The sequence below is a fragment of the Prionailurus viverrinus genome, chromosome C1, assembly GCF_022837055.1.
Source record: "Prionailurus viverrinus isolate Anna chromosome C1, UM_Priviv_1.0, whole genome shotgun sequence".
Taxonomy (NCBI): domain Eukaryota; kingdom Metazoa; phylum Chordata; class Mammalia; order Carnivora; family Felidae; genus Prionailurus; species Prionailurus viverrinus.
Window position 1 is genome coordinate 114,831,778 of NC_062568.1, and position 576,716 is coordinate 115,408,493.

The 576,716-nt window shown below is 45.2% G+C and overlaps 5 protein-coding genes and 1 long non-coding RNA gene across 17 annotated transcripts; 2 read left to right on the forward strand and 4 right to left on the reverse strand.

Moving 5' to 3' along the window:
- Positions 1-2,881: 2,881 nt before the first annotated feature.
- On the reverse strand, positions 2,882-148,045 carry MAB21L3 (mab-21 like 3). Of its 11 annotated transcripts, XR_007154909.1 has the most exons (11): positions 147,377-148,045; positions 90,184-90,324; positions 87,092-87,383; positions 83,690-83,868; positions 83,028-83,222; positions 44,191-44,306; positions 34,962-35,045; positions 32,154-32,253; positions 17,323-17,510; positions 15,689-15,838; positions 2,882-3,982 (listed from the first exon to the last, which is right to left on the reverse strand). XR_007154909.1 is itself a non-coding variant. In XM_047871832.1 (7 exons), the coding sequence occupies exons 2-7, from the start codon at positions 100,508-100,510 to the stop codon at positions 77,854-77,856; spliced, it is 1,089 nt and encodes a 362-aa protein (XP_047727788.1). In that variant the 5' UTR covers positions 100,511-100,708; positions 101,306-101,430; the 3' UTR covers positions 72,840-77,853. The 11 variants fall into 11 exon arrangements, 5 of the variants coding, with proteins under 5 accessions (XP_047727786.1, XP_047727788.1, XP_047727784.1 ...); XR_007154907.1 differs by lacking the exon at positions 2,882-3,982 and having other exon boundaries at positions 13,814-15,835; XR_007154905.1 differs by lacking the exon at positions 2,882-3,982 and having other exon boundaries at positions 13,814-15,838.
- Positions 148,046-157,166: 9,121 nt separating this feature from the next.
- SLC22A15 (solute carrier family 22 member 15) lies at positions 157,167-238,952 on the reverse strand. Of its 2 annotated transcripts, none has more exons than XR_007154814.1 (12): positions 238,826-238,952; positions 222,966-223,178; positions 197,040-197,172; positions 196,217-196,381; positions 192,730-192,859; positions 187,453-187,668; positions 179,957-180,097; positions 177,782-177,867; positions 163,731-163,851; positions 161,725-161,801; positions 158,554-158,742; positions 157,167-158,163 (listed from the first exon to the last, which is right to left on the reverse strand). XR_007154814.1 is itself a non-coding variant. In XM_047871170.1 (12 exons), the coding sequence occupies exons 1-12, from the start codon at positions 238,910-238,912 to the stop codon at positions 158,074-158,076; spliced, it is 1,644 nt and encodes a 547-aa protein (XP_047727126.1). In that variant the 5' UTR covers positions 238,913-238,952; the 3' UTR covers positions 157,167-158,073. The 2 variants fall into 2 exon arrangements, 1 of the variants encoding a protein (XP_047727126.1); XM_047871170.1 differs by having other exon boundaries at positions 161,729-161,801.
- Positions 238,953-290,327: 51,375 nt separating this feature from the next.
- LOC125173250 (uncharacterized) lies at positions 290,328-400,035 on the reverse strand. Its single transcript, XR_007154975.1, has 7 exons — positions 399,965-400,035; positions 377,443-377,524; positions 340,393-340,495; positions 301,627-301,720; positions 294,897-295,060; positions 293,862-293,917; positions 290,328-291,322 (listed from the first exon to the last, which is right to left on the reverse strand). It is a non-coding gene; the product is annotated as an uncharacterized LOC125173250 (long non-coding RNA).
- Positions 337,912-338,319, forward strand: NHLH2 (nescient helix-loop-helix 2). Its single transcript, XM_047872164.1, has one exon. It carries the CDS (start codon positions 337,912-337,914, stop codon positions 338,317-338,319), a length of 408 nt encoding a protein of 135 aa, XP_047728120.1.
- A 129-nt stretch (positions 400,036-400,164) lies between the features above and the next one.
- CASQ2 (calsequestrin 2) lies at positions 400,165-467,048 on the forward strand. The gene is made up of 12 exons (XM_047868770.1): positions 400,165-400,216; positions 402,761-403,302; positions 426,706-426,790; positions 429,494-429,594; positions 430,958-431,069; positions 436,388-436,461; positions 442,176-442,306; positions 443,765-443,810; positions 450,963-451,017; positions 461,146-461,246; positions 463,393-463,467; positions 465,035-467,048. Exons 2-12 carry the CDS (start codon positions 403,069-403,071, stop codon positions 465,248-465,250), a joined length of 1,230 nt encoding a protein of 409 aa, XP_047724726.1. The 5' UTR covers positions 400,165-400,216; positions 402,761-403,068; the 3' UTR covers positions 465,251-467,048.
- Positions 467,049-472,491: 5,443 nt separating this feature from the next.
- VANGL1 (VANGL planar cell polarity protein 1) lies at positions 472,492-527,599 on the reverse strand. Its single transcript, XM_047871363.1, has 8 exons — positions 527,455-527,599; positions 518,088-518,288; positions 511,249-511,381; positions 506,539-507,146; positions 486,580-486,713; positions 484,922-485,054; positions 483,794-484,028; positions 472,492-479,629 (listed from the first exon to the last, which is right to left on the reverse strand). The coding sequence occupies exons 2-8, from the start codon at positions 518,156-518,158 to the stop codon at positions 479,369-479,371; spliced, it is 1,575 nt and encodes a 524-aa protein (XP_047727319.1). The 5' UTR covers positions 518,159-518,288; positions 527,455-527,599; the 3' UTR covers positions 472,492-479,368.
- Positions 527,600-576,716: the final 49,117 nt, after the last annotated feature.

Below are 576,716 nucleotides of genomic sequence, written 5' to 3' on the forward strand. Positions count from 1 at the left end.
TGCAACTATCACTATCATGCTCCCTGACCTCCTCTCCAGGGTCCTCAAGTGGCCTTCGGACCAGCAGCAGCCACTTGGGGATTACGGTAATAGGCGAGAGCAGCTGGTAGGAATGGGGCGAGCATGGTAAACAGAGTCAGGTCAGCCCCAGCAGGAAGAGGCCCCTGAATCACCTCCTTGCTGGCTACTAAAGACCCAGGGTTGGTGCAGGAAAAGTCAAGCGCAACTGGGGAAGAAGGCAGTGATCTGAGCATAAAAAGAAGGCGCGTATCCTACGACTAGATACAAGCGAAAGCAACAAAGAGAAATAGTAATGGGTCCTGATCAAATGACTTCTTAAAAAAAAGGACTTCTTAAAACACATAAGGCACGGGGTGCCTGGGTGGCTCAGTCGGTTGAGCTTCCGACTTCGGCCCAGGTCGCGATCTCAGCGTCTGTGAGTTTGAGTCCCACGTCAGGCTCTGTGCTGACACTGACAGCTCAGAGCCTGGAGCCTGCTTCGGATTCTGTGTCTCCCTCTCTCTCTAACCCTCCCCCACTCATGCTCTGTCTCTCTCTGTCTCAAAAATAAAATAAAACATAAAAAAAATTTTAAAAAAATCACATAATGCACACACACACCCCCAAATTGTACTTATTGTTACTCTAGATGGTGATAGAGAGTAAGATTGTGTTTGATGTTGGGGGCTTAAAATAAAATGTATCCTTTGTGTGCATGTGTGTGTGTGTGTGCATGTGCATGTGTGTATGCTCTTTCTCCAGATCCCAGCAAACATTGTGCTATGTTTCCATAATGGTGGTAGTAACATACTGCTCATTTCTAGCTGCAACTTTTGATGACTTTTGACAGCAAAAGCACTGCTCCTGGTCAAGGTGAGAGAGTGTTTGGTTACCATCAAAAGAAAAGTTGAGACGGATTCTTACAAAGGGTTGAATAGTAGCCTCCCAAAAGACATGTCTGTGTCCTAGTCCCTAGGACTTGTGAGTGTTACTGATTTGGAAAAAGGATTTTTGCAGATAAAATTGTCTTAAGAATCTTGACGTAAGATCATCCTGGATCAGTTGGTGGGCCCAAATCAGATGACCAGTGTCCTTATACTGGAAGGGCAGAGAGAAATTTAAAACAGACAGAGGAGGAGAAGACATGAAGAGGAGCAGGTGACATGAAGGCAGAGATGGGATTGATGTGACTACAAGCCAAGGAATGACAAGGATTGTCCACAGTCACTGGCAGTTAGGAGAGAGGCATGGAAGGGATTCAGTTGCAGGGTCTCGGAAGGAAGTGTGGCCCTGCAAATACCATGGTTCCAGACTTCTGCCTCCAGACTGGGACAAAATAAATTTCTACTATTCTAAGTCATCTAGTTTGGGGTAGTTTGTTACAACAGTCCTTTGAAATGAACAGAAACCCAAGATCCTATCTTTTCATAGATGTTTCACGTGAAAGTTATAAACACCCACACGTCAATCCAAATTCCAGTGATGTGAAGTCCCCGTGGAAGCTCTAGCCAGCTTCTCTGAGCTCAATAATCTCTCAGAGTACTTCCCTGGGGGGTCCCTACGCTGCTTGACTCCCCCATCAGAGCTCTGACCCTTTTGCCACATCGTGGGTCCTGTAAAACCTTCCCCGGAAATGTGCTCAGCTGAGCCCCACACCCCAGCTTATAAGGATGTTGAGTACTATTTCCCATCTACCCAAGTTCAAAGACTCTAGGGCTTAGCGAAGTCTTAAAATGCATCAGAAATCCTCACAGTGGGGGCATGTTGACTCTGGTTCTGGCCAGGAAAGGCTGCCTTTGTAGCACTGGGCTTGTACCAGCGTGAAGGACTAGCCAACCACATGCCGAGTGGTTAGATCTAGTATATATTTCTGACAAGACCTGCCTGGGCAATCGGTGAATGGGATGCCCTTGTGTTCAAATTTCCTCCAATCACCCTTCCAGAGCTTCCAACTCTTGAAAGATTCAGGGCCTCACCACTGGTCTGATCTTCCCTCTGCAGGGTCCATTCTGCTAACCCCTCTCACCACTTCCACAAAATGAACCTGTCCCATGTCTGTTGGTCAGGCCTTTCTCCAATGCTAAGGGACAGTATCATTAATGCATTAATTAGGTCAGCTCAGGAGTTTAACAAATTTCTCATGATGGAGACCAGATGGAGAGAGGTGGGTTGGACAGTGTAGCCGTGGGCGGATTCATAGTTGGCTGAAGGCTCTTACCCAGAAAAAAATCCCTGGTCTTCTGAAGGGAGGTGTTTTTGTTTTTTGTTTTTTGTTTTTTTGTCCTTGGCCCAATCCTAGTCAACATTTTAATCAAGAATTTAAATAAAGTCAAAGAGGCAAGCTTATCTAATTTGTAAATGACCCAACCCTGAGCAATATAGAAAATATTTGTTCACATATTGTTTTTTCAAAAAAAAAAAAAAAAAAAGCAATGATGGGCCACAATGAATAAATCTGGTTCCATGTAACTTCTTTCACTTGGTTTCAGAAAATAATCCACAAAAGTAAAAAGATAGGTTAAAGCACTTTTGAGAGAGAAGATTTAGTGGTTCTAGTTTATTTTAAGCTCAATATGAGTCAACGGTCTGAGGAGAAGTTTCTAAAAGGACATAAATTTAGGTTGCATTTCTAGAATGTGCAGGTCTGGATCCAGGATGGTGATCGTTTTGGTATGCTCTGCACTGTCAGAACATGGCTGCAATTATGAGTGTAGTTTTGGATATCATGGTCGACGAGAGACACAGTTCATTGGCGGGCATCTAGCGAGACAAGTCAAGGTTGGGATGAGTTTAAGGTTGGGATGAGTTTGCTTGTCACCTGAGCAAACTTGCTTTTTAGTCCAGAGAAGGAAAGACTCGGGCATATGTTACGTGTCTTCACAGACCTGAAGAGCCATCCGCTTAGAGGGGTTGGGAGTATGGGTTGTTGGGGGCAGTATGGGTGTTGATATTCTGGGCAGCTTCAGAGAGTGAAAAGGAGAAAAAGGTAAGTCTGAAAGGACCAGATTTGGTTTCATTTCTAAGAATCAGAGTTGTCCCACAACAGGGTGTTCTCCTTTGTGATGAGATGACTCTCCCATCCTTGGAAATCGTCAAGCAAAACTATCATTGCAGTGATCACCAGGGTGGGCCAGACTGGAATCACTGGCTGGCTGGGGTCCTCTTCCACCTTTACCACTAAGGATATGTCCCCTCAGAAGCCACATGGTTGGTCCAAGAGGATGGCCCTTCTAGATGCCAGGTGGCTACTCTTGGTTAAAGTCTCAACAGGCATTGTCACTGGATACCATCTCTAAAGAAGTTCTCAATGTCCTTTTCAACGAATCTCTTGAATAATATTACATTACTTATATATAGTGTTTTATTAGGATTATTATTTGATTTCAGGTAAAAAATACCCAAGTCAAGCTTATAGGGAAAAAAGGGGAATTTTTTCATATAACACACATAATTTGCTCATGTGGTTCTAGAGGACAGGAATGGAGCTGGTGTCAGAAACAGTGGGTTGGAGCCTGCCTCGCTACCTCTGAACTCAGCTTCCTCTGTTCAGAACCCAGGGCTGCAAAGAATTCCAGGCAGCCTTCACTCCAGCCGTTACACCAGTAGAACAGAGGTACAAGCGCTTCCTAGGGAAGAACTCTGATTGGCTTGGCCTGGGTCATGTATCCACTCCTTGGACCAATCACGGTGGCCAAAAAATCCTGGAGCCTGTGATTGGCCAGACCTGGGCCGCTTTCTCACTATTTGGGCCGAGGAGAAAGGCCTGCGATCGGTAGCCAGAATCACACAGATGGGTAATGGAAAGAAGTTGCCAGGTGGAGAAAACAACAGGGTCCATTACTGGGCTTCAGAGTTTACAGAGCACTTTTGCACACATGATTTCATTTGATTCTCACTCCTCCTTCCTGTGAGAAATGGGGAGCACGTGGATCATTTTCTTTACCATTTGTTGCCACTTCACCTTACAGAGGCAGTTGGTCACCTATTAAACAAAAATAGTTCGAATTTCTTTTTCTTTTTTTGTTTTTAAGTTTACTTATTTTGGGAGAGAGAGAAAGTGCATGGGCGCATGAGTGGGGGAGGGGCAGGGAGCAACGGCGAGAGAGAGAATCCCAAGTAGGCTCCGTACTGTCAGCATGGACCCCCGCACGGGCTGGGGCTCGATCTCACAACTGTGAGATCTTGACCTGAGCTGAAATCGAGAGCCTGACGCTTAACTGACTGAGCCACCCAGGCGCCCCAGTATTTTGAATTTCTTAACATTGTCACAGGAAGGATAGATCCATTGAATGTCCTTTATTGTCATCTGATTCAGTTCTTGTACGGTGCCGGCTCAAGCTGTTTCCAGAACTCCTGACAGTAGAAAACTCCTTTTGGAGTTTTCTGATAGCAGGTCCCTGGGGAGTAGCTTACATCAGACGAAAAGTGGATCAGTAGCAAAACTGTCACTAGGCTTCCTGGGGACCCACCTTAGAAGTATAGGTCCTCCCCTTCTTCCCCAACTCTTCCCTGGCTCACTCTTTCTTAGGAAAATCAGACGCCATTAGGAAAATTAGGCAGGTATTACTTCAAGCAGAGCTGAGGTTGGTGACAGGCCCCTTTCTAATTCATGCATTCATTCTTATTTATTCTTTTGTTTATCCATGCATCCATTCACTCAGACACACCAAAGTTGTATAGGACACCTGTATGCTGATTAGTGGTTAGACAACGCAGTTTTAATAAAGAGCTCCCAAAATAGGGGGCACCCGGGTGGCTCAGTCCATTAAGTGTCCGACTTCGGCTCAGGTCATAATCTCACAGCTCATGAGTTTGAGCCGTGCGTCAGGCTCTGTGCTGACAGCTCAGAGCCTGGAGCCTGCTTCGGATTCTGTGTCTCCCTCTCTCTCTGCCCCTCCCCTGCTTGCGCTCTGTCTCTCTCTCTCTCTCCAAAATAAATAAACTTTAAAAAATCTTTATGGGCACCTGAGTGGCTCAGTCGGTTAAGCATCCAACTTCAGCTCAGGTCATGATCTCACGGTTTGTGGGTTCAAGCCCCACATGGGAACCTGGAGACTGTTTTGGACTCTGTGTCTTCCTCTTTCTGTGCCCCTCCCCTGCTCATGCTGTGTCTCTCTCTCTCAAAAAATAAGTAAATACACATCAAAAATTAAAAAAAAAAGAAAAGAAAAAAGAGGTCCCCAAATAGAATAACTTAAGAGAAATAGTGGTTTATTTGTTTCTCACGTAAGTGTGTGGGATGAGTTGTCCAGGTAGTGGTGAGGCTTTGCTAGGGACCCAAGTTCCTTCCATCTTGTTGCTCTGCCCTCCCCTGGGGTACAGTTTTTGTTTTCTACGTCTGCTCCCAGCCCATGGGAAGGAAAAATCACAAAAGGGGTGAGCTACTCCATTGTTAGGAACGTGAAGTGGAAACTCACCTCATTTCTGCTCTTAACCCATTTGACAAAAACCACATAGGGCCATGCCTTGCCGCAAAGGACTCGAGAAATGTAGCTAGGCAGCCACACACTTGGCCGAGATTTACTCACAGGAAGAATGGGAGAATGGGTGGTTGGAACAACAGCAGAGTCTATCACGACCTGCTCTGCCCAACTCCGTGCACTACATAGGATGGAATGGAGTGAGCCTCGCTCTCAGGTGGCTTGTTAACTAGCAGGAAAGAAATGCCTTGTCCCCTAGCAGTAACACGAGGCCATGTGGAAGAAGGGTCATGGGAGTGGGGCAAAGAACGTAGAAAGTTCACAGGAGGAGGGATGACTGCTTAGATGGGCGACTGAAGGGGGTGGCCTTTCAGCTGGTCGGCCTGGGCTTGAAAGATAGGTCTGAACCTGAACTGGAACATGAATGAGGACAGCAGGCAGAACAAAGAGCGGTTACAACTGTCCAGTGAAGGGCAGATTCTCACGTGAATGAGGGACTCCTCAGCCACCCTCTCTCAACAGTTCTGAACACATTCCCACACGTTCGCCATTTTTGTCCCCCCCTGTGATAGCGTCGGCGCATTCCCGGTGTCCTCCTTGGTCCTGGAAGACACAATGCTCTACAGGTGCTCAGGGTATTTTTCCAAGTGAGCCTAGGCAGCTCTTCCTGGGGCCACCTTTCATCCCTTCTGAGTGAGACAGGCCGCAAGGCCTAAGGAGACAGGCCGGGCTGTGAGTCAGAGCCCGGAGACCTGGAGTCTAATAACTTAGTAATTGCAAACATTTTCGGAGCCTTGCCGTTTACAGAGCATGCCAAATATAGAATTTTCTTTCATTCTCATCTCAACTCAGAGGGGCGGCTAAGTGAGACATCAGCTATGAAAATACTTTGAAAAATTGGCAGTGCTGTGGAATGGAAAACATCACTACGGAAACGCTGAAATCTTATTATTTCGAACTCCATTGATTCCGAATTTGTGGTGATTTGCACAAGGGTCCAGGCTGAAAATTATCTTTATGCTCGCTCTACCTAAAAGGATTTGCTAAGCAAATTCAGAGTGTGGCCAAGACGACTGGGAGACATTTACAACCTACTGAGGACAACCGGTTTCAGGGATGATTGTAGCACTACTGTTAAGAATACTGTGCTTCAATTAAGTTTGCACAACGCTCTTTTCATTCAAGTAGGTCTGGCAGGACTTCTACAAGGCGATAAAACTTTGTTAGCCATTTGTTTGAAGTCCTGAATATTCTAAAGAGTACAAACATTACGAGGCAAACTAGTTTGGGGCCTCACAGAGAGAATTTAAATGTTTAAGAAAAGGCAGGACCATCACTTGGCCAGGATGTGGAAGAGGACATTCTGGTGCCAGTCTGCAGTTTGGATTAATTTTGGCAGTGGAAGCTCTTCCTCTTCCTTTCCCTTGAAATCTCCATAAAAGCTCAATCAAGCAGAAGCACGCAGAGCAATTCCGGCTGAAGTCAGAGCGCCTCCTCTCCGTTCCTCACTGCCACCCCCGACTCATTCTCAAAGCACCTTTGACCGGGTGCTGAAGAGCCCAAAACCTTGATGATGTTTAAGATCTCTTTGAGTCCTGTGTCTATAACCTGATGGAAAGTCACAGTCAATAGCGGCCAACATTTATTTGAAGCTTATGCTGTGGTAGGTCTATGCTAAGTGCCTGCTTGCATAGATGAGGCCACTGCAGACACCGGACTGTGATCACACTGACAATACGTGGTGGGACAGAGACTCAGGCTGGTCTCATGGTCCATAGAACATGGTTTTATAATCATCGCTCTCACAGATCACGCCTTAGTACCAACATCCCCCCTCTCTGTTTGGTTGGACATGACTTAATGGGCTTATGTTTTACATTTGTTATAATTTATGTCCTAACAAAACTCAGAAGTCGAGGACCCCCCCCCCTTCTCAACCACATCCTCTGAAGCCTTAATAAGAGAGCACGGTGACGTGGCCATGTCCCCAGGAGCTGGGTGTTGAAGTGGACAAGAGCCAAGGAACTCAGCGAGCATATAAATATATATAGTATTTCAAAGTGGATGCATATTTGCTGGGAGGGGGGTGGGGAAAGATGCAGAAAGAGACATTTGGGGTGAGCGTAGGGCAGATTGAGCAGTTTATGGAGTTTAAATGTGGTTATTCTATCTGAAGTTCATTCACTCATCAGACATTTATTAAGCCCCATCCTATGCCAGGCACTGGGCTAAGTAAGTGTTGGGGATTACAGAAAAAAGATGAGTCCTCTGCCCCTCAAAGGAAATGACTTGTTAAAAAAAAAATTAACATTCAGGGGCACCTGGATGGCTCAGTCGGTTAAGTGTCTGACTTTGGCTCAGGCCATGAACTCTTGGTTCATGGGTTCGAGCCCCATGTAGGGTTCTGTGCTGACAGCTCAGACCCTGAAGCCTGCTTCAGATGCTGTGTCTCCCTCCCTCTCTCTGGCAACCCCTCTCCCCACCGCTCACACTCTCTCTCCCTCGCTGTCAAAAATAAGTTAAAAAAATAACATTCAAAGAATAAGAATAGTGGAAACACGGGCAATGAGCCATCAGAATGCAAGTGGCCGTGGGTGACTAGGACTTACTGCAGGGCTCTGTAGGGCACATCTGTCCAGTGTTTTGCTACGGTAACAAAGGGGCAGTGATCCCTCTTCCTTGAAGGGTAGGAGTCGAAAAAGACTTCATCGGTAATACTTTAATGAACCTTCATGATGACGCTGCAGTCGTCTTACAGACAGAGGAGATTTGGCCAAAGGAGAGAGGTCACCGGGCTCCCTGTGCAGCCTCAGGCGTCCTGGGCTGTTGGCTCTTGCAGCAAGTATTTCGAGAACAGGTCATGATTGATTAGAGGATTCAGAGGCTGTTTTCTCACCTCAGATACCCTCTCACTTTTGCAGAGGGAGGCTGCCTTCTATCCGTGCTCAAACTCCTTCTGGCCAAAGCATCTAGTATTCTGGCCACCTGGGGCACTGCATTCCCAACCCCACAGTTCCCTGTTTCTGTGACAGCAGAGAAGCTGATGTCCAAGGAAGGTGGGGACTGTTGGCTCCCACAGGGTAGGATGTAGGGAGTGGGTGATGGTTCTGAGGGGAGAAGACCATCTAGCCATATGGGGATTTGCACGCCCCAGGTCTGGTACCGAGGACCAGCCTGTCGCCAGCTGGACCACTGCATGAACTCTTTTCAAAACCCAAGAGGTCGCTGTCTTGCCTCCTTAGAACTTCTCTTAAATGACTTGAGTTTCAAGAAACAGGATCTCACTCAGTTGGCTTCGATTATGAGCCTTATTTCCATGCGTGGGCGTGGCTGTAAAGACAACCCGGCTCCTGTGGGGACTCAAGTGGTATGCAAGGCTCCACCAAGGCCACAGGGGGCACAACAGCCGGAACCATAGAGTACTAGCGTGCCCTCTGCCCATGTCTCCTCCATGGCACGCCATGATGGAGGCCACCTCCCCCCGCCCCCGTGCTGCGGCTAGAACACCTGTCACCCTCTGCCGCCCCACGACTTCTGCTGCATCAGGCCCCCTGCCGCCTCCATGGCCCTGCCTACCAGCCTACTCTCTGTTTCTCTTTCTGTCCTCGAACCTCTCACCCCTCTCCTTATGGCCCCCAGTTCAAATTCCTGCTTTTCTAGAGCTTTCCTGCAATGGTACTTGCCCACAGCTGGTTCAGGTCGCCACAGACAGATGGCCACGGTCGCATGCTGTTGCATTGCTTCTGATGAAGGCACGTCCCTTAGCAGAGGGCTTTGGGCTGGCTCCATGACCCCCGAGTGCCCCCACCCCGCAGCCTCTCGCTTCTCCGAGAAGGGAGCTGTAGGCATTGATGGCATGAGGAGGCCCATCCAGCCCAGGTAGGGATCTGGTTTTGGGACACAGATGATGAACAGGAGGCGTCTTAAAGGTCATCAAGCCCAAAGTCCCTATAGACTGAGATTCCTGGGCACCACACAGCCTGGCCAAGGCAACATCCAGCCTCTTTTAAACACCCCCTGTGACAAGGCACACACACAGCCTAGAGCAGTCCACTGTGACCATGACTGAGATTCTCCTTCCACTGAATGTGAATCTGCCTGGGCCTGGGTCCTACCCAGGACAGAATCACGGGTCCTGCTCTATCCTCCCAGGCCTGTTAATCCCTGTTCAATATTGTGGCCTCTTACGTAACAGAAGACAGTTTTCTTGCATTTTCCCTTCAAAGACTGTGTTCCCTCCGGTTCTGACAAGCATTCCTCATGTGACTTACTTTGAGTTATCTGAGCACACCATCATTCTCCCTGGAATGTGGCCCCATTTGCCCGTGTCCCTGTTGAGGTGCGGCCCAGACGGGAAGCAGTTCTCTGAGCGCGGGCTGGCCGACAAGTGCAGCCAGGTGAGGTCGGGCCTGCTCCCACTGCAGATTTCTGATTAAAGTCGTCAGTCCCCTTATGCTTCATTCCAAGCAGGTGTTCTATGATCCCCACCGATCCTGCTGGGGGGCATATTGTCATCCGAAATCAGCCAAAGAACACACAGTCAGATTCATGGGTTTGTTTCACTCTAGAGCAGCAGGTGGCCAAGAGGGAGGAGGGGAGCATCATCCAGAAGGGTGGTGACCCTGAAGAGTCCTGGGAGGGCCACAGGGGAACCTGGACCTGTCGTGGATGGGTTGCTTTCTGGGGTGGGATCAGCGGAAGTGGTGGGCTAGGGTGCAGTCACGAGGTGAGGGCGGCCTGGCAGTTGGGTGCCCTCGGTACCGGACGGGTTAGCGAGGCGGCTCTGGGACACCATTGGTCACTCATTTTACAGCCACTGCATGGCTTTGGAGAAACAAGGTCTCCCGTTAACTCTGCAGCTGCTTTTATCTGTGTCCCTCCAGCCTGATTAACTAGAGGAATCCTTTTTAATTATTCAGGCCGAGCTGACGTCACTCTTTCAATCCAGATGGTTGTTTATTCTTTCAGGATCTTTGTGGATTCTAGGGGCTTTAGGAGGCAGCATATTCCCACATTCAATCATGTGGCGGTTACCAACGAGATGCCCATGTGAATCACGCAGGCCCTGTGACTGTCCTTGCACTGACCTTCTTCTTTACTCTTCCCGCTGTCGTTCTTATTCAGACCCCCACCTGGACTGTGCCGCCAACCTCCAAGTGCCTCCAGACCGCTCGTGGACCCCAGGTCCGTCCATCCAACTGTCTGCGAGAATGGCCCACTGGGGCGTCCAACAGGCGCCAGAGATGCAACGCGCCCAGACTCAACGGCCTTGTCTCCGCCCCCACCTTGGTCCTGCCCTCTAGTTGCTATGGGTGCATTGTACCTCCAACCACCAAGTCATCCAAACCAAACAACCAGGCCTCCCTGTCACCCAAGATGCCTCCCTCACCCATGCACCTACCTGGTTTCAGTCACCTGTCACTTCTTCCCAAATATCTTTCAAATCTGCTTCTCTTCTCCCTTTTGTGGGTCCTCTGATCTTTTGCTTGGGTTCGTGCAAAAGCCTTCTTACCCATCTCCCCGTTCCAGTCCCTTCTCCCTCTACTCCGCTGGATGCCCTGCTGCCAGAGGGAAACTTTTAAAATGCAAATCTGATCCTCTGCCTCCCTACATAACATCCTTTAATAGCATCTCATAACCTAGTGTGAAATCTGAAATATCTTAACACAGCACATAAGGCTTTGCATCTGATGGGGCCTGGTTTATAGCACATTTTTGCTTGCGCCCGGTGATCCAGCCACAAAGAACCACCAGCAGCTCCCTGGACTGGCTGCCCTGTGTCCTGTCTGACCTGTGGACAGGCCGTTTCCACTGTCTGGGATGTCAGAAATATTAACGGCAAGAATACTAACTGCTCCATTTACTGATCACGCACCCTAGGCCAAGGCACTCTGCTCATGAATTCTTATGTGTCATCATAACAATTCTGTAAAACAGATACTAGCACGATGTCCATTTTACAGATGAAGAAACTGCAGCTTAAAAGAAGCAAAGAGGCCGGGGTGTCTGTGTACCTCATCAGTTAAGCACTTGACTCTTGATTCTGGCTCAGGTCATGATCTCACGGTCGGTGAGATCGAGCCCCGCGTCGGGCTCTATGCTGGCAGCATGGACCCTGCTTGGGATTCTCTCTCTCTCTCTCTCTCTCTCTCTGCCCATCTCCCACTTGTGCTCTCTCTCTCTCTCTCTCTCTCTCTCTCTCTCTTTCTCAAAATAAATTAAAAACAAACAAAAAAGAATGGAAGAGCCTGACCCAAGGTCATACAGCAAATAAGTGTCAGGGCCAGGATAGGAATCCGGGTCTGCAATGAGTCTGATTCTACCGCATCTCCTCCGGCGTGTGCGATAAATTCCAGCCACGTTCTTAAACCCAACGGCTATATCTGTTCATGCCGAACCTTTCCCTGGCCTTCCCTTCACAAGAAGTTAGTTAATTCCCTCCCTCTTGCCACTGTGTCTTGCATATAACTGTGTCTGGCCATCTCCCCCCTGTACTGGGCCTGTGGGCAGTGCCTACCTGCACACACAACCCTCCCTTGTCTAAGCAGCTGTGCCCTATCCTGGGGGCCTATCCACAACCCAGGCTGCAGCTGACTGAGCGTGGGATGGACACCAAACCCCCAAGGCTAGTCGGCAGGCTTGGAGTAGTGTTGTGATGCGTATGTTTATAGGTCAAAATCAAGAGCTTCTGGAAGGCCGTGTAGGCCATGGACATGCTCCACCCCAGATCTCTTTCAAAGGGACCTACTGTGGGAAATGTAGACAGCCTCCAGTTGCTGCCTTTTGGATCCCACCATGGCGTTCAGATCTCTGCCAGTCTGCCTTCAACCAACCAGCACACTCAGGGTATTGCAGCGGTCCATTCCTGCCCCATATGGACTCCTCCAACGGGCAGCCTCGGCTTGGGAGGCCCTCTGTTGGCCCAGTCAAGACTTTCTGCCAACTGCCTTGAAGTCCGCTACTCTTCCTCCCACTCTCTTTTCACAGATGTCAGACTTGTGTCACCATCTGAGGACTCTCCCCACTGGCCCCCGCTCCTCCCTCCTGCATCCTCCATAGGCATGTCCCCCAGTACATTTCTTGCACGTTGTATTCTGTTTTGGAGTCTGCTTCTTGGGGGACCTAAAATGACATGGAGGGAAGAAACCATCTTTATACACCTGACACATGGCAAGTGCTGAATAAATGTTTACTGAAGAAAGGAAGAAATGAGCCACCTCCCTGACTCCGTGTCTCTACCACTTCCAGATCAATCTTCCTGGAGCATGACTTTGTGCATGGCACTTCCTTTCCTCCCCACAGGCAAAGTAATAGAGGATAAAAAGAAAAGATACAATGTTTTGGATTTTTTAATGTGCTAATGTATCGTAGTGATATTAATGATGTAGGATGCACTTTCTCTAATGACATTATGAGTTTTTAAAACAAAGAGAAATTCAAAATGGTAGAATGGCTTTTGACCACTGAGCAGTGGAAATGGGTTTGGAAGTAGTCTTTAAAAATAGAAACTTGACGGGGCGCCTGGGTGGCTCAGTCGGTCGAGCGTCCGACTTCGGCTCAGGTCATGATCTCACGGCTGGTGAGTTCGAGCCCCGCATCCGGCTCTGTGCTGACAGCTCAGAGCCTGGAGCCTGCTTCCGATTCTGTGTCTCCCTCTCTCTCTGCCCCTAACCCACTCGCATTCTGTCTCTGCCTCTTTCAAAAATAAATAAACATTAAAAAAAAAAAATAGAAACTTTACTGGAGAGAAGGTTCCACCCACCCCAACGTGACTCCTTTGGAAGTTCAATGTGTCCGGCTTGGGTGTCTGCTTTCTCCCCCAGAAGAGCTCAGAACCCTCGTCTATCTCCTGAGGCACCGGTTTTCCCCATCATTAATCTTTCAATCAGGATTCAGTGTCTTCGTGGATACCCACTTCCTGTGGCAGGAAAGGTTGTCAACCATGCTCAACTCCAAGGCCCACTGTTCCCGTCATAATTTCTGAAGATGGCAGTCCCTCAATGGCAGCCTGTGCAATACACAGCCCCGTGTGGATTCTCCTTCCCCAGGGCAGCCGTCAGGAAAACTTCCTTCTCCCCTAGACTCTACAGCTTGAAATCGACCCAAAACTATTCCTATGTGATCAGATGCTTGCTGCCTTCCCTGGCAAATTTCCTTGAAAAAGACTATTCATGTAGTGTTTTGGCATGAGAGTCCCAAGAAAGGGGTTATAATAAGCATCCTCTTGAAGACTTAAATACAGTCTCTGGTTCTGCAAATACCATAATGACAGACTTGTGTTCTCAGTCCTAGGAAATTCTGCGGGCACCAGAGCTCAGAAACGTCCTCGGCATGTAAGCAAGCTCTATTCTTATTTGTGTCTGGGATCCGAGGAGAAAATAAGGGGCTCCCAGAACCAGGTCACTCAACACTCTCGTGGAGGCAGAGGAAGGATCACCACAAGTGCATTTCTGTGATGGCAGCTTGAGCGGAATGCATCTGTGTGGGTCGCTTGGTGCCCCTGGGCTGTAGGGCTCGGGGGCGTGTTTTCGATCTCGGTGGCCAAAAGCAGAGGCAGAGGGCAGGCGTGGACAGATGGGACAAAGCCTCCTTGCACACGCTGCCTGTGGTCAGAAATGCTCGTGGTTGCCGCCAGAACTGGATACATGATGGGCTCAGATGACATCAGAGGGTGACCGAGGGGTCGGAGCGCTAGCACTGCCGAACTGCGGGCGCCAGGCTTCCTTGTGCGTGACACCCTCGGCCGTTCTCTCCTCTCCCTCTTTCCCTCTCAGTGGCTACCGTGGGCTCTAGCCAGCCGTTCCCGAGGCCCAAGGCTGGCTTGTTCTCGTGGGATCAACTCCAATACCTGCTTCAAATCTTCCTATTCCTTTATCTCACAGAGCGTACATTTGATTGAGGAATTCAAGGAAAAACACAAGTTTTTTAAAGCCTTGTATTTTTTATAGAAAAGAAGGAAGGGCCTAGTGAAAGGAATTCTGCTGAGTCTTCTTATAAATCACACCCAGCGTGTAGAGCCAGCCTTCTCATACACCGAGCTCCCTAAGACGTGGGAACATGGGAAGTTTGGGGTCCTTGGGAGCTACGTTATCTTTCAGGATTGTTGCAGAGAGGGATGCAAAGCGGGTGGCCCGTGACTCTGGCTGTGGGAGGAACACTCCCGGGGGGCCCTCGTGCTGGCATGAGTGCTGTCCTGGACAGTGGGGTGGGGTGGGATGAGGCAGGGCTCGAGTCCGTTCTCTGGGATGTTACAGTCATGGTTGGAAGGTTCTAGGTTCCCCCGGAGCACCTGTTTCCCTGCGGGGCAACCAGGCTTGGGGCTGGCTTCCATGAAACTGCTGGGGCCTGACCTGGCTTTCCAGGCCTCACCAGAGGCATGGCCTGGTGGGGGCATGAGGCAGAGAAATCCCTCCCCTGCGCAAATTCTCCACAAGTGGCACCTTTGCCATCATTTTCACAAAGTGATATTGTGGCACAATGGTCGCTGAGACTAGGATGAAATTTCATTGCTGGAAGCAGGGGGGAAACTGAAGGTCAGCCTGATCTGTCAGCAATTACCATCTCGGTGGTTGCATGAGTCTAATCCAGCTGCTCTAACAAAATGCCACAGACTGGGAATTCTCACAGTTCTGGCGGCTAGAAGTCCAAGACCGAAGGGTTGGGGCCATTTCGGTTCCTGGTAGGATCTCTCTTCCTACCTTGCAGATGGGGCCACCTTCTTGTTGTGCCCTCACAGAGCAGAGAGAGAGAGAGGAATCAAGCTCTTTGGTGTCTTTCCTCCTAAGGACGCCGATCCTAATAGATCAGGGTTCCACCCTTAGGACCTCGGGTAACATTAACTACTATCTCCTTATAGGCCCTGTCTCCAAATTACCTTGGGGACTAGGGTTTCAACATAAGGATTCTGAGGAACACAATTCAGCCCATAGCATGAGATGCTCAGGGAATATGATGCCCTTTGAGGTGTCCATCGCCCTCTTCCTCTGGCCTACCTATGCTTCAGGCTCCTTTCTCCATTCTAGAACCTGGCTATGCTTCTGCCACACCACCGCGAGGGCAGGGTGACCCCTGAAGAGTGGTGTGGGAATACCTGCCGGGAGAGCTGCCTGGATAGCTGTCTGTCTGGTAAGCTCCCCGGCACCTCACCGACACCCCCGTTTGGCTTCGGTGCCCCATCTCAGCCATTGGCCAGGCCCTGGGGGAGCCTGGGGGGAAGGGTAAACAGAGTGACACATGTTATCTGTTGCTTAGCAGAAGCTGGAACCCACCTGGGGACAGAACACAGCCGCCTCACCACGTCTGCCTGGGCAGGCTTCCTCATACATTTCAGAGGTTAAACCATCGAAACATGGGGTCCTGTGCATTCCCGGCTGAGGACGTGGAGAAAGCTCATCATGTGTGAAGGCCAGATCCACCTGCTAAATAAAAACAGGAGTGAAAAAAAAAAAAAAACCAGAAAAAAAAAAAACAAACCAACCCCAAACCTTGCGATTTGCCCAGCACTGCAAATGGCTCAAATTACAGCTACAGAAAAGTCTCCAGCCCCTGGAGACTTCCCTTTCCACCCCGGCAAGTGGTGCAGTCCCCACTGGCTCTCCTCCTTCGTCGCCCCCACCCCTGGCTGCTGTCCTTTCTCTGCCTTTGTTTTGTAGCAGCAAAAGGCAACGCCCTTCCAAAGCTCAGGGGACTTTCTTCCATTGTCACAGCATCCAGCCATGCCACTGGGGCTGCCCCCACTCCAGATTTATTCTTCTGGCGATGAGTCACTGCTACCATCTTGCCCCTCTGCTTCCTGCAAGCAGATAAGGCAAGGAAAAGGAAAGGAGGGGCCCCCGGCCAGCTCATGAGGCACCTTGTGGGCCTGGGTGGGCTACAACCGGCCGTCGGGGTCTATGGGGGATGGAACCGGCAGTAAGGGGATCAGTCCTGCTGCCTGGAACAGGAACAAAACCCCAGCCTCCATAGGATGGGAGGGTCACATGGGGCCACATGGTCCCCTGGGTAGGGGACAAGGGAGTATCACTAACAGAGGATGGGATTTGGGCCCCACCAGGTCTGGTTTTGAAGCCCGGATCCACTGTTTCTGGCATCCTGGGCACGTTACCCAGCTTCTTGGAGCCTTAGTTTCCTCACCTGTATAACAGGGACCCCAACATCCTTCCTAGGATTATTAGCCTGCGGGCTAAAGTGCGTGACCCCTGCAAAGCTCCTAGAGCAGTGCCCAGCGTCAACCAGGAGCCGGGCACAGACTAGGTTTCCCCTTGCACAATCGTCCGATGCAAGGACGCTGTCCTCAGAGAGGTTTGGCCCAGTGTCCTGCCCTCTCCCACAGGCAGGCTGCCCGAGCACAGAGGGAAGGCTCCTTGCTGGGAAACCGGAACAGCCGGTGGTGGGGGAACAGATGAGCCTGTGGCCCTGGACCAAGGGGGCCCGAAGCACACCCACTCGTTTTCTCTCTACACTGTGTTTGGCGATGATTTATGAGTGAATTCTCACATCTCAGGCTCGTGGCAAGAGTCCCCTTTTAAAGGCAGTCCTTATCATCATTCAGCTCCATCGTCATTATTCAATATCTATTACGTTCAGGGCCTTCTTCCAGACACCATATATTTACTCCAGTCTGGAAAGCTGAAGGCTGGGAGGGGCTGCTCGAAGTGTCCACGACGCCCCAAAGGGCAGACAGGGCTCGGGCAGCAAGTCCTTGTCCCACACAATCTCAGCATCGGAATTTCGGAAGGGATTGGTGACATTGGAGCAAGGGGACTTTTAGGTCAAATGAAAGGAAATGCTATTCTGTTGCCAGCAAGTAATAAACCCACAGAATTCATTATCCAACGGGGAGTTGGGTGGAGGCCTAAAAGGACGTCAAAAGGAGTTTTAGGTAAATTCATGGTTGGCTGACCTCTGTGGGGGGTGTGCCGTGATCCTCTGAACTTGCCACCAGGAAGGACGGCCAGCATTTGGCAAGGTCTAGAGAAGGCGAACTCTGTGCCCTTGGGCCTTGGGTTCTGGCCCATGCAGCAATCTCCATGCCCATGGGATCGTCCTGGGTTTCTCAGATTTGTGATTTTTCAGTGCTGCCCATCTGAACTGGGAGAGAAAGGAGGAGGCATTCCTGGAGAAAGTGGGGTGAGAATCTCCCAGGCAGAACACTGGACAGCAATTTTTTTTTTCCTGCTTAAATTTCCAAAGGCCTACACCCTTTTGAAACGGCAGCAAATTTCACAAGAGCACAGAACATTTGCATTGGAAGGGAGCGGCTGGACCATTTCACCTACTGCAGTTTCTGCCCTGAACGGTTTTGTGTACTAGCAATTAGATTCAGAAATAGAAACAGTGACGGTGCTAGAAATGCACTTGCTGAGCTGTGTGTCTTTGATGCAAAAAAAGTCTTTGTACCTAACAACTGAGCTTTTGCTCATTTACGCAACCAATTTGTTGAGCACCAGCTCTGAGCCATGATCTTAGGATCCGAGGACGGAGAAGACAAAACACCTCTCAGCCTCCTGAGAGTTTAGCCAGTGGCGAAAACAGCCCAATAGTTCCGCTACTGTGGGTGTTATGGGAGCAGGGAAACGGGGGTCCGTCTGCACCTGGAGGAGTCAGGACGTGAAGGACAGCCAGGAGCTCCCCTGTGGCAATGAAAACAGGCAGAGAGGGGTTTCCGCAGACCAGGGAGTGTGAAACAGTTGGAGAAGTGCTGGAATTCACTCAGGCTGCCTGAGATAAAGGGGGCAGGAGGCGAGTCTGGAACGTAAGACAAAGAACATAAGACAAAGACGGGCATTGAGGGTGGTGGTCCAAGCTAAGGCGCGGGGCGCTGGTCATGGAAGGGAAGCTGGAATGAGGTATAATCAGTTTCTCATTGTAGGGAGATGATCAGGGGGTGCGTCGGTGGGGGCGAAACTCTAAACAAGCGCATGAGTCAGGTGACTCTCCCCACATCCAGGAGACCACGACTGGGGACTACAGCAAAGTCCTGAGGTTACTCAAAAGGTGGGACCAATGGCTGCTAGAGGCACATGGCAAAGGGAGAAAAGAGGAGGGTCGGGGATGACCTCTGGGTTTCTTTGAGTGGATGGAGGTACCATTCATTGGATGGTAGCTGGGTGCTAAAGGGAGAATGTCACACTGAAAATAACAAGTAAGTTTTGGATAGACTGCACTTGATTTTTGTATGAGGCAGCCAAACAGAGATAGCCAGCAGGCTGTATATCTCAAGATCCAAGCTCTGCAGAAGGGTGGGGTCTGGAGATGTCAGGATGCAGGGACATCAGCAGGTGGAGGTGAAAGCTTGCTAGGGGAGGACCCAAACAGGAACAGAGGAGCACACGGAGGGCTCCACCACAGAATGGCCCCGGGCAGAGGAAAAGAAGCCCACCAAGGACAGCAAGCCAAGGAGGTGGGAGGAGAAGGGCTTACGGGAAAAACAAAGGAGGCAGGAAGGAGCCACACCTGAAACTTCTCTGTTGAAATTCACGGTGCTTCTTTTTTTTTTTTTTTTTTTTTTTTTTTTTTTAAGGGAACTGAGTTTTGCAGCATTGTTTTAAAATTGAAGTACAACTTACATAAAGAACACAAAGAGTGTATGGTTTGATGCATTTTTCCATATGTATACACCCATGAATCTACTACTCCAACTCTGGAGAATATTTCCGGCTCGCTAGAAGGTTCTCTTATGGCCCACGTAGGCGGTGCCTCATCACAAAATAATCTTTCATTCTGACCTCTGCGGTTATGCACCTTTGCCTGCTCTTGGGCCTACGGATGGGATCACGTGGTGTACGTCCTTTTGCAATGCAGTTGCTTTCTCTCAACAATACGTTTCTTGTGACGGGCAATGGTTAGGAAGTTCTTTTTTTGTTGCTGGGAAGTATTCCATTGTGTAAATATGAGCTGTCCACCATGGTGTTTCTATCTGTTGATAGATCCCAGTTTGGCTACTGGTTTACTATAGTTTGGGACTCCTGGAAAGAGCACTGCCATGAACATTCCTGTGTGTGTGTGGTGGGGCCCCAGCACGCCCAAGAGTGGCACCGTAGGGTCACAGGGTAGACGTCCGTTCAGCTTTAGCAGATGCTGCCGAGGTATTTGGGCCAACTTACATCCCCACTCACGACGTAGGAGTGCTCCGCTCCACAGTATTTTAAAATAAAACACGATTCTATGAGGAACGCTTAAAACACTGAAAAAAGCAACTGCTTTCAAGAACCTCAACACATCGGACGTATCTATCGATCCGTTAACAATGACTATGTAACGCATCCCTCCTCAATCCTCTAAGACTTCCGTTATAGAACCCCTAGTCGGCCTAGTTTGAGTTAAGGTAAATTTGTGTATATAAAATAAGTGAATTTCTTTATAAGTAATTTTATCATGTACAATTGTCACTAATTTAAAAAGTCTTTCTTGGGGCGCCTGGGTGGCTTATTCAGTTAAGCTTCCGACTCTTGATTTCAGCTCAGGTCATGATCTCACAGTTTGTGAGATCGAGCCCCGCATCGGGCTCTATGCTGACAGTGCTGAGCCTGCTTGGGATTCTCTCTCTCCCTCTCTGGTCTTCCCCTGCTTGCGTGCTCTCTCTCAAAAGAAACGAACTTAAAAAAAAGAAAGGCTTTCTCACCTTACGCCCAGATTCATGAGATTTTATTCTAATACTCAGTTATGGATCTGATTTTTCCCAGGAGCTGGCAGAACTGCCTTAGCCTAACAACATGGCATATGTATCTTGGATGTCACGGGAGTCAGCATTAATTCAATTATGTATTCATTTTTTTCACTGTGTAAATATATGGTGAGCAGTCACTGGGTCAGGCACGTCCTACGCACTGGGGGTGGGTGGGATGGAGGAAATAAAGAATCATCACTTAGGACTTCTGCCCTCAAAGAACTTAGTCTAAAAGAAGATATGGATACAAAGAGCCCTAACGCCGAGTAGAAAGTTAACCAACTTCATTTCCTGCAGGGCAGGGTGGGGCCAGCTTAGGTGAAACTGTAGCAAAAAAAACTGCCATTTACTACATTCACCTGTTTTCTGTCTGGCTGGAGATGACACATCGTCTCGGGGTGAGATTTTGCTCTCAAGTCACTGGACTATACCCTCCAGGTAAGCCTCACAGACATCCATTACCTAGAAGGCAAAGAAGGGACAGAAACCCCTGGGCGACAAAGCCTGCCCTTTTAAATACCCATAGCAAGAAAATGGGCCAAATTGCTTGAAGTCAAGGAACCTCTTGGAACCTAGAAGTCCTAGCCCCCGACATGTTTATCATCTTTCCAGTTATTGAGATGGTTCTAAGTGGTGTTAGCTGTCAGGAAAGGGCCCAAAAGCTCCCCAGAGAAACTCATTAAATTCAGTGCTTGGACCTAGATAGTTGACACAGGAGTGCTGACTCCCACACAGTAAGCACCTGTGGAGAGAAGCCTCTCTGTCTGGACCCACCATGCTTGCACAAAGAGCCTACTTTGGGAACAGGGGCTGAATATGTGAGTGTGACCTTGGAATCCAAGCATAGAGCATCTTCAGCTGAATATAACTCAGGAGAGAGTGGGATGTGAACATCTAAAAGCTGAGTTCCTATTCACACTTCAAGCTGCTGAAGACTTTCATACCAATTGTAGGCTTAGCAGATATCGTTGGTTATTATAACACTCTTTGCATCCCATATTGTCTGCAGATCCCTTTACTATTCCTGTGCACATGGGCTTCTGTGGCCTCTTCCTACGGGAAGAGAAATTGTCGGGGAAAATGGACCGCTCTGTGGATTCCACCTCTGAGTTCATCTAAGTTCCTCGCCTACTTTAACTCTTAGGAGTGGGTCACTGCAGAGTTCTTCTGTGGGGTCAGACAAGCTCAGCGAGAGAGCAGGCGAGGAGGAGAGCACAGCCCATAGTAAAGAATATGGGCCAAGCTTACCTGAGCATTTTGTCCATGGGCTGGAAAGACAGTACAGTGACTCTGGGCACCTCAACATGCCTACCTCTTAGACTGGTGCCGTACCAATCTGGGCTGCTGCCCTCCATGGCTGGTGTGCAATGTCCTCCTGGGATCTTTTCTCTCCCTTCTCCTGCGAATTCCCTTTACTTCTCTCCAGGGTATTGAAACTTCTGTTCCTGTTATATCTTTCCCTTTCTCGAGAAAGGCTGCCTGGGAAATACATTCTTGAGACTTTGCATGTCTGAAAATATCTTTATTCTATCTTTGGGCTTTTTTTTTTCTTGGTAATTTGGCTGGGTATGGAACTCTAGGTTAGAGAGCATTTCCTTTCAGAATTTGGAATGCGTTGCCCCATTTTCTTTTTCATTTCCAGTGATGCTCTTGAGAAGTCCAAAACCATTCTCATTTCTTTTTATTTTTTTTATTTTTTTATTTTTTATTTTTTTAATTTTTTTTTTCAACGTTTATTTATTTTTGGGACAGAGAGAGACAGAGCATGAACGGGCGAGGGGCAGAGAGAGAGGGAGACACAGAATCGGAAACAGGCTCCAGGCTCTGAGCCATCAGCCCAGAGCCCGACGCGGGGCTCGAACTCACGGACCGCGAGATCGTGACCTGGCTGAAGTCGGACGCTTAACCGACTGCGCCACCCAGGCGCCCCACCATTCTCATTTCTGACTCTCGCATGTGACTTATTTCTTTCTCTAGAATCTCGTAAACACTATTTCCTCCAAGTTTTGGAAAATTTCCAGTGACATGCCTCAGTGTGAATCTATTTTCATTCACGGTGACCCAACATTTGATGTATTCTTTGAAGCTGAAAACATGTGTCTTTTTTTAATCTCTTGGAAAATTGGGGAAATAATTTCATTTGGAATTAATTCCTTTCTGCCTTCTGTTTCTCTTCTCTCTCACTCTCTGGAACTCCTCTTATTTACAGACTGGAGTTCTTGAACTAGTCTTTTAATTTTGCTTTCTTTTCTGATTTTTTAAATCTCTTTGATTTTTTGCTATACTTTCTGAGAGATTCACTGTTGAATTTTTCATCTCTGCTGTTTTTAATTTCCAAGAATTTCATCTTGGCTTCTGAATGATCCTTTTTTGTTTCACCCTGTTCTTTTTTCTTGGATGCAGTATCTTCTCTCCGTAAAGACGTGATAAATGTAACATTAATTCTCCTCTCCTCCCATGTTCTCACATCTCCCTGCATACTGCTTCATTTGTTTGTTGTTTGTTTTGGTATTTATTTTCCACATAGTCAGCTCTCCTTAGATGTTCAGTAGCAGTGGGATATCCAATTGTGACTAAGAGTATGGATCTAGTTATCTGATTGGGAACCATAAGCTCATTTAAAACTCTGGGCAAGTGAGCGGAGCTTTGGACTTTGTATTGTGATGTAGGATTGTTGGAGAACCTCCAATGTCAGTATTGCTAGGTGGGTCGCTCTTGAATTACACAGATTCCCTAAGTACTCTTAGCGTTTAAAAGAGTGCCTGACATATAAGAGGGGCTCAGTACATGTTACTATTACTGTTGTGGAAAATATGTACACTGAGAAGCAAATATATACACAACTCAACTAATAAAAGCCCATACCCTTGCTAGCAGCTTCTTAGAGGCTTATAAAGGTGCAATCACTCTCAGAAACTTGGCCACAAGCTTTAACTGGTGGCTTCCATGCTTCATGGTTGGTGGGTGAAGGACGGAAAATGCAAAAGAAAGGAAGATGCTGGGCGCCGACACAGGAGATGGGAGGCAGCTGGCCGAGCAGGAGAAGGTGAATGGAGGAGGTGCTAAGTAGCCCTGCTGGTGTTTTCCTCATTAAGCTTGTGTCTAAACACTCTCCATCTTTACAGTTCCAGTGGACTGGGTTCTGGCACACTTGGGGACATATTTGATAATTAGCTCCACGGCTCCTTGGGTGGCTGTCCATTTTATGGGTGATGGCACCAGAGGCCCAGCCCTGCCAGGGGAAAGAAGGAATATTCCATTCATCCGGCTATGGGTTATTAAGCCACTCTGTCTTCCTGTCACAGACGGATTGTGAATCACACTGTGTTCTCTTCCAACCCCTTCGCTGCCTCCTCTCCTCTTTCCACAGCCAGGGGTGGACAAGGGTCTAGCAAAGCCTCACTGTTCTCAGACTGGTGGGTGCTGGCCTATCTGGCCCTTGGTAATGGGACGAGTGCCCTTCTCCTTCTTCCCACACCTGTCGGTCCCCAACCACCTGGGAGTCCCCTCCAGAAACCTGACCTGCAGCTTCCGCAGTGCTGGGCCACTGGCCAGAGTGGTGGATTCCTCCTGGGAGCTGGTGTAGCCCTTGGCAGGAGATCAGCTCCACGAGTCATTTATTTCAACTACTCAGCATCTTGTCTCGGCCATTCTTGTGCCCCTGCCTCTCTCAATTCAATTCTAATAACTTTCTTGGCAAAGAGAGATGGAGAAAGGATTGCCAAAGTCAATAATCAAGCTTCTACAACTGGGATTGTGTACACACACACACACACACACACACACATTTATTTATTTATTTATTCATTTATTCATTTATTTATGGGTTGTTTCGTCAAGATAAGAACTGCATGGGCTCATGCTGTATATTATCTTTGGCTTATTCTGGTAAAAAATGTCAGGTAAGCAAATATTTGCCGGGCACCTACTATGTCCTAGGCAGTGTGACGGAGTGTTTAAAAACAGGCACTATTTTTTTATCTAGAGTTGAGGAAAAACTGGGGCCAACCATAAGGAAGTTCCCCATCCATCCAAGAGAACAGAATTTCTAGAAATTAGAGAGGAAGGAAAGAGGAGTGGTTAAGCAGGCAGGTGCCCAGCTGTACCCCTGACTCGATGTGATTTGGGGCAAACCACTTTGTGCCTGTTTCCTCACTTACCAAAAAGGGAGCACCTACCTCTTAGGGTTGTTATGAAAGTCATACAAGACTGAACATAGCACTTAGAAAAAGCCTGGCACTTAGTAAGCACTTACCAAATATTAGCTATTACTATTATTATGACTTATAGGGACCCTAATGGTTTTCTCATCCAAACTCCTCCTCTTCATAGTGAGGATGTAGAAGGCCAGAGAGCCAGAGTGACTGGCTTGCCCAGAGTCATAGTTTGGCCTCTTTAATTGGAGACAAGGATGCTAATTACCTCCACACCATGCTTCCCCCTTGGTCAATGGCGAGAGTTTTGATTCTAGAAACTCAGGCAAAATTTTGGCAAAGGACTCCTCTCTAGCCAGCCATTCAATGAATAGCCCCTTGTAGATTATGCTGGGACTTTCACTGTCTTCTAATCACTTGACTGCTTGGAATAGAGTTCTAGAGACATCACCAGCATCTGGGACGACGGCACCTTCAATTCAGATGGTCTCGAGACGGTGCAGGGGTTAAGAGCCCCCAGTCTGGTGCCAAACAGACTTGGTTCAAATCCAGGCTCTTCCCTTTTCACCTGCTGTGTGATCTCAGGCCAATTACTTAAGCCTCAAGGTACTCAGCAGCAAATGCAGAGAGAAAGGACACTACCCCTAATTGCAATGTCATGAGGTTGAAACCAAATAATACATAATAGTAAGTAACGAGCTTAGCTTAGTGGCCGGTATAGCGTAACACCCCACACGTGAAAATTAATATGATTTTTACACTAGTTTTTAGCGCTCTCTTTTTTTACCTGTCACCTCATGTTATTCTCAAGACATCCTTCTAAGAGAGGCAAAAGTGATTCTTTTATTCCCACTGCGTAGCTAAAGGAAAGAGTACTCATGGGGGCTAACTGAGTGCCATGCCGCTAGCGAGTGGCAGGTCTGGATCCGAGCACACAGAGGCTTAGCGACACCTAAGGCAATGCGTTTTCACCTCCACGATTAGACCTCAGGGACTAAGCAAAATCTGAACACGTCCTCATAGTTGAGAGGCGAAGAAAATAAAGAAAATAAAGAAGAAAATAAAGAGGCGACTGAAAAGAAATGAAAAGGGTCATCATAAATTTGCAGCGATGCTTTTGTTCAACACGTTGAGTCAAAAGCACATAAACGAGGTAGAGATGAGCAAAAACGAAGCTCTCCGTAACAGCCCCACAAGGACCAAAAATGGAACAAGATCATTCTGTCTGTAGAGAGGAAGAGAGGAACCAATCATCAGAAGCTCCCTCGTGAGTCGGGAGATGGTGGCGGGGATTAACATTTTCAGCTCATCTCAGACCTAGGGCAAAACGAAGTCTTGGAGAGAGAGAGAGAGAGAGAGAGAGACAAGCAGGGGGCCCTTGGGTGAAATGTCAGATCAGAGTCTGCAGAGACAGTGCCTGCTCATGGAGATGGTTCTGATGGTGAGGGCAGCTGTTAAAAGAATAATCTTTACAGCTATGTCACCATAATCCAGACAGCCAGTGTGTCCCAGCAGTGTTCATTAAGCCAGGAAGCATTCGGACAAGGAGGGAAAGGCTGCCCGTCTGCAGCTGATCTTTTCTTCTCCCTCTGATCCCAAGGCACTATGAATCTGAAGGAGGCCCCCAGCAGACCTGCTGAGGAGATAAGCCGTTTTTGTCACAAGCGCTGGTCTGCGCTGGTGCTGAAGCCAGGACGGAAGCCACCTGCCAAGCCGCCCTGCTCCCTGCGCCTTGCCTGGTCTGGGTGGTCTGCCTTCTCCCCAGACCTCCGGACATCAGCCCCCCGCTGGATGGGTGGGAATCCTGAAAGCCCTCTTGGCATCAGTTTCCCCGACTTCTGTTGTCGCTGCACGTGGCAGGGGGCTGGGAGTTTGAGGGATAAGAAGCAAGCGGGAATCGGGGAGGGGGGGGGGCACTGCTTGCTCGGCATCTTGTTTTGACGAGTGCGGGGCTGGGGTATTGATGGCCATGGAAGAGCCTGGGAACTGGCCCCTTTCTCCCAGCGTCACAACCGTAGAGTTGAAGCACAGGGGAGTATGCTGTGCTCTGATGGAGCTGTGAAGCCATGGGCATACAGAATGCAGAGAAACTGCCCCTTCTGCAAGACCTGGGGCCCCTCGGGTATAGACTGTTGCCCCACCAATTGGAGTGGTTGGACCTAAGAAGCAGGTGGCATGGGTCCAGCACCTATCGGAGGAATATGGGCCCCGGGTTCCAGGGGCTAGCTGTACTGGTAGCAGCATCATTATAACTTTGGTATATCTGCTGTTTTCTTTTTTCTTTTCTTTTTGCTTTATTACTGGCATGTGTGGGTACAGTCCAAATGCTCTTCATTGCCCAGCAAAATCTCCTAATTCCTACAGTCAGCTCTCTACTTGTACTGGAAAAGGCAAGAAGGTCTCTGTGCACCTGCCTGCATGCTCTCTGGAGGCAGGAACCAGGTCTGTTTGCCCCAGACCTCAGAGCTTCAGACGGCTTGCCACTGTCTGTAATACACTCTTCGTTGATCGATCCCTGGGAAAACTCTGACGGGCATTTTGCCATTCAGTGGTGCAGGAGAGGCTGCCAAGGCAGTTGGGCATGGAGGGGAAGAATGTTATACAAACAAGAGAGGAAGTTGAGCCTCTCACGCTGAGAGAAAGGAAGGATGGGAAATAAAAGGTGAATGGGAGACAGATACCATGGTGAGAAAAGCAGCCGTGGGATTCCTGCCTCAAAGGGTGGGACGGGCTGGGGGTGTGCTCTCAGTGGGGACCAAGCTAGGGCAGGGGTGGTGTCAGTGGTGAGGGTAACAAGGACTCCCGGGGTGGCTGCTAGCCTGGGACAGGTGGAGAAGGAGCATCTAGAAGGCTGTTCCATTCTTTCCCGCTCCCAGGATTGGCATGTCCCGACTTCACCCGCAGGCAGTTGGGGATGTTTCTGTTGGTGCCTCTTTCCAAACCAGCTGCTGAAAAGGGGTACTGGGTTCAATCCACGAGTTTGAAAATGACCTTGCTTGCGGAGAAGGAAACTTTGCTCCTTGAAACATCATGGGGTGCACTATTTTGAATTCCGCCAATCCAGTTTGGAAGTAAGAGCCGTCACGCCATTTGGATTTATCGACAATTAAGTTTTTAAGCCAACACTTGTAAAGTGCTATTTCATTTAAAACAATCGTACACATTACCCACTTGGTTTCTGAAATAACTCCAGTAGATCCATTTTACAGAGGTAAAATTGAGGTCTTAAAAAGGATTCAAGTAAGGCCACACAGCCAGCAAAAGCGCATCAGACTTCCTGACTCTGCTGTTCTGTTTCACTCCTTTCCTCACACAAAATCGCACTTTTTTTTTTTTCACTATACCAATCAATGATATTGTAAGGCTATAACTTTGAGCTCATGAATGAGTGACAGGGCATCAGTGAATCTCCTAAAATTATTGCAGATTTTGCATGAAAGTGCCCGTGTGCTCTTTTTTTCCGGGATTGGGGGGGCATAGTTGCAGCAGATTCATAAACGTTTTCACGATAGCACAACATTAAACAAAACATTTGAAAAGGACAAACTGTCTGGCTAACGCTTCTTATGCATGCAACGCCTATCCCCCGTACACACCAGCAGCACAACAAACCAAAACTAAATTCTTAGCACAGCATAACAACCTCCCGACTAAGGCTACGTGAAACACTCAGATCAATTGAATCTTCGCTTCTACTGGCATTTTTAGCTCTGTGTAGACACAACGTGGCTCTCTTGTTCTAATTGCTTCCTGGGTCTTTTGCCAGACAGGCAGGAGGTAGCATTGCTGGTCCTCTTTAGAATGCCATCCTTCAGACTCTTGCAGACACTCTCGATTTCCCACCCAGAAGCCCAATGTGTTGTTTGCTTTCCAACAGGCACATTCTTCAGTGTGGCCATGGGCTCTACTGAATTTGGCCCTATTCCCAGGCAGCATATCAATCTTGATAATCTGGTCAATTATGGTAATTTTATTCCCCTTCCTAGGAATTGGCTTAAGAAAAAACATGTAACTGGGGGCGCCTGGGTGGCTCAGTCGGTTGAGCGTCCGACTTCGGCTCAGGTCATGATCTCACGGTTCGTGGGTTTGAGCCCCGTGTCGGGCTCTGTGCTGATAGCTCAGAGCCTGGAGTCTGCTTCAGATTCTGTGTCTCCCTCTTTCTCTGCCCCTCCCCCGTTCATGCTCTGTCTCTCTCTGTCCCAAAAATAAATAAAAAATGTTGAAAAAAAAATTAAAAAAAAAAAAAAAGAAAGTCAGTGGCTTAACCAAAGAACGGTTTGTTGCTCTCAAATAGCAAGAAGCCAGGAGGTTGATGGTACTGGTGATGGTCTGGCAGTTCCACAATATCTGCCAACAGTGACATTCTCCTGGCCTTTCCCTTCCAGGAAAAACAGGCTGAGGTAGGTGCAGCCCACATCACCCTCCAGACAGAAAAGAGAGCAAGGAACGCATCAGCCTCCTTTGTCCCTTCCATCGGGAAAGCAAAATGTTCACAGAAAACTCCTGCAGGCTTCTGCTTACATCTCTCTTACTTTAAAACTGTCACCTGGTCACTTCCAAAGCAGAGAAGCCGAAAAAGTACTTAGCCTCCCTGGGCTTTATAAGCCAAGTGGACAAGAGAAATGGAGTTAGAAATGGATGCCGAGTCAACCAATATACAGCATCTGCTACAAAGAAAAACAAAGATTTTCCAGGTTACCTTGGGCGCATGTCCTTTAGGGAACCACACAGTATCGGCTTTGAGGGATTTAAAAAATAGGACACACATTTGGTTAATTGCCTATTTTGCACGCAACACTATCCTGGGTCCCGGAAAGTCTCAGAGGTCTAGCGATACAGGCTGCCCCCACCTGAAGAAGGAAGGGAGGACCTAGCTAACTAAGTTTTCATAGTTCTAAGGAATCATGGGAAATTCTCCATCTCCATTTTCGTGTTACAAAAGGATTGGTTCTCTAAGGACATGTCAAACCCAAGAGCTTGCTGATTTTGTATAAGTAATCATTTATTAAGATGTTCCCTGTCCCTGCTGCAATGTCACCGTGAGGGTTGCTGTCAGCAACGTGTAATGACCCATATTTCCCCAGAAGCTTAAGCCATCACTGCATTAATTTGATGTGATGGGGGCAACCGGAATGTGGCATGGGAATTGCATTTTAATGGGAAACAGTGCTACAAACTTCAGAAGCAAGGACAGGTGGCAAAAGCTTGCAAAAGACCGGAAAAAGTCAACATAAGTAGGAAATAAGAATTTAGAACTTGGAGCTGGCATTAAGAAGCAATTTATAAACAGTTTTTGTCCTTCCAAGATCCTGACACTGTTTAGACCCCCTTTTGGGGAATATGTGGCATGCCTATTTCTTTCTTTTTTTTTTTTTCAACATTTATTTATTTTGGGGACAGAGAGAGACAGAGCATGAGCGGGGGAGGGGCAGAGAGAGAGGGAGACACAGAATCGGAAACAGGCTCCAGGCTCTGAGCCGTCAGCCCAGAGCCCGACGCGGGGCTCGAACTCCCGGACCGCGAGATCGTGACCTGAGCTGAAGTCGGACGCTTAACTGACTGCGCCACCCAGGCGCCCCTGGCATGCCTATTTCTAAAGGTGTCTGCTCCTCATTCGACCTCAGGTGCTTACTCTTAGCGACCTTGTAGGCACAGTCCTTCCTACATTCGATAAATCTTCAAGGAGCACCATTTGTTCCAAGGACTGTAAGTAAGTCCCTGGGACATAAACATGAAATTGGTCTCTCACCTTGGGATACTTAGGTCTATTGGAAGAGATGGCTCCCTTGACTAAACGCTGAAATTCACTGGGACAAGTGGCCATAATAAAACTGTGAACCAGAGGCCGAGGAAGTTCTGAGAGATCCAGGTCAGTCCTGCCTGATGTAGGTATGGGGCAAGGTGGGTTTAAGTGGTGGAGGCACAAGGAGGGTCTTCCCAAGCAGAGCAAAAGTTAACTTTTGAGTGGTAGGACAAGTGTATAGGCACGGAAAATATGTTTGGAAAGCTGCATGCATTTTGTGCACCCTCTAGGATCCAGGGTATGTGGAGGAGAATGGTGGGTGAAGGGCTCGGAGAGCCCAGCTCATTTTGAAAGTGTTTTGTGGGCCTTACATACGGAAGGATAGGCTGGCAAATTAAAACAAAACTGTGCTGGCTATTGGTTGTTGTTGTGTTTTTTGTTTCTGTTTTTTTTTTTTTTTTTTTTTATTGGTTTCTCTTTGCAACCAGCTTTTATTTCTACCACCACCGGTGCCCTTTATTACAGGGGCTGGGAGCCTGGGGACCGACTGCTCATCCCATGCTCCTTTATATCCAGGGATCTGAACACCACTAGCTGTCAGCCAATGAGATTCACTTGCTTGAGATTGGGAGATTGGGAAATGGAAGGGCCTGGGAAGCATGTTCTGTGTTCTTCTGTCTCCGGCAGCCGCTTCTCAGTGCTTGGGCTTTGGCAGAAACAAAGATTTACCAAGTTCCCAAGGGACCCCGTCAGCTACCCACTTCACTGCCATAGGACAGGCGTGATCATCAGTAGAAGTTTTCTGCAGTTTCCTGACCTGGACGGCAGCGACAACTTTTTTTTTTTTTTTTTTAACGTTTATTTATTTATTTTTATTTATTTATTTTTTTTAATTTTTTTTTTTTCAACGTTTATTTATTTTTGGGACAGAGAGAGACAGAGCATGAACGGGGGAGGGGCAGAGAGAGAGGGAGACACAGAATCGGAAACAGGCTCCAAGCTCTGAGCCATCAGCCCAGAACCTGACGCGGGGCTCGAACTCACAGACCACGAGATCGTGACCTGGCTGAAGTCGACGCTTAACCGACTGCGCCACCCAGGCGCCCCAAACGTTTATTTATTTTTGAGACAGAGAGAGATAGAGCATGATCGGGGGAGGGTCAGAGAGAGGGAGACACAGAATCTGAAGCAGGCTCCAGGTTCTGAGCTGTCAGCACAGAGCCTGACGCGGGGCTTGAACCCACGAACTGCGAGATCGTGACCTGAGCTGAAGGCGGACGCTTAGCCGACTGAGCCACCCAGGCACCCCGCGACAACTTTTTTTTTTTTTTAATTTTTTTTTTCAACGTTTATTTTATTTTTGGGACAGAGAGAGACAGAGCATGAACGGGGGAGGGGCAGAAAGAGAGGGAGACAGAATCGGAAACAGGCTCCAGCCTCTGAGCCATCAGCCCAGAGCCTGACGCGGGGCTCGAACTCACGGACCGCGAGATCATGACCTGGCTGAAGTCGGAGGCTTAACCAACTGCGCCACCCAGGCGCCCCAACTTTTTTTAATTGTAGGACCACAGCTGCAGTGGTGAACCTAAGAGCTAGCAGCTTCCTCCGACTTCCACTAATCCCACTTTCCCAACAGGTTTGTAGACACCTAATCCCCTCTATTAAATCTCTCTGTTTGAAATTCCAAGAGTAGGTGCTCTTTTCCTGACTGAACTCTGACTGCTACCATATCATTATACAGGAAGGCGAGGCACAAAACCACCCTTAACTGCATGCAGTCAGTGAACTGTCTACATAGAAAATCTACAGATAATTTTAGAACTGTTCCTCAAGAACAGTTCATCAAGGAAAACGTTCGTCAAAGAAAGTTCAGCAAGGTTGCTAGATAGTAAGACTGATGTATTTAAAAAAAATCAATTGCACAAGTCACAAACCTGGATGTTATCCTTGATTCTTTCCTCTCCATCACCCCTCACATCTAATCAATCACCAAGTCCCCTTGATTATGCCTACCCAACGTTTTGCAAATACATCAACACCCCCCTGCCGCCACCCTCATCAGACCACCAAGGCTTCTCCCCTAGATGACTAACTTAGCCCATTTGGGCTGCTTATTGAAGAAATACCACAGACTGGCTGGCTGATAAACCACAGAAAGTTTTTCTCACCGTTCTGGAGGCCAGGAAGTCCCGGATGAAGGTGGCGACGGAAAGCGTCTTGGTGAGAGCCCCCTTCCTGGTTCAGAGGTGGGTGCCTTTTCATTGCATGCTGATAGGAGAGAAGGGATTAGGAAGCTCTCTGGGCCTGTCTTATAAGGGCGCTAATCTTATTCACGAGGCCTCCACCTCATGATTCATCACCTCCCAAAGGGCCACCTCCAAACACTGTGACATTGGCAGCTGGGTTTCAACATATGAAGGGGGGCGGGGGAGGGGACAAACATTCAGTCCCTATGACTACACTAACAGTCTCCTAACTGGTCTTCCGGATATAGCTTTACCTTCTTGAATTCTTCATGGCACAGCTGGAAAGGTCTTTCTGAAACACGAACTCAATCCCGGCATTCTCCTGTTTCAAAGTCTTCCCATTGCTCTTGGGATCCATTCCAAACTCTTCCGTGTGGGTTACAAAGTCCTTCACAGCCTGCCCTCTGTCTCACTCTCTGTTCTACTCTCTCTACGCCACACTCGTCTCTTGACGGCTCCAGCCTTACTGTGATTTTGTTGTATTCTCAAATAAGCCTTTTTAAAAATTATATTTATTTTGAGAGAGAGAGAGAGCGTGCGCGCACGCACGCATGAGAGCGGGAGAGGGGCTGAGGGAAGGGGAGAATCTTAAGCAGGTTCCATGCCCAGTGCAGAGCCTGGCCCGAGGCTCGATCTCACGATAGAGAGATGATAACCTGAACCGAAGTCAGTAGTTCGATGCTTAATTGACTGAGCCACTCAGGCGCCCCTCAAATAAGCCTTTTCAGGAACAGTTATCTCTGAGAGCCTCACCCTTCTCCTTAGCCCCTCCCACCCTTTGGCTCCTAATCAGGCTTCGGGCTGGGGATTGTACCTCCTGTCCTCCCACTTGGTGAACTGAGCCCAGAGCCCTGCCCGGGGCTCTCCTAGCCATCCCCCTGCCCCACCATGGCACCCACTATACTTTACTGTTCCTGCTTGTTTCATTGTTGTTCTCCACCATCCAACTGTGAGATCCACTGAGGCTGGGAAAGTGGAGATCATTGTACTTCCAGTGCTGACACATGGGAGGCACCTATTAAATATTTGTTCAAAATAAACCCTTACTCTAGGCCCTCTTCAGTTGTTAGACTGGGGGGTGAGGAGGTGCAGGAGGAAGGGAGGCTAGGACAAAGACAACCAAGGCTCTACTGATGGGTTACTGTCCTGCACAAGCCACCACAGGGGACCACAGGGAAGTTCATTTCCATCTCAGCAAATCCCAGGATGAGGTGAGGCACTTGTCTCAGGTATAAAATTTAGAGAGGTACCAGAAAGTTCAGCAATCAAGATAAAGAATACTTGAATGAATATTAAAGAACCGTATTAGAGATGCAGGGAAAAAGAAAAAACTCGGGAAAAAGACTGATCCTGTCTATATGTATGTAACACTTGTACATTTTATATTTTTGCCCTTCAAGGAGTTTTTACATCAATTTTAATTTTTCAAAATGTTGCATTAAGCTATCACTTAGTGTACTGATGACTGATTTGGGCATGCTCTTAACCTTTGTACCTCAGTCAAGTTCATCACTCACCTGCCTATTGTCCCTGCTCTGAAGGATCTGTAGTGTGTTTTACCAAACTCTGCTGGTGGGAATTATTGTTTCCTTGTTCAGTACAATGTGTGCTATGGGGTTTTTTCATATAACCTTTATAAATGAAAAGTGTTCCTTTTATTCCTGGCTTACTAATAATATTTATTAGCAATGACCATTAAGTTTGAAAAGAGGTGCTTTTTAAGCATCTATTGATATGATCATGTAGTGTTTCTCCTTCAATGGGAAATAAGGGTGCCTGGGTGGCTCAGCCAGTTGAGCACCTGACTGCAGCTCAGGTCATGATATCAAGGCTCACGGGTTCGGGCCCACCCCCCCCCCCCCCCCCCCCCCCCCCGTGTAGGGCTCTGTGCTGACAGCTCAGAGCCTGGAACCTGCTTCAGATTCTGTGTCTCCCTCTCTCTCTGCCCCTCCCCCGCTCATGCTCTGTCTCTGTCTCTCTCTCAAATATAAATAAACTTTTTTTAAAATGTAGTGAACTACATGAATAACAGTGAGAAAAGTTTTTCCTAATTTTTTGTTATCATCAACAGATAATAAGCATATCTACGGATCAGTTATCTTCTGTCATTTGAATTCTATCTTTAGGTCAAATCCCCTCACATTCATATGCATGGAATTAGTGGGTTGCCGTTTTATTTGAAGCTTTTACCTTTTAAATGTTTCCCAAATGAAGCACATTTAAAGAAAACAAAAACAAAAACCATTATCCATAGTAGCAGTCTCCCTTCATGAGGGCCCCGGGCGGGGGGGGGGGGGGGGGGGGGGGGGGGGGGGGGGGGGGGGGGATTTGACACATTTTCACTTCCTACTTCCTCTCTTACTCTCTTCTGCCACCATTTATGTGTAAGGAGTTCGGGTCTCACAGTAGTAACCGTTCAGTAACTGTTAAACCTGATGGGAACTTTCAGTAGCTTTTATAGGAAATAAAAGAAAATCCCCGCTCAACTGCACTTCAATTAAACATTTGGAGAGAAAAAAGAATTTTTAAACAAGCAAACAAAGAGAATCCCCACATATGGCAGGGTTCTTTTAGGGGAATTTGCTGCTTTAGAATCTCCTAACATGCGTGAGTGTTGCAGAAAAAATAAGTTGGAGCTTAGGTAGGAGAAAAGGTAGCCAACTCCTTTGTGTCTTCTCTTTCTATCTTGGCTGGGAATATGGGGTAGAGATTATTTCACGGCTGACTCACCGAGGGGCACCTCAGCCTCTTCTCTCTTTCTTTTCCAGGAGGATCTGTTGACTGTTGTTAAATTCGGTAAGTCACTGTGAAGTCCTGCAAAGGAATGAGACAGCAGCGTGTGGGGCAACTGAGGAAGGGAATGAGGTTGTGCAGGAGGAGTGTGCACGGCAGTTGGGGCAGTGGCCAGGACTCCAGGGTAAGCGCCTTGAGAGGGGGGCTTTGTCTCTCATCAGGGCTGCACCTGCCATGCTTAGTATAAAGCTGGACACACAGCAGCACCCAGTAAATACCTGGCAGTGAATTAAAGAATGAACCACGAAGTCCTGTCAAACCCCACCATCGAGGGCTGAGCTAAGGAGAGGAGTATAAGAAGTGATCAGAAAAATCCACAGACACGGTATCATGAATGCCAAGGGAAGAATGGTTTAAGTGGAGGCAAAAGACAGCATTGTGTCAAATTACGCTGAGAAGTCATAGCAGTTACAAAACAGTTCATTTGCAGCAAATATGAAAAACATCACAGCAATGACTTAGAAAATAAGGGTTTTGATGTCATTGTTGCTGTTTGTTCGCCTCATGGTAGGAAGTTCGGAGGGGCGGTGCCTCCACAATGGCCCAGTGCCTTTCTTTCTCTCTACCATTGGCAATGTGTTGGATTTCCCTCTCTTGTCACAAGATGGCTGCTGTGTCTTTGGCGATCGTGTCCACATCCACACCAGAAGGAGAGAGGATGCGCAAAAGAGTAAAGCAGGCCAGCTGAGTCTGTCCATTTTTTCTCAGGAACACCAAAGCTTTCCCAGAACAAGCTTTTACTTTCCTCTCTTTCCTCTCTAGGTCATGTGGTCACCTTTAGATCAATTCGGGACCAAAGTCTTAAGATTCCCTCCCTGTGTTAATCACTCAGATTCATTCCCTGGGGCTGAGGAATGGCCTCTCCCCGAACTCAAGGGGTCTCCAATGGTGACTGAAAAGAAAGGGGATTCTGTTGGAGGAACAGAGAGAGAATGCATGCTGGGTAGACAACGGATGATGTCTGAGGCACAAAGGCAGGATCCGCTGTGTCATGCGCAGGGCCCAGTATAAAACGGGATTCTGGAATGCTCTGTTCAACATACTAAGAATTTCCAGACAGCAACGGTGGAGCACTAAACCAAGCGTGGGGCCCTTCAGAGTACAGGTCCCTGGGCCACTGTCTTCCTCCCGTGCCTGTGAAGTCAGGCCTGGGCCCCAAGCTTTCCACTGGGCTGGGCAGCCGGGAGCTCACTGGTCAACTCAGGTGAAGCAGGGAGGGGGAGGAGAGACGAATGTAGTGGGCTGAGGAGCTCATGGGGGTGAGGAAGCGGTAATGGCACCAAGACTCGCTGGAGAAAATAGACACGATGTGGTAGGAGAAGGCTGGCTAACTAGGGAAAGAGAGAAGAGCATGGGCGGAGGCTACGTGTCCCCAGCGAACTGCTGCTCGGGCGTTTTTTGGTCTCTCTTCGGGGCCCGCCTGATTTGGAGGCTGGCGGGGCTTCTGTGGAGAGCAGGTAGCAGGGGGAGCTGGGGCTGAGAGCTCCACTCACCCCTCACGGGGCACATGCTACCAAACAGGGGATCGTGGAAACAGAGTGAGAAAAGGTAGGCTCGAATCCCACTTCCTCCAGGGATTAGCAAGACTGAGTCTCTCTCCCCTAGGGAGCTCGCTTGTCAACAGAGGATGGCCAAGCCTGTGTCACTTGGTCTATGGGGGGGTCACGTGCTATGAAGGGAAGGCACGGTTATCGCCCTTTGAGCAGACACCCTCCACACAAAAGTTGGTCATCCTTCTCCCGCCAATTCCTCCACCACTATTGACCCCCGCCACTCAATACCAAGTTTAAGAGGAGGTGTCAATTTTGTTAGATTCCATTAACTATGTAATGATACTGTCAACGCAAGCGGTCGGTGGGATGGTGCAGGGAAGGGAGGGACAAGAAGAGGTAGACATGTTTGTTTATGTAAACCCACCCCGTTCCCCCGCTCCCCCCACCTTTGCCACCCATTGGAGACAGGCTCAGGGCTTATGCCCCCCAGGGATGTAAACAGTGCCTCAGTGATGTCACCCCCATCAGTGCCAGGAGACATAAATTTCATTTCCCAGAAAATGCAGCAGACAGTAGCTTCTGGGCAAACAGTGACTCTGGCAATAAATATTGGCAGAGGAGAGACACCTTTAATGGAAGAGCTTTGTGAACCTAGAGCAGCCAGGCTGTAAATCCCCAGACAGAGAGGGATTTAATATTTTAGATCAGAAGACAGATTCATCAGAGCAAAATAAATAATTCTATAGCCCGTCGGAGGCAATCGGCTATTAAAACATAAGTATTAAAAATAAAAACCACATCTCAGGTAAGAAATCGTGGAATGAGGCGGAAGCCCCCTCACCAGAATGAAAACCACCTAGTCTGGGCTCACAATTGAGTGGCCGGGCAGAGGGGCGTGTCCTCCTCCAGGAAGAGCCCGCAGAGCCAAGCGGGAGATGGTGGGCGGAGCCTCCGCTGGGCTCAGGGGTAGGAAGAGGGGCTGAGGGCAGAGCCGGGCAGTCAGATGGCACTGGATGCAACTTACCCTGGCAAAAACAAAGTGTGCAAGGAGGACAGCAAGAACTCACCTGGAAAACACAAAAAAAACACAAAAAGGACCCGTTGCAAGCTAACATAGAAGTCAGAAAGCGTCCGCCGGATATCACGTGTCAACAGAATACGCCGGGAAACTGAGTGCTATGACATTTTAAGTAACATAATGTGAATTTCATCTCATTCTGTATTGCTCTGCAGTGAGGTTGCTTCACACACTGCCCGACTGCAGGAAGAAGACCAAGGCTTGTCTTCACCTTGCAAGATGTCTGGACATCTAAGGCTTTGGAACCCCTTGGTTCTTCCCAAAAGATGATGCCGACATCCAGGGGCAAAATCTTGCTCTGCTAGACCTGGGACGTCGCACACCACTCCACAACTGGTCAAGGCCAAAGGCAGACCTAAAGTGGGGAAGATGCACTAAGGCGATGGCACTTCCACACCTTTCCCGCCAGTTCTGTAGAACGCTTGCATCCAGTGGGGTAAGCAGTGCGTCACTGTTCTTGTCCCGTCAGATGAGGAAATGCAGGAAATTCAAAGAGGTTAGGTGACCTGCTCAGGGTCGCTTAACCTGGGGCTTCTTGCTCAAAGTCTGAAGCTTTTCTCACCTTATTACAAAGCAGTGCCAAATTCCAACTCGGCATGAGAAACTTTCTCTGGGAATTCTATGTCTGCAATGAGAGATTCAAATGTGCACAGTCCAGTCTGGTGATTCCCTGGGGGTCCCCAGAAGGCCCTGACACTAATCCCATTCTACAATTGACCCCCATGAAGAAGCATCCTCTGGACAGAAGCAGTGTCCTCTGAGGCCCGGAGGCCATCTTTTCTAGACCTGGCGTTGGTCTGAGCAGGCAGAGGTGAAGGTGGGTGTTCAGCCTATGGCGCTGGTCCCGTAGGATGTTTGCCCTGTCTGCAGACCATTTGTTAACTTTCCTTGCTACCCGGTCTCTCTCCCACTAGTTATGGTCTCCCACCCTTGGCCTATAAGGGCTGGAGTGAAGGTAGTGGGGCAGAAAGATATATGAGGCTCAAGTCACTGACAGTCTATACATCTCACTCTTTTTTTTTAAATTGTTTTTTAATGTTTATTTATTTTTGAGATAGACAGAGCATGAATGGGGGAGGGTCAGAGAGAGAGAGAGGGAGACACAGAATCTGAGAGAGGGAGACACAGAATCTGAAACAGGCTCCAGGCTCTGAGCTGTCAGCACAGAGCCCGACGCAGGGCTCAAACTCACAGACCGTGAGATCATGACCTGAGCCGAAGTCGGACGCTTAACCGACTGAGCCACCCAGGCGCCCCTATACATCTCACTCTTACTGAGAACCAGCAGTCCTAAAAATGTATCTGCAATCATCATGGCTGCCTGGAGACTGCCCCCTCTCACACCCTGGTGTCCAGAACAGTGGCCATGTTGGATAGATCTGTGTGTGTGTGTGTGTGTGTACGTGCGGGTGCGTGCGTGTGTGTGTGTGTGTGTGTGTGTGCGTGGGTGCGCATGTGTGTGCCCACACATGCACCAGGGAGGAGTGGAGTGATCCAACTATTGACCTATGCCCATATCAGTGGCTTTTAAGAGACTAAAAAGTATGGATGGAAGAGCTAGGCTTACTCCCCTTGGAAACAGGAAGTGAGCCTTTTTTGATATGTTAGACCAGGCGTCAGTAACGACAACCTGTGTGCCAAATCTGGCCTGTGACCTGTTTTGGTGCAGCCAAGAAGCGAAGAGCGACTTCTACCTTTTTTAAGTGGTTGGAAAAAAAATCAAAAGAATGTCTCATGGCAAGGGATAATCATATGAAGTTTCGAATGTCAACATCCATATGATAAAGTGGCATCAGAACATCACCTCACTCCTTTGTTTACATAATTATCTGTGGCTGTTTTCACAGTTGACATAGATCTGCAACAGAGACCATTTGCCTACCCCTGGTCTAGGCTTTCAGTTCAAAAAGCTTTCAAGGGGAACAGACTTGTGCCAAGTTCTGAGCTCATCTCTGAGGGGACACTCACTGTTCTTGTGAGGCCCCGGGACTAGTAGAAGGGCACGCGGCTGAAGCAGCTAGTCCTGTGTTCCTAGAGATGCCAGATCCAGTCCGGGACCCCGGGTTTGCAAAGAGATTCCAGTCTGAAGTAACGTGGCCTTTGCAAGGGGTCCTAGCCATTCACGATTCCATTGAGGGCACGGTTTTGTAGGAGAGTGAGCCGGGCCCTTGAGGCATACCCAGTGGTCCTTGCGAGTGCTCAGGGTATGGGCTGGCTCTCACATCCAGGTGCTGCCCTGCCCCAGCCTGTTCTGACCGGCTCTTTGCAAATAGGTGTGGGGAGACCTAATCACGATAGGCTGACGTCCCTCGTGCCAGTTCTCCAGCAGTCCATGGGTCACCCACCCTCTGCATGTGGTTGTGTCCCCTGTTCCTTTAGCGGATTGTTTTATTGTTTCGCTATTGCTATTTTATTGTGGGTGCTGTATGCAATCCGATCTCTCCCTCTTCCTGCACTCCCTGCCTCACACAGGTGTGAAATGTCTCTTTCCCCAGGTAGACCGCCAAGTCTCTCTGACGCCACCTTTGGTCAGTGGCTCCTCACAGGCGCCCGAGCCAAAGCCAGCAACCTTCAGCACCAAGCACGAAGCAGTAACAAGAAAGCCGTGAATAATAAAATAGCGTTCAAGATGCCAGCAGCCTCCACGTCAACCTGTTTGGTGGAGAACTCGAGGACCCCTCCGCTAAGCGTGAGAGAGAAAGTCTACCCTTAAAAGTTATACAGGTCACGGGGTTCTGCTCCTTTCGATGCCCGGGGCACACACGGTGTTTGTCCAAATGGCATCCATGAGCTGAGCTCAAAGTTAATGGCCGATCCCAACTTGAGCTTTGAAAGTGTGCCTCAAAGGTAACTCGTCTTTCTGCTGAATTGCAAGGACATGTGACAGTCAAGGGGAAGCCCCCACAGGCACTGATTGCCAAGGAGAAGGAAGAAGAAGGGTAGGAAGTGAAAGGACCCCACTGGGACCTGAACTCGGGTCAGGAGCAACATGGAGGATGAGGAGGGAGTGCGCGCTTCCTCCAGGAAGGAAGGTTCTCGACTGGAGGGGAGGTTCCGCTTGTGTAGGAAGGGCACACTCGGAATGAAGGGGGTCATCCTGGGGGGAGACTTGAAATGGGCTATGGGATTTACAAACGGGTGAGAGATTTCACTGGGGTGAGGGGCGGCCGAGCTCCGGGCCGTGGAATTTGCTCTCTGCGCCCAGTTTCCAGGCCTGTTTTGCCCAGCTGAGCTGCCCAGTGCCCGGGTGTGCTGGGCGGCGAGGGAGCCTCCGTCTGCGAGGTCCAAGGCCGGCTGGTGTCCTAGACAAAGCAAGGGTTCACACTAGGACAGGCTTGAGGTTGGAGCACTCTGGGGAGGCCCCAGACGCACTGGTGCCTTCCTTCACCGCCACTCTTGCCCACGTAGTAGAAAGTTGTGTATGAACAAAACGTGTGTGATTCGAACCAGGATACCAACGCACTAATGGGAACTACACTTGTGGGATGGTAGAAGCTGTTTTCAAAAGCATGGTCTTCCCTTACTCTTTATAAGGACATGGTTTCACAGGCAAGGATTGGGGGACAGAGCACGAGTCTGTTCTACCTTCCCCATCAGCAAGCCCAGAGATGGGGCAGCTCTGGGTTGGTCCAGTGGCCGAACGGCATCGTCAGCCACCTGTCCCTTCACTTCCTCCTCTGCCTCCTCACCTCCTGGCCTCGTCCTCGGGCTGTTCTCCTCCGTCAGAAGACAGCCGCCACATCCTCGCACCACAAAAGCCAGAAGCAAAGAGAGATCACGTCTTCCCTGAGTTCATTCTTAAGACCGAGGGAAGCTTTGCTAGAAGCCTTTCCCCGCGGACTTTTCCTCCTGCCGTGTTAGCTAGAACGGGATGCTCTGCCCTGCCCCGGTGGGATCGCTGGAAGGGGGATGGCATTATCAGGATGCGCTTGGATGAATCGCACTGACTGACTTCACTCAAGATCCACGACCACTGACCTCAAGGAGGCCCTTCCGGCTGCCTGGCAACACACGATATATTTATTCCTACGGCAGCACTTCTCGGACGTGAGTGTGCATCAGAGTCCCCTGGGGGCTTGCCAGAGCACAGAAGGCCGGACTTGGCGCCACGGGAGGGCTGGAGTGGGCCTGAGAATGTGCATTTCTGGTGAATTCTCAGCTGACCCTCGTGCTGTGGGTCCCGCCCGGCACCACACTTTGGGAACCACTGCTCTAGATCGCTGGCTGTCTTACTGTCCTAGACAACACCATTGGCCTCCTCTTCCTCCTCAAACGTCTTAGCGCTCCCCCTACGTGCCCCTCAATCTCGGCTGACACCCTGCGGCCTACTTCACTGAGAACAGAAGACCACCCGCTCCCACCATCACGACTAATGTACACTTTGGTTTCCCTTCTGCTGCTACGGGTGAACTGCCTTGCTCTGATTTAAGGCCCGTCCTACATCCGTGTGCTTGACCTTATCCCCTCTTTCCCGGCCGGGCTCATCCCTCCAAAAGCCGTTCCCCTCCCCAGCAAACCCGCTCGGCCCTATTTCCATCCTCAAACCAAACGACGACAACAACAACAAAACAACAAAACCCCCAGACACCCCCTTGACCCCAATCCCTCCTCAGCCATTAGCTCAGTTGTGTTTCCCTTTACAGCGGAACTCTTGACATCTCTGTACTCACCCCCGCCCCCCTCGCTTCCTCTCTTTCCTTCCCTCTTGAATCCCATCCAGTCCAACTTCGGTTCCCACCTCTCTATTGCAACTGCTGCTGTCAAGGTTAGCCCTGACTTCCCGGCTCCCGATTCCCGGAGTGATGTCTGTCCCCATGTTACTCGGCTCGTCAGCAGCATCTGACACAGCCTGTCACTTCGCCCTCGGAACACCCTCTGTTGGCTTCTGGCCCCTGATCTCTCTTGGTTCCCCTCCCTCCTCTCTGGCTGTTCCTTATCAGTCTTTTTTGCAGAGCGTTCTTCATTTCACTGGCCTCTACCGGGTGGAGAATCCCGGATAGGGTTCGGGCCAACATGCACACTCTCGCTTCTGCAGTTTCAGCTACCGTCAGGATTTGAAATGCCACCTACAAGCTGTGACTCCCAAATTTATATCTCCAGCCTGGATCTCTCCACCGAGTTCCAGACGCATGCATCCCGTGGCATGCATCTCCAGATATATTAACGGGCACGGCAAAATTAACATCTCCCAGACTGGGCTCCTGCTTCTTCCCCGGCAACACAGCACACACATCCACGAGGCTTCTCCTTCCTGCTCACAGCACATGGAGCCTTCGTTCTCCAGCTCCTCACGCCAAAAGCTGGGAGACATCCTTGCTTCTATTCTTTCCTCTCCCACCCTGCAAGCAAACCATCAGCGAATACCGGGGGGTCTACTTCAAAATGTACCCGGGATCTGACCCCTGATCACACAGCTTGTGTTGCCCTGGCCTCTGGTCCAAGCCACTCTCATTTCCTGCCTCACTGTTACAAAAGCATCTTGACTAATCTCGCTTCTTCCCTGGCCTCCTCCCCCCTCCCACCCCTCCATCTATTTTCCACAGAGCCAGCCAGAGTGATGCCATTAAAATGTAAATCAGATTATGTCATTCTTCAGCTCAAAATCTCACTTTGAGCAAAAGCTGAAATCCTTACGAAGGCCTGCCAGGGACCTGGTCCTGGATACTTCTCTGATGTCACCCCCCACTCCCCCCTTCTCTGCAGGTACTCTGGCCTCCTTGCGGTTCCCTGAACACATCAAGTACACGCTCACTTTCACACTTGCTGCGACTCTGCCCCGGGTATCCCTCCTGCAGAAATCTCTGGGTCTAGCTGCTTCCGCGTTCTGCTCCGATGTCTCCAGCTTTCCCTGACATGCCTAACTGAAATAGGATCGAATCCTTATCCTCACCTTCCACCCCAACACTTTCTCCTTAATTCCCGGTAGCACATATTGCCTCCTCACATACTAGATATGTATTTGTTTATCATCTATCTGCCCCTCTCCCTACCACTCCTGGAATGTATGCAGCTTGAGGGCAGGGAGTTTGAGCCTTTAACAGGCCCTTAGTAAAATCTGATGAATTAATAATGGAAAGGGGAGATCCCACAGTAAACCAACACATAACTAAGTTATACTTTGGACCCCTCTGAGTTAGATCAGTGGTAGTCAGTCCCACAGAGCCCTGTCAACTCTGTATTTCCAAACTGAGATTCTGGATCTACAAGGGCAAGAAACAGATGCCGGGGGGTGGTATACCTCTGTGGGTACTGCCATCCAGAAAGACCCAGCCAGCCAGCCAGCCAGCCAGCTTCCTTCAAAGCTCCAGCTCCAATTTTCTGAGTCCTGGGCCCTTGTGGCAGAGTCTTTTTGCAATGCAGATAATTCCTCCCTGATGAAGCAAGTTCACAACCCCTCATTTTTTCTACATTCTTTTCCTCAAAGCTGCCCACCCCTGTATGCACAGCAAAGAAACCTTCCCAGCAGAGTTCACCCTCTCCTTTCCTGCCGCAAGATCCCTTCCTGCCACGAGATAACACCCAGTTAAAAGAACTTGATCAGCCAAACTAGAATCCTTTTGGTAACTGTGTCTAGCCATAGGATAACCACCTGTACCTTGACAAGAAAACTGATCATTCTGGCGGGAGACCTCATTCTTGTATCGGCGTTAATGTGACTTTTCTTCTTTCAGGTGAGCCCAAACTTTTCTCTCCTCCCCCGATGATGGTGTTCTTTTGTGAAAAATAGAAAAGTGCGAGAAAATAAAAAATAAATTTATAAATAGATACATCGTACGATAAGAAAATAAAATAGAATAGAAAAACACAACATCCTGTGCAGACAGCAAGAATCCCCATGAGGAACTGTCTTGCTTGGAGCCTCGCCAGTGTGGCATTTAATACACGCCTGCACCACTAAGTAGACCCGCAGCGACTTCCCCGGGTGATTTTTTTTTTTCTTTGCCACGAGAGACCCCACTTCATGTTTTGGAACAATCCTACAGATCGTGAGACTGGCAAAAGGTGACAGAGGGACCCAATTGGAAATGAGACACAGCAGCAGCCTGAACCCTGCTTCGCCTCCACTGAGTAGGATTAAATTGAACTAATTGGACACAGACGTAAGGCAAGACGTCTGGATCTCCGGAAGGGGTTAGGAAGACTTTCGTTATCTTGCCCATGGTAATGCATCGGCATAGCTGGTTTAGAACAAGTCACCTGAAGAGGAGGTGAATTCCAAACGCGCTGGGAGAAATGGATTTTGCTGAATGAATCCTCCTCACTCTCCACACAGTGAAGAGGAAGAAAAACCCTTTAGGCAAGAAACTATGAGGCAGTTGGGAGCGTTTAGTGTTGATTGGGTATCAGAGCACTGTGAAAGAGGTAATCAATACCTGAATTCCAAATAGCAACTTCATCCCATCTGGAACTAGGCCAAATGCTGTGCAAATGGCCTGGGGCTACCCACTGGTAGGAGTGAAGGAAAGAGATTTAAAGTAGTGGGTACTCCTGACAGTTAAGCGATTAAGTTTCCCTTTACTTGTGCTTGAGTTGGGTATGTCAACATTTTTTAACAGATGCAGAACCAGCCAAAGGTCAAAATGCTTAATAAACTGCAAAAGTCTACAAAAAACCAAAAACACACAAAAATGTACATACAAAACCTGTTGGATTTTGTTTTCTAGCTACTATTTTCCAATTCATGGTTTATGTATTAAAAAGCTTAGGTGATTCCTGTGCTACCAATGTGTCACTGGCCCATCTCAGGTAAGTCATTATAGCTTCTATACCTGAAGACCTCTGCTCATCTTGTGATCCTATCAAGATTCAAGTGTCCCTGAGGAATCAACACTCAGAACTCAGCTCAAGAGGAGAGCTTGTCAAACTCCTGTGCCTTCAAATCAGCTGGGCAATCTTGTTAAAAGATTCTGACTGCTTGGGTCTGGCGTGTGGTTTGAGAGTCTACATTTTCTAACAAGCTCCCAGGCAAATGTTAAGGCCGGTCCAGGGATGGACCACACTTGGAACAGCAGGGCTTTGGGCTACACAGTCTGTGACCTGAGTTCTGTTTTCAATGATAGGATTTCTGAGGACGTGGCTTCAAAGTGTAACTGGTTAGATCAGTTGTCAGGAGCAGTGGTTCTCAGAGTGTGATCCAGGGACTAGTGACATGGGCATCACACGGGAGCATGTTAGAGATGCTAATTTTCTGGTTTCTAAACCAGAAACTCTGGGGGGTGGGAACCAGTAATCTATGTTTTAAAGAAAATTTGTTTTAATGTTTATTCATTTTTGAGAGACAGAGCGCCAGCAGGGGTGGGCAGAGAGAGAGAGGGAAACACAGAATCCAAAGCAGGCTCCAGGCTCTGAGCTGTCAGCACAGAGCCCGATGCGGGGCTCAAACTCACGAACCGCGAGATCATGACCTGAGCCCAAGTCAGAGGCTTAACTGACTAAGCCACCCAGGCACCCCAATGTTTTGATAAGCCCTCCATGTGATTCTGGAGGAATGGCGCTCCAGAACATTAAAATCACCTGGGGAGGGGCGCCTGGGTGGCTCAGTGGGTTAAGTGTCTCACTCTTGATCTTGGCTCAGGTCATGATCTCATAGTTCTTGAGATCGAGCCCTGCATGGGGACTGTTTAGGACTCTCTCTCTCCTCTCTCGCTCTGCCCCTCCCCCCGTGCTCTCTCTCTCAACACAAATACATAAACATTTTTTTAAAAAATAAATGAAATCACCTGGGGAGTTAAAGAAAATCAAGACCTGGGTCCCATCCCAGAGAATCTAACTTTTTCATTCTGGGGTGGGACTCAGGCATCGGGATATTCCAAAGGCATCCACGGAGATCACTGTCAAGAATAGTTGGCCTAGAACAGAAAGCTAATCCTGCTGCAGTAGGAGACTTAGCTGGAAAGCATCTGACTGAACCACCACAGACTGGTCGCAGGCTGGATGTCTGTCTGCACGGTATGCACTCCAGCTCTCCAGGGTGACTGTGTCCGAGTGGGGATAATGCAAAATCACTTCCTCACCGCTCACCCTGCCATCCACCCTCATCCCTGGCTATTGTCTCCTTTTGCTCGTGATGTGTCTGGCTGGAACCCACCCCCTTTCCCCCACCCCCCCCCCCCCACTGCTGTGCTGTCACCAGTTGAAAGTTTCACCCATCGTTAAAAGCCAGTATCAATCCAGATCTTCAGAAATCCCTTCCTGAACGCTCTTGCCAGATGAGATTTACCCTTCTGTAGATATTCACCGCATGCTGTCTGCAAGTCTTATTTTCTTTTTCTTTTTTTAATGTTTATTTATTTTTGAGAGAGAGACAGAGCGTGGTAGGGGAGGGGCTGAGAGAGAGGGAGACACAGAATCCAAAGCAGGCTCCAGGCTCCGAGCCGATGACACAGAGCTTGAACTCACGAACCGTGAGATCATGACCCGAGCAGAAGTTGGGCGCTTAACCATCTGAGCCACCCAGGCGCCCAAGTCTTATTTTCTTATACTACCTACATTTCTTGACTCTTGCCCTCTGTCGAATTGTAAATTCTTGGACACCCAGGATGGCATAGCCCTCAACTTCGCACCTCTTCTGTCAGTGTGAGTGCTTCACTGTGAACCTAGTAGGCACCCAGTAAACACCTCCTTGAATCTGGGATCAGAGCTCCTGGGTTTGAGGCTTGCCTTTGCAATTAGGGCTTGTGATCCAGGTTGTTGGATATCTCCTAGCCTCACTTATCTGCAAAATTAGGATGTTGAACTAGATGATCTTTTAGGGTATCTTTCAAATCTCAGATTTGATGGTTCCGTGTAGTCTATGCTGATTCCTGGAAAAAGAAGTCTGATACTGGCTGCTGTTGGCTGCTGGGTCAGAGATGGACACAGACAGATGGGGTCTCTTTCCTCTCCTTGTGTTTCTGGGCTGCGCTGTGACTTGACTGCACCCGAGGGGGCACTGTGACAGTTCTGGGCACAGAGAATGGGTGTGTCAGGCAGGGCTGGAGTGAGGTAGGGGGAAAGAAGGTGAGGAAGAAATTTGGAACGTTGGGACCCCAAAGGAGGGCCTTCAATCTTGGCTTTACGAACATCTGATGTCAGACACCTGAACTGTTCTGTTGGAAAACTGGCCATCTTCCCAGAGAGACCATATGGAGAGGCCTTGGATCTACGTGGAGAGAGACGTGCCCCACAAATCCAGCCTTAAAGCCATCCCTGCCAAGGTGCCAAGTATGCAAGTAAAATTGTTTTGGACCCTCTGCATCAGCCACCACTAGCCACAAGCCACTGCGTGATCCCAAACCATCTGGAGCAGGAGAATCACCCAGCTGAGCCCTGCCTCATTCCTGATCTACAAAGTCACAACACATAATGAAACGGTTGCTGTTTAGGTCACCAAGTTTAGAGGAGCCTGATTAGGCAGCAATAGATAACAAGAACAAAGCATTACTCTAGGTGACATTCTATGCGCTTTAGCAAGCAAATACTCGACAAATGTCGGAGAAAATACACATACATACATACATACATACATCACATGGGCTTGGAAGAGTGCAGGCCATTTTGTGCTATTCCCACTGACTTTGATTCCGTGAGGCAGTTAAATGGGCTGTGGATACATTTCGAGAGCAAAATGCACAACCGCAGACAACAAGGGCCTCCCTGACAGCTGTGTGCTCATGATGTGGCACCAGGTGCGATGTTGGGACTTGTTAGTCACAGAAGGAGCCAGGGAATTGCACAGAGAAGGTGGAGCCCTTACAACAAAGAGGGCTTTGTCTGCTCCTGAACACAGTGTGGCCATCTCCTGGAGGGGGGCGGTGGGGGGGGGGGTGCAGATGTTCAGTGTAGGGAGAGATCTGCAACTTGAAAAGGGGGATATTACTTTCTCCTCTCCCCGACTAATGTAAACCTCCCCCGAGATCTTTTGTGCAGTTATAATAGGGACACCTTCAGAATCACAGCCTCTTTTTCTGAACGTGTTTCTTATGTAAATGCTGCATCAGAGAAATTTCCCTCTGCTTTACACTTGAATTCTGCTTTTAAAACCTGCAAAAAAGAAACACAGAGAAAGACACCTTGAAAATACTTTGGGTTTCATCTCTTTTCCATTTTTACCTCAAGCTCCCACAGTTTTTTTTTTTTTTCTTCTTCTTAATCCTTGTTCTTCAAGTCAAGCATATTTTAAAAGCATCCTCTGTTGAACTGGGTAAAGCAAAAAAAAATGGATGATACCGGTACATTTAGGCTGCCTGAATATACCAGAAATACAAGCCACTTGATAGTGATCTAATAATCCTTAGAATGTCACAGTGAAGTCACAGTGAAGAGCAGGGGAGTCAAGGGACGTTTAAAGAGGTGGCATCGGAGGCCTCGGTGCACCCCTCCCCCAAGCCACAGAGCTTCTGGGGGCAGCACTAGGGAGAGGGGGGGAAAAGACCAGAATCCGTAGGTATCTTTTAGGAAGGTTTTCTTTTGTTCCCTGTCTCCCTTCCACTTCCCCACCACCTGTCCCTAGGGAGGACCCACCACCCGTGTAGTGGTTTTGACTCGCCCACAGCGCCCCCATAGGGCGACTCTCAGACCGTCATACACCGCCTTACTGTACTGATTCCTTCACACCTATTCACCTGCTTGGGAACAGCAGCGATGATTCCGTGTCCCTATCCCTGCACACAGCAAAATAATAACAACGCACTTAATGGATGAATGGGTTTGGATTCCAAGTCAACTTACTAGCACCACTTTCTTGGGCAAGTTCTTTCCTCGTGAAGACCCCGGTTTCCTTCTCTGTGAGATGGGGAGACTAACAACCACCTCCCTGGTCGTTGTGAGGAATCAAGGGGGTAACACTTGTGACGGGCACGGCAGCACACTGGAGGCACGCAGTAGGTCCACAGGTCAGGTTCAGTGACTCTCTTGTAGACCCGCCGACAGATGGAAGGAGCCTAGCCTCTGTGCGGCAGGGGCGCCGGGAGGGTTCGCTGCCCCAACGGTACCGCTCCGCATTCCTGGCTGTCCCTTAAACCCATTCCCTCAGGGACCTGTCCTGTAACCTGAGACTCAGATGCTGCTTACAAGGCAGATCTCAGGGAGGGAGGAGAAGGGAAGCGCTTCGGGCTGGTAATCGGTCACTGAAACCTCAGTGTGAACTAGTCCCCGATCATCCTTCCAATGGAGGAGTGAGGTAGACAGGACAGTGAGGCAGGGGTGGGGATGGAATAAGGAGAGAGAGGGTGAGGAGGGCGTTGGGAATGTTGGGGCGCAGAAGAATCCGGAGCGGCTGCCTGGTACACGGGGAAACATTGCCGAAGTCAGAGAGAGATCAGGGTTCAAGTCTGGGCTTTTCCAGCTGCTGGAAGTGTGGCTGGAGGCAAGGTACTTAAGCTCTTTGTAGTTTTCTGATCTGTAAAATGGGGCAGATACTAGCTAATTTGGGGGTACGTCTGAGGGTAGAGGGAGGCAACCTGAAAAGGGCTTAGTCGGTGGTGGCGGCCGGGAGGCGCGCTGGGCGCCGAGGACTGGGCCCTGCAGGCTGGATTCACCACCGAGCAGCAGGCCAAGGAGGTGGCCCCTCTAGATTGCGGTTACCGTTTCCCTTCTCTCGGCTGGATCTCCCGGGCTCTGCTCTTTGTCTGGGGCCAGCTGTGCCCACAGTGACAGCCACCTACATTCATTCGTTGTGAGAGAATGCACCTTCTCCCACCTCCCACCTCCCACCCCGAACGGGGAGCAGAGGCGAGCCTACGATGCTCTTTCCTTCCAGCTCCAGGAAGGAAAGGGTGAAACATTCCACGGTCCCCTAGAACGCTGGGAGAAAACACCGGTAGGTGGGAGGCACTTCAGCGGCGGGGGCGTGGGGGGCGCCGCGGGCGGGGGGCTGCGGCGCGGGTGCGAGCGGGGCGCGTCCCCTGCCCCCGGGGCGTCGTTAAAACCCCGCTGGCTCCTTCCCCCTCCCTCGGTCCCCGGCGCAGCCCTCCGGCCACACCGGTTTTCTCTTCTCACCCCAGCCCCTCCCACCGCTCCTCTGCGTGCGCGAGCCGGGGACCGCGGCCCCCACCGCTGGTGGGGGACAGAGGGAGCGCGGGGGCGGGGGCGGCAGTGCGGGCGAGGCCTCTGCCATCCCTCTCCTCGCCCCACCCCTGGCTCCTCCTCTTCCTTTCTCTCCCCCCCCCCCCCCCCCCAATTACACCCTTTCTCCCGGCTTCTCTCCCCACCTCCTACAGCCTCCCGGTCTGGACCGCCCCAGGGGGAAGGCCAGTGCCTTGGACCCCGATCCCAGCACCCCGCTGACCTATTCTCGCTTTGCAGTGAGAAGGAGCTTTAAAGACCACTCTGCCGCAGGCCCCGGCCGGCAGGTCCCAGTCGGCCTGCGCCTGCTGCTGAGATCCGCAGCCTGCGCCCCTCTCCCGGGCACTCCACGCCCCAGGCACTGCCCTGTGTGCCCCGTCTAGGGTGGCCCCCAGGCCCGGTAAACTAGACAGGCTCGCAGTCCCCACCTTTGAGAGCCACATGTTGGGGAAAAAGGGAACAGTAACAAAGCGAAGTCGCCGTCCCCGCCTGCCCCCGGGTACAGACACTCCACGGAGCTCACGTTGTTCCCTGGGCCCGGGAGCGGGCAGCGGGGGAGGGGGTAGCTGGAGTGTCGGGGTACTGCACCGCGATGGATGGAACTGGAAGGGAGCCTCTCACACTAAGACTGCGGGTCCTTCTGGCGAGGCCGGGCCCCAGAGCAGAGTGGGGCCTCATCCAAATTCAACCTGGCACTCTGGAAGCCTTTGACATTTCCTCTGCGGGAAGAGGCTCCACCATAGGTCACATTGCTCTAGGAATGGGGAAAAAAAATCGTGATCTGAACTGCGGTGGAGAGTGTTTACCCAAAATCTTATTAAGGTTTATTTTTAGAGCCTATGTCGGCTGGCCTTATCACCAGAGACAAATTCTAGAGGGGTCTCTCTGTTCTCCTGACCTTTAAGAAAAGACTTCAAAGATGAGAGACAAGCAGGGAGAGGCAGGCTCTGTCCTGGGCCGGGTCCACCACGCAGCCGGTCATGCCTGGCCGGTGGGAATCCTTTCCAAGGGGTGAAAGGCATTGTCCAGCCCTTCTTCCAAGCCTAGACACCACAAAAGACAAGTCTCCCTACCCGCTCCCATCCCATTCCGGCACCGTCCCGCCTCCAGGCGACCTTGGGAAAAGGCCAGACTGACCTTGGGGGTCGTCTCACAATAACAATTACTAGGTGCCATTACTGTCCACAGGCTTCCCCTACAGTAGCTCTTTTAATTCTTGCCTTAGTTCGCTCATTATCCCCATTTTACAGATTGAAAAAGGAAGGCACAGGTGTTGAAGCAATTCCCCGGAGGTCACAGAGCTTTCGGATTGTTCTCTTCAGCACAACAGAGTTCTGGCCTGGAGGCACCCTGCCCTAGCCCTCAGGGGCCAGAGAGCAGTCTGGAAGATGGCCACACCCAGGCAGATCTGGCCACAGGCCCCGAGGCAGGGCCTCAGGCGGTATGGATTGCTGCAGCAGAGGCAGGGACTTGGCAAGGCACTGTTGGAGCCGTGCCCAAAGCTGCCTCTCCCTGCCAGGCTGCAGAACCCATCTCCCACGTCTGCGTCCTGAACGGCCACCACTTTCCTAGGACCCCACCAGCAGCTGGGTGTCTCCCTCTCCGTCAGACTCCAAGGAGTCACAGTTTTAACGGCCCCCCAGTTCGCCTAGCTTTGCCGGGGGCGGGGATGTGGAAGGTCTGAGTGAAATCCCCAGAGACCTAGAGGGGTGGCTGGAGAGTGGCTCAGAGAGTGACTTGACTCCCCACTGTGAACCAATCAGAATGACTGGGGTGGGGAGGGCCCTCCCCCAGGAGTTGTGCCCCCCTGGGGTTGGGGGGAGGAGAGGCTTGATTCAAAAGGAGATGGGGGGGGGGTGGTGGTGGGATGCTGAAATTCATAGAGGGAGGGACTCAGTCCTGCCCTGGCTCTGGGGACTTCTTGGGCACCGTCCTTTCTTTGGCTCAAAAACTGCCCCATACCACATGTTTGCCAGCTCCCTCTGATGTGGCCAGGGGAGGACAGTCCACATGGCCAGAGCAGAGCACGGGAGAAGAGCAAAAATCCGTGGGAGTGCCAGGAAAGCTGGAGGGGCTGTCTCCTTTCCTGCAGGAAGGAAATCAAGGCCACAAAGAACTAAACTGCCTCCTGGTGCAAGGCGGGGGCCGGACCACCTGGGAACATTGCCTTAGCGCAGCAAGGGAGGAGGGCCATGGTGGCTACAAGCCACAACTGTGTTGAGAGCCACCAGGAGAGTGTGCCCCACCCGCCCCCCACATGTGGCTATACAGCTATGTCCCTCCAGCCTTTCAGTTTTTCATGCCAACTTTAACACACTTTGTGTCCACATTGGAACATACCCATATTTGGACATAAGCCCCCACACGCATCCATACTGGTGGGCAAAATAAAACACAAGTGTAGCCATTAGTGAAGATCACCGTCGTCGTGAGATACACATTTGTCCTTTGACACGGAGACAGGCTCAGCCCCAGAGATATACCCCGACAGACTCCAAGACGTGTCAACTGGGCGTTCCTAGGGAGGGTCACCATGGCCCACTGCTGGCTGCGCCCAGACAGCTGGCCCCAGAGCCCAGTATCTGGCACCTCCATGGCCACAGCTCAGTTGTTCAAACCAAGGCTGGTCTGGGAAGCTCTGAGAATCCGAGGAATTGCTCTGGAGATACTGGGCTTCCTAGAGAGGTTTCAGACACGCAAACTGTGGGGTCACCTGAGAAGCTCTGGGAGCGTCCTAGAGGGAAAGGAAAGTTTTATCTAACTTTGGCCTAAAACTTCCACGAGGTCAGTGCTGATCAACAGTGCTCCTCGGCCCCACGGCGTCCCCTGGCTTGGATGCCAAGGATCACGGTGCCCCCAGTTCGCTCCGTGTGTAGGTAGATCCACACAGGAAAAGCACAGACCTGGAGGCTGGATAGTGCGGGTTAATAGCCCAAATTATGGAGTCAGATGGCTGGGTCTGAATCTGTGCTCTGCCACTTACTGTGTGACCCTGGGCAAGTTACTTAACCTCTCCAGGCTAAGCTTCCTCAATTGTGAAATGAGAGCAATGATAATCCTTACACCCTAGGACTATTTTAAGAATTAAATGGACACAGTTGAGCGAAGTGCTTAAACAGTACAAAGCAAGTTCTAAGAACCTGGGTAGTCCGGTGAGAGGGTCTGGGGCCCAAGGGGCAGGCAGTGGGGTGTCTGGGGAGTGGAGGGTGGCCCGGAGAGAGGCAAATGGTCAGGAGATGACCACAGACCCGAGTCTCTGTGTGTCAGCTTGAGTATTCTGGAGGGAAAATAAATCAGAGCGTATTTCCTCAGGGAGCACGGTGTGCTCAGCCAGAAAGCCGCAGAACAGAGGAACATTCTCTCATTACGGTATAATAATATCCAAGATAATGTTCTCCTTTCACAGGAGCCCAGAGCACTTAGAGATTGCATTGTCAGAGTCCCACTTGCATGGGCCCTGGGCTGGGTGGCTGAGACTGCCAGTGCCGGTCCGCTGCTGTAGTGGGGATGACAGAACCTGGGCCACGGGCACTGTGGGCCCAGCCGCACTCAGCAGAAGGACTGTAGCCTCCGTGCTCCTGCAGCAGGTCCGCTGGCACATGGCCGACCCGTGGAGAGACGACTGCCCTTGGAGGTCCTCACCAGCTTAGAAAAGCACAAGAGGCCTTGGAGGGGCTTTCCAGAAGCAGGGGATCTCTCTATGCTCACTGCACTGCCAACAGGAGAAATGGGGGGCAGGGGGTCTAGTCCTGAAAGTTGGCACTTACTTCCCGGCAGCCTTTGCAGGCTATGTCTGTGTCTAAGGTCCCCTGAGCCAGGGCAAAGCAGACAGAGGGAGACCCCACAAGAGAGGGCAGGAAATGACTTCTCTTCTGTCCAGTGCAAGCCCTCCCTAGGCTGTGGACTCTGTTTGGGTGAAGAAACCCAGGTGGGCACAACTCACGGGTGACAGCCCTCTGCCTCTCTGGTGGTTGTGCTCCAGGCTGGACTACACATGCAGGGAGAGGCGTTCTTTGTGTGAGGAGACACAGACCCACTGAAGGATTGCATGAGCCCAAAGAAATTTCAGAGACCTAGTGACTTGAGAGGGTCACCGAAGCAAAGAAAAGTTGCCAAAGATCGGTATGAGTCGGGTCCGGGGAAGGCTCACTACTTTTCTCCTCTTTTTTTTTTTTTTTTTTTTTTTTTTTTTTTTACATTTATTTTTGAGAGACAGAGAGTGAGTGGGTGAGGGACAGACAGAGGGAGACACAGAATCTGAAGCAGGCTCCAGGCTCTGAGCTGTCAGCACAGAGCCCGATACGGAGCTCGAGCCCAGCAACCGCGAGATCATGACCTGAGCTGAAGTTGGACGCTCAACTGACCGAGCCACCCAGGCGCCCCTACTTTTCTCCACTCTTAAGCCAGGTTTGATGTTTCCCTTTTAGGAGAAAGACGGAAGCATGTGATTCCTGAATTAAGAAGTTCTTCACGCCCCTATTCCAGACCTCCTGCCTGCCTGGGCTCCCATGCAAGCCCTCGTGCTCAAAGATGACTCCCTACATGCCTTCGGCAAAGAGTGGCATAGACCCATTTCCACAAGTCATGCCATAGACCCATTTCCCCCACACTGGCAACTGGCACCAGGGAACCTCATCGTCTTAGCACCTTTTGCCTGGATTTCTGCAAGGTCTAGGTCTCGTATGGAAGTCATGAGACAAGACCATTGTACTCCTAGCGCTTAAGGTAGAGACAGACCCGCAGCGGGTGCTCACGGCTTCTCAACTGCCTCCCTATTGACGACGGCCAACCAGTGACGGCCCGACGGCAACGATTTTACCACCGTTGGCCGAGTATGAATTGTGAGCCAGCATGGTTCTGCGTGCTTTGTGTGTGCTGTGTCATTCAGTGTTGTCACAACCGTCCGGGGCAGGTCCTCTCCTTAACCGCGGGTTATGGATGAGGAGCCTGAGGCACAGAAAGGTTAAACGCTTTGCTTAAGGCCACACAGCTACTAAGTGATGGGGCCAGCATTTGAACCTGGGTAAAGTCCAAGCATCTAGCTGTGAGACACAAGGTCCTTTGGCACGGCCCTCAGCCCTCTCCAGCTCCAGCTCCTGAGGTGCCCTACCTTGGGTCCCGCTAACAGCCTGTGTGCCCCGTCTCCCTGTCTCTGTCTCCGTCTCTCTGCCGAGGCTGTTGTTTCTACCTCACCGTCCCCCCGACCCCCTCCATCTCGCCACACCACACCCTTCTCCTGGCTAATACCTACTTCTCTTTCCAGATTAATTTTACCGGCCACCTCTCCTTGGCAGGCTCCCCTTATCTGCACTCCCCAAGTCCCCAAGGCTGAGCTGGGCGTCCCCCTTTTATGCCTCCATAGCAACATGTGAACACGCGAAGGGCCCCATCACTGCACAATGGCGCTTGCTGTTCCGGGGGTTTGTTTTCTCCCACACGTGACTGTCGTTCCCTCGGGACAACAAGGATGTCTTCTCCATCATGGTATCACCAGCACCTGCACCTGCACCAGCACCTGCAGACTTGGCAGGAGCACCTGCCGAGTCTATCACTTCCCCTCCTCCTCTTCCCCCCAACCCTTTGAAAACACGAGAGCCATCCTTAGCTCAAGGGTCACACACAAGCAGGCCGTGTGCCGCGTTGTACCTGCGGTTCACGGTTTGCCGGCTCCACTGTCGTCGGGCAACGCGCCTCCAAACACAAAGGTTACTAGTCAGACCGATTCGGTGATTTTTCACGTGAGAGCCATACTGGCATTTCAGACCAGGGGGGAGGGGGTGGGCGGATGTTTTCGGTGGTCACAGGGACTGGGGGTAGCGCGTTAGCATCGATCGGGGCCCAGAAGCTGGGATGCTGGGCATCTGGAGGTCCTCAAGGCGGTCCCACTGGGCCATCCCCTGAGGAGCACGGGCCGGCCGTTGGACGCTTCTCTCTCACTGCTCTCCGGTAGCAGTGAAACCGCCTCGGGGATTCACTGACAGAAAAGACATTAGAGAACCAAATCCATCTCAGAGCCAATTATTTAGGCAGTAGAGACAGGAGAAATGAGAATGTAAGCCTCGAGGCAAGGACTCTCTCAGGTTCTTCGTGGGATTCCTGGCACAGTGCGCAACACACACAGGCCTCCATGTCTGTGAATGTTTCACCCGAGGAGCCTGAATGGAAGCAGGGATCACTTAAAATGGGTCAGAATCTGGCCTCAGCAGGCCAGATCCATCTGGAAGCCTGTCCCCGGCTGAGTGTGCGGGGGCATGAGGCTGTGTGCTGGCAGGCTTCACTGAAAAGGTACCACCAAGTCACAGGCACCATGCAGTGGGGAGGCTTGGTTAGCGGTCAAGCCAGTAAGCCCAGGACAGGCCGCAGAGCTGCCCACACGACTCCCTCTCTCTCTCTCCCTTCGTCTCCATTAGATAGCCCGAGTTTATGCACACATTGCTATTTAAATAACTTCAGTAAAAATCTCACATTCTCTCATCATGAAAGCTAATCAAATATCAGCCTAAAACCATTACTCAGATGCTTGTGGGCGCCTTAGGGAAATGTACCAGTAAGTACAAAAGGGTTCAATCTGCCTTCTAAATAGCTTTGACCCTAGTCTCCTACGGCATAGAGACCTTAGTTAGAAGTGGACACAGACGGGGGGAGCCTGGGTGGCTCAGTCGGTTAAGCGTCCGACTTCAGCTCAGGTCATGATCTCGCGGTCCGTGAGTTTGAACCCCGCGTCGGGCTCTGTGCTGACCGCTCAGAGCCTGGAGCCTGTTTCGGATTCTGTGTCTCCCTCTCTCTCTGACCCTCCCCCATTCATGCTCTGTCTCTCTCTGTCTCAAAAATAAATAAACGTTAAAAAAAAAAGTGGACACAGACGTGTGAAACTGCTTCTAGTCTCCATAAGCCATGGATTTCTTCACTCTCTTGGAGTCTTCGTTTCCCTATTCGTTAAGGCCAGAGTCACTGATCCCATCCCAGCCTTTTTTTTTTCTGGGGGCCATTCTGGTGATCCAAAAGAGATAGGGCATGTCAAAGTCTCTCGTGAACTATAAAGCACCAGAAGAAAATATAAAATCCCATAGGATGCCTTGTTTTTGCATACATCAGAATCTGATTCCTCCTAAGAATTTCTTCTGCCTCAAAATTATTCCTCTTTAGATGTGGAGAAATGGGAACCCTCTTGCACTGTTGGTGGGAATGCAAACTGGTGCAGCCGCTCTGGAAAACAGTGTGGAGGTTCCTCAAAAAATAGAACTACCCTATGACCCAGCAATAGCACTGCTAGGAATTTACCCAAGGGATACAGGAGTGCTGATGCATAGGGGCACTTGTACCCCAATGTTTATAGCAGCACTTTCAACAATAGCCAAATTATGGAAAGAGCCCAAATGTCCATCAACTGATGAATAGATAAAGAAATTGTGGTTTATATGCACAATGGAATACTAGTTGGCAATGAGAAAGAATGAAATCCTGCCATTTGCAGCAACGTGGATGGAACTGGAAGGTATTATGCTGAGTGAAATAAGTCAGTCAGAAAAGGACAGATCCCATATGTTTTCATTCATATATTGATCTTGAGAAACTTAACAGAAGACGAGGGGGGAAGGGAAGGAGAAAAAATAGTTATAAACAGAGAGGGAGAGGGGCAAACCATAAGAGACTCTTAAATACAGAGAACAAACTGAGGGTGGGGGGGGTTGGGGAGAGGGGAAAATGGGTGATGGGCATGGAGAAGGGCACCTGTTGGGATGAGCACTGATGTTGTAGGTAAGCCAACGTGACAATAAATATATTAAAAAAAAAAAACAAAATTATTCCTCTTTAGAACAAACTAGTTATTTGCATGAGAACACAGGTCATATAGACCTTTCACTTTGGGGCCAGATGGTAAGGTAACCAAGATTAGTTCCAATTTCATAGCGTCATTTGGAAATGCCATGATGGGATTTCATAAAGCTTTAGGGTATTGGACTCTGTCTTTGATTTCTTCATGCAGCCTGTCTCCATATCAAGGGGTCTACAACTGGCCAGCTGGGCTAGGTGCTAAGATTGCTGCCTTATCTTCCCCACATTGTGGCAACCCCCTAGAGAGTTTAGGTAACAAAATTCAATGAGAAATCAACCAGTGGCTTAAAAATTTTTTTTCTATAAAATGAAATCTAGTTATTTTAATCTTTGCTAGGAGACTTAAAACATATTTCCTTCTTGTTAAGTCACCAGCGTATCAGTAAAAAAAAGCCAATATATCCAAGTGCAAAAGGTAAACTGCTGGGGAAAATGCAAGTTCCAAAATCTCAGAAGCATTGCTTTTAGTCTTCTTGTTTGTGTGCTGAAAGCTGACCCGGTACATCAGGCTGGGAAGAAAAATGGGAAAGAGGGCGAAATATGACTGACAGCCCCAGGAAGAATGAAGAAAACGTGGTTATGGACTCCCTGGAATTCTTCCTCTGTGGTTGATCTCTCCTGCGTCTCACGGGATGGGAGCCGTCTCCACCTCACACGTCCCCCTCTGTTCCTTGAGCCAAACCCTCAGGACAGGAGCAAATATTTCTCTCCTACCACCTGCCATCCCATTCTTTGCTGGCTTCAATGACTCCGGGGTTCCTTCCGTAGGCTGGAGAGGCTCAAGTCCCAGAGCTGACTCGGCTCACGTCCACAACACAGCAGCGTGCTCCAGGGTCTGCCAATGAGTTGCTCTATGGTCTTGAGCCCTTAACTTCCAAGTGCAGCTCAATTTCTGACAAAGCAGGAGGACAGACCGTATCTGTGAGGCGGCAGGATGTGAGGGAAGTAGAATAGAATACTCTTTGGATGTTAGCTTTATTTTCGTCATTCCACCTCCCCTTCTGCTGGCCCAGGAAACACTCCCCATTTCTCTACAGGCTTTAGGAGCTGCCTTCAACTCCTGGAAGAGTTCGGTCCTGTCAGTCTGATTCGGTCACTCCCCCGACGTGTGAATTAAGCAGGCCAAGCGTGCCAGGCTCAGGTGGGCATGGCAGGAGAGTGACCAAGGGCAGGGTCTCCTGCCATTGCCAAGCAAAGTTCCCTCTAGCCAACATGGTGTTACCCTAAGACCTTCAGTCTGGAAATGCTACCCATTCTCAAAGCCCAGCTCACAACCTTGACCTTGATCACCTGGGCTGGAAGAGACCGACTCCCATCACAGCCCTTCTCTGCACCATGTAGAAGCTCGAATCACCGACCACCATGCATTCCATTTGTTTGCATAAGCATGTTGGTTTTCCTCCTTAACAGTCAGTTCCTCAAAGGCTGGATCTAAATCTCGTGCCGCCCTGCACCCCAAACAATACCTAGCCTAGTGCTTTGCACACATAAGGTGCTCAATAAACTATTTCATTTCTAAAATAATGGCTTCTTGAGTTTTGTACAGCTTTCCTAGGTTTAATGATTATAAAATATATTTGGGGAAATCTCTAAACACTTGGAAATTAAACAAAAGACTTTAAAATAATTAGTCAGAAAGTTTCAAAGGAAATAAGAAAATATTTTGAATCAATAAAAGTAAAAACATAAAATGTCAAAATATATAGGATGTACCTAAAGCAGTGCTCAGAAGAAAACAATGCTTATCTTAGAAAAGAAGAAAGGTATCTGCTTAATCATCTAAGCTTATACCTTAAGAAACTAGAACAAGAAGAGCAAAAGCAAGCCAAAGCAAGCAAAAAAAAAAAAAAAAAAAGGAAATAACAAAAGAACAGATATCGATGAAATAATAAACAGAAACAATAGAGAAAGTCAATGAAATCAAAAGATGGTTCTTTGAAAAGATCAACAGAATTGATAAACATTGAATAAAAAAAGGAGAGAAAATGCAAATCATCAATATTCAGAATGAGAGCTATCACTACAGATGCTCTAGACATTAATGTGGCAATAAGAGAATTACTGCGAACAACTCCACACACACACATCTGACAGTTTAAATAAAATGGCCTAACTTCTTAAAAAGAACAAACTACCAATTCAGCCATGATGAAAAGGGTTATCTGAGGGGTCTTCTAATGATGGAAGACGTTGAGTTCATAGTTAGGAACCCTTTAAAAGAGAAATCTCCTTGCCCCCGTGGTCTCACGAGTGAATTCTCACAAACATGTCAAGAAGTAAGAGCAAAAAAGGAGGAGTGCTCCCAGCCTATTTTAGTGGCCAGCATTATCCTGATTCCAAAGCCACACAATGACAACAGAAAACTTCATATCCCCATTCCACGAACATAGATGCAAAAATCCTCAATAAAATATCAGCAAATTGAATCCAGTGATAGGTGAAACTAAGAATATGTTGTGATTAAGTCCTCAGTGGATGAATGGGGCAATGATACTCTTCCATAGTCTCACTGTGATGACGGTTACACAAATTTGTACATGTATTACAATTCACAGAACTGGGCACACACACACACACACACACACACACACACACACACACACCAATTTTACTATATATCAATTTCTAAAATGAAGTTTAAAAATGGGTGTGTTTGGGGGCACCTGGGTGGCACAGACTCTTGATTTCAGCTCAGGTCATGATCTCACAGTTTGTGAGTTCGAGCCCCTCATCAGGCTCTGCACTAACGGTTCAGAGTCTGCTTGGGACTCTATCTCTCTTTCCCTCTGTCCCTCCCCCACTTGTGTGTGTGCACCCTCTCTCAAAATAAATAAACTAAAAAAATGGGCGTGTTTTGGGGTGCCAGGGTGGCTCAGTCAGTTGAGCATCTGACTCTTGATTTCAGTTCAGTTCATGATCCCAGGGTTTGGGGATCAAGCCCCTTGTTGGGCTCCGCGCTGAGTGTGGAGCCTGCTTAAGATTCTCTCTCCCTCCCTTTGCCCTTCTCCTGCCTACGCTCTCTCTAAAACATAAAAACTAAATTAAAAATGGGTGTGTCTTGTGTGTGCATTAGCTCTCTGGTGACATTCACTAACATTTGTACGAAACCTTTGCCAAAGTGCTTCCAGATACATTTCACATAATTTTCCCACCAACAACCACACAAGATGTGTGTCATTGGTCACATTTCACAGGTGGGGAAATGGAGTCTTGGTGGGGGGGGGGGGGAATGTCTTCACGTGTACTGAGGAGCAAGTCAAGCCACAGGTCCAGGTCCTCAGTGGAAAGTCCCTGTCAGCTCTCCCCTGATTCTGTGCTTCACCCCCGGACGGTGATGGCAGGGCAATTCTATGTGTCCCCACCCCTCCATGGAAAGCTAATCCAGGAGCAATTGTGCCCAGGGCCAGTGGCTGCCAGGACCTCACTGCAGAAGACTTTCACGAGTGGGAATTCGCATCAGAGGGGGGCTGTGGCTCAGCTCCTGGCTCCAACGGTCCAACCCTGTGAAGCATGGTGTTCAGCCCACCGCAGCAGAGAAGACCTCCCCCACTCTCTACATGCTTGCTCTCCAGATGGCTTCTTTTCCTTTTGTGGTGATCTTTTCTTCTGTAATTCCCTAAGGGTGTGGCATTCTACCGGGTTCCAAGTAAACGGGGAGGTGGAGTGCAGGAGCAAGAATCAGATTGCTAGACTATTCCATGCAATTTTCTCCAATTCCCTGCAACGTGAGGACAGTTGTCTGAGAGACCCTCTTCTCCCCATTCCCGCTCTACCCCAAAAAGCATATGTTTGTTAAGAGAGGAGGAGAGCAGAAGCTGGGGGAGGTGCCCACTGGAGTCCTGATTGATTGAGGTGATCAGGAGCAGTGAATGATATGCCAAGAACACACTAATGGGAAATGTGCTAATGACAGATTGTTCTATATTTGTGTATCTCTCTCCTTTTTTTTCCTTTTTCTTTTCTCTTTTGTTTTTTAGAGAGAGTGAGAGAGCATTCGGGCATGAGTTGGGGAGGGGGGGGCGGAGGAGGGAGAGACAGGGAGAGAGGGAGGGAGGGAAAGAGAGAGAGAGAGAGAGAGAGAGAGAGAGAGAGAGAGAGAGAATCTTAAGCAGGCTCCACACTCAGTGCAGAGCCTAACACCGGACTCAATCCCATGACCCTGCGATCATGACCTGAGCCAAAACCAAGAGTCAGATACTCAACCGACGGAGCCACCCAGGTGCCCCTTCTTTCAGTTCAGTTAATATTTATCAAATATCTGAAGGGGTCTATGTGCCCAAGTAATTGCTTATATCCCCACTTCATCAGAGTAGATATTGATGGTCAAGAGCCATTTTTAGGGGACTTAATCCTTAAATGGAATGAGAGTTCATGGGGTGCCTGGGTGGCTCAGTCGGTTAAGCGTCCAACTTCGGCTCAGGTCGTGATCTCGCGGTCCGTGAGTTCGAGCCCCGCGTCGGGCTCTGTGCTGACAGCTCAGAGCGTGGAGCCTGCCTCAGATTCTGTGTCTCCCTCTCTCTCTGCCCCTCCCCTGTTCATGCTCTGTCTCGCTCTGTCTCAAAAATAAATAAACATTAAAAAAATTTTTAGTGGAATGATAGTTCAGAATGCTGCAGGAACTTTTGCCAAAACTCCGGAACCTATCAGGAAAGTCTGGACAAGCAAGGGGCAAGTGTGTCTACCAGGGGTCACCAACACAGACCTGACCCTACTGGAATCTCATCTTGTTGGAATGATAGTCTGTTTCAAAGGCTTGATTCTGGCTGCGACATCCTGAGGCTGAGTCATTCCCTACCATGCCAACCCCACTGGAATCAGTCTGGCATGGGGGCTGTGGGGATGAGTGAGTTTTGGAAGGCGCAGAAGATGCGCCCGAGTCTGAGACTGTGCTGGAAAGGAGCAGTGGGCTATGAGAGAAGTTTGCAGGGCCTTTACAGTCTATGTTTGGTGAGTAGAGACTGGGCAGACCGCATTTCACAGGCTGGCACTAGCAAATCATGGCAAAGGCAAGAAATGACTTCATTCCATTTGGTCTGGGAGCATGAGGTATAAGGGCACACTTTTCAGGGAAGGCAACCAGGTGCCTCTTGTGGTCGCAGCTACAACCCTAGTGGTTAGAAGAGGGGCAATCATAGGAGAACATATTTTAGGGAAGAGTAAGAAAGACCCAGTCACTTTTTGGGCAGCCTAAGGTTACCGTGGAAGCTTCCAGAACGGTAGATTTCAGCAGCTTTTCTTCTTTGGGGAGCAGATAGTCTATTGTAGTGTTCCCCAGACAAAGCCAGGACACGGACCTGGGATAATTCCCAATCAATTTTATGGTTACGGGGTGCTTTCTTTCGGTTTAAGAAGCAATTCCTCACACACCTGTCTTATCTGCTTTTCCAATTCCATGAGGCAGGTTTTATGATCCCCGTTCTACAGATGAGGAAATGAAGGCTCAGAGAGATTCAGAAACATGCTCAAATTCTCTCAATCATTAGATGGCAGGGCAGGAACTACATCCCAGGCCTGTGCAGCGCCCTTCCCCTGCCTATCTGGAGTGAGCTTCTCAAACTGAAACTCATCTCTAGGGATTACGAAATGGGCACGCACAAGATGAGAATTTCCTTTTACTGCAATTCTGAATTTAACAAGTAAAGATATTGGTAAGTGCTCACTGCTGGCCAGGAGTGTTGGCTTAAATGTTTTGCAAGGGCACTTGGGTGGCTCGGTCAGCTGAGCGTCCGACTTTGGCTCAGGTCATGATCTCACCTTCGGGGAGTTCAAGCCCTGCATCGGGCTAGTTGCTGTTAGTGGAGAGCCCACTCCATGTCCCCTTCTCTCTGCCCCTCCCCCACTTGTGCTCTGTCAAAAATAAAATCAAATAAAGTTTTTAAAAATGTTTTTCCAAATGCACGCCTTCCTCCCTCTCTCCCTCCCCTTGTTCCTTCCTCTCAAACATGTACCGAGGCACCGCCACACGGAAGTGATGGAAGTCATGATGTTAGGCGTCGTGGAAGTTACAGAGATTACTGACCCAGGTTCTGCCTCCAGGGGCTTCACAAAGTAGTGCTTGATCACCACTAGGCATGTTACAGTGGACTGTAACAAGGGCCAGCGGATCCGAGAGCTCTTCTATCGTACCCACCAGAATCGACAATTTCCTTGTTTGCTCATGTTCTGTTGCCACGAACGGCGAGCTCCCTGTGAGTAGGAAAGTGTCCATCTTACTCAGCATTGAATTTGCAGTACCTGGAACAGTACCTGGCACACAGCTGGTGCTCAATATTTGTTGTTTTTGGCACACAGTTGGTGCTCAGTATTTGTTGTTTTCTGTGTTTTTTAATTTTTTTAATGTTTATTTATTTTTGAGAGAGAGAGAGAGAGGCACAGTGCGAACGGAATAGGGGCAGAGAGAGAGGGAGACACAGAATCGGAAGCAGGCTCCAGGCTCTGAGCTGTCAGCACAGAGCTCGACGCGGGGCTCGAACCCACGAACTGCGAGATCATGACCTGAGTTGAAGTCGGATGCCTAACTGACTGAGCCACCCAGGCACTCCTCAATATTTGTTGACTGAATGAATGAGAAATTGATACTTAATGGGAGTCTCCTGGAAAGTTTCAAGGAAAAACATTCATATGGGGCCTTGATGAAGAGGTGGGTTTTTGCAGGTACTGTAGCTATGTGTGTTCCAGATTGAATGTGAAGGGTGGGGAAACAGCTGGGGTGGAAAACCCCAGGCAAGGGACACCCCTGGCAAGGGACACCGAACGTGGCTGAAATGTAGGGAACGTGTGGGAGGGAAGTAAGGTTGGGCTTACGTCATGCAAGGCCCCGGACGTCAGCTGTTTGTTCCGCTGGCCACTGGAGACTATTCAAGTGTCCGCAGTGGGGAGAGGTTGGCCAGAGTCGTGGGTTTGTGTGACAGACCCAGTATGGGTTGCAGTGAGAGTGACAGGAGGGAGGCTGTGGGCGTGTTGGAGGTGGAAGCAAGAGTCCAGGGGAGAGGTGACAAGGGCGTGAACCAGGCAGCAGCTGTGGGACTAGGAACGGAGGGCCCTTCATAACTAGAACGTTCCGATCTCAGCAACCAGATGAATGTGGAGGTTGAAGGACAGTGAGATTCAAAGGTGATCCTGAGGCTCTCAGCCTCGGGGCAGGAAGAGAAAAGGGGCTATTAGCGGGGTTAGGCTGCCAAAAGGGGACAACTGTCTGGTTGGGGCATCTTACGCTTGAGGGCCCGCGGGACGCCGGGTGAGAATGTCCAGCCAGCTCTCAGAAAGTCCGAGATGGGTGTGGTTATGACAAACCTTCTAATCTGCGGGTCAGAAATAGTTGAGCTGGGGTGGCCCTTTACCACAGGCTGCATGATTACAGGCTGCAGAGCATCAGCCTTGGAAGGGCCTTGGAACTCATTCCTCCTCAGTGCAGAAGGGGTATCTGACGCCCAGAGAGGTTGGGTGACTTGCCCAAGGTCACACAGCCAATTGGCCCTCCCTGATTCTTACAGGAGGTCACTTAACTTTTAGGTGATTGGAATACTAATTTTGAAAAGTTGCTAACACGCACCTCTCGGTGTGCAAAGCTGATTAGGGTAACTGCAGTCGTGAAATAAAGAGAATGATCTGGGTTGAACTTAGCTGCCATCCAGATGAGAGCACGGTCCTAAAGGAATTGGGGGCAGGATGGGCGGTGGCTTGGATTTTGTCTTTTTGTTTTTGATGTGCCTTTGTCTCCCTCATTCAGCACCCCATGAGGGCCACAGCCAGAGATGATCAACCTGTTTGAGTTCGGAATCCATAACCTCTCCAATGTTTCCAGACTCCCAGGAGGTGGAGGGCAGGAGGAAAATGAAGCCTGGTACCGCACCCCAAATTCCTCTCTTCCTCACCCAAATGACACTGGTCCAACTACAAACTCTAGGACTTTTAAGAAAAGCAAACAAAACCCCAACCACATGCCAAAGGTCATCTGGCCTGAGGTGAGAGTGAATGACTAACTCCCGTGAAAGGGAGTTTTGAGGATTTTTTTACAGCGTTCAAAGGTGCAACTGGGAAATGTCAGCCCAGGGAAAATTCTAAGACAGCACTTTCTCCCATACCCTGTGCTCCACCCGCACCCTTTCCCCCAATGATCGACCCACGGCCTTGTGAGGAGTGAGCCATGTCAAGGGCTGAGGATGTGGGTCACTCCCTGCCAGCCCCCCCTCCCTTGGCTCCTGGGCGCTCACTTGACTACAGAGCCGGCAGGCAGGCAGGCCAAAGCTTCTGTCTGGAAGGCCTGGTCTGCTCTGTCTCCGCGTACCTCTCCCACGCCCTGCACTGTGAGGTGTTCACTGGGACAAATGCCAAAGACATGGCTGTGCCCACATCCAGTGGGGTGACCTTGAGGGGACTCCTTTTTCTCTCTGAGCTTCCAAATGCTCATCGACGAACTGGGTTCACGATGCCTACCCACAGCCTCGGGGCTTCTCCTTTCCTCCTCCTTTTCCCTCCGCGGGTCTATAAGGAAGAGGAGTTAGAGGAGCACGGCTGCCTTTTCTTTTCTGCAGCCCCTCCACTCTTGCGGGCGAGGCGCTGGGCGTCCTGCAGCTCAGGGACAGTCACCGTCTGCGGGGGTGGCCTGGATTCGCATGGTGCAGTAAGAGAAGAGGGGCCCCTGGGAGCACGCAGTCAGCTCGGGGGGTCACAAGGGCCTCTCCGGGCATCAGGTGAGCCGACGGTGCACCCCAAAAGCACAGGGCTCTGCAGGGAGCCTGTGGGCACTCTGGGCTGGTGGCATTGCCAGCTGCTGCAGGGTCTGCGGGAGAGGAGCCACGGGCGTCCCCTGCCGCTTCATAGTCAGACAGCACTGAGCACCAGGACAGACGCCTCTCCCCCACCGGGCCCCTGGACTTCCCCTCTGGGTGGAGGGTGAAGGGGGCACCCATGCCAGGCCCCCACTGCTCCTCCTCACTCCTTCAGGAGCCCATGTCCTGGTCATCAAGGCCACAAGTCACTGACGGTGGCCGCTGGACAGAGAGAGTCAAGGGCAGAGAACTTTCCTGATGTCCCTTAATTCACCATGTGGGCAAGGAAGAACTCCTTGGAAGGAGGCAGTAGAGAGGAGGGAAAGGCAGGAGGAGGGGGCCCGGCCGAGGGCTGTCATAAGTCCCGCAGCACAGGAGCCCAGAGCCCAGCACCTTTGTCCCCTGGCCACCAAATGACCAAAGCCCTCAGGCTTGGGCAGGTGGCTTGCTCACTCAGTCTCTCAGGTCTGGGTTCGGTGCTCCGCCTACTTTTCTAATATCCCTCTGGGCCCCGAAGAGGGAGGTGACATTTTACATGACATTCAAGAGTTGAGCATGATGTTGTGAAAGTGTTTTGTTCGTTCACAATGCCACCCTCGCAGGACCACTGTTCCCTCCGTCTGTTGTATCCGGCCTTCAAAGGCTGGGTCCTGACAGAAGATTCATAGGTAACAAAGCCTGAGAACAGAAGATATAAGCTCACAAAAGAAAGTCACACAGCCGGGGCGCCTGGGTGGCGCAGTCGGTTAAGCGTCCGACTTCAGCCAGGTCACGATCTCGCGGTCCGTGAGTTCGAACCCCGTGTCAGGCTCTGGGCTGATGGCTCGGAGCCTGGAGCCTGTTTCCGATTCTGTGTCTCCCTCTCTCTCTGCCCCTCCCCCGTTCATGCTCTGTTTCTCTCTGTCCCAAAAATAAATAAAAAAACGTTGAAAAAAAAATTAAAAAAAAAAAAAAAGTCACACAGCCAAAACATAATGACGTTTGAATGAGAGGAAATTAATGGTCTAGAGTCAGAGACGAAGGGAATGAGACAGAGACCTTCTGCCAAGAGCCCTACCATTTGTCCCCCATGCTTGGCAGGAAGAGAGGGGGGAGGCCCGGACCCCTTTCTGATGTGTTTTGTTTCCATGCAAAGTGTGTGCGTGTGCACGGGTCCGTGTGTGTTGCTCGCGGAGTGCACAAAATGCCTGCGTTGGGTTGGATCCTGGCTGAGCCGGCTGCGTCCGGCAAGCGCCAGCTGCAAGTACGCGTCAGTGTTCCCCTCGGCGGTGGCCGGGGAGGCCCGGATGAGGCGCCGCCCCCCCCCCCCCCCACTCCCCCCGCAGCATGAGTGTGCACCCGCATTCTGCTGCGTCACACCGGGCTCTGCACTGGGAGAGGAGCCAGGCCCTTCCTGGAAGGAAGGCATCCGGAGGCCAGAGGCAACTTCTCTTTCTCTAGAGGCGGGGATGGGATTCCTCAGCCCTTCCGAATGTTACTTCACCGCGGGGAGAGCCTGGCCTGAGCATCGGAAGTCGTGGGTTCAAGTTCAGGCCCTGCCTTGAAGTGAAGCATACCGTGGGGCGAATTCATGCATTCATCCCTTCATCTAAGTATCCGTTCAACAAAGGTTCGCTGAGCACGTGCTATGCACCAGGCACCGTTCTAGGTGCAGAAGCTGCAGCAGTGAACAAAACAACTCTCCGCGCATGGGAAGTGTACATTCCAGTGAGAACAGGCAACCTGCCACGCGGAGAGGAAAGCGGGCTGGGGGCGCAGAGCGAAGGGGTGCGATCTGTTAGACTGGTCGGGGCCGAGGCGGCTCTGTCAACTGTGGGCCAAGGGATTTCTGAACAGAGGGGTGAGCTGGGACAAGGCATGGGACAGGAGCGAGCTTGTGTTTGAAACAAGGCAAGGACGGTGGCGTCCTGTGGCCGGAATGGGGTGGAGGCGCGAGGTGGCGGGCGAGGCGGGAGAGAAGGGTGGGGGGCAGGCCGCGTGGGCCGTGTGGGCTGCAATGGGAGTTTTGAGTTTTTCTGAGAGGGACCGGAAGCTCCTGGAAGGGTTGGAGCAGGGAGACGTGCTATGACTTGCATGTCAAAGAGACGGCTGGCTCTTGGGCAGGGAAGACTTTGGTGGCCTGCGGCGGGGCGGGTGGCAAAAGCAGGTGCAAGGAAACCAGTGAGGAAGTCCGTGTAGAGGCGTGGGGATGCATGTGGTGGGCTGAAGGTGCGGGGTGATGGAGAGGCTCCAGGACGACGCGTGGGTTTGTGGCTGAAGCAAATGGTTGGACAAGGACTCTATTTACTGAGTGGGGACAGGCTGGAGAAGGGAAATCAAGGGTTCCGTTGGGGGCACTGTAAATCTGAGCAAATCATTTTCTGTCCTCTCTTCTAGCCTCTCCTTCTCACCTATGCAACAAAGGGTCGTATAGGCCACCAGCTGGTCACCAGGCTCTCCTCCATGATGATTAGGGCTACCTTCTTTAATTCTTCCACATTCCCATGTCTTTTAAACATGCAAATATATTCTGAATTCAGAGAAAAGAAGCAACAAGAGAGAGGAAGAGAGAGGGGGGAGAAGGAGAGAAAGAAAGACCACAAAAGCAGGTCCCCGTATCCGACAAGGGCCCTGCCCATGCTGATGTCCTGACAACCATGGCAGTGGGACCAGGGTGGAGGGCGAGGGGGGTGAGAGAGCACAGGCCACAGATGAGGGAGAATCACCAAAAATGTGTGGCCAGAGTCTGATTTGGGTTTGCAATTCCTACATCACTTAGGTTTGCACTTTAGAAGCTTCATGGGCTTCTGAGGAACAGATTTTAGACTTTCAATTACAAATCGCCTCAAAGTTTGTGAGCTGAGCCCAACAGGTCAACCTGTCCGAACCCTCAGTTGCCCCATTCTACCATCTCTTCAAGTGAGAAAACTCTATGATTCTGCCACTTTGAAGGAGAGAGAAAAAAAAATTCCTGTAAAAGTCCAGGAAGCTTGAGACTTGAATAGGTCATTTCTGAAGGAGTTCTGCAAATACTTCTACACAATACATTACTTACTGGGCATTTGCCATGTGCCCAGGGTTGTAGACACAACCTTGAAAATAGGGATGAAATCTCTTTCTCACAGAGACTCCACTCTGGTGGGAGATGATAGATGATAGATGATAGATAGATAGATAGATAGATAGATAGATGGAAAGAATATATAGACAGACCGATAGAAAAAAGGAAGGAAAGAATGTCCAGGTGGTGTTTAGTGTCATGGAGAGACTTAAAGCAGAACAGGAAGTTGAACATATCAAGACAGGGGTGAGGAGGGAGTAGGGACCAGTGATAACTAGTTTGTATAAGAAGGGTTAGGGAAGGGGGTGCCTGGGTGGCTCAGTTGATTGCATGTCTAACTCTAGATTTCAGCTCAGGTCATGATGCCAGGGTCATGGTATTGAGCCCTGCATGGGGCTCTGCACTGAACCTGCAGCCTGCTTGGGATTCTCTCTCCCTCTGCCTCTCTTCTCCCCAGCTTGCATTTGCACCCGCACATGTGTGCGTACTTTCTCTTAAAACAAAACAACAAGAAAGGTTAGGGAAGGTCTTCAGAAGACACAACAAGCAAAAGTCCTGAGGCGGAGTCATGCTTGGAATGTTCTAGAAGAGCAAGGTGTGACTGGAGGTGGGAGTGAGAAAGGAAAGGGGTAGGAGGTAGGTTCAGGGAGCTCGGGGGTTGCAGGTGGTTTGGGCCTCTGGATTTTAGGATGAGTGGGATGGGACGTGACTGGAGGATTGTGAGTGGAGGAGTGACGGGACTTGAAAACTGGAGGGGACTTGGTGAGTGGTGCACGGAGACCAGAAATCCCTAGGGCATCAGACACCATGTCAAGATATTTGAAGCTGTAAGGCAATCAGGCATATTTGTTCCACCAAATGCCTAAACCAAAATCATCGGGCCTAAATGAGAAGCCTGTACCAATGTTGCTGGAGGGTTCATTCACTTGTGTCCTGAAAGGTTATTGTTGTCCGTTGTGTGCCACACACTGGGGACACAATGGAATAAAAGACACTCTGTGTGTGGGGGGGGAGGGGGGACAAACAGGCTAGAATCCAAATCCAGGGTCACGGTAGCAGATAATGTGGGAAGGGGGGTGATAGGAGCCAAGACCCTGGAGTCCTCAGTGAGAGAATAAAGGTAGTGGCTAACTTTCACCTGAGCCCATAGAATTAGTCTATATAAACAAATAGCCTTGGTAGCCATTAAAAAGACAGAGAGATAGTACATGAACCTTACAAACTAGTAAGGAGGGGGAAAGAAATAGAAAAAAAAAAAGAGAAAAAAAGCCCTTAATTTTTAAAAAGGCAAGATGCTGGGGCAAAAGACAGAAAAAGGTTTGGAAAATGGGTCACATGGAAAGCACAAGAGTAGCAATCAATCTAAATGTATTAGTCGAGTCAAAAGGCCTCCATTTGTTTTTAGAAACTCAGCCATTTACAAGAGACAGAGTTACCAACAATGTAAAGATACAAATGGGTGGAAAGCTAACTGATGGAAAATGATATGCGAGGGCAACTAAGGTGGTGTTCCAACATTAACATCAGACAAAAGCAATGTTTACGCAAATGTTTACGACAGTTCAAAAAAAAAGTCACCTTATAATGATAACATCTTCAGTTGACTGGGAAGACATAAACTCTAACCCTGTATGACCCTAATAATATAGTCTGAAAGCATATCGAGAACCAGTTGTCGATGCTTTAAGGAGAAATCGAAAAATCCACGCTCGTAATGGGAGATTTTAAAACAACTCTCTCAGGAAATGTTGGAAAACGCAGCCCAAAAGAAATCTGAAATAGATACAAACTTTAAGCAGCACACCATCTAACTGACATTCCTTACACCTTGCATCCGAACTCTCACAACCCCTTGTATGCACTGACCACTGGAGACGCTCAGAGCAAAAAAGCTGGCCTCCATGAGTATCCACGGAGTGAGGCCTTCAGACCCGTCTCTTGGACTCCGGTGCAATCTATTTATAAATCAGTAATGAAAACATAACTAGGAAACCCAATATGTTTGAAAATAATACTTTTTAAAACATCTAAGTACCTCATGGGTCAGCGAGGAAATCGCAGTAGCAATCAGAAAATAAACAGAACTAAAAGAAGATGAAAATGCAATTTATTAACACCTGTGGAATTCTGCTGAAAGGGTATTAAAAGGAAATTTGTATGCTTAGAAAAGAAGACACGCTGAGGAGTTCTGAGCTAAACATTTAAGAAGTTAAAAAAAATAATAACATTAGAGTAAGCCTGGAGGAAGTAGAGGGAAAGAAAGCTATGAGCAGAAATTAACGAAAAACATACAAAGATGAACAAAACACACAATTACTCCATAAGTCTCATCAAGAAAGAATACAAATATATCAGAGTTTAAATAGATAATTAAGTATGATGAACAATTATTTTGCCAGTAAATCTGAACACTTAGATGAAATGGGAGAATTCTTAGTAAAGTGTAAATTAACAGGAAGCTCAGGAAGAAGTAGAAAATCTGAATATCATTTACCCCTAAAAGGAAAATTAATAGCTTCAAATCTTCTGACAAAGAAAACACAAGGCCCAGTCAGCTTTTTAGGTGAGTTTTACTAAAGTTCCAAGCAAAGAGATCATCCCAGTTTCATGAGAATTGACTGGAGAAAGAGAGAGAGTGTTTTCTAACTCTGGTGAGAAAAGGCACAGCGGTAAAATTGTAGAGGACACCATAGGAGCATATCTCCATGACGTTAAAAAACAGGAAGGAGACCTGAGTGCATTCAGGGATGCCTGGGTGGCTCGGTTGGTTAAGCATCCGACTTCAGCTCAGGTCACGATCTCACGGTTGGTGAGTTCGAGCCCTGCGTTGTGCTCTGTGCTGACAGCTCGGAGCCTGGAGCCTGCTTCGGATTCTGTGTCTCCCTCTCTCTCTGCCCCTCCCCTGCTTATGTTCTGTCTCTCTCTCTCAAAAATAAAAAAAAAAAAAATTTTTTTTAAAAAGGCCTGAGTGCATTAGAAGTCACATACGAGAATGTGTATAAAAGCAGTTCCCATCACCAAAGCTAGAAACAACCCGATGCGCACCTACAGTAACGTAGATACGTACAGTAGCAAGGGTTCGCCGTGGAATATTCCATGATGGTGGGAAGGAACACACCTCTGCCACCCACGCCCACATGGAAGAGCCTCAGAAGCACACTATGGACAAAAGCCAATCCCAGAAGACTTTGCATGGGATGATTCCATTGACATAAGACTTGAAAACAGGCAGAACTGAAAGACATGCAGGTGCACGCAAGTCGTATTTTGTGGGCTCTAAAATCAACCTTTTCACATTTTAATCTCTCTAAAACAATGGGGATGCACGGGGCCCCTGGGGGGCTCAGTCTGTCAAATGTCGACTCTTAATTTCTGCTCAGGTCATGATCTCGTGGTTCCTGGGTCTGAGCCCCGCATCTGGCTCTGTGCTGACAGCACAGAGCCTGCTTGGGATTCTCTCTCTTTCTCCCTCTCAAAATAAACATTTTTTTTTAAAAGAAATGAGGACGGATCTGATAGTCAGTGGTGATTTGCAATTATGAAAGCACCTTTTCTTTCTGGGACGTGAAATCATGATTCACCTCACAACTGTTAGGGGCTTAGGATCAATGAAATATGACAGGGAGTCAAACTGTAAAGGAAAGCAGCTGAATGGCTCACATAAAATCAGGGAGAGAGGGGGCTAGGGAACAGAACGGGCACCTAGGATTCTAAAGTACCGGCCAAGTGCTATTCTTCACCTAGGTAGTATATTGGCATCTGTTTTATTATTATTCTTTAGATACTTTCAACTCCCACCTGTGTGATATCTTTCAAAGAAAGAAAGGAAGGAAGGAAGGAAGGAAGGAAGAGAGGAAGGAAGGAAGGAAGGGAGGGAGGAAGGAAGGGAGGAAAGAAGGAAGGGAGGGAGGAAGGGAGGAAGGGAGGGAGGGAGGGAGGAAGGAAGGAAGGAAGGAAGGTGTGAAGAGGAAGCTGGGCAGTGAAGAGAGGCTAAGAGGGGGAATGACAGGTGTAAGAGGAAGAAGAGCACGCTACGCACAATAAATGGAAAGCTGTCCCCGAGAAGGCAGGTTGGCATCGCTCCACCGCACGTGGAGAAATCCTCAGACACTTCCTCCGCTCAGCAAGAGGGACGAAGGAAAAGACGGGTTTATGGAACTCGTGGTGGGATGCCACGCACGTTGTCCCCGTGATGGTTTGTCATTTCTTGATGAAGGATGTCTCTATGGGGCGGGGGGAGCTATCAAGAAAGGCAGCGGTGGAGGCACGGCCTTGGGGAGTAGCTGTCCAAGACTCCAAGCGCTTATTCGACAGCTACGGCACACCAGATTACTAAACGAGCTTTTGACGTCCTTTATTCTGTTTATTCCCCTCATCAAGGCAGTGAGGCACATACTCTGTCATCGTGTTTGTACTGCCTTCCCAGGGTGGCCGTACCAGAATACCACAGGCTGCATAGCTGAAACAACAGGAAATTATTTTCTCACGGTTCTGGAGAATGGAAACCCAAGATCAAGGTGCTGGCGACATTGTCTTCTCCAGAGGCTCCGCTCCTTGGCTCGCGGGTGGCCTTTCCTCCCTTGTGCCCCTGCCCAAGTGCCTCTTCCTCTTCTTACAGGAACATCGGTCCTAATGGCCCAGGGCCCACCCAAATGGCCTCATTTTAACTTGATCACCTCTTTTAAAAATTTTAATGTTTATTTATTTTTGAGAGAGACAGAGACAGAGACAGAGTGTGAGCAGGGGAGGGGCAGAGAGAGAGAGAGAGAAAGAGAGAGAGAGAGAGACAACAGTCTTCACACTGTCAGCACCAAGTCTGATGCGGGGGTAGAACTTGTGAAGCGTGAGATGGTGACCTGAGCCGAAATCGGACGTTCAACCGACTGAGCCACCCAGGCGCCCCTTGACCACCTCTTTAAAGGCCCCACCTCCAAATACAGACACATTCTGAGGCACTGGGGGTGAGAGCTTCCGTACGTGAATTTTATGCGTGTGGGGGGGACACAATCCAGCCCATAACCACGCCCATAAAAAAAATGGAGATACAGAGAGGGGTGAACAACTTATTAAGGGCAGTTGTGTGCCAGCGAGATGCAAGGGCAAGCAGGTCACTTAAATGGCTGAATACCAACCACTGCAGTATAAAACAGTCCTGTGGCCAGAGTGGACATGAAAGGAAAAATCTTTTGGAGAATAAAAACAAAAAAACAAACAAACAAAAACTTGACCAGAATAATATCAGACTTATCAGTATATATATATCAGCATATCAGCATATCAGTAATATCAGACTTCTCAGAGCTAGGCGCTCTGTGCCTACAAACAGAAAGGAGGGACAACTCTCTCCCAGGCTCCCTTTGAAAGCCTGAGCCTTAAGCAGAAAGACTGTGATGGCTGGCCACCCTTCTCCCAGAAGCCAGATTGAAGTCCCGGGCTGAGGAGGGTGCCACCTACTGGGCTCTGAGGGGTATGTGCGGGGAAAGAGGCTCTTCCCAAATGCGGTCCTCTACTGTCCTCTGCTGCCCAGCAGAGGAACAGTCGGGAGTCCGCAGATCTCCCTGCTTCCTACGAAGACCACAGACAGATACGGGGGGAGGTGGGAAGAGCCTACTGGATCAGACTGTGGAGTATGTCAGTCCCACTCCTCTCCACGTGCACATTTCCAATCAGTGGTCCAGCCAACTTCCACTTCTTGGCATTATACAGCTCGCTTAAAACTTGCTTCAGTTGTTTTCATCATTAAAAAAAAAAAAGTTATTATCTGCCACCTTCTCAGAAATGATGTGTCCCAAGGCCCCAGAGTATGGGTCTTTGAATGCAAGTTTTGATGACTTAACAAAACATTGGCTTGCTCATTATTTCACATTTTCAAAAATTATCAACTCATCATATCTTTGAAAGGATTTTTTTTCCCCCAACAGTTTAAAATCATGATTTCCTATGTGATAGCCCAGGGAACCCACCATTTGGTTAGAGTATTTTTGTAAAAATATTTCACTTTCCAATGTGACTTTTTTTAAAAAAAAACTCAGTTGTTCATGCTTTTAGAAATTTCAGTGGGGGAAATGTTCTGAGTAATAAAGGATTCCCTTGAGTTGAAAAGCATAAATAAGTACCAGAAGAAAGCATTGACCTCCCCAAGCATTCTTTGTGCCACATGGGATGTGTGGCCCCGTGGATCTCAGTGAAATTCAAAATGGGTGGGCTTACTGGCCTTCAATGCCTCAACTCTTGTGTGGGACCCTACGCCCCCTTTATACAGTCACTGGACTGGTCATTTAAAATCCAAGTCATAAATAAATAAACAAACAAAATGCAAATCATATCACCATACCCTACTGCTCTGGGAAAGGCCAACTGTCATGCCTTTGATTTTAGAATAAAACACAGATTCCTTGCCAGCTTTACAAGGTTCAGTGATCTGAACCATTCCAGCCCCTCCAAGCCTGCCCCTGCCCCCCGCTTCCCTTCCCCTTCAGCTGTTTGCATTTTCATCCTTCGAGGAGCTCTCTGTGGCTCTATTTCAATATTCTGTTTGTTTCCTTCAGGGCACTTGCTACCATTTGTAATAATCGTGTTTATTTATCTGTTGTGCACTTCCTGTCTTTGACCTTAGGTGCCGTCCCCCAACGGGTACATCCTTTGTCCATTTGGCTCCTCGCTCTACTCCCAGTGCCTAATGAGCATGTATCTACCCATGAATGAGTGAGCGAATGAGGTGAGCAAAGGCAGGTATTGAGAGGTGGGTGACACCAAGCCATTTCTTGGAGGTCATCATCCTGGGCCCACTCCAAGAATATAAAACATCGGGCACAAGAAAAGGGGAATGGCCGGAGCAGGCTGGCAAGCAGAGCTGAACTTTCACCTCTGGCCGACACTGGCCATCAAAACCACCCTCTCCCCTCTTAGAGAACACGAGGGAAGCAGCTAGAACCACACGACCCAAAGGACGGTTCAGGAGAACTGAGGGCAGGAAGGCCAGGGCAGGCGTGCCCACCGGTCAGACACAATCACCCCGTCAGCGGTGTTGGTGCCGAGCCAGCAGGCAAACACTGGCTACCAACCAATGACTGACACTTTGTGTTGACCCAGTGCCCTCCTCTAGTAAGGGCACCAGCATAGTCCCGCAGGCTCAGAAAGGTACATTCACAGCTGCATTTGCGAGTGGAAAGGTAATGAGCCCACTGTCAGTGGGCTGGAGCACCAGTCCTGGGCCGCAGGCCGATGCCTGGCCCCCCAGGGGTTCTTGTCTCCATCCTCCCCAGCCGACACTCAGAGCCCGAGCGAGGAGAACACATCCAGTGCTGTCAGCAGCTCGGAATCGATGGCTTGGGGAAGCCTGATGACAGCTTGTCCCCGAGAGAGGTAGCTCGTGAGGGCTGAAATGCTTGCTTGGCTCTAGGGAAGCTGAGATTGGACATCTTGGGGTACAGTGTTCCCCCCTTAAGTGCTAGTGGGTCAATGTCATCTCCTGTGCCACACGTTGCTTCTCTCCTGAGCAGGATCCTCCAGGGAACGAGGTCGAGCCAGGATAAGGTGTCCAAGAGCCTCCCAGGCAGGAGCAGCGTCAGGGCAGGCCGATCTGGGGGTTCTTCAGGAAGAGAGCCAGCTTCTGGGCCACGGTGTCCAGTTCGCCCGAGCTGGCATGTTGGAGCAGGTTGCTCTTGCGCACGAAATAGTGCTTCAGAAAGTGCTGGCTCACACACTTGTGCAGCTTCCTCACCAGGCGCAGGAACGCTTTGCTGAACACCTGCCAGTCCTTCGGGTGGGGGTATTTCTCACAAGTCCAAAAGAGCACCGTCTACGGAAGGAAGAGGTGGTGTCAGACATCGTTCCGGGCAATGGAGGAGAAAGTCTTCAGAAATGGTACCGGGCTCACGCGGCCGTGGAAGGAGGGAGAAGGGAGTCACCCGGGACAAGTTGGTTCCTCCATGATTTCACGATCCCCACCCTCGGGTGGGTTCTCGGCCTCGCCCTGCAGGTCTCCTGCGCCTCTTTGATCATTGTTTCTCTCGCCCCTGGTATCCCCAGTTACCACCACTCTCCTTAGATCTGCAATTTCCCCACTCCTGGCGGATGCCTTTGCCTACTACTTTATAAGGAAGATGGAAACCCTCATGGCAGCCAAACAGTCCGCCTATATGCGCACCTTCCTCTCTCGCTCTCTGCTTTGACCACCCCGCCTGGCCAGGGGAACCCCCAAGCAGGGCTTGGGATCTCTCCTTCTGGGAGCTGTCTGCGACTGACTTCCCTCTTTCCTGCCCTTGCCCTTCCTCTGCTGGCTCTTGCAATTATTCTAAACTCTCCTCCCCCACTCCTTGCCCCAGGGCCACGTCTGCCTCCTAACCTCTCACATCTTGGCAAGTGAAGGCTTCTCCAAAGAATCCTCTCAATTATCTGTCGTCATTTCCTCTCCGCTGACTGCCATCTCGATCCACTGCAATATGAATTTTTCCGCCATCGGTCCTCAGGGCCCGTGGTCTCCATGTTGCTAAGTCCAAGTCCAACAGGCCTTGCCCAGCAGAATGGGGTTCTCTCATTGGGGCTTCTCAATGGGGTTCTCTCTCACTGGGTTGCCAAGCTTCTGGGCTCTCTGGGTTTCTCCGGGCACCACAGCTACCCCTTGGCACGCTATCTGCTTTCTCTACTTCCCAGTGATGGAGTTTTGGAGGCTCCGTTCCATACCCTCTTTTTCTCTTGGTCTCTTTTCCTTCCTTCCTCAGCAGCTAGAATCCCCACCGAACAAATAGAGGTCACTCACAATTTCTCTTCCCAGGCCAGACTTCTCTGACCTCCTCTCCTGGTATCTCTTGGGAATCTGAAAGTTATCGCCACCAACATGTCCCAGCCGGACTCACGACCCTTCTCCCCACAAACCTGGTGTGTTTCCAGACTTCCTTATCCAGCCAGTCTCAGGCAAGACTCAACCCGGGAGTCACCCCTCCCTCACCACCCTCATCAAGTTCTGCCAGTGCCTCCAAAGTGTTTCTCTCATCTACCGTGTATGTTCATCTCCACTGTTTTCTTCCTCTCCCATCTCACTTGGGCCTCTGCCCCTATTCTTGTCCCCAGTCTGTCACCACCACGCTGCGGCCAACGTGATCTTTTTGAGTATAAATCTATGTTTCTTCATGTCTGAAATACTTTAGGGCCGCCTGGGTGGCTCAGTTGGTTAAGTGTGTAACTCTCGATTCAGGCTCAGGTCATGACCTCATGGTTCAGGAGTTCGAGCCCCACATCAGGTTCTGCATGGACAGTGTGAGGCCTGCTTGGGATTCTCTCTGCCTCTCCCCTGCTTGCATGCACATGCACTCTCTCTCTCTCCCCCTCGCAATAAATAAACAACAAAAAAGAAACACTTTAAAGACTTCCCACCATCGGTCAATGAAAAACCACAATCCTTAACACGGTTTGGTTTGCGAGGTTTGCTCCCTACCTTCCTTTCCAGCCTCATCTTACCCTCGTCCTCCCTTGTTCTCTCCTTCCAGCCCCACTGGCCCCCCTCTTCCACCACAGGGTGACTTCTTTCATATCTGACTTCTGTGTGGAGCACACTTCCTTCCCCAGTATGTCTGGGAAACTCACCTGTCAGATCAAATTTCCCTACGACACCATTAAACACTCTCTTCGTCCCGCACTTCCCATAAGCACTAGTGATCACAGGAGTAGCCGTCTCTGTATTCATTAATGTGATTCCCTGCTAGATTGTAAACTGCATCAAAGAAGAGAGCGATACCTATTTTAATTGCTGTTACATCACTAGCACCCAGCAGAGGAGCTGGCCCATGGGAGGCAGTCAATAAACGCTTATTGACTAAGTGAAATAAGCAATGTTATGATTTAGATGTTGAGTGTTTTTAAAATACAGCCTTGACTAAGAAAGAAAAGAGCAGTTTTGGGTTCACGGCAAGACACTGAGTGTGTTTTGATTTAGAGCACATCGTGCAAAGTAAACGAGTCGGAGAGGATATCATGCTAGTCAAGATAACCTAGATACAGAATAGTTTGGGGCACCTGGGTGGCTCAGTCGATTAAGCATCCGACTTTGGCTCAGGGCATCATCTCACAGTTCATGAGTTTGAGCCCCACATCGGGCTCTGTGCTGACAGCTCAGAGCCTGGATCCTGCTTCGGATTCTGTGTCTCCTTCTCTCGCTCTCTCTCTGCCCCTCCCCAGCTTGCAACTCTGTCTCTGTCTCAAAAATAAAGAAACATAAAAAAAAAAAAAGATAACCTAGATACAAAAAAGTGTTTTCATGCCTCTTGTAGTTAAGCATTTATCTCCCTAAACAAACCAAAACAGTTAAGCCTCTTATAATCAAGCCCCTGTGCCTTTGAGTGGGTTTTAGGGACAAATAAGCCAAAGAAGGATAAGCTCTTGTTCACATGGACTTGCTCGGGAAAGAGCCACTTTGGGGAGGAGGTGAGAAACTCATCAGACAGTTAGGCTGAAGATGGGGTGACAATAAGTGGCACGACCTTCCTGATGCTGTTTTGCAACCAGTCTCTTCTGTTTTCCCCAGGCTGAAGGCTTGGCAACGATCCCGCCCACTCAAGCCATCATCCGGATGGTGTCTAACCGCACACTGTCACCAGCCACGCCCATCCCAATGTCTAAATGTGAGGGCATCCTGCCCTTGGGCCACAGTGGGAGACTAGAAGAACAGGCGGTTAGGACTGTTTTTGCCCTCCCTGCCCTTCTCAAAAAATAACCCCCCTTTACAATGCCCATTCTTGAGAGGGCACAATCCTGTGCCTTGGAGGTGAGCTCGGGAGAACTGAAACAGAGCACCTTTAAGGAGTTGCCCTAAAATCCTCTAGTGACTGAGAAGCCACTGGAATAAAAGTAAATCTTCGCATGTAATGCAGTTTTGACCGCAGTCAAGGCCCGGGAGGCCCGTGGTGGCCCTATTCAATCTCGTCTAAATTATTCATGTCACTTAATGTGTTTCCATCCATCTTAATTGTGAGGCAATGAAGTCAGTGGTTAAGATTAGGAGCTTCAATAGGAGATAGAATGGAGTTTGCGGCTCAGCTCTGGCTCTTGCTAGTGTGGCCTGTAGAAAGGCCAGGAGGAAAGAAGCTAAACCAGCAGAATGAACTAGAGTACCTTCAGGAAGCACATGTCCTCGATCCAGGAGAACAGGTGAGTGTTTTTAGGGGAATGTGCTCGGTGTTGAGAATGTTGAGATTCCAGAGAGAGGCACAGCTATGTGCAAATGAGATTATTAACAGATTCTTGGGCAGGTCAAGAGGGACAGGTTATTAGGGAAGATACGAAAGCAAAGCAAAGACTACTGATTTCGTGGCCGGGGGGCGGGGGGGCTGTGGAAGCTCAATAGAATGTGAAGGCATTCATTCATTCACCCAACAAGTATTTACTGAGCAACTACTAGGTACACCACATTGGGAGAGATCCTAAGAGCTCGTTAGTAGTTGCCCTTAAATACCTTACATTGGAGCTGGGGTCAGAAGCTCTAACCCCAACACAGGGGCAGAAGATGGAGGTCCACTGAATGCCAAGGGGCACAGCAGGAGCGTGCAAGGAAGACACACACACACAGGACCTGTGCTCACCTTGTCGAAGGGCAGGGAGAACGGACAAAGCTCCCGGACAGACGCTAGGTAGGTTCGGGCTGTGCTGTCTCTAAGTCTGCCTTCTCCCAACCTCAGTGTGCCACACAGCCTGTTCCATGAACGTCCAGTTCACGGTGTATGGTTGGAAATTTGCAAAAGAGGAGCTGAGAGTGTGAAAGTCACCTCCCCAGGGGGACCCCCCCCCCCTCAGCCCCGATCTCGCAACCCAGGTCAGGCTCTGCTGCTCTGAGCCCTCACGGAATGATGCTCCTGTCCTCTCTGGTGCTCCCCGTGCTGTGTGAGGCCACATGCACCTGGAGGACCATCTGACAAATGTCTGTCTGCCCCGCTAAACCATAAGCTCCATGGGAGCAGGAACCACTTCTGTGTTTGCTCATCTTGTGCTTGTGGAGCACACAGCAGGTGCTGGGGCAGGTGTGGCCCATAGTAACCTCAATAAACATTTGCTGGGTGAGCGAGGAAGGGCATTCATGAATGTTGGGTTTGGGGGCGAGGGGAGGCAGGTGCCATAGGGTTTAGGGAAACCCCTGCCAGCTGATTTGGAACCTGGCAGTTCGGGTCTGTGGCAATGCTCACGTGGCAACCTCACCATTTCCCGGATCCCCCTCTGCGCGGCGGGCATCGGAGCACCGGTGGCCGCACCTGTGGGGACTGAGGGAGTCCTCACACCAGGGAAACCTCGAATCCATCTGAGATTCAAGCAATTTGCAAGACTTCATCAGACCGTGGGTTTCTCAAAGGCGGAGGCTTTGAGTAAATCAATGCTGAACCCCAGCCAAGTTTCTGGTGCATCGCGCTGGTTTGTTGCGTGAAATAAGTCGAGGGGAGAGATGGAGAGAGAAGAAAATCTGGAAAGGGCAAAAAGCAAGAAAAGGAAAGAGGGCAAGAAGGGGAGGGCAGGGAGGAGGCGGAGGCCATTCAGCCTGGGCAGGGCTGCGGCGGGCACACATACAGCCCGGGTTTACACATCTCGGTAGTGAGCAGTAACTTTGGGATGGCAACTATGGACACTAGGGTCTTCTCCTGAATTCGTCGCGTGCACACACACACACACACACACACACACACCTGTCGTGAGTGGCTCCGGCCGGGCCCTGCAGGGCATACAGAGAGGACCCGCCCAAATTCGTGCGTGCCCACTCACCTGCAGATGGTGGGACGTGACCACAGGCCTCCTTCCCGGACACCAGACGTCCTCCTTCATCTGCCTCAGGGCCTGGAAGCACTTCCTGCGGCAGCCCCCGTCCTCATCCAGCTGGTCTAGCAGCACCTGCTCAGCCTGCAGGAAACTCTGCTGCCAGTGATAATTTGAACAGGCCAACAAGGCAAACCCAAACGACTGGGGAGAGAGAAAACCATGAGGAAAATGAGAAGGACGGTGCTCGCCGCAGCAGAAAGCCCTCTCTGAAGCCATCCGCTACTCTGGGGTGGGGTGGGGGGGCTGCCAGCAGGCAGGCTCTACCTCCTACGTGGGGGACGCGGAAGGAGCCTCGGGACAAGCCCCCTTCCCGGAGCGCAGTGAATGGCAGAGGCTGTGCCCACTTTCAACTGGTTCTCCACGTTAAGCCCGAACCAGAATCACCTGCGCAGCTTCTTACACCACAGGTTGCAGGGCCCCGCCCAGCAGGCCTCGGTCGGTAGGTCCGGGGCGGGCCCGGGAATCTGCATTCCTAGCAGGCTCTCAGATTCTGCGACCCACACCTGGAGCACCGCTGATCCCGTGACGCCTCATGTTTCCTTCCAGAGCTGGTTCACAGTCAGTGATGCTGTGGGCGGCTAAGCTGTGAGCCCCCGGCTCCCCGATACCTTGATACACTCCACTCGTTGTCGGGAAGGCCAGCGCTTCAGACAGGGAGGCCAGCGAGCTTTCTCGGGCCAGACGGTAGGGATCTCCACCGTGGGGACCAGCTCTAGCTCCACCTGACATGTGGAGGTTTCCACGGCAACCCAAACTGCGGAGAGCTGCGTCAGCATGCTGACCTTACCTGGTGGGAAATGACAACGAGGCGATGAGAAGAGAAAGCCTGGCTCATTCCAAGAAGGAATTTGGGGGCGGCGGCTCTGACCACCTGATCGCAACTGGTGGGGCAACTTTCAAGCGTCAGGAGCCTTCCAAGGGTGGGGTGTTTATGTCAACACTAGACAATTAGCTGAGTAAATATCGATAGAAACGTTGCTAGAAAATCTCATTGTTAGTGAGTGTTTCTTTGTCCTTCCTCCCCCACCCCCAAAGTTTTTGTGGTACCTTTTCTTTTAAATTAATAGATTCTTGAGGTGCCTGGGTGGCTCAGTCGGTTAAACGTCCGACTTCAGCTCAGGTCATGATCTCACAGTCTGTGAGTTCGAGCCCTGCATCGGGCTCTGTGGTGACAGATCGGAGCCTGGAACCTGCTTCGGATTCTGTGTCTCCCTCTCTCTCTCTGCCTCTCCCCTGCTTGCACTCTCTCTCTTTCTCTCTCTCTCTCTCTCTCTCTCTCAAAAATAAAATTAAAAATTAATAAATTCTTTTCAGAAGGCTCAACTGAAGAAAAGAGACACAGAAGACAAAGAAAAGACGTATTTGCTGGTAAAAATGAAATCCAACCATTCTTCCATGCCCCCTCCGTTTCATCCAGATGTCCTGACCTTGCTGAGGACAGCCTCCAGTCCCCTTACTCCTTGACCTGCCTCTGGTGGGGTTCGGCTGAACCCACTTCTCATCTGACTCCCAGTCTCTCAGACAGCATGGCTTTGTACCCCCAGTCTAGCCCATTAAGCCAGTCTAGCCTCAGATGTATTTGTCATCCTGAGCCCTTGTAATTATAAAATACTTCAAAGTGTTCATAGCCATTGGCTTAAATGGTCGAAGGAGTGGAAACAGGCCCCCACTGCCTCTTCCAACCAGGCAGAGAGAGGGAGAGAAAAAAAAAGGCATCTGGTAGCCTCTTCCAGCTCCTATAGGAGGACTCACTGCTAATCCGTTCTCCCTTCTTTCAAAAGATACGCGGTGGTTTTGTTTGTCTGTCTGCCCTCATTACAGATAAAGATGAGCAGTCTTGAATCGGGATCTATTATTGTTCTCTTCTTTGCTCAGAGAGGAAAATGGAACTCCCTCACTAATTGTGTCGGGCTGTTCAAAAGGATAACGTCCCTCTCCTTGGCTGGGGCGTGATAAAGAGCTTATTGTCTGCATATCATCAGAGCTGCCCAGACAGGAACACGGCGACGTCTGGCACCTTGGCATCATTTACTGAAAGCATCTCATCAGCCTGCCCGGTTTGAATCTCTCACTTGCCCTTGCATTGTTACCAGTGTTGCAGAGGTAAGTAAGAGGTTAGCGCATGCTGGGCCAGCCTGCCTCGCCCACACCCTGCTCCTGCCTGGCTCTGCTTCCTTGCCGTGTGACCCCATCTCTCTCAACCTCAGTGTTCTCATCTGTCAAACAGGTAGGAAATTCACTCTTACTCTACAGGTTTGCTAGGCGCATTGCATTTTCCATGAAAGCATCCTACACGTGGTGAAAATCCATTAAACGTGTGCCAATTCCATTAGGGAACCTTCCAGAATGGTTCTGTGTAGACAAGCAAACGCACATTCAGATCCGTCTCTTTCTCCACACGTGGGAGTGCACATTGTTCGGCACTGTGGTTTCTCCCTTCATTATCCAGCACAAGGATTTTTCACAGCTCTGTGCGCACACACACGAATGTACCCCACTCTTTTAAAGGCTGCGCAGTGGCCCAAGAGGCAGAGGTAGCACAATTTATTTTGTCAATTTCCCCTTATAATTGACATTATTTCTAGTTACTTACTATTACAAAGCCCATGGCAGTGAATACCCTTGTACATATTTCTCTTTCAAAAAAAATTGTTTTAATGTTTATTTTTGAGAGACAGACACAGTGTGAGCGGGGGAGGGGGCAGAGGGGGAGGGTACACAGAATCTGAAGCAGGCTCCAGGCTCTGAGCTGTCAACACAGAGCCTGACATGGGGCTCAAACTCACAGACTGTGAGATCATGACCTGAGCCAAAGTCGGACGCTCAACCGACTGAGCCACCCAGGCGTCCTTCTCTTTTATGTGTAGGAATGTATTTCTAGAACCTGGAATTGTTGGGTTGTCAAGTTAAGCACATTATAAAAATGAAAACAGACTATAATCGCGCTTTAAAAGGGAGGCACCAACTTACACTTTCAGGAGCAATGCGTGCAAAGGCCGGTTGCACCACACTCACCCCCACACTGAGCACAATCACACTTTCTCATCTCCGTCAACCTATGAGGTGTTTTAATGCACACTGCTCGAAATATATGTTAGATGGAACATGTTTTCCCTCTTTTATACTACTACTTGTTTATATTCTTTTTCTCGGGGTCATTTGTTTTTTGGTCACTATTTCTACTGGTCTACTCATATTTTTTTCTTCTTCGTTTATAAATATTCTTTTATAAGGGAGTTAGCCATTTTTTCCCAGTGTGTGCGTGTGTGTTCACATATACCACACGGTGGTACACAGTTTAAGATTTGGGGACTGTCAGATTTAATCAGTCCTTCATGGCTTCTCAATTTTGTGTTTTGGCACAAGTCAGTGGTTTCCACATGTGGCATCTCAAAACACCAAGGTACAAAACACGTCAGTCGGAGGGTGTTGTAGAAATGTGCTAATAACAAAGGTCTGTGGTTTGTGAGGAATTTGCTTTTTAAAGTGTATCCATGTTTATGGAGCATCTGGGTGGCTCAGTCGGTTAAGCGTCTGACTTCAGCTCAGGTCACGATCTCACGGTCTGTGAGTTCGAGCCCCGTGTCGGGCTCTGTGCTGACAGCTCAGAGCCTGGAGCCTCCTTTGGATTCTGTGTCTCCCTCTCTCTGCCCCTCCCCTGCTCACGCTCTGTCACTCTCCTCTCTCTCAAAAATAAACATAAAAATAGTACCCACGTTTTTCAATTAACATCCAGGAAAGGGTGCATAACTCAAAGCCCATCGTAGCTATGCCAGGGCAGGAAACCACTTAAATCTAAGCAGATGCTGTATGGATTCCATTCTTTGGTGCGTCACAGCGGAAAAAAGAGCTAATTTCTACTGTGAGGATCGAACAGATGTTGGGAGCACACGATTATGGTCTCACTTTAGGGGCATGGGCTTCAGGTTAACACCCACCAACGCAGAGGATTTCTAGAGGCAAATGGGAAATGCCAGAAACTGCTCTTGTACTTTTCTCGATCCGCTCACCTGAGAGTTGACAGGTTCCAATTGCGTTTTCTACCAGCTTCCGGAATACCTGGAGCACCCTGGCGGGCACAATATCTCCCTCAATGTTCACGTCTGCCTCATGCCACTGCCACTGGCTCTTCATGAACTGTTCCGCCTCCAGCCACTGCCGCAGGCCCTCTGGGTCCTGCAAGGGACAGGGGAGCCTGGTGCCCTGCAGGGTGTAGTATCGCCAGCGCTGCTCCCTGGCCTCCCTGTACCCCACCAGGCCCTTCACCGGGACCGTGACGAGGAACTGGCTGGGGGCCAAAACCTGGGGTCGAGAAGGGAGAGAGAAGAGTGAGTTCACAGACTCAGGAGGTCACAGAAATCCTCAGGGAGCCGGCCTGTCGAACCGGGCAGCTCGGTGAACCACTCGACCCTCAGCAACGTGCCGAGACGGACAGAGAGCTGCACCTGTTCGTCCCAGGAGGCGTCCGTCCTTGTTGTGCCACTAACCACCGCGATGCCTCGGGCGGGCAAGTGGACCCGCTAGTCCTGGGTGTCAGGCAACTTCAAGGAAAAGAGTGAGCCTGACTTGCAACCCCAGAGGGCACCTAAGGTCCGGGGGAGAAGAGAAAGCAGGGAATACAAATAGTACACGCTGTGTTCTGCACGTACTAAACACCGCAATTCTCACGCATCAGACTATGTGATATTCCCAGTTACACGATGAGGCGGCGGGCTTTGTTAACACTTCCCAGAGGAGGAATCTAAGGCTCACAGGGGCTGTGAGATCTCCCGAGGGACACACAGCCATTCAGTGGTAGAGCCAGAAGGTGAACCTGAGCCCTCTGATGGGCTGGCTCTCAGTCAGGGGGGAGTGGCCTGGAACGGGCGAAGGGTCTGGCAGAGGAGGGCACGGGAGGGGGCGAAAGCATTCAGCAAAAATGTCCCCCTTTCTTTTTGCCCGTACCGATGACCCACAGCCCGTTTTAATGATCGGTCCTTACAACATCACAGATGAAACAAGAGGCAGTTGCTGAGACCACGTGAGCCACTGAGATGATTCTAAGCTTCATGGGATAAGACAAACAATCAGAATCTACCTACTCCACTTCGACAGGTACCGGTTAGGCAGAGGTCAGGGTGAAAGTGGTCAGGTGCGAAGTCCAAAGGAGAGAACACACTGGCCAGCAGCACACTACGCCCAAAGGGAGCTTGACACTGTGGGCCACATCACGTGGCAGTCTACTCCGTGCCGTACCTTCCCCAACCAGTCAGCTGCACACTGGAAGAGCCACCTCCCTTTCATGGAAAGTTCTGACAGCAGTATTTGGTTAACCTTTGCTCAGGGCCCCGTCACTGGGCAGTTCAGGGGTGAGCAGCAAATTCCGCCTCATTCTCAGAGATCAACAGTGTGATCCTTTAGATGATGGATCCACATGACTTCTGGAGGCCACAGAAAAAGGCAGTAGGATTAAAAAAGGGAACAAAGCGGGGCACCTGGGTGGCTTAGTCATTTAAGCGCCGGACTCTGGCTCGGGTCATGATCTCACAGTTTGTGAGTTTGAGCCCCGTGTCAGGCTCTGTGCTGACAGCTCAGAGCCTGGAGCCTGCTTCAGATTCTGTGTCTCCCTCTCTCTCTGCCTCTCCCCCATCTGCACTCTGTTTCTCTCTCTCTCTCAAAAATAAATAAACTTAAAAAAAAAAAAAGGGAACAAATCTAAACTATGGCACTCACAATCAATACATTGAGTTCGTTTGCATGTGAATTCAAGAGTACAACTATCATGTTACTAGTCACATCAATGGTGCTTAATTACTCGCCGAATGTGGTCCAAGATAAAATAAAAGCAGTTTTTATATGCCCCACTGTAACTATTTTCAAAATTTAATGTGCAGGACATCATGTACATAAATGCAAGATGTATTTTAAGCTATGGATTCTAAGTGAGACCACAGAAGGAAATTTCCTCAGATAGAATTCTAGGAAAAGTGGCATTGTGTTTCTACTCCACGTCACTGGTCTGTATTTGTCTAATACAGGTTGGAAGAGTGATAGATGTGGGCAAACGATGTTGTGATATGTCAGGATCCAATCTAGTTTTGCAATGTTTATCCCGGGGTGAATTTCCCAAGCTCGGCACTCTGACCCCAAATCCACAGGTTCCAGAATCTTGTGGGTGGTCCTTGTGGCCGACAACCTTGAAACGTCCTGGACCTGTAAGGGTCTTCTGTTCGGGTGCTATTCTTCTGCTTATCCACTTATTCACTGAAGCTGGGTGTCCGCCATGGGCCACACACTATGCTGGTGCGAGGAATGGAGCGATCAATTAACATGAACTTTACAAACAAGGAGCTTGTAGTCTTGTGTGAGAGACAGGGCATGAATACGTATATCTTTAATGCGAGTGAAAGGGGTTCTTACGTGCCATAAGAAAAATTGAGATAAAGGAGAATGAGAATCAGAGCCTCACTTCTCTCACCACTGAAAGGCAGTGAGCCATGTCTTTTCCACAAGGAGGCATGAGTGAGGCTATTTCTGTGACAATGGCTTGGCCCAAACAGCAGTGTCGCAGGAAGGCTAGCTGTCACCCAGGGTCCTGGCCACTTAGAGCCCTGTCCGCAGTGGGCACAGCGGGGCTGCTGCTGCCGTTTCTAAGGGCCACCTCTTCCTCTTCTTCCTTCCCCCACCTGCAACCCATAGACCCTCACTTTCAACTGTTTTCCCACCAGTGCCCTGAGTTCCCTCGCCCCAGCCCTCAATCTATTAACTAGGTGCTTCATAAATGAATGTGAAGTTTAACTAAACTTCAGTTATTATAGCAAAATGTGCTTTGGAATCAGAAGCCCCGGGCTCAGCTCCAACTTTAGTGCCTAATAGGACATGATCAAGTCGCTTGACTTCTCGAAGGCTCCATTTTTATCATCCGTAGAGGAGGAATGCGGGGGTTCACATGAGACAGCACCGATGGAGCGAGCGTGTAAATGATAAATGCTAAGAGCACCTGTGGTACATGAAGGCTTATCGGTATTCTCAGCAGTGTGACGTCCGTCGAATGCCCAGACGGGCCCACCCACGTTCCCTGGTTCTCTGGGAGGCGCTTGCAGTACAAGTGAGCCCTGCTTACCTTAATGTTCCCATTGTATGTGTCAGAGTAAGGGACGGCCTGAAATCGGAGGTCTTGGAGGCTGATCTCTGTGGTCAGATGGTGGACGACCCTCTGTACCTCCTCCACAATCTGCGAGATCTGCTGGCGCCTCAAGTCCACCTGCGTGACAAGGGATCGGCACAGGCGGTCATCCCCGGTGCAGGCTCCAGGCACCGGCACAGGGAAGTGACAACGTGGGCCCAGTGCTGGGTGACCACAGGAGTACACTCAAACAACCCTGCCCACCCAAGAGCTCCAGGGGAGATGAACTTGGGTGTGATGGCACCTGCTCGTGGCTCAATGTTCTCCTCTAAACTGGAAGCATTCGTTCAATATTTATCCAGCACCTGCTGAGCGGTGAGTGCCCACCTAAGTGAACAGGAAAATAGCGGACAAGATAGACTTGTCCTCGTATATACAGGACATATGTATATATGTGTACACATACACACATATACACATACACACATATATACACGTATATACGTACACACAGGTATGTGTATGTATAATCTAATATCAGGTATAATAAAGCGCATGTAGACAAATAAAATAGGATAAGGGACTAGAGAGTAAAGGGGCTGCTATTTTAGATCAGGTGGCCAGGGAAGGCTTCGCTAAGGATGTGACATCTGAGTGAACCTTATCAACGACTGGGGAAACCAACCCCAAGGCCCCTAAAGCGGGAGCATGCTTGGCAAGGCTCAAGGACTGGCAAGGAGGACCCTGTGGTTGGAGCCTGGGAAAGGGAAAGAAGGGTGACAGGGGATGAATTTGGAAAAGACGGCGGGACCAGGCCATCCCATAGGGCTTTGTGTGCAGCGGTGAGACGATAAAATAGGGTAGAAAGGCTGCTGTCCGGGTTGGTGAAGATTAAGCAGTTCAACGCTTGTGATCATGCTTCAGATGGTTTCCCACTTACGTTGTCCACAAAGGATGGCTCTCTCCACCCCGGTACTCACCCCTCCTTTGCTACTAGATTCACAAGGTGCGTGTTTGCTTTCCTTCAGACTCCACACTGTGAGTTCCCCAGAACCAGAACTACCCTCAGAAAGTCGAACACCAAAGATATATACCTTCACAGATACTTAAAGTTTAGGGAAATTGGTGTTTGTGGGGAACACAAAGGAACTTTTAGCAAAATCCAGGAGAGTTAGAAAGATCCAAGTAAAGAAGAAATGGGAAGAGTCTATAAGTGTTTTCTGAAATGGAGGGGCTCTGTTCCATTGCTCATGGTGACTTAACGAGTGTCCCCTTGGAGGGGCTACTGAGCCTCACCAGGAACTGACTGGAAGCAATATTTGGTATATCTAAACACAAGGTCCACCATGAATCTCTATATCCCCACCCAGTTTTGTACAATGGCTGTTTCTATGTATTCTCGAGTAGTTTAAGACACCCATAAACTGGTCAAGAAAACAAGTTCAAGGCAAAGAGATTTCTAGCTGCTTTTCTAAACTAAGTCACCAACTAGCCCAGTCCCCTAAGACCTCACACCTCCCACCCACAAACCCAACAACCATATACGGACATTGGACACAAATATTCACACGCATACATGTTGTATGTCACATACACATTATAAAGTATATCCTATGTAAAGTTAGTTCATTAATAAACATTTATTTAGCACCTCTGTGTTCCAGGTACTCTGTTACATGCTGAGGCACAGCAATGAACAGCACAGACACAGCCATGGCTGACAGTGGTGGGGAAGACAGGTGTCAGTACTGAATGGAAGTGTGGGTGCCATGATTGGGAAGTGTAGTGTGCCCCTGGGTACAATGGAGCAGAGGCCTTCTAGTCTGAAGACTGAGACCTGTTTTAAAGGTACTTGTCCCCACACAGGGGACTGTCTTTGAAAAACTAATACTCTCCAGATGTCTAGGAGTCACAAGAAACATAGGACGAGGCCCCTGATCTTCAGGAGTGTACAATCTCACTGAAAATACATGATACACATGAAATAGTCTTTTCAAAATCCATGTGTCTTGTCTGACCTTAGATATGATGATCGTGTCTATACAGGCTCGATCTTCTTCTTGCCACCAGTGGCCACAATACTGCTCTCCGTATTTCTATCCCACTACATTCATCATGGGAGAAGGGACCCGGGGCACCTACCTTGAACATCTGCAAACTATCAAGATTCTGCATCTTCCAGAGTGTCCAAGCGGAAGAGAAAAGGTGGTCACGGAGGGGATAGATCATTTGCCATGCCAAACATAAAGGAGAACGTGTTTAGCAGCCCATGATGAAGGGTCCTCAGCAGTGTAGAAATTCTTTGTGTTGTGATTCAAATCCATTCAACCCATTTTGTTGAACACTGTGCGTACGTGTCAAGAGGTTTACAGACAAAGCAAGACAAATAAACTGGAAATTAAAGTCACAGCAATCTAGTGCTGGGTAGAGGTTTGCACAGGATACTATGGGTACGCAGAAAAGGGAAATTTCATCTAGTATTGGAGGTTGGAGGCCCTTTCTGGAGGCATAGTGTAGTGGTGTTGTATCTTGAAAGATGAGTAGAAGTTAGCTGGAAAGAGAAGGGTGTGAAGGTTGTTCTAGAAAGAGAAAATGGCAGATATCTAGTATGAGGAGCACAAGGGAAGAACTACAATGGCTCCTGTATTGTTGGAGAAGGGATTGCCTTGGAGGAGGATGGCGAAATGGGAGAATAAGCAGCAAGAGGTCTTGAGAATAAAGGAAGAAGAATTTCAAGAACAAAGTCAATAGTAAGGGGCCGAGCAAGATAGGGCCTGAAAAATGTTCACCATGTTTGGCAACTAGAACAAGATCAATGTGTTCGGGGAAGGGGTGGGCATTAAGCCAGATTGAAGTGGGTTAAGACTAAGTGCGAGGCAAGCAAGTAACAAGGTACGCAACTCTTCCAGGAAGTCTGGCCAGGGGAGGGGTAAAACAAAACAGCGACACCAACAGGTTTTTTCAAAATGACACACAGGTTTGAACATGTCTAAATGCAGAGAGAAAGGAGCCGGAAGGAAGAGGCAGCAGAGAGCGAAGCCGTGGAGTAAAAATTTCCCAGCCAGAGGGGCTTGCAAATCCAGAAACCTGGTGAGCACTTCACCTTGGTGCATCAGAAGGAAAGAAAGACAGGTGCAAACACAGATAAAAGGGTAGGGAGTGAAGGAATGGGAGAGATTTCCTGTCTGATGACTATTTTCTTTACAGCATAGGAGACAAGGCAATGTGCTGTAAGGTGGAGAAGGGAACGTAGGGGACTTTGGGGTGACAGACTTTGGAGATCACATCTCTAAGAAATGGAGGCTGTTCAGGCATGTATGTGAAGATTTCCAGGAGGTCCCAAGACTCAGCTGTGGGGGGTTCCCGAGGCTGTGGGATACCAGTGGGCTTCGTTGTAAGATGTTCTCCATGCCTCGGCCCTCCAAAGGTAACACCAGAGGTGCTAAGGTTAGGACTTGCTGGGCAAGATCTGGAGAAGAATAAAGGAACAAGGGAGGGTTTTCATGGTGGGCCACGTTTTCCAGCCAGGGGAAGAGAATGGACAAAACCATTTTGTGGATTAGAGAACATTGGACAAGTTCAGGGACCAGAAGTCTGATCAGGAATAGCGGGAGAAAGTAATACAAGGGCTAACTAAATACAACACTGCAGTCAGAGTGGTTGGGAAATAGTATTCTCAAATAGCTAATTTCTTAGACTCTGTTGAGGACTAAGGCTCAGCCACAAATCTTCCAAGCCCACTGATGTGACTTCATAGAACTCAAATGTCAGTAACAGAGTGGTGACTCTCCACATTTTGTTTCCTGACTTGATAAACTAATGAAAGATTCATCACCATATTGACACTGTCAAATAATGTTTGACATTATTTATTAAATAATGTTTAGGGAAACAAAAGCAAAAATGAACTATTGTGACCTTATCAAAATAAAAAAACTTCTGCACAGAGAAGGAAACAATCAGTAAAACTAAAAGGCAACCAATGGAATGGGAGAAGATATTTGCAAATAACATATCAGATAAAGGGTTAGTATCCAAAATCTATAAAGAACTTATCAAACTCAACACCCAAAAAGCAAATAATCCAGTGAAGAAATGGGCAAAATACATGAATAGGCACTTCTCCAAAGAAGACATCCAGATGGCCAACCGACACATGAAAAAATGCTCAACATCACGCACCATCAGGGAAATACAAATCAAAACCACACTGAGATACCACCTCATACCTGTTAGAATGGCTTACATTAACTACTCAGGCAACAACAGATGTTGGCGAGGATGCGGAGAAAGAGGATCTCTTTTGCATTGTTGGTGGGAATGCAAACTGGTGCAGCCACTCTGGAAAACAGTATGGAGGCTCCTCAAAAAACTAAAACTAGAACTTCCCTATGACCCAGCAATTGCACTACTAGGTATTTATCCACGGGATACAGGTGTGCTGTTTCGAAGGGACACATGCATCCCCATGTTTATAGCAGCACTATCAACAATAGCCAAAGTATGGAAAGAGCCCAGATGTCCATCGATGGATGAATGGATAAAGAAGATGTGGTATATGGTATATATACACAATGGAATATTACTCGGCAATCAAAAAGAATGAAATCTTGCCATTTGCAACTACGTGGATGGAACTGGAGGGTATTTTATGCTAAGCAAAATTCATCAGTCAGAGAAAGACAAATATCATATGACTTCACTCATATGAGGATTTTAAGATACAAAACAGATGAACACAAGGGAAGGGAAGCAAAAATAATGTAAAAACAGGGAGGGGGACAAAACTGAAGAAACTCATAAATATGGAGAACAAACAGAGGGTTGCTGGAGGGGTTGTGGGAGGGGGGATGGGCTGAATGGGTAGGGGCACTAAGGAATCTACTCCTGAAATCATTGTTGCACTATATGCCAACTTGGATGTAAATTTAAAAAATAAATAAACAAAGAAATAAATAAAGTTTGACTGATAAAAGCTTGAGAGAAAGAGTGTGTGCATGCACGCACGTACACGCACATAACAAGTAGCCTATAGGAAAAAGTTCTCCATTGTGAATCTCTTCTACAAATGATGCCCTCGCCTGATGGTGGAATTTTCCTACTGGGCAGAACTAGACAGTTCACACACTCCCGGGTGCACACCTGTCATCTCTCACTCATTATACATCTTTATGACCTGTCTTGATTTCTGAAGCTGCAGAGCAGAGTCAGGGCCCTAGGGCCACACATTCTGGTTCCGATTTCCTTCATCCCTTACTTCCGCTGCAGTTTTGACTCGGGATCTTAGAATTGAAAGAGACCTCAGAAATCGGCTTGCCTGGTGTCACTTTACAGGAGGCCGGAGCGGCAGGTGGTCCTAATGTCACACCGGTACTCGGCAGTAAAGCCAGCCCTAACATCGAGTTTCCCTCGCTGCTCTTTCCCTCCCACTGTGCCGGACCCTCAAGTGGATGCCCCAGAAGTAATACCTACCTCCATCCTTTTCCTGAATTAACACGCCCTCCATTTGGAGTCCAGGCTCATGAAATAACAAGTCCGAAGTCTCTATTTATTTGGGCATCCCTGACTATTCTGGCACTACCCCCGCCCCTCCCAGCCACCGCACACCAGGGCAACACAGCAGGGGCCTGTGTTGTGGGGTTCGACCAGAGCTGTGGGGAACAGCCCCACTTAGGACAAGCCTGCCTCATGGTGCCCAAGCCCCGGGAGTCAAGTGGAAGCCTCTTTCCCATAGGTGATGATGGGCTGCCGCTTCCCCTCCACGTCTCTGGCTGCGATCGCTTCTGACCCATACTCTTATACGGACCACATGCTGTCTCCAGCAGCCCCAGCAGGGATTTGTGCGAAAGGTCTCCCAGGCTCCGTCCCACACCCCACTTGTCACTGTCCTCGTGTCACTCACAACCCAGAAACCCCAGGCAGCTTCCCTCCAGCTGTCCTGACCACAGCCTAGTAAGGTAGAGCGTAAAGATTCCATTTCAGGGTATGGAAAAGCAGGGAATGGGGCCCCAGGCGGCTTTATAGGGAGTGATTTCAGGGAAAGAAGGCGGCTTCACCACAAGCAGAGACGGTAGCCAGCCCAACCCCAGAAGCCCTTTAGTGCCTGCCCGACATCAGGAAGATACCAGCTGTGGCCTTACAATAGCCTTGGCATCAGATCCATTTCATGGCACCGCTTTGAAACAAACCTAAAGTGGGGGGGTGGGGGGTGGAATATGGTAATTTAAGAAGGATTCAAGGCCCATTCAGTTGAAACTTGACCTTGGTGCCTGTTTGAGTTTCACTCAACTTCCTCTGCTGATTAGGTCAATGAACAAAGGTATGCTTTTCCTTTGAAAACACGGCATTTGCGGATGGGACAAAGCACAAGCAGAAATGAACTGGGTGAAATTAGTCAGACACGTGGTGCTAGATGTGGTTAGGTCATCGAATCCTCCCTTCCGTCACACCGACCCCAGAAAATTCGCCACGCTTGTTGGCTTGCAGATTCAGGTACTCTAATTAAGCAGAGTTTATGCAAAATGAGTCATCGGAGCACCCTTTAAGGGCCCAGGCATTTTTTTGTGGGCTTCCCTGTCTCCAGGGCATAGGTACGTGTCCACACACACGTACACATCCCCATCCGGGCCACGTTCCTCCTCCCCAGCCACAGTGTCTGGCCCACTGTTGTCCCACACATCATTTGCTTCTGTGACTAGCTCCAGGTCACGAACAATTTACTGTTTCAAATATAAATTAGTGAGAATGCAAGGTTATTCCCTATAATAACACCATTCTGACTCGCTTGCATTCCGACATGCTTTCTTGAGAGAGAGAGAGAGGGGTGGAGCCAAGTAGCGTGCCAGGAATGTCACACAGGCCTGGCCACAACCCTGAGCATATGGCCTGTGTGACTGTCCCTTACGATAAGGGCGCCTGGGGATAAAAGGCCGAGAACTTCCTTCCAGACATCAGGAAGTCAGACTTAATTCTAGAATCACATTTAATCCGATAATCGGGTTTTTAAATAAAACAGGATGGGCACCATCTCTGACTTCCAGGGGTTAATAATCTAAAAGGATGGGGATAGGGGCGCCCGAGTGTGTCAGTCGGTTAAGCGTCCGACTTCGGCTCAGGTCATGATCTTGCAGTTTGTGGGTTCGAGCCCCGCGTCGGGCTCTGTGCTGACCGCTCAGAGCCTGGAGCCTGCTTCGGATTCTGTCTCCCCCTCTCTCTCTGCCCCTCCCCTGCTTGCGCTCTGTCTCTTCTTGTCTCTCAAAAATGAATAAATGTTAAAAAAAATTTTTTAAATAAATAAAAGGATGCAGGTGAAGAGATGCTGCCTACAGACAAGACAGGAGGCTTCCACCATGATATCCCCACCTTTTCAGATCCACTCTTCCCTGAGCCATCTGCTGGGGCCCCACAGAATATGTACAGCTGGGCAGAACCCACAGCAACAGCAGTGCCACAGTGCTGAGACCGGAGTCCCTCCCGTGTGCAGGACACTTTATGAGAGCTAGCTCCTCCGCACTGCCCAACACTCCTTGAAGGTGGGCGCCATGATCATCCCCATTTTACAGAGGAGGAAACACAGGCTCAGAACGGCCAAGTAATCTTGCCCAGGGTCCTGCCAGAGTCAGGAAGCCCCAGAACGGGGATCCATGCCAGGCACTGTCACACCTGGCAGTCCACATTCATAACCAGGGCTCTGCCTCCCCCAGGGACAAGGCTGCAGAGAATGAAACCCATGCTGCCTGCTTGAATGAGTTTCCCTCAGCTCGGAAGGCCTCTCGTATCCTCCTCCATCTGTGAAAACCCTACGTGCGCTCCCCCCAGGCTTAGTCTCCACCCCTCTTGCTGTGGACCACCTCCCCCACGAGAGCTAACACTCCTCTGTTCTCCTCCAGTGCCCGGTGGAAATCTCTGCTGCAACCCCTCTGCTCGGCCATATGTTATATTAAGCATTTCCCTGTCCACACACGGGACATCCTCCTTTTATCCTTAGAGCTATGTGCAAAATCTGCAGGCGGCCTAGGGCCACCCTTAAAGATACCCAGTGGGGCGCCTAGGTGGCTCAGTTGGTTGAGCATCCGGCTTCAGCTCAGGTCATGATTTCATGCTTCACGGGTTTGAGCCCTACGTCGAGCTCTGTAGCCTGAAGCCTGCTTCGGATTCTGTGTCTCCGTCTGTCTGTGTCCCTCCCCCCCCCCCCAACCCCGCTCACGCTCTGCCTTTCTCTGTCTCTCAAAACTGAATAAACATTAAAAAAAAAAATTAAAACAAAAAAGATACCCAAAACACAATGTCCCTCTCATTGAGCAGGCCACATCCCGGGCCTGTGTTTGGGGCACCATGTTTTGCACAAAGCAGGTGCTTAGTGTGTGTTTATGGAGATATAGAGGGGTTTAGCGGAGCAAATATGGCTTTGGAGTAAAAAAAAAAAAAAAAAAAAAAGAATGTTCTTACTGACACCTCAGCACTTTTCACTATCCAGCTGTGTGACTTTGGGCAAGTATTTTAATCCACATGAGCCTATTTCCTCCTCTGTAAAAAAATGCAAGTAGTAGGCACGTGCCACATGCTTCTTGACAGATTAAATGAGATACTGCGTGGGCCCCAACCCGCCAGCACCTTTTACACTATTCTAGTATTATCCTCAACGAGTCCTAAAAATACTCTGACCCCATTATGTGCAAAGATACTGTGTGAATGTCAAGGGGAATGAAAATATCCAGGACACTATTCTCCCTTCCAGCAACTTCTAAAGAATAAAATGAGGTAATATTTATGTTGCCACCCAAGATAATAATAGGAAAGGTGTCAACATGTACACCTGCGTGCCCAATAAATATTGTCAGTAATAATTATGATGGGAGTTCATAGGAAAGCAATAAACGTTCTGTGCTGGGGTGTCAGGGAAATCTTCCTTGATAAAGTGGGCCCTGAGCTGAGTCTGAATATGATGAATATGAGCCAGAGAAATGGAAAGGAGAGAGGATATCTCCCTTGGTAGAGGAAAGTGGGGAAGCTGGGGCCTTAGATATTCTCAGGACACAGTACTTGTGGAGCAGGTGTGGCGGATTCAAACACCCACAGGGACAGAGGGGGACGCACACGTGCGGGAGGGCTGAGAGGGGCGGGTGTCGGACCCAGGAGAAGCTGCGAGCAAATGTCCTGCTGAACAGACACTCGGCCCCAGCCCATGGGACCTGGGATTGCCAGATACCCTGATGTTTTCCTTTTCCCGGAGAAGATGGAAATCTGGATTTCTATGCAAAATCCCGCTATTATGAAATGTTTGTAACACATGTGAAGGCATTTAAAACTACTCCGTAGGCCAAAGAAAACACGTGCACGGCTAGATTCAAAGCGTAGAGCTCTGTTTAGAATTTCTGCTATTGGAGACACAGGGAAGCAGAGGGTGGAAAGATAAAGTATTACTTGGATGCCAGGCTAAAACATTTGGAGCTTTTTGCTTCAGAAAACACAGGACCATGGGAAAATGTCAGCCCAAACCCCTTCTGTTTATAATAGCCCCCAAAAGGAGAAATAGTGGGAAATCACTTTGTCGGCTATAATTTTTATCAATGTGAGTTTCCCCTATTTATCTCTTTAAATGGTTTTGCCTAAGGAATCAACTTTCCTTATCACTGTGATCATGAACTCTGCTGTGCTTACTTGTGAAGGCACGTCCCTAATCTTAGACAAATCCCTACCCTTATTTTACATGTTTTAGTTTTACGGGTGGCTGTCTGTGTGCCTTAATAGTTTTGTCTGTAAATGGAAAGGGTTGAGTTAGATAATACTTAAGGTCCCTTCAAGTTCTAATATTCTGAGAGTCTCTGACTCTCTATGGAAGAAATTCAATTAACTCTTAATTGATGTGTACTAAAAATAGGATATATATTTTTAAATCTAGCATGATTACAGTTTCCAAAAGGCATTCTTAATTTCATTTACTCTTTTTCAATGACCTCACTAAGCCCCTATTATCACCCCCATTATACAGAGAAGAAAGCTGAGACTCAGGCAGGTTAAGTGCCTTGCTCATGACTATACCAAGCATCAGTGACGGAGCTGGAGTTCTAACCCACGTTTCTTCTGTTCCACATTCTGCACCCAAAGGGCCTCTGGCACTAAACAAGTCTGTAAACACTCTTATGGGTAATAGTCTTGGGTTCCTGAGGAGCATTTTATGTATCTTTGGAAGCAGCCTGAAATCCCTCTGAATCCAGGTTGATGGGGCGGCAGGGGTGAGGAGGGGTGTTTGGGAGAGACCAGTACCTGCCCTTACCTTGTTCAGTAGGTAGTCTTCCAAGTCTCCTGCAGACGGGGATTTCATGGTTTCTTGGTCAATCCTTAGTAGAGCAGCAATGTTGTGGTTTGTCCCTCAGTGGAGGACAACAGTTGCAAATTGGTTTCCCAGGAATGTCAGTCTCAGTGCTAAATTTCCTTGGGAATGTGTACATGGACCAGAGACTTCCCTTCCCAATTCTTCCCTTCAGCTCTCATATCCAAATTGGGAGCATTCGCCTGTCATCTTTCGGGAAAGTTTTTTTAGAAAGGAATTTAGAAAGGAGAGCTGATGAAATTGAAATTGAACTGGAGTCCAACCTAATTTGACTCGACCTAGACCTATGGACTGGTGCTTTGACCGAAGGGCAAGTTTCCAAGTTGTATTTCCCACTCAAATACTTAAAAAGTTTCCATTTAAGATAGAAATGCTCGGGAGTTGGCTTCTTCCCTGCCTTTTTATGCTCTTGTCCTGACACCAGATGCACCCCGGAGCCCAGTATCTTTTATCTCCTTGTTCTTATCCTATTGACAGTAAATATTCCTTGCCCTTCAATCCAGAAATCCCGCAGATTGATTTACCTTCTTTACAATAAACAAATAAGGAACTGACAAACAAGCGGCCGGGCACCATCATTATGCTTACAGACAAGTGATCAGGTCTCATCAACAAGATCAGGGCACAATAATGTGCATGTGGAAAAGCACACACACACACGCGTGCTCACACACAAACATAGAGGCATGCACACACACACACACACACACACAGACACACACACACACACACAGACACACACAGGCACACACCCAGGAATGGCAGGACAGGGATCTTTTTGCCTACCTGCTGACCTTTAAATATAATCTCCCTCTTCCCACTTGAAAACTGGCAGTAAAAAATAAAGTCAGTGTAAACAGGCCCCTTGAGAGTCGAGGAAACACTCTTGTCTAGTTTTGCCAGCAAAACCATGTTGGAAAACAGCTCAGGCAGTAAGTTCCCAGTCTGGCTGGCTGGGGCTAGTTTTATTACAGAAAAAAAAAAAAAATCACAATGGCCTGATCTCCCTGAAGCTGGTAAACATCAGAGACTGCTATCAGATGATCTGAAGAAATTAGAGCGCTTCTGGGAGCCCAGCTCACTTCTGAGCAAATGTCTTTCCAGACCCACCTGGGAGCGCTCAGCAACTGTTGGGCACCTGGGCTACTCCGCTGCCCGATGTCCGCAACCACCACATTTGCATACCTCCGCTCTCTGCCAGGTCTGGAAGCCACATCTGGGCCACGCCAAGCTCCCTGCTCCACCCACCTCATAAATCCCAGCGGTGGTGCCAGCTTCTATAGATCCCTTCTGTGAAACACTGTAGCAAATCGAAATAGTCCATGTAAATATCGTAAACCTACCCCTCCTCAAAACTGCCTTGTTCTCCCATTTTCTTCTATTTGTAATTCAAAATTCCCTTCGCATGATATCAAGTGCTCCAGAATATTTCAGAACCTTCTTCTCTTTGGCTTACCACTGGCCGGTCAGTCCAAACTCAGTGTTTCACCAACAGAACCTGAGCCTCTCTCTCACTGAATTTCCTACGGTGCGGAGTTCTCTCTCCACCTCATTTTCGGTTTCACCAGAGTCCTCTTGTTTTTGGCCTTACTCTGCTTCACTGTAATCATTAACTCAGGATTCCAATTGCTCTGGTGGGGCCTCTCCTAGAGTTCTAAGTTTCCCCCAGAGGTATGTCATCAGATGCACAAACTTGCTTTGCCTCCCTCTGTCTGTGGCTGTGGCTGCCCTCCCTCTGTGGCTCCAGCACTGCCACTGTTCAAAATGTTGAAACTGTAATTCTTCTCTCGCTAGGGCTCAGTGATGCCTCCCAGATGCATCATTGGGGCCAGGGAGAAGGAAGCAGTCTGTGCTCAGGGTGGATTACTACATTCTAGTTTTACCTGGGTGCCGTTCCTGGCAAATAGGGGTTCTGGAAACACAACCAGTGCCTGACTCCCTAAGATACTTCCTCGTAGGCAAAGGCTCCAATATATAGGGCAGTCCCACAGTGCAGGATCTCGGACAGGTTGGCAAAGAGGACCTTTCTTTGTAGATATAAATCTCTGGCTACGTGACTTTTGGATTAGCAAATATTTATTGAGCAACAGTCTGCCTAAGGCACTTTGTTGGGCCACAGAAACGGACTCAAAGTTAACTCAGATTCTCCTCCTTTTTCGGGAAATAAATATCCTCATTTCTCATGACTCATACCAAATGCAAGCATGAACATGTAAACCAGCTTTGGCCCAATTTCTATTGTGAGGACCAAGAAATTATTTTTCAAGTCAGTTTCACAAGGTATTCAAAACCCTAAACCATCCATATGAAAGCCCTAGGAAGATAACGTCATCCTTGATTCACCAGCAGAGGCGTTTGCTATTGATTTACTTACCTAATGGCTGGGATTTTCATTCCAAGGAGAAGAGCTGGCTTGATCCAAATCAATCTTATATATACAAATTTGTTAAAGTTCATCAAGGTCACAAACTCTGACTTATTCTTTCAAAAATTCCATTAATTCCAGGGTGACCCAAATCTGTTCAAAGGACCACATGGAGACAATTGTCCATGCTGTGAGGATGCCCTCAGCAGTGAAGAAGACAATGAGTGACGCTGTTTTGTATCCCCGCTGTGGTCCAGTACCTAATACATAAACCCTGTCTGTACTCTATCCCCATAGTGGTCTAGTACCTAACACATAACTGTCCCTCAATAGTGTTGAATATTTGATTGCATTAAACATGAAAGTGACAGTCTCATATATAAGATATTTGGTGATGTGTAAGATCACTTTGTAAGTTATAAGATTAATTTCATACATGCACCTGTGATCCTTTAAGTTACTATCATCTATCATAGAAAGGCCTGATATAAAAGAATTTAGCATAGTACGTGGCACATGGTAGGATCTCAATAAACATTTGTTTTCATACTCCATTTTCTTTGCTGGGGAGGGGACCCTTTCTTTTAATGGATGCGAGTCATTGTCCTGGTCCTATCTTATGGTAAGATCTTTCATTGGGTTGGTCTTCAAAGTTCCATCAAAATGCTAGTCTCCTTTTCTGTCATATCAGAAATGGCAACTGAGATAGTCTGAACTTGATCTTTGTCTAGTTTCAGAGGTAGAAGATCCCAAAGTGAAAGGCCTACATGGATCAGGCAGGTAATAAAATAAATCAGGATAGAGTAGAACAATGGAAAGGGGTGGGGCCTATGATGGCTCAAGACTATATTCCCTATCTAGGGAGGATACTCGTGTGTGTGTGTGTGTGTGTGTGTGTGTGTGTGTGTGTTTAAACAACACTGTACTATCAAATTCTGGACAATATAAAACCCACCCCAGCACACCATACTCCTGCAATACTAAAATCATTGCAGTCCCCTAAAAAATCCTTGATATCTTCTCTGGCCCTTACGTAGGCCATGGTCTCTGCTTGGGTACTCTTCCCTACCTCCTTCCCCCTTCACTAGACCAACTCATATGCAGACCTTCTCTAATTCTCAAGGCTGAATAGGGGACTCTATGCAGGGCTCCTAGACCAATTGCTGGTTTACTTTATCACTTGTTGCACTGTATGCTCCTTGAAGGCAAAGTACTTGGCATAGAGTAGGTACTCAAAAAATATCTGCAGGATGAATGAATGCATGCATGAGTAAATAAATGAATACATGAAGGTGGCCCCTTTTCTCATTCTTCGGTCTAATCCCATCCTATCTATAGGCACAAGATAAAGTGTGAAAATAAAAGGTAAGTAATAAAGGTTCATTGGTTCACTTGGGAACACAATTAACAAAAGTAGAAAGGGAGTCAGATAATGACCCATTTATTTATTTAGTTTATTTATTTTGAGAGAGAGAAAGAGAGAGAGAGATCGAGAGCAGGGAAGTGGCAGAGAGAGAGGGAGAGAGAGAATCTCAAGCAGGTTCCACACCATCAGCACAGAGCGCGACATGGGGCTCAAACCCATAAACTGTCAGATCATGGCCTGAGCCGAAACCAAGAGTCAGCCATTTAACCAACTGAGCCGCCCAGGTGCCCCAGATAATGACCTTTTAAAAAGCTGACTTCGGGGCGCCTGGGTGGCTCAGTCGGTTAAGCATTCACCTTCGGCTCAGGTCATGATCTCAGGGTCTGTGAGTTCAAGCCCCGCATGGAGGTCTGTGCTGACAGCTCAGAGCCTGGAGCCTGCTTTGGATTCTGTGTCTCCCTCTCTCTCTGTCCCTCCCACGCTTGCACTCTGTCTCTCTCTGTCTCTCAAAAATAAACATTAAAAAAAATTTTTTTAAATAAATAAATAAGTAAAAAGCTGACTTCAACTCAGCAAGAGCAGAGCAACAGGGTAAGATAGGTTTGCACCTGAAAGAAGCCATTATTCTTAGCGTATAACTGTCAGTACTGCTGTAAAACAGCCGGATAATTAGAAGATGCATGTGGGTCTTGGAATCCAAACACCCATGTGTCTTTGTAAAAGTAATGGCTCCATCTGGCCATGTCAATAAAGAGTGCATTATTTCTTAGCTGCAATTATTATCCTAATACATCCAGAAAAAGGAAAAGTCTTCCAACATCAGCCTGAAGGGAGAAAACATATGTTTGCTTTACACCAATGACTCTACCACTTGTATCGCCTGGGATCAAAAGAAATAATGAGGGGCGCCTGGGTGGCTCAGTCGGTTAAGCATCCGACTCTTGATCTCAGCTCAGGTCATGATCTCGCAGGTTAGTGGGTCTGAGCCCCACATTGGGCTCTGTGCTGACAGTGCGGAGCCTGCTTAGGATTCTGTCTCTCCCTCCCTCTCTCTCTGCCCCTCCCCCACTCGTTCTTTCTCTTTCTCTCTGTCACCCAAAACAAGTAAGTAATCTTAAAAAAAAAAAAAAAAGGAAACAATGAGAAATAATTAGTGTTGTCAACACCAGCTTTCCATGCAGCAAAGATAACCTATTTTAGTTACACAATAGTTTGTATTAAATGATCCCAGTTTGGGCTAGGGGAAAGGAAAGGAGACTATCTCAAGCTGTTACTATCTGTCTGTGTCCATGCATCTATATATCTGTGCACTGGAATGTCATTCTGGATTTTCCTCATTCAAAGCACCCATGCTGAAAGGTAACCCAGAAACTTATTTTTAACAGAGACCAGTTGTTGATGTAATAAAACTCCCACTGTGGGTTAGATGACAATTTATTTTCAAATTAAATAGTAAAAAATGTTTCCATTTTCCTATCTCCCTACCTGGTAAGCAGGGTTGTATTTTCACTTAAAACTTTTCCTTAAGTCAGGGTACAACCCCCTTCCCTCTGCTCTGGGTCATGTGAGGCTGGCATGCTTTTCAGTTGCCACACTGAGGAACATGCAGAGAGTGAGGGAAGTATTTAAGAAAGAAGACATTTGGTTTTACTAAGTGGTTACACCATGAAATTAACTGGTAAGTTTATCGATCTGTTCAGCTCAGTTTCTGTGATGTGTGACCTAGGAGGTGGCAGGAAATAGGTAATAGGAGGAACGGGATCGCTGCTAGTTCTTGGGCACACAGTGAACTGCTTTCCCCCATCCACCCTTTATTGTTCATGACAGAGGACAATTATTTCTATTTTTTGTTTGTGGGTTGGTTTTTCAGTTAAAAGAGACCCAGAGAGAAGATATATAGACACAGAGATCAATGGAACAAAACAGAAACTCCAGAAATAGATTTATGTAAATACAGCCAGCCATTTGACCCTTGACAAAGCATAAACACCATTCAGTCGAGGAAAGATAATTCTTTTCAACTAATGGGTATTGGAACAATAAGTCATCCATAAGGGAAGAAAGAAACCTTAATAAAAAGTTCACACCTTGCAAAAGGAAAGATTAACTCAAAATGGATCATACGTCTAAATGATAAACAAAGCAATAAAGGTTTTAGAAGAAACATACGATAAATTCTTGCGACATGGAGTTAGGCAAAGAGATCTTAGAAATGACACCAAATAGATGATCCATAAAAAAAAAAAAAAAGGATAAACTAGACTTCATCAAATTTAAAACCTTTTGTTCTTCCAAAGAGAATGAAGAGACAAGCTGTGGACAAGGAGAATATATCTGAAAACTACCTATCCCACAGTGGACTTACATCCAGAATATACAAAGAGTTCTCAAACTCAACAGTAAAAAAGCAAATAACACAATTAAAAAAATGGGTAAGGGACTAAAAGAGACACTTCACCAAGGAGCATATAAGGATGACAAGCGCATGAAAAACTAGTCGACATCATCAACTATTAGAAGCATGCAAATTAAAAATACATAAGATACCATTACTTACATACCTATTTGAATGGCTAAAAAGAATACAATTCCAAGTGCTGACAAGTACACAGGCAACTGCAACACCATACATTTCTGATGGGAATGTGAAATGGTACAGCTACCCTGGAAAATGATCTGGTAATTTCTCACACGGTTAAATATCAATTTCACCCCCAACAATCCCACTGCTAGGTGTATAGCCCAGCGAAATGAAAACTTGGTTTATATAAAAACCTGTAGGTGAACATTTACAGCAATTATATTTGAGAGTCAAAAGCTGGATAGCACCCCAAAGCTCTTCAACAGGTGAATGGCTAAATAAACTATGTGACCTCCACACCATAGACCATTATGCAACAATAAAAATCCACAAACTATTGGTACACATAACACAGATGAATCTTAAAAATGCTGAGTGAGAGAACCCAATACCAAAAGGTGACATACCATATGATCCTATTTTTTTTGGCATTCTCAAAAATCCTCAAAGAAAGATCAAGCTATAATGGTGGAGAACAGATCAGTGGTTGACAGTGTGTTTGGGGTGAGGCGAGGATGTGACGACAAGCAGACGGCTGAGGGAACTTTTTGGGATGGGGGAACCGTTCTGTATCCCAATGTTGGTGGGGTTTTCATGAATCCATATATGTGTTAAAATTCATAGAAATTTTCACCAAAAAAGTGTTACCACAGATAATTTTTTTTTAATTTATTTTGAGAGAGAGAGAAAGCACGCTCATGCCAGTGATCAGGGTAGGGGCAGAGAGAGAGGGAGAGAGAGAATCCCAAGCAGGCTCCACACCATCAGTGCAGAGCTGGATGTGGGGCTCAATCTCACAAACCGTGAGATCATGACCTGAGCCCAAACCAAGAGTCAGACACTCAAGTGACTGAGCCACCCAGGCTCCCCACCATAGATCATTTTAAAATAAAGCAACCCAATGATATTGATTGTAATGAAAATAAAATCAAGTTACCAGATTTCTCAGAATATATTCTGTGTTATTTTATTGAAAAAAATTAAGTATTGTTAAAAGTAATTGAATACTGCCTTTTTAAAAAAAAAAAGACCTTTTTTTTAAGAGAGTTTTAGGTTCACAGAAAAGTTGAGAGGAAGGAAAAGAAATTTCCCATGTACCCCATACCTCCCACACATGCACAGCCTCCCCCATTACCAACACCTGCCACCAGATTATTACATTTGTGCAGCTGATGAACCTCATTATCACTCAAAGTTCGTTATCACCCAAAGAGTGCTATCTCTTCAGTGTTGTTGAATTTGATTTTGCTGATTTTTAAATTTTTTAGTTGTTGACCTAGGGTTTTACAACTAATTCAAATCTACCTTCAAATAACACGGTACCACTTAACAGGTGGTCTGAGTACCTTACAATAACAAAATAATCTTGACTCCTTCCTCCCATCCCATCTATCCCTGCTGTCATTGCTATCATTCATTTTACTCGTATACAAGAATACGTAAGTAGTAATATACATCCAATACGCATAAGCATACACAATTGAATACACTATTTTTTTGAACAAACCATTTTCTGTTAACTCAATTCATAAGAAAAATAAAAGTTTTAACCAATACTGTTAAAATGTCCATACTACCCAAAGCAATCTACACATTTCATGCAATCCTTATCAAAATACCAACAGCGTTTTTCACAGAACTAGAACAATTTTAAAATTTGTACAGACCCACAAAAGACCCCAAATAGCCACAATAATCTTGAAAAAGAAAAGCAAAGCTGGAGACATCACAATTCCAGACTTAAGTTGTATTACAAAGCTGTAGTCATTAAAAAGTATGGTACTGGCACAAAAACAGATACGTCGATCAGCAGAACAGAAAGAAAAACCCAGAAATGAACCCACGATTATATGGCCAATTAATCTTCCGCAAAGCAGGAAAGAACATCTAATGGGAAAGACTGTCTCTTGAACAAATAGTGTTGGGAAAACTAGACAGCTACGTGCAAAAGAATGAAACAGGACCAGTCTCTTTTACCATACATAGAAACAAACTCAAAATGGATTAAAGACCTAATTGTGAGACCTGAAACCATAAAAGCCCTTGAAGAGAGCACAGGCAGTAATTTCTCTGACACTGGCCATAGCATTGGTCTCCTGAAGCAAGGGAAAGAAAAGTAAAAATAAACTATTGGGGGCACCTGGGTGGCTCATCAGTTAAGCATTTGATTCTTGATTTTAGCTCAGGTCATGATCTCACAGGTTTGTGGGCTCTATCTGCACTGATGGCATGGAGCCTGCTTGGAATTCTCTCCCTCTCTCTCTCTCCCTCTCTCTGCCCCTCCCTTGCTTGTGTGTGCACACATGCTCTCTCTCAAATAAACTTAAAAAAAAAACTAAAAACATAAACTACTGGGACTACATCAAAAAGCTTCTGCACAGCAAAGGAAATAATCAATAAAACTAAAAGGCAACCTATGGAATAGGAGAAGATATTTACAAATGACATATTTGATAAAGGGTTAGTATCGAAAATATAGAAAGAACTTATACAAGTCAACACCCAAAAACAAATAATTCAATTAAAAAATGGGCAGATGACATAAATAGACATGTCTCCAAAGAAGACATCAGGGAAATACAAAACTACATGAGATATCACCTCACACTTGTCAGAATGGCTAAAATCAACAACAGAAGAAAAACGGGTGTTGGCGAGGATGTGGAGAAAGGGGAACCCTCTTGCACTCTTGCTAGGAATGCAAACTGGTGTAGCTACTATGGAAAACAGTAGGGAGGATCTTCAAAAATTAAAAAAAAATTTTTTTTTCAACATTTATTTATTTTTGGGACAGAGACAGAGCATGAACGGGAGAGGGGCAGAGAGAGAGGGAGACACAGAATCGGAAACAGGCTCCAGGCTCTGAGCCATCAGCCCAGAGCCTGACGCGGGGCTCGAACTCACGGACCGCGAGATCGTGACCTGGCTGAAGTCGGACGCTTAACCGACTGCGCCACCCAGGAGCCCCTTCAAAAATTTTTAAATAGAACCACTTTACGATTCAGCAATCGCACCACTAGGTATTTACCTGAAGAATAGAAAAATACTAATTCAAAGGGATATGTGCACCCCAAAGTTTACAGCAGCATTATTTACAATAGCGAAGACATAGAAGTAGCCCAAGTGTCCATCGATTGATGAATGGAAAGAGAAGATATGGTAGCATACACAATGGAATATTATTCAACCATAAAAGTGAATGAAATCTTGCAATTTGCAACGATGTGGATGGAGCTAGAGCATTATGCTAAGCAAAATAAGTCAGAGAAAGACAAATAGCATATGATTTCACTCATGTGGAATTTAAGAAACAAAACAAATGATCACAGGGGAAAAAAAGAGACAAACCAAGGTACAGACTAGTAACTATACAGACTGATGGTTACCAGAGAAGGTGGGAGATGGGTAAAATCGGTGATGGGGATTAAGGAGTGCACTTATGGTGATGAACACTGGGTGGTGTATGTAAGTGTTCAATCGCAATACTGTAGAGCTGAAATTGATATTACATTGTCTGTTACCTAACCGGAATTTAAATAAAAACCTAAAAAAATTGGAAACAAAAAGAAAAGAAAGTGAAAAGTTTTTATTTTACCTTCTTCAATCCTCTTTTTTCTTAATGTAGATCCAAGTCTCTGACCTATATTCTTTTCCTTCTCTAAAGAACCTCTTTTACCATTTCTTGCCAGGCAAGTCTACTTGGCAGTGTATCCTCTCAATTTCTGTTGGTCTGAGAATGTGTTTCTTCTTCACTTTTGAAGGATAATTTCATAGGGTACAGAACACTAGGTTGGTGGTTTCTATTCTCCCAATGCTTTTAATACTTCACCCCACCTTTCTTTGTTTGCATTATTTCTTTTTTAAAAAAAATTTTTAAATGTTCATTTATTTTTGAGAGAGAGAGAGAGAGACAGAGAGAGAGAGAGAGAGAATGATATCAGGGAGGGGCAGAGAGAGAGAGAGGGAGGCACAGAATCCGAAGCAGGCTCCAGGCCCTGAGCTGTCAGCGCAGAGCCTGACACGGGGCTCAAACCCACGAGCTGTGAGATCATCACCTGAGCTGAAGTCGGACACTTAACTGAGTCACCCAGGCACCCCTGTTTGCAACATTTTTGAGAAGTCAGAGATAATTCTTACCTTTGTTCCTCTGTAGATCGGTGTTTTTTTCCCTTCTTGAAGGATTTTTTTCATTATCTTTGATTTTCCTGTTATTTAAATATGCTATGCCTAGATGCAGTTTTTGATTGGTTTGGTTTGCTTTGGTTGGCATTTGACACTGAACAGACTTGGTGTTCTCTGACAATCCTGGATCTGTGTTGGGGCCACTGCCATTTAATTGGGAGGATTCTCAGTATCGTTGTTTCAAATATCTCTTCCGCTTGTTCTCTGTTTCTTCTGGTGGTCTCATTGCATATATGCTTACCTTTTGTGTTTGTCCTACGGTCGTTAGGTGTTTTGTTCTGTGTTTTACGATCTTTGTTCTCTTTGTTTTTCAGTTTCAGAGATTTCTGTTGAGATAGCGTGACACTCACAGATTCTCTCCTCGGTGTGTTCAGCCTATCATAAGCACCTCAGAGTTAAGTCTTCATTTCCCTTTACGTGGTTTTTGTCTCTGGCATTTCTTTTTGGTTCTTTCTCGGGATTTCACCTCTACATACACTGCTTATCGGTTCGCATATGCTGTCTCCTTTATCCACTAAAGCCCTTTACATATTAACCACAGTTGTTTGTAACTTCCTATCTAACATTTCCAACATCCCTTGTCACGTCTGATGCTAACTGTGATTTTTGTCTTTTCATATGCCTTGTACATTTTCCTTGACAGTTGGACATTCTGGGTAAAAGAAACTGCTGGAAATAGGCCTGAAGTAAGGTGATGCTGGGACATGGGATGGGGGGGGGGGTGTTAGTGGTGGGAGGGGGATGAGGAGCCTTCCCTAGTCCCATGATTAGGGTTGCAGACTTTTAGTGAGTCTGTGCCCCTGGACTGTGAACTTTTATTAGTGTTCCTCCATTTTCTCTTCTCTCCTAAAGTGAGATAGGAGTTGGCTATTTTTCCTTCTTCCCCATGGAGGGTTAAAGCTGACTGGGGGTGAGAATTTCCCTTCTCTCAAGTCAGTTTTGGTAAGTCCCCTGCAGCTTTGGCTTTGGTTAACTAGTTTCTGCTAAAGGCAGGCCTTTTCAGAAAGAACAGCTTGCTTGGGTATATTTAAAAATGGTTCCTTCTCCCTCCCTCGCAGGAAGCGCCAGGATATTTTTTTCTGGTAATTACTGTGAGGATCTGGTAGAGAGCCGAGAGGTAAATCTCACAAAATTGTGGAGACCTCTCATGACTGGGCCCCTGGAGTTTTTATCTCAGAATTCTCCGCACTGAACCTCTAGCAATGTGCCCCACCACCCTGCCGCTGATTCCCAAGGGGGATTCTTTCTCTGTGTTTCTGCTCTGCTAAGCAGGGGCGCTCTGTATTCACCTCGCTCTTCAATTTGGAGGGCAGTGGTCTGCCTGTGGCATGTTCTCGCTTACGAATCCGAGAAGAGTTGTTGATTTTTCAGTCTGTTCAGCGTTTTACTACTTAGGACGGCGTGGCGACTCCCAAGCTCCTTACGTGTGGAATAAGAGACCAGATGTCCAATAGTGTCTGTTTAGAACTCTCATTGTTAGATCTCATATACTAATTATTAAAATGCCAGTGATGGTTTTAAACTTTAAAATCAGACAGCTAACAAGTCAGATTGAAATAATTAAGTCTAATATTATGAGTGAAAGATCAGGAGGGTCATTCTGGACATGTGTATGTCCTATTACTACCTTGGACAGTGGCCTTTCTGAATAATACATTTTAATAACCAGGTGTACTGGAATTTTTTGAAGAGTGTGTAGGAGGAAGGAGAGGGGGGAGAAAAATACAAAATGAAGTTGACAGTTGTTATTTTGGGATGGTGGAATAATTATGGGCTTTTTTGGTGTGAATTTGTTTTTATATATTTTCTACAATGAGTATATGTTATTTATAATCAGAAAAAAAGGTGTAAATGCTACAAATGCTATGTAAAATAAAACACTCATTTTTTTAAATTTTATTTTTATTTTAGAGAGAGAGCGAGCAGGGGAGAGTGGCAGAAGGACAGAGAGAGAGAGAGAAAGAAAGAGAATCCCAAGCAGGCTCCACACTGAGCACAGAGCCTGATGAGGGGTTCGATCTCACAAACCATGGGATCATGACCAGAGCCAAAATCAAAAAGTCAGCATCGCAACCTACTGAGCCATCCGGGTGCCCCTAAAACACTCATTTCTTGATACTTTCTTTATATTTGCTTTCTAGTTTTGCCAATATTATTCTGCATAATTAGAAAACAGATTCAGGATACCCGAGTGGCTCAGCCGGTTAAGCATTTGACTTCAGCTCAGGTCATGATCTCACGGTTCATGGGTTCAAGCCCAGTGTCGCGCTCTGTGCTGACAGCTCAGAGCCTGGAGCCTGCTTTGGATTCTGTGTCTCCCTCTCTCTGCCCCTCCCCAGCTCACTCTCTGTTTCTCTCCAAAAAATAAATTAAAACAAAATTAAAACAAAAAAAATAGATTCAATTTTGTAAAAGTTTTAAAGTAGGGAAATATTGGCACAACTGTAAAGTACATATTTCTGTGCTGATTTTCTTTATTAAGATGTATCATGCTGAGGCAGGAAAGATATAAAAAAAAACGTAAAAATATATGTATGTCGGAGGCTTAAGAGAACATTCGTAAATCATTTTGTAGTACACCTCTATCTTTCAAGGTAGCTATACAATTTCAAGGGCAAGCATCTGACAGAAATAGTTGCAAGTACATTGGAAAATAAAAGGATCTTCAGGGGTGCGTGGGTGGCTCAGTCTGACTTCAGCTCAGGTCATGATCTCATGGTTTGTGGGTTCAAGCCCCACATCAGGCTCTGTGCTGACAGCTCGGAGCCTGGAGCCTGCTTCAGATTCTGTGTCTCCCTCTCTCTCTCTGCCCCTACCCCACTTGCACTCTGCCTCTCTCTCTCTCTCTCTCTCTCTCTCAAAAATAAATGAACATAAAAAATTTTTTTAAAGAATCTTCAGACCACACAGTCAAACTCATCGTGCTCTGCTGGGTACCAACAATGCAAAGATCCTACTGATTCCATAGGCTCCTTCCTTAGGTAAAGTTTGAAAGTCAAAGCCAAAGTATAAAGAATGATGTCATCAGCCCTGTCCTGATGGGGCATGTCCCAGCTGGCCCAGACAGAAATTGCTGCAGGGAATCATGGAGAGGAAGGCTGAGAGCACACTGAGGAGGTGAGAGCTATGAAAGGAAGGTGGGAGGGACTATCTTAAGCCAGGGATACCATCCCGGCACTGGCATAGAGACATTGTCGGGGACCGTGGTCAGAGAAGTCAATCTGGAGGATGCCTGACTAGTCTGGAGAGATTACATAAGGCACTGAATTCAAAGCTAAGATATTTTTATTTTTCTTTGTAGGCAGTGGAGAGCCTTTGAAGGATTTTGAACAATACATTGATATGATAGAGATTGTTCTTTTGGGGCGTTTGGATGGCTCAGTCGGTTAAGCATCTGACTTCGGCTCAGGTCATGACCTCAAGGTTCATGAGTTCGAGCCCCGCATCAGGCTCTGTGCTGACGGCTTGGAGCCTGGAGTCTGCTTTGGATCGTGTCTCCCTCTCTGTCTGCCTCTCCCCTGCTGGCTCTCTGTCTGTCTGTCTCTCAAAAAATAAATAATAACATTAAAAAGAATTTTAAAAAATTGTTCTTTAAAGTGACTTACTTTGCAACTAGTTGTCTGTGGGATTATCCACCTCTACTAGCCAGTTAGCCTTGCAGGCAGAGATTGTGTGTCTGGTTCGCTGTTGTCATGGGACTCGGAACTGATACTACACACTTCAACACCCTCTGTGCAAATCGGAGAAGGGTGGCCCCTTCCCTGGTCCTGCAAAGCTAATGTATGGTGAGCTGGCCACACCTGCATTAGCAAGATCTTCCAGGCAGAAGCAGTCCACACAAGGCTTCACGGGTTGGTGTGAAGAGCTAGATTTCAGTCCCACTCGCCCCTCCCTCAGGTATCCTTGTGCAGTAGACCACCTAGCATTAGCTGAAGACACTGAGAAGCTACACGCAGGGGCTAGTTCAGAAGTGATCCCACTAGGCAGTGAACCAGGCTAATGGCAGTGGGGTTAGAAAGAAGAGGAGGGGTCTAAGTGGCACGTACACTCTCCAACACTTTGACTGGAAGGCTGCTCTGAGAGATCCTGGGTAGTATGTGTCATAAGCACGGGCCTTTCTTAAAAATTTACTCCATTCAGCTCCTCAGTGACGCCTCTACCAGCAAACTCTGTTTTCAAAGTCTTGTGTGAAGGCGAAGGCTTCTCCATAGATTGGCCCTAGTCTCCTCTAGTCTCATTTGGGGGTGTTCAAGCATGAGAGATTACTCAGGAAGCTTTGGTTTTTCTTGAGTTAATAGTACTTACACATACCTGTCCTCCTGCTGTCTTAGAAAGAAGCTGTGAAGAATGTTGAACAACTGGTTGGCAATAATATTCTGGTGGTGGAAAGGACAGGGTGGGGGTGGGGAGAGAGGTTATTTCTCTTATGAGTTTCTGGTCATGAAGACCACTTCTATCAAAGTGAGGCCCACCCGAACCCCAGACCACTCAAAGTCTACTATCCCAGAATCACTTGTTTGCCTTGTGGCATTTCTGGTGGTTCCATCCTGCTCTCTTTCACTGGTGCTTCCTCTTTCACTGAACATCTCTTTGCCAGAGTTCCTTCTGGCATGGTCTTGTGTTTTGTTCTTCACTTACTTTACATGTCCACTCAGCGGTCCTATCCACTCCCATGATGCCCCAAATGTCCCACTGCCGTGACTCCCACTGATGATCTCCAGCTCATGCCTCTCTTCCAAACACTAGACCTTATAGCATCTTGATCATTTGACATTGCCTTCTAGATTTCTTTTTTTTTTTTAATTTTTTTTTTCAACGTTTATTTATTTTTGGGAGAGAGACAGAGCATGAACGGGGGAGGGGCAGAGAGAGAAGGAGACACAGAATCGGAAACAGGCTCCAGGCTCTGAGCCATCAGCCCAGAGCCTGACGCGGGGCTCGAACTCACGGACTGCGAGATCGTGATCTGGCTGAAGTCGGACGCTCAACCGACTGCGCCACCCAGGCGCCCCGCCTTCTAGATTTCTTGAAGATTTCTTAAAATCAACATAACCAAAACCGAACTGATTACTTTTCATGTTTCATCATAAAAGTAATATATTCTCATAGTAACAAGTGAGACCATTTGAAATATGAATATAAAAAGGAAAAAGGAATCTTTACATCACTACTACATTTGTACATGCATATCATTTATGTTCGTTTCTGGTGTTTCTTAAAAAAAAAAAAAAAAAAAAAAGACTACATACACTCTCTCTGCATCTTGCCCCCTAACAGTGTAGTGTAGAAATTCCCACCCCCTTTCCCTACCACATTTACAAGTATAGACAGGATTCACTCTTTAAATAGCTGTATAGTAGTCCATGGTGTAAGTGTGCAAGGGTTTACTCCACTTCTCTTTTTTTTTTAACTTTTTAATGTTTATTTCTTTTTGAGAGAGAGGCAGAGAGACAGAGACAGAATGTGAGTGGGGAGGGACGGAGAGAGAGGGAGACACAGAATCTGAAGCAGGCTCCAAGCTCTGAGCTGTCAGCACAGAGCCCGACGTGGGGCTCGAACCCAGACCGTGAGATCATGAACTGAGCCGAGGTCGGATGCTTAACCAACTGAGCCACCTGGGTGCCTCAGGTTTACTCTACTTCTGGTGGACATTTCCCTTGTTTTGAGGTTTCCCTGAAAACAATTCATCTGCAATTCATCTATATCTTTCAGTAGTCTAGAATGGCTTAAGTAATATAAGAAACATCTTTTCTTCAAACCTTACATACAACTCAGCTGCCAAAGCATTCTGGCCTGGTCTGGTCCTTTTAAAAGGAAAAAATCTCCATTTTGAACATCTCCCAAGGCTACTGATATGTTTAATTTTTCTGCCTCTTCTAGGGTCAGTGTTGGCAGTTTACATTTGACTCAAAACGGGAAGGAAAGGAAAAATAAAATAAGATAAAAACAGAGACGGGGGACAAACCATAAGAGACTCTTAAGTAGAACAAACAGGGTTGCTGGAGGGGAGGTGGGGGAGGATGGGCTAAATGGGTGATGGGCACTGAGGAGGGCACTTGTTGGGATGAGCACTGGGTGACATATGTAAGTGATGAATCACTAAATTCTACTCCTGAAACCAATATTACACTAAATGTTAACTAACTCGAACCTAAATTAAAAAAAAAATCATCCATTCCATCCATTTTCAAGTTTACTGCCACAGACTTTTATATAATAGTGTTCCTTTATGATCGTTTTCATCTCTTTCATACTAAATTCTTGACATTTCTCTCAAATCTGCTTTTTGTCCAGTTTTATGGAGACCAGGAAGAGGAACCACTACCATCCCCAAATTGAAGTCATCTTTGACTCTTTCCTGTCCTTCACCTTCCACATTTAATCTTCCATTCAGCTCTGCCCACCTCCAAAATAGCTCTTGGGTTCATCAACCCAATCTGGACCACAAGTGCCATTGCTCCTCCGTATCACCATCACATCTTTCCTGGACTATTCCAGTATAAATCATCCCTCCACTTCCTCACTTGTACCTCAGCACCATTTCCACACTGGGGTGAGCAATCTTTTTTTTCTTTTCTTTTTTTTAAGGAGGGGAAAAACCCAATTTTTATTACATGTATAGGTATGGGAGCCCCAAAGAGAGGTGAGACTCCTGGGGTGAGCAATCTTAAAATTCCCATTGGATCATATCACTCTACTGCTGAAACTCTTGCATGAAATTGCCTTTTTTTTTAGTTTATTTATTTTGAGACAGAGTGTGAGTGGGGGAGAGGCAGAGAGAGAGAGAGAGAGAGAGAGAGAGAGAGAGAGAGAGAGAGAATCCCAAGCAGTATCCAGAACCTGACCTAGGTCTTGATCCCACAAACTTTGAGATCATGACCTGAGCCTAAATCAAGAGTCAGATACTTAACCAAGTGAGCCACCCAGGCACCCCTGGAATTGCATTTTTAAGGTAAGTTCCAAGTCCTTTCTTATGCATAGGATCCTGTGTGACCAGATTCCTGCCTACTTCTCAACTCTCACTTCTCACTATTCTTCTCCCCCTATTCCGGTAAAATTTTGGTCCCAAAGACCTTTTCTTATTTCTCTAAAAGCACCAAGCTGGAAAGGATGGCTTATTTAATAAATGCTGGTGTAAAAACTGGCTCTCCATCCTGCAGAAAATAAAGATTTCTTCACCCTACCTCACACCATATTTTTAAGGTAAAATAAATACAAATTTCTTAAATCTTGAACCAAATTTTAAGAGAATATATGTATAACCTACAAATTGGGTTCCAACCAAGAAACCCAGAAGCTATATAAGAAAATACAGATATATTTGATGATACAAACATCAAAACTAATCATGTGAACAAAGGCACCACAAAAAAGCTAACAAGATAAATAATAGTTTGGGATAAAATATTCACAAGGTAAATGGAAAAAATAAAGGTCACACTATATGTGTTAACAAAGAGCTCTTACAAATGATAAGAAAAAGACAAATATTCCAACAGAAAATACAGGCAAAGGAAAATAAAAGGAGAATCTCTCTCTCTTCCTCTCAGTGTTCCCTTCTGAAACATTGTCAGCATAAGTATGAATCATTACCTTTTGGAAAATATTCTGACAATATCTATCAAATTTTTAAAAATATATCCCAGAGAGGCATCTGTGGCTCAGTTGGTTGAGCGTCTGACTCTTAATTTTGTCTCAGGTTCTGATCCCAGTTGTGACAGTGAGCCCCGCTTTGGGCTCCGTGGTGAACATGGAGACTCCTTGGGATTTCTCTCCCTCTCTTCACCCTTCCCCTGCTCATACGCACACACGTTCACTCTCTCTCTCTTTCAAAATAAATGAACATTTAAATATGTAATATATATATCCCATAAATCTCACCCTTAAGGATCCAACCCAAAGAAATAATCATAAGAATATCAGATACAAGTAATAATGATACCATCAATAATAATAGTTGACATTTATTAAATACATTTCATATGCCAGGTACTGTTATAACTATTTTACAAATAGTATGCCACTTTATCTACATGGCAACCCAATGAGGTAAGTGTTATCATTATTTCCCTTTTATAAGTGAACTAGAAAAGGATGTATATAATAGTGTTATTTATAATGGAGACACAGGGATTGTCTATCAATGGTGGAATGGTTGAATAGAATGTGACCATCCAGAGGCGCCTGGGGGGCTCAGTTAAGTGTCTGACTTCTGCCCAAGTCATGATCTTATGGTTGGTGAATTCAAGCCCCATATCGGGCTCTGTGCTGACAGCTCAGAGTTTGGAGCTTGCTTCAGATTCTGTGTCTCTCTCTCTCTCTGACCCTCCCCCTCCCCCGCTCATGCTCTGTCTCTCTCTCTAAAAAATAAAAAAAACATAGGGGCGCCTGGGTGGGTCAGTTGGTTAAGCGTCCGACTTCGGCTCAGGTCATGATCTCATGGTTCTTGAGTTTGAACCCCACATCGGGCTCTGTGCTGACAGTCCAAAGCCTGGAGCCTGCTTCGGATTCTGTGTCTCCCTCTCTCTCTGCCCCTCCCCTGCTCATGCTCTGTCTCTCTCTGTCTCTCAAAAAATAAACATTAAAATTTTTTTTAAATAAACATAAAAAAACTTTTTTTTAAATGTGACCATCCATATTATATGATAGTGTGCAACTATTTGAAAGAATGATTTGGATTAGTGGTTCTGAATCTTGGCTAAATACAGAATCATTTGGGGAGCATTTGAAAAAACACAGATGCGTGGACCCAACTCCAAACCAATAAATCAGCATCTGGGGGCAGTATGTATGTGTGTGTGTGTGTGTGTGTGTGTGTGTGTGTATATATATATATATATATGTATATATATATATATATATATATATATATATATATAACACACACACAAACATGGAAAATGTTTGGAAATATACAGGTGTGGTTGTTATTAGTTAAGAAATGGGGTACAAATGGCCCACGACTCCAGGACAGAGAGAGAGGAGGCAGAGACAGGATGGGAAGAAAGTAAAAAAGAAAGACAGGCTTTAAACTGAAGTTTACCATACAAAACAGCATATATTCTCATAATAGTTATCTCAAGGAAGCGAGATTTTAGGTAATTTTTAATACTTTAATGCATAAAATACATATCCTATAAGCATGCATCATTTTTATAATCAGAAAAAGCTTTCACAGCTTATGAAAGAAATTGAAGAAGATACAAAGAAATGGAAAAACATTCTGTGCTCATGGATTGGAAGAATAAATATTGTTAAAATGTCAATACTACCCAAAGCAATCTACACATTCAATGCAATCCCAGTCAAAATTGCACCAGCATTCTTCTCGAAACTAGAACAAGCAATGCTAAAATTTGTATGGAACCACAAAAGACCCCGAATAGCCAAAGTAATTTTGAAGAAGAAGACCAAAGTGGGAGCCATCACAATCCCAGACTTTGGCCTCTACTACAAAGCTGTAATCATCAAGACAGCATGGTATTGGCACAAAAACAGACACATATACCAATGGAATAGAATAGAGACTCCAGAAGTGGACCCACAAATATATGGCCAACTAATCTTTGACAAAGCAGGAAATAATATTCAATGGAAAAAAGCCTCTTTAACAAATGGTGCTGGGAAAACTGGACAGCAACATGCAGAAGAATAAAACTAGACCTCTTTCTTACACCATTCACAAAAATAAACTCAAAATGGATGAAGGACCTGAATGTGAGACAGGAAACCATCAAAACCCTAGAGGAGAAAGCAGGAAAAAACCTCTCTGACTTCAACCGCAGCAATTTCTTACTCGACACATCTCCAAAGGCAAGGGAATTAAAAGCAAAAATGAGGGGTGCCTGGGTGGCGCAGTCGGTTGGGCGTCCGACTTCGGCCAGGTCACGATCTCGCGGTCCGTGAGTTCGAGCCCCGCGTCAGGCTCTGGGCTGAGGGCTCGGAGCCTGGAGCCTGTTTCCGATTCTGTGTCTCCCTCTCTCTCTGCCCCTCCCCCGTTCATGCTCTGTCTCTCTCTGTCCCAAAAATAAATAAAAAAAGTTGAAAAAAAATATTAAAAAAAAAAAAGCAAAAATGAACTATTGGGACCTCATCAAGATAAAGAGCTTCTGCACTGCAAAGGAAACAATCAACAAAACTAAAAGGCAACCGATGGAATGGGAAAATATATTTGCAAATGACGTATTGGATAAAGGGCTAGTATCCAAAATCTATAAAGAATTTACCAAACTCCACATCCGAAAAACAAATAATCCAGTGAAGAAATGGGCAGAAGACATGAATAGATACTTTTCTAAAGAAGACATCCAGATGGCCAACAGGCACATGAAAAGATGCTCAACATCACTCCTCATCAGGGAAATACAAATCAAAACCACACTCAGATACCACCTCACTCTGGTCAGAGTGGCTAAAATGAACAACTCAGGAGATTATAGATGCTGGCGAGGGTGTGGAGAAACGGGAACCCTCTTGCACTGTTGGTAGGAATGCAAATTGGTGCAGCCACTCTGGAAAACAGTGTGGAGGTTCCTCAAAAAATTAAAAATAGATCTACCCTATGACCCAGCAATAGCATTGCTAGGAATTTACCCAAGGGATACAGGAGTGCTGATGTATAGGGGCACTTGTACCCGAATGTTTATAACAGCACTTTCAGCAATAGCCAAATTATGGAAAGAGCCTAAATGTCCACCAGCTGATGAATGGATAAAGATGTGGTTTATATGTACAATGGAGTACTACTTGGCAACGAGGAAGAATGAAATCTGGCCATTTGCAGCAATGTGGATGGAACTGGAGGGTATTATGCTAAGTGAAATGAAGTCAGCCAGAGAAGGACAGATACCATATGTTTTCACTCATATATGGATCCTGAGAAACTTAACAGAGACCACGGGAGAGGGGAAGGGGGAAAAATGTTACAGAGAGGGAGGGAGGCAAACCATAAGAGATTCTTGAATACTGAGAACAAACTGAGGGTTGATGGGGGATGGGGGAGAGGGGAAAGTGGGTGATGGGCATTGAGGAGGGCACCTGTTGGGATGACCATTGGGTGTTGTATGGAAACCGATTTGACAATAAATTATATAAAAAGAAAAAGCTTTCACATTATCCTTCCCCCTCCCCCTGCTATGTGTTGCTCTTAGTTCACATAATGGCCTCTGCTGGAACAAGGTTCCTTTGATGATTTTCTGGCTAACTGTTATCCTTGGGCCTGCAGAATTCCTTTGAGATGGATTTGTTCTCTCACACTCAACCCTGTCCCATTGTCTTTTGCTTCTAAAGCACTTAACACAGTTTGAAATTATTTGTATGGCTATTAGTCTGTCTCCCCCTCTAGAGTAGAAGCCACAAGAGGTCAGGGGCCAGGTCTGTTTTGCTCTCCATCAATTTCCCACTGTTGGGCACATAGGGGGTCTCCAAAAAAAAAATCTTAGTAACCACTTGGATCATTTCTCTGTATTTAATAACTTTCCATACATTCCTTCCTTGTGTTTTAATGAGATTTTGTGGTCTTTGATGTCTGGGACTGTGTCTTACACCTTTTTATTCTCTTGAAATCTCAACAGATCTGTCTGTGGGTGATTTGATATGATACTAACCCTTGTTTCCCTCCAGAGCATCACCATCTTCCCTTATATCATGCCCACGGCTGCTGTCACTTTCTCCTGCTGTTCTGGGAGAAAGATAAATTGGAATGAATCCCAACCATCCCAGAGGCTTCCGTCCTTTTAAGTACACTTCAGCTCCTTTGATTATACTTTGATGGTCATCAGTTGCCAAGTAAGTTACCGTTCCCTTTTTTTGTGAACTTCCCCTTCTCCAGCCCCCAGTGGTAGAGTTTCCCATCCCATCTTGGTATTAGCTGAATGATGTCCCTCACAAATTCATATGTTGAATTCCTAACCCACAGTACCTCAGAATGTGACTGTATTTGAAGGCAGGACCTTTCAGGTGGTAGGTAATAAAATCAATATGAGACCTTTTGAGTGGGTCCCCAGTCCAATCTGACTGGAGTCCCTATAAGAAAAGGAAGACACAAGGATGCACCTACACAGAGGAAAGGCCGTGTGAGGATACAGGAGACGGCAGCCATCTGAAAGGAGTCTCAAAAGAAACCAACCCTACTGGCACCTCGATCTTGATCTTGGTCTTCTGGCCTCCAGAACCGTGAAAAAATTAATTTCATTGTTGAAGCCACCCAGTTGGTGGTATTTTGTTACGGCAGCTCTAGCAGACTAACACACTCACTTGGGTTTCCCACAGCTGGACAGAGACATCTTAGTGGCACCACCCTGTGTTGTCCTACCTCCTATCAGTCAACCAGTTGCCCTAGGAAGGGGGGAACAACCTTTCAGCTGATGTCTTCTGAAGGGTGAGTTTCTTGCTTCTCTGGGGTGGGTTTCTGATACTCTTTCTACCTCTCCCAGAAGTTGGGGACAGTGTTCCTCTTTACACAGGAGTTTCAATCTTAGGACCACAGGAAGCTCACTATGACCACTGTCCCAGCTTTATTATTTCTCTTCAGGAGGCCTATCAGGTAGTCTTCAAATGAGTCACCTGATGTTCAGCCTTGGTAACAGAGTTCTTGGTTTAGGCATCCAAATCAGGAATCTACTAAAGTTAAATCTTTCTTCTGAGCTTTCTCTCAGGGCTTTGGGAAACCAAGAAAGCCCACAAAGGCTACACTGGAGAGAACCCTTCCTTTGAGAAAGGAAAAATGTCTCAAAATACATGCTGGAGGCATCATCACCAAAAGGAACACTCAGACCCTACTTCTGTTCCACTACTCAGAAACCACAATATTTGTTATTGAAACATGATTAAGGAGACCAAATGCCAAGGAAAACGAGGCTTTTTACCACAGGTTTATGGCGGTTTATAATCTACAGTCAATGTTGAGAAAATAAAATTTGGCCTTTTGGGTCCTGCCAATAAAAATGATCAAGGTTAAACCATCTAGACAAAACAATAACAATAATAAAAATAGAAAAAAAATTAATGAAGTCTGAAATCTAAACATCTATGAGTCTTTATTTTTAAACATTTCATAAAGAAAATAAACTCTTGGAACAGTGTCAAATGATTGGTACCAATCGGAATAAGTCTTACATTTGGCTGTAGTTCCTAAACTTATCATATAAACACTAAAAGTCTTTCATTACCAAGTCTCTGCCTCATATCTAAGCCTCCTTGGGGTCATGGGATAATGGAGTGAAGACAGAGACAGGTCTGATTTGCAGAACATAGTGTATTTTTACTGTCTTCATTTCACACTCTAGCATCAGGAAAGGAACACAATATTTCAAACCCTATGCATTGGAAGGCTATGACAAAGTCCTATTAACAAAGGATACGTATGTTAAGTCCCCTTCTTCTGCACTGTAATACCTATCATGGCTACCTGCCAATTCATTCTCTCCCATTACCATGACAACCCCCATCATCATAAGCAGCCAGGACAACCTGGAAGTAAAGACTAAGTCTTTATCCCCAACTCATGTGACTTTATTTCAAATAATAATCTTGTTTTTCTGTAAGCTCTTGCCTTATTATGACATCAAGTAGCCAGTCACTAGCACTGGGGAGATCCAAGGGCTCTTGGGCTCTTGACATCTAGGACTGCTTAGATTCTGGTTTCCTCTTCAATAGCCCATTAAGAGTAAGATTAAATAAATCCTCAGTTTTCCAGCTCAATCAAATTATACCCCCATCATTAAATGAGACTAAAATGATCCAAGATAAAAGGCCACATTAAACGACACTAGGCAACAAATAAACCACACAAAAAAGGCCTATGAGAAAGGAAATGGAAGAAACAGCATACAGGTCAACCCCATCTGTGGGGTTTTGTATCCCAGCTGGAGTGCCTCGAACAATTCACCATAACTTCTTTTGATTAATAATCTCTAGAAGCTTCCTAAACCAAAACGTCTGTTATAAATATTTCAGGTTCATTGAAATGATATAGTTAAAGATATAACAAACCATGGCTATAATTACTGGGGAATTATATTAGAGCTTTTCTCCACAAGCTGAGGACACAGTAATTATTCTTTGTATAGTTTGTAATCCTGAATTGGGTAAAAGCCAACTACTCCTAGAAAGACTGCTACGTAAAATAGAAGAATACATAACTGACAAATCTGTCTGCCATTTGAGGGTCTATCCATAGCTGGGTTTTAGTCTCTTGATAACTTAATTTTACATTTTCTCCCTTAAAGACTTAAGTAAAGTCTGCAGATTAGTTGTGTGCATTTAAATGAAGCTGAACACTGAGAATGCTTTTCTCTACGTGAAACATGGCACGACACTGAAAACTTGCAAAATCATGGAAGAGAAATGAAAAGGGCCTATTTTAATAATGGGAGAAATACAGACACTTAATTGTAATGCAGGGTGAGAGTGAGGACAACAGTGATACATACACACAAGACCATGAGTGGTGCCAAAGTAAATAAAAGCAATGTTCCCAGCAGGTTAGGGAAACACTTCACTGAAGAAGGAACATTTAGACTGAGCCTTATAGGTGAAAGGATTTATGAGGCTATTTAGGAAGGTAAGGATGCTTATGACAAGAAAATGGCAGGTTGAAAAGCATGGAAGCAAGTGATATCAGTGACAATGGCAAAGACCTTCAAAACTAATCTCCTCCCTAAAAATAATGAGAAAACTGGCAACAGTGATCAAAATCAACTTTTTCAGAAAGCAGTAAACTAACTAAAGTAAACTTACTTTAAACTTACAGCAATCTGGGCAAGATTTAAAGTAAAGTAAACTTACAGCAATCTGGGCAGGATTTATTCGAGAAAAACAACTGAGGGGCTCCCGGATGGCTCAGTCGGCTGGCTAAGCATCCAACTCTTGATTTCAACTCAGGTCATGATCTCACAGTCGTGAGATCGAGCCCCGCGTAGGGCTCCACACCAAGCACAGAGCCTGCTTTGGATTCTCTCTCTCTCTCTCTCTCTCTCTCTCTCTCTCTCTGCCCCTCCCCAACCCGTGCTTTCTCTCTCTCTCAAAATAAATAAATACACATTTTTTTAAAAAGGAAAAGTAGCTGAATCTTGGTGAAAAGAAAGAGTTTTGTGGTGTTTTAACTTTTCCTCTATTTCACTTGCTACTCTATAGTAGCCTTGAAAATTAACAGCCCATAATCATGATGAAAACCAGCAGGCTGGCAGCCACCAGAGAAGGAACAGGAATAGAGCTCCCCCACAGCCTCATTCCCAGAGAATTGTCACGATTTCACCTGGCTAGTAATTCCTGTTCTTGCTGTCTATATCTGACCTCACTTGCTGTCTATCATTTGATTTGACTCTGGTTCTTCCGGTACAGACTTGTCCCTAAGCACATTTGTCAAAACAATTACAATCAACAGTTTTATTTCATGGCTGCCCAAAGAGGTGAATTATAGTTGGGGCAAAGAATAGACTAACCAAGAACTTAAAAAGAACTGGAGAATGAGATCTTCAGAGAGGATTTGGAAATTTCGTTGGTATTTCTGGGAATCCAAAAGGCTATGCCTGTACACATGGTTGTGCACATTCCCATGGGATAAAAAATGCTCAGGAAAGAGCTGAAAAAGCCCTATGCTCTCACCTCTGGCTGACTTAAGGCTCCACATCAAGCCGGAAATGAATGCTAAGGCAAAGTTGTAAACTGCCTGGCTGTTTGTTGAAGGTAGTTTCTATAGGAAAGACTAAAAGGTGTCCTTCAAGCTAAAATAAAAGGACACTAGACAGTAGGTTGAATCCATATAAAAAATGAGCATCAGTAAAGGAAGCAATAACTGGCAGAATTAAAGAGAGAAAAAGACAATTAAACAATAATAGTTGAAAACTCCAATACCCCACTTTCAATAATGGATAGAAGAACTAGACAGAAGATCAACAAGGAAATAAAAGACTTGAACAACACTATAAAGCAACGAGACCTGATACACATCTATAGAACACTCACCTATTGACAGTAGAATATACTTTCTTCTCAAGTGAACATGGAACATTCTCCAGGAGAGGCCAGATGCATGGCCTTAAAGAAAACATCAATATTTTTTTAAAAGGACAGAAACCACATGAAATATATTCTTCAATCACAAAAGAATTAAATTAGAAATCTATAACAGTAAGAAATTTGGGAAATTCAAAAATAGTAAAAATTAATCCACACACTCCTGAATAACAAACAGGTCAAAAATGAAATCACAAGAGAAATTTTAAAATACTTTGAAATGAAAACATTAAAAACAAAGAAAGATCTCAAATAACTTCAATTTCTACCTAAAGAAACTAAAATAGAAGAGCAAACTAAACTCAAGGAAAACTGAAAATAGTAAGTAATAAAAATGAGAGTGGAAATAAATAAATAAAAGAGAAAATAGAAAAAATAATGGAGAAATATCAATGAAACCAAAAGTTGGTTGTTTGAAAAGATGAAACTGACAAACCTTTACTTGGAATGACCAAGAAAAAAGGGAGATATCTCAAAATACATCTCAAGAATGAAAAAGGGGACATCACTAGCAATCCTATAGAAGTACAAAGATAACAATAATAATGGAACACTATGACCACTTGTATGCTACCAAATGAGATAACCTAAATGGACAAATTTTAGTAGCAGACACAAACTATCAAAACTGAGTCCAGAATAAAGAGGACATTTGAATAGACCTAAAACAAAGATTTTTAATTAATAATCAAAAAACTTCTCTGAAAAAAACACCTCAGGACCAGATGGCTTCACAGGTGAATTCTACCAAACAATTAAAAAAGAATTTAAGGGCACCTGGGAGGCTCAGTCGGTTGAGCATCTGACTCGTGGTTTTGGCTCAGGCCATGATCTCATAGCTTGTGAGTTTGAGCTGTGCTTCGGGGTCCATGCTGGCAGTGCAGAGCCTGCTTGGGATTGTCTCACTCCCTCTCTCTCTGTCCTTCCTTGCTCTCACACATTCTCTCTCTCAAAATATGTAAATAAACTTTAAAAAGAAAGAAAGAATTTGCACCAATTATTTACAAACTCTTCCAGAAGAAATAAGAGGAAACACTTCTCAACTTATTTTATGAGGTAATACCCAAACCTGACAAAGACATCACAAGCAAAGAAAACTATTGAGCAATATTCTATATGAGTATAGGTTGAAAAATCCTCAAAATACTAGCAAACCAAATCCTGCCACCTATATAAGGACCATACATACAAAATGACCAAATGGGATTTACTGCAGGAACACAAGGTTGTTTTAACATATAAAAATTTAAAAAATGTAACACACCATATGCATAGTATAAAGAATAAAGCTCACATGATAAGCTCAGTAGAGCTGAAAAAGCATTCGACAAAATCCAACACCATTTCATGATAAAAAATGATAAACAACAAGTTATGAAGTTTGTTAGGCCATCTATGTAAATGGCCATCTACTAAAAGCCCACAACTAATATCATACCTAATGGTGAAAGACCTGGTGATCTCATAGTTCGTGAGTTTGAGCCCTGCATCAGGCTCTGCACTGACAGTGCTGAGCTTGCTTTGGATTCTCTCTCTCTCCCTCTCTCTCTGTCCCTCCCCGACCTCTCTCAAAATAAATAAACAAACAAAATAAAATAAAAGAAAGACGAATTAATCATGTGGACAAATTTGAAAAACCCCTACTAAAATGCAAAGAAAAAAGACAAAAACATTAAAATGACGAGGTGATGGATATGAAGGAAAGAAAATGGAGACCCAACAAAGAAAATCGGTGCACCTTAAGAAGAGATCAGAACAAATAGGATAGAATCAATAATTAAATAAAAAATAGAAGAAAGCCTTCACCAGTGAAAAAAAGACCTGAATCCAGGGAATAAAGGACTCATGCGTCCCCTACAACATAAATGAAGAGACAAGATACGGTTAGACCTGCCCAAGCAAATCTTTGTAATTTAAGTGATAAGCAAAGAATTCTACCAACATCTAGGATGGAAAAAAACCCTAAAAAGGAGCAAAAAATAAGGTGGCCTCAGACTTCTCTATAACAGTAAGTGACAGACTACAACAAGTTGACAGTTTTGAAGGAAAATGTTCTTAATCATCATGAAGACAGCAAAAACATTCTCAGATATCTAAGAATTTAGAAAGCATACAACTACATAGCCGTCCTGAAAAACTGACTCAAATTCATGAGGACAGCTGGATTTCCACAGCCAAAAGAATGAAGTTACCTTACAAATACATGAAAGTTAACTCAAAATGGATCAATGACCTAAATGTAAACACTAAAACTGTAACACCCTTAGCAGAAGATATAAGGGAAAAGCTTCGTGACATTGGATTTGGAAGTGATCTCTTGGATATGACACCAAAAGCATAGGTGACAAAAGTAAAAACCGATAAATTAGATTGTATCAAAACTAAAACATCGTGCACCAAAAAGGACATTATCAAGAGACTGAAAAGACAACATACAGAATAGGAGAAAATACTTGCAAATCATATATATTTCTGAAAAGAGATGGATATACAGAATATATAAAGAACTGCTCCAACTCCACAAAAAGCAACTCAACTTAAAAATGGGCAAAGGACTCAAATAATTTATTTTCCAAAGATCTTCAAGTAGCCGATAAGCACATTAAAAGATGTTCAGCATCACTAATCACTAGGAATGCAAATCAAAACCCGTAATGAGATACCACTGCACATCCATTAGAATGGCTCTAATTCAAGAAATTGGAAAATAACAGAGATGCTGGGGAGGATGTGGAGAAATTAGAACTTTGTGCATTGATGCAGGAAATGTAAAATAGTGCAGCCATTGTGAAAAATGGTATAGCAATTCCTCAAAAAATTAAACATTTAATTAACATGATATAGCAATTCACTTCTGGGTATATACTGAAGAGAAATCAAAGCAAAAACTCACACTGTTACTGTACACCTATATTCATCATTTTTTCAGTTTATTTTATTTTTTTATTCTCAAGTTAGTTAACATACAGTATAGTCTTGGCTTCAGGAGTAGAACCCAGTGATTTGTCTCTTACATATGATACCCTGTGCTTATGCCAAAAAGTGCCATCCTTAAGGCTCGTCACCCACTTAACCCAACGCCCCCTACCCTACCCCACCAGCCCTAAGTTTGTTCTCTGTATTTAAGAGTCTCTTATTCACTCTGGAAAACAGTATGGAGGTTCCTCAAAAAATTAAAACTAGAACTACCCTACGACCCAGCAATTGCACTACTAGGCATTTATCCACAGGATACAGGTGTGCTGCTTCGAAGGGACACATGCACCCCCATGTTTATAGCAGCACTATCAACAATAGCCAAAGTATGGAAAGAGCCCAGATGTCCAAGGATGGATGAATGGATAAAGAAGATGTGATATATATATACATATATACACACACACACACACACACACACACACACACACATATATATATATATATATATATATGTATACACACACACACACACACACACACACACAACTGAGTATTGCTCGGCAATCAAAAAGAATGAAATCTTGCCATTTGCAACTACGTGGATGGACATAAGGGAAGGGAAGCAAAAATAATATAAAAACAGGGAGGGGGACAAAACAGAAGAGACTCTTAAATATGGAGAACAAACTGAGGGTTCCTGGAGGGGTTGTGGGAGGGGGGATGGGCTAAATGGGTAAGGGGCATTAAGGAATCTACTCCTGAAGTCATTGTTGCACTATATGCTAACTAACTTGAATGTAAATTAAAAAAAAAATTAAATTAAAAAAATAACAAAAAGATAAAAATGAATAAAACAACACTGTTGAAAATAGAAAAAGAGTCTCTTATTGTACACCTATATTCATAGCAGCATTATTCACAATAGCCAAAAGGTAGAAGCAATCCAAGTGTCTATGAACATATGAATGAATCAGCAAAATGTGGTACACAACATAATGGAATATAATCTTAAATTATATTCAATATAATATTGGAACAAATTATATTCCAATCTTAAAAGGAAGAAAATTCTAACATGGTACGACATGGGTGAATCTTGAGGGCATTGTGTTGAGTGAAATAAGCTGGTTACAAAAGCACAAATATTGAATGATTCCACTTACATGAGGTACCTAAAGAAGTCAAATTCATAGAGTCAAAAAAGTAGAACAGTAGTAACCAGAGTCTAGGGGAAGAAAGAATGGGGATTCAGGGTTTAACGAGTAGAGTTTCAATCTGGGGAGACAAAAAAGTTCTCGAGATGGGTAGTGGTGATTGCTGCATAATGATGTCAATGTACTTTGTGTCACAGAACTGTGCACCTAAAAATGGTTACAATGGTGAATTTTATGCCACATACATTTTATCACCTAAAAACACAACCAATATAGAAAAATATAGTGTATGGTGTCTGCTCTTGTTTGGTCTGAGCAGGCTTCGTCACCAGTTTGTCTCACCAAGCATGCCTATACAACTTCAGTTCTTTTTCATAAAGGAATGTCCCCTATGGATTCAATAAAATTCACTGCAGAATAGAAAAAAAAAAAAAAAAGAAAAGAAAAATATCGTATATAATATATCAAGGAAACATACAAGCCAGAAAAATACGATGACAGAGGCTAAAAATATCAGTTATGACAATAAATGCTAGTGGGTTAAACTCCCTTATGGACACAATGATTTCAATTTTCTGCTCTTTTTTTTTCTTTTAATGTTTATTTCTTTTTGAGAGAGAGACAGAGACAGAGCACAAGCAGGGGAGGGACAGAGAGGGCGGGAGACACAGAATCTGAAGCAGGCTCCAGGCTCTGAGCTGTTAGCACAGAGCCTGACTCAGGGCTCAAACTCGAGAACCGTGAGATCATGCCTGACCTGAAGTTGGATGCTTAACCGACTGAGCCACCCAGGTGCCCCTCAACTTTCTGCTCTTTTTAACAGACACTATGAAAACAGAATAGTCAGGCAAGAATACTTATGTGTCATTACTAACATCAAGAATAATCATATAAAGCATATACTACTAAGAAGTACAAAATAAAGCTGGCAGAAACACTATGGCAGTAGAAGTTTTAACATGCCTGTTTCAGTCTTTGGCAGATCAAGAAGGCAAAAAATAAAATAGAAATGTGGGCCATCTTATCAAAAGCTCATAAAAATTGTGTAGGGATGTTTGGCTGGCTAAGTCTGTAGAGCATGCGATTCTGGATCCTGGGGTTGTGAGTTCAAACCCCACAATCCCCAAACATAAGTAAGAGATTATTTAAAAATAAAATCTTTGGGGCACCTGGGTGGCTCAGTGGGTTGAGCGTCCGGCTTTGGCTCAGGTCATGATCTCTCAGTCTGTGGGTTCGAGCCCCGCTTCAGGCTCTGTGCTGACAGCTCAGAGCCTGGAGCCTGCTTCTTGTTCTGTGTCTCCCTCTCTCTCTGCCCCTCCCCTGCTCATGCTCTGTCTTCTCTCCATCTCTCAAAACTGAATAAGCATTTAAATACATACATACATACATACATACATAAAATAAAGTAAAATCTTTAAAAAAGATTTTGTAAAATCCATGGCAAAGAGAATCTTAAATATTCTAAAAAGCAATCATACTGGCTACATCTTTTGACCAGTGCAAAACAACAACAAAAATGATTATATACAAGCCAATTCCAACTACTTGGATTTTTCTTAATAATTAAAAACAACAGAGACACAAGACACTTTAGCTAATCTTATAAAGTAAAAAGAAAATTACAATATACAATACACAAAATAAGAATCAGAAAGATATAGACACAGATATGGAGAGATTACTCTGTTAAACCACATGCTAATCAATTTAAAATCTGAATGAACTAGATGATTAATTACGAACATTGATTGAAAAGAAGTTAAGAAAAAAATTTAAAAAATAAAAAAATAATTAAAAAAAGAAGTTAAGAACATTTTAAGAGAAACCACTATAGAAGATATGATAACATTGTTAAGAAAGTGCAGGGCTCAATTAACTAATTCTTTTAAACTTCCAGGGAATATATAGTTCCCACAATTTTTTTTACAGAGCACCAGAAAACCACAGAAAAAACTCCCAGGCCCATACATTCAGACTTTATAAATGAAAATATCTGTCATTTTTGCTGCTCTTTTAAAAAATATATAATTGACAATTGAAATCTCCTTCCTTAATGCCTTTCCCAAGCCCCCCATTTCTTCCCACCCACTACCCTTCTTCTGCCTAAACTACCTTGTCTGCACCTGAGCTCTTCCTACTTACATGCTTTGAGATAAAGGTGGGATTTTAATCACTGAGGACAAGATAAACAACTGAGTAAATGATGGAAAGGAACATACTCACCTCTTTGGAAGAAAATAAAGCCAGGTCCCTATATTCCTCCATATACCAAAATGCATTCCAAGTAAAAGAGTTAAATTTAACACATTTCAGGAGTTAAATATAAACACAAATCGTAAAAGAAATCAGAAGAAAATAGACATGAGCATTTATCTAAGTTTGTGTGTATGAGGAATATATTATATACTGAAGGTACAGAAAAAAAATTTAAAGTTTATTCATTTAGAGAGAGAGAAAGAGAGAGAGAGGGCGGGGGAGGGGGACAGAGAGGGAGACAGAGAATCCCAAGCAGGCTCTGTACTGTCGGCGCTGAGCCTGACGCAGGGCTCGAACCCACAAAACACGAGATCATGACCTGAGCTGAAACCAAGAGTCGGATGCTTAACCGACTGAGCCACCCAGGCACTCCTGAAGGTACAGAAAATTTTAATTAAATATTCAAAACTTCAAAATTAGGAAACATAATTTCACAGTAGAGAATAAGCAGAGAACCTGAATAGGCAATTCACAAAAGAAGAAATACAAATGATTAATAAGCACAAAACTACTACATCTCCAGTTACCAAAAACATGCAAATGAAAATCTAACAATGAGATACACTCTTCAGTGCCTTCCTGCCCCCCCCCCCCCACCAATTTGATAATTTGGTGAAAATCAGAAAAAGATAATAGTGCTTAGGAGGCTGTGGGGAGTCTGTCCTCATATATTAACATTTGCAGTGTAAATTGATATAAAAAAATCATGGCCACTAACCCAATGAGTCTACATCTTAAAATTTATCTGAAGGATATATGAGAGGTATTTTAAGTCTCTGTATGCCTCATTTATAGTAGGAAAAATGGACACAAACTACATATCTGGTAATTGGACACTGGCTATAAGTCAATGGAAGACTCTGCAACCTTTAAAAATTACATAGTAAAAGAGAGGAGTCTGGGTGGCACAGTCGGTTAAGCATCCAACTTCAGCTCAGATGATGATCTCACAGTTCATGGGTTCGAGCCCTGTGTTGGGCTCTGTGCCGACAGCTCAGAGCCTGGAGCCTGCTTCAGATTCTGTGTCTCCCTCTCTCTCTGCCCCTTCCCCACTTGCACTCTCTCTCTCTGAAAAAAATTAAATAAACATTAAAAAAATTTTTTAAATTACATAGTAAAAGAATATTTAATAACAAAAAAGTGTTACTAATGTATTGACAAATGGGAAAAAAGCTGGTCACAAAACACTACCCATACACGGAGGTTAGGAATCATTTTCTCGAGGCGATGGGATTATATCTAATTTTTATTTTCATGTTAACTTTTTTTCATTGTTTGACTTTCTTTTTACAATTAACATATTGAGATTTTTATAAACAGAAACAAGATGTAATATGCAGATAATCAAACTCAATATTCAGAGTAGATGATGTTGCGATCGCTCGGAGAGAGTGTATAAAATGGAAAGGGCAAAGGATACCACCCATGGGAACAACTAGATATGAATGAGTCTGATGGTATTTTTTTGTCCTTAAAACAGTGAGACCTGTCCATCAACCTTAAGGGTGGTGCATATAATGTGTAATCGAATTTGCTTTCCTGCTCAATTACCTAAGTCTTCCATGGTTTTTATGATTTAAATGTAGATAGTACCCAGGGCAGATCACACTCTTCCTGAGCACACCCAAAGAATCTGAAGGATCATTCTCTCTCCCTTGTGACCCAGATCATGGTGCAACCAGGGCTCCTGGCTTCCTCTCCCCAGTTCCCTTATAGAGATCTAGATCACACACACACACACACACACACACACACACACACACCCTTCCCAATTAACTCTCCCACACTTACCCCTCCAAGCTGGTTCCAAAAGGGGCAGAGAGAAGATCTGTTGACCTCAGCTAGAGGAGGTGTTTTAAAATCCTTCCACCCCTCCCACTAGGAGGCTATTCCCTCCTCCCAATCCAGGATTCCTCAGAAAAGTGGGGGCGGGGGGGGGCAGCAGCGGGGGGGATGCTCTTCACTGCTCATGGGCAATTCCTCTATAGGAAATGCAGATCTTCAAGTACAATAAAGAAGACGGAAGTAGTTTCACAAAAGTCCTATCTCCTCAATTACGAGATTAGTTGGCCAACAAAGTAGATCCGATGAAAATATATTTTCTTGAAACATTCTATATCAATTTCATTTTTGAGAAATAATGGCACCATGAGAGTTCACCTTTTTTTCATCACTTTTAAAAATGTGTGGGTTAAATCCTTGTTTGAAAATCTGGGACAGTTCCTAAGTGGTACCATTAATCGAAGCCCTCCTACCTGGCAGTTGGAATGCTACATACATATTGCAGAGCGATCGGCACAATGGAATTATAGTAAAGATGGTATTATTGACATTCCACGTTAAAGAAGAAGAAAATGACAACGAGAAGTTTCCCTGATTCTAAAGCCATATTCATGTGATACTGTGAATACCATAGAAGGTACTTAAAATATCTTTTGGGAATATTTTGAACTGCCCTAAAGCTAAAATTTATTAAACATCAAATAAAGATGTTAAATACGAATGTGGGGAAAAAGTGGTGGAGTTGGGGAAGCCTGGTCATTTGCTCTGGGCTTTGAAATGTGGCTAATACTAGAAAATGTTTATGGTTCCCTTTGCTGTTAGCAGCAAGCTTCTTCTCCTAACAGGTTTTAGGCTTTTGATTAATTTTAATTATTGGCATAATTAAAGGCATATGGGGAGGGATAACCTAGAGGCTATATGACTTGGACTTCCCTTGAAATCATGGGTAGAAGCCTTGGCCTGAGATCTTACTTCTTAAGAAATTCTTCCTTGAAAAAGATCCATTGCTGTTACTAACCAGTTTCCTAAACTTGGATCCCAGAAGTTCTAACTCCTGCCCCCCCCCCCACCCCAACTCCCGGGTGCCCCAGGCCTTTTCACCTTTGCTGTATCAACCCCTCCCACATCCCATGTAGGTCAAAGACTCTGGGAAGGCTCACTGCTTGAGCAACCCACCTCACTGTTTTCTGACAATGTCAAGCCTACTACAATGCCTGGCACAGATTAGGCCCCAGTAAATCTTTCTTGAATATACTAGGTGGAATGTCGGGTTAATAGCAGCCCTAGAGTGAATAATGAAAGTAATCCCAAAGGGTCCCCTACAGACATGGAAAACTTTTCCATTTCCTCTATGAGCTCATAACTGGATTTGGCCCATTAATGAGAAGTCTGAATTTTGACAAGCTTCTCAATCCATAATATTGACTCATTTAATTCTGGAGAAAAAAAAAAAAACCTCAATGGTTCTAAATATAGGGAGAATCTTCCTTAAAATGGTCTGCTGGAGAAGGAGCCCAATCAAAATGTCTGAGACTTGGTCTAAGATCAAGAAGATAAGATACAACAAGTGTTGGCAAGGATGTGGAAAAAAGGGACTCTTCATGCACTGTTGGTGGGAATATAAATCAGTGCAGCCACTGTGGAAAACAATAAGGAGCTTCCTCAAAAAATTAAAAATAGAAATACTGTAGGGGAACCTGGGTGGCTCATTTGAACGTCCAACTTCGGCTCAGGTCATGATCTCATAGTTCGTGGGTTCGAGCCCTGTGTCGGGCTCTGTGCTGACAGCTCAGAGCCTGGAGCCTGCTTCAGATTCTGTGTCTCCCTCTCGCTCTCTGCCCCTCCCCCACCTGTATTCTGTCTCTGTCTCTCAAAATTAAATAAACATTAAAAAGGTTTTTTTGAAGAAATACTATATGATTCAATAATTTCACTATTGGGTATTTACCCAGAGAAAATGAAAACACTAACTCAAAAAGATATATGCACCACTATGTTCACTGCATTATTTACAATAGCCAAGCAACCTAATGGGTCACAGTCTTGTGGCCCAAGCTCCCATTTACATGGGAGCAACCTAAGGGTCCATCAATAGATGAATTAATAAACAAAATGTGGCATATATACAATGAAATATTACACAGCCATAAAAGATGAGGTCATGCCATTTGAGACAGAATGGACAGACCTGGAGGGTATTATGCTAAGAGAACTAAGTCAGACTAGAAAGACAAATACTATATGATTCACTCATAAATGTGATCTATGCACCAAAAGCCATAAAATACCTAGGAATAAAGCTAACCAAAGAGGTAACAAAATCTACACACTGAAAACTATAGAAAGCTTATGAAAGAAATTGAAGAAGACCAAAAAAAATGGAAAAAGATTCCATGCTCCTGGATAGGAAGAACAGATATTATTAAAATGTAGATACTACCCAAAGCAATCTACATATTCAATGTAATCCCTATCAAAATAACACCAGCATTCTTCACAGAGCTAGAACAAACAATCCTAAAATTTGTATGGAACCAGAAAAGACCCCGAATAGCCAAAGCAATCTTGAAAAAGAAAACTGAAGCTGGAGACATCACAATCCTGGACTTCATGCTGTATTACAAAGCTGTAATCATCAAGATAGTATTGTTCAGGCACAAATACTGACACATAGCTCAATAGAACAGAATACAGAACTCAGAATGGACTCACAAACGTATGGCCAACTAATCTTTGACAAAGCAGGAATGAATATCCAATGGAATAAAGACAATCTCTTCAGCAAGTGGTGCTGGGAAAACTGGACAGCGACATGCAGAAAAATGAACCTGGACCACTTTCTTACACCATACACAAAAATCAACCCAAAATGGCTGAAAGACCTAAACGTAAGACAGGAAGCCATCAAAATCCTCAAGGAGAAAGCAGGCAAAAACCTCTTTGACCTTGGCTGCAACAACTTCTTATTCACCGTGTCTCCGGAGGCAAGAATAACAAAAGCAAAAATGAACTATTGGGACTTCATCAAAATAAAAAGCTTCTGCACAGTGAAGGAAACAATCAGCAAAATTAAAAAGCAACTGATGGAATGGGAGAAGATATTTGCAAATGACATATCAGATAAAGGGTTAGTACACAGAATCTATAAAAAACTTATCAAACTCAACACCCATTTCTTCCAGTGAAGACACGAATAGACATTTCTCCAAAGAAGACATCCAGATGGCTAATAGACACATGGAAAAATGCTCATCACTCACCACCAGGGAAATACAAATCAAAACCACAATGAGATACCACCTCACACCTGTCAGAATGGCTAACATTAACAACTCAGGCAACAACAGATGTCAGAGAGGATGCGGAGAAAGAGGATCTCTTTTGCACTGCTGGTGGGAATGCAAACCGGTGCAGCCACTCTGGAAAACAATATGGAGGTTCCTCAAAAAATTAAAACTAGAACTACCCTACGACCCAGCAATTGCACTACTAGGTATTTATCCAAGGGATACAGGTGTGCTGTTCTGAAGGAGCACATGCACTCCAAGGTTTATAGCAGTGCTACTGACAATAGCCAAAGTATGGAAAGAGCCCAAATGTCCATCAGAGGATGAATGGATAAAGAGGATGCAGTATATATGTACAATGGAGTATTACTCGGCAATCAAAAAGAATGAAATCTTGCCATTTGCAACTATGTGGATGGAACTGGAGGGTATTATGCTAAGCGAAATTCGTCAGTCAGAGAAAGACAAATATCATATGACTTCACTCATATGAATACTTTAAGATAAAAACAGATGAATATAAGGGAAGGGAAGCAAAAATAATATAAAAACAGGGAGGGGGACAAAACAGAAGAGACTCTTAAATACGGAGAACAAACAGAGGGTTGCTGGAGGGGTTGTGGGAGTCGGGAGGGACAAAATGGGCAAGGGACATTAAGGGATCTACTCCTGAAATCACTGTTGCACTATATGCTACCTAACTTGGATGCAAATTTAAAAATTAATTAATTAAAAAAATAAATGTGATCTAAAAAAATAATGAATAAACAGACATAAAGCAGAATCAGAACTATAAATACAGATACAAACTGATGGTTGCCAGATGGTTGCCAAAATCGGTGAAGGAGAGAGGGAGATACAGGCCTCCAGTTATGGAATGAGTAAGTCCTAGGAACAGAAAGCAGAGCATAAAGAATACAGTGATACTGTAATAGCGATGTAATGATGTAACGGGACAGATGGTAGCTATACCTGTGGTGAACACAGCATCATGTATACACTTGGCAAATCACTTGTGTGACACCTGAAACTAATGTAACAATGTGGGTCAACTACACTCACACTCAAAAAAAAAAAAAAAAAAAGTTCTGTCTTGGTTTCATAAGGATTCCACCAGTGTCTGTTCTCAACTTACTGTTCGTGCCCTGAACTTGTCCTGAAACACTCTTTGAAAGAGAAGTGTCCCCTTTTCTCTTGAATTAACTCTCTTTCACAGGAGGCAGACCAGAAGGGGTAACTAAGCACATGGACCTTGGCAGAAGACAAAAGGGGATCTAGACCTAGCAGTCACATACAGAGTCTGGAGCCTGCTTCAGATTCTGTGTCTCCCTCTCTCTCTGCCCCTGCCATTCTTGCACTCTGTGCCTCTCTCTCTGTCTCTCTCTTGAAAATAAACATTAAAAAAAAAGGTATTTAGGGGCGCCTGGGTGGCGCAGTCGGTTAAGCGTCCGACTTCAGCCAGGTCACGATCTCGCGGTCCGTGAGTTCGAGCCCCGTGTCAGGCTCTGGGCTGATGACTCAGAGCCTGGAGCCTGTTTCCGATTCTGTGTCTCCCTCTCTCTCTGCCCCTCCCCCGTTCATGCTCTGTCTCTCTCTGTCCCCAAAAAAATAAATGGTGAAAAAAAATTAAAAAAAAAAAGCTATTTAATGAACTCCAAGTTTATTATTTTCATCAACAGAGGAGGGATTATAAACCTACTTAATAGAGTTGTTCTGAGAAGTATGACATAACCATAGAATGTATTTCACATGGTGATATGGAGCATGGCACTCAATGCATGGCAGTTGCCATCCTCACTGTCATTATTGTCATTGAACAGCCCATGGAAACATAAGGGCTGGCTAGAATCAAAACCCCTCAAGAATCGTAGCAGTATACAGCAGAGTGACTTAACAAGTGATCTCTAAAGTCAGATAATCCAGGCTTTGCCAATTATTAGTTGCATGGCTTGGGAAAGTTACTTAACTAGAGCCTCAGTTTTCTCATCCATAAAATGGAATCAATAGCACACATTTCATAGTTTTCTTCTGAGGATTAGATATGCCAAGGAATGCAAAGTTTTAGGACAATGCTCAACACACATTACCTCTTTTAACATAGAACCTAGAAGAGAATGCAGCACATAGTAGGTACTCAAAATATTTGATGAATAAATAAATGTGATTCCTCCCCCCCCCCACTCCGAAACTATCTTTGGAATACTAGAAACTAGTTAAGGAAATTTTTTGATACCTTGTGTACGTACATCTTCCTAGGATAAACTTGAAGCTATCTGGGGTGGTTTGAAATGCTTGAAAGGAAACTGAGACACACAAAGCTTCGGTGCCCACTCCGTTTCTCACTGAATGCCATTTTATGACCCCTTGTCGTAAAACCTTTTACCTAGTCCCCTTTCTCCTTACCAGCTGACTCCTTATCAAGCCACATCCCTCTCCGGATGGACTGGATTGGGAAGATTATAAATTCTTTTGCCGTGAGAAAATTGTCTCTTCACAACAAAATGAAGATGTTTTGGGAGCTATTCATAAATTAATGAGTAGCCTCTTCTGGGATGCAGCGGACTGGAGGAATAAAGACAGCTACTTATTGTCTAACTTTCCCCTTAGGCTTTATTGACAGTTGTCTTCATGTATGTATTCATTCTTTTGACCAAGCATTCCTTGAATAAATCAAAGGTAACCTATATATTAGTCAACACGCAAGAGCCAGCTTCTCAGCTACCAAGCAAACAGAAAAATCTAGACACTGATCCAACTCCTAATGACTTTTTTGTTTTCTCTGAATGTGCTGCTCCCTCAAATGGCTGGAATGAAACTGATACCATTTCTAAAATGTTTCCTTTAGATGAATTATTTTAGGAGATCTGATGGTTGTACCAAAAATTCCTTAGTTGAGGAATTAAGATAATACATTACCTCTCTATGGAGGCAGGGAAATGTTTCAGTTAAAAAAAAAATCACCAAATTCATTTATTCTACAACTCTAGGATGTTGGTACTCTAGGATGAATGGTTATTTTGGTAATAAATCTATAAATACATGGACAAGATTATTATTTTTTTTTACAATACCATTGACTATATTCTCTATGCAGTACTTTCCATCCCCATGACTTACTCATTCCATAACTGGAAGCCTATACTTCTCACTCTCCTTCCCTCATGTTGCCCCCCCCCCCCAACAAACATCAGTTTGTTCTCTATATTTATGGACGTGTTTTTGTTTTTTGTTTTGTCTTTTAGGTTCCACATATAAGTAAAATCATATGGTATTTTTCTCTTATTTCATGTATCATAATACCTCTAGGTCCATTCATGTTGTTGCAAATAGTAAGATCTCATTCTTTCTTATAGCTGAGTAATATTCCATTGCATATGTATGCCACATCTTCTTTATCCATTCTTCTACGGATGGCCAGTTAGGTTGCTCCTATATTTTGGCTATATATCTTTTTGAGTTAGTGTTTTCATTTTCTTTAGATAAATTTTCAATAGTGGAGTTCTGGATCACATAGTAGTTCTATTTGTAATTTTCTGAGGAACCTCCATGATGAGGCTGCACCAGTTTGCATTCCCACCAACAGTGCACGAGGGTTCCTTTTTCTCCACGTCCTCACCAACACTTGTTATTTCTTGTTATTTTGTGGACAAGATTATTTAATAATCAACCCTTGTTTGCTTACTTCCATTTTCAGAATAGGCATCTCAGACCTTGTTAAGGGGGATCATTTCTCTCGAATATATTCTAGTCCTAATTCTAATTTTGCACAGAATGGTGAGATTAGATAGCAAGAAGGTTAATGTGGAATGGTCTTTCTGGTCATCTGTAAGTAGCTTTCTCAGAGCTAAGCAACCCACAGACCCCTTGTCAAGTTAGTTTTGGAGAAGAATATTCCTTTTGAGTACATTACTTGATAGGTCAGTTAAGCTAATCTTGACTTGTGTCTGGGCTTTCATTTAAAACATCCTCTGTGTCCCAAATACTGTGCTAGTTCTTAGTTACTAAGATGAATAAGATAACTGTTCCTTGTTTGCTTTTGAACGCAGTGCAGCAGTAGAGTTGATAAGGAGGAGTGGTGAGAAATTCATGCATTCCTTCAAAATCATTAAATGCCTATGACACCCAGGGTTCAGTGCAGTGAGCTAGCATGTAGTAAAAACAGAAGAAAGACATGTCCCCCGTCTTCACAGAGCTTATGGCCTATGAACGACCTAGGGAAGACATCATCATTTATTACATTATACAGTAAGTGCTATAATGGAAAATTATAGGATGCCTAAGGGCACATGACAAAGGTAGAGGGAATAATAGAATTGATTTTGATGAGAGATTGCTAGAAACTGTTGAGGCACAGCAACAAATAAAACTCGGAAACAAAGTTTCAGTAGGTTTAAATTCTGTTGTAAGTGGTTCAATCTTCAAACAGTAAGTGAAAGACTTCAGACTTAACTAACTGGGTCAATAAAATCAGCAATAAATGTACATTTCAAACTGTACCCATGGTCTGGGTCTGGCTTCTCCAACAACGGTGAGGTTACCCCACAGGACTTACAGTTATACACTAACGAGCCAGCACGTCCTGTCTACTTGGGATCCCTTGATGGCACACACTTAAAAAACACCTGTGATTAGCTATATAATTGCCCCCAAAGACACCCACATTCTAATCCCCAAAACCTGTAAATGTTACCTTTTATGGCAAAAGAGACTCTACAGATGTGATTAAGGTAAGGATCTTGAAAGGGGGAGATTAGCCTGGATCATCTAGGTGAGCCCAATGTAACCACCAAGGTCCTTAGAAGGCGGGGTAGGGGGGGGAGAAGGTCAGAAGTAGAACGCTACGTGGCCACAGAAGCAGAGACCAGCGTGATGAGGCCAGGACCAAGGAATACTGCTGTCTCTGGATACTGCAAGAGACAAAGCATGGAGTCTTCCCTAGAGAATTCAGAAGCCACTAGCCCACTGACATCTTCCTTTTAGCCCCTGAAGACTCATCTCGTAGCCTGACCTCCGGAACCGTTCTAGAATAAACTTGTGTTTTCTAAAGCCACTAGGTTTGTGATAATTTGTTAGAGCAACAGGAAACAGATATCACACTCCATTACTTAAGTCAGCAAAGAGGGACCTCGGGAGTCTTTATGGAAGTTAGTGTGGTTGGCATTTCCTTACCACTGGTCTCTTCTGTTGCCATACTTCCTGTAGAAGCAAAATACTCTTCATTCTCCTCCTCTCCCTTGGCCACAGTGTCCATTCAGAGGAAACTAAGATGGAAAAACTAATTACAATAACTAATACATTGAAAAGAAGATTATTTGAAAGTGAACTGCTGCTCTCTGCTAATTTTCTTCCTTATAAACTTGAGAATTAATCTTTCCAATCTACGCTGCGTAAGAGGCAAGAATATTGTAAGACATAACAACTCATTTCAGATCACTCTTTTTCTATTTGCTATTATCAAGGAAATTAGTGTGTGGGGTGGGGGGAATCATGAGGCTTCGAATTGTTTGCTGGTGACAATCAATCTTCATTTCCTCACAAAGGATCAGCAATGTGGTGAGATGCCATCCTTGATGTTGTCAGCATTTCTTCAGTGCCCACTGAAAGAATGAGTGTGGGGAAGGGAGGGACGAGAGGCAGACCACACTCCAGCTGTAGGCAGTGTAAAACACGTTCCAGCCCTCCTTCTTTTATCTCCGAAAACGTATAACTGAATCATGCTACACAATTAAGCGGATGCGAGCCGCCTGCAACAGCAAATAGGAAAGCAAACATTTGCAATATGAAGTGCATCTATAATAATTAAAGTGGCTCGAGGAAGCAAATGAGTCTGTTGTGTTACCACCTGCAATAAGAGCTTGGCTTCAGTGATTTTAAGACCCTAATGATCTGATGTGATGGATATTCACCAACTCTCAAGTGCCTCCCAGTGCGAGGTATCTCCTGTCTGCCTCTCTGGATCCAGAGCCCGTGTGATCACTGTGTCCGCTGTTATCAGCGGGCTTCCTTCCGCATACTGACTTCTCTTCTGTGGTTTCTGGAGGCTCTGCCCACATATTGATAAATCACTCATTTATTAAACTCTCCTCCGAGTTGAGTGTGCATTTTTTGCCCATCTTACACAATCATCTCATTCAATTTCTTGAAGTTATATTTTGAAGCAACGCAATTCCATCAGAATCTATTCTTTTGTTTTAAATATTTATTTTTGAGAGATACAGCACGCATGAGTGGGGAGGGGCAAAGAGGGAGGGGGGCAAAGGATCTGAAGCAGGCTCTGCGCTGACAGCAGAGACCCCAATATCTGAAAACTGTTCTATGATAAATACATAGGAGCACAATTTCTGTACATTTTCAATCTGATTCTATTAACAATCCAGTTGATGAATGAATTTATGCTTCTATGAGGATGTAAGTGAATTTCTTTTTCTTCGTATCTTTAAAATTAGATTTTATGACTCTCCCTCCCCAATCTAACAGATTTAAAATTATATCTTTATATTGTTTCAATTTACATTTCTCTGACCCTCCAGTGAATTGGAGCATCTTTTCATCTGTGAATTGCCTAACAAAAATTGTGAATTTTTATAAATTTCCTATTACTTTTCTTTCTAATTTGCAGGGTTTTTTTAAAGAAAAATCTTAAATTTTATTGAAGATCACACATCTAATAAATGACAGGGTTCTGATTCATACCCAGGCAATCTAATTATAAAATTCTTACTGTTTTGCTTGTAATCAGCTGAAATGAGGTACATTTTCATTTTAATTTCCAATTATTTGTTGCTATAACATAGAAATACAATTGATTTTTACATATTGACTATATGCATACACCTTATACAATTTTTTAGTTGTAGCAGCTTTTTGGTAAATCTTTTAGGTCTTTCTATGAGGTAGGAAATGTATCCCTCTCCTCTATTTTCTGAAAGACTGTGTAGAATTGGTAACATTACTCCCTTAAATACTTGGTAGAATTCAAAAGTAAAGCCAGCTGGACCTGGAACTTTCTTTGTGGAAAGATTTATAACTGGGATGTCAATTTCTTTCATTGATAGAGACTGAATATTCAGGTTACATATTTCTTCTTGGGTAAGCTTTAGCAGTTTGTGTCTTTCAAAGTATTTCTCCATTTCATCTAAATTGTAGAATTTACTGGAATAAAGTTGTTCATAATCATGTCTCACCAACCTAGAGGATCTGTAGTGATGTCTATTCTTTGATTCTTGATATTGGTAATTTGCTGCACTTATTCTTGACATATTCTGAATATTAATCCTTATACAGAAGTGGCAAATATTTTTTCCTAATTTATTGCTCTTCTTTGAACTTTGTGGTATGTTTAGTCATGTAGAAGGAAAACTTAAATTTAGATATAATCAATCATATTAGTTTTTTTAATGATTTGTAGTTTTCACTTTTTATCTGAGAAATCTATCTATCCCACAAGGTCATAAGAATATTTTTCTGTATCACTTTCTAATAGTTGTAAAGTTTTTTTTTTTTTTTTTTTTTTCCATTTAGGTCTGTAACTCACCTGGAATTTACTTTTATTACAGTGAGAAGAAAGGATCTAATTTTGTTTTCTTTGATATGGAAACCCAGCAGTACTCACATCAACAACTGAATAGTTCGCTCTTTTCCCACTGACTTGTGAGGCCATCTTTTAAAAACGCCAAACTGTTTTATATGCTTGGTCTTGTTCTGGGATCTCTATTATGTTCAGCTGTTCCACTTGCTTTTGCTGCATCAACACTACAGATTCTCCATAAGTTTCGATATCTGGGAAGTCAAGTCCCTCTGCCTGCTCTTATCTTTCAGGATTATGAAACATTCAGTGTGAATATTTTTGGACCTTTGTTTTCCAATCAAATACTAGAATTATTTTGCCAGCTTCTATGTTAAAACCTTGTTCTATCTAGGTTCTATCTTGTTCAATCTATGTTCTATCTAAAATCTTGGTAAGATGTTAACCAAAGTTGCCCTCGTCAATGATGCTGCTGAAACTGCCTCAGCAAAACCAAGTGCCTCGGTCACTGCGGACCCCAGCTGGAAAAAACCAACACATCACACACATGGCCTCTACATCACTCCCATCTTCCAAATTCCAGCTGTCGCTGACTGATGGACACTAAATCACACCTAGAAGCCTGGCTGTAAGGGACTATGGGAAGAGTACATTTTAGCTTTAAAACCTTTGCAGTACAGAGCAGTTAACAGGTTTCACACTATGGGTGGCAACCTATTAGTGGGTTATGAAATTAATTTCTTGATTTCAATAATCGATTTGTTTTCAATAATTGATTTCTATTAGTGGGTCATAAATGGTATTTTAAAAAATGAAATAGAACAGAATAAAAGTTATCAGTGTACCTAGCAAGAATAGTTTCATTAAGGGTCTATATATATATATATATGTATATATATATATATATAATATATACTATATATATAAAACTTCTATGAAACAATACTTATTCACATATATATATATACACACACACAAACACATATATATAAAATATTTTAGGGGGAGGAGCCAAGATGGTGGAAGAGAATGGAAGGTTTTTTTTTTTTTGCTTCTCGGGTCAATGAAACACAACCAGACCAACACTAAACCATCCTTCACACCTAGAAAACCGATCTGAGTATTGACACAACAATATGCACAACCTGAACCACAGAACTCAGCAGGTATGTGGTGTCGAGAGGTGAACCAGGGGAGAGAAGCCACAGAGGGCAGGGAGTTGTTTCTCCTCGTGGAGAGAGGATGCAGACGGGGGAGAATATGGGAAAAGCACCCCCCCCCAAAAAAAACAGCTGGAGAGAAAACAGAAAAGTGGAAACAGCCACAGGGACTGAACTGAAAAGGGAGAAAGGAGAGGAGAAGGTTTAAATTCCATTAAGACTACAAACAGGGAGAGCAGAGTCTGCAACTCCGCAGCTGATACCTGGTGGTGCTCCGGTGGGAAGGGCGAAACCCCAGGAGCAGAGTGGGGTCCGGGGCTCTTCGGGCCACACGGGGAGAGGCGGTTCCCCTGCTGGGAGGACATTCGGTAGAGGCTGTGCGGCCACCCGGTCCCAGTGGACCCCGGAGAACAATCGCATTCGCTGGTGCTGGAACAAGGTCGCTGGGGGTGAAGCCAGATGTGCATTGAGATTTTCCATAATCCCTGAAACGCTGCTGCTACCCGATCGTGGGAACTTTCTCTGGGGCGGCTGGCACCCAGCTCAGCCGCAGTCTCTGGGCGTCAGCAGCACAGTCCCGCCAACGTTCCTGGGGACGGCGGCACCCGGCCTGTGCTCGGTGAGACCCTCCCGCAGAGGGGTGGAGCGCGTCAGAGCCGCGGTCCCTCAGAAGTGAGGGGTCGGGAAACACAGTCTCATCTGAGATAAAACTCAGGAGGGAAATGCCGCCTGGAGCCCTGATGACTTGGTCATGGAGGGTATAAAAGTGGGGAGCCGCGGGAAGCCAGAGACAAAGGATGGGTGCGCGAGGAGAGACGGGGTAGCTGGGTGACGCCATTTTTGCCCCTCCCACGCATGCGCATATACGCACCTACACGCGCCACAACAATCCACCCTGGTAAGCTAAGCAGCGCCATCTAGTGGAGAACGGAGCCATTACACTGAGCCCCATCCAACTGGGCCAACCTCACTCTTCAGAAACATGACAAATCTCTCCGCCTGCTTAGTTTATGGACTATAAAGTGCTTCATAGCTTGACTTCTAGGGGAAAATGGTGTAATTTCAACCATATTTCAGTCTGTTCAATTTCTTTTCTTTCTCTTGAATTCAGAAAGAGAGAAAATTTATTTTTATTTTCAATTTTTATTAAAAATATTTTTATTTTTTTCTATTTTTTACTTTTTTGTAAATTTTCAAGTTCTATTTTACTTCCATCATTTCATTTTATTCTATTTATTCATTTAATCAAATTTTCAGTTTTCCTTCCCCCCGCCCCCCCGTTTCTCTAATCTGTCAAGCTCCTTTCAACAACCAGACCAAAACACACCTAGGATCTAGCTTCCTTTATTGATTGTGTGTGTGTGTGTGTGTGTGTGTGTGTGTGTGTGTGTGTGTGTGTGTTGCTTTTAATTTTTTTACTTTTTTTAATTTTTTTTTTCAATATTTATTTATTTTTGGGACAGAGAGAGACAGAGCATGAACGGGGGAGGGGCAGAGAGAGAGGGAGACACAGAATCGGAAACAGGCTCCAGGCTCTGAGCCATCAGCCCAGAGCCTGACGCGGGGCTCGAACACACGGACCGCAAGATCGTGACCTGGCTGAAGTCGGACGCTTAACCGACTGCGCCACCCAGGCGCCCCGTACCTTATTAATTTCTTTTCTTCCTTCAAAATGATGAAAGAAAGGAATTCACCCCAAAAGAAAGAGCAGGAAGAAATGACAGCCACGGACTTAATAAACACAGATACAAGCAAGATGTCTGAACCAGAATTCTGAATCCCAATAATAAGAATACTAGCTGGGGTCAAAAATAGATTAGAATCCCTTTCGGCAGAGATAAAAGAAGTAAAAGCTAGTTAAGATGAAATAAAAAACGCTATAACTGAGATGCAATCTCTAATGGATGCCTTGCCCCGGCAAGGATGGATGAGGCAGAGCAGTGAATCAGTGATATAGAGGACAAACTTATGGAGAATAACGAACCAGAAAAAAAAGAGGGAGACTAAGGCAAAAGAGCATGATTTAAGAATTAGAGAAATCAGTGACTCATTAAAAAGGAAAAACATCAGAATCATAGGGTTCCCCAAAGACGAAAAGAGAGAAAAAGGGGTAGAAGGATTATGTGAGCAAATCATAGCAGAAAACTTTCCTAACCTGGGGAAAGACACAGACATCAAAATCCAAGAAGCACAGAGGACTCCCATAAGGTTCAACAAAAACCGGCCAACAACAAGGCATATCATAGTCAAATTCACAAAATACTCAGGCAAGGAAAGAATCATGAAAGCAGCAAGAGAAAAAAGTCCTTAACCTACAAGAGAAGACAGATCAGGTTTGCAGCAGACCTATCCACAGAAACTTAGCAGGACAGAAAGGAGTGGCAGGATGTATTCAGTGTGCTGAATCAGAAAAATATGCAGCCAAGAATTCTTTATCCAGCAAAGCTCTCATTCAAAATAGAAGCAGAGATTAAAAGTTTGCCAGAAAATCAAAAATTAAAGGAGTTTGTGACCACTAAACCAGCCCTGCAAGAAATTTTAAGGGGGACTCTCTGAGGGGAGAAAAGACTGACTGACTAACTGACTAACTGACTAAATAAATAAACAAATAAATACCAAAAGCAACAAAGACTAGAAAGGACCAGAGAACACCACCAGAAACTCCAACTCTATGAGAAACATAATGGCAATAAATTCATATCTTTCAGTACTCACTTTAAACATCAATGGACTCAATGTCCAATCAAAAGACATAGGGTAACAGAATGGATAAGAAACAAGATCCATCTATATGCTGTTTACAAGAGACCCACTTGAGACCTAAAGACACCTTCAGATTGAAAGTAAGGGGATGGAGAACCATCTATCATGCTAATGGTCAACAAAAGAAAGCCAGAGTGACATACTTATATCAGACAATCTAGACTTTAAAATAAAAACTGCAACAAGAGATGAAGAAGGGCATTATGTCATAATTAAGGGGTCTATCTACCAAGAAGACCTAGCAATTGTAAACATTTATGCTTCAAATGTGGAACACCCAAATACATAAATCAATTAATCACAAACATAAAGAACTCATTGATAATAATACCATAATAGTAGGGGACTTCAACACCCCAATTACAGCAATGGACAGACCATCTAACAGAAAATTAACAAGGAAACAATGGCTTTGAATGACATACTGGACCAGATGGGCTTAACAGATAGATTCAGAACATTTCATCCTAAAGCAGTAGAATATACAGTCTTCTCCAGTGCATATGGAACATTCTCCAGAACAGATCATATACTGGGACACAAATCAGCCTTCAACAAGTACAAAAATATTGAGATCATACCGTGCGTATTTTCAGACCACAATGCTATGAAGTTTGAAATCAACCACAAGAAAAATTTGTAAAGATAACAAATACGTGGAGACTAAAGAGCATCCTACTAAAGAATGAATGGGCTAACCAAGAAGTTAAAGAGGAAGTTAAAAAGTACATGGAAGCCAATGAAAATGATAACACCACAGCCCAAAACCTCTGGGATGCAGCAAAGGTGGTCATAAGAGGAAAGTATATAGCAATCCAGGCCTTCCTAAAGAAGGAAGAAAGGTCTCAGATATACAACCTAACTTTACACCTTAAAGAGCTGGAAAAAGAACAGCAAATAAAACCCCAAACCAGCAGAAGACAAGAAATAATAAAGATTAGAGCAGAAGTCAATGCTATCGAAAACAAAAAAACCAAAAAACAAAAAACAAAAAAACCCGTAGAACAAATCAATGAAACCAGAAGCTGGTTCTTTGAAAGAATTAACAAAATTGATAAACCACTAGCCAGTTTGATCAAAAAGAAAAAGGAAAGGATCCAAATAAATAAAATCAAGAATGAAAGAGGAGAGATCACAGCCAACACAGCAGAAATAAAAATAATAAGAGAATATCATGAGCAATTATACGCCAATAAAATGGGCAATCTGGAAGAAGTGGACAAATTCCTGGAAACATAAATCACAAAAACTGAAACAGGAATAGAAAATTTCAACAGACCCATAACCAAAAGTAAAGAAATCAAATTAGTAATCAAAAATCTCCCAAAAAACAAGAGTCCAGGGCCAGATGGCTTTCCAGGGGGAATTCTACCAAACATTTACAGAAGAGTTAACACCTATTCTCTTGAAGCCATTCCAAAAAATAGAAATGGAAGGAAAACTTCCAAATTCTTTCTATTAAGCCAGCATTACCTTGATTCCAAAACCAGACAAAGACCCCACTAAAAAGGAGAACTATAGGCCAATTTCCCTGATGAAAATGGATGCAAAAATCCTCAACAAGGTATTAGCCAACCAGATCCAACAATACATTAAAAAAATTATTCATCATGACCAAGTGGGATTTATACCTGGGATGCAGGGCAGTTTCAATATCCACAAAACAATCAGTGTGATTCATCACATCAATAAAAGAAAGGACAAGAACAACATGATCCCCTCAATAGATGCAGAGAAAGCATTTGAAAAAATACAGCATCCTTTCTTGATAAAAACCGTCAAGAAAGTAGGGATAGAAGGAACATACCTCGAGATCATAAAAGCCATATATGAAGGACCTAACACTAATATTATCCTCAATGGGGAAAAACTGAGAGCTCTCCCCTAAGGTCAGGAACAAGATAGGGATGTCCATTCTCACCACTGTTATTTAACATGGTATTGGATGTCTTAGTCTCTGTAATCAGACAACACAAGGAAATAAAAGGCATCTAAATTGGCCAGGAGGAGGTCAAACTTTCACTCTTTGCAGATGACATGATACTCTATATGGAAAACCCAAAAGATCACACCAAAAAACTGCTAGAACTGATCCATGAATTCAGCAAAGTGGCAGGATATAAAATCAATGCACAGAAATTGGTTGCATTCCTACACACCAATAATGAAGCAACGGAAAGAGAAATCAAGGAATTGATCCCATTTACAATTGCCCCAAAACCCAAAAAATACCTAGGAATAAATCTCACCAAAGAGGTGAAAAATCTATACACTGAAAATTATAGAAAGCTTATGAAAGAAATTGAAGAAAACACACACAAAAAATGGAAAAATATTCCATGCTCCTGGATAGGAAGAACAAATATTGTTAAAATGTCAATACTACCCAAAGCAATCTACATATTCAATGCAATCCCTATCAAAGCAACACCCACATTCTTCACAGAGCTAGAACAAACAATCCTAAAAATTGTATGGAACCAGAAAAGACCCCAAATAACCAAAGCAATCTTGAAAAAGTAAGCCAAAGCAGGAGGCATCACAATTCCGGACTTCAAAGATGTATTACAAAACTGTTATCATCAAGACAGTATGGCACTGACACAAAAACTGACACATAGCTCAATAGAACAGAATACAGTACTCAGAAATGGGCCCTCAAATGTATGGCCAACTAATCTTTGACAAAGCAGGAAAAAATATCCAATGGAATAAAGACAATCTCTTCAGCAAGTGGTGCTGGGAAAACTGGACAGCGACATGCAGAAAAATGAACCTGGATCACTTTCTTATACCATACACAAAAATCAACCCAAAATGGATGAAAGACCTAAATGTAAGACAGGAAGCCATCAAAATCCTCGAGGAGAAAGCAGGCAAAACCTCTTTGACCTTGACTGCAGCAACTTCTTACTCAACACATCTCTAGAGGCAAGGGAAACAAAAGCAAAAATGAGCTATTGGGCCTTCATCAAAATAAAAAGTTTCTGCACAGCAAGGGAAATACTCAGCAAAACTAAAAGGCAACCAATGGAATGGGAGAAGATATTTGCAAATGACATATCAGATAAAGGGTTAGTATCCAATATCTAGAAAGAATTTATCCAACTCCACACCCAAAAAACAAATAATGCAGTGAAGAAATGGGCAAAAGACATGAATAGACACTTCTCCAAAGAAGACATCCAGATGGCTAACAGACACATGGAAAAATGCTCATCACTCACCATCAGGGAAATACAAATCAAAACCACAATGAGATACCACCTCACACCTGTCAGAATGGCTAACATTAACAACTCAGGCAATGGCAGATGTTGGCGAGGATGCGGAGAAAGATCATCTCTTTTGCACTACTGGTGGAAATGCAAACTGGTGCAGCAACTCTGGAAAACAATATGGAGGTTCCTCAAAAAATTAAAACTGGAACTACCCTACGACCCAGCAATTGCACTAGTAGGCATTTATCCATGGAATACAGGTGTGCTGTTTCGAAGGGACACATTCACCTCAATGTTTATAGCAGCACTATCAACAATAGCCAAATGTCCATCGATGGATGAATGGATAAAGAAGGCGTGGTATATATATACAATGGAGTATTACTCGTCAATCAAAAAGAATGAAATCTTGCCATTTGCAACTCCGTGGATGGAACTGGAGGGTATTAGGCTAAGTGAAATTAGTCAGAGAAAGACAAAAATCATGACTTCACTCATGTGAGGACTTTAAGAGACAAAACAGATGAACACAAGGGAAGGGAAACAAAAATAATATAAAAACAGGAAGAGGACAAAACAGAAGAGACTCTTAAATATGGAGAACAAACAGAGGGTTGCTGGAGGGGTTGTGGGAGGGGGGATGGTTAAACAGGGAAGGGGCATTAGGGAATCTACTCCTGAAATCATTGTTGCACTATATGCTAACTAACTTGGATGTAAACTTAAAAAATTAAATTAAAATACCAAAAAAAAAAATGCTACCAAATAAAAGGTTGAAAGTAAAAAAAATATTTTAAACAGATAAATAAGGCATAAGAGAAAGAGAAAGTAAGAATAAGAGGAAGAAAGAAAATATATATACAAATAAAAAAAGAAAACATTTCTTATTGTGGGTCATGATCAAGAAAGTTTGGAGGCCAAGGTCCCAGGAAGGTGTAGAGACACTATGTGCTAATTCATCACGTCTTCTACAATATCCCTTAGTTTGCTAAGGAAGTTTCCTTTGATTCATCATCTGCTAATACCTTTTATTTTGAACAGGTGAATTTTGCCAAATAATATTTACATATATATTGAGGTAATCATTAAGTTCTTTCTCCTTTAATATGTGACACAGATGAATTTTCCAACACTGTATTATCTTTGCATTTTTCTCTCTAAAAATATTTTTATAGTTACCTGTTGTGCCCTAGCTATTGGGTCATGACTCTCTTGCTACAGCCCCTGCTGCATATACCACCCGTAATTTCCAGCAGATTCTGTATTTGCCCAGTTTGTCAAAGATGCTACTATACATCCTGAGTCATTCTCTAACAACAAAATAGACCTATGCTTTGTGATTCTTTATTAAATTAATAGGAAGCCTAAATACCTGCACTTTATTAAAAAAAAATCCTTTATAGATACTGTTCTAATTTCAGAACCAATAATATAATAAGACTTTATAACAGAGGACTAAGTCCTACTGGAAAGCTATATTTTAATTCTGATATACTAGTGACAATTATTTCCATATTTTTGTTGAGAATATAAATCTACTAACAGTATCTTCATCAACTTGACCTCCACAAAAACACCTGCCCAGATTATATTCACGTAAGCAGTGCCCCAGACACGTTCATGTGCTTTTTTGTTGTATCGTGTTTATTTGCTCCTTTAAAAAATTTTTTTTAATGTTTATTTATTTTTGAGAGACAGAGAGACAGAGCACGAGTGGGGGAGGGGCAGAGAGAGAGGGAGACACAGAATCAGAAGCAGGCTCCGGGCTCTGAGCTGTCAGCACAGAGCCCAACGTAGGGCTCGAACCCATCAACCAGGAGATCATGACCTGAGCTGAAGTCAGACGCTTAACTGACTGAGCCACCCAGGCGCCCCTATTTGCTCATTTTTAAATACTAAAGAATGTCTATATTGCTCGAAAGCGGTCAAATGACAAATACTGCATTTTCAACAGGCAGTGGTTTTCACTCACCAAATCAGGAAGCTACAGCACAGTATCTTTTAACATATCAGTGTGGTACCAAGGTTCCGAACCAGATGTTATAAGACCTTTGACCTTTAAGCATCTTACATTTCTCTAGCTGCTTGTGAGGAGAAAAGAAATTTAATTTTGAATGCAATAAAAACATTAAAAGGATGCTTTTTACAAATCACCTGCACAAACAAAATATGTTACCTGTAAATTAGCTTTCTGATCATTTAATCAATGCGAATACACACATGTGCAGTTAATACCAAAAGGAAACAAAATCTGATTTTATAAAAGGCAGTACAGTGAACACCCAGTAATTATTAAACTTCCCCAGAAGACCATCTAGAAAGAAATGACTACCTAATTAGCTGACACGAGCAGCTGATCACCTGCCCGGCCTGTTTAAGTAACATGTGTTCAAACTGTGTGTCCTCCTTCCGTTCTTCCACCCCATAGCTGGGAAAAGACGATACCCAGGGATGGGGCTAATAGAATCCTCCTCTATTTAGCCAGAGGCAGAGGGAACCCCAGTGCCAACTGAGAGATGGGTTCCCAACTGATCTTCAGTTAGAACAAAGCCACCACACTGGTTGCCTCTGGGCGTTGGGCCTACGAGTGACAGATTTTTTTTTTTTTTTTACCTTCTAGTTTCCAAATTTTCTATAACGGGATGTATTCCTCTTCTAATGCAAAGGCCGTGCTAACTGACCAAAGAGCACATATATGCTAGATCGTTGTTTTATTTTTAACGCCTGACCATTAAAAAAGAGCTTCTAAGTGTCCTTGTAAGTTCTTTCTCTCTTCCTCTCCTGGTGGTGGGCAGGGTCTCCATTTGCCAGAGAAAGACAAACAGGATTCCACAGTTTGGGGGTTTGGGTCAGATTTGCCTGATCTGGGATTTATAAAAATGATACTGCAAAGAATTCCACGGTTTTCTTGATGGCTAGGAACAGTAACATTTATCACGTCCTCACTGGGTCTAGGGCCCATATTCTTCTGGGCAGAGAGGAACAAACAGCAGTAAAGATGGCCCTTATTTATGAAGAACTTAAAACATGATCAAGGGCATAAAGGACAGAAGAATACCTGAACACAAAGGTGGAGGCTAATATAGTGCAAACCATGAGGTTAATGTGGAAGAGGACAGGGAAGTGTCAGAGCCAACTGGGGGGGGGATGCCCCCAAGATTTCCAGAAGCAGTCACAATGACGTCTTCTCTTTACTTCCAATGCAATTCCCTTCTCTCCAAGAGCTAGTAGAAAGAGAAATTCTGAAGAAACAGAAATGCTCCTTGTTGGGAAAGTGACCAAAAGCATTGCTGCACAAGCCTGTTGACTCCAGGTTAGTACCACTCCTATGTGAGAGAGCACTCAAGTTTCTAGGGAAACAGATTTTCAGCATATGATTTTAGAAAACTAAGTGCGACCGATTTATTTGAAAGTTGGTGGTGCTTCGCAGAAAACCATTTCCTATGAAATTACTTGCTTTCCACTCTGACTAAACAGGCAGAGACTGATCTGGGACTAGAAGTGTTCAAGCTCTTAAATGTTACCCAAGTGCCTCGTTGCACAATGCCCAAAATAGAACACAAAATTGTGAAAGGTCACGTTCTTTTCTTCCTTGTAAAAAATGGCACCTTTTGGGGCACCTGGGTGACTCAGTCAGTTAAGCGTCCAACTTTGGCTCAGGTCACAATCTCACAGGTTTGTGGGTTTGAGCCCTGCATCGGGCTCTGTGCTGACAGCTCAGAGCCTGAAACTTGCTCCGATTCTGTGTCTCCCTCTCTCTCTGTCCTTTCCCTGCTCATGCTCTGTGTCTCAAAAATAAATGAACATAAAAAATTTTTTTAAAAAAGCACCTTTCCCCCCCTAACATCCAAGTGCTCAACATGTCACTTTTTAAAAAAATTTTTCATGTTTATTCCTTTTTGACAGAGAGAGAGAGAGAGAGAGAGAGAGAGAGAGAGAGAGAGAATGAGCGGGGGAGGGTCAGAGAGCGAGGGAGACACAGAATCTGAAGCAGGATCCAAGCTCAGAGCTGTTAGCACAGAGCCCGACATGGGGCTCGAACCCACGGACCAAGAGATTATGACCTGATCCAAAGTCGGACGCTTAACTGCCTGAGTCACCCAGGCACCCCTCAACATGTCATTTTTTAACTGCCCTCCATTTTTAAAAGCTTCGTCACTTACTGACACAGTTCTGAAGTTATTGCTGGTACTAGAATCTGAGATGGAAATTTTCCTGGAGGTGCACACAAGTCGTAACTGAAGAAATGACCCAAGTTGAGTGTCAAAGGGAGTGAACAAGCAGCTGCAGCCACGCCTTTGGCTCTGAGAGAATCCCTTCAATACAGTTGGCTTTTCCGAGTGGATTGTCTGTGGGACCAACGGCACAAGGAGTTCAAGCCAACCATTAGCCTGGGAACCAAGCTGAGGACCCAGGTTTCATCAGTTAGGGTAAAGCTGGAGGCCTTGGGCCACACACAGTCACCTCTCAGTGCTTTTCCTCTGGCACCAAAGTGAAATGCTAATGCCAATCTGCCTCAAGAGATTCCTGGTGAGTGAGGCACAAATGGTAAGGGGGAGGCGTCAGATATGGTATTCAGATGAGATGTGAAGGGTGGTTTCTCTTATCCCACTAGTGTGGTGAGAAGAAATTTTACATGTCTGCCTTTAGGTCAGGAGGAAAGATAAGCAACACGATCAGACTTCCAGAAACAAATTAGCTTTCCCCTCCGGCATGTGGATTTGAGCTACCTGGCCAGATGTCAAGGTTCTGAACTGAACGTGAATTCTGGACGACTGTTCCCCTGATATGGTGATGTTTCTCTCATGCAATGTCTTCTCCATCTTCCCTGGTGCCTGAAAACAATGAGCCCATAAGGAGTACCTTCCATGTACGTTCAAGCCTGTATTTCGACAACTCTCTGAAGTTTCCCAGAAAAGCCTGCCTTGACCAGAGGCAAGGAGATCATCTGCTTGTGACGGAGGCTCGGGGGCTCTTCACTTAATCATCTGTGTTTCTTCATCCGCATCGAAAAACTCCTCCTCTTCCTCACTCTCACTCCCTAAAGTGTTCTCCTTGTCTGAAGACTGAAATAGGAAAGGAGAGCAAGGACCAAATTATTATTTGCCATTCGACAGACAGATGCATTTTTATGACATCTATTTCCCCTAAGAATTGGCCCTAAAGTGTTCTAAGAAAGTAAATGAATCATGAGCCATCTTTATTTCTCTCAAAAAATCAACTGCTGGGGCGCCTGGGTGGCTCAGTCGGTTAAGCGTCCGACTGCAGCTCAGGTGGCAATCTCGCGGTCCGTGAGTTCGAGCCCCGCGTCGGGCTCTGGGCTGACGGCTCAGAGCCTGGAGCCTGCTTCCAATTCTGTGTCTCCCTCTCTCTCTGCCCCTCCCCCGTTCATGCTCTGTCTCTCTCTGTCTCAAAAATAAATAAACGTTAAAAAAAAAAAAAAACTACCACCATACCTGTGGGGGATCCAAGGTCTGTAAAGATAACGCCTCCTCCCCCAGCCTCCGATATGAATACACCTGAAGGTCAGAAAATGTCTCTAGCAATGGGCTGTTAAGGGTTTCTGGCAATAATAAACTCAGGAGGCCCGAAGTCAGGCCGGTGGCTCCGAAGACAATGAAGGGTAAGGACCACTGCACATATTTCTGTGGGGGCAGAGGGTAGAACAAAAAACATACAAAAACTCAGTATTCGTTTCCCAGCACATGACATCAGTAGTCTTATGACCGAGGAGCTGCCACATTTACTACCCAACTCACGCCTCCCCACTAGAATGTACTGTCAGCCACTTGTTCCCCAACGAGAGAGACCCTGCCTGGAAAATCACCGAGTGGTTGACTCGGCCACACAGAAGGGAGAACGAGAACATAAAAAGGCAGCAGAAGTATGGGGATCAGAAGGAGTGGGGTGGGTACTGCTTTTGCTCCAGGCGACTCGCTTATAACACGGGGATCGCCACATACTTTTCACTTAGGAGACTCCCCAGATACTCGCGCCCGATGAACTTTGACGTTCTCAACCTTGGAATCGGCCAAACAATCCCACGTATGCTCGCTCATTCATTCGGCACCGTAACCAGGAAGACAGGGGTTAAGGGTGTAAACACCCCGAAAAGAAAAAGAGAAGCCTGAAGAACCCAGCACACCCGTGTGGTTTGGAAACTACCTGAACCGAACACGGTAATTCAAGCATTGCTTCAGAGATCCAAAAGACATTCTCGGGAATATTTACATAGTTTCTTTAAACACAAACAGGTTCGGGGCACCCAGGTGGCTCAGTCGGTTAAGCTTCCGACTTTGGCTCAGGTCATGATCTCACGGTTTGTGAGTTCGAGCCCCGCGTCGGGCTCTGTGCTGGCAGCTCAGAGCCTGGAGCCTGCTTCGGGATTCTGTGTCTCCCTCTCTCTCTACCCCTCCCTCACGTGTGCTCTGTCTCTGTCTCTCAAAAATGAATAAATGTTAAAAAAAAATTTTAGGCACACACAGGTTCAAAGATAACACAGAAAGCTATCTTTGGGATGCTGCTCTGGGCCTTTCTGAGCTGATTTTAACATTCTTAAATTCCTGCACAAGAATGGTATTATCATCTTCTCATTTGGGCTTCCAAACTCTGTGGATGAGACCACTACTAGTTAGGATCTCCTCTCGGATTTAATAAGTTCCTGATTTTTCAGAAGTAAAGAGACGATGGAGATGATCGAGAAGAGGGCAGGGGGGAATGGAGGTGATGGGGAGCGGGGAGGGGAGAATCTCACCTCTGCCACCCACATGGAAACACACGTCCAACACTGTGGGTGTGTTGCGGAATCAAGGGAGACACAACACTTTGATCTCTTCTCAACTGAGCAGGGATCAGTAGAGACAGAGTGCTGGGTTTTCTAACGTTCTAGGAGGGCCATCCAAAGTCGGAGATCTTTAGAGACAAACACCTGATGTCAGACACATTTTGCAGAATGGAGCAAATCCATAGGAGAGGATGGTCTTGTAACGTAAAATTAAGCATGAAACACGGAAAGAGATACTCATGAGAAGGAAGTGAACTCAGAAAAAGAAAGAAAGGAAAGGCTTTTCCAAGACATCCTCCTGTACTAGTGAGACAGGGAAACCGAAGGGACCCTGGGAGAGAGAAAGCTGTTTCATGGCTTTGCTGCTTTACCTGTTTCTAGTCTTCCTAGGACCTGTACCCTCACCCCACTTTACACATGCCTTGTAATGTAAACAGCATATGTCCTTGTAAGGGACAAGGAGTTAATGATTTCTCTAGAACAGATAACATCTAAGGGAGGGGCAAGTGAGAATGACCAGGGGAAGCTATCGCACGCGTATTCCAGACCCCTGGGGTAGACAGTTCATGGCCAAGATCTCCTGGCTCCAAGGTGTAACACCTGGCCCCTCATCCTTGATCCAACCGGTTCCTGGCTGCCTGAGAGGACACGTCCCCCCAGAGCCCCGTCCTCAAGAAAAACCCTGACCCTGAACAACGACGAGACTCTCTCCTTTCCTTTCTGAGTCTCTCGGACACTCACTCTGTGTGTACCTGCTCTCTCTGTATCTTCAGTAAATGCTGCTTTCACCTCCTGCTGGCTCGTGTTGGACTTCTATCCTGCGTGAAGGCAAGGGCCCTCTGGGCTGGTGCTGCGGGAACCCCGCTGGGTCCGTGGACCTGGCCCGCCAGCATTGCTAAGGAGCGCTGAGAAAAGTTGCCCGAGTGACGAACAGCTATCCCCACACCCAATCTAGTCAGCCTTTGCCGAGTCCTGGCTGGCAAGGCCACAGGTCAGACCAAGCACAGACATGCATAGGGCTCCACGGATTCTGTCACAGAACCTGAACATGTCAAGTTCAGGAAGGATCTTCAGAACTGCCGTTTAGTCTATCTTTTGACCATGAACTTTAGAAAATGCTAGAAACTCTTAATAGACACACTGCTAGGCATATTTCCTCTTTTAATTTTCTTTTTAAGAAATTTCTTCATGGTTATTTTTGAGAGAGAGAGACAGAGTGCGAGTGGGGGAGGGGCAGGAAGAGAGGGAGACAGACTGTGAAGTGGGCTCCAGGCTCAGAGCTGTCAGCACAGAGCCCGACACAGGACTCGAACTCACAAACCGTGAGATCGTGACCTGAACCGAAGTCGGACGCTTAGCCGACTGAGCCCCCCAGGCGCCCCTAGTTTTCTTATTCTAAGTGGTGTGCCATCGGGCAAGTTAATCTGCTTCTGCTGCATTTCTCATCTTTATTAGAGGGTAACGATAATGCTGCCTCACACGGTGGCTGTGAATAGTACTTGAGACGATGTGTGCTGAAGTGCTCAGCACAGAGCCCAGTCCACAGCCGAAGCTTAAAAAATATTCGCTAAGTGACTAACCTACGAATGGAGACGGGAAGGGGCAAGCTGGCATTAGCTAACCCTCCAGTAAATACAGAGAAGCAAACAGTCAGAGCCTCTGGTACGAGTCCATCTGCCCCGAGGGATCCGTCACCTAAAAGGGTCCTTAATCTAGAAGGTACAAGGTTCACACTTGGGTCAGGCTGATCATAAGTGGCAACTGCTCCTTACCCCTTTCTACTCAAAAGCATAAGCATTTCCAAAGCAGAGGATCGAGAAAAACAAAACTAGGAGGTACAAACCAACCAGTGAGGGGACGAAGGGAGCAATAATCCCACCAACTCGGGAGAACATAGAACAAGTTCCAAGCCCAACGTTCCTGAAAGGAATACAAAAAGGGGGGAAAGTCAGTAAGTTCTGGGTGGGGGGCAGAATTTAAAGATGCCATGGCTTAGTGGACCTATAATCATGAATCCCACAGTGGACGAAGCACAGGCTCCTGTAGAGCAGTGCTCCCTACCGGAACATTCCAAGATGCTGGAAATGTTCTATAATTGCGCTGTCCAGTATGGAAGCTGCTAGATGCCTGCGGCTGTGAGCACTTGAAACGTGGCTAGTGAGAATGAGGAACTGGATTTTTTTTTTTTAATGTTTATTTTTGAGAGAGAGAGACAGAGTGCGAGCAGGGATGGGGCAGACAGAGAGGGAAACACAGAATCTGAAGCAGGCTCCAGGCTCTGAGCTGTCAGCACGGAGCTTGATGTGGGGCTCACACTCATGAGCCATGAGATCATGACCTGAGCTGAAGTCGGATGCTTAACTGACTGGGCCACCCAGGCACCCCGAGGAACTGGATTTTTAATTTATTTCACTTTAACTGATTTAAATTTAAATAGCCACATGAGGCTAGTAACTACCATACTGGACAGTGCGGTTACTATAGAGAATAGTACAGAAATGACCATGTGAATATTTCTTGCCAAATGTTCTCATGGGTTTTGTGTCAAATGTTCTCATGGCTATGAATTAATATAACCATGGAGACCTAGGGCTTTATGATCTGAGAAGTTTGCCCATTTAGTTAAAGTCAACTAACTGGCGATTAAAGGGTCAGGCATATAAATAGGAACGAGGAACATTACGTTTGTGAGGAGTACGGACATGCAAACGGGGGTAGGGCATGGGAACGAGGGAACAGGCAAGGTGGCCATCCACCGCTCCCCCCACCCACCCATATCCGCTCTCCAGAGTGTCCCAGTTTGGACAAAATGATCATCCTAGTTTCATAGCCAGCAGGCAGAGAAAACAGGTCAGAGGAATAATTAGGAAATGACTAGTCAATCACATGCAGTCTGGGAAAAACTGGAGGAAAAGGGAGCTGATATTAATAGGCAGAAAGAACCAGGAAGTCTGATGGATGTGGGAAACACTTGGAACGCTCCTCAGAAGGACTGGGGAAGGGCTGACCTAGGGAATACCCGCTGGGTTCACAGAGGCAATTCTGAGAAGAATAAGCTGGGTCCCTGCCCTTCAAATTTGGGTTTAATTTTTTGTTTTCAGACTTCTTTTAGAAGGGGAAACTTCAGATCAAATATGTTGTTTTTCATATAAGCATGTCCTACTTGTTAGAAACCACACTTAACAATCAATACGTAAACCTCCTGTTCACTTATTACTATATGGAAATATCTTTTTTTAAGTTTATTTATTTTAAGAGAAAGAGAGAAGAACAGAGAGGCAGAGAGAGAGAGGGTGCGAGCAAGGGAGGGGCACAGAGAGAATCCCAAGCAGCTCTGCACTGTCAGCATGGAGCCCAACGTGGGGCTCAAACCCATGAACTGTGAGAGCATGACCGAGTGGGAATCAAGAGCCAGACGCTCAACCAACTGAGCCACCCAGGTGCCCCTGGAACTATCTTTTTACAGATGTGTATATTTTGTGTTAAAATGTAGGTTCTGAGAGAACACGGACCCAGTCCTCTTGTCCGTCTGTGCCTGACAGAGGCTGGGTGACTGAATCAATCAAGTCCACTGAAATAAAAATGGCAACCGAGCCCCATTTGGGTGACGGGATGTGCTTTGCGTAGAGTACTTCTCTCACGATTTACACAGGGGAGTTGGGCCCAAAACACAGCTCCGCCTTCCCCAGCCAAGCGGGCAAAGTGTGGTCTACACAGACAGCTTCTGGGCTTGCGGCTGCTCGCTGACTTGTTGCTGGCCCCCACTCACTGTGCTCCCGGTGGAAAGAGAACCACACCTCTGTTGCTGTGAGCATCTACAGCGAAACATGCGGGATGTGTGAGGCATACCTGATGACTGTGGGGTACAGCTCAGACGTGTAGATGTAGACCACGTTAAAGGCAGCACTGATCGTCAGCTTCCCGAGCAGAGACAAGGAATGGCTGTTCACCACTGCAAACACACCCGTGTCTGAGGAGGACAAGGGTTAACACTTGTGAGGTCCTTCTGGGAGAAAAATTCCTTTAAATGACACAATGATGAACTAAGCCAGAGGCATTAATATGGATCTCAAACAGTGAGGAGGTGGTAAAACTGAATACACACTCAGAAGGTTTAGTAAGCACACATAACACACACACACACACACACACACACACAAACGAATCTTCTCAACGTCTTGGCTATCCCTGTGAAGTCGTCCATAATGGCAGTCATCATGGGCGACTGAACTTGCTCACTCCTCAATGGCAGAGCTCTTGGAATACTTCTTTACTAAAAGCAGGCTTCGTGGGGATTGTTAAGTCTCATCCACCACGGGGGCTACTCGCCTCTCCTTCCCAGCCTTGTTCAACAACCAGTGACGGGAAATGGTGGGTAGCATGACAAGCCTTGGCACACGTGGAGTAAGTCTGACAGATATGAGACAGACAGAGGCAAGGTCCAGAAAATCTCCTCTCTGCAGTTTGTATTTCCTGGTGTTCCATTGGACGACAAGGAATAATCCCAATAAATTACAACCAGAAGGTATCAAATATTAATGTTCTTTAAAGAACGAGCCTCTAAATATGGAACTACTTTTAATCTTTCTTCTTTCCCAACTTCTTACTTGAATCACTAACCACTAATGACATTTCAGTTTCTTACTGCAATGTTTTTATATAAAATACAAAAATACATTTTATGGCAGTTCCTTTCCCTATCAAAAATACTATCAGGGCAGCTGGGTGGCTCAGTCGGTTAAGCCTGCAACTGTTGGTTTTGGCTCAGGTCATGATCTTGTGACTTTGTGGGTTCGAGCCCCGCACGGGGCTCTGTGCTGACAGTGCAGAGCCTGCTTTAGATTCTCTCTCCCCGTCTCTCGCTGCCGGTCCCCAACTCGTGCTGTCTCTGTCTCTCTCAAAATAAATAAACTTAAAAAAATTACTGTCAGGGTGCCTGGGTGGCTCAGTCACTTAAGCATCCAACTTCGGCTCAGGTCATGATCTCACAGTTTGTGAGTTCGAGCCCCGTGTCAGGCTCTGTGCTGTCAGCCTGGAGCCTGCTTTGGATTCTGTGTCTCCCTCTCTTTCTGCCCCTCCCCCGCTGGTGCTCTGTCTCTCTCTCAAAAAAATACACACTAAAAAAATTTTGTTTAGATACTATCAATTTTCTCATGCTCCTTTCCTTTATTAACATTATTCTCCCTGGGATCTTGCAATGTAATTATTCCCTTTCAAACATATTTAACCTCTCCATAACCCACTAGTCTCTGCTTTCAAAATAACAATTTCCCCTTCTAAGAAAAAAAAAATCTCATTGACTCTGCTGTCCTTTCCCCCCTCCCTAGCAAACATCTTCAATGAGCGAGCAACTCACTGTTGCCGCATATGCATCTGCCCTGTAGCTCACTGCGCTCTGACTTCTAATAACATCCTCTGCTGAAAGTCCTGCTCTTGAAGGTCAACAGTGAAGTCCTAATCACCAAAGTAATTGCCTCTCATTGCCCCTGACATTTCTGCCAAATGGAACACACCTGTCCCCTTCCTTGGGACAGCCTGCAGGACTCATAGAAACCACTCCACCCTTAAATAACTCAAAAGCAATATCCTTTCCTCCCTTTGACCTCCACTGTCCCTATGCCCTGATCCATTAAATGGCATGCTTCAGACACGCTTCTGCAGTTGCTTACTTTTCCATCTTGCCTGCCCCAAATATTTCGAGTTACTTCAGCCTAAGGCTGGTATCTGGTTGTATCTGTGCCCCTCACGGCAATACCGTCTTCCACAGAACAATACTCAGCAGTGCCCACTGCATATCTGTGGAACAACGAAGTAGAAGGACTACAATAGGAATTAATTTAGTGAGAAGAATCTGTGTTCAGGTTCTTTCAACTTCTAAGGAGGGGGTTATTTAAACATGCCATCCTAAAGTATGCTTCGCCTTCCCTGCCTGACTCTGAAATAAATCCTCATCTACTTTAAAGATGGCATCCTGAACACAGTGGCCCAGGCATTGCCAAACCCGACCATCTGGGGCTTTCTCCTCTTCTGCCAGGCTATTTGGAAGAACACGCTAGCTCTCTTAAGGACTGAATATATTATTTTAGGCCACGAGGTGCTTCTGGAAAAAGAACTGTGCCGTTCAGCATTTTCCCCGAGAAATACGTCTGCACTTGAGATCAACAATCTCATCGATTAAACCAATAATAAGGGCAATTCTTCAATTATTTTCCAGAAAACTTAGCATGTCAAGAAAAGGTATTCAGTGGCCTTGAAGCCAACAGAAATGTGCACATTTGCTTTACTGCAAATGATCTCTGGGACTGTTTTCAATACATACAGGATGGCGTCTTTCGGAACAGTATAGTGACACTCTAACATCTTTAACAACAGGTTAGGGGATTACCATCCTGAAAATTGAATTCTTTTTTTTTATTAAATTTTTTTTAATGTTTATTTATTTTTGAGACAGAGAGAGACAGAGCATGAACGGGGGAGGGGCAGAGAGAGGGAGACACAGAATCGGAAGCAGGCTCCAGGCTCCGAGCCATCAGCCCAGAGCCCGACGCAGGGCTTGAACTCACAGACCGCGAGATCGTGACCTGAGCTGAAGTCGGACACTTAACTGACTGAGCCACCCAGGCGCCCCTGAAAATTGAATTCTAATGGCACACCATGGAAGACTTTTATCTACACACCCGCAGGATCCAAAGCTGGAAGAAGTCTTTTGCATGAAGCTCAGGACACTTCCAGCTGTAACCCATTTGTGGAGCCTGGCTCCAGCCGCACACCCACAGAGTGCTTGCAGAAGCCCAACACCTCATCAGATGCTTGAAACTTCTCTTGTACATCCCTGCCAATGGAGTCTGCAGTCACCACTTGAATCTGGGGAGAATTCACTTTCACCCAAGGAAGCCCATGTCAATTTCAGACAGCTCTGTTTATTAGAAAATTCCTTACCTAATGAAGGGTTGGTATCTGAAATCTATAAAGAACTTACGAAACTCAATACCCAAAAACCAAATAATCCAGTGAAGAAATGGACAGAAGACCTGAACAGACACTTCTCCCAAGAAGACATCCAGATGGCTAACAGACATGAAGAGATGCTCAACGTCACTCACCATCAGGGAAATACAAATCAAAACCACAATGAGATACCACCTCACACCTGTCAGAATGGCTAACATGAACAACTCAGGCAACAACAGATGTTGGTGAGGATGCGGAGAAAGAGGATCTCTTTTGCACTGTTGGTGGGAATGCAAACTGGTGCAGCCACTCTGGAAACCAGTATGGAGGGTCCTCAAAAAATTAAAAATAGAACTACCCTATGATCCAACGATTGCACTACTAGGTATTTATCCAAAGAATACAAAAATGCTGATTCAAAGGGGCGCATGCACCCCAAAGTTTATAGCAGTGCTATCAACAATAGTCAAATTATGGAAAGAGCCCAAATGTCCACTGACTGAAGAATGGATAGAGAAGATGTGGTTTATATATATATACAATGGAATACTACTTAGCGATGAAAAAGAATGGAATCTTGCCATTTACAACAATGTGGATAGAACTAGAGTGTATTATGCTAAGGAAAATAAGTCAAATAAAAACAGATATCACATGATTTCACTCATATGTGGAATTTGAGAAACTCAACAGAAGAACATAGGGGAAGGGAAGGAAAAATAAGATAAAAACAGAGAAGGAGGCAAACCTTAAGAGACCCTTAAATACAAATTTACCCAAGGGATACAGGAGTGCTGATGCACAGGGGCAACTGTACCCCAATTTTTATACAGCACTTTCAACAATAGCCAAGTTATGGAAAGAGCCTAAATGTCCATCAACTGATGAATGGATAAAGAAGATGTGGTTTATATATATATAATGGAATACTACTTGGCAATGACAAAGAATGAAATATGGCCTTTTGTAGCAACGTGGATGGAACTGGAGAGTGTGATGCTAAGTGAAATAAGTCATACAGAGAAAGACAGATACCCTATGTTCTCACTCTTATGTGGATCCTGAAAAACTTAACAGAAGACCATGGGGGAGGGGAAGGGGGAAAAAAAGTTAGAAAGGGAGGGAGGTGAACCATAAGAGACTCTTAAAAACTAAAAATAAACTGAGGGTTGATGGGGGGGTGAGAGGGAGGGGAAAGTGGGTGATGGGCATTGAAGAGGGCACCTGTTGGGATGAGCACTGGGTGTTGTATGGAAACCAATCTGACAATAAATTTCATATTAAAAAAAGAGAGAGAGAGAGACCCTTAAATACAGAGAACAAACTGAGGGCTGCTGGAGGGGAGGTGGGTGGGGGATGGGTTAAATGGGTGATGGGCATTAAGGAGGGCACTTTTGGGGATGAGCACTGGGTGTCCTACGTAAGAGATGAATCACTGAGTTCTCTTCCTGATGCTAAGACTATACTGTATGTTAACTAACTTGAATTTAAATTTAAAAAAAGAAAATTATTTCTTATCTTTTTTTAAAAGTATATATTTTTTGTTTTAAGAGAGAGAGAGAGAGGGAGGAGCAGAGAGAGAGAGAGGGAGAGAGAATCCCAAGCAGGCTCCAGGCTGTCAGCGCAGAGCCCGGCATGGGGCTCAAACTCACAAATTGTGAGATCATGACCGGAGTCGAAATCAAGAGTCAGATGCTTAACTGACTGAGCCACGCAGGCACCCCTCTTATCCTTTTTGAGGCTCCTTTTTGGGGAGCTTCTAGACTCTTGGTCATCCTGAATCAATATTTAGTAGTGCTTTTTAGCCACTGGGCTAAATCCTTTGATTCTTGACCTTGATCTGCAAATAAAATCAAATATTACTGCCTATTACCAGTGAATATCCAAAGTAACTGCTTTGAAAAAAGAGTGATTTAAAAAGGAAAATTAAACTCAATTATCTTTGGGGGAAAAAAAGGTAATTCTTAAAACACGTGTATCCTTCAAAGCACTGAATTCAAGACGTAAGTTTTTTCCAATGATGCAGTTATACGACCATCATTTTTGAGACTAGCTGTCTGGAAGTTTTCTTAGAGCCCATATGAGGTCATCAGAACAAAAATAATGTTTTAGTCATATTTCACTGACCCCAAATAGTAAAAATTAAGCTTAATCGTCCACCTCATTCACTGGCTGAATACGGCAAATTTGGGATGGTTCGCATATATGTTAAAATTCTTTAAGACAGTGGTATGCCCTCTACTATGATACATAATTGCGGGCAAAAACCCACAATTCATTTGCTTCCCCTTTTTTAAAGAAAAATACTATATATGCATAAAGATCTGTCGCTACAGTTTTTTCTAAATTTCTAAGTTAGAAATTTCTAAAATTTCACATGAATGAAATGAGTCAGTTTGAGGACTTCTGTGTCTGGCTTCTTTTAGTTACCATTCATGCTTTTGCCATTTATCCATGTTGTTGTATGTATCAGTAGGTCACAGTTCAATCCTTTTAATGTTTTGAGTAATATTTCGCTGTATGAATATACCACAATTTGTCTATCCCTTCTTCAGCTGGTGGGTATTGGGCTCCTTCCAGTTTGGGGGCTATTATTAATAAACCTACTATGAACATTTGCATCAAAGTCTTTGTGCAAATCTGTGTTTCTGCTTCCCTTCAGAAAAGGTGAGTCATATAGCAAGCGTATATTTCCCTTTGAAATAAGCTGCTAATGTTTTTCAAAGTGTCGCTACCATTTTACATTTCTATCAGCAGTATATAAGAGTTCTGGTTCTCCCGTATCATGGTCAGTGTTTGATACGGTCAGCCTCTACGTTCTCTTATAGAAGTTGTATGGTTTTAGCCTTTGCATTTAAGTCTCTCGTCCATTTTGAGTTAATTACTGCATATGATGAGACATGCAAGTTGAAGTCAAATTTTTTGCACATGGATATCCAATTACTCCAGCACCAAGTGGTGAAAAGATTATCTTTTCCTCACTGAACTAACTTGTCATCGTTGCCAAAAATCAATTAACCAGATGCATTTTTCTCTTTGTAACGTCATAATTGGATAAAACATTTTTAAAGGGTGATCAAAACCTCAGGCCCCTCAAAAAACAAAAAGTCACCTGACCATATGCATAGGCTTATTTCATACTAAATTCTGTTCTATTATCTATATATCCATTCCCATCTGCCAATATCATACTGTCCTGATTCATGTAACTTTGTAGGAAGTTTTAAAATCAGGTAGGGTAAGTCTTCCAACTTTATTTTTCTTGATAAAACTCAGTTTGGATATTCGAGATCCTTTACATCTCTATAAAAATTTTGGTATTAATTTGTCGACATCTGTCCACAAAAAGAAGTCTGCTGGAAACTTTATTGGGATTGACCGTGCTGAAGACAGTGTGATTTGGGAAGAACTGACACCTTAAACAACATCTTCGGACCTTGAGCAGTATGGTAATCTCTTCATTTATTTTTATTATTATTATTACCACCAATTCATTTATGTAGTCTCTGCTTTGATTTCTCTCATCAACATTTTATATTTTATAGTTTTCTACAGGTCTGAAACATATTTTGTAAAACTTATCCCTAAATACATCATATTTTTAATTTATTATAAATGGTATTTTCTTTCAATTTTATTTTTTCTAAGTTTGTTTATTGAATTAAGTAATCTCTATACCCAAAGTGGGACTCAAACTCACGACCCTGAGATCAAGAGCCAGCCAGGCACCCCTCTGTCATTTTAAATTGTTTGTTGCTAATAGATAGAAATAAAAGGGTGTCACATGACTCTGAAACTCATTAATCTTAGTAGATTTTAATATTTCCTAGGATTTTCTATGGAGACAACCATGTACCCTTGTGAATAAAGACAGTTTTACCTCTTCTTTTCTAATTTGGATCCCTTTAATTTCTTTTTATTGGCTTATCGTATTCATTAGTAATTTCAGCACAATGTTCCATAGAAGTGATAAGAATGGACATCCTTGCCTTTGTCCTGATCTTAGGGAACAAGTACTTAGCTTTTCACTATTAAATGCGATGTTGGCTGTAGGTTTCCCCCAATGACCTTGATCAACTACTTCCAGTTGGTTGATGGTTTTTGTAATGAATGGATATTGAATTCTGACAAGTGCTTTTTCTACTTGTATTGAAATGATCATAGGATTTTTTTTTCTTTCAGCTTTTGAAGATGGTGAATAACACTGATTAGATTTTGAATGTCAAAATAACCCTGCACTGAGAGCATAAACCCTGCTTGGTCACGATGTATTACCCTTTTTGAGCATTGCTGGATTCAATTTGCTAATATTTAGTTGAGGATTTTTGTCATCGATACTGACCTGCAGTTTTCTTGCAAGGTCTTTGGTTTTATATCAGGATAACTGCTGGCCTCAAAAATGAGGTTGGGGGAGTATTCCTCCCTTCTGTATTTTCTGGAAGAATATACAGGATTCGTATTATTTCTTCCTGGAATTCTGCCTGGAATTCTCTTACAGGAATGTTTTTACCTACAAATTAAATTTCTTTAATAGATAGAGGTCTATTCAGGTTATCTGCTTTTTTGAGTAGGATTTGGTAGTTTGTATCTTTGAAAGAATGGATCCATTTTGCCTAAGCTGGATTTACTGGCATAAAAATGTGTACAATATTCCTATAGATGCCATCAGGTTCTACGGGTTCCCCTCTTTCATTCTTGATATTGCTGATGTGTGTCTTCTCTCTTTGGCTGGAGGTTTACTGACTTTATATATCTCAACAACCAGCTTTTGGTTTCATTGATTTTTCTCTAGTATTTTTCAGTTTTTATTTCATTGATATTTGTTCTTATTAGTTCCTTTCTTCTCTTTGCATCGTGCTTAATTTGTCATTAAAAAAACTTTTTTAATGTTTATTTTTGAGAGAGAGAGTGCAAGCAGGGGAGGGGCAGAGAGAGAGGGAGACACAGAATCCGAAGCAGGCTCCAGGCTCTGAGCTGTCAGCAGGGACCATGAGATCATGACCTGAGCTGAATTCGGACGCTCAACCGACTGAGCCACCCAGGTGCTCCTGTCATTACTTTTTTTTTTATTATTTGCTTAAGAAAGAACCTTAGATCATTAATTTGAAAACTTTTCAACTAAATTTTTCTCTAAGCCCTGCTTTACTGCATCCCACAAACTTTGATACATTATAATTTTTGTTTAATTAAAAATATTTTCTAATTTCCTTTGCAATTTCCTTTCTTCTTTGACCCGTTTTTACAAGAATGTCTTTTAAAATCCAAATATCTGAGGATTTCCCTGATATCTTCTGGTTACTGATTTCTAGCTTAATTCCATTCTCATCAAATAACTATTTGGGGGGAGCACCAGGGTGGCTCAGTCAGCTAAGCGTCTGACTGTTGATTTCAGCTCAGGTCATGATCTCACGGTTCATGAGTTCGAGCCCCACATCATGCTTTGTGCTGACAATGCAGAGCCTGCTTGGGATTCTCTCACTCTCTCTCTCTCTCTCTCTCCCTCTCTCTGCCCCTCCCCAATTTGTGTTTCCTCTCTCAAAAATTTTTTAAAAATAACTATTTTGGGAAGATTTCAATCCTTTTCAATTTTTGAAACTTGTTTTACGGCCCAAATGTGACCCTTCTCGGTAAACGTTCCATGCGCTTTTCAGATGGAATGCCTGTTCTGCTGTATTTGGGTACAGTGTTTGACAAATGGCAATTAGGTCATGTTCAAGTCTCCATATCCTTTGGCATTTTCTGTCTGATTTTTCTGTCAGTGGTTGAGAGAGGGGTGGTGAAATATCCAACTATGATTTTGGATTTGTCTATTTATTCTTTCAGTTCTACCCAATTTCGCTTCCTGTATTCTGAATCTGTTATTAGATGCATACACAATCAGGACTATTACATCTTCTTGATGAACACGCTTTCTCGTTACGTGTTTATAGCTTTCATCAAATGAGGAAAGTATCTGACTGCCATTTCTGCAAATAATGTTTTCTTTACTTCCTCCTTCTTCGACTCCAATTACAAATACACGTTAGGCTTTGTGTTGCCCTATAACTCATTGATACCTTGTTAACTCTTCATTCAATTATTTTTTTCTGCTTCATTCTGCATGGTTTCTTTAGATATGTCTTTTTCACTGATCTTCTGTGGTTAATCTCATTCACTGGATTTGTTTTTCATATAACATATGCTTCGTTTCTAGATGTCACACGATGTCTTTTTTTTTTTTTTATCCTCTATTTCTCTGTTCATGATGATCATGCTTTCCTCTATCTTCTTAAATGTGTGGAACATCTTGATAATAGCTGTTTTCAAGTTCTTGTCTCCTCATTCTATCATCTGGGTCATTTCTGGTTTTGTTTCTATTGATATGTTTCCTGGTTATAGGTGGTATTATCCTGCCTGGTAGTTTTGGCTGGATGCCATACACTGTGGATATTACGGTGCTGGATTTTACTGTCTTCCTTGACTGCTCTTTGTTCTGGGATGCTGTTACTTTGTTTTTCTTCTTTGTTTTTTGGGGGAGGCTTTTTCTTGTAGGGGGGATGCTGTTACTTTGAATCATTTGATCCTTCTAAGATTTTTAAAGCACTTTGAGGACATGCAGAGAAGGCCTTTAGCGTAGAGCTGCTTTGACCCAGGAGGTCTCTACTCAATGCTGCACATCTGGCTGAAAAGAACACAAACTAGGCATGGCCTTGGATTCCAAGAATTATTCCAAATGCTGCTTCCTCGTGGTCCTCTCTCTGGCCTCAGTGGTTTCCTCAAACTCCTGCACAAATCAGGAAGCAGCCTAAGACTCAGAGGCCCCTTCTGCAGATCTCTGGAGTTCATCCTCTGTGTATCTTACTCCTCTTCAGTCATTTTTCTAGCGAATTCTAGAAATCGTGGCCTCCCCAGGTTTTAATACTGTCTTCTCAGTTCAGTGCTGGGCTCCCTGTCCCTGCACCATGACTTGGACACCCTGGGTTAGGTCAGTCTTGGGGAGCACTTTGTTTCCTTCCTCTCGGGGATCACTGTCTTTCCTGGACAGCCTGCTGTCCAGTGTCTGAAAATCAGAGTTTTTTATATTTGTCTGGTTTTATGGCTATTTAACACAGGAGGATAGCTGGTCTCCATTCCTATCATGGTCCAAAGTTGAAGTCCCCATAGTGTTTTGCCGTGTCAATTCTCATATGGCACCTTCTGACTTTACTGTTGTTGCTTCTCTCTAATCACTCATCTTTCTCACCAGACTGTAAGCTCTTAGGGCCTAGGGACTAGGTCTTGTTTATGAATTGTGTCCTGTACGTGGCCAGCACAAGAGAAGTCAAGTGAATAGAATGGGCAGATCAAGATAGATAAAAGAAATGAGATAGAGAGGTGCTCAGAGTGGAGCACCTTGAAATGTTTCAACTATGAAACTTTTTTATCTGGTCGTGTGCTGTGACTTCCTAGTATTCAGACTCTGGCAGGACCGTAACTGCCAGGAACCAACCTCCTTGCCAATAAGAGACCAGTGTCAGTCAGTCTGACAATGCAGGTTCTTGAACCCTGGCCAATTCCCATCAGACCTATCTGCTGAAGAGTTAAGAACTGACTCTAATTAGGCAGCGTTAATTCTCTAAGACAAAAGTCTCACCATGTGCAATGAATACATTGGCTGTAAAACTCCAAGATGGCAAATCAGTATTCCTCCAAAGGCACTGATTTTAGAATCAGAAAGATCTGAAATCTGAATCCTAGGTGTGCTGCTTACCTGCTGTGCAAACCTAGGTAAGTTGCTTGACCTATCTGAACTTTAGCTTCCTTATAAAATGGGGGTAATACCTGATATCTTCTCTAGATGAAGACAACCCAGTATACCGTTAACCCTTAATAAATGATAGTATTGTAGGTTTAATAAGGATCCTTTAAGCAAAGATAGAAGTCAGGTAAAATGCATTAGTAGCCACCTGGTAACACTACCCCCAGGGAGAACATTTACTTGGAGGACACCCAACGTGCAAATATGCACTGGGCAGGACACTTTGCCTAATAATTATAAACCACAGGCCGAGGGACGCCAAACAATCTGTTTTCTAGCTTACTGGCTGTTTCTTCTAGGGGTGTGCCTGTCCGTCTGTCTGTCTGTCTGTGCCTCAGACACAGAGAACCACAATCATACTCAGGTACTAAAAAACAGTTGGCAGGTACTGGGACACTTAAATTGGCTGGAAGAAGAGAGGGAATGCATGTTTGGCGGGAAAAGTTGAGGGGAAAATGGGTACAAAAAGTTCTGACAAGCTGCTAATAAAATTTTTCAAACTACTAGGTGTCTTTCTTAATATATATTTATCAGAACTTCTGGAACAGGCAGCTTAAGGCTGAGCACTTTGGAAACACTGAGATTTACAAGAGGGCCATCGAAATATTTTAAGAAGTAAACAGGAAAGGTTCAAAGAATGTTTAGAGAACAAATGTTTTCAGCTCAAAGAAGAGAAGATTCAGGAATAGTTAAGATGACTCCTGGCAAACACAGGAAGGATTATGCAAAAGAAGGGGGTGGCCACCTGTCCTCTCGCCCTAGTGATGAATAAAATGAAAAGAAATGGACTCAGTTGTGACAGAAGAGGCCCACTCTAATGGCTATTAAAAATAGAAACAATTTTCTAAGGGACAGTGTGAGATTTTTTTTCCCCTGGAAATCTTCAAAAAATAGAGTAGACGTCCACTTTTCTAAGGATAACAGAGGTACCATGTTGGTGAGGCGCTTTCCTGGGGTCTGAAAGATTCCCTGCTATGCTGTTTCTTATTCACAGTCCACCAAGGGGCACAATCAACAAAGGGCTTGAGCTTTTCCTCTCTCTCTCTTTTTTTTTTAAATTTGTTTAATGTTTGTTTATTTATTTTTGAGAAAGAGAGAGAGAGAGAGAGAGAGAGAGAGAGAGAGACAGCATGAGTGGGGAAGAGGCAGAGAGAGAGGGAGACACAGAATCTGAGCTGTCAGCAGCACAGAGCCCAACGCAGGGCTCGAACGCACTAACTGTGAGATCATGACCGGAGCCGAAGTTGGACGCTTAACCGACTGAGCCACCCAGGCACCCGCCCCACTGAGCTTTTTCTCTCAAGAGTGGGGTGGGTCTGGATGGAGACCACACACCTGCTTTCACTTGGGTTTCTGTAGAAAGGGCCCCGTGCAGAGTGTCGGGAGGGGGGGTTCCCTGGAGTGCACAGATAGGTGAGAGGGGGAAGGACATAAACTGGCCTGGCTGGCAGAAGTGTGAGAGGTGACAGGTGTGCTTAGAGCAACAAGGAAACATTTTTCTCTCCAAGGTGACAGATAGAACAATGGACTTTTAGAGATAGAAAGCAACTGAATTTCCAAGGTGTCTATGAAAAACAAAAGCTGAATCTAAAGCCACAATATGATGGTTTGAAACCACTACTGTCTGTCCCAGACCAACAGAACCGGGCACTTAATTCTACGAGCCCACGGCAGGGCAGCAGCTGAGGACGGTCTCCCTTTCCCGGCACTAGCAAAGGTAACAGTTTCCTTAGACAATAAAAAACAAGCAAACTTACTCACTTCTCTAGTTTCTGCGATTCCATGAAAATCACTCTAAGGCTGGGTCAAATAACTGGGTCAAATCCACAGTCATGAACAAACTGCCCTCTGGATTCGAGGCACAGAACTTGAGGTGGCAACTGGCAGCATAGCAGGTGTCCTGGAGGGTTCTAGAACTAGAACACGAGGCTTTGGGGTCTGCAGTGGGGCACTGGTGCAACTGAACCTCGAGGAGAAGCAATGGCCAAAGGTGCGTTTCATACGTGATTTGCTGTCAGGAAAGACATTCTCCAGCTGCCTTTCTAGTAGCTGTCAAACTCCAGTAGCTGTGAAACCGCCTCACAATGATTCCCACCTGAAGTAAAAGCTCCAGGATGGGGCCCCATTAAGATCCAAAAGTCCCCCAAACAGGGCTTTTGCTGTACCGTATGCCCCCAGCAGCACCGGGTTTGTTACGGCCCGCTCCTCATTGTTGAAAATGACTGCCCATGGGGCGCCTGGGTGGCTCAGTCGGTTAAACGTCCAACTTCAGCTCAGGTCATGATCTCACGGTTCATGAGTTCGAGCCCCGCGTCGGGCTCCGGGCTGACAGCTTGGAGCCTGGAGCCTGCTTCGGATTCTGTGTCTCCCTCTCTCTGCCCCTCCCCAGCTTGCGCTCTGTCTCTCAAAAATAAATAAAATGTTAAAAAAAATTTTTTTTTTAAAAAGTAAAGAAAATCACTACCCAAATCAGTTTTTTGACGTTTTAGCTAGTAGGCCTCACATGTGTTAGTGCAAGAAAAAAAAAAAAAAAAACAAGGTTGAGAACCATCACTCTTATACACTTTCTATAAAGGGAAAGAAATCAGGATGCCAAAGGGACCCTTTTCTTACAGCTATGTTTGCACAGCCACAAATGCCAAAGTTTCCTAAAGCTGTTTTGTTCACACTTTATATAAGAATGAGAAAATGTCAGGCGTCACCAACAGTGAACACTACTCATATTGTTGCTGCTGTTATCATCAGGGTGCCCTGGGAGTATGGATGGAGGTGCTGAGGGTGCCGTTGAGAACCAGCATCTCTGACCTTTGATCTGTGATTGGCTGGAACGGGGAGTGCAATCTGTAACCCTGGATGGAGTTTCTCTCTGCAGAACTACATGGTCCTCCCCATCAGCAAATAAGCAACTCTAATACCAGTGTTGCAGCCCAGACGCCCCAGATGGTGGCTTAATCGCCCGCAAGAATTAATAGCGCACCTCTAAGCACATTATTCACCCAGAGAACAGTTTAGGCAACGGGCAAGATTCTGGCCCATTATGCTCCACACAATCGCTAAATAACATGCAATCATAGAAATGAAGCATGGCATATGGTAATCTCTCCACGATATTGGGATTCATTGTAATAAAAGCGCCGTTCAGAACCCTTATGTAGAAATCTGAAAGACTTACCTTTCTTTTCTGGAAGGAACATCACAATAAGACAAGCCAGTCCTCCTAGGCACAGAAATGCTGCTAAGGTCCGCTTCCGGCCACACCTAAACAATGGAAAGAAATGACACATTTCTCTTGGGGATCTTGTAAACGCATCTGCGGCTTCTCCTGAACCTCCCTCCTGAAACGTCCCCAGTGGCATTATATACATTTGTCTTTGATTAAGGAATGGGTGGCAAATGGGACTGACCAGGACATAGAATATGTGACCATCACAACGCAAAGAACTAGCTGGATGGCAGCATCAAACGACGTGTGCAGGAGAAGAACAGAGAATTGCTCTGTTCCTGAGCGTTCGCTCTGTTCCGGGTGGTTCTGAATGCTTTCTGTCGAGCATTTTACTTAGTCCTCAAAATAAACCTATAAGGCATGTGCTGTGCCTTCCGTCTTCCAGAGAATGAAAATAAATAAAACATGGAGAATGGAGTCTCCCTACTCACTTCCTTTCCTCGGTACTGAAATCTTAAGCACTTCAGATTTTATTTTATTTACTTAAAAAAAAATTTTTTTTAACATTGATCCATTTTTGAGAGACAGAGAGACAGAGCATGAGCAGGGGAAGGACAGAGAGAGAGGGAGACACAGAATCCAAAGCAGGCTCCAGGCTGCTCTGAGGTGTCAGCACAGAGCCAGATGCGGGGCTCGAACTCATGAACTGCGAGATCGTGACCGAAGTCGGAAGCTTAACCGACTGAGCCACCCGGGTGCCCCAAGCACTTCAAATTTTCAACGCTGTAAAACAAGCCCCTCTCTCTTAAAAATGCAAACTGAAAATAATTTCTTGTTAGTACGTCAGAATCAAGTGAAACTTATGGCACGCTTTATGAAGGGAAATCATTTTCAAAGAAGAGCTTGAGGCTTGGGCGAAAGACACTGGCAGTGACAAGCCTCCCTTCACGAGGAGCCTATGACCCGCTAGGTCCCCTGTAGGACCTTCGGTAGCACCTGTAACTTTTCTGACAATTTTGCCAGGGAATTTTATAATCCCTAGTTTGAGGGTAAGTACAGCTTACTGAGCTTGTTAAGGCCGTAAAACTAACACGTGGCTAGGACCAGATTTGAATTCAGTGGCAGCGGCTGGGAGACAGGACAGGACGTGGGTCCCCAGGTCACACTGTGCTTCATGTAACACCAGTACTGAACGCCCTTCAGTGGACAGGCACCATGCTAGGCAGGCAGTGGGGAGGCAAAGCCACACAGGGAACTCGCGTGGATGGCACCCTTCTAAACCTTCAGTCGTCCTCGGAGGTGCGCATGGGCAGCTGTGACAGCATAGAGGAGGGGCATCTGGCACGCCGGAAGTGTTGGGGATGGATTTCTGAATTTGCAGCCTGACTCGGCTCTTGGACCAGCACTAACCGCAAGCTTGGTCACTAACAGAGAGGTCGGCAGAGACAACTGGGACCGCCCCCAGAGAAAGGGTTCCACTGAACAGAATCCAAACTTGCCCTTTGGAAGGCGCTAAGCATGCCATTCATGACAACATCACCAAGGAATGCTGTTTTGCTTTGAGTGATGGTTTCTGGGTAGTGGGACAAGACACGATCCAGCAGATTCCTGGTTCGTACAGAATGGGGTTTTCGGTTGTCCTGGTCAGGAGCTCAGGAACAGAAGTGACCTCAGGAAACTGAGGAAAAGGTACTTTGTCAAAGAGTTTTGAAAGGGCCTTGTAAAACTGCCCACTGACAATGAGAAGCAAAAGGAGGGTGTATTCCTCCCCTCAACAAAGTCGAGTGGGTCTTAAGAGGGAAGAAAAGTCTTTCCAGGCTCTCCAGTTCTATGCCTTGTGAAGGAATGTGCACGTGACAGGGGCTGGGTCCATGGAGTTCTATCTACACAGAGCCAATACTCCTATCTGTTGGGGCTAACAAATGACACACAGGCTACTCAAAAACCTTCTGGTGGTAGTGCATTTGGATTGAACACCTACGTAAAAACTCACAAACATGAAACCCAAGAAATGCCACCCTAAAAAATGAATTCTAACTGCATTTGGTCTGAGAATAAATCACCATAGCGTGCTTAACAGATACTAGCTGTGGACAAAGACAAAAATCTTTAAGTATTTATGGATATAAGAGCATGTGTGTGTACGTATTCTATGTAGTCCACTTCATACTCGTCTATACTCACCATTTTTGGTTAATCAAGTAGATGCAGATAGGGTAAGAAGGAATCTCTATGAGGCCAGACAGGGCCAGGTTGGCATAAATATTTCCGCCGAGATCACCTGCACTCAGAGTGAGGCCATAATACACCAAGCTGCACACGAACCTGCAGTTGGGGGTAAAAGACAAGAAGGACAACAGAACAAGTACATTAAGAATCTGCCGGGGAAGATTCGATCACTGGTTCAGTGTAATGCCATGCGTCGTAAGCAGTGAGCCTGACATTCCCACTGACCTTCCTATCCCGATTGAAATTTTTACTAGGAAAAAATACAAACGTAAGGGGCCTTGGAAATTATCTGCGCTGCACTTGGATGCTCTCTAAAGCAAATGAGTGGTCAGCTGCTGAAAGAGCAAACACGCTGGCCTTTCATCAAGCATATCTGCATTTAATAGAAGACAAGGACGATTCTTACTTTAATCCAGCAGTTACCGGAACCCTTGCGGTAGGTGACTGCTGGGTCAAAGTGACTCTAAAGAAGAACTCCCGGGGGGAAAGCCAAGAGAGGATGGTGTTGAGAACATGCACTGAGAAGCGACTGGAGTCGGTGGTGGTGACCTGTATAGGCCAGAAATGACTGGCACTGCACCCCCCTGACCAGGTTCTTGACCCCGCCCGCCATTCAGCAGGCGTATGTGCTGTAGACACCCAGACAGGAAAGGGAAGACCAGGGGACAGCAGAGGAAGGACCCTTTAAAAAGCCACTAGTTTATTTCTGCATGCCGTTACTGCAATACTTAGGGAGAGCCTCCTGGGTGGCAGGCACTGAGCCAACCTCTCAAGGTCTGGGAACCGAGGAACCCAGGAGCTTTAGTGTTTATTTATTTTTGAGTGAGAGCGTGCACAAGCAGCGAAGGGGCAGAGAGAGGGAGACAGAGGGTCCAAAGCGGGCTCCATGCTGACAGCAGAGCCCTGATGCTGGGCTCGAACTCAGGAACCACGAGATCATGACCTGTGCCGAAGCCGGACGCCCAACTGAGCCACTGAGGCGCCCCAAACCCAGAGGCTTTAAATAAGCGAAGCAAAGTACCATCCTGAAGCCCCAGGTTGAGGATTTCTCAGAGTGAAGGAAATAATACAAACTTGTGTGCCTAGGAAACTGCATTATTAAAAATAAAACAGAACAGAACATACAAAAACAAAACCCTGAAACTAGGCTTAGTAGTAGACGAATATGTTTCCTAACCATACGTTTCTATTAAATGTACTACAGGTTTTGGGAGCATATCAGTTTTTACATTTTGCAATTCACTTTGACAGGTGTTTATTCCGGGGACATTTCCATTTGCTTCCCTTTAATTTTCCTTAGAACAAATCTGATGAGCTGTGGCGTGATGAGATCAAACAGAAAAGGGAAAGCTTTCTTTCCATCTCTGCCAAAACAGCAAAGTGGGCCAAGCGCCCTGGGCTATTAAGAAGGGGCTACAGTGGACAGGAGATGTGTGGGGGATGGGAAGAGGGGACCCTGGAGCTCGACTGCTTGGTGGGTCATCCCTTCCTGGCAAATGAGCCAGGGGTGCCAGCTACTTCCCATTACCTCTCACTGGGCGAGCTGTCACTCGTGTTCTAAGGATGATGAGCAGTGTCGGAGCCAGGACGTCATGAGTAAGGATGCAAGGGGTCACTGAGTTGTCTGTGTTCCCTGCCCCCCAGAACACTGTCTGTAAGCAGTAAGCTAAAAAATTTAAACCCATGCAGTTTTCTAAAGTATTTTTAAAATCCTTTGTACCTGCAGTAGATACCCTCCTCTGACAGGTGTATCTATCAGTGTGTTCACTCTGCATTTAAAATAGAAATCCTGGGGCGCCTGGGTGGCGCAGTCGGTTAGGCGTCCGACTTCAGCCAGGTCACGATCTCGTGGTCTGGGAGTTCGAGCCCCGCGTCAGGCTCTGGGCTGATGGCTCAGAGCCTGGAGCCTGTTTCCAATTCTGTGTCTCCCTCTCTCTCTGCCCCTCCCCCATTCATGCTCTGTCTCTCTCTGTCCCAAAAATAAATAAACGTTGAAAAAAAAAATTTTAAAAATAAAATAAAATAGAAATCCCAGGGGCGCCTGGGCGACTCAGTCAGTTAAGCATCCGGCTTCGGTCATGATCTCGCGGTTGGTGGGTTCGAGCCCCGCGTCGGGCTCCGTGCTGACAGCTCAGAGCCTAGAGCCTGCTTCAGATTCTGTACCCCCACCCTGGGCTCTCTGCCCCTCCCCACTTGTATTCTCTCTCTCTCTCTCTCTCTCTCTGTCTCCCTCCCTCTCAAAAATAAACATTAAAAACTAATAATAATAAATAAATAAAATAGATATCCCGGTGAAGCAATTCCCACCATGGAAACACACATACGTATTTAAACCCAGTTGTGATGGCAGCAAGTCAGGCTCAAATAAAGCCCAGTTCAGGACACACGAGGCATCTGGTGCCCTCTCGTGGGGAGGGAGAACAGGGAGAGCACGGGCAAGGAGGGCCTACAGTCCCAAGGCGGGCACTATGCTTGGGAGCTTCCTTAATGGCAAGTTGGTCATTGGGATGCATAATTACAGCTATTAAAATCATCTTGACCCTTTTTATGGGCCCAAGCAAACTTTAAAATGCTTGCATAATATTTAACAGTATATTTAGGGCATCAAAGAACTGTTGAAAAAGGAACCACTGTGGGGAGTAACCAGAAGAACAGATGTGAAACACAGAGGTGTGATTTTACTCCTGGGGAAGGGCTTTCTTCAATGACAGACCCACAGAAAAGAATTCGGAATTTTATGGCATCTTCAGAAAGAACAGCAGTATGTGGAATGACTCTGCTTCTGTTATGGCATATTTTAGCATTTGGAGCCCAAGGGGAAGAGGTTTATTTGAGAAGAACTCCTGTGGCTGTGTAAGATATAAAATAAACGGGGACGGGGTGCCTGGGTGGCTCAGTGGGTTGAGCGTCCAACTTCGGCTCAGGTCATGATCTCACGGTCTGTGAGTTCGACCCCCGCGACGGGCTCTGTGCTGACAGCTCAGAGCCTGGAGCCTGCTTCGGATTCTGTCTCTCTCTCTCTCTCTCTCTCTCTCTCTCTCTCTCTGCCCCTCCCCCACTCACAATCTGGCTCTCTCTCTCTCTCTGTCAAAAATAAATAAACATTAAAAAAAAATTTATAAAATAAACAGGGACGCTCTCCCTGGCTCCATGTCTACTTTGTTGGTTTGTTCATCTGTTTTTTATCCCCTGAAGGCCAGACTCCAGAAGTTAACATGCCTCCAAAAACAAACAACCTTAAAACAAGAAGTAAATTATCCTCAAGAAGAAGGCAGAGGGTTTGACTTGCAAATGCTGAGTTTTACGGAGCCCTAAGCGCCAGCACATATTTTCTAAGTGTTTGCACTCGACCGAACCTCAAATTAGTTGCTCCTGTGCTGGGTTGTCAGGTTTGGCAATATTGGCAATATTCCAGCACTGTGCTGGGTCTGTGGGGAAGGTGGCAGTGGGTGTGACCTGATCACACAGGTGGCAGCCAGGGAGAATCACGATATGGAAACATATATTCACACCTTCTTGTTCTCAATCTGCTGTTCTTTACAGCTGTGTACCTAAGATCACTTTCATATAAAATTATTCTCCTTGGGGACGCTGGGTGGCTCAGTCGGTTTAGCGGCGGACTTCAGCTCAGGTCATGATCTCATGGTTCGTGAGTTCAAGCCCCACATCAGGCTCTCTGCTGTCAGCGCAGCTCCTGCTTGGATCCTCTGTCTCCCGCTCTCTCTGCCCCTCCCTTCTCTCTCTGCCCATCCCCAGTTGGTGCGCTGTCTCTCAAAAATAAAGATTTAAAAAAATAATAAAAAAATAAAATAAAACAATTCTCCTTAATCCCCACATGAAAATGTAGGTCTCCGCACAGCCTTCAAGGCAAATACGTACCAACCACAGCACAGCAGTCCTTTTAGGCCAGTAAATATGATGCTCACACCCAATACTGGACCCAATAACATCGATGGCACCCTAGCAGAGGCTGCAGGCATACCGAGGAGATATTGTGGGTTACGTTCCAGAACACTGTAATAGCCATAAAGTGATGATCGCAGTAAAGCAAGTCAAATAAACTTTTTTGTTTCCCAGTGCGTATAAAAGTTATGTTGACACTATACCGTAGTCCACTACGTGTGCAAAAGCATTATGCCTTAAAAAGCAATGCACCTACCTAATTAAAAATATTTTGTTGCTAAAAAATGCTAACCATCATCTGAGCTTTTAGCAGATCATCATGTTTCTGCCGGCGGAGGGTCCTGCCTCGATGTGGATGGCTGCTGACTGATCGAGGTGGTGGCTGCCGAAGGTTGGGTGGCTGTGTCTGTCTTTCTTAAGACAGCAGTGAAGTCTGCCACCTTGATTGACCCTTTCTTTCACAAACAATTTCTCTACAGCATGTGATGCAATTTGACAGCATTTTGCCCACGGTAGAACTTCTGTCAAAATTGGAGTCTAACTTCTCAAACCCTGCTGCTGCTTTATCAACTAAGTTTCTGGAGCATTCTAAATCCTTTGTCGTCATTTTGACAGTCTGCACAGCATCTTCACCAGGAGCAGATTCCATCTCAAGAAACCACTGTCTTTGCTCATCCATCACAAGCAGCTCCTCATCCGTTCAGATTTGATCATGAGATTGCAGCCATTCAGTCCCATCTTCAGGCTCCGCTTCTAATTCTAGTTCACTTGCTGTTTTCACCACATCCACAGCTACTTCTCCACCAAAATCTGGAACCCCTCAAAATCATCCATGAGGACTGGATCCAACTTATTCCAAATTCCTGTTAATGTTGATATCGTGACCTCTTCCCATGAATCACAAACGTTCACAATGGCATCTAGGAATAGTGAATCCTTTCCAGGAGGTTTTCCATTTACTTTGCCCAGATCCATCAGAGGCATCACTATCGATGGCACCGATATCCTTACGAAATGTATGTCTTAAATAAGATCGAAATTACTGAAAGTTGAAATTACTCCTGGATCCATGGGCTGGAGAAGGTTGTATTAGCAGGCATGAAACCAACATTAATCTCATTGCACATCTCCATCTGAGCTCTTGGGTGACCAGGTGTGTTATCAATTAGCAGTAATATTTTGAAAAGAATCTTTTTTAAAATCATTTTTAAGGTTTACTTATTTATATTGAGAGAAAGAGAGAGTGAGCGTGTGTGTGACAGTGGGGGAGGGGCAGAGAGAGGGGGAGAGAGAATCTCAAGCAGGCTCCATGCTGTCAGCTAAGAGCCCCACATGGGGCTCGATCTCACGAACCGGGAGTTCATGACCCAAGCCGAAATCAAGAGCTCAACTCCCAACCAACTGGGCCACCCAGGCACCCCAGAATCTTTTTTTCTGAGCAGTAGGTCTCAATGGCAGGCTTAAAAATTTAGTAAACCGTACTGCAAACAGATGTGCTATCATCCATGCTTGGTTATTACATTTACAGAGCACAGGCAGAATAGATTTAGCATAATTCTTTTTTTTTTAGTTTATTTATTTATTTTGAGAGCAAGAGAGAGAGAGAGTGTGTGAGCAGAGGAGGGGCAGAGAGAGAGGGAGAGAGAGAGAATTCCAAGCAGGCTCCACCCTGTCAGTGAGGAGCCCGATGCAGGGCTCGAACTCACAAACCGCAAGTTCATGGCCTGAGCTGAAATCAAGAGTCAGACACTTAACCGACGGAGCCACCCAGGCACCCCCAGATTTAGCATAGTTCTTCAGGGCCCTAGAATTTTCAGAATGGTCACTGAGCACTGGCTTCCACTTAAAGTCACCAACTGCATTAGCCTCTAGCAAGAGTCAGCCTGCCCTTTGAAGCCAGGCATTGACTTCTCTCTAGCCATAAAAGTCCTACATGGCATCTTCTTCCAAACGAAGCCTGTTTCATCTACGTGGAAATCTAGTGTGTAGTGTAGCCACCTTCATGAATGGTCTTAGCTGGATCTTCTGGAGAACTTGCTGGAGCTTCTACACCAGCACCTGCTGGCTGCTTCACTGTGCACTTTTATACTGTGGAGATGGCTTCTTTCCTTAAACCTCATGATCTAACCTCTGCTAGCTTCAGACTTTCCTTCTGCAGCTTCCTCACCTCCCAGCCTTCATAGAATGGGAGAGAGGTTGTTGCTCTGTACCAGGCTTTGGCTTAAGGGAACGTTGTGGCTGCTCTGATCGTCTCTCCAGACCACTCAAACTTTCTCCGTATCAGCAATCAGGCTGTTTTGCTTTATCATTCATGTGTTCACTGGAGTGGCTCTTCTCACTTCCTTCCAGAACTTTTCCTTCATTCACAGTGTGGCTAACTGGTCGGGAAGCCTAGCTTTTGGCCTACCTTGGCTTTCAACCTGCCTTCCTCAAAGCTGCGTCATTTCTAGCTTTTGACTTAAAGTGAGAGGTGTGTGATTCTTCTTTTCATTTGGACACCTGGAGACCACTGTAGGGTTATTAACTGGCCTAATCCCAGTATTGTCATGTTTCCAGGAGGAGAGGGGTCCCAAAGAAGAGAGATGGGGGAACGGCCAGTCGGCAGAGTCGTTGGAACACACACAACATTTATTAGGTTTACTCTCTTCTATGGGTGTGGTTCGTGGTGCCCCAAAACATCACAGTAGTAACACTAAAGAGCACTGATCACAGATCACCATGGCAAATGTAACAATAATGACAAAGTTCGACACAGAGCCGTGAAGCGAACAAATACTGTTGGAAAACGGTACCAACAGAGTCGCTTGCCGCAGCGCAGGCACACACCTTCCACCGTAAAAAACGCGGCATCTGAGAAGCATAGTAAAACGTGGTATGTCTATACAGTACGCAAGTACTGCCATCCACTTGACCCCTTCCCACGTCATTCTGCAAATGGGACCATCTTCAGTCATTCGATGCAATTTACATGGATGCCGAGAGCATTCTGAGAGGCAGGTAGGAATGAGGTATTCAAGTGGCTTCAGGTCCGTCATTTCACACTCCCAGGATCCCATCAGGGCAAGGAACAACACCGCCCACCCCCGTGAGTGAGTGAGTGAGTGAGTGAGTGAGTGAGCAAGCGGGAACGCCACAGAATGTGCTATCTGACCACTCGATGCCAAACCAAAGTTGGTATTTTAAACTCCTATTTAGAAACTCTTCTGTTTCTAATATGCTTTCTTACTTTCCTTTTTTTTAGAGGTGGGGGAGGGCGGTTCTTAAATATTTACATTAAATAGCTCAGAAGCACAGATGTGCTTCTGCTGTCTGTTTATTCAAGTTCAATGGACGTGCTATCAGGCCCCATCAGTTCCTCCTGGACAGGGAGGGTGCTGCAAAAGCAGAGGTGAGCACGACGCAGGCATCAAGACACAAAACTTGTTTTCATGAAAACGTCAGGCTGACAAATCAGGTTACGTTTTCTGTCGCCCTGTAGAAGGACGTCATCAACAGACCTCTAGCACCCTGAGTTGAAGATCAAGACAACACCCCCTAGATATAATTACCAGATGAACATCAGGGTCAGCGTGTGCCCCAAGAGGATCCGGTAACGGAAGAGATCCAGGAAACTTCCGGTCTCCCTGTAGCTCCTGCTGGCCGGATGTGTTAGTGAGAACGTACACTTGAGCTTGTGGTTCCTCTTGGCAATGAGGTACAGAGCCGCTTCAGCCTCACTCAGCCGACCCTGGGAGTATAACCAACGAGGTGATTCAGGAATGAATCTGAAAGAGACGTCATTAAAGGCTGTATATTCATATAGGTACACGGGCACAGGAAGGAGCATGTAGATTTCCTCACCACAACTGGATTCCACGTGAGGTTTAAAACCAACTCTCCCAATGACATGGGGGGGGGGGTCCCCTTAAACAGCACGCCAGTGTTAAACGGTGGTCTGCTTTACGAATGGAAACCAAGAACACACTTCCAAAAAAGCAGCAAAAAAAAAAAAAGTAAGCAGTATGCATTTCCTTTTGAATAAATTTTAATAGATAAATGGCAAGTTAAGCCGAGAATACTGAAAAATTCAAATTTTTCATAAAACACAGGTCGGATAGAGGGCTCTAAATCATAGCCATGTGTTAGAACAGTACCACAGAGTGAACAGGTGTTTAAGTTCTGACAAAGCTTCACAAAGAAGATAAAAATATTTATCGTCTTATCAGAAAAAAATAAATTTTTAAAAAGTGTTTTTAACATTGTGATATGTTATTAAGAAGGCAGAGATTATTTTAAGATTCTCCATGAAAATTAAACAGGGTTTATCCCATCTCAGCTACTTTTGAGCATTTCCACCTTCAAAATACTCGAATTAGCTGATACACTTGCTTTAATATGTCCTCAGGATATTTCCTGCCTCCCCCCGCAAGATCTTAAAAAATAAAAGTCATCTCCTGGTTAACTTTCAGTTACATAACAACAATTCTTTTCTATTGAATACTGAATGTCAGTGATGTCACCACTGGTATTTTCCAATAGTTCCAAGACTTAACTATGATGTGTCTCCTCTCACAGCCGTGTGCACACTTCTAGAGGACCGAGGACTTGGGAAAGGCCAAACTGTGATAGGAACACAGACACGCATTTAATAAATCCAGCAGCCAGTGCCTTTTGACCTAATGTGACATTATTTGCCTAAAATGAAACTTCTCTAAGGAAACTTGGCTATTTAAGGTGCCTTTTGGAATTCGTGCCCTTCTGTAAGGGCAGTGAAGTGGCAACAAAACCCACAGAATTTGGAACTTCATGGACAGCCAGTCGGTCAATAACCATTTGTTGAGAACTTTCGATTTTGTATTGAGCTGTGTAGTAGGTGCTCAGAGGAAACGGAAAGGCACGAATTCTCCCAGAGCTTTGCTGCTGGACAGAGAATATCCATGCAGATTGTCTGATTGTCTGATTATCTGATTGTCAACAAAAGCAGGAACGTAGGCCATCCTTTATTTCCTTCTTTATTGCCCTCTGGTTATTATTACTAATACACAAGGTGGATGATCGAGTAAAATATCGTTCTCTTGGAAGTTAGGTCTGCCGATCATCAACTGGACCGACTGGCCCTATCCACAAGGCCGCTTACAAGGTACCACATAAACACCAGCTGAGTCTATGGGGCGCCTGGGTGGCGCAGTCGGTTAAGCGTCCGACTTCAGCCAGGTCACGATCTCGCGGTCCGTGAGTTCGAGCCCCGCGTCGGGCTCTGGGCTGATGGCTCAGAGCCTGGAGCCTGTTTCTGATTCTGTGTCTCCCTCTCTCTCTGCCCCTCCCCCGTTCATGCTCTGTCTCTCTCTGTCTCAAAAATACATAAAACGTTAAAAAAAATTAGAAAAGGGCGCCTGGGTGGCACAGTCGGTTAAGCGTCCGACTTCAGCCAGGTCACGATCTCGCAGTCCGTGAGTTCAAGCCCCGCGTCGGGCTCTGGCCTGATGGCTCAGAGCCTGGAGCCTGTTTCTGATTCTGTGTCTCCCTCTCTCTCTGCCCCTCCCCCGTTCATGCTCTGTCTCTCTCTGTCCCAAAAATAAATAAACGTTGAAAAAAAAATAAAAAAAAAAAAAAAACACCAGCTGAGTCTAAATGCAAAGAAAAAAGAGCATAAATGAAGCCTAATGTGATGAATGTAGACAGTACACCTGGGAGAGATAAGTGAGCCACCAGAAGTCTATCATAATAAAAATCAAAAATGAGGAGAACTGGGAGGTAAGAAAAAAAAAAAAAAAGACAAGGAAATAGCCAAAATACTAACAGTCATTATCTTTGGGTAATTTAGGTCATGTTTCCCTTCTTCTTAAATTCCATTGTTTCCAGAATTGTTGATAAGCGTTAATTATCGTTAAAATGTTTTAAACAAATCTTTTTTTTTTTTTTTTTTTTTTTTTTAAATTTATTTTTGGGACAGAGAGAGACAGAGCATGAACGGGGGAGGGGCAGAGAGAGAGGGAGACACAGAATCAGAAACAGGCTCCAGGCTCTGAGCCATCAGCCCAGAGCCCGACGTGGGGCTTGAACTCACGGACAGCGAGATCGTGACCTGGCTGAAGTCGGACGCTTAACCGACTGCGCCACCCAGGCGCCCCGTTAAAATGTTTATAAATCGGGGCGCCTGAGTGGCTCAGTCGGTTAACCGTCTGACTCTGGCTCAGGTCATGATCTCACGGTCCGTGGGTTCAAGCCCCATGTCGGGCTCTGTGCTGACAGCCCGGAGCCTGCTTCAGATTCTGTGTCTCCCTCTCTCTCTGCCCCTCCCCCGCTCATGCTCTGTTTCTGTCTCTCTCTTTCAAGAAATAGATACATAAATAAGAATATATAATAATAATTATAATAAATAAATAAAATATTTATAATAAATAAATAATTATAATAAATAAATAAATAAGAAGAAATAAACATAAAAATTAAAAAAATGTTTATAAATCATGGTTAAAGATGAGACATGAGAGATATTGAGGCTTTGGAAATTTGAGTTAATCAAGTATTTCTACTTGGGAAAGCACGTATCTCGGGCACTAACTGAGGACCAGACATGTTCCCACATTTGGGGAAGCCAATGAGCTTTCTTATACAAAGGCTCACCTATCTGCTAATGGACGGACTTGGGAATGTAAATTCTGACACATGCAGATTTTTCATATCAAACAGCAAGAGGTGTTTTGAAAGAAAAAGCAGTCGTTGAACACACTGCCCTCTCAGTAGTGCTGGGGACAACTTCAGAAGCCACGGTGCTAATTTGGGTGCTAATTTAACAATGTTGCCTCTGCTCGAAACATGTCCTATGAATCTCTTAGAAGATGGAAAATCTTTGTAAATTATGGGAGTGTGATTTTTTTAAGTAAAGCTGCTCAAATCCAAGTACTGTGAAAACGAGGAATTTTTTAAACTAAGCGATAATGTTTCTAGGAAAAAACACAAGGTATGACCCTAAAATAACGTGACATTTTCGTATGTGGCTGATGGCTAATTCTGAAGGCTGATTCCAGATGTTTTTGTGCCAACACCTGCCCAACGGATACGAGGGATCTTCTGTGGGGAAGGCCCTGGGCTTTGCTGCTGGGGGACACGTAGCCAAGCCGAGAGCCTGCAACCGTCAGGGAGCTCCTGGTACAGAGAGACGGGCTCCACACCAGCACGAGGTGGAAATAGGAACCCCACTCGAAGGGCATGGGTTTAGTGCTGCAGAATTCAGAAGCAAATGACTTGCAGCTAGAGGTGTGATCAGAAGTTTGGAGGGGGTGGCAATTTGAGCACTCCAGAAGGCTAGGAGTTAAACAGGAAGAAATGGAGAGAAGGGTGTTGAAGGGGCAGGTGCAGCAGTGGTTAGGAGGTAGGGAAGCAGGCCAGTGCCAGGTGAGTGCTGGAAACTCCATGCAGCCGGCTGTGTCTGGAACACAGGGTATGGGAAACAGGGTGGGAGAAAATCAGGGCAGATCAGCTGGAGGCCGACTGTGGGAAGGCTCGCATTCCAGGCCTATTTCAGTTTTACATGCTCTTTTCTCTCCGTTTCCTATTTTTTCCTGACTTGAATTCATTTCCCAGTGAGTAGATGTCCCTACCTAGCGCTGGGCCATAAACACTCTTCCGACTGAGCCAGCCAGACGCCCCACTGTTATATTCATTTTTGCGCTTAATTCTCTTATTTCAAAGGGAATACAGAAACAGATTGCAGCTCAACCCTCACCAAATCTCAATTAGTGGAACTTGAAGAAAGAACTACTGCGTTAAAGATGTATCTGAAGGAAAATTCTACTACAGTTATCCCTCATTTTACGGCATAGAAGCTGGGACCGCCGGCTGAAAGTTTCATTTATTCCAAAGATTTTAATGGTTCAAATCAGAGGTCTGAAACCTCAGGAGACAGCCTTTCACAAGCACATTGAAACTTCTAGGGAAGTAAAATTAAAAACTCGAACTTCTTAAGCACATCATTAAACTGATGAAATAAGAGATGAACCAAGTATTACTTTGCGACTAAAGATCCGAATGCAGTACGGTATTTACAGGCAAAACTGGGTTCCTTAGCCCCAGCAAGATGGTCAGCATTTAATGTTAATTTTACGGAGAACTCTGTAAATGTCTCTGAAATATCTGTTTTATTGTTACCGGACTCTATTTGGGGAAAAATGTTAATAAATAACATTCCTGTATTCTATATTATGTGATATACATTATATAATAAACAATATTAATAAAGTGTTTGCTGTGGGGAAAAAGCACTGATAAGATAGCTCTACGTTGGTGACTCACCTCCCGCATTTAGAGCGCCACAGTGGGGCATCTGGGCAAGTTGTTTGGAGCGCCCTGCCCTGACCAGGCATTGAGCCCATCCACCCTACGGGTTTCTGCCATATGTGAGAATCTTCCCACGCCCACATTTAGAGGCCCTGAGATAATAGTTACGCGCAGGATAAAGAGGTGCCACTACGCATTGGATACGGATGGAGTGTCCTGTGGTATCGTACCTGGGCCATACACCTAGCACGTGATCTGATCCAGCCTGAAGATCTTTACGCTTGAGGCATTAGGTTAAAAAAGAAATGGGTACCCTGGGTCAACAACTCGAAGGTTCATATATGGTCTACGGAGAGGTTACTTCAAATAAGGGATACCTGCATTCTGAATTAATTAAGCATCTCTCCTCCCAGCATCTGCCAAGCTTTGGAGCACTTGTGGAATTTAGCTCTTCACCAAAGTCAGTTCAGGTAAACTCCTGAAAGGGAATAACGCCACTCATTGACCCGCATCCTCTTAAGACATTCCTTCTGTGTATTAAACCTCTTAGAAGAAAAACTACTTACAAAGATAGGAGGAAGACCACTGTTCCCTGCAGGTTAACCAGAACGGCGAGGGTCCTCCAGGAGCGGATGAAGTATCCCAACAGGGCATACTGGGCGATGCCAACCGCGAAGAAGAGGCCACCGATGGATCCTAATTAAGAAGAGACGCCTGTTACTGGAGACGGCACCCTCCCCGTCACCCTCTCCAACCCAAGTCACAAGCCAATGCCTTCCTTGGGAGACATCAACAGGAAAGAAAATCCTACCCAAATATTGAGCATCAGATGATAAAAGTAGAAGAGAGGCCAGCAAGTTAGTGGGAAAGGAGGAAGGACAGGTGAAAAATATGAATGACATGTGGTCAAGATGACTTGTAAGGGTTTGTCCAAATGCTTTCTGCATTGAAGGCTGTGTTGACATCTGCCTGAGCATGTGCTGAAGTCTGGACGATGTTTTCCTGGATGGTGGTAAGGTTTTTAGGTCATGAGATGATTGCAGCAGTGGGACTTCATCTTATCACAGGGCTGTGCCTCAAATCCTTATTTTAAATCACAGGCTACTCCTCAGCTCTCCCAACTGCCCTTCCCTACTTCATTTATTATCACCAGATATATGACATTTTCTATTTGTTTCTTGTCTGTCTCCATGACACATGGATTTTCGCCAGCACCCTGATGGAAAAAAATCAACCATGGGTTAAAAAAAAAAAAAATCCTATGTTTTTTGAAATAAATGCTGAGACGGGAAGTAGGCCCACTAGCTTTGCTCAATATACTTGTGAATTTATACCTCGGACACACTTTTTATAATTACTACCATCACCATCGGTAGTGGTAATAGCTACTATTTATCGTGTATTAATAAATGTATTACATACATTGTTCTACAAAGCAGGTGCCATTGTGGACCACGCACAAGGAGGAAGCAGCACAGAGAGGTTGGATGCCACTGTTAGGGCATGGAGCTGTGCACAGCATGCCTGAGACCATACCCCGATCTGCCTGACTACAGAGCCTGTGATGCTATACCAATCCTCTCTCTCCGCCCTTCTGGGGAGAAGCAGGCTTCTGGGGGCAACCCACAGCAATGGGACGATCTTGTTACAAGACTTCTCTACGACGATCCCATAAAAGAAATGTTTACTTGGATTCTTGCCCACAGGCTTTCATTTTCTAGCAATGATGACTTGTAGGCTCTGTGCCCTGGTGAGGAAAGGGGGGAAGAAGGGAGAGCCGAGACAGCACCTTCAGCGTGTTCCGAGCATGTGTTCAGATAAGTAAGGGAGTGGGGACGCCATGATTTCCCTGGAAACTTAAGATAATCAATAGCTATTACAGGTTCATTACAGTGTATCAGACAGCACCTGGCTTGCAAGAGTAAGACTTTCTGTCCTTGCTCAGAACAGCTCCGAGCCCTTGGTATCCACGGACAACAAGGTAGGTGAAAGGAAGACAGCCCACAAAATGGGACTGTTTTAGAGGGGCTGAGTTCAGACCCCAGTTCTGCCACTTGCTGTTGTGCGACCTTGGGCAAATCACTAAACGTCTCTGAGCCTCACTTTCCTCATCGGTAAAACAGAAATAATACTACCTACCTCAAAGAGTAGTTGTTAGCTTCAGATGGAATAATGCATGCTATGCAAATGTTAGCTATACTATCCTGCTGTGACACAGGTATAGCCCTTGACATCTATTAACCCCCGCCCCCCAAACAAAGCCATCTGGAAGCCTCCTGTGGTGAGTATCTGCTACAAAATATTGTCTACCTAGCACTATGTCTAATTCCAAGAATATTCCTTCCCTCTTCTGGAGAGCAGACCTCTCTTTACTTCATCCCCGTGGTTCAAGTGGGGGCTGACCATCCTGGTCCCCCTCACTGCAGTGACCCCTGCTGGGCCAGTCGAGCTCTTACCCAGGATTATTTTTTAAGTAGGCTCTACACCCGACGTGGGGCTTGAACTCACAACCTCAAGACCTGGAGTCGCATGCTTCACTGACTGAACCAGCCAGGCACCCCTTACCCAGGATTTTAAATACTGTACTTGGTGGTGAAACCTGAGAGCTATAGGGTCCCATCCCTGACTGTGCAGCAGAAGCTTCTCAGGGAGGATGGGGGGCAGAGACGAGGAGCATCTGACTTCCTGGTTCCGGGCATCTCTGAGGCCTGGCTTGGGTATATTATCCAAATAATTTCCCTTTATATGCAGATGTTCAGCAGAGTTGAGTCTCCATTACTTACGATCGGTAAGAGTTGGTATCAATTGGGTATGATGGACAAGAGGAAATCATTCCAAGGGGTCTAGTTTAATGGCCTTAAAGACTGTGATGACCATGCACAGAGGTGCTGGAAGATGGAAAATGCAGGTGAAAGAAAGCAGTATTTTTATTTGAGGGTCCAACTGACATTCATATCTAATGTCCAGCAAGAAGCTGCACGTGTATGCCTGGAAATGACAATGGAGATAAGGTGTGGAGATGTAGGTGTGGTAAGGCTCTAGGTATTTGGTAAAAAAAATTAATGAAAAAAAATGAACACTTCCAATCACCATTTTTGCATCTTGTAATTCTGGAGTAACATACTGGTGGTTTTATAACTGTTTGTGGGCCGTTAAATATTTATCCCAGTTTTCAGATGTCTTTTCTGTTTAAGTAATTTTCAAGCCTGCTATTTTTGCTCCGTTTGAACTAGTAAAAGCCAAATTGTGGCAGGTGAGACTTCAGTTTTTTGTAAAGGGTGCCAGCGAACCACCCAGTTTTCAAGCAAAGCCTCGAGGTCCCCCCGATTCCTTTCTCTCCCCACTCCGATCCTTCAGCAAGTCATTGTCCCACCAAAATCCAGCTCAAATGGACCTCCTCGCTGCTCCTCTCCCCACACCTGTCTACGCCTGCATCACGTTTTGCGGGCCAACCACAACCACCTCCCGAATGACCCCTCAATTCCTCCTCTTGTCCCTCAACAGTCCATTCTCCACACTTCTGCCAGAGGCGTCTTCCTGTATCCTATGTGATCCTACCGCTCCACTATTTCATTCGCCCGCTGACTTCTCACTGCACTTTGAATACAAACAAATTCCTCATTTGGCCTAGCGCGGGGCCTATGTCATCTGGTCCCTCCAGCGCGTCTCTCCCCGGCCCACGGAATAAGTATTTAATAAAATACAGTAAGAAGGTGCCGGGAGAGGCGTGTCTAGGATCTATGTCTGCGCCATTTTTCAGTTTAAGGTGAAAACAGTTAACACCCTTCTGAGGAAACAGACCCTCTCAGAACAATCTGGAGACAATCTGTGAGGATGGGAGGCAAGCTACGGCCCCAGGGGAGACTTTCTACAGAGCAATATGAATACAATGACTCATTCAAGGTCATACAGAACAAACTCTGGAACACAAATCTAATGGTTAGATAGTCCCAAGTCCAAGTGCATTTTTGGACTCTGGGGTTAAACTGGTGCCCAACAGGGTTTTCTGGGGCAGCTCACTATCTGCGTTATGTACACGGAGTGAAGCAGTACCTGCGAGCGCCCAGTAGGCGGTGCCCACACATTCGTTCAGCAGGACAAAGGCCACCAGCGACATTCCTCCGTTCATCACACCCACCAGGAAGCGAGTTATTGCAAAGAACTCATAGGAGGGGGAAAACCCATTTGCAATGGCAAATAAGATGTCAAGAGCAAAACCTAGAATAAGAGGAACAGCGGTCAACAATCCAGACACAAGACAGCATTTGAGCAAAGTAACAAATTATACTCGTTACGTTTGGAAAGATAAATCTTTGTAAGCTTAAATTTTCTGAGCCGTGCTCTTTTAAAACTGTAAAAGGAAACTGTAAAGAAAAACCGAAGTTTTTCTTTCTTCGTTACAAGTGGGTATCTGTCCATCATGCACCGTTGTTATTCACAATAACGTTGGAAATGGAAAAATCCCAGCTCAGACTCAGCTTGTCAAGAGAACTCCACCGAGTCTTACACAACACAGTTGAACTGAACCGACACACAAGATATAAGGAAATGGATCCAGTACTCTGGTTCCATCTCTGTTCTCCTTAGAACCATGGTATAAATTAGAATTCGGGAGGTGCCGAAAGCACCATCATCTCTGACAAGCTTAACTGCAAATACATGGCCTTCCTCAGGTATGCTGCTGGTCCTTTTAACACGCTTTGCCAGAAGCAACTCTGGCTGCGGTGTGGTTCCCCTGCCAGTGTAATAAAAATCAGTTGTGTATCCACATGGCAATTTCCTGAGAACCTTAAGGAAATAGTCCCCTTGTTATTTCCCTGAGAACCTTCAGGAAATAAGTCCTCCTAGTCAGTTCATGAACAGTCTAACACGTTACCTGTGAGATAGACTTTTTTCCTCCCGAAGCGATCTGAAAGCTGACCAAAAGAGATAACTCCCACGAACACACCACTGAAGAAGAAAGAGCTTGCTGCGCTGACTTTGTAGGATCTGTTGGCAATTAAAAACCACTAGGGGAAGAAAAAACAAAAGGGACACTGAGATCACAGAAAAGACGGATGGACGGAGTTAGCTATTAAAAAAAAAAAAGAAAAAAAAAACACAACAGACGTACAACCAAAACTTGAACACTGGAAATTGTCTACTGCATGACTCATTACTAACCAGGATTTGGTAGGTCATCTACCTTGGATAATATCCAAGGAGATTTTGTCATCAGAAACGCTAGAATTCATTATTATAATGTGTTGCCACAATACTGTATACACATCTTATCACAACACTGAATACGGTATGAGGGCTACTTTTATATATGCATTTGGTGGCTACGTCCCTCTTCTTAAGCCCTTTTTTTTTTTTAAGTTTATTTGTTTATTTTGAGAGACAGAACATGTGCATGTGGGAGGGGCAGCGAGAGAGGAAGAGAGAATCTTAAGCAGGTTCCACACTGTCAGCATGGAGCCCAACGCGGGGCTCAAACTCAAGAACTGAGAGATCTTGACCTGAGCTGAAATCAGGAGTTGGATGCTTAACCTACTGAGCCACCCAGGTGCCCCCATACAATAGAACATTATGCAACCTTAAAAGGGAAGGAGATTTTGACAAGCTACGACACAGATGAACCTTAACCTTAGGCTAAGTGAAATAAACAGACCAAAAAAAAAAAAATAAAGACAAATATTGTAAGAACTTATTTATGCCTGTAATATTGTGATTTATAGTAAGAAACATATATTTGGTCTTCGTCCCCTATTCCTAGCACACAGTTCCTAAAAACCCTTTTAATTTCCTACAGAAATATTTAGTATTTAGTTTTGTTCCCAGTTCCTGAAATAATTTCAGAGCAATCAAGGAGAAATGGGTGTCCTTTGTTGTTTTAACAGCCTCTTTCAACCACACCTGAGTTTAATAAGATCACTTTTGGAAAGCTCCTGGTTGGGGGCTCGTAGCCAGGGGAACCCTCCCCTATCTCCCACCCCCGCCTCCGGGAGGGGGTGAGGGACTGGAATTGCCGATGGCCAATAATTTAATCAGTTACGCCTACATAACATAATCAGTTCACCTCCCCAAAAACCCAAAGGGACAGGGGTTCGAAAAGCTTCTCAGCTGGTGAACACGTGGAGGAGCTGGGAGAGTGGTGCCCTGGGAGGGCGCGGGAGCCTGCGCCCCTTCCCACCACCTTGTCCCGGGCATCTCTTCCATCAGGCTGTTCCCAAGTTATATCCCTTGGAATAAACCAGTGATCTGGTAAGATGTCTTCCTGAGTTCCATGAGCCGCTCTGGCCAATTAATCTCTCCCGAGGAGGACATTGCAGGGACCTCTGATTTCCGGTGGACCAGAAGCCCAGGAAACGAAGCAGACTCGCATCTGGTGTCTGAAGGTGGCGGCAGGGTGAGCCTTGTGGAATCAGTGGGAATCAGTGGAATCTGATGCTACCTCCAGGTGGATGGTGTCAGAACTGAGTCGTTGTAGGACATCCAGCCGGTGAGGCGGAGCTGTGTGACGTGGGAACCTGCCTCACCTGCCCCCACAAACCCTACCTCACGCATCTGGCGGCCAGAAGGGTCCATGGTGAAGCAGTTGACAGTAAAGGAGGCACAGGGGGAAGGTTTTTCCTTCACCTGGAGTAGTCAAAGCCAGAGACGGAAAGTCAAATAAGGGTTGCCAGGGGCCGGGCGAATGGGGAGTTACTGTTTAATGGGAACAGGTTTTCAGTTTGGGATGATAGAAAAGTTCTCGAGATGGACGGTGGTGATGGTTGCATGACATGTGTATACTTAACACCACTGCACCCTCAAAACGGCTGAAGTGTTAACATTTTATGTTATTTTAGCACAAAAAAAAAAACAACCGTGAGTACTATTATCTTGTGGTCTAGGGAAACTTATGAACTTAAAGAGAAGGCAATCACCCCTGCTTAAAATGCTATTATATGAAACCCTGTCGGCTGCTGTGTAAGGTGATGTTTGGTTATAGAGGTAAAAGTGAACCTGCATCACAGAGACAGAGAAGCAGGAAATGTTTCTCTCTCCCCTTCGCCGCCCCCTCTCCTGGAGTCCCCGAAGACAGGCTTAGGAAGAGCCCCAACACGCAAGGAGGAGCCCCCTCTCGGCTGTCCCTTTGCCTCTTGGACCTCCCTTCCCATGCTCTGACAAGCAGTCCTCAAGGCTCAGAGCACATCTGACTTCTCTCTTCTTGTATGGCGATGGTGAAGTTCTTGACCACACAGCTTCTGGACATCTCTGTGCAGCAACAATAACAAAATTCATAGCAGTGATGACAATAATATTCCCTGGTAAATAAACAAGGGTAACGCCTCCTCACTAATGCTGGACTCGACTTCTGAATTCCCCGGGTCTTCAGATGCAGTTCTTAACGAGGTTAGTGAACTGGTTTTCCCAGGCCCTTGTGGATGAGAAATCGCAGACTAGGGTGTCACGGCTTTTAGAAAAAGCAATCAGGAATTACTGCTCCTGGTGGCAGTCATGATTCAAATAAGAGGGAAGGAAGCGGTGTGACAAATATCTGCGATATGTTCTAGACAGGTTTCCACTCGGGTATTCAACAAATATTTGATTAGTTTCTACTGAAGGTTGACAACTACACTAAACACTGGGAACACAGATGTGAGTACGTTGGACATGGTCCCTTCCCAAATGGACGGTCAGTGCCAGTGGAATAAACACACAGGGACAGACTAGGAGGGCAGCTCTTCAAATCAGGTAATCAGGGAAGGCTTCTCTAGGGAGGTGATGTTTGGACCTGAATGATGAGAAGTGACCACTCTGGAAAGCTGTTCAGGGAACATGAGAAGTGCCCCTACCCTAAGGTGAAGGTCCAGCAGTGCGCCTCCAGCAAGTGCTATGATGAGGCCAGACAGGTGCATGGGTGTCAGACCACACAGAGCCCTGGGCCACGGAAGGAGCCGGATTACTCTAGTGCAAAGGGAAGATGTTGGATTACTGGAATTCTGTTTCCAAGGATCACTCTTAGAGAATGCATTACAACATAGAAAAGTGGGAGTGGGGAGGCTAGTGCATTAGCTCAGGAGACCATGGTGGTCTGGATGAGGGCAGAAGCGATGGGGATGGAGAATTACAAGGACTTGTGACGGATTCCGAAGGCAGAAGTGGCAGGCCTTCCTGATGGATGACACAGGGTGGGGGACGGAGAATCAAGGGCTTCACCTAAGTCGTTACCTTTGGCCACTCTGTGGATGATCTTTATGGAGGTGGAGAAGGTGGCAAGCGGGGACCAGGTATGTGGCGGGAAAGAAAGAGCTCTGTTTGGACTTGCTGAGGTTGAGATGCCTATAAAACATCCAAGTGGCGATGCCGAGCAGAAATCTGGACACGAGTCTGGAGCTCCAGGGAGAGGTTATGAGGGTTTAAGAACCTACAGAGAGGGAAGAGGCTCAGGACTGGGGCCCAGGACACCCCCATGTTCAGAGGCCGAGGAGAAGAATGCCCATTATAGCAAACTCACAAGTAGGACTCAGAGACGTAGCAAGAAAACAGGGCGGAATGTGGTGTCGGAAACGCTACAAGAAGAAATTGGATGTGGGGAGGAAGGGGTGGTCAAGCGCGTGGAATGCTGCTTTAGAGGTCAGGTGAGATACGCACAGGGACATGCGGTTATATTTAGAAACAAATGGACACTTCAAAATAGCAATTGAGGTGAAGAGTGAATGGAAGCCAGACTGGAGGAGGACGAGGAATTGCTGGCACCAGTTCTGTACAGAATGGCTTCCAGAAGTTTTGGCTGTGAAGAGGAAGCAAGAAATGGGACAGTGTGGGGACAGGTATGTGGGACAGATTATTGGCTTGTTTTCTTTTAACATGGGTGCATCCTGATGAGAGTGAGTCAGCAGAGAAGATATCCCTGCAGAAGCAAAATATCTGGAAAAGCAGGAAGGGATGGGCTTGAGGGTACAGAGCGGAGAGGTTAACCGTTCACAGAAGCCGGGAGATGTCGCGGTAAAGGGAGCCAGAGAGGAAAGGCAGAATGTGGACTCAGAAGCAGGCAGTGAGGAAACCCCTGCCTGATTGCTTCATTTCTTTTTCAGTGAAATATCAAGTGAGGCCACTAGCCGAAGGACAGTAGAAGTGGGGGAAGGGGGCATTTCAAGTTTCAGGAGGACTATGACGGACTCCTCTGAGGAAAGGGACGTGACCCTTTCAAGGGAAATGTTGCAGGAGACTGCCACGCCATGGTGAATATACACTTGAGCTGTGTAGTTACCAATTTTGTGAGGAGGATGTTGGGAGTTAAGCTTACACAGAGTCGGGGACTTCTCAGGAGAATTACAAAGAGAGAGAGGCACCAGGGCGCTGTGGGGATTCACAAAAGAGTGATTAGTATAATACTGGAATATATGCTGTTTAAGGAGAAAAGCAGGCATAGGGGATTGTGGGTAGAGAAATAAATGTCCTGACCAGAAAAATCCCCTACATCATTAACCTCCCTGTACTTCCCATTCTTGCCCTGACTGAAGCTTGGTGGTCCCCTGCAGAAATCACTCAGTGAACCGGATCCCTCTCAACTGGAGCCTGCTTTTCCTTTTCCACCCATGGACCTGAGAGCCTGGGATGGGAGAAGATGACCAAACTTCAAAATCATCAACTCACCTGAAGGTCACATTACCAGACGGCGTAATCCACTACCCTTCTAGAGCTGACAGAGATGCTAGCTTGTTTTGAACAGTAGCCACTTTCCCTCTGTTCCATAGTAATAGCATGTTTACTGGGCATATGGCTACCCAGATTGAAGACTAATGTCCCAACCTCTCTCACAATTAGGTATGACACGTTATCAAGTTCTGCACAATGAATGCAAACAGAAGCACCATGTGGCAACTTCCAGGACTTTGTCTTAGGAGACGGGTGATTTACCCTTTGCCCCTTCTTCCTTTCTATCCCACTACTCAGAATGTCCACAGGGAAGCTGGGGCTCTATCTGAGGCCATGATGAAGAGGGCCACAAATTAAGGATGGTGAAGTCAAAAGCTGAAGGAGCCTAGGTCCCTGAGAACACTGGGGTAGGGCCCAGGCATTGGCATATTTTTTAAGTTCTCCAGATGATTCTCCTAGGCAATCAGGTTAAGAACCCCCATCCTAGACCTAGTCATCTTTAATAGCTGTATCACCTCTAAAACCTTGACCGAGAACATGTTACTCACTCTCCTTCTACCCCCTTCTCTTCCAACTCACTTCCCCCAGTACCCTGCTCCAAACATTCTTGAAGTTCTTCAAGACCCCAGTCACCACATTCTACAGTAACTGTAGAGTGACTCAGTATGTCCTGGGTCAGCAAAAGAGATTCAATCATTGTAAGAAGCTCTGATTTAAGGATCTGTAAAGGGTAGTGCTCGCTTCGGCAGCACATATACTAAGGATCTGTAAAGGGTAAAATATATTGTAAAGTTCACATGAAAGAGTTCTGGAAGCTGAAGGATAAGCTCTATTTTGTAAAACAAATTAGTTATTTTGGATTACAGATAGTTCTACTGTAGAATTTTCAATTCATGAGGAATGTCTATGGTGACATTTTTCTAGGTTGAAAAAGAAATCCAATATTACATATCCTGTTGGCCTAGAAAAGAAAGGACCATATTTGTCACAGGGATATCCCTTCTACAATGGCCAATAAACAAGACCTCATTGTATTGATTTTTAATATCCTGAAGTTTAAACAACTTCTTTTTATATTTTTTAAGTTGTTGGTATTTGCTTTGGTGTTTTTATGCCTTTAAAATGTGGTCTTCACCTTTGGTCCTGATTATCCCATACTTCGATTTTTACTAGTCTGTTTCTTTGGCCAAGATGTTCAAGCTCATACTGATCTGTTTTGTGCTTAATTAAGAAGTGGCTAATCTGCCTTCTCGATAATCAACTGTTCTGTTGATCACATTTGTAGAACTCAAATCCACCATGAAGGCCATAATAACCATTCTTCCAACAACTGGAAAGCTGTCAGCTTGGATTTCAGTTTTAGGATGAAGTGGCCCACAAGATGCGTGACCAGCAAATTCCAAATTCTGATTCTCAGTTTCATGTGTGAAAGTAATTTCCAGTAATTCTTCTTCATGTCAATGCTGGTTGGGGTAATGCACTTCCTTAGTTCTCCTGTAATACGTTCAGGAATGGATAAAAAAAAAACCTAAAGGCATTGTCAAATTATAAAAAAAAAAAAAAAAAGCAAATTATGGGTGCCTGGGTGGCCTAGTCGGTTGAGCATCCAGCTGTTGGTTTCAGCTCAGGTCATGATCTCATGGTTTGTGGGATCAAGCCCCACATTGGGCTCTGTGCCGACACCATGGAGCCTGCTTGGGTTTTTTTTCTGTGTCTCTCTCTGTTTCTTTTTCTGCCCCTCCCCTGCTTGTGCTCTGTCTCTCTCTCAAAATAAACCAATGTAAAAAAAAAAAAAAAAAAAAAAAAAACAACTTCAAAAATTAAAAAAAAAAAAAAGCAAATTAAAGCATACAAAACTGAAACCCAGGAACACTCCTTGACAGATCTAGGTAAACTGGGCATGGTTGATTTAGAAATGTCAATTCAGGGACTTAGGACAATGTGTTTACAACCAGCTTTCCATATGCACCACTCCCTAACACATGAGATTTTGGTTTGTTTTGTTTCCAACTTTTAAAACTTTTCAAATATACTTTATTTATCACATAAAGAGTGATCTAAAGAGTTCTGTTTTGTCAAAGCTCAGACAAGACACACTAGGACCGTGATCCCTATAGTATTCAAGAAGATTGTACTGGTGTAAGGTTTTGGAAAGAGGTCACTCACCAGACTTGACTCAATTGCTAGCATGTTTTCTTATCCCTTTGGCCAATACTTAAACCAAGGTAAAATCCAAACCAGGATATCACCAGGTCATTGCAAACTAAACTATAATAAACCTAAATATGGCAACCATTATATTCTCAAAGAGTGTATTTTTTATGAGGCATACATTTATAAATGTATAAGTCACTCAAATCCTTAACTGGCTAGAGAGTACTGAAGGGATGACTCTCTTATTATTTTAAGTGACAAGTCAAATTCCAAAGCTAGAATGTTCTTTTTTGTACAATTCATTTCAAACTGAAAAACCACTCACAAGTTGAAAAACCTGGAAATCTTCTTTTCCCATACATTAACAGACAAGAAAGAAGAGAAAGACAAAATATTTTCAGTCTTTCAGGATGACCTAGATAAATCCATTTCCGTCTTATAACCAACATCTGTATTTTTGTTCATATGTTTACCAAAATCATTGAGTTCATCAGCTGGGCATTTATTATACTGTATTTTCAAAAAGGATTTGAGGGGGCTAGCACTAAAAATGTGGGCAAAATCATTCATCCATCTAAAGAAAGTACCCAGAGGGAATATCAGACACCAGCAGCAGGTGCCTCAGACATAAAAGGTGAAAGGAACCTAAATATGGTGAATACTGGCGTGGTACAGAGCCAGGTGCCATGCAGAGCCATCCAGCTCTTAAGGATGAAAAAAAGGCAAGCAAATAGAAGTGAAGAGTGTTGACTATTGACTGGGTAGCAGGGAAGGATCCAGGAAGATTTTTCATATCTGGATTCTTATTGCTTAGAGGCTTAGAAGAAGATGTCACTTCTTGTAAAGGGATAAAGTATTATGTGTGTCAAGAAAAGGTGTTTTAGCTGTAACACAGAGATTGGAATAGACCCATCAAAGGTCATTATGGTGATCCAAGCCAGCCAGGATGGGGTGGGGGCCTCAGAGAAGAAAATGGATTCAAGATGGAAACAGAGATTTGGGTTGAGCCATCCATAAACAGCTATTATATGACACCAAGAGATCAATCACAAATTGAGTGAAGCTGGAAGATGACTTTTTAAACAATTTTTTACTTTACATAGTGAGGAGGGGGAAAGGAAAAGGGAGAGAGAGAATCCCAAGCAGCCTCCATGCCTAGCGTGGAGCCCGACGCGGGGTTCAAACTCACGAACGGTGAGATCATGACCTGAGCTGAAATCAAGAGCTGGACACTCAACCAATTGAGCCACCCAGGCATGCCTAGAGAGAGGATGAGTTTTAAAAGAAGTAACAAAATGTGTTTTTAGCATCTCCCTTGAAATCATCAGACCTTAAGCTTTCTGGAAATGTCATAAGTCAATTCAGTCATTTTTTCTGACATGGCAGAAATAGGATAATCTAAAAAAATTAATTATTGCTTCAAAATGGACTGCATGCTTACACAATCCTAAAAGTAAAATTAATGTCCAAGTAATGACAACTGCGTATCAAAGATATATCAAATGGAAAGGCACAGCACCTTATAACCAGATAATTAACAACTAACCAACTTTTGTGTAATACTCTCCCCTTATCCCAACAACCACCTTTTAGAATTAGGTATTTATTGGGGTGCCTGGGTGGCGCAGTCGGTTAAGCGTCCGACTTCAGCCAGGTCACGATCTCGTGGTCCGTGAGTTCGAGCCCCGCGTCAGGCTCTGGGCTGATGGCTTGGAGCCTGGAGCCTGTTTCCGATTCTGTGTCTCCCTCTCTCTCTGCCCCTCCCCCGCTCATGCTCTGTCTCTCTCTGTCCCAAAAATAAATAAACGTTGGGAAAAAAAAATTTTAGAATTAGGTATTTATTATTATTTTTATTAATTATTCCCATTTGATGGATGACGCAGCTGCAGCTCAAACATGATCACACTCGAGTAAGCCTTGGAGACTGCACCTGATGCTGACATCGGTCTCAAAACCTCCTTCTTTGAGTACTATGTACTCGAATTAGTTAAGTAGGACAACTGTGGGGCTAAATCAATGAAATAACACTATATTTAAGTGTGTTAAATCCCAAGCACAGAAATTCCCATATACCAGGGAAAGAGTTTCTATTTCTTAACCCTTAGCATGTGTTCCATCCAGGAAGTTATGAAAATAAAATCAACGATATTAGAACCAACACTAGAAACATGTAGGTTTTTGTGGCTCAGGGTAACAGAATCAGGGGCTCCTGGAAAGGAGAGGGCAAAGGGAGAAAAGGAAGGTCCTGTGTCAGATATGAAGTTAAGGTCACATGACCCACGGGTGTGAGGAACATGAGAAGGCTCACAGTGAGGAGAACAGAATAACATACTTAAAAATCAACCTCCAGGGGCACCTGGATGGCTCAGCCGGTTGAGCGTCTGACTTTGGCTCAGGTCATGATCTCAAGGCTTGTGAGTTCGAGCCCCATGTTGAGCTCACTGCTGTAAGCACAGAGGCTGCTTCAGATCTTCTGTCCCCCCACCCTCTCTCTCTACCCTTACACTGCTTGGGCTCTCTCTCAAAAATAAATAAATCTTAACAAAAAATAAATCAATCAACTTCCAAAGTGTTTTTGAGGGTGGGCAGGGGAGGGATTTATCTCATTCCATGGTGCATGTTTTAAATACAAATACTTAAAATGTCTGTATATTTTAAAAATATTTTACACTTTTTAAGTAATCTCTATACCCAATGTGGGGCTCGAACCCCAAACTCCAAGATCAAAAGTTGCATGTACCACTGATCAAGCCAGCCAGGTGCCCCCAAATTTCTATACATTTTTTAAGTTTATTTTTTATTTATTTTGGGTGAGAGAGAGAGGAGAGAGCGCATGCACAAGCAGGGGAGGGGCAGAGAGAGAGAGGGAGAGAGAGAATCCCAAGCAGGCTCCATGCTGGCAGCCTAGAGCCTGATGCGGTGCTCAAACTCATGAACTCTGAGATTCATGACCTGAGCCAAAACCAAGAGTCAGACGCTCAACCGACGGAGCCACCCAGGTGCCCCCCAATTTCTGTATTTTTAAATGAACTTTTATCATGTAGTCTTTGACATCCTCATATACCCACATGACACAAAGGAGCTTTTTCGCTAGCTTGCTTTTTCCCTCTGCTGAACAGCCCCATGCTACCTCACCCCTCCGTACAGCACTAGAACACATTATAAGATGCTTCCAAAAATTGGTCAGGGCTATCAGGAGACGAATAGGCAAGAAGAGACCCTCTTAACTCTGAGAACTGAGTCACACACCCAGCCTCTGCCCTGGGCAACTTCTCACCGGCTCTGTCAATGCACAAATTGGTCTTGTCTCTGCTTCGGTTTTTTTCCTGTGATCTGAACTGCCCGCTCCTCCCCCTTCTATTGTAGGGTGACATTCCACGGAATGAGGGTTGGAAACATGCTGTAGCCACAGATGACTCTAATGGAAGGGACAACACATTATGTAAACAAAAATCCTTTAGCCTAAGCTCTTCCAAGCAGGGGGTCATTTCCCTTCCCTAAGGAGGCTGTGCGTGCCTGTCCTTGTCTTGGCCCTCAGTGGTGAAAACGAATAATCCCTCACTCACATGTGAATAATACAGAGCCGCTGCCCTGCAAGGCCCATGGAGGGCACGGCTCCCCACGGGGAAATAAACATTCATCACTTGACTTTGCGTGAAGCCTGGCACCTCTAGGAACTGATTGCCCCCTCCCAGTACAGCCCTCCCCCGGCTCACCCCAGCCCCCCTCGTCCCTGGTGGGCTCCTGTTCACCCTTCACGGCCCTGCCTGGTCCACCGAGTGGGTCCATCTCCCTCCCTACTTTGGCTTCAAGTATGATGTTTGGTGAATTACACATTTCCTTGTCTCTCGCGTAGGATGCTGTGAGCTTCTTACAGCCCTATTTGCGTCTAAGTGCTTACCTGTCAGGACCAGCACTAATTAAATATATGCTGAATTATTCATGCTACAAGAGTGAATGATGTGGGTTACAGGCATCTTCATATACAATATCTCAATGTCACGACTTCAAGGATTGAGTTGTGCGTTTATGGACAGGCAGGGCAGGAACGGCCTTACCAGTCACCCAGGGGCCACTGAGTGGCGCTCTCGTGACAGGAAGGGAGAGGGAGATCTGGAATCAGAGGGGTCTCCTAGAGGACATAGAGAATACTTTGGCTTTATCGCTAGCCTCTACATTAATGAGAAAGAAAACTATGGAGGAAAAAAACAATTCCCAAACGATGGCAGTTTTCTGCCTAGAAAGGCAAAGTCTGTTCCATTGAAACACGCTTCCCAAAGCCTGCTTTGGGCGAGCACTGTGAGCGGTCCACAAATACCTGCACTGAGAGAAGTGTGGAGGGTCTGCGGGGGGTAAGAATGCTGCCGTGAACAACCCACAGACCATCAGTGACCCCGCAAGCCAGGCAGGGGCCGTGGCAGGTCTCAGAGTCGCGTCCAAGCCCCTTGCCTGGCTTCTGTGTCTCTGGGAAAGGTGAACTTGTTCACAAGCTTGGTGTCCACCACGAGCCCCGACTCGGACTTCCCCAGAGGGGGAACAGACCCCCCCCCCCCCCAACCGTGGCACAGCCTACCTTCTACTCCCAGCAGTCCTGGCAGGCTAGCCAGAATGAGCAGACAAGACTGGGCATGTGTTTTCTGACAGAGCTCTTTGTCACTGGAAGTCCCGCTTTAGGGAAAATCAAGTCATATTAGAAGTGCTGTAGCCCTACCCAGACTCTCGGCTTGTCAGCAGCTTCCCTGACACGCCTGCAGGACATCCCTGAGGGCTCTGCACAGTGCTGGTTACGGTGGCTCCGTAGAAGATTCTGGATTCTCTGCTACCAAGTCCAACCAAATTTCAGCCCTCCACCGTCCTGTATGTCCCATAAAAATATTTACAGCCTCGTGCAGGAAAATCTCACTTCAGTAGAAAATGCGGTAATCAGAGGCCTCCAGTGATTCGGGAGTACTTGGCCAGGGTATTTCAGGAACAGTTTCATGGTGATTAACTAACTTGCTTCATTTCAATGTAGTTGTCACTCTGAATTACCACTTAATGGGTGAAGTGTGCAGGCTATAACAATCAGTAGTGCAGGCATAAGGAAGCAAGACATTAAAAAAAAAAATTAGCCCCTAAAGCAATTATTGTAGTGAATTTTTCAAATAGTTTTAATACTCGGTCCTTTGACCCGAGGGTATGGCTTGGGGAAAATATATTAATCTCAAGATAATAATCAGTCAATTTCAGTTCTTCGATATCTACAATGATATTAAAGATTTCAACCTTACTCTTTTCGGTTGCAAACATTAATTAAGCATGATAATTGTGTGTCTCTGTGATATTTGGTACTTTCTGAATGAGTCAGAGCTCAGGGAATAATTTGAATACAGCAGACAGCAATTTGCTACATAAATTCACCCCAATGCCTATTAGCTCATTGTGAAATAGTCAAAGCTCCTAGATTAGAGGGGTTCTTTTTTGCATTAATACCAAGTTAATCACATCTATGTAACCTTTTATTCACCCTTCCCCAAACCTTCCATGAATAACTTCTGTAAGCCCTGACCTGAATGGAATAAGGTACCGGGTGGGAGTTTTAAAGTACGTATTTTGAATACCGTCTCCTGAAACGATAGAGCTCTACAGGCTCCATCCTGGTATTTATTTTCAGGGGGATTAGGTGAGAGGTGAACAGGCTTTATGCTTGTTTTTTTTTAAACCAAATACCAAATTTGGTTATTTTACACCAAATAATTTCTATCAGAACCATACAGCATCTATATACCACAAACCTGCATCTTAAGGGTATTTACCAACTACTGGGTAAGTCACCTGACAAGTTCAGGTGCCAGTTTCAATGCTACCCCCCTGGAGATTTGGAGGAGCAACTGTAGGAAAGCCTACAGAGGCCATTAAAATGGACTGCATGCTGACAGTCAGTGCAGGGTGTGCTTGGGGACCGCATCCGCTGAAATAAAGATGACCTCATCTGGGGGTGCAGAGACCAGCAGCTCCTAAAGGGGTGCTGGCGAGGGTGTGGCTGCGGTCGCCATCCTGCCCTCCACTAGTGGCCCCGGCTGCTCCATCAGCCTAGTTCTCTCTGTTCTTCCCTCTGCTGCTGCTTCTCTGCTGACTCTTGTCATTTTGGTAGCAGCGGCAAGAAACCTGGAAGCCGCCCATAGCACCCTCTTTGAACCACCCCCGGGACTTGGAACGCCACCCACACAGGGCTCTGATGTCCGGGGCGGAAGGAGAGTGTGGGAATTCACACGAGACGCCCACGGCCCGAGCAGTGGGTAGGAGGGCACGCAGCCTGCACACTCTATTTGCACCTCAAAATAAAAGGGAAAACATGAGATCTGCACTAAAAATGCAAAGCAGAGAGCGTCCTCTCAGGTCCGCCTGAATAAGCTGGAGGAGAGAGGTGTGTGGTACCATCCACACGAGGGCAGCCAGCCGCTGAGTCTAGATGCAGGTGGACCCCCGAGGAGCAGGGAGACTGTCGCTCGTTTGACTTAATTCTCCTTCGCTATTTTTTGTTGTATCAGGAAACGAGTAAGTTTATTTGGGCTTGACAATTACTGAGGCTTAACTGAATCGTTACTACTTTGACAGTACTTGTGTGATTTATTGTTTTATGTTTTTTGGTGGCGGGGGGGAACCACTGGCCAGGTTCCTCATGAGATGTTTACAAACATCCTGAGAGTTGTATGATCACCTTGGGGACAGCAAACTCATGAAAGATTTGCAGGTGGGCTGACCCCCTCCTCCCTTTTTTTTTTTTTTAACATTTTATTCATTTTTGAGAGACAGAGAGAGACAGAGCATGAGCAGGGGCGGGGCAGAAAGAGGGAGACACAGAGTCTGAAGCAGGATGCAGGCTCTGAGCTGTCAGCACAAAGCCTGACATGGGGCTCGAACTCACAAACCGTGAGATCATGCCCTGAGCTAAAGTCGGAAGCTTAACTGACTGAGCCAGCCAGGCGCCCCCTCCCTCTTACCTTCTACCTCAGTCATATGCCACAGTGGAAGGGCCACAGGAATCTGTGGCCCGGCTCCTCCATTTACAGTGTGACACTGAGTGAGTCACCAGCTACTCTGAGCTCACGAATTCTGATATTTTTAATTTGCGAGCCACAATGCACACGCTGTGACTGTCTGCCCTTCTTCCTTAGAATTCACTCTCTCAGAGGCAAATCCAAGCAGATGACGGGCAGCCCGGGCTCGGTGAGGATTTATTTTGCTTAGCTTTCCACCCAACATGTATGCACCATGCGCCATCATCTCACAGTCACCTGGCCGACCTTCATTCCCACCAACCCACCGACCCATACCTCCAGCCACTCTTCCCAGGCAGAGCCAAGCTCCTCCCTCTGTTCCACATGGAAGTGCTTCTGGGGCTGTGGAGGGCGGCTGGGGGCCATGGGGGTATGGAAGCCCTTGATCTCGCTTCTCTTCACTGACAGCAGCAAAGTACCTAGCTATTTTAAATCCTGAAATGCCAACTGAGAAGACGTTAAACCTAAAGGCTTCTGTCTGTTGAAAAAAAACAAGCCTGAAAATCACTGGAGTAGTGGAAAGAATATGGGCTCATCGAACCCAGACCGGTGACTTATTAAATACGTGATTTAGGGCAAATTCCTTCAACTTTCTGCCCACCAGTTGTTTCATCTATAGGGTAGGGCTACGGCCAGGACTAACAAAGCAGCACATGGGGAAGGTCTCTGAGAGAGACAGCCTCTCCCATAAGAGCAAAATAAAGTAGTCACAGTTACCTGCCTCTTCACTCTCCTCTACCCACCGAACCTTATAAAACTCATCAGCACCCACAAACTCTTTGCGTGGAATGGTCTCACTGCAGCAGAGGATTCCGTGAGGACCGTGGACCTCTGTCTCGTTATGCGGCCAGCAATGCCACCTGCACTCCTCCATCAGCAGAGTGGGCAGGCCACGGCCGCCCTTGCGAAGCATCATGAACCCACTCAGGCCGGAAGCAGCCGATTTAGCATCTGGGATGCCCCAAAGATAACCCGTCCCCATGCGGGATAACCCGTCCACCCCCTGGAGGTGCCCACAGAGCAGCAGTGCAGCAATATCTCCAACTGTGCAGCTGGACAGCCCCACCGCCGCCCGCCATTCTGGACACATCTCGGGGCACCTGCTGGAGACCAAGGATCACTGTCCGCACAGAGAATATTTGTGCCTTGAGATACACCTCTGAGGTAGATAACTGACCTCCTGATGGGACAGGAACCTCATGTGTGCCTCTCTACCACGGGAGGAAAGTAGCAGGCATCTATAAATCTATAATGAGAAGACATAATAATCAAGATGGATAGCAGCATATACAGCCAAATACATACATCTCAGGAATGAGAAAGGACAGGTGAGTAACAGGAAGGAGGGAGACAGGGTGGGGAAGGAGGAATGAAAGACAAAAAGAAAAACAGGGAGATACATGCAGAGAGAATGAGACAGAAACGTCAGAGAAAAGAGAAAGGCAAGACAGAGACAGTAAGATAGAGACACAGAAAAAGGCAGAGAGGAAGAAACGGGAGGTAAATAACAAGAAAGGCAGAGATGGAGAGAGGTGGGGATAGAGAGAAACAGGTGCAGAGAGACAAAATGACAGAGAGCGGGAAAAAATAAGGAGAGAAAAGAGAGACCAAGAGAGAGGGGGGTGGGGAGGGGAGGGAGACAGGCACACAGTTCCAGTCTGATGAAGCCAGATGGCGAGAGAGACAGTGATTCACAGATGTGCCCCAGTGGTCGTTAGAAGGGGACATGACAGGCAGGTAAGGTGAAGCCATCTTAGCCCATCATCCTTTTTTTTTTCAGAGCTGCTTTAAACATCATCAGCACTTGCTGGGAAAGCTATTTAATCCCATTTCTCCTGCATCTACCAACTCTTTATCTTGGGAGTAGTAGCCCCTGGGACTCCCTTCTTTCCCTATTCAGCCTCCAGTCGAGCACTGTGAAGGGGGTGAGCCACTGGGCACCAGCACAGGAGGTACGCTGGTGACCAGGGCGCCCAATCCTGCTGGCCTGGAGCGTAGTTTCTGACGGCACTCTCCTTCCTTGGCCCATATCAAGGCCTTATCTAGCATCAGGTGAGTAGTAGTTGCCCAAGGAATATTTGCTAATAATGGGGTCCCTCTGATAATATCTGGAAGGGCTCCTAATTATAGATTTCATTAGTATTTAATTCAATTCCATTGAAATGTGTTGAGTGTCTGTGCTGAAGCACGGTGTTGCTATGGTATTTAATTTACTTTAAAGTATGAAGTACATACCTTAGGATATTCTGCATAAACATTACTTAGGCCAAGCTCCCATCTGGTACCAAGATTATTCTAGTGGAGGCTGTACTGGCCAGTGGTGGTCAGTGGGCCCATTCTCCAGAGCGAGGTCCTGCAAGGACTTTAATCACTGTCTCTATCAGCAATGGTTCCTTTGCTTCTTCTTGATTAAAGCAGTGGCCTATTGACTAGCAATGATATGATCCTAAAAAACAGGTTACCTCTGGTGAAATTAGAGACACCCAAGTTATATAAATTAGGTCAATATATTTTAGAGACATTCACTACCCTTCCCTGAATTTGTGGGATAATCCAGTGTGTTCTGTATTCTTTATAAAGGGGTGATGCCCTCGGCTCAACTCCCTCCTTGGTCCTGAGACAATACGAATTCTGGATGGTTCTGCTTGCTTGATGCTGACAGGGAGGGGAAGTGTCAGTACTCTCACTATGGAAAACTGGAGTTTTTCTGTAGTGACCTGATATGCAAACTGTAGAGTACCGACAGAACCACAAAGCTATGACTTCTCAAGCCTGTAAGATATTTTATTTTGTGCTTCTCTGATAATAAGAATTAAGTTGATAAATGCTTCTATATGGGGCAGAATCTGGTCCGAGATCCACTTTCAGTTTAATATGGTAATGGATTTGTTAGAGGGCAGACTTATGGCTCTCACCCACCACAAAATCCTATGAGGACTGTTTATAAACAGAACAAGGGCTTTTTGGAGAAATGACTAATTCCACAGTTGGGGTGGGGGGTGGGGTAAAAGATGAACCTGAAATATCTTGTTATGCCAAAATTTTTTCAACTCCCCCCCCCCCAAATGATGGGCACATCAGAAGGACACAGGAGGACTTTCAGCTCCAGGAAAATGGAATAAATGTACTTTTCCTTGTTTCTCCCAGTAGATACCACTAAGACCCCTGGGCATCGGGTATAACGCAAACATAAAAGAACTCTGAAAGACGGAGGGAAGACCAGCCAAGACCCTGGGACCCAAGGAATGAGCCAGTGGTGAGTTCCCCGGGTTTCTCTTTGCCTCACATGCCCAAGACTGGGGACTGAAGAAGACAGCAACTTAGAAATGCCAAGAAAATTACAAAAGAAGCCCCAAACAAAACCTACTTTCTCCAGCCAAAGGCCTGGGAAAGGGGCAGCCCAGAAAGACAGAACATTGTTAGATTATAACCGTTTTATTCTGGCCAATCACCACCATGAGAAACAAAAACCAACTATGGCCCCAACCCCATCCACAGCGAAGGCTAAGTGGGGAAACTAACCCTTCCCCCCAGGCTGGGTAGTAATAAGTGACCCTACCTTACTCCACTTGGGTGTGTCAGAAAAAGAAAAACAGGTGAGCCAGCACGATCATTCCTGCCACCTGCAGTAGGAACCCTCCATACCACCGCCACCACCACTGGTGGCGGTGCGACCTCACGGGGAGACGGGATTTCCAACACCTTGTGACAGTAATGAGGCCCCTCTCCCCTCTTCCTGGGCCAGGACTGTGTCCGAGAAAGTCTGCTGAAACGGAAGATTTACTTAAGGCCCAGAATCTCTTAACATAATCCCCCTAACTGCTGGTTTCAAACAAAAATAATTTGTGATACCAGCAACCAGGAAAATCTCAAAGTAGAATGAAAACAAAACAAAACAAAAAGACAACTACTGAGATGGCAGAGATGTTAGAACTATCTGACAAAGATGTGAAAGCGGCCATCATAACAATGCTTCCAGGAGCACTTACAAACATGCTTGAAACAGATGACAAAATAGACCCAGCGGAAATACAGAAAGTCTCACCGAATAAAGAGAATATACTAAAAAAGAAAAAAATGGAAAGCTTAGAACTAAAAAACCGCAATGAGTGGGTTTAACAGCAGAATGAAAGAGACAGAGGGAAGAATCAATACAGGTGAAAATGGAGTAAAGGAAAATCTCCAATATGAAAACAAAGATAAACTAGACAGAAGAAAATGAACAAGGCTTCAGAGATCTATGGGGCTAGAGCAAAAAAAAAAAACCCTAATATTTCTGTCATTGGAGTTCTGGAAGGAAAAGGGGAAGAGGATAAGCTTAAAATTAAAAATAAATATAAATAAATAAATAAATAAATAAATAAATAAATAAATAAAGAGGGGCACCTGGCTGGCTCAGTCAGTTAAGCGTCTGACTTAGGCTCTGGTCATGATCTCACGGTCCGTGGGTTCGAGCCCCGTGTCCGACTCTGTGCTGACAGCTCAGAGCCTGAAGCCTGTTTCCGATTCTGTGTCTCCCTCTCTATCTGCCCCTCCCCCGCTCATGCTCACTCACTCTCATTCTCTCAAAAATGAATTATCATTGAAAAAAGTGTTAAAACAGAGTACTTGAATAAATAACAGCTGATAATTTCCCAATTTGTCAAGGGCCATACACCTACAGATCCAAGAAGCTCAGTAAATCCCCAACAGGATAAACCTGAAGAAATTCACACCAAGAAACATCATAATCTGACTTCTAAACACTAGCGACTAAAACACTAAAAAAAATCTTGAAAGTAGGAAGAGGGAAATTCCCTGTAGGGAAAAAAAAAAAAAAAGAAAAAGCAATTCAAATACCCCCATATTTCTCATCAGAAGCCATGAAGCCTGAAGGAAGTGGCACAGGAGTTTCTAATGCTGAAGGAAATCAACTGTCCACCAAGAATTTTATTACCAGTGAAAATAAGTGATGAAGGAAAACTAAGAGAATGTGCCAGCATCACAATTACCCTAAGACAGTGGCTAATGGAAGTTCTCTAAAAAGGAAGAAAACATAAAAAGGGGATCGTGGAACATCAGGAAGTAAAAAAGAGCACTGTAAGAAAAAACTGGGGTAAATATGTTAGACTTTCCTTCTCTTGAGTTTTCTAAATTACGTTTGATGGCTGAAGCAAAAATGATAACACTATGTAATGTGGTTCTAAAAGTATGTGGGAAAAATATTTAGAACAATTATATAAATACACCGGAGAGGGCAAAGGAATATACAGTGAAGTAGAATTTCTGTATGTCACTCAAACTGGTGATATGACATCAATAGACTGTGATAAGTTATGTAAATATAAGGCAATGTCAAGAGCAATCACTAAAAAAGCTATAAAAAATACCATAGATAAGTCAAAATAAATTCTAAAAATGTTCAAATAACCTACAGAAAGACTGGAAAAATCAAAGAAAAGAAACCAACAACAGAAAACAATAAAAAATAATAAGTTAGAAGAGGTAAGTTCTATCGTATAAATAATTATATTAAATGTAAATTATATAAAAAATATAAATAAAGACAGAGATTGACAGGGTGGGTTTAAAAACCTGACCCAATTATGTGCTGTCTACAAGAAACTAATTTCATACACACAGACAAGTTGAAAGTAAAGTGGAAAAATACATATCATGCTAACAAAACTAATCGAAGAAAGCAAGAGTGGCTAGATTAGTATCAAACCACATTTCAGAACATAGAAAATTACCAGGGACATAAAGGTACATTATAAAATGATAAAAAGAAAAAGTCCATCAAGAAGACATAGCAATCATCCATATGTATAGACTCAACAGAGCTAAAAAATATATGAAGGAAAAACTAGGAGCAGTGAAAGGAGAATTCAACAAATCTACAATAATAATTGAAGACATAAATACTCTTCTCTCAACAATATAGAACAACTAGGCGGAAAATCAGCAAGGATATAGAAGAAATCAACAATACCATTGACCAACAGGATCTAAACAATATTTATAAAACACTCCACATAACAGCAGCAGTTTGTTCAAGTGCCAGTGGAACATATACCAAAAGAGACCACATCCTGAATCATAAAGGAAACCGTAACAAATTTTTAAAAAATTGAAATCACACTGTTCTCTGACCATAATGGAACCAAACTAGAAAGCAAAAACAGAAAGCTAACAGGAAAATCTCCAAACACTAGGTAACTAACCAAGAGACTTCTAAGTAACCATTGCATCAAAGAGGAAGTCTTAAGGAGGAAAAAAAATACAGTGAGCTAAATGAAAATAAAAATACAACATACCAAAATTTGTGGGACACAGCTGAAACAGTCATGAGAGGAAAATTTATAGCACTAAAATACTTACATTTGTAAAGAAGAAGACTCATTAAAAATCTAGGCTACAGGGGCGCCTGGGTGGCTCAGTCGGTTGAGCAACGAACTTCGGCTCAGGTCATGATCTCACAGTTTGTGAGTTCGAGCCCCGCGTCGGGCTCTGTGCTGACAGCTCAGAGCCTGGAGCCTGCTTCTGATTCTGTGTCTCTCTCTCTGCCCCTCCCCCGCTCATGATCTGTCTCTGTCTCAGAAATAAATAAACATTAAAAAATTAAAAAAAAAAATCTAGGCTACCAACTCTATAACCTTAAAAAGAAAAAGAGGGGCGCCTGGGTGGCGCAGTCGGTTAAGCGTCCGACTTCAGCCAGGTCACGATCTCGCGGTCCGTGAGTTCGAGCCCCGCGTCAGGCTCTGGGCTGATGGCTCGGATCCTGGAGTCTGCTTCCGATTCTGTGTCTCCCTCTCTCTCTGCCCCTCCCCCATTCATGCTCTGTCTCTCTCTGTCCCCAAAAAAATAAACGTTGAAAAAAAAAATTTTTAATAAATAAAAAAATAAAAAAAAATAAAAAAAAAAAAAAAAAAAAAAAAAAAAAAAAAAAGAAAAAGAGAAAAAGAAACTCAAAGCAAGCACAAGAAAGGAAATAATAAAGGTAAGAACAGAAATCAATACAATTAAAAATAGAAAAATAACAGGGAAAAATCAATGAACAAAATGCTGGTTCTTTAAAACAATCAGTAAAACTGACAAGCTTGTATGACTGACAAGTAATTAAATAGGACAGAAGACACAAATTACCAAGATCGGGTAATAGAAGAGGGGATTTCATTTCAGACTCTGCAAACATCAAAAGAATAATAAAGTAATACAATGAACGACTCTACACACGTAAATCTGACAACTTAGACGAAATGGACCAAGTCCTTGAAAAGCACAAATTGCCACAACTCACAATACAAAATAAATCATTTAAACAGCTACATAACCTTTAAGAAAATTGAATTCATAATTTTAAAACTCCCAAAAAAGAAATCTAAAAAAAAAAAAAAAAGCCCAGATGATATTACTGGAAAGTTCTACCAAATATTTAAAGAACTAACACCAATTCTACCCAATCACTTCCAGAAAACAGAAAAGAACGGAATACTTCCCAATTCATTTTATGAAGGCACCCTGATACCAAAACCAGACAAAGGTCCAAAAAAAGAAAACAACAGATCAATATCTCTCGTAAATACAGAAGCAAAAATTCTTAACAAAATATCAGCAAACAGAATTCAGCAATATATACAGAGAATATGCCATCAAGAGATGCAAAGCTGGTTCAATATTTGAAAGTCAATCAGGACAACCCACCATAGTAGAAGGTGAAAAAAAACCCCACATAATCACTGCAATTGATGTCAAACATTGCAAATTGCTCTATTTGACAAAATTCAATACATATTCAAAATAAAAACTAAAAAAAATTAGAGGGGCGCCTGGGTGGCTTAGTCAGTTAAGCGTCTGACTCTTCATTTCGGCTCAGGTCATGATCTCATGGTTGTGGGATAGAGCCCTGTGTTGGGCTCCGTGCTGAGCATGGAGCCTGCTTGAGATTCTCTCTCTCCCCCTCTGCCCCTCTCCCCCACTTGCACACTCTTTAAAACAAATAATTGAATGAATGAATGAATGAATGAGTAAATAAATGAATAAATAAATATTTTAAAAAGGACACAAGAGCCAGCTTGAAGAGATTCCTACTGGTAAACTGGGGATAATTTGAGCACCAAAATAATTAAAGATGGTAAAAAATTATAAACAATTAAGAACAGGGACCAATAAGTACATACTAATGATAGATATATAGGTAGATACATAGATAGAGATAGAGATAGAGATAGAGATAGAGATAGAGATAGAGAGATAGAGAGATAGGGACAGACAGGCAGGCATACAGATGGACAAGGGAAAAGAAAGGGTTTTGCTTCCAGCTAAAAATGGAATGCCATGGAAATCTTAAAAAAAAAAAAAGCTTATAGATATAGAGAACAGACTGGTGATTGCCAGAGGGAGGGGGTAGAGGGGGTGGGTAAAATAGGTAAAGGCGTTCAAAAGGTACAAACTTCAGGTTATAAAATACGTAAGTCCTGGGATGTAACGAGCAGCCTGGTGACAACAGATAATAATAATGTACAGATGCTAAAAGAATACATCTTAAAAGTTCTCCTCACAAGAACAAATTTTGTAACTATGGATGGTGATGGATGTTAACCAGACCTACCGTGGTGATCATTTTGCAATGCATACAAACATTGAATCATTATGTTGTACACCTAAAAGTAATATAATGTTATAGGTCAACTATACTTCAAAAAAATGGGGGGGGGGGCAGAATGCCAACTGGTAAATATGGAGGAAGTGCTAGAGTAAAGAAATCATCATTTTGCAACCATCATAGTCTTAGCTTGGTTTACAAAAGCATCATGAAAAGATGCTCCATTTGGAGCGGGGGGTTCTGATAAGAGTACATTTGCATAATCTTGAAGTGATTCTCCATAGATTACATATTCCTGGAAATGAAAAGAATGTTCACTGGACAGGGGAAAAGTCAAGCAATACCCGGAGTGGCTGATCAAAATTATCACCAAAAAGGGACAGATGGATAGCGTATGTGACCCAGAAGGGCATATTACTTATTACTATTCTGACTTCGGATGCGTAACCTTAATGAGAAATCATCAGACAGACCCAAAATGGAGAACATTCTTATTTTTAAAAAGAGGGGAGGTATGTCTTCTTCAAAAGTATCAATGTCATAAAAGGAAAAGGCTGAAGGTGAAAAGACCCTAAGAGCCATGACAACTAAGTGTTAACATGTGACCCTAAAACGGAACTGAGTATAAGAGGGGGAAACCAGTGCTAGCAAGGACAGTACTGGGTCAAGTGACAAAATTGGGTATGGATGGTAGATTAAAATATAGAATCAATGTTAAACTTCTTTTTTTTTTTTAATATTTTAATGTTTACTTATTTTTGAGAGAGAGAGAAGAGAGCCAGAGAGACAGAGCATGAGCAGGGGAGGGCAGAGAGAGAGGGAGACACAGAATCTGAAGCAGAACAGAATTCTGTCAGCACAGAGTCTGATGCAGGCTCTAACTCATGAACTTTGAGACCATGACCTGAGGCAAAGTCGGACGCTTAACGGACTGGGCCACCCGGGTGCCCCAATGATAAATGTCTTGAAGTTAGTAATGGTCCTGTGGTTATGTAAGAAAATTCCTTTACTTTTTAGGAAGTACACGCAGAAGTATTTGGGCAAAAAGGAACAACAGTATGGTATATGGAACTTTCAAAAGGCTTGGAAAAAAACGGAGATAGTAATGATAGGTGAAACTAAAGGATGTAAGGGTATTTATTCTCGGTATGAGTCTTGAAATTTGCCAGTTTGAAATTATTTCCAAACTAAAAAAACATTTTTTTAAGTTCTTTGGCTACCGTTACCTATCAAAGAACTAAGAGATGTGCATACCAATTTGTACGGGATAGGCTTCCAAAAAGTAGAGTAATTAAGAGCATAGGCCTCTCAGTTAAGACAAACTTGGCTTCAAATCTAGCTCTGACCCTCTGAGCTGACCTGACCTCAAGATGCCTCGATGTCTTCACCTGTAAAATGGGGGAAACAACGTTGACCTCATAAATTATTCTGAAGGTTAATGAGTTCAGGGTGCAGATCACAACACCTAGCATATAGTTAGTCATCATTCCACAGTGCTACTTGCTATTTCAATAGGTTAGCAGTCGTGGTACTCAGTTAGCACTTGTGGTGATGGTCATTGTTGCTAGTAGGCCACAGAAGTACAAAGATGACCAAAATATGGTTTCTGACCTCAAATGACTTCAAAAGAAACAGAGCTGAACCGCAAGCTACCGTGGGTGACGTAAGTGCACACAAAATGTTACCGCAGCGGAAACAAGCGTATTTGCTTCTTCTGGGGAGTGGACTGGAAAGGACATCGCAGGGAAGGCGACAGACAGTCAAGGTGAGCAGTAGAGGGTAAGGTTAGGATTTCACCAGGTGGACACAAGGGTGAGGTTAGGGCATTCCGAGGTCAGTTACCTACTGAGGTAACAGGTAGGCCAAGCACTCAGGGCTTGGGTGGGAAAGAGTGGAGGCAGAGGGAAGTGCAGGTGGGGCTAGAAAAGTACATCCGGGCCACAGCTGTGGAGGGTAAAGGGCCTTGAATGTAACACCCTAAGTGGGTTTCATGGTTTCCTGTGTGCAGTGGGAGAATCGCGGGAGGTTTTGAATGAGGGGTGACGTGACTGGATTGTTGTCATAGAAAATATACTACCTGGCAGGAGCTCGGAACGTTAACCCAGTAATCAGGCCTTCAAATGGAAACTTTTAAGGGAAGGCCAAGCAAATAGCCCCTTCGTGTCTCTTCTGTTTTTGGCACGTCCTGCCCAAAGGGTGATAATCAAAACAGTCAGCAACAGGTAAGACTGGCTGATGCCATGGTGCGCGCGTGCGCGCGCGCACACACACACACACACACACACACACACACGGGAGGTTGGGCAGGGGATGCAGGCAGGGCAGCTGGCAAGCACTCTGGTAGCCCTGCAGGGGGGCAGCCAAACGGATCTGGGGGCAGCTAACTGGCATGACAGTCAGCACCCGGAGCTGGGGCAATGCCCACCAGGCATTAACTCTATGGTTACGAGATCACCGGGACCAAGGGCTAGGCCAGGGTGGTGGTGGGCAAATGGATATCTTGTGGGGAGCAGGCAAAGGACTGAGTATGTCAGCTTTTTAACAACCAGTACACGTGCTTTCCGGCTGAGCGTGAGCCGTGCCCCTCTTACGCCAGGGTTTCCTTCACCAGACTATCCGTCCTTGGTTTATGTACCTGGGGCTGGCCCAGAAGGTGCCATCCTTACCAGAACTATCTTGGCCACAAAGCCCCCTTCAAAGTAAGGCTTCCTGCACACACGAGGCGGTCCCACCTATATTCTATATTGTACAGTCAAGGGGCCCCATGTGGTCTACACACAGGACTGGACTGAATCCACACGAACTGTGGATGTTGTAGACAGTCACCACATTTCTGTCTCTTGACTCGGCTAATTTTTGTGTACATAAGAAAAAGAAATGAGAGTTTTAATTCACTTTTTAAAAGGACACTGTAGTCCGACTTCGGCTCAGGTCATGATCTCACAGCTCGTGGGTTCGAGCCCCGTGTCGGGCTCTGTGCCGACAGCTCGGAGCCCTGGAGCCTGCTTCGGATTCTGTGCCTCCCTCTCTCTCTGCCCCTAACCCACTCGCATTCTGTCTCTGTCTCTCTCAAACGTAAATAAACTTTAAAAAGTAAATAAATAAATAAAAATAAAAGGACACTGTAATTGGAATGTGGCTCTTCCGGAGTGCACATCGTACTTCATCTAACCAGTCTGGTGAGGCTCATGCTTTTCCTGTTTGTAGCAAGAAGGAAAGAGAATGTGTTCCCATACGACATTCTCCTTTAAACTCTCCAATGTACCCGACAGCTATTTGAAGAGGTGGCTGACATTTAAATCAACAAGACAGAAAAATGGTTCCATCTGGACCAGGAGAAACGTTCACCCAGCGATCGTGATCTTGTTTTCCCGACGGTCACCACTGGTGTTACCTCCGAGGCGATGGAGGTGAAAGTGCTGCTGAAGTGCACGTGCTTCTGGACCTCGCTGCCGTTGGCAGTCAGCAGCCAGTCCCCCAAGGCGTGGTCGTCACCCGCCGACCGGTTGCCGTGGCTCTGGTTGGGCAGGAGCTCTGCCAGGTCCCAGTGGTAGGACGGCGTGGCCCCCACCAGTGCGATGAGGATGGCCTCCGTGGCCACATAGAGCTGAAGGAGGAAACATACAAACCCATCAGTGTTGAGCTCGCGATCAGCAGGCTCACAAGCCCCGCAAGATCAGTTTCTTGGTTTCTTGCTTTTGTGTTTTCGTGAGCTACACAAAACCAGACACATCAGAAGCAAAGGAGAGAAACTTGGAAAGGAAGCTTCCCAATCTACTACCAACAGCATCATTAGCAATCCCACTTGTAAAGCACCTTAGGCTTTTTCGGGGGGGGGGGGGGGAGGGGGTCTCCTCTACATTTGAGACACATCTGATGCCCAGGACCCTGCACACGGATGACAGTATGACACTGGCGAAGGTGGGGATGGGCGGGGGACATTACGGCTCTGAAACACTACACTCTCAGTTCAGATAAGCAGGCACCAGGCTCCAAGAGTATCTTGGCCTTGGATTCACCATCTAAACAAAACCTTTTGTGGCACAGTTAAATGTCTCAGAAAACAGCACACATATATTCTCTCTCTCTCAGAGAGAGAATATACATACATAGTAAAAGAATATAGAGAGAGCATATTCATATAGAGTGTATATATATATACACACAGAGACAAAGAATCTATATAGTGTGTATATACAGAGAGAACATTTATAGAGTACATATAGAGAGTATATATAAAAAGTATATATAGGAAGAGAATATATATAGAGAGACGTAGTATAGATAGATAACACATATATACAGAGAACACAAATGAAAATACTTTATTAAAGCAGGTAAGCATAATATGTACTTGAGTAGACACTATTTTATTCTATTCTATTCTATTCTATTCTATTCTATTCTATTCTAAGAGAGAGAGGCACAAGTAAGCGAGGGGCAGAGAGAGAGACAGAGAGAGAGAGAGAAAAGTGGAGCTCATTCCAAGGGGCCTTGAGCTCCCAGACCGTGAGATCATGACCGGAGCCAAAGTCAGATACTTAACCAACTGACCCACCCAGGCTCCCAAGTAGATACTATATTAAAACATAATAGACAACTTTCATAAGCTGTAAAGAAATTCAAAATCCCATAATAAATACTCACTTTATAACCCTTAGCTCTACTTAATCATTATTTAATCTAAACATAGTTGTTCCCCTAAAAAAAAAAATTCCCTCATTCATTCAAGAAATAATTATTGAGCACATATGCCATTTGCCTCTGATTGTTCTGGGCCTTACAGCTATTCACAATCGGGTTTACAAGCTGTTGAGCCCTATGCAGCCTTTATATGCTATGAATTTCCATTTATATTAGTTCTCATTGCCGGATGATTATTTCAAGCTTCAAATGAATTCGGAAAACACAGAATCAGTCTGTTCCAGTGAGAACTGTCTCACTAAGGAAGAACTCTTATTTTAAGAACTGATCCCCATTAATTTAGAACCTGGTATCTTAAAATACCTTTAAACACAATAAGCGTTTTACAAAGCACGAAGCTGTGATTTCGCTATAGCATATAGTAACACCCCCACTGGACGGATGTGCTGACTGAGGCACGAAAAGGAGGAGATCTGCCAACAGCTTCGGCTCCATCCATCAGTGAACCCCGAGCTCCTTCCACACCACGGTGTAGGGGCATATTCAGCTGTTAAGTGGATAAGCTAAAATGCCAAAGGCAGAGTAATTTATCACAAGTAAATGATGGAATTAGCGTCAAGGAAAGAGAAAGGAAGTCATGCCATTGTGTGTGTCATAAGGGAAAGCTAACGTAAAACCCAGGGTGTGATTTTTGCACTCTCTGTGAGGCTGCGAGGATATGAGGCAGCCCCAATCTGTTTTGAGGCAAATGACGGTGGGCCTCCCGAGAGGTACCCAGCCACCACAGGTCAGTCTGCATGGGTGATTTATTGTAGAAGGCAGAAGATATCATGTTTCTAGATTTATATTGCTTCCTGGCCCCTATTTGCATACTATTAGGGAAGTTTTAGACCAGGAGGCAATCAGTCTGTAAAAATAAAAACCTTAATAATTACAAGAACAGATAGATTACACATTTGGCAGCAGCTATAATTACAAAGCCGCTTGCATCGTGTTAGTAACTGCCCCTCCTTATTATAATCTGCTGATCTTAATTGAAGGGCAAAGAAATGAAAAAATATGGGGCACGTGAACTCTGGAGATGAAGCAAAACACATGTTCAAAACAGAGCCGTCAATCGGGCAAAGCAAACTAGTTATATTTTCCTTCTTAAATACGCTATTTTCTGCTTTTGTGCCTCCCACTTGCTTTACATGGAAAGCACTTCACCTGGTTCAGCAGCGTCTCTGAACCTTTTCCATCCTCTGGGATGCGACTCAGGTATCACTTCCACCGCCCCCCCCCCACCTCACCTTCCTTTCGAACCCACCGGAAGCCCTCTACTGCTTCTGTTCACCCCCAAAAGCTCCATCTAGACCTTTCTTAGTAAGAGACAGATCATTTTCTTCATGCCATCCCATTTATGTACTTGCTCATCTTATTTTTCCTACCAGAATATTCTGTCCCTAAGGGCAGGATCTCTGTGTGATCCACTCCTGGGCTTCCACACCAAACAACTCAGGGTCTGGACACATGAAGCCCACACTCACCAAGTGAATGAATGAATAAATGACTGGGATAGAATGCTAATAACAGCAGCAAATGCTTCCCTAAATTCTAATTATGCGCCAAGCCCTATTCTAGGTGCTTGTTGAAAATACGTTAATACATCATATTTTTATCTGGACTGTTCTAAGATAAGGAATGTTCTAGGTAAGAGAGGAAATGCTCAAAGGATCCTCTACTCTGAAGTGTGCTTTTTCGTGGACACTCCCATTCTCAGCAGAAGCTACGATGTGTGGAAAGCAGTTCAGAAACTACATGCACCCCAGTGTTTACTGCAGCATTCATTTACAATAGCCAAACTATGGAGGCGGCCCCAGTGTCCAGATGAATGGATAAAGACACTGTATGTTAACTATCCTGGAATTACAATTAAACAATTAAAAATTTTTAAAAAGAAAACAGTTCAGAAACAAAGAGGTGGTGCTCATACACATGCTAATTCACAGAGGGGAGCAGTGAAACCCAGTTAATCAGTATGATCTGTGTTAATCAGTATTATTCCCAGCAACCTGAAGCCCAATGAACGCTTTCACCTTCTCATCTCCTCTGCCCTCCTCCCACCCCTCGCAGCGTTTTCAGTGTGCACGCCATGCGTGCACACACACGTGTACACCCAGGGACCTCAACTGCACACGCAGAGCCGTGGCGTTATGTCACCAGACGGGTCAGACACGTGCAGCCCAGAACTCCTGCTTCTCTCCGCCAGAGTCCAAAGAGTCTCTCAATCTTGTCTGTATTACCCTATAACTGCCATGCCCACGGATTCTTGTCGAATGATCACACCCATCAGCGGCTGGGTCTTAAAGCCACAATCAGAAACCACCATCCACGCTCCTTCCAAGTGGGGTCAACAACACCACAGAGAGGCCATTACCTTCTCCAACGCCCCCTCCAGGGAAGGAAAACAAGTGTCACAGATGGCTGCACTTTTTCTTCCCCTTTCAGTGTCATTATAATTAGGTGACTACAATGCACCGGGGGACTGAAATTTCTGAAGTTGCAAGAAGTGAAGGTTTTAAAAGTGATTTTATATCGGCAGCATTATAAGCTTTTATACCACTCCGGAAACCAAACCGTCCTCCATAAATGATCTCATCACAATATCTTGTGCTGTGAAGTCATGGGAAGTATGATGTTTAGGTCTTAAAGTAGGTAAAATGGGCAATTAAGTGACTCATTCAAGATCACGTATAACACTAATAGCAAAACCAGGATGAGAACGGGATCACCTCATGGGAAAAATGGAAGATGACTTTGTTGTTGTCATTACCGTTAGTCTTTTCTGCACTTCGTACTCCGTTACTGACTGACTCAACCAAAGCATTACGTGGGCAAGCATATCATGACAGCACGCCCAGATGCCCAGTGCCCAGCACAAACTGGGTCTTCAGTCAATGTCGGGTGACTTACAGATACCACCTATTTTTTTTTAATTGAAAATATTTAATATCATGCCCTGAATAACTGGTGTCTCGAAGTCCTGTTTCTTTCAACTCTAATTCATCCACATAATGCCACCAGATTGGTCTCCCTGAGACACTCCTCCTGACATTCTTCCGGCCAAAACATATCAATGGATCAGTGATAAATGTCTTAACGTTCCAGATCCCCACTGTATGGGCCAGCTGCTACCTAATCCACATTCACGCTTTCTGTACTGGCGTGCTCAGCTCCCCATTGCACGACTTCTCATGGTGTGGTGTGAAAAGAGGAAGGAATCTGTATACCTGAGTTGGAAACTCAGCTCTAGGAACCTTTCAGCAAATCAAAACCTCTCCAAACTTCAGGTTTTCTTTTCAGCGAGACTAGACACTGGTAGTAACCATCTTAATCTAATTCATTCATATCTAACTTATTCTGAGGGTCAAATGGGATGTTTTCTTTAGCCAGCAGTAAACTCTACAGCCCCATACAAATGGCATCTATCAGTGCCTCCCAGACTTTAAAGTGCAGGGTCTGCTCCTGTAGCCTGGGAAAGACCTGAGTTCCACATTTCTAGCAAGCTCTCCTGAGCTCAATGCTGCTAGTCTGGGCCACACTCTGTGTAGTAAGCCTAAAAGTTGTTCCGTCTTCTACACTTTTTTCCCCCCAATTTTACTGTTTTCCATCTGAAATGACCTTCCCACTTCTCTCTAAACCCAAGCTGCCAAGTTCAGCACAAGCTCAGCCCTTCTCAAGTCTTCAACAAACCACTCCAGACCACGCTGATGGCTCCTTTGTTAATCTCCAAAGCAGTCAGTGGCTGCACTATTTACTGGGGAAATATTATTTTGTATCTAACAGTGCAGATATAGTGAAATTCTAATTTGTTAATGATCTGTCTTTTCCTGAACGAAAGAAATGCTAACTTCGATTTCTATATGCTTCCAAGTAAACCCAACATACCACTCTATAACTAACAGCCTAGGATACATTTTAACTAATTCCTTGCAAAATGGTGTAGAAAAAGAAAAGAAAAAGATGATGATCAAGATAAAAAAAACCAGTAATTTCAGGACCTAATCTTTGTTCCAACCACTAATTAAGACTTTGGATAAATTAAGTATTTGGGTAAACAGTGATTTAACCTGCATCTGTTTCCCTAGCTTTCTCCCAAATAAAATGGAAATACCCCCACCTGACTACCCTCCATCTGTGACTTCAGTTTAATTCTTAAAAAATTTTAGTGAGCTCCACCACTTTGCAACACATTATATTGTGGGCCTCAGATGATAACAAGGATGGCTAAAAAATAATCACTTCCTTCTAGGCAAATACATTCAAGTGAGGACAACAAACGTACCGAAAGCTACAAACACAAGGCAGATTTTCACAAATGCAGTATTAGCCACGGCGGAAATGAGGTGATGAGAGCACAGAGAAAGTAGATGGGAAATCTAACTGGGGAATAAGGAAAAAGTTGCAAATATGACACCAGAAACTAGGTAGAGAAAACCTAGTAGGGGTTTAATCAAAACCAAATTCAGAGGAAGGAACTTTTGGGGCAAAAAAATAGGCCAATCAGAGTCGAGAAGGTAAACCACATATTTTTAGTGTTCTTTGAAGAAATATTACAGGATAGCTCAGCTTTTCCCAAACTTCGGTCACCTGTGTGCTCCCTGCAAGAATTTTATGTGCCATTTTTTGTTTTCTATTTACTTACTAGTCTTCTTTTTTTTTTTTTTTTCTTTTAGAGAGACAGAGAGAGGGAGAGAGAGAGAGAATCCCAAGCAGGCTCCACACTCAGCATGGAGCCTGACACGGGGCTCGATTCCCCAACCCTGGAATCATGACCTGAGCCAAAATCAAGAGTCAGATGCTGAACGGACTGAGTCACCCAGGAGCCCCTAACGGTCTTCTTTTAAATTGATTCAAGATGTTTCTTTAAGCTTTTATTTCAATTCCAGTTAACATACAGTGTAATATTAATTTTGGGTGTACAATACAGTGAGTCAAGACTTCCTTCCAACAGCCAGTGCTCACCACAGCAAGTGCGCTCCTTAGTCCCCACCGTATATTTCACTCACCCCCCTCCCCTCCCCTCCGGTAACCGTCAGTGTGTTCTCTAGGGTTAAGAGTTTGTTTCATGGTTTGCCTCTCGCTCTTTTCTTTCCCCTTTGCTTGTTTTGTTTCTTAAATTTCACATGAGTGAAATTACATGGTATTTGTCTTTCTCTGACTTAATTTCACTTAGCATTGTGCTCTCTAGCTCCAACCACATCATCACAGATGACAAGATCTCATTCTTTTTTGTGGCTGAATAATATTGCATTGTATATATATGCCACATCTTCATCCATTCATCCATCGATGGACACTTGGGCTGTTCCCACAATAATGCTGCTGTAAACATCGGGGTGCACGTATCCCTTCGAATTAGTATTTTTGTATTCTTTGAGTAAATACCTAGTAGTACGATTGCCGGATCATAGGCTAGTTCTATTTTTAACTTCTTGAGGAACCTCCACACTGTTTTCCACAGTGGCTGCACCAGTCGGCATTCCCATCAACAGTGCAAGAGGGTTCCTTTTTCTTCACATCCTTGCCAACACCTGTTGTTTCTTATGTTGCTGATTTTAGTCATTCTGACAGGTGTAAGGTGATATCTCATGTAGTTTTGATTTGTATTTCCCTGATGATGAGTGATGCCGAGCATCTTTTCATATGTGTGTTGACCATCTGTATAGTCTTCTTTGGAAAAATGTCTATTCATGTCTTCTGCCCATTTTTTAATTGGATTATTCATTTTGGGGGTGTTGAACTTTTATAAGTTCTTTATATATTTTGGATACTAACCCTTTATCAGATATGTCCTTTGAAAATTCAGTTCAAAATTTTTAACTTAAGTGAATTTGCAAAGAAATAAAATTTTGTATCAATAGAGATATGACCAGACAGATGGAACTATCAAAATAAACACCATGTCATAATGCCAAGTGTTGGCTAGTGTGTTTTTACTTAAGACGGGCCACAAGAGATATTTTCAAGCAGGATTTGGGGAGAGAGGGTGAAAACAAAGGAGCGGCCATCTTGTTTTTTTATGCTCGGAAGGCTGGGAAAGGTGTTTTTTGCCTTTCTTTGCCACTTCTTTGCTGGCTCGCTCTGCTGGTAGAGCACAACAGCTGGGCCTGCAACAGATCCACGTTCCCCTGGACCCTCCCTCAGCATCTCTGACTCCCGGGCCAAGTATGTGTTTTCCAAGATGAAAGGCAGTTGCTTCATCAAGGTTGGAGGCAGTGAGAACAGCACAGATTCCCATCAATTCGGATGGCTTCCAGACCATACTTTCCCTTCCAGACTGCCTTCCCTGCAGACTTCAAGCTCCAACATCAGACACAAAGACAACAGCCTTACAGGGACGGCTTAACCAACTCTCACAATTGTGCGTGGTCAAATCTCTGTGACAAATTATTCACTGACTATGTGTATAATCATACACATATGAATACATACCACACACACACACACACACACACACACACACACACACACGTGTCCCCATCCCAGGAGTTCTGCTTTCTGCCTCTTGGGTTGAACTACAACTCACACCACCTTCAGCAAATATGGCACAATATTAGCACTTGTCAAATCTAGAAGTAGGCACAGGTATGTTTGTGACATTAGTCTCTGTGTTTCATGTGAAATGTTTCTTTGAAAATAAAATGACCACTACCATAAAAAAAGAATAATGTTATTAAATTTCAACTAGGTAAGGTTTTCTGCCCAAGTCTGAAGTCTGAGCCTTCTTTAATTCTTACTTCTAGTTCATTTCCTTTGCTAAAACAGAAATAGTTGCAAAAGTTTTGAGAAGTGCTAGCACCAAATGAGATTTTCTTCTTAGATGAAAGAAAGATCAGGGCACCTGGGTGGCTCAGTCGGTTGAGGGTCCAACTATGGCTCAGGTCATGATCTCGCAGTCCGTGGGTTCGAGCCCTGCGTCAGGCTCTGTGCTGACAGCTCGGAGCCTGGAGCCTGCTTCGGATTCTGTGTCTCCCTCTCTCTCTCTGCCTCTCCCCTGCTCACACTCTGTCTCTCTCTCTCTCAAAAATAAACATTTAAAAATTCTAATTAAAGAAAGATTAAGGAGGAACTGAAAAGGGAATAACTCTCTCACTTTATAAAGCTAATGCTATTCAATATAATTTCCACAGACCACTTAGATCTACCATGCAGGGCACCCTTTGGGACATGAGACAATGCCGAAAGATGGAAGATTAGAAACGACTGAGAGAGTAACAAAGAATCAAGAACAAAGGTGAGAGGATGTCCCTGGAAGGAAGGTTGAGCTGTCTTCCTCTTGGACACTCTGAAGAGATGTAATGACAGGTAAGGGTAAACGTTAATTTCGAAGCAAAAGAAAGGAGATGTTTAGGAAGTTTGTACTTCTATTCCATCCATAAAGTGGGACCAAAGAACATCTGGAGAGAGTGTGAGCAATGGAGTCAGGAAAAATTTGAGCTTAGGAAGAGTGGTCAACAGCTAACCGGGAGAAGTGCAGACCAGAGCCGGACAATGGCCCAAAGCATGGGTTTCAGAACTCCGAAAGAGAGGAACCAACCAGCCTATGTTTGCAACAAGAGATAATGGAATAAGCAAGTTCTGGTACAGCCGCACATTGCTACACTGCTACAGCCATTATAAAATATGTGGTTGTTCATTTATGACTGCAGCAAGGCGTGCATGATATTGCTGACAGACAAAAATTGAGGTTAAGATACAAATTTATGCAAAAAAGCCAAATGTACATGTTTGTATAACTAAAAGTCTGGAAGACAATCCACCAACATGTGAGTGTGTTTCATGTCTGAGTGGTCTAAGTTCTGGTGATTCTTTCCCTTTTCTCTTTTCTATGTTTTCTCTTTTTGCTACAATCCCCATATACTCCTTGTTGAGCCTCATACAACTCCCCTAAATGCAGATGTTAATTTCTGCCTGAACAGTTGGTTAAGGGAGTCAGAGATGAGCTTCCTGAGTTATGCGTATCTTGGGGTTGGCCAGCTCTCCCTTATAAGGCAGGCTTTGACCGTGGTGAAGGGCCAAGCTCGTGTTCCGAAAACCTCAAGGTGACATTGACACAACGCCAACTAACTGCTGGGCATTGGGCAACTTGAAGAAATCCTGAACTTGCAAAACAAATGAATTACACTTTCGTGATCCAGCCACTTCCCAGAGTACACAAACGACTGAGGGGTCCCCTACTGAAGCTCTCTCAGCCATCTCAGAGCAGAGGGTCACAGCATTCAACACGGCATTCAGAGAGTCTAGCGTTCTCTCTGCCACACATTGTCTATCTTCACATTTTTAATGACGTGTGTGTGTGTGTGTGTGTGTGTGTGTGCACGCACGCTGTCTTATTAAGGTAATACCTTCTCTGTCAGGGCACATGCTGAGTAGCTGTGCTGTGTGTGGCCCCAGCAGGCATGCTGCTAGAGATGTGGGTGCTGTGGGGGTGTTGAGCCAGTTGCTTTCTAAGGCACATCCCAATTCTTCAGATGCCCGAGGCTCAAAGGGGCTCCCTAAACCTCCCAGAAGCTCCCTGTATTTCCATAACCTCCCCAGATGGAAATCTGGTCTGGCTGATTTGCAACTTCACCTGCTTTACGCCAGGGGGCAGTGTCTGTCTACAGACAACAGCTTTCCTGAGGACATACTAGGGGGCAAGTGTAGCTATGGTCTCTTTAGGAAGCGCCCTACTTACCTAAAGTGATGGAATATTCCACCAGCAAAGGTTCCCCGGATTATCACCCAAACTCGCGGCCACCGTCTGAGGGCAGACACAACTAAATCTGAGGGTAAGGGCGGCGTAAAACTTGCCCAAACTAACAGAGAACCTGGTAGATGTTCACGTGTTCTGGAGTCATGATAGAGTGGCTCTCATGCCGGGTGTTGTCATCACGGCTGAACCCCTGGTGGTGGTGAGACTCTCCTGAGGCACAAGGGCTGGTCTCAATGACCAACACAGTGAGGTCTTCCCTAATGTCTGCCCTACGAACTTCATTACTTGCTTAAGGTTGAGGGGTCGGAACCACCTCAGCGATACCTCATCAAAAGAAGTCTTTCCACGAATCTCCTGGGGAGATAAGGACCGGAAGGCAAATGCAAGCACGTAGGAGACATTCCCTGTGACAGTGTTCTACACAAAGTTCAAGAGCGCACCCTGAACAAAACTCTCTCTACCTCATTCTCTTAAGTGTGAAATTCATAGACCACAGTTGACAGTGCTAACTGGTTAAAGGGACGGCAGGAGAAGGGTGGACGGTTACTCTCATGAAGTGAACTGTAGCCTTTGCTTCTCAGTATGCCGATCTTTTCTATGCCACACTCTTCTTTTTTTTTTTTTTTTTTTTAATTTAACACAGAGAAGCAAAACAAAATAAAGTTCAGGAACCCACCATCCCAATTAACAAGCTACATTGTATTATATTTGCTTCAGATTTTTAAAATACGGTATTATGAATACAGAGCAAATGTCTTCTGTACCCCCCTTACCCCCACCCCTCCTTCCTTCCCTGGAGGTAACCAGTCTGATGGATTGGGTGTGGAGCCTTCTACCCCATATGTTTATACTGCTACATTGTCCATATACACTGATAAATCAAATACGGTACAGTTTCCTATATTTTGACAATTTTTTCAGATTTTATTTTAGAGAGAGAGAGAGAGAGAGAGAGAGAGTGTGCATGCAAGTAGGGGAAAGGGGCAGAGGGAGAGAGACCGAGAATCTGAGGCAGGCTCTGTACTAAGCGGAGGGCTCGATCCCACGACCCTGGGTCCATGACCTGAGCCAAAATCAAGAGTGAGGCGCTCAACCCACTGACTGAGTCACCCAGGAGGCCCGATATTTTTACAATTTTTAGTAAGACTTTTGTGTCATATTGTATATATCACACTTGTTATTTTTTTCAGGTAACACCGTGTTTTAGAAATTCATTCCTGTAGTTGTTTATCGATCTGGTTCATTCACGCCAACCTGTTATAGCCCATCAAATTTATGCCACATTTTGATTACCTGGTCCCTTTTTGGGAGTCACTAAGGTGGTTACTAATTTTTATTTTTACAAACAGTGCTGCAGTAAACATCTGAGCCATATCTTCATGCACGTGTTCAAGAAATGTGGGAGGACATACACCTAGAAATCTAAAGCTGGGTTTCAATTTTACTAGACCGTGCCAAATTATTCTCTGAACGACACAGTTCCCGCTCCTCTTTTTCAGCACACCTGTACTGTTAGACTATTTAATGTCTGCTCATCTATTCAGTGTGAAATGATATTTCATAGTCATTTTAATACGCCCGTCCCAGGTGACCACTGAAGGTAAACATCTTTTCCTGTGTTGACTATCACAGTTTCCTCTTCTGCACAATACCTGGTCAGTCATTCTGCTTTCTAAAACACCATGAAAGGATGTTTATTGCGTGAATGATCTGAAGGCACTGGTAACCCCAGGGTTGATAAATAAGATTGGGGTTATTAAGAGTTTACATTAAAATAATGCGTTCCAGAACACCGGAAGACTGTACCTCAAGCTGAGATCCACGATGACATCACACTTTTGCTGGCGAAACTAATGCCTGTTACAGGTTACATGTTCCCGTTGGCTCATGGATGTTTTAAATCCTGTGCAAATTATACTACAATCTGTGACGCATGATCCCCGGGAAAATGAAGGAGCTGGAGTCAACGGCTTAGAACACAAAGAAGTGGGTTCCATTTTCACTTTGCGTCTAAAGGGCTCAAAAAACAAAGAACTGTATTCCAACCTTCTTCCTCCAGACAGCCTGGCAAACAAACACACACGTACGCAAACACAAATGACGATGACAGCATCAGCTCTGAATCACTACCAGAAAATAGAAACAGAAATAAAGCACACAGAATTATTCACATTTAAATACCACAGATAGCTCTTGTCCAAGGGAGGGCACCTATATTTGGACAGTAAGAGTTTTTCTAACTACAAAATTGTGAACATTGCCGCGCGTTCACAAGACAACGATTTTTACCTGTGGCAATCCCTTTTCCTCTAGCTTTCTGCTTATCTACTTTCAAACCGCCTGGGAGATCTACAAAATCTGCATCAATCCTTTATGTACCTGAAAGGTGGCCACTATAGAGATTCTAAAGGTTGTGTTTGCAAAGCGTGTGGCCAGAAGTCACCTTGCTTTTAAAGGCAAGCGGATATTGAGGTAACTTGCGACACGCTACCTGATGGTACCCACAATCCACAAAAACGGTTAACCTAAAGACCTTCCGAGTTGGCTTTGTGATGTGCTTTTGTCCTTTTAGTTTGAACTTGGATGTTCGAAGTAAGGGGGGGTTAAAACCATTAATAATAATAATAATAAAACCCCGATAGAAGAAAATGCAAAGATCTGAATTTGCCATCTCTGTCCCTTCTAGTTCTGTGTTTCTCGACTGGGGTTGGTCATTGCCACACTGCAGATGCAGAAAAGGCTCTTGCTTCAGCAGTGGCTCCCTGTCTGGCTGTCCCTCTCTCTGGGAGTCCCGCCTACTGTGTACAGGGCTCTCTTTCTGCTAGCGCTGCTCTGCAGGTGGGTCTGCATGTTCCTTGGGCAACAGTAGACCAGGGCTTTGGTTTTTTTGAGGGTTTTTGTTGTTGTTGTTTTTGGTTTTGTTTTTAAGATTTTTTATTTATTTTTTTAATTTTTTTTGTTTTTTTTTTGTTTTTTTTTTCCCAATATATGAAGTTTATTGTCAAATTGGTTTCCATACAACACCCAGTGCTCTTTAAGATTTTTGAAAGTAATCTCTATACCCAACATGGGCTCAAACTCCCAACACCAAGATCAAAAGTCATACACTCCACTGACTAAGACAGCCTGGCACCCCAGGGCTCTGGTTTCTTTTCTTTTCTTTTTTTTTTTCTTTTGAGTTTATTTTTGAGAGAAGGAGCAGGGAGAGAGACAGAATCTCAAGCAGGCTCTGCACTGTTGGTGTGGAGCCTGACGTGGGGCTCGAACCCACGAACTGTGAGATCCTCACCTGAGCCTGGGCCAAAATCAAGAGTCAGACACTTAACTGACGGAGTCACCCAGGTGCCCAGGGCTTTGATTTTTGAAGCAAACATCAACTTCCCATTTAAGCCAGCTCTGAAAAGGGTTTCCTACTTTCTTCCTCTGCTGGAAGAAGCAACTTTCACAAGATGATGAAAGCATCATATTATAATTGTGTAATGGGGCTCCTAGTATTCCCACTCCACAGACCATCCCAAACCAAAACCATCTCCAACAAGTGACTTGGTAGAGAAGTCTTTGGTGATGTCCACTTTCATATCCAAGATAGCTTTGGGTGACCCCAAGACCACCTTTATCATGTATATCAATGGGAGTGTTGAATACTCATGAATATGTAGCACTATGAAGGATTCACTTCTGCCTGGACTGAGGCATTGTTGGGACAGACACAGCTACAGGGTGCCTCCCAGTCCACACCTACAAGATAAACAGTCACTCACTCCCAATACTCATAAGACCTGGTTCTTCAATGGCAAATACTGACCACATGTCAGGCAGGGATCAGTGAACAATCATGGTCACAGGCTTAGAGCTCTTTGGTACTAAACTCAAACCAACTGGGCCAACCATAAAGAAAAGTAAATGAGAAAAACAATAGGTCTCGAACCCAGAACCGTGGCCCTTTTTTTTTTTAAGTTTTTATTTATTTATTTATTTATTTATTTATTTATTTATTTAGAGAGAGCATGCAAGCAGGAGAGGGGCAGAGAGAGAGACAATAGACAGAGAGAGAGAGAGAGAGAGAGAGAGAGAGAGAGAGAGAGAATCCCAAGCAGATTCCTCCATATCAGCACAGAGCCTGACAAAGGGCTCGAACCCACGAACCATGAGATCATGACCTGACCCAAAATCAAGAGTGGGACACTTAACTGACTGAGCCACCTAGGGGCCCCAGAACAGTGACCTTTTTAGTGCTGCACTCCCTCAAGACAAACTTATTCTAAATAGGCAGACACCTAGCTAGGCCTTTAACAAGATAATGACAGCAGGTGGAGTATAGGCATGGGGGGACAGGATTGTTCAGAAAACAAATTATATTCCTGGAATTCTTGGTTAGAAGAGGAAAGAATTTTCTCAAAGAAAAAGTATTATAAATGAACATCAAGCATCATGGGTACAATGAAATACTCTCTGTATTAAGTACTGTTTTGTGATTTAGGAAGTACTTTTTCCCCACAGGAAAATTACAGTTAAAGCTGAAACACCGAACTTAAAGAACTTCAGAATCCTGAATACTTGTGAACTGAAAACTTGCTTTGCTAAAAAAAGGACTGACATCATCTATCAGTCCATCGTTTGAACAGCTCTTCTGGCTGGAGATAAAAACAACTGAACTTACAAACATTTTAATGGAAAACAGAATCAGTAAGGCAACTCTTACCCTCCCCCACCCCCTACCTTCCTGTTGAGCAGTTGCCTTATGCCAGTTTCAAGCAACTGGTGGTTATACTCACGACTTCCCTGTACTTTCCTCGGGATAATCATCACACACTAACTGTACTTATTGAACTGTCTGCCTGCCTCACCCAACCCCCCCTCCCACTAGAATGGGGGTCTTTTGGGGGGAAAGGGGCTTTGATTTGCCCACCACGGTAGCCCCTGCTAAGCAAATAGTAGGCATCATTAAATATGTGCTGAATGAAGGAGTAGTAAAATGAGGGCTCACAGTAGATACTAATCAAGAATTTGTGAATGAAACGCCTTTAGAATATTGGGAGAGGTAACTGATGTCATTAAATGGGCCATTTAGGCTGGCAAAGGAAGAGTGTATCTATAGCGACCTTGAGCATACCAAACCCACATTTTTGGGCTGGGGTGGGCAAGCAGTGTGGGAGAATTTTGTACAGTGAAGAAATGATTCTACTTTATAACTGAATCTTATACATTGTAGATGACATTATTCAATTTATAGTAGTCTCAGCCCGAGGCTGGCCTCTGGGCAGAATGACCCAGCAGAACCTGAACGGGGGAGAAATAAACCCCCGTTTATTTAGAAATAAACCCACGGAAAGCACCTGGAACAGAAAGCCCCCTGAAATCCAGGAAAAGATGGTAAATGGACACCCAGAACTGAAGGAGACCGCTCTAGGTCGGACCTTCGTCAGCGTCAGCGGCAACCGGGGCTCACTGTGTGCTCTACATTCCAAGGTGACAGAGCCGCAGGTGAGTAACAATTCAGTCACGCGTTCACGATGTTGTCCCAGGTAACCGCAGAACCCGGCATCCGCTACGATTAACCAGCTCATAGGCAGATAAAGTGCCACCACCCCCCCCACCCCACTCCCTCTCCCATTCTAGGTGGCAGGTGGGTGGGCCTGGCGGAACAGCCCCAGGGGGCAGGCTCTGAGGCTGGGGCGAGCACCAAAGACCAGGCCTGACGGCGACCTGGTGCTGGGGCCCAGGCCGGCCCTCGCGCGGGACGGGGGCAGGGGGCTCGTGTCCCCCCCCCCCTCCCCCCGGGGTTTGCAGAGCCTGGGCGACCGGCCGGGCCCCTCGGGGGATCCGCGGGAGGCGGGGCAGCGGGGCGCTGGGGGTGGAGGGGGACTCACCTGCAGCAGCACGGCCAGCAGGAAGCACAAGTACATCTGGTAGATGCCCATCTCCCCCACCGCCTGAAACGCCTCCTCCACCTCCATGGCGGCCCCGGCCCGGCGGCCCCGGCTCGGCCCGGTGGCGCGGAGCGCGAGCGGGGGCCGGGGAGGGGAGAGAAGGGGTGGGGCGGGGGCGGGGGCAGAGCCAGAGCCGGCGCGGGGGCGGCGCGCGTGCGCGGGCGGGGCGGGGCCGGGAGGGGGCGGACGCGGGGCGCGGGGCGCTGGGCGAGGGGCTGCGCGTCGGGGATCTGGGTCGGAGAGGGGCTGGCGTCCGCGCAGCTCGCGGGGCGAGGGAAGAGGAAGTGGGCGCGGGCTGAGACATCCGCGGCGATGGAGAAACACGGAAACGGCTGCCAGTCGGATCCCCGGCCCTGCTTGGGGCGGGGGCGCGATTACCGGGCGACCTGGTGGCCGCTCGGCATTGTTTGTCCTTTTGTATAAATCGGGGGCCTGGGGGCGTGCCAGAGCCTTCGGAGAAGAGGGCTGGCCGGCCTTTCTTTCTGGTCCAACGCCCCGCTAGCGCTGTGGGGGTCACACGTAAACACATTCTTGCAAAGCCGGGAGACTTATTTGCAAATAGAAATACGCACAAGGTACAAAGGAAATAAAGAGCCAAGGTTAAGCTGTGAGACTGGAGGTGATGGATGCCAAGGTGTTTGTAGGATAAGCAGCACTTGTCAGGCCGGAAAGGTGGAGGAAGAAGAGGCAGGGCGGAGAGAGGGGTCGCCCACCTTAAGTCCCCTCATTCCTGCATCTCCTGAGGTTGGTTTTAACAGCTGCCTAGTATTCCCTGGTATTTTAACAGCTGCCTAGTATTCCCTAGTATTCCCATGACCCTCAATACACTGTGAACAGAAGAGGTGACCCGCTAATGTTTTACCTAGGCTTTCACATCTAAAAGAGTGCGATAGGCCTAAGTCTTCTTTTCTTCCTACTGTTCCTGTTTGCATTTGGCATTAAGATCATAGCAGCTTAGCAAAATGAGTTGGAAATTATTTGGTATAACTCTCCTTTAAACCATCTGGATTGGCTTGTCTTGCCGGGGCGAACCCCTGTATTACAGAGATACATAGAAATATCAGATATATTTTTATGGCTTTGTGTTCTTAAATTACTTGTATTATTTAAAAAATGCTTCTATTTTAATCGAGATTTTTTGTTTTTGGTTTTGTAATTGTTCATCTTGTTCTCATAGGGTTTTATAAACTCATGCTCTAGTTGTATTGATGCTCTGTTTTTCATTCTTAATATTGTTTATTTTTATTGCTCATTCTTATCCATCATGCTGGAGTTTCTCTATTCTTTCTTTATTTTTTAAAATTTTTTCTCTATTCTTTTTTTAAAAACCAGTTTTTATTTTGTGGTTTTTCTTTCTGTGTTTCTTTGTTTTCTCTTTTGTGGATTATGTGAATTCTTTTCACCCTTACTTACTTTTGTTACTCTGTATTTCTTTTTTAGCTACATGACTTGAAAGTTTAGCTTATTTGCTTTAAATTTTAATTTTCTTTTTAATGTTTATTTATTTATTTTGAGACAGAGGGAGAGAGAGAATCCCAAGCAAGCCCTGTGCAATCAGAGCCTGACAGGGGGCTCGATCTCACAAACTGAACCATGAGATAATGTTCTGAGCCAAAACCAAGAGTAGGTGGCTTAATTGACTGAGAAACCCAGATTCCCCTAATTTTACTTTTTAAAGAATAATTACATTTCAGGCTATGCATTTCTCTTTGCTCTGTCCTATAAGTTTTGTCATGATGTGGTTTCTGTTGTCTTTAGTTCTGAATATTCCATGATATTGTAATATGCTCTTCAAACCACTAAGTTATTTGTTAATGCTTTCTCCCTTCTTTTCTTTTTTTTTTTAGTTTCCAAGTAAAGGTTATTGCTATTTTTAAACCATCCTTTTATTGTTGATTACTAATTTAAATACTTTGTGAACCAAGATGATATTAAATCTTGGAAATTGTTTGAGGTTTCTTGTGACCAGGAATGTGGTCATTTTAGAAAAATGGACTGAATGTACTGAAAATAGTCTCCATTTGCTTGGGTGCAAGACTCTCTATATATTAGATCAATCATGTTAATTGTATTCAAGTAATGTGTATTACTACTGGATATATCAACTTTTAATAAACATGTCAAAAATGTTTATTGTTTTTGAGTTTTTATCAAGTTCTCTTTTTATTTCTGTAGGTACATAAAAGGACCAATTGAATCATTCCTCTTGTGATAAAATAGCTCTTTCCTCTTTTTAATGCTTTTGTCTTCATTTTTATTTTGTTTGATATTAATATTGCAACATCGGGGTTTTTAAATATTATTTTCCTTGTAGTCTTTTTATTTTCATCCTTTTGTTTTTACTATGTTTTAGAAATGTTTATGGAGGGAGGATTTTTTATCCATCCACTTTGATAGTCTTTGTCTTTTAACATGTGAGTTAAATCCATTTATATTTATTGTGAGTGATATATTTGGAATTTTTTTCTACCATTTCATTTAGTGTTTTCTGTTCACCATCTTTTTTTTTTTCTTCTTCTTGGCCATCTGTTGGAGTCTGAAAGCCATTTTCATCCTGCCTTTCTCTCTTTTTGCTATTTTAGAGACCTACAGATTGCGTTATTATATTATTATTATTAATTTGGTAGTAAAACTTACATTTTTTAACATCCTCATAACTATATACTGTTCTACAATGTTTATAGTTATTTAACATGCCTATTTTCTTTTCAAACTCCTAGGAACCTACACAAGATTCTGAAGGAGTTCAGAACAAGTCTCCCTAAAATGTGTCACTTTGGCATGTTGACTCTTTTAGCTGAAGGCAATAAAGGCACAGCAGACTCAAGAAAAATTTTCCCCTCCTTTAAACTACCTAGAAGAATTTAGATAGGAGACCTCGTTACTAAGAGATAATTTTTTTCGTTCTTTCTTTTTTTTTTTTACTGTTTATTCATTTTTGAGAGAGAGAGAGAGAGAGAGAGAGAGAGAGAGCATGAGCAGGGGAGCAGCAGAGAGAGGGAGACACAGAACTCAAAGCAGTCTCCAGACTTTGTGATGTCAGCACAGAGACCTACACAGGGCTCAAATTCACAGATTGTGAGACCATGACCTGAGCCAAAGTCGGGTGCTTAACCGATTGAGCCACCCAGGTGCCCCAAGAGATAATTTTTTATCTGAAAGACTTATCTATAATGTAGGACAAACATCTAATTACCAAACAACTCCTCTTCATATTGTCCTATGAATCACCCTTCACCCCTTTAAAGCCCCAGCCCTGATCCCATTCCTTAGTTCAGGATAGCATATAAGCCCCAGTTGCCTCGCTTGTCCTTGGATCTCATATTCATATTCCCTGTAGGTGTGAAATTAAATATTTTTCTCCTGTTAATCTCTCTAATTATTAGACCAGCCAGAGAATCTAGAACGGTAAAAGGAAATTTTTTTCTCTCCAATAATTCTAAGAAAGCTTTATCTGAGAAAACATAGGAGAACATAAAGATGTTACATATGCTGGAAAACTTTTTTAGGTGACTCAAGAAGTTATTGCTGTGGTACTAAAACATGGATGGGGAAGATTCATGTGAAGTATTTTAATAAAAACTTTCCATTGTTAAGAAAAATTATCCTGCACTTGGAAATAATAAGAAAGCAAGAAGAGAACTGTGTGTGTCCTTTCAATGTGGTAATGAAGCGTTGTTTAACAGGCCCACTCTAGGATTATTTAATTCTGTAAAAGAACTGACTTGTGTTTAACTTTGTATTTACTATGAATTAGAGTGCAGAGACTACGTGTTTACATGTAAATTTGTAGATTTTTGTTAGGGATACGTGTAAATGATTATGTTCAATAGAAAAGATAATCCATTATTTAATTATCCTATAAAACATTAGCTTGTTTTATATCAAATTTAGAAATTCTATTTTAATGTTTTTTTTTTTTTCCCTGGGAATTACAAGTTCCTCAACTGCTCTTAGAACGAGCTTTACCATAGTACTGGTCCTTTCACCAATTAAAATAAAATCTTTGACACAGGTTCATTCTCTATTGGTAAGAAGGTTATATTTTTAACTTTTGGAAGTTTTTCTTTGACATCATCATGTATGAGAATGAAAAAATTATAAATTAATATTTATATGATAGCTAAATAATGTGTCGAGTAGAAAGAGGGTTATTTCATCTTACTCCCTTAAAGTTTATATATTAATTTTTCTTCTATTGGATATTTATGCTAAAAGCAGTTGGCTATTATAAGAAAGTACAACCTGGGGGTTGTCAGAAATGAGGTCTGATGGGTTGATAAAGGCCAGGTATGCAGTGCTAAGCAGCTTGAACTTTTTCCTACGGGTGATGGGAACCACTGAAGTGTTTTAAGCTGGAGTAGTGTGATTTTTAACAGATGATTTGGTAGAAGTATTAAAAGCATGTAACACCAGTTGTAAGGGCCCAGGCAAGACCCAACGAGGGCCTGAGGGCTTAAACCAGAATAGTAATAATATAGATGGAGAAGTCAAGTCAAATTTAAAGTAAAATTTCAAAAATTGATAGCGACTGCATTTTGCACAGGCAAAAGAGAAAGAAGTCACGAATGACTCCTATGGTTCTGGCCTTGATGACTGGAAAAATGGAGATGCTATTAACTGAGATAGGGAACACAGAAGGTGGAGTAGGTTGGTAGTGGTGGGTTGCAGGGCCTATAATAGGAATGGTGGGGCTGACCAGCATTGCTCTTTTAAATAGTCGTTGCCCCTTTAAGATCCTGCCCTTCCCCCTTAACCCACCCAGGTCCCTGCTGGATTTTCTTGCCCTAATTTACAGTCAGCGCCGGAGCTTCTGAGCATGCGCTGAAGAAAGAGCTGGCCTAATTAAAGCTCTCCTGAGGCTCAAGGTATTGCATCTGTGGCTCTTAGCAAAGAGTTCCATTTTGAGAGCATATCTTCCCCATCGGACTATTCTTTTCTCATTTTTCTTTTTCTTAAGCCCTTTCCTCCCATAATTTTATAGTACCTGGATCTTTCTTTTATCACTCAGGAGTAATGAGCATCTTGGGTTGTTGTTGTTGTTGTTTTTTAAATAATAAAAAATTAAAATAATGTTTAGAATAGGGTGTGTATCAAATACATACTGTTTGGGATCTGAGAAGAAAAAGGGTAAACTTTATCTGGTAAATTAGATAAAGCTTTGAAGCAAATAGACTTGATCATTATAACCTTTTTTTAAACATTATTATTATGAAAGCTGCGCACCTAACCACTGTATCATGTCTTCTGCTTTATTGGTAATCTGATGTCCCAGAAGGTTACTGAAATTTGGTGTGCAAGATAACAGACTTCACATATGTCAAGTGTTGCTTCAGATCCTTGGCAATCAGTGTTGCAGACCCACCTAAATGTACCAAGAATTACCATCTTTTTGAAAAATCTGAAGAACATTTTTCCTTTTGCATAAACCTTCATGCTGTGCTAACCCTTCATTTTTAGTATTTCACAGCAACAAACTTTAATAAAGATAGCCAAAGTACAACTACCTCTGTCAACATTAAGTTGATAGAAACACAGCAAATACGTTGGGAATGACCAGATCACAAGGAAGCCTTCCTCCTGGGAGGAAGGAGCACGAGGGCCGAGGGAAGAGAAGCAAAAAGAAAATGGAATTGGCAGTGAAAAGGACACGTCTCCATCGGTTGACGAAACTAACAACTCTCCCAAACTAACAACTCTCATTCAAAAACCATCCGTGAGTCAGTGACAAACATATACTAAAATAAATCTAAATTAATGTGGAGAAATTGACCATTCCCATGTCTTAAACCTTAGCAATAAAACAAAAGAGGATGAATAGAGTGAGGTCTAAACTTAAGAAGGTTATGGAAGAGGGATATGAAATATGAGGGAAGTTAGCCATTAAGTATGTTTGAATTTAGGTAGTAGAGTGTTTGGCTTGCTAAGAGCCGAAGTTTCCATGCTGTCCCAAGAGGCACTAAGCTTAGATAGTAGGACATTCATTGAATTCAACAAATTCATTCTTGAGTGCTCAATTTTAATGGAAATGTCCATATTGTTGTGCCTGTGGTTGCTACTATTCCTTCCATGGGAGTTATCCATCAAGGGAATACAGACCAAAATGATGAATTTGCTTTACGCATGGGGTGGATACACTGGGACTGTATTCCGTAGGATGGATGAAAATTTACCCTCTACCAGACAAATGCTTCTAAGTTGCCCAGGATTAAAATCTGGAGGCCATGGGAACTGTCCAAACCATCTTTGCTGTTGAGTATTGCATAAAGCTGATGATAACCTGCATATAGAGAATTCTAGCTGCAACTGGGCCTTCCAGTTAAAACCAGCAATTGACATTGCTTTCAGAAAATAGGAAGCCAAAGTAGACTTCAGAGAACCAAGTGTGACACACTTGATCTACTCAATCTCAGGAGAGGTCATCAATCCTAAACCATTTGAAAATGCAAGTATTAGGTTCATTCAGCAAGCTGGCTTGAGCAATTCCTCCCTACTGGGCATTGTTGTAGGTGTGAGGAATAAGGCATTAAACCATCGGAGCCTCTCCCTCTCCCTGGATGCTTGCATTACAGAGAAGACTTCCTTCTTGGCTGCAGTTCTGGATGGCACAGGTGGAGGAGGAGTTGGCAACTATGGAAGTTGCACACTTGCTGCATTATCTGAACATGAAATCACCCCCAAATCCAAACATAACAATGTGAACCAATTAGAGCATAAACAAAGCTTTACAATCCAGCCCATCTTCTCCAGTCTATCATTCAGCCTATGGGCTCTTGTCCCTGTGTTTATCTGCTTTAAAAAGAACGTAGCCAAGGGCACCTGGTTGGCTCAGTCAGTTGAGCATCCGCTGTTGGTTCAGGTCATGATCTCATGGTTCGTGAGTTCGAGTCCCACATCGGGCTCTTAAAAAAAAGAAAAAGAAAAAGAAAAAGAACGTAGCCAAATCTTGTTATCTCCCAATAGTGAAAGTCACACAGTGGAAAGTTGCAATAATTCACAAATTCACAAAAAGAATCTGCATGATCTTCCGAAGGAAATGAATCCCCGGTTTACTGGCACACAGCTATTCTGAGCCAAAAGATCATAATGCATTTGAAAGAATATAAACTCCTCTTCCTCAGTATTCATTTGCATGAGAAGAGTATCTAATCCTTAGCCAAACAGAGCAAGTCAGGTCCTCCAGTCAATTATGTATTCTAGCACAAGATTTTGAATATTCTCGGTTTCATTTTCCACTCCTACCAGGGCTTGAGATGCATCCTTCACCATTTTTTTTTTTTTTTTGTCATGTGGCCTTTTGCAAATCTAATGGAAGTGAATGGTTTTTCTCAAGAAAATGAGCGTGCACTCATACACATACTTTGAACATTGTTTTTTTTTTCAAATCACTGAATCCAACCCCGACACGATAGATATGATGAATTAGGGCTACCAGAGGTTAGATAATACGTTTAAAATGATTAAGGAACATAGCGAAAGTCCACAGTTGGTAGAGCAGTGGATGAAAACCAAGTTCTCAAAAGTTTGGGCCTTTTTGTTTTTTAAAACTGCCAGAGACCCCTCTCGGATTATAGGCCCATCTCTAAACAATGTTTTTCTCGCGTGGAAATATTAATATAGACCAACATTATCTTTGTAACATATTTGCACTCTGATTCCTTTGTAAACAAGAGTAAATGTGTCCCCAGACCCACAATGATTTTAAGATTGGGGCTTTAGCTGAATAGGGCCTTCCCTGCCTGTCTCCCAAGCCAGAGACTCTAGTCGGGCATATGTGATAACTCAGCCCCATGATTGCAGCCACACACACACACACACACACACACACACACAGAAGAGTTCTCATCTGTTGTGTTGGAAGCTGAAGAATGGAGTGGTGTTGTAGTTTTCCTTTGTGGATTATTCCTTCCTCAACAGCCATTCTGCTTTTGACCTGAAAAACTGGGCCACAGAGATCCTGCACCATCAGGCATGTTTCTTATTGGGCTGTGAATGTCTGGCATATGGCTAATTACAATTTACACCTCCCGAAGTCTTCTGACAATCCACTAAAGGCTGTTGTGTCTCTTTGGTTTACTGTTCAGGGCACTTTTTGCAGACAAAGCAGCAAACGGTTCTTTGGGAGGTAATTTGTTTTTAAGTTTTCATGTATTTATTATTTGAGAGAGAGTGTGTGTGTGCACGCACGCGTGTAAGAGCTGGAAAGGGCAGAGACAGAAAGGGAGAGAGGGAACCCAAGCAGGCACAGTGCTATCAGTGCAGAGCCCAACTCGGGCCTGGATCTCACGAACCGTGAGATTGTGACCTGAGCTGAAACCAAGTGTCGGACACAATCGACTGAGCCACCCAGGCGCCCCTTGGAGGTACTTTTTAATTTCAGTTGATGACAGAAGATGATGACTTCTGTCTGGGTTGTTAATGGTGTATTCTCAGCCTGGTCTGTTAAATACCTATGTCCCTACTGATGTGTCATTGTCATTACAGTGTCCTGGTGGCCAGCTTTCCTCTTCTTCTGTCTTCCTCTCAGACCTGTCCATGGGGGGTAAAATGAAGAAATAATATAAGTGAAAGAAGGCAGGATTTTAGAAGCAAAATGTTTATGGCATAAAATAAACCAATACAAATGATAAGAGAGATATCTGCATAAAGATATCTGAGTTGTTTTGAATTTATGTTTTTATTTTTTTAGTTGATATTTATTTTGAGAGAGAGTGTGTGCATGCGAGAGAGTGGGGGAAGGGCAGAGAGAGGAAGGGAGGGGGGAGAGAGAATCCCAAGCAAGCTTCCGACGAAGGCTCAATCCCACAAACTGTGAGATCATGACCTGAGCTGAAACCAAGAGTTAAATGCTTAACCGACTGAGCCACCCAGGCGCCCCTTATTTTTTATTTTTATCCCTGGTTTTTCCTGCTGCACGTTTGTGAGATAAAAACGTGCTCTGTTGCAAGGAGGTGGGTATCTCTTCGAACAACACGTAATGGAAAGATATTTCCTCAAAGTTAATTTAGTTTTTAATTTGTGGGATACGAAAATACAAGCTGATAACTAGACATCACTTCAGCAGAGAGGTTTCCTCTTCAGTGGAGTGGCTGGCAGAGGGAGGAGGCATTCTGATGGAGATGTTCTATTTGAAGCCGGATGTAGAAACCAGGATGGATTTAGTCCCAGGGCTCTCTTCTGGCCCTGCCAACAGGTGACCAGCTGGCACCAGATACAAGCGTGACAGCTTGGTGCACTCGACTGAGCCCCCCGTTTCTATTTTCCCTCATCCAGGGAATAGCTAAAAACACGATCTCTAATTCCCTTACTGGCATGGGGCAGTACAGAAATCAATGAGTTTTCAGTTAAAGATTTGAAATAAAAATATGGCCAACCAGTTAGAATTTTAAAGTTGAAGCTTTGATACTCGCGTTTTAGGAACTGAACGATCTATGAACCAAAGTAATGTGGGCCCTATCCATTCTCTACCGTAGAACACACTTGAAAAGGCTGACGACATGAGAGATTGAAAATTGAACATTTGAAATTTCAGCTTTTTTTTAAAAATTGTTTTTTCAACGTTTATTTATTTTTTGGGGGGGGGACAGAGAGAGACAGAGCATGAATGGGGGAGGGGCAGAGAGAGAGGGAGACACAGAATCGGAAACAGGCTCCAGGCTCTGAGCCATCAGCCTAGAGCCCGACGCGGGGCTCGAACTCCCGGACCGCGAGATCGTGACCTGGCTGAAGTCGGAGGCTTAACCGACTGCGTCACCCAGGCGCCCCAGAAATTTCAGCTTTGATGGCAATGTTTATGGGATGAGTATCTTTTTTTTTTTTTTAAGTTTACTTATTTTCGACCGAGAGAGAGAGCAGGGGAGGGGCAGAGAGAGAGGGAGAGAGAGAATCCCAAGCAGGCTCCACGCTGTCAGCACAGAGCCCAGTGCAGGGCTCAATGCCACGAACCATGAGATGACCACCTGGGCCGAAACCAAGAGTCAGATACTTCACTGACTGAGCCACCCACGTGCCCCGGGATGAATATCTTCCTGAGAGGCCCACATCTCCTTGATGGGGATGCAGAGCTAGGAGAGACGATTCAGCCCTTCTCCCTTTCCCCTAAATTGCCTGATTTGACCTAGAATCAGCATAACCACAATAAAGACTCACAAAGTATTTCAAATGAGCTCTTGAACATTGATGTTTTCCTTTTCGTTAATCTCTCTCTTTTAATGTTAAGCGTATACCTTAAAAAAAAAAAATGCCCTTAAAGCTCCCAAAGGATGGTTAAAAGGAGGGAAAACAAACAAGGAAAAAAGATAATATGGCCAGCAATTACCAAGAGCTCTGCGGTAATAGGCTCAGAACTGTTAGACCTCAGGTTCAGATGGGCCATGAGGCAAGTACACCTGAGATGCGTGCAACCTGGTGGTCCTTTCTGCCCTACCCACCCGCTCTGTGTTCAGGGACCAGGAAGTCCTACACTTTCCACAAACAACGTCAACTCTGCGCAAAAGTGCGCTGGAGCTCTGTCACAGTCATGCCCGTCTGCCGGCTTCCGCAGCACCTGCAAGGTCACTTTAAACTTCATTATATACGGTATGTTCCCCAAGATAGTTCTAAAATTCTTCCATACCGGAAACGAAAGTAGAAATTTACATGAAACAACATCTTTTATAGTAAGGGGTTACAGGGATAGTTACAGCTTGGGGGGGTGGGGGTGGGGAAGTTTTCTGAAAAAGAAATCCTGATATGATTGTTTATATGTTCATTTTTTATATCTTCCACTTCTCATTACGTGTATGTTTTCCTTTGGATTCATGGGCATATTTATAATAACTTTTGAAGTCCTTGTCTGCTAATCTGCCAGTTCTGTTGTCTCTTCCGTTCTGGGTTTGTTGGCATTGGTTGATTTTTTTTTCTTCTTCCTGATTATCGGTCCCAATTTTCTGCTGCTCCTATATAGTGGTTTTTTATTGAATTCTAGAAATTGTGAATGTTTGTTATTGAGCACTGGAGTTTGTCTTAGTTCAAGCGTATTAGATTTTATTCTAGCGGGCCGTTAATCTGTTTGTGCATCGGCTGGACATTTTGAAGCTTTTTTGGAGTGGGTTTGGGGCAGCCTTCCCTACAGGGCTAATTTAGTCCTCCTGCAAAAGCGTGACTCCTCTGAAGCATCTAGTGACTACGTCAGGTGTTCACTGTAATCTCTTCACACCAATTTGGCTTTTGCCTTTTCTATATCCTGGAATTGTTTTTAATGGGAACACAATAACTTTTTTTTTTTAGAGAGAGAGAGAGAGAGAGTACTAGTGGGGGAAAGGGGGAGAGGGAGAGAGAGAATATTTTCTTATATAAAGTGTATTTATGTATTTTGAGAGAGAGAGAGAGAGAGAGAGAGAGGGAGAATGAGCAGGGGAGGAACAGAGAGAGGGGGAGAGAGAGAATCCCAAGCAGGCTCTGCATTGTTGGCACAGAAACCAATGCGGGGCTTGAATGAACCATGAGATCATGACCTGAACTGAAGTCAGATACTTGACCCTGTGCCACCCAGGTGCCCCAAGAGAGAGAATCTTTTTTTTTTTTATGCTTATTTATTTATTTTGAGAAAGAGAGAGAGAGAAGGGGGCAGAGAGAGGGGGAGAGAGAGAATCCCAAGCAGGCTCTGTGAGATCACGACTTGAGCCAAAACCAAGAGTTGGCTGCTTAACCAACTGAGCCACCCAGACATTCCCCCAAGAGAGAGAATCTCAAGTGGGCTCCACGCTCAGCACAGAGCCTGACACAGGGCTCGATCCCATGACCCTGGTCTCAAGACCTGAGCCGAAATCAAGAGTCAGATGCTCAACCAACCGAGCCACCCAGGTGCCCTGAACACTAGTAACTTTTACATCCAAAGGATACTTTCCAGTTTTCCACTTACCTGACCTCTTGGTGGTGGGCATTTAATGCTGTTAGCCACTCCCACCTTCTCGAGACACTCTCTTCTTGAGACTTTGGTGCACTCTCTCTTTTTCCGGGGGATCTCACGCTGTGCCATGGCTTCCACTCCTATCTATTTTACAGTGAAAGAAACTCAATGTGTATGTGTGTTTTCTTCATCCTGGACTTTTCCCACGCTTCAGACTCCCCATTACCAACCCTGTCCTCAATATCTCTTCTTGAATATTACGAACACCTCATGTACTAAAGTGACCCCATGATTCCAGCCCACTGCCCCACACCTGCTTCTCTTCCAACATTCTGTCTCATTAAAAAGGCACGACCCAGTTTCTCATGCAAAAAAAAAAAAACAAAAAACTGAGTCATTCCTATAGCCTCACCCTTGATGTATATGAATATCAAATATAATCATTTTTTTTCCTACTAGAGATCTGTTGAATCTGTCTCCCAAGATCCAACAAGAAACTGTTGGTCCTGCACACCATGTGTGGTTCTAGAGCAGAAGAGAGAGACGCGGAATATTAATATAGCAGGGTTGAAACAGCCTCAGAGTGTTGTCCACAGCCAGATTGTTTTGGAAGAAGCAGAATATTTTCTGTACCCTTGGAGAACAGATTAGACATGGTGTAGGGAAGAGGAGACCTGAGAAAGTTTCAAGACGGAGCAAAGAGGGTGCAGCAGAAGCCTGGGTGATGGGACCATAAAAACATCAGTAGACTCCACAGCAGAACATGAACAAGGAGACCAGACCGTTCACCCACCTTGTATAAGATCTCAGCGTACCTTCCTCCCCAAATTCAGATCAATATCAAGGAGGTGGAAAGACCCCCAAATGGCCTGAAATCAGATTTCCAGCTTCCAGAAGAATGGGAGCTTGGAACTAAAATTAACTTCACGTATATACAAAATAATATTCTACTTCTTGGCAAAGGAACAAAACTCACACCCAGCATATGGACAACATCACTGATATAGACTTGATGTTTAACCTAAATTGTGAATAAGTGTAAATGCAAAGATTAAGCAGGCTCTGTGATCAGCCAGTCTTCATCACCACCTCATCATCACCATCCAAGCCGCTGTCATCTCTTGCCTGAACACCAATAATCACCTCCTTCATATTCTCTCACCCAAATTCTTGTTTCCCTCCAATCTTATTCTGCACCAAACCAGGAGTGATCTTTTTGGTATACAAACCTGATCCTATCACTCCCCTTCTTCCTCTTCTTTTTAATATAATTTATTGTCAAGTTGGCTAACATACAGTATATACAGTGTGCTCTTGGCTTCGGGAGTAGATTCCCATGATTCATCGCTTAAAAACAACACCCAGTGCTCATCCCAACAAGTGCCCTCCTCAATGCCCATCACCTATTTTCCCCTCTCGTCTGCTCTCCCCACCCCCCCATCAACCCTCAGTTTGTTCTCTGTATTTAAGAGTCTCTTATGGTTTGCCTCCTTCCCTCTCTGTCTGAAACTATATTTTCCCCTTCCCTTCCCCCATGCTCTTCTGTTAAGTTTCTCAAGCTCCTCATATGAGTGAAAACGTATGATATTTATCTTTCTCTGATGGACTTATTTCACTTAGCATAATACCCTCCAGTTCCATCCATGTTGTTGCAAATGGCAGGATTTCATTCTTTCCCATTGTCAAGTAGTATTCCATTGTATATATAAACCACACCTTCTTTATCCATTCATCAGTTGATAGACATTTAGACATCTCCAGTTGATAGACATCTCCATAATTTGGCTATTGTTGATAGCACTGCTATAAACAGTGGGGTACACGTGCCCCTATGCGTCAGCACTCCTGTATCCTTTGGATAAATTCCTAGTAGTGCTATTGCTGGGTCATAGGGTAGTTTTATTTTTAATTTACTGAGGAACCTCCATACTGTTTTCCAGAGTGGCTGCACCAGTTTGCATTTCCACCAACAGTGCAAGAGGGTTCCCATTCTCCACATTCTCGCCAGCATCTGTTGTTTCCAGAGTTGTTAATTTTAGCCACTCTGACTGGTGTGAGGTGGTATCTCAGTGTGGTTTTGATTTCTATTTCCCTGATGATGAGTGACGTTGAGCATCTTTTCATGTGTCTGTTGGTCATCTGGATGTCTTCTTTGGAAAAGTGTCTATTCATGTCTCTGCCCGTTTCTTCACTGGATTATTTGTTTTTTGGGTGTTGACTTCGGTAAGCTCTTTATAGACTTTGGATACTAACCCTTTATCTGGTATGTCATTTGCAAATATCTTCTCCCATTCTGTCGGTTGCCTTTTAGTTTTGTTGATTGTTTCCTTTGCAGTGCAGAAGCTTTTTATCTTGATGAGGTCCCCCGTAGCACGCTCACTCTCCTGCTAATAGCCTCTTTTTTTCTTAGTGTGGAGTCCCTATCCATTAACCAGGGCCTTTCAGACCCTGCACTGTCTTGATAGTTACCCCTCCAGGCCTCTTTCTTTCATTCTGGCACACTAAACTTCTCCCAGCTCCTCTGGGGTGCTAATTCCAGGGGCCTCCCTCTGCCTGGAATGTGCCTCCTCGGTCCCCCCCCATACACACCCCAACTTGACCAACCCCCATTCATCCTTCAGTTCCTGGCTCCAGAGCCACTCCTCCCTGAAGCCTTCTTCCTTCTCCCAGGTCGGTCTGGGGACTTCTGGAGCCACTCGCATTTGCTCTCTGCCATTTCACCTCGTCGTGCTTTACCGCCACTGTGCTCCACAAGGGCAGGGCCAGGGTCTCCTACCCTCGATACCCAGGGCATACACTGCACCCCAGATGGGGACCCTCCAGCACCAGAGGGGCTGGAAGAAATGCTGGATGCAGGAAAGCGGTCCAGAAAGCTAATTCCCACCAAAGTGTTAACTGATAATGTGTTCAAATGCTTGTGTAAAGGACATGCTGATAAATCTAAAGGAGCGTGTCCTTCCTGGTAAAACTTTGACTGTTGGCATATTTCTGAGCTAGGCCATTTTCACTTCCAGGCTGTTCACTAGGAGAAAAGGCGACAAGGACTCTACCATTACCCATGAATCCCTAGGTCATCACCCCCCTCCCTGCCTCTCTAACCTGCCTCTCCTCCCACTGTGTGCTCTGCCCAGAGGGGTTTTCTTTCTGTTTCTGGAACACACTAAGCTCCCGCCCCACCTGGGTCCTCGAGTGCCATCTCTCTGCGGGATGCTCTTAACCAGGTGAGGTGAGGTCCTGAGCCACTGGCTAAGAGAGGCCGGCTCTGCTATTCCCTGCTGCTGCACTCTGCCTGCATCACAGCATTTGACCGCAGGCGGTAATTTAATGCATTTCTGTATTTACTTGCTTCAACCCATGTTCTTTACTAATCTGTAAGTAAAGGCAGGGAGTACATGTGCCTTGTACACTGTTGTTCCACGAGGGTCTAGCACAGTGCCTCGGACAAAGTGGGCACTCAGTAAGTATTTGTTGAATAAAAGAACTGATAGCTATAACAAACCATGAGCTGACAGTTATATTTATTAGCTATCACACCATACATGGCTTGACAAGGAAAATCGGAATGTTTTTGTTAAGGCTATGGAGGTTTGGCAAGTCAGACATAAAAGTTAACTCTGAGGTTGCATTTGGATGGTTCCCTGAACTGGGGGGGGGGGGTGGTGGTGGAAGGTATTGGGAGGGGGAGAGCAAGGGATGGGGAACCCCAGGCTGGGGAAATGGGGTGAGAGAAGACGAGGGACAAAATGCCCCTTGGAGCATTTGCTCTTTGATTTGCGTTTTCCCAAAACCTTTACCTTAGAGATTTCTATTTTCCAGGTGTTAAGCCTATAAAACTGAATGTGATTGAAAGGAAAAAATATTCAACCTCTATGTTAATTTTGTGAAGTCATGGAGCCCTGTTTTATTTTTTTTAATGTTTATTTATTTTTTTTAGAGAGAGAGAGATAGCAAACAGAGGAGGGGCAAAGAGAGAGAGGGAGACACAGAATCCAAAGCAGGCTCCAGGCTCTGAGCTGTCAGCACAGAGCCTGACATGGGGCTCGAACTCATGAACCATGAGTTCATGACTTGAGCTGAAGTCAGACGCTCAACTGACTGAGCCACACAGGTGCCCCAGGAGTCCTGTTTTAATTTCCCATTGGTGCTATAACAAACTGTCACAAGTATAGTGGCTGAAAGGCAACAGCAATTTACTCTCTTGAGTCCTAGAAGCCAGAAGCCTGAAAGAATCTATGGGGCTAAACTCAAGGTGTCGGCAGCCTCCTTGGAGGCTCCAGGGGAGAATCTGTTCCCAGCCCCTTCCGGCTCCCAGTGGCTGCCGCAATACTTGGCTTGTGATACATCATTCCAATCTCTGCTTCCTGTTCACGTTACCTTTTCTGTGGTCAAGTCTCCCTCTCCCTCCCTCTTGTAAGGACACATGTGATTACGTTTACGGCCCACCTGGATTACCCAGGGTCCTCTTCCTCTATCACAGATAATCTTTCTCTATCAGGATCCCTGATTTAATCACATCTACAAGGTCTCTCTTTTGATATAAGGCAGCATTCACAGGTTGCAGGGATTAGGGTGTGGATGGCGTCTTTGAGGACCATCACTCAGCCTACCACGGGTCCATTTCAACTTTGAATTTCTATTGGACTGCCTCTTTAAGAAAAAAAAAAAAACAGGTGCTCTATTTGCTGGGTTTGGGGTTTGTTTTTGGAACTCAACAGGTTCTTTATACATTTTTTATTCTTCAGGGCTCTAGCAATTTTCAATGCTAATCAAACTTCGGTTCTAAGTGGTAGAACCACTTAGACCAAAACTTTGTTTTTATAAGGAAGAGCAAGTGAATCATAACCCAAAAACACAACTGCAGTTTTGTTTCCCATCAGGCATCTCTTTTGAAAGGCCCCTCTAGGGAAGCTAAGCTGAAATAAAGATTTATCTGATTAAAGATTTGTTTTAGAGATGTCAGAAAATAAAACACCCAGAGATTTCTGGTCAGCAAAGGGCTGAGCGACATGTTTTCACGTTTCTGATCTTAGCAGACCCAGTGTCCCGTAACTCGGTGAGGGAGAAATTCGCTGCTGGGGGTTATAGGCTGTTCTGCATTCAGAGCCTGAGTCGGGAGCCTGGAGCTGCTCTTTGAAGGAGACCCTAGTCTCAGGCCAGCAGGGAGGAAGGCGCTTCTAGAAAGAACCCCAGCCTTCTCAGCTCAGTCGCAATGGGCAGGTGTTCAGTGTTTTCAGAGCAGGGTGGTGCGATGGAAATATGACGTAAGGGTTATATTTAAATACGCAATTTCAATTTTTCCTGTGGCCGCCTTAAAAAAGCAAAAGAACAAGTGAAATTAAATTTAATGATAGTTTAATACATCCAAAATATTATCTCAACATGAAACAATAATTATTGAGGGATTTGTACCTTCGTTTTGAATGTTTTCATAGTAAGTCATGATTCTGGGGTGTGAGTTACACCTCCAGTGCATCTCACGTTGGCCCAGCCTTGGTTCAAGTGCTCCATAGCCACAGGTGCCTAGTGGCCACCGTACTAGCCTTTGGGGTGACTAATAAAACTTTACTTGGCTTCTAGTGGTACTTCACCATTATAGATGCACTCCTTTACTCTTTTTTTTACGTTTTCTGCTTTTGTTGTATTTTTGCTTCTTAGATTTCTGGTGAGTTGTAAGTCTTTGTTTTGATTTTCTTCCATGGGGAAATGGGAATTTTCTCTTAAAGGGTGGAAGCTGGAGAATAACCCATGTACTAAAAATGAGATAAAATGTCCAGGATGTAACCTAGGCCTGAAAGACAGTACTGGAAGGGTGATAGAACCATCTCACAAGGGCTCTAGCAAACCCCACCTGCCTCCCAAGACAGCAGTAACACCTTCTCAGAACAGGTCAGATCTGGGAACAAACTTGCTCTACCTAAAGAAACAGTCCTGAACCAGGATTCAGGAAACCTGGCTTTAATAGCTGGTTGGGAAACTTGGGGAACTTATGTAAATTCTCTGAGCTGCAGGGCATTCATTAGTAAAATGATGAAGTCCGATGGGTCCATGATTTTTAACGGTATATGCAGTGAACTCCATTTCCAAACAAGCTTTACAGGGAATCTCAATATGTTAAACACATCTAAGAGGGAGCTACTCCGATAGCAGTAAGAACGAAGAATGGAAATAGATGGGGGTACAAACAAGAGCGGGGTGACCAAAGCCCCCTGCCTCAACCATCCCTTTGCTTCTGAGGCACAGTTTGAAACTCTGGATAGATGGTCTCCACTATAGCTTTCAGCATTAAACATTCGAATTCCCTGGTATTCTCCATTGTACTCTATCAGCCAACGCTCTCAACTCACCAAAACAAAGAACAAAGTAGACAAACAAAAAAGTAGGTGGGAGATTATTCCTACAAAGGTTCAAGGCTGGTTTAGGATTTGCAAAGGTTCTAAGCACTTTTCTTTTGGAGTCCCATTACCCCATCCTGTAGCATATCAAACAAAATTTTCTTTTGGTATTGGAGAGACCATTTTTTTTTCAGGTCTCAAGCATTTCTGAAAGTCCTTAAAAACTCAGAGACTGATGGCACTGTGCCTTCAGTACCTGATGGATAAATAGCCTGGAGGAAGATGTCTCCATGGATCCAATTTTCTTGATTTCCAGTGATGAAACAAGATGGAGCAGAACTGGCCAGTGTGCACAACCCTTCATTTCCTTTGGCAGTCTTTCTTTAGCGACAAATAATGCCTATCTTGCAGTTACAATATATCAAGAGTCAATCTAGGATATCAAAATCATGAGTGAATGAATGAAGGGAAATAAGAGCTATGTAAAAACTGCAGTAGAACCAAAGCTCAGTAAATATTACAATATCTGATCTGAATCTGGGTATATTTCAGGGTACATGGCTGTGAACATAATAAGTGTCCAACTTTGATATTACTGAGAGGGAAAAAAATGGACCTAATTGTAGGACAAATAATCATTGGATGATGAGCTGTTTTTATTTTGTTTCATTTTTCTAATTTGACTGCCTATTAGTATCATTATTCTAAATGTAGGCAATATTCCATTTTGCGGCCCTATCAGAGAATGAGATGTTCTACTTACACAAAAAAACAAATTAACCCTTTTCATAAAGTCAAGGAGATCTTCCATTTAACTAACCTCTGGGGCAATTTCTTGATATTTTCACTGAAACTACTTTTCTTTAAGCACCCACTGCTTGAAGATCACAGCTGAGGCTTGGGGGGAGGTTTCCAATTCCTGACAAGATGGTAAACTTTGTTTCATCTCTCAATCTCAGCCCTAGGGATGCCAAGGAAGTGGAAGAGAGGTTGACAACTTGCCGTGCTACCAACACAAATCAAGAGAGAACCAAAATGAGCAAAAATATTGAGAGAGGGGAAAAATAAACATAAGAAAAGGTCTTAACAATTGAAGGAAATAACCAAAAGAAGAAAGACAATGTGTGTGACTTTTGACTCTTTATTATGGTTTCTACCCTGCTGAAGTTCCCTCCTGCTTCTGGTCTTCCTTTTCCACTAGATCCTTAAGCATACTAATAATAGTCATTTAGGATCCCTGCCTGATAGTTGAACGTTTGGGTCATCGCTGAGTCAGGATCAAAGTTGCTTTGTCTTGATAATGTTTTTATCTTTTGATATTTGTATGTCTTATAATTTTTGATTGAATGCTGGTCATTGAGTGTGAAAAGCACAGTCAAGACTGAGATAAATAGCATTTATGTCCAGAAATAGGTTTGCTGCTTTTTTTTTTTTTCTGACTGGCCATAGATACGGAGGGTTAGGTCAATAGAGCCAGGAGTTGAGCTGACTTTGGTACCTTCAGTGCACCACAGGATTTCTGTTCAATAAAGAAAATCTAAACAAAGGTAATTAAAAAGTGATAAATTGGGAGAAGATACTTCCAATGTGCAATAGCAGCGAGTGCTACATACCTAAAATAGACCAGAAACAACTTCAAATCAGCAACAACACTAAAAACGGGAAAACCAACAGGAAAATGGGCAAAATATACGTATAGACAATTTTCTGAAGAGGACACTGGAATAGCCAACAAGTGTATGAAGACACACTCAATCTCACTTTACACAGAAATGAAATTCAAGATACAACTTTTCGCCTGTCAGATTGGCAAAAAGTAAAAGTCTGGTGATGTTGAGTATTGACAGAAGTGTGAGGAAACTAAAGCCCTCGTATGCTATGAGCATAATGTAAACTCGTGAGCAGGCGATCAACGTTCAGGTAAGCAGCCCGTTTCTGGGGGTATGTCTCTGGGAAACTCTTGCACGTGACCAAAAGGAAATATCGCTCGGCGCATATTAGGCACCCAATAAATGCATATTTAGTGAAGGTTTGAAGGTGTTCATCACAACATGGTTTTTGATAAGCAGAGTTGAGGTAACCCAATCATCCATTTCTAGAAGTACAGGAAAGTAAAATGTATGTGAGGGATGTGTTTGACAAAAGCTAACACCGGCCAAGCGGTTGCAGTGTGTGAGGCGTCTTTCCAGTGCCTCGTGTGTATTAATGCAATGGTTTTCCCATCAATGTAGTAAGGTGTTTATTTTACACAGAAGAGATTCAGTCAGATCAAGCCAGAGGTCATGTAAACAGTAAGAGTCAGAGCTGGGATTCAACCCAGGCATCTGGCTCCAGCAGCAGAGCACTGAGCCACCTGTGATAAGGGGCTGCCTGCCTCCCGAGCCGTGTGTCTCACCCAGCGACCTGCCCCGTGGTCTGATGATTCCCAACTTCTCAGCTCATCCTTTCTGTTACGGGCCTTCTTTTCCTCTTCAAGGGGAAATCATTTCCTGTCCAGCAGAGAGGAGGACACCTTAATGAGGCTCCGAGTGATTCTTCTCCTCTGCAATTAGTGGAAGCGTATCAGGCCTTTCAAGTCTTTAAGATCCTGTAGTGAGGTGCCGGGACATCAAACAGCCTCTTTCCTAATCTTCTTGAGGTTCGTTTTCAAATAGCCTGAGACAATATGGCGATTCCCTCCGGGTTCTTTGCCCTGGGGTGCGGGCACATTCAGCCCTCATGGGATCTTTCAGAGATCCCCTTTCTGTATCTTGTGGGTACACCTACAGGCTCGAGACAATGTACTGTCAGTCGTCACAGCGGGCTGTGGTGCAGTGGAGCCCCTCAGAGGTGACACAGGTCTAGAAAGCGCTTTTTGCCTACACTAAAAACCCCAGACTACTACACTTTGGAATTGTTTTGTCTCATTTTTATAAAATGTGCCATCTCCTCCTTCTTTGTGTATTTACTGTATCTTTTAGCCCTGTCTCTTTTATCACTTGTCAGCGTGTGTCCCCCTTACAGTCTTCTTGAGCTGCTCATCTCATCAGTCGATTGTGGCTGGGGAATGAGATGGCCCAGCTTGGTAGGGCTGTGTCTAAAGAAGTCATAGGTCCTGGGCCAGACCCTGAAGGGTTGTGCGTCTCAGCTTGGTAGAAACTATTTTCAAATCTAAACCCAAACACCACTGAGTCACGAAGTGCCACCCACTGTGGCCTGCACTGTGCTGTGTTTCTTACTTCATCCTCAGAACCACCCAGTGGGTTGGGTAAAACTGTCCCCATTTTGCAGACACTGAAGCTCTAGGAGAGAGAGGGCCTTGCCCAAGGTCAGCTAAAAGGTTGCAGAGCTGGGATTCTGCCCAGGTGTTTTGACACAACTCTCTCAAGCGCTCCATTTTTTGGCCTTGTTGCTGATTTCTATGCACTAAATTGCCAATTAATTACCCTTGACCTAAATGGTGCATTTCTGTATTTAATTTCCTTTTTTTCTAAAAACAAGTTACCTATAATGTGAAACACTCTCTTATTACTTTAGAATAGTCACTGGCTTAGTGAAGATTAATTAGCAAATGGAAATTTCCTGCAAGGGGGAAAAAAATCCCTTTATAATAAGAAACACAATTCAGTTCTTTTGAAGCCAAGCTCTGTTTCTGCCAGCCTGGCTATTCTGTTGGGGAGGAGTTTCCTTTCCTTGGAGCAGGTTTGTGTATTGATTTAGCAAACACTTACATGGTGCACTATGTACTAGGCACTATCCTGAACCCTTTACAAATGTCAACTTTCTCTAGCAATAGAAACTAATAATATCATCCACATCTTACAGGTGAAGAGACTGAGGTTCGGAGAGATCTATCTATTTGTAAGTGGCCAAGTTTGGTAGGGCTGCATCTGAAGAAGTCACAGGTCTGAGCCAAATGCTAGCTCAGGCAAGATTTTTTGTTTTAATCTGTTTAATGTTTTATTTTTGAGAGCAGAGAGGAGGAGCAGAGAGAGACAGAGAGAGAGAGGTTGAGAGGGAGACAATAGGATCCGAAGCAGGCTCCAGCTCTGAGCTGTCAGCCCAGAGCCTGACTCGGGGCTCAAACTCATGAACTGTGAGATCATGACCTGAGCCGAGGTTGGACGCTCAACCGACTGAGCCACCCCAGTGCCCTGAGACAGGCAAGATTTTCACCCTAGAAGTCTGTGTCCAGAGTCCATGGGCTTAAGCACTGCACCACATTTCCTTCTTTGCTAACTCTGTGCTATGGGAGGCAAAGTATGACAACAGCATATAAGTGGGGATGGAAACAGGGAGGAGCCCAGGAGACCCGTGTCTGTAGACTGGTTGAAGAAGCTTTGAAAGCCACACAGCTCAAGATGAAACTACCCTCCGTGTCTCTGTCCCCTCCGGAGCTGTCCCAGGGGATCATTATCGTGGGCTCAGAAAAGGAGAGAGGCCCTCAGTCTTTGTTAGCTGACACTTTTGGTCTGAAGCAAATTCACGTGAAAGAGGAACATGTTAGTCTTTCAGGTAACTGATAGCAAAATGTGCACTCTGCCTTTTCTCAATCAAACCACCTGCTTGGCATCACAGAGATAGGATCCCGGTGTGTGTGTTTAGAACACCCCAGGCTAAGTAGAGCAGGTTGTTGAATCAGAAGAAAAAAAGATACCTTTTATAAGGAAACGGACCTATGTGTTTCGTTGACAGTCATGAAATGGGAAGAGAGAAAAGAATTCCATTCCGCTTCTCCTAGAACATATAAAATGAAAAATACTCCCAATTAATTCTGCCTTTATGCACAAAGGGGAGCAGAGGGGTTTTAAAAGCCCCAGTCTCAGCACCACATAATCAGGTTCTTCCCTTCAGAGTCCAGTTCTGAGGTCGGTCGAGTATCCCAACATCTTGCTGCCACTTCCCTTCTCTCATGGTTCCAGCCTTCGGAACCATTAGTTACGTCACGGGAGGAAGAACGGGGTAAGACCAAAACGACAAAAGACAAATCGGTTTGCAAGCTTCCTTTTTAAAAGTGGACGAGAATGGACGTTTCGAACAGGATCCTGTGATCGTGAGCAACGGAGCTCCAGCAAGGTTTCCGGGCAAATTCAGAAAGTCCCAGAAGCCCAGGGCCAGGTCTCCCTTGGCATCTCTGCTTTCCCCCCTCTCCCCTTCCTTGTCCTCTCTCAGAGTTTCTGTGGGTCTCTCTGCCCGTCTGCTCTTGTCATCTCTCCACCAACCAACTTCCCTGTCCTCTGTTGTCTAGAGCACAGGCTCTGCCTCCTCGGAATATCGGCCTTTGTGTGATTTTCTAACCCGTTGGACATCAAGCACCCTTCACCTTCTGCTCAACTGCTAACCCACTCAGCCTTCCAGTTTCCCGAGTCCTAATTCCTAGGAGAGCTATGTGAAAGGCCCATCTTTTCAAGATGGGCTGCACAAGCTGGTCTGTCTATAAATTGGTGGCCTTTGGGCAAGTTGTCCATCGTTCATCAGCTGTGGCAATTAGTATTCACTGTGTCTGCTTTGGCGACAGGGGCGGATGGAGGTGGAAAGTCTCTTTTACAGGGCGTGTGGGTGGATAAGCTTCATAAATGAGTGCAGGGCAAGGCAGGTGAAGTCCGTTAAAATGAGCACGTTGCCTGCGGCCACACTCAGTGTCTGCCGCTGACCTCGCTCCACGTTAGCCAGTGACCAATGTCCTTATGGCCCTCCCAGAACAAAATCCTTTGGAGAGACTCCAGGATAAGATGCTTTTGATATTAACCTCAATTATGGCTGAGCAGCGTGATGAAGGTTTGTAGAGTAAGACCTGTTGTTGACCCTCCCTTTGCAAAAGGAAATGAAAATAATGGTCTTGGACACCGGGGAGACTCCGGGCCTTTTCAGTCAGGCAGACCCAGGTCATTTACCATTTGTACCAAGTGTGACCAGTCTCCAAACCAGCTTTCTTATCTGCAAAGCATAGAGAGCGCAGTAATACCTCCTTTGTAGGGCTGTAACGAGGATTCTTCTTAAGAAGTCCTTTTACAGCTGTGTTACCATTCAGACTTCTTAGCTACACACAACAGAAATCAGTTCTTGCAGACAGAAGCAGAAAAAAAACCAAACAAACAGATGCACTAAAGAGGTACTGGGGGCTCCCGGACTCACTGGGGAAGCTGGAGAATCGGGGTCAGAAAATGACCAGGAACAAGTGGAGGCGGTAAGTGGGAGCCACAGCCAGCAGGAACACCTGCACAGCTGAATGGGGGTGCCTGGGCCAGTACCCCACACAGCACTGGACCATGACGCTGCCACACAGCACTGCTGGCCTAGAAACCGCTGGGGCCGGATGAAAAATACATTCTCTGACATCCCTTGGTTTGGGGATTTTTTTTAAGACTTTTTTTTTTTTTTTAAGATCAGTTTTAGGTTTACAGAAAAATTAAGAGGAAGATACAAAGATTCCCCATACACCCTGGACCTCCACAACTGCATAGCTTCTCCAGTTATGGACACCTCCACTAGAGTGGGGCATTTGTCACACTGGATGAACCTACACTGACACACCCTTATCATCCAAAGTCCGTAGTTTACCTTAGGGCTCATTCCTAGGGTTGTACATTCTATGGCTCTGGGCAAATGTAGAAGACATGCACCCACCATGATAGAATCGTACAGAGTATTTTCACTGCCCCTAAAAATCCTCTGTGTTCAGCCTACTCCTGTTTGGTCCTTTGCCTCACTCATTTCCTCCCTCCAGGCTGCGTGGCAGCCATCTTGGCGCCATGCAGGGAGACATTGCCAAGCAGCTGAAGAAGGAGAAGTGGGAGGCTGGAAAGAGCCTGGTGCTCAGATGACATTGTTGAGCAGCTGAATCCACCCTGGGATGCCTTCCACCAGCCTTCCCATGATTTAGGTTGTTATGATTTAGATCACTTTTAAGTATTGCTATAGTTGCTATTTAAAGCCAAATGAACACTGATACGTTCCCCTTAAACAGCTGGGCTCAAGCACCTTGACGTACAGCAGAGCTCCCTTTCCTGCCTGTTCACCGTTGGCAAGAAGAGCTTAAAATGGCTAGGTGACAGTCTCAGCTTCTAATTCAGTGGGACTATTGCTTCCCCCCCCAGACTGTTCTTTCTTTGGATGCGAAGTTCTCTACATCAGTGGAGCCTGAAGTTATCGGGAACATAAGCGGAATTTTACAAATGGTAGTGAGGCATAACTCCTGCTTCTACCTTCTTGATTCCCAGATAGGTTTATCCTCGCCATGGCTGAAATGGCACCATATATTGGCTGCGAATTCAGGGAATAAACTTTAACTCCCAATGCCACACTGTAACCTCACTTAGTTACAGTGAGGTTACTAACCTGCTTTAGTTTCCAGTGAGGCTCCATAACTGAGTCTTTGATGGACTGTTCTGCACTTCTGTTATAGGCTGTGTATACTAGTGTTTACAAGCACAGGCTCTGTAGCTACATTGTCTGGATTCAAATCGCAGTGTCCCCCTTACTAACCAGGTGACAAGAAGCAATTTATTCACCATTCTTAGACACTAGTATGATGATGTGATTACCTCAAAGGGCTGTTGTAAGAGTTAAATGGGTTGGCATATGTGAGGTGCTTAGAACAGTGCCTGGTATGTCCAGGTGGTCCCTGATTTATGATGGTTCAACCTAACAATTTTTTGACTTTACAATGGTGCAAAAGTAGAAACCATATTTTGAAATTTGAATTTTGATCTTTTCCTGGCCTAAGGACACGTGGTACGATCCTGTCTCATGATGCTGAGTCGTGGCAGCTCCCAGTCATCTACGCGATCATGAGGGTGAACAACCAATACGCTGACACCATTCTGTCCCACACAGCCCTTCTGTTTCTCACTTTCATACAGTAGTCAATAAATTGCATGAGAGATGTAAAACTTTACCATAAAATAAGCTGTTAGATGATTTTGCCCAAGTGCAGACTAATATAAGTGTTCTGAGCATGTTTAAGGCAGGCTAGGCTAAACTGTGATGTTTGGTAGGTTAGGTGTATTAAATGCAGTTTTGACTTACGGTATTTTCAACTCACGATGAGTTTATTGGGACATAAGTCAAAGAAGATCTATAAATGTTAGTTGTCATTACTATTCTGTAAGGCCAGCTGCTTCTGGGAAATGGGAAATAAATCCTGTGAGTCTCTGCTTTACTTTTTCAAAGAACAGCAAGTTCCTTGCTCAGAACCAGTGCTCTGTAGGATTCCATGGAAGAATGTCTGGAATCTTTGTTTCTACAGATAACAAGGGGGGCAGAATCATGGTGGACAGGGAAAACAATTCTGAACTCAAGAGCATATATCTACTCTAGAGAGGACAAATTTCTGCCTCCCCACTTGAATACGGGAGTCCAAGGTTACCAGGGGGGAACAGGGGTGTGTTGACTAGGCTTTTGGGGAATACGGTACCATATTTGGACCCCATATTGGTGAACACTGAGGGCAAATTGGGCACTCTGAAGTGGCAAAAGCCAGCAGCAGGACAGGAGGGCAGGCAGTCCACGATATTAAGCCTAGGAATATTTCTGATTCTACCATCATAGCCAGTACTGGTTATTCATGAGCCTGTTGAATAAGCCCGGGTAACTGGGGGAGGAGGTTGACTAACTTGCAGAGCAAGTAATTTTGACCACCTGATTAAAATCTTCCTCTTTGGAAGGGACTTTTGGATAAACATTTACATGGAACACTGACAGTGCCACCCTTCTAGACCATTCTCAGGGATTTACCATGGACTCCTCCAAACCTTCTTTCTATCAACCCTCCCATCTTGTGCCTTCCAAGTCCCTGGCCATCCAACCATATTACTGGCTACTGCTTATGAAATAGAATAGACCCTGACCTCAAGCCATGTCTCCTTCTAAGAGGAGTGTCCCTCTTGAAGTTCTGCCTTCTGGCATGATTTTCTTTCCTGATTGTCCTCCAGGGCCCTCCTGAGTAGGGATGTCATGTTGCACCATCCACTCCCAGTGATGTCATCGTATCATGTAGAGTCACCTATAAGCAAGACTTTTTCCCCTCTCCTCATCCAAGACCATAGGAGTGAATTGAAGAAGACCTACAATGGAGGATCTGCTCCTGTGACTATGGTATCTTTAGTGTCTTGCAGCCTGCCCTATACATTACATCACTTCTCCTGATGATATGGAGCTACCAGGCACGCCCAACTTTATGGCTAGGAGAGGGTCAGCTCTCCCCATTGAACAATGGATGGGACAGGTTGCTTGTAAATAAAGGTGCATCCATTTCATAAAAAGAGAATAATCCCTTGAATTGTGTACAGCAGGAGTTGGCAAACTCTTCCTGTAAAGGGCCAGATAGTAGATATTTTGGGTTTGGGGGGCCATACTCCACTTTGACACCATAGTGTTAAAGTAGCCATGATAATACGCACTTATGCTCATCTGTATGGACACTGAAGTTTGAATCGTGTATGATTTTCACATCATAAAATCTTCTTCTTCTTCTCAACCATTTGACAACATAAAAACCACCCTTAGTTTGTGGGTCATACAGAAACAAACAGTGGGGTGGATCTGACTTGTGGGCCGGAGGCTGCCACCCACCGGTGTAGGATAGTATATGGCACAAAAGGATTTCTTATACCTAAATGTACCTCACCTGTTTCTGAGACCAACCCACTGAAGCAGCTAGAGAAGAAAATTCCTTGCCCTATTTTACAGAGAAGGAGAAAGTCCCAGAAGGATGGAGCAATGTACTAAATCAGTTAGTAAGTAGTACAGATTAGATCTGACCCGAGTCTCCAGAATCTGCTCTCTTTCATATACCATGCTCCCAGGTAGATACTCACCTTTACAACACATTTTAGAAAAAGGTATCAGCTCTCCACTGTGTATACCCAAGGAATGGGCTGCTCCCACAGGTGAAGGGAGAGCTCTCATAACTGGGGGTTTGTTCACAGGTGGTTTGTATTCACTGTGAAGAGGACTGAGAGAGACAGAAATATATCTCCTGATTCTCTCTAACCCCCATAAACTTGACTTCAGGAAGCAGGCACCGAGGGCTTTGAACCTCCTCTGAAAGCTCTTATCAGGGCAGCCCCATGGCACATTCACCACTTCCCATCTTGGGCCCACCTGGCCTGTGTTTGCTTTTCTATCCATTTTGTATCCCAAAGGCCCAATGCGAAGAGAAGAGAAAAAGAGAGAAAATAAGAGAAAGTGAGCTGCAATGTGGGGGTTTGTGTCTTACCCATCCTGCAGAAATCTGAATTTCTTACTTGATATACTGCCTACATTTTGGGTATTGTACCATCACATTGACTGGAGAGCCCTGTTAGGGCTGCATGATTTGAATACCAACTTCTCCTCAGACGTGGACCTCCAAGTCAGAGATTGGTGTGATTTCCATTCAATTAGGAAGTTATTTTACATCCAAAGTTAACTACTTGCTAAAAAATAAAACATTAAAATGACCAATATTTATATATAAGTGTATATATGCTATATATATGTGTATGTGTATGTACGTGTGTGTGTGTGTGTGTGTGTGTTTTCCACTGTGTTATATACCACTATACCAAATATACACTGTGGTATAATTACATGTGTTCCCAAGGAGAGCAAGATTTTTTAAAATTTTTTTTGATGTTTATTTTTGAGAGACAGAACATGAGTGTGGGGGGCAGGGGGCAGAGAGAGAGGGAGACACAGAATCTGAAGCAGGCTCCAGGCTCCAAGCTGTCAGCACAGAGCCCGATGCGGGGCTCTAACTCATGAACCACAAAAATCATGACCTGCCCTGAAGTTGGACGCTTAACTGGCTGAGTCACCCAGGTGCCCCAAGTAGGGCAAGATTTAAAGATCTATAAGGATTTGGGTATTAGGTACTATCCGAGCCTGTTCCGACTGCCATAACAAAACACCACAGACTGAGTACTTAAACATTTTCTAACAGTTCTGTAGTCTAGGAAGTCAAAAATCAAGACGATAGCCTTTCTAGCTCCTGATGAGAGCATTTGTCCTGGCTTGCAGATCACCTGCTTCTGGCTGTGTCATCATGTGACCCCTTCTTTGTGCAGCTGGGGAGAAAGCCTGAGCTCTCCAGTGTGTCTTCTTAGAAGGGCACTAATCCCATCAGACCAGGGCCCCATGCTCATAACCTCCTCTAACCCTAATTACCTCTTAAAGGCCACATCTTCAAATACCATCACATTGGGGTTAGGGCTTCAACATATGAATTTGGGGGTGGGGGACATAAACATAACAAGCACTATTTTCAATGTTTAAAAACACAAACATTATTCCTCTTTTCTCAACCTCGGGGGAAAAAAGTCATCCATCCATTCATTGATTAGCTGGTTATTTTAATAAGCACCTACTAAGTGCCAGACCTTCAATCTTTTAGTGATTAAAAGCTTCAAGAATCACAGAGCCCCCTGCAACCCAGAGTGGACATCCCTCCCTGCCTTTCTCTTTGGCTCTCATTATCACCTCTTCTTTTTCATGTGTAGTTACTGAATAAAGTCCCCAATGGGTTTTAAATACTTTTTTCTTAGATCTCCACCTTTCTTTTAATGTGGCTCAACAAACAGAAAGCGACAACTGCTATGTGCACCCCATGTTTCCCAGTGTGACTTCTCAGCAACTCTGTTTCTGCAATTAGTTTTTACCACCTCAAAGGAGAGGGCCTCTCTGCCCACAGGTACTATATTTGGCTGTCAGGTGTTTAATAATTAATTACTTGGATTTACAATTTCTCTCCTTATTAATTCTAGTAGGCATCTAGTTCACTTATAAGATTGATTCAGATTTTTAAATGACCATACTCGTTTCCCAAAACACATAAACTTTATACACACAGTCTACATAACATTAGAAATTGTGTTTAAAAAAGAAATACAAAGTGGTTTCCCATAGTTGCCATCACAAGCTTCTGTGTTTGTGCTTCCCAGTGATGCTGTCGTGAAGTCATGGTGCCCTTTTGGGCTGAATCTGTTGTGGGCAGCACCATAGGCACTTGTTACTTATGTGCCTTTAAATATGTAGACAATTTGCTCTTTCTATAAATTAAGGCAGAGTCAAAGTTTCTCCCTCAATACCATTGCTACAGGAAACAGGAGGCAATAAGGCATGACATGTAAGAACATTCTACTCCCTAAGCTCTCAGCCAAGCTACACCAGTGACAGGCTGAATAACTTTAGCCATGACAATTAAGATTAATAAGTCTCCATTTCTTCATCTATCAAATGAGGGTTATAATAGGATTGTAAATGACTTAGGTTATAAAAAATTTCAGTTTTAAATTATGAGAATTAGTTCAGAATGTGAATAAAAGAGTAGAGTGCTTGGCATATGGTAAATATTCAATAAAGGTGAGCTAAAATAACGCTATTTTCAAAACTACTACTACTGCTATTATTATTGTTGTTGTTGTTGTTGTTATTACAACTGAGAGGGCATCTAACACAGTGGTTAAGAAAGAACGTTTTGGTTCAAACAAACCTGGTCAGGATCTAGCCCTGCCACTTACTAGTTCTGTGAGTCTAGGCAACTTGCTTAACTTCTATTAGCCCCATTTCATGATATCAAAAAAGTGGATAGAGCACTGTGGATGCTAAATGGGCTATAAATCACCTGTTCAAGAAAATACAAAGTGCCTGATAAATAGTGATTGTTCCATAAACGTTTTCAATGATGATAACAATGGTAGTGCTTTCTTCAAAGTGGAAGGGAGGCAGGAATTGTGTTTAGGAAGCCCAGATCTATGATCCATTTGCTCACGAAAATATATTATTATTGATAAGGGAACAGCAGTCCTAGCAGATTTGAGAAATAGTGAGTCTACCAAAACATGTCAACTCTTCCCTCACAATTCCAAACCACCAGAGAAGCCTAGCATCCTGAGACAAACTGGGACTGCTGTATAGATCAGAATTGGGAGTTGATTGCTTATTGACATAAAGAACACATGATTTTGAAGGAAGAAAGAAACCTTAGAAAGTATGCAGTACAAATCTTTCTGTTGTTGTTTGTTGTTCAGAGAGAGAGAGAGAGTGCACAAGTTAGGGAAAGGGGCACAGAGAGAGAGACAGACAGACAGACAGAATCTTAAGCAGGCTCTGTGCTCAGCATAGAGCCCCATGCAGGGCTTGATCCCACGACCCTGGGATCACAACCTGAGCCAAAATCAAGAGTTGGATACTTAACCAGCTGAGCCACCCCGGCACCCCCAGGTACTTAATTTTAATACACAGTCAACCAGACTTGGTTAGAAGAATATGTAAAAGAAGGATTTGGTTTGCATCCCTATTTCTATGTTTGTGTAATGGCATGACTCTAGGGTTTTGATTAAAGATTGTGTTGACGTGTCAATTGAAAACTAAGAGACAGAGAAAGAGGGTTATCAGAATGTTTCAAACACCTGGATGTTTCATCCGTGCTTTTGTACATACAAATCATAAGAGAAGAAAAATTAGTATTTACTAAGTACTCACCAAGTGCCAGTCACTATATAAACTATCTCATGTAAACTTCATAATAATCCCAGAAGGAGCTATACCCATCAGGGTTCAGTGCAGAAAACAGAACCTCCTTTGGCTATTTGAAACAGAAAGGGAATTCGGTACCTATAAAAGTATTGAAAGACCTCAAGGAGCAAGCTTCAGATAAGACCTCCAGGAATAATGGCTTCCCCAAACACCACCCTAGAACTAACCTGCCACGGGAGCTGCTCCCTCCACTGCACCAGGAGTCCAGAATCTGCTCTCCCTACTGCAGACTCTAAGATCCTTCCATCGAAGCCATGCATCCGGGACATGACTCCAACAAGGACCGTTGGCCCCAGAGTTGTGCTGTAGCTGCTAGATCCACAGGAGTAACAGGTGATGCCCTTCAAGGCTGTTTTCCCGTGATTCCCAAGTTTGCTTGCATGGCGTGCATCTGATTAGTTCAGCCAAGTCACATTAAGACCTTTAGCTGCAAGGAGTCTAACACATATAGTTTTTAGGTTTTTAAGGCTTTGCAGATCAAGAAGCCATATGAGAAGGAGGTTGCAACAAATGTCAAGCAGGCCAATATCCATTTTTATAAAGGCAATAGTTTGAAAGGTTAAATAGCTTACCCAAGGAAGGTTGCATACCAGTGCGTAAAAGGGAAGAGATTCAAATTAAGATCTTCTGGCTCTATTACTGTCTGTGCTTATGTCCTTAGCAGTATGTTGGTATCTCTGGTACATCATTTACCACATTGGGTAAGTTGCATACTCACTCATTTCCCTTGATTAGGAAATCCCTTAAGGTAGAGACATGTTGTGGTTGATTATTACGTTTGGGGTCTCCCAAATATTCATGCCTTTGTGCAATCCCCTCCCACACTGACTCTGTGGTTGGCCACATGATTTGCTTTGGCCAATGAGACGTCAGCACACCTGATTCAATAAGGGCTTGTGCATGGGGACACTGCTACCACTGTGTCAGGTGGTTCAAGGAACCAACTTGATGGTGAGAGAGAATTCTAGGCCACCTGCCATCCCAACTGAGCCCACCCCTTAGAGGCCTCCAACCTCTGCATGAAAGAGCAGAAGAACTAGCCAGTCAACTTACCGAATCGTAAGAAATAATAAATTATTGTTTTTAGTCTCTAAGTTTTGGGGCTGTTTGTTATGTAGTAATAGGTAACTGAAACATAGCTTATTTATTATTGTGTCTATGTATATCCAGCAATTATTAATTAGCATAGGCTAGATCACAGACGCTGTGATAAGCACTGGGAGATATAACAATGAACAAGACAAAGGCCTTGCCATAGAGAAGCATCCAGTAAGAGGCAGGAAAAAATAAAGATATGATTATAGTACTACAAGATATAGACTATCAGAAGAGTAAACTGTGGGTGCTATGGAAGAACATAGCAGTGGCATATAGCTCAGTTTGAGGACAGAGGGTCATATGAAAATGCCTGATGTAGACACTCGATGCATATATATACATATATATACGTGTATATATATATATATATATACACACACACACACATATATATACGTATATATACGTATATATATATTGGTTGTTGTAGATGAGAGAGAAGTTCAGCTATTTGACCAATGTCACTTGATTATTGGGACTAATAAAATTTCTCCTCTCATTTGAGGATAGTGTACTCAAAGGTTGTTTATTTACACAAGTATCTTGTTTGTTTAGTGGGTTTTGTTTTGTCTACAGTGGAAATAATATTCTTGCCAATAAGAACTAAGGTCTTGTGGTCCTAATAACTGAGCTTTCTGCAGGCATAATTTTCTAAAACAGATTAGCCTACTTTCCCTGCTTTAATAATTCTTTATTAAAAATTAAAAAGTAGAATAAATTATTAGAGGAGTTAAGATTAAATGTCAAAAAAAAAATGTTACATTGGAAAGATACTTTTATAGAGCAAGATTTAAGAAAACAAATATTGAGGGGCACCTGGGTGGCTCAGTTGGTTAGGTGTCCGACTTCGGCTCAGGTCATCTCACGGTTTGTGGGTTCGAGCCCCGCGTCGGGCTCTGTGCTGGCAGCTCGGAGCCTGGAGCCTGCTTCAGATTCTGTGTCTCCCCCTCTCTCTGCCCCTCCCATGCTCATGCTCTGTCTCTGTCTCTCTCAATAATAAACAAATGTTAAAAAATACATATATTGAGGCACCATTTGGTGCCTTTCTTAGTAATCTTCAATTATTACCAGTCATGGATAATCCAACTGTTTTCTCCCCATCTAAACCTGAAGAAGCACACAAATCCTGAGACAAAAGTGACCTTCAGGCCAATGAAATTGCTGCTAGGAAGGTCCTATGACCTCTCAAGGAGTCTTAAGTGTCACAGATAGGCAAAAGAATACATTAGAAAAGGACAGACATGATCAGTAACCCGTATTTTAGTTAAAATACACGCTTGTACATAGAAACAAGACCACCAGTCTAGAAAAAAAGTCCTCAAACAGGGAGTGCAGTTTTAATTAGTTGAGTACGGAGACTAATTAATATGCAAATGAGGAGCTTACCAATATTAATCATCTGTTTTACTAGGCAGCTTTTACTAAAGAGTTTCTAACGAGTTTGCAAATTAAGTTTCTTTGACATTAAAAATCAGCTAAACGCCTGTCTGAGAATAATCTCTTCTAACTCAAAAGCAGGAAGGGGGGATTTTTTTTTGGATGAAAAACAGCAATATTTAAAACCAATTCCCATGTTGGCAAGCACTGTGCAAGAGTTTGGTAACAAGCCTTTCCAGGCTCTAATTGAAACCATTTCGGCAAGAAGAGACACCAGAAAACAGTTGGAACAAGAGACAAATAGGAACCGTGGTGATTTAAAGATGCATGACCTAAAAAGCTGCATCACAAAATTTGTTCGTGACCAGCATTATTAAAACCTGAAAGAGGTTACACACATTTTTATAAACTCCCCTTTATGGCCTTACACATACTAACTACTCTGCCTCTCTTCTCTTGGAAATGTTGAGGATTGGGTTGGATCTTGATTTTCAGACATGATTTGAAGTAGGAGGTGGATTGCAAGATTTTCCTGTGGTCACTTTTGTTTTAGGATTCCTTTTCCTTTGTTTTGGGTAGAAATGCATGGGTTTGGGCTCAATTGCGTCAATCATTTTCAGTGTCCCCCAGCTCCGTTATTGTGCCATTCAGCCATTAATAGAAAACAATCCAACACAAGATAATAGGATACTATTAGGCAGAATGTCAGAAAAGAAATTCTGTAAAGGAGACAATATAGAGCAAACGCACAGCTGAAACACACAGTTGCCCTTAAAAAGATGTTTTCTGTCCCATCATATCCCTGTGGAGATTCAAAGGAAGCTTTGAAGTGATACACTTTTAATCAGCTCACAATCTGTATTTCCTCTCAAATTCTGCATCTCTGCCTCCTGTCCCCTTTTCTATAGCTGTCAGCGGGACCAATTTGTTATCGTTCATTCATTCGTTTGTTCAATAGTTATTTATTGATGGAGCTGAATTCAGGTGCTGAGCACCTCACACCGTATCAGGTACTTGTGAGACGCAAATATGTATGATTAGCAGTGTCAAGGGGCTTACAGTCTACTAAGAAAAGAGAACACATTCCCCCAATAAGCCCATTTTGAAGAATTACGTGATAAAATAATGATGTTGTATTTCCCATGTGCTTGCTGCAAATGACTGAACAATCTTATGGAGACACTACGACTCGATCTCTTGATACGTATAGCAGAGATGGTCTTAGTGAGATGCATGGAGACAAGGATGTGATGGGTGCTTCAGTACTTTTAAGGTTTGGTAAGTTTAACGTGAGCTAATGCAGTGAACACTGGAGAATGTTCCCACTTTCTCCATCTTAGGAAGAGACCGTTCTTCAGTCTATGGATATGTTTACTTGCTGACTAGCAATGGTGATGCTAGTGAATCACTGGCCAATGGTGGCCAGTGAATGGCATTCACTTAAAGATGGCCAGTCCAGGAGCTCTGGATTGTACTGTTCAGGGTCTATTATAATTCTTGCTCATCCGAAGCTTTATTTCTTTTGGTCAGTGCCTGTGTTAAGTGTCATGGCTGGTGGAAAATACTGCTATGTTCAGATTCATTGAAATTCATGGCAAAAAGAAAGTCCTCAATCAAAGGCACAAGATAGATTTTGCAAAGAAATAACCGCCAGAAAATTAATCCAAAACGCGCTTTGGTTTGGGCTTCTGTGCAAGTGTGATTTGGCGGCAGGTCTGGACCCGAGGTTCTGGGAGTGCAGGAGTGGAAAATGGAAATGGTTCATCCGCACCTGCCCTTCCTCCAGAGATTTGGCTCATCCTCTCCCATGACACACAAGGCCTGTTTACACTCAGAAAGAAGCCTGCAGGCTACCCCCTCACTGATGCCCAGGCCCCAGCAGCCTGGTCCCACAAGTCACTGTCCCTGAAACTTTACTGTTTTACAAATGACTACGTGATTGGATATGGGATGTAACTCTGTGGTCTGTATGAATTCCAATCTTCCGCTCTAGAACAGCTCTGTTCAATAGAACTTTCTGCGGTGACAAAAATGGTCTATAAATCTGTAGTCTCTGATACAGTAGCCACTAGCCACATGTGGCTATGGAGCACCTGGAATGTGCAACTGACTTTATTTTATTTATTTTTAATTAATTTTAATCGAAATAGCCACATATGGCTAGTATCTACCATAATGGACAGTATAGCCCTATAAAATGGCTTCATCCATTTGGATTTTCATGACTAGAGGTGAATAAATGATCACCCTATGATAATGATATAATTTCAACTTAGGGACATGAACTAATTGTCTTATCTTTGCAATAAACAGAATGAATAAACATCCAAAAGATTTTTTTTGTCCTCAGTATTCAGGTGGCATCTGAGGCTGTGTCTCATCAATACCCAACTATCAATATAAAAAGAAGACAACTTAGAAGACTAGATTCTTACCCCATGATTACCTAGGTGTTTGGAATATCAGTAGATAATTACAGCATCAGACTTCTTCATGTCTTCAGTCATGTATGTATAGGCAACTAGAAGTTATTCTGATCAAGGGAATTCAGAAGAAAAATATTCAGCCTTTCTCATATTGATGAAAAAAAACCCAGTAAAGCTTTAATCTCAGCTGTCTACATTGAATATGTAACTGACCAATTGCTTACTTTGATTTTTTTCCCCCATTTATCATACATCTTTGCCTCCCACTCCTAGCCATGGATAAGTGAGATTGCAATTTACTACTTTCCCATCATAGAAGAGACATGAAGATGCTCTAATCAGTACAAACAATTATAAAAATATAAATATTGTAAATACAAGTAATAGTAATAACCTCTAGATAATTCATTCTAAGTGCTGTTTGGATCAGATTCTTGAACAACATGGTGACATGTCTACACTGGAGCTAAATCTGTCATAACTTGAAAATTATGGAGGCAAGGGGCACCTGAGTGGCTCAGTCAGTTAAGCAACCAACTCTTGATTTTGGCTCAGGTCATGATCTCATGGTTGGTGTTGTGAGTTCGAGTCCCACATCAGGCTCTGTGCTGACAGCGCACGACCTGCTTGGGATTCTCTCTCTCTCCTTCTCTCTCTGCCCCTCCCAGCTCCTCTCTCCCACAAAATAAATGAATAGACTTGAAAAAAAGAAGAAAAAAATTATGGAATCAAGTAGTGATGTATTCTTACAAGAAATGAAGATAACCAGCTCTTTTGTATATGGTGATAGACATGTCACTAAGCACAGCTAACACAAAGCAGCACAGACTCCAAAAAATTTTATTTTAGGTTTTACAATATTATGAAATGTAATGCATAGCTCATGTCAGGTGGAAGATACCACCGATATCTGCAACAGAAATAGAAGCACCGGAGACTCAGTGGATCTGATTCTCAAGACAGGAAGTAAGCACTCCTGAGGTGCCGACCGTACTTCTGGGCCCCCTTCCTCCGACTGACCCATGTTGATCCTACACACACAAGACACTAGTGTTTGTCACTCTTAAATCTGCCCCTATCCATGAATATGGTTTAGACTACACTGAAAATTGTAGCTTTTCAGGTAACCAGAGGCTTCAGCCCAATTCTGGACTTGAGCTTGAGACCACCTGCTCCACTGACTGCATTAATAGGGCTCCTGGCAGATCAACCTACTTGTTTATACAGACTGTCTTATTTCACAGGATTCTTGTGAGAATCCAATGACATCCCAAGACAGTTAAGACTCCTGCAGTAGAGAAAGAGCAGTCAATGATCAGAAATACCTGAATTCTAATCTTGGGATCTGATTGAACTTGAGTTTTCCTTTTCTTTTCTTTTTAATTAAAAAAATTTTTTTAAGTTTATTTATTTATTTATTTATTTATTTAGAGAGATGCAGGGAGAGAGAGCAGGGAGAGAGAATCCCAAGCAGGCTCCATGCTTAGCCCAGAGCCCTACATGGTGCTCAAACCCACGAGCCGTGAGATCATGACCGGAGCCAGAATCAAGAGTCCAACGCTTAACCAACTGAGCCATGCAGGCACCTGAGTCTTCCTTTTCTTACCTGCAGAATGAGGGTAGGAGTGTGTGCTCCATGGGCCTTATAGAGTTTCTGTGTGAATTACATGAGGCACATCACGTGAACACACTTTTTAGTTTCACTTCTGTATAGACAGAGATTTCCAGTCTCTGTTTTCCAGATGAGATTCGTTGACTTTTGTCCCTCGGTCACCGGTTGCACATAGATGTCGGATGATTGGCTGGGATTAGTGGTATGGTCTGTGAAGGTGAAATTGAGTGAAATGAGAAGAACCATAAACGCCCAAATCCGTGGCCTTGACTTCATTAAGCAGGCATGATTTTCATCAATGTGACCCGTCTTCAGTCAAATGCAGCCTTCTGACCTTTTGCCAGCTTAGCCTGGCTGTCTGCAGCTGAGGGCCCTGCCAAAGGGCAGGGGAAGGGAGCCCCAGGTTGCCCACATTGCAGATGATCTCGGAGATATTCAAGAAGGACTGTAAAATAAACCCCCAGTCCTGCAATTTTACTTCAAAAAGCAAAAAGGCTTCCAGATAATGAGCATTTTGCTCTAATAAGAACTGTAGGATTGATTAGGTTCAAACTGTTAACAGACCTCCTTATGGCTAATGAAGCAGCATTGAAAATGCCTCTTGATTTTCTGGAAACTTAAATCATACAAAGGCAGCAAGGAGCAAGAAAAGAACTGGAGGTGGGATAGAATCAACTGTCTGCTAGTTAATACACTCGAGATAATGAACAAAAAATGTTTGTCCTTTGAAAAGTTAATATTTATTGAAAGTTATCTCTGTGGTGGGCAAGCAATAAACTTTGATGATTATTGTTAAAACATTCTTTGGATAACATGTTTTTCTGTGAATCTTGAGTGGGGGAACGGAAGCTTCTGCCATTTTAATTCCTTTGTTAATGTCTTTATGAATGCAATTAACACTTCATTCACGCTTCTTTGTTTCTGGATCCCATTAGGATGTGGTTTATGCCAGTTTCTCTCTCCCAGGAGACAGCCCCGCATCACACAACACTTCACTCAGCTGTGTGGCTGAGCACTGACAAACTCAATTTACCAAAGGCAAGAGTGAGTTGACACCATGCTGTGGCAGTTGTCCTGATGGGAACAAATGACTCATTTCATTCCAAGGTGGAACCCACCTTCTCTGTACACAAGAGTATGGGCGAGGGAGACAAGGAGGTAGAGAAAGCCTCCGGCTGATGCAAAGTAACATCAGCGCAGGTCAAGACGTGCTGAGAACCAATGCCTTACAGAGGAAAGCCGGCTAGGCCGCCGTAGGCACAACGGGGTGCTACCACCCCCTCTCAAACATTTAGCGAGGGCTGACTACCTAGAAAGTCAGGGAAGAGCCCCAAAGTAGGAGACACGGTCCCTCCCTTCTGGAGCTTACCGTTGAAATGACAGGCAAAAGATACACGTAACAAACATATCAGCAAGGGTACAGGCAGCACAGGTAAGTCCTGAGTGGGTGTAGACCATAAGAAAAGAGGGGTTCAGGCCTCCGTGCCATGGGGAGGCGGTGCGGGGGGAGCTCTTCTGAGGAGACGGGACTTAAGTCAGAGCGGTTCTGAGGCCATGCTATGGAGATGGCCAGGAAAGAGGGGAGGGCGGGAAGAAGTGGCCAGAGGGGGGGTGGGGACAGGCGGTTAGCAAAGAGGCAGAGGCGCAAAGTGAATAAGAAGGTTCATGTTCATGAGAAATTATTTTCCCGTTATATTAAAGTCTCTTCTCCAATTGATGGCATCATTTCTATTTCAAATATCAGTGTGATATTTGCTTAACAGCCGAAGGCACCGCGGATGAATATATCTGAGTCTTACTAAGATACTGTACAGGAGGTGGAGGAGGTCTGAGGAGACGTCAGAGACAAAGGAAGGAGAAGGAGGTACGGCCCATCTTTGGGGTGACGTTTTTCCTTAAATGAAAAATCACTGCTCAGAGGCCCTCTACCTGTGCCATGATTTTAAGGTATTTTCTTTTCTTCTGACAAAGATTAAAAACAAAACTGTTTCTAATAATCGCTATGAAGCATCAAATATTACCAGGAGAGGAAGTAAAATAGCCAATAGCCCCAAGTCATCAGTGCCTGACGCTGAAGGTGTGTTTTACCATTGCTTAATGATATGCTGATTGCTTGCTTTCTTTTCTCAGAGTTTCTCCAAAAATCTAGCAAGTGTTCCATTCGTTATATATAGCCTTACCTGGTACCAAGATGTGTCTCCTGTCTTTTTCAACCAGACCTGGGCTGTCAACACCACCATATTCTATTATAATAAGGTCCGGCTGCCTCTCTAAATCTCTGCCGGATGGGCCGTCCTTGCGCATTAAAGCGCTTCAGACCACAGTCATGCCCGGCACTTTTTTGTATTAGGAAGGGTTATTTTGTTTACAGTTCATCCTACGTGACTGCTCTTCCTGGGGAAAATGGCTTCCTGTGCTACAAATATTTCGCGGCCAAACAAGAAGTCCCAACAAATGTCACCACTGATCGTAATCAAAGGTTCAAGTGTAGGTAGATAGTTCTGGGAGTGGCTGTTCCTTTCTCCAAAGCAAATAGTCGTCACCTGTTCATTTTAGAACTACTCCGCGATTTACTGCAAGAATGACAACCCATTAGAATTACTAAGTTAATGTCCAAACAGTAAAAGGGGAAAGAAAAAGAAAAGATGATGCTCTGGGTCTATGGGGGTCATGGGGTACTTTGGGGTTCAAAAAAAGATCTTTACTGGAAGTGAAGTCCTTGTGCTTGTGTGCTTCTTGGTTTTTTGTTTTCTGGGTTTTTTTGTTTGTTTGTTTGTTTGTTTTTTAAATAGAAAAAGTCACTCTGCATTCCCTGGCCTGGAGCCACTAGGTAGGTAGCTATGTAAAACATAAACAGGGTCTGTGTTTTGGTGCATTTGGGAAAGATGTAAATGTGTGAATATGATGGAAGAGGTTTTATTTTCTTTCCCCCTCACAGGAATGATCTGACAGCCCCAGGCTGGAGAATGTGTCTCTCCCAAGTGCTCTGTCACCCTGGTAACCATGGAGACCATGACGATCGATTAGATGCCATCTGATCTCAACCTCATAAAAAAAAAAAAAAAAAGGCAGCAGATGGCAACCAGGCCACTAGACCTGTCTCAAGAGAGACGCAAAGGAAGAGAGAGAAAGGAAAGGAAGGAGGGGAGAGAGGAGACGAGGTGGGGGCGAATTGGTGTGGGGAGAAGAAAGCACAGAAGCAGCCCAGGAAATGAACAGTTTAGGGAAAAAAGAAAGTGGAAAATAGAAACAAAAACAGGGAAAGCAGGAGTAAAGGAAAGAGGACACACAATGAAAGACTGAAATTAAACCTGACTGTGCAATGCACGTCCCTAGTGATCGGGAGGAAGAAAACCCCACAGAAAGTGATTGGCATGTTCCTAACTTTCTGCTTGGATCTGTAGCGCTCAGGATGCTGTGGAACCTGGGCCCCACTCGGGCTCCCGGCTCTCAGTATCAGTTGGGATGTGATGCATCTAACCAAGAGCGCTGAGGCTGGCTGTCAGAATGCGTGCCCCTAATCAGACAGGGTTTCCTTGTGGCCTTTCAGATGACAGGACACGTCAGGACCCTCCACCCCATAGCCAGCAGTGTTCTGCTTACCCTTTAAAGGAACAAGTGATAACCATGTGAATAGAGACCCACAGTAAAAAGAACAGTGAAGTCAGCGCTGGTAACTCGGGAGTCTTAGCCAACATCCCAGATGAATGCAGTGGCTAGTATTTATAAAGTGCTTAGGGTGGGGGTGCCTGGGTGGCTCAGTCAGTTAAGCGGCCAGCTTCGACTCAGGTCATGATCTCACTGTTGGTAAGTTCGAGCCCTGCGTCGGGCTCTGTGCTGACAGCAGAGAGCCTGGAGCCTGCTTCAGATTCTGTGTTTCCATCTGTCTCTCTGCCCCTCCCCTGCTCACGCTCTGTCTCTCTGTCAAAAATAAATTAAAAAACATTAAAAAAATAATAATAAAGTGCTCACGGTGTGGCCATCACACACACTGCTAACCACTGTATATAGATCACGTTACATAGATGATTTAATGCAATCCAGTTAACAATGCTGTAAGACAGGTGCCGTTATCCACATTTTACAGATAGGAACTGGGTTTGAGAGGTTAACCACCTTCATTAAGGCACACCTAGAATGCAGAATGTATGTAACAGTTTGCTTGCTCTTGGTTTTTTTCTTTCCCTTTCTAAATTTTTAAATTTTTGCAGATTACAAAAAGACACAATTCAATGTAGAAAAGGGTTTAAAAAAATAGAAAGAAAAGAAAAAATACCTATAATCTCACTAGAGATAGGTGTGTGGGTTGTATATGAAACAGCATGTTCTATGGGTATATACATTTCCATAGAAATATATGTATCTCACATATTTTAACCAAGTATAGTATTAAGCCTTAAAAACCATTTGGTTAACCCATCCTTTTCCCACAATATATTATGACCTTCTTTCCACATTTTTAGCTATTCTTCTATTTCATCTTATTTTTTATTTTTTTAAGTTTTATTTATTTTTTGACAGAGAGAGAGAGAGAGAGACAGAGCATAAGTGGGGGAGGGGCAGAGAGAGAGGGAGACACAGACTCTGAAGCAGGCTCCAGGCTTCAAGCTGTCAGCACAGAACCCGACGTGGGCCTCGAACTCACGGGCCGCGAGATCATGACCTGAGCCGAAATCCAGATGCTCAACCGATTGAGCCACCCAGGTGCCCCCGTTTCATCTTATTTAAAGATGACACAGCATTCTACTGTTTAAAGGCACCATAATTTATGTAACTGCTTCCTTATTAACTGATTCCTAGATTTTTGCTACTATAAATAAAAAATCGTACTTCCATGTAAACCTTTTTTGTATTCCTCTGAGTTTTCCTTTAGGATGAAAACCTAATTGCTAAATCCAAGGTTGTTTTCATAAAATGTTTTAGTTGAAGCATAACATATACACATCCAATGAATAAATCTTAAGCATATGCCTATTTGAATTTTACACCTGTGTGTACAGCTATATTACCACTACCTAGGATCTATGTATTAAACATATACGGCTCCCTAGAATGCTCCTTCATGCCCCTTCCTAATTAGTACCTACCTCAGGTTCTTGAACTTCACAGAAATGGAATGACAGGGTGTGTATTTCTTTTGTTTCTGGCTTCTTCCACTCAACATGATGTATGTGATTTTCATCCATACTACAGGGTATAGCAGTAATTCACTTTTTAAAAATTTATTTATTTCTGAGAGAGAGAGAGAGAGAAAGGGAAAATACAAGCAGGGGAAAGGAAGAGACACAGAGGGAGACACAGAATCTGAAGCAGGCTCCAGGCTCTGAGCTGTCAGTACAGCAGGGCTCGGACCCACGAACCGTGAGATCATGACCTGAGCCGAAGTCGGATGCTTAACCGACTGAGTCACCCAGGCGCCCCAGTAATTCACTCATTATATCACTATGTAGTGTTTTGTTTGAATACACAATTTGATTCAGTTTATTGTAGATGGCCATTTAAACTACTATGAATAAAGTTGCTATGAACAGTTCTGTACATGCCTTTTGGAGGACGTGTGTATACATTTTTTTGAAGCAAACTAGAAGTGGTCACTGGGTGGCCATGTTTAGCTTTAAATGCAGGAGAAACATTAAAAAAATTTTTTTTAACGTTGATTTATTTTTGAGAGAGACAGAACACAAGTGGGGGAGGGGCACAGAGAGAGGGAGACACAGAATCCAAAGCAGATTCGAGGCTCTGAGCTGTTAGCATAGAGTGTGACACAGGGCTCGAACTCACAAACTGTGAGAACATGACCTGAGTCAAAGTCGGATGCTCAACCGACTGAGCCACCCAGGAGCCCCCAGGATAAACATTTTTTAAAGGGTTTTGTTTGTTGTCGTTTTAGTCTATAGTTGACTCTGGACAACACAGGTTTGAACTTATACACAGAGTTTTTGCTGCAGAGTACTGTGAATGTGAATTTTCTCTTCCTTATAATTTTAATAACATTTATTTTCTCTAGCTTGCTTTATTGTAAGAACACAGCATATAACACATAATAACATAAAAAAGATGAGTTATTCAATTCCTTAGTTTATTGGTAAGGCTTCTGGTCAGTTGTTAGCTACTAGTAGTTAGTTTCTGGGGGTCAAAAGTTATACACAGTTTTCAGCTGTGCAGGAAGTGGGGGCTTGGAGCCCCTAAACCCTGTAATTGTTCTGCGGTCAACTGTCCTTTTTCTTTTTTTAAACAGGGGGCATTTAAAAAATGTTAATGTTTATTTATTTGGTGGGTGGAGGGGCAGATGGAGACAGAGACAGAAAGAGAGAATCCCAAGCAGGCTCCACTCTGTCAGTGCAGAGCCCAATGCGGGCTCGATCCCATGAAACCGTGAGATCATGATCTGAGTCAAAATCAAGAGTTGGAAACTTGACTGACTGAGCCACCCAGGCACCCCCAGGGGCAACTGTACTTTTATACTGGCCTCAGAACAGCTGTTACAATTTGAACTCCAGCCACTCATTGTTATGAGAGTGTCACTCTCTTGGACCCTTACCAACTGCAGGCAGCCTTTTCCGTTCTTTTTATCAATCTTCTTTTGCCAATCTGAGTGATTAAATGCTATTTGGTTGTTTACATCCATGTCTGATGACCAGGTACATTAAACAACTCTGGCTATATTATCAGACATTCTTATTTCTTCTTTCATAAATTGCCCATATATGTCATTGCCTATTTGGTATTAGCTTGAGGATAAGGCAAAAAGGTGAAACATAATCCATATAGTCTATACAAATTCATGGGCATTGTCAGAAAATGCATTGACATTTATGACCAGAACAAATTTACATTCTTTGCATAAGTTGACATCCTGCTCTATATATTTCAGAAAGAAGCTAACATTTACAGAACACCTTCTACTGAGCACATTTACTTTTAGAAGAGCCCTATTCATTTAATTTTTATAGCTTCATTTAATTTTAGTAGTAGCATTTAATTTTCACAAAAGCTCTAAAAGACACTTAATATTCTGCCTATTTTTACAAATGTAGAAATCAAGTCTCACAGTCACACAACTATTTAAGTGGAGGGACTGGGATTTAAACTCAAGACACTTCAAGTCCAAAGTAAATTTTCTTTTCTCTAGATACCATCGTTCAGGGAAGTGATCCTCATTTGTTTTTGGGTTTTTTTTTTCCACTTTAGAAACTCTAAGAGGGGTGCCTGGGTGGCTCATTTGGCTAAGTGTCTGACTCCCTATTTCGCCTCAGGTCATGATCTCACAGTTCGTGAGATTGAGCCCTGCATGGGCTCTGCGTTGACAGTGTGTAGCCTGCTTGGGATTCTCTCTCTCCCTCTCTCTCTCTCAGCCCCTCCCCTACTTGCACACACATACACTCTCTCTCTCTCTCAAAAGAGAGAAATAAACTTAAAAAAAGAAACTCTAAGAGAGTTCCTGAATTCCATCCTCAACACACATATACTATTCTGCCATGATATTGTTACTTGATTTTCTAAAACCCCTTATAATTTTTCATTATTTTTTTTTATGAACTCCATATGCTGGATTACCTCTTCGTATGGCAAAAATTTTATATATTTTTTTTTTCAACGTTTATTTATTTTTGGGACAGAGAGAGACAGAGCATGAACGGGCGAGGGGCAGAGAGAGAGGGAGACACAGAATCGGAAACAGGCTCCAGGCTCTGAGCCATCAGCCCAGAGCCCGACGCGGGGCTCGAACTCACGGACCGCAAGATCGTGACCTGGCTGAAGTCGGACGCTTAACCGACTGCGCCACCCAGGCGCCCCAAATATTTTTTATCTAGAAAGTATAAATCTTTCCTGTACATTGTTGATCAAATTTGTCTTTTATTAATAATATAGGAAAGTTTGTGAGCCTCTTATTATTGGTATCATCACATAAATGTTTAGGATTATAGTCAATTTGGGGAAACTTTTTCTTGTCATATGTGAGTCTTAAGATTTCAGAGCATTTCTAGTTTTTGTTGTTTTGTGCCTTATCTTAGATGTTTTGAATTGACAGTGCTCTCTGTTAAAGAGTTTGTTGCCAATGTCCTCACTGTAGTGGTGTAATTACAAGTTACGTTATCTTTGTCAACATGAATATCCTTGTCAAATCATAAAGAAATTTAAATATGTTCACATAATCACTTTTCTTCATTAATTGCATCATTAAATAATCTAAGAGCCTATTTATTATTTCTATTAGCAATTTATCTCTTCCTCTTAATGGTTTACTACTTTTGGAATGATCTGGGTTGGTTTTGTTTTGTTTCAATTCATTTGTAGATATCAGAATAATTTCTATTAATGTCATTTGCAAAAATTTGAAAAATGATTTCATGATATGGCACAAAACCACAAAAGTATTCACTGCGTCTTCATGTATACTCCCAATGGGAGAAAAACATCATTTTAACTAGGTGTCAATGAAAACGGAATGCTTTGTTTGCAATTGATTGGAAAAAATTTTCCATGGACTAGCTTCCGGCTCCATTTCAAACATTCCTTTGCCTCCACTAAGGTCACAGAACACACTCGTATTGTCATACAACATCTGTATGTGCCTTTATGTTAGGACATCAGATGTGTTTCTACAGTGGGAATCCACTCCCACAAGAGGAAGGCTAGAAATACTACATGCAGAAGTGACTATGAATCACATAAATATATCCTGCTACACAAAAATTAGTATATTTCAAATCCACTTGACTTAGCTTCCCTCCCCCTCAAAAGCCTGCAGTGACTGATGGCACCTGGTAGGAGAGCACGTTGGAGTCGAAAGAGACAGAAGTCTGACCTGTCAAGACTAAAATATCTGACTTTTACAAATTTTGCAAAAACATATGACAAGTGAATGCATTGGTAGGGTTTCTCCTAGCACAGAGAGGGGCACTAATGCTTAACATTCATCAGCCTCGTGATAAATCCACCTCTGGAGATTTTCTTCTTTCCCATAAAAGTTTGCTCTGGGTAAGACTCAGATTATCGGTCATTCATTTAGTCACAAATGGTGATTTTGCATGTATTATGGGTTAAACACCCTTTTAGTTAAGGGATAAAGTAATGAACGAGACAAAAATACCTCTGGCGTCACAAAGCTTACTTTCTTGAACTAGTGAGATAGACTTTCGAGTGGCCAAGCTGTTAGTACTGTGTTAGTGCTCTCATGGAAATTTGCATTTGAGATCCTTTATCTCTGTCTTTATTCTCCAGTTGACAATTTCAAATAGCAGGGACTCGGGGGGGTGTATTTCAGATGCGGAGGGATACTTTTCCAATTTCGTGAAGCTTTCCATTTTTATTTTTGCACAAAACCGGACTTGGCTTCCCCAAGTTCAAGTGACTTTCCTCCAGACCATGCCCTTCCACTGGGAACTGTATGATTATTGTCAGAGCCTCCAGAACAGTCTCTTGACCGGCGCGATTTTAGATCATATACTAGGTTGTATCTGCTTCATGCTCTGCAACAGGTCTTCTGCTGAGGTGGAGTACGGCCCTGGTAGATATCTAGGATTTTAGACCACTTTACCTGGTCACATTCAAACTATCCTGAGTGATGACAGTGCCTTAGGTTCGGCGCTAAATTATTTGATAGTTGAACCCTTTGCACTGTGGAGGAAGCCATCCTAGTTCTATCATGATGCAGTTTCTCTTCTTTTCATCCATTAGTCAATATTACATTCTTCCTTTTACGCAGGCAACAAACAGGTTTTGTCTTTCTCATGAGGACTACTTAGAAGTTTCTAGTTTTTGACAACTTGTATTAGTTAAGATTCCTTTCTTGCAAGCAACAGAAAACTCAAACTGGCTTATAAACTAAGATAAAGTACGGCCACAAAACCAAAGTCTAGAGGAACTTGAGGCTTTGGGGTTGACGGGGTCTTGGGGCTCCTGGCCCTCTTTCGTGCTGCTCTCTTAAGCTCTGCCCTCTTCCGCCTGCACCTTCAGCCTCAGCCTGGTAGCAGGGCATGTGTAGCAGATGGCCTCACATCCAGGGACATGTGATGGCCAGAGAAATGCTTCCCAAGGTAGTCTCTGAAGAATAAGGATATTTTCCCCCAGAGGCTCCAAGAAAAATCTTTTTTTGCCTCACTGGCCCAAATGATTACATGCTCATTTCTGAACCAACCGCTGGCAGTAGGTTGAGATCACCCCCGACCAGACCAGATCAGACTCCCCTGGAGAGAGTGGAGTTGGGAGGTGGCTTTGGATCTTCTTTCCTGGAAGCCCATGGAAATGCCACACAGAGCCAGAGTTCCGAAGGGCCTGGGGGAGCAGGAGCAGATGCTGGCAAAGGGCAAAACCGCTCGTCTACTTCAGATGTCATTCTAGTTGCCTCGGTGATCTTTTGTCAATTTCTGAACTTCTTTCTCCAGTTTCCAGTTAATAAGACCAGGCTCAGACATGCCAGGCGATGACTATGTTTAGTATCTTTTGTTGAAGAAAATGAGGCTGGATGTAGTACACAGATGACTAAGATAAATAACTTCTCTTTTTAGCTAAAAGAGTTGAATTTTAGGTTTTGAAAGTGGCCCATGGGCTTTAACTGCCGAAGTTTCCATGGAGAGGCTAGGGAGATTTTACTGAATATACCTGCCACACAGAGCTAAGCTTCCTCTGTCCCACCCAGGGGTGTACATGATCAGGTTGTTTGGTTTCACCTGCACTTTGCCGTATCTTGAGCCACTGAGGGGCTTGGTCATTCTCTGTGGTTCCCTGCCTTCCGCCTTCAGAGGCATTTTCTTTCTTGAATCAAACCTTGCACGGCTACCGACGTTTCAAGGACATTTGCTATTCTCCCTCTCTCTTCTTCGGGGGTGGGACAGAGATGGGCTGTACAAAAATCTTTAATTTCATGTAAATGACCCACCTTTCCTTCTTCCCCTGGGCAGGGCAGGGCGGGGGGTGTATAGAAATTAGTGTTCTAAAAACATTTTTACAAAGTGCTCCCTTGAGATGCAAAGAAAAGTGCTACCAGCTCAGCAGGTTCTCTACAAAAGCTTTTAAGTGGGAGGAGGGAGGAAGGAAAAGTCATACACATGCCTCTGGCATTTTTCAGGTATTTGGGAATTCAAAAAATGTATCCTCACAGAAATTATTTTGGCTTTCCCCATCAACCAGTTCACAGACTGGGCCTATGTTCCCTTCTCCCACTTGTCTGGCTGTTGACTTAACTAGGGCGCCTCCATGGGAAAGGTTAGCATATCAGAGTGGTGTTTGTTGAAACTGACAAAGTGATAAACTAGGTTTGTATTTATTATTACCAAGGATACTTTTAACGTCCTTTTGATGTGCTAATAGTCCTTCCTAAGGAAAATTATGCAAACAAACTATTAATTAAATCAAGAGCAGCAGTCCCTACTGAACTACAATATGCAGATATGCTGATCTGCATGGACTTGAGCCAGGCAGTGGCCTTTGGCTGCATAGATGCTCTCAGGGGCCAGCTCTCTCGCATCTGTACCCCTTCCAGAAAGGGTTATAGGAGCCCTGTGTCCACTGGCCTCCCCAAGATCTCAGAGTTCCTTCCCTTGGGGGCTCTCCACACATTGTTCCAATTCACCAGGGAAGATCAGCTACGGATCCAAATGACTGAATATGGGGACACAGGAAGACAACACAGAATCAAACACGTACCCTATGAATTCCTAAATTGTCATTAGAGTTCCTGTATGGCTTACACTCTTTACGGAGGTGAAAGAATCATCACGTCAAAAACCAAAAGCCAAGAGGACGATGTGATGTGTTATAACCCAAATCATGGTTAGCTGAGTACATTTCACCTGCTGGCTACTTGTGGTTCTAGGAGCTACCATTGATGAACATAGTGTGACCATTACTATCACTGGGCTATGAATACTAATTCTGGGGGTGTCTGGGTGGCTCAGTCGGCTGAAGGTGCCACTTCAGTCAGGGTCATGATCTCAGTTTTTGAGTTCAAGCCCTGTGTCTGGCTTGCTGCTGTCAGCGCAGAGCTCTCTCTAGGGCCCTCTGCACCCACCCGCCTCTCCCATGCTCGTGCTTTCTCTCTCTCTCGCTCTCAGAAATAAAAACATTAACAAAATGTATTAATTCTGGCCCAGTTGCGCCTGACCACATGTGTACCGATGACCGGCACATGCAGAGAGGAGCCAGGTTATTTCTTGGTCCCAGATGGGCTCCAGTTTCATCCACGGCCCCAACCAGCCCTGGCCCTCCTTGATGCTTCATTGTACTGGCAGCTTCCATCTCGATGGCTGCTCACGATTCCTGTTGGGGGATTTTCAGCAACACAGCTGCAGGTAGATGTTGTGGTGCACGTGACTTTTTTTTCCCCCCTCATTCGAGGTTTTTTTCCGTCCATCCCCAGAATAATCCCTGTGTGCCCATTTTCCTGCCCAAGCTTTTAACTGTTTAGGTCGGTTTTTTTCTCTTTTCGCTCCAAAATGTTACTGGGTGTTGAATTTCACATTTCACACTGTTAAGTCTGTGAAATGCATTCCCAGAAGGACCCCCACGACTCCCAAGTCTTGAGTGGGACACCTGTGTGAAGTTCTGTACCCTGGTCTCTGCTCCACCCTCATCCAGCCACTGAAGTAGATGGAAAAAGGCTCTTCCCTTTTTCACAGAACGTGATGATAAAGATGCCATGGAGGCTTTCCCCAGAGCCACTGGTTCCCTTACTAGGAGAAGGGGAAGCCTATGATACCACTACTGGAGATGTAATCCTTTGGTCTAATTCAAGCATTTCCTCTAGTTAAAATGAATCTGTCTAAGAGGGGTCACTCCAGCATAAATGAGTCACCTGGGCCTTCTAAGGAGGCTTCTGAAGAAGTAAAGGATGTCAGGAGATCACGGTATAAGTTCCAGAGTGGGAGCGGTGGGGCTATATGGTGGGGCCAGGGCTGGAATAGGGTTGAGGGAGGCGGATGGCATAGGCAGGAAGAATATGTTCTTGACTGACGAGCCTCCCATTGTTGCTGAGGGCTGGTCCATCCCAGGTGCGCTGGCTTCTGGCTGAAGCAGGGTCCTGAGACCAGGTGTGGGGCGTGCTCGCCCTTCCTGGGCCCTAAGTGACCTCAAGACAACTGGCCTTGGTAGGAGTCTCAGATTCTGCAAAATAATCAGCTAACCCAATGGGGGAGGGAAAAAAAAAAAGCCTGGGCTCCCTTGGTTTGGGGAGTTTATTTTATTTCGGTTCTCTTTGTTCAACTGACTGGTTGTTCATGAAAGTGACCAAGTGTGTCACTGAGTGGCCTGGCTGCTTTGTGAAGAGTCACACATGAACGGCATGACCGGTTCTTTTGTTCTCGAGTAACCACAGCCTTAAAAACCAGTCTCTCTGTCGGTGCACAAGCGGGGCCTCTGGGCATATGGCCTTGTACCCAGGAAGGCCGATGCCGGGGTAGGAGAGGCCCAGGGTCCATTTTTGAAGCCCCTCTTTGTCAGCTGGGGACCCTCCATGCCCTAATCTTTTCACCTGCAGATGGGGATACAGTGACACCAAGCTGGTAGAGTTATTAAAGGAAGAATGATCCTGCACATGAAGGGCTTACACAGTGCCTGGCAAATACTAAGCATCCAGTAGATGCCAGTTTGCTAGTTTTAATCCTAGGGGAGGCCCAACAGGCCAGGTATTTAATAACTAGCATGTTGACAATCAGGAAGATGTACAGCCTCTTTCCAACAAGCCGAATTTATCCTCAGAGTAGTTCCAGGGAAGAAGACACAGCTACGCATAAGGGTGGAGCGGGGGGCAGAAGGAAGAAGGTCTCTCTCCACAGTGTCCTACAAACTACCCTGCAATGTAGGAAGCCGCACCTACATTGAGTGTGGCCTTCTGGGGGAAGGAGCAAGGATTGGGAATTTGGAGAACCCTGAGCCAGATTGATTTCCAGTCCACTGCTCTCAGGAAAAGGATTTGTGTCCTCAACGCACATACAGGTGTATGGCCTCAGCGACTGTACATTTACATGCACACACACGCACACACATTCACTCACTTCAGGCTGGAACACCATTGCATCGAGTGTATTTTTTTCTGGTCTTCCTTCTTATCTCTTACATCCTTTGCAGTCCATTTGGGCATAATTATTATTGCTTTGCTGGCTCGGTTCTGCAGCTCTCTAGAGTGCAGCAGATGTCGACAGCTCTGAAAGATCCCATGCTATTACACAGCAGAACAAATGAGGATGTCAGAAAAGGCTCTTCAGTCTAACAAGAAAACAGAGGAAAGAGACAAAAAGAATAAAGCCTTTGGAGACCAGCAGACTCGCTCTGATTAGATCTTATGCTAACATGATGCCCACTCTGCGTACTAACAGTGATTTAATATGTTTAAACGATACAGGGGAAATACGTCTTGGGGAAAAAAAGAGAAAGGAGAATTTCTTCCCTGGCAGGCATGATTAAGATGGTGTGGGCTCCCTAGGAACACACAACTGCAGCGTGAGACTATGGAGTGCTGGCCCAAGCATATTTGCCTACAATGCCTGACATGGTCTCGTTATCCTGGGCAGCCACTGTTTTCCCCAACACACAGGGGCCCCACGGGATGCTCCGATGGCTTAGCCGGCCGGTGCGTGCTGGGGTGGCGGCCTCACTGCCGGGCCATTGTTCTTTCTCTTGACATGGGAAGCCGAACTTTAAAAGCATTTTACATATGGGGCCACAAGTCCACACACCTTAAGCTTCCCAGAACAAAGATACAAGATACTCTAGAGTTTTGGAAGTGGGGGAGAGAGAAGTGTCTAATCAAATGGACGTACCAAAGTCCATGTATTATAGATTGTATCATGCAATTTACTAACTGAACAGGTCTCTGGTTCCTTTCTCTGAACCTATTTACTCATTTCCTATTTATAGTCCTAACTATTAATGTAATAGTTCTTTCACCAGACCGCAGCAGAACAGGGGAGAGAGGATTCAGAAGGGCCAACTTTGGGATAGCAAAGGCAGAGTGAAAGGTATATAGGCAGCTATTCAAAAAATCCTGACAGTATCAGCTATCTGATAAGTTGGCTGTAAATGAGAAGACACAAACACCACAAGGAAGTAGAGAGCATTATATGTGTTTGTTTCCTTATTTGTTCTTAAATCCTTCCACATTGGGTCTGCCTGGCAGCTTTTGTTATATGGATAAAGAGTATAGCACATACTTCAAAAATCCCCAAAGAATAGAAGTTTAAGAAAATAAATAAATGAAATGAAATGAAATGAAATGAAATGAAATAAAATAAAATAAAATAAAATAAAACAAAATAAAATAAAAACTCCCTGAAGGGGAACAGGTTATCAGCATTCATTGTTGAAATGCAATAAATCAAAAACTGCAGGACTTGCCCCTGTGCCTAAAAGTGCCCCGACTCCCTAGTCCAGATGTTAGGACTAGTCCAGAAGCAGAGATGGCCTCAGTAGGAGAAGAACTCAAAAGGTCACCTGGTCCAGCGTCTGCTTCTGACATGTGATCAGTTGGCCCGTGCTGGATGCCATCTAGGGACACTCCCTCATGAGATGCCAGTCCATCGTCAAGAGTGCTCAAATTATTAGAAAGTGCATTGTTACTTGAACCTAAACATGCCTCTGTATTTTCACCCCCTTGGCCATGGCTCTGCCTTCCAGGACTCCAGGAAGGAACACTTGAAGCCTGTTATACATATGAAGGCAGGGATCCTAACACCCGCCTTCTTCCTTGCGTCCCTCCCACCATGGCCCAGCCTGCCTTTTCTCATCCCATATGTCTATGATCTCAAGTCTTCAACTCTGTCTGTGTAGAGATATTACTTTTATAAGGTGACCGGATATACCAAGGTATAAGGTATATCAGCTCTATCTAGGTGTAAGCCAAAGGGCCCAAAGGCAGCCTGGAATGGTGGTTTAGCACAAGGTGGGATCAGAACACCATGTTCATGTCCCGGCTCTTGTATGTGACTTTGGACACGTTACTCAGTCTCCTCGGGCTTCAGTTTCCTTATCTGTAAGATGGGGTAATAGTAGCCCCTGACAGGATAGTGAGACTGGATGAGAGAATCCACAGAAAGATGTTTGCCATATAGCAAACTGAAAATAAGAGCCATCATTTTGGAGGAAGAAAGGTTATTGCCTCTCTTATATTCTACCCCCTTCCCGTTACAGTCCAAATTTACGGCGCACCAGTGATTCGTTTTGAGCCGATAACCAACTGAAACATCTCTATCATTTCCACGTAGGCTACCATCAAAGCGCATCTGCTGCTCATTCCATCTTAGTTGTTTGTTTATTTTAAACAAGTGCAGGACTTTGCATTTATCCCCATTAAACATAATCTTATTAGATCTGGTCCATTGTTTCAGTCCGTCAGATCTTTTTTGCATCCCAATTGTGCCATCCAACTTAGGAGCTAGCTCTTCCAGCTTTGTGTCACCCACAAATTTTATCACCAGGCCATCAACATCTTCATCCAAGTCATTAATGAAAATAGTTAACAAGGCAAGACGGAGGCCAGAAACCTGTAGTGTGAAAGATCCTTTCTCCGGATCGTCATCAATCTATTAATTAGTACTCTGTATTCAATCAGTTCTTCATCTACCTGATCCGGCTACCTTCTGCTCCTGCCCAGAGGTGCATCTCGTCTGTCTTCAAGGACAGGGACTTTAGCTGTCAAAAGGACTGCTACAAACGCATTCTGTTTACACAATACCCAAAAACCAGTCTAGCAACTCTCAGAAAGAAATGTGGTACGTCCGGGAAAATGCATTGACTCCTTGCTTCTCACCTGGAGACAATGTCCAGCTCGCGTGACCAAAGATCTTCCAACTTGAAGTTTCTTTCCTGGATAGGGAATATGAAAAGAACATAAATGCTGTGAGCGCCAATAATGGTATTGATCAAGCCACGGATGTGTTTTTGTCCCTTGCCAAACATAACTAACAACTTTGTTTGAGAAGTCTGGGTGTCTCTTAGCAGCCCCAGGAGCAGTACCAGCAAAAAACTAGATGGCTCACCAGAAGCCAGCTTGTAATGGCAGTAGTACCAAGAGGGATCTGTCCCAGTCACTGGCTTCCTGACTGTCCCCTGTCTCCATTTCTCACCCTCAGATTCTGATCCAAAACTTTCCACTATGGCTGGAGACAAACAGTGTTTAAGATCTTGGAATTCTAAGTCCATCAAATGCTAACACACACTCTACACGTGCCTGGTGCAGATCTATAAGGGAGACACAGTAGTAATTACCTCTTAGAGTGGCTGTGAAGATCACATGATATAATGGCTTTAAAACTGCCTGGTCCAGGGGCGCCTGGGTGGCTGGTTAACCGTCTGACTTTGGCTCAGGTCGTGATCTCACCATTCGTGGGTTCGAGCCTCATGTCGGGCTCTGTGCCGACCGCTCAGAGCCTAGAGCCTGCTTCAGATTCTGTGTCTCCCTCTCTCTCTGCCCCACCCCTACTTTCCCTGTGTCTCTCAAAAATGAATAAACATTAAAAAATTAAAAACAAACAAAAAAGTGCCTGGCCCATGCGGGATCCAATAGTGGTCCTGCACTATTAGCTTCTGGTTTCTGTCTTGTTCTTGTCCCCATTTGGTTCTACTCTTGTCACCAGTCCTTGGCCCCTTTCAGCCTGTACTAGATCTGTCTCAAACTTTAATTTTCGACTTGCTGCTCACAGACTGGCTTCCCCTTCCTTGTCCCTAAGCCTCCGCCCACACACACTGGCTTTTCACAATACCTCTTTTACACTGAAAATCCCTTGCTGACTCTACTTCTGGAGGGAGATACAGATCAAATATGTGTGCAAAATCCTACCCCTACCTGGAGAGTCGAAGTTTCCATTTATGACAAGTCCCAGGGAATAATAACAGCCTTCAGAACTTCTTCACAAATCTCAAAGGTTGCAGTGCTTGGGATCAAATCCTGGCTTCCTCATTTTTTAACTATGTGACCTTGGACAAATCAGTTTGCTGTCTGGGTCTCATCTGTGAGGTGGGTATCATAAGATAGGGTTGTTGGGAGCATACACTGTTCAGCATCATGCTTATTACAAAATAAATGCTCAGTAAATGTTAGCTGTTATTATCAGCCTCATTAGCACCAGCCATCCCCACTTTACATTTCTTGTTAGTATCCATTTTCTTAATAGATTCTTGTAATTCTAGTGGTTATGTCCACTAAATTTCCGAGCTCAATAGCGAGGTCTCCAGAAACCACATGGATCATTCTACATCATGCCTTCCCTTCTATGAGAAAAGGTATCTAAGCTATCAACTACAAAGCACAATGAAAATGATAATTACTGTATTACTACATTTTGAGATCAATTTCAACCACATTTGGATTTGTAGAGTTCATACCCATCCTTCTGTCTTCCTGGAGTTCTTTCACAAACTGTATGGAGCCACGTGTTTGCATGTTATACCATGAGTTAAACTTGACAGTAAATCCATGTTTTAGTCATAACCCTTCCCTTGTCCCAATCTTCACCATTCGTTAATAACTTAATTCTTATATTTACTGAACTTCTGTTATGTAGCAAGCCCTGCCACACATCAACTCTAAGGTGTAATTCCCGTCTTCCAGAAACTAAGTTAAGTGGGAGAGAATTCTGTTTCAGGTTAGCAGGTAAAAGATTGCAGCACATCTTCATTCCCATAGGAATGAAGAAAAATGAAGAAAAATTTGGGTAACACAAAAATCATACAGAGTATATTTTCTGGCCACGCTAGGATTTAACTAATAACAAATTTAACCAATAACACAAAGAGATCTCAAAAATATTAGAATATTTAGAAATTGAACAATACTCTTCTAGAGAAAAAAAAAAAAATCTCAAGGAAAAACACATATATATCCTGCCCAGCACAGAGCCCACCATGGGGCTTGAGTCCATGACCTGGAGATCAAGACCTGAACTGAAAGTTCAAGTTTTCTTCTTAAGAAGCTAATAAAGGAATGATAGACTAAACTCAAAGTAAGTAGAAAAATAGCAAATAATAAAGAGTGAAAATCCATGAAATAGAAAACAGATAAACAATGGAGGAAATAAATAGCAAAAAAGAAAAAAAAGAATTTTTGAGATCAATAAAATTGATAAATCCCTAGTTAGATTGAACAAGGAAAAAATAAAGAGAAAATGCAAATGACCACTATGAAGAATGAAAGGAAGGATAGTGCCTCAAATCCTCCAGAGCTTTTTTTTTTAAACTTTAAAAAATATTTACTTTTATTTATTTTTATTTTTCAAAAAAATTTTTTTATGTTTATTTAATTTTGAGAGAGAGACAGAACACAAGCAGGGGAGGGGCAGAGAGACAGGAAAACACAGAATCCAAAGCACGCCCCAGGCTCTGAGCTGTCAGCACAGAGCCCGATGACGGGCTTGAACTCATGAACTGAGCTGAAGTCGGACGCCTCACTGACTGAGCCACCCAGGTGCCCCAATCCTACAGATCTTAAAAGAAAAATAAAGGGATATTCCAAACAACTTTATGCCAACAAGTTTGACAATGTTTATGAAATGAATAATCCCTTGAAAAATACAATTTTTCAAAATGGACACAAGAAGAAATAAATGGCCTGAAATCTGTTAAAGAAGTTGAATTCACCATTAAAATTGTTTCCCCCACAAAGAACACTTCTGGCCCACATAGTGCTAATGGTAAATTCTATCAAATACTTAAGAAATAATGCCAATCTTAATCTCTTACAGAAACAACGGAGGAGAGGTTACCTCTTGACCTTCTTTAAAAAGCCTAATATTCCTGGGGCGCCTGGGTGGCACAGTCGGTTAAGCGTCCGACTTCAGCCAGGTCACGATCTCGCGGTCCGTGAGTTCGAGCCCCGCGTCGGGCTCTGGGCTCACGGCTCACGGCTCAGAGCCTGGAGCCTGTTTCCGATTCTGTGTCTCCCTCTCTCTGACCCTCCCCCGTTCATCTCTGTCTCTCTCTGTCTCAAAAATAAATAAACGTTAAAAAAAATTTTTTTTAAATAAATAAATAAATAAAATAAAAAGCCTAATATTCCTAATCATATTCCTAATACCAAAATCTGACAAATGCACTACAAAAAAATTACAAACCGGTATTCCTCATGAACAGAGATGCAAAAAGCCTTAGCAAAACATTAGCAAATCAAATCCATCAATATATAAAAGGGATAACATATCATGGCCAAGTGAGGTTTATCACAAATAAATGCAAGGTTGGGTAAAGCAAAACAAAACAAAACAAACAAACAAACAAACAAAAAACAATGTAACCCATCCCATTAAAAAACAAAGGAGAGAAATCACGTGAACATCTCAGCAGGTCCAGGAAAAGGATCTCACAAACCTCACCATCACTTCGTGAGAAAAACTCTAGGCAAATTCGGAATAGAACAGAACTTCCTTAACCTGATAAAAGGCATCTATAAAAACCTATACTTAACATCACAATGGGTGATAAAACATGGACCATGTTCCCTCTCAGGTCAGAAACAAGGTAAGGATGTCTACTCTCACTGTTTCTAGTCAACCCATGTTATGGTATTTCTTTCCATTAAGAGTCCTGAAGACTGGGAGAGACCAAGTTTAAATAAGATAAAGTTAGCTTTATTTACAGAGACACAATTTTGCATATAGAAAAATCAAAGGAATCTACCCCCAAATCCTACTGAAGCTAGTAATTCAGCAAGGTTTAAGGATATAATGTCAATATAGAAAACTTAATTATATTTCTGTGTATTACCAATAAACAATTGGAAAAGGAAATTAAAAGCTAATAGCATTTACAACAGAATCAATATCACGAAATACTTACAGATCACTTTTTAAAAAGATAGGTGAGACATGTACACTTAAAGCTCTAAAATATTGGGGTACCTGGGTGGCTCAGTCGGTTAAGCATCCGATTCCTGATTCTGGTTCAGGTCATGATCTCATGGTTTGTGAGTTCAAGCCCCTTGTTTGGCTCTGTGCAGACAGTGCAGAGTCTGCTTGGGATTCTCTCTCTCTCTCTCTCTCTCTCTCTCTCTGCCTGCCCCTCCTCCACTCACTCTTTCTCTCTCTCAAAATAAATAAACATTTTTTAAAAACTATAAAATATTATTGAGAGAAATTAAGACAAATAAATGGGGAGAGATATACCATACTTACAGGGTAGCTGAATCGATTTTGTAAAGATGGTGGTTCTCACAAAATTGATCTATAGATTAAATGCAATTCTAGTGAAATTCCCAGGAAGGTTTTTGTAGAAACTGATGAGTTGATAAAAAATAAAATAGTTGGAGGATTTACACAACCTGATTTTAAGTGTCACTATAAAGCTTTATGGGATTTTTAAAAGACTATTGTTTTTATGTTTCCATATAAATGTTAGTATTAACTCGTCAATTTCTGAGACAGTAAGTTACTGGTATAAAGACAGACAAATAGATCAATGGGGCAGAAAAAAACCCACAATGACTATCGAATGATCTTTGCCAGAGGTGCCAAAGCAAATCAATGTGGGAGGGACAGGCTCTTCAACAAATGGGGCTAGAATGAACTCAGCAGCAAAAAGAAACATACTATGGACACTTGAGACAATAGGAATGACCCCCAAATATCATGTGCTAGACTGGAAGGAGCCAGACACAGAGGAACACATACTTAGAATCAATATGAAGTCCCCACTCATGCAAAACTAGTCTGTGGGGATAGAAATCAGAATAGTGGTGGCCTCTGGATGGAGGGGGTGATGACTAGAAAAGCACACAGAGGAATTTTCTAGAATAATGGCAGTGTTTTAGGTCTTATTTGGGGTGTCAGTTAAATGGGTTTTTACATTTATCAAAACTCACTGAATGGTACATTTAAGATTTATGCACTTTACTGTTATTATACTGCATAAACATATATTAAAAAAAAAACCCTAGGCACAGGATAAGGAGGAAGAAGACACATAAAGAAAAATTACAATATGATGTTGTAAGTGCAATGCTAGAGACACACACACAGTTTTGTGAGAGAACATGGAAAGAACACAGTTTGAATGTGGACAAGTCTTGAGCTTATATCTATCCACAAGACAATTATACGTCTCTACCCCTCCTGGCATCCTTGCCAACTTGCTCAGAGAGAAGTTCATTCTCCAGTAGTTGAGTGAGGTCTTCACATCAGGAAACAAGTGGGGGTGCCCCCTGACTTTTGACTACTGGAATCTGGGACAGTTCACTGTGGTATGGTGAACTCTCCATACTTGGGGAGAAGGGGGAAAGGAGGAACAATCTAGAACCCACTTACCAGCTGTCAAATACTGGTTTTTCCTGTTTTCCTTTCCTGGTGATCACCCAGACATCCATCGGCGTTTCCAACACTGCAGCTTTATGAATCCCTCCAGCACCAAATATTCCTATTACCCCACCCGCCCCCCGCCCTGCCTTTTTTGGTCCAATTTAACATCAAGATTCAAACTATGCAAATCTGTTGAAAAATCTGGCTATTTGCAAACAAAGAGAAAATGTATTGCCTTACACACCATATAGCAAAATAAAACCAGATGGATAGGAGACAATTTTAAATGAATATCGAGATGAATATTTGTCAGAGTTCTGGGTGGAAAAGGAATTCCTGTACAGATAACTAATCGAGGGAATAAGAACAAAACAATAGATTCCTTGACGAAAATACAAAACTTAAGTACATCAGAAAGTCATTACAATTTTTAAAAGCCTTACAACAGTCTGGCAGAAAACATTTGCTACAAATATTTCAGAAAAAAGGATTTATATCCTTCATAACTAAAGAAGGAAAGAGAAACACTGCCGTTACACTAAAAAAAAAAAAAAAAAAAAAAAAAAAAAAAGGTAGGCAACGGACAACATGAATGATTAACTTAGAAAAACAAAAGTTCACCTCAGGAATACCCAAACAAATAAAATAACCCTAGGATACCATTTTTAAATCTACTGAAATAACAAAGTGTTTGAAAAATGACGACACTCAAAGTCTGGTAACATCAGCATTTTTCCCCCCACTGTGGAGGGAGTATAAATTAGTGCATTCTTTCTGGAAAGCAGTTAGGCAGTCTTGCATCAAAAATCTTAAAAAATAGTCTTGTCCTTTAAGAATTCCACATGTATGAATCTATTGTGAAACAATCAGAAGGGTGAACACATTTTAGACACAAAGATGTTTAATAAAAATGGAAAACTTTACCTAAATGAGCACAATGACTGAATTATGTGCAATTGACTGAATAAATTGTTGTATACCAAAATAATGGAGTATTTTTCAGGTTTTAAAAGTCTGTTTTAAAAACATTTTTGAGGGGCACCTGGGTGGCTTAGTCGGCTGAGCACCAACTTTGGCTCAGGTCATGATCTCACGGTTCGTGGGTTCGAGACCCACGTCAGGCTCTGGGCTGACAGCTCAGAACCTGGAACCTACTTCGGATCCTATGTCTCCCTCTCTCTTTCTGTCCTCACCTGCTCCTGCTCTGTCTCTCTCTCAAAAATAAATAAACATTTAAAAAAATAATAAAGGGGAAAGTCTACAGAGAGGTAGAGAGAACACACTCCATGGGGTGAACTATAGCTCCAATTTCCCAACTGCATGGTGACCCTGGACAAATCACTTTCTCTGGGTCTCACCTTCTTCGTTATAAAGGAGGCATAGCGGCACCTACTCAGCTTACTTCCCAAGGAAGAGTAAGTCAGTTGGATAGGCACTGTGAAATTTCTTTGTTCTACAAATCTAAGGAATGATTATATATCTGCTGTACACTGGCTTGTTACAATGTGAGGATTTAAGTCTTGGGTAGCCTTATATTTCCTTTGCTGTGTGATTTTGGGGTGTAGGGCGTATCAGGTTCACAACTGAAAGCACTGTCTTGCTCATCACAAACCAGGCTGAATGGTTTGGCCACCGTCAACACACGACCAGTAAAGCCACATAAAAATAAACACCGCAGACCAAGTCTCCCTCTCTCTGAGAAGGAGTCAGATTCTTGGAGTCCTAGCCCTCTCCTTATCCCCTCTTAAATCATGGAATCTTGATTATAATAGGGGCAGATAGAGTAAGTGGATGTTGTTGCCAGTAAAGAACGCGATGGCTCATCTATTGAAGACACCGGTGACCATACTCTTAGAGAAACAGTTTTCTGCACCTTCTGTAGATGGTCAATCTGAACAACATTGACATATCACCTGTATGTGGAAGCCATAACTGAGAAAACAGGAAATGCAGAAAAATTATACAGTGGTTGAGGTTTATTTTGTTATGGTTGTTTCCCCTTAAAACCGAGAACTGCTATAAATTGCTGATAGTCAAGAGTTTATGCTTTAGGGGCGCCTGGGTGGCTCAATCAGTTAAGAGTCCGACTTCAGCTCAGGTCATGATCTTGTGGTTCGTGAGCTCGGGCCCCACATTGTGCTCTATGCTGACAGCTCAGAGCCTGGAGCCTGCTTCGGATTCTGACCTTCCCCCGCTTGTGCTCTCTCTTCAAAAAGGGATAAACATTTAAAAAAAAAAAAAAGTGTATGCTTTAGAGTCAGAACACTTTAAGATTGAACCCCAGTGTCTTACTTGTCTAGATGTGTGACTTCAAGTGCTCCCATCTGTCTGCACCTTGGTTTTCTAATCTGTTCATCTGAGTTATTTTCAAACTCATGGGGCTGTGCTGTGAATAAAGGAGAAAATGTATATAAGTACTTACCATCATGGCCAGCACAGAATATGTGCTCAGCAAATGAAAGCTAGAAATACTGAATAATGGCTGTTATCATGATCATTGTTTTTACCAGAATATTTTTGCTTATATAGAAGTCAACTGCATTCGTATACACTAACAGTTATAAACTAGAAAGTGCAATTGAAAAGAAGACACCGTTTACAACAACAATCGCACCACACACAAAATCAGGCACCTAGCAGTACACTGAACAAAGTATCTGCAACACCTCCATGAGAACGAAGAAAGACCTAAATGAATGGAGAGTTAGATCAGGTCATGATCTCACAGTTTGTGAGTTCGAGCCCCACATCAGGCTCTGTGCTGACAGCTCAGAGCCTGGAGCCTGCTTCAGATTCTGTCTCTCTCTCTCTCTCTCTCTGTCCCTCCACTCTCTCTCAAAAATAAATAAATATTAAAAAAAAAGATTATGTGTTTCTAGTGGAGATACTGTCCAATATAATAGGACCTCAGAAACAGACCCTTGAATATATGGAACTTTGATATTTGAAAGACTTGGCATGGAAGGTCAGTAGGGGAAAACAGACAATGTAATGAATTAACCTGGGGGAGAAAAAGAATATCTGTACGGTGGGGGGGAAAAGTGAAACTATTCTTTTTTTAATTTTTTTTTTATTTTTTAAAATTTACATCTAAATTAGTTAGCATATAGTGCAACAATGATTTCAGGAGTAGATTCCTTAGTGCCCCTTACCCAGTTAGCCCATCCACCCTCCCACAACCTCTCCAGCAACCCTCAGTTTTTTCTCCATATTTATGAGTCTCTTTTGTTTTGTCCCCCTCCCTGTTTTTATATTATTTTTGTTTCCCTTCCCTTATGTTCATTTGTTTTGTCTTTTAGAGTCCTCATAGGAGTGAAGTCATATGATTTTTGTCTTTCTCTGACTGACGAATTTCACTTAGCATAATACCCTTCAGTTCCATCCACGTAGTTGCAAATGACAAGATTTCATTCTTTTTGATTGCTGAGTAATACTCCATTATATATCTATACCACACCTTCTTTATCCATTCATCCATCAATGGACACTTGGGCTCTTTCCATACTTTGGCTATTGTTGATAGTGCTGCTATAAACATGGGGGTGCATGTGTCCCTTCGAAACAGCACACCTGTATCCCGTGGACAAATGCCTAGTAGTGCAATTGCTGGATCGTAGGGAAGTTCTAGTTTTAGTTTTTTGAGGAGCCTCCATACTGTTTTCCAGAGTGGCTGCACCAGCTTGCATTGCCACCAGCAATGCAAAAGAGATCCTCTTTCTCCACATCCTCGCCAACATCTGTTGTTGCCTGAGTTGTTAATGGTAGCCATTCTGACAGGTGTAAGGTGGTATCTCATGATTTGTATTTCCCTGATGATGAGTGATGTTGAGCATTTTTCCATGTGTCGGTTGGCCATCTGGATGTCTTCTTTGGAGAAGTGTCTATTCATGTCTTTCACCCATTTCTTCACTGGATTATTTGTTTTTTGGGTGTTGAGTTTGTTAAGTTCTTTATAGATTTTGGATACTAACCCTTTATCTGATATGTCATTTGCAAATACCTTCTCCCATTCTGTCGGTTGCCTTTTAGTTTTGCTGGTTGTTTCCTTTGCTGTGCAGAAGCTTTTTATTTTGATGAGGTCCCAGTAGTTCATTTTTGCTTTTGTTTCCCTTGCCTCCAGAGATGTGTTGAGTAAGAAGTTGCTGTGGCCATGATCAAAGAGGTTTTTGCCTGCTTTCTCCTCGAGGATTTTGATGGCTTCCTGTCTTACATTGAGGTCTTTCATCCATTTTGAGTTTATTTTTGTGTATGGTGTAAGAAAGTGGTCCAGGTTCATTCTTCTGTATGTCGCTGTCCAGTTTTCCCAGCACCACTTGCTGAAGAGACTGTCTTTACTCCATTGAATATTCTTTCCTGCTTTGTCAAAGATTAGTTGGCCATACATTTGTGGGTCCATTTCTGGATTCTCTATTCTGTTCCATTGATCTGAGTGTCTGTTCTTGTGCCAGAAAAGTGAAACTAATTCTAAGTTTGTACCATACAGAAAAATATCTCTTGATAACTCAAGCACTTAAATGACAAAGACAATAATACCTTTATTTTTCTTTTTAGGAGAAATTATAGGTGAATATATATATATATATGTATATATATATATACATATATATATATATATTTAACATTTATTTTTGAGAGACAGAGAGAGACAGCGTGAATGGGGGAGGGGCAGAGAAAGAGAGAGAGAGAGAGACACAGAATCCAAGGCAGGCTCCAGGCTCTAAGCTGTCAGCACAGAGCCCAATGTGGGGCTCAAACTCATGAACTGTGAGATCATGACTGGAGCCGAAGTCGGACGCCTAACTGACTGAGCCACCCAGGTGCTCCATGAACATATATATTTTTAAGTTTATTTATTTATTTATTTTGGAGGAGAGGTGGGGGAAGGACAAAGAGGGAAAGAAAGAATCCCAAGCAGGCCCCGCACTGCCAGCACAGAGTCTGACACGAGGCTCAAACTCACAAACCACAAGATTATGACCTGAGCTGAAATCAAGAGTTGGACGCTTAACTGGCTGAGCCCTAGGTGAATCTATTTCTAATCTTGGGATAGGGAGAAAGTTTTAAACAGAAATGCTAACTGTTAAAACTTGATGTTTTATTAAAATGAAGAAATTCTGCTCATCAACAGCCACCTTACAGGATGTGAAAGACAACTTACAAATTGGATTGGGAAAAGGTATTTTCAACACATGAATTATTAGGTTAAAAGAAGTCCTACATTTCAGTCAAAAGACATCTCCACCCCCCCCACTTCCCAAAATGGCACAGCCATAAACGGGCAGTTTACAGGAGAGGCAATAACATAGAAAGATGTTCACCTTGAGGGAAATGCCAATTAAATCCACAGTGGTTATTTTATACCCAATTAAGTAGCAAAAATTAAGAATTCCAACCTACTAAGTATTGGAGAGGCTATGCATCCACAGGATTTTCTATACTTCACTGGTAGGAGTGTAAATGTGTACAAACTCTTCAGAAAGCAGTTCGACATTATCTTAAATGTCAGCCAGATACCTGCCCCACGACCCAGAAACTTCTAGATATATATCCCAGACAGGTTGCCAAACACATAAACATACAAGGGATGTTTATAGCAGCATTCTTCCTAATGGTAAAATCTGGAAACAACCCAAATCTGCAATTATTAGAATATACCACAGTGTATTTATCCATTCCCTTGGTATATTCATATAATCGAACACCATACAGCAGTGGAAGCAATAGATTTGTTACATGTAACAGTGTGAATGCTGTATTTGACCTCTGAGGAAATATGCCAAGGTAGGATTAACTGTGGGAAGTATTCCTTAGGAGCAATGCTTGTGGAGAAAATGGGAGGAAGTCTGGGGGAGTCACAGACTGTGATGCAAATATGCCCCCAAGTGAAGGAGGAGGAAAGGAGGGTTGGACGGAAGGGATGTAGACTGTACTAGATCTGCAGACGATTCGGCAAGGTCACCTCGGTGTCCTTGAGCGAGCGTCAGCTGTCACAGGAGCCCTGTGTCTCCCAGGACTGGGGCTGTCTCAGTGTCTTGACCACACTCAGTCACCAGCTGGGAGCAATGTCCTAGGGATCCGCAGGAAGCGTGGTCTTGGCACAGCTCAGCAATGTTCACAATAGGGAGCCGAGAAGAGGGCCCTTGGTCAAGTACGCCTGCATTCTCATGGTCACCAACAGATGCCTTAACAATATAATATTGAGTGGGGGAAAAAAACCCAACAAGATTGCATTCAGGAGAATATCCTCTAATATAAAGAATAGTTAAAAAGAAAAGAAAAGAAAAGAAAAACTACATGTTAAAAAAAAAGCAGGGGAATGACACACACAGGAGTCAGGACAGTGGGTGGGAGCCACAGAAGGACAGGATGGAAGACAAGTATGCAAGCTATTGTAATGTAAGCTATTGCCAACAGTTTCCTTCTCGTGTTGATGGGGAGGGGGCTCCTGCATTTTACTTCTATTACTTAAGAAAAACAAGTCAGCGAATATATACATGAAAACACACATATGAACCAAGAGGGCCATGCATGGATCAAAAATGAAGAGTGTTTCATGAAAAAGAGATTATCATTAATCTAATTCTGTGACTCTGTGTCCAAAAATATTGCCTCTTTTCTCTCCTATGCTCTGATATGTTTCTCTATAATTGTTAGTGACTGAGCTGTTGATGGATGAGAGACACTGCCTATGTATCACAGATTAAATTATAGGTTTGTTAGGATCTCCCCGATATGGTAATCTGGAACTTGGATGTCCCAATTTAGGATCTCTTTGATGGTGTGTTCGAAGTCCAGGTGCTAAAATAGGAGCAGCGAAAATAGTTAAATGGTAATAGCATTGCTGTACGTGGGCTTTCTCCAAGTACTAGTTGGTGATCTCCTTCTCAAACTAGCGCCTGGCATTCAGAATTCTAGGAGTAGAGACCTAGCCTCTAGGGCATGAGGTCCAAGGGAGCAGGGAGACGGCAAAAGATAAGAGACCACAGGGTTATCAAGAGGCACTATGGTACCACTGGTTAAAGACACAGACTCTGAAGTCAGACTCCCTAGGTCTGAATCCCAGTTCTGTCACATTTTCAGTTTGTCACCTAATCTCCGTGGGACTCGATTTCCACATTTCCAGAGTAGGAATAACAGTACTTTCTCTGTAGTGTGGTTATAAAAATTAAATGATTCATTATACCCAAGATGCTTGAAACAGAGCCTGGGAAACTGTGTAAGTCAGAATGAGCTAGGTTATGGTACAGTAACCAGAAACTCCCAATTGCTAGTGTCTAACAAAAAAGTCATATTCTCCATGCATAGAAGGCCAAGTAGCACAAGGCGAGCAACTCTGTGCACAAGCTTTGGAATGGAACATCTCTGAGCCCTCGCACAGAGATTCATAAAGCCAGGGGGAGAACACTTACGGTACTCTTTAACAGCTCTCTTTACCCAATAGCAGGAACTGCCCACTAAGCCCCATGTGGTTTCTGCTTCTAAGGTGAGGGTTCTGCTCTAGATCTCCCCATTACAAGATCAAGGTAGATAGAGCTTCCACTATTAGGAGAATTGTCAATTGCTTTGGCAAGGGAAAGAGACACTATGTGCAATGGTCTTAAAATTTCTTCTCAGATGTGTCACACATCTAATTGGCTGAAGCGGGTGACTGCTTCAAGTGGGCAAGGAACTGTGAGCCCACTACATTCCTGCAGGGAGGAGAAGCAGGATATCTGTGAACAGTCCAATGGACTGTGACATATCCGGTGCTAAGTGTTAGTTATTATAATTCTGGAAGATCTGCAGTGCCAGCTGAAATATGTTAATAGGATATCCAGGAGGAACCAGAAAGGCAGTTCAGCCTATGCACAAGTCCCTCCTCTACCAGTCTGCCATGTCTCTAGTGACCATATTTTTTTAATGTTCGTATCACTGACACCTAGAAGCACCCAGTCAGTCTTTGATAAATAACAGAGACATACACCAGGGACCAAATGACCAAAGAATAAAGAGTGATTTCTAGAGAATGCTCCTAAAGTGACTTTTCCTAGGCCAACTCCCAGATTGCTAGTTGAGGCCCCCATGTGGGTTTTCTAGGCTCCCTCAACCATGTATTTTCTGATATCAGAGTCCTGGAAGGAAGAGTCCCCTGGGTAACCATTTCTGCTCTATGGATCAATTGCTTCATGCTCTTTGCTGCCACTATTAACACAGCCACGTGAAAGATCTCCTGTAATAGAACAGAAGTGTGTTTGAAGGAGACAGAGGAATAAACTTTCTTTCGGTCAACAAACAAATTCACAAGCTCATTAATGGCATGTACATGACACAAGGCTCCAATCCACTTTGTCATAAGACATGTGGTCACTCTGAGTGGAGCCAGTGGACTGCTTCAAAGCCTATGAGGTTCTTCTATTGACTTTGAATTAACCACTCAGGAACGAATAGATACCGTTTCTTCACATTTAGCAAACATTTCATGTATAATGATGACTGACTAATAACATGGTCCCTGTTTTCATGCAGTGCAGGGACTGTTTTTGGACCAGTGCAGGGGTTTCGAGGAGAGGACGGTCATCAAACAAATAAACACATAGATCAGTCTATATATATATATATATATATATATATATACACTTTGAAGGAAAAGGTCATCATTCTATGAAAACACACAACAATAGGACCCCATCTAAGGAGGGGGGAGGGAGTGAAAAATAGGCGGAGGGAAGGGGCCTGGAGCACAGTCAGAAGTGACCTTCTAAAAACAAAGTTGGAGCTGATATCTAAAAAATAACTAGGGATTGAACAAATCAAGTTTAGGGGTAAAAGGTGGTTTTAGGCAAAGAGTAATATAGGGGCAAAGGGTCTGGAGTAAAAAGGTGTATGGTAAGTTTTTAAAACTAAAAAAAAAAAAAAAAAGTTTCGGCCAGAATGTAGAGGGAGAGGGAGAGTAGTATAAGACAAAGTTGTGCTGTAGGTTATATTAAGAACTTGGTCTTTATCTCAACAGTCACAAAAAAGCCTTTGACAGAAGACCCTTTGGGAGGATCTTTGGATGGGGGACCAGAGGGGAAGAACTTATATGAAAAAGCAGCGGTGACCTTCAGCACCTTAACTCTGGAGTTAGGGTTCCCTGCCGTCTCCTGCTAATGGTAAGGAGGGACAGTGGAGACCACCATTTGCTAGTGAGTTCCACTGAACACAAATCCTTCAAGATGTCTCTTTCAAAAAGTATTGTGTTCAAATAAATTTTTGAAGTAGTTCTATACTACCTAGCACCCCTGGAGAGCCATAAAACACAGGAACTATATACAAGGTCAAGTCCTACAGGAAAGATCAACATTGCTCAGGCCAATATTTCTAAAACTTACTGATCGTGGAGGCATTGTATTTTCAAATAAATCTGAGTTCCAACCTGTGGGGCTAATATTCAGTGAAATACTCTTCTAGGCTGGTGTAGACAGCTTGGGTTTATGCATGATCATAAGTAGCAGTCTAAAAAATAAGTAGTCCTCCCTGATTTGTGGGGTATATGTTCCAACATCCCTAGTAGATGCTTGAAACTGTGCATAGTACCAAACCCTATTCAGGTACTATGTCTTGTCCTATACATACATATCTATGATAAATTTTGTAAATTAGGTGCATTAAGAGTAACAATAACTAATAAAACAGAACAATTATAATAAATGATAATAAAAGGCATATGAATGTGTTTTTTCTCAATCTCTCTCAAAATATCTTCTTGTACTGTACTCGCCTTTCTTCTTGTGATGATGTGAGGTAAATAATGTAGACATTGTGACATTAGGCTACTACTGATCTTCTGACAATATATCAGAAGGAGGATCATCTGTTTCTAGACCACAGTTCACGGTGGTTAACAAACTGTGGAAAGTAAAACCAGAGAAAAAGGGCAACTACTGTAAAAAGGAAACCTTTCATAAACATGGATTTTTCAAACACAGACAGTAACAAGTAACCAGCCCTAAAAGCCATAACTGCCTCCAAAACACCAATGTGTTGAACCCCACAGTTGAGAACCACTGGGCAGGAGGCCAATAAGAAGAATGATGTCTGGCCAACCAATGGCTTAGGAACCCCAGGGGACCTATTGATTGCTCTATTGATTCCAGACTGTTCTCTGACAAGTGTGTCAGAAGAAATCAACCAAAGTGCTCTGGAAGTGTAAAGCTTCAAGAGCATGGTCTTTGAGAGCCAACCTCATGGCGGTCTTGATCCATAAGCTGGGGTTGTGATTGCACAGGACTGCTTAGACTAAACCCTCTTTTTTCATTGCTAAGTCTGTGAGGAAAATTAAGTCCAGGTTCCTCACAGAAGAAGGGCCAGAGCTTGTAGTTCAAGGAAGAAAGAATCAAGGATTGCATGGTGGACACGTGATGGTGGGTGCAGAGAACTGGAATAGAGGGCAAGCCTCGCAGGTCTTGGGCTGCATCACAAGAGGAAATGAGCACAACATGAAGAAAAGAGTGTCCTGGGCTGGAGGGAGAAGGATGTGGGAGCACCAGGCTTACCAATGGTTGGGGCGTTGGAAAGTGAAGGCTCATGGAGAAAGGACTTAGGGACCCTGCAGTCCTAGTTGCTTGTCTTATGGATGGAACCCTCCAACCTTCCCCGTGGCACACGGCTAGAGAGCATTTGAGCCCAGGCTTGAATGCCAGGCCTGTCTACGTCAGCCAAGTAGTAAGAGCAGTGGCAAGGCTGGCAACGTAGTATTAATCATTTAAATAAAAACCAAAATTAATCTCTCTGGAGCCTGAATTAAGTATAAAGAAAATTTTTTTGTGTTCCTTAAGAGACAGGAAGAAAGGCTAACATTTTTAGATATACATAAATCTGGGAAGAGAAAATAGGCAGTTCCTAAAATGAGACAGAATTTTTTCCTTTTTCCCATTCATTCAGAAAAATTTATATTCGCTTTTTTTGGTTCCAAACAAGATCAAGTAAACACAGGCAACCTCACGTCTCTTATTAACTACAACTAAAAACCTTGGGCAAAACCACATAATTGAACTTTCAGAAGGCTCTGACAGGTGGATGAGAGCAGGCAGGGTGAGCAAGGATCACTGGAGTCAAGAAGAGGACGTGGTGGTGATTTCTGAGGCTTCTGTTTTGAGGTTTGTTTTCTGAAGGGGATGGGTCCTCTTTTTGCTTCTTATATATCCTGACCTGGATGTTAAAACAGCCTGAACTGCCAGTGGATGCACACAAACATACATACATAAGCAAGCAAGCCAGCCCCAGCGAAAGCCAGAGCGTCTGGAAAGGGAGGACGTGGCAGGACCAAACCCTACTCCAAAGCCCCAGCTTTCCAACCAGAACACTAGGAAGGGGAAACCCTGGGAGACAGAGGGTGCAGAGCGGGGTGGGGAGGCATGAGAAAGGACTCCATTAAGACTGCATATGAAGTTCCTGGCTCACGCTTGAACTGAGCATGTGTCAACCAGCCTAGAATCAGCCCCGTGAAGACTTTGAACGCTGAACTGTAGGGGAGACCATGGCCCAGGTTTCAGACTGGCAGCTGAGCGGTATATAGGCTGGGCGGGTCAGCAGAGGGCTTGTAAATGCTTTCAAAACTAAATGGACATTGGAATCACAGACCACAGAAAGTAGACCAGGTTGTGCCATCTGAACCTAACGAGGTTGCCTGCCTGGTTAAAAAAAAAAAAGAAAAAAAAAGTATAAACTTTCTAGACTTAAATAGGACTCAGAGTTTCATGACATAATAGTCAAAATATTTAAGATGCAACCCCAAATCACTTCACATACAGAAGAACAGGGAGACATAGATAACTCTCAAGGGAAAGGCAGTCAACACAAGCGAACATTGAGAAGACTTCAGTATAGGAATTGTTAGAAAAAGACCCTGCAATAGTTATTGTAAACCATGCTTCAAGAAGTAAAGGTAAATATTTTTTTATATAAATGGAAAGATAGCAGTTTGCAGTAAGAACAAAAGCTATCAAACGGAACTAAATGGAAGCTTTAGAACTGAAAAACTCACTGGCAAGACTCAATAGCAGAATGGAAAAGAACTCTACCTCATAGAATACACAAAGCTTAACTCAAAATGGATCACAGAACTGAATACGGGATTAGTTTTAACTTTAAACACATGAGTTAAATTAGAACTAAATATAAAGTTAATTTGAACTCATGGAAGAAAAACTGGAAAAACACTTTGACTTTGGGTTAGACAAGAGTTCTCAGAACTAAGAAATAAGGATCACCCACAAGGAAAACATGGTTAAACTTGGCTTCATAGAACAGAGAAGCCTTTATTCTGCAAAGGAGATTGTTAACATCCTGTGAAAAGACAGGTTCTAAGCTGGAAGAAAGTCTTTGTGATCACCTATGAGACAAAGGATTTGTAACCAGAATATATAAAGAACCCAAGATTCAATGAACAAAACAAAGAACATATTTTAAAATGGGCCAAAAATTGACATACACGTCACCAAAGAAGATATACGGATGGCAAATAAGGTGCTTCAGGTTAATAAGATTAATAACATGGATGAAAAGATGCTTCAATATAATTTATTAGTGACACGCTGATTAAATGGCAATTCTAAGTGTCAGTGAGGATGCAAATCAACAGGAGCTCCCACACAGTGCTGGTGGTAATGCAAAATGGTACAGCCACTCCGGAAAAATGGCTTGGGAGTTTCTCATCAAGCTGAATACATGTTTATCATATGACCCAGCAATCCCACTAGCAGGTATTTATCCTAGAGCCATGAAAACTTATGTTCGCTCAAAAAACTGTACACAAATGATGATCGCAATCACCACAAGAGTTATTCATAATCACCAAAAGAGTTTCAGTGGGTGACTGGATAAACACATCATAATCCATCCACACCACAGAATACTAGTCCGCAATAAAAATGAATGAACTATGAACACACACAATAACAGAGGTGAACCCAAATGCATTACACTAAGTGAAAGATCTCAGTATGAAAAGGCAGCATGTGATAGGATTCCATTTCTAGGACACGCTGGAAAAGACAGTGTTGGAACAGAGAACGGATCGGTGGTTTCCAGGGACTGTAAGTGGAAAGAGGGTCTAATTAAAAAGAGGTAGCAGGAGGGAATGCTTTGGGATATTCCACTAGTTCTCCATCCTGGCTGTCAAAATGCATGCAGTGTAAAAATTTACACACAGCACACCAAAAGGTGAATTCTACTCTGTAATTTTTTTAAAGTTTATTTATTTATTTATTTATTTATTTATTTATTTATTTAATTTATTTACTTTATTTAGAGAGGGAGAGAGAGCGAAAGAGAGTGCACAGGTGGGGGAGGAACAGAGAGAGAGGGAGAGAGAATCCCATGCAGGCTCTGTATCATCAGCGCAGAAGCTGGATGCAGGACTCAAACTCACAAACTGTGAGATCATGACCTGAGCTGAACTCAAGACGCTTAACCAACTGAGACACCCAGGTGCCCCTACTCTGTGATTTTTAAAATAAAACTTTAGGGAGTTCCTACTGTATGCCATAATCTCTAACAATAGAAGGGCGATTTGATCTTTGAAACTGAATAATGTGAAAATGTAACTTTTGAGATTTCCATGAGTCTGGTTTTCATCCCCAAATTGCCTTGAATTCTAATCAATTTAATCTATTCTAGGGCTTTCTGTGTCTTCAGGCCTGCCTCGGACTAGGGGAAAGAATGGTGTGACTCGTGATATCACTGGGAGTCAGAGGTAGGTAAGGACTTGGATGTTTGATTGGAAATTTTAAGAATTTCTTTCACTCATGGTTGGTGCTGACAAGTAACTTGAAACCACGGAGCAGATGCTGTGACGGGGAACAGCTGGGGACCAAGCACCGTCTTGCCCACAGCAATAGAGGCAGAGTTTCAGCTAATCCTGTGGTCGCTTAACCCTCCCTGCATGCGGTTCCAGCTGGCCTTTTATTTGGGGTGGGAATGGGAATTGATATTCAAATGTGTTCTGTAAATACGATAAAGGTTCTGATAAAGGTTCTTCGTGTCTGTGATGACCCAAAGGGGAAAAATGGGTGACGCTGACCAGCTATATAAGAGAAGACGACCACGGATGTAAAAAACCGAGTGATAACTTCATTACTGAATGCAATACCCCAATACACGTTTCTGTCCCTCAAAGGTGCCCAGACTCCAGGCGGAGTTCTTTGAAGCCAGGGAGTTTACTACATGGAAATCCAGGCGGCTCTAGGCTGTAAACAGAGTAAGTTTCGTTTTCACTTAAAGCGAGACCTACTCACTCAGGGAGGAAAATTAGCTTGGAAAGTACAGGTGTGCACCCCCACCCCCCCCCCAACACTGTGAAGACAGCCCCTCCCTGCTACAATTAGAGGAAGCAAACTCCCAGCTGACCACGGAGATGAACACTGCTGTGATTATTTTCGTTTCAAAAAGGATCCACTTAAAATATTTACTCTGGTAGTTCCTTCAAGTGTGGACCACCTCTGGGGGCATTTAGATTTTTCATAAATCATTAAGCACCGGGCTGAGGGCATACAGTGAGGGCGAGTTCAGGATCCTTGCCAATTGAAGATTAATAAAAGCGAAGGGGCCGTCATCCCGGCGATGATGCTGTGAGTCGATGGGAGGGATGGGGTTATGATTTACACCCCGGGCTTTAGGAAGTGTGTCCGTGGAATGAAGGGAACGGTGTGGGTGATGCAGAGGCGGGAAACCGCTCCTCCTAAGGTGGGTTGCTGGGTGCCACGAGAAAGTCAGGAATGTCCTGTCATCTCTGCCCATTTGTCCTCTCTCCCCTCAAAGGGCCTGTGACTGGAGGTGACAGGTTTTGGTGAAGCTCAATGCATTCTGCCTCTGGGCCTCACTTGCTCATTATAGAAGGGCTGCAATTTCATTCCAGATCGGCAGTGTAAAACCTGTTGTCATATTTTATGTGATGATGTTAACTCTGCTATGAAATTATACCCTGAGAATACCCCAGAGCCGGCTCAGTACATATAAATAGCCATTTATCAGATGCAACCCGTAATCTTCCCGCTGCTGTGACCCATTCTGTAATTTTCCCTCAGCTGACAAGCTACAAATGAAGAGTGTACTTAGATTTCAGTTATGAGGTTTAAAATATGGATGTGGATATAAAAAGCTAAGCCCTTCAAGAAGAAACCAGGGAATTTTCCCATTAAATTCTAAGGGCCTTCATCCATCTGCTCTCTAATTGTACAAGAATCCTGTGATCCCTTCGCTGACCCCTCCAACACAATCTCTCCCCCACTGATTCTGTCACCACCACCCCCCGCCTGGCCCACCACCCACGTATGTACCCATTTCCTCACACCTACGAGCACACACACTTTCCTCAGATGTGCTCACAGAACGTCTCTGCTAAGCTGTGACCCTCATCATCTTTGCGGACATACTGTTGCAAGCTGCAAGCACAAAGTTGTTTTCATCCACAAAAATCAACATTCACACGGTAGTACCGGGTGCCAACCACTATGTACTAGATACCTCACACATCTGGTCTTATTTTATATATGAGGACACACAGGCTCAGAACAAACTATGTCTACGATGACACAGAACTACATTGGACCCAGAGTCTGAACCCAAGAGTAGCAGACCCTGCATTGGTGTCTGTGGCTGGGGTAACCACCACAAACTTGGTGGCCAACTAATAGGAATGTGGTCTCTCACAGCTCTGAAGGCCAGAAGTCTGAAATCAAGATGTCAGCAGGTCACACTCCTTCCCGGGCCTATAGAAGGGAGTCCGTTCTTCGCCTGTTCGGTTTTTGGTGGCTCCCCGTGCTCCCTGACTCCTGGTTCCTGGACTCGGTTCCATCTTCACATCACCTTCCCTGCATGTGCCTCTCAAAACTCCCTCCACCTTGCTCTTCCAAGGTCACATGTGATTGCATTTAAGGCCCATGTGGATGTATCAGGATGAGCCTATTAACTTAATCAAGAGCTATAACTTAAGCACATCTTTCGCCATTTAGAATAACACTTGACAGATTCCAGAAATTGTATGTGGGTATCTTGGGGGGTGTGCTAACTTTTAGCTGGCCACAGACTTCAAAGCTGTCAAAACCCCGTTTCTGTGGTCCCCATCACTAATGCATAAGAAATCCTCGAGCTGGACCTAAGGGTTGCCTCACCTACAAGTGCACGTAGCTCCTAAGCCAGATCCAGTTACTTGAACTTTCCAGGGACCTGAAATTCACAAACTCCTTTGGATTCAAACATCAAGACATGAACAAAACAAGATATCTGGGAAGCGTAAGTGAGGAGGCATTACCAGCCACAATCACCTTAACTGAGATCAGTTTATCAGATTAACCCTCATCACTCACAGCCATGCAGAAATGAGACACCAATCACGTCAAGTCTGATGGCCTAGTCAGAAGGATATTAACACTTTCTTCAGGCACGTTATGTTGACAGGAACAATGGCTTTGGAATGTAGTTTGAGCCACGTTTTTTGTTTTTCTTTTCTTTTCTTTTCTTTTCTTTTTTTTTTTTTTTTTTTGAGTCCTATCTGACAGACACCAGAATATCTGGATGAAAAAAAAAATGCAACATTTAATTAACTGTAAGTTTTATCCACAGAAAAAATTTTATATGCTTGATTATTCACAGCACTTAGCTATCTGGCCATCTCCTTTTAGGTTTAAGTTGTTTGTCAGATTGGCATTTCTTGATCCATTTGTTTGTTATTTCCATGTCCCCACACTGAGAACTCTCCAAAACATTTTGCTTTTCCTCCTGGAAAAGACCTTTTTTGTAACCTTTTTAAAAATGCTTATTTTTCGGAGAATTTTATGTCAACATGAAAGAACATCTTTGAAAGGATAAAAAAAAAAATCACCCCTAATCCGACCAACCTAGCAAACAAGAGTTTTCAGGAGGAGAAGGTTCTAACATTGAACATCACTACGCTCCTCCAGCAACTGCTTGAGACTGTATGTAAAAGAGAAACAGGAAAATATTTGCTTTTCAGTTGTGAGGCAAAGAACTACTTCAAGAACTGATTAAAACACTTAGGTACCCTGGCAACAGTCTTATGAATAAATAGGTCTTCATCACGCCCTGGCACCAGAAAATGCTGACGGATGTGCTCAAATAAGTGGGCAATAACCTGGTAAAATCCCAGGTCCTATGAATCTTCACTGTGATTCGTTGGAACTTTGTGCTAGAACTTTGCCATAGAAATCGGATGGAGTCCCTGGGGATGTTGGGATTTTCCAGGGCAAAACGCTCTCTTGGTGTCTCACCGACACCTAAGCCACCTCTTTTGAGCCCAAGGAATGTACTCTTAATTTTAGGATTACTGGGAAATACAAGAGACACACTTATTTTCCTGGAGGGCAAACACTACTAACATGAGGCTCTCTGGGAAGCCTTGAAGGGGCACCAAGGGATGAATCTAGACTGGATTTTCTAAGATTGCCTCCGTGTAGCCCAGGGTAGCCTGCATTTCCCTTTGCGTCCTGAAGAATGTGTGGATGCACATTATTGGTCGCTTGGCGAAAATTGTAATAAAAAGGAAGCACACAGGTGCTAATGCCAGCTTGCCTTGTGTGAGCTCCAGTTCTGTCACAAATCAGCTGTGTGACCTCTGAAAAATTAATTGACCCCCCCCAACCCCGTGCCTTTGTTTCTACATCTGAAAATTGGGGATAACGGTAGTACTTGCTGCCTAGGATTCTTTGAGGCCTGAATGAGTGAAGTGCTTAAAACTTCACACGTGGTGTATGCTCTGTAAACATCAGTGACTGTTAGCATAACACCTGTCCTTGGAAAATCATGCTGAGTCCAGGGATTTTTACCCCTTTATTCCCCCAAGTACTCACAAGCTGTCTGCTAATTAGGACAGCCCAGGATTTTTTCAGGGATTAGCATCAAACCCACTGGGTGTTGGTTGCTGAAATATGTACCCCACTTCTTAGGAGAGAGCACCACGTTTGTCCTTAAGCCAGCACGGGTCCTCATGCCCCACTCGCCTCAGGTTTTATGTAAGGGTTCACAGACACATCTGGACATCTTTCATCCAGCCAACAGATTTGAGTCCGTTTAAAGCGAGTAAGGGAGACTCTTACTGTTTATTCAACCCGGTACGTACTCAAATCCTGTCCTAGCCAGTATCACACTACCCGTTACCATTTGAAGATCATTTTCCTTGACAGAAAAGATGAAAGAAACACATGAAATGAATTGTTCTGCCTTCTTTGTGCTGCTGTTAACACCCAAACTGCGCTGTGGACATAAGCTTCCTTGTTCTTCTTCCAACTCCAAAGATAACTGAAAGGTCTTTCCAATTACTAGTAGGCTTCCAAGCCTCCCCTAATTCTGTCCTTTACGTACAGAAAAAGGGACCCATTCTTTGTGTTTGCTCCCGGATGGATGTTCTTGGTTCACTCAGTGCAGGGCTCCTAGGAACCCAAACTCATCACAGAGCCCCCGTGGGGGCCACACTGACCTGTTTCCTTGGGAAACATCCTGTTGGTGGCAATGTAGGATCGAGAGTTAGAACTTAAGCCACCTTCCCTTTTTTAAATTCAGACTATGGGATCACAGCTGCTTTTAGTTCAAACTTTCTGAATTCCGTTTTCTTAAAATCCAGGGTATGTGCCAGAACAACACACATTTTCTTTCTACACTCTCATGTCAGGTACCTTGGATGTGAGGCTGTCGATTTCACTTCTTTCCTTCCAGTTTGCCAGTGTGGGTCAGGAGAGGGCAGAAAGCAACTGTTTCTTTCAGACATCTTCCACCTTCTGGGACATTCACTAGCAAGGGAATCAAGACTTTATTCGATGTTGTAGTTTTTTGTTTTGTTTTGCTTTGGGAGGAAGACAGAATGAGACTTTTATTATTATTTTTTTTAATGTTTGTTTATTTTTGAGACAGAGAGAGACAGAGCATGAGTGGAGGAGGGTAGAGAGAGAGCGAGGGAGACACAGCATCTGAAGCAGACTCCAGGCTCCGAGCTGTCAGCACAGAGCCCGACGCGGGGCTTGAACTCATGAGCTGTGAGATCATGACCTGAGCCAAAGTCAGACACCGAACCGACTGAGCCACCCAGGAACCCCAGAGACTTTTATTATTTTAAGTAAGCTTTTCATTGGGTTATAACATAGGTATAGAATACACCTTAAGTCCTAAGTGTACTGCTCCACAAATTTTCACAAGGCGGACACACCCCTCTAGTCACTTCATCGCGAAACCTATCAGCTCTGCCGAAACTTCCCTCTTCCTCATGAATTAGTTTTGATGGAGTTATAATCTGTGCTGGAAGAGGATCATTACCCTAACGGGAGCGAACACTTGTGGAGAACTTGAACTACGTGTCAGACACTGTGCCAAACAATGTATATGCGTCACCCCTTTTAATCCTCACAGCAGCTCTATGAGATGGGTGTTATTATTTCCCCCATTGTAAAGCTAAGAAACTGAAGCTTGGAGAGGCAAGATCACTAGCCTAGAAGGAATGGAGCAGCAATTCAAATCCAGGTCGGGGGGGTGTCCTGTGCATTATAGTATGTTTAGAAGCAGCATCCCTGGCCTCTACCCACAGGATGCCAGAACCACAATTTCCTCTGCTGCAGAGATAGTCAAAAATGTCTTGCCCCGTTGCCAACCTTTCTCTGGGGAGTCAAATTGCCCCCAGTTGAGAAGCACTGCTGTAGATAATCCCACACTTCCATGCTTAGCTTCTGTCTCCTCGCTGGTTTGCTCTTTGCTATATGAGTCCATCGGAAATAAATTCACGTTAACACAGGTGCGCACCTTCCTGGTAGAGAGCGTGATGCTAAACTCCAGGGATCCATCGGCCTCTTTGGAACTATGGCCTCACTGCCTGGATTGCATTTAAGAATCCGAATTGAGGACTGCTTCATTTTATTATGCAAATACGTTCTTTCCCACTCAGTCTTGTGAAGCCGGGACTACCACTGCTCCTGCCACAACTGTCATGGCTGCTGAGTCTCTTCCCTTTGACTTTTCCATAGAAACTCAGTGGGTGCTTCTTCCCATACACTCCCCTCTTCCACCTCACACCCATCATCCTCCATATATAACTATCTGTCAGATAGAGCATACTCAAAAAGGGCAAGAAGCAGTTCTCAGATATTACTTATGAAGGAGAGAGCACGATTTGGGGAAACCGAGGCAAGATACTGCAGCACTCTGGGTGTGGCAACCATAGGGAGGCAATCCCGTTTCTAGGACTGAAGGGCAAGGGGAAGATGTGGTTACTTGAGCCCAGGAAAGTTCCTCTATGGTGGCCCTCACTGGTTCAAGCGAAACAGGAATCTGACCATCATTGCATCATTGCAGCCTTTATGGTCAGATTGCCAGGCACAGAGCAGCGGGGAGTGGGGCAGAGAGTGGATCTGGATGGGCAGGTGGAACATGTACAACATAGTATCTTTACAGTTTTATCTGAGCGCATTTCTCTGCTCCCTTTGCTACATTTCCTTTTGGAGTCCTCCTTATCAGATCACAAGGCTTCTTGCCAAACGTGCTATCCTGGTTTTTGAAAGATACCTTCCTCTTGTTGCCAGGAGCCCATCATTCTAGCATCAACAGCCGTGGTTTAGAAAAACAAACTCTGGTTTTTGACACCACCTATTTAGCCAGCTGTCATTTCTCCTACCCTCCCTTCTCTTCCAAAATTATAAACTTCAACTGGAGGAAGAAATGAGAAAACCTGATTTACCTTGTGGGATCTTGGGTGGGTTTCTCTATCAGCTTCAGGTAGGAGTAACTCACCTTCTAGCCCTTTCTTTGCCTGATGTCCAGATCAGGATTTCTCAGACCTGTCAATGTCTGGGTCTTCTCTCGATTAATCTCAAGGACACGTAATGCTGCTTTTCCCTCAGATATGGATTCATCCTGAAGGTCTTCAGGACTGGGTGAAAGAGAGCCTCAAGATGGAAAGTTTCTGGGTTTTTTTCCTCTTTTCCTCCATGCTATACACCTGCTGGAACACCCCTCTGTCCTCTTAAAAATTGCCCCCCACTTTTACTACCCGCTGGGTTATTTCTGCCACTCAGTCTAAGAACCCTTTGTTCTCTCTGCTAAGGCTTTCGTCAAATCCTTTTACCCTCTGCAAGGAGAGCAGTGGCATTTATAGCCCATCTGAGAGAGACAGAGAGAAATAGAGACAGACAGACACCAAGTAAGTGGGCTCCAGAATATTCCCTTTCATGTTCCAACCATCTGAGAGTCAAGTTGAAAAAAGAACCTTGTGTAGTTTCTTCCATAAATTTCTGCTCCTGTTTGCTTTCAAGTTCCTGGTCTCTTGGGGATTCTTGGTAACAAGCGACATCAAGTTGACAGGGCTGTTTTCCTCCCCTTCTCACCTAACCTCCGATAATCTACAAGGTATTGGTAATTAGCAGTAAATTGCACCAGCTACGAATCGAGTCCAGTTTCTGGCAGTGAACGCGGCGAGGCAGCAGTACTGTTCTTGATCCACAGAGACCCCGATGACAATGACTCACGCGTATCTCCCCACCTCTGGCCATGCCTGCTGTTTTGCGGCTGGGCTCAGTGTAACCGCAGACCAACCTTATTACACCTTCTCAGTCTAATGGTAAGCTTAACTAGTGGATTTTTACTTTTCATTAAGACAGCCTAGCACTTTAAAACAGTGTTTTACAACAGTTAGACTTAAGAGCAGCTACATAGACAAAACAGACGTAAATAAATAGATGTAAATAAAATCGATAAAGCAGTTATGACAGTCTTTAACATGTAACTTTTAAAAATTTTTCAAAGTGCTTCTGGGGCGCCTGGGTGGCTCAGTCGGTTAAGCGTCCGACTTCAGGTCAAGTCACGATCTCACGGTTCATGAGTTCGAGCCCCGCATCCTGCTCTGTACTGACAGCTCAGAGCGTGGAGCCTGCTTCTGATTCTGTGTCTCCTCTTTCTCTGCCCCTTTCCCACTTGTACTCCATCTCTGTCTCTCTCTCAAAAATAAACATTAAATAAATAAACAAATAAATAAATTTCAAAGTGCTTTCCACATTTCCTTAATGTTCCTTATGTTTACATATTGCAGATGAGACAACCTAAGTGGTCTTAGTTTTCATATTGCAGATGAGACAACTAAGGCAGGCATTTGATTTATTCTTACTTTTTGACTTTCTCCGTCTTACATTTATTATCAGGTTAACATCTTTAAATTCTGCATTCAATGTCAACATTGATTTCCTGATTTGGATAACTATAGGATGGTTATGTCCTTGTTCTTAAGTAATATACACTGAATGTTTAGGAATAAAAGAACGCAATTCGCTACTCATTCTCAAATGGTTGAAAAAGGAAAGATTATGTGAGTGCGTGTGCGTATATATATTCATATATACCTATGTATCTTTCTACATCTAGATCTAGATCCCTATTTATCTACCCATTTATAGCTATCTATCTAGAGAGTGCAAATAAAGTGTCATTGGTTACCTTTAGAAGCAGGGAAGGCCCTACCCTATTATCAACCCTATCTGAAAATTGGGAAATAAAAAGAAATAATAAAAAAAATTCTACTGCTCATGTAGTAGTGGTGAAGCGGTCCTTTGCTAACTACATTTTTTAGAAGGGGCTCTCCAAACATTTGGTCACACATCACAAACAGTAGAAAGTTGTTTGAACACATTCCCTCGGCATATGTTTGTTGCTTTATTTATAAATTACACGTAGTACCAATGTACTGATAGGGAATACACAAATAATAAATCATATTTTTAAAAAATATATACATTTCCCTTATTAATAATATGAAAGCCCTTTTTAATATCACTAAAATGAATGTTAACAAATGATAAGTAGAGAGAGCAACGTTATTGAATATGCTTAATTTTTTAAAATTTTGGCTGAACTCTTCATAGTTCAGCAGTTCAAAGTTCTGGTTCTAAGCTTTGTCTATCCCGACTCTTGGTTTTAAAGATTGGCATAGTGAAAAAGAGATCTTACAACATGTGGAGACCCAAATGAAGGACCTGTATCACTGCCTCCACATACTGGTTTTCATTCAAATTTGGCTAGTGAAGCTCCATTTTTTCCCTGCCAAAACCCACCTTCTGCTTGCAAACTACTCAGAAGGCATTTCATTAAAAAAAAAAATTTTTTTTTAGAGAGCATGCATGTGCACATGTGCGCAAGAGTGGGGGAGGGGCAGAGAGAGAGAGAGAGAGAGAGACAGAGAGAGACAGAGAGAGAGAAAGAGAGAGAGAGACAATCTCAAGCAGGCTCCTTGCTCTGGGCTGGATCCCATCACTTTGGGATCATGACATGAGCCAAAAATCAAGAGTCGGACACTCAAGTGATTGAGACACCCAGGCCCCTCAGAAGGCACTGCATTTCAATATTTACATTTTTATTTAATATTTAGTATTTATCTGGGTTTAAAAGTTATTGAAAGCTTTTGTTTTGGAAACATTTTAATTTTAATTAGTCTCTAAATTGTTTGTAAAGGGAAGAGGTATGAGGTTTCCTTATAGGTGAAACACGTTTTTTTCTGGTAACAAAATCACATTTCCATCCTTCAATGGAAGCACCAGTTTTTTTGAAACATTATTACTTGCTCACTTTTTGTTACTTTGGCAGAGCAGATTAAGTGTGCTTGTTTATTTATTTTTGAAAACATATACTTGGTTACAAACTCCTTTCTGTTGTTTGTTGTCATAGGAAGGTCAGTATGTTTGGAGGACTTCCTTTTTATAAAAGAAGTGTTAAATTCCACTTCTAGTTCACGGCTCTTCAGAGTAATTTTGCATGAGTTCACTAGCAAATTCCCATGGGGGATACAAGATCTTGAGGGGCACTCCTCATCTCATAAAAAAACATAACCTGAAGATTCTCCGATGGTGGAAAAATGTTGCTTTAACAAAAAGTAGCCACACCAGTGCTACCCCCTTAACACCGAGGCTACTATGCCCTGCAGTTCACCAAGAGCAAAATAACACGCGTGACTTCCACTGCCATCCCCTCCCTGCAGCAGGGTGCACATGTGGCTGGTGACCAAACGAGGTCATCGTTGTCACTCTGTGCACTAAAGAATGGTAACAGTTATTTCATCTTAGCTAAAATTTAAAAGTGGTTGGAACCTTTTCTTCCTGGAGCCCGAAGGATTAACTTGCTCTTCCCCTGCAGTATACACACTCCTCTTTAGGGACCACTGACTTCAAGAATATGTTCCATGCAACTGCTCATCCCTTCATTACTGTCCCCACCAGAGTGCAGGATCATTTTCCCCACCATGTGGGTTTTCCATCGCTGAGTCTAAGCTGCACGCGGCTCCCATTCCCTGACGTCTTCCGTGCACTTCAGTACCTTCCCTCTGGACCTCAAGATGGGCAAATCTACCCAGGGAAGTATGAAATTAAAACACCATTTTATTTTCAAAAACTGACATTACTTCAGATATAGGTGTCAGTATTGCTCATAATTGTGAGGTATTGAAACAACCTAAATGCCCATACATAGGAGAGTAAGCCCCAATGTGGGGCTCGATCCCACAAAGCGTGAGATGGCGACCTGAGCTGAAATCAAGTCAGACGCTTAACTGACCGAGCCACCCAGGCGCCCCTAAAGATTTTATTTTTAAGTAATCTCTACACCCAACGTGGGGCTCGAACTTACAACCCCGTGATCAAGAGTTGCATGCTCTACTGACTGAGCCAGCCAGGTGTCCCTCGAATTTCTATAATTTCTAATTTCTATGTCTAATATTCTAGTAAACGTTTTATCTAAAAAGAGAAATTAAGCCTTACGGACATATAATAAGTGGACTGATCCTCGTTCCTTCAGTTGGGTTTATGTCGGGTAGCCATATGTCATGTATGGTATAAAAGGATCCTCAGGGCAGAGTGGGAGTTGTCAAACTTACAGGGGTTGACAGTGGAGGCCTCTGCCATTTAATCCTTTTCAATGTACTGTGATGTATTGCAGTTTGAATGTGCTTGGTTAAGAGGATTTGCAATTATATTATCTAGCTTTAAGAAAATAACCCTCACAAAGAGACCAATGGCTTAAAAATAATTCATTTAAAGATGCCATAAATTATATATCATACTAACAATGCAGACACCAACAAACAAGATGGCAGCCGTCACTCTCTCCATTGCAGACATGAGTGCTACATCAGACATTTCAACAAACACCACGTGGAGCTAAGCAGGTCCATCAAGAACTTATCTAAAAATGTAGAATTGTTAACAGTGTAAACTAGTGAACAATGACACTCAATCGAACGGTATCTTTTATCCTTAGATATAGCTCATTTGATGATAGTGCCATGCCGTCATGACAACCATGAGTTTTTACAATTACTCATGGAATTTCACTTTTGCTTAGGCTGTGGAGGGCTGCAAAGATGTCATTCCCATCCTAATATTGAGCAAAATCCAGATAAAAAATAAAATTGAAAATTTCAGCGAGCTTTCTGAGAGCTGAAATCACAAAACAAGGAAACAGCCTGAGTTCCAAAGACACACAAGTCCTCCTAATAAGAGGTGGAAGACACAAACTCTCTCACCTATGGAAGAGTACATGAGAGAAAGGTGTTGGCCAAGAAACACGTGAGGAACGAGAAACAACTACAACTTTAAGGGGTTGCTAAAGGCCAAGAGGGGGTTCGTGTGTCAATCCAGAACAGTGAGGGCCCCACCAAGGGGAGTTCATTGTTTTCATAAGCTCTTATCCTTAAGCCTTTACTGAATGCTCATGAACGAGAGTAGGGGTGGAACAGGTGTATGGGAGGTCACTGGCAGGCATGGAGTTCAGGCAGAAAAGACCACTTGTTTCCCTAGATTCTTCTCCCATGTGAAACAAAAGCTTTAAGCTTTTGGGGGACTGGCAGCAAAGACTGTTGCCCAAGTCACAGAAAAAGACCTGCTGTGGGACGAAAGTAGGTTATACAAAGAGTAGTCCTAGGGGAGAAGCACAAAACCATCTTGAGCCCAAGATCCTGAATTAATGTCAAGCAGAGGTTTCCTACCAGTGGGGGAGGGGGAAGAAAACTCCTGCTCAAGATCAATCACAAATCCAAGACAGAACTTGAGCGCCATAAGGAGGAGGAGCAGGAACGCAGAGAGGGGCCCACACCTGAGGCTTGAGTACATAGGTCCTTCCCTAAGACTTAGACCAGGGTAGAACAACAGAGAGGTCCTTGTACTCCCAACACAAAGCAATAAACACCAGCAGTCTGTAGCTGGGGATGGGGCATGCACATGGCGAGAGACCTAGGCCAAAAGCTGATGGTGGAGTGATAATCTCGAGAAAAGCTTCTATCATGACAGCTCTTATCCTAACCACGAGGCAAAGGTAGCCCGCCACTTGAAGAATTTAAAGTCTATGGTTGTACTGAAGCTCAGCATAGCAACACCAAGACCCACAGCCAGCCCAACGCTGACTGAGTTGACTCACATGACTCAATTCTCCATGCTAACAGTCCAACCAAAGAAGAGCCACGATCATTTCCTGGCATGAATAATATTTATCTCAGCCTCCACTGTTCTACATGAAACATCTGGTATTCACTGGAAAACTACACTTTACACACACTCACACACACAGAAAACCCACTGTCAAGAGACAATGCAATCAATAGGAGCAAACTCAAGTAATACTCGGATAATGGAATGAGCAACAGGGATTTTACAATAACTATAATTAGTATGTAAAAGGATATAGTCGAAAAGGTCAACAACAGGTACCAACATATGAGGAGTTTCAGGAGAGGGGAAACTCTAGAAATGATAAACCCAGTATCAGAGACGCAGAGTGTCTTCAACATGTTCATCAGTAGACGGAACCCAGCTGAGGGAATCAATTAGCTTGAAGATCTGTCAATAGAAATTACCAGTCCCCCCCATCACACACACAAAAGACACAAAGAGAAAGAACAAGGCCAGAGCAACAGCAACAATGACAACAACAGAACAGAGCATTCCAAAGATCCAGGAGAGTATCAAACATCATAACATACTTATAATTGAAAGCCAAGAAGGCGAAGAAAAAGAGAATGGGAAAGAAAAGATATCTAAAAAATAATGGCCAAGAATTACCCCAAAATAATGAATCACAATAAATCACAGATCCAAGGAGCTCAGACAACTCCAAAGAGGATAGACACTAAACTAGCAAACCAAAATACTTCACACACACCTGCATACATCATAGTTAACCTGCTGAAAAGCCAAAATAAAGAAAAAGTTTTGATGGCAGCTGGAGGAGTAGAGGGAGAATACATGATATACAGAGGAATAAAGATAAGGACTAGAGCAGACTGCTCGTCAAAAACTACACAAGCCAAAAAAAAAAAAAAAACCAAAAAACAAAAAAAAACAAAAAACAACAACAACAAAAAAAACCAACCCAGCACATATTTAAAATACTGAAAGAAAAAAATAAAAACAGCTGTCAATTTAGAATTCTATACCCAGAGCAAATCTTTCAAAAATGAAAGCAAGTAAAGACACTTTCAGAAAATCAATAGGTGAGAAAATTCAGTGCCAGCTGACCTGAGGTTAAAGGGCGTTCTCCAGGCAGAAGAAATATGTTCCCAGATAGAAACTTGTATCTCCGCAATCATATAAGGAGTTCTGAAAGTGGTAAAATGGGTACTCCCCTGCAGTAATAAGGAACTATTGATACATACAACAGCACAGAAGGATCTCAAAATAATGACCCATTGAGAAAAGGCACGCAAAAAAGAAAACCTAATATTTGATCCCATTTATATAAAATTCTAGAAACACAAAATAATCTCTAGTGACAGAAATTAGACCAATGGTTTCCTGTGGGGTGAGCAGGAGGGAGGATGAGCGGGGATGGATAAGAATATAATTGATATGCTCATGGCCCTGATGGTGGTGATGGTTTCACGGCTCTACACATATCCCCAAACTCTATTACACGGTGCACTTTAAATGCATGCAGTTTATTAAATGCATTATACCTCAGTAAAGCTGAAAGGGGGTGGGGGTTATGCAAGATAAAATTACAATGAGATACCACCAGACACCTATTAGAATGGCTTAAAATAAGCTTTTAAAAACTAACATAATAAATACTAGGGAATCTGTTGGACAGCTGGAGCACTGCTGGCAAAAATGTAAGATGATACAACTACTTTGTAAAACAGTTTGGCAATTTCTCTTGAAGATCAACAAACACCATGCCACCCAATGATCTCACCCCAGTTATTTACAGGAGAACTGTATATACATATGCCCTCACACATGCCTGTATGGGCATGGTTATACCAAATTTGTTAGCTGTATTTTTTTTTTTTTGAGAGAGAGAGAGAGAGAGAGAGAGAGAGAGAGAGCAGGGGAAAAACAGAGGGAGAGGGAGAGAGAGAATCTTAAGCTCTATCTCATGTCCGTGAGATCGTGACCTGAGCCAAAATCAAGAGTCAGATGCTCAATCGACTAAACCCCCCAGGTGCCTCTCTTAGCTGTAGTCTTAGTATCCAACTGGAAACACCCCAAATGCTGATTCATCTGAGAATAGATAAACAAATTGTGCTACATCATACAATGGGCTACTATCCAGGAAAATAACACCACCACCACCAAATTGCTGATTCATGCAACAACATGGATGAATCCCAATAGCCTTATGTTGAGGGGAAAAGCCAGACTCAAAAATCTACACACTGTATGATTCCATTTTTACAATATTCTGGAAAAGGCAGAACTATAGGAACAGAAATCAGATCACTGGTTATCTGAGGTTGGGTGGGACAAAGGAACTGGTTACTAAGGGAGACCAGGATGCTTTTAGGGTGATGGAAATGTTCTAGATTTTGATTATATTGGTTACATGAACTTATACATTTGTCAAATTCATAGAATTTGAACCATCTCTGAAGGGTGAATTTTACTTTGTATAAATTAAACTTCAATGAACTTATTTTAAAAATTAACCATCCAAAACATGAGAGCAAACCTCTTAAGTTTTTCAGTGACATTTAAAATCATATCATAATACAAATATCATATGACTTCACTCATATGAGGACTTTAAGATACAAAATAGATGAACATAAGGAAAGGGAGGCAAAAATAATACAAAAACAGGGAGGGGGACAAAAACATAAGAGGCTCTTAAATATGGAGAACAAACAGTGGGTTACTGGAGGGGGGATGGGCTAAATGGATAAGGGGCATTAAGGAATCTACTCCTGAAATCATTGTTGCACTATATGCTAACTAACTTGGATGTAAATTTAAAAATAAATTAAATAAAAATAAAAAAATTAAAATAATGTCATAATCTAGTACTTTTCAACATTTTACTAAATCTGGGGCTTTTGGGTGTCTCAGTCGGCTAAGCATCTGACTTCAGCTCAGGTCATGATCTCATGGTTTGTAAGTTCAAGCCCCCCATCCGGCTCTGTGCTGACAGCTTGGAGTCTGGAACCTACTTCAGATTCTGTGTCTCCCTCTCTCTCTGCCCCTCCCCTGCTCACACTCTGTCACTCTCTCTCAAAAATAAGTGAAGATAAAAAAAAAAGTTTTTAAACATTTCACTAAATATAATGGTAAATACTTAGAAGCTTTTTAAAAATATTTATTTGTTTATTTTGAGAGAGAAAGAGAGTGTGCAGGAGAGGGTACAAAGAGAAAGAGAAAGAGAGAATCCCAAGCAGGCTCTGTGCTCTCAGCACAGAGCCCGATGTGGGGCTCAAACCTATGAACTGTGAGATCATGACCTGACCTGAAATCAAGAGTCAAGACACTTGGGGCGCCTGGGTGGCGCAGTCGGTTAAGCGTCCGACTTCAGCCAGGTCACGATCTCGCGGTCCGGGAGTTCAAGCCCCGCGTCAGGCTCCGGGCTGACGGCTCGGAGCCTGGAGCCTGTTTCCGATTCTGTGTCTCCCTCTCTCTCTGCCCCTCCCCTGTTTATGCTCTGTCTCTCTCTGTCCCCCCAAAAAATAAATAAAAAAACGTTGAGAAAAAAAAAAAAAAAAAAAAAAAGAGTCAAGACACTTAACTGACTGAACCACCCAGGCGCCCTGTTTAAGGTTTCATATTTTATAGCAAAAGCCACTCTTGGGGAGAAGGCTGAAATAGTACACAAACATTAAGAAGGTAACAAACTAAAATGCACTCCCATGTCAGCAAATTTCACTGATAGACATGGGGACACAACACACTGCTGGAGATTTGAAGAAACAAGTATGAGACCAAATCATGTAGTGTTGGAAGTTTGCTATTTAGTGGGATGAGAAAAAAGAGCAGCTATTTCTAACGTGTTTCAGCTCACAGTACTTCACAGATTCTATTTCAATAATCAAATACACAAAGAACTTCTCTCTTTTTTTTAATGCTTATTTATTTATTTATTTATTTTTAACGTTTTTATTTATTTTTGGGACAGAGAGAGACAGAGCATGAACAGGGGAGGGGCAGGGAGAGAGGGAGACACAGAATCAGAAACAGGCTCCAGGCTCCGAGCCATCAGCCCAGAGCCTGACGCGGGGCTCGAACTCACGGACCGCAAGATCGTGACCTGGCCGAAGTCGGACGCTTAACCGACTGCGCCACCCAGGTGCCCCAATGCTTATTTATTTTTGACAGAGACAGAGAAAGAGAGAGAGAGAGACAGACAGACAGACCATGAGCGGGGGAGGGGCAGAGAGGGAGGGAGACACAGAATCCAAAGCAGGCTCCAGGCTCTGAGCTGTCAGCACAGAGCCCATCGCGGGGGTCGAACTTACGGACTGTGAGATCATGACGTAAGCCGAAGTTGGACGCTCAACCAACTGAACCACACAGGCACCCCAAGAACTTCTCTTTTTAAGAGGGCATTAAAGGTAAAATGTATGGGAGAGGAGCTACTCACAACGGAAATGATCTTTAATAAAAGAATGACTTATGGGAGTGCCTGGATGGCTCAGTCGGTTGAGCATTCGACTTCAGCTCAGGTTATGATCTCACAGTCCATGAGTTCGAGCCCCGCGTCAGGCTCTGTGCTGACAGCTCAGAGCCTGGAGCCTGCTTCGGATTCTCTCTCTCTCTCTCTCTCTCTCTCTCTCTCTCTGCCCCTCCCCTGCTGATGCTCTCTGTCTCAAAAATAAACATTAAAAAAATTTTTTTAAAAGAATGATTTATGGAAAAGTTGTGGACGTATAACCACTGAGGAAATGGCTTCTTTAACTCAAATATAGAGCCTGGGGCCAGAAATACCTCACAAACAAAATTTATTCACTAAATAATTCCTAGGCAAGAATTTTCCATAAGGAAGTTGAAGAAGTATACCAGATATACCCATGTAGTTTTAGAAATACAAGTCTTTTAGAATATGGTAGAATCTTTGCAATACATGAAACCAGAAGAGACCATGAAATTCTAATGTCCCGCAAAGAATCAATTAGTACGTAGCAAAGCTCTTACAGAATCTCTTAAAAGATCTTGTTCATATTTAAGTGTTCCAAATCTATTTTTTTATGACTAAAGGATGTCAATTGGAAGCTAACAGATTAAAAACAAACAAAACACCTTAAATGTGTCTCTTCAAGTATGTATTTTTAGAAGAGTTAAGTAGTGATTTTTATTTTTATTTTTAGTTTTTTTTAATTTTTTTTCAACGTTTATTTATTTTTGGGACAGAGAGAGACAGAGCATGAACGGGGGAGGGGCAGAGAGAGAGGGAGACACAGAATCGGAAACAGGCTCCAGGCTCCGAGCCATCAGCCCAGAGCCCGACGTGGGGCTCGAACTCCCGGACCTCGCTTAACCGACTGCGCCACCCAGGCGCCCCTAAGTAGTGATTTTTAAAAAGAAAATTTGTGCCACGGTAAAGGCATTTTAAAGAGAGATATTTGGAAATTGTTCTATTATTTGTGATTTTTGATGTCCAAAACAATGGAAATGTGCCCGTATGTCAAAATCTCTTACATGCGAACCCTTAAAATACTTAGAAAAATCTAAACTGCTAAAAAAAAAAAGTGTCCAAATAAAGAGTTTCAGGGATTTTGAACTCATTTCTTAAAAGAATAATAAATGCCCACTAGAAGGAAATTTGCTAGCCAAATTTCAATGAAACTTTGGCACATTTGGTAGGTAACACAGAAAAATCAGAAATAGAATTTAGTTAACAATCAATGATGAACTACTATTTGGATCTTTGAATTTTTGTATTACATCCCTTTCTGTTGTATTTGCCATAAAACCAGATTCTAAATAAGTTGGGCTTAAAAACCAGACCATCAGATCACATTATCACAAAGGGTTAAGCAATGATTACAATAAAATGAAGCTTATTGTTTCCAAAAACTGTATATTATCAATATTTTTTGCAGTTAATAGGCTTTTGTATTTTAATACAAATTTTTAACAAAAATTATTTTTATGTTTAGCATTACTTAAAAATGTCTTTTCATTTATGCTTTATAATTATAGAATATGCTAGTAGTCTCTGCATAAAGTTTGTTAACAATAAAATACATATACTGGATGTGTATGCCCAAAATTTTTGCTGATAGGGTGCAAAATGGAAGAAAATAGATTGGAAACAGCTGTCTAGTGGAATTAACAAATAATTATAAAGCTTTTGTAGTCCAGTAACGTCTGGCACAATGCTAGATGCACAGTAAGTATTTAAAACTGTTTGCACACTGACCACCTCTGAATGCAAAATGTGGTATTTTATATATGTTGTGCGTGTATATATATTTCTCCTTCAGAATATGCATTTCTTTTGGTGAATAAGTCCTCTACCTGAGTATATTTGTATAGGATACTATGACCATAGAAGCAGTAAATGCACAGTGGTGGCAGTTTCTGAGTTTAGACTACCTCAGTCTATATTTTGGCTCCATAATTTATTAGCTGTACACCCTTGAATAGATCATGTTTTGCATCCCAATTTCCTTAATATGCAAAAACAGGACAACAACAGTACCTGTCTCAACACTGTGGTGAAGATAAAATGAGTTAATATGTGTAAAGTCCCTAGACCTATATTTGACATGGAAAGTGCTCACTGTAGGTTAGTTGCCAGACAGACAGACACACACACACACACACACACACACACACACACACACACACAATTGGGGTGAGTATACAGATATGTTTATATTTCATGTAATTTTATTTTGTATTTCTGGTTCACAATATTTATTTTGAACAATAACAGTAATATTATTAACAATATGAATAGTCAACTTGATTGAGCATGAGTTTTACGCATTCAGTTAAGTACACAGATTATCTTTGTTCGTCTTTAGAAAAAGAATGACATAACATAACAACATGATATACTTTTCTCATTCCCATTTTATAGACAGAAAACTGAGGTCCAGGATAGTAAAGTAAATCCCTTAAGTTTACATGGCTAGCCTATGATAGAGCCAGGAAGTCTGGCTTTTTAAATCACTGCTTGCCACCTCCCTACTGATTTAATATTAGGTAATATTAGGTAATATTACTCTTAATACTCCATAGTATCTTCATTTGTATGATGCTTGGTATTTTAGAAGATACTTTCACATGCGGTGAGTCTCATAACCAGCCTGTGAAGTGAGGAGGGTAGGATTATTATCCTCACTTTTATAGGGGAGGAAACACAGATGAAACTAAGGGTCTTTTGATGGAAATGTTTCTGTGTTACAAATACTCCAGCTGCCTCTGTACATACAGAGTCATTCACCATAGTACTGAGTACTTACAATGTGTCAAACTCAGACATCCGTGCTGGGGCCATGAGCCACAGACCTGCCCTGGGAGCGTCACAGCCTAGTGGGAAACACAGGTATGGAAACCGAGAATCACCGTGTACGATATGTAATCTCTAAGGGGGATAGGAAAAAAAGTGCTTATGAAGCACAGAAGGAGGGACCATCTGTGCTAGGGAGGTCTTAGAAAAGGCAAAGGTAGCAGTAGGAGAGGGGGAGGCTTTCCTGGAAGAGAGAATGCACACGTATGTGAGCGTGAATTCATGTCTGTGACCATAACTGTGCATCCAGCCATGGCTATGTATGAGTCTAAGCGTGTACCTGTTTACAAGGGCTTTATGTACACGCAGGCTGTCAGTATGGAATCGGTAAGCCTGAATGTAAAAAAGAACGTATCTGGATCCATACACACATTGGCAGGATCTGACCTGCCCTGGTATGTTCCCCCCACTTCCTTCCTTCCTCCAACACCAGGGTAACTAGAGGTACCAGTGGCTTCCCACGGCAGCAATGGTCTCATGAGCTACGGTGATTAGACTCACCAGGTTTTTCACTTTGTCAGTCTGAATGTGTAGCAGTCTAACAGAGCCAGCCAGATTACATGAGTAGTAGGGGGTGAGACTACAGGTATCTGTGGGTGCGCATCTGGGTGCACAGGTCTGGCTATGTGTGGATGCTTGGCCAGGGTGGGGAAACCTCCCTTTTCCCTTCATCTTCACACCTTGGGGAGTTCCTCCACTCACCTCTTTCCACTGCCACCTAAATGCAGCTGGCTTCTGCCTCTGCTGAAACGTCCTGGGGATATCTAAAACATGCTTCTGTGCTGGGGCTGGGCAGAGGCAAAGCTGGAAAGTGTTGGTGCCCATTTTCCTTGGAGACACTTCCTACTCTCCCCACCCCCACCCCATTCCGGTCCAGGCATCTCCCATAGGCTGAAATATGTGTGCAAAGGCAAACAGGACTGGTGGCAGCCATGAGGGTCACTCCCAGGGGTAGGCTGATCAATCCTCTCCCCTGATGATAAAACCTGTTTTTAGTGCAAAATTGAAAAAGAAGGAAAAATGAGGAGTCCTCTCTCCACAAATGTTCCCCCAGGGAATTATTGACATGGAGAATACGGCTACAGTATTTCTTTATTTCTTTTAAGCTTACACAATCAAAAAAGCCAAAATGATTGCAAATAATACTTAGTTGATGGAGACTAACAGTGTCTTTATAAAGTGGCCAAGTAATTGAACTAGATTTTCCCTTTTGTTATAAGGCATATAAATTCAGGGCCACGGGGTTGGGTATAGCAAAGGCATAATGTGCTGCAATACACTGGTGATTTGTGTGTGTTTACATCCTGGCCCAATGCACTGCCCCTACGCTAAATATTCACATGGTAAAATAAGCAAAAATGAAGTGCAATAATCAACACATGTAATATGCCAGACTTTGACTTGAATGAACGAATGGGTAAAGAGGAAAACAAACATGTTTAGGAAAGTAGGATGGTCTCCTAGAGTGCTCTCTGAAATTACAATGCCTGGATTCTGTTCCCAGTTCCACCAATGACTTAATCTATTGAAAGGGGTTTTGTGTTTTTTTTTTAAACCACATATTGGAAAATTAGTCCAGTGGCAGGATATATTTCAAAAACATGAATATGCTTCATCAAGTCTTGATCAAATATCTTCTGATGATCACTAATAAATGTTGGTCATTACATACGTGAATATATTTATTATAGTACCATATATAGTATATATTTTCATGTTCTGGACACAAATACTTTCCCAAACATTAGGGGAAGATGCCGGTTTTCTAATATGTGAGGAGAAATTTTCCACAGTCAATATGTTGCTTATTTGCACTTAAAGACTGCATCAATAATCGGAAAAAGAGAAATAGTCTGATAATGGCTAGAGACTCTGTTTAGAGGCTAAGGTTTCTATCATGGACTGCTTTCAACTGTTATATTTTATGGCACAGATTCAGTGGGAATCTGATCTGCTAAAATATTTGGGCTGTGAAAACTCCCACACTGTGACAGATGTCAAGTCCAATTAAGTGACTCATGTCCAGGTTTCTGTCCAATAGGATTTCCCATTAAATATCAATTTAGGGGAAAAAAATTCCATCCCCCTTCTTAAGCCTTTATCTCTTCCACCATCTCCAGGCTGAATCAATTGGTACCAGGAGAGCCAAGAAGCCACACACGCATCTCTGCCTCTTTGCTCCGGCTCTCCCACCCTCTCCCGTCTTTCTCCGCGTCCCTGTCACTGTTACTCCGGGAGACATTCACTTTCCACGAACCTTTCTCCAAGCGTCTCCAAGCCAGACTATATGTATTTTGCTATAAGGTAAAGAAAGGAGGGGGTGGGGGTGGGAGGTGTTAGCAAGCCTTAGAAGACTTTGAAACTGCAAATAGGTGCCTGTTTATACAATCTACAAGTAAATGAGGAGAGAGGAAGAGGCAAGCTTAGCCCCCGAGTTACAGTATTGTGTTCCTGGGAACTGGGGAGACATCAGCTGAACAAAGCCTTATCTCAAAAAAAAAAAAAATCACTTCTGAGGAAGATCGCATCTCTGCCTTGCTCTTCCCAGTTTCTTCTCCACGGTATTAAGGGAAGGAAAGGAGTCCTACAGGAGCGGGATCTTATCTAATGTAACCATCTTTCTTATTGATTCTTCCACTATTAGAAAGTGGAGGAATCAGCCCTTTGATGTGATTGTGTTTATCTCTGCATCTCTTTTGTTATTTATAGAGACCCAGAAGAGGAAAAAAGGCACGAGACTTTTCAACACCTCATTTAAAAAAAAAAAAAATCAACAACGAATTTCCCGAAATGTTTGAGAACAATTAAAAGGAGAAGGCATTTTTGGTCTATCAACTAAGTGAACAATCATTTACATCGTCCACATCCTGAGACACTATCGTCCCTCGCTGTGGACACCAGCGAGATGACAGCTGCTTTTCCACACTCGAATGTAATAAATATTTGCTGCTTTTAATATATACTTCGGAATTTCTCCCCTCTATTCTTTGGGATTTGTAACTCTAAAAGATTGGAGAAAAGATTATCGAGAAGGCTTTTACAAGGTAAGGCTCCTTTAAGTAATTTTTTTTCCCCACCTTGGAACTAAGTTAGATTATTCATACCGTCTTCATAGATGTACTTCAGCTAATTGTGAAATGGACGTATGCACGACATGCTATTTGTGACTATTTTAAAAAGATATCTGGAGGAGAATTTAGCATGCTTTGAAGGCAACCCGGGAACTTTTTAGCCGCACTACAACTATGTCGATGCTTACTGTGCCAATTTATTTATGCCCTTTCAAGCCGAATGTACAGGTGCAAGTTGTTCTCCTTTATAAACGTACCCGAGAGAAGCCCGTAGGGAGTCACATGTAGCTCACTTGGAGCATTTGTTTTTATTTTGCCTTCGAGGACCCGCTTTCCTCGCAGCGCAGTACGAGCCAGCTTGGAGACACATTCGCTCCTGGGCGAGCGCGGCGCGAGGAGAGGATCTCACCTCCCTGGCTTTTGTTTCTCTAGAAGCAAGCCCTCCGACTCGTCGCCGCCACGGATTTCTCCCGCGGCGAGCGTCTCTCGGGCTGCACGCGCGGGGCCCGCGGCCTGGTGCTCTCCCACTGGCGCCGGCGGTCGGTGCGCGCTGCCCCGCAGGTGCCGGCCCCTTTCTTGGAGGCCGGACCCCCCCCCCCCCCCCGCCGACCACCCGAGCCCCGGGGGTTGTGGGCAGCCCCCTCCCAGGAGGCGCGCGGTCGGTGTCGGAGCTCGAGGCCCCGGCAGGAGCCCGGCGGGGCGGCCTTCCCGGGAAGGCGTCGTTCCAGGAGAGCTGAGCACAGCCCCGCTCCGCCTGGGCCGGGCCGCCCCGGGGTCGCTGCGGGGCTCTCGATTCCGACCCCTCCCTCCCTCCCCCCCCCCCCCCCCCAGCACCGGGCTTGGCCCTTGGAGAGGAAGCTCGGGTCGCGTCCTCCCGCCCCGGGTCTCCCTTTCCCTCCCAGCCTCCCCTCCCGCCACTACCCCGCCGGCGGCATTTTCCCCGTGAGGTGGTCGGCCGGCTGCTGGGCGCATTGTCTCCTGCCACGTCGCCGCGTCCCTAGGTCCCCGATGTGTGTGGCTGTCTGCGTGACAGATGGTGCTTCGGGGGGCCGCGAGGGCAAAAGGGTCAATTTTCCGGAGAAAGGAGCCTTCGCGTTTGTTCAGTCATTGCTTTGTTTCTCCGGGGAAGCGCGAGGGGGACGGAGAAGCTGCCCGCTCCGGGTCGCCTACCCTCCGTCCGCACTAGTGACCGGGGCTCCCCTCCAGCGCGGGGCGCCCTCCACGGCCGCGGCCGTCCCGCACGCCCCAGACTGGTGCGAGGCCCGCGGGCGCCGCGGCCTCCGGCTGCCTGGTCCAAGGCCCTCGGGGCCGGGGCGCCCACGGCGTCCCCCCGCCCCGCGTACACTCCAGAAGTGGTAGCCTTTCGGCATCGTTCGTTTGTCAGGGAAGGGGAAGGAAGGCAGGCGGCCTGGTGGGGTCGGTATTTTGGCAGAAGGAGGCACCGGACGCGCGCGCAGCCTCCTGGGCCTGCCGCTTCCACGCCGGGCCGGGCCGGGCCCACAGGCCGGTCTCGGCCTCCCGCAGGCCGAGGAGTCGGGTCCGGGATGCGGCCGGGGCCCAGCCGGGACCTCGCTTGCCCCGGCGCGGGGAGGCGCGCGGCTTGGGCCCTCGGGTCTGCCCCTCTCCGCGCGCTGCCTGCCCGCGGGGCCAGCTCCGCCGAGCGCGCCCGCCTGGGGTGGGGAGGAGACCCGGGACGCGCCGAGGGCCGGCCCGCTAGGCCCTCGCCCGCTCTCCCTCGGATCCAAGGAAGACCCTTCCTTTTATTGATTGATGTTCTGACTCCCCCTCAGCTTCCAAAATGATGCTGAGTCCGGACCAAGCCGCCGACTCGGACCACCCCAGCTCGGCGCACTCGGACCCGGAGTCGTTGGGCGGCGCGGAGGCCAAGGTGCTGGGCAGCGTGTCGGACCTGGAGCCGGTGGAGGAGGCCGAGGGCGACGGCAAGGGCGGCAGCCGGGCCGCGCTCTACCCGCACCCGCAGCAGCTGAGCCGCGAGGAGAAGCGCCGCCGCCGGCGCGCCACCGCCAAGTACCGCTCGGCCCACGCCACCCGCGAGCGCATCCGCGTGGAGGCCTTCAACTTGGCCTTCGCCGAGCTCCGCAAACTGCTGCCCACGCTGCCCCCGGACAAGAAGCTCTCCAAGATCGAGATCCTGCGCCTGGCCATCTGCTACATCTCCTATCTCAACCACGTCCTGGACGTGTAGGGCCGCGGGCGCGGCGGGAGGCCGCCTGTCCGGAAGCCGGGGGAGCGCCACCGGCCCCGGGGGGCAGCCGCAGGGCTGGTGGACGAGAGGGCCGCCCAGCCGGACAGCCGCCGCGAGAGGCCTGGACGCGGGAAGAAGCTTGCCACGCGTTCGAGCTCTCTCCGGTCAGCGGGGAGTCGAGGGAAGGTTTCCAACTCGGGAAGGTGGGGTTGTCTGGCGAGCCCCCGGGTTTGCAGGGGGCATTATTCCAGGCGAGCCTCCCCGAGGCACCCGCAACGCACAGCCTCCAAACCTCCCCTCCGTGTGTTAGGATCCCTTTAAGGGTAGTTGCTTTAGCTCACTGGAGGCTTTGAGTTCTCCATTTATCTCCCACAGATCTTCACGTTTTGAAAGAATGAGGGCAGGAGCTCAGAAGCTCAGAGTAAAGCCTCCTAACTTTAGACTATCTGGGATTTTTCTAATTGACAAATCACCTAACATTTGGAGGGGGTGGGAGGGACTCTCCTCCAGTGTAGAGATTTAAGGCACAGAACGGTGGAACAGGAAAGTTTCCATTCTGCTGTGGAAGGGAAGATTATATTAGGATCCAAATAAAACAGACAAACCCTGAATATTGGTAAGCTTAAAAGATAGATTAAGAACAGACACACTGTGGGAAGATTTGATCTTGGTGAGATTTTAACCCCAAGGTAGGACACTGATGTAGACAGGAGAATCCATATTTAAATGGAAATTTTAATATCTGATTGCTTTTTCAGGCGAAGTGCCCCTTTATATATCCAAAAACATCTATTTGTGACCTTAAACATGTGGACCCATAGGTACAGTTAGCAAAAGACAACCTATTTTTATTTATGTTAGAAGGAGTAGAGTATTTTTTTCAAGACATTTATTTTTCAGAGTGGTGATAATTTTACTTTGGATACTCTGTGCCAATTTATTTATAGTCAAGTGTTTACAATTTTTCCTGTGGAATAATTATGTCTAACTTTTTATGTGTCTGTTGAGATTATACTGTGGTCTTTCTTTTTTGCTCTAATTATATTGCACTTGTATAACAAAATTCCCACTTCTCCCTGTTTCTAAACATATTTTATATATTAAGATGTTTGTTCTTGAAAAGGTTCTTTTGTTGTGAGATCAGCAACATTAGCACTTCACTATTATAGTTTTTTAAAAAAAAGTAAGTGTTGTTATTCTTATGTGTAGTTATGTCTGAAAAGTACTTTACAAACTGTTTATAAGGACAGTAGCTTCTTTGTGTGTGTGTGTGTGTGTATGTGTGTGTGTGTGTGTGTGTGCGCTGTTTGTGCGTGGGATGATTTTAGGAAATTAAGTTATTTTCCTAAAAAAAAAAAAAAGATTTCAAAACTACTTTCCTCTGTGACAACCAAAAAGAAAAGTCTATAACCTGAAAATGTTTCATGTTCTCAGCTGTGAAACTCTTAAAACAAGGAGTGTATTTTAGAGACAAGGGAAAAAAAAAAAACACACATCTGCTATCCAAAGATTTTAGTCTTTTTCAGGGTTTTTTTGTGTCTCTGTTGCTTTATATAATGCAATATTTTGTAGTGAAAATAGATATAACCTGGTTTCTATCTGACGAGTTTTTCATATCTCATGAATGGTGCGCTGTTTTGCATATAAATAAAGGTATCAAATAAAGTTCTCTCCTTTATTTAAAGCATACTATTGAAAAATAATAAACATACTGGCTGAGCATGTGAAGTATCTTAATGGACACAATCCTCAGAAAGGAACTAATTAAAAAATATACACACAAAAAAACCCCCAACAACCCAAACATTAACAAATTTATGTACTGAGGTATTTGATACTATTCCTAAACTTGGATACTGATCATCTATAGATGTCCTACATGTGATGGTGACACAGAGCATGTTCCTCCCAATGAGGAATAAATTATAATGCTTACAGAAAAATATTATTTAATCATGGGTTTTTTGGCTCTAAAAGGAGTCTTAGTAATTAACTCAACCTCTTCAAATTTGATTTAGGAAACTGAGGCACAGGGAGTTTACGTGCCCTACACTAAATCACACGGCTACTTACTGGCAGTAAGAAGACCCCAAGATGATGACACTGAGTCCTCGTGGCACTTGTTAAGAACAAGGTGTACATTGTAGCACTCGAACATCTAATCCAGACATGACACCTGCAAACAAGAAAAAAAACTAAGTCCTGGACCAACCTTGGGATGTGAAGAATGTCATCTACAAAAGCCTATAAAAATGTGAAATAGTCCGTGTATAAGCAGAACACGTGAATAACTTTAAAACTCTATACATATGTACAACATACACACACATGTGTAGAATATTATGAACCATGAGTCTACATCACACCAAATCTCTGGTTGCCAAGTAAAAATTATAATTATGTGGATGCTTCGTTTTGTCTGTGAAATATCTGGGATTCTGAGCATTTTTCACCTTTCACCCAGGTATCTTATAGTCAAGTTCACAGATACCTAGTAAGTGAGACTTCATTCTCTTCTTCACATGGAGGTGCATAGTAAGAACACACTTTCTAGGGCATGAAAAAGAATGGAACCTGCTTTGGCTTTGTACCTGGACCAAGTCCTGGCCACTGCAGCAGGGGCTGGTTCCTCGAGCCTCCAGACATGGTGTCTTTGGACTGAGTGTTTGAATTGAGGTCTCCCCCCCTCTAGGAACAGTTTCAGTCCTCATGGCACTTCTCTCTTGTATGACAGAAAAATTGGCTCTGCTCCCATGCCAAGAAATGGAGTCAACTTCTGACCTCCAGAACCTTCTGACAGCCCCCTTTTCCTGGTTTATGAGCTCGATTTCCAACTGACCTACACAGACTTCCCATTGACAGCTAGGGGGGGATCTTTTTACTCACTTCCCAGACCACGGCCCTCACCTCTGGTGTTAAGTAAGGCGGACATGAACCAAGGGCAAAGGGCAACATCCTTTCCCAGGCACACGGCCCCTGTGAGGCCAGGAGAGGATTGTGCAATTTCAGATCCAAGGCAGCTCAGCACCCTCCAAAGAGAAAGGGAGCACTGTCGTGCTCTGCTACACCAGAAGGTAACTGACTCATCCCTGGCATGTAGCAGGGACTCCGCGACATGTATTCAGCCACAGGTAAGGGAGTAATAATTCTTGTCTGTAGAATGACGGCAATCATTCAAATCTTACATTCAACAAATATTTGTTGAGGACCTACTGTGTGCTGAGCATTGTTCTAGATGCCATGAAAAGAGCAACAGATGGGACCAAGTCTACTGGAGAAAAGACAAGAAGTAAACAATATTTAATTTCAAGTTTTGCCGTGAAGAAAAATACAGCAGGGTAAATTGAGAACGGCAGCTGAGGGCATTGCTGCCCTGTGACTGCTGTTAGGGCAGGCCTCTCAGAAGAGGCAGACACCTGGATCCACCTAACCAGCCGCTTCCAAGATCACTGCTACTTGGAGGGCCGTCTTCTCACATCTTGTTAACGTGTCTTGTGCGCAAGCCACCCAAAATAGCCCAAGCCGATCTCTCGCCACTCCCCACTGCCAGGGGCCTTGTCCTTCACCCCCAGCTCGCTCCCTCCCTAGACACGCTGGGGACCACAGTTCCTCCCAATGTTTCTCTCACCTTCTGCCCTCTGTCCCAGCTGCCCAACAACTGGCCAGTGCACTGCCGCTCCCCAGAAAACTGAGCGCCACCTGGCCCAGCTGACGAGGCCACCTGTGCTGGGTATTTCTATGCCCAGATGACTGCTTCGCTTCTGCCACTGTCCAGAGACATCCAGAGAAAAGGGGCAAAAGTCTTGAGCAAAAAACCCCTCCCCGGGCAGGGGGGAGGGGAGGATAATGGGAGGGCCAGTGGCAGAGAGTACGGGTGGTGGCACAGATTAGGAAAGGAAGAGCAGACTGAGGACAGGGGGTGTATATGGAAAGAAATGGAGCTGGATGGAGGAGGACGGAAGGCCTGTTTCCCCCTCTGAATCCTGTTCTTGGGGCTTCCTCCCGTGGCCCCGCCCTATGACCACGTGTCTGTTAGGATGAAGTAAGCAGACAGAGCCCACCTCAGGAGTGCTGTGGTGTATCCAGTCCCTGTCACTGCTATCTGTCTCTGGTTGCCGTCTTCCTCCCACTGAGGTCTGGGGTAGCAAGGGATGAGGGGCAGGGGACAGCCAACTCAAGTGCATGTACAGCCAATACCCCTTCCCAGGCCTGGACGGGCTCTCGCTCATTGTTGGTGTGGTAGATATATTAACAGCTAACGTGTAGTCAGTGTGAACTATGCGCTTACTGTGCCAAGACCTTTGTGTGCATTCTTGAGAGCTTGTTTGGAGGTTCTAGCAGGGGAGCGCAGCTACTCGTATGCCCTTGACTGAAGAACAGTCCTCCTCTATCGGGGAAGGTCGTCCTCTTCGACCGAGCGCGCTTCCGGAGGGACACATGTGGAGCGGTGAGGGAGGAAGGGGACCCCCGCCTAGCCAGCCAGATCAGCCGAATCAACCCTGGTGATCAATGGGGTGACAGATGTCGTGGCCAGATCGCCCTCACATCCTGTTTTTGCGTGCATTCTTAGCTCTTTTAATCCTCACAATAACTCATTGAGGTAGGTACTTCCATTTAACAAGTTGAGGAAACTGAGGCTTAGAGAAATTACATAACTTTCTCAGGGCCACGAAACCACGTCTGTCGGTCTATCCAAGTGCCTGCCTTTAGGGGTCACACTCAGTGGTTTTCCTTTGCTAAAGGGGGGCCGTGCCATGCACACACCCTACCTTTGGCCCTTGTACCCCATCTTCTCATGCATGTGCTTAGGAGAAGCTCCAGTTCAGGTAACGCCTAAGGAGTGCAGGCCCCCCAACCCAGTGGACCCGTGGAGGCTAAGACTGAGCCTGTGCCCTGCTTGCCAAGTTCAGCGTGTGCCTGGGCTTGGGACTAAGCCGTCGGGTGGTAGGGGAGCCTCTTTCTACTTTGCAGGAAGACACTGCAGGCAGGTGGCAGCTGTGGACAGGCTCCTCCTGGAGGAGGACACTGTCTGCGACATTACTATTCACCACCACGGTGGGGCTGGCTCTTCAGTCTACCCCACCCACACTCCTTAGCACATTGAGGTCCATTGTCCCGATGCCCCGAGAAACAGCTTTTAAAGATAGCCTGCCATTCCCTGCCTGAAAGCTCTCCTTGAGTTCCCATTGCTTATAAATAAAGCTCAAGTTTTTTCTCCAGGCATAGAAATCTTTCACAAGCTTGTTGCAGACACTCTCTAGCATCATCTTCAGCCATTCTCCCTGAGGTTAAATGTTCCTGCCAAATTCAGATTTCCTCTCTTCTCTGGAGATGCCTGGTCCTTTATAATCTGTGCCTTTGTACTCGCTCTCCTTCTCCCTAGGATGCTCTCCTCCGTTCTTATTTTTTGCCCAGAAACTTCCAATCATTCCATTGTCACCTAACTCAAATGTAACCACTTTACAACACTTTCCTCGGTTTCTTTGGGCAGCATTAGCCACTCAGCTCCCTGAGTCCCACGCACAAACCTTATACCAGAATTTGTTTCTCCTATCCCTGTGTTTGAAACCCAGGGGTCTGGGGCCAGGTTTAGATTCTGGCTCCAACCCATTCTAGATGTGTGATGTGGAACGTGTTACCATACCTCCTCAAGCTGTCGTTTTCAGATGTGTAGGAGGGGACAATATATGCATCTATCTAAAATGCATATCATGAGGTTTCCACAGGATATTGTAGAGTGCTTGCCAGAAGAGCAAGAATACAGTAAGTGCCGCATAAATGCGAACTATTACCATTACTTTGCATTTATAGTATGCATAGGACACTGTATAGGAGAAACTAAAAATAATACATCAATAGTTCATGAGTGTATTAACGATCTGTGGTCTCTACCACCTGTATTCATGTGCATAGGACACACTGCTAGGTCTACAAGAGGTCAGACAGCAAAAATCCCTGTCCTATAAGACAGAAAACATTACAGGGAAGTAAACAGCATGCGATGGAATGAAACATAAATGCAGACATTACAAGTGACGCATACATCTGAAGCCCCCGCGCCACCCCATGTGCGAGGCCTGTTCCACGCCTTTTATCTTCTCATCGTGGTTTCTGCCCTCAGCACTGATGCTATCACAGGCAGAGTGGTCAGGAGCGCGGGCTCTGACAAAGCACGCTTGTATTCAAACCCCAGCTCTTCCACTACCTGGCAGTGACCCTGAAACAAATTACTTAGTTCTCTGCCTCAGTTTTTTCACCTGTAAAATGGGGGTGGTGGTGGTGATAGCAGTTCCTACCCTGTAGCATTGTTAGGAAGATTGAGTTAATTCATGTAAAACACTTAGAACAGGTCCGGTGCATGTTAAGAGCTCAGCAGCCCTTACTATAATGGCTCTTACAGCAGGTGAGCTTTTTGAAAGTTAAGCAACTAAATTATTTTTGAGGTAATGAAGAGAGGAATTGTTGGAATTTCCTGTCCAGTTTTGCTAAGTATTTCCAGATCAGGAAGGAAGTTCCTCACCTCCTTGATGATCATTCCAGAAAGACACTAGGAAAAAGGGACAGGATATTAGGATATCAGGAATCACGGGGCAGGTGTAAGAGTGGTGGATGTAGGAAAGGGGAGGTTCTCTCAGGATCTCCTGGGGTCCAGATGGGCTAACTGGGAGGGGAAAGGACATGGGGATCAGTCTGCCTGAAAGGCTCAGGAGGTCAGACGCACTCAAGGGAAGGAGCTGAGTCTGTGGAGCAGTACCTGGTGAGTCCTCTCCTAGGGGATAAAAGTAGTGAGGGTTAGGGGTCATTCCTGGAGCAGTGGGAGGTGAGCTGCGCTGGAGGCAGGCAAGGTCTGCTATGCGGGGAGGCTGCCTCAGTTCCGGAGTGAGTGATTGGGGCCTGGTGAGTAAAAATCAATCAGCATGAATTTTCTGAGTAACTACATTAAAAACCACTCTTAATGGAGAGTTTAAGAACATCTACAAAAGCAAAGGGCATAGTACACTGCGTTCTAATATGATGACATTTCATTTATACTCTTATCCACACTTTCCCCCTACCCCTTTGGGCTGTTTGAAGCACGTTCCAAACATCACATCATTCATCCATAAATACATCAGTAAATATCTCTAAAAGATAAGGACCTTCTTTTAACATAACTAAATTACCATTATTAGTGTGAAACAAATTAGCAGTATTTTCTGAATATCATCAGTGAGTACCTACATTTTTGGGGGGAATTTTACAGCTGGCATAACCCACCTTTCCGAATTATCTTTTGCTCCAGCCAGTTGGATCGTCTTTCTGATGGTTCTCCATTTTATTTATTTATTTATTTATTTATTTATTTATTTATTCATTTATTTTTAATGTTTATTTATTTTTGAGAGAGAGACGGAGAGAGAGCACCAGCAAGGGAGGGGCAGAGAGAGGGAGACAGAATCTGAAGCAGGCTCCAGGCTCCTAGCGGTCAGCACAGAGCCCGATGCGGGGCTCGAACTCAGGAAACGTGAGATAATGACCTGAGCCGAAGTTGGACGCTTAACCAACTGAGCCACCCAGGTGCCCCTGATGGTCCTCTATTTTAAAAATTCTTAATTTTGGCACTCTCTCTCCTCTCTCTCTCTCACACGTGCACGCGCGTGCGCGCACGCGCACACACACACACACACACACACACACACACACACCATGAATGCCCCTCTTACCACCCTCTCCCTGCCTTGTCAATGGAGGGACATGCCCAAGAACTGGCCAGTTTAACACAGGAGCTGCTGTGGGGGTACCACCTGGGTAGTTAGTGGGTGATGGCTGGTTAACTACAACCCAGGGTAAAAGACAACACTGCCAGAGCCCAACTCAGGCAGATTTCAAAGACTTAAAAACAAAAAACCAGGTGGATTCTCTTAGCTGTTGGCTGGGAACTGGGGTGAGGGGGAGCTCTGGAGAAGGAAGAATTCTGGGGAATTAGAAGTGAGGACCTGCGAGCCCTCCCTGACAGCAGCATCTGCAGAGGCTTGAGGATTATTAACAACAGCAACAAATGCCCCCAGCACAGTCCTTCCAGCTCACAAAGTCTGTCACATATGCTGGCTCTGTGAGTCCTTCAGGCCCCCAGGACAGAGGTATGGCCAGCTGATGTCCTGAGTGCTTAAGTGGCTCAGCCACAGTCTCCTACCTTGTCAGCAGCAGAGCTGCCTAGAAGCCTCTCAGACAGCCCACACTGTCCTCCCTGGGTTGTAGCCCCGCGACTAACAGCAAAACAGCAAGAAGTGCACAGACTTTAGCACTTACCCTGGGCAGGGCACTTTCGATGATTACTCACATGGTCCCCCAACAGTCAGTGACTTAGGAGCCCTTATTTTTCCTAAATCACAGATGAAGACACTGGAACACAGAGAAATTAAGGCACATGCCCAAGGTCACACGGCTGGCAAGCTCTGAATGGAAAATGAAGCTGGGGCTGGGGCAGTAAAATTCAAAACCTTATACTTTGAAAACGGAGAAAAAGGAAAAAAATACAAGAGTTTATTTTTTTGGTGGGAAACAAAACACCACCCAAAACTACAGGAATTGAAAGAACACATTTTCTCTTAAGCATCCTGGGCCCTGGAGCAGACACTGGCCCAGCCCACTGGACTTGCCCTCTAGTGTGGAGCAGGTGGCTAGGGCCCAAGTGTGGGGTGTGGTTCTGAGCTTGGCTTTGGGAAGTTGGGTGCTGAAAGCATCAAGCTGCATGGCCCCAGGCCAAGCCTGGGAAAGGTCCACAAGGAGTCACGGTTGCAGGGTGACCTTGACAACACCTAGACTTTGGGAAGTGGTCAGAAAGCCTCTGTGGTCAGTGCTCTTGCACGATTCTGAGTCAGTGGAAACAGAAACGAGTGTTCCCACAAGACAGGCAGGTGCAGACACTAAAGGTTCACACAAAGAAAATGAGCCCACCCAGGAATCGCACGTCTACTGCGTCCTTGGTGTGACAGATGCCACGGGCCAACGGCAGTCACACACACACACACACACACACACACACACACACACACACACACCTGCTCATGTCTCCCCACCTTGTTCTTCATATCTAGTTCTATTTCTGGACTTTGCTGTCCAGATCCCCTGATGCCAGGCACTTAGTTCTGGCCTGTGGTGTGAGCAAGAGGAAATGGTACTTACTACAGTAGCTCATGATTAATTTTTTAAAAACTCTGAAACCCCAATTAAAGTTCTGGGTGATTTTTTTGGTAGTTGGGACTTCAAGAGGTGTTTGGTTTTCTCGGTTTGCAGGCAGAAGCCAGGACGCTGGCGGCTGGGGTGTGTGCTGCAGGCTCTGTGTCCCTGTCCCCGGAGTCATTGTATTTGCATGTGGGCCCGGATTTGTCTTTGGCTTCTTGTAGGGTTTGGGATGAGACCCTCTGGTCCCAGGGGAGGGGGGCAGGTGTTGCTCCAGTCGAGCGAATGGAACCAAATTACAGGCCCGTCTGTCACCTCCTCTGGGAGAAGGTGGAGGGAGGGGGATGGGAGGGAGGGAAGGAGGCAGAGAGTGGGGAGAGGGGGAGAGGGGAGAGGCCTCACTGCAGGAGAACAGAGAGCCAGAATCGGCTCTGGCTGCGGGAGGATGGCGAAGAGGACCTGGAGCGAGCGAGCACCGCAGGGGACGTGGCGTGGGGATGACACTGTGTCCCTGGGGGCTGCCGCGTAGGCTCGCGACCCCGTGGCTCTTTGCTGACCCTCTGAGATCCACTGCCACTCAGGCCGCGTCTACGCGGCGCCAGCGAGCACTCACCCTGGAATTGGTTTCACTAAATAGACTGACGTATTTTCTGACTGCACTGACTTGGGGTCTGTGTCTCTATTCCGTCCCATCTCCTGAAAACAAACCTCCGACACATCCATTGCCTTAATCTTTTGGTCTAGAAAGTGGCTCGCTCACGAGTGCACTCTTCAATCAAGCCGCGCCAATCTGCATGTGCAGACCTAGATGCGCCACCCTGATTATAGCCCCGGGTGGGCACAGCCACTGAACCACACTGCCGGGATTTGTCCTGCAGCCAGAGTTAACGCCCACCCTGCCGTGGTGATGTCCTACAGCTTCAGGAACCCTTTGGAGGGGACTGAGGCTGCTAGGTCTAACCAGAGATAACAATGAACACTTGGCTGTCTGAGGCAGACTCTAGAGATCATCCCTCTACTGAAGGCCCCGCTGGGGCAGAGCAGTGTTATTCTAAGCTACCTGAGAAAAATACAAACAGATAATGTGGGCCTTTTGTGGGCAGGAATAATACACTACCATCATTTTGCTTTCTCTTGTAGATAGAGTGGTACAAAGAATGTAAGAGAGAATGGGCGGGGGGTGGGGGTGGGGGGGGGGGGAGATCTCAAACCAGAGAGAGTGACTCTAATAGGAAACAAGTTCTTGTCAGATTCTCTAGACTCGTGTGGCGAAAACAGCGTTTCACATGCCTTATTCTCTCTCCCTGCCTCTGGGGTAGGAAAGGTTAAAGAAATTGTCAGCTCCTACTAGCTCTTTCAATAAGAAAAGAACTGAGGCATAGAGTGATGATGTACTGCAGGCCCAAGAAGAGACAAATTTCTTCCCCTTTTCTTCGACAATAAAATGATTGACAGAGATAATTCCCCATGTGAGATGAAAAACAGAATTGCCAGCAGCGAGTGGCTGTGCTTAGATTGTGGCTGGTGAGACTCTGTCCACCCGATGTCAAGTGATGACTGAAAAGGGAAACATGAATTCCATTATGCAGCTGTTGTTGCTGCTGGTTGCCAAAATACCCAGATGTTCCCAAACATCTGGGTACTTGACAGCATGTTTTTACCATATATCCAGATGCTTGGTATTGTGTAGACAAAGGCCAAACCTGGACACAGAGAAGCAAGATAACTACCTGGAAAGAGAGGCACCAAAAGTTGGTCAGGGGACAGAGAGAAGGGAGATTGCGGGGTGATGGGGGAAGAAGAAGAGAAATGAAAGGGAAAAACTTAAGTGAGAAGATAAAAATAAATAAATAAATAAATAAATAAATAAATGTTCCAAAAGAGAACAGTTTTCTGTTTCCTAATGGCCTGCACCTTGGCCTCACTCCCCCCTGGCTCCGTGACAGGCAGCTTTGCCTGCCGGTGTCTGGGTGGTAAAGGGCACAAGGGGGTGATCGGGAAGACACCCGTGAACAGGCCTGGAGCAGTGGTCTGGGCTGGGATGCGAGGCTTACTCAAGGCGGGTGGCTGTGCACCTGCAGAGAGGTGGGACTGCAAAGTGGAAAAGTGATCCGCATGGTAGGGGAAGTGGTTATCCCACAGGATGAAGAGTTGAACTTCCTGTCAAGATGCCCACGTTCAGAAAAGCACTGAAGTGTCCCGAGTAGTCAACTTCACTTCCAGTTATCAATCAGGATGATGAGCTTGGTATCGGCACAACCTGGGATGGTGTAACAGAAGGAAAAGGGTAATTGATGGCGGGGGGGGGAGGTTGTGCGGTTCAGTGACAGATTTAGAGGAGGGGACATGATGTGATCGAGGTGATGGTGGGAGTAAGTGTTAGGCTTTCAGAACAGCTCACAAAGCCCCCTGCAATTCCCAAGCTGTCTGTTATCTATGAAATGCAAATCAGGAGGGGAGTGACATCATGTCGGATTATGGCCACAGGGAGTAATTATTTAGACATTAAAGGCTACTGAAGGGAGTGGTTGACAATATTAATGATGTCCAGATGGACAGAATGTGATGCTAAAATTATTTTCTAGTACAAAGAACAAGGGAATTTTTATCAGGCTTTCTTTTCTATTGGACAGCCTGGATCTCTTGGTGGTTTGCCCCTCAAAGAGATAGTGATACTAAGAGATGGCCTCTGGAATTAAAAGCACAATGGGGTTTGCAGAAACAAGCCACAGTCTCCAGCTCCTGCGAACAGAGGTACAATCAATATGCAAAACGTTCACATAATAATTATGACTATAAAAAGAGGAAATAATCTCAAGATGGTGTCTATAACAAGCCAGTGATTGGAAACCCTTCTCTCCCAACACTCACACCACCCCATTCTGCCTTTCTTTTCCAAATACAGCAATTTGTTCCTCCTCAGGGCCCTCCTCTCCTCCCCCCCCAACCCCCACCACAATACAAACACTAACACAGACAGTGGTCATTAGTACTGGTATCAACTGCATAACCGCAGGTAACAATATTCCCAACCACTGATAAACATAAGGAGAAAGGCATCTCGGCCAAGACCACATTGTGAACAACAACAACAACAAAAAAAAAAAAAAAAAAAAAAAGCCACAACCTGAGATCCAAATTGGGAAAGACTAAGAGGCAATGGCAAATTACAAAAAACCAGTCTCAAGGAGACCCACGGGCAAATCTGCTGATCTGGACAGCGTGCCTGACAATGCCAGCCAGAGGTCTGCTCTCCCTTCAGAGCAGGTATCAATATTTGAGTGGAAATTCACCAGGGTTCCAGACCTGCTGGTCATCTTTCTGACCCAGGTAAGAGTGAATGATGCAGTGAGAAGCCAAAATGTGTTTTTAATATATACGAAGTTCCTGAATACGATTAGAGGGATCAGGAGACAGGTGATGTTTTTGCCTCTTACATTTGAAAGTCATAAAATGGGTAAAGAGGAGGTTTCAGAAAGTGAACAGGTGATTCCAAAGTTGGTTTTGAAGATCCCCTCCATCCCTGCCTCCAGAGGTTATGGCTTACAATACCAAAATGCAAGGCACTTAGCAAGGGTCAACTAATGTAGACTGTGATTCCCCTAAGCCGGGAGACTTCTAAATGCTCCCATAACCCCTTGTGCCAGCCTCTGTCATATCATTGATGTCACTACACTGTACTGGCTTATTTATTTTTCTGACTCCTCCCTTAGGCTTTGAGCTACTTGAAGGCAGGCAATCTGACTTATTGGCCACTGAGTCATAAGCACCTAGGATGTACCCTCAATTAATATGTGAATAATAAACTAAAAGAACATCATGGAAAGCTTTGCAAACTGTTAAAGAGGGTTTGACACAGAAATTGCCAGAGAGGAAGACAAATGATTATGAAATCACAAAACCCACTACTATAGAGGATATAATAAATTCCTTATTGTGGAGGACATATAAAGAACAACAGCCTTGGAGAAGGTACTTAAAAAATAGCTGGAGAGAGGATTAGGAATGAACTGTGTTACCTCGTCTATATGCCAATTCAATTCAGCTATTTGAATTCAATTCAACAGGTATCTACTGAGTACCTACATGCTAAAAGGAATATACATTTTTTAGACAAGAAGATAAATGTTTTGCAGAAGTGCTTAAGACTGGGGTTTGGGGGGATGCCTGGGTGGCTCAGTCGGTAAGCGTCCGACTTCAGCTCAGGTCACGATCTCACAGTTCTGACAGCTCAGAGCCTGGAGCCTGTGTCTCCCTCTCTCTCTGCCCCTCCCCTGCTCCCACTCTGTCTTTTGCTCTCTCATAAATAAATAAACAGTAAAAAAAATGTAAAAAAAAAGACTGGGGTTTGGGGACATATGAATGGAAAATGTAAGTAGTTCAAACAGAAAGCAGTGAAGTATGGTTTAGATCAAGGGTTGGCATGGATGTAAAAATTACTGAAATTCACATTTCAGTGTACATAAATAAAAGTATACTGGAACACAGCCACACCCACTTGTTTACTTGTTGTTTATGACCGCCCTTGAGCTACAATGGCAGAATCAAGTAGTTGCAACCGAATTTATAGTCCTTAAAACCTAAAATAGTTCCTATCTGGCTCCTTACAGAAAGTTTAAAACCACTGGTGAGAGCAAGACCTCTAAAATCAAAACACCTGGTTTCAAATCCCAGTGCACGGCTACTTGCTAGCCATGAGATTTAGGGTAAGTCACTTAGCTTTCTATACCTTGTTTTTATCGTGTATGAAATGGGTGTAACAATAGCAACTTCTTCAAGGGAATGTTGAAAGAGGTAAGGTGTTCAGAACGATGTTTAGAATCCACCAAGAATATATAAAGAGTTCTTAAAACTCAACAAGAATACACGCAACCCAATTGAAAACTAGGCAAAAGAGGGGCCTGGGTGGCGCGGTCGGTTGAGTGCAGGACTCTTGATTTTGGCTCAGGTCATGACCTCACAGTTGGGTTCGGTTTGTGGGATTAAGTCCCATGTTGGGCTCTGCACTGACCATGAGGAGCCTGCTTGGGATTTTCTCTTTCCCTCTCTCTTTGCCCCTCTCCTGCTCACACATGCACATGTGCATGTGCACACTCTCTCTCGTGCGCTCTCAAAATAAAGTTAATAAACAAACATTAAAGGAAACAAGTAGACAAAAGTTTTAAAGAGCCACTTCACCAAAGAAGAGATAAGGATAGCAAATAGCACACACAGAGATGCTCAATGTCATTAGTTGCTAGGGAAATAAAAACGGAATCTATGATGAGATATCACTGCACAACTCTTAGGACAACTTAAAAAATTAAAAACAAAAACTTATAATACCAGGTACTGGCAAGGATACTGAGCAACTAGAACTCTTATATTTTGCAAGCAGGAATGCAAAACGGTACAGTCACTTTGGAAAACAATTTGGCAATCTGTTATAAACATACACTTACCACATGACTCAGTAATTCCACTCCCAGGTATTCACTCAAATGCAATGAAAGCGTATGTTGACAAAGACATATGCATAAATTTTTTTAGCAGCTTTATTCATAATTGCCCTAAAGTGGAAAGGACCCAATGTCCACACACCAGTGAATGGATAAACAAGTTACAGTACAACCATACAACAGAACACTATGCAGCAATTAAAAGGAATAAACCATCCACACATTAACACGGGTGGTTCTCAAGAACATTATGCTAAGAAGTCAGACCCCACAGGTTACACACCATATTGGTCCATCCATATGACATTTTAGAAAAGGCAAAGATATAAAGACAGAAGTAAGACCAGTGGTTGCTTGGGTTTGGGATGGTGGGGAGACTGACTGCAAAGAATGAGGACACTTTCTGGGGTGATGGAAATAGTCTATATCTTGATTGTGGTAGTTATGCGACTATATAAAATGCAGCAAACTATACATCTAAAGAGAGCAAATATTACTGAATGCAAATTATATCCCTAAACCCAACTTTTAAAAATTAGCATCCTGAAAATTTCCAGAAACTTGAAGGTTTGTTACAGATGAATTTTCCAGAATCATGAAGGGAAATAGACCTAGCACAAGGTAGTAGCTGGGCAAATTTTTAACAAGAAAATTATTGGATTGTAGAATGACCCAGGTGACATGAAGTCCCAATAAAGTTTTAAAATCTATTATATATGGTTTTTGAGTGTTGGGAAAAGAGATATTACTCACAAAAGTGGGCATACTTTCAACAATAATAAGCCATGTAAAAGTAACTTTAATTTACTTTTTTCACACGCTTTTTTTGGATGTACCTATTTTTAAAAATCGTCTTCTAGATTGTGTCTTTCTTCATCTCCCTCTCTAACAGATTCAAAATCAACATCTTTCCTATATAATACCTTCAAATTGGAGCTCCTATTCCTTAGTTCCTAAGCTAAATGGATTATCAAATTGACCAAAAAAAACCCCCAAATCCCAAGTCTAGGGGTGACTGAGTCCTGGGATGCTTGCCTGACATCCAGGCAGACTGAGGAGCCAAAGCTGCCAAAGCTTCCCCCTCCCACTACTGGGGACAAAGATGTAGTAAGTTAACACTGCTCCCCTTCTGCCCTCCCCCCCCCCCGCCACCTTCCCCATCACTCTCTTCTTCTCTTTTTCCCTCCCACAATACAGAGTATGGGGGATTTCAGGCTCTACCTTTGGGAGAGTCTCACATGTTGATAAATGTTGAAGATATTTTTTACTTTTTTTTTTCTTAAGAAACAGAAAAAGAGAGAGAGGGAGTGAGAGAGAGAGAGTGCTTCAGTGGAGGAGAGGGTGGGGGAGAGAGGAGAGAGAACCCCATGCTGAGCTTGGAGCCAGATACAGGGCTCAATCCCATGACCTTGGTTGGGATCATGACCGGAGCTGAAATCAGAAGTCTGATGCTCAACTGACTGAGCCACCAGGCACCCCATTTTTTACTATTCTAATAATGATTAAACTTGAGGAGGGGCTAGGATTTTTTTAAAGTATGGGAGATTTTGGTCGGTAAGTGAACACTTATCTCTACAGAATTATTTTCTCCTTGCTTAAGAAAAAAACTAATAAAATAATATTTAAAGTTTAGATATTGAGTATATTTTAGCTGAGAATGAATAAAATGAGTCATGGAGCAAGCACTGGGTGATGTAGGGAATCACTGAATCACTATATTGTATACCTGAAACTAATATGATACTGTATGCGAATAATAATTAAAATAAAAACTTAAAAAAAAAAAAAGAACGAGTCATGGAGCAACCAGATTAAGAGAGCAGACTGATCTCACATTTTATCTCCTTTCTTCCAAGGCCTCATTAGAATTATAGTAAAAGAATAAACATAGGTGTAAGTTCAAAACAATGAAGAAAACAGTAGGCAAGGTATCAGCAAAAGAATAATCTCAACACACTTGGTAGAAGGTGGAGGCATGCTGACAGATGAGCAGAACTGGGGAAACCCTAGCCTAATTAAACTATGTGCTGAGCAGACTTCGTCAGAGATGTGTCCAGCAAGTTCTGAAGGTTTCAAGTTGCGAATAGCAGACATAATGAGGGTTGGGAGTGAGAAGTGAAGTCAAACATTGAGAAAGTGATTAAAGATTTAAATGTGGAACAAATGAACTTGCCTGCCATTCCCACCTTCACTCCTACCACCATGGGAAAAGGTAGCTAGACATGCACTTTTAGGAAAAAATAGGATTCTTCTCAATTTCTTTAGAAAAGAACTACCTCACATGGGTGCTAAGAGCCCAAGTAAACTCTTTTTTGTTTTGGCATTTATGGGGCCAAATAGTCCAAATTTCATATAATATGAAATTCTCACCACTTAACTCTGAAATAAAGTCCAACGATCAACAAGTATCACCCACATATATAGAGCTCATGGTTAACCTTTTTACTTCCTCATTTAAAAATATGTACAAATAACCAAATACCACCAGACATTTGAAGGACAGCTACAGCATAAAAGAGAAACACTAAGATAAATAAATTTGACATCAGAATTAACAAAGATAATTAAGAAAATAATAACTTTAAAAATGCCCTGAGGAGTATCTCTGAGAGATTATACTAATAAAGGTATTCACAGGAAAACCAGAGAACAGCATAATTTTGGGGGATAAAACAATGTATTTCCTAAAGGAAAAAGAAAAGAAGTATTAGGGAATAAAAACAAGGCCATCTTTTATGACATTGAACAAAAATATGGAAAATATAAGAGAAAAAATAAATAATATGGAGATTCATTTCAGGAGATCTAAAATAGTAATTCCAGAAGAAAAAATGAAATAAATGAAAGGGGGGGATAATAAAGAAGTAATACAATAAAATTTTCCATAGATGAAAGTATACAACATTATTTGAATTAAAAAGGCCTTGTCATATAGCCTCTCTTTGTTTCAGTTTTCTCATACGTAAAGTGGGAGAAACAATCATACCTACCTCACAGGGTTGTTGAATGTGATAATACATATAAAGCACTTCCAACAATCCTCAACATATAATGAGTAAATTTTATTTCATTGTGATTATTATATTATCAGTATTGAGCAGGATAAATGCAGAAACACCGCATCTAAGGCATCACTGGGAAATTTTAGATCTTCAAAGATATAGAAGAACTCCTAAGAGTTTTCAGGAATAAAAAGGATGTCCTATAAAAGAACAAGATTTATATTGTGTCAAAAGAAAATATAATTGGGAATGCAAGCTGGTGCAGCCACTCTGGAAAACAATATGGAGTTTCCTCAAAAAGCTAAAACTAGAACTACCCTACGACCCAGCAATTGCACTACTAGGCATTATCCACGGGATACGGGTGTGCTGTTTCGAAGGGACACACGCACCCCCATGTTTATAGAAGCACTATCAACAATAGCCGAAGTATGGAAAGAGCCCAAATGTCCATCGATGGATGAATGGATAAAGAAGATGTGGTATATATATACAAAGGAGTATTACTCGGCAATCAAAATGAATGAAATCTTGCCATTTACAACTACGTGGATGGAATTGGAAGGTGTGCTAAGTGAAATTAGTCAGAGAGAGACAAAAATCGTATGACTTCACTCCTATGAGGACTTTAAGAGACAAAACAGATGAACATAAGCTAAGGGAAACAAAAATAATATAAAAACAGGGAGGGGGACAAAACAGAAGCGACTCATAAATATGGGGAACAAACTGAGGGTTACTGGAGGGGTTGTGGCAGGGGGGGATGGTCTAAACGTGCATTAAGGAATCTACTCCTGAAATCATTGTTGCACTATATGCTAATTTGGATGTAAATTTTTTTTTTTAAATTTAAAAAAAAACTATATTATGTCAAAAGAAAGTAAAGCAATACTCTCAAAGACTTGACGAAAAAAAGATTTTGAAATTGGAATTTTATATCCAACCCAGTTATCAATCAAGTGTACAGACAGAATATAATCTTTTTTAAACATGCAAGACCTCAGAAAGCTTGCCTTCCACATATCCTTTCTAAGTGAATTATTTGAATACATAACTGCAGGAAAAGTGAGAGCTTCAACCAAAAAACATAATATAAAACAAAGAAGAGGTCCTACTGAGGACAGCAAAGCAGCCAAGTCCAGATGACAATGGTTAATGGTACAGCTAACCCTGAAAGCAAATAAATAATCCAGCTTGGAGCAGAAAGTTGGAAGATGTCAAGAGGGATGCCTTTGATTATAAAAGAGACACCATACACTTGATATCTGAGGAAAAACAAACTTGAGACTATGCTAAAGCAATTAGAAGGGTCATTAGAAATGTCAGAAAACATACAAAGCTTCATTAAAATGTCAAAGTTCAAATATGAGGCAACCAGCCCAAATACAATCAAGAAGTCAGTGGACTTTAAGAACAAATCTGGGATCTATTCTGAAAGGTGAAATGTGTTAAGAAAGACATGGCCCAAATATAAAACATTAAAACGTAACCCCCAAAAATTAATAATTAGTATACTGTAAAAAAAGAGTATCTATGTTTGTTTATTTATGTTTTTATCTATTACATTTGTTTGGCATGAGAAACATTTGAGAGACACACAGACTGGGACTCTGAAACCATAGCACACTATTCAACTTTGCTGGGATTAATATTTTCACGGTCATAAAATGTGTTATTTGCAGTTTGTTTTTCATTTTTTATTATGAAAAATTCAGAACATACACAAAAATAGTGTGTAGAACAATGAGCCTCTATCATCACCCAGCTTTAACGGTGATCCACCTCATGGCAAATTTTATTTCATTGATATTTTCTTCCTCTCCTCACCTATATTGTTTGGAAATATAGCCAAGTCATTATATCATTACATCCATAAATAGTTCAGTTTTTACTTTTAAATAATAATTCTTCTTTCAAATGAGCTTTAAACATTGGTTGATATGTCCCTCAAGTCTCCTTAATTTGTAGGATTTCCCTCCATTCTTGCATTTATTTTTATTTATTTTTTATAGAAACCAAATTGTTTTTCTCAATGAGTTTCTTGCGATCTGGATTTTTCTAATTAATCTCCATTTGTTATCATTCATCTTTTGCATTTTCTATAAATTAGAAGTAGATCCAGCAGTTTGGCCAGATTCAGGTTTGAATTTTTGGCTAGCCTGCTCTTTAGGCAGTGGTGTATACTTCCTTTAGGAGGTTAGCTGGTCTCTTTTTGTGATATTAGCAGTCTTTGATGGTCATTAATTAGCCATTGTTAGTTGGGTCTTCTACTTCTGTCATTCTTCATTTATTATTTGAGACACTTCTGTAGAGATAAACTTCCTGTCATCAACCATTTGATTAACCTGAAGCATAGCTCAGATAGGAAAGATAGGATAAATTGTTGTTTCTTTCACTTTACTTACCCATTTTTATTAACAAGTTAATTCTCTAGCATTCTACCAAGATGACTAATAAGAATTTTTATTGTGTTGTAAAAATATGTTTATGAAATCATGGATCTAAAGTAGTTGATGCGTTTCCATTCCTTGCAGTTATTATCCTTATTAATAATCACACTGGGGGCGCCTGGGTGGCTTGGTCAGTTAAGCGTCCCACTTCGGCTCAGGTCATGATCTCACGGTCTGTGGGTTCGAGCCCCGCGTTGGGCTCTGTGCTGACAGCTCAGAGCCTGGAGCCTGTTTCAGATTCTGTGTCTCCCTCTCTCTCTGCCCCTCCCCTGTTCATGCTCTGTCTCTCTCTGTCTCAAAAATAAATAAATGTTAAAAAAAAATTAAAAAAAAAATACACTGCTCCATCCTTGACCAATGAGAGCCTTTTCAGGTTGTCTCCTATATGCTTTTGACATGACCTCAGTATATTTCACAATATTCTTGCTTCTGACCTGGCAGAATGTTCTAGCAACATTGTATATGTATCTTTCCCTAGCTCTTAAACCAGCCTTTCCTCCAAGATGCTATAGTTCTATTTAGTGCCCGGTGGTGCTTATAAGATCACAGTCTGGGTATAGGGATTCTCATTACTACTGGCCAGGTCATTATTACTACACCCCTACAGTTTAAAGAGCTAGAAAATATTTTTGTTTGCTTGTTTTGCTTTAGGATAAGTCATTACTTCCAATTGAAATTCAAGACTATATAGGGCTTTTCGTTGCCCTTTTTAATTTTATATCTCCTTCTTCCAGGCTGAATATACCAGTTCTCAATGACAAAAATATAATTACTCATTTATTTGCTTTATCCTACATTAAAAACACAATACAGAATAGCAGAAACAACACTACTATGAAAAATATAACTGAAACATTCTAAGAATTTTTTTTTGGCCATTCTTTTTTTCTTAAGGTATATACCACTAGAGATACATAATCATATTTATGGTTAAAGTTACTTGAAGTAGTTTTCTCTGCGTGGTAATACCACCCACCAACTGGGTTTATATTTGGGATAACTTGCTTCGTTTTGCTTTCAATTTTCCAGAATTGCTTCTGTAAATTTAATTTTGTTTTAGAATTATGTAGACTATTTACATGTTTCAATAGCTTTACTTATAGAATGAGATATATGTAAAGAATTGACCTTATATTTCCATCACCACCTCTTACTATACTCCCTTCCTCTCCCTATAGAAAACTTGCTTTTACAGTTTATCCTTTACTTTTTTATGTAAGCAAATAAACATATAAATACAGATAGATACCATATCTTTCAATTTCTTAAATGGTGGCATACTAGATGTACTTCTTTTCATATCGTGTTTTCATTTAATGTATCCTGGACATCACTCCATAGGAAAACATAGAAATATTCACATTCCTTTTGAAGAAAAAAATTTTAAAGGTATAGTTAAAAGATAATAATAAACGGCAAATGTTTATTTTTAATTTATTTTTTTAATTTGAGAGAGAAAGCACGAGTGGGGGAGAGAGGCAGAGGGAGAGAGAGCGAGAGAGGGAGAATCTTAAGCCCTAATGTAGGGCCTGACCCCATGACCCTGGGATCATGACCTAGTGGAAATCTAGAGTCATACGCTCAACTCACTGAGCCACTCAGGAGCCCCTAAAATACAAACTTTTATCCATTTTTACATATGTAATGCACCCCAGTCAAGCTAACAAACACTTTTCCTGCTCTCGTAAGTGTCCCTGTGCCTCTGTGTCATTTATCCCTCTGTGACCCTTGCACCCAACCAATTTCTGATTCGCTTCCTGTCACTATAGATCAGATCACATTTTCTAGAATTTTATATAAATGGAATAATATGTATTTTTTTTCATTGGCTTCTTTCACCCTGCACAACGATTTTAACCATTCACCCATGTGGTTGCTATTATCAGTAAGTAGTTTGTTGCTTTTTATTGCTGAGTAGTATTCCTTTTGTGAATGGATTCCAAAGTATTCCAGTGTGAATGGATAAATCACATTATTTACTCATTCACCTGCTTATGGATATTTGGGTTATGTCCGGATTTGGGCTATTACACATAAAGTTGCCATGAACATTCATGTACCAGTATTTGTGTGGACTTTAACCTTGTTGGTTTCTTCAAAAACTAAACACACTTAAGCATATAACTCAATCATTCCAATCCTAGATAATGCCACTTTGTAGCTGCACAATATTCTTTTGCACAGATGTTTCATATTTTATAGGATAGTTCCCTGTTGATGGACATTAAGGTTGCTTTTAGTTTTTTATATAGTAAATACATAATTTTGTGCGTGTGTCATTTGGTATTTCTGCCAGTGCATATTTACTATTTATTCCAGGCAGATTCCTGGAAGTGGGATTTTTCCCCAAGTTTTTTCCAGTAAAGGACAGGCTGGTAGGCAGAGAAATCCTCCAGTTCTGTGCATTTTCACAATGACCGCATTCTCGAAACTTATCAGAATAGAATCTAAAGGTGAAAATATCTGAAATTGCAGCCAACCCCAACCCCCTCCTAGCTCAAATAATGACAAGTTCAAAGACAGACGCACTTTAAATTCAAGGTCCCAAAAGGTTAAAAGCAAAAGGATGGAAAAAGATATACTATGCAAACAGCGACCACAAGAAATCTGATGTAACTATATTAATTTCAGACAGAGTAGAATTTAAGAACTATTACCAGAGATAAAGAGGAATACTTCATAAAGTTAAGAAGGTTAATTTACCAAGAAGACATAATCCTAAATGTGCGTGTCCCTAATAGAATTTCTCCTTAATCATACACTAAATTTCCAAATGCAATTGAATATTACTGTATTTTATAAAATCTTTTCTTCTTCGTTCTGTCTATTCATGGGCAAATACCATCCTGTTTTTATTAAGGCTTAGAGAAGCTTTGTGCTGTGCTTTTAATATCTAGTAGATTTAGGCCCTCAATCTGGCCCCAATGTTCTTGGTTTTTCTAACTGCTATTGCTTTTTTCCCTCGAAGTGGACTCTATAATCAATTTATCTAGCTCTGTAAAAAAAAAGTCTGATGGTATTTTTATTATTGCATTAAATCTATAAACTAACTTAGGAAGAAAAGATCGTTATGATATTGAGGCCTCCTGTTCAAGAACATATATTTTTTTCACGGATTCAGGTCTATTTGGTTTATTGATTTTTACCTTACAGAATAAAGCTATAGACAAATTATGGCAGACATCGTAACAGTTACGAAACAGAATGTTGCCAATTTTGGAAATGCAAAAGAAAAAGCATGGCTGATTATAGTTGAGGGATAGAACGGTGAGGAAGAGCAGAAAGAAGTGTAGGGCTTTTATTAGCCTTCATGAAGTAAGAAATCAGAAATGACAAAACAAGAAAAGGGTGTACTTATTTTTACGGAAGTTAGAGAAATTAAACCACAGTAATGTTACTATGTTGTAGGAGGGACGAAGGGTCAATAAGGTGTATAGAGCTAAGGCACTGTCCACCTTAACAGGAGTTAACAGGGAAGGTCTACCAGTCATACTCTGATGATTTGGAGGACGATGGGAATAGGAGTATTTAATGGACAGCTATGGAAAGGAAGACACCCTAAACAATCTGAGCTCTCAAACTTGGGTTGCTGCCTTCCTTTCATCAGACACCCACAGACCCAGCTCTAGTTTGGAGGTTTTCCCCCTGCACAGCAGACGGAAAGTTGCTCACCACTTCACGAGCAACAACCTCCAACCATGGCGGCAGCATGCCACACCAGGGGTGAGGAAAGAATAACTAGATTATAGCCGTCTTTCTGTGTTTTCCATCTGATCCCTGTGCCCCAAGAGGGACTTCTTTTCTTTTTATTAAAATCCAGGGGTTAATTGATTTGATTACTCATGCATACTAGGGAACAGGAAGTAGACTATAAATTACTGAAGTGGGCTGTCTGAGTTCAATCTCCAATTATAGGCAGTGGTACACGATGGAGTAAGGGATGAGGCTCCCCCAATTAGGGCCTCAAAAAGCCTCAGGCTCCATCAACAACCTGCCTCAAATCCTTCCATGGTTTCTCAGCAAAGCTTCTCCCCACTCCACCTGCTCCTGTCTGGCCAATGGTTGCTCTTTTGTGCTTTTATCTTTACTCTTTAGGGCTCTCCATTTATTCATTTAGATAAGAATACGTGTGAACTGACGGGTAGAGGGTGGGACCAGGGAACAGGAGACGAGTATGTAGTCCTACCTCCAGTCTCCTGTCATTTCTCTCCTTTCTCTCCCAAGGCACATTCCAAGTTTTAGATTTACCATGAGAAATATGATTATTGAGTAGGCTGGATTCTCAGGTCTGCTGGCCACCACATCTCCTGTGGTGAACCTACGAGATAAAGAATTATGAGGTGTGCTTGGTGTTATGGGATAAAAGCAAAGAAATTTGGAGAGTGCCACAGGACAGCCCTCTTTCATGAACAGAGAAACATTCTGCAATACGAACCCCTCCCTGGGCCTCATGGGGCACCTTACATGTTAGCTCTCCAGAAAAGTGGTCCATCAAAAGCTAATCAAGTAAAACAGTGATAATTTCCTATGGACGTCGACCAAAGCCAAAGTAAGAAAATGGTGCATTTTGCATTACCACCCCAACTGCGATGGGAGAGTGTAGACACAGTCAGTATCAGGACAGTCACATCTCTGATCCTTCATTCCCAAATCCTGTGTGATAGAAACACCACTTATGTGGCTTTCCTGATATTTGTCATCAGGGATTACCACATACTTACTCTAGAAAAATAAGTTATGTTTGTGAACATTAGCCTGGAACGAGGAAGCTGCTGTCTGGGCACTGGGACAATTACCAAAGGCAAGGTGGCGTAAGGTGACTCAGACACACGAGGAAGAAGAGGAGAGAAGGAATTAACAAGAGAAAAGCCAGCAAGAAAGAGGGAGCAGCTTTGTGTCTGAGACAGAATTGTGACAGAGGATGAGTTGGACACGTTTTTCCTTTGCCCCAAGACTTAGCCTCTCTTGCCCGTCACAGGCCCAGAGGACTCCCTTCAAAGCCATGTGCAGGTGGAAACACCCGCCGCACCCCCAGACATTGGGTGCATAGAGAGAGGTTTCCCTCCCTCTCACTCTGTCCTTCGCCTGCCTGCCGGCCAACTGTGGGGTTGGAGCCTGTGTTCAACTCTGTGACCCCTTAGTGAGAGGAGGGAGTGCCACCACGGTCTTGTGTCTCTGAGGCAGCACGGCCCACTGAGTGGTGGAGCTGGCTAATCTTTAATCTGACTCCACTCAGATGAGGTCCACATCTTCTCTAAAGAGCAGACGCCTTCCCAGGACCATTGGCTGCCGTGTATCTCCAGCACCTAGAAAGCCAGCACGGTCGCCCTGACAAGCTGCCCTGGCGTATTGCCCCCACACACCTCCTCTCAATTCAACTCCAACAGCCTCTCCTGCAGCTGTTTCCCACACGTGCTCTGTCCCCACCCAGGTATTTTCTACCGCCAGGTGCCAACATCTCCTATAGTCAACAATTCAGCTAACAATTTGTGGGTTTATCCTCTAGTTGAATGGAAGAAAGAAATCTGGTGACAGATTAACCAAAGCAAACACAGAGCCAAAAGGAGTAGAGTGGAAATATAAATTACACCCTATGGGAGTCCAAAAGAAAAGATGATTAATTACAACCAAGTGAATCAGGAAATGCTTCATGGAAATTGTATCTGCACTGGGCCTCAGTGGGCAGGTTTCGACAGGCCAAATAGGAAAAGGTATTCCATAGGGCAGCAGTGGTGTAAGACAAGGACAAAGCTGAAAAGGGTTAGGGTAGGTGGAGTTCTGATCACTGAGGGCCTTGAATGCTGTGCTCAGGAACGTGGAGCTCATTCTGTACACAGTGGGGAACCAGTGGAGGCTTTCAAGCAGAGGAATGATAGTATCAGATCTAATAATACCGACCCTTTATGGAGTACTCACTGTGATCCAGGCATCCCACTAAACACTTCACAGCCATTCACCTACTTAGCCTTCATGATGGCCCCCTGAGGACGGTGAATTGGGACGGCAGTTTGGGGATGGGTCAGGGGCAGAATGGTTAGGGGAGAGGCAATAGGAGAGGACATGATTTCAATGGACTAGAGCTCAGGGAGAAGGGCCTGAGTTCAAGCCTACTGGCAGCAGCAATGACAATTGGCATTAGAATTCTGAGCAGGTAGAATCAGAGGACCTGGTGGTCGATTAGCTCCTGGAGTCAAGGGCACCAGTGACCAGATCTAGAAGGAAAGGCTCCAGGTAAACAATGCCAGCAGTCTCAAGACTTAGCTCCCCTACCTCTCCACTAACATCCCAGTCTCAGGAGAACAAGACACTTTCCCACCTGCTGACCACGAGTCTTGGAAATTCAGGAAAGTTATAGCAATGAGGGCTCTTCCACTTGGTCCAGGTGGGAGACCAGATGGGACATGGAAGCAAATGAAGTGGGAACAATAAAAGCCCTCCCTATATGAAGCACTAACTATGTGGCAGGCCCCGTACTGGGCGCTTCACAGGCCTCAGATCACTTAATGTTCAAAGTATCACTATATTGCTTTACTATAATGAAACAGATTCAGAGAGATTAGGTAACCGACCTGAGCTCACACAGCTACTAAGGGGCAGCGCTGAGACACGCACGCACGCAAAGTCAATGCTTCTGGCTGGTGCGTGAAACTGCCTACACGGTAGATCGACTTCTCACAGGGCGGGCAAGATGTGTCTGGCTCAAGTTGGGTTCGCGCTCACATCTATTCATTCAGTTATTAGTCCAGTCACTCACTTATTCATATATTATGCCATTACTGAGCACCTACTATGTGGTAGGGAGGGTGCTGGGTAGTCAGAATAAAAAAATTAACAAGACGCCATCTTTGCCCTCAGTGAGAACAGTCTAGAAGGGGAGGCAGACAAGCAAACAGGGGAGGGCAGCTACCCTGGCTTGTGGGGGTGAAGGGGGAACTGAAGAAGACTTTCAGAGGTGATATGTAGGCTCAATCTGGAAGGAGTAGAAAGGTGGCTGGGCTCAGGTGAGGAAGTGAGAAGACAGCAGTGTTCCAGACAGTAGGGCTGGTGCAAATGCACAGGCCTGCCTGAGAAATGATGAACTCTGAACTGAGGACCAGAAGCAACTTGGGTTGCCAAAGGCAGAGACGAGAGGCAGAGGAGGCAGAGGCTGGAGAGTAGGGGAAAGAGAACATTCCACTCAGAGTCAAGACATGGGTAGCCACTGAAGGGCAGACTTATATTTAATAAAGCTCTCTCAGGCTGCAGAGGGGAAGAGACAGGGGGCCAGAAGTTGAGGGAGGAGGCTACTGGTACACGTTTGGGACAACAGAGAGGCCAAGGAGTGGGAAAAAGATCTGGAAAATGTTTACGAGTAACATAGGGACTCCTAGTAAGTATTCCAGATGGGAGCAAAGGGCTGGGGCACCCTCAAGGATGCCTCATGTCCTCAGCTTCCTCCACCAGCAGGCTTTCCACTCTAAATGGCTCTTTGCAGGTAGGTGGATACCAGTCAATCCTTATGTTCAATGCACACAGCCTGTGTGGATACCTGTGGTTCCCAAACCACTGCTTTTGGGGGAGTGCTAAGTATCTATGGAGTGAGGCTTCAGTCCTGGAGCCACCAGCCAAGGGAGGGTATAACCCTCTCCACATGCAGGAAAAGGTTAGTTCAGGAGGATTGAATCTCTCAAGCTCTGCATATTCCCAAGAAACACGTGATTTAGGCATGGCCCCTGGCCAGCTCCTGGGAGATGAGCTCTAGAGTCTCTGGAATATTCTGCCTGATAAGAGTGTTTCTGTATGCCCGAAGTCTTGGGCCATATGTTAGCAGTTTGTTCAGATAGTTTAAGCTAACAATGTGATTTGTGGTGAACACCTATTTTGCTCTGGGGATGGAGTCTGAGTAGCTGAGGTCAGCCACACAGCACAGCATGCCTGCATGACAGACCCCCCCTCCCCAATAAAAACCCTGGATACCAAGGCTGGGGTGCACTTCCTTGGTTGGCAACACTTCGCATATGTTCTGACACACTGCTACCAGAAGAATTAAGCACATCCCATCAGCTCTACTGGGACTGGACATCTGGAAGCTTGCACCTGGTTTCTCCTGGACTTTGCCCCATATGCCTTTTTCCTTTGCTGATTTTTAATCTGCATCCTTTTACTGTAATACACTCTAACCACAAGTATAAGAGCTTTCCTGAATGCTGGGAGTTCCTCTAACAAACCACAGAGCCTGAGGCTGGTCTTGGGTACCCCTGACACATCCCACCAAGGGGTGACAGCAGAAAAGCACACAGCCCAAAACCCAGTATTTCACCCCAGAGGAGGCAACTTTAGAGTCAGGTCCTGCAAAAACAACCTAAGTGGAATACTTTGTGTACCACACAGAGGGCACAAAGACACCTGGAACGCTGGGAGAATATTTCCCAGCTTCTCCAGAATCCAGGGTCGCTCTGCTGTTCTCCCTGTGGCCTCTAGGAGCTTGCTTTGGTTCTGACCTCTATTATCCAACAAAGCATTTTACCTTTTTGTTTTCAGCTTTTGCAAAAAGTGTAATATCCTCCCTCTGCCCCTCCAGTTTGTTTCTTTTGCCAGATAGTTATGTCAAAACTGCCGGCAATTTCCAGATTCTGTAAAAGAGAATTTGCCCTGAACAACAGATGTGGTGAGAATCTACAGTGTGCCCTAGAAACATAATACATCACTATGGTGTAAATTTATAGGTTATTCGGATAACATGCTGTGATACAACAGGGAAACTAAGCTTCTCAGCAATGTGTATGATCTACAGCCAGGAAATCTGAGGTTCGAGTTGATGTGAATACAAGCCTTCTGTGCGCAACCTTCCTCCTCACTTTACCGCTTGCTCGGTTTGTTGACAGAACGTGAGATGTTGCGAATGAGTGGCACCCACCTTCTCTTCACATTTATCCAGAAAAGGATCTGGACCAATATGTATTTCTGCTCAACTTGCAGTCCAAACCCATTCTTGGCTTCAACTCCAAGCCTAGGCATCAGGAACTTTTTTACAGTATTTCAGTTCAATGAATGACTTTTCAGAATACATCCCTATACACATTTGTAAAGCCACTCTGCATCTCCCCAGGCCCTGCCACGTCCTGGTTTAGCTTCCTCTTCATTATCTCCCTCTCTCCAGTACACCGGGGCCCTCAGTACTACACCTAGATCAGTGGGAAGCAAGACAGGAGGTTCTTCACCTGTTTATGACCTTGTGTGAGGCATGGCTCAATGTGGACAGCAGAAATATGGGTACTGTAAGCAGAAAGGAACTTAATACAAGAAACGCAGTGGTAGCAAGTTATTGGAAGGGCTAGAAGACTGGATTCTAGGCTGGGTTCTGGAAAGCCCGCACTAGAACTATAGAGTTCAAGTCTGTACTTCCATGCCTGCTAACCAAGGGTCTACATCCTCTGCTACTTCCTCCAAACCACCTTTCTACGTCAGGAAGCTAGAGAATGACACTGCTGCAGGCCTTCCCTCTGTCCTTGACCTTGCTCAGCAACAACAACCACTGGAGCAAGACGACAGCCCCTCCCTCACTTCCACAATCCAAATCCTGCTCGTGCACGTAAGGTGGATGCCAGACCCCAGCTGTTGAGGGAAGGTTAGGAATTTTTCCAGCATTCTCAATACAGGAAACATTACTAGGTGAGGGTGGAGACTTGAGTCAGGAGATACACTGCACTCCACTGCAGGCTATTAAGGTGTTTTCAAGATCTCACATTCCGTGTATGACCAGGATCCTGAATAAGAAAAGACAACAATCTCCAGAGAAGGACATAAAGGAGGAAAGTATGCCTTCTGCTACCATCTCCTCTTCCACTGCAATCTGCTTAGAAGTTATTTCCAACTAGTCCTGCCCTCTTAGCTTGTGTCTCTTCTGACTACTTTCAGTCTAGCCCCCTGTTCCTAAGAGTCGACAATGACTCCAAGTCTGAAGCTGGAAGAGATTCTAGAAACAACCCTTTATTTAAGGGAAGAGAGCTAGAAACTTGAGAGTTTCCGTAAGTCTCCCAACTTTATCACTTGGGTCTTCAACTACCTTCATCCAAATATTTAAGGTAACTCAGTGATGCTAGAGATGCCATAGCTTTTTGCTCTTCAATTCAGCAAAGGTTAAAACGTCCTAGCCTTTCCTGTCAAGTGTTAATCTCTTAATTTTGAATACAAGTGGTCCCCCAAAGGCCCTGATTAACTGGACCTTAGGGGGACCTTCCTTAACTCTGATATAGAGAACATAGGGAGTATTCAGAAAGAATATATATTTTAACCAGAGATGCTTGCTTGCTTGCTTGCTTTAATGTTTTGAGAGAAAGAGAGACAGAGGGTGAGCGGGTAAGGGGGAGAGAGAGAGAGAGACACACAGAACCCAAGCAGGCTCCAGGCTCTGAGCTGTCAGCACAGAGACCGACACGGGGCTCAAACTCACGGACCACAAGATCACGATCTGAGCCAAAGTTGGACGCTTAACCAACTGAGCCACCCAGGCGCCCAAACCAGAGATATTTTCATTTGTTTCGTTAGTTGCTCTCTCTATTTCTGTTCTCTATTTCCTAAAACAATATGAGGTATGAAAAACAGAGTTTTAAAAAAACACACACAAAGAGGAATACAGTACTTTGGGATGGGCATGAGGGGCAGATATTTGGCTAGTAAAAAAGAAACGCATTTTGGGACACCTGACTGAAGATTCCAGAACTTCCTGGATATTCCAGTCCTTGGATAACTCTGAAGAAAGACTCCAAGGAATTTGAGAGTGGGAATTTAGGAATTCAGTTAGAAGACACTAAACTGAAGAGCCAGAGAGTTTGTACCACTGAAAGGGACAACTGGTGAACAGACAAGACTGCCTTAAGGCAAGGGTTTCTCAACCTCAATATTACTGACATTTTGGACGAGATAATACTATGCTGTGGGGCTGTCCTGTGCATGGTAGCGTGCTTAGTGGTGTCCCCAGCCTGTAGTCTTCAGATGCAAGTAGCAACTCCACAGTCCTCATCACCAAAAATGTCACCAACATTGATAACTGCCCCTTGGCGGGGGTGGGGGGGGACAAAATTATCCCCAGTTGAGAACCACTCATTTAAAGTTTAAACTTGTGAATCAGAGAAAGAGAGAAACAGGGGAAGAACCTGGGAAGTTAGCATTTCTCTTTTAATTTCACATATTTCTTTTAGGCGGTGACTTCAGGACCTCAGCTGATACAGACCTTCCTTGACTTACAAGGGGGTTTAAATTGAGATAAACCCCATCATAAAGTGAAAATATCATTAAATCAAAAAATTCATTTAATATACCTAACCTACCTACCTGCTGGACATCATAGCTTAGCCCAGCCTCCCTGAAACATGCTCAGAACATTTACATTAGCCTACAGTGGGGCAACATCACCTAACATAAAGTGTATTTTATAATGAAGTATTGAATATCTATCTCATGTAGTTTACTAACTACTGAACTGAAAATGAAAAACAGAATGGCTGCATGCAGAATGGCTATCAGTGCAATGGGTGTTCACCCTCGTGATCATGTGGCCAACTGAGAGCTCCAGCATCCTACCGCATATCCCTAACCCAAGAGAAGATCAAAATTCAAAGTCCAAAGTATAATTTCTACTGAATACATATTGCTTTTGCCCCATCGGAAAGTTGAACGTTCTAAATCGAACCACTCCCATCTTCGACCTTCTTTCGGCGTTTCCTCTTCATCTTAAAATACCATGGCATCTTTATTGATAAGGGCTCCTCCTACTGGACATGCTGTGGTTTCCCCTTCAGTCTCCAAAAGCTAAGATGTTGCCCCCTCAGCTAGGATATTTTAGCAAACCCCCACCCCTTATTCCCTGTCACAAATGTACTAAAGAATGGGGCGCCTGGGTGGCTCAGTCGGTTAAGCGTCCGACTTCGGCTCAGGTCATGATCTTGCTCTTTGTGAGTTCGAGCCCTGCGTCAGGTTTCGTGCTGACAGCTCAGAGCTTGGAGCCTACTTAGGATTCTGTGTCTCCTTCTCTCTCTGTCCTTCCCCCACTTGTGCTCTGTTTCTCTGTGTCTCTTAAAAATAAATAAACATTAAAAGTTTAAAGAAGAAAACAAATGTACTAAAAAAGCTCAAAGGTCATCTATCACTGCACAAGTTGAACAGTTTGGAGGAACTGTTCCACACAAAAGCTGTTGAATTCAAAGACATTCTGAAGAAAGAGAAAAAAGTTCAATGAGAGCATCAGTGATTCCTCCACTCTGAAAAGAGGTTATAATGCTTCAAATGAGCACATAGTCATGTAAGAAACTGCTGCCTGGAATATCCCTTGGTTCTCTCCCAAAGCAAGCCCTTCTCTGTGCCCCTCAGGAAGTCTCTGCCTGTGACCATATGTCTGACCCCCAAACCTGTTTCTTGACTCAAAGATTGACAAAGACTCTTCCTTTTCTCTCCTTATCTCCTCTGTGGCACCAGGGGGCCTGAGAACTCCAGTGATGTCTTAAATACCTTTTCTCTGACATGACATCAAACTCAAAAGTGGCAGCCTTGCTAGAAGGAATGCCTTTGATATTATGAAGCCTTTAAAAGTCCTGCATACCTTCTAGAAAGGATGTAACCTGAGAGCCAATCTCTGGCAGGCATCCACTGATCTCAGGAGATGTTAGAGGCAGAATTCACTCAGTCAATAATTATTTATTGGGTACCCACTATATGCGAGGTACTTGGTTAGGGGCTAAAGAGAGAGACATAGTTCTGCCTTGAACGGATCCACTATAAAGCAGAGAAAACTGATAAATAAAGTGGTGTGATAGGGAAGCACAGAGTGCAGACAAGTGTCATCAATGAAGGCTAACACCAGGCACAAAAGGTTGATGGTGAACTTCACAGCAGTCAAGTTAACATCATCTGAACCCAGTGGCCAATCAATCCTAACATCTCAAAAAGTGAAACAATCTGTCATACGTTCCTCCCAATGTGACAGAGTAGAAAGCACATAGCACCACTTATGGAGTATTACTGGCAAAAAAAAAAAAGTACTGAATCTAATTAAGTCAGCTTTACCCAATAACAGGAAATACAGGGGTTAAAGGAACAGGTTAAATGACACCAAGAGGATGCAATCAGACAAATTCAGAACGAAGGAAGTTGTACAGTGCAAATAATCTAGTCTCTTCAACAAATAAATGGGATGAATTCCAAAATTATAATAATAATTGTTATTATTAATACTAATAATAATTGGTTAATAATAAGAGCTATTAGAGATGAAGATAAATTGAAATTTAAGATACAAACCAACCAAATGTAATTTTGTAGAGATCATTTAGATCTTTATTCAAACCATAAAAGGACATTTGGGGGAAAATTACCTGAAATTAAACATGAATTAGAGATTAGATGATATTAAAGAATTATTATTACCTTTATTGAGAATAATAATGGTATCATGGTTCTTAGTCTTAAAAGGGTTCTCAGATTAAATGATATTTGAGCTGGCTAAAATATTCCAGATATATTCGCACATTATTTGTATAATTAAAATGAAAATGAGAAGTAAAAGAAAAAATAAAGTGTAGAAACCAGGTCTTTCTTATTCAACATAACATATGAGAGGGACCTCATTTAATCTAAGGAGTTGGGTAGAAGGCACATCTATGGAAACCAGGTTCCAATGATGTTGATTACTGCAGAAGAGGTATTCTGAAGAGAAGAGAGAAGCAGGTAAGATGTATTCTAAGACCTTGCTACTCAAAGAGCGGTCCCTGGCCCAGAGCACCAACATCTCTTGTGTTTTATAAATGCAAAATCTCAGGCCCATCTCAGACCCATTGAATCAGAAAATATATTTTAACAAAACACCCAGGTGATTCATTTGCACATTAAAATTTGAGACTCACTGCTCTAAGCGCGTGCTCATCTTTTAATAAAGTTGCTTCATTACCCACCTCTGAAAGCTCCTAGTGACCAAATCTAAGATTTCATGCAGGATCCCCTGGGAGCAAAGATTTGTGTATTAATCTGTTGCAACACCTACACCGGTTCCCTTACTAATGGCTGATCCACCATCTATTCCTGGCCCCAAGCCACACAACATCCTCCCTGCCATGCTTCCTAATTGGTAATCTGCCACCCATGACCTTGACCAGATGGTGTACTGCCTTGGGACCCCTGGCCTCATCAGCTGATTCCACACTTAGGCAGAACCACCATACAAAGGGAGGCCAGTGCCTGGAGCAGCCGTAGAGATGGATGGGCCCCCAAAGATTGTGGCATGCAATTAAAGGGAAAGAACTCTATTAAGTATTTTTATGAGAGGCCAAGGCCCTTTACAGATAGGGGTCACCAGCCCTGCTATTAATCTAGTCTTGCTCTGTCCTCCGAATAGAAAATACTTTACATATGAAGAGATAGGAGGAGGGCACAGGGGCAGATGTGGAGTGCTTCAAATCCATCCAGATAAGTGGGAGTCCCTTCTACCCTCTATTTACCCAAGACAGGAAGGAAGGTTTGTCTCCATTAGTGATATCTTCCCTTTTGGGTAGAGCCAACTTGGGAGCAATGTCTATGCCTTCTTTGTGATTAACTTTTGTTCATGCACATGGCTGTTTAATGAATATTGATTCTGGTGATTGCTTTGATTAATAGGGTCTGAGGAATTTCACACTTAATATCTGAGTTCAGATGAGGCATGTGGCATCATTTCAATTCTCAGGGAACCGGCAACTACATGACAGCCTCTTTTATAAAGTGTCTTAAAAGAAATCCTTTCCATGTTTCTGAATATTGGCCATCAGACATGCCCGACATCTTCAAGTCTGACTTTTAGTTTTGCATCAGCTAGCTGCCTGAGGGTGCAGAAAAGAGAGCTGAACAGTGAGACTGTGGGGGTGGTGGTTTAGGATGTGGGCTCTGAAGCCAAATTGCTTGGGCTTAAATCTCAATTTTGCTCTTTACCATCTGCATGACACTGAAATTACTTACCACCTCTGTGCCTCAGTTTCCTACATGTAAATGGGGATAATAATGTCTTCTGTCTCACCATTTTGTCATGAGGGTCATATGAGGTAACATATGTAAAGCACTCGGAAGAGCGCCTGGAACAGAGTAAGTGCTCACTAACGTCATTATTATCACTGATACAAATACCTACTATGTTCCAACACCATTCTCTGACACTAACTGGGTGTCCTATGATTCCATTCAATTCTGACACTAACTACTCAGAGTTAGCACAGACCCAAGAAGTTAAGGGTAAAGTCCTTTTATTCTAACTACTCGTAGTACCAGATCCCACGAGATAAAGAGCAAGGTCCCCAAGATAGCCCTTATTTCAGATGCCAGTTGCAAGGGGGATCCCCAGATACCTGCACTTGTGTGTGACTTGGCTACAAATTCAGGGGTTCCAATGTCCCAGCCCCTCTTCAGGTTTGACAATTCACTAGAATGACTGAAGGCTACAGTTCTGAAACCGCCAAACACTGAAGGTACATAGGGTAAGTTCTTGCGGGAAAGGCACAGAACTTCTTTGCTCTCTCTGGGCATGTGACCCTCTCAGCACATCCACTTCTTCACCAACCAGGAAGCTCTCCTCAGCGCCGGTTTTCAGTTTTTGTCTGGGGTTTCACTGTACTATACTGATTAAATCACAGGCCGCTTGAGCGAACTCGATCTCCAGCCCTGCTCCTCGCCCCAGAGGTCAGGGGGTGGGGTTGAAAGAAAGTTCCATACTCTAATCATAACCATGTCTTGGTTTTTCTGACATAACCAGTCCCTCCCTTGAAACTATTTAAGGCCCGTCAAGAGTCACCTCATTAGCATAAACTCAGGTATGGTCAAAGGGGCTCTTAGGATAATAAAAGACTCTACTATCACATGGGAAATTCCAAGGATTTTTGAAACTCTGTGCCAGGAACCAGGGACAAAGACCAGCTGTGTTCTTTATTATATCATACTCAATAAACATTCCAGCACTTACGTTGCGCCAGGTACTGTGCTAGGCACTGGGGAATAATCTGTATTTTCAATGGTTTTCATTAAGCCACAAGCCTGCAGAACAGCACCATGCCTTGACCAGGATTCAGGATCAGCACCTTTACTTCACCATCATGACCACCCACACAGAACCATACCTCAAGGGTTTGAAGAACCACAACTTTTTTGGGCTGCAGGGCACCTGAGAACTTATGAAAACAACTCCACCCCTTTACAGCCAAGAATCAATTGGCTCAAAGTTTTATTCAGTCAGTGACACATGTCATGACTGATAATCTGTACCTATTTCCATTCACCATGAGCTATGGGATCAGAGACCTCAGCAACTGTGCCAAAGGTGAAAAGTAGCTATTTACTGTTCTTTGGATTAAGGGCCTAGTCATTCTCCTCTGCCCCACTATTATGGCCCTCAGAGTTGGCTTGGAAGACATATAGGACATGATAGCGAGAGCTGTTGGTCAGAGGAACAGACATCAGACATCCCTTCTCCCTTCTCTCCTAAGCTAATCAGCTCTCCTACCACCACCTTCCTCCCTGGAGGAAAGGTCCTAAATCTCTGGCAACTCCATTCTACTCGGTATTTGAGGAGGGGACACCCACCATGTACAGAGCATCCTAGTAGCTTCTGGGTACACAGAGCTGAGTAAGACTTGGTCTTATATATCTACATACATAACTTGAATGAGAAAAAAAAATGTGAGAAATTTGGCACCAAAGGCGTAGTATACCATCAGAATATAGGGGAAAGAGAGATTAATTAAGGTGAGGAATCCTAGTAACACTGCTTTTACAGGGTACTAACCTTTCTGCTAATCTAAAGGCTGATGAAGAAGAACCCAAAAGCTAAAATATGCTGAGTGCCTGCCATGCTATGCAAATACACAATGTTTTATTTGCCTTCAATCCTCTAATTAAGGGTTTTCAAATGATTTTTATCATGTGCCCTAATTTATAAAACATGTGGACAATTTCATAAATATATACATGGTTACGGGTGAAATGTGAACATATACTGACGTATTGTGTAAAGCACATAAAACACAGCAAGATAATAAAAATGACCAATTGGAAAACCGGATTTCCCATAGATGGCTATTACCAACATCCTCTGTTCCCACCTATTCTTTCTGACACTCCTTCGTTGAGGGGTGATGTCTGTATTCCCTCCCTTTGAACCTGGGTGCAAGTTTGTGGCTACCCCAGCTAGACAGGGTCATAAAAGGAGATACCACTCTGCTTGGCTCTTTCTCTCTTGGGATGTGTGCCTTGGGGGCCCTGAGCTGAAACAGAAGGGTAGATGGCCCAGGCGGACAGGAGCTGACAGTCCCCATCAACTCCCTGACGGGATGATGTAGGTCCCAGCCTTTGAACCGACCCAGGTGACACCATGTGGAACAGAGACCAGCTATCCCTGCTGAGCTCTGCCCACATTGTAAAATGGTAAGTGGGATCAATACTGTTGGTGCTCTAAACTGCTAAGTTTGGGAGCGATGTGTTCTACAGCCACAGTAACTAGAAAAAAAAACAAAGATGAGGTAAAATACTTCTAAATTATCTTACTTTATCAATGGCATAAAAACTCTTTATACTCTTAATATTATCATTCATAACGATACATTTAGTGAGAGCAACGTAGTTGGATATACTTCATTAAAAAGCAAACAAACAACTCACGATGCAATAATTCAGAGTTGGGAGTTCTATGCCTGGTTTATTTCCCCACTAGATTTTTTTTTAATTGAGGTATAATTGACATATAACATTGTATTAGTTTCAGGTGTACAACGTAATGATTCGATATTCATACATATTTTGAAGCGATCAACACAGTAAGTCTGGTTAACATCCATCATCACACACAGTTACACATTTTTTTCTTGCAATTGAATTTCTAAGATCCTAGTAACTTTCAAATATACATTATTATTAACTATAGTCACCATACTGCTATATATTCTATCCCCAGGACTTATTTATTTCATAACTGAAGTTTGTACCTTTTGACCCCTCTCCCCATTAGATTTTCATGGCAGACTTGGCCAAAAAGATACCTCATTTCATGAAAACACAATATAAGCCTATGGATTGTACCCTGTAGTTAATGTTACTAACCCGTATTTCAAAGTGTCTTGACAAATCTTAATTATTTTGTCTTCTTGTCAGAGCTAAGTATATCCATTTTGTTTTTACCCTAAAATGTGGCTGAGAGCTCAGGCCAAGAGTAGACGATCTGGTCCCACCATTCTCTTGATTGCTTGTCCGCTGCTTCTTTACAGGAATCTCTTAATGCCACGCATTCATTTAATAAGGAAAAGTTAAGTTACACCAGATAAAGAAGAGAGGCACTACTGCTGTAGTCACCTGTTTACTACCTCCAGAAGCCCCTCACTGCCCTCAGGATAAATAAATATCCAAGCCTCAAACCTGGCAGACCGTGTCATCTGCTCCCTCATATGCACCTGGGCGCCAGCCTTTCCAAATCACTTGCAGCCTCTGTTCAGTTCCTCACAGTGAATGATTATGGAATACATCCATGTATCCGAGTTGAAGTCAAATGCACAGAAGACAGCCGCTCATTCTAAATGTATGCGCACTTTGTCAAGGATGGTAGAGAGAAGGGGTCCCACGTACTTGTGTGACAACCTTACCCAAAACGATGGCAAAAATGAGCCAAACATTCCTTAAAGGTGCCTGAAACTGTAGGGTTGGGGGTGGGGGCAGAGGAGTCCTTGTGCTAACTAAGGAGTCTGTACCAACCACACTGTATTTCTCTTCTGACTTGGCGTGGATGGTATAATGGTAGCCACACACCCCAACGGGTAGCCTTGACCACCTTTCCTTCAAATGTGTGATCTTTAAAGCCTTATTATCTTTTAAGTATGGTTCCCATTATCCCCTCAAACAAGACTGTTTATCTGGTACACAGCTTTACTTTTCTGATGAACGTCCATGGCAAAATCTAATTCTGTTACCCAAAAATTTCCTTTTGTAGCCAAACCTTTAAAAACTCATCTATTCTGTAAAGTAGGTATATTTATATTCCTCGTTTCCTTTAGGGATAGAGGAGGGAAATGGAGTAGGCAAATGCATTCAGCTCACCAGTTATTAATGTCGTGGATTACATCCTCCACGGATTATAAGGGGTGTGTTTTTCATTCTGGGCCAACACTGACCGAAGTACCTGGGGAATAAAAACTCATTTTAAAATTAGCCCAAGCAAAAATAAATAATGAGGGAAGAAAATGCACTGTAAAAAAGAATAATATGAAGCAGGTGAAAGCCAGATAATACGGTTTTGATCAATCACTGCTTTGGACTGCCTTTTCCCTGCTTTCTCTGCCATTTGCATGCATAATTGAATGTTGCCTACTTGATGAAAAGGAACGCTTAGGAGAAAATATTGCCATCACGATGACCAAGAGTGGCTAAATTTGTGCTTTACTAACCTTCAAGGCTCCCTTGTAGGAAATGTCTCGTTTTCAGAGTCTGTGCCCCCTTAGAATTTAGGTCTAGTTTGCCTTTCATGGATAGGCGGTAGACCTTCTAGGGAATTAGCTCTCTATACCTTGGTGTGTCCCTATTAGCCTATTAGGGATTCTTAACGGCATTTCCTTATGAAATTTCCTCAGCCATCCACAATTCCCAGGAGATCTGAACATGACATTTCTTAACACTCATACTTGCCTTTTCTCTTCCTTTCTCTTATTTATCCTTTGGAAAAGTTTTTTTTTTTAAACATTTATTTATTTTTGAGAGACAGAGACAGAGTGTGAGTGGGGGGAGGGGCAGAGAGAGAGGGAGACACAGAATCAGAAGCAGGCTCCAGGCTCTGAGCTGTCAGCACAGAGCCCAATGCGGGGCTCAAACCCACGAACCGTGAGATCATGACCTGAGCCAAAGTCGGATGCTTAACTGACTGAGCCACCCAGGCACCCCTGGTGAGTATTTTGAAGATGTGGTCTCCTTCTTTTCCCAAATATATAGTGACCTAGACCTCTTCACTCCTTGGCAATCTCTGTGAATCTCTTCATCTCTTATCTTTCTTGTCACTGGAGTGATAGCATCTGAGTTAACTCGAGAGGAGAAGATAGCATTAATTTTGCACACCTCCAAAAGAATGATAAGGCTGTCTGTACATGATGGCAACACAGCTACTGTGAGGACTGATTTATTGACACATAAGGTTTATAGTACAGATACACGAAAATTAATCATTTGATGGCAAATTCGCTTTCCCCTCTGTGGTAGCGCCCAGTAGCTTAGACCTATATGTAGTGGAGTAATCCCCAGAAAGCCTTTTCTTCTGCCTTGCTAAGTAGCACTGTGTATCAACAAACCTTATAAAATAATACCTCGAGGTGCCCCACTGGTATTCTAGAAGCCATCTTTAGGAGCCAGTCAAGCTCAATGAACTGCTCCAGGGAAAGCTCTGACCTTCCAGTGAGTTCCTTGCTGGGCTTCTGCTGACAAGCCATTGACCTGAGGGGCAGAGGGCATTGTGTTTTCTTGTTCACCACTGGAAATTATAATATTTTCATAGACTCTCCTTAGGAAGACCAGAAAGTGCCTTCTTTTACTCCTTTTGTGATACTGTTAATTGAACTTCATGCGAAGTAAAATTGGTCTTCTACAGCTCCCTACACACGTGGGTTACACAGCAGATTTCACTACAACCAAATTGCTTTCTCCTTCGTTACATATTTTCCATTTTTTAATCTACACTTACAAATGCAGTCACTGAAAAAAAAAAAACCAACTAGCCTTTGGGCCTAATGTACTTTTTTTTAATAATGATTTTTTTAAAAGGGAACCTACAATTGGCCTGACTTCCTTTTGTCTGAATAAAAGCTTTAGCACAGTATAAAAGGGTTGCATGTGCTGAAATGTTGCCCAAGGATATGTGTTATTATTCCTCCCCCCTTGACCAGCAGGGTCTCCGTTCTCTTTCCCTTTCAGCCTTTTGTTTGAACAGATGGGATTGGGGAAGCAGGGAAAGAAAGCCATTCTGTTCTCATTAACTCTCCCCATACACAAACACAAACCTGGGCTTCAGGGACTCTGAAACGGGACAGCTCCCACTCTATTGCCATTGAGACCTGATGTACTGAGATACAAAGAAAGCCAGGCCCAGGGCCCACATCACCATTTCAATGAGGTTGCTAACCAGTAAAATTATGTTTATATACGTTTTTATAAGTACATTCTCAAAAAGATGTGTCTATATAACACAAGCAAATATCACGTGTATAGAAAAATCCATCTATTATATGTAGTATATATAATATAGTATTTTCAGAAATTTCTTTATCAGCTATGGTGATATCTTGAGTACAAATACATTTGTGATGAAATATAATGGTGTTCTGTGAATTATAAAATCCTTTCCCCCTTTATCACGTCTTCTCTCTATAGAATAGAGCTTAAATATATTGAGAATGGTGGGGTTCCTATTATCTCATGCTCTCTTTTTCAGCTGTAGTGTAAAAATTTTTATTAAGGTTTCTAGTTTGGATGGTCTTGTTTGTTAAAGCTCTTGACCAAGAAAAATGTCACAAAAAAATTTAAGAATATGGGTCCAAGTATTCAAGGTCTCTCTTCCGGGGTCCTTATACAAATAAAAGACTTTAAGAAATAGATACATATATATCTTGAGAGAAAGTAAAAGGCTTTCCAGAAAGAGCTGAGGGTGTTTCCCCCCTGGTGAGCTAATGCCGGGAAGTGCTATCTTTTGTTCTGGATGCTGGATTAGAAAGTGGTCTGGCCTATTTGTTAGATCATATTTGCTTTTAAATCTCCGTCCATCCTCATTACTATGATGAGGGTACTGAGGCAAAGATAAACAGAGCCTGAAAAGATGTCTTCTCATGGCCAGATGCTACCACATGGGCTTTTGACTCCACGAGCCCTAGGTCTCAGGAGGGCGAGCGAAAAAAGAAAATGCCCAGGAACAGATGCATTTATATTTCATAGCACATTCATACATGCAGAGTGCAGTCCCCAAGGAGCAGGACGCTACTTTGACTCTTCTAGGACTTCTAAAGGTGTGGAATGTGTAGAATAAACACGAAATGGGTAAAACTGTGGAGATGGTAAAAAGATCAGTGGGTTGCTAGGGGTTGGGGAGAAGGAGAGCTGAGTAGGTGGAGCACAGAGGATTTTTAGGGCCGTGAAAATATCCTGTGAGATACCATAATGATGGATACGTGTCAAAACATCTGTCAAAATACATTTGTCAAAACCCACAGAATGTACACCACCAAGAGTGAACCCTAATGTAAACTATAGGCTTTGGGTGATAATGATGTGTCAATGTAGATTCAACGACTGTAACAAATGTACTGCTCTGGTGGAGGAGGCGACGCGTGTGTGCAGGCAGAAGGTATGCGGCAAATTTTCACTTTCCTCTCAATTTTCCTGTGAGCCTAAAACTTCCCCTAAAAAATAAAGTCTATTTTCTAAAAAAGAAAAACAGTCTTTTTTTTTTTCAATTAAATGGATTTTGTGGCATGTCTCTTGGTGGGATCCCCCAAACACAGGGGAATATTTGTATCAGAAGACAAGCATCTCTAGGCGATAAACAATCCTTTGTAGTGCTATCAAATATTTCCTTGGAGTTTGTTATGAACACAAATTCGCCAGTTTACTTTTTTTTTTATGCCCAAAGAAACCAAAGCACAAAATGCTCCAGGCCTGAGTTTGTGATCAAAAAGAGAAATTGAGTAGAATTTCTATTCCTTATTAGCAATTGTTAACTCAGGAACACAGGATTCAAAAGAACCTGTTGAAAATAAAACATTTTGTCAACTATCCAGATCACATCAAAACATGCTGATATTTAATATCCTGTTAGGGAAAAAGAAAAAAAGAACTCTGTTGTATACCATAATTGTTTCCTGCTGTATAGAAAAAAAAATGCAGATCTGGACTTCAACTAGAAAATCTTGGAATATCTTTCAATATTTTTATTTTCAAAATCGGTTCAGATGGACCAGGCTGAGGGCAGAGAAGATGGCTCTAAATTGGCCAAACAACCACAGGGAAAAAAGGCCAGTGATAAAAGGCAGCCAGTCCCAAGGGGGGCTGTCTTGCAGGGCGCCGTGGGGGTCAGCACTGGCTTTAGTCCTATTTAATATTTTTATTACCAATCTGAAGGGGGAGGGGAGGCTGAATAAAAATGAAATCTGCAGATGGCTACTCATTACGGAGGATTTGCAGACCCCAGGAAGAGCAGGAATGAAATTCAGAGGTTCATTTGGAAAGGTGGTCAGAAAAAAAAACAAAGGCAGCTGGAAAGCAGTGAAATGGGGAATCCCAGGGCAACAACTCCATTGCAGCAGGTGAAAGGCATCTCAGGCTGCAGGAATTCTGAGAGCTTCCTGGCAGTGGTCAAGTTTTACCCCTGCTTATTAAGGAACGCCACACATTTTGGGTGTTCAGACTGGCAAGGTAAAGGTCTGCGAGATGGTCTTTAGATTGCTGAATTCAGTTTCAAGAAGACATAGGGAATTTAAGTTAGGATCTCTTCTTTGCCTTCATAATTGCATGTGCTCCTGCTGAGGGGTGATTTAAGGCATATGGATGATTAAAAAGACCAGTAGGCAACCAGGTCCGTGCCATTCTTCGATGTGCACAGGCAGCCCTCTGTCCTCAGAGCCTGTCACTCTGTGCAGCTTGGCTCCTGAGATGTACACAAAGCCTTTCGTCAGGAAGAGCTACCCACAGGCCTGGCCTCCCTTTGCTAGTGCCCCATTCATTGAAGTGCTGCCCCTGCAAGTTCTGCAAGCTGTCCCTATGTGCTCAGCAGAGAAGTCATCATCAACTGAGGAGATCTCCTCTTTGCTCAGAACCCTCTGTGGCTCCCAAATGCCTGTAGAAAATTGGCATTCCTTAACCTAGGATTCTGGCTGTCTCCTAAAGAGCATGTAAGTTACTGCACCATCCCTGGAGTCAAGACTGATCGGCTTCAAACTGCCTGACTCACCAAATGCCCATTGTTTCAACTACCAACTACCAGGCACTTTCAACTACCAAACAGGGAAACCAGTATCCGCCTCATCATGTTGTTCTAAGGGTCAAATGAAAGAAATATACATAAAGTGCTTGTATCATGTCTGGTACACCGTAAGTGCTCAAAGGATGCCAGCCACAGCTTTTTGTTTGACAATTATTCACAATGTATCCCTAATGCCCCTTTATCAAATGGCCTTTCAAAAACAATCTTCCTGGGTTTATTTATGGCACGAGTTTTATCTTCCAGAAACTGGCATTTCTAGGAAAAATCTTTAATCTACCATATACCAGTGATCTTTTCCTGCAGAAGCTTGATGACCTACCTGCTCCATGTTGAACAGGCACCCATGTTTGTGGCTCCGCCTGCCTCACGGTGGACCAGCTTGTCATACAGCCCCTGTCACTCTCTGATCTCAGCCCAACCTTCCAGCCTCTCATCTTTCACACTCCTCTTGCCCCGGCTCCTCACAGTGTCTCCTACAGGCACACCCCCACCTTCGTCCAACACCCCCCCACCCCGCTGCCACCAGACTGGTTACCCACGCTGTTTGTTCACACACCTGGGGTTTTCATGCCTCTGCGTGTCACTCACAACGCTCCTTCCGTCCTGCCATTACTTCCTCACTTAGAAACAAAATCTCATTCCCTTTAAGGCCCCATCAAGATGGTGCCACTTCTGTGAAGCCTTCCCAGGAACTACTCTGCTCTATCCCTTCTCTGAGGAAACCAATCTCTTCCACTGCGTTCCCACTGCTGTAACTCCCAACAGGCCGCGTGGCTGTCTCCATCTCGATTGTGAGGGCTCCTGCGGTCAGAAGTGTGTCTTACTCAACCTACACCTCAGGTTCCTGGCACAGAAGTCCTTAATAAATATTTGCTGAGTGTTTTAAACTTGTTAACTCATGAATGGAAGCTGTTCTTGCTGGAGAAAGGGAAGAAGCTCCAGGGAATCCAAGGAAAGGGGCAGACAGGTCTAGAGACAGGAGAGCCTGGTCTATCCACTAGGACCCCCTGCTGGACAGAGAAAGTGAGTGCAAGTAAGCAGCTTTGAAATTAACTTTGGGACTGGGAGCCCTTTCCCCACGGGAACTGGGTCTGGGTTAGCCACAGAGAAGCACTGGAAGTGAGATTCCAAAATGCAATTTCACAGTTGGAGCCACCTTCCTCCTCCAGCATGGCAGCAGCACGTCTGTCCTGGGGACAGGCACACAGACTGTGTAATCAGGCTCAGCTGGTAATCAGGGAGCTGCCAAACAGACGCGAGACTAAATTACCTTCCCGTCCCGGACAAAGTGGCCTTCTCGATGAGGGTTCAAACCAGTGATGGTGGAAAAAAACAAAGGAAGGCAAGTGGCAGCTGCTACCAAACACCTGGCCAGTGGACGGCTCCCAATCCGTCCTTATTCAACCCGCAGACCCTCTAAAGCCAGGGTTGCTTAATGAGGAGCGAGCGTTTCAGACCAAAGGTATTTGGTGCCAAAGTCATCGTTAGAGGAGGAAAACAATTTATGCCCACAGTGACAACAAAAGGGGCAGAACCAATTTCCTGTCAACAGCCTGCCAATGGCCGACCGAGTAAACTTGGAAGAAACAATGTGCCTCAGTTTCCCTCTTTTGTAATTGAGAGGAATGTGCCCTCACATCCAAGATTCAGATGGTAAGATCTTTTTGGGATTGAAGATCCCATTTCTGTTCCTGCATGTGTGTGTTCTTAGGGGGCTGGAAGGGACCTTGAAATTAGGAGAGAACCACGTAAGTTCATGAGCTGTGGGATAAAAAGTGCTAGAGGAAGGAAGGAAAGCCCAGAAATCAAATAACTGCCTAGGAAAGGGGCATTTCTGAGGCTTAGAGGGAGAATGAGGCTGCTATACTCGATTTGTAGTTACTAAGGACTTGGAATACCAGGTACATGCTGTGCACGGAGTTTGCAGTGAGCAAAAACAACCAGAAGCTTACCCTTGCTTTCCTGAAGCTTATAGTCTGGGGGGCAAACAGCCATTAAACAAATCTTCCCACGAGTAAATGTAAAACGGCATCTCTGAGTGCCATGAAGAAGCAAGGAGCTATGGGATTGGCCGTGGGGGACTTGATCCAGTCGGGAAAGGCCCCTGAGAGAGTGGCACCGGAGCTGAGAGTTGAGGGGACAAGTAGGGTTCACTCCATGTGGAAGGGAAAGAGGAACGTTCCAAGCTGCTGGGACAGGTGGGCAAAAAAAGGCTTCTGCAATTGCAAGTAGGTCTTACTATTCACTGCATCAATTATTGTGTGGCTCAGACATTTTATACTCTAGGTCAACAGAAGAGGGCCAGGCTAGCTGCAAGGCAAGGCTGCTTTCTACTATGGAGGTGGGTGATGAGGGAGAGGTTCTGCCTGAGTAGGATGGTAAATGTCACCCTCCAAAGGGGGCTGGAGGCAGGTCCTGTGTTTCACCCTGCTGTCTGGGTAACAGGAACAAGGTCAAGAGGTTCTGCTATAGCTTGTGGGTAGCAGCCAGTGAGATGGGCAGGACTTGCTCCACGGAAGGGATTCCGGACAGGGCCTGTGACATTGCATCATCCGTATCAGTCAGCTATTGTCACGATGATGCTGAAAAACAAGTCAGCTCGGCACTCAGTGCATCACCACAACAGCATTTATGCTCATAGTCTACAGTTTTTCTGCTATTCAGCTGATCTAGAATGGGCTACATGGGAGGCTTTGCTTCAGGCTGTGGGTCAAGCAGGGCTCCTGGCTTCAGGTTGGGTTCAGGCCCATTCCATGTGTCATGCTCAGATCCAGGCTGAAGACTCAGTGCTACCCAAGGCATGTCCTTGTCACGGCAGATCACTGGATGCAAAAGCAAGCCATGCAAGCACATTTAAGGCCTCTGTTCATGTTGCGTCTATTAACATTCCAGTGGTCAAAGAAAGTCACATGGTGAAAGTCAACACCAATGTGACAAGGATGTATATTGCACACACAGTGGGAAGGGTAAGAAATGAATATTTGCTTAACAATAATGCAAATTATTACACCATCCTTAAGACCGGCATGTGGTTATTTTAGGATCAGAAACTAGTGCTCTGGAAACTCACTATTTGTATTGTCTGCTATTATTTCCTTTTTGTTCTCCCTTAGTGTTTAGTTAAATTCTTTTTGAAAATGTCAGATTGTCTCAGCTGTTATGAAGAACCAGGAGAAACACTTTTGTCTACCCTTGAGCCTGAATTTTAAATGGAACTGAAGGACCCCAGGGTGAGAATCCCAAGTGAGGTGAAACACGGGGGAACAGTTTCTAAGAATTCTTGTTCAGTAGTCCCCCCCCCCCACACACACACACACTTTGCATGGATTCTCCTTCTAGCATTCTTCTCTGCTCACTCCTTGGAGGATTCTGGGGTTTGAGTTCGTAAGAAAACAGTTTCAGTGTACATGACATGTCAGGCTACAGCATGGTAGAAACAACGTGCTGTCCATCCTAAACCAAAATGCTTCCAGCTGACTTGCCATTAGCAAGACAGGCCTCCATAAGTACTGCCAGTTGCTCCAACCATCAAGGCAGGGCCCTACACACCAGGTTTCAGGCACGTCTTCATGTCCAGCTAGGGCAAGTGAAGTTAACCAACACTTTTATTTTAGAAAGTGAAACTCTGGAAATGATAAACACTCCCACACTGGTCCCTAAGAGGGAGTGCTGGAGACGGTCAGGATCTGTCACTAACACTCAAAACGCAGGTCAACCTCTGTGTCACAGAGGGTAGCCAGAACCTCTCCCCATTCTTCCTTATAGCCAGTGGTTGCAATTTGCAAGAGCGTTCCTCAAACTTTACTGGGCTGAGGAATCACTTAGGGATTTTGTTAAAATATGGATTCTGATTCACTGGGCCTGGGGTGGGTTGAGTCTGCATTTTAAACAAGTTCCCAGGTTTTGACCTGCTAGTCCATCAAACACACTCTGAGTAGCAAAGGATTTGGAAACCTCATTCTGTTCCTTCTAGGAAATGAAGGGAATGAAATTGCTACTTTAGGTGTATCAAAACGTCAAAGTACGGGATAACCTTTTGTCAGGCTTTGGTGGGGTCAGGACTGGCTGCATATGGTTTCCAGTCAAATCAGGGAAAAGGGGAAACATTATTTAGAAGCGGATTCAGGCTCAATCTCAACTGATTTAACCTCACTAAATTCATTTAACCTTTATCTGCTTATAAAGCACTTATAACCTGAGTTGTCTGCCAATGAAACAGCTGTTTCTGATGTACTGCACTTCCTGCTCCTGAAGGTGCTAGAGAAGGAGTGAAGGGACTACTGATGAGAGAGGGCAGGGAGGGTTCCAGCTGTGTGCAGAAGGTGACCAGAGGACCGACCACCTACCTTCAAGGTCTTGGTCTATTTTAGACTGCATATGTGGTTTCTGTACAAGGTATGATTCTAATTTGTGATTTATCATTTTTGTTGTGAAGTGCTCAGAAATGGAAGATGCTGTAAAGCAGTGCACTGCATTCAATGGGAATGCATTCTAACCCTGTCTTCCCTCACAGACTTTGTATTCCTAGGCAATCACACATTTCTTAGAAATAGGGGGCAGATGTGAACGTTGGTGTTTTGCACACTGACCTCAGGGTACTGGCTCTAGAAGAATTCATGTGGGGTAATGTGGAAACAAAGTCTAAGAGACCCAGCAAGTCAGGCAGGACAGTGTCCCCCTAGGAGCCAGAGCCTGTGGGCCCCAATGCTGGGGCCTGCCACTTGGATGGCTGTATGTCTCGGACAGGCCATCACCCTCACTTTTCCCATAAGGGCATTAGAGAACTGGATTCGATCCCTTTGCTTTGTTTTCCTGTCTTTTAAGCTGTGGAAGACTTTTGTCAAATAAAGCCTAAAGATGAACCCAATAGAAAAAAGCAAAGCTGCTGGGCACCTGGATGGTTCAATTGGCTAAGCGTCCAACTCTTCATTTCGGCTCAGGTCATGATCTCACCGTTCAGGAGATGGAGCCCCGTGGCGGGCTCTGCGCCGACAGTGCAGATTCCTTCCCTCCCTCTGTCTCTGCCCCTCCTCACCACAAAATAAATAAACTGAAAAAAAAAAAAAATCAAAGCTCCTCTCATTGGAGCAGGGAGCCTAAAACTTTTCTATAGGGTCCTTAACAATCCATGAGGCACTGTGGAAGCCAACAGCTGAAAAGACACAGTCTGCAAACCAAAACAAACCTCTGCCCTAGATGACCTCAAAGGTCCCTCCTGTTCCAAGCTGGAGAGATCACCTCATTTGCAAGAATGCTCTCTAAGACTGCATAAAAGGTGGGAATTAAGGCTCTCCCAGCAGTAGGACACCTGTCTGTGAAAGGTTTGGGCCCTTCCTTTTTGCTCTTATACACATAAATTCAGGTCTTCAGGAATAAAGAATACATGACAGGGACACCTGGGTGGCTCAGTAGGTTAAGCGTCTGACTCTTGGTTTTGGCTCTGGCCATGATCTCATGGTTGGTGAGATCAAGCCCCACGTCGGGCTCTGCACTGACAGTGAGGAGCCTACTGAATTCTCTCTCTCCCTCTTTCTCTGCACCTTCCCAACATGTGCTGTCTCTGTCTCTCTCAAATAAATAAATAAAATAAATTAAAAAAAAAGAATACATGATAATAAAATCCTGATCACGGGGAACTGTTCACTAATGTCTGTTTGCAAGGTGCAGAGAAAGGGGACAAAAAACAAATTTTCATACATGTTAGGCAAAAAAAGGAGAATTTATTGGTTCACATATCCAACCTCAAGGACAGGGGGAGCTGATCTAAAAGCAACTTTCAAAACTTCTCTCTCTTCCTTCTATCTCTGCTTCTGTTATGTGTTGATCCCAATATCACCTCCTGAAGTAAGCAGCATCAGTTCTGGACAGTCATTCTTCAAGCTTAGTAATTAGACAAGAGTAAAATACCCACTGACATACCATGTCCATTAAAAGACATCAAAGGGAAGACTCTGCTTGGACCGTCCTAGGCTGGGCATCCCTCCCTGGGATCTACTGCTCAGGACAAAAGCAGGGTATCCTCTGTGATGGGTGGAATCCACCGGAGCCACATGGCTGGCTCCAATGTGGCTGTTACGAAAAGGGAAGAAAAGAGGAAAGGAAAAGAAAAACAGCAGATGTCCACTGTATCTGCCATTCTGAACCTTCCTCAGTGTGGGTCCGTTGTGTGTTTAAGCATTACTGCTCATTAAGGCTGCACACAGCCTCCACTCCAGCCAAACTAGGCTGTCTCTTGCCTTTTGTTTTGTCTCCCTTGCCTAACATGCCCTTTCCTTCCTTCTCAGCTGGTCTACGATCTCGCCATTCTTCAAGGGATAGGTCAAATTCAAACTCCCCCAGAAAGGCCTCTTCTTCCAACCTGTACATTCTTTCCTTTCCAGGAGAAAGGGTCTCCTGTCTGTACCTTCAGTGGTGTGTTGGAAAATGTTTTAAAACTGCTCCCTTGAAAAACGAAGAATCAAACAAAACCCTGATTTTTCATTTGTCAATTTCCATGGTGTAATTACTCCCACCATGGTCAATTTCCTGCTCTCAGCATGACAGTCACTGAATGCAGAGCTGGAAAGAGGTGTGCAATACAGCAACATTACACAGAATTCCCATAGCATTCCCACCATACAAATACAACAGATCTAATCTCAAGAACATATATGTTAATAAACTGTAGTAAAATAATTAGAAACTTTATGAATTTTAATACATATTTTTTTTATTTTGAGAGAGACAGTGAATGCAAGCAGGGGAGGGGCAGAAAGATGGGGAGAAGGAATCCTAAGCAGGCCCTGGGTTGTCAGCACACAGCCCGATGTGGGCCTTGATCCCACAACCGTGAGATTGTGACCTGAGCCAATATCAAGAGTTGGACGCTTAACCGATTGAGTCACTCAGGAGCCCCAGAAAGTTTACGAGTTATGAGTATTTACCAACCTTGTGTTTAATGTAATTTAATTGTAAGTTTATATTATTTTAATATTGGTAGTGTTTAATAATCATCTCATAAAATTCTTAGAAAACTAACAGCTACGGTTTTGACTTTTCTAGCATTTCATTTAAACAGAATCATACAGTAAGTAGTCTTGTATCTGGCTTCTTTTGCTAAGCATAATGCTTTTGAGATGTATTCATGTTATTGCATCCATCAGTAGTTTGTTACTTTTTACTGATGAAACATAGTATACATCACGTGAATAACACCACAAATTTTCATTCATTCGTAATTTTGGTTTCTAGTTTTTGACTATTATGCATAAAGTTGCTGTAAACATTTGTATACAGGTCTCTGTGTGGACGTAAGTTTTCACTTGTCTTGGATAAGTATCTAGGAGACTGTTGTGTTCTATGGTGAGTGTACATTTTTTAAAAGGAACCACATAAAGGTTTTCCTAAGTGCACTTACGATTTTGCATGCATATCAGGAATATAGAATTCCAGCTGTTCCATTTGCTCTCGAACACTTAGTGTGATCAGTCTTTCTAATTTTAGACATTCTAGCAGGTGGTGTAGTGATCTCTTACTGATCTTGATAAGCGCTTTTCTAACAACTGCTGATGTTAAGAACCTTCTCATGTGCTTATCTGCCATTCACCTGTCTTTGGTGAAGTGCCAATTCAAATCTTGTGCTCAATTGTCAACTGGGTTGTTATTGTGGAGTTGTTTTATTATTGAGTTGTCAGCGTTATTTATATATTCTGAATGCAAGTTATTTATCAGATATAGGGTTTATAAAAATGTTCTCCCAGTCTGTGGCTCTTATTTTCTTAATAGTATCTTTGCCCAATCCAAAGACACAAATATTTTCCCCCACATAACTAAAACTATTATTTTTTAGTTCTTATGTTTAAGTCTATTTAATTTTTGTGTATGGTATGAAGTGAGGTTTGAGGTCCGTTTTCCCTTATAAATATCCAATTTTTTCTAGCACTGTATTTTTTTTTGCATTTTTTAAACTTGTTTTATTTTTTAAAATTTACATCCAAATTAGTTAGCATATAGTGCAACAATGATTTCAGGAGTAGATTCCTTAGTGCCCCTTACCCATTTTGCCCATCCCCCCTCCCACAACCTCTCCTGTAACCCTCAGATTGTTCTCCATATTTATGAGTCTCTTCTGTTTTGTCCCCCTCCCTGTTTTTATGTTATGTTTCCCTTCCCTTATGTTCATCTGTTTTGTCTCTTAAAGTCCTCATGAGTGAAGTTGTATGATTTTTGTCTTTCTCTAATTTCACTTAGCATAATACCCTCCAGTTCCATCCACATAGTTGCAAATGGCAAGATTTCTTTCATTTTGATTGCCGAATAATATTCCATTGTATGTATATATATATACACCACATTTTCTTTATCCATTCATCCATCAATGGGCATTTGGGCTCTTTCCATACTTTGGCTATTGTTGATAGTGCTGCTATAAACATTGGGGTGCATGTGTCCCTTTGGACCAGCACTTGTGTACCCTTCGGATAAATAGTAGTACAATTGCTGGGTCGTAGGGTAGTTCTATTTTTAATTTTTTGAGGAACCTTCACACTGTGTTCCACAGTGGCCACACCAGTTTGCTTTCCCACCAGCAGTGCAAAAGAGATCCTCTTTCCTCTTTCTCTGCATCCTTGTCAACATCTGTTGTTGCCTGAGTTGTTAATTTTTGTCATTCTGACAGGTGTGAGGTGGTATCTCATTGTGGTTTTGATTTGTATTTCCCTGATGATGAGTGATGTTGAGCATGTTTGCATGTGTCTCTTAGCCATCTGGATGTCTTCTTTGGAGAAGTGTCTATTCATGTCTTTTGCCCATTTCTTCACTGGATTTGTTTTTTGGGTGTTGAGTTTGATAAGTTCTTTATAGATTTTGGATACTAACCCTTTATCTGATATGTCATTTGCAAATATCTTCTCCCATTCTGTTGGCTGCCTTTTAGTTTTGCTAATTGTTTCCTTCACCATGCAGAAGCTTTTTATTTTGATGAGGTCCCAGCAGTTCATTTTTGCTTTTGTTTCCCTTGCCTCTGGAGAGGTGTTGAGTAAGAAGTTGCTGTGGCCAAGATCAAAGAGGTTTTCTAGCACTGTATTTTTTAAAAGTCCTTATTTTTTAGAACAGTTTGAGCTCCGCAGCAAAATTGAAGGGAAGGTACAGATAACTTCCACATCCCCCCATTCCCCCTGCACATGCATAACTTCTCCAGTTATCAACACTCTCCACTAGAGTGGTACATATAAGTAACAAAGCTACACTGACACCCCCAGTCACCTCAAGTCCACAGTTTATATTAGGGTTCACTCTTGGTGTGGCCCAGTCTGTGGGTTTGGACAAGTGTACAATAACACGTATCCATCATTATAACAGCATACAGAGTATTTTCACGGCCCTAAAGATCCTCTGCTCTGCCTACTCATCCCTCCCCTTATTCTAATTCCTGATTTTTTTACTGTCTTTTTCAATGACTAATCTGTTTTTAATCCCATCCAGTATACTTTTTATTTCAGACATTTTATTTTTCATGTCTAGAAGCTCCATTTGAGTTTTTTACTGGGACATACTCTTGTCATTTAGACCCTTAAATAATTTGACTGGTCCTTCCCAGTACTTAATAAGGCCATGGAATTTCTTAGAGCAACCTACCACAGAGTAGGGAGTTTGAAATACGTAGATGTGAACCATCCAGCTTATTAGTTGTGTCACCACAGGAAAGTCACTTAACTTCTCTGAGTGTAAGAATGATCACCTATAAAATGGGATTGAGTGATAATGCTCACTGAATGGGCAGGAATTCGTTGAAGCAGCAAACAGATGGAAGAGGTATTTGTGGCCATGAGGCCCCTCCTTCAAGTTTTAGAACCTCACCGCTTTGGAAGCTGGTTTTAGTCATGAGTCAGAGGAAGGATTAGCAGTCCCTTTGCTTTCGGAAGGAGTGGCAGAGGAATGTTTTTGGATGCTACAAGTCCAGACCATACACTGCAAGGTACAGTGGCCTGTTCCCAGAACACTGCTGAGATGATGATCTAGAGGATGTCATTCCTGCTCTTGAGAGCCCACAAGTCCCAGGGTGCCACCGCAACAACAGCAGAAGGCTCTGCCCCACGTTCCTCTTTGGTCATGTGTCCACACCCTCCTCAGCACTTGAGAACTCTCCACAGGACAACATCTCACACACACTCAGCATCTTGTTCTAGCAGGCTGGTTGTGTCCTGAATGGGGATAATCAGGGAGTTTCAGAGAATGGGTGGCTACCAGCAAAGGACCCAGCAAACAGGACAGGCAGAAGGACTAATCAAAGGGCCACAGGAAAGGTAAAGAACCAGGCAGGCTGGGGGGGCTTGTCTTGGAACAGTTAAGGACAGGGTGTCTTTCCCGGTCTAAACTTATCCTGCAGCCTGTGAGGCAAGGAGACAGAGCTATAAAGAGCAACAAGCTGTACAATAAGCCGTGAGGCTAGAGAAAGAGGCAAAGCCAGTGCTCACATACCAAACAAGGAACCAATTCTTCAGGTTCTTCACATACTCTTCAGATTCTGTGAGCAAGATGAAGACCATTTCTATTTAAGTCACAAAGACCACAATGCTGGGTAATGTCCAGATGGAGGGAGTCTCGATCAGCACATCAGCAGGAGTCTTTTGGTCTAGCCCGGGTTTTCTCAACCTTAGCCCTAGTGACTTTTTGGGAACAGACAATTCCTTGTTGTGGGGACCTGTCTTGAGCATTGTAGAAAGTTTCATGTATCACTGGCTTCTGTCCACTAGGTGCCAGTACACGCCAATCCCCTCCCCGTGACTTGAGACAACTGAAAAGGTATTCAGGCACTGCCAAACAGCTCCTGGGTTGTCACATTGCCTTTGGTTGAGAACCACTGATCTGGCCTTCTGGACTTAGACCTTAGAAAAACTGACGGCACTAGCAATCACATTTCCTGACTTCAGAGTTCAGTGTGAAATACAGGGACCTCTGCTCAAAATCCCATATTTATGTTGGTTTACTGATACCTGTGAAGCAAAAAGCCATTACTTACATAAAAATTTGCCCCAAGCCCTTAACAGAGTGTAGTGGTTAATTACACACCGTCCAGAGCATCAATCCCAGCTGTTCAGATTCTAGCTTCATCGCTTACTACTGCGTAGCATTGGGCAAGGGAATTTCATCTCTTTGTGCCTCAGTTTCTTTATCTGTGAACTATGGATAATCACGGGGACTACTTCATGAGGTATCTGAGGATATATATTTGTTGTTGTATGTGACGCACTCAGAACAGTGTTTGACAAATGGTGAGCCCTAAAGATGATCTATTCTAGCACTTGTCAGCTGGGGGGGGGAGGGGGGGGAGGGGCGGGTTGTGACAGTGTTCCAAGTGTTCAAGTGTTCATGACATTAACGGCACAAAGATTCCTTTTTTTTTTATAAGTACCCAAAACAATAACTTAAATATCTTGCCACTTAAAATAAAACTGCTTGAGAGCCTCCAATTAAATAGGAGTACACATGGCCCTTAGTGGGGTCAGACAGGCCAGCTCCTGACTCAGGCACTCAGATTATCACTCAGCTGCCACAGCAGTCTGGGCTACTGCAGAGCTTTCAATTATCTTTACTCTTAGTCATCATGTTTTCTAACCTGTGCCTACAACACATTATTGTGCAAAGACAAAAAATACAAGGAACACTGGTGCTAAGACACAAGAGGAAGCATATGAATGTTAACTAATTCTACAAATGTATCTTCATAAATCCACGAGTTTACTTTATTCAACCCAAATCCCGATTCACATATCCAGATACAGCCAACGTTTCTAAAGTCAGAGTCTGAAATATACTATCATATGAATTTAACTGTTCATTTATTAGGATTAAAGAGACTACTATGTTGTATTACTGGTCCCAAAGAGCTTACAAACAGCCTGATGCACTCACCCAGGTGGACACTGTGATTGCTTCCCCCCATTCCTCTCTGACTTTGGACAATGACACCTTCCTGGCAGTCCAGGGCTTTGGGGGAAGCTGATCCCACCAGAGCCTCAGTGATTCAGTATAAGTGCATCCCCTGGACTCTGGTTTTCAGAAGTGGGGACATGACCTAATTTTAACTTCAGAAATTGGAGAAGATGGTTCCTGGTGGTTTCTGGGGGGAAAGAACTCACACTGTCATCCTGGAAGTGGAAGAGAAAACATGGAGCCCAGGAGTTGTTGGCAGTCATCTCTTAACAACCAGGCACAGCCCATAAGAATATGGTTGAAGACACGAGAAGGTAGAACAGAGAGATGGAAACAGAAGAGATCCTGATGACACTGTCAAGCAGACGAATCATACCAACCCTACAACCCTCCCCACTTCAGTAAAACAAGCTAAACCAGCTTGCACTGGGTTTTTCTTATTTGCATCCTAACATAATCTTAGCTTTAGCTCTCCTATTTAGAAACAAACTAAAAAAAATTATAAAAACTAAATGAGCTAACTGCAAACTATGAGAATGATCAACATCACATCATAAAAACAGTTTTTGTCTATTTTGTTTGTACAGCCCATAGCTTAATTTCAATTTTCCAAGACTTTTGCTTCCAGTCAAAATGGAGTAACAAAGACCAGTTTACACTTGTACCTGAAACAACAGCAAACAATCCATAAAAACACCGGAAATAATAGTTTTTGAGACACTATACATTAGGCGATGAAAGAGTGTGATCCCCGAGAAAGGAAACCAATGATGTAAGCCTTACAACTGCCCCAATATACTGCCTGCAGAGAGAGCTGCTAGGTGGTGGCACAGGGAAGGATAACCAGGGCAGGGCCTCTGCACTGAGGAGGAGGAGCTGAGGGTCCAGGTTGGCAAGAAGGCCACAGTTCACAGGCCGCTGCAGCAGAGAAGAGAGCTGCACAGAGAGAGAACCATGAAGGTCAAGTCCTGAGGGCCCTTCTCAAGTCCTGAGCAGAATACTGATGAGTGCATGTATAGAAGGAGAACACATGAGACTAGGCAAAAGAACACATGAGACAGGAGGTACAGCACCTAGTGCTCGTATGGCCTAAGAAGGCCAGTTTCCACTAGCCAAACTGAAAAACCTCGTAATGGTGAGACACTGGGTAGACTGCTCAGAAGAATCCTGCCGTCTCAGGTCAAGTGTTGCTCTGGTCCTGCCAAAAAAATACCTTAACACTGAGACTATAATGGAGGCTAAACGATCCCCCCCCCCCAAAAAAAAATTAACTTCATCACAGAACAAAGTTCAAGAAGACTTATCACAGCACCCAATTAGATAAAATTCACAAAGTCTGGCATCAGGTCAAATATTTGGCTTTTTCAAAGAAGCAGAAAATAAGACCCATAATGATGAAAATTGAAACTGACCCAGATATGACACAGATATTAGACTTAGCAGACAAGGACATTAAGATAATTATTATAATTGTATTCCATGTATTCAAAAAAGTAATTCAAGGAAGACATAAAAAGAGTGAAGCCAGACTTTTAGGAAATGAAAGCTATTAATATCTGAGATGAAAAACACACTGGCTGGGATTAACAAATCCTGTATCTTGGAGAAGAAAAGACTGGTGAACTTGACACAGAAATAGAACTATCCAAAAGGAAACACAGAAAAAAGAAGTTTAGAAAATGGAAAGAGCATCAGTGAGCTGTGAGGCAACCCAAGTGACTCTATTTGTATGGGTGGAGTTCTTCAGAGGGGAGGAGGCAGAAAAATATTTGAAGAAATAGTGGCTTAATATGTAACAAATTAGATGAAAAATATAAACTCAAAGTTCCAAAGAGCTCAACAAACTGCAAGCACCAGGAACGTGAAGAAAACTAAATCACCAAGTCACTAAATCAAGGCAAGTCAGAACCAAGTGGCATAACACTAAGGATTAAAAGACCATCTTAAGAAAAGAAAATTATGTACAACGGAACAAAGACAAGGATGACAGCAATTGCTTGTAGGGCACAATGCAAGCAAGATGACACCAGACTAACTCTGAAGTACTAAAAAAAAAAAAAAAAACAAAAACAAAAAACTGACAGCCTAGAACTTTTATCCAATGAAAATATCTTTCAAAAACAAAAGCAAAGGGGCGCCTGGGTGGCGCAGTCGGTTGGGCGTCCGGCTTCAGCCAGGTCACGATCTCGCGGTCCGTGAGTTCGAGCCCCGCGTCAGGCTCTGGGCTGATGGCTCGGAGCCTGGAGCCTGTTTCCGATTCTGTGTCTCCCTCTCTCTCTGCCCCTCCCCCGTTCATGCTCTGTCTCTCTCTGTCCCAAAATAAATAAACGTTGAAAAAAAAAATTTAAAAAAAAAAAAAAAAAAAAAAAAAAACAAAAGCAAAATGAAAACATTTAGAGACAGGCAAAAGCTAAAACAATTGTTAACAAACTGATACCACAGAAATGGCAAAGGGAGTCCTTTGGGGCAGAAGGAAAATACAGATGTGCAATCTGGATGTTCACAAAGCAGTGCAGCCCAATATCCTTCATGAACAAAGGTGCAAGAATTTTAAACAAAATTCTAGTACATTTAATCCAAAATTTATAAAAAGGACAGTATATCATGACTAAATGGGGTTTATCTTAAAAATCCAAAGTCGATTTAATGTTGAAAATCAATTTGGTAATTCACCAAATCAACAAAGTAAATAAGAAAAACCATATGGTCATCTCAATAGATGCAGAAAAAGTATTTTCAACACCTATCCCCAAAAGTAAATTCAATATCCATTTCTGATGAAAATTCTCAGCCAACTAAAAAAAAAAAAAAAATGAACGTCCTCAACCTAATAAAGGGCATCTATAAAAAAAATCTATAGCTACTGTCATATTTAATACTGGAAGACTGAATTCTCTTCTCAGATGATCAGAGACAAGGCAAGGATATCTACTCTCACCATGTCTATCAACATGGTACTGAAGGTTCCAGCCAGTGCAATGAAGCAAGCAAAAGAAACAGAAGGCATCAAAATTTCAAATAAAGAAATGCAATGATCTCTATTTACAGATGACATGACTATGCAGAAGATGCAGTGGAGTCCATAAAAAAAGCTTCCAGAAACTCAAAATTGAGTTTAGCAAGTTTATAGGATACAAGCCCAATATACAAAAGCCAAGTATATCTCTATATACTATCAACAAAAAATGGAAATCAAAATTTTAAAAGCTTATCATTTTAATCATCAAAAACATGAAATAGTTGCAAATAAATCTGACAATATACTGAAATTTACAAAACACTGCTGAAAGATTATTAAAGACCTAAATCTATGGAGAGATCTACCTTGCTCATTCATGTTCCAGAAAACTCAGTATTGTAAGGATGTCAGTTCTCCCCAAGTTGATTTATACATTTGACACAATCAAAATCCTGATGAGCTTTTTTAACTTGATGAGCTCATTCTAAAGTTCACATGGAAATGAAAAGAACTTAGAAAAGACGAAACAACTTGAAAGAGGAGGTTGGAAGGTAACTACTCTGATTTCAAAACACTCCAAGCTACAATTATCAAGTCTATGTGGTATCGATATTTTAAAAAGATAAACAGATCAAAGGTACAAAACAGAGCCCAGTAATAGACTTATAGGTATACATAAAACTAATTTTTGACAAGGTGCAAAGGTAATTCAGTGGAGGACAGACTTTTTAAGTGGTGCAAAACCAATTGGATATCCTTACGCATACACATACACACAAAACACCACAAATTTGATATACTTCACACCATTACTTATTAAAAAATTAACTCAAATCACAGACCTAAATTTAAGGGTTTATGTATGAAAAAAACCCAAATGTCTACCAATATGGAATGGATAAACACACTGTGTATACTGATACAATATAACTCTAGTTGGCAATAAAAATGAGAGGTATTAATATATGCAACAACATGACCAAGTCTAAAAAAATAATTATGCTGAGTGGCAGAAGCCAGATTAAAAAAATAAAGAACAGATAATATGTGATTCCATACATTCTTGTAAATGACTGGCACAGGGTCTAGAAAGCTGGACAGATGAGAGTTTCTGTCCAATCTGCCTTTTAATGGCTGAATAAACTTTCGAGGATCACTCATTCTCTGATTCTCAGTTCCCCCCCTTGTCAAATGGGGATAATTACACCTATAGTTAACCTCCCAGTGCCTCAGTTTACCCATCTGTTCAACGGGGATACTAAAATTACCAACTTCATAGCATTCAGACTAAATGAGTTAAATTTGTAAAGTACTTTTTCTTTTAATTTTCTAAAGTTTACTTATTTATTTAGAGAGAGAAAGAGCACAAGCACGGAACAGAGAGAGAGGGAGAGGGAACCTCAAGCAGGCTCTGCACTGTCAACATAGAGCCTGATGTGGGGCTCAAACTCACAAACCATGAGATCATGACCTGAGCTGAAATCAAGAGTTGGACACTTAACCAACCGAGCCACCCATGTGCCCCTGTAAAGTACTTTAAAATAAGGCCTAGCACAAATTAAGTGCTTCCAATTTACTTAATGACTATTTAGTGAGAACTGTGACAGGCCAGGCTGATTTTGAGGATTACTGTTAACAATAATATGCTACTATACGGCTACTTTAAGGCTCATTCTACCTGGGGGAAACAAATCCCCAGGGTAGAAATGTTTCCAAGGAGAACTATTGTGTAAGGTCAGTGAGTCAGCCAGGGGTCTACACTGGGCGCTTCCCTGACGACGTGTCATTAGTTACAACTTGCACTTATTACTGGTAAACTTTGGGGCTCTTTTTCAACCAGCACTGGTCTTTTTCTGCTCGGTGCTGTTTAGTAGGAGTTTCCTGGTGCTGGGCAGAAGGCTCCTGGGACGGCCTGAATTCAGGCCTGTTCCAATCCACCAGAGGAAGCCTGAGAGCGGGGAGCACCGGGCCCTAGACACAAGTGCTTCTGGGACTATCAGGCCAGCAGGCGGGCCACTGGCCCAGCCCAGTGGGAGGGAAGAACCGGATCAAAGAAAGAAAGATGCCATGCTCCGCTTTATCCACGGGGTGGAGTATTTTAGCCAAAAAAGGGACCTTTGGAGGCAGTGAAGTCCTGGGAGAAAGATAAGCCCGGACTTGTCCAGAGTCACGCCCATCAAACCCTCCTCCGCAGGCAGTCATCAAACTTCTCAAACCTGAGGGCTGTGCCAAGGCCTATCCTGGTAAAAGAAAATCCTCTACGAGCCTCAGCAAATTTAAAAATTTGAGAGCCAAAGAGGGACCAGGGGAGACCAGTGAGTCTGACCCTTCCCCCCACAAATGAGAAATATGAGGGCCAAGAGGGGAGGGAGTCCTGACCGAGGTCGCACTGCCAGGCTGCGTCAGACCAGACCCAAACCCAGGTCCCCCGGCCGCCTGTCGCCTGTCAAAGCTCTCGCTGGGCTGCCTCCGGGTCGTTCAGACGGGGTCTCTGCCCTGTAGACCTTCCAGTGCAGGTGAGATCCCATCCACATGTTTCACTGGGAGGTGCAGTCTGAGCGCGGAAGAAGGGGGAGGCGGACACAGCCCTCCGCTGGTGGAGTCCCCCAGGTCTGGAGCATGGAGGCTCGCGCCCTCCCCCTGGGCAGCCTGCTCACGGCCCCCTGTCTTCTGCTCCCACGTCCCCTTCCAGAGGAGTTTGCCTCAACCACCCGTCCAAAGGTGCCTCCACTTACCCACGGTCTCGGACTCCCCGTTGTTCTCCGTTGTTCTTCAGAGCATGTGCCTCTACTTGCCCTTACGTACGTACACACCATGCGCGCATGCGCAGGCTTACACGCATGCGCGCACCTACACCTTCATGGGCTTGCGCATGCGTGCGCACACCCTGCGTGTACGTTTTGCTTGTTTGATCATCGTCTGTCGAGGTTATAAACTCACGTAAAATCAGGTTAGCGACCAATCCCCAGTACCCAGAGAAGTGTCTGGTAAGTAGAAGATGCCCAATAAAAATATAATTAACAAATGGAGGGAAGACCATGGCTTCAAGTCCTGATTAATCTGTGAAATAATTATTGTAAAGATCAAATTAAATAATATATGCAAAATCACTCTGGCACCTGACGAGAATAAAGAATTGAAAGGGGTTAGATTAGATTAAAGGACTGTAGGTAGGGCCCTCTCACAAAGTGGAGAACTGGCAAGAACAACGGGCCTGCATTGTGATAATAATTAACATCTATTTGCATTTTTTTTGTTTGTTTTATCCCTTCCGGTTTAAACAAAACGAAACGAAAATACTGCTACAGGCACATAAGGATACACACACTTCTGCACAATCACAAACTAGGAGTGTGGGGGGGTGACACACTGACTGGGGCAGCAGCTAAAACCCGAATGAGAGGGCTGATTTCGTAGATAGATACAAAATTGACTCAGAAATGTCCAGAAGCATTCCCTGTTTACAAAATGAATTAATTAAGGCTGGTGAGCAAGAATGCAAAGAAAAAACAAAAAGAGGAAAATAAAAGCAGCCAGAGAAATGACTGGTACCTAAAAAATAGACCGTGGACAGCGAGAAACCTGATTTCTACAACATGTGTCCTCGGGGCTGGGCTGCGAAGCCCCCAGTAGAGTCCAGGATCTGGGGACTGGAACTTTCCACACTAGAGCTTCTTTCTGTTAACATGCAGTTGGTCAGAAGCCAGACTTGAAGGCTTAAACTACATTTTCCAAATGTATTTCTTTTCCTTGGTACTTTTTATCAGTTTCAAGTCAAGAAATTCAAAGACTCTGACTTTAAATATTTCCAAATTTTTCAGTAAAATTTTAAAAACCTTTCATATTAAGAAAAGTGGGGCATATTCTAAATAAAGGTAACCCCGTGAGATTGAGACAGTGGGAACAGGTTTGGGAAACTGACCTGGAAAAGACAAGACATACATTGTTTCACTCAGAAATCTTGTTCCTGGGAAATTTTCTAAAGAAAGCAGAGATCTCTGGTGCTTGCCAATGACCTGGAAAGTTAACCACGCCTTAGAATGGCTATTTTTGGCTCCATTTTTAAAAGCAGAGAGAATTCACCCTTAGAAAGAACTGAAGGTTTTCACGTTTTCACTGATGGGTTCTCCAAGGTCCTGGCTTCCTGGACATGAAAGTGCCCTGACAGCTCCTTGTCACCCTACTTCTCAGCATAAGGCCCTCCGGATGTAGAGGAGGGGCCTGGTCTTCCTCGAGTAGGGTGACAAACCTCTTTTCCTTCAATCCTCTGTAAATGTTGTGCATGAGTGAGCCCTCACTCTTTCCAAAGCTGATTTTCCAACCAAAGGAAGACAAAACTTTGGTCCAAATTTTAAGAGCCATAGACCACTCTAAAGAGTGGAAAGACATGACTGGGCTGTTGTTTGACCAGACAGGATGGTCGAGGAACCACTTAAGAAATTGCCCTGAGTCATAGTTAAAGCAGCCAGCAGCACCTGGAATCCTCACACTGGCAGTTAGGAAGGCTATTTCAGACAAGTTGCTGATCTCTCCGAATTTCAGTTAGCTCACCTGTAAAATGAGCGCTTATCAACTCTGCCCCAATTGCCTGCTTGGTTCAAGGAGAAAGTGGACCGGAAAGGATTCACAAACCACTATTATTAGAAACTGACAAGTCTTATAATAACCTGTGTTCCACCATCTCCAGTGAGAATGAAGTAAGTATAATAGCTACCACGCACCTGCTTTGTACAATGCTTTTCCATCTCTGTGTTCCAAACCTTGCAATATAGTCATAATTATCCTCATGTGACAAGGCAGGGGGAGGAACTGAGAACCAGAGAGAGTGAGTGACGCTTCAAAGTGCATCCAGCCATTAAAAGGCAGAACGGGGATTGGAGCTGTCATCTGTCCAACTTCCAGACTCTGTGTACCAGTCTGTCTTTAATGAAGAGGAAAGGGACAAAAATGACACATTAGGGGTTAAGGTAAAAAAAGATATAACAGAGATGGTCTGTCATAATCTAAGAGAGTTTAATCTAAGAGAGTTTCTGAGGAAGACTGTTGAACTTTTACTTTATTTAAAGTATTTTAAATTCATTTTAAAATGGAGATGGATTTTCCTGGTGTTAGCAGTGTTCCCAAGAAGAGAGGATGGGGGGCAGGGAAAGGCAGGTGCAGAACGTGAAGTCCGCCTGGACTGGACTGTGTGAGCAGTGAGTAGGTAGGGGGACAGGCAGCCCACCCAGAGGGGACAGGCTGACTTCTCTCCTTAATCGAACGATTCCGAGGCCTGGGTGGCCCTGTGTACATGCAGACGTCTCCACTAGCTTGTCTCGTTTACGGTCCCATCTCTCTCCCCTCTCATCTTTTCTCCCTCCTTCTTGAGTTTCTCTTCCCTGACCTTGCTGTCCTCCTTATTCCTTGTGCACGAGTTCTCCTCTTTCCCTCCTGCCTCCTCCCTTGCTACCCCTCTGACAAACTGTATCAGCGAATCCCTCAACAGTGTCATATCTAACTTTTTTTTTATTCATTGCATGATTTATTTTTAGCCTGAGACAACTGCATCCTAAAAATGGAGTTCCTGATGAGACAGGGGCTGGGCCCAGTTATGCGAGGTATCTGGGGCCTGGCCCGGCCCGGCCCTCAGTCTCCGCACGCCTGTGTCCTGTGCCCAGGAGTACTAGTAGCTGGAGCCCAGGCAGTGGAGAGTTGGTCCTCCGGGCCCAGGAGGGATAGAGAGGAGGGACCAAATCTGCCTCTCTGCTCCCCCGCTTCTTGCAACCAGACCTCTGAGAGTCTTCCGGCCACTTTCCTGCCCTCAGTTTTTCTGGGACAGTGAAACGAAAACTGTTCCCAGATGAAGAGAACGCACCTGTTCATCGTGGGGGTCTACCTGCTGTCCTCCTGCAGGGCAGAAGAGGGACTCAACTTCCCCACGTATGACGGCAAGGACCGCGTGGTAAGCCTCACTGAGAAGAACTTCAAGCAGGTTTTGAAGAAATACGACTTGCTCTGCCTCTACTACCACGAGCCCGTGTCTTCAGACAAAGTCGCGCAGAAACAGTTCCAACTGAAAGAAATTGTGCTGGAGGTAAGCAGGGGGCATGCTGACCACCTTGTCCCAGCAAGCACGGGCTGGCCAGCGGCCTGGGGATGTGGGAACGCAGGAGCGGAGACTGTGTCCTGAAGTCCGGCTGCATTTTAGTCTCATGTGAATCTGAAGATATTTTTGTTGGAAAGCTGGAGTGTGTGAACAACGCAGGGTGGGGCCTGACTCCTAAAATAGGGACAATCGAATGTGTTGCACAATGCATGGGTCTGATTTAAAATCTGTCCCATGATGGTCCTCTTGAGTTTTCAAGGGCAATAGTCCCAGCAACTATTTTTCTGAGATAATTTTAAAAGTTTGGTTAAGTGGCTTGGTGAAATGCAATTCGGAGACGATTTTGGTTTCATTCGGTGTGCTAACTCCCCACTCTCTGCTCCCTGAACTTTTGCCGCAATCCTGGAGAGACAGGAGGCTTTTGACCTTGCTTCTCTCCATGGGTCAGCCGGGGGATGTCACTAAGTGATCTTCGTCTTTTGTGATCTGGGTTCGGTCAACATTGCACAGTGTACATGTGTGAAGATCTTTAGCTGCACGTTCGCTAATTAACGGGAATTTTTTTTTTTTTTTTTTTTTTTTGCCTCAGAAAGTTCTTGGTGTGAGTTCAGGGCAGATGCTGAAGTCAGTTCTTGTTTTATCTGCATTACATGGCCTGTCTGTTAAGCCTGGCACTGTGGGGCCCATCCTCTAATCCTTGGTGAGGGCTCCAGGGCCAAATCCTGCAGCGCCTCCTGGACAGTATAAGGTCACTTACACTTCAGGAGCACCTGTGAGTGCCAGGAATTCTAGTAGTCACCAAGATCCCTTATCAGCCCCGTGCCCAGCCCAGGCACAAACCTGTGGAAAGAGACATTTGAGAATTACAGCAGCTTGTTAACTAGCACCTCAGAAAGCTCAGCTTAATCAAATATTGTGATTACAAGAGTTACCATGTATGAAACTCGTATAGATTTGAATCTTAAAAAAAAAGATTCAAATAAACTCCATAAAAACCATGTGACATATAGTCAAATATGTTGGATACTTTAAAGTACTTCAGAATCCTAAGTGTCTCCTGATCATCATACAAGCACCTATTCTCAGAGCACTTATATGTGGCGGTCTGGTCATTACAGAGAGCTCAGGTTGACAAAAAACTAAGCATTTAGAAAATATCACCACTACCATTATGTTTAGTCTCAGGCTTATCCTGGGGGCTGCAAGTGGACGTTCATCTTGTGGGTTGCATGCAAAGAGAAAGCAGGAACAGTTTTTAGATCTTTGTGCTATCTATGGGAACATTGCAGGCTGGAAAAAAACCAGGACGTATAGCATAGCTGCTACTCAGCCCCTGAAATCCTCGCTCATATCATTGTCTCTGTCTCAAACTGCCATACTTAGTTATTGAGAGACTGAAAAAGTTAATTGAAGGCATAAAGATCCTACCCTGTATGCTCATCACTGTCTGGCAGCCTGGAACTCAAAAAGAATGCCAGTACAAGCAATGACTTCCCATTTCTGATGCCCCATCGTATTAAAACACACGTGCACACACACCTACACATGCACACACGTACACGCACTCTCCCCCAAGAATGTATCTCCCGCAAAGACCTAGGGCCCTGAGAAGGCACTTTCCCCTGGGCTCACCATCCCTTCACGCCCCTTTGATCCAAGAGTGCCTGGCAGAGACCCATAGGACATAGTTGATGCCCTGCAGGGTGCTAAAGCTGAGGTGGGCATCCTTAGGGGAAAAGGACACAGAACTTGGGGTTGGGAGATCTAGATTTATATTCTGGCTTTGCCTTTCCTGAGCACATGACATAGGGCAGGTTGCTTAATTCCTCTGGGTCTCATTTTCTCATCTATAAATATAGAAAAAACCATCATACAGGCTTAAGAGATAATTATGTAACGATAATTAAGATTTAGTGAATGCTTACTGTTTACAGAGACGGTTCTAAGCACTCTGTATATGTTAGCTAGTTTAATCCTTACAGTATTTCTGTGACACAGGTACAGTTCCCATCCCCATTTTACAGGGGGATACTGAGGCACAGAGAAGGTAAGTTGCCCAGGGTCACCCAACTAGTGCAGGCAAAGGTGGTCTTAGCCCCTGCACTGCAATATTGCTAGAACCAAATGAGACAGTGTTCAGTTAGCTGCTAGATACTCTGTTGAGGATCGCTTTGAGTCTGCCTTAGAGTTGCTCTGCCGCGGGCCCAGACCTGGTGAGGCCAGCTGTATCACACTCACGGTTGAGAAGCGCATAGCCCTGGAGGGAGGCACTACTTATGCAGATGCCCCGACCAGGCAGGAGACCATGCTCCCTTAGTGAGGATGGAAGTGGGGGGGTGGGAATGGAGGGAGGTTTTGGGGGTGTTGGGGGTACCTGTCAGGTGCAGGCTCTTTCTCAGAGTCCAGGACAAAACTGATTCCATGAATCCCATGGGTAGAAAGAGAGTGACTTAAGCCTCTACATTTTCTTCATAGTCAAAACAGTTATTTTGTCCTCTGAATTCCCTGGACCTGAGACCTGCATGAAGGGAAGTACGCTGCCTGTTCCAGTGCGGTGGCTTTAGGGGGATAAGAGGCAAGGACGCAGCCCCCAGCCAATGTCCACAGGAAGTGAGGTCTCAGCCATGGGTGGACAGTGCAGAGGACAGTTGGCTCCTCTCCTCCAGCCAGTTCAGGAAGGTGGCTTCTGGTATCTCTGTGTCATAATTCGCCACAACCTAGTACTCAGGGACACATACACAACGGAAACACAGATTTCATGGGACAATACTGATTATTATTTGGAGAAATACTTGGGTTTTTAACAAAATTCTTTTGTCTTCTGTTTTATTCTTTCTGTTCTAGTCTATTCTGTTTGTCTTCATTAAAAAAAAATATATTGATTCCAACCTATTAAGTTGATTTCATTCTGCAGTTATGAGTTGCTATCCCCCAGTTGAAACACCTGAGACATCTTTAGGGATTAGGAGCTCATGACCTGTCATGTAAGGGCCACCCCATTCTGCTAAAAACCCAGAGGAACTATGGTCATGTGTATATTTTGCCCGCCGTTCTAAGGGATGACAAGAAAAATGACCCAGAAACATCCCCCTCCACAGGGTGAGCAGGTCACTCCCTGACTCAGGGTCTTGAATGCTGATCAATCAATTTGTCTATTACTTAGAGGTTGGGTCTTGGGATAGATCCTGTGGACACAGGAAAATGAGACCCTCAGGTGGCTCTTGACCTATTATGGAAGAAGGGCAAATAAAAAACTATAGTGCAATGGGGTCACTGTTAAGAGTAGAGCAACTTAGAAGGTACTCCCAGAGCACAAAGAGCAAGGGCCCTGCTTCCCAGGAGAGACACGGAAGGTATAACAAGGAAGAACTGGTTTGTGACAACGAGGAAAATTTACCAGGCCAATAAGCAAGGGCTGGGGAGGGAACCGCAAGAGCAAGGATTCTGACAGCCCTCAGGGAACTTCCCACCCGATTTTCCTAAAATTTGCCCATGAGGGTCTCATTCCTTTAGGGGAAGATTTTTCTCCAAACACAGTTAAGCCCCTCTGAGAGTAGCAGTCGTTTAAAATGTTGCCAGTCACTTATATCTGCATCTGACCACGTTTGAGTCCTATGCGGGAACAGGGTTTGACAAGGGGGAAGAGGAGTAGGGAAAGAATAGAAAGTCACTAAAAGCTTGGGCAGAAAAAGGGCAAATTAAATGTCACCAGGTGACACCGAGCTCAAACTTCCTTCCAGTTTGGCCGGGGTCTGGCTCTGGAGGGCACCAGGGGCAGTGCGTGGTAGCTAGTTCTATAGAGAAGTTCTGTAGAGGCTGGCTGAATGGATGCCATGTTCGATGAAACGTTCTCTTTGAACACCATCTAGATTGTTCTGAACCTTTACTTCATAGCCGTGGCTTTGTAGTGACAGGACTCAGGCAGCTGGGAATCCCGATTCCTGGTTGGGCATTTTATCCACAAAATAGCACATGCTCACTTAGAAATGTTGGAATATATGGAAAAGGAAAAAGAAGGCAATAAAAGCATCCACCCAGAAAGCAACACGGTTCACGTTCTGATAGATTTCTCCCCCGTACTTTCTGTCTATATGTAAACGTACAGTTTTCAGTGGGTTTATACCAATTATACAGTTTTGTTTCCTGCTTTTTTCACTTCAGTACATTGTATTTCTGTGTCATGAAAGAGTTTAATATTCTTTTTTTTTTTTTAAGAGTTTAATATTCTTGACAAACAATGTTAAGGCTGGCCTAGCACTCCATGGTATGACCATGCATATTCTTTTTTTTTTTTTTAATTTTTTTTTCAACGTTTATTTATTTTTGGGACAGAGAGAGACAGAGCATGAACGGGGGAGGGTCAGAGAGAGAGGGAGACACAGAATCGGAAACAGGCTCCAGGCTCTGAGCCATCAGCCCAGAGCCCGACGCGGGGCTCGAACTCACGGACCGCGAGATCGTGACCTGGCTGAAGCCGGACGCTTAACCGACTGCGCCACCCAGGCGCCCCAGACCATGCATATTCTTAAGATAAGTTGTCCATTTGGGGATGCTGACACAATTTTCAGTTTTAAAAATCTTTGTCTGTTGAGGTTTTCATTGTAGTGTTAATGAAAAATTTTTGATTTTTAGCGAGATGGAATGTTCCCATAAAATTATCTGCCATTTATATTTCTTTCTCCCATGAATTATTTTTCGGTGCCTTTCCCCCATTTTCCTGTTGAGGTGTCAACACAATTATAAAGGGAGTTGCCATGCTGTATTCTGTTTCCTTCAGCTTCAGCCCAGACCATAACTGAGTTACACCACAGCAGCCAGATTCTGTTAGCCTCACCGGACTCAGGCACAGGAGGAGGACGTGCCCGGTGATTTTGATTCCCCCTTGTCCTTTTGTTTCTTGCTTCTACTTTTCCCTTGAAACTGCCGTGCAAGTTACAGCTGCTATCACGCGCTCTAGAAAGGGTGTCACAGAAAGTCCTCCAACATCACCCATCTGTCTTGGGTCGAAATACTTGAGAAGTGGTGCGCTCTAACATGGGCTTCCGAGTCAGGTAGACCTGGGGCCCCGTTCCCAAGGAAGATGCCCCTCTGCGTTCAGGCTCCATGTTGGTGACGTGGAGACGGGGGTGGTGGCTTGGCAAGAGCACAGCTTCTGGCAAACAGGAAGTACTTCACAAATACCGGCAACTTGAGGGGCGCCTGGGTGGCGCAGTCGGTTAAGCGTCCGACTTCAGCCAGGTCACAATCTCGCGGTCCGTGAGTTCGAGCCCTGCGTCGGGCTCTGGGCTGATGGCTCAGAGCCTGGAGCCTGTTTCCGATTCTGCGTCTCCCTCTCTCTCTGCCCCTCCCCTGTTCATGCTCTGTCTCTCTCTGTCCCAAAAATAAATAAACGTTGAAAAAAAAAAAAAAACACAAATACCGGCAACTTGCAGTCCACACTCCACTCTTGAGTCCCGATTTTAGACGGCCCCAGCCTAACCCTATCACTTCACAGACTGAGGACACCAGGCCACTTTCAGAGAGCTCGGGGTTTATGACACGGTGCCATGTTGCTTTTTCGTAGGCAGCTAAGCCCCAGAGAGGACGAGTGGCTTGCCCATGATCATAGATTCTTGAAGCACCCCCTCCCCATGTTCAGTTCTCCCTCTGCTCTCCCCGGCTTTGCCAGGTCCGTGCCTGATGCACTAAGCCTCTTCACCAACACCGTTTATTAACTAGACCCCTTCCACATTTTCAGTCACAGTGCAGACACTCAGCCTACCGAGCCACCCAGGCACCCCTCATGTTCAAAGCTGATACTATTAAGTGTGTACAGGTGTTTTGTGGGCGCATGCAAACAGGCCAACCCATAACCGATATATATTTATTGGATTAGGTGAAGCCTTGGGGGATCTTCTCAGGCAAGTTACTGAGCGATTTGGAACATGAAAATAAGTATCGTGAATCCCTGAACAGAAATATTAATTCACCAAATACCCACTGCTCTTACCAGACTCTGAGTAACGTTAGCATGAATAAATGAACAAATGAGCCAGTGAACGAGTGATGAACGAGCTGTGCCTTCCTCATTGTGAACAGTGAAAACCGCTTCAGTTGCTGAGGGGGAGCTAGGTCCCTTAGGCAGTCCCTAGGGCAGGCAGCCCAGGGTCCTGCAGGAACAGCCACACCATCCTGGTAGTTTCATGCCAGGTTGACTTGGTATTCCTGTTATTTTCAACAGGCCTCAGCTGGGGTGTGAGGTCCGAGGCTGCTCCTCTGTGTCCCCCTCTGGGGACCTTCTCTTCTTTCTGCTTATGGAAGTCCGACTTCCACTCACCACATGAAAGTTGCTGCCATCCGCACACAACCTGCCCAGTGGCTTTGCCCTGGGCCCTCTTAGACATTGATTGCAGGATGGTCACATAAAATTATTGGAAATGGCCTATCCACCAGGAAGAAGACAGCCTGTTGTTATGACCAATTTTCCAGGACTGGTAAGCAGATTATTTTCCAATAATTTTAGATGGTGACTCTGGCACAGATTATGCATGAGGCCCTGTGGGGCTGGGGGAGGCCGGTTCCACCATCTGTAGCAGAATCAAGGATCAGAATCCTGGGCCATGTCGGCCTCTGGGTTCTGCCACTATTTAAGCAAATCTCTTGCTGCTGCTGCTCTGACTCTACCAAGGTCCCTAACAGACCGAGCTCCCTTCTCTATTCAGAACCTAGTCTCCTAATCGATTTGCACCTCGGTGAAATATCTTCGGCTGGGAGCACAACCTCTTCAGACCTGCCAGTGCGCCCAGTGTCATTGACGTGACTCTCGTGTGCGCTTTCTGAGCATGGCCGTCCCCTTATATCTGACCTCAGTTGAGGGAGCCATGCTCAGGAAAAGCAGACAACTGGAGTTCAGAGTGCCGAAATTCCCTGACACTTGCTTTTGGATCCAGGGCAAGTCACAGATGAGCCCCGCATTTTGCTCCTCTGCTAAACCAGTCGCGTAGTTTCTATCAGTGAATGAGAAGACTTCAATGAAAGCAGGTGAATGGAAATTTCTCATAACATTATAAGAAGCTGTACACGTATCAGGTATTATTATTTGGTTATGCTGATTACTGTTTAGGAGGTTCATCTATGTAGGATGCCTAATTGAGGGTCTGAAATATATACCCAGTGCTTATCAACTGCTAATTCTCTTCACCTGTTGCTCGAAATTTAGACCGTGTTCTTGGCCGGTTGCAATAGGTCTCAACCTTGGCTGCATATTGGAATCACCACAGAATTGTTAAAAACACTGGTGCCTGGGTCTTCTCCCCCCAGATGCTGATTTCATTGATGATGAGGTAAGAGATGATATCTATGTACTACAGAATTTAAAAGCTCCCTGGGTGATTCTCGCGTGCAGCCAAGTTTACAGGCACTTGAGACTTGATGCTCAAAATGTAGAACCCAGAGCAGTTCCAGTGACATCACCTGGGTGCTGGTCCCATTTAAATGGCATTTCCCAAGTGATTCATAGGCATGTTAAAGTTTCCAAAGCATAGTACTGGCCTCTTGGGTTAGAGAAATTTTCTAGATGACCAGAATCGTGTTGTAATTGCTTGACCCTTTGTCTCTTGCCTCTCTCCAGTGCTATTGGACCGGTTAGCACACCTCTGGTTTGAACTGCTGGGATAAGTTGGTTACTGGGGCTGTAGGGATTCAAATCTGCTCTGGGTCTCACCCAAGCCTCCCAATGCACTCCCACTGTCCTCTCTGACAGTGATTCACACTTTGGACCTCCTTAAAAGGGGATGACTGGGCTCATGGGAAGCCTTACCCTACCTGAGAGGTTTCCCTTTGAGTTACAGGGTTTTCTAAGGTCAGATCAGAAAGTAATCTTCAGTCAGGGTCCAGCATTTACCTTCAGAAAGACGAAAAACATCTATTGGGCTGCTGTGTTGCATTGCCCTTTTCTGCCAAGAAATGACAAATCAGAGAACCCTAGAGAATAGGGGATACTAAGGTGTTACCATGTTTAACAGGAAACTATGAGAAAACTGGTTACAGCAAACTCGTGAGTGTTCTATAATGTGAAACTTAGCCCATGGCTCCCCAAAGAGAAACATTCACCCTTTCATTGATCCATCAAATATTCATACCCGCTTCCTTACAAAATGCAGATGGCATGGCCCCTTACAGTTAAGGAGATGTTCTTTCATTAATGCTAAGAACTCACCTTCAAAGAACTTTAGTTCTTTGCTTAAATGGCATCTTATGAAAGAAGTTATTTCCCTGACCTCCTACACAGATCACTCTCTGAGCACTCCTTTTGACCTGTCTTCCCTACTCTGTCTTTTCTCCATAGAGCTTGGCTGGCACGGTGCCCGTTGTGTGACGCCCTTAGAGAATGTAAAATCCACAAAGGCAGAGGCAAAATGTTCTCTTCATTGCTGTATGCCAGCACCTACATTAGCATCTGACTCATGGTGGGCACTCAGTGGTGTTTGTTGAGTGAATGTTAAGTGAACAGAAGAGAAGGAGGAGAAAGGAGATAACACTTGTTATGAATTTACCGTGAAGCGTACCCAGTATGGGCGCTTTATATATGTTACTTTACTTAACTCTTAACAACATTTGTTCACATCATGTGCAAAGAACTGATCCTGAAAGTAGACTGCCCAAGGTCATAAAGCTAAAAAATGGCAGAGCATGTATCAGGATTTGAATTCATGTCTGTTTGGTTCCAAATGACATGTTCCTTCCTCTAAACCAAGGAATAGCTGAAAGGGATTGCTTTGTGTTTGTAAGCAAGGCCAACTTAAAAAGGGACAAGAGTCTTTAGCTTGTATTCTGGATTCTCACCCATGCTTGAGCAACATTTAATTGTACAATTGGATTATGTTGAACCAAAATGACCAGTGTGAGCAAATGGGCTAATGCTTAGCACCTACTTGGGATTTAATAAAAATCCAGAAAACACTGGATGGATGGATGGATGGATGGATGGATGGATGGATGGAAAGAGAGGGAAAGGCAAGCAATTATAAATGTGTTGCCTGTATTGAAAATATATTTGTCCTTGATCTCTTTTTAACATTAAATTTATTCCAAAAAAGCATTGAGTGGAATAGTATAAAATTAGGTTGACTCTGTCAGATTCAGGGACCTGTTTGTCATCTTTGCTTAATCCCACTGACATAGGGGTAAAACTGATTTTTTTTAAACCATGGGACTCTCAGTCCCAACTATATATCCAGCATGGGCAGAAACTTCTGGGCTCTGTGAGGCTGACCCTGCCTTCAAACCTATTTAGCACTGGCAAATGTCCCCATGATTGCATTCCTAAACCCCAGGAGAGGAAGGCAAAATTAAGTTGCTGGAGTCGAGTAAATCTACAGATGGAATGATGTGGGAACTGTGGGCAGAGAATAGCAACACACACAGGATTCAGGTATTTCTTCCAACTGTTCACTGCCCAAAAATGGCATTCTCCAAACTTGCACCTGCTGCCCTCTGTAAAACTGGATGAGGTCAGGCTTATTTTGGTTTGGCTTTGGGAACGAACCCTCACATAAAGCCAGTCCTCTCTCCCACGATGTATAACCATGCCCACTCTTAAATTGCAGATCTCCTTAGAGCCCAAGTGCCGCCCAAATATTTGATGAGAGTTTGCTGTGCCCTTCCCAGGGGCAGATGTTGGAAAGACAGAAGTGCTATTATAAGATCATGGCTTGAGTTGACGACAGTGAAATTCTTCCTTCATATAGAGATGGAATAGAGATTCACAAAATGGAAAACACACTGTTGACTCAGAACTTCTAAACCACTGGAAGTTTCTTCTCTATGTTACTCAAGTCTGGCCATCAAATCCCTTAGGTAGACCTTCTCCCAAAGTTAAACATGTTTAAATGGAGACGTGAGATACCATGAAAGTCACCACTATAAAACTATCATAAGATAAAGCAGTAAAATAAAAAGTCAAAAATAAAATGTTTCAGAATCACTCGGTTTTTCTTTAAAAGCAGCAGCCCCACTCTCCTGTAGTTTGAGTCTCAGTGGTTGGTGTGGAGGATTTTTGTATAATTGACAGCTCGGCCTTAGCATCTAAAATGACTTCTTCCACCAAGAAAGCCAGCCGTCCAGAGTACTGAGTCTGTACAAAAAAGCCTCAGAGGCTCCCTCTTCTGAAAACTGGATGTGATTTTATCCAGATAAGCCATTTCTGTTTGGACAGCCATGCAGGAAGATGGCCAGTGCGCCATCTTGCAGCGTGCTGGGCTGGGCCGGCCAGACCCGCTTCTGAGTGCCCGCAGAGCCTGTTCCAGGAGTGCCTGCCTGCTGCCCGGTGCCCCACGCCAGACCGCCCTCTCCTCACCATCTGCTGTGTGCTGGGCATGGAGGCGGGCCAGGCGAGCCAACAGGTACTCCCTCACATGCTCACCTGCCTGTACCTCAAGGCCAAGTTGGCTCAGGACACCAAACGGATCTGACCACACTCACCCGATTTATTTATGAAGACAATGAGAGCATCCCCCAGACTCAAAGAAAAAAGTGGACACAACACATAAACGGGAGCCCTCAATATCCCCTGGCAGAGAAGCACACAGCTCGGAGTTAGACCCACCTGGTTGGAGTCCTTGCACTAGTCACTTCACTCCTCCAGCCTTCCTTTGTAAAATTAGAAACCGCAATACCTTCAGCACAGAGCTCTTACAAAGAGAAACAAGGGGATGCGTAAGGCGACTGGCACATGTTTGGCGCACAACAAAGGGCTGTTCTTGAAACTATTGGGTACGTGAGAGCATATTGCTGTCCCCACGCTTTGGATATCCATGCTATTCGTTGTCATTAGCAGATGCTAGCAGAACAGACACTGGTCAGACATTTGATACGGTTCAGCCAGGCAGCAACAGGCTTCTCTTCTGCTTTTCACCACACGCTCTGGGAGCGACAAGTCAAAGAGCTCCTGGTCTGCTCATTGTTTTATCTTTAGGAAGCTTCTCCGTCAGCTGAAGCACCTCTTGCATTGTGTGTGTGTTTGTTTGTTTTGGGATGAGGTGCACCAAACTATGGAAGTTTTAGTTAGAAAACGGCTGGTCTCTGGGGCCCCATTGGTTGAGCGTCCAACTTCAGCTCAGGTCATGATCTCATGGCTCATGAGTTCGAGCCCTGCATCAGGCTCTGTGATGACAGCTCAGAGCCTGGAGCCTGCTTCAGATTCTTGTCTCCCTCTCTCTCTGTCCCCCACCTCTTGTGCTTGCGCTCTCTCTCTCTCTCTCTCTCTCTCTCTCTCTCTCTAACATAAATAAAAACATTAAAAAAAAATTAAAAAGAAAAGGGCTGGTGTCTCTTTGGCTTCCAGAACATAGTGACTACTTTGGGGGACTCCCTTCTAAGGCAGGCTGAGGAGGGAGCTACCAGAAGAGGTCAGGTCCGGGACTGCCAGATGTCATTTTCACAGCCTCTGGGGCACAACAGAACCCCACTGAGAACAAGGTTAAAGGGCGCGGCCTGGTCCCATGTCAGTCAAAGCCATTTTTTTTTTTTTTAAATTCCATTGCAGCAATGTTTTTAGTGTGAAAAGGAAAAAACCTGGCCTTTCTCATTCAGTCTGTATGGACATCGCAAGATACTATGTGATAAAAGATTGTGATTATAGGTTAGAGGCCATTGTAAGCCGTGGTTCTCAACGTGTGGGCTTGGGACCAGCAGCATCAGCGTCACCAGGGATGCATTTCTCGTCATGAATGCAAGTGCGTGTCACAAATCCCACCCCAGACCTGATGAGTCAAAAACTCTGAGGTGGGCCCAGGAAATCTGTGTTTTCACGAGACCTTCCTCCAAGTAATGCTGATGTGGGCTCGGATTCACTAACTACCAGCTCAATGTCATGGTGTTGCCCCAAGTGACTTTAGAGGGAACAAACCTTCCTTAAGCACTTGCTGCCATGTAACCTCTACAAGAATGAGATCTCATCTGTAGACTAGAAAGTTGAGATGGGAGAAGTTGTGACCTGCTCAGAGTCTCACAGCTGATGACTGGAGCCTGGGTTTCTCTAAGACCCAGGTGCAGGAGTAGAATGTAATGGGTGAGAGCCGGGCCTCTGGAGCCACGGTGTCAGGTCGGGAACCCAGCTATGTTACTTAAGCACTGTGTGGCCTTAGGCAAGTTGTTTGACCTCTCTATGCCTCCATTTCCTCATCTGCAAACTTCTACTCTTATGTGGCTTTGGGGAAGATTCAATAAGATAATTCATGCAAGGCCTTGGAGCATAGAACAAACACCCAATGGGTGATACTTTTATTATAGTTGCTATACTGCTCTCAACATGGTAGAGTGTAAAACACACAGCCTTGGCCCTTGGGTTTCTTCCCTGGCATTGAGCAAAGTGAGAGCCTCACAGTGCCAATAAAACAGTCAACAGCCTCCCTCTTACCCCAATAATCAGAGGCCACCCATTCCAGCCCCAACAGGCCCCAATATTTACTTCACTCTCATAAAATAGCTGTTCCATTCCCTTGCCTGCCCCCCGCGTGGAGACATCACGTGCAATGCCCAGCTATACATAGCCCGGGCCTCATTTGAGGGTGGTGGAAAGTGACAGGAGATTACCGGGGATAAACATCAGCTCTCCGGTTTCAAGGGAGGACACACAGTTGTTGAATTGCTTGACACGTTGCCAGATGGTATCAGGGACAGTGGGTGAAAACAGTTTGCTTCTTGGCTTACATGGGAAGAACAGGATTGCAGCCAGGGTATTTTTAATGACTGGCCTGAGGGACGTTCACTTGGAGCAAAGATCAGTGATACTTTTCCCCAGGCTCCTCAGTCCTCCCTTTTCTTCGAATTCTTGACTTTGCAGAAGGTATCCCCCACACACACTCAGTTCCCTTTAATGGAGCCACTGTCTTTCCTCTGTTACCCCATGCCTTCCCCACCTTCCCTCTGACCATGAAATGCAGTATGAATGTAACTTTCTTCAATCTGTCCCTGGAGTTGAGGCATGCCACAAAGGGACTGGACTTGGAGGGACAAATATGGGGCCCTGGTGTTCCACATATGCTGTCCTGAGGCCCACGGGACATACCCCACACGACGTGCCCCCCAGTGCTGCTGTGCCACTCTCTCCTACCTTTCATGGGCAAATTTCTTAAACAAGTGATCCACACCTGCTCTAACATGTCCTTGCCACCCACTCAAATGCTTAACTCCCAGTGCTTTGGCTCCTGGCCCAGCTCTTCTCTAAAAGGTCACCAGTGACTTACCAGTCCTGATAGGAGACCTCATGGTGGTCCTACTGTCCGTGACTCCTCCCTGCAATATTCGAACCGACCATCTGCTTCTTCTCAAGCCACTCTCCTCTCATGACTTTGGAGTCACTATGCTCCTTGTCTTCTCTGATTTCTGCCCCCCACTCCTCTCCACCTCCAGAGCGGGCTCCTCTCTCTTCCTGCTCTTGCCTCCTATGAGGTGGTCAGTCTTTGACCCTGTGGTTTCCTTACCCACTGTTGTCCCTGAAGATGCCACCCACCCTTAAACTTCCACCTCTCACCTCCACCACTCCATTTGGGCCCTCTCCCCCTGAGCGCCAGCTTGGCACCTCGAGCTCTTGGCTGGACTTTGCCATGAACACATTGCATCTAAATCCAAGCTGAGAACCCTGCCTCCAGTTCTGGCATGCCCTCCTGATGCCATTGTTTTGTCCTTCACCCCGTTCCCTGGCTGGAGACCCTGGAGTCATCTTGCCTCCTCTTTTTGTGTGGTCTCCCTCCCTTCTCTCTCCAAAGCCATGGAAGAGTGGCCAGTCTGATGGACTCTTCGCTTGTGGCATCACCACTCCATCCACTGCTGCTGCCTCAGTCTGAGATCAGTCATCTCCCATGCAGACAATGGCATCAGTCTCTCAGCTGGTCACCTTTCCTTTCCACTCTTCTTTCTGTCTGTCCGGGCTATGCCCTCAGATCAACCCTCCTCAAGCTCAAACTAGCCATATTGTTCTCTTACCCAAACACCCCCAACTCAGAACTGCTCGTCCTAATATTCACATCCTTTACACTCTTTCTCTCGTGTACCTTAAATACACCACTCCATTCAGTGCCCTCAAATAAGCTTTCTGTTCAAGTAAGTCAGCCTCTTCTACACTCACTCTGCACGTCTGCATCTCCAAACCTCCACTTCTGCCATTTTGTCTTCCTGAGATGCCCTCGCTGCTCTCCTCTGCCTATTCACACACTCCTCCTTGTTCAAAGTCTAGTGGGCCTCTCCTTTTCCAAGCAGCCTCCTCTTTCATTCGTTCATTTACTTTAAAAACAAATGGTGTTTTTATCTACTAAAAGGTAGAGATGTAGTTCCAGCTCTTCTGATATTTCAAGGAAAGTCAGAAATTTCCTTATGAAATTTCCATATGAAAGTGCTTGATTTAGAAATTTGTGCACCATATTGTAAAGATGGTACCTACCATAGCCCCTTAAAATTGCAATTTATAGGTTACTTCATGTGCAACATGGATGTGAAATAGTAACATTGAATGTGCGGATACAAAAGAGAGTAACCATTCTACTTTTCAGAACAGATTTTGGCTGTATAAATAGATTTTCCTGAAAATCAGGAGTTGAGTGTGATATCCTATGAATTTGGGATTTAAATGATAGGCGAAAAGTATGGCAGTGTTTATCATATCTTCATTTTACAGATGAATTCAGTAATATAACACTTCCATCAGTTAATGTAACGAGATGACTTCAGTATATCTTATTTTTGTTTTATGAAAATATTCAATGAAACAATTATTATTAAGATATAACTGCCATATAACATTGTATTTGATTTAGGTATACAATATAATGGTTTGATACATGTATATATTGTGAACCGATCACCATGGTAAGTTTAGTTAACACATCCATCACCACAAATAGTTGCTAATTTTTTCCTTGTGAGAACTTTTCAGATCTATTCTCTTAGCAACTTTCAGACATACAATACAGTATTGTATACATATAGTTATATATATATATATATACAGTACAGTATTATATATATACAATATAGTATTATATATAATATAAACATAGATAATATATATGTAAATATGTATAATATGTATATAAAACTATACCCATTATGCTCTATATTACACCCCCAGGACTTATTTGTCTTATTAGTGGACATTTGTACCTTTTGACCCCCTTCATTCATTTCACCCACCCCCCTCCCTGCCACCCCACCTCTGGCAACCACCCATCTGTTCTCTGTATCTATGAGTTCAGTTTTGGTTTTTTGTTTTGTTTTGTTTTTGGATTCTATATTTAGATGAGATCATACCAAAAGCAAGGAACTAATGTTTTTTGAGATCCATTCTGGTCAGGTACTATACTGAGGAGAGTATGGGGAGAAAAACAGAAGTGGACAGAGAGCTGACAGGCTATCAAATGAGTAGGTATAGACAAATGATTGTGTAGGTTGAGGTATGCTTATGAACTGAGAAAGAGGTATGAAGGAGAAGCCCAGGCTTCCTTGGACAAGAGTACAGAAGGCACCCAATTCAGACTGGGGGTCAGGGGATGCCTTTTGAGAAACTGACATTTACGTGTAGACTTCAAGGATAGTAGAAGTTGATAGGGGTGCCCGGCGGCTCAGTTGGTTAAGTGTCCGTCTTCAGCTCAGGTTGTAATCTCTCAGTTCATGGGTTTGAGCCCCGCATCAGGGCTCTGTGCTGACAGCTCGGAGCCTGGAGCCTGCTTCGGATTCCGTGTCTCCCTCTCTCTCTGCCCCTGCCTCTCTCTCTCTCTCTCAAAAATAAATAAAACATTAAAAACAAATAAAAACAAAAAGAATTTTTAAAAAAAGGCTAGTAAGAGTTGGTGAAATATGAAGGAAAGGCTCTTCTTGGAAGAGGGGTGGGGGCGTGGAAGCAGGGCACATTCGTGCCTTTGTGTGACTAGAACCAGGCATTTCTGGCAGACAGCTGCGGCCGGTGCCCAGCCTTGGGCGTGGGGACACAGCTGAACGAGGATACCCTGTATAAAGACCTCCTGAGGCAGGAGACAGCTTGACGTTTTGAGGAACTGAAGAAGAGGGTATTAAGTAAGAGGCTGAGTGGCCCCAAATGAGGTTGCAGAGGCAGGCAGGCCAAACTGGGCAGGGCCCTGTTGGCCACGTTAGGGATTTGAGAGTTCATTCTGAGTGTGTGGAAGGTAAATCCACGCTGCTTATCACAGCCCCCACTAGGCTCTGCATGGTTTGACCTCCTTGCTCACAAGCTCTAAGTCTCCATAACCCTTGTTTTCTTTAGTACCTACCAGGTAATTTTTCATTAGCTTCTCCCTTAATGAAATCACACGGTCCTTGATGCTCTAACGTGTCTTACACACTTTTGTTTAGCACGTACCTTGATCATAGCAGGTCCTCAATTCATAGTTCTTGCTTTCTTTCCATTCCAGTCCATTCGGCTTTGATCCTTTGGAATTGGCACAAGGTCCAGAACCTTATCCAGCTGTCATAATATTAAGAACAAAATATAACATTTATTTGGCACTTACCGCATGCCCAAAGCTGTGTCAACAACTTTGCATGCATTATCTCATGTAATCTTTACAACAGCCTTGTGAAATAGGCTGTAATCATCCATATTTTATAGCAGAGTCACAGCACGTAGGGCCAAGTCAGGAATCCAGGTCGCTGATGCCAAGTGCTGTATTCTTAATGACTGGGATAAACTATTTAAAGAAGAGACTCATTAATTCATTTAAAGATGAGATCTACTTTGATTCCATCGATACAGAGGTAACACTGGTGTAATAAATATCTATACAATGCAATATAAAGTTAGAGAGAAAGGGTATACTATCATATATGCTTCTTTACACTGAATTGTGCATATTATTTAGTACAACTTTTTTTTTATGAAGTTAGTTTTGTACTCAAAAGAATCATCTGGGGTGTCTGCACGGTTCAGTCAGTTAAGCGTCTGACTCTTGATCTCAGCTCAGGTCTTGATCTCAGGGTCATGAGTTTGAGCCCCGTGTTGGACTCTGTGCTGGGTGTGAAGCCAGCTTAAAAAAATAAAAAAATAGTAAAATAATAAAATTAAATTAAAAAAAATAGAATCATCTGTGGTCAAAGCAAATCCTAATGTTTCTGGAAAGAATAAGCATTGCACCAGTGCCCAGGACTGCATATGCCAACCAATAAGAGATGACCCCAGTCTCTAGGACAGACGACAGAGAAGTAACCAACCAACCAAACTAACAAAACCAGCAGGGGAAAGATGATAAGTCAACAGGAGAAAATTGCAGTCAGATGGGATGAGAGTATTCCAGTTTTCTTGGAATTTAGGAGACATATTGACTCTATTTTTTTCTCTTCCTCATGTTTGTAACTCTTAATCACTGTAATTAGTGACAATTGCCTCTTCCCACTTTGGCTCAGCAGTCCCTTGAACTTATGAAGTGCAGGGGCCCATCCATCCATTCATCCAAAGCATGCCGAGTATCTCTAAGGAGCTAGATGAGAGACCCAAGGCACAAAATGGGGTCCTTCCCCTTAGGGAGGAGAGATGGACAAAACAGAAGAGACTTAGACATGACTCTGACTGCAAAATAAGTGTCAGAGAGCCACGCCCCTGCCATGGGCTATTGGAATTCACAGAAAGGAGGCTGGAGTGAAAGATGAGCCTGGAGCTGGCTTTACAGCCAGGGGCGCCAAGGCTGGCAGCAGCTGAGAGAGCGCAGTGAGCTGGGCTGCGGGAGAGTGGGGAAAGGAACATATGAGCTGGAGATTTAGGATCGGAGCAAGGGCGACGCAAGATGTTGCCAAGTGCGAGAGGCAAACGATGTCCAGCCAGCCCCCATCAGCCTGGCAGGGATTCTCGGTCCTGGGGAGACTGGGTCATGTCAGGACTCAGCCCAGGGGGGCCCGGACTTTCACCACAGACGTTCTCCCCCAACCCAGTTTCACTGCTCTCTCTTGGGTTGCTGCCAGCCCCAGCCACCCTTGGCTCAGCCCATGAGGGGTGCTTGCGAGGGTTGATGGGAGCGATGACAGAGCTCAAGTGGGCAGGCTTTGGGCCTAATCAGGGTGGGAGGCGAGAGTGACAGACACTGTCGGGACTGTGCCAAGGAAGAGGTGGGCAGGTCTCAGCTAGTACGGGTTTCTGGCCCATCTGTGAGTGCCGGCTCTGTCCATCCATCCGATCCTAGGACAGTGACCGGCTATGCTTAGTTAAACAGGAAACCCAAGAAACAGAACTCAGCTTATCTGAGATAGCACCTCTCACTCATATAGGTTCAAAAGTCACATATAAATATCAATAAAGTAATTGGAGGCCATGCTTTTCATGCCTGGGTTTTTGCATCGGCCTAAAACCCAACAAAACATGGTGGCATATACCTAGGAGAGGTCAGTTAAAACTTCTGTTTCATTCTCATAGTTAATCTCTTATATTCTTACTATTATTAATATGTCTCTCCTATGCCTGAGGTAGAGGGGTCAACAGAGCCACACGTGGGCCTGAGGGTCACAGGTGAAAAAAATTACACCGTATCACTTTGGGATCAACTGACAATCATTTATAGCAGTGCTTTCTAGAGAGTAGTGTGAAATCTGCTGTGTCAGAATCATGAGTCGTGGTAGTGTGGCTTGTAAAAATGTAAACTTCTGAGCCCCACCCAACTCTGTTCTCTACTTTCTGGTGCTGAGGCTCAGGAAGCCCCATTTTAACTGGTGATTTAAATGCATGCTATACTTTAAGAGCCACTGCTAACGGCTCCTGCGGTAGGAGTAGGGAAACTTAATAGTATCATTATTAACTTTGCATGATAGACAAGGGGGCATTTAAATCAACATTTTGATGGCACTAAGTAGGACAGAGTGGCTTATAATGAAAACCAGAAAACTCTTTCAAAAACGACCTGGTCTAATGAATTGAATGCAATAGGCTAAAGCCAAGTGACTTTCCAGAAATATTAGCCTGTTTAAGTATTGCAGGAAAGCTCAAGATGAGTCATAACATAAACACTGATAATGATGTCTTTCATCCAAAACCTGCTTTCCCTATTCTCAGCCAAAATCCAAGAAAGGAGAGAAAACTGCCCTAGGGGCAGGTGGTGCCATTTGTTGCCTGCCCCTCCACCCCTGGTCACCAGGGACACTCCACAGAGCAGCTTCTGTGCTTCCCACCAATATCCTTAGCTTTAACGGAACAGAAGTAGCAGCAGAGAGAAAGAAAGAAAATGGCAAGGAAGAGTGAAGAGGCAAAGAAAGCCCTCAAACAAGTTATAAGAGGAAAGGAAATCCAAGGGAAAAGACAGAGATGCCGGGAAAAATGAAGGCAGATGCAGGAATGAAGAGAAAATGAGAGAAGCAACCACAGAAGAAGAAGTAGAGGGATTTACAGCACAAACTGCAGAGCCAAATAGATCCAGGATCACTCCACAGAGAAAACAGGAAATACTAAAGGGATGTGCACAAAGGGGCAGAACTGCAAAATGTGTGCAGCAAAAACTGATAGAACGGAAAGGAAAAGTAGACCAAGTCCTAAGATTGAGAACAAGGCGTAGATGTCTGCTTTTGCCACTTTTATTGAACATAATGCCGGAAGCTCTTGTCAGTGCCATAAGGAAACCCAAAAAAAGAAAGGCATACAGATATGGGGAAAAAATTGTCCCTCTTTGTGAATGACGTGATTGTCTACATAGAAAAATCCAAAAGAATCTGCAAAGAACAAAACAAAAACCTCTTAGCATTAATCACAATTCAGCAGGGTTGCAAGATACAAGATAAACATAGAAAAAGCAATTATATACCTATTTACCATCAATAAGCACATGACCACCAAAATTTAAAATGCTATTAATAATCACTCAAAACATTTAAATAATTAGGTATAAATCTAACAAGACATGCATACATCTTGTGTGCTAAAAATTACACAATGCAGATGAGAGAAGCCAAAGCAGATCTAAATAAATGGAGAGGCATACCATATTCCTGAGTTGGAGGACAACATAGTAAATATGTCACTTCTTCCCATGTTAATACAGAGATTTATTTTTTTTTAATTTTTTTAAAATGTTTATTTAGTTTTGAGACAGAGAGAGACAGAGCATGAATGGGGGAGGGGCAGAGAGAGAGGGAGACACAGAATCGGAAGCAGGCTCCAGGCTCTGAGCCATCAGCCCAGAGTCCGACGTGGGGCTCGAACTCACAAACCGTGAGATCGTGACCTGAGCTGAAGTCAGATGCACAACTGACTGAGCCACCCAGGCGCCCCTGATACACAGATTTAAAGATTCAATGCAGGGGCACCTGGATAGCTCAATGGGTTAAGCATCTGACTTCAGCTCACGTCATGATCTTGCGGTTTGTGAGTTTGAGCCCCATGTGAGGCTCTGTGCTGACAGCTTAGAGCCTAGAGCCTGCCTCAGATTCTGTGCCTCCCTCTCTTACTCTGCCCTTCTCCTGCTCATGCTCTGTCTCTCTCTCAAAAATAAACATTAAAAAAAAAAGGTTCAATGAAAATCCTAGAAATATTTTTTTATAATTAATAATTATTAATGTTATAATTAGAGACAAGATTATTCTAAAGTTTATATGGAAATGCAAAGGAACTAAACTAGCTAAAACAATTTTGAAAAAGAAGAATCATGTGGGAAGAGGCAGTCTACTCACCTTCAGAAGCTATTATATAGTTACCGTAATCAAGGCCATGTGATATTGACAGACATATGAGAGAAAACAGCAATAGATCCACATAATTGTGTCAAATGATCTGTGACAAAGGTGTAAAAGCAATTCAATGGGGGAGAGATGGCCTTTTCAACAATGGTGCTGGCCAAAAAACAAAAAAGAACAAGATAAATCTCACACGTTACTGAAATGTAGCTCAGAATGGTTCATGAACCCAACAGTAAAATTAAAACTATAAAATGTTTAGAAAAGGAATTAGGAGAAAATGTCAGGATATAGGGCTAGACAAAGAGTTCTTAGACTTAACACCAAAGGCACAATCCATAAATGGAGAAACCGATAAATTGGACTTCATCAAAATTGAAATGTTTTCTTCTGTGAAGGACCCTATCAAGAGGATAAAAAGATAAGCTACAGAGTGGGAGAAATGTTTGTAAACCACATCTCTGAAAAAGGACTAATATTAAAAGAGCTCTCAAAACTCAACAATCAAAATTAACCTGTTTAGTAAATAAGCCGAGACATGAATAAGGATTTCATGGAGAACGACATATAGATGTCAACTAAGCACATGAAAAAAATGTTCAGCCTCATTAGACATTAGGGAAATGCAAATTAAAGCCATAACGAAATATCACTACACGTCTGTAAAAATGGCTAAAATTAAAAATAGTGACAACTCCAAATTCTGGCAAGGAGGTGGAAGAATGAGACAGCTCATCACTGCGTTGCTGGTGGGAATGTCATGTGGTACAGCTACTCGGGAAAACACTTCGGCAGTTTCTTTAAACATTAAGCATGCAGTTGCTACACCCAGAAACCACACTCCTGAGCATATATCCTAGAGTAATGAAAACCAACCTTCACAAAAAGCCTGTACGTTAATGTTTATAGCAACTTTATTCATTATAGCCCCAAACTTTAAACAACCCAGATGTCCTTCAATGGATGAATAATTGACCAACTGTAATACTTCTATACCATGTAAATACTACTCAGCACATAAAAAACAAATGACCTTTTGATATACATAAGCATCTGGATGAATCTCCAGAGAAATATGATGAGTTAAAGAAACTACTCCCAAAAGGCTACATACTATGTGATTGAACTTAGGTAACATTCTTCAAATGAAAAGGTTGTAGAAATCTTTTTAGGGAGGGGATGAGTTTGGGAGAAAGAGGATGTGACTATAAAGGGATAACATGAGGGGTCCTTGTGGTTATGGAAATGTTCTGTATCTTGACTACATTAAAGCCAATGTCTAGTTTGTGATATTGCACTATCGTTTTGCAAGATGTTACTTTGGGGGAACCTGGGTAAAAGGTGCAAGGGATCTCTGTATCATTTCTTAGAATTGCACATTAATCTATAATTACCTTTTTTAAAAAGTTTAAAGAAAGGGGTGTCTGGGTGGCTCAGTCGGTTGAGCATCCGGTTCTTTTTTTTTTTCTTTTAAGTTTTTTTTTAACGTTTATTTATTTTTGAGAGAAAGAGACAGAGCACGAAGGGGGGAGGGACAAAGAGAGAGGGAGACACCAAATCGGAAGCAGGCTCCAGAGCCGGATGCGGGGCTAGAACTCACGAACCCGTGAGATCATGACCTGACCCGAAGTCAGACATTCAACCGACTGAGCCACCCAGGCATCCCTGAGCATCCGGTTCTTGATTGTGGCTCAAGTCATGATCTCACGGTTCATGAGATTGAGCCCCATGTGGGGCTCTGTGCTGACAGCATGGAGTCTGCTTGGGATTCTCTCTCTCCCCCTTTCCCTGCCCCCTTCTGGCTCTCACTCTCTGTCTCAAAATAAATACATAAACATTTTTTTTAATTTAAAGAAAAGTGGCATTAATGTTTCATGATCTCTCTAGTATCTCCTTCACTGTTTCTATTTAAGCTTCCATTCACCAGATGGCAGGACATAGATCTCTGTCAGTTGAGGGTTTCCCTGCTTCCTTAAATCTGAGTTTCAGGAAGATTCACGTGATGCCAGTCCTGTGCTGGTGTCCAACCATCTGTCCACCTAGGACCCTGCTGCACCCTTGTCACTTTTGGGGCTGATGGTTCCATTCTGGTCTTCTACTGGTTCTTTTTCTCAGTGGGCTGTGGGAAAGCATCAGAAGCCGTCTTGGGTCTATTGGCCAGATACACCCGGTGGGCATTTCAACTCCACAAGCCCAGGGGCTGAAGGAACCCAAGGATCATGCTTGAGTATTGGGGATACAGGTCTCCTTCATCTTAAGGTTCCTCAGCTTTTTCAGGGATGAGAGGGAGGATTTAGATGAGGCATGGTTGAGTGACCACAAAGTGTACCTTGTGATATCTTGTGTCCCCACCTGACTCCATGTTCGGTTGGTGGCAAGGGAAGGGCTCTGGGCCCATTGTCATGTACCTGCGGCTGTCCAAATACTCCTTGCTTCCTTTTTGATTTTTCTTTCTCTCAGTTCAAACTTGATCTACCTCAAGGGCAGAGGAGGGTGTGAGACAGTGGATGTACTTCCAAATCCTGTATCTTAGGTCTGGTCCTCATATTTTTTCTCCTAGGTTCTCAGAATTCTGCTAAACCATCCTTCTCCTGGGGGTATGGCATGGAATCTCTTTGTTGCTGCTTGAATTGGTCAGAGTAACAGGACGTATGGAGGATAATCTTCTTGTCGTTATGTCAGAATATTATCCCGTAACATATTGTACCATCTTTCTGCCCTTGGTCCCCTTACTGTCTGGCTTGTCTTTCCCTTCAGCTTGTGGCCCAGGTCCTGGAACATAAAGATATAGGCTTTGTGATGGTGGATGCCAAGAAAGAAGCCAAGCTTGCCAAGAAACTGGGTAAGTGGGACTTCTTTAGGCATACCAGGAAGAAACAAATGTGTCTTGAAAAAAAAAAAAAGTACAGTTTCATTTCTTCTTGCATGGTAACTGGACTATTTTTCAATTAATACAAAACAATTCTGCACACCTTAGTCTTGGGTTGGGGATGAGTTTCATGAAAGTAGTGAATGAATTGAATTGAATTGAATGATTTCACATGAATCATCAAATATATCTTTGTATCACCATAGAAATTGACATCAAAGAAGTCAAACCTTTCTTTTTAGCTCCTAGAACAGGCTAAAAGCCTAGCCTCTTCATCTCACTGCCATGGTTATCTCTCTGGAAGAGAGCAAATCTCTTCTTCCATCATCTATTATTTCCTTACCTCTTGGCTGAAGCAGCCAACACAAGATAACATTAATAGTAGTGACCCTGGGGTCCCAGTGGTTTCTAAATGTAAAGCTAAACCCCAGCTGGGCATTATCATTAAGGGCGAGAGGGAGGATTTAGACACAGCATGGTTAAGTGACCACACGGTGCATGTTGTGATCTCTTGTGTCAATACGTCACGCTCAAGTTCAAGTGCACTTTAAGACGCTCACAGCCCTAATCCCAAGGAGAGACAATATGGGTAGCTCCTCTGGTTTCCCAACACCCACACACATGTACTGCCCATTTTGCCTTTTCTGCATGACCAGTGAAGAATGGCTATTTAAATATAGCAGGAGCTTATAAAACATGACCTTTGAAGAAAGGTTAATTGGATTTGGGGTAGTAAACGCAGGGGGGAGAAAGATTAGTGGCTTCAGGTACACGAAGGTTCATTATCTTAGAGCATTACAAACAATTGTGCTCTATTTTATTTTCAAGAAGACCAGCTTTTTTTTTTTTTTAAGATTTAAATTTTATGAGATTGTATTTAGGTTAGACACAAAGAAGAACTCATGGTTATAAAACGATAGCAGATTATTAAGAATGTCTGGGGTATCTCTTTCCCTGGGGATAAATTAAGGAATATTTTCCCCCTTTGGTCGGGGGAACAGAGTATGTTAAACTGTTTCCCTAGTCAAAAGCAATTTAATGACTTGTTTCTCTGCCCCCAGATTCTATTGATACCCTAGTCTTCTTTCCCATTGCTTTCATGGAAAGTTGAATTTGAGAGAATTTCCAGTAAATTTAATTAGGGGAAAATACTAGTATTCCAGTGATCTAAGAATTTAGGGCGGTGGGAGGCAAATGCTGGACAAGCTTTTTATAAGAGTGGACCAGTGGGTATCCTCAAGTGGACAGAGCTTGAAAAATCTAAACGAACTTTTCTCTACATTCAGCCTGGAGGAATTGGAGCAGATTCTTTTGGACTGTTTGGCTCTCAGAGTTTACAGGACAGTGGTATTTTGTGAACCTGCTCTTTCTTCATCAACCTTCCTTCCGTTTGCCTGAGTTTGGTTTCCTATCAGGCTATGCCTGAACTACTACAAAAGTCTCCTAACTGGTTTCACTCAGAGAAAACTCCAACATCAGGACACTGGCTGATGTTCCCAAGTTACCCGTTGTTGTTGGTCATTGCTGGCCTCAAGGATACTTGACACCTTGACCCTTTAGATTTACAAATGGTGCTCCAGAATGTGTCTGGGGTTTTTCAGATGTGCCCTGGGACACAGCAGGCAGTGGGCCAGCCTCCTCTTCTCTAGAGGCTCTACAGGAGAGTTCCTTTGGAGAAAGCATTCTCCAGCTAATAGAGAGTTTGAAAACAATTTGTCTAAGGAATTAAGGATGCCATGCAGTTAGACTAAATGCCAGCCTGAGTTATTTAGCATTCCTGGAGGGAAACATAGTTTTCCAGCGAGCATTTGTTAAAGTGCATAGCATTACGCCAGCAGCAATGGAGGGCAGAGAAGAGGCAGAACTTTCCCTTGCAGCATTATCAGCTAACTGGGAAAAGATGTGCAGAATTCAGCCACGATAGAAAAGCAAGCCGCTCATTCTGGCCACGGACATTTATGGGGTGCCTGATGTGTCCAGGCTCTGTGCAAGCTTCTGGGGGTACCAAGGTGACAGTGGTCCTGCCTTTGGAGACCTTACTGTTCCAGTGAGTACCTGTAAATGAAGCTGAGAGAAGAGTAATGGTGGTGAGAGAGATTGGAGTGGCCTTCTTGAGAAAGATGAGTCCTAAGCCGAGATCCAAAGGAACTGACCAGGATGAGAGCAGGGTTGGAGGTCACTCCAAATTTGAGGAACCAGGAGAACATCTGTGTAAAGAACCACACTCTGTGACTTTTCCTTTACACACTCTTTCACATCAGCATGAGGACAAGAAGGAGGGAAGCACACAAAGAGAGCGGGTCTACCCAAGGGAGAATGTGAAGGGTAGGATTGGCACTAGGTCATGGAGGGACTGGAATGCCCGGCTAAAAGGAGTCAAGTGGGCACTGAAACATTTTATAGGGAGAATGAGGTTGGCAGCATATTTGGAAAATGAAAGCAGTGGTAGGGTAGAGAATAGATTTTTCTATCAAGTTAAAGTCCAGGTGGGGCCATTGGTTCTTGACTATTTCAATTTAAATGTGTACTTAGGGTGTCCTTTACAGGGGTGGTTTCAAGGGGAACTGATCCTGAGGTTAATGCTAGCTCCATAGATCTTGAGCCAGACTTCAGCCCGGGAGATGATTTTTCTTGCATCAGGATGACCTTGTCTTGGGGACTCTTTGTTTCTTCCAGGTTTTGACGAAGAAGGAAGTCTGTATGTTCTTAAGGGTGATCGCACAATTGAGTTTGATGGCGAATTTGCAGCTGACGTCCTGGTGGAGTTTCTCCTGGACGTAAGCATTTATGCACAGTGGCCCTGCTTGGAGCTGTTTGGGTTCAACTACAGGGGGATGTAAAACCCCAAAGTAAAAACAGAGAAGCTGGATAATCTGTCCTGGTCTAAGACAGATTCCTCATGCTTCACAAAAAACCTGGGAGTACCTACTTCACAGTGCTATTTTCTACTGGGAAGCTGGCCCTTAAGTTACCTTAGAAACTGTTTTATTAGTGACAAGAGGGTCACTAATCGGGATCGTGTAGGCAACACATTAGTTGTCTTAGCAGTTATACACCAGGAGCCCCTGATGCCCCCTTGGCTTTGCTCCAGGGCTTCTGGAGAGAGTGGGAAAGAGAGATGGGTAATCACTTAGAGATAGAATAACAATCAGCTGAGGGTGGCAAGACTAATGAGCCCCCGATATCATACTCCCTCTCAGCCACAGAAGCACGACACTATAGATCCATATGCTCAGGCAGATAGAGGAACAGACATTATAAAAATGTTATCCATAAATAAACTCACACTTTCAATAATAGCTGTGAAGCCGAATGCTTTCAAACAGATACCTGTACAGGTAAACGACATCTATGCTGGTGATTTCCTATCTACAGTGGCCTGTGGCCTGTGGCCTTTTCCTCACGGCCTCAAAAACCCAGAAAGAGTGAGTCAAAAGAGAGTTGAAGGCCACCTCCTGCAAAAAAGCACCCAAGAGTCTCTCGGCTCTCTCATGGACCCATACCTACAAGCCCTAAAAATGTGAAGGAGGCAACAGAAAACTCTGGGTCAACCCAGCACTGGCCCATCTCTGTCAGCCAAGTGGAGGCTTCTAGATGCACGTAATGGAAACCAAATTCAGCTACCTAGAAGCACAAATGGAAGGGCAGAGAGAGGGCAAATTTTAGACCTATTGACAAATCACAGGTAGTCTGCTTTTCAGAGTGTTGGTTTTGTCCTCCAGCTGACTCTTCTCAGGTTGGTTACAAGAAAGCCAGTGGCAGGAGCTGATACTCACATCTCATTCATATGCAATGGGAGGTAAGGGCGGGGGTGCGGGGAGAATCTGGCTTCCTTTGTTCTCTTTAAAAGAAAGGAGAACTTTCCCAAAGCTTTTAGCAAATCTACCCCGAGAGCCATTGGCCAGAATTGAGTCACAGACTATTCCAAACTCAATAGAGGAGGAGACAGAATTGCCCAGTCGACCTACTCCTGAGTTAAGTCCATTCCTCAGAAGGCGCTGCCGCTGTGCTCACTGGGGATGCATGGGGTCCACAGCTTCCTGCCAAAGTAGCTTACATGTGTGCCTGATTTCCCAACTGAGGAAGGAACAGTTCTCTTGTTGGAACATATTTCATACACGTGTTTGTGTGGCATTCTAGCTAATTGAGGATCCCGTGGAGATCATCAACAGCAAACTGGAAGTCCAAGCCTTTGAACGCATTGAGGACCACATCAAGCTCATTGGCTTTTTCAAGAGTGAAGACTCGGAGTGTAAGTTGTCTGTCAGCCCTATCTGGGAGTCTAAAGCCTAGATTCCCAACCAGATATGTTACATGTCGCCCATAAAGAAGATGGGCTATCAGCATATCCTGTGCTGGGTGGGATGGAGGGAGAATCTTTCTTGCACCCTCTGCCATGGGTGGGACCCATGTCCAAGAATTATGCAAAACAGGCAAGGATGCTGGAAGAGCATTAAGGTTGGGGCCATGTTCCCTGATCTTGAAGCAGGGAGGTGAGTGCTTTACAGAAGAGAGAAAAGTCTCCCTCCCCTTTTTCCACCTGGCCACCTACCAGTGGGACTCTCCGCTAAAATAAGTAAATAGTGGGCTCTCTCTCCCTGATGTTAACCCCTCCTGTGGTCACCGGTTGGAGAGCTTCTCAGTCACTTGGACAGGATTAGAGGAAAATTTGAGTAGGCAGGGCTTTGCAGCTGCCACACAGTGTGGAAAATTGCTGGCCAACCCCACAGCTGACCACCAAGGCTCCCTGCAACAGCACAGCTTCACCCTTGGGTATAATCCCTTTGAACGCGTTGTGGTCAGGTTTTGGGTGGGCACAGGAATGCCTCATAGCGCTACCGCCACCCATACGGGGGTGAGAGGGTAGAGAGTGGGAATCAGGAAGAGGAGGGACCAGCAAAGCTACTACTGGAGTACCTCTTTCCAAAGAGCTTTGGCAGCATGACCCAATGAAGTAATCCTTTTCTTGAAGTCTCAGCCGTGGAGAGAAGGAGAGTGATAGAAGGAGTGGGCATAACCATGGTAGCATTAGTGCGTGGGGGACATGCAAAGGAGGGCTGCTTATGATGTTTCTGGAAAGTCCAAAATATTTTGAAAATATTTTGAAAATCCTTTGCAAAGCTGTTACCCGTCTGCCAGCTGGCATCCTTGGTCTTTGCACCAACAACCTACCTATTTTCCCTCTCCCGTAACCAAACGTAACCGTTTTCTCATGTGTTATATAAAAGCCTCTCCACTCGCCCTCCTTAGCAGCGTGCCTGCAGAAGGTGGCTAGCCAAAGAGGTTTGCCCAGCTGTCCTTTGGGTGATTTCACTTCGATTTTTCTGTTTCTTTTAGATGCTGACTACTGTGGGGGTGCCCTTTCTACTCCCTTCTTCTTTCTCTTTAATTTCCTTCTATTTCACTTTCTCCTTTCCTGTCCCCACCCCTCCGTTTGTTTTGTCCTCTGTTTCTCTCTCCTCCATTAAGCTCAGGATAGCAGATAAGGAGGGAGGCCAGGCCCAGACTGGGATAAAGAGCACATCTTCCAGTTCCTATTCTCCCTACTAAACCAATTGACAAAAACAGCTTCCGTTAATAAACACACGTCATGGGCCAAGGCCTATGCCAGGAGCTCCATACAGATGCCTTCATTTCTTTCTCATGACTAGCCTGTAGGGTGGTTACCGTATTATCCGCATTTTAATGATGAGGAAATGAAAGGAACAAAAAGGTTAAAGTAACTCACTGTCACACAGCTAGTAAATAAACTGTACAGCCACGATGTCAGTCCTAGGAATCTGACTTTATAGCTGACACACTTAAACACTGTTTTGTACTTTCAAGACTTACACACTTTTTTCACGCCATGGCACACACAAAACGTGGGAATGCTTATACAGCCCATAGGAGTAAACTGGAAAGGATTTGGACTTAGTGGAAAAACAAAACAAAACATTCTTTTGCTTTCTTTATATACTACTACTGTTACCACTAATAATAATAATAATAATAATAATAATAATAGAAGAGAAAAGTTATCGAATATTGCATTGCATAAATCCTTCAAATAAAATATTTTTAGATTTTTGAGATAGCTTTTGAAACAGCAACATGCTATTCCCGGTGAAGGGTTTAAATGACCTCTTCTATTCTTGATGGTCACAGTTGACAAGAGACTTTGGATGGTGGCAAATGATAGGACAATGGTCATTGCTTTGTCTTTGATGGATGAGTGGTCTTTTCTCACCACTGAACAGAATTCAGGAAATCTAATCTCTAAACTATCCTCCCAAGGTGTGAGCGTTCTTTTAGCCCTCATGGCTATTACTTTCTTTTTCATCGATAAATGGAACATTCTTAGGATAATCTGAATAGATTTCAAATTCAAAGTTTTCCATATTACATATTTGAAAATAATGATGAAGGATTTCCTTACGAATACACAGATACTGCTCTCCTGGTCTTACCATTTTTTTCCCCCTGAAGATTCAAATAATAAAATCACTAGTGAGCCATTTCAATCTCCTTTGTAAGGCTGAATTTTTATCTTTAAATTGACACGGTTTGTCTTTAGGAATACCTGATACCAGACCAGGTTAATAATACTGATTATGATGATGATGAACACAGTAAAAAAGAGCAATCATACATTCATTCCATTGATGTTAGTAGAAAATACAAACATTGGAGTATATTAAATCAAAACCGAAAAAATGGACTATTTTACAGAGTGTCACAAACCAAAAAACATCACTGATGACGAACAAACGTGGACTTTGGTCACAATCACAACACCTGAGAAGATCCAGTGAGGAAGTCAGGGGAGTGGCCTCTCCAAGGCTGTCTTAGCTGTGATGCTTGCTGACGTCTTTGGCAGATAATTGTTCCAGAATACAGGAAGTTTACAGAGGGAGCCATGACTTTCAGATATAATACTAACTACTGTAGAATTTTGAATGGTTGTGGAAAGCACGTAGGAAGTTTATCACCACAAGAAAATGTATGTCTCTCAAGGCTGTTGTGACGCACCGGTTGCTACCACACACTGACTGAAAGCATCACGACGTTCTATCAGGCATCCACATCTCTTGTTTATTCTTGCCCTGCAAAAGAGGATGGAGTCCATAGATGGGGAAGCTAGGAGTTGGTAAGGCACCAAGGGAAGCAGTCCTGTATTTCTGCTGTAATTTGAGGGTGATTGGTCAGGGAACTTTAATGGCACCAAGAGCATTGGCTCTACAAATGATCCCAAGCCATCCTATAGAGCAAGAACGATGGAGGGACAATGGAGAATTGGAGGGGTTTCACACATAGTTAGACTGGAATGGTCTTGGGAGAAGAGGGTCCTAAGTGATTTGGGACCAAATTAGAAAGGACCTGGAAGAACTGGGGGGCTACATCTACCAAGGAAGTTGGACATGAAGGTTCACATCTGGCTTTAACATGTAGCTATGGATGCTAGTGTTGAAAGAGCATGATAGGAACTCTCTGGGGGGAATTCAGCTGATGTTAAGAATTCCAAACTGGGGGAAATCTGGAGCTTGCGGGGGCGGGGGAGGGTGGTACAATACTCAGAACAGAAACCCCTGAGAGATGGGAAGAAAGGTGAGGAAATGCTAAGATAAGGCTGCAGTAAGCTGGAGGTTGAAGGCTGAATGTTGAGGAGCCTATTCCAGAAGGGGAAACTGGAGGGTCAGTCTGAAGGAGCCAGGATGGAGCTGGTCAGCATCAGAACAGGACGTGAGGGCAGGAATACCTGGGACCACATGAGGTGAGACCGAGCAGGCGGTTAGACCAGGTTCCCTGCAAGACAGCTGCTGTTTGGGCAAGGTTAAAGGTTCAGCCACAGTTTGAAGCACCACCCTGGGGACTTGCCTTGCTCTATCCAACCTTCTTCATCTTAAAAGGGATATAAACTGGTTCCCTAGGGGAAGAAGGGAATTCTCTGGACACAGGTTTAGGCCATTCTTTCCATCAGGGTAGAAGTTAAGGAAGTGGGGAGAGAGTCATCAGGGACAAGGGGGTCAGGGAAGGAGGATTCTGATGGAGCCCACAGCAGCTTTAGATACACATAAATGACTTCAGTATAGCTTAAACACTTCCATTCTCTCCCACCTTCTCTTTGTGCATTCTCCAGACCTCCCACCCATCTTCTTTCCCTCCACCCCCTTCTCTACCCCAACTATCAGTCTATAGGATATATTTTCTGGCTACCCAGTTACTTTTATGGGGGTGGGTTTGTGTGAATGTGTATCAGTCTGTACAGGCATTCTTGTAAATTTTTCAACCCCCCCCCCCATCTGTGTTTATTGTGTTTACCTCTATTCTAGCAACCACATTGCACTGTGATTCTCTAAGGATCCATACCCTCTCTGGGTTGTGAGCCTTTGAGATCAGTGGCTTTGTCTTATATCTTGGTGTTTCCTGAGCCAGTATTATTCTTGAAATGTTTTTGATTGACTATTAGAAAAGTCTTCATGCTCCTAGAATCCTAGCCAAAGCCTATGCTTGTAATGATTAAGGGACAGGGGATTCCACAAAATAGGAGAAAGCTAATCTTAAGAATGAATCATAGGATGACCACTTTTCAGGATTATAGACATTATGCAGAGCCACCACCACCATCATTACCATCACCATCACCTTCACCTCTAAGGCTGAAAGACCAGTGTATTTGCCAGGTAGCTATCCCGATGTAGTAAGGCACAGTATGGCCATCCTCATGTGTCTCATGCCTCTCTTGACCAGTTTGGACTCACGTTTGGGACCAGAGTCAAGCATAGGCTTGATTAATTTTAAATCATCTTCCCAAGGGGTCAGAATAAAAACAAAAACTTAAAAAGAGGGAAAGAGAGGTACCTGGGTGCCTCAGTCAGTTAAGCATCCGACTTTGGCTTAGGTCATGATCTCACAGTCTGTGGGTTTGAGCCCCACGTCAGGCTCTATGCTGACAGCTTGGAGCCTGGAGCCTGCTTTGGATTCTGTGTCTCCCTCTCTCACTGCCCTTCCCCTGTTCACACACTCTCTCTCTCTTTCTCTCTCAAAAATAAAATAAAACATTAATGAGAGGGAAAGAAAAATGAGGATTTACCAAAAGGGGTATTCCTGCTAAGAAGTTTAAAGTACCTGCATGATGTCATCTTTAATTGAGGTTGCTTTACATACTAAGGTGGATTTTCTTCTTAGCACTCATTTATAGTAAGCTGTACTCTCTAGAAGGCACACTTACAACTAGTAGTGAGTTTGAGTGGAAGAACTTTTTCCTTGGGTTTAGAGTCTAATATTCTATTTTCCTTCCTCTCTGAGTTTCCTCCATTTTCTCCTTCCCATTTACAATTCCCAAAAACACATAAAAATGTGGTAAAGGGTTCTTCTTTAGCTCAAGTGAATACCAGTCAATTCAAACTCCTTGGGGGGAAATTGTGGGTTTAAGTAGTACTAAATCATTATCTATCTAAATAATATCTTCTGAATAATTATCCAGTCAGGATTAATTGGCCCCCCACTTTCTCGACATTATTTAAAGAGAGAAATGTCTGCAGTGTGCATCTTGAAAAGGTCTCTTTCTTTGATCTTCTTCCCTCTTAGATTACAAGGCTTTTGAAGAGGCAGCTGAACACTTCCAACCTTACATCAAATTTTTTGCTACGTTCGACAAAGGGGTAAGTACCTGTGAAACCCCGATTTAAATACTTTTGTAGGCACGTAGGATTAAAATTTGAACTTTACACTACTGTTTTCTTCTTTTGGAAACATTAACCATCCTCCATCCATTAATACTTTCTCCAGAAGTGTTAGATATATGGCAGGACATCACTTTTGAATGGGAGAGGGGTACAAAGATGATAAATCCAGAGGATCGAAGAGTATTTCTGAAAACAGTCCATGAAAAGTGATGGACCACCTTTTGCCACCTCGATCACTAAGAGTGGGAGATGCATCAGCGGAGTGTGACAGGACACCGGTCACTGCTTCCTTGTTTTTAGAGAGATTCTCCCCCTTCCCAGGGTTGCATGCTCCCCGCTCTTTTGAGTTAGGATGGGATGGAATGGGGAGGACCACTGGTCATTTGGAGCCTCGCGCGCTTCAGTAAGTTTCCTACATCTCCAAGAGAAGTCCTTGATGTACTTGTCTATAATCCAGTTCTTTCTTTTCTGGATGTGGCAAGTGCTTTCATAAGCCAAAGAACGGCCTATGTGAGGGACTTCGAATCAATGGGTAGTTTATTTGGGGTCTACTGTGGTTGGAGTTCTGACTCCAATGGCTACTATTTATCAAGGGCTTTCCATATGTTGAGTACAACTTGCAATATTGCATTTGTGTGATCTCTAATCATTTCAACAACTTTGAAAGGTAAGAAGTCCCACGTCCCAGATAACAAAACAGAATTAGAAAGATTCAGTAATAACCAAGGTCTCCAGTGAATTAATGGTAGTGCTGCAATCCCTGCCTACGCCCCAAACCCCTGCCCTTTCATTGGTACCACACACTTAAGCAGAATACCCTGTACCTGCCCTTGAGATTCAGAGTGCATGCCCACACACCCACACTCACATAGCAGACACACATAACACAAAAACTCATACGTAACACACATATAAAACACCCACCACACATATAACACATACAACAAACCCAACACACATACATAACACATCACACACGTAAGCACACAACACACAAGGCACATACAACACACACACTCACACAACACACAAATATAACACATACCTCCTCACACACACTTACACTCAAATCCACACCACACTTACCTAGTTATACTCAATACACACATTCACACTCACATCCACACCTCCACATATATGATTCTCTGTCTCTCTCAATCTCTCTCTCTCTCTCTCTCTCTCTCTCACACACACACACACACACACACACACACACCAACTAAAAACCCTAAATCACCATATTTACTAGAACAAATAAATCTAGGACAGACTAAATCCTGATCACATTCAAGTAAAAGTTAGGCAGAGAGTGGCCTACTGAGGAATAAGGTAGTGGGGGAAGGGGTTCTGATGGACCTTTATACTATGAGAAGTTCAAGTATTCTGTGAAGAACAAGAGGAAGCCTGTAAGGAAGCCTGTAGGTGCTGAAGCAGGGAAGGAGTATGACAAAAATAGATCGTATTCAATCTTTGTATATGTGTATATTGAACCACCTCTATGGATAAAAATTCTGGATTAAAAAGGATCCAGAAGAGAGTCTATAATCTGAGTCTTGTAACCTAAACTTGAAGAAAATGTACCGTAACTGGTTGCATTAGAGCCCAAAGAGATCTTGGGCAAGAATGCCAAGAAGAAGAGTAACTATCACTTATCAAGTACTTTTTACATGCCAGGCTTTGTACTGAGAGCTTCACATAGCTGTTTTCGATTATCTCAACGTGCCTATAAAGGGAGGATTAGTATTCTCCGTCAACACAGAATGAAACCAAGGCACCAAGAGATTAAGTGATTTGCTCATGGTCACATAGTGAGTAAGTAGTCAAGCCTGATATAACCTCAGCTCAGCCTGACTTCAAAGTCAATGCCATATACTACTTACTGTACATCAGAGAAAGAAACAATACATGTGAAGCACTTCGCTGGCATCTGGCACATGGTAAACATTCAGCAAATATTAGTCCTGCTGAGCATAAAAGGCAGCCATCTAAGCCCAGGAAAATGGAGGTTGGAAGATAATTTTAGAGAGAAGGGGACGTACAGGGAAGCCTAAACTGAATACATCATTGATGTTCATTTATGATAGGCCAGCAGTGACTGACGTGGCTCCTGGGTAAGAAATCATCTGAGGGAACAGAACCAGGCAGACGGGCTTGGCCAAGCAACAAAGCCTCAGTTCTGAGAAGGGTGGCCCAACGCTGTGTTCAGGGTAGTTTTTGTTTTCAGACGTGCCTCCCAGCCTAACCATATGGCTTCGTGTCTGTGGCCCATGAAGAAGGTGAGGTCAGGCTATAATTAAAAACTCAGAAACCTCTTCACTCAAAACTCTGTAAGACACTGAGTCATAAGTGTCCCCGTTCACATAGCCTTGTTGGATTTTATAACATTTAAAAAGAGAAAGACACTCTGTCTTCCTCTACATGGGACACAGAAAAGCAGTCACACTTAGAGGACTCAGTGTCACTTGGGGCTTGAAAATTGCACCCATCAGTTGGGAGACAGAGCCCAAGACAAGAAGAAGATGGTGAAGTCCAGAAGGCTTGCCTGCTCCCAGCAGCTGCCTCAATGGTGTCCAGCACGGGGCGCTAGTGAAGAAGAGGGAGCTGGAAGAACCTTTTGTTGAGACAGCATGGCAGCCCAGAGGGACACACTAGAGCAGAGGTGCTTTGTAGAGGTGTGAAGTCAGGAGAGTCCAGGGGCAAGGAGGCACTCGTATAGTCTCAAAGAAGAAAAGCCAACTGGCAGAGGTCGAGATGACAAGAGGACTTGGCCACTATTGAGGTGAGGGAGAGAAAGCCAAGAGAAGACTCAAAAATAAGATTGCAAGTCTCTGTTTCGAGACAGCAAAGACTTTGAAGCTACTGAAAACATTAGGGAATCTAGGAAGAAGAATCTACCGAGCAACATAAGGATGGGGTTGATGAGTTCTCTTTCTGCAAGCAGGGAAGACGTATAACTAGAGATGGCTTTCATTTATTTATTCATTTTCTCATTCAGAGAATATTTATTGAGTGTCTTTTATGTGCCAGAAGCTCTTCTAGATGCCAGGAACACAACGTCGAGCAAAACAGATTCCTGTCCCTGTAGAATTTAGAGTTAATGTGGCAGGGGAGGAGGTGAGGTGAAGATGGGAAGACAGAAAGTAAATAAACAAACCAATAAATATGTTATTTTAAATATATGAGTAAGAGAACCATAAAGACACTGAGATGTCAGGGCCGCTAATGTAGATTTGGGAGTTAGTAGTTTCCAACCGCTGTCCATATTGGTATCCCCCAAGGAGCCTTTAAAATCATGGATTCCTGAGCCCTACATCTAGAAGTTGGTGTTTTTTTTATGGTTGTGCCCAGGCCCAGGAATGTGTGTTTTCAGAGAGCTCCCTGGGGAGTTTTACCTGGCCCACAGGTTTGGGACCAGTACTGATTGATCTACGCATCCTGATCCTAAACCAAGCCACAACATCTCTGGAGCAAATGGAGCAAGAGAATCTAAGAGCTAAGGATGGCAGGCTTACTATCCAAGATACCACTGCAAGAGTGGAAGAAAGGGCTTCTCAGGGATACAGAGCGGGGCACTCTGTGGTGGTGGTGGCGGGGATATGGTGACTATCTGCAAAATTTTGTTTGGGTTTCCCAGGACTGAAACTTAAGAACATCACAATCCAACTTTACGTTCATGATCTTAACATCGCAAAGCCAGACACTGGCACTCACGGACCAGACACACACACACACACACACACACACACACACACACACACTGCCTGGATTTAAATTCAGGCTCTATCCCCCTCCACATATGTGATCTTGACAAATTGCATACACAGATTGTGCCTCTGGCTCATTATCTGTAAAATAAGTATAATGATGGTTCTCACCTCAGCAATCCAAGTGAGGATTCATAAAGGACTCAACAGAAAGCACCTTGCACGAGTGCCCGACACAGTGAGCACCCCTTGTGCTTGCTACTATTACTGTTTTCCTGCGTCCTGTCAATTCCCACTTCCTATAAGCACAGTTCCCTTGTTGCGAACATATGTAGTAAGTGAAGTCAGAAACCCAGAATCCAGTGTCATTTTAAGCCCATTCTCTGACGGGCCCAGCTTTGTAAACAACAGTTTGAAAACCCAGACACTGGTTGTGTGGTTGCTGGTTCCCTCCTACACTCCCCACCCCATCATCCACACCACCCCCGGCCCCGTACAAGAGGGGGTATCAGTAAGAAAAAACTCCACACTTCCCTGTCCCTCAAAATCAACATGACCATAAATCTCTTTTGACTGACTGTAGTTCCTAAGAAATGTCTTTTGGAATATAGTGACCTGGAATTAATAGCAATTGATGACAAAAGCCATAGGGACACCAGTGTTGGCTCAGAATGGCCCTCCTTGTATAACAGCTTATGTAATACCCAGTTCCTCCCCCTCCCCAATTAGTCACGGCTGCCCGGGGCCTCTGTACCATCGGTTACCACCACAGGGCGTCAGCTCTTAGGCAATTCCTCTTTCGTTTCAAGGGAACCACTGTTCATCCCTGTGCTTTCTTGGACCACAGCTCTGAACCAGAAAAGAATGGCATTTGATTTTCTACAAAGCGTTGCACATTCCAGGCCTCTCAAATCATTTCACAAAAAGAGATTTGAGCTCAGCAGCTCTGCAGGCGAACACAGCAACCATTCTGCCCTGAGAGCAGACCGTGCGGCCACTTTAATCAAGAGCACCGATGTCTTCCGGGCTACAGGCTGGCTCCCCGAGCTTGTTATTTGGTAGAGGGTGAGCAGTTCACCCTGGCTTGCTGGGTACTAGCCCAGTGTTAGCACTAAGAGTCTGAAGTCTGGGAAAGCCCTCCACTCTGGACCAACCAGGATGGCTGGTCACCCTCTGGCTGGCAACAAAGCGGGCAGTTCCCAGAGCCTGAGAACCCATAGGACAAGCCCTGCACTGAGAGAGAACCCTAGGGCCAGTGCTTTCAGCCTAAATCGAAAGGAGGGGGTAGGAGCTGATTGAGGACGGATTAATGGGTTGACCTCTGATTCTGAGTACTTGTATGCTCTAAATGGTTTCCATCAATTGCCTGTGCTATCAAAATTGGTTCAGTTAAATCCATGCATCCCAGAACACTGAGCTTGCTCTGTTGACATTTGCTTCTTCCCCCAGCCCTGGCAAATACAGTGGCGTGATGATGATTGTGCAATTAGACTTCACACTTTTTATTCCCACTGCTCCCTGCTCCTGCCTGGACCTCATCTGCCAGATAGGTTTTTTCCTTCCTATCGGTCCTTCTCGAGTCAGTTGAGCTAAGCATCGGCGATGAGTTTCTACCATTTCAACATTAAAAAAATTTTTTTTAACATTTATTCATTTTTTGATAGAGACAGAGCATGAGTGGGGGAGGTACAGAGAGAGAGGGAGACACAGAATCTGAAGCAGGCTCCAGGCTCTGAGCGGTCAGCACAGAGCCTGACCCAGGGCTCGAATTCACGGACTGCGAGATCATGACCTGAGCTGAAGTCGGACGCTTAACCGACTGAGCCACCCAGGCACCCCTCTACTACTTCAACATTTAAGTTAAAACTGTAAAGAACACTGTCATGTCTTTGCCAGAAAACTCACGCACTCCTTACAGATGGGCAACCCACTACCACTCTAAACTGGCATTTAAGGAAACTATTGTTGGATTTCTGAATGTTACAGGTTGCAAAGAAATTATCCTTGAAGATGAATGAAGTTGACTTCTATGAGCCATTTATGGAAGAGCCCATTGCCATCCCCGACAAACCTTACACAGAAGAGGAGCTCGTGGAGTTTGTCAAGGAGCACCAAAGGTGCCCCAGATGGCATGCAGGGGATACGGGGTGGTGGTGGTGGTGGTGGTGGTGGTGGAGGTGGTGGTGGTCTAGGGTCTGGGGAAGGGAGAAGAACCTCTTGGTCCTAACATTTTGGGCCTCTCGAGAACAACAACCTGGAGTTCCTGCCCCAGTAGAACTGACGTCAGTAGTATGGCTTTGTTGGTCACTGATCAGTTGGGCAGGGATGTTGCTACCTTTTCTAAATATGGGTCTACACCTGCAAATGGGGTTAGACCACCTCCCCACAATCAGCAAATCCCCCCTAAGTCATAGTAAGATACAAGTCAAATTCCACAATAATAACAGAAGAGATTTAGTGACCGCCAAATACCAAATACCACACTAAGTGCTTATGGAAACTATTTATCTAACATTCAACATTATGGAGTAATTAGTATTATCCCAATTTTACAGATCAAGGAATTGGGCTACGAGTAGTTAAGTAGCTTAGCCATGGCTGAACATTTTATACACAGAACTTCTGGGAGAGGAATATTTGATACGACTTAGAGTCACTGTAGCACAGATCGGCCCACTTTTCCCATAAAGGGCCAGAGAATAAATATTTCAGGCTCCGCGGGCCAGATGGTTTCTGTTGTAATACTCGGCTCTACTGTTGTAGTGTGAAAGCAGCTGTAGACAGCATGTAAACGAATGGGTGTGGCTGTTTCCCAATAAAAGCTTATTTACAAATACAGGAGGCACTGGCTGGATTTGCCCGCCAGCTCTAGTTTGCTGACCCCTGCTCTTGAGGGAGGGACAATACTGAAACATGGAACATGGTGGTGGGTTCACCGCCTCACCACCCACCTTCTCCAACACGTGCCCACGTTGTTCATTGAACCTGGAGCATTATGATTGCATCACCTGGTCATCCTGGTCCCCACAGGGAGGTGGCGTTTGGAGGAGCAAATATCAACGTGTCCAGCGCTATTTGCCAACATTCAGAAAGACATAAAACCATGAGCAAAATAGAGTTTTGCCTGTTCTTCCTAAACATCCCTAAAGAGTTTTTGGGTGATGACCCAATGACAAGACAATGCAGTTCTGGGCTGGAAAAACCAAGACTTTTGTTTTCTCTCCCAGGTGTCCTCATTCTGGGCCTGTTCTGGGTTCTCAGGAGTGTCCCCTGTCAATGGGGAAGGAAATGGCTTCTTGCCCAGGGAATGAGCCCAGCCTGAGCCCTCTGACCCACTGTTTGTAATCCTTGGATCACATGGGTCTGTGAAAAGGCTGGGAGCCTCAGGCTCAGCTCTGTGTGTGACCAAGCAGGGTAGAACAGCTCTGTCTCCTTAGGGGAGATTTCTAGAGCTCTTCACCCCCTTCATGCCCTTGCAGATGAACCAGCATCTCATTGTACATTTCACTGCGCTGAGGCTGCAGCGTCTGCCTTGGAAATCCCTCCTCAAAGAAGCTCACCTTTGTTTTTTTCAGACCCACCTTACGTCGCCTGCGCCCAGAAGATATGTTTGAAACATGGGTAAGAAAGTGGCAAACCCTTTCTGCCTTTTTAGACACGAGTATATTCCCCAAGAGGGGAGTCCCCAAACTTAAACCAAGTTTTATTGTGCTGGAATGGATGTCTGGAGGGTGGAGTATTTGAAACGTGGACAACATTTAAATTAAGTTAAATTAAAGCCCAGTTCTCCATGGACCCGGTTGAAGAGTCTTTGGTACCACTCACTAGGTAAGATTACTCCATCTCTGAGTTGGTTTCCCACAGTGACTACTGGCTTCTGTTGACTGGCAACCAGAGACCCAGGGTCATATAATGGAAGGAGCTCAGGCTGTGGGGTTCATAGAGACGCGGGTTCAAATCCAGAATCTGCTACCTGGTAGGTCTGCATCCTGCATCAAGTTATGTTATCCTTCTGAGCTTCAGTTAGTTTCTGCTTCTCAAATCAGGGCTTTTTGTTAGGGATGAGCAGTGCGAAGAACCCAGAGCGTGGTAGGTGTTTGGCCAGTCAACGGTAGCCCTTTTCATAAATGTCAACTCAAGGCGCTGGAAAGCGCTAAGTCAGATTATTCCCTGGGTCTGTGTCATAGATGATGCGTCAGGTGAGTCAAAAAGATAGATATTGAAAGATGGCCATGGAGGTGCACCTCCCCTCCTACCTCAGCTTTACACAAAATTCCCTAAACGATAACAACCAAAGTCTGTGGAGCATTTTTCAAAGCACGTATCCTCTTAAGCTGGATGTTTCAACAGTTCCAAAGAGTAATGTAGAACAGGTCATATTTAACGTCATTTTACATGGGGCAACTGGTGGTCATGTGGATTAAATTAACCACTCACGGATACAAAACTAATAAGCATTAGATCTTGGGACTTCAGTTTAGATCGTTTGGAACCAAATCTCATGTTCTCTTTAGTAGAGTCCCCTAGAGGAAGCCATGTCCCCATAAGGCACCATTTTGTCAGGGGCTGTTGGGGGAGGAGAAAGGAATTAATATGGAGGCACTTATTTATTTATTTATTCTTTAATTCAGAGCCCAAAGTGACAGATGAACAGAACCATGGAGTAACTTAACACTTTGTGTTTTACTGCCTGGTAGCTTATTTGTACATCTGAGGGCAGAGCAAACATTTCATGGGACACAGAAGAGCAAATAATCCCGTCTGGAGGAGCGGCCTATTTAAGAACAACCCAGTGCTTTGGCAACATATTTTCCTAACATTTAAACCTTTCAAAAATTTAACCTTAAAATTTTTTTTTAATGTTTATTTATTTTTGTGAGAGAGACAGAGCATGGGCAGGGGAGGGGCAGAGGAAGAGAGGGAGACACAGAATCCAAAACAGGCTCCAGGCTCTGAGCTGTCAGCACAGAGCCCGATGCGGGGCTCGAACCCATGGAAGGACCGTGAGATCATGACCTGAGCTGAAGTCGCACGCTCAACCGACTGAGCCCACCCAGGCGCCCCTCAAAAATGTAACCTTTAGGAGGTCTTGTGACAAGACTTAAAAATAACAAAAGCATATAACAGTGCTTTAAAAATAATATTCCTTTAAAAACATTTTTACCTTTTACTTAAAATAATTTCAGACTTACAAAAAATAATGTAAAGAATTCCATGATCTGTTTACCAGATTCCCCGAATGTTAGCATTTTATCTCCTTTGCTTTATCACACACTTCTGGACAGATACAGATATAGACTTTTTTCCCGCTGAGTTATTTGAGAGTCAGTAGCAGATACAACTCCCCTTACCTCTAAATACTATAGACGTTTTCTAAAAACAAGGAATTTCTCTCATAACCACAGTATACTTACCAAAATCAGGAAATTAGTAAAATTCTATTTCATCTATGGACCTTATTCAAATTGACCAGTGTCTCACTAGTGCCCTGTATAGAACAAAAAAAAAAAAAAATATGTATATATATATATATATATATATATATATATACATATATTTTTTTTTCTTGGCCCAGGATCTGATCTTGGATCTCACATTCATACTTTGTTGTTATGTTTCTCTAAGTTGTCTTTAATCCCAAATAGGCTCTTGATGTTTATCTTTCATGACACAAAGTACCATTTTATATTTTATTTTATTTTGTTTTATTTTATTTTATTTTATTTTATTTTATTTTATTTTATTTTATTTCGTTTTATTATTTATCTCCTCTCATCTCATCTCATCTCATCTTATCTTTGAGAAAAAGCAAGAGAGTGCACATGAGCAGGGGAGGGGCAGAGGGAGAGAGAGAAAATCTTAAGCAGCTCCATGCTCAGCACAGACCCCAGCTCGGGGCTTGATCACTTGACACTGGGATCATGACCTGAGTTGAAATCAAGAGTCGGATGCTCAACCAACTGAGCCACCCAGGCACCCCACAAAGTACCATTTTATTTTATTCATTTTATTTTTTAATTATGATTTTTTTTAAAGTGTTTATTTTTGAGAGAGAGACAGAGCATGAGCAGGGGAGGGGCAGAGAGAGAGGGAGATACAGAATCTGAAGAAGGCTCCACGCTCCAGGCTGTCAGCACAGAGCCTGACACGGGGCTCAAACTCACAACCATAAGATCATGATCTGAGCCGAACCTGGATGCTTAACTCACTGAGCCGCCCAGGGGCCCCCACAAAGTACCATTTTAAATTGAGAGTGATTCTCACTGTTCTATTGTGCTATGGCCTTTATTCTTAGTTCTTTTTATTTTCTTCATCCCTAAGAGATGCCCTGCCTTCAAGCCTTTTCTCACTGACACAGCATATCACACCCAAGACACCACGTGCTATGGCACAAGAGCCTGTGTCCTGCCCCTCCCCCTGACCACAAACACCCTGCCATCCCAAACCGCCCAGTAGAAATGCTCCTTCTCATTATGTCAGAGGCAGATGTTCAGAAAGACCCTTCCACTGTCTGGCTTCACTGGAAGTCATTCTCTGCTTCCTTTTCACTTAAGGAAAAAGGCTTACGTTACAGCCTTTTGCTATGATATAACAATGACGGCTGGTATTTTCTACATTATTACATATTCAGTTGTTTTCTAATCAGGAAAGGGCTGTGTATTAAACCTGCTAGAGGAAAGGGCAGCTAGACTGGTTTCCTTCTTTCCTACACCCCATCATGGAAAACCCACATGACTTCCCCAGAGGCCATAACCAGACCTAACCAACCCCAAGTCTCCATCTAGGGCGGGAAGCCAGGACAGACCCTTCCAGCATCATATTTCCATCCTTAAAAAGGAGAAGTCAGAGGGATTTCTGGGGAGCCACCCTCCATGCACCTTCCCCGTCCACCTTTGCCCACCTAGAAGAGCTCTGCTCCAAAGAACAGCACCTCCATGGGACACTTGGCTGCAGCAAATGAAACTACAGATGCTGGAGAAAGTGACCAGTTAGTGAACTTGGAAGTCTTTAACTTCACCACCCACTTCCCTAGACATTGCAAAATATTTAAATAAGATAGAAAAACTAAGTCAAGCTAGAGCACCTAGTGGCTTTTCTCTTTCCCCAGCTGTGCGGGTTTTTAAAGCAGCAAGCCATAAAAAACACAGAATTGAATATTACTAAAGAAATTGGTGGCCAGCAATACTTGCTGTGTATAAATCGAATAGCTATTTGTTTGCTTAGAATATTTAAAGAATATCAAGGTGGGGCAAGGTGGTCCAAACTGAGTGCTGATGTGTCCTTCCTCTTTGACACTTTATCTTCCAACCGGCTCGCCATGCTGGCAAGTGGTCAGAGTCCCGGGAAAAAGCCCACAGGGATGGGAGTCAATAGTTCCTTGGAAAATAATCCTCTGTCTGTGGCAGTAACAAAGTAGTACTTCTAAAAGGGGTGGGGGTGGGGCAGAAACTTCCAGATAAGCCCCTGGAGCATCCCATTGCACCAGGGAGTCTTCAGTTTTAAGTGCATGTTTTTTCCTTTGCATCTCTCCACTCAACAAGAGTACTAAACCTTCAACAGAACCTGGAAGGAAACAGAGCAAAACAGGAACAGTTGTAATTAATTTATCTGGTTGGTGGGTAACTAGTTTCTTCTTGGAATCTAATATTTTGTAGATTTTTCAACAAGTGTTTAAGATTCTGATCACCATATTCTTTTTTTTTTTTTAAGTCAATGGGCATTAATAAGAACCTATTACATTGTGCTAAGCACAGGGGTTGTAAAAATGAACATTGCTGTCATGTCCTTAGGAGTTCAAGGTTGAGCAAATGAAACAGTCTCAAAATGTATAAACCAGTCCAGTGTGTTGATGCTATGACAGATGGACATACAAAGTGAAAGAGAATTCAGAGTAAAGTATTCACCAAAGTAATTCTAGATCTCCAGTTCTTTGGGGGATCTGGGGCTCAGTCACTTTACATAAAGGCCCCTTATCAGCCTCCTTTAACTTAAGAGTCACTAATCTGAGTTTGAAACACCTACACACCCTACAGGGGACAACAGATTCATGGAACCCATTCTACTGCTTTAGGTGATGTCAAGGAAGAAAACTTTCCTCTACCCTCTTATGTTTAGTATTGAAGGCCTGCAAATTAAACTGACAAAATACAGATTAGCATGAGCAAAAAACAGATTTAATGACTGATTATGCATGGAAGTTTACAAGGAAATGTGACTCAAGAAGGGGCTTAGCATCTTAATTGGAAATGGAAGAGGCAGGGGGCAGTTCTGGGAGAATAGGTGACCTGTTAGAAGGTTGAGGTAAAAGAGAACTTATGGAAAAACAAATGACTTTTTTGGAAAGAGAAATGGGCCCTTGGGGAATAGATGGGAGACTTGATAGTTTTGTGATAATATCTATCTGAGAAATTAGAGCTACTTTCGGGGAGCGGGTTGATGACAATTGAATTCTTGTGGGCGGCTCTGCTTTTAGGTAGGTAAAGGATTTCAGGAATTCATATGCCTTCGGCTCAAAGTAACTTTTATGCCACAGTGGCTTATTCTGGACCTCCTTCAGTGAGAAAGTACAAGCATGTGGGGCCACACAGAACTGACTGGAATCCCAGCCATGTCCATGCTAGTTCTGTGGCTTTAGGTAAGTCACTTCAATTCTTTAAGCACTAAACAGGAATAAGACTTTCATTTGCGATTTCAAAATAATGTACTTACAAAGTACTGATACAAAAAATGGCAAGTGGCAGATACTATTGTGGCCGTTTTAACCATTGTTATTTCAAGGCGTAATCCCTTCCCTGCGAGAGCTTGCCATCTGGTTGGGAAGGGAATATTGGTGCTATTAAAAAGATAGTTTCCAAGGCAATATGATCCAAAGACCAAATGGGTGATCTGGAGCGAAGGCTGTGGGGTTCGGAGAAAGCCCCTGGGTGGTCTCAGTCGTATGGGTGGCCATCTTGGTCCTTCCTCACTCATGCATGTTGGGTTCTCACTGAGCAACCCTGATTTCTAGGCTTGCCCGTGGATTCTCGCTCTGTGAGTTTATTACTGAAAATATCTGGCACCCAGCATGCACCCGCTTCTTTGCAAGTGTTAAGCACAGGGCTGTGTGCTGAATCTTTGAGCCCCATCAGTCCGCCATCCAGGCACCGTCTTAGGCCTGGGGAGTGACAGGCATATTATGAGCAGACTCTTAGCAAACAAATATAGATTCTTAATTCCAAAACCAATTTCCAAATGCATTCCAGAAGCACACACAGAAATGAAGCCTGCTCCACAGAGTTAATACTGCTCACTTCCAGCTGATGGCAGGAGACAAGAGACACAGGATCGCCTAATGAGAACTGATCAGGATATTCTCTTTGGCGATAATAGCAAATGTAAAACAGTCAAACCTCAGACTCCCCTTCTGGTTGCTGTCGGATTTGTGTAATAAACTTGCACACAGACGCGCGCACACACGTATATATCCGTGCAATTCAATTCCCCAGGGCATCTGACCAAGCCCAGGCCCACTCTCTTGTTTTTAACAATAATATTTTCCATTTAATCTCTCTTAGAATTTTTGGAGGTTTTGTCCATTCCAAACTCAAAGGGAAAAAAATTAGCATTTAGATAGGATTGCACCAGCATTAAAATCAATTGAAATGAAAACAGAGGATCATGGGAGGGTTGAGATGCCTGGAGTTTTTTCTATAGGATGATTCTAGTGTGACAGCCAGGGTGCCCAGTGACTCCCTTTCATTAGTATTCACTCAGATTTGTCCCCAGTGCCTCCTTCTTATACATCTTCCTCTCCGTGTTTTTTGGGGAATCATGGTTCTCATCACAGAGGGTCCTCCAAAGCTCCTGCTATGGATGGGATGGGGTGGATTAATGCGAAGGAGACACAGGTGTATGTATGGTCCTTTCTGTCCAGGATGTAGAAACATGGAGTGCCACTTGCCCACAGATGTCAAATAACTGCTGGATTCTTGGCCTGGCCCCGGGCCTCCACAGCCACACCCACTTGTCAGTGTCACACCCTCAGCTTTCACTAGCTCCCACATCCACTCTTCCCACAGCCCCCGACACTCATAGAAATCCGTTACAGGCCTTTACTGCTTCGGCAAGCTTTGGGACTCAAGCAGAAAGGACCCCAAGGAAAGAAACCTGGAAAGTCAACGTCAGCAAGGTGCCCCTTACTGACTACAAAGGTTCTTCAACAGGAGGTGTGTTAGCGGAGAAACCCTATGCTTGTAGATTCTTGTGTGAACAGAACAGACCCACGTCCTAATTTGCCTCAGAGTCCTGTCTGCTGTCAGTTTGCGGCCGGTTGCAGGGTCCGTCAGCAGCATTCAGAAGTTCCCCTAATCACTGGTTCTGGCGGTGAATTCTCGAAACACAGGCCGACAACGGCGTTTACTGAGCTAGGTGCAGAGTGCTTGCTGCCCTCAGAGTGCCTGACAGGCCAGACTCACGTTTTTCCTCCTTGTGCCTTTTACTGCAGCTCTCCTGGACCCAGCAGCCCATGGGAGTGAGGCCCTGTCAGTGCTGATGTGTGTAGTGGTGTTTTCCTGTCTCGCAAACCCATTTATCAAACAGCACGTGTTCCGCCCAGTTGCTCGTCAATATTTCCTTCCTTACTGTGCGCCCCTCTGTTCCCCTGGCCCCCGTGTCCACTGCCCCTCCGCCACCTTCCCGCTGCCCATTTCCGTTCCAGCCTCCCTGTCTGTCTCTGACTTGCTCCTTAGTATCTCTCCCCCTGGGAGCGTAACCTTTGATTCTTTTCTCCTCCAGGAAGATGATTTGAATGGGATCCACATTGTGGCCTTTGCAGAGAGGAGTGACCCAGGTAGGAAACCCCCAATCTTCCCCTTTGCACCTTGAGCAAGATCTGCCTTCTCACCTTTGCCGGCCCTCATTCCTTTCTCTTCCCTCACTTCCTGTCTGCAAGGCCACTGCAAGATATTGGGCACCCCCTGGTGGTCGCTTGTTACGTAGGACTTCATTTTCAGTTGTGCTGGTGGCTAAGGGATGTGGATGAATCATAACCTCATTCTGTTCTGCTTAACTGGCCAAACTAGGAAGGAGCACTGAGTACTGGGGAGGATATGAAAACATCCTAGCTTTACAGGGTGTGTGTGTGTGTGTGTGTGTGTGTGTGTGCGTGTGAGTGTGTGAGAGAGAGAGAGAGAGAGAGAGAACTTCTGTTCACATTAAGTTTATTTACCAGTGTTGTGATCTAGCCTATATAAATAACAATCCTATGTTAGAATTACAACAAATGTACCCTTTGGTTTGTAAAATCCTGTATGTGCTTGGGAAACTTCATAGAAAATATTCCCTCAAATAATGAGAACTGGACAAAACTAGCAGTTAATTTCTCAAGTGCAAAATAACCCTATAAATGGATGAGTAACTTGGTTTTATTTGGGAACCTGGATGACTATTTCCTGGCTTCACTCTTTTTTTTAAATTAATTTATTTATTTTGAGTGGGGGTCGGGGGCAGAGAGAGGGAGAGATAGAATCCCAAGCAGTCTCAGTGCTGTCTGCACAGAACCCAACCGTGAGATCATGACCTGAGCTGCGATCAAGAGTCAGACGCTTAACCGACTGAGCACCCAGATGCCCCTTGGCTTCACTCTTTTTCACATCCGTGAAGAGTGAAGTGCAGGAAAAATCAATATTGCTGGCGGTAAAATGCTAGGTCCCTTTGGCAATGCCCTGTGAGATAAATCGTCCCCAAAGGGAAAGTGTGAGTGGACATTCTGAAGTGTGTTTGGGGAGACCTGGCAAATCCAGATTGCAACCAGGGAAGGCAGGGAATTTCATTTAGGATGGCTAAACAGCCAGGCCTTGGGCCATAAGGTGCCCGGGCAGGGATTCCAAACCTGCCAGCACAGAGAAGCACAAGCACCAAAGCCACCTGGGGCTGGTTATAACAGGACCTTCAGAAACCTGTAATTTCACAGAACTCCGAGGTGAGTTAGTTAACACAGCATTGGGTTTGGGAACTGCCGCTCCAGGCAATGTAGGACTGTGGCCTTTGCCTGGGGCCTCTTGTATACTCATAGAGACAACCAGGAAGCTCCGAGAAGCTGAGCAAACTTCCCACGAGGGCACAAGGAATTAGTGGTAGGTCATGAGGGAGCCAGAGATGGTCTTGGCCATCAGTGCTTACCTGGTCCTTGTGCAGTGCCTTGACGAATAGTAGATACTCAATAAACAGCTGTCGGGAGGTGATCAGATCAGCACGTGACTGACCAAGACTGAGCCCCAAGACTCCACTGCCATGCTGTTAATACATTATCAACCTGCGCAGTTCTTACAGATTGAGACTTAAATGTTGTTATCATACAATTTTTAATCAAACTTGAGAGATAATCCCTACATGACAATATTCACTTTAAAAAATTGTTTTTATTGCTTATTTATTTTTGAGAGAGAGAGTGGGAGCAGGGAGGGGCAGAGAGAGAGAGACACACAGAATCCGAAGCAGGCTCCAGGCTCTAAGCTGTCAGCACAGAGCCCGACATGGGGCTCGAACTCACGGGCCATGAGATCATGACCTGAGCTGAAGTCGGGTGCTTTAACCGACTGAGCCACCCGGGCGCCCCAACAGTATTCACCTTTTTCAAGTGTGTGATTCGGTGTAGCTTTAATATATTCACAAAGCTGTGTTCTATCTAGTTCCAGAATGTTTTCAGGCCCTCAGAAGGAAAGCCCACGCCTATCAGCAGTGGCTCCCGTTTCTCCTCCCCCAGCCCCGGGCAGCCAATACTCCACTTTCTATGTCCATGGATTTGATTATTCTGGACATGTCATAGAAGTGGAATTATGTAATCTGTGGCCTTTTACGCCCGGCACCTTTCGCTTGGCCTAATGTGTTCGAGGTTCTCCATTATGCAGCATGCATGCATCAGTAATTCACTCCGTGTTAGGGCCAAACACTGTTCCATTGTATCAAGACCAAATGTATGCTCCAAACAAATTATCTGAGGGTTTTCTCCTCCCTTTTTTTTTATTAAAAGTTCTGAACGTCCACTCTGTCTCAGTTTTCCCATCACTGACTTGCAGAGTTGAAAAAACTCTCCCAGGATATCTAGTCTTTGACTAAAAAAGAAAAGCCCGAATGGTTCCAGCTTCTCTCCACAGTTTCTGGCTACCCCTCTGCCCCTGGAGGAGAAAATAGCAAAGGAAGCCAATTGCCCAGGGTTTACAAGGTATAATCAAACAGAGTCGGATTCCTGGTGTTGTGTGAACAGAGATGGAATTGCCATCAGCAGCAGTGTGCTGGCCAGACTCAGGGTGGGGGTGGGGGGGCTTCCTCCCTCCCCACCCCCACCCTGCCCCACCTGCTCCCTTCCAGGATGGTGGGGGAAGCCTGTCTGGCTCTTCGGAACAATGGAACAAAGAGGCCTCCAAGAAGTTGTAGGAACCTGTTTGACAGAGATTGCTGCTGTAATGAATCAAGCTCCTGAAACTACTTTCACCTCCTCCCTGCACAAATATCCCTGGGCCCGAAGCTGTGTCTTTCCCCAAAGGAGCCCAAGCTTGGGCTTGTTACTGAGAAGCGGGAAGAAATGCACTGAAAGAGGGGGCGTGTGGTCTCATAGCAGATTTTTTCATCAAGGGAGGGCCTGGCCCACTCAGGCCTAGGAAAGGGAAAGGCTTTTCTGCGAAAGTCCAGACTGTGTGGCTAGTCAGTCATTATCCGAAGGTCACTGATGTGTAACCCGGGGCTGAGGGGCCTGGCTGCAGGACTAGGAATTTCATTCCTGCCCAGACAGTGGCTGCTCATATACCTTTGTTCTTGCTAACAAGCTGTACATGGCCGATTGCCCCAACCAAATCCTTACCCGCTGGCCAAAGAACGATCGTACATCCAGGAAGTGCATACGATTCTCCTTAAAGAGCTAACAGTCTTGAGGAAACGCGCTATACGGAGATGACCTCATCCGGTCCCCAAAGCCACGCTGCGATATATGTGCGATTATTGTCAACCCAGCTCAGATGAGAAAAGCGGGTTTTAGAAGTTAAATGACCCAACTCACTTGCTGTATCTAAGCCAAGATTCAAATTCCAGCAGGCTTTCTTGACCTCCGAATCCGTCCTGATTATGATGAAATAAATGGTCATGATCACTTGTCTGCTTATGAGACAGAACCCCACGCGGGCGTCCCATTTTACAACTGAGGAAGCTGAGGCCAGGGTGGCCTGCTGGGGGAAGCAGAGCAGGAATGAGCTGTCTGGCTTCCTTCACAGGAAGGCCTTGCTGCAGACTTGGGGGCCCCTCCCAGTTACCACCTCAGTGGCCTCCAGTGATCACTCGGCCCGCCCTCCTTCCTCTCTGCTGCCCTTCACAACCCCCTCCACCTCCACCATGTGAAAGACACAGAGAAGTTCCATAGTGTGTGCTCGAGATCACATGGCCAGAGGCAGAGCAGACACAGGAGCTTCGATTTCTTGCCGGCGCAGCTGAGCACCCTACCTGCCGGGCCACCTGGCCCTAGATGGGCTCTGAGCATGCGCAATGCAGCTGGAGCGTGGAGATGGGGAGGGGGCAGGGAGGGGTGGGCAGGGAGGGCAGGAGAAAGGGGGAAGTGAGAAGAGAGTGCCAAGTAAAGGAGGGAGGTCAGCCGTCCTCCCCGCTGTCCACTGATGTTCCCAGATTTGGAATACGACCGTCTATCCTAGTGATCTGGGTCCCTCAAGGGCTCTTCTCCGACCGGTCCTGACAATGCCAGCTGTGAGCTTGGTTCCCAGACTTCAGAGCCTGCTCTCTGGGCCCTGGAAGGACACGTCTGGCGCTCTGTTCTCGCCCCAGATCCCAGGCCCTGTGTGCGGCTCCGTCTTCCTCCTCCAGAGCCTCTCCTGCTCCTGCGCTCAAGATGCCCCCGGAGCCACAGTTTGACAGGTTTGAAAACGAACGCCTCTCCTCTGCCGCCCCTAGATGTGTCTGCATCAGGCTGACATCTTCTTTATAACACCTGCTGAAAGGTTCGCAGACTGGCGTTTCTACATGAGCGAATGCTGGATGGATATCCTCCAAGGGCCCAGGGAATATTCGCACTAACAAGCTGGAAACGCAAGGACGGGCTGCCGTGTGCAGGCGCGGATTGGCCCCAGAATGAACGTCTCCAAGCCCTGTTCCAACCGGATTGCAACCACCTGAGGTTCTTACGAAATGCTTTTGAGACCAGTTGTCTGCAGTGGGCATGCTGACTGCTTATTTGAGCTTCCAAATGCAAATCTGATTTATCGAACTTAGCATTTGGGGTTCTTGCTAAGTGCTAACTGTGCATGTATCACAACCCTATGTACTAGGTATGGTCCTTATCATCTTCCCTGATGTACAGATGAGGAAACGAAGGTATGGAGAACTTAAATAACGTCACCAGGTCACATAGCTAAGAAGTGGTCGAACTGGGGCTCAAATCCAGGCCCCCAGCCCCTGGGCTTGGCTCTGAGATACACAGGTCTCTGCCAGACAGAGCCCTGGCTCCTGTCACGGCTGGGACTGTCCCCCAGGGCTTGGTCCAGCCTCATTCCCACCAGATCCTCCCTGCCTGGGAGGAGGAGAGCATAATCACCAGTTTCCCCTCCCACAGACCTGTGATTCCCAGAGGCCTCTCGCCTGCCGTGGGAAACCTGGCTCCACACTGGCCCTCAGCGCTGGGTCATGGGACGTCAGGTTCCAAGCCTGTGTGGCAGGGAGGGAGTCACAGTTCTCACAGTGCCAGGTCCCTCTTCTTTATTTAGGTCGATCTCTGAGACTCCAGTCACACTCAGGGACACCGCTGAGTTAGCCAACCAAACACACTGGGGCTGGGAGGAAGAGGGGGCGCGGCCCTGTCCACCTGCTCCAGAGGACGCTGCCCCCATGCTGTTTCCTGGAGCCCCGTGCTTCCCTACTATTGAAGCTTTCACACTCAGCTTGCAAATCTCAGGCACAACTTTGAGGGAAGAAGATGGCAACAGCTTTGGCAGGAGTGCCAAACTCTCAGAGGGAAAACGACAGCGGAAATGGCTCTAGACGTGCAGCCCAAAAACCTGAGTTACAGTCCTGGCTCTGCCCCTTGCTCTCAGGTGACGCCGGGCAAGCCACATACTCTCCTTGTGTCTCAATTCCATCCTCTTTAAAATGGAGATACTAAGATCTTCCTAACCCCATCAGGACCAGATGTGAAGATTAAATGCAGAGACTAGTCCTGTAGTTGTTTTGGTGTCTAAATAACTACTGGCCCCCCAAAAGCACAGAATAATATTTCCTCCTTTTTTTTTAAATCTAGCTTTTTAAAAAATCATGGACTATTCCTTCTGAAAGATACATGGGGGTGCCCGGGCGGCTCAGTCGGTTAAGCATCCACTTCTTGATTTTGGCTCAGGTCATAATGTCACGGTTGTGAGATTGAGCCCCTCGTAGGCTCTGCCTGAGAGATTCTCTCTCTCCTTCTCCCTCTGCCCCTCCCCCACGCACACACATGCCCACTCTGCACACACATTCTCTCTGTCCCCCCCACCCAAAAAAAACAATTAAAGATATACAGCCACACTCTTACAAGGTCTCTAAGCTTAGTGCATCACTGATGAAGTAAACATTTATTCATTTCAAATCCACCTATTTATTCATGTGATTCCAATTGTGGGCTCATCTGCTTTACATTGAATAACAAAAGTGAAATATGGCTTCCTACACCTGCCTTCCTGGTCAGAAATGGAGGGCCCATCATGGCTGTTTCCCTTTCCCAAGATACCTGCTTGGACACCTGTTTTACAAAGAAACAGAAGCTGTCCCTAAGAGGAAATTGAACTTGTAACTTACAATTTTAGCAACTAAATGCCTGGGAAACCAATCTAGCTACCTTAACCCAGCTTTCCCAGATGCATGAGAATCCATTCCAGCAGGTCTACATTCAACGCTGAGATAAAGGGGAGAGAATGTATCTATCAGGCTGTGAACCTTGAATCAGGAATATCCAAGTTAGCTTAATGACTTTAGAACAAAGAAGACAAATCTTGCTCTAACCCACATATTGAGGCAAGATTCTCACAGCTACACCTACTGGCACAGCCACCCTGAAGCCTTCAGTCATAGAGTCATTAACAGGGGCCGGAAGGAACCACCCCATCACATACTGTCTCCCTGTGTAACTTCCTATGAGTCTGTCTTCTCTATTGCATGGGGCCAAGACTGTATCTTACCCACCACTTGTGCCCAGATCATTGTATTTATTACCAATGCATTGAATGGAGAGATGAATGGTCAAATTCCTTGTATTCAAGCAGAAGAATCCAGATGATTTAGGAATAACGACTAAAGCTTACTATGTGCCACGCAACATCTCAGTGCTTTAGAGGTATGAACTCATGTAACCTACAACCACCTTATGAAACAGGTACTATGATTATCATCATCCCATCTTTACAGATGAGGAACCAAGACTTGCTGTAAGTCACACTCAAAATGGCAGAACCTGGATTTGGACCAAGGTTGTTTGCCCCAAGGGTCCGTGTGTTTAAACATCATGCCAGCTCCTTCCGTCTGTTCTATTCTTGAAAATGTCCAGGGAGGAGAAGGATTATGACCATTATGGAATTCGTCATCCTGAAAGTCAAAAAGCTGCCTTTGGATCTGGATGAGGTTTCTCTTGCTTTAATGTCAACCTCATTTATCCATTTATTACTGTGAATGTTTTCTGAGATTTCCTTACTCCTCTATAGATGCAAAAATCTTTTATATTCCTAAAAATAAGCATTAAGCCAAATTTTTCACTTCTCTTGTTTATGTAAAAACTCCAGTCCATTTGATTTTTCTTGCAGAACCCAATTTTTATTCCTTTGGTTTTTTTATTTTTATCTCCAAGCCTGCTCTAGCATGTAGAATAGAAAATGTTCCTGTACATAGCATTTCTTTGTATTTATTCCAACATTCTGTAGGGTTTTCCATCAGAAAACTATAGTGCTATCTTGTGTGTTTAGTCGTATTTTTTTAAGTTTTTTTTAAATTTATTTTTGACAGAGAGAGGCAGAGCATGAGTGGGGGGGGGCAGAGAGAGAGAGAGAGAGAGAGAGGGAGGGAGATACAGAATCCAAAGCGGGCCCCAGGCTCTGAGCTGTCAGCACGGAGCCCGACACAGGGCTTGAACTCACGGACCGTGAGATCATGACCTGAGCCGAAGTCGGACGCTCAACCGACTGAGCCACCCAGGCGCCCCTGTTTAGTTGTAGTTCTGGTGACAACCTTGCCCCTTTGCAATGCAGTGTCCAACTGGCTTCTTGCCCCCCTTTATGTGAGTTCATCTTTTGTATCTCGAGTTTAGTTTCTACTTGAATCAGGGTCTGTGTCATTGAATTCATCCTCTTTGTGAATTTCTGATTTGTCAAGTTCACTTCTTTTAAAAAAAAAGTTTATTTATTTTGAGAGAGAGCATGAGTGAGTGTGGGGGAGGGGCAGAAAGAGGGAGACAGAGAATCCCAAGTAGACTCCGTGTTATCAGCAGAGAGCCCAAGGCGGGGCTTGATCCCACAAACCGTGAGATCACAACCTGAGCCGAAGTCAAGAGTCAGACACTTAACCTACTAAACCACCCAGGTGCTCCTCAAATTCACTTTTAAATTTGATTCTTACCTTCCAGAGTACTTCCTTCTGGCTGCTGAAACTAGTCATGGGAAGTGTTTTTGGAGAATTCCCCCTTGTGGTCTGTGTAATGATATATAACCCACAGATTCCCTGTTCTGTGGCACAGTTCTGTCCCCAGAGAAGGGAGATCCGTGGTGTCCAGATATCAGGAAATAGAACTGTGCCACAGAACAGGGAATCTGTGGGTTATGTATCATAATACTCAGTGCTCGACCTTCTCAGCCTCTCCTACAGGCACCAGGAGTAATATCCCCAGACCCAACCCCATCCAATCCCCACAATGACAATGAACTCTAAAGCCTACGGCCCTATTCCTCACAAGGGTCTGTCCTAGAAGGTAACTCGTGATCTCCAGGTTTCCCTCGCTAACCGAACATTTGCTTTACATCACATTGCTTTTACAAAAGTCCTGTGTTAATACCTGCTTTTGCTAATGAAGAGAAATCCAAAGAGGATTTTGGATTTTATCAAATGTTATTGCTTCTTGGCTTTACAGCATTTTGGTTCATAGGAACGTTCTACTTTTGGATATCAAGGGAGACCTGGAATTCAGAAACTAGGTGGAAAAATCACCCAGGCAGAGCATATCTCTGCTGGAAGAGTCTGCGGCCTCTTGGCTACTAGCCGTAACTCTGCTATCCAGATAGCAAGGCCTGAGGGGGCCCAGTCTGAATCTAACAGTTAGCAGTGTGAGCTAGTGACAGTGTGAGTGACTCCACCCACTCAGAGCTGAATTGCTAAGGATGGCATGCATTTTGCCTGGAATGTATTGGAGATGAGGAAGGGCAGAGAAAAATCTTTACCAAGCAAAGGCTAGAGCTCCTGGAGAGGGGAGAGGCTTGTTAAAGTGCCTGGGACCTCAGCACAAGAAGAAACATTTACAATGAAAGGGCAGTTACCAGACTGAATTAGGAGGCAGGTGGCCAGTTACTGATAGAGAGGGTGTACATTTCAGGCCACACATCAGCTAGGCCAGACATGGAACTTTATTGTCTAGAACCAAACCTGAATTGTACCCAGTGGGAACTGGGTCTGATCATCGATGCCCCCCACCCCAACCCTCACCCCACCATCCCTAGAGGTCTGGGGTCTTGCCGCTTCCCGGGGGCACAGACAGGTGCACTATTCACCTGGTCAGTGTCGGCTATGGTCTCCAGCCCTTGTTCCCAGCAGGTCACCTCTGGTCCTGTCCATCCCAACTGTGGCATCGTCCATGTTCCTCAGAACCACAGAGAACTCGGTGGGGCCTCGGGACAGACCTTTCTGCCCCAGTGCTCCTGCACTGAGGGGTCCTCCAGGAGATTCGGGGGCCTTTCCATTTTCCTGAGTTTCATTCTGAAACAAAGCCTGAGGCCCCTATGCTCTGATTTTCCCTGGAAGTGTGGAGTTTCTGTGTGTGGACACACATGTACACACCAGCTTACATCTGTGCACACGCACGTACAAACACGTATGCGCAAACACATACGCACAGGCACAGAGCTCATTCTCAGATACTTCCCAGAGTCTCCACTCTTTGTTTCTAGTTTGGAGTCGGGTGGGGATGTAGTGGGGTTAGGGTGTGCTTTTTCTTACTAAACATTCTTCCAAAACTTTTTGTTTCTGGTATAAATTTTATGCTCCCAGTCCTTAAAGGTTTAGGCTTAATTTTTTATTTTTATTACAAAAAAAAAAAACAAACAAAAAACAAAAAACTGTGTTCTTGAGGCTCACAAGGCTTGTCTCTGCTTTTCTTATGAATCATCCCTCCCCTGGGGGCAATGAATGCTGCTGCCTGGTTGGGGGAAGGCAGACATACAAGGAAATGGTGAGGGAGGAAGAGAAACCCTATTTGCTATCTCAAAGCTATGAAACCAGCTGTAAATCAGAAGCATAGTTTGAAAGTTTTAGAAATTCCAGGTTGTAGAAAATTAAGCATCCAGGCTACATGTTCTTGGTATGTAGAACTCAGGGATGGCAAATTACTGGTTTCCAAAGAGGGCACAGGGCACCGAGGACCAGGCAGGGGTTCCTCTGATCTGGGATTGTATTTGCTGACTCAAGCCTGGTCAGTTTTCACGTGCAGATTAGCCAATGGAGCCCAGCTTTGAGTTAAGAAGCAGCCACTTCCCTGTGAACTTTTAATTTTTTTATTTAAAATTTTTATCATTTCCTTTGAGGAAGCTGCTTTGTGGCTGGAGTTCTCATCTGACTCATTTTATAGAATAATCCTATAATTAAGGGTATGCACCAAATAGGCCTAAGAAACCCTCGTGGAAAAACCACACTCCCTGATCTTGGTGTTGGAAGCCATGTCTGTGCTGGGGTTACTCAGCCTTCTCGAATCCTGCTTCAGATGGTTACGAGTTCCTGGAAATCCTGAAACAGGTTGCCAGGGACAACACGGACAACCCTGACCTGAGCATCGTGTGGATTGACCCGGATGACTTTCCTCTGGTGAGTGGCTCAGACCCCGGCACCTTTGGCGGTCACCTTCACAGTCTCATGCTTGTGTTTAGTGTGAGCCCCGGGAGCACGAAGCAGGGTGTGAATCAGGAGACGCACTTGCAGAAACACGATGACCACCCCCATCCGGTGTGGGAGACCTTGGCCACTGGGGCAACACTGACTTTCACACTGACACGATTAGACCCAGCACTCACCTCCCTGGAGACCAGGGGTTCCTCTGGCCCACCCACACGAGTGAGCGGGGTGAATTTCTTCTGCTAGCACGTCCATTGCTGTCCCCATCCCACCACCTCCCTTGCTATCGCCTCCTTCATGTTCTGGGGGAGGGGGGAGCGTCATTCCAAGGGAACCAGAGTTACTAAGAAATTAAAATCAGACCTGAACATTTTGCATGGAGTTAAAAACTTCATGGAGAGAAGGAGCAAGTTCTTGGAGAGCAAAGACCATCTGCCACATGCATTGTGTTCTCCCAGGTCCTAGCATTGTTGTATCTAGCACATGTTGAATGTATAAGAAAATTAAAGTCCCAAACTCTTGCTGGTGTCAGTGATCAACGGCCATAAAACCTTGATTATGCCTATTTTTACTTTTTTTAAAAAATTTGTTTGAGACAGAAAGAGAGAGGGAGAAGGAGAGGGGGCAGAGGGAAAGAGAGAGAGAGAATCCCAAGCAGGCTCCACACTCAGCGTGGAGCCCAATGGGGGTGCTTGATCTCACAACCCTGGGATCATGACCTGAGCCAATTTTTTCAAATTTTATTTGAGAGAGAGAGGGTTATGCTTACTTTTAAAGAGAATAATAAACAGAATTCGTATAGCACACGAGCCCAGTGGTTGTGATCATGGATGTAGCTAATTTACTCTACTGTATGCTTGGAACCATAGTAAATTCTTCACACGGACCATCTCATCTAATCCTCCCGACAACACTATGAAGTAGGGACTATCATAATCCCTGTCTGACAGATGAAAAGAAAAACAGCTGGCAAGGTTGAAGCTACTATGCGGTAGACGTGATATCCTGACCCAGGACTATGTGATGCCAAAGTTTTGTCTGCTAGTCAGTGGGCTTTAGGATGAGCCAGCTGCTGGTGACCAGTACACGTTTAGTTATCATTAGATTATAAACGATAACTTGTCTTCTTCCCGAAATTACCATTTGTTGCATAGGACACGACGGATCATATCATGATTAAATAGTCAAAATGGAGGGGATTTCATGAGTTTGAGGGTCCTGAAACCCAACCCTACATACAGAGTAAGTGAATCGAAGGCAGAGACTCTCCTGACACCTGAGGTCACTGTCATCATTCTGGGTAATCGTAACAGAGTCATGGCCTCCTAAGATCCTAGATATTATGACATTTTTTAGTTAGCCTCTGCCAGACTGTATTTCTAGCTTACCCAGACTGTTTTGTTATGCAGGCTTGCAGATGGCCAGCAGCTCTCCCAACCTGCCCAATGTGTTTGTTTATCTTGGTTTTTACAAAGGAGAAATCTTTAGACTGTCCCGACATCCAGGTTCCTGACTATCCCTCGTTCCCATCAAGCCATATATTTGCCTTGGAGACTTTCTGTCACTGAACATTTGCACTGTCTTAGCCCCACGGCCCCTTACTCCTTCAGTCCCCCCCAGTCTAGTCCATGTGGATCCCAAGCCTGGCAACGTACGCCTCCCCTGCCACCAACCCTTTTAATTGGATGGCACTTCACTACCTTCCCAGCCACCTCGTGGATCAGAGTAGTGCAAGGTAAGGGATTTTTAAACGGGCCACTGAAAGAGAAGTGGGGGAAAATGGCTCTCTCGCCACACATAAACTATAAAAGAGCCACAAGTAATTTGGGAATCAACGTCAGACCATCTCTGTAATATTCTTCCTTACAGCTGTAGAAGATTTTATATTACATGTTTTCATAGTTTGTGTTATAACATCTTGTTTTCATACTTCTTTAAAGTGCTTGAGGGCTGAGGCCAAGTCTTCAGTTTTCAAAGTGCCCACAGATGTTTTGGAGACCTTTAATCAATGGTGACCTATGATGATGGGATGGCAGGTGGGTCCAGCCACAAAATGTGGCTTTAACAGGGAATGCCCTCTGTCTGCTGTCTAATCTCATTTTTTTTGTTGTTGCTTCAGCTTGTTGCCTATTGGGAAAAGACTTTCAAGATTGATCTATTCAAGCCACAGATTGGGGTGGTGAATGTGACAGATGTGAGTATACCCCATGAAAGCTTGCTCAGGCACCCTCAGACTGTCCTGTCCTGACTGGGCCACCACGTATACGAGTCTAGCCTGTCCTGAAATGAAAAACTTGCCGGTGTGGCCCAAGCCTAGTGTCTGAGCCAGTCTTAATCTATGGTTTCATGATTCGCTTCCATGGGCACTTCCTTGGAAATGTATGGCCAGGTTTCCTTGCTTACAGGGCCAGCTGTCCTGTTTTACTATTTGGAGCTTTCCACCCGAGTAACCTCTCCTGTGAATTTTCTCCCCAAGCACAACAACAAACTGATTTAATGCAAAAGAACCCACACATGAAGCTTCCATTGCACAGTGGCTGATCAGCAAGGGGGCTACAGGAGAAGGGGAGGAAGATCACATAGGAAGAGGGGGCCTCTTCTCACCATGCAGGCGCCATTGAACTGAGGGCAGGGAGGCAAGCTGGTGTGGCGGACTGGCAGAGCATGAGGAATTTTAGATCTCAGCCCAGATGTCTGACACAACTCCACCATAAAAAAAAAAAAAAAAAAAAAAAAACAAAAAAAACAGAAGGGGGCACAGATACAACAGATAATGGGCAAACAATGGACAGAAAGAGATGGTCACAGAGAAGTCATTAGAGCCCTAATTAATGGCGGTGGAAATGCTTGTGAATGGGGCCCAGGTAGCAATGTCCTTTTACCCTGTTGCTGGGCGTCTGGTCACCTGGGGAATTCTGCACTTATTTATTTTCGAAACTGCCTTTTAAATTAATAATAATAAACAAGTTTGAAAATTTGCTCAAGTTAAAACATTTTTAAGTAAAACAGCAGACGATAAGGTGAAAAGCAAAAGTATTTCCCACTGCCCTGACCTTCTTCTTTTTCCCATTCCCCGAGGGAACCACTGGTAAGTGGTTTCATGGCCATCCTACCAGAAATGTTATATACATGTTTGTTCTTATTAAATAGGTGTCTTGTAGATATGCTCATGTAATCAGAGGGGGAAAAAAACCAGTGCAAACATAATTACAATTCATAATAATACTTGATTTCAATAGCCCTGGAAACCGCCCCAATCCTGGCCTGCCTCCCCATCCCAAGCACTTTCCACAGTAACAACCTAATGCTTGGGATAAGGAGAGCAGGCAGGTTAGGGTAGGGAGTGCTGGGGATCTGGAGGAACTACTCCAGGGTGGAGAAGCAAGGAAGAAATTCGGGGTGTGTGGGTGGGGGGAGGTGGCATCTTAAGGAGGGGCCGGGTTGAAGCAGCTGCCAGTCTCAGCATGCTGGGCTCCGCCCATTCCCCTACCAACCCTCCACAGCCCTGCCTCCACACTCTTCCTCCTTCCCCAGAAACCGTTCTGCACAAACTACACACACACACACACACACACACACCTCCTTTTATCTTGCACAAGTGCGATACTACCCAGAGTGTTCTGCATTGAGGCTTTTGCATTTAACAGTGTGCACACGTCCCTGACAACTGAGCCAGGCTGCTTGGACCCCTCTGGTCTGACTCGTCCTTCCTGCACTCACTCACTCACTCGGTCCCTCGGTCCCTCGGTCCCTCGCTGCAGGCCGACAGCGTCTGGATGGAGATCCCAGATGATGACGACCTGCCCACAGCTGAGGAGCTGGAAGACTGGATCGAGGATGTGCTTTCCGGGAAGATAAACACTGAAGACGACGACAATGAAGATGAGGATGACAGGGATGATGACGAGGATGACGATGACGATGATGACGACAATTCTGATGAGGATAATGATGACAGCGATGATGATGATGAGTAGCCCCCACCCCGGATGACTGATAAAAGCAAAATCACAGCTACACGACCATGCAGACAGCACGGCGGGGGACAGCACACAGCCCTGGCCTCCGCCCGCCAGCTCCTTCCCCCTTGCCCATCCCTTTCCCCAACCCCTTCTCGTCAGGAGCTGTACCATTCAGCAAATGCCTCTAAACCCAGTAATCCCACTCAGCAGGAACAAGTGGGGGAATTATTGCCATGTGGACTGTCTTGATTGTCTTGGAAAAACTCTTGTTCTTTGCCAGACCGTCAGCGGTCGTAGCAGTGCCGGAATCCAGTGGTCTGGTCGAACAATCCCCTGACACCGCTACTCAAGTTTACTTGTCTTTGATGTGACGGTAACAGAATGGACAGCTGGCAAACTCCGAGCATAGAGTGACCTTACAGTTGGAGCCCAGGGAGACCCGCAATTAATCCATTTGGCTCCCGTGCCTAGAACATCAGTGGGGATCCCTCCTCAAAGCAAGAGGTTCTCTCTTAAGGAGGGCTCAGCCTTAGAAACGAGTTTATAAATCAGTTAAACTGATTCTTTCAAATGTAGGTGAGACCATTATGAGCTCAGATCCAAGTGTTGGGATAGCTACCGGGAAGGCCTTGAACCCCATGTGTACAGATATCACCATCATTTCTAGTACGTTAGGATCTGGGATCGGAGGTAGATTTGCTTTCTGAACTTCCCTTTAGCGACGACAAATCTTGCACTATGCACAAGGGGGTGGGGAAAGTGGGAGGATTACAGGTTTTTAATTTTTTCTTCTGGGTTCATGCCCCTGATTGAGTCAGCTGGCTTCCTAGTCTGAACTGGGATCTAGATACCCTTCTCTGTTGCTGCTAGTGAGCCTTCCCTTGGGGAGTGAAAGTTGGTTTACCTAGAAGTCAACCAATGCTCCATTTGTCAGCCCTCCCACACTTGCACAGGACAATAGCTAGAGTTCATAATGGCGCCCTCAGGCACTGAGAGAATCCCAAAGTGCCTTCAAAACTATCTAGAAGTTACATTGTGCTTGATAGTTTTAGCAGTAAGTGTGCATTATAACGTTCTAATTTATTTTCTCAATCTTTTAACACGTGTAAGACACGGTGCAAATGCTTTGGAAATAGGGTAATCCTTGTATGGAATAGTAGCCAACTAACACTGCCATTAAACTTATACTTTGAAAATATTGAGACTATCTTGGAAATCCTCGCTTGGTTTTCCTGATCCTGCTCATTCTCTCTTGGTTCCTGTCCTACCTCTCTGTTCCCTCTGTTTTCCTTTCTGGCCCCTCTTTCCCTGCCTGCCCTTTAAATGATAGTGTTTCACAGTATCTCTTGACTCTAACTTTCTTCCAAGGTACTATCATCCGTGCCCATCAGCTACCACCTATGGGCTAATGACGTCCAAGTCTGGGTCTCTAACCTTGACCACTCTCTTAGTTTTAGACCCCATTCATCTTGGTTTGGATGTTGCACAAGCAATGCAAACAACATGGCAAAACCCCAACTCATTACCTTCTCCCCTAAACTTCTCCTCCTCTTCATGGAGTCCCATATTGGAAGAGTGGTATCACTGTGTATCCAATTGTCAAGGTGATCTGAAGGGGCTGCCTTCCCCTCTGCAACCATGGAATTTTGTGCATACCCCAAACCATGGAAATTGTCCTTAATTGTAACACATAGGAGCGCTTGGGTGGCTCGGTCGGTTGAGCATCCGACTCTTGGTTTCGGCTCAGGTTCATGGTTCGAGCCCCATGCTGGGCTCTGTGCTGACAGTGCAAAGCCTGCTTGGGATTCTGTCTCTCTCCCTCTCTCTCTTTCTCTGCCCTTCCTGTGCTCTCTCTCCCTCTCTCTCACAGAATAAATAAATGAACTTAAAAAATCATTTAAATTGTAACACATATTTATGTGCCTGTCTTTTCACTAAATTGTAGGCTTCTTGGAAGCAAGGAATTTATTTATCTTTGTATCCTCAGCAACTAGCACTTTATCCAGCACAAAGTACACACTCGTTTCTTGAACTGGTGGGTGAATGATTGATTCACCAGAATACGTATCATTCCCCAGCGCTGTTGGATAACAATGCTTACAAGGCCTCCCCTTCACAAAGCAAGGCAGACACTTCCCAAGCTGGACTATGTTGTGACCCAGCCAGACCCAACCACACCTCTAATAAGCTCTTGGGGAGGTAAATTTTCAAAGCAATCTTTGAAGCTAATCTTTCAAGTAGTCAAGGAATGTGGTCTGTCATGAAAGTGGTCTGTTCTCCAGCCCAGGAAAAATTCCCTGTTCCTGGAGGCTGAGTAACATGCATTAAGTCTAAATCATGTCGTGGTACTCCCATGTTAGAAGCACTGAGTGTTAAGTTAGTACCGTTTGTATGTAGCAGTGCTGTTTAGTTATTGGCCTAAAACCTCTTGAGCTGGTATTTATTGAATGTTTGGTATGTGCCTGGAGCACGATGCTATGTGCTTTACATGTATTATGTCATTTAATCCTCACAAAGTTCTTATTCTCCCCATTTTACAGATGAGGAAGCGAAGGCTCAGAGGGCCCAAGGAATTTTCCCAGGGCCACACACTTTAAAGGAGTATAAATATAACTTCATTTTTATACTGAAATCAAGGATTTAAACTAAATCAAATTCCTTAAATTAAGCAAAGGATCCCAGTTCTTTTCCTTGGATAGTGTCCTGAGATGGACACAAGTGAATTTCCCACCATTCTTTTCGCTGCTTAGGCCAAGATATTCCTTCCCTGGAGGCCGTACTCAACTTATCCCATATTTGAAATGGAGGTTAATTAGAACTGCAAGTTCTGGCCATCCTGTCGGGGAAAAAATTCATTGTGCTATCCAGAATGCACAATCATTTTCAGTGTATTTTTTTTAAGTAACATCTCATAGCTAGAAATGAGCTGATCTTTTCCACAATAAGGCTGTGTACTGTCCAGGCCCTAGTGTGTATAATGCAGGAAGCCCATACTAGTAATGTCATTTGTCATAGATCATTACCAAGTAGCTTTTGATCAACAATCCTGATACATGCAGACATACTCACCCCTCGTAAGTGCTGGTGGGTCCTGGGGCTCTGCCTTCCAACTTCCCACTCCCACCGGGATTCTCCACCCTGCTCAGCGAGCAGCAGAATATTGTCCTCCAAGCTTATTTAGAAAACACACATGCCTGTCTCGAGCCCAGACACCCTGATGTGTCATCTACAGAGCTGGAGACTGACCATCTACATTTTAGAGTCACTGGGGACTGACACAAGCCAAGGCTAGGAACCACGGCTCATCCACTCCCCCAGGTGATCTCACTCAGCCTGTGGTTACCAGCATCATGTGTCTCTAGCCAGGCTCTCCTGTTTTCAAACCCTTCACCCCAACCATCTCTCCTGGACAGCTTCATCTGGAGGTCCCCTAGGCACCTAAGATCAACGCAGTTTGGGGGCTTTAAAGATCTCCCCCAAATTAGGTCAAGAAGTCAGCAGTGCAATGTTAGTAATTAATAATAATAATTAATAATCACCATTATTACAGAAGAGCGGCAATTTGGAGACTAGATATGAGAAGAATGGGCTTCCCAAGCTTCCTGCCTCCAACTGCGGGCTCCCCAAGGGAATCAGATTTGTAGAGAGGACCAAGGCCATTGCCTTTCAGTGGGCGAGGATGGAGGAGAAGAGAAAAAAACCAGACCCTCCACACTAACTTCACCCCCAAGAACTTCACCCCAAGAAATCTGGACAAAGGTCTGTTACCCACTAACCAGGTAACTCGCTCTATCTCAGGACAGGAGTAAGGTTTAGGCAAAAGGCCAGCAGCACGTAGGAAATGATCCTTCTTCATAGAAGCAGAGGAGTGGGGAAGAGGTATCCCCCTCTGGCAGTGTTCAAGCCAGAAATCTTACAGCCATTCCGTTGTGTCCTGCTTCTGCATCAACTAGGGAGCAAGTCCTGGGCTCTCCTCTGTGCCCACCCCTGCTGTGTAACTGAGGCTGTACAATCTCCTACTTGGGTTACAGCAGGGTTCCAACTGCTCTCCCATCTCCAACCCAGCCTGAGTGCTGTGATCAACTGATCTTTCTAAAATGAAAAACCGATCATGTCACACACATGCTTAAAATTCAGTTGCTCTCTATTCCCAGTAGGTGTTTAAAAAAAATTTTTTTTTTCTGACTAGAAGCCAAAGAGTGAGCTATGAATGGAAAGGTCGTTGACTGAGCTGGGATGTGTCGTGGGAGGTTGGGGAGGAGAAACGGGATGGGTTTTGTAAAACCCAAAGTCCTTGAAGTGTCTTGCCTCCGTATGAAGAAAGCAAAGTGTGAGTAGCACTGACTGATGCTGGCGAGATCTGGGATCCTGGATTAGGAAAGCATCAGACGAGATGGGGTGATTTCTGCTGCCTACATGGAGTGTCTGTCTTGGAATTATGGCATCCACATGCCCCATTTGGGATTATAGCGCCCGGTGGTTGTTTTATCAGAAGTTGTTTTATCAGCACCACTGGCAACAGGCTACGGGGTCAGGTGTACCTTTGTAATTGGTAAAGGCCAGTTTCCTTTGCAGGACACTCAAGGTCTATGTGTGTTGCCTTTTATCCACCTTATCAGCCTCATCTCCCATGATGCTTCCCGACCACCTGCCTCCTCTATTCTTAGAAGCTAAAGTCTGTGGAAACTTCCTGGCTGCTTAACAGTTCCAAGCCTTGGCTCATGCTATTCCATCTACTGGAATGCCTGTCCTTTCCCATCTGTGCCGGCCTGGCGAACTCCCAACTATCTTACCTTAAGTATAAAGTAGGGTGCATCCTATGACTCTTCTGTGACTCTTGGAGCTAACTGGCCACCTCATCTGCTGAGCCCTCACTGCACCCTGTGTAAAGTTCTCTTACAGAAACTACAATTTATTATGCTTTTATGTGTACGTCTATTCGTTTGAAAGCAACCTTGGGGAAAAGACTTTGTCTAATTCTGTTCTATCCTCAGTGCCTAAGTTCTGATAGGTACTTAATAAACTTGTTTGACTAAGTACTCTCTAAGCCCTACGCAAAGCTAATTTAACAGTGATTAGCACCGCTAAGAATGTGCTAGTGATTATCAAAAGCTATTAGTACCATTAAGAATATGCTGGTGATTATCCAAAGTCATGCAGGGACTTTTTGGCAATGCTGTCATCTGTTCAGTGTTGCTTCGGAGAGCCAACTGCTAAAAAGAATAGAGTAGAATAGAATAGAATAGAATAGAGTAAAATAGAATAAAATAAAATAAAATAAAATAAAATAAAATAAAATAAAATAAAATATAAAATAAAATAAAATAATAAAATATGAACACAGGAACTCTTTGGCTCAGTGAGGAAGCTTCCGATGTGTGAAGTTCTTTTTTTTTTTTTTTTTTTAACATTTATTTATTTTTGAGACAGAGAGAGACAGAGCATGAACGGGGGAGGGTCAGAGAGAGAGGGAGACACAGAAATGGAAACAAGCACCAGGCTCCGAGCCATCAGCCCAGAGCCCGACGCGGGGCTCGAACTCACGGACAGCAAGATCGTGACCTGGCTGAAGTCGGACGCTTAACCGACTGCGCCACCCAGGTGCCCCCCGATGTGTGAAGTTCTTTAGTCAGGTAAGCACAGTCACCTAGAAATACAGGCACCATGACGGGAAGCAAAGCGGCATGGGATGGCAGCAGAAATCCCAGACCCCACTCTCCGGGAACAGGATAACCACAGCCACCTGACTGCGCATTTATTGTAATGCATCTGCAGACCCACATGCTTGCAAGGTGAACTAAGGACCTCTTTGGAATTAATCTGGCATTTTAACAGTCTGAACTCTTCAGAGTAGCGATGGCTAGAATGCTCAAGGTTAACCCTAGGACCCTACAAAACACCAATGATTCCCTTAAAATAATCACATGTGATTAGACTGTGGCTGGTAGCTTCAGCCCTGAATATGCTATCGTGTTCTCATTCACTCATTCGCTCAAGTATTCAATCAACGGCCCTTTGACGCTTGTTCACACATGCGGATCACAGAAGGCAGAAATGAGTGGGTGAGATGGGAGCGCTGAGCAAAAAGCTAGAAAAGGAAAATGTTTAAAGAAGCTGTGTCAGTCCTACAAATGCATCATCATCTTGTCTGAAATAGTACAAATTCTCAGAACCTCAGTAACACATTCAACTGTAAATACAGAGAACACACCCAAAAGTCGAATGCAGTTTTTGTTTTTCTAGGTCAACCTTAGCCTGTAAAACCAGAAGATGCTTGCGTGACACGTTGACACCAGCAGGGAACTGCCAAGTCTCTCCGGAAGCAGGGACAATGCCCACGTCACGCCACTGCTGGTGAGCCCGGTCTCCGGCACTGGGCGTGCAGGTAGTGACTTAACTGGTGCCATTCTGGTATCTCTCACTCCACTTCCGTAATCTGATAGTTTATCATCTGATATTCTCAAAACTCTTCCAAAATTCCATAGCAGTAGAATGGGCAGTGAATGAAAAAGAGAGGACTCTTTGGCTTATGTCTGCAGGCAACTTTAATCTTTTCTCCAGCAGGGTTTGCTTGTGCAGATATAAAGTATGCACGTCTTGGCCGATGGCCCAGAGAAACAGGATTTGTCAATAATCTATACAGTGAATATCTTCAAATCAATTGCTTTCTCTGACCCCTGTCCATGCAACAGGTGAGAATTTGATTGTGTGCTATCAGCATTCTATCCAGGTAAAAAGTAGCTGAGTGTAGCAGAAGGCAAGTTCCAACATTTCTTTGGAAAATAATCAAGTTCCTTTTAAATAGACCTACCTATCTGAAATCCCTCAATAATTAACATTGAATTACCAAGCCACTCACCAAAACAATCCAATATTTACCCTCCCCCAACAAATCCAGGGTCTGACACTTTTCTTCCTCCCTACTTAACTCCAGGATCTTTTTTCACTTGCTGATTTATTCAAAAGGCCCATTTGATCTTCATGTTTAGAGCCTACGATTTTAATGTTCAGTTATCTATTCATTTGAAAACATTCTCTTGAGCATAAAATGATCACAACAGATAGTTTTCATTACAGTGGCAATCCACATTTCATTCAATCTATCATTATAATTGTCTTGGTTTTCACAGAACCTTGACGTGTTTTTAAGAGGGTATCAAAATCATACAAGAGCGCAAATGTTCCCTAAAAAAAGAAAAAAAAAACACCAAACAACTTTTTAGATTGAAATAATCACATGAAAAAAAGAAGCCAAATACAATTTGGGAGTTCAGTTTATTTTTCAAGTTTTACAGTATAAAAAAATGCAACATGTAAAATGTTTTAACAGTTAATTGGGATTGGGGGTGGGACCCAAAAGGGGACCAAATGACTTGGCTGCCAGGTACGCCGTGTCAGCTGTAAACACTAACATTGGTACTGATAGATGTCACAATGAGAAGACATCTCCTAGGATACACCTTGTGCATGTGTGTAAGTGTCTTCGTGCAGATGACTGCTGGTTGATCCATTCATTTAGATGTTCGAAAGGCCTCATCAGAGCCTATTCAGAAGTTCTCATACATACGTGGTGACGAGAGCAGAGACTGATTAGCAAAACTGCCCCCTCCCGGTTACAAAAAGCACAGTATCAACTACCAAGAAAGAACGCAAAGTCCCCCGGCCCCGTTTTTGCACAAACCATTCTGGCTCCCTCAGACACAGACAGACGGTTTTGTCATGGAATCTTCCGGGTTGTAGATCCACAAGTGAAAATTTCTTTCAATACAAAAGCAATTTGTTGGCAAATGAACTTCTCTGAAGACCTGACTCGGCCCTGCTGGCCTTCTCTCTAGAGTCTTTGTTGAGTAAGTGGTCATTCACCAGGTGAGTGATGTTCACCACCCCCATGAGTCAGGACCCAGCCGTTCTCATTCTGGCCAGTGTCCTGTACTCTACACAACAGTTGTACTCACAAACGACTGCTTGGACATCAAGTTTGGGTAATGTCATAATTTAGGGACCTCAGGGGAGTTTGCTATTTAAATAACCCTACAGCAAATCCATTATAAAAATAAGGAATTACCACCAGAGTTCGAATTTTACGATCGTTTTTCTTGAAGAATGATGAACCACATGAAGCGAATATTCCATTGTTTCTATAACAGAGGGGCACCTCTTCCTACCTGGCCCCTGCAATGGTGACAGTGTGCAACGATCTGAATTCCCTATGACGTGAGTCAAACTAGACTTGTCACCCACAGATCCCATGCCTGGGTCCCATCACTAATTCCCTGAGCGACAGTCTCTGGTCCTCAGAGATGAAGCTTTCCTAGGCTTTGGGCTTTTGGGGGGCTTAACGACTCCTAAATGACCAGCTCCTTCAGAATGAAAGCTCATGTTACATGGGCAAACTCCGATAAATATAAGCAAACACAAAACCAGACAACTGTACATTCAAATGTCTGTATGCAAAACTTATTTCAGTGCCAAAAGAAGTGCCAAAGACACTCTGAAGACCAAAGCCTTGGCATTTATCACATTTGTCCCACTGCGCCCCACCCCTCCCAGGCTCAAAGTAAGAGTGCTTTTATTCCCCTAAGTCAAACCACTGGTGTTTTCAAGCTGCGAGACATCGTAATTGTAGATCCTTAGTGCCATATTGGAAGTAACCTTTCACTTAATGCTTCGGCTGTTAGAGATCTGTTGTTGTATCAGGGAAACTCTAAGACAACCCATTAAAAGAGATTTATTTTACAGGTGAAACAAAGCAAACTGGATTATCTAAATAAAAATGGGACAAGGCCTGGCAAGGGAGACTCACAGAGTCCCCAAATTCTATTTTATTTAGCAGTTTTACAGTTTCTTTTCTACCCTTTGGAAATCTGTGCCAATCCCTAAGGAGCAGCCATGCTGAGAAATGAGAGCCCCATCTTCGTTTTCCTGTCCTTTACGGAAAGCAAACAGCAGGAGAGAAAAAGGTAGTCTGTACTCCAAGGAACAAAACTTAAAGGCATCGGAAGAGAGGAAAACTGCGTTTCCAGAGTTCTGTTTCATCAGTTCTGTTAAAACTGTTGAGGGCAACTGTGGGGAAAAAGGGTGGGGTGCAAAGTGCTTGCTGAGAGCACCGATGTCACGGGGAGGCCAGGGACCCCCAGTTCCAGAGCTCCTGAGGCGGGGCCTGTGGGTGGTCTTTCTCCCACCCTAACCAGGTGAAGCAGAGCACCAGCGAGAAGCTTCCTCAGCTCAGGAAGAAGCCTGGTCCGCCCTCTGCCCACCTGCCCAAGCCAGCAGGATGGAGGCAGAGGGCCAGAGGGGCAAAAGCAAAGGGTGGCTGCCAGAACAACAGCACCTTGGTCGTGCTGGTTTTCCTGGGGGTGGGGCATTCTCAAATTCTTTCAATTAGAAATCGCAAGAAACATGCCAGCACCATAGAGAGGTTCCCCCTGGGGCCACAGCTCTGGTACAAAGTGAAAGAATCGAAGGGATTCCACCACCTCCAAGGAACCCTCACCCCCAGGTTCAGATTCAAGGTCAAGTGTCCTCAGGTCCCTCCTCCACATTCCCAGATGCCAGATCATTTAGGTCACACCTCGAGGTACAGAGAGCGAGGGGCTGGAATCAGACATTAGATTTTAAATCCCATTCACTAGCCATGAGACGTGAGACTGGTCCCTCCCTCCCTGATTGTCCTCCTTCTCACCTGTTAAACTGAGATAACCCTGCATCCAAGGAGTTCCCATTCTAGAACAGCACCTGACGTGATACCTGAGACCCAGTGTCGGCACCCTTCTCTTCCTTGTCTGACCAAAATATGTTTTGTCAAAAACATGACCTGAAATCTAATTTTCTAGGCATCAACTTGGTTAAAGTGCAATACAGCAACTTCAATGTAGTGTCTAAATTACCTTGATTCACTACTGCCCTGAATACCATTTAAGAACTGTGCTATGGGCTTAAGAACGACTCATATTTTATTAACGATGGAATGTGATCACAAGGTTTCATAGTAAATTCACAGTAGTGATTTATTATTTTTTTTTTTTTTGTAACAAGATCCGTAAAGCATAAACACTACCCAGAAATACTTACATCACTTTACAATCGCAGGATCGCTGCTGGACTATTTAAATATTATGTTAACATTTCTGTGCTACTTTTAGTAATCAGTCTTATCTTTTTTTATGAAGCTCAGTTTTTAAGTTATATTCAGAAACATAGAATAAGGCTTCCAAGGTAGTGAACCTGGAGCAGCAGAAAGCTTGACCTTTCTTTCTCTGCTTCTTACTGTTTTCAGGTCATAGGGTCCTGAGGCAGGAGAGAGTCTAATGGATTGTCTGCAGGACATCAAAATTTCCAGAAGACACTTTTATGCTAAAGCCATTTACTCCTGGGGAGAAGCCAGTATAACTGATGGAAAGGAATATAGGAGCCAAGGGAGAAATAACGTCCTTTAGAGAAGCCTTCCGAAGGATTGGGTGCTGTTAGGAACTCTCTCCACCATAGGGTATGGGGGAAACACAGACACCCTCAAGACACTCATCCATACAAACACACGCATCAATTACCTGCTGACAGAACTAACCCATCTATAGACAACACAGATGTTCAGATGGCTAACATATAAACCAGACGCCGCCTGTCTCGTAAATTACCCTCACGAGAAATGCACACAGATATGGAAACACATACCCACAAACAAGTGTACGTCCCCATTTAGGGAACGCTACATCACAGAGCCCAGCCAGAGGGCGTGTGAACCAAGGGCCCGATTCTCTTGGTTTTGTGGAGTGACTAACACTCACTTCCCCAGGCGCCAGGGGTGGGGGTGAGGAGAGTCAGGGTAACTAATTCCTACCATCTCGACAGAGGACTTGCCACAGAGATACAGCTGTATCTAAACACATGCATGCAAAATGAAGGGGAGCCATAAGTAGGGTGAGAGGGGAGGGGGACACCTCATCTCATCACCCCCCCACACACACTGAAAAGGCGCTTGAACTCTAGCAATGAGCCACAATGCTGCATGTGTGCATGTGCGCGCACACACACACACACACACACACACCTCCCTCCCCCCCCCCCCCCCACCAGGGCCACCTACCTCCACCCACCTCTGCACAGAGTTTCTCCTGGCCGTAGATGTGAAAGGGAAGGACAGAGAGGGAAGACCATGAGAGCCAGGCAAAAACCTGGCCAAGCATTTTCTCAAGGGCTTTGTGACCTTCAGCATTAAGTATTCTGGCTTCTGACTTAACCGATAACGCAGAGGATGAATAAACCACAAAGCCTTAGAGTTCCTTCCCCCTCTAGGAATGCAGACTTTTTAACTGTAACATGCAGTTTGTGGACGATTGAAAATTATAATCACCATCAGAAGTAGGCACCGAAGAACAAAAATTACCCACTGGTTAAAACAGCAGCAGGGAACAGAGTGATCTCAGGCACGCACTCCTCATCGGGGTCCTCTACTCCTCACATTGAACATTCATGTTTTAATACCTTACGCTGAAAGTTATAGAAAATCTATAAACATTTAAGGCAAATGAAATCCTGACTCCTCTAATGTGAAGTCACCTATATTTTACTAGCCCTCAGGCAGTTTACCCTCTTTTAAAAAGAATAGCCTTTTGGTTCCATGGACTGAAATGAAAACGCATCGTTTTCGATTGTGTGATGCAGCTTTCTGAAACCTTCAATCTCTTTAATGTCACTTACAATGTTCCCACTGCACCAGCAACTCGAGTTATTAAGGTTTTGAAAGTGCAAAGGCTTTATCCAAAGATCCTGCATTTTATTTTGTTCTTCTTTCAAAGGGGACTCAATACGAAGCCAGTGTCAAAAATCGATATCCAATTTAAAACCGAAACAATAATTTCAGAAAGGCTGACATTCTCCTATGCAAAGACTGGGGGGAGGGAGGATGGGGGGAGGGGAGAGAGAAAACAAATTCCTTAATTTAAACCCTTTTTCACCCTGCTGGGAATACATGCACCAAGGCAGTGACGCCAACGTAACTCCTGGGCTGGGGACTTAAGATCGGGTCGGAGGCACAGTATTTTAGAACGTTGATGAACAGTGTCATTACGAACTACGTGTCCTGTATATGAACTCTACGGACTTACGGTGTCTCTAGCTGCTGTGTCCCTCCCTGATGCAGAAGCCTCTGACACCCTTAGCCTGGGACATTAGAACTGCTGCACAGCCAAAGTCTCATCCACTTACACCTTTCCTCGCCCCATCTCCCAAAATAGATTTCCTGAGAAAGATATCATAAGGAATGTCCAGTTTGAAAGGACCTAAAGGCAACAGCTAGGAAAAAAGCACCATGGTTACATGGTATGTGTTTTTCATAAACAGAACCATGTAGTGACACAGCACATCCTGGCTCGAGGCCACACTGACTGGTGTCTCCTTTCTGCTTTTCCAACACTTATCTTTTCGAGCGGAAGGCTGTTGATTCGAGAATGCTGTTTACTTTTTCAGGTACAGGTGCGTTACCAATATCCAAAGCCAATTGTGATTTTCAAAAATGATACACAAATACTGCACCACTTTTGGAACGCACAGCCCAGTAAGGGTATGTGCCAACACACACACACACAGAGAACATTCCGACAGCGTTCTCCTTTTCTAAAGCGAGGTGATTGAATACCCCCAACTTCCTGGGAAAAGCAAGGCCAAATACTTTGTAAAGGTTTGCCGTGATACAGGAAGGCAGACGGAGGCACAGACAGGGGCTCCCTTACAGCAGGCCTCCGCCGGGTCAGCTTGCCACAACCCCCACCCCCAAGCCGCGGCTGCTCCCTCTGGCCAGGGGGTGAGCCCACTGAAACCAGCGGCATTTCAGAAACCGATCACAGATGAATGGCCCGGGATCCTAAGACTGGCTCCCTCCCTTTCCTTCTCCCAAGCTCGGCCGCTTACCCAATCCCTCTCCCCACTTTCCCAATAACTACAAGAAATTCCAGCACCAGGGCCAAAGCAGCTCCTTCCCTGGTGCTAAGTGGCAGAAGTGACGAGTTGCACAGTGATGGTGGTCAGAAAGCAGGGAGCGGACAGCAGCAGCTGTCACTGCGCCGGGCACTGTTTGGTCTCCCGTGGCAGGGCAGCCGGCTCTGAAGCTTTGGCGAGGACTCATCTCCGCGGGAAATGAGAGGCTCCGAGCTGCACCTGCCAGTCCCTGAGTCCCGGTGTCAGTCTTCCGCCTGGTCCCTATGAGCAGCCGGGAAGAGGACCGGGAGGGGAGGGGCTCCCACTGCAGCCTGGGAGGGACAGCCTAGCAGGCTTGCTCGCCCTGTGTTCTAGCTGGTAGGCACTCTACGCTTCCCTGTGCAAACAATCCCCGGGGCCCACTGGAGGCGGCGCACAAAGCCTGCGAGCCCGCGTGAAGAGCCAGCCTTCCCTGGCCGGTGTGTGGTGTGTGCAGGGGAGGGCAGGTGGAGGGAGATGGGTGGGCAATCATGGGGTCAGGAAAGGTCTACCTGCTCAACTCGAGGGAAGCAGGGTCAGAAACAGGACAGGCAGGTTTTCTCCTTGGGGGAGAAAACAACATAAAATCACGTAGAGCTGTAAACGGATAGTGCACATTTTCTGTCGTGACCTCTCTCTGCAGCACTTAAGGCAACAAAGAACAAAGATGAAGGCAGGCGTTTCCTGAACGGCCCGTGGCTCCCGTGGGTGATGTGGTGCTGGACGTTTACTTACACAAACACATATGTGGACATGTCGCGTCTGGTTTCCGCGAACAGAATAAAGATGTGTCCCCCGGGAGCTCTACCAGGGGGTGGACCAGAAGTGACAGGAGGGCGTGGTCCTGGACGAGAGGCGGGGACTAGATGCTGTAAGGCGAGGCTCCTGAGAGCCACCAGCTCCGCTTTGGTTTACAGCTGTCACAGAAGCGCCAGGGAACAGCTTCTAGAGAAGTCCCATCCACAGAAGTCAGATGTCGTCAGTCACTGTTTTCCAGGGTGGACATCCCCTGCTTCCTTCCAAATAAAGTGCTGATGGTGAAAGGACACTGGTCTATCATCTGCCAGTTTCAGTCAGCGATGAAGAAGAATAAAAAAGGATGCCCCTCTGGTATACATATATATATATATATATATATCTCATATATTTTTTTTTTGTAATAAAGCCACAAATATAAAACTTTTAAACTGAGGTCTCAGACTGTAAGCGAAGGACAAATTTGTGAGATTTGGGGTCTATGAACTCTTCTGAGAGTACGATGAATGGAATTTTCTTCACATTGACCACGAGGCTGAAGTCCAAGCATTTGAGGACGAAAACGATTCCATCCCGTAGTCCGTTAGTGACAGCCTCATCACTGACCAGTCTCCACTGCGTCGAGAGCCATCGCTCCTTGTCATACTGCAGGGTGGGGCCTGCGCTGAGGTAACGTTCCAGAAAGGCCTGGAAAAGAGGGGAAAGTCCATCAGGGAAGAATCACCCCACGCCCACGGCAGTGCCACCAGGGGCCTATTCATCCTGTGCCGATGAAAATGTTTCCCAGCAAACCAAGATGGAACCCAGCTTATCACACCGTATTCCCATCAGACCCTCACAACGGAGACCTTGTTGGGTAGGGAAACCTCCTTGGACGTCCTCATTCCCCTCTGCCAACTTCCAACCAGAGGTGGGGCGGGGTGGGGGTGGTGGTGGCTGGCATCCGAATCTGCCCGGAAGCCATCGCTGAGGCACCAGCCCAGCCAAGGCTCGGCCCCACCACACATGCCACCACTTGTCCCTGTGCTGGGCCTGCCTCCTCTTGCACGGACAGCTCCTCAGGGCAAGGGCTGGCCCCGAGGGACACCAGGGAAATGTAAGCCTAACACATAAAAGGATATACTTGCACGCTTGAAAATGCATGCTGTACCATTCACAGGTTGTGTGACTGTGGACAAGTCATTTAACCTCCCTGTAAGTGGAGAGAGTAACAGCTCCTAAGTCACAGGGCCACTGTGGGGATGAAAAGATTACCTCCAACCATCGCATGGCACAAGGGAAACCCAACCAGTGTGAGCGATGGTGATCTCCCGTGGGACCAATGTGCACAGGGCAAGTCCGAGGGATGCCAGAGCCCATGTCCTTGTCCTTCTGCTCCAACAGTGCTTAGCTCCTTAGCTCCTGGGAGTTCTTGGACAGCACCCCCTGCCCCCGTTCCGCCCCAAATGGTGTCCACATGCACTGTTCCTCCTGGGCGTTTACATCTCCTCAGACCACCACCTGAACCTCTGGACACATGAACACACCCTCCTCCAAGCGCTTATAATCACTGGCCTGACTCCCGTGTGACATTCGGCTCAGCGGTGTATTAAATCAATAAATACACTGATTAAGCTGCAAGAAAAGAATGAGCCAGCAATTCAGACAGGATATATGGGGATATAGCACTCTGGTCCTAGACACAGGATGGTTTCTATGTGCATCCCCTTCCTTCTATACCTCACTCTGCTGCCAAGTATATTATTTCTGATCTGTACGCTTATATTCTAAGGCGGGAAGTACAGCCATGCCTCAACATCCTTCTAACATAAAAACAGCTCTTACAGGGGCACCTGGGTGGCCTCGTCGGTTAAGCGTCCGACTCTTGATTTTGGCTCAGGTCATGATCTTACGGTTTCTGAGATTGAGCCCCTGCTTAAGATTCTCTCTCTCCTTCTGAGCATCTGGATGGCTCTGTCGGTTAAGCATCCGACTTTGGTTCAGGTCACGATCTCATGGTTTGTGAGTTCGAGTCCTGCGTCGGGCTCTGTGCTGACAGCTCAGATTCTATGCCTGCTTCAGATTCTCTGTCTCCCTCTCTCTCTGCCCCTTCCCCACTCATGCTGTCTCTCTCTCAAAAATAAACATTTAAAAAAATTTTTTTTAAGATTCTCTTTCTCTCTCTGCCCCTCCCCTGCTCATCCTCTCTCTCTCTCTCTTTCTCTCTCACAAAAAAGAAACAGCTCTTATGAATCATGAGAAAAAGAAATAACTCAGCAATTAGAGAAATGAAATTAATAATTTATAGAATAAATATTAATAGAAAATTAACATAGTAAAAAAGATGTTCTACCACATTAATAATTCAAGAAACAGGAATTAAAATGAAAAATATTTTTTTTCCTCTTATGTGGACAGTGATTAAAAAGAATGGTAACACCCAACACGCCAATTGTGTGGGAGAAATAAACAATCCTATCTCAGAGGCAAAAGTGTAAAATAGTAACATGCCTAGGAAGGACAATTTGGCAAGATCTGTACCTTTGATCTAGCTGTTCCTCTACCAGAAATTCATCTTTCAGAAATAGTTACACAGATGCACAAAGACATGTAAAAAAGATATTTGCTGCAACCCTGTTTAGACCAGGGGTTGGCAACATTTTCTCTAACGTAAATATTTTCAGCTTCACAAGCCACACTCTGGCACAACTGGTCAACTCAGTCTGTGGAGAGAGAAAGCAGCCATAGACGATATGGAAATAAAAGGGTGTGGCTGTGTTCCAATAAAACTCGATTAACAAAAACAGCTGAGCCCTGGTTTAAACTAGTGAAAGATCTTAATCCAGATGTGCATTGTAAGCACTGGTTAAACAAATCATGCTATTCAGTGGAATAAGATGCAACTACTAAAGAGAATGAGTTAGATCTGTAGGACAGAGATCTGGAAGGTACGGACATGGGAAAACAGCCAAGGGATCGTTTTAAATGAAAAAAGCAAGTTTCCAAACTGCGTGTGTGTGTGCGTGTGTGTGCATAAGCTCCCATTTGTGGTTTGCTTTTTTTTCCACTTCTACTTTAGACAGACAGACACACACACACACACACCCTCTGGAAGCATACATACTGACTCCTTATCACTACGAACAGTTTAGGGTAGTAGAATGGAGAGTTCCCTTTGCACATTGTATTTTTCTTTAATGCCTGGATTTTTACACAAAGAAAGAGTGTGAAATGAGTTTTAATTCAGAAAAAGTATACATTTTTGTTTTAAATGTTTATTTTTGAAAGAAAAAAAAAAAGAAAGAGAGAGAGAGATATGGAGCATGAGCGGAGGGGAGGGGCAGAGAGAGAGAGAGAGAGAGAGAGAGAGAGAGAGAGAGAGAGGGAGACACAGAATCCGAAGCAGGCTCCAGGCTCTGAGCTGTCAGCACAGAGCCCGACGCGGGGCTTGAACCCAGAAACTGTGAGATCATGCCCTGAGCCAAAGCCAGACGCTTAACCCACTAAGCCACCCAGGCACCCCAAAAGTATACATTTTTTAAACAAAAACGAAAGCAACCAGGACAGTAAGACATCTCAAATAAAAGGAAAACGGCTTCCGTTCCACATGGTATCAGCTATCACTTTGCATGTGTAGATGTATCATACTCATACTTTCTTGCATTCCGTTTTTTGTAACTTAATATTCTAACAAAGATTCTTCTATTTTTAACAGGTGACATCCCGTGATTTATAAGCCACTGTTCTATTTTTAGGTGATGGCCAGCGTGGAGTTATTCCAGATTATTTTGCAAAAATCACCTTCATGTATATTTGTGTATGTATCTGACTGCGCTGAATACTTTTTCTAGGAGAGGAATTAGTGAGTCAAAGGAAATGGAAAACCTTACAGACCCCCACTGAATATCTCTGTATTGCTTTCCTGACGGTTGCTACTGATGAGTGACAACACAGCCACACGTTGTACACGTACAGGGCGATGCGTGTACACGGGCCCTTAGAACAAAAGCCACCAATCATTTCATGAGCACTGTATGCCAAGCTCATTTACTCCCTACCTTGTGATTTACAAGTCGTGTTGCCACATTTAACATGACTTTCACACAACAGGCCTATCGGGTAGATGCTGCCGCTGTCCCCATTTTATAAAAGAGGAGACAAATGTAGAGTGACTTCTACAAAGTCACCAACCAATCAACTGGTGGAGCTGGGATCTGAGCTCCCCTCTGTCTGGTGACAGGTCATTTACTCTATTCTGCTTCCTTGGCCACAGCCCTCTCTGAGATGCACAGCCGTTTCCTGCAATATCCCTGAAAGTATGCTCACGTCATAATTCAAAACACCATTCAAGTAAAACTAACTCCACGACATCCAAAACGCCTAACAGAGTGCTGGCATTCCTTCCTCCACTGATAACAGTCATTTATTCAGTCCTTACCATACGACGGGCACTGTTCTAAGCACTTCATATGAACGAGCTCTTTGAGTTCCCAAAGCAGCCCGATGAGGTAGGTATTAACCATTAGCCCCAATGGATAGAGCAGGAAAGTGAGGCACAGAGCCATCGAAGCATTTGCCCAAGGTGACCAGCTTGTTGGTGGAGGAGGAAGGTTAGAAGGAGTCTGCTCAGTTCCAGAACCCGCCGAGTCCCTTTAACTACTGCCTATACTGTCTCTAAGTCAAAGTCCTTCCTCTGCGTGAACCTAGAGGCTGTCAAAGGGCCATTTAACAAAAACCAATTGCACCCAGATAATACAAAGTTAAGTGGGAGTCATGAATTCTCATGAGTCGGTGCTTTAGAGAAGACTTTGACCATATCGCTCCCGGGCACACCCGACAGCGGGACCTCCCAGGCTCAGGGACAGGTGGCACCTTGGGGGTCATGCTGTTGGTGATGCAGAAGGCCAGGTGCTGCAGGATGCTCTCCATGCTGTGGTAATGCTGCTGTCGAGTGGTGCGCAGGTATTTCTGCAGAGCCCGGGCCATGGAGGGGAAGATGGCCTGGGCGGCCTCCCGGGGGTCCATCACCTCCCCTGGGGCTTTCTGCTGCTCTTCGGCCTGGAGACGCTGGATGTGGATGAAGGCCTCCTCCACGGCCACCACCAGCCTGGCGGGCAACAGAACAGTCATCAGGACGGGGCCCGCTGCAGGCTTGAGAGCAGAGCGGTGCTAAAGGGTCTGGAAGGGCCCCCGCCCGCCTCTGCGTCCCGGCCTGCCGCCAGCTCACCCAGGGCTCACCTCCTTAGCTGTCACTCCAGATGGCTGAGAGGGGACAGAGGGAGAAAGGTAGGCAGGGGAGCCAGAGGGGTGAAGAGGAAAGAGCCCTGGGACGGGGGGATGACCGCTCAAGTCGATTCTGCCACGAACGAGCTCAGGGGCCTTGCTTCAACCCTTCCATCTCCACAACGAAGGGTTACAGGAAAAGAGCTGCAAGATTACTCAAACTCTGGCCACACACAGGGCTCTGCACACGCTGAGGGGTGGCCGGCGGTTCAGAAGCAGCCTTGCAAAGAACCAGAGCTGTATCCCCCTTGATCCAGCCACCCACACCAGCAGCCTCGGGGGGAAAAGGAAGGAAGGGGCCCAGCATCCATGATGGAAACCAACTTTGTCCGCTTCCGTTCACATGATCAGAACTTGGAAACCAACAAGGGCCTGAGGGTGTAGGAGGGGGGCCCCTCAAAGCGTGGGCCACGCAGCCCAACGGCTTCAGCATCAGCTGGGAATTTGTAAGACGTGCAGATTCTTGGGCCCAACTCCAGCCCCACTGAAGAGTAAGTCAGTTACTTTTGCAGGTGGGGCCCGGACCCTCAGATCCGTGCTTTAATAAGCCCTCCCGAGGGCGCCGAAGTATGAGAAACCCTGGGACGGGAGATACTCCTAAGGCTTGAGCGTGTCACGTTTACACATGGAGATTTCATTCCGGCAGTAAAAAAATAAAGAAATAAAAAGTCTACTATGACAGGGGGTTATGTCGGGGTGGGGTGGGGGGCGACAGACCTTGCTCTCCGCTTCTTCACCCGCCGCTCGTGCTCAGCCTCTTCATAATACAACTCGTTGTGGCTGGAATCTCGGCGCCGAGCGGCAGCAGCAATCATGGCCCGGGACTGACCAGTGGCATTGTTACTGGGGCCTTTGGGGAAGGACAGTGGAGGCGGAAGAACGGTTTTAATGCCATGGGGCTGCAAAGTACAGCAGAAAGCCAGTACCTCGGTCTGTCAGTACCGTCTACCCGCCTACCCGCACATACACAAATCTCAGAAGGAGCTTCCCAGGAGGGTGGACAGGACCTCCTGTATTCACATTCAGTGCGCTCCCTGGGGGAAGGAAATCTCCCCCAAACCCCCTGGGATCAGTGGAAATGGAGAAAGAACTCAGGAGGAGATGATTAAAACGTTGGCCCAAAACAACACACGGAGTCCGCTGAAGAGGTTACTCACCATCGGCTACATAAAGTTTCAGTTTGGCCACAAAGGGTATGTGGAACATCACGTTTTGGCAACAAGACAACGAGACAGAATGACACGCAATGGGGAGAATGAGGACAGAGAAAAAAGAAAGCCAAGGGACACGGAGACACAGATTACGCACAGGACAGCAAGCCATGTTGGAATATCACAGTGGTCACAGTGTTTATTAAAAAAAAAAAAAAAAAAAAAAAAAGGACTTGAGGTCTGGCAATATGGCCCGTCTGTTAATACAGACTTGGAACTCGCGGCCCTGTTCCCAGCTGCCCACAGACCACCTTCGCTTTTCAGAAGGACAAGGCAGATCACATGCTTTCTTCTGTATCAACTACTTAGTTTATAACTTGGTTTCACTTGTGGGAATTTATGCTAAGTTTTCAGAGCAGGTGAAATTTACCAACCCTCTGGGAATCCCACCAGAGTGCATATCTCATGAAACCACCTCCCCCCGCCAAAAATGGGGAGGATATCGCCACTAAAAATTGACACCATTCATAAATCACTTGACTTGTTAACAATATGATCCTCTTATAGGGTCTGCAAAGCTCTTGCCCTGACCCAAGGCACTGAGCAAGAAATGACACTGTGTCCTGTTTCTTGCACTTAACCATCTGATAGCTCTGAAATGCAGCTCTGACGTTCCCAGGCTGGCCTCTTGCCTCCGGCCACCCACTCAGCCCCAGCTCCTAGCCAGGATTGAGAAATCCCTGTAAGTATCTCACCAGATGCCTGAACTACTGAAAGTTACGGACTCCATGGACCTAGGGAGCTGAGTCTGTGGGTAGCTTATCCAAAATTTCAAAAGCGGCTTTCTGAGCAGGATGCAGGAAACGTACATCACTATTGTTTTCAATCAGAAAATCCCAAAATGAATGAACCTCCCACATGTGTGGGCTGTAAATCAACATTCCTTTGAAAGTATGTCTGCCTACAGAAAGAGAGAGAGAGAGAGAGAGAGAGAGAGAACGAAAGAACAAAAGGAAGAAAGGAAGGGAGGGAGGGGGAAAAAAGAAAAGGAAAAAGAGAAGCAAAGCAAAGCAAAAAAATGGTTCTGAACTGAGAATGTACCATAGAGATGGACACTGAGGGGAGGGAGAACCAAACAGATGGACCATAAGGTTGAAGCTAAAGAGTTGCCCAAACTGTGCTCCCTAGATCCACCAACGAGAGACACCATTTCAAGGCACGTACCATCTACATTGTAGACTTTCAGCCCGGCCATGTGTTTGGCTGCTCGGAATTTGGAGGCTGTTAGGAGATTGGGGTTATAGATGGTGAAATCTTTATAGTAATTTTCCAGAACCACCAATGCTGCTCGCTGGATACTGAGAAAAGAGGGCAAAATTAATGCAATGCTTTTTCATTGAATAAGCAGGTCCTAAATGAAAAAAAAAAAAAAAATCCTCTTCTGGAGTCAGGACACCAAGGGTAACCTGGCAGACTGGCAGCGGCTCCTGGGTTTCACCACCCCGTTTGTCTCCGGGACGAGAATTTAAAGGTGAGACTGAGTTCCGTCCTCAAGCGGCTCTTGTGCCTTCTCCCGGGCTATGTCATTAGCCACATCCCACCGAGACAACAGCTGAGAAAGGAATCAGTTATAACTTAGATTTGCTTAGGCTGCACGGAACTTTCCCGTTTTTCTCAGTTTACAAACGAGGGAAGCGAGGAGCCCACAAGGGTCAAGAGCCTTACAGATGGTGGCGGGGCTAACAGGTGAAGGGACCAAGTGTAGGTTCAGCTTTCTCAGGTCTCCGTGCAGGGGCTCCCTCTAAGCCCCATTACCGCTGTTGTAAGGAAGGCTGGGCTTTCGGTTTTCTAGAAATCAGAACCAACTACAACCACACAGGGCAGAGGGCGCGTGATAGAAGCCGGCTCCAGTGGGGCGCCTGGGTGGCCAGGCTGGCAGCGCGGGGCCTGCTTGGGATTCTCTTTCTCTCCCTCTCTCTGCCCCTCCCCTATTCACGCTGTTTCTCTCATAAAATAAATAAATACAAACACATAAATACATAAGTGCATGCTGCCTGCAGATATTAGTTAATCCCGATCCCTCCTCTGGGTTCCATCCTATCTGCCCCAGGTCAGCTGGAGCTCCGTGTTTCAGAGGGAGCAAGACCCCTTGAACCCTCAGCTGAGACCTTGACCTTTCCTGGTCTACCAGGCCTTCTGCCCTTGGCCCTCTGCTGTCTCTGGCCCTCAGTAGAGGCATATGCAGCAGGCTCTCCTTGCCCAAGGTCAGGCCCCTAGGAGCAGGGAAGAGGTAAGGCCAACAGGTACAGGGGCAGAGGAGGGAGGGCGTCCACGCTCCCTACTGGCGGCAGAAGAACCTGCTCTTGGTCAGGACACTCACCACCTCAAAGAAAAACTTGGGTTCATACGGCACTGATTTTCGCATACTGTCGTGTCTGACTCCCACAATCATTCCAGGTAAGAAAACTGTCGTTCAAAAATCTCTGACCAGGGACACCTGGGTGGCTCGGTCAGTTGGGCATGGGACTCCTGGTTTCAGCTCAAGTCATGACCTTGCAGTTTGTGAGTTCTAACCGTGTCGGGCTGTGTGCTGACAGTGTAGAACTTACTTGGGATTCTCTCTCTCTCCCTCTCTCTCTCTGCTCCACGGCTGCTCGTGTGCTCTCTCTCTCTCTCAAAATAAATAAATAAACTTAAAAAAAAAAAAAATCTCTGATCGGCACACAGGAGAGCTGGAACTCCAATCTGGGTTTACAAAGCTCCAGCCTATGCTCTTTCCTTGCGACACGTGGCCCCTGTGGGACAGTGTACGTGCTGACACCAACTCCACAAATTTATTTTTATCTTGCCCTGCTTATTTTCCTTCCTAGCCCCTGCTAAGTGGGTGAGATTACCAGGGTCACTCACAATAGCCCAGGTGCCAGGACAGGGTTGCCCTCCATTCCTGGATGGCCACTGTAACTCTCTGAGTGGCTCAGGGATGTGCACTTCACAGAAAGACAACATAGCCCCCTAACCTATCAGCTGGACACTCTGTCAAACCCTGGCTCGGCTCCCCTTGTTTGGCACAGAGTCTAAAAACGATCCAGAAGTCAATCAGCTAACCTCCCTGATAGCAGGGCCATGGCAACGCTACCCCACTTATATCCCAACAGTGCTTCAGTCAATCACTGGTCTGCCCTCGGCTGCTGCTTAGTATCAGCCTCGACAGGCACACTCACAGGAGGCTGGGAGAATCTGGCGAGACCAGCCCTGTATAATGGAAGTCAGAGCCCTACGAGCAAATGCGCGTTTTGAAAGCCCTAGTCATCCAGTCACACGGCCGCTCAATATCCCTTCCACATTTGAGTGCTTCCGTCTGCCCAGCCCCGGGAATGCAAAGGCAGGACGCAAGGGGCTGCTCGTTAGCCAGCCCTACAGAGAACCCAAGCCCTGTGACAGCTGACGGGAATACGTGTGGGTTGAGGGAGCGCAGGGAAGAGTGCAGGGAAGGTCCAGACTCCCTGAGCAAGCCAAGGGGTCCCTGAGCCGAGGTTTTGTGTCACAGGTCTTAAGTCTGCTCAGTGGCTCTCCAGCTCAGAACGACCCGGGCTCCTCCTTGACGGCTGTCTCTGGTATTTTCCAAAGCGGGGCAAGAACTTCTTCACCCCCACCCCTCCATCCAGAGACTCTCTGCAGCCTGATCACACGTGCATGCGTGTGCACACACACACACACACACACACACACACACCCTCATAAGCACCCATCCCACCCCCTTCCCAGTGCACTGTCTCTCCAGAGGCTCCGGGCTCGGTGAGACCAGAAGTCCCCGCACACACAGTGTCTCAGTTCATGCACACAGACACGCTGGCGTGCAAATATTTCCTCCCACACTACCATATGCACGTGAAAGGTGAAAACATCCCTAGGCTCCTGGATTCCAGCTGAAAGTTATTTCCCTGATCAAAACTTAAAACTTAAAGGGCAACTCACAGGCTATTCTCAGGCCCGTCTTCAAAGCAAACCCTCTTGTGGTTGCTGGGTTTGGCTTTTCTGTCCAGCCAGGCCGCAGAGAGGAGCCCAGGGGATCCCGCTAACTCAGTCAGGGCCTGCTAGGCAGGAGAGGGAAAGCTGGATGGGAGCCCGGTGGCCCCATTTCCCAGCCTCTCTACCCCGAAACCACAGACAACGTGCTGTGCTGCCTGGAGAAGGGATGTCCTGCCCAGGCGCAGCTCCAGCACGGCTTTGCTTGCCGGGGTGCCCACCCCACGCCCTGCCTCCTTCTGGCACAGGGCTGCGGGCAGACACTCTCCAAACCGGGCAAGTCCACAAGCCTCCCTCGAAGCCCACTTACGCCAAAGCCCAGGCGGCCCTGGGGAGCGTGCAGGGATGGGGCAGGGAACCCGGGAAAGGAGCTGCTGATGTTACCTGTGTGGCTCTCCGAGTCCCCGAGAACCTTTGCTCAGGAAAACTGTTCAGTTCGGAATGAGAGGGAAAAGTCAGGCAATGCTCACCTTCCCCAGGACTGTCACCTCCACAGAGGTACCAGAGTTTCCCAGAAGCAGCCACGGACCAGGCCAGCCCCACTCCAGGCTGACAAGCTGACACAGGAGCTGAGGGACTCCCCTGGGAAGGTTAGAAATGCCTCTAAGAGGGGTGCATGGCCTCGTCCATAGAAAACCGTCTGTGCACCACTCAACAGATCTAGCAATGTCGGGTACAGAAAGCTCCACATAACTAAAAATAACACATGACTGAAGTCCCAACTTCAAAAAACTGCTTGTGGGGCGCCTGGGTGGCTCAGTCAGTTAAGTGTCTGACTTCGGCTCAGGTCATGATCTTGAGGTTCGGGAGTTTGAGCCTCGCATCAGGCTCTGTGCTGACAGCTCAGAGCCTGGAGCCTGCTTCGGATTCTGTGTCTCCCTCTCTCTCCGCCCCTCCCCTGCTCAGGCTCACTCACTCTCTATCTCTCTCTCAAAAATAAATAAACATTAAAAGAAAATCTTTTTTAAATGTTTGCAAAATCTGGATTAAAATGTGGGGCATCTGAGTGGCTCAACGGTTAAGCATCAACTCTTGATTTTGGCTCAGGTCGTGACCTCACTTGGGCTCTGTGCTGAGTGCAGAGCCTACTTGGGGTTCTCCCTCTCTCCTTCTCTCTCATGTGCTCATGTGCTCTCTCTCAAAACAAACAAACTTTTAAAAAAAAATTCAATACGGGGCGCCTGGGTGGCGCAGTCGGTTAAGCGTCCGACTTCAGCCAGGTCACGATCTCGCGGTCCGTGAGTTCGAGCCCCGCGTCGGGCTCTGGGCCGATGGCTCGGAGCCTGGAGCCTGTTTCCGATTCTGTGTCTCCCTCTCTCTCTGCCCCTCCCCCGTTCATGCTCTGTCTCTCTCTGTCCCAAAAATAAATAAACGTTGAAAAAAAAAATTTAAAAAAAAAAAATTCAATATGCCTTTTTTCACCTTTTTAAAGACAGTAACCTACACGTGACTTAAGCCTTGTTGGTGACTCAGGATGAATGTTTCATGTGTTAATTATGAGCTGTGCCACGTACATAGCCCCGTGAAAATGTCAGACCCCACAGGAGACAGAGGCCACCTGTCCCCACGCCCCACGCTGGGTACTCAAGGCTGTTTCTTCACATCTCTTCTGTACTCCAGCCTTCACTGTGGCTATCAGATTCCTTCCTAGGTGCTGTCTCCCTACCCGCCTCTGGCAATCATCTTTCTGTTCTCATACATCCTCAGCCTGGGTATAAATAGGGAAAAGGGCTTTGGCGGACCCAAGTGAGGAACTCTGCTCCAGCTAAGTGACATCTGCTACGGCACGTGAGTCTGAGGTCTATTTCAATCCAAAGTCTAAGGTCTTTTTCATGTCTATTCTGGATCTGGATTCATGCCGTGGACTGAGTCTGTCCGATAACTGACTGTAGGTTAAAAGTAACATGCTACTAATATGGCATTTGGCTTCCAGTAAAAGAGCAATTCAGCAGCCACTGAGGGGACATCCTGCAGGGCACCAGTGCTGGCCTCAGCCATGGCCCACAATGCCAGGATGCAGGAACACCCTTGTCCTTGGCCGTTGTCAAGGTTCAGTATCTTTCTGCGCCTCTGTCCTTCACCATCTTCCAAACTTGGGGTCTTCCAAGGCCCAAGCAGGCCCAATTTCTTTTAGGAAGCCTTTTCTAACTCTCTGGTCACCACTGATCTGTCCCTAAAACGCACAGCGTCAACAGCCACCACACAGGACCTGTGGGGTTTTCAAGCGTGCTACTCTCCCTCTTCAGCAAGGCCATCAAAGTCCCCAGCGTGCAAGGGACACCTCCTATGACTTCCCCCAAGTACATACCACTCATTGGCTCAATCTTGCTCCTGTAGGAAACCCCAGAATTCCAACAGGCATATGATCAGTCCAGAGCATGCATTTCATAAAACCATGGGGTTTCCAAGGCAAAAAGGGCCTCAGAGATGGAGAAAAGCAAATCTTTCAACTCGTCCCAGTCTCCAGACCAGCCGTCTCTGGGGACGGAGCGGGGGCAAGAACAATCAAGTTGGTGAGAAACCTGCCATCTCTCTTATCGCCGTCATATTCCGAGAACTAGTAATCTGACTAAACAACCCTCACGCGGAAACCCTGTATTATAGGCAGGTGGAGGCTGATGTACAGATTATAGACATGGCCTCACCCAAAACCCACGGCAAGGACCACCCCCCCAAGATAGAGAAGGCTGAGCTCAATCGATAGGGGTCGTGTTCCAACATACACCCCTAGATCACGATCCAGGGAAATAACTGCTCACAGACCACACGGATTTGTGGAAAACAGCACGGTGATAGGCAGAACTGTCACAGAAATTCCCTTGAACCTGCACGTAAAGACATGGACAGGAATGCCAGGTATGTGACAGACCACACGGACGATGGAATATTTAGGGTCAGAAGAGCCGACATCATTGCCAGAGCGAAAGCACACCCCTCTACTCTGCCTGGCCCAGGCTGACCCAAACTTGAACTCGTGGGAAAGACAGGCCCGCAACGGGTCAGCACACACGTCTGAGGCAATTCAACAGCCACCTTTATTTACCTTTTTAAAAATTTTTTATTTTTATTTTGAAAGAGAGAGAGAGAGAGAGAGAGAGAGAGAGACAGCATTAGCGGGGGAGGGGCAGAGAGAAGGAAAGACAGAATCCCAAGCAGGCTCCGCCCTGTCAGCACAGAGCCCGATGCGGGGCTCGAACTCAGGAACCGTGAGGCCATGACCTGAGCCAAGATCAAGAGTCGCACGCTTGACGGACTGAGCCACCCAGGCGCCCCTCGACAGCCACTTTTAAATGTGAAACTCACTGCTGACAATGTTGCCTTACTGGCCCACTTTCTTTTCAGGACAAAGACGGTGGAATGAGACGTGTCGTGGCCTCTGGCGTCTGTTACGACGGCCGTGGGAACAGAGACAAGGGGCTCGCCCTGCCCGTGCCCTGCGGTAAAGACAAACACCTGGGAGCAGAGTTCGTGCTTTAGTTCCTAAGAACCTGAAAGACGTTTTTGAAAGATGAATTGAAGGCCCAAACCCAAACCAAATCAATGTCCTACACAGCTACACTTGCTACTGTTCTCCGCATCTCTGCTGCGGGAAACCGTGTGCTCAGAGCAGCTGATACCGGGCTTTGGCCCCAGACAGCACGACTCTCGGCTCTATCGCTTATTCTCTGACCTTGAACTTCCTGAGTTCGAGCCCCACACTGGGCTCTCTGCTGTCAGCACAGAGCCCGCTGTGGATCCTCTGTCTCCCTCTCTGCTCCTCCCCTGCTCTCTCCCTCTCTCTCAGAAATAATAAACATTAGGGGCGCCTGGGTGGCGCAGTCGGTTGGGCGTCCGACTTCAGCCAGGTCACGATCTCGCGGTCCGGGAGTTCGAGCCCCGCGTCGGGCTCTGGGCTGATGGCTCAGAGCCTGGAGCCTGTTTCCGATTCTGTGTCTCCCTCTCTCTCTGCCCCTCCCCCGTTCATGCTCTGTCTCTCTCTGTCCCAAAAATAAATAAACGTTGAAAAAAAAAAATTAAAAAAAAAAAAAAGAAATAATAAACATTAAAAAAACTGGGAAAAGAAAAGAAAAGAAGAAAAGAAAAGAGGGAAGGGAAGGGAAGGGAAGGAAAGAGAAAAGAAAAGAAAAGAGGAAAGGAAAGGAAAGGAAAGGAAAGGAAAGGAAAGGAAAGGAAAGAAAAGAAATTCCAGAGGCGCCTGGGTGGTTCAGTCAGTGAAGCATCCAACTTCGGCTCAGGTCATAATCTCGCGGTCTGTGAGTTCGAGCCCCACGTCAGGCTCTGTGCTGACGGCTCAGAGCCTGGAGCCTGCTTCCAATTATGTTTCCCTCTCTCTCTGCCCCTCGCCCATTCTCTCTTCTCTCTCTCAAAAATAAATAGCGTCCAAATTCGGCTCAGGTCATGATCTCGTGGTCTGTGAGTTCGAGCCCCTCATTGGGCTCTGTGCTGCAGCTCAGAGACTGAAGCCTGCTTCGAATTCTGTTTCCCTCTCTCTCTGCCCCTCCCCCATGCTCGCTCTTGTGCTCTCTCTCTCTCTCAAAAATAAATAAACATTAACAAAAAAATTTTTTTTAATTCCAGGGACAGCGGGCAAGATCCAAATACGCCAGGATCTGACTGGAGTCTGGTGACACCTGTACTTAACTCCTGAGCTTAAATATCAGTGGAGACAAATACAAATTCTATGGCTTTCCAAGACTTTAAGGTCAGCTGGCATTTAGGTTGGGAGAAAAACCAGAGACCTCTACCTTCTTGCTCTCAAGGAGGACTTGCTTGCTTGCCTGGTTTAGGTGTATTTTTTTAAAAAGTATATTTATTTAGGGGCACCTGGGTGGCTCAGTCAGTTGAACATTTGACTCTTGATTTTACCTCAGGTCATGATCCCAGAGTCATAGGATTGAGCCTGGCATCAGGCTTTGCACTGAACACAGAGCCTGCTTAAGGCTCTCTCTCTCTCTCTCTCTCTCTTTCCCTCCCTCTGCCCCTCTCCCCAGCTTGTGTGCTCTCTCTCTAAAATAAATGAAGAAGAAATCTTTGTACAGTTTATTTTGAGAAAGAGAGAGAGGGCGCACACACGCACAAGTGGCGGTGGGGCAGAGAGAGAGAATCCCAGTGAGGCTGCGAGCCCAACGCGGGGCTCGAACTCACAAACCGTGAGCTCATGACCTGAGTCAAAATCAAGACTTGGACGCTTAACTGACTGAGCCACCTAGGCACCCCTTCAGGTATGTTTGAAAGATTAAATGAGATACTGCATTCCAAAGTACCTGGCCCGAAGCAAGGCCACAGGGCGCTGCCACAGGAAATAAGCCAGGACACATCCCCTCTGCACAGCTTTCCTTAGTGGCTCAGACCCTAGAGTTGTGCTACCGCCTGTTTTTACGCAGCGTCTCCTGCCAACCCCAGCCTCCTGCAAACCGGGCCCTGCTCCTGGGAGGTGCCCACGACACACGCTGTGGACGAGGAGCAGCCTCAGAGTCAGAAGGCCTAGACCCCAAGTCTGCTCCCGCGGCCCTGTAGCTCTGTACAGTCCCTTCCCTTCTGGGGCCTGTTTCTCGGTCCCCGGAGCCGAGATGCCAGAGAGCACCTAGGGCTGCGTGCGGATGTCCCGAAGAGCAAACGAAGGAAGGGCAGGAAAAGCATCTGTGAATTGCACGCGGCCACGGAATGCAAACGGTCCCGCTCCCAAGGGCAATGAGCATCTGGCAGCAAAGGGCTGAGGCTGGCTGCTGGCTCGATTCTTCGTGCGTCTCTGGGCGTGAAAGCACGACCTAAGCTTCCCTGCCCCTGAATCACAAATTGTTACTCTTCACAGAAGGAAGAGAACCTTCATGCTCACCCAGGCAGAGACACAAGAAGCAAAGAAATCCGAGTCCGTCTAGGCCAAGCTCCCAATCCACATACCAATTCTCTTTATGGCGCCCCAGACGGCAACCAGCCTCTCCGTGAAAAGAAAGTTCTCTCTCACTTGGCCTTGAAATGACCTTCCTCTAAGTTCTACCCAGGGGTCCTGCCACCGCTTCCTTCTGCACCCAAACCCTCCTTTCTTGTGAAAGCTCATCAAATATTTGAAGGAAACAATTGTGGCCATAAACTTCCCCCCTTTTAACTCTCTTCCTGCGCAAATAAGGGCACCGAGGCCTAGAAACGCGTGTATGCAAATATGCACACATACGCATGCACACACAGAGAGCTCCCTGTTTTGTTCGCTTTTCCTTGGATTTGGTTGTGGATTCCGTAATTAAATTAAGACATGCTATTAAAATCAGAAATAAAAAATAAAATAAAATAAAATAAAATAAAATAAAATAAAATAAAATAAAATAAAATAAAATAAAATCAGAAATATTCAGGTTTTAGAGCTCAGCCGGCCTGAGATCCTCGCGCTTTACAGGCTTTAATGTCTCTCTGGGCAGCTAGAAAGGCCCTCCCCTGACAGGGCCAGGTGGGGAGGCCTCAGGCAGGTTTTAGCCAGTTCTTTTTAAATTAAAAAAAATTTTTTTTCACGTTTATTTATTTTTGAGAGAGAGAGAGAGTGAGTGAGCAGGGGAGGGGCAGAGAGAAAGGGAGACACAGAATCTGAAGCAGGCTCCAGGCTCTGAGCTGTCAGCACAGAGCCTGATGCGTGGCTCAAACTCACAAACGGTGAGATCGTGACCTGAGCTGAAGTTGTATACTTAACTGACTGAGCCACCCAGGTGCCCCTTAAATTTTTTTTTTAATGTTTATTTATTTTTGAGAAAAAGAGAGCATGAGCAGGGGAGAGGCAGAGAGAGAGGGAGACACAGAATCTGAAGCAGGCTCCAGGCTATCGGCACAGAGCTTGACGCGGGGCTTGAACTCACAAACTGTGAGATCGTGGCTTGAGCTGAAGTCAGACATTTAACTGACTGAGCCAGCCAGGTGACCCTAGCCACTTCTTTTTAAATATTCATCTGCTCCCTTTAGCTCTGTCAACAAAAACAGCTTTCTTCATGCGTGAAAAACGTGGAAGCATTTCTTACATGTTAGTGCCTCACGTAAATGACAGCTGCCATTAATCTGGTTACCTCGGAGTGTGCCGACAGGAAGGCACTGAAGAGGCAGGGTTCCAGTCACAGCAAAATCCGCAAGGGCTTGCTTTCAGGGCAAGTACTCATTACTCTACTAGCCAGCTAAGGATGCTGACACTCAAAAAAATCCTAACAACCAACCAGTCTCTCCAACACCATTCACAGGTTAGTATGAATTAGGAGCACCCGCTAGATCCCAAGGACCTGGAAACAGATGTGAAAAGAACCTTAAGAGGCTTAAGCTCCCATCGGTGGTGACCCACAGACTGTGACAGAACCTGTGACCAGGGGAGGGGTGGAGGGTTTCAGGTGAAGATCTGCGGCGGCGGAGGCGAAGCGGAGTTGCTAAGCGTTAAATGATGGATGATGGCCACGCCGTGCGGACAACGGGCTGTAAAGTGAATTCCAGGCAGAGGAAGGGGTGTGGGCAAAGCAGGCTGGTGTGAAACAACCCTCCCAAACAACTACAGTAACAGGGACAGGGCCACCCTGCTGAGTCACAGAACAGCTTTGAGACCCTGTTGGTGGGGTGAAGTGTCTCCCCAAATCCACGTGTGTACCCAGGACCTCACGATGGGATCCCTGCAGATGTAATTACAGCGAGTTAAGGTCCTACTGGTATCTTTTTAAAGAAAAGGGGACACACACAGAAAGCGCCATGTGATGACAGAGCGGAGACTGCGCTGATGTGGACGCAAACCAAGGAGTGCCAAGGACGGCCAGCAGAAGCCAGGAAGACCAGGAAGGATTCAGAGGGAGCCCGGCCCTGCCAGGGCCTAGATTTGAGACTCCTAGCCTCCAGAACGGACAGAGAAAACTCTTTTAAGCCACCCAGTCTGTGGTCCCACCGCAGCTTTAGGAAGTGAACACATGTATTTAGGGCAAGACGGATAGAGACAGGGAAAGAGCAGGGCCAGGCTGAGAGGTTGGCAAAGGTCGGAGACGGTGAGGGGGGACAGCGCGACAGAGAGGGAGTGTGTGGGTAGGAGAGAGGGAGAGCCGGCCAGGAAGATCCAGAGGATGCTAACAGTAAAGGCTGCCTGGGTACCAAGGCCTCCCTCTCTCCTACTACTCTTAGAGGCGTACCTGATCCGGTGACGGCTTTTTAGGCCTGAACCCGGGGTCTTTGAGAAAACGCTAAAATGGTTCGACTTTTTGTGACAACTCCCAGTGTGGGCGAGCCGGCAGATGGGCTCAGTTCTATCTGACTAACTTCTCCCCACAAGAGTCAGCAAGGCCGCAGCCTGGATGCGTGGCCTTCGCTGTTGGCCTGGACGTAGAGATGAAGTGACTCTGGAGTGACCAGGAGTCAGGACAGTGTGCAGCAATATTCATGCCGAGTCCCAGAGACGCGAGTATAATTAGCCCCTCAGTGCCGCTGCCACCTCTCCTGGGAACCGCGCACACAAGCGTTTGCATCTCTGGGCCCTCCTGCCTTTTAATTAAAATGTTTGTCTCGAGACTGCCTTTGGGGATGTGGCTTACACGAATCCCACACAGGGAACAGGCAATGATCACCTTGGAACTTGAGGACAGGGAGGGGCGAAAATGGGAAACGGCTTGTGTTTACTGACAGACCTGGACTGGACGGTAGAAAGAGTTGGGCACAAGCCTGGATTTTCAGGGACTCTGTCACAATGGGCCAGGTGCGACACACATTGCTGCCTGAGATCCTGGGATGGGAGGCAGACTGCCGACCTTGACGGAGGCCCCACAGCTGGGGCCCTGTCCCGCTGGCGCGGCCCAGGGAGGCTCCCTTCCAGGGTGCGGGCTCCCCAGCCACACGGAAGCTGCAGAAACCTAGTTCTCTGAATCAATATTTATGGGTTGGAAAGTGTCCCTGGCGTAGGCACCAAATGGGGCTGCACGCAAGCCCTGCAGGGGCTCCCCATCAGGAGGCAGAGACACTAGAGGCCAGGAGCAGCTCAAAGGGAGCTGGTCACCAAGGAATGGCCTCCAAAGTGCAGTCTGGGGGAGCACCGGAGCCCTTCTCTCTGCACTTTACGTCCCCCCTCTTAACAAACGATCACCCTGGAAAATACCCTCCCAAATGTCAGGCAGACCACACCGGGAACATGTGCAGAGACCACGCTCTGCCTCCCTGGGAGGAGTCTAGGAGGACGAGAGGTAGCTCATGGCTACATACACCAGCCTGGTTCTTCTGGTCTCAGGAGCCAGACAACAAAATGCTGTCCCGGGTGTTTCCCTTTTAGGTCATGATGCCATGATCCATGGGGCGGGCGGTTCTGAGTGTGGCATCAACACTTGAGACCTCCTTCGGAGGTGATCCCGTCATGGCGGGCTGTCCCCTTGGCGGTCCTTCCCGCAGCAGAAATGCTGGCAAACCTGAGACACGCCTCCCTGTAAGCGGCAGGTTTGGCTATTGCCATGGTCTACCCGAAGAGTCCGCAGCCCTGCTTCCGGGACAGGGCACCGACCCCATCACACCGCCACCTCCCTGCATGGTCCAATTTGGGCTGCACCTGCCGGCCCTGCCTGGGATGGAAATTCAGCTTTCTCAACGTTTCAAATTACTGAGCTGAATCACACCAGATAAACATCAAAGACAACTGCCTGCTTGGGGCTAGCTAAGACAGAGATTTAGATAGGAACTATGGTACCTCCAGACCCACCTGGGATGCCGGACTGGCATTCTCTTAGCCAGCCTCCCATTTCTCAGCCTCAGTACCTCTGGCCTTGGGAAGGACCACGGGAGCAGAGCATGAAAAGTCGGGAATTCTGAGGGCCATCAGCCTGGCCCACTAGACCTCTGCCGGCAGAGACGGAGCCAAAACGGGCACAGAGCGGAGCCGGGCAGTGGCTCTGCAGGACAGGGAACGCAGACACCTGTCCATCCGCCTTCTTGTGTGTTGGCATGTCCTAGCCACCTGTGGCCCCACGGGAAGGCCATCTAGACCAGTTCTGCATCCACGGGCTCCTTGGCCATTCGGTGGCTGCGCTCTGTGAGGGTTGGCCCCTCGGGGGCTTGGAGCAGGGCTTATGGGCAGACACTGTGCAAGGGAAGCCTTCCCAGCTGTGGCCACTGCCAAGAGGCAGCTGTCCAAACACAGGGCTGCAGTGTCCAGCGTCTCACACCCTCATTACAGCCACTTCGAATAGGCACCCCCGGGCCAAACCGCAAACGGCAAATTCTCCCACAGCAACACAGATCTGAGCAAAAACCTTTCCACTCTGCTCCTCAGCTTTTACTCGTTTTTATCCTTTGCTTTTTTAGGGGACTGGCAAACGTCTTCGATGAAAAGCAGTTAAACAAAACACACCTCTCTAAAAATGAAAACTGTGTACGAAACCTTGATCATAAATGACATGAGCCAAAACCCCCGGTGGTCATTTAAAAACACTCCCCAGCTTTGCAGCCAATGGTGCTGGGTCCTAACCAAACCCGTTGATGCCAGTCTTGAATGTGAGAGGGAGGGCCCACAGCTCAGCGGGATGGTCAAATCTGATCGGCGGTGTAATTACCAGCTTGGATATCGCTTGACCCAGGATCACAGACCTAGGATTTCAAGGGGAGGTAGATCTGCCCTGGAATTACTGGAATAACCTTAATCTCCCCCAGAGACTCTCGCTTTCTCACTTCTAACTAGAAAACCCAAATGCATTCGAGAGAAGCAAGGCTCCCACTGGAGCTGTGAGGACGCAGGCATGAGCCGGAGAAGGGACAATATGAGCTCTGTTTCATCAGGGTTGAACTGTGCTCATTGATCCCATGGTTTCCTGGGGCTCTGGGCTCAAGAGTCACCACGGTGTCATGTTCCCGTCTTAGCTCGGGCTGCCATAACAAAATACCATAGACTGAGTGGCTTAAACAACAGAAACTTATTTTCTTAAAGTTCAGAAGCCCAGATGTCCAAGACCAAGGTTTGGCTGATTCAGTTTCTGGTGAGAGCTCTCTTCCTGGCTTACAGATGACAACCTTCTCATGATATCTACACATGGCCGTTCCTCGATCCGTGAGCACAGGGGTGAGAGAGAGAGAGAGCAAGCACGTGTGTGTGTGTGTGTGTGTGTGTGTGTGTGTGTGTGTGTGTGCAAGCTCTCTGGTGTCTCTTCTTATAAGAGCATGCGTTTTATCAGATCTATGACCTCATTGAACCTTAATGACTTCTTCAGATACCCCATCTCTAAATAAAGCCACACAGCGTTTAGAGTTGCAACCTATAAATTCTGGGTGATACAATTCAATCGATAACATTCCACCCCTGGCCCCTAAAATTGATGTTTTTCTCCCATGCAAAATATGCCAATTCCATCCCAACAGCCCAGAAGGTCTTGACTCATTCCGGCACCAGCCCTAAGCACAAAGTCTCATCTAAGTGCTGAGACTCAAAGTATAACCTATAGTGAAGCAAAGATCCCACTCCAGCTGTGAACCCGTGGAACCAGACAACTTATGTGCTTCCAATATATTAATGAGATAGGGATAGGATAGGCATTCTCATTCCAAAAGGGAGAAACTGGAGGAAAGGGTTGATGGGTCCCAGACAAGTCCAAAACCTAGCAAGGCCAATTCCATTAGATCCTAAGGTCTTGATCTTAAGGGTAATCAATCCTCTTTGGTTCAACACGGTGTCCTCGGGGCTCAGGGCTGGCCCTGCCCAAGCAGCTCTCGGCAGTGGCCCCAAGTGGGGGACCCAACCTCTGAAGCCAATGAAAAAGGAACCTGGCCCTGGGGCCTGTAGTGGGAGTGGCAGCCCGATGATCTCTGGATCATCTTTGGGGTCATTCCTCCCTATTCGTGAGGATAACACATGTTCTCAGCCTTTCTTCATTCTACACCCCCTTCTCTGTATCCGTTAGTCCCAGGTGACAGTGTTACTACTGGGACAAACCCATCTTCCCATCTTTATTCTTGGCTTCTGCTGGAATGGCTGATCAAATTCTGATTAAATCAAACAGAGCTTGGCTGGCTCAGTTGGTAGAGCATGCAACTCTAGATCTCAGGGCCATGAGTTCGAGCCCCACATTGGGTGTAGAGATTTCATAAACAGACAAACAAACTTTAGAAAACATCAAGCAGTTGTGTGACCACACCCTTGATGTTGTTCTCTTTAGTATCCACTTCATTTTTTGCTATATGGGTAAGCTGAAAATTTTCCAAACCTTCAAGTTTGGATTCCCTTTTGCTTAACGACCTTTTCCTTCTGCAACACATCTCCTTGTCACATTTTACTATAAGCAGTTAAGGAGGACCCAAGCTGCATCCTCAACACCTTGCTTAGAAATTTCTCAGCTAAACACCGGGGCTCCTGGGTGGCTCAGTCGAAGCACCTGACTCTTCATTTCTGCTCAGGTCATGATCTCACAGTTCATGAGATCGAGCCCCAGGTCGGGCTCTGCACTGACAGTGCAGCATCTGCTTGGGATCCTCTCTCTCCCTCTCTCTCTCTCTGCCCTCCCCTGCTTACACTCTGGCATGCATGCTAAGTAGATAAACATTAAAAAAAAAGAACTATTAAAAAAATTCCTCAGCTAGAAATCCAATTCCATCATTCACAAGTTCTCTCTGCCACAGAACACCAGAACATGAACACAGTTCAGCCAAGTTCCTTGCCACTTTATAACAAAAATGGTCTCTTCGCCACTCCCCAGTGACATGTTTCTCATTTCCACCTATGAATTTTGGGGGTGGGACACGACCGCCCCTTTCAACACAGCAATGCTACGATCATGCATGACCATAAACCTGCACTGTTTGAAAAGCAATCCGCGAATCCTTTCTTCTAAAGCACAGGTGGTTCCATGGTCAGTAACCAGACCCTTGATAAAAAGGTGCAGGGTCGGCACCAATTTATAAGATACTCTCCACGTCAGTGAATGAAGCATGCCTAGAAACCCACACAGTCAAAGCCTGCTCGCTGAATTAGGCCCAACGGAGCTTCAGCCAGATGAATATCTCACAGAACACGGGTCACTGTCAACAGGCAAGAGTTCTACCTGCTTTTGTGGTTCCAGTCTCTCTGCTGATGACTCCTGGCTACCACTTTTCCTTGACGTTCACATGCCTCCCTATAGCAGCTCTCCCTTGAAATGTGTTACTTGTGGACTTGTTTGAGGTACAGAAGTCGGTAAGTAAACGTTAGAACTATATGCAAAGTAAGAACAAGCAGACTCTGAGAATGGGAGCCCGAGGTGGCTGGGGGAGTCGGCTGCCTACCGCGATGGTTTCAAGGTCCAGGTTTTGTGTGCTGACTGACTGAACAAAAAGAACCAATGGGCTACGGAATGGCTGCAGAGCGCAAGCCGGACATCTCTGGCAATCCTCTCTGCATTCTCTCCTTTCCAGCCCTGCAGCTGGGAGTTCAGTAGAATCACGTATTTTAAAAAAATCGCCAGCACCCAGCCTGGCCCACGGTGAGCAACTCCAAATTGCTGATGAGTTCGTTCATGTGTTCTTAAAGCAGTGATGTGAACATGGACGCATCTATCCAAAGGTTAAGAACATTCTGGAACCAGACAGCCTGATCTCAAACTCTGGCTCCCACAATCACAAGCGGACAACCGGCTTAACTCTTCTGTGCCGCGGTTCCTTCCTCTGAAGATGAGGATGATGGTGCCTCCCCCAGGACTGTTCAGATTAAATGAGTTCTGTTAGGAGCGCAGAAGGAGCTCGGCACATGGTAAGGACCAGGTGATTGTTACCTTAGGGTTTCACTGTAAACTGCTGTCCTACATCTCAGATTCAGTCAATTCGACTGGCTTCTACGCTCCAACATTCACAGTATTTGGCTTTAAAGAGCTCAAAACTGAGAAATATATTAATTGTGATATCAAATGCCATTTGTCTCTCTTCTGGATTTCTCCCCAAATGTGGTCAGATCAAAACTTACCAATATTTGGTGACATCCTGGAAAAGTCAGCAGCTCATTGTGAGAATGGGGTCAAAACAAGTGACCAGGGAGGTGTGCATGCATAATTACAAAGCAGATGTGCTGAGACCCAGGGTGCTGCAGGGGAGGGGTGGGACCCCCAGGAGGGCACACAGGTCCCTGATCCTGCAGCTTGGGCTCCCCTCTAATTTTTTTTTAATGTTTATTCATTTTTGAGAGAGAGAGCGAGCATAAGCGAGCGCACAAGCAGGGGAGGGGCAGAGAGAGAGAGAGAGACATACACACACACACACACACACACACACACACGTGAGGCAGGCTCCAGGCTCTGAGCTGTCAGCACAGAGCCTGATGTGGGGCTCGAACTCACGAACCATGAGATCGTGACCTGAGTCAGACCGACTGAGCCACCTAGGCACCCTGGGTTCTCTGCAGAGGGCGGCAGCCCCATACCACCTGCCCCACCCTGGCAGGGCAAGAGAGGGAAATGACAGCAGACATCTAAAAAGCCCCTGTCATCCCCAAGGCACTGGACAAACGTTAGTAATATCTTAGTCTATTGACAACGTCTCACTTTGTACCACAATAATCTTTTATTTTTCTGGAAGTTTTCAAATAAGCCCATAATTCCATTCTTGCCAACAAACAGGGCCACTGTACCTTTTGTGAGGGCTAACGAGGAGCATAGTTGCTCCGAGAAACGAAAGAACAGGCATTCTTTTGACAACTGTCAAAAATAGCTCAGTCGATTCAAGAAAATCATCTTTGAGGACAAAACAAGGACTAAGAACTCACCGTGGCCCTGCACCTAAGCCCATCAGGTCATTGCCACGGGGAAGGCTTTACATAAAGGGAAGGGAGAAGGGCCGCGCACATCAGCTGATCTGATTCCTGGCCTCGCTCTTTGTCTCCCTGGTTCCCCCACCCCTCCCGTTTCCACACTTTACGAAAGGGTTTAGAAGTTCTATTTCTGGCCCCGTGACTCTTCCGGCCACCGCTGGGCGCAGACCAGATTTAGCCCAAGAGTCGGCGGGTGACTGAGCCCACACGGTGCCAGCAGGAGAGGTGCCAAGCCCGCTCCAGCTCGCACAGACCGGCTGTCACGGGGGCGGCCAGGCATTCGTGTAGAAAAGGCGTCTCCCCTTCCCCAGCCACCTTTCCACCCCAGAAGCAGGGTCTCCACCTGAGGACAAAGAGGGCCTTACTGAAGGCAGGAAGAGGAGGAAAACACAGGGCCCGGAGAGAAGCCACCAGGAAGACCAGGGCACCCCCTCAGTACGCTCCCCGCCCCGGGGCCGCTGGCAAGGTGCTACGCTCGGGTTTCCCTGGGGGCTGGGGTTAGTGGCTTCAGGGTTGGCAGGGAGAGGCTGGGCAGCTGTCAGTCATGGTGAGAACAACTGGGAAGGGTCCGTGGGCCCCAGGAGCATCCCAACAGAGCCCTGAAGGTAGCCATCGCGCATCAGGAGCCCCAGTGCCGGGCTGCGCACCTGACAGGTGTCTAATGCAAGTCTGCTGGTCATTCTCCACCGCAAAACAGGGGGAAAGAAAGCAGAGATGAACAAGCAGCAGCGGCTTACTTGCCTTCAGAGCCCCACGGGCATCTGCGAAGGACTCGAAACACAGGATTCTGCCGTGCAGGGCGTGTGACTCAGACACCAATTCCCTCCAAGGACCGGTCAGGATGGCAGCAGCTTCCAATGCTAACCCCCGCCCCCCCCCCCCCCCCAGGCCTGGGGTGGCCCAGGTGAAGCCAGAGGAATGAAAGAGGGTGTGTGCCAACACTGAGCCGGTTTGGCCCAGCTGCAAACCAGGGCTGGGCCACCTTCCTGTGTCCCAGCCAGAACTACGACAAAGCCCATTGTTCTGAGATCCACTAAGGTGCGCCTGCCGATACTGGCCGCTTTGCCAGCTGCACGATCAGAGGCCGTAATGGCCACAATTAACTAAGGGCTCACCAGGTGCCAGGCAGGTTACACACCTCAACATATATCGCCCGAGGAGGCAGGAGAGCCCGACGAGACGGCCAAGTCGGTCATCCCAGGCTATCCGTTCACCGGGAGCCCTGTGAGTGCCAGCTGTATGCTACGCTCTGGGGCCAGACACTGGGGGTGCGATGAGAGGGAGACACGGCCCCTGTCCTCAGCCCCTTCCTCAGTTGGTGGGAGAAAACAGACAAATAGTCCCATACACACAAAGGGAGACATACCATGATGAGGGCATTAACCTAGGCCCAGCTTCACGACAACTAGGTGACTGCGAACGAAGGCCAGCCGTTACTAGTTTCTACACATTGTTTAAGTGTCCTAATCCCCCTCATCTGTAATACTGGGATGAAGAGGGGCACCTGGGTGGCTCAGTCGGTTAAGCGGCCGACTTCGGCTCAGGTCATGATCTCGCGGTCCATGAGTTCGAGCCCTGCGTCGGGCTCTGTGCTGACAGCTCGGAGCCCGGAGCCTGTTTCAGATTCTGTGTCTCCCTCTCTCTGACCCTCCCCCGTTCATGTTCTGTCTCTCTCTGTCTCAAAAATAAATAAACGTTAAAAAAAAATTAAAAAAAAAAACTGGGATGAAGAGTACCTGTAGCAAAGGGTTCTGTGAGGGCTAAACGTGACAATCTACACGAAGCGCTTACCTCGGGATAAATAAAAATAAAATAAATGAGATAAAATACGACCATCGCTTTTTTAGCTGACCACCAAGTAGATTATATATGCAGATTTAAAGTATGACATCTCAATGTATTTCTAACTTTGTCCCACATGCGTACATTTTCAAAACACTCAACTCTCACAAGTTCAGGGTCTCCAACCTGCACCTGATTCGTTACTGGAGGGTCACTAGGGTGGCCGTATAATTTAGTGCCTAGACCAGGACGCCTCTGGGCGTGGAAAATAAAGGAACAATGAGCGATTCTAAGCAGCCTGGAGGTGCTGGCCACTCTGTCCACTGCCCACAGGCCAATTTCAGAGGCAAGGCCAGCAGCCATCACTAGGCATCCTTCCTCCAGCTCTGTTGGGAACTGCCATGTTTGAGAGCTCGCCCAACAAAACTCCAGCCTGGATGACAGGCAGCATTTGTGTCACCCCACCCGGCAGTCAGGAAAGTCCACGGACAGGGACACCCCCCCCCCCCACACACACACACGCACACACACACGTCTTCCCAGAACCTCAGGGAAGGAGTCAGACTCTGGTCCTGGCACCTGTCCTCACCCCTCACGTGTGGCCTCCTAGAAAGATGTCAGTCAGCAGCCCTTACCTCAGGTGTCCCAGGCTGTAGAACCGGGACTCGCCGTCGGTGGAGCGGACCACCTGCAGCGTGAACATGGGCTGCAGCTGCCTCAGCTCCAGCAGGACGATGGCCAGGTAGTGGATGAAGAGGAGGGCGTCCACGAGGGACACCGCGTACTGCACGATACCCTGGTAGTTGCGGTCCCGAGAGTCCAAAATGCGGACCCCATAAAACAGCCAATAGGAAACCACAAAAAAAAAGATGAGGACCAACAGAAGGGCACGGAACACGAAGACGCGCGGCACGTCAGCTCTCTGCTTGCGGAAGAAGAGCGCCCAGGTCCCGATGAGCAGGATGAGGAGTTTGAACGCCACGGAAATGAAGAGTCCCTCACAAATTGTGCCACAAGGCTCCAGCTCGTCCCTCCACAGGATGGGGGGTAACAGGATGAAGGCAATGGGGGTGAGGAACACCAGCAGTCCAAGGACCGAGGCCACGGTGAGGCCCAGGTAGCGCCTACAATCCAGCCTCACGCTGTCTTCCATATCCTTGCTGATCCTGGCAATGTCCTCCTGTGATATGCTGTGCTCTGAGGTGCCTGTGATGGCCGTGGTGGTCTCTCCCCAGTTGTCATCCTGACGGGGAACACAAACAGGGAGCGTGAAGAGCCACAGGCGGCAGGTCACTGGTAAAAGCCACGAAGCAAGCATTTGGACACGCGGCGCCCACGGAGGGCCCTCCTCTCTGAACCAGCCCACACCCACGGGCATCCCAGAAAACGGAGGCTTAAGTCTTCAAATACAGGAAGTTTTGACCTGAACGGTTTTCACTGGCATTTTTCCAAGGGGGTCATATACTGACCTTTCCAAACAGAGAAAACGCAGTCTACCCTTTTGGTGTGTTTGTTGGGGGATTCATTCTTATCATGTTGATTATCATCCCCCATGCTGGAATCTGCGGAGAGGCTTTTTGGCCCAATAAGCAATCCCGCCGTGAGACTGACATGTGAGGGCTCACCCGTAACATAAGAAAACTCTGTGTTCTCGCCTCAGTTCATGGCTGGGTTACGAAGGCCGACAAAGTCCAACTTCCGGAAGTGAGGTATTATAATACCCCCCAGCAGCTCTGAAGAGCCAGCGACCTTCACTGCTATGTACAAATCACAGCTAACCTGTAACTATTTTTTTTTTTTCTTCAAGAAGTATCAGTGTCAAGCACTCCGTGACAATGTTTCTCAGCGAGTAACCTAAGCAAATTCAAGTACGGATGGCCAGGACAACTCAAAACTTCCTCCCTACGCCTGGGTGGCTCAGTCGGTTAAGTATCCGACTTCAGCTCAGGTCATGATCTCATGGTTCGTGAGTTCAAGCCCCACATCGGGCTCTGTGCTGACAGCTCAGAGCCTGGAGCCTGCTTCAGATTCTGTGTCTCCTTCTCTCTCTGTCCCTCCCCCGCTCACACTCTGTCTCTGTCACTCAAAAATACACATTGAAAAAAAATTTAAAAAAAAAAAACAAAAAACTTCCTCCCTAAACACACATTCTCACTGACACATGGAATATCAAGGGTACAGAACTACCAGACTATTGCAGTGTCTCTGACTTTTGTGCTTTCCTCTCTCTTTTTAAAGTCTGAGGTAGCTTCCAGTTGGAGCAAGCAGTCCCTTCCTTTACCAAGATCCACTTGTTAAGATTTTCAAACAATTCTGCTATTTCGCTGCCAAGCAAACCTGACTTCACGACAAAGGCAATGAAAAGCCACAGGGGTTCCAAAGAGGTTTTTGCCTCAGAGATTTGTGTACATGATTTAACTTGGAGAAAACAGTCTGATGTAGGGACAAGCTGGGTGAAATTCATGCGTAAGACACCAACTTTGAAAAATCTAGTTTAAGTTGACAGCTGAATCAGCAAGAATTGGGATCTCATAACTGAACAAGAACCTTAGATCTAGAAATGATCAGAATCACGATCTATGAACAGATAGGCTATGACAAGGACTGGTGGGCGGTGGCAATGGTCTTGACCGATGAACAAACAGGTCTTCGGCTTGGAAGGTTACAAGTATCACATACCACAAACTCTCTAGGACAACGCCAAAAGCCACCAAGACTCTCTCACACATGTCTGAGGGAAGTACCAAATGGTCCAAGCACTCTTGAAAACGGGTCTGGTAGTGTCATACAAATTTCACTATATGTTGAACTGTATGATCCAACAATGCCACTCCCACGGTTTTATCCAAAATCAATGAAAATACACATCCGCAAGAAGACCCGTGCCAGAATGTTCTTAACAGCTTTCTTCACAGTAGCCCCAAATGGCACACCTCAAATGTCTATCTATCACGAGAAGGATGGGTAACAAACTGTAGTATATTCAGACGACAGAATACTACTCAGCGAAAATAAAAAAGGATGAATTGCTAAAACACACCAGAACTTAGTAAATCTCAAAATCATTACGCTGACTAAAAAACGTCTCAAACAAAAGAGTATGATCCCAATTACATTAAATTCTAAAGCAGGCAAAACTAATCTATGGTGGTAGAAATCAAAATAGGGTCTGTCTTGGAGAGGTGGGGGTAGGGATGGGAATTGACTGGGGAGAACATGAGAACTTTGTAGAGGAATAAAAACGTATGTATTGATAGTATAAGTTCTCTGGGTTTATTCAGCTGTTTGAAATTCTCAAACCCTACACTTGAAATCTGTTCATTTTTGTGGGTAAATTTCCTTCAATGAAAAAAAAAATCACCGATATAGAGGAAAAAATAGCTACAACGTCAAAAATCAACAACTTGTGGGGAGCCTGGGTAGCTCATTCGGTTAAGCATCCGACGTCGGCTCAGGTCATGATCTTGCGGGTTTGTGAGTTCGAGTCCCACCTTGCACTCCGCGCTGACAGCTCAGGGCCTGGAGCCTGCTTTGGATTCTGTGTCTCCCTCTCTCTGTGCCCCTCCCCTGCTCACACTCTGTCTCTCTCTCTCTCTCTCAAAAATAAACAAACATTAAAAAAAAAAATCAACAACTTGTAATACAAGGTGAGTTCACAGCCTACACAAAATAACTTACTTTATAACACCTAGAAAGAGTGAAACGTAAATACTGGATTCCATGTTGTGTACTGGGCCTAATATTCAGTTGATAATCAGTGTGGAAGTAATTATTCCTAGTGTCTCGTGGTCATTTTGTTGACCACCACACTGCTATGGTTTAGCCAGCGTTTCTAACTAAATCCCCTGAATGGATGTACACCTTGTGCCTAAAGAGCGTAGCTGTCCGAAGCGTCCTCCGAAGCTTGGGGTTCTTAGAACAGAAAGGATCTAATGATATCTAAAGAGCCTGAGGCCCACAAAGGTCATGACTGCCCTTGGTCACAGAGCTGCTGAGAAGTACCGCCTCCAAAAACCCATGTCAGGGCCTTTCCCATCACATCAACTTAGCGTGAACACGAACAGCTTCCCGGCGAGCTCCAAGGTGTAGAGAAGCAGCAAAGAAGAAATGTCCTCCCAGCGGGCCGCCAGCACTGCGGAATCCACATGCGGAAGGAAACTGCCGCCCTGCAGCACTTCAAGGGCGTCCAATCTCAGGGTCAGCCAGCCAAGGCCACCCCTCTGGCCCTCCCAGAGCCGTGGCAGACAGTGCAACGTTCCTACTAACGACATTTACTCATCACTGGCCAAACTCCACCTTCATCCCACAGCTGAGCGTTGGGTTCTGAGAGCACCTCGTGTGCTCTGAGGAATCCCAATTTCAGCGCCTCTGTCTGCTTAAAGATGCACGTATGTGTGCAGCTGCAGGTGTGAGCATACATCGGTCTATTCGGGGCCAAGGCTGTACGTGCATGTATTTCAAGAGCTGTGGAAGGTATGCAAGCATGTTTCTCAGTACAGCTCAGATGTTTATTTAAACCAGGCGGGCTGCCAGATAGTCAGGACCCAGAGAGAAGAACCCACACGGTGTCTTTTAATACACTGCCAATATTTTAAAACTGGGTGACTTCACGTAAAATTCTGATTTCCAGCTCTTCTTAAGTACCAGTACACCCAGAAACACAGAATTCCTGCACCCCTGAGCAGTAAGACGTGTCCAGAGCTGGGGAGCTGCTGCTCCTTTGACAGAGGAAATGCATTCTCTAGTTTGCCACAGACCCCAATGCTCCACACCTCTGTCCAGACGCTGAGGTGCCCCACAGTTTGCTGCTCAGCCCCCAGCCTGCCTGATATGTGTGTGTCCCTTCTCTGTGACTGAGGGCCTATTTCATTCTTCCAGGTTTTCCTACCGGGCATCTAAGTGTCCAGCCCCCGATTTATCTCATATATCTCTTAGTGGTCAGTCTGGGCTCTCTGAACCTCTTCTTCTCCATGCCACTCAGGGCTGCTAGAGAGGACATTTCCTTCCCTCCCGTACTGTTCCACTTTGGAATGAGTCTCTGGAGACGACAGCCTGTAACTTTCCCTTTCTCTGCCCTGTCATCAGCCCGGCTGGCTTCTTTTCAACACCATAGTCAAAGCAGGCCAACCAATCGCATTTCAGAACAATCCCCAAGGCAGCCAATGGCAGGACAGGCTGTCCTTAGACCAACAAGAAACCACGAGACATAGATAAACTAATTATCATGCTAGAAAAATAAAGATAAAAACCCAAGAGAACCTACTGCAACAAGACTTAGGAAAACATTTACTGAAAAGAGTCTTGATGCAGTGGCAGTGTGCTTACAGACTGCCTTTGATCCTTACCTGAACTTCCTCTGTCCGAGTGGAATCGTTTGCCAACAGGGGCTCTCCAGTGGGAGCTTGAATGGTGACAGATTTCTCTGACCCTCTGCCATCTTTATTCCGGGGTGATTTGTGTCTCTCTCTATTTCTCTCCCTGAAAAAAACAAAAATGACTGATCATCAGCTAGCACGTTTATACCACGTGAATCACTTCTCATCAAAATACATTGCAGATTTGATTTTGAGCTTAGAAAAATTCTACACACACACATATACACACGCACGCAGCCAATACCCACCCACGCCACCCACCTACAAGGAATAAGCTCATTTTTACTCCCAACTTAGTATTTTCCTCCCGCCATCCAAAGACCCGAAACAGAGACTGTCACTCCACCCTCAACAGTGGAATTGAAAATACACCTTTTCAAAGCCTCACACTGTGAATTTTAGAATTTCTGTAGCTGACTTGATTTGCTTACAATCTGCCTAAATTCATTTTCTAGGACTTTCTTGTGGGGGCAACACTGCAAAATGTTTACACTTTGGTCTGTCCAAAAAAATCTGGGACACACTGTCACCCTACACCTTCGCATAACACAAGAAGAAAGGAAATTCTAAACCAGCACAGAGAAGCATTTACTTCTCATTCCTAGAAATTCAAACTGAAAGTCATTCCCGTAGGCTCTGGCTGAGTCCAAAGGACCCAGAGGAACACAAAAAGCTAGTACAAATGACACCAAGGGGTGCAACTGTCTATGTGTGTGTATGTTCAGGCTTCCTACGGAAAACAGGCTGCTGCCTCATTTTACCCCAGATGCACTTCCTGGGTGGTCTTCCAGGGCAACCGTGAGAGCACCCCGCCTCGGGTCAATGTTGACATTACAACAGGGATCAACTACTGTGTGAAGCTGAGTGTGGTCACAACCTGGCCATTAACCACCTACGGAAACTGGGACTCCCACCCCCGTCTGTGAACACTCAGTTCAGGAGCCCCCCGCAAAGGAGCCCCTCGGTGGCCAAGAGTAAGCTCCCTCAACCTCCGGTCTTTTAGGGCCTCCTTGACATCGGTCCTCCCTCAAACACTTGCCCTCATTCCCAAGGCCCCCCAGGCAGGGCAGAGCACTGCACACATAGACTCTGGGGACATCAGTCAGATCTCAGGTCTGCCCCTATTCGATTTACACAAATTATTTAACTTCTGAAAACCTCAGTTTCCTTATCTGTTGACATGGGATAATGATCATACCACAGATAACTAATGCAGATTTCACCACCAAACCCCCTATACATTAACCCACCCCAAACCCACCCCCCCACAACCTCTATTAATACACAGTCCACTCCTTCTCCACAGTGTCCTGTTAACCTACCATTTACCAAACAAAATCACATGCAGACTTCCTGGGGGCAAACTCCTACCTTATCAGTACCTCCCTAGGATAATCATTGGTTATTTCCTTCAAAGAGCAGGGAGGCTTTCTTGGTCCCAGAAGTTCTCAGTGACAGCATCTCCAACTGCTAGAGCATAACTTATCATCCCAATCCATTGCTAAATTAGAGTCTAGAAATACACGTGCTCTGGTCAACTTGGGTGTTTTATTTTAACCAGGTAACGAGGGCAACAGCAGAGAATCTGTTTACCTAGAGATGCATCCGTCAGTGCCAATCATTCCACTCCCACTCCGAGTTAGAGAGCACCTCACGGTGCGCTTCAATTCATTAACTTCATTCAATCCTAACAGTGACTGTCTGAGGCTGGTGGCCTTGTCCCTGTTTTACAGATGAGGAAACTGAGGGTCATGGAGGTTAACTGACTTCCCAAAGTCGTAGTGAGCGGCAGAGCAGGATGTGAACCCAGGTCTGCTCCCACCACCGCGTCTCATACCCGCTACGCTGCGCTGATCTGCAGATCTGGTGGCATGAACATTCCTAAGGCTCATCCTGACACCCTCTGTTGGATGAACTACCGGAGCCATGAAATCTGCCTGTGGAGCTACTTCTGGCGGCCACAAAGGCACTGTGAACTTGGACAGCACGAAGCGATGGGTCCAACGCTCTGGGCTGCCGAAGACACTCACTTCAAAAGGACCCAGTGGTGTGCGAAACAAAAAACAAGTTGGGAGAGCCTTCCCACGCGCCTGTGCAGTCTTCAGGATGAAGAGTGTGGACGAAGCCTAGAACCCCCGCTCCCCAGGGCCTCCATCAGCCAGACCCAGGAGCCTCCCCTTCCACCCTGTGTTTCCACCATCCCCAACCGCTTTCCCATCCATCACTCTTTCCGCCGTCAGCCAAGTCACATGCTCCCCCAACCCGTCTATCTATTCACTAGTCCCAGGGGTCAAATCCTGTGACAGCACAAATTCCACTGGAAATCAAAATTCTTTCACTGAGTGCCAAGTGCTGAGCCTGAACGTTGCCAAGGCAGAGAGCAAGTGGGGAGGCACCCAGGGATGGAAACAGCCTCTCTAGGGCCAGCCATCAACCTGACCACCTCCACCCCCCACGGCTCTTAAAGGGCCCCGCAGCACCCAAAGGAGAAGTGACAGCCTAACCATTCCCCTGGCGACATCTGAGGTAAACCAGACAGGAGCCTACTATCTGATAACCCCGGGAAGGTTTCTCATCCCCCAGAGCTAGATACCCTAAACCAGTGCTTCCCACACCTGCACCAGGATGGGATTTAAGTACATTCGCTGGCCCCACCCCTAGGGAATTCTGGCAGGCAGACAATGGGAATCTGCATTTGTCACCAGCACCCCGGGTGATTAAGATGCGGGGGTCCAGGGAAACTTGCCCCAAGGTGCTTCCCCCCAAATGCTCTGAGGAGGAGGGTTGTTGGGGGTGACTGCCTGGCAGCCTGGCTGTTTGTGACATGCCTGTATACAACAGGGGCTCAATAATGGGAGCCGTGAGTGTAACGCCTGGCTGCGCGATGTTGCGGCGTAGCGTGGCTTCTTTATTAAAATAGCGTTAAGCGGATGAGGCTGGGGACAAGGCTCAGGCCAGCGTGTGTTGTGTCAGGACACAGCATCAGCAGTGGGGTCCGTCAACACTGGGCCGGTGCCTGTGGTCACACGGCTTTTACAAAAATCGCCGGTTGTGAGTTACCGCTCCGGGAAGGTGTCGGAGCCAGTCCTAAATGGAGAAGTCCAACAAAATTACTGCCGTTCGGTGCTGTCCAGGGTGCAGGCTTCGAGCCGCAGGATGGCCGCCTCACTACAGTGGGTGCTCACATGTCCATCTCTACGGCTCCAAATGCCGTGTCGAGTGCACTCCCGGAGAGGGCTCCCCGCTGTTTGCGGGATCTAAGAGTGGAAACAGGAGAATGAAGCAGGGGGCTGGGTAAGGCCACCACGCCACAAGAGGGCTGTGACAAAGCCATGCACGCCAGGGAGGGTCTCCAGCTCCGCCTCAGTGGTGTGGATCACCGGTGTGCCGGGCAGCTGTGTCAGCCACAGGAACCGGTGTCTTCACCTGTGAGTCGGTCTCTATGCAGCATCTGCCCATCAGAGTCCAGATCAGTGTAACTGTCCCGTGTGCGTGCGGGCGAGAGGGTGGAGAAGCCAGCAACGGCACGCAGGAGGCCCCAGCACGTGTCTGTACCTGCGTGTGTGTATGTGTGTGCAAACGAATTTACTCAGGCGGCTCTAGAGCTGAGCCCTTGGGGGCTGCTGTAAAACGCCCTTGCTCCAGCCAGAACCCCCATCAATTCCTGTTCCGTTCCCACCACAGTCGGCATTTCCTGGGAAGACTATTCAGCTCTGTGTCTGTTGTTGGTCTATTTCTATTTGGGGAAAGCCGGCCCCACCAGTCACTCCTCCCTTTCCTTCTCTACCACCACCCACTACCTGTCCTTTCTTTGCTGACTGTGGGGCTGGCTGGCCGCTTCCGGTCGGCATGGAGTCGGGTGGGAGGGCTGGGCACCTGGCAAACCGACTCTGGGGCGGCCTGGGAACAAAAGCACCAGTTCCCTCACCACTCAGGCAGCCCTCTTTTGAACAATGCACTTCAGCACACGAGGGTCCTAGCCTGAGGGTCCTAGCAGGTACCTGCCAAGGGTTCATTAGCATCACTGTTATAGCTGTAGCATGTAACTCCAGGAACGCAAAAGGTAAGGCAAGGTCGGCTGAAGTCTGCACCGTTTTCCCAGCAAGTTAACTGGACACCCTCTGGAGACAGCAGACATCACAAAACCAGACCACTGACCTCTTTGTTAAAAAGGAGTCACTTGTCATCTGTTTGGAACCCAGCCAGTCCCCCAAAGATGATCGCCGAGTCACTGGGCATATCAAGTTTGGTACACTTCATTATTCCTGAGTTAGGGGCCTACTAAAATTACCAAAAACCAAGGTCCCTGCCCTTTCCTACTTTTCATTCAAATTTCTGACAAATCCCTGAGCAGAGCAGCCTTCACGGGGACACTCCTGGGGGACACAATACCCTTGGCTGGGTCTAGGGCTTGCTTATGCGCCAGTGAGGGGTATTATTACCACTTAATATTCTTTACGCCCGGACAAAGAACTCCCTGGCATCCACCATCCACAGACTACAGGCTCGGTCCCATCGTCAATTACCACACCCTCCAGGGCTCTCAGAGAACTCACCGCATGTGGGTGCTGTTTTTCCCCATCCCTTCACCCAGAGCTTTTCTAAATAGGTATTCAGGAACATTCCTTGATTGCTTTATTAAAAGCCTCAGCTTGTGCTATCATTCGCCAAGGACTTTCCGCACGGGTCCGAAAAGGCACTAAGAATTCCGCAGGCTGTTTTAATTGGAAGTTATTGTCTCTTAAAGTCACCACGAGAGCACTGCTGTATCAATTTGTGGGGGGGCCCCTGAGAGGCCGGAGGAAACAGCAGAGCACAGCCTGGGGCCTTGAAGTGTGACAGTTGGGACACACATACAGGCAGGGGAGGCCAGAGATGGTTCCTACTCAGAACACGTCTTCCCCGATTCATCTCCAAGCACCAACAGAACCCTAAATTCCTACTTCTGTCACCACCATGTGGAAAAGGGAAGCTTGGCACACTGACAAGGGAATGGCTTTCTCCAGTTAGAGCCAAAGATCTGATGTTTCCAAACAGCTGTTTCTGGTGTTTTAGAACTCGTCTGGTACATGTACCCAGCGGTTGAAACTTGTGATGAATCTCTGATCACCAGAGTGTTTCTGACTTTCTCGGGATCTGGGCTCATCTATGGTACTTGAAGCCTCACTCAGCAGGCTTCTGTTCCACATGCTGCCAGAAAGGCTTACCCAGGGTCTGGGGCAAGCTCATTCACATCCCTGCCCCACATTTTTAGGATTAAAAGACCAACACATGAACATTTAGAAAATAATGGAGGTTTCAAAAACAACAACAACAACAATCAAAATCTTAATAACCCTATACTCAGAAACAGGACAAGCATCGTCAATGTTACATTCATTTTCTCATAAGAATATGTAACTATTGTAAGGTGCAAAGTTTTGACTCCTCTGTTTTTTTATAACACAGATTCATAAACATTGTCTCGGGTCATTAAACAATCTTCGGAGATTTTTGTTTTATATTCTTTCATTCCGTTCATATTCTTAATTATGAAACACACCCTTAGGGAAGACTGAATGGGTACAGAAAGATAAAGCGTAAACAAAACTGCCATCAGTCACCATCTCGTGTCTGGACCCTTTCCTGTGGGTGACCGCTGCGGGCAGCTTGGAGAATATCCTCCCAGACCTCCCGCTGCCTGTGTAAATCCAAATGGGCTCACAAACGAGTAAGTCAATTAGACAGACACATCTTACTGCCGTTTCACAAAACAAAATCCCACTCTGCATTCAGCTGCTTGTATGAGGAACTGCTTGGTCAGGGAAACACCACCTCCACTACCGTTCCCAGCCCACACTGGGCTGTGACCACAGCTGGACCTCTGGGCTGTGGCCAGCTGGGACCTTTGAATGTAATGCTGACATGCCAAGGCCATTAACAGCATTGATACGGCCACGGGATAGTGACCTCCCACCTTGTGCTGTGTTAAACGCTTTACATGCACAATCTAATTTAATCCTCTCACTAGCCCTGTAAGTAGGGTACTGCTATACCCATTTCACAGGTGAGGAGTCTAAGTAAGAGGCAGCACACAGCACTACAACTTTACCATCTGTATTCTTAACCAGTTACAGTAGCACCCCTCCCTCCCTCCCTCCCTTCCTTCCTTTCTTCCTTCCTCCCTTCCCTTGTTCCTTTCCTCACCAAACATTCTGCAGGTCTGGAATACCGCAGGCTCTAGGAACACCAGTGCAGAGCTGTGCATTTTGCACAGAGGAGGGCAACAGGGCCCCATCACCTCGGATGGCGTTTTTTCATAACCTGGGCCTGTTCACTGGGAAAACTAGTCAGAGAGAGATATGGCACCAGGCCAATCCCACCACCTCGTGCATTAACCTCACAGCAAATGCCTAGTGGACAATGAGTCAGCAGCTTTGGGTAAAAAGCAACAAATTAACACTTTTTTTTTTTTTTTAACTTTCATTTACATTCTCGGTAAAGCTTTGGGAGAACTGTCATCTATGAGAAGCACTTAGAAATGGAAAACGTTTCCACTGCAGGGAGAAACTTTAATTTGAAATCAGTTGTGAACACTTAAGGTCGTCAACCGTAATGGCAGCTGTAAAATATACATTGGTGGTATAGTTACTCCCAATGCGAGTTAAATGCCCTTAACGTCCAGCAGCTTCTCACGCACCGTGGGCTGAACCTCCAGCCATCAGCAGCCCTGCAACCTGGCTTTGCCATTTGAAAAGTGAGTCTTGAAATCTGGACCCACCTGCCAGTGTCCCCAGAAGGAAATGTGGAACAACCCAGAGCTTACATACCCTTGTCTGTGAGATTTTTTCGAATGACTTGAATAGTAAGAATATCCAGAGTATGTGGATTCGGTATCCATAGCAATGAGGAGCTTGCTCTTGAAGGAGCGGGCAGTGTTTCTCCTCAGAGGTAGGGAATTTCACCTACTCGCCTCCTAAGACTGCAAAGGGTCTGGAGATCCAGGAGCCGCTCTTCGACAGGAACAAATTCTAGGAAAAGTGGAGAGAAAAAAAGAGATTTACTGTCAAAGGCAACCCAAAGATCTTGGAAGATAAATGACGGCAACCACCTCCTCTGGGGTCTCTGTTACGGAACAGAGTGAGAAAGGAAGAAGTGTCTGAGTGTTAAATGCACCGCCCAGGCAGCAATGAGCTTCCCCGGGTGTCTGGGAGGCAGGTGCAGGGCAGGCCAAACCCCTTCCACAGCAGCAGGCAAACCAGAGCCGGGAGAGACCTGGCCCTTGGCCATTTCCTGGCCACAGCCTCGCTGCATGGGTTCAGGCTGGAGGAAGTGACTTCCCATCCCACAGCCTAGACAGTGCCCAGCCCCCACTGCCAGTTTGCTGGTCCCAAGAACAATACACAGGGAAGCAGCTTTTAAGGGATGTTGCTTGCAGTTGCTGAAAACCAATGAAAAAAAAAAAGAAAGAAAAGAGAGAAAAAGTTTTTTGTCTCTTTAATCCAGGAATCCAAACACCTGAGAATTTATCCTAGGGAACGAATTTTTTTTTTTTTAAAAGAAAAACTACTACTGTATCGTCTGTAACAGTGGAAAGTGAGAAATCATCTAAATGCCCCCAAAGCAGAGGAATAGGTAAGGAAAACATGATTCATCCACCCAAAGAAAAATCATAGAGCTGTTTAAAATAATTACGAAGTATGGAAAGTTTTACAATATAATGGTAAATTTAAAAGGCAGACTACAGGGGCACCTGGGTGGTTCAGCTGGTTAAGCGTCCAACTTCAGCTCAGGTTACGATCTCACGGTTTGTGGGTTTGAGCCCCATGTCAGGCTCTGTGCAGACAGCTCAGAGCTTGGAGCCTGCTTCGGATTCTGTGTCTCCCTCTCTCTCTCTGCCCCTCCCTTGCTCGCGCTCTCTCTCCCTCTCTCTCAAAAATAAATAGATGTAAAAAAATTTTAAAAAAAAAAATTTTTTTTTTCAACGTTTATTTATTTTTGGGACAGAGAGAGACAGAGCATGAACGGGGGAGGGGCAGAGAGAAAGGGAGACACAGAATCGGAAACAGGCTCCAGGCTCTGAGCCATCAGCCCAGAGCCCGACGCGGGGCTCGAACTCATGGACCGCGAGATCGTGACCTGGCTGAAGTCGGACGCCTAACCGACTGCGCCACCCAAGCGCCCCAAAAAAATTTTTTTTAAATAAAAAATAAATAAATAAAAGGCACACTGCAGGATTATAGATACATCCTGAATCTGGGTTACAGTTACAATCATATAAAAGGCTTATGTAAAGATGATTAAGAGGGAACATCAGAAAATGGAAGTAGGTGATTTATTTGTTGCCGGCTCCTGGGTGTTTCCCCAAATTCATTAGATATTGCACTGCAATAGAAATAAATGGGAAACATTTCCAAGTACATTCCTGAGCCCCACATGCTCAACCTTGACTTCTAGAAGCCTGAGAACCACAAGTCTGTCTGCCCCTGTATCCCTCACCCCAGAGCTGGTCTCCGCCCATTCAGGGCCCCTCCTTCCAGTGCAAACAAAGCCAGTGAGATAAGTGTGGAGAGAAAACAAAGGAGCTGCAAATGCCAATGCCCTCCCCGCCCCCCACAATGACCCTGCCAACAACCTGTAAACCTAGAGGCCCTCAGCCTCAAACACCGCTTAGGATGCGTCTGCCCTCAGCATTCGCTCTAAGTGAGGCACGTTCACTTCCAGGGGCTGTGACCCTGGGCGAACCTCCCTGGGTCTGGGTGTCCGGACTCATCATTTCTCCTCTGCCATCAAGAGCCCAAGGCGAGCAGTGGGGGGACATGGGTTCTAGCCAGACCTCTTCACTGTCCAGGATGCCCTGGGAGGGGGCCGCTTGCCTTGAAGTCGGCCTCAGTTTCCTCATCTGTCAAACTGGGATAAATCAGCCAGCCACTGTTCTCCCAGGGGTGATCTGAAAATGGCAACAGATACGGTATCGGGAGCTGGGTTCCAATCCCAGGCTTTACTCCCTTATTGGTTATGAAACCTCAAATTACTAAACCTCTCAGTACCAGGAGATAATTAGCTAATTCTGGCTAAATGCTGCTGGCCTGTCTCAGAGGCAGGTGACCCAGGCCCTGAGACCTGGGCTGGTCCTGTACATGCTTCCCAGTCATGACATCTCTGAGCCACTATTCACCCACCGCCCATAAAATGAGGCCACTTCACATGAGCTCCTCCTAAGGTTGGTGAGAGCATTAAACCAGGCTCCCTGCGGAAGGCACATGGCAACCCAGGCTTCATTCCCCTCCTCCCTCCGCGCAAGGATGTCATTCCAAGTCCTCATTAAAACCTCCGGCCATCTATTAGGACAACTCCAGGCCCGTCCCTCAAAGGAAATCCTGGGCTCCTGAGTGCCCTCTGGGGAAGGGCTTTACCTGACTCTACCGGCACCCACGTCCACGTTCTCCCACAAGTCCTGCCTGTACTCATCAAAGGGGTGGTCTGTATCTGCTGCCACTCCCTCCCTCTCGACGGTCACCCCAATCCTCCTCCCTCGACACTCCACTGAACTAGCTCTAAGTGGGTCAAACCCAAAGGTCACAGCCTCGTCCTCCTTTCCCTAGACCTTCTGACCCCATTTCTGCATTCATCTACCTCTGCATTTAGCAAGCAGCCACAGGAGACCCCCGGTAAGCGCTGCTGGGACACAGCAATGACAAAAGCACACGCACACGGCCCCCAGCCTGTCGTCCCAGAGCTCTCTGTTGCCCATCAGCCTCTGACTTGATGGTACTGGTGCTACCATTTCTCCAACGCGCCTTCCCTCTCCCCCCATCGGGTTATCCCTTCAGTCTCAAAACTCGCCCTTTCTTCTTCTTTGTCCACGGATTTATTCTCGCATAAGCTCCTTGGAGTCAGGAGCTATGATTTGCCTACACCAAGATACTCTGAACATGGTAGGTACTCAACAAATACTGAAAGAATCCCCAGGGCACATCTCCTACTCGGCTACCTCTTTCCAATTTCCTCTGGGGGGGGGGGGGGTACATTCACTGCACCAACGCTGTTCGTCCAGCCCGGTGCCACTTCTGACAGTCTCTTCCTGTGACTCGCACACATCCTGCTGTCACTAAGTGCTGACGTCAGTCCTCAGGAGCCTCCGTCATTCTCCTGGTGCTCAGCCACCCACTTCCCCAGGCCTCTGTGGACAGAGGGCTCGTGTATTACGAAGCCTGCAGGTCTCCCCACAGAATCCAGTCTACACAGAGCTCGGGGCCCTTTCTCCTAAATCATGCTGTCTCTATTTCAGCGATCTACTCTTGTCCAAGATCTGAGTAAGAATTAAGCACGAGCAACAGCAGGCAAACGGACAAAATCCCGGGTGGACTCATTTTAAAGGGCCAACGAAAGAGCTTCGATATAGCCCACAGGAACACCCATGGCGAAGCTTATCACTGCAATGGTACGTTTCGAGACAGTTTGCCTCTATGCACAAGAAAGTAGCAGGATTCAAATAAGGTCAGAGGGATGCCTTATCAGGAAAATAATAAAGTAATGAAAAGGAATCAGGTTCCTGGGGTAATAAACTCATAGGCTGCTACGCTGGCCTGAATAGGACAGTCATATAAACGTGTAAACATAGGGGTGTCTGGGTGGCTCAGTCAGTTAAGCATCAGACTCTTGGTTTCAGCACAGGTCATGATCTCACAGTTCATGGATCGAGCCCTGCATCAGGCTCCATGCTGACAGTGCAGAGCCTGCTTCGGATCCTCTGTCTCCCCTCTCTCTCTCTGCCCCCCCCTTCACTTGCACATCTGTGCACGCGCCTATGCCCGCGCTCTCTCTCTCAAAATAAAATATATATATATATATATATAAATATGGATCCTGGGAATCTGGAACTGTCCCTCTATCATCCTGGCCCCAGAGATGACCCACACTGGCAGGTGCACAGCACCCAGAGTGATCTTTCATATCACAACGTGGAGGTCATTTCTCTGCTTGAAACCAGCACATGGATGGTGTCCCATGACAGTTGGCATAAACCAAAATCCTTCATTTGGTGTGTGGGCCCTGCCCACCTCCCAGGCTGCACTCTTCCTTCTCCAGCTCCAGGCCCTTCAAGGCACCAGGCTCTCCAACTTTGGCTCAGGTCATGATCTCACAGACTGTGAGTTCGAGTCCCCCCATCCGGCTCTCTGCTGTCAGCACAGAGCCCGCTTTGGATCCTCTGCCCCCCTCTTTCTCCTCTCCTCCCTCTGCTCAAGCTCTCTCTCTCCAAAAACAAACATGAAAAAAAAAATTCAAAAATAAATAAATACTGCTTCTTTCAAGAGGCCCTTCTGGACCCTCCAGTCTACATGAGGCCCCTCACAGAATCCTATACTTTTCCTTTATGTCACAATTTCTAATCATACATTGCACGATTACTTAATGTCTGGCTCCAGTGGAGACTGTAAGCACCACCAGGGCAGGGACCACATTCATTACTGTCTGTTCAGCTCCTGAAATATACCAGGCAATCAATAAATGTGTGCTGAGTAAGGGTTTCTGTGGCAGACCTCAGGCCATGAAGGCCACAGATCCCACTGTGGAAGAAACCCTAGCCATTGTCTAGTTTACATTCTCAGTTTTACAGAAGAGGAAAGTAACGCAGAGATTAGGTTAGTGGTGATGTCAGAACCACCAACTTTTTGCTCACACAACAATCTCACTGCAGACACAGTAAGTAAAAATCAGCAGCAGTCTCGTTTGGCTGCTTCCCACAAACACCCTGACTACCCCCTCTCCCCGCCCCCCCCCCCCCCCACCGCCCTCCTGCCTTTCACCCCTGTAGTACCAGCTATAGGCACTGCTTGGGTGGGAGACGGAGGCAAACACCAGGAAAGGGTGAGGGCTGGTCAAGTGACATCTCATGAAGGCCAGGAGGGCAACACTGGGACAGGTGCACAGGGCACTTTTGACTGCATGGCAGCATCTTAAATTCTGGATTCCCAGGCACAAATGTCAGAGAGAACCCCCTTCGCCATGCTTTATTAAAACAAATTGAAGGTCGCTGGCCTCAGAGAGGATCTTTCCCTAAAGTCAAGTTCACCCACATAAAAATACCTGACTACTACTTAAAAGAAAAACACAGTGTTCAGAAAATCATATGAGGGAAATAATATGTTACGGTAATGACAGTGGTAAACATAAGTTAACCTGGACGAAAAGGAAATTATAAAAACATCAACGGCTCTGCCTACAGCTATGAAGTAATTACGGGAACTCTGGTTTGGAGGGTAGAAAGTTATCTTGTGAGGGGTATGGAGACACACACTGTATTTAAAGAGCCACTCTGCTCCTTCTGCAGTAAATCCAAGGGAAAGAAGGTTTCTGGTACAATCGTGTTTATCCATACTGTGCATATTATTTTTTATCATACATAGCATGCTAAAGGGTTTACTCCATTAACTTTTTTTTTTTTCAACGTTTTTTTTATTTATTTTTTGGGACAGAGAGAGACAGAGCATGAACGGGGGAGGGGCAGAGAGGGAGACACAGAATCGGAAACAGGCTCCAGGCTCCGAGCCATCAGCCCAGAGCCCGACGCGGGGCTCGAACTCACGGACCGCGAGATCGTGACCTGAGCTGAAGTCGGACGCTTAACCGACTGCACCACCTAGCGCCCCTAACTTTTTTTTTAAGATCTTTTTTTTAAGTTTATTTTTTTCAAGCTCACAGAGTGTGAGCGGGCGAGGGGCAGAGAGAGAGGGAGGCACAGAATCCGAAGCAGGCTCCAGGCTCCGAGTTGTCAGCACAGAGCCCGCCCCAAGGAAGGAATACCTTCTTCCTTAGGAGGAATACCTTAGTATGGCACAAGACTTCCCTACCAATTGCATTACACTATGTGTACATTTTTTGGCCAGTGCTACTCTACCTCGAACTAACACCGTTAACTGTAGCTAAGTAATTTTAGTGACATCCATTCTGTTCCTTGGGCCTCCTTTTACTAGTCCCCAGGTTGGAAGTGACTATCAAAGGGATCAGAGAAAAAACTGTGTGTTCCAGTGGGTTTATCTGGAGGGCCTTGGGGTTGTAAGTATGAGAGGGTGGGAAGGGTATGGCAAAGCCCTGCAAAACATTTTGCTGAACTTGTGAACTTGTGCTCTCTAAACCATAAAACACCCTCCAGGTCGCTGATGGGGGGGGTCAGAAGGCCTGTGGCATTTGTGACAAACCCAATTGATATTTTCATTACAACAGACTTCTGATAAATTCTGGGCCACTATACACAAGCAAGAAAATGTTAACCTCATTTTTTTTTTTTTTTTACCCTTTTTGCCAAAGATTTCAACTCACCTTTCTCGAATAACTGCTCTTGGCTCCAGTCGCTAATTACCCCTGGAACACCCCCCAGCAGCAGGGTGTGGATTTCTGAAGAGCTGTGAATGGTTAACATGTCTGGGGTTCTATGATGGGTATCTGTTTTCAAGTGTCCCCCTTATCCCCTGCTAGATTTTTCAGCTACAAAAAATAGATTTTAGGGGCACCTGGTGGCTAAGTCGGTTAAGCGTCCGACTTCGGCTCAGGTCATGATCTCTCGGTTCGTGAGTTGAGCCCTGCATCGGGCTCTGTGCTGACAGTTCAGAGCCTGGAGCCTGCTTCGGATTCTGTGTCTCCCTCTCTCTCTGTCCCTGCCCCATTCATGTTGTCTCTCTCTCTATCTCTAAAAAAATAAACATTAAATTAAAAAAAAAACAGATTTTTATGAGTACTACCTCTTCTGTAAATCCCATGGTGCCTAATCCAATGATTGCTGTCCAATAAATGGCATTTAGAAAGGCACTAATGGGGACAGCAGCATGCACCTTTTCATCAGGCTGCAGGCGAGACCAAAGCCACTGGCAGAAACATGGTCCACTTAAACCTGTCTTGTCCACCTTCTGGAAAATGGCATAGCACGATGCCCACATCACATGCCCACACACAGCCAGTCCCCTAACCACAGCTAGTTACCTTACAGAGAGCGCATGACAATAACAATTTAACAGACTACAGTTACTTGTGTGCTTACTATGTGTTGCGGACCATTTAAATCATTTGCATGCAATATCCCACTTAATCCTGAGAACAACAATGTAAAGGACATCAGATATTAATGTCATGCTACCGTTAAGGAAAGCAAGGTCACAGTAAGTGAAGGAGCCAGGGCTTGAACTCTGAGAATCTAATTCCAGAACCTGTGCACTTAGCTATGGAAAACGAATAGCAATACAGCAATTACCAGAACTGTTTATTTACACATTGGAGGGCAGGCAACCATCATAAATTGTCCCAAACCACACATAACCCACAAAGAATTCTGCAATTTCAACTCCTGCTCACAGGCCTGGTGTCCCAAGCGTTGTAGAGAGTCCGGAAGAAAAAAATCTGAAATAGCTGCAGGTCCAAAGGTAGAAACTGCTTATTAAAATACAATGGGATAAGCACCCATGTAACCCAAAAATGCCGCTGAGGTCTAGGGTGACAAACAGGGTGTTTGTGTGTATCGGGGGATGGAGGGGAGAATAACTTCCTCACTCAATGCCTGTTAATTCTTCAATAGACTAAGGTGACACGGAAATGGTGCTTGGTAAGGAAACTTTCCTTTATGGTTCTGTCCTGGTGCTCAAACACGTAAGACAATAAAAATGTACTGCCTGGCAAGCAGTCCTTGCAAATATGCCGTCTCAAAATGCTGCCATTTTACTTACAAATTAAGTTGCAACCAAATAATTTCACTAATTACCTTGACAGACACCAATGTTTGGGAATTCTAAAGGCTCATGGATAGGTGAAGAGTGTCCTTTTCTCTGAACTGCAGAATAAAACAGTTTCCTCCCACAAATCAAAGCCCCAGCTAGATCACACTGATTTAATTCAGCTCTAAAAACTCTAATTAGTAGTTACATAAAATGACTAATTACTTTTCCCTGGTTTTAGGCAGTTTCTGCCATGTCACTTTAAAAAGCCTAGGAGCTGTGTAATCAACCCACCCAGAGGAGGAAGAATGCTAATTAGCATTGTTGATGGGTGACACAAGCTATAATATTTTCCAGCAACTCTGTAAAATTCATAAACATATCAGTGAAAACGGCCAGATTCTTTACAGCTTGCGGGCTTTTGGCATAAAGGTCTAAAAATATATGCACTTCCAACCACAGCCTGGTCCAAAGGGCTCAACAGAACGCACGCGCCAGCCACGCAATCATCAGAATATTAAGCGCTCTGACATCTCTTAACGAGGAGCTAAACGGGCTCACGACACCTCCTCGGCTGGGCCTTGATGACCTGGTTTGAAGACGCGAAAACTGAGCAAGAGATTTCTCAGCTCCGAGGCTCAGCCGCTCACCTCCCGGCAGCCAGGCCACGGCTCCGCCCCCCGCCTGCCTCCGCCGGCGACGCGTTTAAATTTTTATAAAGCTTCACACTTCTCTGGGCGCGTTGCTTGGGGCAGTTCAAAGGCTGCAGGAGGAAGGGAGGTCCTGCCCGTGGCGAAGGCTGCCCCGGTGCGGTGAGATTTCCTCCAACAGGGACACCTCGGGCGGGGACTTGCCGGACGCCTTCTGCTCCACCCCGGCGTTTTTGAAAGTAAACTCCTACCTGCCTGTTGCGCTCTCCCGGGCGCAACCGGACTCGCCCCCCCCCCCCCCCCCCCCCCCCGGCCTCCGGGGCCGGCTCAGTTTTGCAAGCAAGGTGCGAACACAGGCCGGCTCTGTGCCGGTTTCTGGCCCGGGGCCGGCAGCTCCAGGGTCGAGCCCCGCGGCAGGGTGGGAACCGCGGTGCGCGCCCGACTCCCAGGGAGCGCAGGGCGGCCCGCCCCCCCGCCCCGCTGGGCCGGTACAGCCGCCCGGGTGCCCCGGGAAGGTCGGCCACTCCCCGCCGGCCGGCCGGAACGCGCACCCCGGGGCGCACCCCAAAGTGCGGCCGGGGCAGAAGGCGGCGTCCGAGGCGTGGGGAGGGAGCGCCGGGGCGGCGGGGCAGGGGCCGGGGCAGGAGGGGCGCACCTCGCGGGCTCGGGAGAGGAGTGGGACCCCGGAGGCACGATCCGGGTGCGGTGCGCAGGCGGGGAGCGGGCTCCCGGGCGGGAGGCGAGGAGGGCGGGGACCCGGGGTCCCAGTCCGGGGTCGGGGCGCGGGGTCCCGCGGCGGGGAGCGGCTCTGCGCCCCGCGCCCGGCCTCCCGCGGGACTCACCTCCGCGCCGGCCGTGCGGGCTCCCCCGCCCGCGCTCTCGGCTCACAGCGGCCCCGGCTCTGCGGCCTGCGCTGGGCTCCCGTAGAGGCAGAGCCCCGCCGCCGCCGCCGCCGCTGCACTGCCGCTTTCCGCTTCCTGTCCCGGCGCCGCCCCGCAGCCCGAGCCCAGCCCTGCGAGCCCGGCGCGGCCGCGAGCCAAGAGCAGCGAGCGCGGCCGGCCCCGCCGCGGGCCCGGCCCACCTGCAGCGGAGGGCGGGACCGGCCGGCGTCTCCCGGCCCCTCCCCGCCCGCGGTCGCTCCACACCCGAAGCTCGCACACACTCACACACGCGCATGCACACACAGGCCCCAAGGACTGACCACACACACTCACTCAATCATTCGCTCACTCACTCATTCATACATCGTTAACGCATGTCCCGGCCTCGACCCCACCCCGCACCCCAACATACTTGCACCCTTGAACACTCGCACGCACACACACACATATTCACAATCATGCACAAAATCCAAGCCTATTTGCCCTGACCGGGGCCCCGCATACATTCACACAGACCGGGGACTGACCCCAATCCCCCCCCACACACACACACTCATGTACACACATCCCAAGTACTGAGCTGCAAATGTCCATATACGCCCAACCAATACACGTTACTCACACTTAAGTTCACACACAGCCCAGGAAATGAGCCCACAAATAACCATACACCCCCACACCCCCACAGCCAACCCTCTCCCTTCTCCTCTGACAGAGCAGTCACTGCCCCCCCCCCATCCCCACCCCAGCCAGTTTTCTGGAAACTGCTGGAAGAGCACACCTCTGAAGGCACACAGCCCCCCGGGTGGGGGGCTCAGTCCAGAAAGTGAGAGGATGGGAATGCCAACCTTGCAGCGTCTGGGGAGGATGATGGAAAGTGGCTGGTGCCCAGGCAGGTGCTGAACAGTTGTCATCTGTTTATTTGAATATCTGCATTCTTCTTACTTAGTTGTGTCGCGTGGGTAGGGCTGAGCATCCCTGTGGAGAGTCTGGAATCCGGCTGGAACCCAAAGTTGCTCACGTGACAAGCTCTCGTGTAGAGGCATGTCTAATGAAGCACTGTGGGCAGTTGGTGTGGGGAAACACACGCCCACCCTAAGCTAGCTTTGGGGGAGGGGGGGGAACTTCAGCTCCAAAGCCCACACTGTCCCCTCACCACCTCTTGCCCCATCCCTCTCGTCCTCATTGTCTCTCCCACATGTCACACTTCTTCAAAGGACATCATATGCTCAAAGTGCCAACCTTGAACCCCACCCCCAGCCTGCCACCCCAGGACATCTGCCCACCCTCACCAACCTGTCACCTGTCTCCAGAGGGCAGGTGCTGCTGACGCGGGTAGCCACCTTCTTAAGGGTAAAACCAGTTGTCTATCCACTGTGCTCAGGTGCAGAAATGTAGAGCTTTATAAAAACGTGTCTTTTGCGGTGCCTGGGTGGCTGAGTCGGTTGAGCATCCAACTTCGGCTCAGATCATCATCTGGCGGTTTGTGAGTTCGACCCCCGTGTTGTGCTCTGTGCCAACAGCTCAGAGCCTGGAGCCTGCTTCAGATTCTGTGTCCCCCTCTCTCTCTGCCCCACCCCTGCTTATGCTCTATCTCTCTCTGTCTTTCAAAAATGAATAAACATTAAAAAAAAATGTGTCTTTCATCTTTAAAACATAGACTCTTCAATGTTAGAACAGGCCAGGGATTTCCATTCCTAGTTATGATGCTCCTGGATAGCCCCCATGAAATACACAAATCCTCACTAAATTTTCCTGGGAAGTGATTATAATTCACTAGTTTATTTTATTTTTTTTTTTAAATTTTTTTTTCAACGTTTATTTATTTTTGGGACAGAGAGAGACAGAGCATGAACGGGGCAGGGGCAGAGAGAGAGGGAGACACAGAATCGGAAACAGGCTCCAGGCTCTGAGCCACCAGCCCAGAGCCCGACGCGGGGCTCGAACTCACGGACCGCGAGATCGTGACCTGGCTGAAGTCGGACGCTTAACCGACTGCGCCACCCAGGCGCCCCAATTCACTAGTTTATTAAATCTAGGTACCGTTACTATGTGCTTTCGGGGGGAAGGGGAACAGTGTAAAATAAACTCTATTTTAAGGTAATAAATTTGCATTTAAGTGCTATCCACTCTATGTTTTTTTATTTTTTTTTATTTTTTTTTTCAACGTTTATTTATTTTTGGGACAGAGAGAGACAGAGCATGAACGGGGGAGGGGCAGAGAGAGAGGGAGACACAGAATCGGAAACAGGCTCCAGGCTCTGAGCCATCAGCCCAGAGCCTGACGCGGGGCTCGAACCCACGGACCGCGAGATCGTGACCTGGCCGAAGTCGGACGCTTAACCGACTGCGCCACCCAGGCGCCCCCACTCTATGTTTTAATTCAATAATCTCAAGTATCCAAGTGTAGAAGGTAAGAGTTGGAAGACTTGTCAGGAGCTGAATGGTGGTCTGTGTAACCTGGAGGCTTGCCCTGGCTTCTGTTTTCTATCCTAAAGAGGATCAGGCCTATTTAGCTCTTGCCTAACGTTGAATCCTCCAACTTAACCTGAATTAGTAGTGAAGGTAAAATTGTGGGTTCCAACGGCCACTCCATTGTTTCAATTCTCCATTTGTGCCAAACTCAAGTAGGGGCGTGGGGTACAACGTGTTGGGTGCTCTCAAGACTCCTGCATGACTGTATGTTTCACCAACTCATGTGTGTATTTCTCCCTTCCTGACCATGCTCATGGTATCCCCAAAGCCTAGAATGCTGCTCACTGAAATTCTCCCTGTCCGCCAAGATCCAGCTCAAAGGCTACCTCTTACCAAAGCCTTTTCCGGTTCTCACAACCAGGAAACATTCCTCCCCCCTATTTGGATTCACACAGCACTCTGGATTTTTTCACTTACTTTCTTAGCTTCTATTGGTTATTTGCATTTCGCTCCCTAATAATGTGCAGCTACCATGTCTTACCTTTATTTTCATCCAAGATCTTTCCACATAGTAGTTGCTTAAAAAAAAAAAAGCTTAGCAAATAAATGAGTGACTATAAAATACCACTTGCCCTTGAGAAGTTTACAATCTTTTTTTTAAGTGTTTGTTTATTTATGTGGGGAGGAGGGGCAGAGAGAGAGGGAGAGAGAATCCCAAGCAGGCTCCGTGCTGTCAGCGCAGAGCCCTTCGTGGGGCTCGATCTCACGAACCATGACATCATGACCTCAGCCAAATCAAGAGTCGGATGCTTAACTGACTGAGGCACCTAGACACCCTGAGAAGTTTATAATCTAACCAGGGAACAATCTAATTGAAAAGTTATGACATGTACATAAAGATAGTCAACAACAGAAGAGAATACAGTACATAAAATGCTAAATGCACCAAAGGCATAATTTTTAAAAGTCCCTTATCCAGCCTCAAGAATTCTGAATACACCTGAGAAACAGCAGTTACAGGAGAAAGTCCTGATTAACACAATAGACTGTATAAAACCCATGCTTTAAAGTGGGTAGACTTTATGAGTAGGAGAATCTCTCATATCCTCCCTTAGATACTGTCTATACTTAGTTTGCAAACATTTCTGATAAACTTCATCATCTGATTTCTAAACCCACCGTAGATAAGATACTTATCAAAGCAGAACAGGGGATGACCTCAGGAGACCTCAGGGTCTGCAAAGGTCATTATGAAGCTTGTTTAATTCCCAAATTCCTGCCCTTTTGCCAGTTACCTCTCTTGGCACACTGTCACATCACAGAATAATAGTGATGAACCTGAATTATAAAGATTAGATGGATATTCTGTATACAGTACTCTAAGAAGACAGGAGGGGCGCCTGGGTGGCTCAGTCGGTTGAACGTCCGACTTCGGCTCAGGTCATGATCTCGCGGTCCGTGGGTTCGAGCCCCGCGTCGGGCTCTGTGCTGACCGCTCAGAGCCTGGAGCCTGTTTCAGATTCTATGTCTCCCTCTTTCTCTGACCCTCCCCTGTTCATTCTCTCTCTCTCTCTCTCTCTCTCTCTCTCTGTCTCAAAAATAAATAAATGTTAAAAAAAATTTAAAAAGACAGGAAAAAATGTAAAAAAAAATTTTTTTTTGAAAGATTTCCATCCAAAATGTTTGAAATGTCATAAAGTGCCGATTCTTTACAGAGATGTTTTCTGTGAAAAAGGCCCATATGTAAAAAGCCACATCTTATCTAGGTTAATAATGCCAGTGATGAGGTGCTAACCTATGGGTTATTAGTGTCTAAGGAGAGAAGTGACAGGGACCTGGATGGTCAGTCAGGGTCAACTTGTCCTTACTTTAAGGAAAGAAAGAAGTAGGATAGGCAGAGGTAGATGACAGTGGCTGGAATGGTGACTGGCTTATCTCAAGTGCTTAATAAATATGAGTTGAATAAATGTGTAAATAGTATTTCTGTTTAGAGTGTGGACAGGGGTGTGAAGAGACGAGTGTCTGGGATACAGTCAAGGGCAGTAGCAGATAAGCACTCATGCTAAACACAGCACATTTGATATTGAGTGGCGGGATTAGAAGGTAGAGAGAACTTTGAATCTAACTCCAGTGTTTGAACTTTTTTAAACAGGCTAGCAACAACACCATAAAGTATTCATTCATCCATCCATTCATTCAAAAATGTACACTTAGTATCTACCACAAGGCAGGCGATGTATTAACTATTAAGGATACAAAGATAGGTAATGTAACTGATCAGTGAGTCAACAAATATTTACTGAGCACTTACTATGTGCCAGTCACTATTCTAGGCTCTGGGGATACATCATAACAGATGCAAGCTTCTGCCCTGGTAAAATACATATTCTAGAGGGGAGACAGAGATGGACAAAGGAGCAACATGTGTATTGGGGTCAGATGATGACAAGCACTACTGAGAAAACATAGCAGGAAGAGAGAGAAGGGATGTGGGTGGGCATGCGCAACCTCACTGTCCTGCAGGAGCCCAGGCTGCTGGATGAGGCTACTGCTTACAGCCTTGCAACCCATCTGAGAGCACTGTGACTGAGCCAGTCCCAGGACGGGAGCTCAGCCTGCATGGCTTCACCTGGCCATGACCCTGGGAGCAGAACTGGATGGATGAGTATTTGGCAGATAATGAGGGAGGCAACATTCTGGGCCGAGGCACAGAAGTGTGACAGAGCATGTCCAGGAGGCCGTATCAGATGGCAGCGTGCAGCGCCGACGAGCTGGAGAGTGGGGCAGGGGGTTATGCAGGAGGCAGCGTGGAACTCAGATCTGGAGGGTTGAGGCGCTCCGATGCCGGTGGTGTCATGGGGGGAGGACAGGAAGGCAGCATGCACCTGCGAGCAGTTCCGCAAGGAGTGAACATAAGGGAGGAAGCAGGGCTGGGGTGAGTGAGAGAGGGGGTGGGCACAGCCTGGAAGAGGGGGCAGAATTCCGAAGGCTTTACGGGGTGGAACCTGGAAGTTGGCCTTTATCTGGTGGGCAGTCGGGAGCTATTGGAGGGTTTTCGTGGAGAGGAATAGGACTGAGCTGAGTTGAGGTGTGCAGAGTGGTTTGGGGAAGAAAGAGTGAAGGCAGGAAGACCCAACGGGAGGCTGGGGAGACACAGGGAACCCAAGTGACAGATGCCGTCATCCCAGGCAGATGCCGAGCCTGGAGGAAGAAGTGCAAGGAAAAAAGGTACGTTCAGTTTTAGGCCTGTTGAAATGTCAGTACCTTTGGGGTGTGTAGGTGCAGACGTTAGTAGAGCACACTGAGCATTCGTTATATACGAGGCACCGCACTTAGCATTTTACAGGTCTTATTTATTCCTCACCGTTGTAAAGTATCGTATCGTCTACATTTTAGAGAGAAGACTCGGGCATAGGAAAGTGAAGAAAGCTGCAGGTCACCCAGCCGCTCACAGGCGGGGCGGGCTCTGAACCCAGACTGGCCGGCCACAGATGCCTCATCTTTAAAATATTTTTTCTAACATGTATTTATTATTTTTTTTCAACGTTTATTTATTATTTTTTTGGGACAAAGAGAGACAGAGCATGAACGGGCGAGGGGCAGAGAGAGAGGGAGACACAGAATCAGAAACAGGCTCCAGGCTCTGAGCCATCAGCCCAGAGCCCGACGCGGGGCTCGAACTCACGGACCGCGAGATCGTGACCTGGCTGAAGTCGGACGTTCAACCGACCGCGCCACCCAGGCGCCCCTGTATTTATTATTTTTGAGAAACAGAGACAGAGTGTGGGTGGGGAAGGGGCAGAGAGAGAGAGAGGGGGACACAGAATCCAAAGCAGGCTCCAGACTCTGAGCTGTCAGCACACAGCCCGATACAGGGCTCGAACCCATGAACCGTGAGATCATGACCTGAGCCGGAGTCGGTTGCTTAACCCTTTGAGCCACCCATGTGCCCCAAGGTGCCCCGTCTTTAATCTCTAAGCTACCCTGCTTTTAAGCAGTGTGGGTTTAGAACCGGGAGGAGACAGGCTGCTGACAACGCATCAAGTTTTTGGAGATTATGTGCAGTTGACAGTGCAGTGGATAAAGGAGCAAGAAATGGGTAGAGAGATGCAGACTGTGGGAAGCAAAGAGATAAGACAGGGACAGGCGGAGGTGAGACAGGTGTTGTTGTTACTGTGTTCTGACGGAGGAAGCCCTTGGAGCCTGTTTATAGACCAGGGAGAAGAAATCTTCCATTTCGAAATTAAGAAAGGAAAGGTAACTTGGAAGACCGGTGGAAGGACAGGTCTTGCGTAGGTGGAGACAGGTGATCAGACAGGGTGGGTGTAAGAGGTCAAGGGCATCTCCGTATTCTCCGTGAAGGAGGAGGCAAGATGCTCTCACAGAACCTGGGAGGCTGGGAGAGGAGGTGTATGGACGGCTCCTCAGGGGCCTTTGAGAAGCTGATTGCCGCTGGGGTCGAAGCCACAGAAAAATGCACATTCCCTCATTTTTTCAAATGATTTCTGTGGGCTCACATACCCTGAAGGCCTTAGGGAGACCCCAGACATAATGCTCTCTAAAGTCTCTTCTGTGTCTAAGAATTGTTGTCTTCGATGAGCTGAGTTCGAGGTGAGGGTAGGACAGCCAATGGAAACGTGAAAAAGTAGTTGCAATGGTGGGATTTTCTACCAAGTAGCTTTGTTGGGCGTGGGCGTGTAGTCTGTGGACCAGAAAGCAGATGAGCTCCATGTAAAGCCACCGGGCCCACGGGAGCCTAAACAAGCAGCCGTGGCCTCGGATCAAGTGCCCTGCGGGCTCTGCAGCCGGGCCAGGGACAGGTGCCCGTGCCAGTCTGGGCAGGTAGGCCCACGCCCAGGCCCAACGGCTATCATTACCTCGGGGGCTGGGAGGGAACTAAATGCCAGGGAGGGCTCCGATCTCAGAAGCAGGATCCTGCCAAGCCTACAGTCACCCCTTGCACTGCTTCGGCAGCTTTGTTATCAGTGAAAGGACAGAGCCAGGGCAGAGTGCCTGATGAAGACCCCAGCCAGCGCACAGGGCCTTCTCGGTGCTTCTGGGTGTTCCCGGAAGCGATTCCACTTGGCGGAGCTGTGCAGAGGGTCGTCCTCAGGGCCCGTCGTGGGCAGGGCTGAACTGGCTAATAATACCTTCTGGGGCCTGGAAGTTTCTCCTTCAGTGTTGTTTTTTAATCTAGGGAGTCATCATCAGTAATTCATTACCTATTTATGAGAAACACTTGAATAACACCCTGCCTGCCGCGTTAAGCTAATTACTTAGACTAACAGCAGGTGGCATTATTTCCGGAGCCTGAACCAGCCTCTGGCACTGCTGGCTTGAGCTCAGGTTCCTCCCGGCTGTGGAGCCGACTCGGCACGGAAGGAAGGCCCTAGCTTCTGGCCCACACTCAGAACTTCTTACCCGTGTCTCATAAGCGGTCTTCATGGGTGCTGCGGCGGGGTGGGTGGGGGGGCAAGTCTGGGCACGGCAGGACACCACCGTGAATCCACCTTCGTGATTGGGGTTTGTATTAATCATGCCTTTCTGTTTTCTGTACTTCTGAGGCTCTGACCTCTGGGGCTTTGCTGACCCTGGGGGACTGCCCGTCCCCAGGATTAGCTAATTCTTGGAGCTGGCAGACCCCCCTGCGACCCTGCTCTTCCCATGCAAAGCACCAATCCAGACCCCGTACCCCATCCACCCCCTTTATCGGGCTTTCACGCTCTGGGCCACTGTCTACCAGCCCTAATCACCCCAGGACCAGGTACCAGTCAAGTAGAGACAGACCTTCCTCCCAGAACCTGCTGACATTATTCAAGGTAGCCGGTCCTAAGCCTGCTGGCCCTGCCTCACTCCTTCTCACGTGAAACAGCCATAGATGCTCTGGGCCTTGTTCTCTGTCCATCCCTCTGGCCCCTAAGTGACCCTGTACCTCCCCATGGGACCCTGCACAGTGCCGTGTGTCCTCTCCTCTTAGGAACTGTTTTTTCTTTTTTTTTTTTAATTTTTTTTTCAACGTTTATTTATTTTTGGGACAGAGAGAGACAGAGCATGAACGGGGGAGGGGCAGAGAGAGAGGGAGACACAGAATCGGAAACAGGCTCCAGGCTCGGAGCCATCAGCCCAGAGCCTGACGCGGGGCTTGAACTCACGGACCTCGAGATCATGACCTGGCTGAAGTCGGACGCTTAACCGACTACGCCACTCAGGCGCCCCAGGAACTGTTTTTTCAAAGGCAACTGTCTCCTGATCCGTTGGCCTTATCATACCTGAATCATAGTAAAACCTGAATTTTAAAACAGAGTTTCTATGGAAACTTTGCTGATTTGTGAAGCTTATAAACGACCAGGCCGAGAGGAGAAATTAAGATTTGTTGTCTTCTTCAATTACATCTCAGGCATCGCAAAAATTTTAAATCTATTATTTAAAGGTATTTTCCTGGCAATCCTCTAAAGCAGATATTTTACAGAAGCTCAGGTATGTGAAGTGACATTTCCCACGCTCACAAGACTGAGGCTAAACCCAGGCCTTCTGGTTCCCAGTCAGGAATTTCTTGCTGGTCACAGATAGCTAAGACAGATTTCTTTCTGTTGTTTCTTTATTCCCTCTTCCCGTCTCTGATTAACGATTGCTTCCCACCCCATCCTCTACCACTTTTCTTTTTTCCTACCTTTCCCTTAAAAAAAAAAAAAAAAAAAAGAATTCCTCTGCAGTGTTCTTTGTGTTTCTTTCTCGCCTTGGTGAGAATCTGAAAGTCAAATAAATCATAAATTCCAGGATCGAATAAAATTCCTCCTTTTCATTACAAAAGGCTTTAAGTTCTGGGCTTAAAATCTTTACATTTTGAGCTCGGTAAGCAAGCTGTTGGCACGTGGACGTGCGGTTGTGCGGGCACCACTCCCTGAAGAGTCCGTCGTGTTGCTCTTGTACTTGGTCAAATAGAGTTGACTGCATTCACATGGGTCTGCTTCTGCCCTTGCGCTTCTGTTCGTTGATCTGCTCTATCCCAGTATGATAGGCTTCTTCTTGGAATCAGTGTAGAAGTCTGGACCCTAGGTATTTCTTGCTGTCCCCTGGGGGTAGAGGGTTTTGACTTGTACTCTTTTTTCCAGCAGCAACGGTTCGTTGCCTATGTCCTGGGGAGGCTTTTCTACCTTCTCTGAGAAGCCCTGGGTCTAGAGGTTCACTAACCCTCCCTCAGTGGCTTAATGCTTTTGCTTCATTGGAGAAAAGGGGCCGGGGAAGCAAGGAGGGCTCTGTGCCTGGTCCCCTCAGCCATGTGTTACCTTCTTCCCTCCTGTGTCCGAGAGGAGCCTCTGGCAGTCTCCTTCCCTGCCCCCAATATTTCTTGTGAGCGCCCAGTGAAGACTCATGAGGAAGAGTTTGCCAGAGAAGCAGCTTTCCTAGTTTCTAGGGCCCCCAGCGATTCCAAACGGACACGCTGACCCACCTGTGGCCTCTAAGAATTTGCTAACATTTCAGTTCACTTCCTACCCGTTTCTTCGGCAGCCACATCTGTCTCCCATGCTCTGCCGAAGGGAGACACTGCGTGTACCACTTTGCCTCTGTCCCTCTTTGGAGTTTGGTTTACTTGGTTGCCTCGTGAACGCAGACTTCTCATGGGCTCCATAGAAGTTATCATCTTGTAGCTTACCCAGCTTTTCCTCATTGTCAGCGTGAGGACAACAATCTTGCCAGCTTTCTTCATCCTGGAAGGAAGCCTCATTCTCTTATCATCAGATTCATTTTATTTCTCAATGGCCAGAAGAGGTCAGTCTCCCATGTTACGCGTGGAAAACTGAGCTCTTGGAGAGATTATGGTCCTCCGTGGGTAGGTGATGAGCCTGGGACTCTCCAGCTAGGAGAAGTGTATGAGGTCTTCCTTGGGATGGGACAGGCAGAAAGGCTGAGGGTCCTGGGAGGTGAGAGCACATGGTGAATAGGAGTTGTCCAGGGAGTGAGGGTCACAGGTGGTTTACACCTCGGTCAGAGGCAAGAATCCAGTGATCAACGAAGAACAAAAAGCCTGACGCGGTGGCTTGCCGAAGCCCCACTGGCCAAGAACTGCCCCATCCAGGGTGAAGGGGCACTGAGATGGTGTGACGAGAGCATCTCCACTGCATTCAGGGTCCAGATGAATGCCTTGCCCTGTGCTCTCCACTGTTTTCCCCACTGACCTTCACAGCTGTGCTCTCCCAGGCACACCCAGCCTGCTCCCCATCCATCCACGATGCAGAGACACTCGCCTACTTGTGGGAGACAACTCAGAGGGTGCTCAAAGGGCAGGAGGGGCAGGCAAACATGGGATTGCTAATGTTATTATGGTTTCGGAACATCCCTGGAGATGTGCCTCATCTGTCAGCGCTAATGTCTTGGTAAGATGCAGGTGTCCAGCCACTGATGAGACAGAATTAGCCCAGCAGGGTAACAATGACAGCTCGTGGTGAGAATCCTCTTCCAGGCTGGCTGTACGGACGGGCAGTGGGTGAGGCTCCCCACGCTGCAAACAGGATGAGCAGAGGCCCCTCCATGAATGCTGAGGGCTCGGGAAGGTCTAGTGCCAGACTGTATGGAGTCCCACCATCAGTGATTCAATAGTGTACCGTGTTCTCCATCCCAAGTCTTTAAAATGCTAATCTTGGGGCGCCTGGGTGGCGCAGTCGGTTAAGCGTCCGACTTCAGCCAGGTCACGATCTCGCGGTCCGTGAGTTCGAGCCCCGCGTCAGGCTCTGGGCTGATGGCTCCGAGCCTGGAGCCTGTTTCCGATTCTGTGTCTCCCTCTCTCTCTGACCCTCCCCTGTTCATGCTCTGTCTCTCTCTGTCCCAAAAATAAATAAACGTTGAAAAAAAAATTTTTAATGCTAATCTTTCTAAGAAGGGTAGGTAGTCTGTTTGATTCCTTTGGTTCAATTTTAAGTTAATAGCATGGGCCTTGAATCCATTAGAACGGAGTTCAAATCCTGACTCTACCAGTTGCCAGCAATGAGCCCTGTGAACACTTTGGTTTTAGTTCTTAACCCTCTGAGAATCCATTTCCTCGAGGGTAAAGGGAGGATAATGACATAACGATACCTGCCCTACGGGTTTGTCAAGACGATGAAATGAGATAATGGACGTCAAGTGCCCCACCGAGCATCCACCACAAGAATCATCCGTTTGTCCATTCACTCACCAAATGTTTATTGAGCAGCTACCAATGAAAGGCACCCCTCTACACACTGGCGAATTAGCAGCAACAGACATCCCCCACCGTCATGGAGCCCATGTGCAGGGCAATAAAAAATAACAAGTGAATGTAAAGTATTTCAGTTAGTAAGTGCTTTGGGGAGTAATACAACAAGGGGAAGGGGATCATGGGGGAAGGGTCACTATTAAATTCTGTATAGGGTGTTCAGAAGGCCTCTTTCATGAGGAGAGATTTGAGCAGGGCCTGAAGGAAGTGAGGGAGTGAGTGCCTAAGCTCGGGGGGTGGGGGGGGGGAGTCAGCAGAGCAGGGAAGAATGAACAGCCGTCTAGAGCCTGCAGCATGCTGGGCAAGTGGGAGGGAGAAGAGGGAGGCCAGAGTGGCTCCCTGGAAGTAGGGAGCCATGGGAGAGGTGGAGCAGCGGGGGGTGTCATGGCAGGCAGGTCTCATGGGCCATGCTGGGAACCATGGCTTGTACCTGATGGGAGCCATGGGAAGCCTGAAGGAGAGGAGAGCCATAGACGCACTCATACCCCAGGTGCTGCGTAGAGCGTAGACTGCAGGCAGGGGAAAGGTGTAGATGTAGGGAGACTGTCTAGGAGGCCATTGCAATACAAGGAAATGATGGCTGGGGCTTTGACCTAACTGTGCAGGCAGTGCAAAGTCAGGTTCTGAATAGAAAGTGAAGGTACTGATGCCTAGAATATGCTATGAGAGACGGAGAGCAAGGGTGATCCCCCAAGTTGTCTTGACTCAAGCAACTGCAAGAACAGACATGCCAGTTCCTGAAACAGGAACTTTGGAGAGGTTAGTTTTGGACATGTTTGGTTGGATATACAAGAGGAGCTGTCAAGCGGACAGATGGACATGAGGGTCTGGCATGCAGAGGCGAGGGTAAGTCTGGAGACGGCGATAGACAAGGAGAGGTAGGGCAGTGTTTGGGGACTGTTCCTTTTTCTTCCCATCCAGATATGGCCGTAGGAGGGTATAGAGAAGATTCTGGAAATGAGGGCAGGGCTCCCACAGGCTACCACTGTGTGTGCCTCTACAGGCGATTCCCTGACTTCCATCCCATTTCTTTGTTCATGAAGAAGGAGCTGGGCCAGATGATCTAAGGTCTGACATTCTAAGATTCTGTGGGTATCTCACAGAGACGAGCTAGAGGATAAGAATAACGAGACAGATAGATTCGAAAACGAGGTAACACAGCAAATTATTAATAACTGGTGTGGGTCCATCTAGCAGTTGTCTGCTCGGGGAAGCCAGGGAGGATAGGATGGTGAAAACCCACAAGGCAGGTGTTACAGCTGGGTAGAGTGGGAGCGAGGGCCCACCCGGATGGACGTGGGGTTCTGTTCATCAGTGGAAGGGGGCAAAGGTTGGGCTTCCCTGTTCTACCTGCAGCCTTGCGAAGCCAGCTGCCCACACTCGCTCTCTAGGAGCCTGGCCGGCACAACAGCTGAGTGGACTGTTCATTTGGCAGCTCAAACCTTAGGAAGAGCCTCATCTTCCTAAGAGAATTGACCGCCTTTCCTAAAGGGGGCTGTCCCCTGCCTGGAAGGGCATCACACTGCCGCTGTATAATTCATTACAGGCTTCCAGCTCTATGATTCACGGAAAGAAGTAGTTCTTTGGCCTGAGACCCATCAGTCTGTGACGAGCGACCTCTCAGAGAATATCCCGATGCTGTGGAATCTTCACTTAGCCCAGAGCGAAGTTTCACAGGGTCATTAGCATTTCAAGTTGTTAAAAGTGGGGCACTCATGGAATAAATTATCATTAGATTAAAAAACAAAAGGAGTCAAGTCAAATTAAGCAAGAATAGAAGTCAAGCCATGGGACAGGGCATGCTGGGATTTGGGTAAACTGACTGAATATTACCCCCAATAAAGAGCTCATTGCAAAGGTCATGCCGGTAAGAGGTGATGCCCGCAGGCAGAGGGCCAATAGAGCCTTCACTCTAAGGTCGTTCACCGGAGGGAACAGCATGCCATCTCCATTGGTCCAAGGAAGGCATAGACAAGAATGATCGAGGGCATGGTTGTCAAACTCTGCAGCACATGGGGTCATCTTTCAAACTTGCAGACTGCTGTGTCTGTCCTCAGAGATCCAGTATGTCTGGGATGTGGCCTGGGGTTTGGCAGTTGAGCAAGCACTGCACGTGATTCTGTGTTGAGTGATCGTGGGCCACCCTTGAGGAAACACTGATAGAGGAGGGGAGGGTCCAGGCCAAGGAGGCTGGGGACGAGGGGAGGCTTCTGGTGTTTTAGAGGAATGTTCTGCGAACCGCGGACACTGAAGTCTGGGGCTGGGTACAGACCAGCAAGGCAGCAGCAGGATGAGGCTGCTAATTGAGCCCGTGCAGGCTCACCCCTGGTGGCCAAGTATTGGGTCCAGTCCCCTGAACGACAGGCATGGAAGTTGAGAAACTAGAAAGAAGTGAAGGCACAAAGAGTGTGTCTGTGACTCCGCCTGGATGAACAGGGAAGGGCTAAGTGGACAATTTGCTAAACTATATAACATGCCAACGTAACTTATGAGGTGTGCGTATACGTATGCGTGTTTCAACCACGGCGAATTCTGAAACGAAAGGGCTTTGTTTCCGAAAGATTCATTAATAAGAGTGTTGCCACTGTGCTGCTACTCCCCCGGCTGAATATGAGAGAACTATCTGAACCAAGAATCACATTTTTACAAAGAGGAGAAAGCCTGTTGTGGAAGCTGCTTGATTTAAAAAAAAATTTTTTTAACGTTTATTTATTTTTTTGAGACAGAGAGAGACAGAGCATGAACGGGGGAGAGTCAGAGAGAGGGAGACACAGAATCCGAAACAGGCTCCAGGCTCTGAGCTGTCAGCACAGAGCCCGACGCAGGGCTCAAACTCATGGACCGCGAGATCATGACCTGAGCCGAAGTTGGCCACTTACCGACTGAGCCACCCAGGCGCCCCATTGAAGCTGCTTGATTTAAATGGGAAGAATGCATTCTAGAGGGGTGGGCTTGCATGGCACTTTCCATTCATTCTGGCATGGAGGAGAGATCAGACTCTAAGTGTGAGATGTGCAGACTCACCACCCTGGAGTTACGAATGAGGTTCCTTTATCTTGTGGGACCACCCCCTGTCGGCTCAACACCTACACCTGTGTCAACATGGCACTCCCGAAAAAGTGGGCGATGAGGCAAGTAAGCAAGTGCCGTGGAAGAGAGACCCATCTCCCACCAGGTAGTAAGATCGGTCAACTTTTCAATCTGCATCGTGAACAGGATCATTCAGCTGAGGCTGTAATTTTGTTTCCCTTGGTTGAAGGAGCAATCTTTAACCCTGGACGGCTCTACAAATAAGTATACAGAAAATGGAAAAATGGACGCCAAATTCCCTCCGGTTGGTGATATTGTGTGGGATTTGTAATACTTCTTGAAATCATTCTGCTGCCTTGTATACGCTTTGTCTGCTTTTCTGTTTTTATGATGTTTGAAATGGGTAAGAGAATCTGAAATGCCACATTTGCAAGACCGATTTATTAATTTATGATAGTAGAATAATTGCTGAGAATAATTTTCCTTGTTAAGTCTGCCACGACAAGAGTCTCAATTGCCTGGAAGAATCCAACATGTTAAATTGTGATTGTATTTTCAAATGTCTAAGGAAATAGGATTAATTAAAAAATAAGGGGGAGTAAATGTTTAAGAAGGATTTAACCTGTGAAACTTGCTAGTTGAGCATTGATCAAAAAGCCAGTAGAAATGATTTTTGAAAATCCTTTTTAATTGTTGAATTTGTAAATAGAACAGGATGATTTGTAGGTTGAATTTGGAGGTTTAGGATAAACTAGGTTTTAAAAATTAAAACTTTAATATATTGCATATTAGATTAAACACACACACACTCACACACACACACATACACACACACACACAGTGAACTATAATTAGTGTCATCCAGGTACAAAAGCCTCTTTCCCTGTACCACAAAAAGGAAAGAAAAATCGATAACCAAATTCTCATCAGCAGCCTGCAGGGTGTCTCCAGGTCCTGTCTGACATTGGTTGTGATTATTCTTTCTATTTTTTAAAAAATTTTTAATGTTTATTTTTGAGAGACAGAGAGAGACAGAGAATGAGCAGGGGAGGGGCAGAGGGAGAGGGAGAGGGAGACACAGAATCTGAAGCAGGCTCCAGGCTCTGAGTTGTCAGCACAGAGCCCGATGCGGGGCTTGAACCCATGAACTGTGAGATCACGACATGAGCCGAAGTCAGATGCTTAACCAACTGAGCCACCCAGGCACCCCTGTGATTATTTGTAATAATTTCTGCCAACCCTGTATGTCAAGAGTGATATTTCATTGTTGCTTTGATTTCCATTTCTATGAGGTTGACTGTACTTTCATCTTGAATTGGACATTTGATGGGGGTCTCAGAATTTCTGCTGAAGCCTCACAGCTAAAAGCAGTGGATGATGCATACCATTGGATTCTAGAGAGAGGCCCTGGACCCATCCCCACAGGACGTGCTAAGGAGTAGCTGAGCTGGCCCAGAGGTTTCTTGCCCACGTTGGGCCCATCAAGAGAAAGCATTAAATCAGTGAGGAAGGCAGGAAATTCTGAAAGGGATGGAGGAGTGGAGAACGCTATAGTTTTTTCTCCTCTCCCCCATGTGGGGGGGGGGAATCCCTTACCTTCAAGCCACATATGAGCAGCCCCAAAATGCTGCCCTTAGAAAATGGGGGAAGCTCAGTGGGGGACTAACCTTCTCCCATCCTGGCCAGCTGTTCACTTAGTGGGGAGGGGGGGAGGGTGCATTATACACATTCCACCAGGGGACACAGTAAGGATTCCAATAAAACAAAACTATAGCTGCTACCTGGTCATGTCGGGCTCCTTCTCGCAGCGGAGCAGCAGGCCAAGAAGGGAGTTGCAAGATTGGGAGGGATGAACAATAGCCAAATTATGGAAAGAGACAAAATGTCCATCAACTGACGAAGGGATAAAGAAGATGTGGTTTACATATGCAATGGAATACTACTTGGCAACGAGGAAGGATGACATCTGGCCATTTGCAGCAACGTGGATGGAACTGGAGGATATTGTGCTAAGTGGGATACGTCAGGCAGAGCAAGACAGATACTATGTTTTCACTCATGTGGGGATCCTGAGAAACTCAACAGAAGACCAGGGGGGGAGGGGAACGGGAAAAATGTCACAGAGAGGGAGGGAGGCAAACCATAAGAGACTCTTGAGTACTGAGAATAAACTGAGGGTTGATGGGGGGTGGGGGGAGGGGAAAGTGGGTGATGGGCATTGAGGAGGGCACCGGTTGGGACGAGCCCTGGGTGTTGTATGGAAACCAATTTGACAATCAATTTCATAAAAAAAAATATATTGGGAGGGATGATTGGCCCTATAGCTGCCACGGTGGTCTGGAGGCAGGTTCCTGCCGCACAGAAGTACTTCTGGAGGCCCGCGGACTGCCTTTCCATGGCCCAGCAGGGCCCCGACCCCCCGAGGATGAGGGTCTTGAAGCATCACACCAGGCAAGCAACCTAGACCCACTGAAGTCACAGCAACACGCACTCTGTTTTGCTACGTCTTCTGTATGAAGTCTGGCCGCACACGAAGGCTGTGTCGTTCGGTGTGTCCGGGATGCATGTGAGTGTGCCAAGAGCGACTGGTTGTATCAGGCACCTTTGACGTCTGGCTTCCCATCTTCTCAGGTCACCTGTGTCGCTCTGGTCATTCCTTGAGGCAGCCACCTGGGCGCAGGCATCAACTGACGGCACCTGGCCTCAGCTGCATTGAATACCTCCAGCTGTTTCCTCCAGGATTTCTCCGCTGCTGCCCTGTGATGCGCCCGCAAGAGCGCGCTGGGCCGTCCTCCGACATGTGACAACCTTGAAGTCCAAGGGAGTTAACATCCACGGGGCAGTTCAGCTGAGCCCTCCAAGAAACAGATGCCGAGACAGAGTGAGGGGTGCATGGGCTTACCGAAAGATAAAATGAGGGCAGGGGGAGAATTTGGTAGGAAATGCCCCTAGATGCCACCCGCAGATCAGACACCTGTGAAAGGAAACTGGAGGAAGCCGGATTGGACAGGGAGAGCCTCGGTTGGTGAGGCAGATCTGATAAAGCGTTGGGCCCACAGAGAGATCTGGAACAAATGCTGCCCAGCAGAGGACTCCCATGTTGGGCAGAAATGGCAAGATCCTAGGACCCCCACCATGCTCACTGGTGAATTGGGTGCTGCTCCAGAAAGGCAGGACTGGCTCAGAAGCTGAGGCCGATCCCGGAGGCCCTGCAGCTGAGACTTTTGGCTAAGTGTACTCACTCCTTACAGCCGCATGCCAAATCCTTTTTTTTTTTTTAAGTTTTATTTATTTATTTTGAGAGAGCACGTGTGCAAAAGTGGGGTGGGGCAGAGAGAGAGAGAGGGAGAGAGAGAGAATCCCAAGCAGGTTCCGCATTGCCAGCCCAGAGTGCCTGGAAATCTCGAAAGGACGTTGACCAACACATCTCCGTGGCTGCAACGTGAACCAATGCGATTCAATTAAATTTCAACCAGTGGATTAAATAAATACTCCCCTCTTCCATCTCCAGGGCAGATGATTCTCCATTCTACAGGGCTCCACAGAGGGTTCCCAGCAAGACTGGGCCCAGCACACAGCAAGCATCAGCTCCATAATGTAACCTTGGCCCTCACACTCCACTCCTGTTACTTGAGATCTTCTCAGATTACCTGCACGCAAAACCTGGTCTCAGACTCTGCTTTTGTGGGCACCCAGACTGAGCGCAGTTTGCTGTGTTTCTTAATTCAACAGTGCCCTCTTCAGTTGGCACAATGAAGTTCAGCTTCTTAATGAAGGGTGTGTGGCTTCTGATTTTGTGATACTGTTTCCGAGGACACTGAAATTCAGATGTTTCCTCTCCTTTCCTTTCACTATCAAGCCTCTAAGGGATGCCCCTCTCCCTAAGGTCCTCAAGGCTCAGGACCTTGAGACCCTACTTGGTCTCAAACTTAACCATCGGTATTTCCCCACTCAGGACAGAAGGTTCTCCTGGTGTTACTTTCTGGTGGAGGCTATTTTCCTTCTGTTCCTGCTCGAATCCTGTTGTGCCTTTTTCATGAAATCCCCGCTGAATTCTCTACTCCAGAGAGGGCTCCGAAGCTGGCTCTGCTTTGCTCCTTGTAAAGCTTCATTGCCCACTTGTAAGTAAATGGTCTTTCGGTATAGGTGTGGGTTAAGAGTAATCCTATTTGTTCCCCTTATTTTTCTACCCAGTTTTTGGAGCATGTGTGTAGAGATCCTCCTTTGAGATCCCATGAGAATCAAAATTCCTGATTCAACTTCTCTTCCAGGGTCCTATCTCTTCTTGGGTCAGTGTTGAGGTCATAACTAGAAAATTGTTATTTTCTAACTGTTGTCAATTCTGGGGGGCATACCATGTAGTTAGAGTATGTGCTTATTATTAAAAAAATATTTGCCATGGTCCCCCCCCCCCTTTAATTTGGTGTCTTCTATGCTTTTCTCAAGCCTAGCTAGTATCCTTATGATTGTTGTTTTAAATTCTGGATCAGGTATATGACTTGTATCTGTTTCCATTGGACCCCTGTCCATGACCTGAGCTTGTTCTTTCTTTTGGGATGAATTCCTCCATCAGGGCATTTTGTCTAGGTCTCTGTCTTCTTCTCTGTGTTAGGAAAGCCCATTGTTTCCTGCTCCTGAGAGGAGTGGCTATATTAAGAAGACGTCATATGCAGCCCGGGGGCTAACCTCAAGAAGTATTTCTGGTGTATATTGTGTGAACTCTGCGGTTGTGTTTTGGCTGTTCTTTCCCTCAGGCTGGTCCTCTGCAGAGCTTCTTGTTGCCTGCAGTGGAGAGTGTTTGAACCACGTCCACTGTGTGGGGGGTTTTAACTAGGTGTGCTTTGGTCTGCTTGTTAAAATAAGCCTGATTGTATTTCCCCCAGAGCTGAAGCTTTGCATGTGGGAATTTGTGCTGGTCTTGTGGGAGAGGGGCCTGCTGCATTGGTTCTCAAGCATACTTGCCCTAGTAAATAGCACCTGTAGAGTGCAGGAGAGGTGGTTCTTGGTGTAAGTGGCTCAAGCCTCCACTGTGGGCACTGTGCTGTTCACTGAAGTCCATCCGTGCTGATGGTTAGGGGTAAAAATGGCATCAGCTAGCTGTCTCACCCCTACAGGGGAGAGTTTGCACCACCACTGTTCAGGAAGCCCTCAAACAAGAATGAACAATCTCCCTTCGTGTGTCCCAGGCCTTCCTTAGATCCCTGCCTTCACCTTGTTTGTATCTGAGCTGTTGCCCACCTGGCAGTGTAGGGCACCTGTGTTTTATCTCAAGCACTCCAGCTGAGTTTCAAAACTCCAAATTTTATTTATTTATTTATTTTTCAACGTTTATTTATTTTGGGGACAGAGAGAGACAGAGCATGAATGGGGGAGGGGCAGAGAGAGAGGGAGACACGGAATCAGAAACAGGCTCCAGGCTCTGAGCCATCAGCCCAGAGCCTGACGCGGGGCTCGAACTCATGGACCGCGAGATCGTGACCGGGCTGAAGTCGGACGCTCAACCGACTGCGCCACCCAGGCGCCCCACAAAACTCCAACTTTTAAGGACCTGGTGTGGCACGGACCTGTGCTGATCTCACCATGTTGTGGCTGCTGCTGATTTGTCCTAGAAAGACACGAACATGCGGGTGCTTGGTGTTTAGAGTCAAGCGCAGCAAAAAGCTGGCATCCAGGTTTGCTACCCTCAGTGGGTGTCTCTGCCCCTGTGCTAATGAAAAGGACAGCTCAGTGGAGCCCGCCAGCCCTTTTGTCCCCGGAGAGGCATTGCCGTCTCTCCCAAATGCACTCCAAGAGGGGGAACTTCTCTCCCAATGTGACCCAGGGGATTCTCAGACCACGCTCTCCACTCCCAGGCCTCTGTCCTCCTTCCCCATCGGAGCATCGCTATGCCCGCTGGACTCTACACCTGCCACTGCATGGACTTCTAAAACTTCAGTCTTTGCGCTCCACTGGTTGCAAAACTCATGATGATCAGCCGCTCTCGTTTTCCCAATGATTTTGAGGAAGTGTGTTTCTTGTGTGAACCCCTGTGTGCTGCTCTTTCTCTCTCTCTCTCCCCGCCACCTCTGTGATCGGGGCTCCCTTCCCTCAGTACCTGTGACTCTTTTCTCCCCCCCAATTATGTCTCCATACTTCCTACCCTCCTCAACGTGGCCTCTTTTCTCCCTTTAGTTGTGCAGCTAGTTCTGCAGTGCTCAGATGAATTTCTTGGGTGTGCAGAATGATTTGATATTATCTAGCTGTGTGCGAGGGCCAAGGCAAGCATAGGGTTCCTGTACTCCTCTGCCGTCTTTGAGATGAGGGGAACTAAGTATTGTCAATTTTATATCATGCATTTAACTTACATGATATCAGGGAGAAAAATAAACATAACTCAAGCACTTTATCCCCTCTTCTAAGGAAGGACTTAGTGTATTTTCAGTTGTACACAAAATGTAGGATATTTGCCTCATGTGAGGTAGCATTATGGCTTTCTAATTTTCTTTATTTGGAGATCAAATATAGTTTAAGGTGAGGCGATAGGCCAACTTGACAAGGGTTGGACTCGCGATGGTTGATTTTTTTGTGTCAATCTTTCTGGGTCCTGAGGTGCCCAGATGTTTGGTCAAACACTCTGGATCTTTCTATGTAGGTGTGTTTCGGATGAGTTTAACATTTATGTTGGACCGAATTGGTTTTTTTTAAGAATTTTTTTAAAATTTAGCACCTTTGTTGTTATTTATTATGAGTAAGCTCCACACCTAAAGTGGCGTTTGAACTCACAACCCTGAAATCGAGATGGATGAGTGTAACATTTAAATCAACAGGGCTGAGTAAAGCCGATTGCTCTCCCTGCTGTAGGTGGGCCTCATTCAATCAGTTGAAGGCCTGAATCGAGCAAAACCAGCTGATCCTCTCCCAAATAAGAGGAGGTTGAGATAAGGTGCAGAGATTAAGGATTCAGAGATGACCATGTTGAATCTGTGTATCTGTTTATAATGCAAACCAGTCAAAAAATACCAGCTTGAAACCTGGGAAATTTTGCTGAAGATACAGATTTAGGGGTCGTCAGCACAATTCTTAAAACCATGCGAATGTACATAACTATCCATGCAAAACAGGATATTTAGAAGATGCAGTCCATAATGAAAGTTGTTCCCAAAGTGTGGGCCAGAGTCTTGCCTCACAAACACCTGAGGTGCTAGTTAGAATGACAGATTCCTGGATTCCGCCCACACAAACTAAATTCAAACCTCAGGGCCTGGATCCCCGGGGCCCTCATGCTTAGCAAGCATCTGGGTGATTTTCACGCACGCCGGGTCTGAGAACATCTCTGCAGAGCGAGAAGGCAAACTGACTCCACAGGAGAGTGGTTTCTGGCAGGGTGGCTGATGGCTCCTAGGTCACTAGATGGCACCAAACACACACTAAATCTCCAGTTATGACGCTTCCTCAGCCAGAATGGAAAAGGGCCGGTTAGAGGCTCCTCTGGACTTTCTACAAGAAATTCTGTGAAAGGATTTCGGCCAGGACTTCTTCACAGTGAAGGAAAGGTAGAGGCAGCAATCTGACTGGAGTATCTGCCCTGACACTGTCCATCGCCCATGAAAGGTCTGCCCAGGAGAGGCTAAAGTTACAGGTAGGGAAGGAGATATCGCTGAGAGCTGTTAATTCCACTGTTGTCTCTGACATCCTGGCTCAAAAACACCCACTCCTGCTGCCCCACATTCTGTCTGTAGGCTCACAGAGTCTCGAAAGCCTCTAACAGAATGAGGAACCACCCTAGCATCCTCCTGCCTTCATCCTAGACCCTCTGTGCCTCGCCCTTGAGTCGTTTCCACAGTGTTTGACTTGCACTGCCCCCCCCCCCGACCCCACCCCCTCTGGGCTCCTTGACCTCCAGTCTGTGTGTGGCCAACTGTGAGATCCCAAAACACGCCTGTTCAAAGCCACAAGCCTCAGCCTGGCATTCCGTGTTCTCATCTTCTGGACCCAATGGCCAGAGAGGCCGCTGCACTTCCTGTGTCAGAGGAGTATTGGTGGAGGGGGGCTGTGAAAGAATGGGAGACCCAGGGAGGGGGGGGGCACTGGGCACCTGGAAAGGGAAGGCACGAGTGTCACAAATGGAGGAATGGGAGCAAACCAGGGAGGGTTCAGTCAGGGACCGTGGGGGGGGGGGGGAGGAGAAGACACACCTGAAGAGAGTAACGGAGGAGAGTTTCATGACGGAGCAATGACAAGGGATTATAGGCTCACGGAAAACCAGCGAGAGCTGAGGACCACAATAGTGCCAGCAACATGGGGAAGTGAGCCATTACCATCCCCGGGGCTAAGGGCAGCTGAGGGGCATAAGAGCTAAGGCTTCAGGCGGGGCGGGGGGGGGGGGGGGTACTGTAGGAGGACTGGAGGGAACCAGGGGAGCAAATGTCCCAACCTCCCCTTCTTTGGATCTCTGCTCCCTGTTTCCTCCCGTCTCCACTCCCCGGGATCTCTACTGGGGCCTCCCTTTGGTCAAACCCAGTGGGAAGCCAGAAGGCAGAGGCCTCCTTTGATGCAGGTGCGAAGTTCAGCCTGAAGCAGAGAGCAGAGAGGAGAAGGCAGAACAGGATCCTGGTGGGACTGGAAGAGAATAAGCAGCTAGAACGAGCTGGGACCATGGAAGACACACATGGAAAGTTCAGCCCTTTGCAAGTTCATCATGATGCAGTGGGACAAGCAAGGACTTTTGGAGCTAGAGGGGGCTGTGCCCACCCCTACAGCATACTCCACCGTAGACACTTCGGGCAAGTTTCTTAATGCCTAACATGGAACAATGTTCCATGCAACACGTGTCTTCTAGATTTTGTGTGAGTTCAAAGAGATACTGTGTGCCTCCGTATTAGCCTGGGTGTGGTCAGGGGGATCCAGGGCAAAGGGTCTCTTGGCTCTCCATGTCCTCACTATATGCTTAGCAGTCCAGAGGGACTTCCAGAGACTTCTCTCATAGCTGGGCCCAGTGGCTTGGAGCTGAACCAACAGTCTGATCGCTGGGGCCCGGGACCAGCACAAGGGCTCTCTTGCTGCCTTCTCTAGACCAAGGACAGCTACAGGGACTGACAGGCAATAGGTTAGCTCTGGGGACCAGTCAGACTCTGGGCTGGGCCCATCGTTGTCCCCAAGCCATCCTTTTAACACACAGCCCAAGGGGCCTCACTTCTGCTTTTCAGAAGTGGGAGCCTTGGTTCCTACCTGATTGCCTTTGAGGTTGTTTTTTCCATCCTCCCTGCCCCTGGTGCCCTCACACTCCTCAGTCTTGCTCTTCAGGTTCTCGGGGCCACGGTGAGTGTCTGCGAGGCCAGGCAAGCCTGGCAGTGTTCCCGGGGCTCGGGGCTCAGACGGGGTCTGCTCCTGCAGCGAGGGGCTAGTCTGTGATCCCAGGGGCAAAGAAATGACCGTTTACCAATTAACAGGGGACTGGGCTGGATTGGGCTGGTTTGGCTTCGAGGCCACATAGGCCGATGAAGGAAGGACTGGAGTCTGTTGCTCACACCCAGATCAGGAAGAAACTGTCTCCCACAAGACCCAGCATCAGCCTATGTTTCTACGACCAGCGCACGGCCCTCTGATGCACACCACACACCGCCCACTGCTACCGGCCGGCCTGGAAAGAAACGCACAGGAGAGCAAGACATGAGGAGGCAGAACTGGGAGGGCCTGAGTGTCCCCTGCTCCGGAAACCTGAAATGTGACCCCAATATTATTTCCTAATGTAGTCATTCCGTTAACGCTTCTTTATTAAAAAGCATTAATGAAAATTTTATAAAGAGCCCTTCTTATCCCATTTTGGCTTTTACCCATTTCTTTATTTTTTTTTTTAATTTTTTTTTTCAACGTTTATTTATTTTTGGTACAGAGAGAGACAGAGCATGAACGGGGAAGGGGCAGAGAGAGAGGGAGACACATAATCGGAAACAGGCTCCAGGCTCTGAGCCATCAGCCCAGAGCCTGACGCGGGGCTCGAACTCACGGACCGCGAGATCGTGACCTGGCTGAAGTCGGACGCTTAACTGACTGCGCCACCCAGGCGCCCCTACCCATTTCTTTAAAAGAGAGTGGAAGCTTCAAGAAATGGAAGCAGGCTGGGCCTTTCTTCAGATGGTGAAGGGCCCTGCTCCAGAGGGTCACAGAGTACCTAAAATGATGCGGGTGCAGGTGGAGGTGAGTCCTAGCCTGCATCCCCTCCCTAGAATTAGGAGGGGAAACTCTGGTCTGGCTGTGAAGAGGTTTGTGAAGGCCCAGGGCCTGGGACTACCCAGCCCGCCCCCCCAACCCCTGCTTCCTGCAGGTGGGTGGGCTGGCCCCTCTCTAACACACAGCTGCAATCTACCCAGGAGGGGCCGCACCTCACAGGCCAGCCTCTCCTGCCTCAGCAGCAGCTGCCAACCCCTCTCCCCCCCCCCCCCCCCCCCCCCCCCCACCACACAAGAGACACTGCGCATGTGGCTCCAGGCACCGACTCCCAGGCTGGGGGCAGTCACCTGGGGCATCAGAGCTTGAGTCCCAGAAACACACACCCAGCTGGGCAACAATGACAAAGGCAGACCCTGGCCCCCCAAAGTAAAAGCCTTGGCAAGTAGAAGCAGCCACTAAGGATTACAAATAAGATAAGGGCGAACAATTGGGTCAGGCTGCTTATTAACTTGCTAATATAACAGGCAGTGGGAATCCCTGAGGGAGGGAGGGATGATAACGGTACAATAGCTACCATTTACTTCTTGCCAGGAGCTGCAGCTACATGTTTTACAGACATTATCAGCCACCCTGCATTATGGGTATTGTTGTTGTTGTTGTTGTTTTTCACTCCAGAGATAAGGAAATTGAGGGCAAACAGAGGTTAGGAACTTGCTGGCAATCCTAGGAGTAAAGGATGAGAATTCCAGACCAGATCTGTCTCCTAAGCTTTTAACATGAGGGTTTCATGTCCTTGTTCCGAGAAGGGAGGAAGGGAAGGCAGGGTCTGGCAGCCGACCCCCCCAAAATGGGTCAGTATTGCTAGGAAGTAGCATTTAGGCATCAAACACTTAAACCTGACCTCCCACCTCTGATTTTAAAATCTAATCTCTTGAATTCTCAGTGCAGACACACTATCTCTTCCTAGCTGTGAGTTACCGCTTCTCTTCATTTGCTATATTTTCATCTTCTATGTGGTGCCTCGTGCTATGTTTTGCCCTGGGTCTGCCAAGATCGTGAAACCCTGCAAGTGCTTTGAGGACGTTGGAGGGAGGATTCTTCTGCCTGGAAGGAGGAACTGGGAAGGCTTCCTGGAGGAGGAAGTGTTTGAGCTGGGCCTGGAAGAATGTTAGGGTTTGGTGCAGGAAGCCTTCTGTTGGAGAAGTGGATATAGAAAGTTTAGAGGGGGTGGACAGCAAGCTGGAAAGCCAAACCCAAGAAGCTCTATCTACTAGGCCACCTGTGGTACTTATGAACTTAAGTAAATCTCTTTTTCTTCTCAAGGTCCCCCAAATTTGCTAAGGTCCCGGGCTTTCCAGGAAGTGACCTTCTTTACCACCTGTGAGAACAGGAGCCAAACTCCTATTCCCAGGAGGACTTTGTAGGCATTAGGTCCACAAGTAAAGTCAACCCTTGTTCCTTAAAAGTGGCTGGTCACACCTAATTCAGTGAGGATTATTCTCAAACGTGCCACTCCTGCTAAGGTCTCGCTTGTACAATCTTTCCTGGCAGGAACTTACACAAATATATCACCACAGACGATAAGGAAACTTAGAATTCAGAACTTCTTGTTTGGGGTTCAAGGATAATCAGACAACGTTTTTACATGTTTTATTTCAGTTTACCAAAGTCGTTTATTAAATTGATTGGGATGACAGAAAGCTTAGGAAGAAAGAGAAAGGACTTTTCTTATCTGTAGGGAAGATAGACCATTAAAATGATACCGATGATATTAAAAATAAAATAACCGTAAAAATGTCCCTCGTCAGTGTTATGCCCAGAATTCGTGATCCCCAAATACTGCCAGGGAGCCGAGTCCGATGCAAAAGCAAAAGAGCCTTTATTCGAGCTAGCTCGAGCTCAATCCCCTACTTGCACCGATGCAGCGGTGAGATACCGGAGAGAGAGCGAGTTTCAAAAGGACAAAGGTTTTATTGGGGCCTAGGGGCAGTTGGTGAGGTAATGGCTGTGGCCTCAGCCGATTGGCTGGGGAAGGGTCCGAGTCCTGTTAGGCAGGTGGGGGGGGGGGGTTACTCAAGGGGAGGAGGTGTGGTCAAGGTGAAGGACACAGAACAAGATGGAGTCGGCCGGCGTAGGCCCGCCCTTTCAGTCAGTTTATTTGGTCTTATGTCATTCATTCTTATTCTGCTGGATCCTGGGTTAGGAGTCTGCGTTCATGAAGCCGTCTGTGTCTGGACTAAAACGAATCCTGGAAATCCTGGCTCAGTCCACTACTGTGGCCTGAAAGTTGTCTGATCAATGCTGCACAGAAGCCTGGGCCTAGAGCCGGTCTTTGAAGTGTCAGTAGTTTATAGTACATGGTACAGTTTTTCCTGCAATCTGGGCTCAGAGACAGTCCTTTGCTGAAGACACGAATGCTGGACGGTAGCTTACAGAAGAGACTTCAAGCAAGCAACTGAGTGAGACTAAAGCCACCTGTAAATGACAGTGAGAGACTAAATGTCCTAACAGATGAGAGGCAGACCACAGATAAAAGTGGAACTGACCCACAACCTGCAGCAACCAGCCCAGGGAGCCAACCTACTGTATAGGTAGTAACTTGTTCAAGGAGCCGAAGGGTAACTTTTATAGCAATTGGCCCCAGATGGCCAAGATGTGATTAATTACTGAAAGCTTCCCTAAATTTTGCCCCTACTTCCAACTTTGGGCCAACTAGAGAAAGCCAGACATGATGCCCTAAATATGATCAATCACACAGGATGCCCACATGGTTAGCTCTCGTTAGTTCATCCACAGCTTCCCCGAGCCAACAGCTTCGAATCAGGGCACATCTAAGGTCTTGCCTCTTTCCTGCTTATAGAGATTTCCCACTCTGCCTGCCTTTGAGTCTCAGCTAACACGTAAGTGACTGTGGATGCCTTCTCTGCTGTAGCAAGCTCAGAATAGCCTTTGCTGCTTCCTATTTGGGTGGTTTCTGTTTATTTCCACAACACAGACCTAAGGGCTGTGGTTATTTTATGACTGATTACTGTCAAGTGTGAAAGATCCGATGGCATGTTAATAAAGTTGAAGATGTAATTGTCAAGGAAATTTGTTTGTTTCAATGGCATAAAAAATAAAGGTTGGAAAATCTTGAGGTTAACATATAACAAATGCCAAGACATTTTTTTTCCTTAGAATATTAAGTAAAGAGATATAATAAGTATGGATTTGGGCCTAGATATTTGTATTTTTTTTTTAACTCCATGAATAAGTCTGCGTCCCAACTTAAGAGTCACTGGCCTAGAATATGCTTTATGCAAATTAAAGAAGTGGCCAATTAAACACTTTAATGATCGGCAAAATCATTGTCGATATAACATGATACTATTGTTTTCAGGCAAAGCACCTCTAGGACTCTGACAAGTATACGAAAATGCAACAGACTATTTCATCAGAGTTTTTGATGAGTGTTATCCCAGAGAGAAAAAACATTATGGCAGCCAGAGCACTGCCAAATACCCAGGGTTTTCCCACAAAAACCTATAATTCCTAAAATATTTATATTAATAACATTTTGCCTATGCAAATTTAATACAGGGAGAGTCAAGTCACTTTTCTTTTTTTTTTTTTTTAATTTTTTTTTTTTTCAACGTTTATTTATTTTTGGGACAGAGAGAGACAGAGCATGAACGGGGGAGGGGCAGAGAGAGAGGGAGACTCAGAATCGGAAACAGGCTCCAGGCTCTGAGCCATCAGCCCAGAGCCTGACTCGGGGCTCGAACTCACGGACCGCGAGATCGTGACCTGGCTGAAGTCGGACGCTTAACCGACTGCGCCACCCAGGCGCCCCAAGTCACTTTTCTGATGTGACAACTTTCCATACAACTGTTGTAGTAGAAGCATATCAAATCAAATTATTCCTAAAAAAATTTTTTTTTACCATTTATTCATTATTGAAAAACAGAGAGAGACAGAGCACGAGTGGAGGAGGGGCAGAGAGAGAGAGGGAGACACAGAATCTGAAACAGGCTCCAGGCTCTGAGCTGTCAGCACAGAGCCCAACGCGGGGCTTGAACTCATGAACCGCGAGATCATGACCTGAGCCGAAGTCGGATGCTTAACCGACTGAGCTACCCAGGTGCCCCTCAAATTATTTCTAATACTTCTCTTTTTGTAAAGTAAAAAAATAAATCGTTATGAATTTCCAGGAAATTTTAGGTGTATGAGAGATAGTGAAAGTTTTATTTTTTCCTATATGTGGGATCCAATTTTGATCAGGCAAAATTTTTTTAAAAAACCAAAAACTTGTAAGAGGAGGTTTGGAATGTTGTCTAAGGTAGGATCATGGGTTGACTGAGAATTAGTATTAGTTCCCTGTTCTGTCAAAATGACAAAACATTTAGAAGTAAACTTAAGTGATATGGGATTGAAGAGAATCTTAGTTCTTTTGTAAGTGGAGATCCTCGTGTTTTTTTTTCCTTAAATGATAGAGGTCCTAATGAAGTCAATATGGAATTCAGAAAATTATTCTGGTAAGACCCAGAATCTCTATTATATAGGTAAATTATAAAGAAGGTAGAGAATAGTCTTTCATAGGCAGATTCATTAATCGGTAAACTGAAAAGTAAGCCTGTCAATGTGGAATGAACTTTGCTGTAATTTTAACACATTTTATGGCTTTGGTGTTTGCTTGTTTTTTCAGATGTGGGTAAACCAAGACAAATACATTTAACTTTCCAAGCTTTGTCCTTTGTAAAACTTTTTTGTATTCTGGAACAAACTGATTCTTCTCCATCAGGATGGTAGTTCTCTCTCAAGGGTCCATGAGGTGGAAACTATTTTAATCATAATACCAAGATGTTATTTTTGTTAACATGCAATGCATTTGTCATTGCTTATCTTTATTTTTTTTAATTATTTAATGTTTATCTATTTTTGAGAGAGAGAGACAGAGTGTGAGTGGGGGAGGAACAGAGAGAGGGAGACACAGAATCAGAAGCTGGCTCTAGGTTCCACACTGTCAGCACAGAGCCCGATGCGGGGCTTGAACTCATGAACTTCGAGATCAGGACCTGAGCTGGAGTTGGACACTTAACCACCTGAACCACCCAAGCGCCCCTATCATTGTTTATCTTTAAATGAACCAATCAATAAATGTCTTAAAAATTCTCAGTATCAGTTTCTAATCTGGATAGAATTGACAGTTATAACCCACTTATATAAAAGGTCCTTGGGATAGTCTCTGTGAGGATCACTAGTGATCCTGTCTCCTGGTAGTCATGCCTTTGTGTAGCCTCCTCTCCTTGAGTGTGGGCTGGACTTACTGACTTGCTTCTAATGAAGAAAGTATGACAGAAGTGATGGGGTGTCACCCTCATGTGAGGTTACAGAAAGACTGTGACTTCCCTCTCGGATGCTCTCTCCCCCTCTATGACTCACTTGCTCTGAGAGGGTGGCTGCCTGGATGTGACCTGCTCTATGGAAAGGGCCCGTAATTGGAAACTGAAGAAGGCTGTTGGCCAACAGTCAGTGAGAAAAGATACACCCAGGTCTGAGTCCCCCGTGCACTATACTCTTCCGGAGGTGATATTTACCGGGTTCTGTCCGGTGAATCCAGTATGTGACTTAGATAATCTCCAAAACTGTGAAAAGATGATTTTTTTTTAACAAAAAACAAAATCACAACTCACACAAACATAAAATAAACACATGCGAAACATGTTGTTTAACTGACTTATCTATTTTATTTTTTAATGTTTTCATTTATTTTTGAGACAGAGAGAGACAGCATGAGCAGGGGAGGGACAGAGAGAGAGGGAGACACAGAATCCAAAGCAGGCTCCAGGCTCTGAGCTGTCAGCACAGAGTCTGACGCGGGACTCTAACCCACGAACTCTGAGATCATGACCTGAGCTGAAGTTGGACGCTTAACCGACTGAGCCACCCAGGCGACCCTTGTTTAACTGACTTATTGATGTGAGAAAGCTCAGGACATTACAACCACTTCGAATGTCAAAATAAATTTGCTTAATTACATGAAACGACCCGATAGTCACAGGGCAATCATCAATTTCACCTTCACCAACTACAATTTGCTTTTCCATGGACAAGAATCCAATATATTCTTAATTTCTACAACATACAGAGTTGTAAAATAGCTCAAAGATAATGACAGTGGAGATAACCTAGCACGAGTACTAGAGAGGACACCATGCCATCTTCTTTGACCTTTTCTAATTTGTTTTTTTAGAGAGAGAGAGTGAGCACAAGAACAGGGGAAAGGGGCAGAAAGAGAGAGAGAGAGACAGAGAATCTTAAGTAGGTTCTGCACTCAGTGTGGAGCCTGATATGGGGCTTGATCCCATGACCCTGGGATCATGACCTGAGCCAAAATCAAGAGTCAGACACTCAACCTACTGAGCCACCCAGGTGTCTCTTCTTTGTTCCTTTCAAAGTGTTTCCCATGTCCCTTTTCCCATGTCTGATTAAATGAGAATCTTTCTCAAATATGGCATACCAGACATGGCCTTGGTTGTACGGTCAGCATTCACAATTATATGCTGGTGAAAAAAAAAAGCCAGATTTTATTGAACCTATGCAATAACTATATTGTGTTCATAAAAAAAATTAGGAGACTCCCTATGAGTTTCTGAGTTGGTGGGTGAGGAGAGCACCCATAAGAATTGAATACAATTTGTTTCAAAGCAGAGTCTACTAAACTAAGGGTTAGAGAACGCTTAAGAAAGAAGAGAAAGTGTTTCCTGATAGATCCATTGAAAAAAATTACATAAAACCAGCATGAACAACACTCTAAACCGAAAGCTCCAATTAAGCTTACCTTGTCAAGGTCACTCAATCTAACATAATAATGTCAATAATTCTTTTTTTTTTAATGTTTATTTATTTTTGAGAGAGAGTGAGAGCAGGGGAGGAGGAGAGACAGAGGGATACAGAGGATATGAAGCAGGCTCTGTGCTGACAGTGGAGAGCTCCATGTGGGTCTCGAACTCACGAACCGTAAGATCATGACCTGAGCCGAAGTCGGACGCTCAAAGAACTGAGCCACCCAGGTGCCCCATGTCAAGAATCCTGCTGCTGCTGAGATTTCAGTCTGTAGTTTGTCTTCGTGAAGCCGTTTGCTTCCAGACTAGAGCAAGTCTTGGAAATCCCACTTAGTCGACTGGTGTGGTCTGAAGTTGTCGAGGAAGTGTCAGCTTGGAAGCTTGTACCCACCCGGCTACTTTTTGAAGTGTCAATAGTTCAAAGTCCCTGACTCCTTCTTAGATGAAGACACACATATACTCTGGTTTCTCTTCAGATCGTATAGATGAAGACACAAACTCTAGCTTCTTAGAGAGATGTCAGGCAAGCATCCAAGTGAAACAAAAATTATTTGTAGATGACAAAGATGGAAAGGCTGAGGTCAATCATTACAGTGACCGATAATAGCAGAATATAAGATAATAAAAATGGGGTACATTTTGCATGGATTTGATCAATGTTTTCCTCTGAGAGTGAATGCAGTGAAAAATTTCCAGGGTCTTCACATAAAGCATACAATTTAAAAAATATTTATATTCATAATAGTTTACCTGTTCTAATTTAATTCAGGAAGGCTAAGTGGTTTGTTTTTTTTTAATGATTTGATAATTCTTCTTATGCAGCTCTTACAATAATGTTGAACTAGTGAGGAAATACGGAGCATGCCAAACAAACCTAACTATTTTGAACATCCCCTTCTGTTTTCAAGGCAAAATAACAAATTGTTGCCACTTCCCAGGAGCCCTTTGGGTTATCCCAGAGATTTGGTAGGTCCCCAGGTGTAGGAGGGGCACACTGTGTTATAAGCAGCTTACCTGCCCCCTGAGGAGAGCACACTGTAGTAGCTTGGGGATGATCACCAAAACCCCGGAAACATTACTTTCAAAATGGCAGATCCATGACTCTGACAGAAATTTTAATTGGACCCTTATCAAAGATTATAGAACTCTTTAACTAAAGAGGGAACCGGTGGGATGTGAAAACCAGTTTAAATCAAGATTTGACATACAGTAACTTACAGTCTCCCTGGAACAAAACTTATTTGCTCAGTTATGGACAGGGACCATTCCCATTGTCGTAGAAGAAAACATGTGCATGGCATCAGTTTTCTACAACTTAACCCTGAATTCCACAGAGCTGTGAAGTAGCCGAATCTGTCAAAGGCAGTCAAGGGTACGCAACCCCTGTAGAGCTAGACGGTCCCACTAGACGAGGCCAGCGTTGCCTAAAAGGTGTTCCTAATAATAATTTTCTTCAGTTTTGAGTCCTTGACATATTTTTCCCCCCTGGGAAGCAGGGAGGTTTTGTAGAGGAGTTACAGAGTATCCATCTGTGTGGGTGGGGGATGTGCAAGGGGGCCAGGCAAGGAGGTATTCATGTATCAGCCGTGAGACCGAATTGTGACAGCCTTCTGTGTCATCCACAAAATCCAGACTTTGCTCTGCACAATAACAAGGTTTTGAAGCAGGGAAGTGACATGATCACGTATACTATTTACATATAATATATATGTTATATATGATAAAACTTCATATAAATTATATAACCTTATATATAATATATATTTTTACATGTTATATAACTTTAATATATATTTTATATATTATATAACTTTATATATAATATATATATTAAGATAGAATTATCTATATTTATTACATAATTAAGAATTAGTATAATTACATTATATATAATTGATATATTATATATAATTATATATTAATATAATCAAGAATTAATGTAATAAATAATTAATACAATCATTAATATATGAAGATAGATGTGATTAATATCTATTTAATTTAATATATATTAATGATGTGCTAAGAATTATTCATATAATTTTAATATATTTAAAAATATATTTTTTACATGCTATATAACTTTAATAAATATTTTATATATTATATAACTTTATATATAATATATATGAAGATAGATACAACTATATTTAATTATTACACAATTAAGAATTAATATAATTATATTTTATATATAATTAATATATTACATATAATTATATATTAATATAATCAAGAAATAATATAATCAATAATTAATACAATAATTAATATATGAAGAGAGATATGATTAATATCTATTTAATGTAATATATGTTAAATGATATGTTAAGAATTATTCATATAATTTTAATATATTTAAAATACATACGTTTGTATATTAAAAACACCAATCAGCAGAAGGTCATTTGGAGAAGAAAGAGATGGAAACAGGGGTTCAGTTAGGAGGGCAGTGTGATGGTACTGGGAGAAGACAACCAGGTTATTCAATAGTCAAGAAGAAGAGGAGAGGATGAGGCATCTCCAGGGTAAAGCAACTGACACCTGGCCAGGTATTAGAGTCAGAAATCCAGAGGCAGGATGCATCCACAATTATCCAAGATGACTGCCTTGAAGCCATTGTTGGAGTCTGGGAATATGGGAGGGGCAGTAGATTCCAGAAGAATGAGTTCAGTTTTAGACACGCTTCGTGAGAGAAGCCTGGAAGGCTTCAACAACAACATCTAAGGGACAGTTGAAAATCTGGTTGGGAGTGAAGGAGAGTGGTCAGGGCTGGGAGTGAGGTACCAAAGCCAGAGGGGTAGGGGTGCCTGGGTGGCTCGGTCGGTTGGGCGTCCAACTTCAGCTTAGGTCATGATCTCATGGCAGGTGAGTTCGAGCCCCATGTCGGGCTCTGTGCTGACAGCTCAGAGCCTGGAGCCTGCTTCGGATTCTGTGTCTCCCTCTCTCTCTGCTCCTCCCCCACTCGTGCTCTGTCTCTGTCTCTCTCTCAAAAATAAATAAACATTTAAAAAAAAAAAAAGCCAGAGGGGTGGTTGTGTGGCTCAGAGACTGTGAAGACAAGAGGGTGGGAAGTGAGTTCCAGCAAAGAGGGAAGAGAGCCCTTAAGAAAGCTGGCAAGCAGTGGAAATAGGAGAGCTTTGGAACAGTTCCTTCATCTGACCCTTTATTCTATCACTTGTGACATTGATTATCACTTCCTACCTTTGTGGAGGCTATTTGGGAAAGCTGCTTCCCTAACCAACCACATTTCTACGGTGTAGCCCCGATCAGCATAGAGCCTTGCACACAGTTGCCACTCCGTACACAGTGAGTATATAAGGGAAAGAATGATGAAATGAAGAGACTAGAAAGGAGTTCTAGGCTACAGAAGGAAACTGAGACAATGGTCTGCTGGAAATATCTGAAGGGGAACATCAGGACGGCATAGAAAACTGTGGACTGGGACGGGGAGGCCCTCCAGGGAGCCGCCACTATGGATAGGTGTGCACAACGGCTCGCTCCATTCTGGTGGCGGCGTGCCCAAAGGCAACCTCTCGCAGTCCACTGGACCAATGCCATCTGCAGCCGGCCCATAAGCCAGAGCATTGCCTTCTGACCACATGTATAGTGTGCATCCTTATAGGGAGGCTCCTTGGGAAAGGATCTGGGTCTGCCTATATAGCCGGCTGATTGATTGCTCAAAGAGAGCACGGACTCAGACCATCAATAAAAATAACCAGTTCATCAGGAAACTCACGTTTCCACTTCTGATTTCACTCTTTTGAGTTGGATAACCACTAGCTTCTCTAGGTCAGTGTGCACATATACTCACCCAACTGTTTTCCCTGCTGGCTCTCCTGTTCCTGGTTGATGCCTTTCTCACTGTATAGTCATTATCTGGCACTACAGAGCTAATATTTAAAAGAGGAAGTTTTAACATTAGACCAGGTGGACTTAGCAGAGACATTCAGAGCATTCCATTCAAACGTAACAGAATACTTCTCAAGTGCACATGGAATATTCCCCAAGATAGATCGTATGTTAGGTTACGAGACAAGTCTTAACAAATTTAAAAAGACCAAAATCATATCAAGCATATTTTTTCTGGCCCAAATGGTATGAAGCTAGAAATCAATTACAAGAAGAAAACTGGAAAACTCACAAGTATGTGGAGAAGAAACAACAAGCCACCAAACAACCAACGCATCAATGAAGAAATCAAAAGTGAAATGAAAAACACCCCGAGTCAAACAAAAAAGGACAGTCTCTTCAACAAAGGGTGTTGGGAAAACTGGACAGCTACATGCAGAAGAACGAAACTAGACCCCTATCTTACACCATACACAAAAACTAGCTCAAAATGGATTAAAGACTTGAATGTAAGACCTGAAAGCATTAAATTCCCAGAATTTAGGAGTAAGATCCTTTACATCGGTCTCGGCAATGACTTTTTTGGATCTGACACCAAAAGCAAAGGCAACTAAAGCAAAAATAAACAAGCGGGACTATAGCAAGCTAAAAAGTTTCCGCACAGCAAAGGAAACCACCAACAAAATGAAAATGCAACCTATGCAATCGTAGAAATTATTTGCAAATCATATGATAAAGGGTTAATATCCAAATTATATAAAGAACTCGTGCAACCCACGAGCAGAAAGCCAAACGATCGGATTAAAAATGGGCAGAGGATCCAAATATCCATTTTTCCAAAGACACGCAGAGAGCCAGGTGCACAAAAAGATGCTCAGCATGAGTGAACATCAGGGAAATGTGAATCAAACCCACAATGAGGTATCACCTGTCAGAATGGTCCACATCAGAAGACAAGAAATAACAAATGTTGTCGAGGAAGTGAAGAAAAAGCAATTCCACTTCTTGGTATTTATCTTAAGAAAAGGAAAATGCTAACTCAAGAAGATGTCTGCACCCATGTTCATTACAGCGTGATTAACAATAGCCAAGATGTAGAAGCGGCCCAAGTGTCCATCGATAGGTAAATGAATAAACTCACCCATATAAAAAGAATGAAATCTTGCCATTTAAATATTAGCTCTGCAGTGCCAGATAACACAGATGGAACTTGAGGGTATCATGCTGAAATAAGTGAAGACAAAGTGAAATAAGTCAAAGAAAGACAAATACCATGTGATCCCACTTAGATGTAGAATGTAAAAACCAAAAAAATGAGGCAGAGCAAAAAACAAAACCAAAAACAACTAAGCTGATAGGTACAGAGAACAGATTGGCGGTTGCCAGAGGGGGGTGGGGTGGGCAAATGAGCGAAGGGAGAAAAAGATACAAACGTCTAATTATAAAATAAGTAAATTCTGGGGCGCCTGGGTGGCTCAGTCGGTTGGGCATCCGACTTCGGCTCAGGTCATGATCTCGCGGTCCGTGAGTTCGAGCCCCGCATCGGGCTCTGTGCTGACAGCTCAGAGCCTGGAGCCTGTTTCAGATTCTGTGTGTCCTTCTCTCTCTGACCCTCCCCCGTTCATGCTCTGTCTCTCTCTGTCTCAAAAATAAATAAACGTAAAAAAAAAAATAAAAAAAAAATAAGTAAATTCTGAGGATGTCTTGTACAGCATGGAGACTATAGTTAATCATGCCGTATTGCATATTTGAGAGTTGCTCGGAGAGAAAGTCTTAAAAGTTCTTATCACAAGAAAAAAATTCTGTAACCGTGTATGGTGACAGACATTAATTAGATTTATTATAGCGAGCATTTCACAAATATCAATATATGTATTTGTATATACAAATATCAAATCATTATGTTGTATACCTAAAACTAATATAATGTATGTCAGTTATATCTCAAAATATGTAGAGGTTTTATATCTAGCCATCGCCAGCTTTACAGTGTTGCATTTTTGGGAAAGATTTGTTGCATTTTTTTTCTTTTGACCTGGTATCTGTCCTTGGTTTTGTATTCATCCTGTGGTGCTTATCCTTGATTTCTGCCACATTAAAGCCATAGGAGCCCTAGGCTGAATACCTGAATACCTCAGGCCGATATGGTCCGTCCCGGATGAGAAAGAACAAGCACCCCATCTTATTCCTCTAGCAAAGGTACAGTAATAAATTCACTTTTTTTTTTCAACGTTTATTTATTTTTGGGATAGAGAGAGACAGAGCATGAACGGGGGAGGGGCAGAGAGAGAGAGAGGGAGACACAGAATCGGAAGCAGGCTCCAGGCTCTGAGCTGTTAGCACAGAGCCCGATGCGGGGCTCGAACTCGCGAACCGCGAGATCACGACCTGAGCTGAAGTCGGGCACTTAACCGACTGAGTCACCCACGTGCCCCTCTTTCTTTCTTTTTTTAACGCTCATTCATTTTTGAGAGAGAGACAGAGTGTGAACGGGGGAGGGGCAGAGAGAGAGGGAGACACAGAATCCGAAGCAGGCTCCAGGCTCCCAGCTGTCAGCACAGAGCCCAACCTGGGGCTTGAACTCAGGAACCACGAGATCACGACCTGAGTCGAAGTCGGACGCTTAACGGACTGAACCACCTCGGTGCCCCAGTAAGACCAAATATTGTAAATTTTTGGCAGATGGTATATTTATTTAGAGAAGAGGGTCCCATCTCTTTTAACTGTGAGGATCCCTTTAACGTGTCAAACAACTTAGTGGAGGCTCCCAGTTGTATCTGAAGTTTTAATGAGCATTCTGATGACGGACCAAAGCATTATGACCGACCGACAGCTTTTATGTAACCCTTTTAAATGAGTTTATAATTAGTTAATGATGGCGTTGTACACCGTCACACTGTCGGTTGGCAAAGGTCAAGCCTCCTGGTTCAGTTTCCTGCTACAATGACTCTGGACTTGGATGGCGTGGCCTGCTGTGGCCAGAGAGACCTCAGCGGTCTCGACACCAGCATCAGCTTGGTAAGTGCTCACTTACCCTCTGAGTTTGCCGTCTTGGCACCTGACTGCCATCATGAGAGGAAGCTAGGCTAGCCTCCTTGAGCATAAAAGACCATAAGGGGACAGAGAGAGGCCTGACTGCCCCAACTGAGTTATCAGCCCAGCCACCAGCTGAATGCAACCACATGTGTGATCCCAGGCAAAACCAGCAGCATCAGCTGGCCCAGGAGCAGAATCGCGAGAAATAACAAATCAGTGTTGTTTTAAGCCGTTAAATTTCAGAGTAGTTTGTTAGGCAGCAATAGATAATCAAAACACAATGATATTTACAAAATTTGAAATCTACTAATATATATATGAATCACATGGATTATTCATTCATTCAAGAAGTATTTCCCAGGGCCTACTATATGCACATTGTTCAGACCACCCTCAGGGCTGGCTCTGCATGAGGATTCATGGACCCTTTGGAATAACCCATGGCCCCAGAAAGTCTGCGACTCACAAATAGGGAAGAAAGTTCCAAACTGAGACGCTATTCTATATAGTGTATTTTCAAAGTTAGAAAAAAACTGGAACCGCCTCCCTACCCGCACCCCAGGTCTGTAATGCAAACCGATCCTTCAAATCTGGTGGTTTGATCACTGGTCTGAAAATAAAGACTGAGCTGTGGTTTTGTACCTGCAGGAGCTATTTTTCTTTGCTCTTTTCTTTGCTCCTTAATTATTTGCTGTGTTATGCTTTTGGTCAAACAGTTTGTCTGCAACAGGAACTAATCATGTGTTAATGTAGCTGTTTACAGTTTATAAAGTGTCCTTCTTTTTACAAAGCACTTTCAGGGACATTATCTCATTAAACCTTGAAACGACCCAGGAAGGTTGATTGCTCCAGGCCCCTCGGAGCAAACACGTGTGTAGAAGTTCTGTGCAAATCTGTCACCACTGTTGGACAAATGGTTTTGAGCACTGACCTAATGAGGGATGGGGCATTTTCATAAACTTGGATTAAAGATGGCACTCTCATAAATGACATCTTCACAATACAATTCAAAAGGTGACACTCTTTCTTATATGGCATTAATGCTTTTTCAATCAGAATTTCAGGTCAATTTCTGTTTTGTGCTCTCCAAGTTTTAATTAAGACAGAAAAACTTTACTATCTCCTAACCTTTGCAATATCCATTACAAGTTTGGATCTTTCTCTTTTTGAGGCCCCCGTTCCCCTAGGGATCTTTTAGCAAGAAGAATGTGATTCAAAGATTTCCAGATGTTACTTTTCAGATGTGTCTCAGCACGCATCTATAAACCATCTGGTAGCAGGAACGGCTGGATTGGGTCCAAATGTAAATGTTCATTCAGGTAAACGGGTATTAACAGAAGAACCTGAACCAATTAGTGGTTTGTCGACCAAGTTTGTAATATTGTTTCATCAGCTTTCGGTGACCAAGACAGGCTTTCAGCATTCTAGAGTCGGTTTTCTTGCTGAAGGTGGGTATCCCTCACCTGGATCCTCTAAATCTGTGGCCAGCTCAGAAATGATTTGTGGTTAGTCTTCGAGTAAACTCTGCCTTATTTAAGCATCCTGAAGTGTCCACGGTGTTGCTTGCACCAATATTTCAATACCTTTGTATCCCCATGCCCTTTCCGACCAGCAAAAGAAAGAACTCTCTCTGAAATGTGCTGGGAAGCAGAAGTGAAAACAGTTAGTGGGGCTCTGGGGTGCTGGTAAATGTGTGTCTTGGTCATCCAGCTTCTGACTCAGGAAACTGCCTGAAGCCTTAGCCAGTGGCAACCTTCCCACCTCCGCCCTTGGTTACTGGAATGAAAGAGGACATCCCCCAGCCATCTGACTTTGGGACCTCCAACAGGACAGGATCATCTCATTAATTCAGCTCCTCTTTTCTTCTGGGAAGTTTTGATAACTATGCCAGGGGCTGGAATGAACTTTCCCTAGGCTATACACTCACTTTTAACTCTGCAAATGAATCCAGATAACAGTGAAGATAATTAGTAAAAAGTATCACAATTAATAAAAAATATTTCAGGGAGAATATTCCATATATATATATATATATATATATATATATATAAAGGACTTCCAACCACCTCAGAAGCAATTATTTCCCTAACGTAAAGATGATAATAATAGAGCAAATATTTATTAAGCATTTACTACTGTGGGGTATTTTGCTAATTGATTTATATAGATTATCTCACTTAATTGTCACATTGAAACTATGGGGTTTTCTTATTAATCCTAATTGTATAGATGAGGAAACTGAGCTGTAGGGCATGAAGAAATTTGTGCAAGGTTCCAAATCTTATAAAGGATAGTTCATGAAGGTCTACTCGGTCCCAAGGACATCCACGTGCATATGCTAATTTATTCAATTATCGCGATAATTTTGTGAGGCAATTTTTGTTCTTATTATTCCTATTTTTGTGGGTGAGGAAAATGAAGCCCCCAAATTCAGTGACTTTTCTTTGGATCCCAGAAGTAGCCCTTGGCGGAGTGAGAATGTAGCCCCCCCACCGTGTAGTGCCCCCCCCACACCCCACATTCTGCAGATTCCAAAGTCTTTTGTTATTCTAAGATCCCCCAGTATCCTTTTCTGGGTAATTAAGGCCAAAGTCCTCAGGACACAGAGCCATTAAACTCACAGAGCTGGTCCTGGGTGCATTGGGGGTGGGGGAGAGGTCCCTATTTGGATTCTCCTTAGTATCCTTTGAGCATGATACTTTGCAAAAATAAACATTGCACCTATCTGGAGAACTGTAGTGTTTTCTGGCTTCATCCAGACATCTGAAATCCCAAGTTCACTAACTGCAATGTGGAGAAATGCTTGGTCTGGCCATCGGGTCAGCACGCACCACACAGGGACTTCTCTGATTGCACCAGGGGAGTGCTGTTGGCGATTTCCAAAAGCAGCAAGGAGATCCAACTGCAGTTGGGAATCAGGTTCACATGAAAGAGAGATTTCTGAATCAGAGCAGACCGTAGACACTCGACCACATCAAGGAGGAAGCAGACTTTGGGGCAGACATTGAGTTGCCGCGTTGGGGAATGTTGACTGATTAGCCAACCGCAGGGCAGGCGGGCGGTGCTGAGCTCCTGGCTGGAGCAAAAAGGAAGAGTGAGGCTGGAAGGTGAACGGAAGCAGGCAGGGAGGCATGAAGTGTCAGGATCTACAACATCTGGGGATGCTTAATCGGGAGGAAACCTAGACCTCCCACACAGTAGCACTATTATGAGCTCTGATTACACACTCGGGGTACAGAAAAAAATAACAAACTAGTGCGCTGGTAAATAGTCCTCCTTGATGCAGAAAAAAAACCCTATAGCTTCCTTGAAGCTTTCCCCTTTTCCAGTGTGTTTGAAAGGCAAATGAGTCGGAGTGTATCAATGGGATGGGGGAGGGGAGCTAAGTGCAGGTCTAAACACTGACAGCTCCCGGGAGGCCCAGGACAAAAAGGAGAAGCCTGAACCTCTAAGGAGAGTGATGGCCCAAGATTCCTTTGGGAAATCATCACAATTGTAACTCTTCTTGGTCTCTTGACTCTTGAGGTCTTTATGCCTCAGGACCAGCCCCTGAGTTGGAGGGCAGGGTAGGGCTGGGGGTTGCTGGATGAGGGAGAGGGCGAGCAGGATCTCAGCTCACTTATTCACTCAGTCATTCATTCACTCATTCATTGATTCATTCAGTACAATGTGAAGAATGTGTGCTCTGGAGTCAGGCTCACCTACCTGGCTTCAAATTCTAGGCTACCTCCTTTTTTTCCCCAACTAACATCTTTGTTTTTCTTTTTTTATTATTATTTAAGTTTTAGTTAGTTAACATACAGTGCAATATTGGTTTCAGGAGTAGAATTCATTTACTTCATTTACATACAACACCCAGTGCTCATCATAAGTGCCCTCCTTAACACCCATCACCCATCTAACCCATCCCCCACCCACCTCCCTCCATCAACCCTCAGTTTGTTCTCTAAGAGTCTCTTGGGGTTTTCTTCCCTCTTTCCTCTTCCCCCCACCCCCGCCCTTCCCATATGCTCATCTGTTTTGTTTCTTAAATTCCACATATGAGTGAAATCATATGATATTTGTCTTTCTCTGATTGACTTATTTCGCTTAGTGTAACATATTCTAGCTCCATCCACGTCGTTGCAAATCTAGCCCCACCTCTTGAGAGCTCTATGAACTCCGGCAGGTTACTTAGCCTCTGTAGGCTTCAGTTTTCTCAAAGCTGTCTCTGCATCATGGAAACGTCGTGAGGACTAAAATTCATGGCCCAATAAGATGATAATACTACCACTGGGATACGTGCATATAGGTGATCAATGGATATATGCTGTGATTGTTATTGGGTCTTTCAATAAATAGTAATGAGTTCTGGGCTAGTTGATGAGGGTACAAAGATGGCGGCTTGGGGGCATAATTTTACCCTCCACTCGTGGAATAAGACACATGGCAAACTTCTTCCTGGCCGATGTTCTTCCCTTCTATTTCCTTTCTTCCCACTTTCCCACATACAGAGAACCTAATAGATGGAGCAAGGGAGAAAGGGGGGCTCTGTGGTCAGAGAGGAGTTGAGAAAACGGGAACATTCTAGAATCCTTTCTGTGCCTGGCACACAGTAGGCACTGAATAGTTGTACAACTAACATGAGTCCAGAGGACCAAGTTCTCAGAAGCAGAATGGAAATTTTTATTTAATTTTCTTGGTGTTTTGGTTAAAACGGAGTCACTCATTTGGAATTCAGGGTCGCACACTGGTGGCCGTTGGATCAGGTCTGGCCCGGTGACAAGTTTTGTTTGGCCTTCACAGTATTTTAAAAATTGGGACATTTTACGTTATATGCACATAAAAACCTGGATTTCTGGCTTCTCCTGAAAAACGAGAAGGCCTGGTAACCCTGGGCCCACATTCCTGTGTGGGAGAGGCAGTCAGCGGAGGCTGCCCCCATTCCAGGGACTTTCCCTCCCTGTCCCCTCCAGTGCCACCACCCCTAGTGTATTTCAGCCTCGGGGGCCAAGGCACTGTCATTTCCATACATTCCCCAAGTGAGCCAGGACCTCCTTGGCTCATCTTGGCCATCCTGGAGGTGATCCCAGGCGAGGAGAAAAGAACTGAGGACTTCTGGCAAGCCCTTTCTCAGAGCCAGTCCTCTCCCCACACTCCTTCCCTGCTTCTCTGCTTGAGCCACAAGTCCCGATGACTGATCTTTCTCTTTCCACCCGGATCTGTTGGCCTCGTGTCAACCGGGCCGACACCACCCTTCCTTTATGATTACTCCCCTTCCAGGCAATAAGAAAATGATTGAATGACAATTATTGTGGCATCTGATACAAGGGCAATTTCCCTCTGGTTAGCCAAGCACAGGATGGAACATAACTGCACATTCTTCGCATACCTACAGCGTGACTGAGAGCCATCCCGTAGCACGGGCTTAGCTGAGTCTCAGACCGAGACATTCAAAAGTGAAGACGTGGGGGAGTTTGAGCATCACACAGTACAGTGGCTTTCAAGCTCATTTTGTTCTTTGTATTACCTTTAATCAGTGACATACCTTTATTTTTTCCCCCCATGAAGCCTTACACGGGGGCCTAACACACCCAGAACTCCTCTGACAGCACATCCTTGGATCCCTGGGGGCAGAGAGAGCCTAATGGGAAAACACTGATCTGATCACACTGTCCATTCTACAAATGAGGAAGCAGAGGCCCGGAGAGGGGACAGTGGTCTGTCCAAGCTCATGGAGGGTGGAAGGGGCAGCAGACTCAGAGAGGCCTCATTCCGGGTCTGGTGCCCTTTGCCCTCGGACATGTTGTCCTCAGCAGCAGCTCCCAGAGCAGCACTCACAGCTGGACCTCCGCTGTGTCACTCTGACTGAGGAGCATGGACTTCACTTCACATCACTCAACCTCTCTGGTCGAGTCACTTCTGATATCTGGGTCTGTCCAGCCTGAGTACTGCTATCTCCCTGGAGCAGCCAGCCCCCCAGAGAGCCCCAGTGACCCTGCCTCCTGGTATTCACCCCCCGTGTGTCCCCTCTCACGCTGTGCCGGGTTGGTCTGTGTGATCAATAGAATATGGCAGAAGTGCTTAATGTCAATTCTGAGATTAAGTTAAAAAGACATGGTGGCATGTTTCTGTCTGTCTCTCTCTCTCTTTCTCATCACTCATTCTGGGGGAGGCTATATTGTGAGCAGCCCCATGAAGAGGCTCACGGTGAAGTCCACTGCCAGTGGAGCGCTTGGAAGCACATCCCGCAGCCCCGGTCTTGTGTCCAGGACAGCAGCTCTGGCTGGCAGCTTGACTGAGACCCTTCTGGAAACCCCAAGCCAGAACCACTCAGCTAAACTGCTCCTGGATACCTGACCCACAGAAGCTGTGAGGTCCTCAATTATCATTGTTTTAAGCTGCTGAGACATGGTGTCATTTGTTACCCAGCATTAGATAACTAATACACAGCAGCATTCAGTGATGTGTGATGACGGGCACCTTCAGAAAAATTGTAAAATTCAGGCAAAAAAAGCACAAGTATTTGGCTTCCTATCACTAAATATGATTTTGAGGTCATGAATCAAAAGCCAGAATTAAACAGTGTTATCACACTGGATTTAACCAAATATATATATGTTTATATATATGTACAAATATATATGTGTATATATATGTGTGTGTGTGTGTATGTATATATATGTGTGTGTGTGTATATACACACACACACATATATATACACATATATATATGTATATATGTATACACACACACACACACACACACACATAAACATTCTGTTTATCCATTCATTAACTGGTGGCCATTCAGGATGTCTCCACTTTCTGGCCGCTCTAAATGTTGTCATGAACATTTGTGTATACATTTTTGCATGAATATATATTTCCAGTTCTCTTGGGGGTAAACCTAGCAGTGGAATTATAGGGTGGTAGGGTAATTCTATGTTTAACTTTTTGAGGGTCTTGCCAAACTGTTTTCCACAGCGGCTGTACCATTTTCATTCGAGATGGGCATTTTGAAACCAGTAAGCAGTCCGACAACTGGACAAAAATGGAACATGGAAGTATGCATAAAATTGAGACCTAGGGGAATTTACTTCAGTATATTTGAGTCTCTGCTTTTGACTTTTCATCATTTAGCACAGGGTTTGGTATTGCACAGACTCAGGGCTTGTGGTTGTAGTGGAGCCTGCCATCCATTCTCCCCTCCTTCTTAGTAGTTTACCCCTTTAATTTAAGCTGGCCCATCACTACCCAAAATAAAGGTGCTAATTCTTAGCCTCTTATGCAGCTAGCATGGTTATTGACCGAGTTCTGGTAAATGAGATGTAATCAGAAGTTTGGCATGTGACTTCCAAGAAATGACCTGACAGGGAAGAGACATTCCCTTTCTCCTCTTCCTCTTTCCCACTGGCTGGAATGCAGATGGGCTGGCTGAATTCAAGATGCCATTTGGACCAATAAGTAGAAGCCGTGTGCTAAGGAAAGCCGAGCAAGCAAATACGAGATGCCTGGATTCTTAACATGGCAGAACCCTAAACTCGTCATGGATGGATTGCCTCCAAACTTCTTTATGTGAGTGAAAAATAAATGCTTATCTCATTGAAACTATTGGTTTTGGGGATTTTGGTTATATCTAGCTGAACTTAATCCTGAGCAACCAAATGCTTAAGGGCTGGTGGTTAAAAAAAAAAAGTATAGTCTTTGGAGACTAACAGAGCCGAATTCAAATCCTTGGAAGCTCTCTCTTCCTCACCTTCCCCATCCAATCATAGTCAACTCCGATGATTTTACCTCTTTACTCTCTCTCAAACTTTTCTATCTCCACCACTGCTTCCAAACCCATTGTCTTTCTCCTGGACTTCTAAAATAGCCAACCATCTGGCCATGTGTCTCCATTCTAGCTCTCTTCAGCCTGTTCTCTGCTCGCCACCACTCAGCCTGCTTTTCTTAAGCTATAGTCTGTATCCTGTCACTTTCCTTAAAGCTCATCACTGGCTTTCCACTGATCTTAGGGTAAAGATCAAAGTTCTCAAAGGCATTGCAAGGCCTGACCCCCTTCTTCTTTAGGTTCTTCTCGCTCCATGACCCTCTCCTTCTGTCCACTTCGGCCCCATTGACCTTCTTTCAATTCCTTGAATAGATCGTGCTGTGTCTTACCACAAGCTTTGCACACAGTGGTACTTCAGCTGAAACTTTCCTCCATGTCCCATACCTGCTTGACCCAGTCAACTCCTGTTCATACCTGGGATCTACTGAGATCAGCCTTCTCTGACCATCCTGACTCATGTAAGGATGGGCTCTGTGCTGCTTTCTGCTCACTTTTGTGTCTGGCATGGGGTCTGGCACATGGCAGGTGTTTTAAGAATGTTTGTTGGGGGGCGCCTGGGTGGCGCAGTCGGTTAAGCGTCCGACTTCAGCCAGGTCATGATCTCGCGGTCCGGGAGTTCGAGCCCCGTGTCAGGCTCTGAGCTGATGGCTCAGAGCCTGAAGCCTGTTTCCGATTCTGTGTCTCCCTCTCTCTCTGCCCCTCCCCCGTTCATGCTCTGTCTCTCTCTGTCCCAAAAATAAATAAACGTTGAAAAAAAAAAATTAAAAAAATAATAATAAAAAAAGAATGTTTGTTGAAATGAATCAATAAATGACCGCCATGTTTAGTTGTATGAACTTGGCACTTAATCTCTCCAAGATTTCACCATTGGAAAGTGGAAACAATGACAATGACTACTTCCCAGGGTTCTTGTGAGTTTTAATTGGGGAAGCACTAGGGAAGAGCACTCAAGATGTAGCTGCCATCACGGCTCTCACCACCAAGGGTCCTCACTGACCAGGTATAAGCAAGACGGTTGAGCAAGGCGTAAATACATCATGGAAAGAGACGGGAGACTCTCTTATCCTGATTCTTCAGGTTTACAGGAGAATAATAACCCGTGGGCCTCTTTTATCATCCACCTGGGTGTGCCACTGGACCAACACACATGTGTATGTACCTGTAACTGATGTAGGGTTTATATTAGACACAAAAGTCCAGTGAGGTGAGTAGATGTTAGAGAGACAATAAAATATAATGAGAAAAAGCCTGGTGTCTGTTGTCTGAAAAACCTGGAATCAAATAGGAGCTTTCTCAACCTTAGAAAGTTACATGGTGCCCTGAACATCAATTTCCTCATCCATGAACTGGGAGAAGAGTGTAACTTATCTGACAGCACCATGTTGAGGATTAAATGGGAGCAAGTCGCACTGCCTGATAGGTATTAAATGCTCAGTAAATGGCAGCCAGTACTGGTTACCAGCAAAGACCCAAAGCATACTCGAGTTTGATGAGCTTGCTCCTTCCTGGGATGATGAGGCCAGGTGATGTGCGGGCACAGCAGGCAGCTGTGGCAGGCAGAGGCTGTGTCCTCAGTAGCACCTCAAACCCAAGGCAAGCCCGGTGAGGATGAGCCACGTGAGGCCTCCCCAGGATCCAGGCCGGGGGACAGAGAATCCTGATAGAGCCAGTCATGGAAAGCTGGGAGCTGACCTCTGCCCCTTGAGCAGCACTTGCCCCTAGGCCTGATGCCTGTTTGAGGTTCATTCTTGTCCCTTCTCCTAATCAAGGTGCATTCATTCCCAACATTCACCATCACCTACCAGAGAGGGTAATAACTTACACCAGCGCTGTCTCCCCTCTGTCCTTTTCTTGGATGGAGTTAGGAGGAGGCAAATGATGAATATCAGACCTATGAGAGAGTCACAGGCCACTCTGTTGTAGGAGCCACCCTGTCCTGACTCCCGCAGAGCCAGAAGCATCCTCCTGGCCCTGAAAGCATGGCTGGTAATGTGATCTCCAGGCCTGTTGTCAAACATCACTATGAATTTCAAGATGGTGACGATAGAGCATTGAACCAAGCTGGGCCCTTCTTTGTACATCCAAGGCCCCAGTGACAGCACTGGTCACATGCCCAAGAAGGGAGTCCTGCCCTGCAAGTCCATAGTGCTATTAAAGCTGGCAGTAAGGGGCGCCTGGGTGGCTCAGTTGGTTAAGCGTCCGATTTCAGCTCAGGTCACGATCTCGCGGTCCATGAGTTCAAGCCCCACGTCGGGCTCTGTGCTGATGGCTCAGAGCCTGGATCCTGCTTCAGATCATGTGTTTCCCTCTCTCTCTGTCCCCCCCCACACACACACACACACTCATACTCTGTCTCTGTCTCTCAAAAATAAATAAATCTTTAAAAAAAAAAAGCTGGCAGTAAGCCTGCCTGCCAGAGAGCGTCCTGGGGAGCAGGAGAACCTCCTGAGCCCCTGTTCATTCTTGGGATGGCAATGAGTGGAGGGTTGGAATGGGTACTCATGGCCAAGACTTCTTGGAAGGCAGAGCCTGGGTGTCAGCCCACAGTGCCCAGGACCGCACCTGTTGTGCATGTCATGTTATGTGAGTGGCCTGTCCTCGTGGACATCCTCACCTGTCACAGTGGGGTAGGTGAGCACAGGCTATGCTGCTGAGGGGGACCAGAGCAGCCATGAGATTTCTCTCTCCTGCCTGGGTTTTCATCGTCTGGCATCACTATTCATCCCAGCTGAAATCATTTTTCTCCATATACTCCAAGGATCAGGACCCTGAAAATTCCACACCTATGGGACAAACCAAACAAAAGGCACGGATGAGTGACTGGGTACCCGATTGCAGATTTGGGGATGCTGTGTACCCCGGTCACTCATATA

Bases quoted from the DNA above. Each gene is read 5' to 3' on its own strand.
- MAB21L3 (XM_047871828.1), bottom strand. From the start codon at position 147,580: ATGCACATCTGGCTTCACCCCCAGCGACCTTGTTCCAGCACCAGCGAA. The intron at 90,325-147,376 runs GTATCAGCTGCG...CTTGTCACGCAG, and splicing joins TCCCACCGGAGCACCACCAG to GTGGACTTGAGGCGCCAGCA. The intron at 78,088-83,027 runs GTGAGTGGGCAC...TTCCTTCCGTAG, and splicing joins TCACGTCCCACCATCTGCAG to ACGGTGCTCTTTTGGACTTG.
- SLC22A15 (XM_047871170.1), bottom strand. From the start codon at position 238,912: ATGGAGGTGGAGGAGGCGTTTCAGGCGGTGGGGGAGATGGGCATCTAC. The intron at 177,868-179,956 runs GTGAGTATAGAC...TCCATTGTTTAG, and splicing joins TACTTGATTAACCAAAAATG to GTGTGGCCGGAAGCGGACCT. The intron at 158,164-158,553 runs GTATGGTGGTAG...TTCCTATTTCAG, and splicing joins AGACCTTGGATCCCCCACAG to TCTTCAGACAAGGAGAACAC.
- NHLH2 (XM_047872164.1), top strand. From the start codon at position 337,912: ATGATGCTGAGTCCGGACCAAGCCGCCGACTCGGACCACCCCAGCTCG.
- CASQ2 (XM_047868770.1), top strand. From the start codon at position 403,069: ATGAAGAGAACGCACCTGTTCATCGTGGGGGTCTACCTGCTGTCCTCC. The intron at 431,070-436,387 runs GTAAGTTGTCTG...CTTCCCTCTTAG, and splicing joins CAAGAGTGAAGACTCGGAGT to ATTACAAGGCTTTTGAAGAG. The intron at 463,468-465,034 runs GTGAGTATACCC...CCCTCGCTGCAG, and splicing joins GGGTGGTGAATGTGACAGAT to GCCGACAGCGTCTGGATGGA.
- VANGL1 (XM_047871363.1), bottom strand. From the start codon at position 518,158: ATGGATACCGAATCCACATACTCTGGATATTCTTACTATTCAAGTCAT. The intron at 485,055-486,579 runs GTACGTGCCTTG...CCTTCCCCAAAG, and splicing joins GAAAGTCTACAATGTAGATG to GCCCCAGTAACAATGCCACT. The intron at 484,029-484,921 runs GTCTGTCGCCCC...GTTGCCCGCCAG, and splicing joins GTGAAGAAGCGGAGAGCAAG to GCTGGTGGTGGCCGTGGAGG.